The following is a 573,679-nucleotide window of genomic DNA, read 5'->3' as shown; positions in this document are numbered from 1 at the left end:
TCCAGTATTCAGTCCCACAAGTCATCTCAGAGACTGAGACCCACAACATGCTATTTTCAGATCTTTCTTGAGCTTTTCCTCATTCACAACGTGGATTCCCTGACTCCAGGAGATACAAGTAGCAGGGGAGGCTACATTTTACCCCTAATAAGCTGCTGCAAACATCTTCCCCCATTAAACTGTGAGGTTTTTTTCTGAAGATGAAGAGTTGTTTTCAGAAGCACTGTAATGATCTAAGGATTTTTTTTTCCCCACTTCAATTCAGTTTATGACCCATATTACAAATGTAGGCTGTAAAACCTTCAGTTGTTACAATGTCCAGAAAGTTTCTGGCAAAATCATCATCTGTTTCATAAAGGTGAATTTGCTGTGGACAGATGAATTGTTTTTCTAGCTGAGGCATATAATTAGACCAACAGAATTTTCATGTAAATTCCTCCCCTGGGAATAATGAACAAATATACAGAATGCCATGCCAGACCACGGGCTAAGGACAGATGTTCAAAAGATCTCAAAAAAATTGAAGCCAGGCATATAAAAACAATTTAAAGTTGATGTAAGCAAGACTGTGACAAAGATTGTCTTTCCTTGAAATGTGTGTACAGAGTGTGCAGTGCTTTAATTTACATAGCAAATAGATGTTCTCATTTATATAATAAAGCTTAAAAGTTTGAATTAGAAAAGTAAGCTTGTTTCCCTTTGTGCTGTACAAATATGTGTGCTAGAGATGGACCTTATTTCAAAGAATGTGCAAGTAGTTAAACAAGAGAGGCAAACAGAGAAGCTGAATGCAAGCAAAATATCTTGTTAGTTCCCTTAGAAATAATGGTGCTTCTTCATCATTTCCCCCTACTCATTTCAGCCTTGCCAAAACTAGCCCTGCCTGTCACAACTGCATACCAAGCATCCTCTGTCACCCCCACAGCAAGGGTTTAGTTGGGGGGGAGGTGTGTGTTAATCAACAGGATTCTTCTGTGGGTTTTTTTTTTTCCCTTCTGAAGAGCAATTGTCTTTCTCAGGTCGGGTATGAATAAAAAGAAGGACTAAAATCAGCATAGCTGACAGAAAAAAAACCCCACCTAGAGACAGTTTGGGTTTCTTTCCAAAATACAAGGCATCTCACCCCTGAAAAGTTTTACTTCTGTCTAATAACATATAGATGTCTTGCTTTTTCCCATTCAGGTTAGTTGAATGTTAAAACTGATTTTCAAAGATTCTCTTTCTTTCAGCAGAGAACTGACTCAGCATCCCAACAACAATGCATTTAGGGCAGGCATTAGTTTTGAAAATGTTGTTTCAACTCTGTGAGAGACCATGGCAACAAAGATAGGATGAAGACCTTTGAACAAATCTTTGAATACTGTTTAGAAGGAGGAGAATGGATAGGAAAAGAGAGGGAAAGAGAGTAGGATTCATTTGCTTCTTAGTGATGCTACCATTTTAAGGGGCAGTACTAATTCCTATAATAGATTTCACTCCTGGGCAAAGAATGCTATGGAATAGCCCCGAATGAGTGCCACTTCCCATTGAGATAAAGTCTAGGGTTGTTCTGAGGGTTTTTTAGCCCGTGTTTGTTTTGACAAGTAGATTCTTTTGCTTTATCTCTCTTAAACAAGAGAAGTTTTAAGGCTGAAAGATTTGAGCTCTCTGAGAAATCAAAACTTCAGTCTTTGAGATTGTGCTAAGTATATTTACTCAAGATTTATGACAAATCCCACAGAAGTAAGGAGAATGCTTAATACAATTCAAATAGGCTGGAACTTACCATCTAAATAAGGACTAATCTACTGCCTGCCTGTGCTTCTCTAGGAAGGGACACCACCACTCCCAGTGTAAAACAAAAGAGGACTTTAGGGAAATAGAAAGTCTGAAAATCCTCATAGTCTATTCATGGGTTGTCTCCTTTTAACTGACATTTCAAAAGTTATGCCCGCTCATGACAAATGCACTTTTCAGGTTTTGCATTCTTTTTATGATTTTCAGTCTGTGCTAAGAAAATCCTATAATACTTTCTCTTGCTCTAGCTATAAACATGGAAGAATTCTGATCAAAGGAGACTGTTTCAACAGCTGTGTTTCAAGGCAGCATGTGCAACTCTCTTGGCAGCTTCAGCTTGTAAGGTTCGAAGAAAGCAGAAGTATTTGCAAAGTCTTTGCATGTTTGAATTGTCAAAAATATTGAATATATGGTCTTTGCTTGGTGTTTGTGGGATCTCAGAGCCATAATCAGGCAACAAAAAAAGTGCTGCAGCAGAAACCCTTAATTAGTTCAAAGAAATCAGAATGGTTGCTTTTGTGATTTGGGTTTTTTGTTGTTTTGGTTTGTTTGGAGTTTTTTTTAGTGAACATAATCTGCCTTATCCAGCTATTTGTCATCAGAAATAAAATTTTATTTTCTTGGGTAAATGGTCTGGGATTAGTTACAGGGGAAAAGGAGGGACTGTTGCTCTTTTTTCCTAAACAGGGAAGAGGGACTCCCCTCCCATTACTTTTTCACAGCCAGGGAAATGAACACTTCCATTATGCTGGACAATGTAGAGCAGAAGTAGCAGGTGGTGATTGCTACTAATCAGGAAGTTAAGTAATAGCCATACTTGAGCACTTTCTAAAGGATTACTGTTTATGGGAAGATTTGTCCCCTATCTGGGCACCACTGGGAAGAAAACAGAGTGAGAAAGATGAAGATGCCTATTAGTTGCAGATTTTCCATCTGCTCCCCAGCTCCCCAAACACTGCACACACTGCCGGCTGCCTTCCCTTTACTGCCCCAACCTGTTCAAATGATTCCAGCAGACAATCAATAAATCCATAAAAATAGATCCTTCACTTAATCCTGTCCCTGCTCCTCCATTCCTGCTGAAGGAAAGCCAGCCTTTGGCACAGCACACTGGCTGGTGCCCCAAAAGGGACATTGCTTCACCTGGGCTAGGCTTATAAATTGAAGTCTTCTTTTTTTAACAGCATGTATTGTCAGGAAAGGGAAAAGAAGCTATTAGTGCCATTTTTACTCCAGGACTTACTCCTTTATTGTCTGACAGATGCTAATAAGTGGCTTGGATTTGCCAAAGAGGTGTAACCCTCTGTCACAAACCCTTCACCATAAGGTACCACAGAGTTCATCCTCCAACAGAGAAAAATTATAGAATGGTTTGGTTTTAAGGGGCCTTCAAAAATCCATCCCTTCTACAGGATGGACAGGGTGATGATATTTCACTAGATCACATTGCTCAAAGCCCTGTGAAATGACATTGAACAGTTCCAGCAATGGGGCATCCACAGTTTCTTTGGGCAACGTGTTCCAGGGTCTCACCACTCTCACAAAACAACTTCTTCCTTATATTTACCTTCTTTCACACTGGTCCCACTGATCACCAAATCTTGTTATTGCAGACAGGACTAATCTTCTGAATCAGCTCAGATAGCTGAGAGTTTGAGTGGTGTTGCTACACACCTCTAGTTTTTCTATCTGTGACACTTTTCTCTGCTCTAACATCAACAGCAACATGTCATTCAGGTCCAAAAGTAGATCAAATTTGATATACAAATTCAAGCCCCAGTACTGTAGAAGCCATGAGCTTCTTCAGTCTCCTAGCATCTATCTCACAGGTTGCCCTCAGGACACAGGGCAGATCAGGAAGCCAAGCACTTTGCTTAGCCAGAACCCAGCAGCCATCCCATAAAGTTCACTGCTTTTCTTTCAGGGAGGACAGTAAATGATAGACACAGAGTGATTCAGCACTGCCCTGCACCTTGCCAAGGGGAGGCTTTCATGTATTTTATATGCCTTCTTGAATTTGTCCACAAGTCAAAGCCACCTCAACAGTACTTTGGTGGGTTTTGGTGTTGTGGTGTTGGGATTATTCCCCCTTTTCTGGGGGGGGCGGATGGTGGCGGGGGGGTGGGGTGGTCTAAAAAGACTGTACTAATTAGGTTTGACATTTTAAATTTTTTGGATCAATACAGGGCATATCCTTCTTCTATGCTATGAGCTGCACATTTTCAGGTCTCCCCTCTGGACTAATGCAATTTATACAAATTGGGTATGACCCCTGGACTTTGTTGTACTGCCAGCATGTCCTGGAAGCATAAAAAGATATCCTAAAGATCACCAAGTACAGAGCCCTCTGAATTTTCTATAATTCCTCCAGGACAAAACCTTCTTTAAATACTATTTGTTCCAGTCATTTTAGTACCACTGTTTGCTTTCTTATCTGTTGACATGGAGGCTTAGCTTCCTCAGAACATTTTTGTCTGAAAGATCATTATTTTCTTTTCCAAGCATCCCATGAACAGACCAATTGTACTTCATCAATTTTAAATTTTGACTGTCTGCCAACTGCTTTCAAATCTAAAGCCAATCAAAATTTAAGGAGATTCAGAAAACACAGAAAGAGGAGTATATCCACTTCAAAAAGGTTACCCAACTGTTTGTTGTTGCTGTTACATTTTGTCTCAGGCTTTATAATGATGGCTTTCAGCATTTTGGCTCTGTTTACGTGTCCTTGTTTAAAAGTCAGGGCTGTGCCTGCCCTTCCCGAGGCTACAGACACACAGTGGGCTGCTGTGCAGTTCATCATTCGCATTCAAGCCTCTGCTGACTCCAGAGTCCAGTCTGACAAATTGCCAAGAGAGATGCCTTCTGCATTTACTTGGAGGGACTTCACTTTCACAGCTGCTGTTTATCATAAGTAATGTATCTTGGAATCATCATCTAATGTAAGTGGGTTTTTATGGGCATCAAATTTTGCTTAACAGACTACAGATAAGCCTCATATAATTATATCTGTTGGTTACAGATATAATTATGAGTAAGACTCTAACCTAGCTGTATGTCAGAGAAATAATAAATACTGTCAGTACCTAGAATAACTAAGATCCAATGCTACTTAGCTTCTCAGAGATGAAATGATCCATGCTGTAACACCTCTGACATCAGCATGACCCCAGAAGGATGAGTTTGCTGAAAGTTTTCTCCTAAAATTCGGAAAATTCTACCAATATCATGTGGAACTCTATAAAAAGCTACTGCTGTATCTCAGGTTTCTTACTGACCACAGGGTCTATGTCTTCTGAGGCCATCACCTTCAGGAGCAGACCTGCCACCCTTCATGGTCATTTTCAAACTTTCCACCAGTAGGAGGCAGGGACAGATGGCTTCCTGCTTTATGGTGACACCTTGATTTCTGTGTTCTACCAGATTGGCATCCTACAGAGAATTTGAAAAATCAGTGCTTCCCTGCAGTGACCTGTGGTCATTTTTCATTATCCAAACTAAGACAAAAATATGTCATATGGACAGTTTTTATGTTTTCAAAACTGGTGGTCTTTGTAATTTTGATTGCTTTGATATACACCAAGCATTTCAGTGCCATTTACCTGAAACTGAAATCTTTAGAAAAATACTCAGTTTTGAATGTTTGAAGAGTTACTTTCCTCCTCCTCTCAATGTTAGGAATGCTTTGGAAGATATTTTGTCTGTGATAGAAAAACAAAGCTTAAGAAGTTATTGCAACTCACATGAATATGACAGGCTTTTGCCATATCCTTCATGTTTAATAAAAAAGTGTGAGAACAGACAGAAGACTAACATTACTGGAGGTTTACTTATGAATAGTACAGAAAAGGAATGCTGCCTTTGCTACAGTAGTCAAAGGTGACAACACATGTTTATGGGGTTTCTTTTTGGGGCCCTAGAAAATAAAAAGTAACCAAAGCAAATGTGTTCATTCTGTGGCCCATGTATTTTGGGTAGTGGCAAGGCAAAAGGAGGGCTAGGAGACAGTCTCAGATGTGGTAAATCAAGTTTTGTATGCAGGAGGCAGGCATGTATGCTGAAAGAGTGGAATCAATGTAGAAAATTACTTTTCAGAAATTGGCTTAAGCTGTGAGACTGTATCTTGGGAAGGAAAGAAGAACCACAACCCATTGCTCTGCTTCTGCCAAACTGGAAATGAGAAATGTTGCCCAGGGGCCAGTGTCTTGAGGAGAGTTTCTGGGCTGTGAAACTCAGCCTCAGAGAGAGGAGATTAACTCAAGCTGCAAGGAAGAGTCTATATCTCAGAGATGGCTGAATTACAACCATATATCTCTCTCTGGTGCTCCTAGGGTGTTGAGTTCAGCTTCTTTCCAGTCAGTCTTCTCAAAGTTGCAAGTCCCATTCAGGTACTTCTAATACTCCCTTTACAATATATTACATTATTTTCTGCTGGGACTATGGTGTCTGACTCAGGAATTTAACTCTGGAAAACACAAGCTGAAAGTTATGAGTGACAGTGAAGAATGTAAGTTTTGTGGTTCAGGCTATAAGCTGATGTAGATCTGCTGTGACTGTAGACAGTTCATTTTCCTAAGAAATCAGTCTAACTCTTTTCATGTTTCCTTAGCGTTGAAAAGAGAAATTGTGGAAAAGCATAAAATATCTAGGAAAGTGAAGGGCATATGATTTTAATTATGGGTTAATTTTTAGTATAATAAATGAAATTGGAATGACTATGAAGTACCTCCTAAGTAAGTATTCCTGTATTTAAGCTGATAGTTTGTAGGATGCCATTTTGAAGTGCTCAGTTGTAAAGTACTTAAAATAGTGATTTATAGAAATCTAAACAACACCCAGAAAGAGAGTTTTTTCCCCTAGAATTAATGGACTTTGTTTGGTGGTAAAGAAAGCTTTCTTTCTCTTCAAGAAGCTTTGTGTAATGTGAACAGATTCTGTATAGATGAGGCAGAATGCTGGAGGAACAGAAAGGTTTGGTTTGTTTTCTTCAGAAGTCAGCTTTAGCCTTCTTCCAACAGAAAACCACCAGATTGTTTGGGCTCTTGTTTGCTTACTTCAGTGCTGGGTTTCTATACTCTTGTCCTCCTGGGAGATTTCTTGTTCCTTTCTTTATTCCTCGCTCTCAGAATCTTGGTGTTATCCTCAAATGCTGTAGCATGGTTTAGACAAAAGAGAAGTGAAGCACCAATTGCAGAAAAAATCACATAATGATTTTGTAATGTGCAGTGCAGGGTCTTGTCTAACTGCATGGCCAAGCTAACCAAAAAGATATAAAGTATAGCTTTTATTTTTTAAATGCATGGCTGTTTTAATAAATATTCAGTATATCCTTGTTAAATGACATTTTGCATATGTATCCTCTAAAGGGTGTATTATAAACATATTAACTGTAGGAGAAACCTTAGCCCCATTTCATGTTCGTGGGAAGTACAGAATGTAAATTTACACGTGGTTTAAGTAGTTGAGAGTACAGCGTATCTGATGGTGGTGTGCGACGGGGCAAGCTCTCTGTGCTCACACATCACAAAAAAAGTGTGAAACCTACACCTACAGTCTTAATTGAAGCTAAGGTTCGCTAGCCTGCATGGACCACCAGTATCATCTAAAGAAGAGGAAAGAAACAAATGTTTAAGTCATTGAGCATCCCACCCACGCTCCTACCCATTAGTTCCACCCAGCCTGTGCTAACACTGCGGCTGTGCACCAGCGGCGTGCTCCGACCATCTGGCTAACCCCAGAGACACATGTGGGCAGCTTATCTTCAGAGATCAATGCCAGCTTTTAGCCACAGCACTAACAGCTGTATCAAGCCAGAGAATGGAATATAGCTCTCCCAAGTTCCTCTTCTTCTGTGAAAGACCGAATGACCTGGGGTTGACAGTGTTATTTTAAGTGAAGACTCTTGGTCAGATTTGCCTATACATTCCCTGTTTCTTTGTAAAATGTGCTATACAGCTGATTACAGTCAAAGAGCATCAACTCTGGCATTGATATATTAGCAGCTTCATATTTTAACTTGCTTAGTGGAAATGAGGAATAGATATAAAAAAAAGGGAAATTTTTTTGGATATAAAAGACATTTATATATTTTAGATATTTTTTTGATATTTAGATATTTTTTAGATATTAAAAATGGGGAAAATTATCCACAACAATTCACATCATCTTTAGCATTCTGTTCTTAGGAAATACTACTGTAAGCTGTTTGAAACTCATTATGGAGTTGACTCCTTAACCTCTTGCAAGTGTAGTTTTTAAACATTGTATAAAAAATTTAGGACAGTGGGATAGAATATTTGTATTTCAAGTACCATGTAGCCCATCCAGCAATGAGAAGTGTTGCATTGCTTGCTGCTTACCTGTTGTGAAGCTAATGTATACCAGAAAGGATAGAGTTATCTGAGCATCTGAATTCCCACAAGGACCTGACCTGCTGGCAATGTTCTTCCTGATGCACCCCTGCATGCCACAATTCTCCTCATGAAAATGTAGGGCATATAGATGCTGAATGCATAACTACCAGCCACAGAGAATAAGAATCACTAAGGAATAGTCATATTTAAGCAAAAGTAAAAATGCTTCTTTTTTAAAGGGGAATCCCATTTACCCGCATGTGTATGGCTGCAGTATCATATGCATGAATCCTGAATAGCTCATAGTGCTGTGAGCTCGCAGTGGTTTTACTGGTCAGCCTCCCTGCAGAACCCTGTACTTGTAAATATATGTGTTCTCTGTACAAATGGTATTTCCAGTGACAAACTTACAAATATATCATTACACAGGCAAGCTCAGTCCCTGCAAATAGCCAAGAAAAACAAGACGAGCATAGATAATACTTTGATAAGTGATCCTTTTCATCTTAACCCCTTCCTTTTTTTCAAAGCTCCATTTTTAGCCATACACATGGCAACTACAGATATACGACCGTGTGCTGGGAAGATAAAGGGCAGGTAGAAAAAATCCCTCTGATCTTCCCCCCCCCTATCTGCAGGGTGCCCTGGAAGAAGCAGATGAAATAAACAAAGTACACAGATCCACCTCCAGATTGTCTTTCCTCAGCCATGACTACCACCAGACTCTTACTGATGTTTCCTAAAGAAACCCTGATTAACCCACGCATCCACATTCAGTATCTCTACTCAGATAACACACTTTTCTTTTTAATTGAAGCTACACTCTCCCCCACACCACCAGTAACTAACCACAAGGCCCTTCAGACAGCTTGTCCAACTGCACATTAACAGGCTGTTAACCCTACACTTTCCCCAAGTATCACTTGTTCTTCCACCACTCCCAACCCACTTCATTATATAAGACCCTCCCTCTCCTTGTTTGCTTTGTAAAGATCCGGAACTGAACCCAGCTGCTTCTTGTTTCTGAAGGTAATTGCCAGCATTTCCACAGCTGCTTCAGGGATGGGTTGAGGTTTTAAATGGCTGGGGTGGTTTTTCTTTTTCCCTTATGCTTAGTTTCTGACCTTGTACACTGGTATCTGCTGGCAAAGAGATGAGCACCTCACTGATGATGTGAAAGTGCCTTGGTCCTAAGCAAGATTTTTCACAAAGCAGGAAAGGATTCATCACATCTGCAGAAGAAAAGGTACAGGTTAAGGTTTTATTGTGAGGTGTATATGCTGACTTGTAATCAGACACACATGCCATGTTTCTTCAGCAGGTTAACTTGCAAGCATTTCAGCAGGCTTTTGGTCACCATCTGGAAACAGAAGAAGCAATCAAACTTTACCTGAATAATATTGGGGAAATTACTCCCTCATTATCAATGCATACTGTGTGGTTTAAGTTGCATAAAATACATGGAAAGAATTGCATCAAAACTGCAAAGCCGTTTGACTTTTTAAGTCAATCCAAAGATTGACTTAAAATTGCATAAGAGGGCTTCTAAGTGCATACTTGATCTGGTGGTCTCTAGTGATTTATTGTTCCATTCTGTTTAATTTTTTCTTCATCCTTGCTCAGAACACTCTAAAAAATACCTTAGTCTGTTTAGCATAAAATCTTGTTTCATGTTAGAACTTTAGAGACAAAATCTGGTGTTCCCAGAAATATTCAGTAACTTCAACTGTACGACTGTCTTTGCTCTTGCACTTTTCTTGCTTCAAAGAGCTACTTTCCCTTGGGACTCTGCCACTGCTAGAAAGTGAATCCCATGCACTAGAGCAAGGGCAGGGTCCTGTGGATTAAAAACAAAGACTGCAAATATAGATTGAGTGCGACAGGAAGATTAAAGCTTTTGAATGATTCTGTATTAGAAATGGTTTGTGCTCTGCTGATTTAGAATATGGGCAGATCTGCTGTATGCCTCTGTATCCTTGCTCAGCAGAAATCTTGGCTAGGACAGGGGCTACTGCAGCCCAGGCTGTGTGAAAAAGCATTGCTTACTCAGAACTGCATGTGCATCTGCAGCTGCTGGTTTTTGTCTATTTAGCTTTGTAAAAATAAAGATAAGTTAACCTTCATCTGCAGAGACATAAAAGACCTTCCCTGAGTCTTTCATTCTTGAAGTCTACATGCCAGGGATGTCGCAGTGTAAGAGCCACCGTCAGACAAAACTTTTGTCATGGTTTTGCACACTCGACAAAACTACAAGTGTGCCCAGTCGTAGGTCTAGGCTGGTGTCTGCCTGCCTTGGGGCTGGGAAGGGGGAGAACCCTGAAGAGCAATGCTCCCCTGGTTCACTACTCTGACACAGGGAGAATCAATGTGTACCCTTGTTATTTCAGTTTTGACTCTCTTCTGTCCTTGTTATTTAAAAAAAAAACAAACAAAAACAACACCAAAAAAAAAAAAAAAAAAAAAAAGCAGGGCATGTTTGATTGTTGGTGTTAACTGTAAGGGAAGCATGCCCTGAGAAATGGTTTGAGGTTGAATATTAAAATAAAGAGTTACCATGGATGGTTTTGGGGAAAACTGATAGGCCATTCTCAGTCACAAATGCAAAGGCTCAGAGGAAGTCAGAAAGGTGCATTGAAGACCTGCTTGCCCCCTTTTGTGTGTTAACTGAAAGGTGTTTGATATACCCAGTTTTTATGGCACTGACAGGATGAAGGTGGGCATAAGTTTAAATATCACAACAGGATCATCTGACTGCTGGTTCTACCAGTCTGAAAAATAAACCTTGACAGAGAAGTGCAATGAGTTTAGTGAGAAATTCTGGTAAGAGAAGGTGGGCTTTTCTTTCCTCTTTTAAAATACCTAAGTCTTTTGCCTTGTGATCTCTTTTTCCCGTCCTAACATTTCTGTGTATTGGTTTGTCTTCTTTGGGAAACACAATGGTATAATGCATGTTTGTAAATGTAATTTCTCTTAAATGCTTCTATTGACTTTAAATTATTAGTACCAGTTTTCTACGCATGGACTTCTGTGGCCTTAGAAAGAAATCTTTTCCGCAGATCCTTTACTTCTCACTGGCTTATGACTGTGCAATTTTGTTGTCTTTTCACAACAGAACACTAAATTGATATTGAACTCCTGATATTTGTTGCACTAATTCATGGGTAGTTTTTTGTACTGGAAGGTTTTCCAGGAACCATGCTTGTGTCAGCTTAAGCATTTCTGGAAATGATGGCAACCACCTGATTTTTTTAATTGATCCAGAAATGGTCTGACTAGCATTGTGGGCTGGTGCTTTACCTTCTATTATTTGAGGAAAAAAAGGACTTTATGTACTGTCTGGTGATAGGATGGCATCTTTTTAACTTTCACATTCCTCATGTTTGGTTTTTTCCCCTGTGGTAGCTGGGAACATAATCTGGTAGTGTCTTAGTCACTGTCTGTGAGCTTGCTGCTTTGGGATACTTTAACAGATAAAGGAAAAGGAATTCTACAGTAGGTGAATGGATGTCCTCTATGAAGTAAATCTACTAAAAATTACTTTCTATTCTAGGTAATTTAAACAAAACTTGGTAATCTATGTCTAAAATTTGGTGCAAAAAATGGTAATTTCATTTTATAGATATGTAAACAATCTAGGTCACGGCATAATTTAGTGCTCGAATTTCCCTTCCATTTGATTATTTTTAAAGACTCCAGCTACTTTCAGGTCTTAAAAGTTACTTTTCAAACAATGCTTCAACAGTCTAATTTTACGCTGTTTGAAACTTTACCTAATGAGTGTCAATATTAGAAAAAAACTAGTGATTATGTACTAGTCTTACTTATAAGCACAGGGTAAAGTAAATTCATAGGGATATCTCCTGAAACTGGTCACCTAGTGTCCATGCATCTGTGTGAATCACTCTGCTTGAAGTCAAAGGCTTTCTTTCTCTAGACATATGCAAATTCACCACTGGGGAGAAAAGGGAATTAAACTCCAATACCAAAACATCAGTAGATGTACTGTCAAGCACTGTACATCTGTCTACTGTAATTTTTAGGTAAATGTCTACTTGGGAATAGTGCAGAAAAAGGTCTTCCAAAAAAACCCCTATGAACTGTGTAAATTTACTCAGCCTCTCCTATTTTTGAAATAAATTGCTTCCATGTGTGTTCTACCATTTCTAGGTGGACCTCCTGAAGCTATTCCAGTATAATTCACTTCCAACTTATATAATAGAGTAAAAATATCTCATCTGCTAGTATATGTCCAAACTGACCCAGAATTGCACATTCAGGACCACTTTAGAAGGAAAACTTGGTTGAGCAAAGAGAAACAGATGTTTCCTGCCTAGTAGCATGAAGTGATCTAGTGTGTTGGACGGATATCCAGGATTGCAGTTTGCTATGATATTCTCTCCAAGCAGCTTCAGGACTGAAGATTTTGCTTTTCAGCAGCTTTAGGAGGGGCCAGCATGCACTGTAGGTGCAATTGCCAAAGCAGAATGTGAGAGGGGAGACAAGGATTATCTGGTGAGGAATCAGCAATAAGTGACTGAGTGCATGTAGCTTTTGGTCTCGGTGTCAGTCCCTTGTGTGCCCACCAAGGGACACACAGTGGCATGGGCTCTTAGGTGGCACTGTAGCTTCAAGCACAGTGGCTCAGGACTAAACCACCACTCGTGGTTGTTCATCAGCTGCCAGTACCCAAGTGAAGTTACTGTAGGCTGCCTTGCATGACTCTCCCTGATTGGAGGCATGCTGAGAGTCCTTGAAAATCCAGACCAAAGCATTTTATGGCCACAGAAACAATAAAAGAAGATAAGGGTGTGGGGTGGAGGGGGAGAGTGTGTATGTAAATAATGCAAAGGCCTCCTGTTTCTCCAAAATGCAAGGCAGCTGTGGCTTCTTCTGTGGCTACGTGTTTTTCTTGTGGATAATGGCTCCCCTTTGTAGATTACTTCCCTCCCCCCCCCCTCCCCCCCGGCCCACTTTTGCTTCTTGTGGACTGCTGTCAACATCCCACTTTACAATTTCATTTTACAGGCTAGAATAAGTGTCTGGAAACCAAGATTCAAACATTGTATGCATAATATAGGTTGGAATCAGGGTATTCCACTTGCACAGGTGGCATATAGCCTGTCTATATGCCACCTCCTCTGTGTTCACTTGACAACATTTTAGACTATTCAGGTTTCCTCAGGCAATGTGGGTAAAGTTCATGAGGCAACAAGACATGGAGCCATGCATTTGTCCTGGGATGTCAAAAGGCTTGTGTTTCATGCCTACTTTGAGAAAGTTGTCGCAACAATGTTACGTTGAAACTAAGTTTGATTTAGGAATAAAACTAGGATTTTTTTTTGTTTTGTTTTATCTGTGAAGATTGGGGTGCATTTGCATTAGTCATGCTACTGCATAAGGAAGAGGAAGTTGCAGTTGGGAGATTGCTTAGTGGAATTAAGGAACTGGGAAAGTTATTTTTAGACTCAAGTTTTCTGTTTTTTCAATATTTTGTCTGGGCAAGAAAACTGGAAACAAATTGAACACTAGGGATTCATGAAGAGAAGAGGCTGCCTGTAACATCCTCATGGGACTGATGAAGTTTGTAAATTGCTGCCACTCATTTTACTTGTTTGAGTTTCCAGGGAAGGTCAATAGATGTGAAGGCACTTTTAATTGGTTGCAGCTCTCCACTGCTGTTACCCCCTCTGCACATATGACCCGAAGGTCTCCCACCCCCGCAGCAGGGAGTTGGTTTCCTCTGAGCTAGCTGATCCATGCAGCTCCAGAACAGTGTTCTCTGGCAGATTTATCTTTTCAACTATCATATAAAATAGATAGGAGCAGATGGAGCATCTTTCAGGTTATGGATTAAGAAGAGGTTGAGAGAGCAGATGGCAGAATATAGGAAAGTACAGACCTTTATTTCTAACCTCAGCTTTTCAGTAGTGCAGTGAGCAATTGGATCCAGTAGATAAGCTGTTAGTTTATAACAGTAAGCTTGAAATTATACCAATACAAGAAAACTTACAGAGAAATATAGAGGAAATAATTGTTTGTTAACTTCCATTTCTAAACCCTGAGCTATTACTGTGATTGCACAGGCACTGTTCGCAAAACAATCCAGAAAACAATTATGGTAGATCCATCAGAGTCTGTTTTCTGCTTCTGATGTTCAAGTCAGTGACTGAAGACATTGATAGCCTGTGTTAGAAAAAGCTTGTATTTTGTTGAAATGCACTGTGCTTACTCCTACAGGTTTCTCCCCAAGAATTTCTGTAAAGCATAATCTCAAAACTGGTGATTTAGCTATTACTTTGACAGGTTGGTGGTGGCTCATTTTCAAAAGCAACAATTGGGATAACTCTGGTGCTCTCCAACTCTTCTCTGCTTCTTTATCCTAGGGTGTGACAGCTCTTCTGAATTTTGATTCCTGAAACTTCTTAAAGCATTTCTCACTTCTGTCCATAAGCCTGCTGAGAAAGGATTTCTAAAATAAGGGCAGAATGAACTTTTTGACTTCTTAAATACTTCAGCGACTCTTCTTTCAGTGAATTGTTTCTGTTGGCATGGTAAATATGTGCATAACTGTAAGGAAAAGTCCTCATCTGAACTGTCCTGGGCTGTCTGAGCCCAGTGCACACTGAGGCTTGTATAATACCTCTCAGTGGACTGTGCAGCAGCTTTGTTAGAAGTTCATTGACACTGGGCTGGATATGTGTCATCCATCTTGATGTCAGAAAAGACACTTTAGGCCGTCAGTATTGCTGCTGCTGGTTTCGTGTAGGTAAGGATACAGGCTGATTCCACTTAAAACTGCTGGCAGTGAGCATGAGGGTCCATGGGAATGCAGTGAAGGAGTTGCTTAGAACACAGCTCAGCTTCATGTGGCAGCTGCTGTCCAGTCCTTCCCACACAGGCTGGGCACACGGGGGTGGCACTAGGCATTACCTGAACGCAGCACACATGGATCCAGTGGCTTGTGAGAGCATGCCTGTGAAGGACAGATGCAGTGCTGGGAGCAGGAAAGGGCTGTCTAGCAGAACTTTTGCTGTTAAAAATATATTGTTGAAGGAAATGAAAGTTTTGTATTACACAGGTTACATGAAATCATTAAGTCCTATGCACCATCTGCATTATTCATCTCTAGAGCCATTGGGGTTCTGGTCACTTAACATGGTAATAATGCTGCATTAATAAGGAACAGCTTAAACATAAAAGAGAGAGCATTATATTTATGGCTGTTATATAAGTCCTTCAACAGATTACTGCAGTTGAATGAAAGCTACTGCCACTTAATCTAGTCACAAAACTGTATGGTAATTCTTAGATTTATCATAATTATGATGACATCAAGTCATTTCTGTTTGTTCTTGTTTCTTTGCAAATGAGATTGAAGTATACCTTACAAAGATGGCATATCTAGCTGCATGACTTCCAGGTGCATGAATTCTGTTTGTCTGCTAATCCCTTGCTGGCTCTGGACTTTTTTGGCAGCTAAACATTTCCTGGGGCGCACTGTAATAACAGGCAGCTGTCCTGTCAGCTCCACTGAAAAAGGAGATAATATGGCAGACAACATTTGCTTTTCCCCAGACCCATATCTTACAGTTCCCTAAATTTATTCAAGTAACTGCTCTTAGATGATGATGTAGTTTGTGTAGAACAAGGAAGGATTTCTTGGGAACAAACATAAAAATTATCTGCTGCAGAGAAGGCATTGTGAAGCAGTTTCCAATCAAAACACTTGTAAGGAGTTGATGTGTTTGTATGAAGGAATGGCTATTTCAATACAGCTGAATATTCCCACAACTCTAGTCTGCAAGAAGGCTCCATGTAGTGATGAACAGCCCTTTCTGGATTTTTCATCTCTGCCCCTGTTGTCTTGTCAACCTGGGGATTTAAACTAAAGATCCTATCCAATGAGGTGTTGAGTTTTCTGGGTAACATTTGACTTAGTGTCTTGCTGAAGTTTTTGGTCTCTCCTCTGAGAGGCTGAACATCCTCAGCCACCCCTGAGAGAATTCAGCTTTTTGAGTCTGCAATGGAAGTTCATGTTCATGCCCACAGCGGCATTGAGCACTCTGCACTGGGACATGTTTCACGTGCCAGCATTCTGGCTTGAACTTCCCTGCTTGAAGCACCTGTGTGAAGTAAGAGATGCCTAAGGATAATTAGGCTAGTGAGAGCAGTTTAATGCTTTGATATGTCTAGACAATATGTTATGGGGAGATATTTTTTTAAAAGGTTCAATACTCTGAAGTTAGCCGTTCTGGGATTGATGTTCCATGGAATCAGTCCCTCAGTTTATGGGTGCTAAGTGGCTAATCCTGACTATAAAATTTCTTCCCAAGTAAATACTCTCATTAAAAAGCAATCTTCCTATTTTTATTTTCACTCGCAGACATGAACAAGTCTTCTAGGTAAAGTAATTATGATTCATTTGCAAAACATATTTCACATCCCAGTCCATCTAGCTTTTATGTTTCTCTCTAAATCCAACTATATTCTTTTGCACTGATGTTGCATTATCCCCTGGGCTGGTAACCTTTGGAAAGTTACATGTAAATCCAGTTTATCTCCAGACTTGCAGCATAAGAGCTGCATTCTTGGGTCTGTACATGGGTAAACTGTTGCTTTAAGTAATCTTGGATCACTGGGATGGAAACCATGTGATGAACTGCTGCTCAGTGTTTATTCTTTTATCAGCTCTTTGATGCTTGCACTTTTATCCATTTACTGCTCTTCTTGAGGTGTGATGGGTAGGGTGGTGTTCAGAGTTGTTGTAACCTTTTGCTGTGTGGTACGTGAAATCAGTAAAGCCACGGTGTTAGCCCTGTGGCTGTTCAGTAGGAGCACACTTCTGCCCTTTGGAAATGAAGAACTATCTTGATATAAAACTAAGTGGTGCTCGAGTTTTAAAAAATAGACACCTTGTAAGCATACCTACGGTCAGGATATGATTCCTAGAGGGAAGAGGGAAGGATTTCAGCCAGAAATTTTCAGTTTCTGAAAAACAGTGGAGAAGGGAAGCATAGCTGACTTCCCAGCTACTGAAGTCCTTGCAGTTGATTTAATCCTGATGTCGGCTCTCTTTCCAACATGGGCAAACAGCCCATAATGTAAACTCTGGGGACGAGACTGAATTTGGTGGTCACTTGCATGTCTTGAGGCATGAGAGCAAACTTGTGGTTAAAGCATCTGTTGGGGGATTAGGAAGGTCTAAAGTTGAAAGCAATGATCTTCTAGGAAAGCATAACAAGCATCCTCTGAGCAGAGAGCGCCTTGGGCTGCTCCCCTGAGCGCTGGCCGTGCGCACGCTCCCCTTATGCCAAGAGTCACCCTTGGGCTGTGACGGGGCTCTGCGCTTCCGTGCTGCGCTACCAATTCATGCCACCTAAAGGCACAGTCCTTGGCCTGCTAATAAACGTGGCTCTGGCATGGGCTGGGGGCAGGTTTCACCTTTCTAATTGCACTGTACCACCCTTGCTAACAGCACGCTCATTTGATGAGAGACTGAAAGAATACTTAACCTATTCTTGGATAGGAAAGGGATAGTGACTTCTTGTTGCTCCTGAGGCAAGGGATACATTGCCTCCTCCCATCATGCAGACGACTTTGAACTCTACTTGTAATTCTGACCAAATTGACTCAAATGTGAAGCTGAAATTCACTTTTTTGAGTGTTTATTACCATTTGGTTTTATCAACCTCTTGGAAGAACTGAAAAACAACTTGGGGAAAAATTTACCTGAAAGTTTAGGAAATTTGGTCTATGTATGAAATGAGGCCAAGAAGAGTCTAGATACCTCAAACTTGCATGTAAAAGCTTCCTTAATAACATGGGCTGAAACCTCTCAGTGCTTCAGTCTTGCTCCTGCATGAATCTGAGTGTCTCTGGTCTTCAAATTTACAATTCAAGATTCTTGAAATGGAAATTCTTCACTGTGAAATGTATGATGCTTCTGTTACCAGCTCCAATACTTTGTAAGGCAAATATGGGAACAGTTCAGGTGGAATTCTTGGGTCTTTTTCCTCAGGAGAGTAACTGACAGCAGTGGTGGCAGTGGGTTTAAGACAGAAATACAGAATAAGGATTTCCTTGCTTCTTAATTCCTTGTGGCTATTCAGGCAGAGATGCTGATTAAAATCTACCTTGGATTTTTTTATTTTCTTCAACTCACCATCAAGACTGCATATGGTTGTTAATTTGTTGATACCATGTTGTGTGGCTCTAAGGAATTAATGAAAAAAATTATTTTGCTTGCACAACTACTAGTATAATTGCTAGATTCATAAAAATCCAAATGCTCTGAAGTTCATGGATCTTGTTTCAAATATCCCAGCCAAGCTTAATTATAAGAAATCTTCTTTTATCCATTATGTTTTCCAGACTATCCCTTTAAAACATGTGCAATACTGTGATTCCTCAGTGTGCTTTCCCTAGATGAAATTCAAATATTTTGATATCAGTTGAGTGTGACAGCCATAAGAGAAAGCTGAGCTAAAAATAAAAGGCTGCACCTACTGTGAAGGTTTGCAACAGAATAGAGCTTTCTCTAGTGTACCAGAATATTGCATAAGTGCTGTGAACAGTTGTGGGACTGCTAACGTAAAGTTTTCCCTTTAAATCATATATTGAAATTGAAATTCAGCCAGAACAGAACCTAGCTCAGTGCCCTAAAGACCAGTGGATCACAGCCTCCAGCAATCAAAGGGTTATTTTCAGTCCAAAGGCAGCACCTTCAAGGGCAGTGCCATAAGCCATTGTACTGGGTGACTTGGTGCTAATACCTGGGGAAGGATCTTATCTGGGGAAATGTGGTGTTTGGCAGTGCCCACAAGCCTGCAGCAGCCTGTTCAGTTTGCGGGTGCTGAGATCATTATGTCAACAGCCCTGAAATTCTGGTGGGCAGCACTTGCTGGTGGTCTCTCTTGAACTGGCTCCTCTGCATGTTTCCAGATGTTAGTTGTATTAGAAACAATTGAAAATTTACGGATGCCTTCCAAATACTGCTTATCCATGTAAGACATGGTTCTGGTTGCCAAAATGATGTACTGGGATCACAAATAAATAGAGATGTGCAAATGGGATGTGAGAATTCCATAAAACAAGCTTTTTAAATGAAGATCTTGTTTAAACAGTATGTAATGTTGGGGAATAGCCATATTATAATATAAACTGGGCTTAATGGACTGTAGTGCAGGAATGGTGGTGAATAATATCTAGATTCAGTTGGTTGGCCATCAGTGTTTGCTGTTACTGGTTCTCACTGATTTTTATGATCCACTCTGTGGATTACCCAATTACAGAACTGCTTAAATGCCCTCTCGATAAAAAATCTTACTTCAGCCAATATTTTCCTAATGCACAATGCATTTTGCCTTCTTACAATAAACAATACATTTGTATTTTTCTCTGTTTTCTGGGCTTTTGTGAATCATGAAGACTGCAGCACACGCTGGAAGTTGCAAAATTGTGCTGTGTTTTGATTCAAGCCCATTTAAAAGAAGAAAAGAAATCGCAGACCTGCCCCTTTCTAACAGGTTCAGAGATCTCTTATGCCTGGATTTAGGTTTCTGCTTTTTGGAGAAGAGGTGTAGCCTTTGAAGGTTTTTTTAAATGTCTTAGTTCTAGTGTGAGCACTCTACAGTTTTTAGAATGGTTGACCAGGTCGTTTAACTTGCCACTATCTAAATTGCCATTTGCCAGTTGATGGAAGCCAGAAATAACACTGTGCTGAGTGAAGTTGCTTCACAGAAGTAACTGACTGATTTCAGTTCTCCTGCTATTCCTCTGCAATTTGCTGGTTTCAGTATCAAAGAAGTATGAAGATGCCAAGCCCAATTTATCTGCCTGTGTGACTCCAAATACGTACAACTGTCTGGTGTCTGAGACCTCAAAGCCAGCAGTTTAAAAATGGCAGTGGCAAAATGAGTATGTTGCAAGAGAATGATGGGCCTTCTCACTGACTTTAAGTCTTTTACCTCTGCACTTTTCAATAAGGACAAGGGAATGCATAATAGGAAATATTGTCGAGTGAAGCTTTGTGCAGGATGGATTTATTCTCTGTATTGCTTGATAATTAACTCTCCAAATACATGGATTATATGATTGGAAGTGGTCAGAGGTGTTTTCCTCCACCACAGAATAAAGGACAAGCTAGACCTATGCAAGTCTGATTCTTGCAAATGTTCAAAATGGTTAAAAGTAGATTTTGTGCAAACCCAAGGTTCTCTATAGCAAGCTGACTGCCCTATTTATCTGAACTTTCCTGCGCAGATAAGGCTTGTGATCTCGGACTGCAGCTTCTGAAAGCCAACTGTGTTCAAACAAACTCACCGCAAATCAGTTTGGGCTCATCTGGCTGATGTTGATGGAGCTCTGTGAGGAGAGTTGATAAGATATGTCAGTCTCTTATCTCCCTGCTTTATATCTGAAAGAAACATGTGGTGAAGAGTGCTTGCATGGCTATGGAGAGCATTTGATTCTCCCTGATGCTTCACAGCAAGAGTAAAAGGGTGTAGAGGTGTTTCACACCCTCTCAGCTCTGCTGCCAAAGGCCCCCAAGAGGCCATAAATAGGTGAACTTGCCTGAGACAGCCCTGGACACAGCACTGAGGTAGAAATCTTGTGGATTTGTGTAGGTTTTTACAGGTTGGGACTCATGTTTCAGACGAGTGTTCTGCACAGCAATAATATTGCTGTGCCCCACAATTACCTGATGTTACTGACAAGTCAATTAAGGAGTATAAAAAGCACATGTGTGACATGACTATATCACTCCACCAACAGAGCAGAAGCTGAGATCTGGATCTGAATGTAGGAACTGTCATGTCAGTGTTGGTTGCACAACTGACTTGGCTGAATTGCCGCCTTTATTAAGTGTATGTGATATATGGCTTGTGTGCATGCATATGTTACTGAGGAGAAAGTGGAAAGAATGAACTACATTTCCATTGCAATTAATTTTTATGGTAGGACTGGTATTATCTCCTGAAATCCAGGATCTAAGAAACAGTGAATATTGTATCAACATCTAGAATAACAGGTAATTTTGCTGTGACAATGAAAACTGACTATTGGAATCAAGTCTCAAAATTATACTGAACTATGTACTAAATAATATCTATTCCCTAATGATGAATTCATTTTCAGTTAATAACAAGTCTTTGGAAAGTATAATGAAAAATACAGTGCCATGCATAGTAAACTGGCCTCTGTTTTCTTTGACAGCATGCCAGTTTCTCAGCTGCAGCACTACTATACTATTCATCTCCATAAAGGGCTTTTTTGAAAGCATTATTAAACAGCAGGAAGGAATGGTGTATGACAGCTTCATTAGTCACTAGGAGCCAAACCTGGTCACTTTCTGCTGGGAAATATTAGCACAATCGAAAACATCCCTGGGTTGATGGCATCCAAGCATTTTTTTTCCCCAAATTTTTGGAATATGTCCAGATCTTGGTTTGAAGATCCTGGAATGGCAGCTGTACTCTTAAGTCCTCTTTAGGTGTAGTTTGTCTTTTTCTGTGAGGAAAACATGGACTTCTCTGTCTTAAAGTCCAGAAATATTTGCAGGAGACTTTTTAATCTGAAACACACAGACAAAGGAAGTTCTCTCCAAGTGCACAGCGTGATCTTGCTGAAACTGCAAATGCCCCAGTACCTTAACTGCGAGCAAGCCCCTCTGTACCAGACACAATGCTTGATCATTTTGCATGTTTCTGTGCAGTGTTTGCTAGAGGTGCATCCAGCTGGCAGGGTACTCTGGCGTGTTAAAGATGCTCACAGTTCCACCGAGATCAGTAAATGTGAGGTTCTGAGCTAACAGTATTTCAGATTCTATTTGTTAGCCTGAGAGTAACTGTATCTAAAGTGAGAGCCTTCTGCATTTTCCTCAACAAAAGTCTAAGCTACAGGATAAACATCAAGGATAAAAATCAAGTTCCTGCATGCATCTGTTGCACGATTTATTGCTCTTTTGAAAATATAACGCGCAATTTGTAAAGTGAGTTACTTGTGTAAGAAAAGTAAAATAAGCAAAGCTTGCAAAAATCCTTGTTGAATGCTTTAGCTAGCTTTGATTCCAAGAAAACACCACCTAAAAGTCAGTTCTTTGTTCAGCAACGCCTCAGTACCAGAGAAGTCCAGGGAACTGATGGAACTCATATTAAAAACAGTGTATACAAAGAAGTATTTTATGGTCCAGCTGTTCTTAATTTCCTGTATATTTGTAAAAATAAAATTAGCCCTTAATACATAGTTATTTATGCTTTTCTACCCACCTGGAATTTTCTGTGAATATTTTACAGGTAACACCATTCATAATTAACAGTAAGGCAACAAATTCCCGGTGCTTGAGTGATGACTTAATGTACACTTGCAAGCTCAGCCAAGACTTAGTGTGACCAAGCCAAACGCAGGAGGGGAGATTGTGCAAGAGTGCCTCTGCATGCGATTGGAAATCCTGATTTTTTCCAATGTCATCCAGTGTGACCACCCCATTTGGACTCCTCTGTGGGCTTGAGCCCAAGCAACAGACTTGGCTCAGAGTCCCTGGAGGCTGCTGCTCTTGCTGAGCTGCTCTTGCAGTGTATACCGGGTCGTTGTACTTGCACAAGCCTGCAATCGTCAGCTCTGGTGTCTCCTACTGCCAGTAACAGCTGAGACCCTTCAACGCAGAGATCACAGGAGGCAATTCTCTTCCAAACCTTTTTTCTTTTTTTTTTTTTAAACAGAGTATTTGGTGTGAGAGTCAGTTCTCATGATTCTTGGGGGCTCTTCCTTGTTCAGGCTATCTCAGTGACAGCCTTGAAGTTGGCCCACAAGCCTTGTAAGGGCTTTACTGGTAGCAATAGCCACAAAGCCACAACTGAAAAGCTGTGTGCTTAATCTACAGGATTAACACAAACAAGATGTCCTTGAGCAGGATAGGTTTACAGCAGTCTTGCAGGAGTCATTTTCTCCGAGAACAGAAAACAAAACCTTTGTAGGCAGTGCCTGGGGAGTCAGGAGCAGAGCAGACCCCCGGGGTGACTGTCAGCAATGGGCTACTGGCTCTCCCCACTGCTAGCCCACACGAGCTGCTCTCCAGCTCAGTAGCGTGTGTCTCTGCCTGTGTGTGATCCTCTGATGGTAAAGCTGTTTCCAGTTCTCTGCAAGCTGGAGCCATTGCTGCAAAGGGCTTTTAGTGCCGTTTGTCCTGGTGCTCTGAGGTGCTGGTGAGCAGATCTTGGCCGTGAACCGTAAGACACCTGAACGCACATGTGCACTTTGTGACCTCTCTTGCTGCATGAAAGCCAGCCTTTGTTCAAAGGTAGGATTTGCTGATGCTGGAAATAATCCTCTGCTACCAGGGGCCTGGAGAAAAGGGTGATGCCCACTTGGGAATGGCGGCTGGGTAACTCCAGCTCCCACTGCAGCTCCCAGTTCCGCTCCAACAATAACAACGTATTTCTTCCCACACCTTTGTATTCGTTTCTCAGTTAATGACTCTGCACTTCATTTTTGTTCAGTGGACATTTGTTTGTGAATCTGTTCTCTTTGCCTTGGCCCACTTGTTCTTGCTGTTGGACCTCTCTGAAAGCCCTTCCTAAACATAACAGGGAGCTGAAGAGAAAAATGTTTGATATTTTTTACTGTTCTCAAAACTACCAGTTGGAGTGAATTTATCTAAAAACTGGTTTAACCCTTTTCTAGTCCTCAGTGTAAAGGACACCATCTCTTGATGATATTCCTTGAATCTCAGCTGTCCTGATTCACACTTTTAAGGTGGTCTCTGCATCCAAGAAGACTGGAAGTTTCCTATGAAAATTGGATTTTTTTTTAGTTAAAGAGAATCCTTAACATTCATGAACTAAAAAAATCATGCTCTCAAAAAAAAGTTTCCCAAAAATCTATATAAAGCTTTAATTTTATAATAATTCTTTACCAGTTGGAGGAACTATGATTCCTAGGAAACACAGTATTTACTGGGTTTACAGCAGCTTCATTGGTAGTTGATTTCTAAAAGAATACAAAATGTAATCCTAACCCAAAAGTTTTAGTGGGCTTTGTGTCTGTGTGCTGCAGCTTTGCAGGTGTGATGGATAAATTAAGTTTCGCAGCACTCCCTTGAGATGGTGCCCAGAGTAAGAATCTAAGCCTGGAGATCTGAAGCTAAATCCCTCTGAATAATTTTAAAAGCAGATTGGTGGCACTCTAGAGAATATTGAAGTGAAGCAGGGGAGGAAGGGGGTGTAGGGGTGCTGCTATCCAAGCAGGGCTGAATCAGAGGGTTAAGGAAGGCATACCAATAAGGAATGGAAAGACACAGGACTCTGAGTTAACAGGTGACTTTTGTGATGGTGGGGAAAAGATTATTTGCTTTTGTAATGCTAGGAACAGATTGATTGCTTCCTGATGCTGTGTGTAAAGGCAGATGCCGCAGTGGTGGGTGAAGAAGACAAGCGAGAATGCAGTGGGTTACATCTTCCCCCTTCAGAAACTGTCAAATAAATCAGCAGAATTTGTACACTCTTTTGAAAATACTTCTAGACTTAAATACAATAAAGATAGCTGCTTTGTACAGTGAAATAGTACATTACAAAATAATTTCAGTTTCCCTCATGCCTTATGTTGCCCTTACATTTACAGGTCTCTGTACAAAATAGGCACTGCCTACCTGTGTCAGCTGAGTCTCAAGCAACAGCAGTATAAAAACTGCTTGTGAAGAATGTGCTGACCCTGGACAATAGCAGAATATTTCACCAGCAAGACCTCAGCAGGCACAGGTGAAGCTCTCCTTAACCAGAGTAGAAAGACCATATATTAGATCAGTTATAAGAAATGAAATTATGCCAGAAACACTGGTCAAGAAGGATCCTGCTTCATTACAGATATCTGGCAATAAGACTTCTGACCTGACCTTATAGAAGAGAGTGAAAATCTTTCACTTATTCTGTGAAAGATTTTTACCATAGTCTCTGTGAGTATCTAGGTTGTTTGAATTCTGAATCATTTCTGAATAACAATTTTCCTGATTTTGTCAGTCTTGACTTATTAACATGCAATACATTACCTGACACACTGACCTACTAACTATTCTTCTATCTGAGATGCCATAAACACCTCTGCACTTTTATTTTACATCAGCTATGAAAGATTTTGGAGCACACTAATTCCTGAAAGAAGCATTTTGACTCTGGAAAAAAAGCAAACCACTTTGAAGGTCTGTCATCCCCTCACTTTATTTGAGAACCAGTCAGCATAGACATGGCTGTCAGCATTTTATCCAGGTTGTGGGTTCACTCTGTTGGGCCTGGTTTGGACACAGTTGCCTCAGAGCTGGCCTCAGGCACTATCCCATCTCTTTGCACAGATGAAAATGATAGTGAGATACTGAAGTAGTTGTGCAAGAGATCAACGCATGTCCAGCATGACCAACCCTGCTTTTGGGCTTCTAAGGCTGGATGGACTAGAGAGTGCCCTGTGTTGTCAGCAGGCAGTTGAGTCCCCTTCCAATATCCATATTACACAGATATTTTCCAGTATGTGGAGCAGAAAAGTTGATAATTTCTGAGTGATTTCTTCTCTATAATTTGTGAAGTTAACCAAGTCTGCAATGACATCTCTTTATTTTGAGAAGGCTTCAGAGGAGACTGAGGCAGTACAAGTAGCATTCAGTTAATAGAGTAGAAAATGAAGACTCAAGTGTAGCATATCAAAGACTTTGCTTCCATTAAGCTGTGCCAGTGCTCCACATGATCTTTTTGAGTGGAGAATGATGAATACATGATTTGAAGTGTATCTACATGCAGGAGTAAGTTCTCCAAGGCAGAAATGGCTTCATAAGCCAACATGACCTCTCAAATGAGACTACAGGGCTACTGTGCAAATGGGTGCCATCCATCTGCTACTCAGCTGGCAAAGGCTGACTGTGTTTCAGAAGCTGAATGTTCTTCCCATGCAGTTAATTTCTTCCCTGGCAGAAAATGCTGATGTAGAGTTTGATTTTAAACAATGACAAGAATAATGGGAACTACAAAACGGTCCAAGGAACTGCGTTTCTTTCACTTGGCTCAGTTCCTGTCCTCAGGCATTGCACTGCAAGGAAAAAACCCATCCTGATAGAGTTTAGGAGATACCCTGCCTGAGGGTTTTTTAAAGGCTGTCTGAGAGGTACCAAAGGCTGTCTGTGATTGCACCAAACCAGTGCTGCAAAGAAAGAAATCTTTCCCTGAAATGGTAATAAGCTGCTCTGCTTGAAAGAGGTTTCTTCCCTTCTGGCCTGGGAATGACTACTCAGTGGCTGAAGGGATGAGGTAGTGAGGTCTGTATGATCAGCTGAGGACTTGGGGTAGCCTTGTGCAGCTCCAGGATGGCTGAAGGCTCTGTGTTTCCCACTGCAGTCTCGCTGACCAATGGGACCTCCTGAGCTCCATGTGTCCAATGTATTGAGTCACTAAAACGCATGTGATCCATGCAAGCGCCTTTTAATCTTTTTTTTTTTTTTTTTGGACAAAGATACCTACACCTTTGTGTCTATCTCTCTATTCTTACACTTTACATTTTGGATATTTATTGTACAGTTTAAGTATTTGCTTTAAAGAAAATGTAATTCAATGTCTCCCCAAAGATTTGCTGTTCCCCATAAACATTGCCTGGAAACATCTGTTTCCCTCATATGGATCTCATAATTTGTGCTTTGGATTTCTTCCAGTGCTCTGTGGAAAACTGATGCCTTCCAGAGACAGAAACCTGATTATGAGAAACCTCATGGGCAATAGTGAGTGCCTTTGTTGCAACTGATTTTGAAGACACAGAGAGAGAGAAACGGAGATGGGAGAAGTGTTTTTTTATGAAATGTTTTGATTTACAGGGATATGTCATGTGCTCTTGTAGTCCTTTCAGGGAGATGCAGAGTAGCCTCTGCCTGAGTCTGTCTCTCTGTGTTTTTGACTCTGTACCAACTCCTCCTGTACCTGACAGACACAGGTGTCTTGAAGATAACAGTGTTTTTGAAATTTCACTGAAGTAGGTTAGAGGAAGAGGAAAAGGACCGTTTTCTCCATGTGCTCTGACTGCAGCGCTATGTTGTTAGGCATCAGAAAATCTATGCAGAAAGAATTTGCAAAGAATAGGAGAATTAAATAAGCTTTAACTAGTCACAAAACACAAGTAAATACACCAGACTTTTAGTTTCAACATTGATGAAAATAATCTAAAATAAAGCACCTCCAGACTCCAAACATCTTGAAGAACAACACGCGCAGTGTCCTGTACTGAGCAGGAGCTTTGCAAACAGCAACATATAGGACTGTGTCTCTTCATCTTTCTCCCTCACTCCATGGCAGCAGAAGATGGTCCCTTCTACAGAGCAGCAGTCCAAGAAGGAGGTGGAAAAAATACTGCCCTTTGACCTGCTTTGGCTTGCACCAGCTGATGGGACAAAGGAAGGATAATGTGTTCATTGCCAGCCTATGCACTTCTTGGGGTTCAAATGCTCTTTGGCATTTTTTTTAGGACTTGTCCTTGTGGAGAATAAGAACAACTTAGCTTAAAATAAAACAGCTGGAGAATACTAAGTGGCAAAAAATGGTGATGGGAGGAACTTGCCAGAAGAGGCAAGAATTCAAAATTCTTTCTCTGTGTTGAGTGTACGAATCCTGTCCATCTAGCCATTTGTCCTTGAGAACTAAGCCAGAGGAGGAGGTGGCAGTTGTTACGTACAGATCTAATGATCAGAGAGTTTGCCCAGGGATGAAGAATTCAGATATGTCCTCAGCCTGAAGTGCCCACGATCCCTCACCTCCTGCTTCCTCGAATCCCCAGGACAGTGCCGTTAAGCGTTTGCGTCTGAATGGAACCATTTTGCACTACTGTGATTAAAATCTGCACAACAAAGTCGGTTTGGCCAAGTTTGCAGTCAGTCAAGAATTTTATTGGATTCAGCTCTGCATTTAGCTTTGCTCCGAGCTAGTCATGGAATTCTGGATAAATAACCAATCTGTGCTGTATTGTATTGACCTCCTAAACATGTCACAAGACTTAGGAGTGCAGCCTGTGGGAGCAGGAACTTCCCTTGTGTTTCATGCAGTGCCAAATTCTTTGACTAACATTAAGAAATGGTCCAAGATTACCATTGTCTCTGCACAGGAACGTTTTTACCTCTGCTTGGAAGAGCACTGCGGGTCCACCAGGCTGTACATTTGCTTGTGACATACTACACTTCTTGGCTTTTGGTAGCTGCCCACACCCTTCCCTTGTGTTTGTTGTAATCGGTTACATCTGTCAGTTTGTTTTTGTGCACATACTGACCTCAAATAGGACCAGGAAAATCTCTCCTTGGGAATAGCTGTGATGAGGTACATATCCTTTGTATCGGTGCTCATGATCCCTGGTTGTTTGGTTTGGGCTCACCTCTCTGTACACATATTTGGTTTTGCCAGGCCTCTGGAATTTTCTTCTATTTTGCACAAAGCAGCTCTTAGAGAGAGACTTTCTTTCTTGAGCAGTGAATTTTGGATGCTCCCATGTGCTCGCTATGTCCAAATAGCATTACACACGTACTGTTACATGAATTGTTCACTTAAAATGGCTGGGACTGGGGCTTTGGTACTGGGCAGATCAGGGCCATGCAGAATGTATGCATTGCATCTCGGTTAAGTGAAAGCAGTAGCTTTGTTATTCCAACACCTTAAAAAACTTGCTTCTATTGTAGTTCCTTCTTTCTAATTCTTCATCCTGTCATCTTCTTACAGCTGAGGAAACCTATACCTTCTTGTTCTTTGCCACCCTGCAAGAATCCTGATGCAAAAGGGAGGTTAAATGCTAAACTCAGTGCTGCTCTCTTGCTCTATCTCTTGGTGCTGCAGAGATGCTCCGGAAGAGTGAGCCTGGGTCTGGGCCACTGAGCAGTCCCCTGATGAACAATGTAACCCTGCAAGAAAAAGTTGCTCAGGGTTCTCGTGGCTCTGACTTTGCTCCACAGGAATGGAGCTGCCAAGTTCTAGTCAGAGAGCAGAGAGAGCTCAGTATTTATGGAATCTGAGCATTATTTATGTCACAGGAAGAAAAATAGGGTAGATTATGATCACCAGTCCATTTGTGTTGCACAGACACACAAGAAGCATAATTAGAGTTTGAGTCCAGCAAAGACCTAGTTTATTTACAGCATAGCTGGATGTTTTTCATTCCTGGGGAATAGGTGTCTCTTGGGTTTGAGTCAAATGGTACACTTAGGAAAGAAAAGAAAAAACTGAAGAACAGAAAATGTGAGTACAGCTTGAAATCTGCCTCTTCAAATACAAGCTGTGCTGAGGTAAAACACTTCCCGGGATAGCAGCCATCTCTGGGTGGGGCTGTTTTGGAGGAGGGAGTTCAAGTAGGCATGGACACGAGTGAGGAAACTGCTGCAGTTTTCCTGAAAGTGGAATGATGTTTTTAAAATTCCTATCCACCCTCGGAACTTGGGATTTGCTGTCTGTCTCTGTTAGGCAAGCACGTCTCAACTTAAAACCTAGCGGGAAGTTCATGTTCAGATGGCCTGCTGGCTGTCCTGAACATCAGCAAAATGCTGGGTTTGGACCTTGCATCTGTCTCTTCAAGAGTCTGGTCCTTTCCTCACCACAATCCAGCCTGAAGTCTGTTGCTGTTAGTGAGTGGGCTCTGTGTTTGCAATTGGGTGATGTGGCTGGATTTGGGAAAGCCCAGAGATGATCCCTCAGACCCTTCCCAGCCCTCTGCTTGCTCACCAGCCCTGCCTATCCCTTATTTGTTTGTTGTGTTCTTTATATTTATTGCCATCTTTCCCAGAACTGAAGAGGCACTGTGGGGAGATGTGGGGTATGGCTGCTTCCGCTCTGCCTCTCTTGGGTAGCAGCTGTGGTGTTGTGCCTTCCCAAGGGCGGGCAGCAGCAGGCACTTGCCAGAAGTGTTTTAACCAAGGTCTGGCACACCAGCGATGCTGAGCAGTGCCTGACCTCTCCCTATCCCCGTGGGATGCTGCGGATGCCTGAGCCGTGGTCCCGGCTGGCTGTCCGGGTAGGGGATGTGCTGACGTGGCTCGTTTGGGAGCACATGGAGCATCCGAGCCCCCGGTGGGTGACAGCACTGCTGAAGCACCTCGGCTCTGGCACGTCAAGCTGCTCTGCTTCAAGTTTGATCTTTATTGGCGCAGCAGACCTGCTGCTCTGAGAGCAGGGAAGGTAAAGCTTGGCAACAATGCAATGCAGCAGGAACATGTTAACCTTTCGGCTGGACAATCCAGGGATGTTCAGGGAAAAGAAGGAGCCTTCAGGTTTCTTCATTTTTTGTAATGAAGCCTTAAAAAAGACTTCCCCCCCTCCCCACCCCGTCTCCACACTTTAGAAAGGGGGAGGGAAGGACCTCCGGCTCAAAATGAAAAGGTGACTTTTAAAAAGAGTAACAGTTTGGAAGCAAAGGCAAATGAAACTCGTTTGTTTGCTTTTGTTTAGGTTTGGGTTGTTGTGAGGATTTTTTATTTGACTTTTTTTTTTCTTTTTTTTTGTAACAGCATTGCTCAATATTTAATCTTCTGCAGAACAAATAACTTCTGCTTCCTGTGTTATGAAATCCTGGAAACAGTTTTGAATTTTTAAGGAAAGCAAGCACACTTCTGCAGGGAAGACACAGCAAAAGAGCTCCCTCTCTTGTCCATTGCTGGTTTTGGCCAGTTTGCTGCAACGTAAAAGTATCAGGCTAAAACCAGAGAGAAACCGCTGTTAAATTACATTGAACTGAGCGTTTATCTGCAGTTTTCTGCTTTATATCAATTTAATTCAAATGTTTGGAAAAAGTTGAGTAGCAAGTGTTGGCATTCAACACCCAGATGAAAAAAATGAAACCAAAACCAGTGAAACATCCAACTGTTTTTGATAAAGTGCTGAAACACCACTCCTGAAATAAGTCCTTAAAAACACAGTGGGAGATGTGTCTTTCATGATATCTATAAAATATTCAAAAAAACTTGGTTTTGATTATGTTTTTCTCATCAGTTTTAGTTCCCAGTAAAACTTCATTATACGGGGTAAAAAGAATAATCTCTTTAACCCTCACTCTCAGAGTCAGATCAGCTGGGCTTAATCCAGCAGTAGAGTAAGTCCAAGGAAAAGATGTTTTAACAGCAGCTCTTGAGCTGTTAATTGTTAATTACTGTGGAAAGCTAGAAGCAAATAACTTTTGGAGTGTCACTTTTCCAAGGTATTTCTAACAATCCTGTATATATGAAATGTGACTTTCTGGGCACCACTGTAATAAAAATTGCATGTTCAGCATTAAGTGCTCCATTTAATTTGTGCCATACCTTGTAAAGCCAAGTTACTGCATTTGTTTGCTTGGTTTTCTAATCAAAATCTTTCATTTAATGGGAAAATAGCTATACTAAGAAGGCTTCTTAATGATACAGTGCTTCTTCTAAACTATAAATTTTGCTGTATTTGGAATATGTTTTCTTTTATTAAACACATTCTCACTTCAGATTTAATATCATGCTTAACTGCATTACCAGTTTTATGACCGCAGTCAATTTTTTTTCCTTCTGAAATAAATAGATAACTTTCTAACAAGCTTGCATCTGCACACTTTGTAGAAAATCACTCTTATGCCTTAGGAGTAGCCAAGTGCTTTTGATAATTCATCTGAGATGACAAAGCAATTGAAGCATTGTAACAGCTTTGCAAATTCTGCCCTGCAAGAAGACAGAAACCGAGCAGCACGTAAATCTGCCTCCAATATTTTCTTAAGCTCCATGCTGTCCTACCCAAAAGCTCCTACAGATTTCCCTTCACTCAAGGCCAGACTGATATTTGTGAAGACATTTAACAGTGATAGTTTGGACTGAAATCTGCCAGTTTTATCAAGGCTGGGGGGATACTGACTTTGCAGAAAGAGTTGAATGACTGTGGACACCACTAAATGGATCCCTAGCACTCAAATTATATTGCTTTAAAACAGTGGGCAGAAAGGTCTTCAAAGTTTGAGACAGGGATTAATTAAGGAGGCAAAACAGATCCTCCACCCAGCTTGGCTTCTTGCTCTTCTTAAAGAAATATTTCACTTCAACTAAAAGCTCATGATTCAATGGAAAGCTGATTTCATTGCCTTATTTGAAAAAGTTACTTTGGCAATTTCATATTTCTTGTTACTTCAATGGGATTTTTTCCTGCATATCATATATTTCCTTCAGTCTTTTCATCATATGATTCCACATTTTTTGATGGCACTTTCACAGTGTTTTCAAATAACTTGGTGAGTATTGTTACCTTGGTTTTAAGTGTTCTGCAGACTCTTCTACTGATTGGAGACAGAGAAGTACAACTTGGGAAACTGTATGTATGCCAAGAGAAAAATTCTTACTTTAGCAAACACAGAGTATGCAGAGGTAGCAAAAGCAAGTCTTTCCTAGGAAGGAAAACACTTTAGCCTTGTAAAGAAAATAGTGGGAACCACTTGATGTGCTTGTTTTCAAAAGTTCTAAAAAGCAAGTTTGATTTGATTTTTATTCTAATTAAAGCCTCAAAAATTTGTTGTATATCTTAAGTGGGCTGTAACATAATGGAGAGATAGTTCTGTAGCAGACTAGGAATAAATTACAGAAAACAGCCTAGTTAATTTAATGAGCTAGGTCTTAAAACAAATCTTGAAGCAAATCTTCAGCTGAAATGGGATGCACTTCCCACCCCTCAGTGATGGCATGTGCTGCTGTGAGCCATGCAGAGATGATTATGGGAGATGGATCCTTCCTGGACCCCTTCTGCCTGTCCTCTCTACCCCATCCTCCCCTCTGGGACTGTTTGGTTGCATCTCAGCCCCAGCAGGGCATGGCAGCTCCAAACCTCAATTACTGCCTCCTGGGAAGAGCAAGAGATGGCTGGGAAATGTGGCTTACTACCAGGAAGCTCACTTTTACTTCAAAAGTAGGGTACTTACTTTGAAAGTGTCACCTAGCATGTTGAAGGTGGCCTTGGCAGACTGCTGGCTACTGTTTCATACAGGCTTTGGCACTTGGGTAGCTTGCTGGTGAATCAAGTGAAAAATAATAACAAAACTAGAATAGATGCCTACTTTACAAACTGGTAAAAACCCAAAACAACTCTTTTTAGCTGACCTGCACACAGAAATCCAGAATCTGACAGGCTTAAATACTCAGTCTTTTTTGGCTCCAGAACACTTTTGGTGGCATTGTGCTCTTGGCACCTGAAGCTTTCTTTTTTTCATTTAAATAAATATCCATGAGCTACTGTGTAAATAAATAAGGACTAGGAGGCTGCGCTGCCCCTTTCCAGAGTGTTCCATGATGCTGTGCATGGGGCCAACACACACTGTGCCTCCCAGCAAACACCCACCCCATCTGACAAAACAGGTCTCCCAGAGACCTGCCTTTAACTTAATGTCAACAGGCAGAAAAGCTGGGGAAAGGGCTCTGTGGAGACCCCCAGCCCCTGCCAGGCTTTGCTGTGTATTTTCCAGCAAACCATGGCCAATAGCACAGGAATTTTCTGCAAGTGTTACCCAGGTTTCAAGCTATCATGATGTTGATTTCCAGTGTGGTGCTTTTTCAGTTTTTCCATACTTGTTTGGTCTTAAATAACTCGGGGAGAAGTTCAGAAGTAAATAAATGGCAGGATGCTTTGTCTGAAGATCTCGGGGTCACGCTAGTTGTAAGTCAACTTGAAAACAGCTCAGACAATTGCCTTTTTTTTTTTCTTTTTTTAAATCTAAAGAAAGCCAGCTCACAACTTTGAAGGCTGTAATCCATATAATAAAACACAGAGCAGGAGAGGCCGATTCAGCAGCATCTGCTGAAAAGTCCCACAGCATACAGAATGTACAATAATGGATGCTATCAGGCAGTGAACTCTCATTTACAGGGCCATATGCTTTACAAGGAATGTTGATAGGTTACCCTTATCTCTGTTTGTCATCACTTCTTCATTTCACTGCTTCCAAAGGAAAACACTCCAAATTGTTAGCATCCTCCACCGAACCACTGCCATTTCTTATTTCTTATGTTGGCCCTCCCACTATAGAGCTTTCTGCCCCCCTATCTCAGTTTCCTTGTCATTTCAGTTTAAAGATGAGCAAGAGGTTCATTCCACCCTGCGTGGTGGTACTCACACAGTTGTCTCTTTATAACTGGCTAGAGAGCTTGTCACCTGCTGCCAACATCTGAAGACAGGAGCTTCGGGAAAAATAGCACAATAAAGCACACAAGCCCATAAAACCACACTTAGTGATTTGTCATGCTTCTCTGCATCCTGTTAAAAACAGGCCCTGTTTTCCCCCCAGTCTGAGGGTTGCTCTGTTTCCTGTGTAAACCTGGTGCTAGCCCTCACACATGCCAGCAAATCCCACATTAAGGACAACTGTTATTTCGGGCTGTTCTCACCTGCAGGATGATGCACCAAGGTGATGTGTCTGATGTCCTGGAGTGCAAGCAAAGAAATAGAACTAATAAGGCTCTGCCATGGTTGGTTTTGGCAAATACCCAATTCTGCACCATCTTGTAAGACTTAACATTGACAATGACGTCCCTTTTCCAAAGGAAGAGAGTCAAGTGTGATGTGGTCCCATGGGACATGGAGGGTGCAGTGGGGAGTAGGTGCACCCTGGTCCCCTTCCCTACTGCTGTTCCAGGGCATGTGCAGGACTTTCTTGTGCAGGGCCCTCCCTGCACTGGGCTCTCAAGGTGCCTTCATCCATGGGTACAAGACCTGGTCAGGGGTGCCTTGGTCAACCAGGCTCCAAAGCCCCCAGCAGGAGGGAGAGCAGACAGTGCTTGGGCTGGGATTCACTAGGTCAGTCCCATGTGGTGTAAATGGATACTTTCTACCTCCGAATTTTCCACTGAGCAAGCACCAACCAGAACACCTGCTGAGGGGCATTCCTCTTTCCATTCCTTCAGGCTTTGTCAGTTCTTAGGCTCCTGGAGTTTTCCAGGTGATTTTGCACTAGGAGGCATGCAGAGGTGCAGACAAGGACCTGTGCTGCCATTTGCAGTTCTTATGTGTCAATAGGAAACAGAATCATGGTGCTCTCTTCATTCAAGAGGGACAGGTCTTTGCTTTTTGTATTTTCCATCCTCTGCTCGAGTTTGTCCATGTGACTGGTTGCACAGTGCAGGAAGCTCTGTGCTGTGGTTTTTGACATTGTAAAGTTTAGTCTATCAAAGGAAAGGAGCTATCAGTGCCCAGAGGTTTACTGAAATGTAATGGTAGAAGAGACTTGCCAAGGAGCCAGCGTAGTTCAGATGGAGTAAGGCAGCATCATACAGGGAAAAGAGGACACAAGGAGTTTCTAGGCTCAGACAAAAAGGCTGAAGAGACTAACAGCCTCCTGGAAGGCCTCAGCTAAGAGCAACACCAGGACCTCTGCAGGGACAGGCAGGGGGGCTGTGACCTTCTCTCCCCACACTGGGCAACAGAGCTGGCCTTGTGCATGTGGGCTGTACAAAAGGACTTGGTGAAGCCACTCATGGGGCTGGCTTTATGCTGATCTCCTCAGTCGTAAAGACAGCAGAGTGAATGATTCATGTTGTGTCATGAATGCTGGTTTTGCCTCAGATTTCATTTAATTCCAAATTCAAAGTATTTTCTTATGCAACCACTATTTTGTCCTTCATAGTGTGCTATTAGCTTGCTTTTGCTGGGAAAGCATTCCAGAAGCTCCAAGTGCCTAGTGCAGACAATGAGTTGCAGCTTCCCTTGTACACCACTGTAAAACATCCATATTCATAGAACATGTTTATTTTGCAAAAATAAGGAATGTTATTGTCTGTAACATTTTGTCTGACTTGCCCATATTTTAGCTCAGATGGTTTTACAATGTCAGGAGAGTCCCACTTTAGGGATGCATGGCAAACGGGCTGTTGTACAAGCCTTGTAGGAAAAGATTGATGGCTAGGTTGGTTGTTTTGACACATCTGAAAGTCTCATCTCCCCTGTGCTTTTAGGAGTGCAGAATGTGTAATTTCCCTTGTGACGTAAGGGCTCAGAGGATCTGCTCTTCTGAGCCTCCTCTTTCTGGAGCAGCTTTCAGTAACACGGCTCAGATATCAACTGAGCTTATGGTCATGCCTGAGCCACCTCCTGGGGTTGAGTCATTACAAAACTCAAAGAAGGAGGTGTGGGCTGGGGGCAGCAGCTGTAGACACAAAAGGGAAACTGTTAATATGGGAGAGATTGCCTGAAAGAAAATAATTGCAAAATAATTGGAGAAACTGAGATTTTTTTTGCTGGAAAATTATTTTTGTCAGCCTCTATCTAATCACGTAAGAAGAAAGTAGTAAAGAAACCTGACTCACTTCTTTACACCAAACAAAAGTGCCTTTCTTTCCTTAATAACACACCAAAGGTATGTTGTTTGTTTGTGTGAGGCAAATCTTTCTGTGGGAGCACTAAACTGCAGGGCTCACAGCTGTGCAAACGAAGGGCACACTTGCAACTGCCCAGCACATGCAGAACTGCTCCATATGGGGCCAGAGGTGGAAAAAAAACAGGCTTCAAAGCTGCTTTTTTGAGAATTCCTTCTTTTTCACTGTTAGCTCAAAGCTAAGCAGGGAGCGGTGCTAAGCCCAGTTCTTCTCATGCCTTGTAGCAAATAGGGGATTACACTGCTTTTCAAGAAGAACTGCTATATTCCATAACAGCAAATGCACTTCCCAGGGAGGTGTACAAGGTGCAGTTCTCCCCTCTTGGCTCCCTCAGGCAATCAAGGTGCAGGCAGCCACCATGCTGTGTCCTGAGAGACTGCAAGCAGTAGTGCCTTCCACACCACAGCACCCTACTCTGGCCAAGGGTGGGCAGCTATTTCAACTTATTAGGTACAGGTGCCAGAGATGATGCTTTGCCCAGTGTGCGCTGCTGAGTCTTGTGCTCACATGTCTCTTTTCCTGCCTCCTGTCTTTCAGTCTTTCTTTCTTCTCTTCATTAGGTCCCTGGGCCTCTCTCAGCAAGGGCCAGGTCCCACTTAGGGATGCCACCTTGTATTTTAAGTTTTTTCTTGCAGTGAGCCTGCCCTTCCTTTGGTTTTTCTGGTTTTTGATCACAGCACCTCCCTTAGCTCCCAACCTCTTTCCCTGTATCCACGCTTTTTTTTTTGCCCTGGTCCGCATCCTGACCGCCATTCTCACCACTGGCCTTTGCTTCTTAGCAAACACTGCTGTAGGTAGATGTCCAGGCAGAGCAGCAGAGGAGCACAGAGGCTACTGGAAGATGGTGAAACAAAGGGCTGACACATGGCAAAATGCCACTGCAAAAGGACTCCCTGTGGAGAGTGCGGTGGCCTGGAATGGCCTCGGCCCCAGGGCTTGGGGACTGCTTTTTTCTGTGCCATGTTGACTTAACTTTGTAAGAAGCCCATCTTGACTGCATCTGAGCATCCCTGTGGAGTTGTCTCTTTGTTAACTGTGTTATCAATTAAGGTCTTGCAGTAATCCAAAGAACCTTTCTGTTTACGCTTCCTGGTACATTTTTTATTAGAAATAGCTCTTACCCATGCTTGCCTGATACTTTTCCTGCACAGAAGATATCTGAAGTTTTCTCCCCAGTTCAGAGCCTTCTTTGGCCAACTTTCCCTCCTGAGGTAGGAAAGGAACAACTTACCTGCATTCCCTCAAAGCTGACTAATGGGAAATGGGGACACTGGGTGTAGTCGCAGCTTGGTCTGGTATAAAACATCAGAAACACCAAAAACCCAATGGTTGCATTTTTTTTTTTCCATAGTACAATATTTTAGACAGGAAGTTTTTCCCATGTGATAGCCTGTGGCAAAGATAAACTGACTTCTGGTGATTTTAGGACAGCTGCTGGTGAATTAATTTCCACTGTATTCTTTAATTCAATTGTTTGCACTAGGTAAATGTATTTTCACTCTACTTCCAACTTATGTTTGTATAGCTTGATAGTGAAATGGGGTCTGGCTTCTGCAGAAAAAAGAAAACTCCCCTGTTCTTTGAGACCCCATGTTCATTCATCTCCTTGCCCTCAGTACATTTTTCTGTCAAGATCCCCATTCTCTGAGCTCATTACATTCCCCATCTCCCCTCCCCTGCAGGCCCCAGCAAACGTCTCCTACTAGCTCTGTAGTGTGACCTTGGACCTCAGTTGCTCTCCCTATCTGACCCCAGCTGTGCATCCTGGCAATGTGCCAAGCCAGGGAGCTCTGGGAGGGAGAGGAAGAAGGACAGAGTTTGCCTTATTTGACTCCCGTTGTCCCTAAGACACACGGCAGCTGCAGCGAGAGGTCACTGCTGGGCACATGGATTCACACTTCCTGAAAGAATAATCTCTTTGTGAAAACTTCACCAAAATCAAGGGCCAGAGGACTTCTGCTTTCTGTACCAGGTTGTAAGAACACAGCAATGTAACATCAGGCTTTGGCACTGGATCCCAAATCACAGAAGTACTGAGAGGGATGGGGCAGATGAAGGCTTTGAGAAATAAGGGACAAGTCTAACATAGCTTAGACATTCAATGATGCTTTACCCCAAACAATAGCCTTTACTAATCACCCCCCTGCTTTAAAGCATGTATTTTCGTGCCTAGCTATAAATTAGTCCTGCTGAATAACTGGGAATTTCACCCAAAAATGCAACAGGCACCAGTTTGTGGTAGATTGCAAATAACAATTGGAGAAGGGATGATATTAAGATACAATAATAAAAGCTGACATGTTTAGGATACCTGGCAACAGTGACCTACTTGTCATCTCTCACTCTCAGTAATTGCAATTGACAGGCTGCTGCATTTGCAATAATTTAGGAATAGGAACTAGGAAAAGTAATCCATAAAATATTTTGTGTGAAGTTCTTGGAAAAAATTGTCTCCATACTCACCCTTCATTCTCTGAGAAGTTAAGTAAGCAACTCTATTTCTACTTTTTTGTGAAAGTAATATATCCCAAAGGTTAAAAAATCCTTGAGATTTATGATGAAAGGGCAGTGACTTGTTGCAAAAAATGTTGTTTTATGCTTCTGGAGCATTTTACCCACTTTGCTGGCCTTTGGCAGGGCTTGATCTAAGAGACTCACTACTGTAATTAATACAGTTTGTCAGCTCTCTGTTTCTGAAAGATCCCAGCTTCCTTTCTCCAAAGTAGAAGTATAAATCTAATTGCAAAATAAATCTTGAGTCAATGAGTAGATGTCACCCATAAAGGATTCTCCAAACTCTAGAAATCAGCTAGTTTAAGAGTGTTAGACCTGAACTGTTATGATGTTATTACAGGTGAATATTGATAACTATTTCTTCACTGATTGTACAAACAACTGTCCAATATCCCAAAGATATGGTCAGTTTTATTCCTGGGAAAAACAAACTGTTTGGACTTTATTTTTACTTTGGACTTTTTACTTTCCTTCTTCTACTCTGATATTTAGTTCTAAGAAACAACCTTAAATATCTTCACTGAATAACTTTTTCTCTGAACTCTGGCATTAATCAATGAGCATTAGCATACTTGTCAGACATGAAGTCCATGCTGTGGATCTTTCTCAGTGTGCTTGTGTCCTGTGCAAGTTGGTGCAGCATTTTTAAATCAGGGAGCAACACTAATATAAGCCCAGTGGTTGCCTGGCTGGTGGCATCTGTGGATACAGATGAATAAATAAACTAAGCATGTTTAAACATATGTCTGTGCTTATACAATATACATTCTGAAATCCTACCTGCTATTTTGATAGAACGAGGACAGAGGGTCTCATGGGCAAAGCTGGGCTTTGCCCAAATGCTAGCTTGTGTGCTGAAAACATCTTTCAGAAGAGCAGTTCGGGTTAGATTTTCTGGGAAACATCATAGGAAGCTTTCCTATATCACAAAGTAATTTTCTTCACTGCCCCAACAGGTCCCAGTGTGAATAAAATTTCCTCAGATTCTGCTATGAAGATGGGGACAGATAAAAGAAAGGGGAATTTACCAGTTGATCCTTTATTCTATGTCACTTTCCTCCTTTGCTGGAAAAGTGAATATTGACTGGAAGCTTGCAAAGAAGTTTGAATCTGGGAATATATGTCCTACTTAAATGAAGAGCTGTATTGCCCTGGAATTTGTGATTCAGTGCAAATAACTGTTAAATGTAAGACATTCTCTATATTTACACACAATCATGTAAACAGGCTCTTTTAAATACAACACTTAGTCCAAGCCAAACTTTGAAAAGGATTCTGAAAAAAAAAAAAACCAAAAAAACCTAAAAATGAAAATACAGCTATCAAAAACACAGCCAAAATTGTGCTTCAAATAATCACCTCAACGGAAGACTTGATTTATTCAGTCTAGAATTTGATTTATATATGGATAGAGATCATTCTCAAAGGGTAATCCTTTCAAACTCTTCTAGTCTGCCCAGTAGTGTAGTGGTAGGTACTCAGACAAAACTACTTCTTATAACAAACTTCTGTAAGTCAGCTATAATCTGGGAGGGAGTAGTATCTCTCAGTGGACTTGGCATTAGTTCATTCTCTCACCAAATTTCTAAATCTTTTCAAGCTTTACTGATCATTCCGCACAGCTAAGCTCAGTTTTTAAAATAACAGTTAAGGGTTTTGTCAATGCTATTTTCTCCCTGCTGTCTATAGAAGAGACAAACCCAACACTAGAGCCAATGCTCAGTCTTGGCAATGGAAGTCCTGCCTGTAAAGAGCTTATCAGCACTTGATTTGAAGGTCCATGTGATAATTCCTTCATGAAGCATGGATATTCTTTCCCTTCAGGGAACCTGAGGACAGTAATTTCTGCTTAATGTTTTCCAGTGTTTTGGAATGGCAATGAACCATTTGGATGTTTGCTATAGTTTCCTTCAGTGCTTTTTCTGGCCTTTCATGGTCCTCCGAGGTAAGTCTGTCTCTGCTTAAAAATTTATTTATTTATTAATTTTCTGTTTGGCTGCTGTGATTTGTTCCAACATTACTGCTCCTTAGAGGCCAGTTTGGGCTTACCACCATGATTTGCTCGTCCCTGTGTGGCACCACTGTGACAGCACTTCCCCAGCAGCAGCCTTGCTCCTTATCTGGTGTGGTTTTCTGCCACTTCACTATATTCAGCAATATTAACTATTGCTGTTGAATTCTCATTTCTTTCATTTTCTGGAGCTTTTATGTGGTGAAGCTACTGCAAAATCACTTGAAATATGGGCTCTGCTCTATGGGAGTAAACTGGAGCAGGGGTAAAGGTGCAGAAAGAGTGGAAATATCCATTAATTTCACTGAAGATTGATTAACAGCAATGACTTTACCCTTTTCAGTTCTTGTTTGTTTGTCCAGGCTTCATTATTTCAAATGGGCCAATGCACTCTCTCCAGCAGGAAAAGGTTAGAGACATAATTAAGTCAAGGCATCTGGCATTTCCTGTCAAAGTGGCAGATATTCATCATGCTGTGAAGATTGCTGGGGTTCACGTCCACTCAGGGCTGATGCTCAGAGTATTTTCCCAGCATGTCTGCACAACTTGCACATCTCTGCATTTTGAATTCTTCCTCCACAGCCAAGCACAGTTCCTCATGCTGACCCTCAGTCTACTCAAAACCTCCTGTCAAACCCATTGCTGCCACCTCTTCCTAGCCTCTCCTAGGGCACTCTGAGAAGAGGCTGGAACTCACCTGGCTCCCCATGCCCTTAGGAGCAGCAGTGGATTACCAAAACATGCTACAGGGATGCTGCTCTGCCTCTTTTTATTGTGGCTTCAGGGACCCTGGAGCCATACCATGACCTTGCTGCTGTTCACTGCTGGGAAGCTGCAAGCAAAGGGAGTATAGGAGCAAGGGACAAATGATGGAAAACAGGGAGAACAGAGCTTTGGAGTTTAAATGAACAAACTCTATGGCTACATGGCTGGTAAAAACCAGTTTCAGGCTTTCAGGCACATTAGCAGAAAACTGTTAAACAACACTTAAACAGTCAAATAAAGAAACTGTTGGCAGCAAAGCTCTTCTGTGGGGTGCTATGCCCCCCCCAGAAAACTTTCTGGCAGCTCTCCACCTCAGGCTGTGGAGACGCACCCAGTGACAAGGGAAGGACTTGATTATGAATAAAACCAGCATGTTTAAATACTTAGGTGATTTGGTAGCATTTGGATGAAGTTTTTTGGCTCTTTGCATGTGGCCACAGCTCTCACACTGCTGTCTGGAGGACACAGGCTCATGTATTTTTTCCCTCTCTGTTACAGCAGCAATGGAGTGGATCACTCGGAGAACCTGTCTGTTCACAAACCCTTGGCTGAGATGAGATGTTAAAGAAAGATTGAAATGGTTTTCTGATTTGTGAAAAGTCTGTCAGGGTAGACTTTAACTTAGTAGAAAATGATTAAATTAGATGTGACAGTAGCTCCAGAAGTCCATAGTATAGTACTGTCTTGTAACTACCCTGAAATTAGGTGAACAAATCTGGTTGATAATGGCTTTAGAAAGGAAAATGCAGCATCTAAATTTGACAGCTATGTGGCTGAACTGATAGATATGGTGATTGTTGTTGGCACAGAGCAGAAAAATAGAATTACATTGTGTTTAATCAAAGGGACCTAGTCTGGGATAAGCCTTGGATCCCTTCTCTACATGAAAAGCAGGCTTTAGAACAAAGGAAGTTCTGCATAATGTTATTTAGTCTGCATGAACCACTAACTGTGTGTCAGAGCCCTGATCGAGTCACTGCTTAGGAACCATTCGGAGATAGTGTACAATTGATGTGATGTTCTTTGCTTTAGCTGGGTAACATGTTTCTGGCAAGTAATGCAGCCGTCAGGTCTGGTGTGCACACACAAAAATTGCCAACAAGTAAGAGTACACCAGATATAAAACCCCAAAGATTTCTGCCACCTTATAAAAAGAGTTTCCTTTCAAAATGTGCTGTCAAACCATTCTTTGTGTTGTCCCATCTCTAACGTGAATCAGAACAGTAGATTTGTCTGAAACGGAAGATGTCCAAGGATGAGTTTGATATAAAAAAAATATAATTTCTGGACTCCTATAGTAATTTAATATGCAACAAATACTGACACTAGTGGCCAAGGGAAAAAGTGTTTTGATTATAAAAAATTATTTCCTGCAGGCAAGAAGCCCTTGAAGAATGAAAACCAGTACAAATAGTTATACACACTTTATTTGTTGGAGAACATTTTAATTAAGTCATGCAGTTCACCCCCACCAAAATCCATTAAATCATGAAGGTAAGGAAAATCATGTAGTACCAAAGGCTGCAGGTATGGAAGCACACAGGAGGAGTGAGGAGTGAAAGGGGCATGAGTGCCCTCCGTCACCTATCACAGAATAAATCAGAGCTGAAGTCCTTCTTTTGTGTGGTTTGGAACAGACGTGGGCCTCAAAGACAGAAGATTTGGACTAAAAGACAAGTCATCCCTTTATCTAGTTGTAATTGACTCCAGGTGGTTTCTGCTAACATAATGCAGATTTGAGTCTCATTTATCTTTTTTATTTGGAGATAGCAGAGCTTTCACATTTTTGGGAAAAGTCAGAGGAAAAAAATTAATTGTTTTCTTATTATGGCAGATCACATCTTTCAGTTTGAATTCTTGGCGCGATTTTTCTTTCTTTTGATAAAGACAACACTGCCTGCCACTCTCTGACAGATGAGCTGAACATGACATGGGACAAACCAGAACTGTTGAAGGTCTGGGCCAGTCATTAAAACTGAATCTTGTCTATCAGAACAGCAGTGAAAATAGATGTTTCTACTGCTGCATACTGGTCTCTTTCCCTGACAATAAATCAGTGCCATCAAATCCCTTGCTCAGTCTTACGCTGCATTTTGAAGATTTTTGAAGGATTTCTTCCTTCTTGCTTCTTGGCTATGTCAACTACAAAACCCTGGAGACCTTACACATCTCTCTTTTTCTCTTCTCTCTCTTTCACATCAGCATCAATCAGGAAAGCTCACTGGAAAAGCCAAGACAGCATAAAGCTGCTGGGACAAAGCTGGGGCTGTTGTTTCTGTTCCATACTGGCCTGAGAGCAGACACCTAAAACACATCGTTGCCTGAATACTGCTTGCAATCGATATTCCTTTTCTGGAAACCAGATCCTTCTTAGGGGAGTCCTGAGGTCTGAATATTTGGCTTCTTTCTGGTCCTGTAAGTCTCCAAACAGAGAAAAAGCCTCAAAGACTGATTGAGAGACTGAGCAGTACAATTAATTGGAACAGGGTAAGATCTACATGGACTTTTTATGACTTGGGATGTGAGAGTTGCATGGCGGGGCTCTGTATTGATGGCTGACAGGAGCAGGGTCTAAGGTCCAAGAAAGAGTTTGTGCTTCTTCTGGAGGGAGGGAAAAAAAAAGTGTTACTCTCTTTATGATGCAGCTGAAGCTGATTCTAGGGGTCTGAGGCATTAGTGCTTCTTAACACAAACCAAACAGCAGCAAGAGATACTGGGAGTTCTCTGGATCCTTTTTGTGTTGCAAACAGGCACTATTTGCATGAGTCCATTGCAATAACAGAAAAGGTGAAATATGAAACTGCTTCCCCACCCTGGCTTGTAAGGAAGTATCAGGTTCTGGCAAGTTTGGACACCTGCAGCAATTGACTTCTTTCCAGCACAAGTTCAAAGGCATTCAGCTTTCCAGCAAGTAACTTTCTCCTAGGAAAGAGGCACAAGAAAAGGGAAAATGGAGGAGAAAAATCAGCAAAGATAATGCAACTATAAAGTGCTTCACAGTGAAATGCTCTTCAGGCTGTGTTTTGGGAGGAGGAAAGAATTGGAACATTCAAGGCAGGGTGTATTTTTGAGGTAGCTACAGCTGTCGTGTTTAGTTTCAGCATTGCTTGTTATCTTGGGAAAAAAGGGTGAGTGGAAGATGTGCAAGTGTGTTAAGGGTGTTAAGATGGGATGGAAAGTCTCAGTGATGCAGGGTGGTTAATGGTTGAAGCAGATCACATTGCTCTTTCCTTCACTTCCCCCAAAACCAGCAATAATACTGAGAGAACGGAATACACCAGAATAAATTTCTGTCTTGGCTACTTGGGAGAAACTCCAGAAGAGCCCTTCTAGTAAATCAGGGTCAGATTTTGGCCAGAGCTGTGGAATGCATTAGGAGACTGCTGCAACAGCCTTGACAGGCAGTGGATTGGTTCATTTAGCACCACACCAAGGCACTCCCCCTTGCTTAGCATGGGTATAAACCCTACTGTGACTTGGCTCTATAAGCAGGGGTACCAACTATTTACTTCCTCTAAGTGCTTGTATTATTTTTGAAAATTATGATGTATTTTCATGATAAGATGACAAGTTCTATAAATTTAAAACTGGCTTCCAAAGAATTTTAGTCCAAACCTTCCTCAGTACTTAGATTTGTTGACTTAGTCTAATTCAAGAATCTACATTCTTAAATCCTTTAAGTTCTCAAAAAAATGCATTTGAAGACACTAACTGAAAACTTTGAGGTTGTTTCAAGTGAGTTTCATTTTGAACAGCTGAGCTTTTGGCGCTGGCTGTGAGATGATGTTAGTTTTTCTTTGGCTGGCTAAAGCCAAGAAATGGTTCTTGTCTGGCACATCAACATGGAATTCAATAAGGGGCATCAGCAAGGAGATGATCTAGTCCCTGAAGAATGTTTTATTATTTGGAATGGATGGGAATAATACATAAGCAAGTGTACACAACAAAAGCATTGTAATTGCTTAATATAATGTGTAAAGATGAATTTGTAGCTGAGAGTTAGTGACAACAAATTCGCTGCATAAAGCCTATAGAATGTGTTAGCAAATAAAAACTAAAAAGAAAGGAGAGACTCAAAAGCGGATAAATATTTCAAAATACAGGTTTAATTCTGAATATTTGTGGAAAATCTTTAACATTTTTGGAAAATATAGTTACACATTTGCAATGGACTTGATTTCTTGTGAGTAGAAGTTACTCAGTCTTCTCAACTGCACTAATTTACCAAATATGATTTGTGCTTGTATTTGTAGTATATTAATGGATTTTAAGGGGTTCCAGCAATTCCATTAAGTGTGGATGAAACAACTCAGTTTGCCAAAGGTGGAGACACCACAGTTGTGAAACCAGCCAGTGGTTTATGTCAAACACAGTCATTTAAAAAATATAGCGGTGAATTAAAGTAAAAGTGACTTAAAGATTAGGTATTCTACAAAGTGTTGCTCTAAATGAAGACAAGAGTATGAGCAGAAACATCTGGATGGAATAAAGACCAATCTGAGAACTAAAGTAAAATAGCATTGCTTATTTGAACAATTTCAGTGTTAGAAAATAGAAGTTAATATGAAGAACAAAAGTCTCTGGGAGTTTTTGGAAGAGGGACAAAAAGTTGACAAATGATGCAGAGTTTTCAGCTGCTTTACTGTCCATCTTAAGCTAGACAGTTTTTTAGCATTTGCTTATGATGTGCCCAGTGCCAGACCACACTGTCTGTCAGTTTTGGGCATCTTGGAGGTGAAAAGTCCACAGGAGGAGTCATAAAGCCAGCTGACAAGGGTGCAGAGGTGGCAAGATAATCCCTTCTGTGTGGCTCCTCTGGCTTCACCTGGGGCCACATGGGGACTGAACATATGTGTGTGCTTTTACTTGTGAGAAAACATGCATAACAGCCAAGTTTAGGTTTTCCTTTTGTTTAGACTTTTACTTATGGAGTGGTTTTAGTCAGTATGGAGGTCTCAAATGCAAAGACATTTTTACTTTCGTAAGAACTGTTGTCTTACATATAACAATTTTCCTTTTTTGCCCAACTTCTTCCTCATTAACCTACTAGGGAATTATACACACCAGGGTTTATTTAGATGATCTTTCAAGTGTCCTTCCTGTTTATAGAGTGATTAGCCACATGCACCAGACAAAATATGAGGCCAGGGAATGGAGGATACCATGCTAACAGGAAGCACCTTCATGTAAATAAGGGTGATGATCCACAGCATCGAGTAACTACATCTTCCTGCAGGATGCAACCAGTTTTGAACTGCTTGTTTGGGAATAGAAGTATTTCTTCTATTAACAGGATTAAGCAACATATGAGATGGCCATGTTTGCGCGCGCACACACACACAGACACACACAAAAGGTGAGTTCTGAAATGGAGCATAGGGAATTTCTTTGGGCTACTGACACTGTCATACCTTTGGGAGAGTTGATCACTGCTTTGCCTGATGGACTGAGATAACTTCACCTTGATATTATTTATCTTGACCATATGAATGAACCTTCAGCTATGCACAGGAGAGGACGATGTAGGTGATGATAGGACAGGCTCCTGAGAGCACACTGTTGTGTTTGCTCAGAAATCTTTTATTCCTAGGGTACTTACTAAAGGCATTATCATATCTGTTGTTAATGCTTTGTTTGTGCCATTATTTAAGGACACATATGGACACCAGAGCTGCTATATTACCAGCATGAAGTCTTCCCAGATTTCCCTCTGAAAACCAAAGTCTCTGCATGTTCAAAAATACTTGTCAAATAAAACAGTGAAGACAAATTTGTTAGTTTTTAGTAGGAATTTTTTGTTTAATTTTGGCATCTTTTGAATTTTGTGGTGTTTCCCAGTGCTCATGGATGAAAGGGTTGTTTCTGCATCTGAAATGGACCTTGGTGGTCCCCCAGTAGGTGACAGCTGCCAGTGACCTCTTGTGGACCCAGGCCTACATATGGTGCACTGACCTCACCTACTAACAAACAAACAACAAAGATGATCCAGAAACTCGTTGATGAACAAAATTAAACACTGCAGGTCAAATGGAAATCAATTACAAGCTGTGCATAAGACTTTGGAAATCAACACTAGCTCTCACCCACTAATTGGGATGGAGATAATCAAACATTAGGTCTGCTCAGGTCACCCTGTGGCTTTGAGGTACATTTTTCACTCAGTATAGGATAGGGAACTATAAACATCTGAGAAAGTGGATGAAGTTAACAGATGACTTGGATATAGTGACAGATCCTGTGCTGAACACATTGTGCCAGTACAAACAAATAAAATTATTCAAGGAAAAAAACCCTCTTCTTGTAGTAAGCAGAAACATGGTCAAGGCCCTCTAAACAAAATCTGTTCATTTTTGAATTTAACTCTGCCTCTGATTTATGTATAAATTCTAATTGGTATCATCTGTCTAATGCAATTAAACAGTTTTCAGCACTGAGCCTCTCTTAACATTTAAATGAACACAGATAATTTTTCCTCAGCTATAGGCCCAATAGGACTGACACCAACAGACTTGCAAGAAAAGCACTTAAATGAATTAGACATGCAAAGCCCACTCTTTGCTATTTCTATACAGCACAGTCCTCTGAAATGACCTATGGACTAACTGAAGATGTTATTTTATGTCAATAATCTCTGAAAATAATTGTGAGCTGAGATGGCTCCAGTGCTTCATTTTAAAATGCAAGTCATGACTCCTTGTAACACTTCAGTTACACATCTATAACATGCACAAAAGTATCCTGAAAGAAGAAATATTTTTTTAATGCATCTAGCAGTTATTGCAGACTTCTGGAACTATGACAAGTATCCATCATAAATTAACTCTGTCTCTTGACATGGAGTTGCTTTCAGTCTCAGTTAGTAAACAAAAATGCAGGGTATTCCAGGTTGTGGGTCACAATGGTGATGATGGACATGGATGTCTTAACCACAGTCCTTTTGATTTTCAAGGCATTCACAGAAGTCCTGCAGACACACATGGGATGAAACAGCCCAAACTTTATTGACCCAGCACCTGACCCAAAGGCTGTCGTATCAATCCTTTTTTGTATCTGAGAGTCTTCAGTCTCTCTTTGTGTTCCTCTTTACATTTTCTGCTACTTCTTTTTCTTGTTTTCTTAAACACCTACCCTCACACAAAACGTATCAGGGCCCCATCATGCTTCTCCTCCATTCCTGGGCGCAGATGTAAGATGCGTAACTCACCTTTGACTGGGGTGGTGATGAATTCCTACAGCTTGAGGGCTCTGGATGTGGCTGTTTGTAACCCAGGGAGGCTCTCTGTCAAACTGGTCTACAGCAGTGAGCATACCCAGAATATAATTCTTTTAGTGTATGTGTTGCGCAGGTAATGATATGTGTGAGCCCGGTTAAGATTTACATTTTGGGTCAAGGACTTTGTTTATTGCTCCTGACACAGAGTTGGGTACTCAAGGCATTTACAATGTTAACTTTGCAAAGGGGAGCTTGCTGAATTGGTCTATGGTTTGGATATACTGGGGTGGCTGGGAACTTTCCAGCAATTTTGCAGCAGGTTTATCTCTTTCATGAGTCATGGGATTAATGCAGTAAAAAATACCATAATTTCAGTCCATGCAAGATAGAAAGCAACAACATTAGTAAATGTGCATATTCATCTCTGTGCTGCATTTATTTGAAGACAGACTTAATCATAATTAATTTATGTGTAGAAGCCTATGGTATCTCATGAAAGTCTTCTCTGGCCAGGAGTTCTGGAGGGAAAAATTAGTTTGCATAAAAATCAAATGGATAACAATCTGTGCTTTTAAGATAAGCATGACCACCAAGGCCCTGGGTCAGAGCATTAAATATTCTTCCTTGATCCCAGGGGCTTGGCTTCAATGCACACTGAAACCTGAATTCTCCCAGGATTGGTGACTACAGCTGACTACAAGGAGTCTCAGCTGAGGAGTTTTATAGCTTGCATCTGGCTCACAGCTCATACCTTAAATGTCCTCCAGGGAGCTTAAAGTCTGATTTTTGTTCTTTAAACACTAGAACAAAATTAAAATGAAAATCTAAATGCAAACCTTTTTCCCAAACCATGTGAAGGTCAAGGAAATAACCTCTTCTGCAAAACCAGCAGCAAAACACATACAGCAAAGCAGATATCACGAATAAAAGTAAGCAGCTATTATAACACCACTAGCAATCTCCTTTTTACACTGGCTAGCAGTTTGGAAAAGTTGAAAATGTTCTTTTAAATTACTTCCAACAGCAAAGAATAGGATATTGCACTGGGCATGATATTCTAGGAGGTGGGTCCCACTACCTTCTACTCATATGCATTTTCCATAATAAGTCAAGGCAAAGAACTACTTTCCATGCTGCTGTTTTCAAAAGACAGCTTTCAAGAGAAAATTGCACCATGACTTTTCCATCACAAGTGGTCTAACAGCAGTGGTAGGGATATGCACAGAGCCCAGATCAGAAATGCTGATGGTGCCCTTGGGAACAGGGCTCCTTATCTACCAGCAGATCCTCCATGAAGCTCATGAAAGGCTGGAGCCTGTAAGGAGGCTGTTTGGCAGCAGAGCTCCCACACTGCCCTAAGGCTTCTGAGCAACACGAGGAGAGATGATTTTCCCTGCTTCAGGATGAGCCCTGGCACCTACCCCCATGCAAAGGAGACACTGCAGGAGGAAGAACAAGGAAAGCTGAGTGTTGATCGACAGAGATGTTTCTGCACCCCATGCATCTGCCTTTCCCTCAGCAGCTGTCGGCTGACACATCTCTCACATAGGTGACAGGGTAAGAACTGCTTTGTTGCCACAGGCTCCCCCTAGAGCTAAAACCAGATAGGGGGCCAACAGTGTAAATGTGAGTGTAAATGTGTTTGAGGAGAGAACGGCAGCCTCTCCCCCTACCCACAGGTGAGGAGAAGTTTGATCTAACTGCTTTATCAATGTGGAAGAGCAATGATCATTTCATTACACACTAAATGAACTGCAGCCTGCTGACTCAAAAACCCCAGGTCTTTGTGGCAGCATTTTGTGCTGTTTTCTGTGTCTTTATGATGCATACATAGGCTGCAGATCAAAGGCTATTTCTAGGTCATTTTACCAATAAGATTATTGAGATTTCCTGCTAAATCACTGAGAACAGTGAAAATTTGCAGTGTTTTTAATAAACTTTCATAGTCAGCACACAGCAAAATTAGAAGGTATGTCAGCTTGGGTTTGAATTCCTCAAAGAAACCAAAATGCTTAAAAACCAAGCAGTTAAACAAAAGTCAACTTATAAATCTCTTGAAAAGTCCCAGAGAACTTCCAATCTGTCTGCTGACACCTTCTGCCCGTCTCTGACCCTCCTAAATCAAAGCATTTATCTTAAGTACAAAAGTTGACAGTTTGCATTTAATGAAAGTTGCTTGTCTTGTCAATCTGCAGAACTCTTGCTCCCACTGGCCATTTCCTTGATGATGTGTTACAGCAATGCAATAGCCAGCAGCACTTACAGAAATAGATGCAAAAAGTGGCCTGATTAATTTTAAATATGTCCATTCTTTAATATAAATTGTAGGTTGGAAAGAGAGGCTGTGCATTTCAACTAGCAGAAATTCTGTTTTGGGGGAACAATTACTGTTCCTGGTAACACACATTGCATGACAAAGGAAAAATGAATAAAAGGACCTGGTTTGCTCACAGGCAGTTTCAAGGGCTTTGTAATTAACAATAATTCTGAAACAGTTTCAAGTTTCTGTGCACAGTTTTGCTCATCAGTAAAGCCAAAGATCTATTACACTTGCAAGCATCAGAAAAAAAAATTATGTCAACATGTGCTGCTTTTGTGTCTCTGAAATTTTGCAGACTTAGGGTTTAGTCCTGTGTACTTCCACATGGGGTTTTCCCTTACCCCTATGCTTTAAATGCAGCATTTTCCCACATTATGTAGAATGTAGATTGGAAGTAAGTTATAATTTTGAGAAATACATATTTCCTTGCATATAACATAAGAAGTCCTGCTCATAAAGTAATGTTAATCTTTACTGCTCAGTACCCCAACTAGCCTTCACAAAACAGTGCTACATTTTAAAGGTATTGAAATCTATTGGTTGTACTTAGTTTTCCTTTTGTTTAGAAGAAAGATTTTTTCTGATATGCTGTAGAATACACATCAGACTGAGGCATTCTTAGTTAATGCTAAACACTATTCATTTGTTTACAAGCAATTGCACTTCTCTGGACTGGAAGGGAACTGTGGAGCCTTGCTGGTGACCATGGATGGCTACATCATCTGAAACAGCCTCTTAACTTTCAGGCTATTCCAGGGCCGTAAACTTTATTTGGTAGCTTGGAGAGGAAAGCCAAGTGTGTTTGGATCAGTTTAGGCACCGTGAAAAATCAGCCAGGATGTGGAGGGTATCAGGCTGCTGGTAGCAGCTTAGGATCACCAGTAGGTCCTGCTGCCTATTTTTCCCATGCTGAGCTGTTGCATTTTCTTCAGGAAAGGGAAGAGGTAAAAGGGAAGCAGCCTCTTGTGTCCAGGCCCAGCAGTAAGGAAGGGTGTGCAGGACAGCTGAAGAGCAGCAAACCCAGCCTCCCCTTAGCTGCAGACCCCCCGGTGCCTCCCTGGAAGGCTGTGACAGGGTGTAGGGGAGTGGGCATGATAGGAGGGGCAGTGGCAAGCCTGCACTGATAGGCATGGTGAGACACAGAGGGTCTCACTCCACACAGGAATTGAGGACTTTTTTGGACCATGTGTGTATTTTCTAGGTTCATTTTTACCCAAGTGCTCATTTGCAACTCCAGAAATGCATACCTAAATGTCAGTCTCTGTCAGAAGAAGCACTAATATGTGCTTATCTCTGCTTCTCAAGACTTCATGGGTATCTCCTGTCCAGCTCACAGGTACATTCTGAAAGTTTATTTCAGTCTAATGTAGGTGGCAATAAAGCTAATACTCTTTTATTGTCCCAGGCTCTCAGACTAGCTTTAAATCTATGTATTGGACAGATCAGCCAGGTGTTTTTATTTATAACAAATTGACTTTTAAAGTCTCCTTAATTAGATAAAACATGGTTTAAACACATATTTTCATTCCTTATTTTATAAAGCATATTCTTCAAAACAAATATTCCTTAAGAAAGAGCAAAAAGGCAAAATTCAAAATTTTATACCTTTATCTTACTGTTGCTACTTTAAAAAATGTTAAAAAATGCTGAAGAGGGGTTCAGGCCTGGAACTTGAGTTTAAGTACAGAGGATTATGCTGGAAGTGCATAGAAAAGACTTAAAGTAGGTATATAAACAAACTTACAAATTAAAATTGAAATGAATATTGCATTGAAAAGCTACATATGCAGACTGTGGCATGAGGCTTGGGAGAACGCAGCTGAGCTTCTGTTGACAGGAGTGGAAGGCGGCTTACCTTGTGCTCATCTCCCCAGGGATGCTCATGGGAGGCCCAGCTCATGAATCTCCGTGTTGGACAGTGCTGAATCCTGACCTACGTGTGGTTATAATGAGAGGGATTCTTTTGACAGCTTGGAAACTCACGACCCTTGGTTTGCAAAAGACATTTTTAAATAGCAGTGTTTTGGACTCCGTAGACAATCCGTGCTTCGGCAGAGTGAAACATTTCTTTAGTTCATTTTTCTCTTAAGAAACTCCATTCCAAGTCAGCAATCTCATCTTCTGGTCCTGGTTAAGGCATCAAGCAAGGGAGTCAGGCTTTTAGAGTCAGGCTTATGCTAACACAGACACCCCTACACACTCTGGTTTCTTTTGTTAGAAGGCAAGTGAGGGTCACCCAATTTTAGCAGGGGAAGTTCACAATTTTTGTCCTGGCCCTGACTGTGTTTTAAATAGATGCAGCCCAGCAGAGTTGTGATTTAGTTGCCTGAGGTGTTAGTAGTTTATTAGCTGTATTTGTGGTGCTGATGAGAGCTTGGGCTTTTGTGGCACCTCGTCTGCCATGCAGAGCAGACCAGTGGGGTGGCTCCCTTGTAAGGAATCTGCCTTTGGAGAGTAGCCTGCGTTGTGAAGATTCACCTTTATGTCTGCCTGGGTTAGTAGGTGTCAGGTTTTAAAGTATTTAGAGAAGTCAAATTGTGAGATATTGCATTTCATTTGGGAGTCCTAAATCCAGCACAGCTGGTGAAGCTGGGGGAGGCCTGGCGGATGGTGTGAACCCCTTCTTGGCTGTACCACAGAGCTCCTTCCAGGAGGAGGGATGTGATGTGCCTGCACTCCCTGCAGCCACTCACTGCCATCACTGCTCTGCAGAGGTTTCTTGAGAGCGGCTTCAAAGCCGTGCTGGCTGGGCTGAACACGTAAACCACAGTGCACAGCCCTAAAGCCTGGGCTCAGCCTCCAGAGGGAAAGTGTGGGGGTTTCTTCTGGCCACAGGAAGCTGTGTTAGCAGTCTCTGTGCCAGGCTGTGGTGTGGAGGGAGTGTGTGAAAGTGGCCAGTGCTATCTGGCTCACATGCCCTTGGGACCACTTTTTAGAAATATAACTTATTGTATGAAAAAATATATTACTGTAGTTTAAAGTAGCCCTGAGCTCTCTAATTTAGGGCTACTTTGAATAACTTCTGGGAATTACAGACTGCCCTCAGGAGTCTCTAAAGCAGGGAGGCAGCAATCAGCTCTGTTGTATCATTATTTTTATGCTGCTTTTTCACAGGGACATGTAGATGGGCATGCTTAATGAGGCAGTTCCCATTGCAAAAGCTACTCTGTCAGAAGGCCAAATTTCTGTTTGCAGCTCACCCATGATAGATGAACAATTCAGCTGCAGAGTACAGGTTTGACTGACTTTGGTTTTAGCTGTATTTTTAGTTGTATAACCCTCATTAATATGCTATTTTGATATATATGTATATGTGTATGTAAATATATAATACCTATCATATATTATATATAGTAACATGCATTTTATGTACCTTTAATGCTTGATTATATGTATAAAATGTAAATTCCATAATCTTACTGAAGAGTAGTGCTGGCAAGACAGTGGCCTGGCATGGATTTTAAAATTAGATCAATTTTTAATAATTTTTGTTATTCATGGTATTAGGCTGTGCAGTATGTACTAGACCCACACTGGTCTGGTTGTCTGCTAGATCACTGACCATTGTTTCTCTTGCACCTCTATATTTTCTCTTGCACCTCTATATTAAGCTTTTATGCAGTACTGAAGTTTTAACAGTACACCGAGCCCTCTGTTCTTCCCACTTCTTACTCTAACTCCTTCTGCATTGCACATTATTCAATTCATTATGGCTTTTTCTCCATTAATTGACCATTTACAATTCACTGGAACCATAACAATGACCTGTGCACTGCAATGAGAGTAATGGAGTGTCCCCCTGACACAGAGCCAGCCCACCTTGAAAGCCCTGACATTACCTCCACCCCACCGGATTAGTGGAGATGTGGTTTATATTAGTGACCTGAAGGAGGTTCATGCCCTCTGGGAGAAGGCTGTTCCCTGGAATGGCAGTGTGATTAATGGTTTATTTACAGCAGTGACATCAAGGCTGTCAGGACTCTTCATCAGTCTTTGATGTAAAACACACTAAGAGGCCCTAGGTCATTCTTATCTGCTCAGAGAAGAGAAATCAGAAATAAGAAGTGGTTCAGTGTGGCCACAATTCAGGAGTATACCACAATTTTGGTACAATTATTTTCCATGATGGCAAGTGCAGAAGAAAATTACAAGGTCACATCTACTTTACTGGCCTTACTGATGAGACAGTGACCACAAAGAGACCATGGCTTCTCTGTTTTGGCTGGGGATGACAGCAATACAGCACTAGTGACAGGCAGCCTGTTGAGAAAATGCAAATAACTACATCAAATCCACAGGGCATTATGAAGGGGGAATGCTTTAGTTCAGCACAAATCACCAAACAGGACAGGTTTTTCATGTCCTTGGTGAAGCTGAGCTTAGACAGGAAATTTTAGGGGTAACTGTATAGTCCCCAGCACTATCATGTATAGTAATTTCTGATTTTTAAGATTTCATACTGTAATGCTGTTTTAGAAAAGGTTTCTGCTCTTGAAAACTTCCTGTGTTCTTGCTGAGTTGGCTAAGTATGGTCTGATTTTGCTCAGCTCTGTGTACTGGTAAATCCCACGCAGCTCGTGGGCTGGCTGATCAGTGAGATAATGTTGAGGCAGTGTCAGCCCTTTCCCTCAGCCCCCTGATGGGAAGGGGTTTGCTGACACTCAGCACGTTTGCAGGGGCAGCGAGCTCCTCCCCTGCCTGATGCAGCTCCTGTGGTGCAGGACTCTTCCAGGAGAGCTCCTGAGCTGGGGGTGTTGCACAGAACTGTGCCCGTGGTGCTTTGGTTCTGCATCGCCTTCCCAGGGCACTTTCTTACAAATGGCTAAGATGCCTGAGAAGTTCTCTTGGGCCTACTTGAAATAATAACTGAATGAAAACCAGCTCCTGAATCTGAGCCAGATAAGACTGAAAGTAACGCTGGGGAGGGAAGAAAGCTATGTTGGAGAGGCTCAGCTTCCCTAGAGTTTCTCTCTGTTAAGAGGTTTGGCACTTGTGCTATCGGCATGTTCCAACCCACTTGGCTCGCTGTGGGCTCCTCGCTACCTCCTGGTGCCAGAGCAGCACAACCCCACCAAAGCTTTTCTGCATCCAATATCCTGGCACACTGCCCTCTTTCTTACTGGGTTAAGATCTACACATAGCAATCTGAGACTGGCAGGAACATGCATAGGATATCCCTGTGAACCAAGCCATTGATCTTAACAGAGCATTGGCTTGTTCAGAACCCTGTTAACAAGCTTGCTTGGCAGAGCACATTTTGTGGGGCCTGCTCTATTCTTGGCTTCTTGTAGAGTACTGTATGGAAATTAGTGTCTGCAGTGAGGACCACCCAGAGCAAATGATTTCCATTAGACTTAATGAGTACTTAAACACAGGAGTGTAGCATGTATGTTACAGAGATTTCTCAACAGCAGGTGTTACTTAGGGGAAGCAAAAAGCCCCAGGATGTAGTAGGAACAAACCACCCAAATAAAGAAATCAAGAAAAAAATACAGACACAAATTATAATTTGCACACAATGAAAAGAGAGCTAAACAAAGTTGTGCTTCCCTGCCCTACCTTTAATTGTCTAAGAGGTCTTTAGACATTGCAGTAGATGTTTCTAGCACACTAGCATTTTCATGACAAGTATTTCTGTTTAATTATACAGTTCTGTGTACAGAACCTAGAGCAGAAAGACTGGAAAAAGCAGAAGAAACGAAATACACAGAAAACAAGTCTTTTTTGATGACTTTTCCTGTTTCTCTTTCCCTCCATTTCATGGAAGATTTGAGGTAACAAAAGTTTATGTGGCTGATGAGTCACAACCAACAATCATTATAGTCAATACACATTATACATATATTTTAGTATTTTCCAGCTCTAAGAGAAAGTTGCATAATTTTCTCATTTTCTAAAAGTTTCCCAGACTACTCCCTTTGTAAAATCCATGAAAGGGCTTTTAGCTATTTTGTGGTCAAAGCTCCATCCCCTGTTCAGCCTGCTTGTCCCAAAATGCACTTCAGTAAACTCAGAACAAAGTTGGGCTACCCTCAGGAGACTCTATTCCCTTTCTTCTCTCCCTCCTAAATTTCTTATGGGAACTCAAAAGCCCATTTTATTGAATGCTGCAACATTTGTTGGTGATGAGCAGCTGCAGCATAGAAACAAGCAAGGGAAACCTGGATTTGCTGGCACCCATTCTGGGAAAGACCCAGACCTCCATCCTGTTTCTCTCCTGCCGCTCTTGTCTTGCTATTGCAACCTGAGGCTCACCCCTTGCCATGCACAACTCTTTGTTCCTTCTGTGCCATCCAGAGAGAGCACTCTGCTCCTCTGCTGCCTGCCTGCCTGCTGGAGGGGACATGCACAGCCTGAGATGCTCAGGGCCGTCATCTACAGTGTCTCAAAGTGTGTGCACTGGGTGAGAAGCCAGCAAGAGTTAGGGTCTGCTCAACACCAGCTGCCCAGATATTAGGTGGGAAGCTCTGTCCCTGGGGTGCAGAGGCAGGGCGTCTGGAGCTGCTCTGGGCTGCTGCTGGTCAGATCAGGCGAAAATGCTCCCTGCTTTTGTCAGACTCCTTCCTACTTCCAGTGTCCCAGTGGACAGCAGAGACTGTTCTCCCCTTACAGGGAGAAGCAGGTGATGTACATGAATGTTATGGGGAGACCAGCAACCCAAGGGTTAAAATGCAGCTCTTCTACAAGCTCTGTTTTAGGTATAGCTCAATCATTAGCAGCTGAATCATATCTACTTCCCAGATCCCCTCCTCTAGGGGAAGGCAGCTCTGCCAGCTCCCTGCATGACTTGCAGGAGGACCTGCCGGCTTGCTGGTCCTGCTTCCCACCCAGGAGCCAGCTCCCCACCCACACTGCCTGCAGAAGGAGGTGCAGAGGCTTATACAGCCGTCAGTGCAAAGCAGGAACAGGGGACAGTAGGCCCTTTTCCCCACTGGCATAAGTTAATGGGTCACACATTGTTTCTAAATCTTAATTCCTGCATCAGAAGTCACAGCTTGAGCAAGCTGCTTTGCCTGTGCTCCCCCTAAACAGCATGTCAAATCTCTATTGTGTGCTGTATCCAGAGCCCAACATTGCTCTTGAGTCTGTCATAACCTGCTTTACATCGCACAGAGTTATTGGTGTGGGATATATAGCAGGGTCTGACAGTCCTTACGTTGTGTGTAACAGTTCTTCAGGTGCCAGATTTTCCCAGTTTAACATGCAGCAGATGTGCTCACAGTCTTTTCGGAACTGTATTAAAAACCAGCTACAGTCAATCTATTTTCAAAGCTGGCTGGCTAACTAATGTGTCCTTGTTAAAGGATGAATGTTTTTGTAACTGCTGGTGGAATGTCTCATCATTTTTTCAGAGCTTTGTCTATGAAACATTGAACTAATGACTATTAAAAATTACTGCCAGATTAATTTGTTGATATGATATGGCCTTTAAAATTTTTGGCATCCAGCTGGAAAGTTAATGGCTAATAGTCAAGCTCTGACAAAATTCAGTGATGCATTTTTTAGAGAAGGTATTACAACTTTTGAATTCAGTGGGTGTTTCAATAATCAAGTGCCTGTGGGTTTTGTATGAGGTGTCTGAAACATAGCTAAACTAAATGGATATATAACATTGACAAACCAAAAATTGGAGCAGCCACAACTCTCCAGGCACATTATCCACTAAGAGTTATAAGAAATCTCTCTTGAAGAGAGCGAGTGTGAAATGGGTACAATGCTGCTACATCAGAGTTAAAGACAAAAATCCTTTTGACTTAACTGGGAACAGTATCAAAGCCAAGAAATGTCTGATAATAAAGCAAATAGGAACCTTCTTGCGCTGGGAGAAACAAGAAATGACGTTGCATTGCTGATCATCAAGTTTTGTTTGGCAAGGATTGAGCGTGAGCCATGCGGTCCTCTTCCTAGCTCACAAAAAGAAGCAGTGCTGATCCTGGAGTTTTTACCATACTTTGGAAGAGTTTGTTCTCCTGTTAAAGTAGAAACACAACAATGTTAGCCATGTAGTGTCTTTTTCTAACACACTGGAATGCAGCAGTGGTTTTCTGCAAGGATGGACTGTACTATAGTCAGGATATGGGAATGGGCTTCAGGTATTAGGTGATAATACTCCTCTCCTTTGGCTTGCTGGTTCTTGAGCTGGACTGAGGACTAATTTAGCTTTTTCTGCCCCTCAGTGTGGTGCTGGGGATTGTTGTGTGATGCCTCCATGAGTGAGTTGTGTGTCTCTTACAATATCCAGCCACAGCAACTTGTCCCAGTCAGCCCAGAGAGAAAGGACCATCAACTGAACTGGGCATCACAGGAACAGATGAGGCAAGAGTTGCTTGCTCTGTCTTAGACAGTTTCTTATGATCAGATCAATGGAGGAGCTCTTACAACTTGAGTAGGATGTGGGACATTTATGGGAAGCCCAAATCTAGTATGACAAAGATCCTGCTCAGCTAGTCTCCCAACCTAGAAGCACCCAAATGACACAGGTCTTTTCTTTAGGTTCTCCCTACACTTAGGGCTACTGTGCTTTCCAGTAGTGCCCAGGGCTTTGGCTGAACTTAGACCCAAAACTAGAAGTTCCTCTGCTGAAGTGCCCTGGGATACCAAGTATGCTGAGGCTCACATTGCGCACCTGACAGCCATGGGCATGACAACCCTTTGCAAAGCTGCTTCTCTCTTTTCAAGGATGGCAAGAGACAAAAGCAAAATTCCAGCCACTTACTGTTCCCTCTTTCACTCAAGATCTGGCTCTCTCCTCAGTTTGAAGGAATTCAAATCCTCTGGTGTTGTCAGCTGAACAGAGTCCTACCCTCAGTCTGCTGTACTGAGAAACCTGACTCCTGTCTCACTTTTCAGCTCGTACCCACCTTGTCACACTGATGCACAAGCATCAAAGTGATCAGGGCCCTGATGAGAGCTTGTGCATGGGATGGAGTTCATGGTGGTGTAGCAGGCATATCCTGAGCAGCACGGAGCACAGCCTGATGAAGAAGCCGACCTGTCCTACACGCAATCCCTGCTCTGGAGGCATGGGACTAGAAGTCACAAGTGCCCAACAGTCACCTCCAGGATAAAGGATTCACAGTCTTGCCCTCTGTATTTTGCTTTTGCTTTTTTTCATGCTTTTGCTTTTGTCTGTGTCACAAAATTTAATTTAAAATCAATTTTACTAGCATAAATGCTGATGTCACTCAAGGGAGCTGGGCTTTACTGGCAGCAGGAGAAGTGTAAAGTACAGCTGAAGGAGCAAGGTCTGAGCAAAACACATTTACAAGCCCTGAGTCAGCACAGGCGCTGCACTATAATCAAGAACATCGCCTGTTTACTTCGGTGTGATTAATATCAGTCAGCTGCTCTTTGTTAAATGGTTAGATCCTTGGTAATAGGAAATTTCCCAGAGTTAATTTGGAAATCCCATCCATCTCTCAAGAATTTACCTGCTGGCCCTTCACCTTGTGTGGCAGTAGCAATGGCTTTGGCACCAGGGTGGCCAGTGACAACTGTCCGGCTGGAGATGCTGGACACTCAGGGAAATCCCAAAGGTGAATCAGAGCTGAAAATTAATTGCTTTTAATTAGCTCAGATCTATGTGCCATATCTGAAATAAAGTAATGCCTGAGATATTAACAGTGTTCCTGGTTATGCTAAATTTAACAGGAATTAAAAGGAAAGGAATCCCTTAGCTTTATGCAGATTAGCTTCATGCTTGGTCTTTGACATGGAAACAATTATTACTTGAATGTGGTCTCCTTTTCACTGTCGTCCTGAATTTGCCTTGCCTCTTAGCAAACTAATGCATGTTGAAAAGATTAATGGATTAAACATGGCCAGAGCTAAGCCTATTACACTAAAGCCCCTTAAAATCAATCCATAGCTTCTAAAGGAAGAGATCACCTGAAATACAAGCCTCTGGGAATATCTGCAGGATGCCACGACCATCCCTACCCATGGCTTCTGTTGTAGGCACTTCTAGACTGGACACACCAGCTCTGAGTGTCGCATCGGCCAAAGCTGGTCACTGGGGCTCAGAGTGAGCTTCTTGCTACCTCACCACCACCCAAGCCCAAGCTGTACCCTACATAGCTAGTTTTAGCATTGGGAAAGATCTGCTCTCAGATGAATTTACTGGGCTTTTCCCCCTTGACTTCCCAGAGGTTTCTTTTGCAATTTGTGGTCTGGGCTCAAACCCCAAAAGCCACTGCTCCAGAGAATCTTGCTGGTGTCATCTTCCACTCTGCCTGCCCGTGGAGCCTCATGCTTCCTTGCTGCTCCATGATGCTTCTCAGCATTTTCTCAAGAGGTTTTGAAGAATGTTTCACAAACAATTGGCCTAGCATGCTTAAAAAATACCCATCTTGTTTATCTATTTTCCAAATTATTTACTACAACTGGTAACTTCAAAATATAGTTTACACAGTGTTTGAACAGTTTATTTCATAATTTAAGGGTTACCTTTAGAGATTTTTAAACATTCTGTAAACTTTTTTTAATAGGTAATTATTTAGTATATAAAAATGGAAATGGAGAGAGGAACAAGAAAACCTGCCCCTTAAACCAGGGTGTTTAGGAAAGAAGAGGGAGTTACTCTTTGAGTCTGGAGCTGACATTACCTTTCTGCTCCAAGATCCAAAGCAAACACTGTGCCTTAGGAAACCTGCACCTGGAATTTATGCCCACTGGAAGGGGCACAAATGGAAGACTATATTCTGATGCTTTTCAAGTCAACTTTTCATGTGTTAATGCTGAAGCCAAAGAGATTGCCTACACAGTAGGGTTCTGCTCCACTGTTTGCAGCTATGGGCAGGCAGCAGAGCCTCCATGTCTCCAGTTTCATGCTACCTGTTAAACTTAGATTGGAAGATAAACCTTATAAAGAGTGTTGTAAAATTCTCCACAATGTGGCAAGTCGGCAGCAGTTAATCCAATACATCAAGATTTTCACAAGTCAGATTCTGAATTTGACCTCAAGCCAGCAAGACCTGCCCATATCTAAATTGTAAGGTTTTGAGAGTTTATCTTACATACAGGGAATACAATACTGGTACCAAATAGAGGCAGAGTGAGAAAACATCTCGCACCTCCCAGGGTGTGGGGTTCAGCCCACTCCCAAACCACCTGGTTGTGTTGCAGTTATCTCACTTCATTTGACTGCAAATTATAGCCATTGATATCCTGTAGCATGACAGCTCTATACTCATTTGTAGGTCTCTTGATATTGAAAAAACAGATAAACAAATTTGCTGCAAATAGATTCAGACTAAGACAAAATCTTTTCAGGAATATCACTTAGATGTCAAACACAAAAGAACCCAACAAGCAGGCCAAGCAAAAGGAAGTGAGAATCACCAATCCTGCTGTGAAATACTAAGTCTTTGGGAAAGTACAGAGAGTCTTGAGTCATCCAACAGTTAACTAAGGTGACAAGTTATTTTGACTGTCTCTGCAATTACACCTTCAGATGTAGGGGAGCTTGATTTTTAGAGGTGTTTATCCATTCTTTTCAGGAGAACGATTCTTGTGGGGATATCAGATGGTAAAACTTCACACTGAGAAATTTAAAATACTTCCAGTGTAGCAATAAGAAGTAAATAATAGTAAGTAAATAATATTACAAATAAATTACAAACTACACTTATAAAATATAACAAAACAACTTTGTGCTTTAGGTGTTTCCATCACACAAATTTGACTGATGAACTAGAATCTGATTGATGGTCCAAAAATGCTCACCGTATGTCCCTTCTCTGTATTCCAGGACACATACAATGCTTTCTTGAGAAGAAAGATTTTGTAAGAGCCATATACATAAAACTCATGAATAAGAGGTGTTTTGTCTGCATAGATAGTCTTATTTTTAAAAACATGGTATCTTTCTATTTAGCTAAGAACTTAGAGCACAATTTGTTTGTTCCTTTTCTTAAGGAAAACAGAGCTCACTTCTTGCCTGAGAATGTTTTCCTGTCTTCTTTTTTCCTTAATCTTTTTCAGGATGAGCAGTGTGATGTAAATAATACTGACAATTTGAATTCACTCTAAAAAACAACAACAGAAGTGTTTTGTCTTACTGCAATAGCAGTGTAAAAGTTTAGACAGGGGCAGGAGCACCCTGAAGGGTGTAAGGTCACTTGTTAGGTTTCTAAAATCCATTCTCTCTTCCTTTCAAATGACCACCGGAATGTCATGAGCATTTGGAAATCGCTGCTTTTGCCTTGAAGGTATGTTGAATCTTTGCTGTGGAGAATGACCATAATGCTTTAAAATCTAACTGACCATCAACATTTCCAGATGTGCAAGGAGGGCTTATTTCTTTCTCAAAGCTCCTTTTCAACACACAGCCAGCCAGCAACACAGTTCAGAACATATGGAAAAGGCACCAAGCGTCTGACCTTCTGCTGGAAGAGACCTTTACTTGAGATTTGTCCAGTGTATATCTTACATAGAAACTAGTGCTAAGTATACAAAGCAAAACCACATTTTTGGCTTTAGTGAAATAAATTGCAGCTCCTGACACTCCAAAAGAATGCAGGCTACAGAAAAAGGAAGGAAAAAAAAAAGAATGCATCCAAAATATAAGAAATCCAATATGCTTAAATCCAAACCCTCCCAAATGTTGTGTTTAAATTAAAATATCAAGGGAGAAATTTACTTTGATTGACACAGTACTTATTTCTGCTAAAAAGGTCCTGTGCAAGTCTCTTTCTGCATGCACATCTACAGTAATAGTGATTTTAATGATTTTAAATTACTGTTGATTCTTTAATGGAACACAAAGGGAATAATATTGTTAATTTTTTGTTAATAGAAAATCCCCATACAAATTAAATTACACATGCTAGGTGGCACATATTATATGCATTTTTCTACTACACGTGTACATGTAATGCAACATCTAATACCAGAATTCCTTCTTCAAAACAAGAGTCTTTTGTTCTTTCCTCCTCTACATATAGCAAAGCAATATACCTTTAAATGAGTAAAATTCCCAAAGCAACAAGCAAACAAAAACCTAAATCTTGGTTTAATGTTAAAATACCATGGCAGTAAATGAGGACTCAGGAAATGTCCTATTCCAAATGCATAGCTAATAACAGAGACTTAAGGCACTGTTATAAAATATAAACTATTCACCAATTCTTCACTGGGCTGGGCTCCAGGGAAACTGTATTCTGCTTTGCAGAATTCTATGGCTGACAGAAATGTCAATAGAATAAATGTCTATATTGGAAAAAGGTTTTGCTTTTGCACATTGAAATTATCTCAGAGAATTTATAAACCTAAGAGTGAAAAATACTTTATTTTGCCAAACCCCAGGTATGATAAATGCAGCTTGGGGTTTTTTTTAAAGCAGCAACAGCAGAATTGTTAATTGTATGAATTTCAGCTTAACAATGCAGGACGCTGAGCTAGGGGAGTTGTTTTGAGGTTTTCCTGCAGAGTACGATGCCTATGTCAATCCAAATACTGTTTGATTCTCCAGTGTTTGGCATGCCATTTCACTTCATTTTGTGGTAGAGTTTGGCCTCAAAGCTCAGGAAGTAAAAGGTGATTACACAGCTTTTTGCAGTTATCACTCTTGCTGCCAGTAAATGCTGTGGATCCTGCCATACATTCAACCTTCTAGAAACATTTGGAACAAATGTATTTCAAACTATAAGAAGTTTTTTTTACATTGGAGAAAAGTGTGTAAAAAGAGCCTTTCATGTTAGTTTAATTGGGTCAACTTATAGGACCAGCCATTTGGCAACAGCATAACTTTTTGCTTGTTGATAAACTCCCCCCTTGGCATTAGACGACATTGAAATATATTCTGTTTTTCTACCACGGATGTTACACTTATATATTTTTTTTCATGTTTTAATGAAGTCATCATATGATAGGTGAAAACACAAAATAATTCAAACACAAGGACTGAATCCAAAATACTAACTGCATTTCCATTTTATTGTTTGAGGCATTCCAAATTCTTTCCGATCTTGCAAAACCCTCCCAGACATTTTCACTCTTTGAGTGGTGTACAGAGGAACCTCTTTGCAGAAGCCCACTCTTTATCTTTAAGACACTAACTCAGGGAGGAGTTGGTGTCCTCCTTTGTCTTCTCCAGGCTCAGTATGGGGTTCGTCCTCAAAGAAGGGTTCCTTGTCCAAGGCATGGCAAACTATTGATAATGGCTGTATCCTGAGGGTACTTGGTGAGAGGTGACACAGGCGAATGCAGCTGTAGCCAGAGGGTATGTGAGAGGAGCACTCATGCAAAAAGAGCAGACCAGAAAGTGAGAAAGAGGGAAGAAAAAATCCAGGGATACTTAATCTGTCAGGGCCAGCAAAACGGGGGTGGGTTGGTGTAGATTTAAAAGATCCAAAAATGAGACATAGAAATTCTGAGGGGCTCTATAGGCTGCTGAGTCCAGTCACAGTTACAGGGAAGGGACAGAATATGATTTGTTCCAGGCAGTTTTTAGCTGTACGATAAAACTCTACAAAATGTTTTAGGAAAAGGTGTTGCTCAGGAGCATTTGTAGATGAGTCTCCAGAGACATGTCAGGATATAATGCCAGGTCTTCATACAAATACATTTCATGCTGCAAAAATCTGTGTGAAATTGATCCTTTAGTCACACTTTGTTGGCCTCTTAGATAACTTCTCTTCACACTTGAAAAATGAAGAGGATGTAAAAAAATAGCAATATGCCATGGAAATCATCAGGGATTGCTTATGTGTGTCCAAGAGTAGATATATGGCCTCTGGAGCCATTTTGTATCTGCTGAAGTCATTAGATTGTTGGATGATTAGCTTGGGGATGAAGGGGTTCAAGTCCTTGGCCCCAGTGCCCAGCATCAGGTAGCAAAGAGCCGCATCTGTTCCAACAGGCTTTCCAGCAAGTATGTTCTGCTTAAAAAAGTTATGCCTCTGGAATGAGATCTGCTTGGTATCAGTACACATGGGCATTGACATGTTCCTTGTCAATATGTTTAGGAATTCAGCTCCTTTCTAGCTAGTGCAACAGCCTGATGTTGGAAGGCAGCCCATAATGAAAAAAGCCCATGGGTTTACACAGAAACAAGCTGATCTGTGAATGGGAAGTTATATCAGTCTTGGCAGGGCACACTGTTAGTGAAATGTCCTGTCTTTCCCACCAGCACAGGGTGGTTTATGCCCAGGAATAAGAGGATAATTGAAGACTGGGAGGGTTAGAAGTAATTTCTTTTGGACCCAACAGATCCTGGAGATTTTTACTATTATTACTACCATTATGTGTGTGCAGAAAATACTCCAGGGGAATGAGCAAGGTCTGTATGTAGGTGGTTGCATCATAGCATAAAACGCTCACATGATGTCCTGCCTTGATTCACCCTGACAAAAAATTTGTGCCCTCCAACTTTCTGGCCTGGGACGGATTCATGGGGCCTCATAGAGGCCCCAGGTCAATGAGATGGGGTTTGGTATCTCAAATCAGGGGGTTCTTCTTTTTCCTTCTCTCATGAGTCTGGGTTAGAAGAGAAGTTGCTGTGTATCAGATCAGTGAAGGGAGGAGAAACCAGTCATTGCCATTTCCTCACATTCCACTTTGATCAGATGTTACTATCTTTTTAATAAAAAATTCCTTACCAGCTCCAACACTAATCAATTAGTTAGTTTAATATATATTTTGACTTAAAGATTCAAAGTGCCACTTATCTTTAATAAAGCTCTGATCTTGTTTTTCTGAACATGCTAAACTGCTTCCTCTGGTCATATCCCACATCTCCCACAGCCTTTTTCTCCCTCAGCCCAGTGGTCAAGTGTCTCAGAGGGGCAACTGGTGTGGCCCCTGCTCCTTCTCCTTCAGCTATGTCCCTGGGGTGGTAGACAACCATCACCTCTGACATGATGTTCATATTGGGAGATAGAAAGAATGGAAGTTACCTCTTCCTTTAAAATGTTTTGAGTTCTCTGATATCTCTCTGTGAAAGAAACAGCCTCAAAGCTCTGATTTGGACTCCACTAAAGCAGATTTCTGACAATGTTTGTAATGTTCTCTCAATTTTACATCAAGCAGCAACATTTATTTTAACTGTGCTTGCTAGGACATTGTGACAGGAGAGTCTCTGCCCTTTAATTCAGTGCTGAGACCATCACAAAGATTGCATGTTCCTTCAGATTACTCTTTTTGCTTTGTACTTCCTCAATTTGATATTTTTTATGCTTGGAAAAGATGAAATTAAATCAGAGGTGCTGGTCTGAAAGAGGGATTGAGGACTGAAGTTCACTGGGTCAAAGCCTAAGCAAGCAGGGAGAGGGAAGGACCATCTTTTGAAGACCTGAGAACAGGCCAATAGGTTCCCAGGGGAAAGAGCAGCAGTGCTTCCTGAAGTGGGTTTCGAGCATGGGCTCAGGATGCATATTTTAATAGTCAGTTACACCACATCTTTTCCAGCACAACTCTAATCTCCATGTAACAGAACTCCTAAGGGCAGGCAATGGGTGTAATGAATTCCACCAGCTGAGCTGGATGGTGCATTAATTTCTTCCTCTGCAAATGCAGAAAGATGTTCCTTGGTATTCAGGTAGCCCTTCTCACTGTGAAGGGTGTTATGGTCGTTAATACTAGTAAAGAACTTTCCATTTTGTTATCTAAAAAATTATTTGTTTTAGGATTTAATAATGAATACAAATAATTTTGTTGAGTGCAGAGTAGGTACTTAAAATTAGGATTATAAATGGATCTTTCTGTAATTCATATCTGGGAACATAAACACTAATTTAGAAGCTTAACATTCATGACCAGTGTTTGAATATAATACTCCTGTAATTTCATGTGTGGTGATATCTGGAATACTTCAACAGCACAGGTTTTGCATCACTAAAATGTCAATGTGCCCTTTTTGTACAATCAGAAGATATGTAAGAGGGATTTGCACAGTTGTTTAGAAAACAGGGCATTATGTCTCTGCATTATGTGACTTCTAAAGAGATTTTAATATTTAAATGTAGTACAAGTCCTCCCTCCATCTTACTATTCAAAAGTACTGGAAATCCACAGGTAATACACAACATATACTTGGCAAAGTGCAGGTTTCTGCCATTGACTTAAACCTTCATGTAGTATGTTCTTAATTCCCTCAATCCTAGGCTTTCAGACTTCGGGCTCTAAAAAGATCTTTCTAAATAAAAGGGTTAAACAGATGGTTTTCAAAACTGGGGTGTACTTTGGTTCAGAGTTCTTTCAGGCAGGGCAGTCTGTCATGAAGGGGCAATATGGATCTATGCATGTTTGCCTTTCCGCAAAGTCAAGAATGTAATAGCTTTTCTCCCTACCAAAAATACATCAAACCACCTATTTTCCTTAAGGGATTTATTTGCGGAAGCCACATCTTTTTCAGAAAAAATCTTTTGGTGCTGCCACACCAAGGTCTGACAGTCACACATCTACACACATTTCATGTGAGAATGAATGATATGTCTTCAATTTACTATGGAAAAAAGAGCCTTCAAGGTTATGTACCTAAAAATTTTAGCTGGTGCTGCTAATAGGGAAACTAAGGCAGAAAGCATGCTGAGAAAGTAGCAGTATCAGCAATGTCCCAGTAATTTTCTCCCCAGTTATATTCTGCTGTAATTGTGGCAGCACAGCAGGTTGGGAGGGGAGTTCACAATATTTTCAAAGCCCTTGTTAAAATTTAAAAGACTAATTCTGTTGCACAAGAAAGGAAATCTTCATTTATCGCCAGGATTTCACATATTTATGCCGTCAGCAAATGTCTTTTGTATTCCTCAGTCTCCCAAAGCCCCATCATGACTCATTAAAAACATTTTGTTGCAATAAACTGCTTGCCATTGTTCGTATTTGGGGCCAATTTTTCTGAGATGCCTCACAGTAAATCTACAAAGGACAGGGGCTCTGCCGTGCCCCTCTTTAAGGCATCTCCCCGGATCTCCATGTGAGCTGGCTGGGCTGCCCACAAAGGGAATGGGAAAGTTGGTGCTTATGTGGAGAGACAGGCAAGCGCATGGAGTTGGGGGCTGAGCACCTGGCAGTGATGAGGAGAGGAGCAGGGCTTAAGCTCTTACCTCTGAGTGATCTGAGTGCTTCACTTGTCTTAAAATTTATTAATCCCAAGCTCTCCTCATGAGATAAGCTACAGAGGACAATCACTTAATGAGATCCTGGGCATAAAGTGATTTTGAATTGAAGAAGTACCAAGACATTATTTTTGTCCAGAATCACTCATGATGGATAAGTGCTAACGATATGAAAAGGGATTGAAAAGATATTTGCCTTATTTTAAAAGTAGTGACAGGCTGTCTCTGGACCTCATGAGAATTAAGTGCTTTCCATTTTCTCAGTGCCTGAGCGGATACAAAAAAAAAAAAAAGACCATTTGCAAAATAAGAGTTTTCAGTTTGGTTTCCTACAGAAATGAGGCAAAAAGATCTCAGTCTGCAAGATCCTGTCCAAATAATTCCAAACCCACAGACTAATTCTTACCAATTCAGCAGAGGAGATATTTCATAGATATCAGCCCCCGCAAACTTTGTGAAAATCAACATCTGGGCAGAGGAGAAAGCCCCATTAGCACTTCAGTCCATGAAGGAAAACTGCTCTCCAGGCTGTTTGACTGCAGACAGCTGTTGCCAAGCCTGCCAGGTATATGTTGGCCAGATGCCCACGGCCTCAGGTTTTCACATGGCCAGCCAGATTCACACACTTGTGCTCCAGAAAAGGAGCCTGGTGTGGAAATGTGAAGCAGAACACAAATTTGGTTTCATTCTTTCCACTTGTATTGTCATGTTTCACTAGCATAAACAAATGTCTGCAGGGATTTAAATCCCACTGACTGCAATTTCTACTGTATTTTGGAAATCCCATCACAGAAGTAGAGTTCTGTCATGCTTGCTAACTAATCGTAGATTGGTTAATTTGATATCACTTGTGTCAGCTGCCTATGTATGAGCTTAAGTAAGAGACAAGAGAACAAAAGGACCATACTTACAGCTAAGTCAACATGGTTTCAGAAAAAAAATGGGACTTGCTAAAAGCTCCTGATGTCAGAGCTCTAGAAGCAAGGGTGAATGGGGCAGGTAGCTGGCACAAGTGATGATTTCTGTGGTGCACTAACAACACGTAGCACCCTGATTATAAAGCAGTGCTCTTGTGTATCTAGCAAGACACTTTACAAGTGACTTAAGGTATGGCTAGCTGACATCTCCAAACGAGGTTGTCAAAAGAGAGATGTAACTAAATAGACCAGGGATGGTTTCGTGGTGTCACAGGGACCAGTGTTAAACACACTGCTACCTACTGCGGTCTTTAATGACCTTCAGGAAAATATTAAATTTCTCCTGATTATAGTTTTGCAAAGATTAGTGTGTTGTCAGCATAATTGCAAGTTGAGAAGAATCACATTCTTAGGAGAATTTTTTTAAAAACAGGTTAGCCTAGGTCTATTGAGAATGGTTGGCTCACCCTTTCTCTGTGTATAGTTTAGGAGGATAGACTAGACTTGAGATCCATTCCAGGGTTATATGTCTGCTGGCTTGCAGCCTGGATCACAAAGTAACTGTGTTAGGCTTATCATCCGTGACTTTTCTCAAAACTTTTCATTGACACCGTACTTTAAAGAGTAGCATCCAAGAGTAAAAAGTCCACGCAAGACTGAAACATGTACAGTGATGGTTCATGCTTAACTTTGTTACCACAAAGGAGGTTGTGAATTCTTCATAACTGATGAGTGTGTCTTCTAAATGATGGTTTCCCTTAAGCTATGAAATGGAAAATCATTCAAACAAACAAAGAATAGAAATACTATTTCCATTTTTATTTTCAAGTTACAGCCTTTAGTAAACTATTGCCAAGTCAAATTGTCTTTTTACAGAGACAAAATGCATACAGCCTAGTGTAAGCAACTCTGTCAAATCTAGAAGCTCCTAAATGGGTGAGTCTTCCTTGACCAGTGTTTGGAAATTGGGTGGTCTAAGACAAGAAAGAATCTTTGCACTGCTAGTCTGACTCTAAAGTGTTGTGTTTACCCTACTGTAGTTTTGTAGTAGACCAGTGCTGCAGAACAGGCACAGTTGATAAATCCTTATGTGTTGGTGTTGTGGCTGCCTCCATGCAGGAAGGGAAGGGCAGGGCTCTTCCATTGCTTGGATAACCATTGCCAAACCTGTGTCTGATGGGATCCCAGCCTCTGTCAGAGGGGGGCTCCTTTCATGGCCACACACAAAAGGAAGAAGGCATTTCTTCAGTTCAGATATTTGACAATCTAATGCACTGGGGCCAAGGACTTGAACCCCTTCATCCCCAAGCTAATCATCCAGCAATCTAATGCCACCGAGGAACCAGAGAGACTGTGAACTCAGAGAACTCAGAGAGTCTGGGCTCTCACAGCCCAGATAGGGACCCTCTCAGTAGGTGGTAGAGAATTAGGCAGCTTTTTTTTTTGAAAAATCTTACTGTTGCCACTTTTTCTGCTAGGTTTCCCACAGGCAGGGGAGCAATTGCCTGCCAGAGGGAACTTTTTTGCACTGATGCAAACTGGTTATACATACAGACAAGAAGCTGCCTTGCTCTCTAACCAGTGCAGAGGAGCCAGCCCCCAAAGAAGTAGGAGAAGAGATTCAGTCAGCTGCTTGGGCAGGCAACATTACCCACCACCCTGCCTGCCCCATGGCAGCTGGGAGGAAGGAGGTAGCTCTGCAGTGGGGTTGGTCTCCTGGCTCAGGACAGGACATGCAGGGGGAAGGTGGGCTCCCACTGGGGTCAGGAGTGAATGAGAATCAGCCAACTCAGCAAAGCAGCACTCAAGGAAATTAAGTGTGGGCATAGTCTAGCTCATCTGGTGGGGGGTGCTGCAGAGAAAATCCCATACACACATATCCATGTTTATACAGGCTGCTTCCAGAAGAGAGGAGAGAAAAATGCCAACTCTGCGGTGAGTTGTGCCAGTCGATGAGCTCAGGTGTTGGTGCATTCCCATATGAGGGTGCTGGGAAGAAATGAGTGGCTGTTTCCTTGTCCAGAGCACGCATTATGGAATCTCCTTACTCTCCCTGATACAATAACCAGATGAAACTGCTAGATAGGAATCATGAATCATCACCCCTAGTAAAATGCATATGTTATACAGCTGTGCTCTGAGCCAGCCACATTCCTATCAGCATGTCTCAGGGTTGTGCTAGATCCTCTAGAAGCAAAAAAGAAGTAGTCTGTTCTTCCTGCCCAAGTGGGTGCATTTCCCCAGACTTGCTGCATGATTGTGTCTGATCAGGTCCAAGCAGGCATTGTAGCCCAGCAGTTAGAGAAAGCATTGCAAGAGCAGTTCAGTGTTAAGCAGTGCTTACTTACAGGAAAAAATTGGGCTGGTTCACTGAACTACTTCAAAACTCTACGAGGCATTTTTTCAATGACAGAAATTTATCAAGCGATGGGCTATTATCCCTAACAACAAAGAATTTGCCTGTTTGAGTTTTGCTTTGTTTTGGTTTTGTTTTAAAGCTGTGATATTTGTATCAAATGCTTACCCAGGAGAAACATTAGAAGAATGTCATAAAGCTTGTAAAATTAGACACTCAAGAAATACCAGAGTCAAACTGCAGTGCACTCTTGACTTGTCTCCATTGCTTTAATGGTAATGTTTAACCACATGAATGCAGTCTCTCCTTCTGCTTGTTCAGAGTGGATGATTGTTTCTCAAGTAATATTACAGCTTTTTCTTATTCAGTACTTGGCATTCTCTCTTATTTACGTGTGATATTTAAGATAAAACTCTTTGTTCCTGGCTTAATCTGATGTTTGTCATTATGTTAACTTGGTGTTTCACAAACATTGCTGCAGTTATTTTTCTGATGCTTCATTGAAATAAGTGTACATTATGATGACTTTGTGCATGGGAAGTTAGCCAAAGAAAGGTAAAGAGAAAAGTCTGGGATTTGGGAATCTTCTGGTAGAGGGGTGCGCTCTGTGAATGCTCATGAAATTCAGCAAACAACTCAAAGCAGATAAGCTCAGGTTCCTAAAAAAGAGGAATATGCAGCAGGCCAGTGAAGAGTTTAGTTCATCTACTTTAGTATTATCTAGGAAGAAGTGAATAGTAAATCTTATTTGCTGGCCCATGTTCTGCTGCATTACATGTGACACTAACTTTTTTCATCTGCGGTCTCCACCCCCATCTCCTAAAATTAGTTGTTTTCCACAGAATCTGGATTATATCAACAGTTTTATATTGTATCTAAGTCTATTGTGTTTCTGAAGCTTCTCTTCCCTTTGCACTAACTCTGGTAAGGGATTGTATGGAAAAAAATTCTAAGTACTTGTGGAATTGCAAGACAGTATCCCAACAAACAAGCCTAAAAGGAACTGCTTTAAGCTTGTAGAGACAGCCTTGCTTCAGGCTTTAGCTGATATTACCAAACTTAGTTTTATAAGTACTAGTCTTTGCTGTTTCCCTGTGTATAACTTCCCAGTTTGCTTTCAAAAGACTATTTCTGCCCCCAAATATTTTGCAGCACAACATTGTTAAGGCATGTATTTGTCACCTGAACTGCACCTGAGGCCTTAAAAATATGACACAGACCTCTAGCACTTTAAATAATATAGTTACTGGCCATCCATAATTGCTGCTTATCCGTAGGGACCTGGGCAATGGCAGAGAGAGAGGCCGTTGGTCACCATCTCCTTGCACAGAGGGATGGTGAGCATCAGGCGAGCCGGGCTCGGTCTTGGCCTTGGGACGGGGAGATGCTCTGGTAAGCAATGCCTTTGGATGTGGGTGTTCCTCACCTCTGCCCACTGATTCCTGCTGCTTCTGCCCATTTGCTGCATACTTTGCTGTCCCTCTGCTCTCCCCTCTCTGAGGCTTCCTAGTCTTGCAGTCATGCCTTGGGTGTCACAGTCCTTGTGCTCCGGTGCTCCTGCAGCCAAATCCAAAGTCCCACCCTCATAGCAAGAAGGCTTGAGTGTTTTTCTTGTAAGAGTACAGTGGTTTTTTTAATGTGAGCTAAAAAAATGTTATTTTCCTCAGGCTTTGTTCTCAGAAATAACAACTATTTGGGTCCAAACTTTAAAAAATGTGTTTAAGAAGAATTTAGGCTTGGTTTCTTTCAGTCCTGCTTCTGGTGTTTGTTGTTACTGTCTTAGAGGGGAAAATGGGCAACTGTAGTAGAATTGGGAAAGGATTGAGAAGCACTACAGACAGGTCAGGCTAATCATGTAGTGTATGTTCTATATACGTAAAGAACTTAAGGTGTTTATATTTCCCCAAACAGTGCTTGACAGCAGAAAGCATTTATATGCTATCCAGTATCTGTGAAATCTACCATAAGTGCTTTTATAGGATGATTTAACATCAATTATAGTTCCATTTCATGCCAAAAATATTTATACTCTATGATTGCTACAACCAATGTATTAATCAAGGAGAGCAGAGAGAGTACAGTGGGTGAGAGAAGTTAGAACAGTGTTTCCCTTGAGAGCATACCAGGGGCCATGGAGTGCTGTTAGACCCCAGAATTTCACTGAGAAATGGACTTTTTGTCTGATCCAGTATGGCTGCTTGAACAAAAGAGAGATTTTGATGAAGCAAAGAAGGATAGACAGAAAGCTTCAGCTCCTTGAAGGTGGGGTGATAGCCAAGGAGGAGGTAATGGCACTACAATCCTTTTGATAAAGGCTTGATGAGTGAGGCTTGAATCAGTTCAGCAATGCAGTAGCTCTGCTGACTCACAGCTCAGGACCTAAAATCCTGGAGGCCAGAGGCCTGGACTGGGAACACAGTGTTAAATTGAAAGGAATGTGCCTTCTAATTTGACATGATGGCAAGCATCATCATTTTTTGAGAAAGATGTGATGAAGTAATGAAGGCTTTGTTGCAGCATACCTGACTTACTCCTTCTCTCCAGTGGTTTTTATGTATTTTTGTCAACAGGATGTATTTTGTGGCTGCTCTTCGTTTACATATACAAAAGGGCAGTTTATATTCCCTCTGTAGGACTGTCCCTCTTTTATAGGGCCAGCTGCTTGCAAGAAGTTTTGGTGAGTAAAACAAAATGAATAATTTCATACAATGTCACAAAAAAATACATGCGAAACATATTTTTCCACTCTGGCTGTAATTTACTTGGTCACAATGTCACAGGGGACTAATTTTGCCATTTTCTGGAGGCATGATTACAATATTGTTGTGTATGTCTGTCTGGTTTTATCAACTGTGTGTGGCATCACATCAAATAATATGAAGTGACATGACTAGTAGAGTCTGATGGAATGCTCTGGGAGAGCCTCTGAGCAGAGATGTCATCTTTAATGCATCTACAAGGAGTTTTGGAGTGCACTTTGTTCACCCTCATCATTCCGTGTAATTAGTGCACCATAAAGACCCTGCTTCTTACTGTGATGGTCCTGGGAAACAGTTCATACATTTGCTGCCCATAAACATGGCCATGTCTCTTGAATTATGATGTCCAGAGGGGAAAAAATCTCTGAAGATATCAGTGGCTTCCTTAAGTAACCACAGAGACATCCATAACCTTTTCCTTTATGGTGTCTCTTGCCTTTGCCATTTAAGTAAGATTTCAAAAGATAAAGTCCTTCTGACTTTTCTTCCTATGATTCTTGTCCAGAGGCTGCCCAGCTTTCTGCCTGGGGCAAGAAGAGAAATGCTGGCAGCTCTTTGGGCTGCGTGACTTGTCTGGGGACGTTTGTGAGGAACATATGCCCATGTACACCTCCCTCCTTAGGCCACAGGAAGCAGGCAGCCCCAAAAGGTGCAGCAAAGCTCTTCCCTTTGCTCTCATCTTTATATGCTACTGGGGAGGGAGAAGTGAGCAGCAAGGCAGCCCTTGCCCCCTCGGCAGTGGGGTCCATGGTTTCCTGTCACCTGGCTCCTGTGTGTTGGTGAAAGAGCTGCTCCTCTCTCTGCATAAGCTGAAGCCTGTCACAACCACAGTAAGATTTCTGTGCTACCCCCAAGCCTGAAAGCCAGTGCTCCCTCTACCTCCATGCCAGACATCACATCTCCCCTAATGCTAATGGGGAAGGCTAAAATTAACCAGGAACGTAGAAGCAGCTCCCAGATGAACCACGGCCAGAAGCCCATGATTAAAGACATAGCAGGCTGCAGGTCTGCTAAGGCTGCCAACAAACCTCCTGAGAAGGAAGAAAACACTTAGAACTGTCAAAGCACTTAAAGGTATGAAACTGCTTTCTGAGCTAGGCTCCTTTTTCATTTGTTACTTTTTTGTTTGTTTTTTTTTTTTTTTTTTTTTTTTTCCGGGGAATTTATGTTGCAAACAGTAGGTTCCTGAAAAAGATGCTCCTAACCTGAGCAGCGTTTTGAGTTTTTGAAGGATCAAGGCTGCAGAGTGACTGAAAGGGTTTACCACAGGATCAGACTGTGCTGCTCCCAGCTCTGGTGCTGACTGTCTCTTTTCTCTTAAGTTTCACAGAGTCACTTAAACCCTTCTGCAGCTTCACTGCTGCGTGACTTAAAGCTTTTTTCAGATTGAGAGCCTTCTCTCCTAAGACTGAAATTTCTAAGAATGAGGAACTACAAGACTCTAGAGGTGTGGTAAAGGCAGCCATACTTGAGGATAATGACTGCATGAGATCAAACATGTTACGGTCTTTCTCTTTTTCTATATTTTACTTAATTTGTGCATTTGAATTGCTTGGGGGAGGAATCTAGGCTCTGCTGATTTCTGAGTATTGTCAATGGCAGTAATACCACAATGTTACCCTTTGGGTATAGAAGTTAGGAAGTTTTGTCCATACAGTCACTGTGTTAGTAACTTTTCCTATTTTTACATTTCTACATGTCTTAACACAGGAGCAGAGGGAACATTTACACTTTTCTTTTTCTTTTTTTTTTTAATAGGAAAAAGTGATGGCTAAACCACATTTTGGCAGGGGAAATAGGGATGGGTGTATGAGCTAAAATTTCTTTTAGTTCTCTTTATATTGGCTAATTGTCAAGTTGACTTGTTTCCATTCATGGCTACGCACAGTACTGGAATTTATATGTATGCATATGTTTATATATGTATGTAAACATGGTGCACATAGTTTTTTTACAAACTTACTTTGTTGTCACTGTAGAAAATAAAAACAACAACTACAGCAGACTGTGTGTTGTGCAAGGTGGTTGGTTTGATTTTGTCACACAGAGCATTAGATTGTACCAGTGAGTGGTAGGACAGACTTATCAGCAGGCTACTGCCTCAGGTCCATGTGTATTTACTCTTCCTGATTCATTGTGGGGTGAGGGAACTGTAACAGTGCATCAAGATAAGCACTCAGTACACAAGGAAAAAAGTAGCAGCTAAAATCCATTCTCCTGAGGTTGTTCAGCTGCATCTCTTGAGACATTTTAGACTAAGCTACACATCTAGGGCACCAAAATCTGGGGTGGTTTGGGTGTCATGCCGAGCCACGATGAGTTCAAGAGACTATACCCTTCTCTGCAGGAGGCGATGGTCTTGCAGAGAAGGGAACAGGCTGTATGTTGGCCCAGATCAAAGGCTCTGGGAGAACCTGCTGCTCAGCTGCTGTCATGGGATGGCAAATGGTTGGTGCCTTCTGCAGTGAGGAGGTCCCTGGTCAAGCCAGGCTCCTTTAGTTACACTCCTACTGCTTTTACACTGCCTGCTGCCCAACTGTGGATACTCAAACAAAGAAAACCATGAGGAATACATAGATTTTATGGTCTCTTCTCTGCCACTATTTTCCTGTACCAGACCAGCAGTCAGTCTTATTTCAGACCTTAATTGCATTGACTGTATTAAAGAAGCAAAAGCTGCAACAGTTGTAACACATTTCTGGATCAGAAGTCCTTCTCAGGAGATGATTTTTTGCAAACATAGCTGCCCTGCCTGCACAGGATGGAATTGCTGGCATCCACTCATACTTTCAATATTTTGCACTAACAATTATGGACCCTAGTCTTTTGCCAAGTCTGCTAAAATCTGGAATTTGAAATTTAGGAGACTAAAGTGCTTCCTGAAAGGGAAGTCTGCACTGTGTAGACTGTGAGATTTGAAATTCAAATTCAGCTGTTCTTCTGGCCAAGGAAATCCTCCAGCCAAAGCACTCCTGTAATACCAGGGAATTGATTGGAAAATAGCCAGCATCATAGAAGTCTCTGCTTGTGAAAAGTACAGCTTTTCTGAGCTGTTCAGAAATGTATTTTGTTGAGAGAAAGGGAACTTTTTTTTTTCTCTGTAAGCTGTTAGCAGAATTTTCTGATTTTTACAGGGTATTTCTTTCACCATCTGTTTCAAGGACCCAAACTGCTTGTGATAGGGTGTGTGAGGTGTGTCCTTGGTTAGGATGGCAGGTGATCACAGCTCATCACTGTCTGATGAGTGAAAAGGTAGAGACTGAAAGAACAACAGTGTGACAGCTTTACTTGGTGCCATGGAAGGATTGATGTTTATGATGTGCATAATGGACATAAAGCCCTTTGTATTGCTCCTTCTGCATAGTGAATTACTGTCCCCTTGGTCTGAGCAGGGGTCACCTGTTAGTCTACCACGGATGTCCTCATGAGTTTTTCAGGTTCTGCAGTGAGGCTGTTGGCAAGGCACCCCACGAGGTGAACAGGGCCCCTCCAGGTGCCTTGCTGCTTCTGGATAGTCAAGCAGCTCCTCAAGCTGCTTGACTTGCAGCAAGCTGCAGGTTTGTATTCCCCACCATCAGTTGTTGGATAAGCTGCTGAGATCCACATCTGCAATCTCTGGGCTGGACAACAGATGTTGTGTCCAATCAAGAATTTTTCTTCCAGACCTAAATTTGGCTGTGACTGTCCCAGACTCTCTCATTTGGCCTCCAGCAATTTGGATTACTGAGGGAAAATTGCCACAGCTCTCTGCTCATTGCATTGACCTCTGCACAGCCACAGATCTACTTGATTTTTACTTTGATATCTTGTAGTAGGGCAGCCTGGACTGAAAGTCAATGTTCTTCATGACCATCCCCAGCAAGAGGGGTCCTTTGGTATCCTGCACTGCAGGGCTGGGAGGTGCAAGCATGTGCCATCAAGGCTTGCTCTTTTCCTTAGACTAGCTGGTGGTAGAAAAAACAATATGAAAGGGCCTTTCTTATCTGCATAATAATGTGTAAAGACACACAAATATATATGCTCAGACAGCATCCAGAAGGTTTCATCAGTTAGCTTTAAAAGTTTTATGATTCTTTGGCTTGATTTTTAGCCTTTCATCTTTGTACATTGAACTACCAGCCTAATGCATCCTCTGTTTTCCTCCTGTGAGTAGGGATAAGCCAAAAAATACATCTATCTAAAAGATGAGAAAGCAGGGGGAGGATAGAGAAAAGAAAACCCCTATTTTAGGTGTACTTTATTTCTGTCCCAGTGGAGGTGTGTGAGACTCCCAAGTGTAACTGATTCATCATGAGAGCTCAGCAAGGTCTGGCTTCTGCCAGTCTGTGAATTCAGAATGCTGTGGGAAAGATTGCATCCATCCACAGTGGTGCATCTCTGCTGATGTGGCAATGGACTGGCTCTGGATCTTCCATGGATTAAATTACAAGTCAATGCATTTAAGAATAAACCTCTTTAGTGTGTTTGCATATTAATTGACATTAAATTGAGAGAAGGATGGAAGGGAGGGAGGAAATGAGATAATCCCATCTCCGTAGAGTATAAGAAATTATCATATTGTTAGCTGGATGAAAGCCATTGCCAGCTCAACTGTAGCACGTGATTTGCTGGAAGGCAAGAATGCTTTAGGTATTTCTGAGTTTGGAATAATTGCACTTCCCCTTTAATCAATGCCTTGCATGGTACTTGTGCACATAGTATGGCACTTCAGTGGGATGTTTAATTTAGTTTTAATGTGTCTTAAGTGGAAGGTTAGGTTTATGAACACCCAGCTAAGTCACACTACACTGAAAATTGGACTGTGTTGAGGCACAGACACAGATAATCATAGCAAGGCTCTGAGTGTGCCTCTGATGTTCCTTAGATTACATTGAATTTGGCTTGTCTTGCTGGAAAATTTTTGGCATCCATTTAACTGGGTTTCCTGTAACTTTTCTAAAAATTGTTTCAGTCTCAAAATCCTTGTTTTAGACTCCCCCGCACCCCCCACACATGTACTTTCCCCCCTCTTATGGTATAATATTACCATACAACATCAAGATGTTTAAAAAAAAGTTACTGGAATACAAACTACATGGCAAATGACTTTATTTTTCTATGCAGTGCTTTATATTCAAGAGCTATATCTAAAAGACCAGACTTCTGTGAACTTTTTTTATTCTAAATATTTATTAATTGAGTAAACTAAAGTCTACTAATGAAAGACAAACATGTAATGTATCCCACCTACACAAGCAGCAGTACAAAAAAGATGCTCATCTGGAAGGAAATCCACTTGGGCTAGAAAATAATGTGCATCTAGATGTGTTGCTCATCCAGAAAGCATCCTCTCCTTCCTGTTTTGAAGAGCATTTCATACTTCCTGTATGCAATTGAGCTATTATTCTTATTTTTAGTTGAGATGGAAAAATGTTTTCTCTCAACACTCTGCAAGTTAAACGTCTTTGTCAGTTAGTTAGAATAGGTGATAACATGTTTGGTAGATTTGTGCTAATCCATTGGTACAAAGTAGTAGTGTGTGCTGTGTCTACGGCACTTCTGACACCAGTGTAAGGACACAGCCATATTTTCAGTCTCTTTCACAAATAACTATATCTTTGATTAGTCATTAGAAAATGTGGGAGTCTTTCCTGTGTTGCTGTGTGTACAAGAATGTGAAATTTCCTCTGATGAGTGAGACCAGATTTTGCATGATTCAGTTTGTCTGACCAGTTAGATGACTCTAGCTGAACTGCCAGTCCAGTAACTCCTGAAAGGAGAAGAGGCATCATCATCCAAGACAAAGATCCTGGCCTGTGTTCTGGAAACAATCCAACATTATGGAGAAATGTTCCTGGAAGACTAATTATGATTAGAAACCTTTGAAAGAAAATATTTGTGGCATGAGAGACAGGGCCGTGACTACCAGCAGTCGTCCTCTGAAAGAGGGATTCACTCATTTACAAATTAAACTCAATGGAAGCATCGCTTTTGAGGAGAATCCTCTGAAAAACAGACATCTAAATCTAAGTTAAAACATAATTTCCACTTCCTGATCTTCTAGAATGAACTCTAATCTAGTCCCACTTGTCCTCAGCAACTTTTCTTTGGCAATGACATCTCCAGGAAATATGTATAGCAGCTTAGAGCATCACCTCTGTACTTGAACAAAATAGCTGAAATTCAGCACTCAAGCCTCCGAAGATGAAGTATTTAATCCAAACCCATTTATCTCTCAGATTTGAGCCCAGAATTTATAGCCCCTGTCTGTAATCACACAAAAGTTAATATTTGACAATTGTGAGTTTTCTTACTGTGAGCATTTCTTGCAAGCTGAGGCTCAGATGGGAGAACAGTTTTGAGGCTGAACAAAACCTTTCTAAACTTCATGTGAACAGCAGCAATCAGACCAGTGCAACTGCTGAGCGACAGTGGATTGTGGTCATGTATTTTGGGTTGTTTTGTGTTTTCTTTTTAACTTTTTGCCTTTCTGAGGCTGGGACAGGACAGAGCAGTTCCTGTGCCAGGCTCCACAGCTCCTAGCCTCAGCCCCAGTGAGACAGGAAGGCCTCTGGGATTACAGCCGATGCAGATGGCCGTGCTCCAAGGTGCACATTTCCTGCAAGAAAGCTCAGCTGGGAATGCTGAAAACCAGCTGGAAAACCAGGTCCTACACAAGGCCTCTTCACTGGAGCCTGTGCAGCAAAAAGAAGTCAGAGGGAGTTCAGCAGTGTGAGCTGCTGATCCTGCAGGCTTTTCCAAACCAGAGAGGGCACCCGGTGCTTAGTCAGGGACCTCATGCAAGATTTACATGTGGGCTGACTCCCTTGTCCCTGCAAATGAAGACAGGGTGTGAAGCAAGGGAGTAAAATTTCTGGCCAGCATGTGCCTGAGGTGTCTCTGCAAAAGCCCCTGGCTCTTGGTAAGGATGTGCCACCATTTGGGAAGTGCTGTGCTGGCTGCCCTTGGGTCAGAAACTCTTGCACTCTGAGTTGGGACACCATGGTGTGGCAGCATTAAAGCTCACAGCCTTCTCCTCTGGGAGCACCTGATGCTCCTGCACCCACAAGAGGAGGACTCGTCTCCTCCTTCCTCCACATCCCTCTGATTGTGTAAGCGTGTCCCTCCTCCCTCCTCCCTCCTCCCTCCTCCCAGGGCAGTCACCTGCAGCAAGTGAAGATGCTCCTGCATCCTCAGTAAGGCAGTGTCTCAAAAGCCTTTCTCACCTGCTTGGACACCTCTGCATGAAGTTAGAAAAACTCTGCCCAGACACACTGCTGCTCCTTTGCAGAAACCTTTGCTTGTTTGTTTGTTTGCAGCTCTTGTACACAAATTATTTCGTTTCCTTTTCTCCTGTATTAATAGGTCTCTGCTGTCATGGTTTGGATCTCCAGCTTAACACAGAGGCAAATTCAGACCACACATGGAGGCTGGAGAGGAGATGATGACCCGGTAGAGCTGCACACCAGGTGCATCACCTCCCACATAGTGCTTGGGCCACACAAATGCCCCTTACTGTGCCAAGCAGAAAAAGTCACTAACCACTGACTTACAAAGCTCCCTGCTTACTTTCACTGGAGCTGTCTGCCTCGAAGTGTACCCCTTTTTTGCTGCTGATGCACCCAGCAGTGCCTCTTCGTCTTCTGCTCTTTCAAAGTGCTTGAGGTTCCCAAAAGAACAGATTTAGGGCTGTACTGCCGTGCGCTGTGGTGCAGAAATGGGCAAGTCCTGGAGGCGGTGGCTTTGCTGGACTTGCAGCCTCCCCAGAGCCCAATAGGTGCTGGTGTTGAGAGACTGGACTTTAGGGGAAGGGGATTTCCCCTTTCATTGACTGCTCCCACCAGGCTGTCTATGATGTGGGTCAATTTACCATTGCTGTTTGGCTTCACACGCAGAAGAAGACCAGTGCCTGGTTTAACAAACCAGCAGTGAATTCATGTAGCTGTGTCAGGCTTCCTCGCCCTGCTTGCTCTCAGGGAGAGCTTTCCCTCCAGCTCTTGAGGCAGTACAGCTGTGCCCCTTAAATCTCCTGCAAGACCTTTACTTCTGTCTTCCACAATACAAGAGAAAACTGCAGATGTTGAAAACAATGGTGAAATATGACCCATCAGGTTCAAGCTATAAAATAGATCAGCCACTGTGATGTGCTGCTCTAATTCCATAGCTGTTCATTGCTTGAAATTAATTCATACTTGAATTCAAAAATTAAAAACATTTAGACAGAAATTAAGAAGCAATTCATATGCAAGGGGATGTCTAAGTTTTTCTCCAAACCCATTGATGATGGGTAAAAGAGAGAGACAAGCATCATTTCAGCTTTTTCAGTCTTCATAAATTCGACCTGGTTTAGTGTCTGTCAATTTTGTCTGACTCAGAGCACCACCATAAAATCTGTGTTTCTCCAATAGGTTTTGTGGACTATAGGAGCTATAGGAGCTGTACAGGAGTTATTCCAGATTCTCCTCTGTTACAGACTGACAGTAGGATGAGACCCTTACTGCTCAAAAAACTGCAGCAATAACTTTGTATGGGAACAGCTTGTGTCCAGGCAGCTTGCCCTGAGGCCTGGGGGCTCTCCTGTGCTGTGACATGGCATAGCAGTGGGGTCCCCATCCCCCCTCCACTGCTTTCCCTTCTGTCTGGGTGCAGAGGTGAGGATTTGAGCATTAGTTATTCATTCATAACTGCAGCATAAACCAACAGTTAGATTAAACCCAATCAACAGAAGAATCAGTGACCCCTTCTCAGTCTGGAGCATGGTCATTGAATCTCGTTTTTGAAGGCTCCTGTGCTGGTACCTCTCTGCTGTGATGGTTAGCCCAAACATAAATATCTCTGATAGTGCTGAAAGGGAGAAAAAAAATCTTTCTTAGGTCACCAGAAGTAATAGATTAGGTCATGAAACCTTTTAATTTTAAACAGAATTATTTGGCCAAGGTGGGCTGTTTGCATGCAGGCAGGACATTTCTGTACCTTTTAGAATTTGTGGTTAAAATATTCCCCATAGACTACCTTTTCCACTCATCTAGCTTACACAAATATTTGACTTGAACTGATACTGCTATTAATCTGTTTAGAATGCTGCTTTACTGTTTACACAGAGAGGAAAGCTGTAAGTCTGCTTGTCCAAATAGTTTTAAGCAAGGGCAATGCTGCTTTTTAGCACCTGGCATAAATATTTGGAAAAATTTATAAATCCCAGATAACCTTGCCTCTCTCAGATGTAATTACTGCTTCCTAAAACTTATTCCCTAAAGGTCCTCTCTTTTTTTTGTTGTTGTTGTTGTTGCATTTAAGAAGAGCTTGACTTTTTTTTCTCTGTGAATTTTATTTGCACATCCTTCATAAACCTAACCAATGCTGTGACTTTATGAATTAAAATATTTGTCTACTTATATTTGTACAGATAATGCAATCTGGCAGATTGCTGCAAGATCACTTAAAAGTGCCTGTGACGTGAGTTAAAACATGCCTGCTTGAACAGATCACTTGAGAACAATGCAGTAAGCTGTCTCAAGTTCTGTATGTCCTGCTTTTCTTCTTACATACATTTGAATTGCCTCATTATTCCCTTGAAGGTTTCTTATACTGAGAAAGATTGCCTTTAAATAATAACAATCTCAGTGCAACTGCAGTATGGTGGACCTTGGTTTTGAGGCTGTCTTTTTGTTAGCTGAGGTGTATCTGAAACAGCTTTGGTTTTTTTCTTAGGATTCTATCCATTACCAATGCTTTTTGTCATTTTTGTTAGGAAAAATAGATGTGATTTTTCATGGCAGGGGAAAAAAAACCCCTTCAGTATTCTTGAAGCAGTTTATGGTTGGGGTTTTTTGACCATGAGCCAAAAAAGCAAAGACCAGCCAGAATATTTTTATGTGATTATGATTGTTATACTGATATTCCAAGACTGAATCATGTGTGCTTCTAAGCAATCTCCCCACAGGGAAAGGGGGAGCTGAGTGCCTTAGGGGCAGGAGTGTGTTTTGTGCATTGTGTTTCTATACAAACTATTGATAAGTGCAGTGAGATAAAAATATCTTTATGAAGTGTTTCCCCAGCTTCATTTAAAGTTTCTGTGATCTGCTTTTATTTTTATTTTTTTTAAGAAAGCACGAAAGGATTGCTTTTGCATGAGAGCTTCTTTGAATTTGAAAGATCAGTTTCAGTGTGCTTGACCTCTTGTACTTCTTGTTCAGCTTTTCAGAAAACATTATCTTCCTGGTTCTAAAAATCTGGGTCTGTTGAATGACCCTAATAAAAATGCAAATTGATGAAGACTAAAGCTGATCACTGGAGTTAAAGTGCATTATAAATAATGATGCTTTCAACAAGTATATATTCACTGCAGAAAAAATTATCCAAGTTTTGAAATGAAAAGTCCAATTTAAAAAGATGGGAAGAATTTGGAATTTCTTTGCATCATTTTCAACTGCTTCTTGCCTTGGGGACAGCAACATGGGGGAATGCAAGGAGCTGATCCAGAGATTTGGGGATAATAGAATTTGCCTGTCAGGGGATTTGTGGGCACTGAAGGGGGAGAGAAGGCAGTTCAGTAATGGAGGAGAAGGAGTTTGGAAAAAGCTGTGGGCGAGGAAGCCATTGATGCTCTAAAGAGAGTACACTGTAGAGAAGGCAAGCTAAGAACCAACCAAGCCAGGAAAGGTTCAAATATATTTAGGTATCTGTTACCAAGATTGGAAATACAAACCAGGTTATTTGTATGGCTGTGAAGTTAGATCAGATCTTTTTTTTTTTTATAGCAATGTGCACAAATATCACCCACAAATTCCAATCTGTTTTCCCCAGGCTCCATGGATCTGGTGAAATTTTGTGAATTGTCCCAAATGCCATGTGTGCAGGAAATGAGTAGTCATACAGATAAGGAAGTGATGAAGGGATACATATTTCCTAGAGAAGTCAGTGGAGGAAGAGATGACAAAATTTGAGAGGCACTTTGAAAGGAACTGTGCCATACTTACATTCTGTGCCATACTTACATTCTGTGCACTGTCATGTATGATTTCTTTTTAGCTTGCAGCAATCTGATTTCTTTCCAGTCTGCTTTCTCATATGCAGAAAATCTACTAAGTTGCATTTAATTACAATCCAAAGATTAAAAAACGGTTTGTTCCTCATGAACTGGTGCTCTGTAAATGTTCAAAGTGCCTGTAACCCATACTGTATATTGCAGAGCAGAGCAATTTCATCCCATCTCCAGGAAGCTTGCCAGAACTCTCTTCTCTGCATTGTCTCTGAGCCAGGAAATCTAAACATGTACTGCAGTTTGTCAAACTTCCCAAAAGTGCTGCTATGTATTTTGGGCTATGGTGAGACTCTGTTTATACCTCCCTCAACCATGAGTGTGAGAGCATGGAAAGAGGAAAGGAAAAATAATAATGGGAAAGAAGAACAGAAGTAATATGTTTGCACTGGAAACTGCAAGCATTGGTCTACAGTCTGATTTCAAAGCTGGGGTGGGTGTCTGTCCTCAGCCTCTGCACATAGGCACCCAAATGCCTGAAAGAGCTGACAGTAGTCAAGCTGGGTGCAGTTTTTTGGTCAAACCTCTTTGGAGACAGGTAGAGGGCAGGAGAAAAGGAGAGAAGAAGAGGTGGTAGATGTAAACAATGAATCAGTATTCAATGGCATGGAGAAATTTTGTGAATTTGTGTAGGTGTTAACAAACTGTGTTAGGAGAACAGAAATGCAATCGCAGATGTCTGACAGGTAATGGACTTAATCTGACATAAAAATGTTTACAGATTTTCTTCCTGCGTGTCCTCTAATTCTGTTGAAATAAAATATTGCACTTTTGGTGGTAATTTTATGAGTTGAACAAAGCAAGATAGACAAAATATTATTTTAATGTGTACTTGATTCATTAAAATACTTGAAAAATATTAATCAGGTTTATCTTGAAGATGTTAAAAATATCCACCCAAACCTACCTGTGTATTTCATATTGTTACTATTTACATCCTTCTGCAAAATTCCCACAAAATCTGAATGCCAAGACCAGATGCTTTCAGCATTTTGAAATGCTAGACACTCATGAAGGTGTCTGAAAGACACACAGACATCCATCTGTGAAAGCTGAAGTTTGGAAGTGTTGTTGTGTTGCTCTCCGTGCCCACCTGCAGCAGAGCAATCCTTCATAATGGATTGCAAGACAGGACTGTACTGAACACCTCTGTGCTGCCAAACACAGTCACAGAGGGGAGGGGAAGAAGGGAGGAGATGTTGAGTTAGATCTACTTTAATGTTACTAGGAGAGGAAGGCAAGAAAAGCCTCAGAAGATTAGATCCTCTACAGTTCTGCCAGCCTCTACTGGCAACACAGTACAACACAGGGCTTCCATCTGACCTAGAAAGGTCAGGAGAGAAGTCACCATCTGATCTGCTTTTTATTGTCATCCTAGCTTTCCCCGTGTTTTCTGTCTTACCCTTCCCAGAAGTGCACTTCAGGTACCCCTGGCCTGAGACCTGTGTGTAAGGAGAGGGCTAGGGAAACCAACAGGTTGAGGGAGGCAATTCTGCCCCTCTACTCTGTGCTTGTGAGACCCTGCCTGGGGCAATGCATGCAGATCTGGGGCTCCAGCACAAGGAAGCCTTTGGCCTGTAGTTGGAATGAGTCCAGAGGAGGGCCACTACACTGGGCACCACCTCTATAAAGACAGGCTGAGAGAATGAGGGCTTTTCAGCCAGGAGATGAGAAGGCTCCAGTAAGACCTTATAACACCTTCTAGTAATTAAGAGGGATTGCAACCAGGCTGTAGAGGAGCTTTTCACAAAGGCATATAATGATATTACAAAGGGGAATGGCCGTAAGCTGAAGGGGGATAGGCTTAGATTAGAAATTAGAAATAAATTCTTTACTGTGAGTGTGGTGAGACACTGGAAGAGGTTGCCTAGAGAGGTTGTGGACTCCCTATCCATGGAGGTCTTCAAGACCAGGTTGAACTTCTGATTAACTTGGTCTAGTGAAAGGTGTCCCTCCCCACAGCAGAGGGTTTGGAACTAGATGATCTTTCAGGTTCCTTCCAACCCAAACCATTCTATGATTCTATGATTAAATGGTAGCCAGAAGAAACTTTTCAGGGACAGGTGGATGAGGACATGCCCAAGGTAGCACTCACTCCAGCACAATCTTCAGGCCATCAGCAGTGTTACTGATGTTGACTCATGACAAATGTGATTCAGGATTCACCATTCTACAAGAAGTACACACAGCACAGAGCTTTCCCTGCAAATATTTCTGAAGTCACAGGACTACCCTGTTTTATGAAAACCACTTCTCCAAATAATTATACTCAGCCTGAAATAAAGTATTGGGCCTGGGTGGTGGCTGAGATGAGCTGTCCCCTGTGGCCCTGGCTGGCTGCATTGGCTGGTGAGGAGAGAAGGGGCAGGAGTTTAGCTCTGCCTCATCTCCTGTCCCCAGAGCAGACCTCTGCAAACAGGACACAGACGGAAATCTGTGCTTGGAATAAGTAAGTCCATGTTGCAATGTTTCATGGCAGAAAAGGTTTTGAAAAATGAACAGCCTAAACCTTATGTGCTGCAGAGTAATCCAGGCTCTTCTACAATTGCTGAAGAAGTTTCCTTTTGTGTGTAAAATGCCTGTACTTCCAGGACAGGCTCTGAGTTTTATGGCCCCAGATGGAACAGAAAATGGTTGGGTTTGGATTCAGCTCATGAAAACGACAGGCAGAAACACTGTGCTGTTGTCAACTCTTTTTTTTTCTGCCATGAACAGGCATGGGAATGCATTGGATGATATGCTCTGTGGTTATCTGTTACTTAAATATGTTGTCCCAAATTTATGTGTGTAACAAAATTCATGATAGGAACTACAAGAAAAAATTTAGTACAGCCTCTACAATGTGGAAATCTACTGGAAATCATTAAAGAATGGCTTGTTTCTCTTGTTTCTTACTCCCTATTAACACATCAATTTCTGGACAGATTTTTATTTTTGCATTAAACCAAAATGTAACAATTTCCCAAAAGAAAGGAGGATGAGAGGAAACTGAACGGCTGAGGACTGGGGGAATGGGTGAATGCTGTGGAACTGGAGTCTCTCCAGGTCTCCTGAGCTATTTCTGCTTGTGCAACACTGATTAGTTTGCAGAGCATTTTCTCTGTAATTTAAACCTATCTGTTTTCATGGATGACTCATTTTAAGAAATAGTGTTCTGGATAAGGGCAAATCTGTGCTATGTACTTATAGTAGAAATATCTTTTTTCTTTTCACACAAAAAAAAAGAAAAATAAAAAGAAAAAAGAAAAAATAGAAAGAAGGTGAGATTTTCTATGCAGAATAGTTAAATAGTCTGCCTGAGGTGAAAACAGTTCCAGTATTGCTGTTAAAATCTAGTCTGAAACACAGTAAATCTGAAAAGATTTATATTGAGCAATCAAGTTAAGAGTATAACAGATAACAGTCCCTATTAAAAACACTAAAGATTGTGGCATCCAGTGGAACTCCACAATATGAAAATAGGCAACAGATAAGGAGACAAAGAATTCCAAGCACTATGAGGATATTGGAAAGAAAATGTATGCTTGAACAGCATTTTTCTGGGAACAGGTTTCCTACAGAAGACACACAACATGCAGCTCAGATCTAAGAAGAGAAAACAGAGAATCTTCCAGCCTTGCTATAGTGGTGGTGTAAGAATCAGCTGGGTAACCTCTTAGCATTGAAAACAGCTGATCAGCAGTGAAAAAAAATTGATATTTTATTAAACTATTACTAAAACAGAGAGATGATTTTATGATCTCTCTCTGGGATTATATGTTAAAGTTAACATTAATATTTTTGCAAAGTTGTCAAGGTCCATAAATGGCCTAGAAATGCTATAGTGTATTGAAATTTTCATAGATGTACAAATTTACAATGTTTATATTGACAAAAATATTCTAATACATTCCTGATTTCTGATGAAAAGGAGTAGATGAAGTTTTTCCTTCCCAAGAAATGAAGATATTGTCTGCATGATAAAACAATTTCAAATGCTCAGCATCATTGGCACAAACAAACTAGTCATCTGCAACTGATCTGAACTCAGCTTGTAAGGAAATTGGTCCATAATGTCTGGTCAATGACCTTGCAGATGATATCATACATCATAGTACAAGTAGAAGTGGTGAGAACACTGAAACAGAGGTAAGAATTAGAAAAACATCTAAAGAGACACTGTGACTTGAAGCCACAGAGCCTTCTGCTTCCTGGGATGGCATAGACGTCTAACTTCCTTTCAGTGGAATAAGTTTGATGAATTTCCATTTCTCAGTGTGGATTTTTTTTAGTGGTGTTTTCATATTCACATTGCAAGCAGGATTCCTTGCTAAACCCCTTGCTGACCTCTTTTATAATTTCTTTTCCTGTTTAAGATCTCAGCTTCCCTTATTTTCCTGAGCACTTTCAAATATTTACCACTAGGTGCATATCCAGATGTGCAGCACCTGTGCTCATCCTCTGAAGATAGATTTCCAACAGAACTGCTCATTTTTTGTTCTGATTCATCACAGCTAGAATATACTTAGCTCTTAAGGGATGGTATGGGTATAAAAGTCACTGTAAAGTATTTTTATTATTTGCTAGGACCAGCAAAGGGGCTAACTTGAGCTACTATTGTTATTTTGAAAATAAAGTGTTTTATCATTCATCTTGCAGACTATGGAAGTAGAAAGCAGTCTTCGTCATCAGAGGAGCTACATATTTTTTCCACATGGAAACTTATTAGTCCTCTCCTTGTTTAGTAAATAAACCTGTAGTAAGAATATATGAAAAATAAAATTCCGCTATATGGCAACATTCCTGAAGAATATGACATACATGACAACAAGAAACATCTCTTTTATAAAGATTTGGTCAATAGTAAATGCTAATGGATTTTTTTATGTTTTTAATTGTTCTAAATTAATAGAAATTTGATGCAGACTTCTTTTTTGTTGTTGTAAATGCACATCTTTTACAGGTTTATTTGCTGAAGTACAGATTTCCATGTATAGTTTTATGACTCCAAAGGTTGTCAGTTTGTGCATGTAACAGTTGATGGTGTCAAAAGGAAAAATATTCCCCTTACCTCAACCCCACAGAGGGCTGTTTTTCAAACCATAGATTTGTTAGATGGCAGCTAGCCATTCTGAGGACGCTTTCTAGCTGGGAACCCCACAACATCTTAGTAGTTGCTGCCAGTTAGGTATGATCCCCACAGTTAATCCCTGGACTTGACATGCATGAAAACAATGAATGCGACACTCATGGCTGGGGAAAATATTGACCTTGTCATATGAAACTGTATTTGACTTTAAAATCCTGATCCGGGCACTGTGATTATGCCAGAAAATAAAATCTTCCATTTTCTTGCCAACATTCCTGGCTGTCAGATGCTGCAGGCAGCAGGAGCTTGGAGCCCCATTATCTATATGCTTTATAACTCCCCTGTGGTTTGAGGTGGACTGAAGGGGTTCACACTTTTTTACTTCACAGCTCAGCTGCCTATTATTTTATTTGCTCCCCTATATCCAGATGTGTACTCCCTCACTGAGAGTAGTATTACTTCCAGTGCCTTCATTTCTTTGAATTGACAGTTCAATTGCACAGGTTTTTTATTGAGGAGGATGGGAATCTTTGGTCAAGGTTCTTCATTCGCAGGTGATGTGGAGAAGGAAGCAGGAAAGCATCTCTCTGCAGGTGTTCTGCTCTCTTGCTCATTCCCAGACACCTCCTGTGGGGCCAGAGCAGGATCCTCACTCTGACCCCGTGGGGCTGTCTTTGCTTATTACTTGGGTGCAAGCCACTTAATTTCCAGTCAAACTGCCTACCTCATGTAAGAGCTCACTTGTTTCTTTCTGGTGTGTCTTCTTGACATGCTGAAATGCTACTACCAGCACTGTTATGTCTCCACAGGGCCTGTGGAAGGAGGTCAGGGACATCCAGCTTGCACAGGGTGCTGAGATTCCCTGCTGAGCACAACAAGGTTGCGGTTTGATTAGGTATTCAAACTTCTATTTTGGTTCCATTTTTGTCGGCAGGAGCATTATTTTTGCTGATAACCTCTCATCTGGGCAGAATCTCAGCCTAACTCTCCCCAGGCTGATTGATGACTTCCTGGAGCTGGCGTTGCAAAGCCGTCTGCTGAGCACTGCTTCCTCCAGAGGCTCCGCCAGAGCTGCTCGGGCTGTAAACGGGTTGTGTGCTCAGGCAGCTCAGGAGCTGCAGCATGCTAACATTTTATGGCTGTTTTTTCCTTCTCATTATGTCTAATACTATTCATCCAGGTGCTGCAGGCTTTCCCTCCCCCAGTTGTCCTGGTTGCATGAACTTGTTAGGAGCTGTTTATCTGACACTTACATTACCAGGATAAAAAAAGTTGCTACATTTGCGTTCTATTTTTTGTTTTTCCATGTAGCTGTACCCCTCCAGAGGCTGTACTGTAACAACTGTACTGCTGCAAGAGTATTTGTTTCCATCTTTAATTTGGATGATTTCCATCCTGCATCTGCTATTTACTTTTAGAGTCATGGTAAAACTTGAAGTTCACATGTGTGATAAAGATCTGTATGAACGGATCTAATCAAGATTTCTTCTAGAACAAACTATGGAGATCATGCTGACCTTCCCAACCAGTCATCCAGAAAATATGTCTATGGATTCAAGTAATTTATTAGTCTTGGCTTTTATTTTATTATTTTGTATGTTGCTCACCATGAAATTTTCTCTTGCTAAACATGAGATCCTGCTGGGGATTTTGGTAGCTCTGCTCTACTTCTGTTCTTGTATGATTGAAATATGCTGTTGTTTTTCTTCTATAAATGTGAATCTCTTTCAGTTGACAGAGGATTTTTTAGCACATAGATTGCTGCATCCAATGGCTTGATGTGGATTCCTTGCTCTTATTCATTCCAGCTTGTTAATGTTATCTGCTGGTTTTTAGAGAAACAATTTTAGCTTTTATTTCCTGTCAGATCAACTTCCAGCCCCATTTACCGCCTCCATCAAAAGTCTCTGAGATGCTACTGTCTACATGTCTTGAGCTATAGTATAAATAGATCTAGCAATTTGTTTATAAACATGCCTTTTTGCACAGATCACAGAGAAAGAAAAGATATAGAGGCATTTTGGAAAAACAGCCCCAGTTAGACCAATGCATGTTTATTTAGGAGCCTAGGCTCCTTCTGGAGTGTATGATAAACAAATACATGATTGAATTAGATTCACTGCTCAAGCATCTCCCATATACTGTGAAAGGATGTAGCAAATAAGAACAGAAAGTCCCATCTTGTGTGGTGTTTGTTTGAGCAACACCACTTGAAGAAAGGAGGCTTACTGCTCCCCAAATCTTATCATGCCTGTAAGGCTGGAAAGGATGGCAAATCTGTGGAGGGGGTTGTGCTGCTGCCCTCTCTGCACCATGGTCCTGGGGTCAGCTGGGAGCCTGACCCCAGCCAGTGACTCCCACGGCGGAGGGGGGTGGGTGTGTGTCTGTGTGTGTGTCTGTTTGTGTGTCTGTGTGTGTGCAAGGACCCCCAAGCAAAATTCCCACCTCCCCGTGTGGAGGGCAAGTATTTCATCACGGCCTTAGATTGATTCCAGATGAGCAGAGACAACTACAGAGGAAAGACTGTTTGCAAAGGTGGTGATGCTAGAAATGGACTTCTGCTTGGGTAGCCTTGCTGCAGGCATGCTGAGCCCAGTTTCCCCCTGGAATCAGGGGAGAAGATGTGTGAGCTGGTGAGCCACTCTGCAAAGCTATGTCCCAGAATTGTCCTCTGCTCTGCAGCAGCTCACCCGGAAAATCATCTCTGGGTCAACATTCCTCCCTCCCTAAAAAGCAGACAGAGAAGATGGACACCTTGGTGGCATGGGCTCTGAACCATGCCCATGCCATCTGCAGGGCTGCCATCTGCTGACAATTATGTCTTTAAAAAAAAAATAATTCAATGAAGCGCTGTTGAGTATATTTTTAGGGGTACCTCAAGACTCTTTCATTTATTGTGATCATTATGAGGACAGAATTGCCCATGGCAGCAGTCAGTAGAAGCACGCTCAGATGTGGGGTGAGGGGTGGCTGTGTGAGAGGTGGTGCACCCAAAGAGTGGGGCTCTGGAGGAGGTCACAAGCTGCCTGTGAATCAGTAGAGTGGCACTGCCCCCCCAAAAAAGCAAACTTCCTTTATAAACAGGCACATAGTCTGCAAGAAATGTGAAGCAATCCTTCTGTCCAGCTCTACATGGATAGTGCCTCAGCTGGAGTATGGCAGATAATGCATCTCCAGAGGGTCAGGAGAAAGTGGAGCTAGACCAGAGGGCAGTAGTGGGAGAGGTTGTGTTTCTGAGGCCTGTGATCATTGAAGAGAAGGAAGAATTAAACCTACTGTTGTACTAAAAAGGGCAGCGGTACAGGACAAGGCTGCAGTCTTAAAGAATGCATAAATGTTACTGGGGCTACTCTGTTCTCCTTGGCATCTGCAGAAAGGATATAAATGAATTACTTTATTTTCAGCCAATAAAATCCAGGTTAAATGCTGAGGAAAAACTTTCTCTTTGGGGAGGAGGGAAATAGGTCCTGGATATAAATTCTGTGACAAAGCTGTGAAGTCACGGGCTGAGTGCCAACGTTGGTGTCCATCTTGGGGGGACAGGGAAGCAGCAGGGAGCCTGGTCATTCTTCCCTGCCCTCCCCTTCCCCAGGATACAGGATGCTTGCCAGGCACCTTCCTGCCCACCTAAGACAGCACCAATCCCCCTACAGAATGCAGCCACTCGACTTCTATCTGTACTGCCCTCAACTCTTCAGAGAAGATTTTGTTCTTCCTGAAGGAGTTATGTGTTACATTTTATCTAAAAGGGAAACTTCTTATAATTTCTTTGCAGATTTATTCTTGGGCAATGCTGGAAATTACAAAGGCTCAAAACAAATTAATGTCAGTGTTGCAATTCCAGATTGTTTCTTTTTCCCCTTTGAGGTGTATTATGCCTGGCATTTTAATGACTCCAGTTAATAACCCAATTTTTGCTCAGTGTGTTTTGGTTTTTGTTCAGAAACACAAAAATGTTAAAATGTGTCATTTAAAGGAATTTTGCAGAAGCATAAGCTATGTTCATCTACTTTAGAGCTTGGGAAGTTAAGAGCTTCCATATGTCATTTTGCAGCCCTGGGTCAGAATATAATGTATGCATTCACAGCATGTAGAAATGGTAAAGCATTGGAGTCAATGTCCGGGAGAATTCAGCATTTTTTTTCAGATGAAACAGTCAAAACCTGAAAATATTCCTGGCAAGGCTTTAATAAGCACATTGGTTTCAGGTTAGACCTGCTGCAAGTGCCAGAAGCCCATGAATTTCATTCATTCTTTTTGAGGATCCTGGAAAGAGCATCAGCAGAAAACATTTTCCTTTTATCTTTTTTTTTTTCAACTGCATTTGATAGTTACAGTTTCCGTTTAGACTGACTCTGGCATTGGATAACTCATAATGGGAATTCCATGGCTTTGGAGACAAAACGTTTTACATGGAAATTTCAGATACCCCTGTGAAGTTGAAGAGCAGCTGCAGTGGCTTTTAATATCTAAATGAATGGGATTTAATTAAATAGCAATCCCTATAAGTTCAATACTGGGAAATGAGTCTCTAAGGTGTTTATCAGAATAAAGCACAGGCTGCTGTCTGCACCTCCCAGCAAACTGGGGACACAGGAGGATGGCAGAAATCTTGCATCAGTTTGCTGGAGCTCCCTCTCAGGAACTTCTCTTCCCAACAGTGGAAGCCCCTTTGTTTTGTGAAGTCCTGAATCAGAGCGGCACTTCCAAGCATAGATTAATGTAGTCTGGGCTACATTTTAGGAGGAACTGGTCTGCTGCTAAGAGATGTGTTTTTCTAGAAAATGTATTTTCACACACACTCTTCTTTGATAAATATATTTTCGAGGTTTCTAGTTTAAGGGTTTGCTTACTTTGTAAAAGCATGTTATTTGTGTGGATTTTTTTCTTTTAGAAAATAGTGAATGTTCATCTCATATTCAGAAGTGCTGTTTATTTATTCATCTGTCCAAAGGCTGAAGCATTTGACTGAAGCATAAATATTTTGGCTGTAAAGATGCCACCAACTTTAGTGGAAATTTCTCTTTGAGTACCTGAGATCTGTGTTTCCCTGGAAAAGACGATCTCCAGCAGATCTTTGGTTGATATGGTGCACTGCAAGCACATAACTGCCATGAGGAATTACCATCTCTTCTTTACAAAGAAAAGAAAACACTCTCTTGTGTGAGGAATGTGACTTTCATCTGAAACCTAAATGATGGGCAAGAATGACAACATCTTTCTTCTCATTCAGTTCAGATTAAAAATATTTCTTATTTCTTCATCTGCAAAAACTTTGGCCGTTTTAGGTGAAAAATTTGCAAGAGCAAAAGGGATGAATAACCTTTTCCTGTTGAGTTCTGAAATAAATTTTTGAACCACATTTAATAAATATTTCATTTAGCTGCTGCTGCTTCTTTGGTGTCAGTCCAGAGCAGATGCTCACAAGTTTGCTTCTTACTGTCTTGTTTTAAAACATCATGCAGGAGGTTTTTTTGGTATCACTTTTTGTCCCTTGGAATGAACAGTCATATCCCAGTGACGTAGAAGATTGTCAGATAATTTTTACCCAAATATGCCTTTGTTTGATTTATAAAATTTGAGTCGCTATTAAATTCTGATAGGATGATGAATTTCAGAAGCAAAATATCTATTTCTTGTTAGGCAGCCAGGACCTTGTTTTGGGCTGCAGAATAAAAATGCAAAGAGACTAATTGGTCTAAATTATGCAGTGGTTTTTCATTTTTTTTTAAGCTTTACTTTGGATCTTTTGATGTCTCTGACTTGTTCTGGATTATGGGTATTTTTTTTTTCTCTTAGCAATTTTTTTTTGGGAGAAAACATTGTTTTAATTTGATTCACAGCTTTAAGTGTTATCTTTTAGATATCAGGACTTCTGGGAAAATCAAGCTCTCATTTAGTCCATTAACAAGCTGTTACCATCCCTGGAGCCCCCCAGACCCTTTTTTGTGTTGCTGCCTCCAGCCTGGCAGCCAGTGATGTGTTCCACCAGGGTACATCAAGCCCTTCTTTTGGAAACCAGGCACCTCTCAGCGAATCTTGTGCCAACAACCACGAAATAGCAATGAGTAATGAGCAAATGTGATGGGGTGACACAGACATCACTTCCAAAGAACTCTGTCAGAGAGCAATGGGGTGGTCCCAAATCATAGAACCAAGGTATTTCTGCAGTGTTGTACAAAAGTTTAGGCTTCACTCAAATACTTTCTCATCTAGAGTTTTTATGCCTTTTACCAAAAAAATTGTGCTTTTTTTTTTTTAACCTCTTTATAAAAATGTTACATTCCTGAAAAAACACCCCAAGAGCTCCACTAAAAGACTATGGCTACAAGTCTGAAAATTTGCATTGCTCCGGAGCTGGCTGACAGCCCCAGCTTGCTTAGGAACCTGTCACCAGAACACAGGAGGCTCTTTTCTGAGTTTCAGAGCCATTCCTTTCTTTTCACTGTTGTTTATCTCCAGTGCTGAATGCATAGAAGGGGAGATAAATCACTGCAATTGCTGGTATTTCATACTTACATAAATGCATCATTGATGCTGTATGTACTTCCATTTTGTGAAAAAATGATTGCTGCTCAAAGTGAGAGCGGGTCAAAAGTGCACAGAAGCCATCTCAGGGTTAAAAACAAAATGAATAAACAAATAGCAGAATCTGTTGACTCTGGTGTGGAGAAATGCACATCTGAACTCCCTGTTGTATGCGTGAGGTGTTTCCTCACTTCCCAGACAGAAAATTTTGGAAGAGCTTCCTGTGGTGACGCACCTCACATCAGCGCTCAGCAGATAATAACAGGGAACAAGGCTGTGACTTGGGATTAGCACTGTGCATGCAGGGTCCTGTTTGGGACTTCCTGCACCAGTGATGCTGCAAAAATTTATGGAGCCCAGAACAGGCACCACCAAAATGTGTAAACATCAGTGGGAAGAAAAAAAAATAGAAGGAAAGCAATCCTTTTATATTTCCTATTCGTTTCCTTCAGAATATCTGTCACACAGAGAGGAGAGCAGAAAGAAATCAGCAAACAAGTTTAAGGTGCCTTAGATGGGTAGATATGAGTGGCACAGGCGGTGGAAGGAGGGAAAGAATTTGAATGTCTGTGGTGCCAGGGTTAAGCCTCCTGTCCTGGGCCATGGCCTAGTGGATAAGCACCTCAAACCTGCTGTGGGGAGCAGGAAACTCCTGTGACTGTGGGGAGGTCAGGGTTCTCCACAGCCGCCTCCACTCCCTGTTTTGAAGGATGGGTACAAGTCAGTGTGCTCAGTAAAGCACTAAGCAGGTGGGAGGTGGAGTCTGTAAGGAGCCCTTAGCTGCTGGAAATGGGCTGACTCAGGAAATAATGAAAGATAATGGCAAGAGACAGCAAGAAGTAGGAGCGTGGTAAATAATGTGGACTATTCCTGCAAAGGAAAGCAGTGAAAGGCTCACTGCCTCCAACAGGAAGGGAGACATTCTTCTCCATGGTAGTGGTTAGGTTATGTAGCAGGTCTTGCCATCTCTCTTTCTGAGATCATACACAACATGCCAAGCATGTTACCTATAATTAAGCGTACTATCAGGCACCATTTACCCACGGGTGTGCCTTGGCTCCCCTGCTCTTTCCAGAGTTATGCAATTACCACCATTAGGCATAGCTCCCTGAGCACAAGCATCCATGACTCATGGAGGGCTGTCTACCTGTCCAACTGCTCACAGACTCAATTAAACACCGTCACGGAGCAAAACACAGGGTCCATTTGCACTGCAGCATGCCATGGCAGCCTGGTGCATGAAGTTGCCTTGTAAAGGTGCCAGGTCAGGACCATGAGGGGAAGGGGGTGGCCCTCTCCTGCATATGCACATGGGAAGCTAGATATTGCTCCAGCACTATACTGACAACATCAGGCTTAATACAAATGTTGCTCTCCCTAAAAAAAAAAAAAAAAAATTAAAAAAAATAGAGAACTAAAAAGTAGATTGGAAGTGATAATGTATGCTAAATACTGTGCTTTTTAAAGGTCTAATCTCTACTTGCTTTGATTTCAGTGCTGGTCTATATCAGTGTCATTTTTAATGTTGCACATTTGGACTGCTGAATAGCAGTGATCCCCAGCACGATGTCGCGGATGGTGTTAAGACTCCAGCCTAATACTTGAGACGCCTTGGTTTTATTCCCTTCTTTGATGGTCTAATCCCAGATTCATCCCAGCTAAATTTAGGAACTGCCTGAAGTAGGAGCTTTTCTTCATTTCCAGAAGAGCCAGGGATGATGTTGTCTGTGGTCTCTCTGTGCCTTGTATTTCTTAGAAAATGGGGAAGGGGCTGAGGGCATTGGGGAAGGGCTGGGAAAATATAAAGAGACTGGAAATGAAGAGGGACTCCTACCAAGCACTGAAGTGAAGGACTAACTCTCAGGTAAAAGCCATCACTTTTCATCCCTGAAGTAGGAGATATGGTCTTTATGCCAAAAAAAGGGTGAGGAGGAGGAATATGTGGAGTGTAGTGAGGAATGTTGATGAGACAGTAATGGGGAGAAGGGCAGGGAACTTTAATTTAGAGACCAATCCCAGCCTGTTTCTTTATGCACCAGTGCTGCACACCAAGTAACTCTTGAGGATTTGAAAAAGCTAGCCTTTCCTTATGGACTTGTCAGACCAAAGCTTGGATTCTCTGTTACAATTAGAAAACAAAGTGACAGGCAAGCTGCTGTCTTTCCATAGCCCTCTGGAAGAGGCTCAGAGGATGGGGTGAACCATACTCAGGGGAAAGAAGTATTCACAGGGTTGCCAGTAGCAGTACTGCTTGGTACATCAGCTTACACAGCAAGTGCCCTCATGAAAGAGAAGAAATGCTAGATTGGCAGATGTTGTGATGATGGGCATATGAAGACTAGAGCAGATGTGGTATTTAAGACTCTGTGGTATGTGGCTACATATAATCACCAGAGCACAAAGAGAAAAAAAATCACTGGATTTCCGTAAGCAGATGTTAATGTACTGAAGCTGGCTTCTTTTTCATGATTTGTTTTTTTGCTTGTTTGTTTTGGTGAGTACAGCGAGTACAGCAAGTATTTACCACATGACTGTGGTAAAGAGCAGTAGACTCTAATGATCACAGCAGATTAATCCTTACAAGAGCTCCATGAGTAGTAGCGTTATTATTAATGCTGGCAAAAGTCTTTAAAGGCAAAGCATGAATAAATGCAAGGTGTTCACATTAGCATTCCAGATGTTTGATAATGAACAGCCCCACGGACATGCATTTGCTCTCACCATCTCCTCTGGAGCCTGCCACAGATGAGGAAAGGACAAAGTGTTGCACTGATCCTGAGGGTGACTGTTGACTTTTAGGAAATATCGTCCTACATCCTGTTGTAGCTTTGTTGTGGTTGTTGATACCACTGGTTTCCTTTATTTTTGTGGTAGGAAGTTTGGGGGATTTGAAGTGTGTCTAAAGTGCTTCTATTAATATGTATCTTGGTGGATTTTGGCTGTAATATGCAAAACAGCTTTATATAAAACAAAATTTAAAAATACATGTAATTACAGAATATATAGATATGTATAATTACAAATTACTAAAAAGCTGTCACTCTACATGGGAAAGACAAAAGGGAAGATGTGTAAAAAAGAAGGGAACGTTAAACATGCCTGGCAGCTTCCCTGTGGTCGATCCATTATCCAGGAACCATGTAAAAATACTATCTTCCTCTCCCTCTGTCACTATTCTGTTTCTCTACATGGGTTGAGGGCAAAAATCACATTCAGAAGAAAGTTTCTATTTAGTGACACACCACGTGAAACTTCCCAGTAGCCTGTAAAACCTGGTGAAGCTTCCTTCTTGGGCAGAGCTGTGCTTGGAGCAGCCACAGGAGGTAGTGCCCCTTTCCTGAATTGCTAGATTTTTCTCCTGAAGAAAGAACCAGAAGCATCTCCTTGAAGCCTTACAGGTGGGGCAGCATCCTGCTAGTCACTGCCAGCTGTTAGCCAGTCGCCCCTCAGTTAGGCAGTGCCATCCTGAACACTTCACACTGCCTTGACTTGGTCACTTAATTGGACAGAGGGACAGGTTGAAAACTGCCCTCAGCTCCCTGAGCTTGTCTGCACAAGTCACTCCACTGTCCTTGTCCCTGCTGTGAATCCCCAAGTTTTATCTTTAAAGTGAGATAAAATGAGTTGCCAAGGCTTAGGGTGACTTTTCCAGGGTACCTTGATGGGTCATTTGGTCAAGCAAGGTGGGAGCAGATGTTGTTTTGTCAGCACACATGCTGCCCTGGACAGGCTGGTGTGCTCCTCAGTTCCTTGTCTCTTGGGAGAAGTGGTCTTTGAATGCACAGAACAACAACTGGAAAAGTGACAAGGGACACTTCTGTTTTATTTATTTACTCATGCGCTCCCAAAGTGGCAGTGTGGCCAGAAGCACTAACGGGGCTTTTTGAATGTGGATTCAGGGAATGCTCTGGGGGTTTCAGTTCAGGGCAAGGATGTCATGGGTGTGAGAGAAATTTTAGTCTGGGATTGAAGGTGTATGTGTGTCCAGAAAGATTCTGACCAAGCTGCTCAGCTTTTGAAGTGGGGGATGAAAGGAACCTGAAGATTATAAGCACTTCCCTGAAAAACAAAACCCTCAAGCCTTGGCACACACACTATGGCATATAGCAGGCTGTTAACTAGGTGACCTAACAAGTTTTATAGTACATTCCTCATCACTGAGAGTTTTTGAAACCTCTAGTTGGTTTTTAACTAAAATGTTTAGTTTAAAGTGGCATTAATTCAGGGAAGCCTTCTCACCTGTGTAGTAAAGCATATCAAATTGGATACTAGTGCTAGTCCTTTTGATTTATGAATTTATTAACATTTCCTCCAAATAGTAAGTTCACTGGATATATTTCACAGATTGCAAAAGATGTTCTGTGTGATTGTAAAAATTTGTTGTGGTCAGCAATTTGTAGTGATTTTTGAGCAGGAATGCATTTTCCTGTAAAGTACAACTATCTTCCACCCCCTCCTCTTCGCCTCCACCCTGGCTTGTGAATTGTTTCCAATTTCAAATACTTAATCATGGGAATTTCTGGTGTTTTATATTCTGGGTAGAATTCAGAGATTGCAAACTTACTGTGATCCACTTTATTGCAGCAAGATTCTTTCCAGAAACATTATACTATGTGTTGCTGTTCTGTGACTGGGACATGTGGTAAATCTACTTCAAGAATGAGTCAGTGCCAGATTTCTATGTTGTCATGCATAGAGAGCAAAATAAGAAACATCTGTCCTTTTTTTTTAATTCATTGAAAAGAAATGCTATAAGTACAAACTATTATAGGTAGTACAAGGTGATGCACAAGTGAAATAAAAAGAGCCACTTGGAGGCATATTCTGGAGTTTATTTTAAAAAGGCAAATCACTAAACATTATTTATTAATAATAAATATTGATGTTTCATATTATGCATCTCTTCAGGAGTCACCACTGTTTGTCTTGTGACCATGACCTGTTTCTATGGGGAATGTTATTATCAGCTCTCAGGGTCTGAAATCAGTTGCAATTTTTCACCTTTGTTGAAATTTGCTGTTGTATTTTTAAATATTGATTCCAATTCCATATTTTAGAAATAATTTTTTCTTTCAAAATGTTTTATTGCTCTGTTGTTCTTTAGACCCTTCTTTGGGACTGTATCTGTTCAGAGGGACACATCCTTCCCGTCTGTTCACATTTTTCATGCAGAGCAACTTCAGTGTAACTATGTGGAAAACTGTGCCTGGCCCTGAAAGCTAAAACTGGAACTATACTACTCATAGGTTAGTGTAAAAAAAACCCCCAATTCATTTTGTTTTAAGAACTGCAGGCAGGATGAACCTTACCTCGATACAAATTTTTCTATAAGCTCACAGGCAGACCTCTCAATAAAGACAACAAAATTACTGTCATATTTATCATGCTGGGGTGTTTCAGCTCCATGGGATAAACTTGGCAGTGTTCTTGCTCTGAGTACTTGGAAAGCAGCCCTATACATCTCAGTTTGCAGCATTCCAGTAGATTAGGAAAAAACTATCTCTCTTTTTTCACCCTTCATATTTCATATAGTGATAGTGTTTTCCCTGAGTGCTTGTTACAGTTATTTTTTTGGAAAACAACATGCATTTTTCTGTACAATGTTGGCTGATAAGACAACAAGACTATACCAGTGCTCTTCCCTTAGATTAACAAATCTCAGTCTAAACAAGACTGAGAGAGTAAGGGTTGAGTGAAATGTTTTAGTTCAGAATCCCTCAATGAACCTAGGCAGAAATTTAATATGCTTTGGGAAAAAAGGGTTTATCACAGCAAATTATTTCTATTGGGGGAAGACAGGTCATAGTTTTAGAAGCCTCTGTATCACCTTAAAAATATCATAAAATATAACTAAGGATTTATATAATCTTTACAACTAAATATTACTTTGGTTCAAAATGCTTTGCAAATTTTATCACAAATATTTCATCTTCATAAATGAAATTATTTATTTTGGTTTACTGAAAACTTTGAAAAAGAAGTAAATTTTTTTTTAGCAGAACTGTAACCACCCAGATATTCACTCACATGTGTCTCCCCTTGGCCTCATATTTAGAGCCCTGTTAAAATTACAGGAAAGTATATAATAAAAAATATTGCTAAAATATTTTTTCACTTGTGTTTCTAACTTTGCCTGGGCAAGGTTTGTCCTGTCTGGTACTTGCTCCCATGTGACTTCTTGTGACACTGCTGCCTTTGTGCGTGTATCAGTAACTTAAACATTGGACACAGTGCTGTGGTCTTTTGTTAAGACCAAAAAAGTAATATTATTGAAAAAGTATTAGTCAGATACAATAGATAATTTTCTTGGAATCTCTACTTTGTATTTGCCCTGCTGTTCTTCTTATACCTCATCAAGTACTTTTGCTTGTGCATGGAGACATGCATTTCCCAAGAATGCATTTCCTTTGCTCTTATGGCAATTTTAGTTGTTGGTGATTATGACAAATTGAAATCGAGCAGTTGCAGCAGTTTAGTGAAGATTCAACAAGACAGGAATGTCAAGAGTGCACTAGCTTGTTTTTAGGAGCACTATCAATGCTCCCTTTATCCTGTGGGAACAGTTGTGCCTTTGTTTTGGTGGGGCTGTTTTTTGGAAGATGAGTGAATAAGAGACCATTGATACTTTTCCCCCCACAAAATCTCATGTGTGTTCTTTGCCTGGCATGTTGCTCTCTGAAGTGCAAAACTAGCGTGTCACTTTGATTTTTGCATATTTGAAGACCTAAAAATGGGGCAGAAGCAGTGAGTACCAACTCTGCAGGTACTACTGGATTATTTTATCCCGAGACTCATAAAATGAGGCTATTCCCTGGCAAAACCATGGAGCATCACTGCTGGGTTCCCAAGCCTCTAACAACTAGACACGTGTTGATGAAGGATGAGGTAATTTCCAGATGAAGGGTGGACAGTGCTGCAGGAGTAATGGTGGCAGGACAGCGGGTGGTGGGAATGGTCTCCTCTCAGGTGGTTCCCACAGTTGTGCTCCGTAGATGGCTGAGGTAGGTCCCACAGAGGGAAGGAGAAGGGAAGGTGGAGGAAAACAGTACATTACTGACAGTTCGCTCTGTGTGCGCATATTCTTTTCATTCAGTTCTCCCCTTGGCTGTAACAGCACAGGCTTTGCATGACAGATGGCTTATTGTTTCTCTCCTGTAAGCTGCTAAAAGATTTCTGGGCAGGAACTCTCAGTGTTCCTTTGGGAAAGGCACTTTGCAAGATCTGGGCGCTGTCTCGAGGGACCCGAGATCTAACTCACGTAGACCAGGCAGGAAAAAGTGGTGGGGCTTAATATGTAGCATTCAAAAATACATTTGCTGCTTGTACTAGATCCTCTTTGGTTTGGGATTCAGAAAACATAATGACTTCCAGATATTGCCAATACAAATACATAAAAAATATAATTTTTTTGGTGTTAAAATGTTAGTAGAAAGGAATGGAAAAGTACTGAAAATATAATCTTCCTGTAGAAAAAAATCAATTTAAGTTTACAGGCAATATGACTACATATTGAGAAGAATCACAGCATCTTTAGAAACATCCATAATGAACCTTGTGCTTTTGTAGACAGTAAAGAATGTAAGCAATTTTAATCAGTTTTTTTCTAGTAGTTATTACAAAAAGTGTGTCTAAATATAAGTATATAATAGTTGTGGAAATAAAAACAAAGTATACAAAATATTTCAGCTTAGATATTGCTCAAGGTCTGGTCTGGAGCCACAGCAGCAAGTGGGTGGCTAGATGTCTGGCCCTATATTTTAGCGCTAGAGGCCCTAAAATACAGAGCCAGGGAAGGCACACTGCATAAGGAATGGTTATTTAAAATCAGGGAATATATCCTGTGGAAATTTCTTTTAGAATTCTCTATACCATAAAGTAAGACAAAAGCCAGGCTCTGGCTGTTTCAGTTTCAGCATAATATTTTTATGGATGTGGTATCACTTTAAAGCTCATCCTGTGGCTTTAATTCGTCACATGAAAGCTGACTAATCTTTATGTATATTTGTGGATATTTTAGCAAGCACAAAATAACATTATGCTTAATAACAACTTATTTCTTTATTTGTTTTGTTTAAAGATATCATGAATCTTGAAGGCCAGGTTTGATTAACTTTAATTTGTTTGTGGTTCTCATGAATATCCAGTATCTTACAGAATCATGGAAGAAAGTACTGGAAGAATAACCAAGTGCAGACTTGCAGAAACTAAGAAACCTAAAATTTCTACTTTAAGACTAAAAGAAAATGCGTTACACCAAAACATTCAAAAGTTTTGGTGACATTCCTAAATATACAGAAAAAGCTTTCAAACTTGACCCTGTAAGAAGAAAAAAGGGTACAATTAAAAAGAAAAAAAAGCACCACCAGAAAAAGGCAACTTTTGAGCAGGCTGGTGTGAGGTGCTGAACAAATGCAGAACTGGAGCCCTACGTGTTTAGAGCTGGATCATGTAAAGGGCTACAGACAACAGGTACTTGTTTCCTCGCAGGCATCATTTGACAGTTTTCAAACCTTCCGCAGTAGGTGAGATCCTGCCTCCATCGAAGTTAGTGGGGCTTTATACTGACTCACCTGGAACCAGGCTTACATTCTCATGATCTGATAAAAGTAATGCTGAAATTGATTAAAAATCGTGTTCTCAGTGATGTTCTGGCTCAGTGTTAGACCTTTGAGTGATGCAATACCTTTTCTGTTTTCCTGTGAAGAGCCATTACCTGATAAACCTTGTGATTGGTTTTGGGGTGTTTTTGTTATTGGTTTTTTTTTTTTTCCTTAATGATTCCCTTCCCCAAATTTGAATGAAATAAGGAGCTCCCTTGGTGACCAAATTCTTCTTAAGGGTTTAAATGTGTTTGGGGAAGGGAGGAGGATTTGCACTCGGCAAAAGATCTCAAGCTCACAAGCTCTTATTTTATTCCTTTTACTTGGAGCTTCATAACAAGGATGATTTATTTGCAAATGAATTACTTTAATAATAGGTTTTGAGTTACACAGAATATAGACAATCTTGACCCCCATCTCTGCAGCTGTAAAAGTAACAGCATGGGTGTGGTTGCCTGGTGGCTGGCCAGGATGATCCAGCTCAAGGGGGCGGATAAAATAACATTTACACTTACAGTAACTGTTTAAAAATGTAATTTGAGTTCTGCCAAATCCTTCCAGTTCATTTTGGGAATCCAGCTTGTTAAGGTTGCCAACACTCAATTCTTCTCACCTTAGGTTTTTGCAAGTTGTCTCCTTCTGCCAGATGCATTTTGCTGCAATACTGTCACTACAGAGCAGGAGCTTCCTCCACCAGCCTTGCTCTGTCAATGGCTGTGGTGGGACACTCCTTGCTGTCAGCCTGCCCAAGCAAGCAGTGGCTGAGCCTGGCCCGTGAGACTCAGCATGGAGGGAGGACGCAATCCCAGAGGAAGTGTTCCACTTACAGACAGCTCTGTTTGTGTCTGCTGCAGTAAATGCTCCCAAGCCAAGTAAGGTCAGGCATTTGCTGGATCCTTGGATCCTTCTCTACCATGTGGTGGAGAAGATGGAGCCTTGGAGGCTGGAACTTATCCGTCTGAACTGGAATTTCAGAAGTGTTCCCAGGCAGAGTGGGCAATGGGAATCAGACACCATGTCTAACAACAACATGGAATGAGGTCTTGAACACTTTGCAGACTCACAGCTGCTTAAAAAGGGGCAAGTGTTGTCTGAAATAGCCAGATCACTCCAAATGGACTGAATGCTCACTCTTCCAGTGTTCCTGCTAAGGCTGCACTTGTTTGAGGACACAGGGTGATCCTGCACCGTGGCTGGCACAGGCTGCCACACAGAGCTTTGCTGTGTCTGGTCCTTGCAGCTCTAACCTGCCTCACCTCCATGCTGAGCAGTTGTGAAATGCTGCAGCACTCCAGAACAAAACGTGGAAGGCAGCAGTTATGGATAGGAATAGCAATCACTTCCACTGGCATACTGTGGGCTGTGCTTACTTGTGTAAATTGATGGATTATAGGGATTTTAGATAAAGAGCCCAAGCAGGGTGGTGCTTGGGCTGCTGCTGCTGCAGAGAAAATTGATTTGGAGAATTTGCAGTCTCTGCTGTTTGAAGGCCCATGCTCAGAGCAGGCCATCCAACCCAGCTTTTGGGACTACTCGCAGAGTTCTTGCAAACGTCAACCTATTGCATGACAGCATCCATAACTAAAGCAAAATGGTTCACAGATCTACAGATCTTAAGACCGTAGGGTCCACTGTCTGCCCTGTCTTTATTATACCATCGTATTTCATCCACTTTGGGTAAAATATATTTTTTTCAAATCAGCATCTAGTGTTGATTATGAGAGAGATGTAGAATCACCTCTTCAGTGACTTGTTCATGTGGCAAATGATTGCCTTCTCTTAAGTCAACCTTTCTGCCTTGAATTTGGCAAAATTTTTCAGGCTAAAAACATGTGCTTTTTTCAGATTAAAGAACACTCTTAGTATCTTTTCTTAGTGAAGGTATACACACGTCCACATGGTCATCAAGTCAGCCTTGCTTTGTGTCTGGCTCCTGCAGTGGTAAGATTTGTGATCTTCTTTTGTCCACTACCTTCTCTTATCCAACATATTAGGAATTGTTTGCTGATTTCAAACAAGTTTGAAAGAGTGTAGAAGTCTCAAAGAAGAGACTTCTTGCAGGCTTGATGAAGAATTGGCCAGGGCAGAGGAGAGAGATTCAGAGAAGGGAGACCTCAGCTGCCACACACTATTTGGCAGCACACGGCTGCCAGTCAGTGGGAAGGTATTTACAGGCCACCTGCAGCATATATTAGTGGAGTCAGAAGAGACACCAAACTGGGGAGAGTTTTCCTCAAGTTTTGTTTATGTCAGACCCCTTTACACCAAAAATTGATATGAATTTATGCATCAGGGATTTTGCTGTTCGTAGAGTATTTTCTCTTTTTTAAATAAAATTAATTGTTTTTCACTTATTAAGCTTTTCGGTGAATTACATTTTCTTCTGCTCTTAAGTCCTCTGTGTCTTCTCGTCTTTCCCTTTTACCCTCTCCAGATTTTTCAAAACCTAAATTATGCATACCAGACTGTATGTAGAAAAATGCTACTGATTTTAACAGTGTCTTATTCACAGCTTCACTTTCTCCATTCTTCAAAACTTTCCAGCTTTTCTTGCTGTAGCTTTGAAAGGTGAATGTTGCTTATCTGTCATGAACCCCAGCTAGACCTTGTAGCTGATGATTTCTAATGTGGTGCCTACCCAATCTGCAGACAAGAGGCTGTTTCTGAAAGCATGGCCATTCTTGGCTCTGGACACAGTCTCTAGAGTAATGTGGGAAGTTTTCCAGATCACTCTATTCAGCCACTGTAGTATTCTCAACAGAGCAAGAAGACCTTAGTCTAATTAGTTTCAGCTGATAATTATTTTTTCTTGACTTCTACTGAAGTAAAATGCCATCATACTTCTTTTCAACAGTGCCCAAAAAGACTCTAAAATAGAAAAGAAATGACCAAATGACATTGTATCCTACATGAGAGATAAAAATCACATCACTGATGAGCCGCTTCTGAGACAGCACTGAGGACAATGTAAGAATCTTTTAGAATAAATCTGTTCACTTTTCATAATATACTGACTTTGAGTTAGTCTGCAACAGTGTAAAAAGAGTGGTGGCTTGCCTGAGGTCCTACATACATGGTGTCAGATGGTCATCAGTGTCTTTAGAGCCATTGCGTATAGACTTTATGAATATATAACTTGGCATTTAATTTTATTTTCAATTATATTTTCCTTACCAGTAGAATATTCTTAACAAGTTTAGGTTCAGTGAAAGCCATTGGATACTCCTTTATGAATTTCCTTTAAAAGTTTTGAAACTCTGCCTTTTCTATGGGAAACTGGGATGTTGGCTTTTAAAGGAAAGTCATTATAAAAATCTTCAACAGCTTTAAATAAGGTGTGGATATTTCTTTTTCTCTCCACAAGCTTCTAGTAAAAATTTCACCAAATTAAAGTGATTCAAACACTGAAATTTCCATTCAGTATTAGCACAGAATTTATAGAATCATGCAGCCAAAAATCTGGAAGACATTAACATAAACTGTACCCCAATCTTCAGCATTTACAAGTCAGATTAATCAGGAGGAAACAAGAGACTGTGAAATTGTTTGGACATTCAAATAAGTGAAAATTAATTGTGAGGAAAGTTTTCTATTTCCATTCACCAAACAAATTAATCAATAAGATATGCTGAAGGTATCAATTGAAGCAAGCATCTAGGAGTATATTGTTTTAATTAGGAGATGGCAGTTTCAAATGCTACTTTTGAATCCAGTCCAATGTTTTCAGTGTACACAGACTGTTTCCAAAACACACTTTTAAATATTAGAGCTTCAGCTCTGGTTTTAAGTACTGCAGTTTGATGAGCTGTTCTGGTCTGGGGCTAGTAAACAAGTCTAGAACTTGCTGGATTTCTCCCAGCAGAAAAATCGTCATCCGCTTGCTTTTAATGTTGTCTGGATTTGTCAAGTCTGTCCTGCAATCTTTTTCTCTGGGATAACATGCAATGCAGTCATCTCCTGGGAATATGGGAAGATTTTCAGTTGTAATAATAACATTCAAGTGAGCTTTTAGTGAAAAATCTTCCTTGTGTCTATAAAAGAGGTCAGCTTCCCTGAAGCTAAATTTTCACAACAATCTGCAAAGTTTTTGATATATCACTCCTGTTGAATTTTAATAGGGACAGAGTGCTTAGGTTTGTAAAGATGTTTGATTTACATCCAGACTATGGGTCTGGTTTTTTGAACTTCCCAACTTACAACAGATGTACAGGTAAGAGCAAACTAGTTTATGTGAGGATACAGGACATTTGTGATTATGTTCTCATGGAATTAACTGGTCAAAAAAGATCTTTTCATCCATGCAACATTCTTCTGGTTGTTAAGAAGATGTGCAGACATGCGAACAAAAAATTATTCCATGCTGTGCTTAGGCAGAAAAAAATTGTACAGTTCAGAGAGAGATGCTTTTTAATTTTTGTTTGTTTGTTTTGGTATTTTAAAACTTCTTTTTGTTCCTCTGCTCTTCATCAGCCCAACACATTCTAACACAACCAACTTAAATAATACTCACAAAACCCCTGTCATTATTAACGCTGTACTTGGGCAAACACTATACTAGGCAAAACATCTGTTGGTTTGAGAAGCATTTCTCAAATCTTGCAGAGATTTTTGTGTCTGAAGAGCTTCTCAGGCTCAGACAACACTATGGATAGTGTCTGTGGCATGGCAGGCACCTTGTTGCCTCTTTATCCATGAACATATTTGGACAAAAGACTAAGACATTTGCTTTCTGAGCTACCAGATGCCTTTTTCTAGGAAGGAGATGCTGGTCTCTTCTGCTTTTTTCATCACCTTTAAAAATACTTGGAAACTGCACAGTATCTGTGTTCTTACTGCATTTGCTGCAGGAAAGACCAGCTATTAATGGTCGAGGCTGGGCTCTTTGAACTCAGGCTTGCTTTATCCCCTGAAGATATTATGATGGTGAGTGTGTCACTCCGTCATAGAGTAGATGGGTTTTGAAATAAATGCACAAAAAAGTCTGACCAGAGGGGCCTGATGTCAGAAGTCTGGAGGTGGTACTACAGGGAGTCGGAGAAGGAGAGAGGGCATTATCCAAGCTGCTAGAAAAGCTGAGAAATGGAGCTGAGTCCCAAGCTTCTGACCAGGCTGATTCCAAGTTTCATAGACATTCTTTTCCATCAGGCACCAGGGCTCACCCTGTGGGCCTTGCAAAGTCTCCCTGGCTGGATGGGGAGCCTTGCTGCCTGGAAGGGAGAAGACATTTCTGATTAGTCTTACCCTGTCTGACAGGATCACTACTGTGCAGACTGCCTGTAGCTGTAACAAAGTCCTTTCATCCCGCAGGGGGGATGTAAGATCTGGTCTCTGGTGGGCTGGGTTTCTTTACTTGGTATGCTGTGTAAAAAGTCAGAAAGACTTCCCTTTTGCACTACAGTACTGCTAGCCTGGTTGTTACATGACACTTTTTAAGAGCTATTTAAAATCTCAGCTGACTGAAATATGGGGAGGAAAGCCTGTTTTGTATTTTGTCACACAAAATATTATGTTTATTTTTCACTAGATAAAAAAAAATAATTAAACTCTTTGCTTTAATGTGGGCTGAATCTAAAAGGGGAATTCTTCAGGTTCCCCGATTTATAAAGTATTCTACCTGAGTGGTTAACTGTTCCCACATTTGTAAAAGGGAGGGAAGAGAAAACTGCAAAAGAGGTTTTGAAAATTGCCCTAGACATTAATGGTTGTTCTCTGATTTTTTTTTTCTTGGTGTAATTCTCATAAAGGTTTCTCAAATCCCAATATTGTGCTGCTCTCTCCTTAATGTCTTCTATGAAAATAAGTTCAATATTGGGAACATTTGTATGGAGTTGGTCTGTTTTCATTACAAAGCATTTTTGTATAAAGCTCCGGACCACATCTTTACCTCTATCTTTAAATATGAAGGGACAGAAACTCAGCTGGCCCAAATTGGCTTAGTTCCATGGAATTTACTGCTCTAAACAAGTCAAAGATTTCACCCTTTGCAATAAGATTCCTCTTTATGAGATTTATTTTCTTTTGGTTATGTAAATAATCCTTGAAATACAAAAGAAAAAAAATTGTAATGATTCAGCCTTCAGCTCCAGCTGCAGCAGTCTGCAAGTGGCAGGACAACACCATGCTGGAGGCTCTCTGCCTGGGGTTTGCCCACATGCTGGGATAGCTGTAAGCTAACTTAAACACCTGCTTGGAGAGCACACAGGTAATTGAACCTTAGCTTAAGCCAGTGTGTGTGTAATAAAATATAGCACTCTCCACTGTGCAGCCTCCCAGCAACCCACAGGCAGGTTCCTGTGGCAAATCCACAGGCACTGGCCCTGCCTGGCTCCTGGCCCTGCCTGGCAGAGCTGCTGCCACCAGCAAGGCATGATGAGGACTGAGTCAGTGACAACTGCAGCAGTGGTGATGCCCAGACCCTGGTGCAGCAGCGGTGATGCCCAGACCCTGGTGCAGCAGCAGCATCACTGCTCACATGGTCCCAAAGGCAGGGCAGCCCATCCTAACCACAGTTGCTAGGGAAGCCTACTGATTTATTTATTTATTTATGGGTTTATATCAACCAGCCATGAATTACTAGCTAAAATAACAGAAGGACCTGCCTTTCAGGCTGATGGCTGCCACATTCATCATCTTGTTAGAGCTGGAGCTCGATTTTGACTCCTGCTTTGCTGTTGTTGAGCTGATAGCCACATTTTAAGATTAGATGAAGACACCAAAAGCAGAGGACAGAAACCACAAACTTCTAAATACCCAGCCTGGCATTTAGTTGTACCATCAAGCTCCTCCTTCTTTCAGAAACCTCCCCCTAACTTTCCCATGCAGTTACCCACGCAGTAAACGAGTGCTCCTCTTTACAGGACACTTTCTTTGAGGGCCTGATAATTTTACTGGCTTCTGGAGCTTTCTTTTCTGGTCCTCCTCTATCTTTCTTTAAAAACTGTCCCAGCTGAGTTGCAGTGGCAAGGAGAGTCCCAGCAGAGTGCTGTAGAGCTGCACTCTGCTGAGGCTCTCAGGTTTCTGCTGAGCAGTTGGAGGGTATGTAAGCATGACATTCTGAAGGGGACAAATTATTAACCTTCAAAAAAGAAATGTAGAAAATGTGAAAAAACAATTTTTGAGATGTCTGGCAAGCCTACTGGGAGACTCTGTGAAAGGGATGAGGTGGTGGTTGCAGAGGTTGTTAATGCATGAGCTAAACCAAGAAAGTAGGAAGCTCCCGTCAGTTGCTTTGTGGTACAATAGTCAGACTGAGTTTCCACTTCATCCTGTCCTTTCTAGTAATGAAGAAAAATGTGCACCATTTAAAGTGGTAGTTCTGGCCAGAATCACAAGCAAAGTCTATGTGAGAAAGTGCTGGAGAAATGCTGCCTCTCTTCAGCTTGGTGCAACTGTTTTTCTGTGCATGGGCTTAACCACTGTCAGCAGGAACAGTACATCCTGCTGGATGGGAAAAAATACAGGGCAGAAATCCGGCCTTGAGTCAGAAAAAGAAAACTAGTTTAGGAATAAACAGTACCTGTCAGGCTCAATGACACAGTCATTCTGCTGCTTGCTATAGCATTTTTCTGGTGCTCATTGCAAGTAATTCATGCTCAAAAGGAACTCTGCATAGGCTGGTAATTCTAGCCAGCAGGCAAGATCTCCTGCTCCCCATATAAATGTGGTAATTCCCATGACATGGAAGTTTCGCTTTTCACAACTATGTGCAGAACCAGTCTTGTTTAAGGTTGGTGGGAACACTTATATTAACCAAGAGGTTAGGAAATGAACTGCACTGGCATGGTACAAACAGCAAAGCATCCTTGCTGCTCTGGCTCAGCGCAGTGTAGCAGGTGCATGAAACCCATGGACCCCAGGGAAAACATCCTCAGTAAAGACTAGGCCAGGCCAGGAGTTCATGCTGGGGAAGGGGATGTCTGAGTGACACCTGTAGGAGGCACTGGTCTCTATCCAATTCCACCTCACCATTACTGGATTTACCACCTCTTTCTGGTGCATGTGGTGGTGCCTTCTTCTGTTGTACTTGGAGTGCAGGCTGTCTCCTCCACTCACTCTAAATACAGCAGCATTACTGCATTCTTCTCATCGTCTATATGGAAATAGTACTGTCATTTTTTTATTTTCTCCTATGTAAAAAGGAAGATGGGAAGATTTCCTTTTTTTAGAAATAAAACATTTGAAAAAGAAAGGCCTACCTAAATAAAAAGCATATCTTTTTCCTTCTTGGACTCTAATTAATCTGAAAGCAGATCAAACTTCCTTTCTCCTTCAGAGCCCAGGTCCTGTTCTCCGGCATGCCGAAGCACCTCTTGGTACAATGCTTGGTTTCACAAGGATTTGCAATGGTATTTTCTTTCTGCTAGCCCATCAAATGCAAACACTTGTAAAATTAAGAAAGCCAAAAAAATGAGGTCAGGACAGTAGTCATAAGAATGCCTGAGAACACAGCCTCTGGCTGCTGCCTTCTGTACCAGGCAGCACTCAGAAAACTTTTCTTGATATTGCACTCCTGAGATCAGCAGATGCCATGTAAATCTCTGTAAACCCCCACACCATATTGTATATGGCAGTGCCCAGCACCCAAGTGATGCTTACCCTGTTTCTGAGGTATTTTTAAATTGGTATTTTGTTGCTCTATTTGTTTTTGAAAACCAACCAAATGGGGAACCTCTTTGCAGTTGACAGAAGGAGTTACATTTAAAAACTGCGTTTTCTTGCTTTGATTACCAAGCTCTTTCAGATGAAGCAATGTCATCTTAAAAGATCTTTTGGTTATCTACTGATAACCAAATAAGATATTTTAAATGAAGGATTTCATTAGAGGTTTTGAGAGAAGCTCTTTAGTTTCCCTTTTAAATAATCCTGGAGAGTTCACCAGTATTTTGATTTAAATTTCCTGGAGAACAAGGCACCCGTGCAAGCTCGAGCTCAGTCATTTTTCTCACCCATGCATGAGCAAACACATAGTTGCACACAGAGCTTGCAGACCAAACCAGACTGTTGTGACAGCAGGTTATGACACCACAGATTTTGGTGACTTTTCAGTTCTGATTCCTGTGTGAAATCATCCCTGATTTTGGGAACTAGCTAATTTGCTTTCTTATTTAGGGGATTTCAGCAAAGAACTCACAATGGCAACATTAATTAAGATAATTTACTGCAGAACAAATGGATTCAGTGGATTTTTATTTCAGCCTAATCTCTTTTAAAAGTCTGATCAAATAGTTTGGGAATGCTGAGTTCCACACACGAAATGTTGCTTATGACCAATTAGAAATACATAATGCTGTCTCTGTTCTGATTTTGGGTGAACTCTGTATTAAGCCAAGGGCAGACTTGTAGGTCTCTGAATGTCCTGGTGCCAGCGCAAATTAATTTGTAGCTTTCTCATATTCTCCATGATCACAGAAACATAGAAAAAGCTTATGAAATAGCTTACAAAATACTTTCACCAGCACTGTTATGAGAAGCACTCTGCTGAAGATGCAGCTTCAGGGTCCTTACACTAACTTGGCTTCTTTTTCTTCTCCACACCAGGGTAAGTTCTACTGCTATGAATATTGTTTATAGCTGAGCTGTGCCTACACCAGGGCTAATTACTGCACATGAGCTCTCCACAGTGGTCCATATAGCCAGGTACCTTATATTCAGAAATGGGCAGTAACAAAAATCAGTGGAAGAGATAAAAGAAATTTTACAGAATGCCTGAAGGCACCTTCAGAAACCTTTACAGGTTTGGAAATCATGAGCCGTAATTTGAATATAAGCTAATATGTTTAAAATATATAGAAGAATAATGCTCTGTAGCTCTGATCAGTTTAGGTTTTGATCAAGATGTACTTTGGACCTTTAGCAGAGGTTGGAAATGTGTTTCCTTTTGATGGTTTTAACCCTGCTGCTCGATAACCTGATTGATGGCTGCCTATTTCCTCTGTATCAAGGAAAAGGGAATAATTATTCCCTGTTTATTTTCCCTGTGTCTTTCATGATTTAATAGATCTTCATTACATGTTCTGTGTTGTCTTGATCTGTTGCAGTTCTACTATTGCCTTCAGGCAAAAAAAAAAAAAAAAAAAGTTTGAATATATCCACAGATGGATGCAGTGAGAAAAGATTTTCTTCTTTTAATAATTTCTGTTATTTCATACAGTGTCTCCAGAGCAGCATCTTGACATTTTCCCAGTGATACTGACATCTGTTTTCTGCATGGTAATGGCTATTTTAGAGCCTACTACTGGTACAGTGAGAGTAATTTTTCCATAGTACACTACTTTGAATGTACCAATCCAGTTTTACCATGTAACTCTTATGCCTATTCTAGTTCTGAAAAAAAAATGCATGTCAACAACAAGGCATGGCTTTGTTTTCTTAGTTTTAATTGTCAATATATCATAACTCTGATTATCCATTTTGAGTCAGCTACTACAAGCTGCAGCTTATCTCCTAGGACACACACAGAGTACACTGTTCAGAAACATTTAAATATGTCACATCTGTCATTTTGCTGTAGTATTATTGGAACTGTGTGAACATTTATAAGACTTCCATGCCTGTTCTTGGGTTTATTTCTGATCTTTTTTCCCTGTCTTCTTTTTGGTGAATTTTCTGCCAGCAGTTTAATAAAGGGGTTTGAGAAGTTCATGATCTGCAGTAGATAGCTATTGATTTGCAGGCTATTGCAACTTCATGAGCAAAGATAGGATTTAAATATGTGTTGTGCTAATTATGCAAACTATGCAATCAAGCTACACATTGGCTCTTAATTAAGAACTGACTCAAGCACAATAGATTCCTAATTGTAAAATATACATTACTAATTTAATTGTTTACTGCAGCTGTTAACCACAAAGGAAACATGGAGCTTAAGTTCTCTCCTGACAAAGAAACATGCACCTGAAAGAAATGCTGCCCTTAGAATGGGACTATTTGAGTGTTTTTTAAAAGGGAATCTCTTGGCTATGGCTATGTTGCTGAACCATGCTTCCCTTCAAAGGTAAATATGTGGGTTTGGGTGGAGGGGCGAAAAGATCAGTTTGTCTCTATCAGCAAAATTAAATTGCTTTCTCTCCAGCCTTCCCTCACCTTGCTCATTCTTGTTACCATTTCTCTCAATGGTTTGAGCCCTAAATATAGAGGCATTAGGATAACTGCACACAGGGTCTGCCTATGTGTAGTTCTACATAGACAAAAGTGTCACTAATCTGAGGACTGAAATAGTGAGCTCTGTCACTGAAGCTGTGTAGTGCGCACTTTATTGCTGGCAGGTTGAGCTCTGTGTACCACTAACCCTGCATGTGCCACAACTCACTAGGCTTTGTTTCAAAAATTATTGAAATGACCTTGCAAGTAGCCAATTAATTCTATTTAAATGCTTGCTAATGGCCAGAGAACAAGTGCAGTGCAAACTAAAGCTAAATCTTCAAGTGCTGTTTTGCCAATAATTAGACTCGGGGCCTGCAAGCAATGACCTGCTATTACAGTTTGCCTGAAAGCCCTGACACTTTTCCCCTGACAAAAGTGGTATTGAATGCAGGGCTGTGATGAGGGAGCTGCAGTTGCATTCATTGACAGTATGCCCGAGGGTAAGAGACTTGCATATACAAGGTGTAGAAAATACTTAATTTACTTGTTAAATCAGTTCCCTCTGCTGTTTCCCATTAGCAAAAGTCTTTACCAGCTGTGACTGTAGAGCCTGCTAAAGCTTCATGGAAACAGTTTCTTTTTGCTCCTGTTTTTGCAGATTGGATCTTAGTTCTTTGTGTTGCAGAAATTTTGAGTAGAGATTTCTGACTGAGAGGAAGAAGGAGCTGCTTTCTCCTGGGCTGCCTGGGTGAGCAGAGCTGAACTGAGCCACTCGGGTGACAGCAACGTGCTCTTCTTTTAGGCGTCCAAACAACCCAGTGGTGCTTTACTTGTCAGTGTCTAAAACCTGCCTGGAAGTAACAAGTAAAGCATTTTATATCTGCCTTTGAAAGGAAGTGTGTGCCTGTAGCTCTGGTTTGATATGGTTCTGTATGTAGCACATTCTAAAAGGCCTTGTTGGTGGACAGGTATTTTCCTGTAACAAGTTTCTTATTTGTAGTAGAAGACTTTCTTTCTTTTTCTATTCTTTGTCTTACCATATGTTTGCACTTTGCTTAAAGTGCAAACATAAAGTCCCAACAAACACATTGTGATTGTTTATGGTCAATACAGACATACTACAGGTTTAATGATACATATCATCTAAGTGCCTAGACTGTGAAGAGCTTTCATGAAAATATGATCCTGTCCTGACAGAAAACCGAAGATCTGTAAATTCTCAAATGGCACTTAATTTCTAGTGGTTTTTTGCTCTACATTTATGTCACTACTTGGTCTGTTTAGGAGGCTGGTTGAGAGAAGAGGGGATCAGGCGCCCCTTCAGTCAGTTCACAGACGACACAAAGTTGAGCAGGAGTGCTGATCTGCTGGGAGAGCAAGAAGGCTCTGCAGAGAGAACTGGATGGGCTGGATCAATGAGGACAATTTTATGAGGTTCAAGAAGGTTCAGTGCTGCGTCCAGCTCTTGGGTCACAACAACCCCAGGAAGTGGGGGGCTGGGTGGCTGGAAAGCTGAGCAGCTGAGAAGGCCCTGAGGGTGTCAATTGACAGCAGCTGAAGATGAGCCTGCTGTGCCCAGTAGTTTGCTTGTGCTGCTCCATTCCCTCTGAGCAGAGCTGCTCCTCTCTGGGTGAGGTGATTGGGTGGCTATGAACGAACAGGAGCTAAAGGAGATGCAGGCTATGTAGGAGTTGCAGTGACAATAAATAAATGCAAAGAGCACTTCAGAAGAGGGAGGAGGATATATTAAGGAAGAGAAGAAATGGGTGTGTCCCAAGAGGAGAAGGAGGAGGCAGGGTGGGATGACCATGTCCTGTGGAGAGTCCCAGATGTCCAAGGCAGCCATCTCACATAGCACATCAGCTGGTTTGCCCCTCTGCAGCTGTGGGGTCATTCCAGGAATGGTCCTGGTAGGCTCCGGAGGAAGTTAGACAGCTGTGCTCTGCCCTTGAGATGAACACCATGACATGATTGAACGACCACAAGGAGGAGAGCAGTAACCAGCAAGCATGGCAGATTCCTCAGGGCTTCAGGGCTCCTGCTGTTGACAGGTCTAGCTAAGGCATGAGGGAATACACTGTTATTCCAGGAAGCTTTAATGATTTTAGCAGTTGGCTTGCAAGGAACCTGGAATGTTTTTATTTTTCTTTACTGTAATAACAGGTTTCCTGGGGTGTCATAAATACATTATATTCTCTTTGCTATGAAGCTTTAGATTTGATTTGTTCTCTTTCTTTTTTTACACCAGTGCGATCTCTTGCCTAATTGCAAATATAACTCTTTTCCTTAATCATTAAGAGATTTTTTTAGTGTAATTTGTGTGTAATTTTATAAAATGCCTGAAAGCCAGGCTACTAAGTCTGCTCCATTTCCTGTAAGAGAGGTTTCTTGCTTTGGTGGAACTAACTTCCTTGGTTTCCAGTGTGGTTGACAGAGGTGGGGGAGGATGCACGTCGATGTGTGTGTGTGTCCCATATACACGTGATTCTATGTAAAGTGTGCTTTTCTGCATACGTAATAACAGAACACAGGTATAATGATGCATATTTGGAGTATGGCTATAATCTCTGCTCTCCTTCATATGATTTGGTGACAGGTAGTACGTGTTTACAGCAGATACATTCAAGTATCTGCTATACCATACGGGCCCAGCCTGCACTTGGTGTTGTGGCCAGACTGGTGGTTTCTAGGCAACTCGTGCAAGTGTTCTAAGATTAGCTCTGAAATCTAGGGACATTCAAGGAAATTCACAATGGTACATCATTTTTACTGCTACCATTTTTAGCTCTCAAATAAACCTCAGCAGAATGTTCCTTGAACATCAAGAAACAAGGTCTTTTAGGTTTTTCTTGTCCAAGCATTGGCACAGGGTGCTCAGAGATGTGGATCTCCATCCTTGGAGATGCTCAGAAGTCATCTGTACATGGTCATGGGCAGCTAGCTACATGTAGCTCTGCTTCAGCAGGAGGGTTCCAGAGGACCCTTTCAACCTCAAGTATTCTATGGTTCTGCAATTCTGCTTCTCACTGGAGCTGTTTTGTACCCGTTCATGTCCAGCAAGACAAAGAAACTCCCCCTTCATTACAAGCCCATCTATCTTTCCCTTAAGAAGAAGTAACTAAAGGAATGAATTTTTTTTCTAGGAAGATATGAAGACTCAAGATACACCAGACTGAAGTATCTTCTCTGCTTCTGCCGCCTAGATTTAATTCGCTCAGAACTAATGGCAGGCCTTCTAACACGAGGATTATTCATGTGGAAGTTCCTGTTGCTTTCTGTCTAGCAAAGACGTGCCAGGCAATTCCTAGGGCTTGGTGTGATCTTTTTTTTCTACTAACTTCTTATTTAACTTAGCAAAGCATGCCCTGTATTTGATCTAGCTCAGCCATCCACTTGGATGGCTCACACAGTTGAGTTGTCTGAATTGGAAAGGAATGAAAAGCACCCAGCTGACATGGGCACTGTGCAGTGAAAAGGGAAGAGCTCCACTGTGTCAGGAAAACATCCATCTAGTGCTTTTCATCTTGATCTGCAAACAATTTGCAGATTGCCCATGCCTGCTCCTTAGAACCTGTAATCCTCATACTCTTATTCCAACTGTTTCAGCACAATTTCCCCCTTTGAGTTCTATATATAAGTTTGAGTTACAAAGCAACAAGTAATGTCCAAGTGTAAAGGAATTTTTTTGGTGTGCTAAGAGAACCAGTTTCCTTCTCATCCCAGCAGCAGGAGGAAACAAGGGATCTCTGTAGGAGAAAACAGGACTCCAAGACTATCCTATGCACTGGAAGCCAAGCATCTTGTGGGAGTCGTCTGTGCCTCTCAGGTCCAGGTTCTTTGCTTCTGGGGTTGTCACTCTTGCTTCCTTCCTGTCTCTCTGCTTTGATGCATTTCCTCTGTCTTGAAAATGCCTCAGCACTGGGGCTTCTGCCACTCAGTATGTGCATGACAAGGCAGTTCCCTCTTTCCACACGTGTACATTGCATCTTGAGGTGTAAATCAGGATCAGCAGTGCAGTCCCATTGCAGACTGAGCAAATCTGCTTTCCCCAGACAGAAGAGCAAGTAAACAATGACAGGCAATATTTGCTATACAGCAGTCTAGTGCAGCCTGTGACTTGCAGTCCCTGGTTGATTCATAACACATAGGAAGATGAAAGGAGACATGATGGCTAAAAAACACCCTGCCTTCTGGTCACAGCAATGGGAAAATAGCTTTTCTCACTGGCAATGCTGAAGAGAAAGTGTGTAACTTAAAACAACAACAGCAAAAAAGTACAAGGATAGAGGCTTCTCTTCCCCCACAGTGGTAGATTACTCCTTGATTTCAAATGGCTAGAGAACACTGCTTTCAAGCATTCAGCCTGCTAGCAGGAATTGATCCTCTGGGAAATAGTTGATGTCAAGTATAAATAAGTTTTTAAAACTTACTGGATAAGAGCTGATTGTGGACAGTGAATATAGGTAAGCGAGACTAGCTGATTTATGGTTTTAAATGCTGTTTAATTAAAACAGACTTATACTGCTCTTGAACGTGGCAAAGCCCAAGACAGGTGGCTGGCTGTTACAAAGGAGCCATTCCTGGCTACTATCAGAGGGGCTGCTTTTGGCAGTGCATGAAGAAATCACTCTGCCTCTGTGCGGTATCCAGTCAGCTTATTTTTGAATAAGAGCATAAGTCTTCTGGCAGGTCTGTGGTTGCAGTTACAAGGCTGGGGATGACAGTGGGAGTTGGGCCTGGAAAGGGCTCTTTCCCCTGGGTCAACACGAGGGCTGCTCTGCAGCTTAAAAAATGCAAGGCTAATTCCAAGTCAGATGGTACTGAGAGGGATTTTGGTTTCTGGGTTTTTTCCTGATCAAACCCCAAAATATTTGTTTTTTGGGAAACAAATTAGGAGGTTTTTGAGTGTCACCTTTAGTGAATGGTGGAGCAGTTAAGGAATTGGTCCACTTCTTCTATCACTACGTTGCCTAAGGCGGAGGCAGTCAGGAGGACCTCAGCCTCTCCTTTTGAAGTTGTTCCACGTTGGATAAACAATTAACATTTACTAGAAGAGTGACTGGTGCTCAGGAAGTCTAACGTCTCACAAGAAGACCCACCAGGCTACTGATTCATGCACACACGTGTGTTCTCTCTCAATGAATAGTTAATGTTTTATTAAGGGTGGAACAGTTCCAAGGGGATGATTCAAATCTTCTCCCTGGATCCCATACTTGGCTTTCAGCTAATATGCTTTTTGTTCCATTAGAAATGTCTTTGCTTTTACACAACTCTTTCTTCTTCTCCTCATCTAAATGCCTGTCTTTGTTTTAGATTATTTTTGTTTCGTTACTTGCTCAGACACTGTCCTCCACTTTGCTCCTTGACCCTGAGAGAAGGAGATCTGTGCCTCCATTATACTTGAGATTAGCTGAGTCTGTGGAAGGGCCAAAGGTAGTTTTGTCTTTGAAACAAGCTGAGGAGGGCTAAAGCTTTCCCATCTCCACCCTGTCTCCCAAGTAATTTGGAGCATATTGCCCCTCACCTGCTCCACATGCCCTTGATGAGCTTGTAGGTGCTTGACACTTCTCAGCAGCCTGTTTCAGAAATTAGCAAATGTGCAAGGATGCATTCAGTCCTCATCAGACTCATTTTCACCACCTTCTGCCTCTCTCAGGGTGGTTTTGAAGGAGGAAATACAAACTACAAATGGTAACCAGCATGTGCAAGCAGTGGGGTCATGCTGCGTTGCTTTGCCAGTGGAGAAGCCCAGTGGAAAATCCTGAGCTGAGGACGTATACATCACCTTTATTCTGTGGAATATAGTCCCAACCTGAACCTGAACCTAACTTGGGTTCACATGAAGCACATCTGCTTTTCAGGACTGTGATGGGTTACTTGGGCTGTGACATTTCAGCTCAGGATTTTGTGCTGGGGTTGCAGATACCTTTCTCTGCCCATGGTTACATAAGTACGCCTGTTGTTGCACAACATGTCCTGTTCTTGGGGGGTGCAGGTGAATGGAGAAAGTGAAAGTAGGGGTGAAATAGCTGAAGGAGATGAGGTTGTTGTCTCTACACTGGCTGTTGGCCTGACTGGTTGGGTCAGCCACAACCCAGAGGAGAATTAATGGCCACTTCATGGCTGATAATAAGATCAGTGGTTAAGCGGCATTTACAGGACTGCTAGCAAATTGAACTGCCGGTACAGCCATGAACATTATGTGTTGACCTGCTTACCTTGGTTCCTTCTGTCTTTTGGCCAACATGTCTCTTCCAACCTCTCTCTCCATCCCTGAAGATGTCTCTTGTCTGCTTTACCTCCAAGTGGTGATAGGAGACCTGTGTAAAACAGTTGCAGAAACTCCCATGGTACCTGGCTCCTTGGCTAATCAAGCCCCATCTGTTGCAAACCACAGCACTTGCATTGATATCTCAGAGCCATTAAACCATTCCATATGGGAAGTTTTGCCATGTACATAACCTTGTCCACAACAAAGCCTAGTAAAGCAGTTGTGATGTTAGGAATAAACAACACAAATCAAGACAACAGTTAACAGATTGAGAGAACAAGTCTGCAGTCTGCTACTTGTAAATTAGAAATTCCAGTTGCCCACTATGGGAAAGGAATGAGAGTGACACCAGCACCTACACTCAAATTTCAGATCAGTTGTACCACCTGCTTTGATTTAACTTGGTAAAAAGGGTATTCATGATATCTACTATACTTCACGTGGAGCAAGTTGATTTTGTGATTCAAAATGTGTATTGCTTGGCAAACTCAACTCTAGATTTCTGGCATTTTTTAGAGGGCAATCACTGTGTCCTTAAGATGTTTTCTCTAGTTTCATTGCTGTGTCCACCCCCAGCAAGAGCTTCACATCTTGGCTGTCTGAATAAACTCCCTCTTACAGGAAAATCTGTAACACCTTATCACGGTTTCCACTATTGCATATGGCGTTTTCTTATCCCAAATAGCATTTGAGGTAACTTGCACGATGCAGAATGAATTTGGGTTATGCTATCCAAGCCGCTTTAGGCTAAGTTTTGTCATGGTAGGGAGAGAAAATTAATGATGTAATTACACTGAGATTTAATGGCAGGATAAAGGGCAGAATCTCACAGGAAATGCTGTAAGGAGGAAAAGTCATTCAACTTTTGAAAACCATAGGCAATGTTCCCTCCTAAACTTGCCAGCTGCTGTTTGCCTTGTTTTCCAATGCTTTTATTCATTGCTTTGTAAAGGTGCCAAAGACACCGAAGAACCCAGGAGCTTTTATTGCAAGGGTGGATTAAGACTCTCCTAGGTGTGGTGGCTGTACAAAGATTATGCTGTAAAAAAAGCCAAGCAATGCCACCTTGGGATAGCGAAATTACAGCGTAGTAGCCCCCAGCCAGGGAAAGAGATATCTGAGCTGCATCACCCTCGATGGAGGAAAGCACAGACAGAGTGACCAAACTGAAGCAAGCCCTGATGATTTTCTCATGTAAAGAGAAAATCCTTTCTTCCCTGCTCTACTGCCTTGCTGGCCTTCATTTGGTCTGCGCAAAACACAGCCCACCTGCACGTTTTGCACATCTGGTCCCTACCGCTGCTTGGCTGACTTGGGAGTGTGTTGGGAGCAGAGAGCACAGGCTGTGTCCCACCACTGGTCTCACAGCATGCCTCTGTGTGTGATGCAGCTGGAGGTTTGGACATGGAGTTGAAATGCAGGTCCCTTTCGAGTGGTGGGGTTGGGCTGTTTAGCCTGCAACTTCCAACTGATTTAACTCTTGAAGTATCCCTGCCTCTGCCAAAACTCTGCTGCCTTTTTTGTGTCTTTACAGAGGTCTTGTCCTCTCCCTAATAACACTGTCTCCCTGTGGACCCTCACAGATCCAGGCAAACTGAAATGATTGTGCTACCAGCAGGGTATCAAACCTCCATTTTTCATTAGAGACTTAAAATATGGGTTTTCAAAAAAACCCCGAACAACAGCATCCGATGGGAAAGCTGATGTTTTTCATGCATAGGCCGAAGTCAAGCCTTCCGTTTCAATAATTGAAATGCAGTTAGTCAGATACAACTGTGACTCTTTTGGCCTCTCCTCTGAAGCTCTGTGTGCTGGGGGCTTATAAAGGAGGCTGCTCTACACCACCTTGCAGGAGTACAGTAGATGCATAATTTGCAGCTGCTTTCAGGGTACTTCCTAGTCTTTTATTGAATTACATACTTTTCAAGTTACAGGTATTTTAGGATTTTTCTGCAGAAAGATGAAATAAATATTCTTAATTTTCTTTTTACTCTAACATATTCTTTTCTTGTTTTCCAAATCTGAGCAGGTGCTGTATTTTCTTTCCTGTTGTAACTGTCACACTTTAACTCTTATTTTATCTTTGTTAAGATATATTTTTATGAGCTTGTGGAACATGTTCCACAAGTACTTTCCTTTTCCTTCTGGACATGTAGTAACTTGGTTTTAAATGATTATCCTCAGCATGTCAAGGTATTCTGAAGAGGATTTCAGCTATTTTTCATGACAGCAGTGAACAGGTAAACCAAAACACTGGGTTTGAAGCACATCAGACACCTCTTAGAGAAGACTGTTACTTTATAGGCTCTCTTCTCTGAAGAATGGTAGCAACACAGATGTACTATCAACTGAATTTTCCCTGTCATATGAAGGAAATTTTGGTCACCTCTGTGTTTCTTATTCAGCATGAGTGTACTTCTGTCGAGAACAAGGGTAATTTGGAGGTCTGTCCGTGCTCCTCGCACACTGCAGCCCAGGCAGCTCTCATACATACAAAGGGCACTGGCAGACACCACTGCCTGAGCACTTGTGCTCCAGCTCCCCAAAGCTGCAGAGCAGATGGGAGAGCGCTGTGGCAAATCCTATCATTCCTCTCTCTACAAAGTTAATGTAAAGCAACTTCCCACTCTTTTATAAAAGCTTTTTCATTGGGAGCTTTAAGTTTCATATATTTTTTTCTCTCTGATACCGCATCTAGAAAAATTTGAGGTGCCATGGATTTCACAGTCAGCAATATTTCATCAGTGGTTGCCCATGTACCTACATTTTCATGACTGCAATTTGCTAAGGTGGAGGTAGTTCTCCATCTCAACATGCAGAGAGCAGCAGGGAGCAGAGCCTCTGGCCCTGGTTCAACCAAGGCACAGCTGAAGTTCAACCAGCTGGAAGAGAGAAAGGATGACAGGGTTACTGCTGAGCCTCTCCCATGGGAAGGTATATTCTCTGTTGAAGTAACATAGGCCAGCAGTCTTGTTTGAGCAGCTCCAGGACCAAGTCCAGAGTGTGAAACCTCTTTTGTCAAATGCAGCCATGCTAACTGCAATATAGGCTGGAAAAGACCTGAGGAGAATCTTTTCTTCTTTTGAAATAGGTTGTTACATACATCAAACTAGAATGAGTCTTCCCATGATCTGAGAGAGAGGGGTAAAAAAACTAAAGCAGGAAGCTGGTTATAGAAATCGCTATCCAGATAAGAGTGTCTGCTAAGATATTATTGTGACTGGTAAATGAACCAAAAAGCAGTCACTTACTGCTAAGGCTTTGGGTTAGAAACCTGGAGGGGGTTGAAGGGGACTATTTTGAACTGGATTTTGGCAATTCTAATGATAATCTGACAGAAACATTTAATATCCACTCAATTCACTGTTGGTATTGAACTAGCACTCTGTGAAGTGACTGAAAGAGAGTGGTGGAAGGAAGATGAAACAAACAGATGATAAAATAACACTACACAGTATAAAGCACTGTGAAAATGTACCCTTTTAAAATGAAAAAAACCCCAAAAACTTTCCATTGAAAAAGAGCAACAATAATTTTAATATGAGAGCCACAATAGTTTCTAAAATGATGTTTCAATTAGCTATGATTTATTTGCTGCTGTTACGCACTTTCCTTTTCCACAATTGTTGTGCTGTGACCTACAATTGCATTCTAATATTTTGGCACAGGTTTTGAGTCTGCAACAACAGACACTGTGAGGCCATGCAGCATATTCTGGTTGGTCTCTGAGATCCTTTCTGAATGAGTTATTTTGGCCTTGAGAATGTTATTTGTGAGATGAAATTAAGGAGTGCAATTCTCGTTCATAAGACCTCTCTTGCCTTTTAAGGAAGACCTTTACAATCTGTTTTCCCCTTGTTTCCTGTCAATTTTTTTTCCTAGAGAAGCTAAACTGGGGTGCTGCCCACAACACTCAGCCCTGAACTCTCATAAATGAGCAGGAACAGGCAGTGCAGTTCCAGCTGGCCAGTAAATGAAGTGTGACAAAAAGCTTTACCTTTCTATTTTAAAACAGACCAAAGCTTTAAACTGCTGTACATAGAGAGATTACAGGCATTGAAACAAATTAAAATAGCATATATCCTGTGTAGCAGATGACAAGAGATTACTATTTCAGTCCTTCACAATTTTAACTCCATTTTCCTCAAATGTTTTATGCAGCTCTGTGAGACACCTTAATTGCTATAGGATACCCTCTCTCAGCAAAGATTTCCACAAATATTGCCAATTTGCAATACAGGGAAAGATAATACTTAAGCAAAAGCAACATCTTTAAAACAAAGCCCCTCTTTCCACTTAATATTTTGACAGTACCCCAGTAAAGGAATGAAGTTAGGGTACAGCGAGACAATTTTGAAGTTATATAGATTTGGGCATGATTAATGCTGCAGACTCCTCTCAGGAATCAGTTAGCCTCAACTGAAAATACTTATTGGTTCCAATTGCCTGGAGAAGCTCTAGTTCAGTAAATGAGAAGGCAGAGAACAGCAAGAGGAATGGGAAGCAGGATGTACTCAAAGTACCTGGTTCTGAATATGTAGGTTTAGTAACTCCAGACTGATATTCCAACTCCTGTTGACAAACCACTGGTAGGCTTGTGATAATACCAGTGGCACAGGGAAACTCATAACTGTGTATGTCTAATAAGATGAAGGAAAGGTGTAAATAAATCACGTAGTGGTGACCTGAATATAGAGAGGCATGCTTCAGAGGTATGCAATTTTTTCTATTTTAATAAGTTATTGAATTGTCATATTCAGCCTTAATTTCCTCAACAGACACAGTTAAGATGCTCAAAAATACATAGAGGAAACAGTTCCTTCCCACTGCAGGCATATGAAAGATTATCAGATTTCTACTGTTTTCATTTTAACAGAGATGTTGAACAGGTAGCTGTTGCCCCAGGTGTTGCTATATGAGCATAAGAGGATGTAAACCTGTTTTTTTTTAAGTCTTCATAACCTCCTGGAGTAGAAAAGGGGACTTCTCCAGAATGGATTGTGCAGAACTTTTTTGCTTTCATGTAGAACAAGGCCCTGTAAACATTTGACGAGCAGATCTCTCTCTTGATTGTACAGAGAACATAGCTTTGGCAAAGAGCCAAGTCAAATCCTCTTCTGATCACGATGAAGATTTGAACAGACCCTGTGTGAAAGCACAACAAAATGGAGTTTATTCCTTAAAATACAAACAGAAATACCCTTTAAAAATCCAGCAATTCCATCCTCCTGACCTTATATATGTTTGTTCTCAGTCTCTGAGAAAAACCTTAGTAATGCTATCAGGAACTCAGCCCGCCTCTAAGGTGAGTGACTGCTTAGTCATGGTGAACAGGAAGGACTTAAAGGACAGAGAGAGAGAGAGGGAGGTACCAGGCACATCTGTGCAAAAAGGAACTCTAACCTGGAGTCTGCTGCTAGCAGTAAAAACCTGCAATTCAAATTCCACTGTCCTTTTAGAGTTTTGTTGGCTGTGAAGTGGAGCAGCACTTGTAACTTTCCATCTGTTATGCTGCTGTAGCATAGTTGGAGGATTAATATTATGAGAAGTGACAGAAGCCTACAGCTTGAAATGATCAAACCCACAAAGTGAACCTGCAAAATAAACTGTTCCACAAAATATTTAGCTATATGTAAAGCTATGAGATAGAAGTATAGCTATATGTATAGCTATAAGTAAACAGCAACATCTCAGCAGCTAGTAATTTCAGTATGAAACCTGTTACTAGTCACACTCTTTCCCTGACCACTCTAAAAATCTGGTAATATCAGAAATCATGGATCATCATTATTCATCATAGTGCTGGTTTCTCAGTTCTTTTAGTCAGGGTCATAAGCAAGTTTTTTTGCTATTTTTTTTAAATATTAGGGATACAAATATCTTTTTTGCTTGTTGTTTCTTTATTGCCTTCATCAGTATAAGTATTTCTTTTGTTTTGCTTACAATTCTGGTTTTACAGGAGATTATGTTCTTCCTTCCCCTCCTTCCAGGTGTGTACTTGCTTGAGCTGCTGGTGTGTGATCACACAGCTTTTCTATCTACAATGCTGAAGCTCATGCAGATACTGTCTGCACTGTAAAGACAATCCCCCAGTATTTAGCACAAGTGTGCCATTTCCTCCTCTCAGGCTGTGATAAGAATGTGGGTTTTTGTATGCTACAACTGGAAGCATTTGGGAGTTTCAATAGGATAAACTTTTATGACATTACATGTCCCTTGCAGGTGATGCTCCTGTTGCTCAGGGAACTTACTCTTTCCATTTACCCTCAAATCTTCTAATCCCTGTGTGAAGGCCAGACAAGGCTGTTCCCTGGCACAATATTGAACATTAAGAAAGACGCCTGATTAATGCATATGCACATGCAGCACTCCACAGAGATGTGCCTGTTAACATTAATGCTGCTGTCAGTAATGTGCTTTCTGAAAGACAGGATGCTCAGCCATGCTAAGAAACAGAGCACAGGCCATGCCTGGGGACATTCCTGCAGTGTTCAGCCCTAAGACAGATGTGCAAATGTAGTCTGCCTTGTTTTCTGTCCTGACAGGTTTTATATGGAACTCATCAAAGTATCATTGGAGAATTAACTATTTTAGTAAGTGAATGCTTTGCTTGCTAGTCCACTAGTTTTGGCAACTGAGAAGGCACACACACTTGCTCCTATCACAGGTACCAGAAAATGCAAGCAGATGTATCACAACATGGACTGCAGGAGGATGCTGTAAGGGAGGATATAGCCTCTACGAGGTAACTCTCGAAATCTCATACAGATGCCTGAATTTAGGCATCTAATGTAAGATGAGAGACTCCAGAATATCTGAGATATCCACATGGAGTTGGTAGCAATGTCACAGCACCTACAGAAGGTCCATATCATGATGGAGGCCAGGCATCCTCAGCATCTGATTGTCTGAAAGGGCATGAGGAGCCCAACATTGAGTTGCAACCCTAAGTCATGAAGTGTCAATAAAAACCTGGTCCAGTCCTTAGCGACTGATTTTCTGTGTATAATCAGTGTTTGTCAACACAATTCAGCATTTGGGAACACAATTCAGCATGAAACAGGTCTTATTTCAATGTTTTGTTTGTATTTCTGCCTTCTGTTGTGGAAAGAAACCCCTCCATTAAGTTTTGAAAGCAATAGGCTACGAGGTGATATCTGAGCTCAGATAGCAGGCCATGCACACTACATTAATGCCTCAGTAACAATAAAAATGCTGCAAATCAATGCTTCCTGAAGCACATTTTTGAAATAACAAGAATAAGAATAATGGGATTTGTCTTGCTGTGTTGCAGAGATGCTGTGTTCCCAGCTAGCTTAAAGGCTGCGTGGTTTGCCTTATCCTTTCGGGAACAGCTGCTTGGTTTCTGCCGGGGGAGATGGATGGTCCTTGTTCTCCCTTGGTCAGGTCAAGAGCTGAGCAAACACACAGAGCTGATAGCCTCAGGCAGTTCATCGCCTGTGGATCAACACCACTGCTTGCAGCCTCTCCTGCTTTCTATTTCTCACCCCCTTCCCCCTCCCTACCTCCATAAACACGACAGGCAGTGCTGCATTATACAAACTCTTCTTCCACAGTGGAAACATCTGCAGCTTGAGCACTCCTGCAGAAATGTCACTTGGGGAAATCGTTCTTCATTTTATGAGAAACCTCTCTTCAAAGCCCTCAGAGGGGCCGGGGGGAGGGGACACTGGGTTTGACACTAGTTCTGTGCTGTTTTTCAGGGATTTTGTGGAAGAATGTTGTGTCTGATTTTGTGGATTGTCAAAATGAAGCCAGATGGCAGTGGATTAAGTGTAATGCTGTTTTGTTGTTCTTGGGTTCGCAACTGCGCTTCCCCTTGAGCGAGGGAGCCCTCCCCGCACAGCAGCCCCAGCCCTGTGTGCCCCCGGCCACCGAGGGCCCCTTCCCATGGGCTCCTGAAAATGCTGCCCTGGAGGGGGGTAGAGGGGAAACTTTCTTTTGGTGAGGACTGCTAATTGGAAACGGCTTCCTTGACATTTTTCATGCCTAGATTATTCACCAAGAGCCTGTTTGCTGCGCTTTCCATCCGACGAAACACAGGTATTTTCCAATTGTAGTAATGGGTTTGCTTGCTGAAGTGGAGTTGCTGGGTGAGCAGCTGAGCCAGTGCAGCCTAATATCTTACAGTTTTGTATTTGGTAGCTGTATTTCCTGATGTTTAGAAAGATGTGAGTTTAATTGAAGTGTTTCCCATGAGGCATTCAGGAATTTCAAGCCTTTTGTTGATTCCTCAGTGTACTTATGCTTTGGTCTTTCTCTCCATATGAATGCTTAGTGGGGTTTCTTTCCCCTATTACTCTACCTTACTTTCTTTACATGTATGGGCACATAATATCTTTGAAATCACTATCCTTTGGAAAAGGCCACTGGACTCTGCAGATATAGAGGGAAGACACATAGACAGACACAGGCAGACAAAGGTGTGATTGCCTCAACTTTGTTTCCCTAAGAAATTGGGTTAAGGATAAATTCTTAATTAGGGAGAAGATGAATTTAAAGCTGTGATTCTGAGCATTTTCTACTTTCTTAATTAAAGGTAGACATGCAGAAAATTCCTCTTGCAAGAATTGTTCTTCTCTATACTTTTTCTCCTTGTCATGACACCTTTTTCTTTCCAAGATAACTTTTGACTGACTGGGTTACAGAGCAGTCCTGTCACTCATTCAGAGCCTTGTGAGGGCCACTCAAGCTCAGCACCTACAGATCAGTGCAATACCCCCTAGCTTATGAAGATGCCAGCAAAGGATACTCTACATTTTTCCTTTCAGACTGCAGCATCACTTTGGCCATAAGTTTAATATTTTTCCTTTAATTCACTCCTCCATGATCATTCATTGCAATTTCTGTCCAAACCAGAAAATTTTATTTTGTAATGAAGCTGCATGTTCTCGTGTAGACCACTAAGAGTCTGCTCAGGCTTTTTCACAAAGTCCTTAGGCCTGGAAAGCATTCTGACAAAAACCTGCTGCTTGATAACACAGGAGAAGCCATAAACCAAGTCAGTGCTGCTGCCTTGTTGTGCTCCGTCCTGTTCTTTCCTAAGACATCTTCTCAGCTGCTCAGGAATTTTTTTGAAAGTCAGCCATGCTTCGCAACTGTTCAGAACTTTTAAGCTTTTTTCAGTAAGTCACCCTGCCCTATCTTTTCTGAAAGTTCATCCTTTAAGAATGTCTTTCATGTCGTGCATGAAGTTCTATACAGATCTGTGTAATGTTGAGTTGTTCTGGAATTTCTTATGCAGATCTAGTCTCCTGATCTCAGCTGCTTAGCTTGCAAAGTCTTTGATGTGCAGACTGTCTGTGTGGTTTGCACAGCACAGTCTACTCTGACAGTTTTTAGTAGGAGAAACTGGCAGAGAAGGGCTGCAATTAGGGTAATGCTATTATATTGCATGTTGTTGTAGTGTATAGATAGCCCTAATCTAGTAACTGTTCCCAAAACTTAATAAGTAATGGCAATTTTTATAGTGACCATCTATTACCAAGATGCTCAGGAAGGCTGGGGTTTCCTAATCTTCAGTTCAGTAACCTTTGAGATAATTTTTTTCCTGATTCATGACGAGATATCCTGGTGCTATAAAGGAAATTTTTCAGTGAATTTGCATCCTAGTACTCAGCTGGTAACCTCTGGATTTCACCTTCTGCCTTGGTGGTCTGGGGGAGCAGCCCCAACATCAATGCTGAGTGTACTTTCATCTTCCTTGTGCTACACTGCACAGTCTGGAAGGTATAAATTAGACATATTCAAGTATTTGACTAATGTACTGAGTCTATTTTCAGCAGAAAATTCAGTAATTTTCTATTAAGCAGAGGTAAGTTTGGATGTGCTTTTGTTTGTGTTTATTCTCAGAAGTATTTTTCATTTATAGTGTGAGCATCTCCCCCTCAAATTCTTCTCCTGTTTTCTTTACTGTATCCTGTTGTAATAGTCCCTTTGGAAGGTCTTTTAGAGAGTATTTTTTTACAGAGTCTGAAAACTTCCTTCCTGGCATTTGCATTCTCTCTTCAGATGTCAAAATCAAAGATAATGGTCCATTGCTGGTGTTTTGGGAAGGGAGGGGTAGACAAGAGAGTTTGCAGTCTCTACACACTCGTCAAGTCAACTTACTTTACGTGCAGTGTGAGCGACTTAGTGTGTACCAACAGTAGCTCACTGTTAGCCAGTACAAGAAGGAGACATTGAAATTCAAAGCAAGCATTTTGAAAATTGTCAGTATTTTCTGATCCATTTCCCCACATACAAAGTGAACAGATCTTCCAAGGAACTTTGTGAACGTGGTGCAAATCTAAATAGGAATGGTGATTCTGTCCACAAGGCATGAATATAGACTTGTTCTGTTAGCACCAGGGATGCTCTGAACAACTGCTGCAGTCTGAAGCCTTTGAAAGATAATAGTAATGCCATTCCTTTACCCTTAGTGGTATTTCATATAACATAAAATGTCAGCACCAGCTCCTAGCAAAGCAGCATGAGAGGTCAGTAGCAGGAAGCACAGGTATGCCATCGTTGTACCTGTGGAGGTTGGGTTCAACTCCTGCCATTGTATCATACATAGGAATAGTTTGATGTCTTTGCTGTCCCACACCTGGAATATTTCAGCATATCTGGTCTTCAGAGGCCTAAAACTACAACAGCAAATGTTACGTCAACATTATCAACAGAGATTCCAGTAGATGAGCTGTGGTATAAGTGCTTTTTCAAAAACTTCTCTTTGTATGCCTGGGTTAGACCTTGATTTTCACGTTTTCAGAAGTTAAACACACTCAATAGGTATTCTTCAGAAATAATTATGTGAGAAAAAAACCCACAAAAAAATATTTAAAACATCACCAGACATTGAAAGCTGAGTTTATACTTATGTAATGAGTTAGGAAACAATTCTTATTTTCTCTATTTTTTAAAAGAGCTTTCTGTGTTTTTGCTGCAGACCAGAATACAGTGAAAGGGGAAGTGCACTACAACAAAGTGTACTACAACAATGAGCCAATAACAGGAGATTTCTAGAATCACAGAATATTCTGAGTTGGAAGGGACCCACAAGGATTATCAAGTCCAACCCTTAAGTGAATGGCCCACACAGGTTTCAAACCCACAACCTTGGTGTTATTAACATCATGCTCTGACCTGAGCTAATAAGTCAGCTAAATGGACTTCTGAATTTCTTTTAAATAGCTTTGTTGTTGGAGTTGACACTTCTGAAGTGTTTCCAATGTATAAAAACAAATGTTTTCTCAAGGAGAAATGATATTTGAAATGATACTAATATAATTTGAAATGATACTAAGCATTCACATTGTAGACCACAAACAAATTCAATACTACTACTACTAGTACTGCTATTTCCTTTATGAACTGCTGAAATGTCATTCAATCTTCTGTTGAATTTTATATATGTAAGCATTATATATAATGTGTTATACAGTTACATATTCAATTGTTATGGTTTTCAAAAATACACATCATCTGAATACAGTGTAGAAAACAAAAATAGTTGAACAGATCCATGACCACCAAAGTCAAGAAATCTTACTCTAGATTCATGACTGCTGTGAGCTTCAGGAGAAGATTTCCCTGTTTTTTGAATCTTTAAGACCACTTTACCACAACAGGAGCAAGAGCTCTGGATTTTAATAAGACATTCTCAGAGAGAGTTTTCTCCCAGCGTAATGCTATCAGTCTTTCATCTCCATGTGAAAGCTTACCTGCTTTCACCAAACTTGTTTAATTGCTGTTGAAAGCCCCTGTCATCTGTCAGAAGTGGTTGAAATTGTTCCTCAAATCCAAAAGTCATTGTGGGTTCTTGGAGACTGACAGGTACACAAGCACTGTTACACGAGCTGCTTAAAATTCATTTTCTGTGTCATGGGAGGGCAGAAACCCATGAAAGGAGGGAGGCCTTGCCCTACATGGGAAAGATCAACAACCCAGTTGCTCCTCTATCCACTCTTTTCAGGTCTTTGGCTTTGTAAGTAGAACAGTTTGCTCATTTGAGTTTTAGGTTACATTTCTGAGATAAAGACCTTCAATTATCACCATCTCAGTTTGCAACAGGCATTGCTAACAAAGGTCTCTGTATATGTATAATATGTTGTACTCTTCATTGGCCTGTGTGTCCTGTGTGGCCATGTTCCTTACAACTCTTGTTTCTGGTGTAATCTATACTGTATGCATTGCACTCTCCTTTCAGTAAATAAATTAGCAATGTAGCAGTTAGCATGTGGGAGGAGTGTGCTTAGACTGGTGCTCAACTCACTTGGTGAAAGAGAGGATATCTGCAAGATGTGCACTATTCCCTGTTTGCTGAGCTTGCTGGATCAGTACACAGTGCCACAATCTCCAGGCAACGTGTTCAGATTGAACGTGCTGGGCTTCTCAGGAACCAGTGGTTGAAAAATTCTCGCTGCCTTTGAGGTGGCCCCTTTCTGCGTGCTCTTTCCCAGCAGCTACCTTTCATGGTTTGCTGTGTGGCTATACTAGAGCTTGCAATGTGTGTGATCAAAGGAACACCTGCATTCCTGAAGGCACACCATTCCTCCAGTTGTACCAATTAGTCCAGTAAAAGTTACAACTTTTCCACATACAGAGAAGATCCCTTACCTCTCCAAAGTAAGAGCAAAGTGCCCATAGTTAGTGCCCATAGCATTCTGACTCAAATTATGTCTTTGCTATGTCTTAAGTTCTTATTGTATTGATGGAAGTGACACACTTTGTGAAGCATGCCCTGTTTTTCTTAGCTAGATTGCACAGGCTTCAAACACTTCAAGGGACAATCCAGGGTTCAGTGCTGAGTTTTGTCCTCTTATGAGAAGGCAGGTACCAGTGCAGTAACCAGGCAGATCCTGCCTGTTCCCAGAAGGGTTTCTGCAGAACGTTCTAGTTTGTGCTGTGTGGAAAAAAAGACATATAAGTGGGTAACTCTGAGACATGCACAGCTATTAAGGCATTTTTTTCTCCTGTGTGGAACACATCTGGGTCTCTTCAGAGAGTTTCCATGACTAGCTGAAGCCAGCACTGAGCCTTTTGGCTGCAAGGTGTTGCAAGTATTGCAGAAGACTGCAGTTCATTGATAAGTTGTGCCTGTGTGGCCTACATGGAGTACTTACACTGATATTAAAAATTTTACTTGCTGAATTATTTTGCAAGGCCACCTGCAAAAACATGACACTGATGCAGAAAGAATGATGCTGAGTGCCATTTTTTAAACTGTGCTGCAGAGATTGTATTCCAGCCAGCCCGTGTCAGCATTCCCCAGGTCAGCGCAAAATATCCATGTTGGTTTTGGACTGACTACATACCATGCAGCTAAACCCTGCATTGGCTTGTAATATATACAGTACTAAAAGATGGAGAGATTGAATAGGTGTGGCTGGGACAAAATATCCTGCCTCTTGGGAACTGCCACAACTGTATTTAAAGCAACTGCATGCAGAAGGGGGTTAAGAAAGTAAATGTGGTTCAAATTTTCCTTGCCAGGAACAAATTAAATCAGCATGGTAGAGGATCCAAAGAGAAATACATTTGGAAATGCTTATATGTTGAAGCTGGGAATCTGGGTAATAAGTAAGAGCAACTAGAATTTATTAATTGTCAAAATAGATTCAACTTAATTGTCTCATCAGGTTACAGTGCTAGAGAGCTCAATATGTTAGAATATTGTATCAGCTGTTAAAACAGACCAAGGGTGACAAAAGAAATTGTGTGAGGGCAATGACTCTGTCTATGGTCTGGTGACATATATCTGCCTTAGAACAGGGAAGTGCAGGATCTTAGGAAATGCAGCACAATAAATGTGTTGATTATCAAGGCTCAGAGGTGGACAGAGGGGACATTATAAGTCACTGAAATGAATCTGAAGACAGCTTGAGCTGCTATTGCATGTGGGGAAGCAACTGTGTAATTATGGGGAACTTTATTTGGCACACCTGCTGAAGATTTCATTTAGGTACTGGAGAGACATCGATGGAATAGCTTTAAACACTGCATGATTGTTCTGCAAAAAAAAAAAAAAAAAAAAAAAAAAGTTGTTAGACCTAGAGTGGAAGAATTCTTCTTTTAGGTAGCCTGATGGATAAAAGTGAATTGATCCACTAGACTGGAAATCAAGTGTCTCAGGAAAAAGTGATCATGACCTGGTTACATCTAATAAGCTTGAAGAAAATATAGTCCCAAATCATAATATTCATACATGCTAATTTGAAAAGGCCAGTTTTCCAAAGCTAAGGACCACTCTTAATACACCGGAATAAGCAGAGGCATGGAGGCATGAACAAAACTGAACGTTTTTCAAAAGCTTACTAAATGGGCAAAACGTTATTAAGACAACATGTGTGGCAAAAGAAGACAGAAAGTAGAAGTGGGCTTACTGTTCTATATACATGTGTTTAAACAGGTATCAATTTGTCCACACTTATCTGTATATGGGGCTGCATAGGTATACATATCTACAGACACTTGTGTGGACGTGCAAACACACAGGACTTACATATTTAAATAAACCCTGTGGCTGTGTACTGGAAAAATAGGCTATAAAAGGGAGATAAATATCCATTGATATATATATATATATATGTTATTCAGTATGGAAATTACTAGTAACACCTAAACCAAAATCTACTCTTGGCAAGCAAATGGTGTTCTGAAAGAGTTTTAAATTTACATAAGGGAAAAAAGTAGCAATGACGTGGGCCAAGCAAGGTACTGAAACTGTTAATAAGAAATGTATAGATGGCTGAAATGTTCAGAAAATATTTCTGGTTTATGTTTTGAAAGAGAGAATATGGTTTGTATATATCACGTGAGGAGGATGAATTCTTTTCCAGCCCATCTGCAACTAAAAGAATGTTAGACAACTCCTACTTTGAGGAATCAGCTTTGAGGCAGTAGCCCCTGTTTTGTGAGCAGCTATGCATTCTATTTTTTTTCTTAAATTGGCTGAGAAATTTTCTGGCCCACTGATAAGAACTTTTGATAAATTTGAGAACATTGGAGCAATCTGCCAAGACTGAAAGAATGCTCATTTTTTCTTTTGCCAGTGCCCCAATGGCACAAACAGGATAATTCTGATAACAGCATGGCATTCAGCCTGACCTCACTTCCAGCAAAATAATAGAGAAGCTGATATGGGAATTCAAGTATAAAGAACAGGACTATTGTTCATGGCAGCCATTGATGTTTTCACTGAATTCAGGTCTTGTCAGGTAAGCTTGGCTTGCTTCTTTAATGTAAGATTACCCAGTTGTTTAAAAAAGTAACTACAGGCCTAATGGGAACTGCAAGTCTTCAGTTTGATATCCTACCATAATTTGATCAAAAATGTAGCATTTTGCATTCTTGTTTAAGAACATGTCAGGTGGCTAAGGGCTGGTGGATCAGAGGAATTGTTGCAAAATCACTCTAAAAAGAAATTTTTTCGTGAGATTCCATAGGCAGATCAGGACTCAGACCTCTTCTGGCAATATTGACTACTTAGTCTTGCAGGAAAAATACTGAATTACTCACTGATGATGCATGGCACTAGAGAAAAGGGAATCTGAGTAATCTCATAAGTAGACTTCAGACTGAAAAAAAAAAAAGTGTGCTTTAACATGGTCAGGCGTAAAATTATAAACCTGGAAACTGGGAACATGTACCATATGGGGGAGACAGCTTCAGAAAAGAAATAGAGACTTTGGAAAGACTCTGGAGACCTTAATGGACAACCTTAGAATGTAGTCATAGCCCAGTGGGAGGGCAAAGTATCTGATGCGTTCCTTGAGTACATGTGCAAAGGTCTGATTTTGTCTGTGTTTATTGTATGTATGCATATGGACAGACTCATGGGGTAACATCAATCCCATCACAGGCAGCACTTTAAAGCAGGATTTTAAATTGGATGAGAATGCAGGGAATAGCAAAAGTCCTACATGAGGGCCAGTTAATACACCTGCTATATTGGCAGGTCTCTACCACAGCCTTTTTTGTTCCGCGTGAAAAATAGATGAGAACATTAGTACAAATATAACACATGTAGAGGTACAAGACACAGATACCAGCTCCTTCATCTTCCCAGGAAATGCATAACATGAATTGATGGCAATAATCTGAGGTAGTGTCATCAAATTAGCAATAAATTATCCATGTGTTTTTACATGTATGCACAATTAATTCCCAGAATAAGGTACCAAACAGACCAGTGGACTTCCCACCTTTTGGTTCTTCAGACCAGAGTGGAATGCCTTTCTAGAAAGATTCACTATAGGGTTAAACCCAGGCAGTGGGTTCCACAAAGGGACAGAGCAGGGTATGTGCCACATGTGACATGCAAGGAGTCAGACAAGATGACCTCCATCTCTCAACAAATATTGAACTCTTCAGGTATAAACCTGGATGTAAAAATTAATTCAAGAGTGGACTGAGCACACTATGTATTTGTACATGCTTAAAGTAGAGAAATTTCACCTTAAAACATTTCCTTTACCATGTCTAACAAAGTATGGGAGAATTAGTGAGATGCTCTTTATGCCAGAGACTTCTTTGATAATTAGGAGCAAATCACTTAATTTCTGAGCCTCGATTTGCCCATTTCTTGAGAATAAATCCCAGCTTTCCTCAGTTCCTCTCTTCATGCTGGAGAGACCTCTGGGAGGAACTGCATAAGTGTATTCTCCCAAAAAGACACAAATAATCTGAAAACTCGGGTAGGGGCACAGGACTGATGTTTCAAATAGATCAGAGAGCTTTCACCCTGCAGAAGGTACTCATGTTACCTAGGTCAGCAATCCATCTGTACTGTGAACCTTGACGAGATAAATATAATTGTCCTCGGGTTGGTTATGTAATGAGCTTGCTTTGCAATTTAACTAATGAATGTGTTGAGAGACCAGATTAATCTTCTAACTTCAAGAATTTCTCCCAATAGAAAACATATAGTGCCTGCCTATCTGTAATATTGTCCTCTCCCTACAGCCAGAATGATTTGGCCAGTTGAATGTTTGTTTTGCTTATGTATGTAAAGCTCATGTGTTCACAGATTTTTTCTGGAAGAGGTGGAAGGACCCCAAAATTCCCTGAGATTTTACAGCTGGGTCTGTGGGCTTTCCAAGTCAAGGCCATTCCTGAGGGATGCCATACAGGCTCTATGGTGGGATGATTTTAGTTGCTGGTATGGTACAAGTTGCTGTTTTGGGATTTTTCCCAGTAGGGCCATATTTAATCCTGTGCTCTCTTGGTCTCTGAAAGCAGTTCATTTCAGAAAAATAGCAGTCTGGTACTATTGTTGATTCATTAATTGAGATCAAGAGATCATTTTAATTTTGAAATTTTAATTTCCTCATTATGCTCTTGTTCTCCTTCTCAGGAGCCATCTAGAAAATGCAAAGATACTGGATATAGAAGATCCAGTAAATGCTTATGACAAATGAAACATGACTTCCCAGAGTAACATACACTTTGTAAGAGCTTTGCCAACTGTAAATTATACCAAGTGGGTCAATTTTGGAAGTCAATATCTTAGTTAAACTGTCACACTGTACAGAATTGTTATTTAATATTGGTGATTAATGACTCCAGAGTCCAGTCTATGTTCCAAGCAGACTGTCAGAGGCACTCAGTAGTCAGCAGAGTCCATAGTACAAGTGCTTGGCAATCCTTTCATGTTTTGTGATCCAATTCAGGTTGCTCATTTTCCACAAAGAGGAAACAAGAGAGGGAGCTGATATGAAAATGCTGGCCTGCATGCTGGAGTTTTGTCTACACCTGATTATTCCCCTCCTAGAGTTTGTTCCTATTCCTCAGTATGCCTCTACAAGATGAGGTGCAATCCCATGGGAGAACATTGAATGTTTGTGCCAGATGTGCATGTGGCCTGCCCTTTGGAGGTCAGGAGAGACAGTTTCATCTGGGGGACTCCAAACTCCTCCTGTCTCATCTGTCCCCACCACTCCGAGTCGTGACCCACAGCTCTTGATGCTCCTTTCCTGGCATCATTCCTTCTCACTGCTGCTCCACTGAATCAGAGGGCCAGCCAGGTCCCCTTTGTCCTGGTCCCCATCCCACTGTCCATCCATGGGGGTCAGGGACAAGGGTGTATTTTACCATTGTGGGTACATCATAGAAATCCTCAAGGAATCTCTAGTGCTGTTAAGTACTCACAAGAGACAGTATGGCTCAGTCCCCTGCCAGAGCTGTGTGGACAGGAATGTAACATGCACGGGAGGTAGCTCTTTTATTTCCTTTTTTGTAAGCAGTGTGCTGCCTGGCCTGGACCAGGAACTGGGAGAGAATGGTCAGCGGCAGCAAAGAGCTGAACCTGACCCCTGCCTCTTCTGCTCTGGTTTCACGGGAGGATGCACGGGCCTGTGTGTTTGCAGGACACAGTGATCTTTTCAACCCAACACAGATGGCATCCATTACAATATTATCAACTATCATTGATTACTACAGTTTCTCCTAAGAAGACATCACTAATCTTTTAATGTAGCTTGCACAGTGTGTACTGCCAATGCTTTCAATGTATGCTGAAATCATTAAGTTGAAGTAAATAAATGAGTAAGTCTAATACAATAGAGTTTATGGCATATTGTCCTCCTGGAAATAATTTCAGCAGTAGTGAAGTATGGAATATCTCCAACTTGAAATGTCTGTCTTTACATGTGTATTTGCACAGCTTGAGATACATGTACAAATTTATTTTAAAATTAATCAGCTAAATATGTAACTTTTTCCTGCCTCCAATCTATTAATCTATACCAGGAAATTAGAAGTTTATCAAACAGGTGTCTGTGTGTGCATCAGTCAGATCTATGATACCCTGTCATTTTGGTGGAATTTAATGAATTGTAGTAGGAAAATGCTCTCGCTTTTTTGTGATGTTGGTGAAGAAAATCTGCTGTAGGCAAAGGAGGGAACGGATAAATAATAGAGTGCACACACTGTAGTTTAAAGGAGGTTCTTCTATGTTCCTTCCCAGCAGATGAAAGACAGGTTCAGCCAGGATCTTCCATCAACAGGTACCAAAGACCTCACCAGCAATTGCGTTCAGAGCCAATAAATAACTCACTTTCTAGGAAAATAATTTGCCTGGTATGTATAAAGAATGATAAATGCCATTACAGAGTGAAGAATTTGGACAAGAATGAGTGCCCAAGAGAGCTGTTTGTGTGAGCAGGAGAGCAGAGAGCCTTTTGGCTGAGTGGAGACTTAGAGAATTTGAGTGGAAAGGAAAACAGGAAAGTATATCATGAGATAGGAAAGGCAATTTAAGCAATTCAGTAACATTAGCGTGAGAACAAATGAGTTTGAGCTGGCCCTTAGTCTGGAAACTTAGAAAAGCCTCCCAGCAGTGGGAGGGAGGGCAAACTTGGCTAGATGCTAGGATGGAAATTAGGTCTGTAACTGAGCATCTGATGTGGTCACCTGTGACAACAGGGCTCTGGGCTTCCTAATCTGGGGCGAGCAGCCTCAGAGAGACCTCCCATATGAGGAAGGATTTAAAAACAGGCTTTGCTCTGTGGGGATGTATTTGCTAATGTTTAAGCTTCTGTAGCTTAAGCATGTTTTTAAGAGTACATTTCATATGCATAGTTCAATTTTGCAGACGACTGACGCATGAGGCTTGCATATCTGGCCTTGTGACTGCCATGGACATCTGGTCCCGTGCGGACTGTGTCTCTCCATTCTGCGCCCATCCTGGGGGAAGAGCAGCAGCTGCACAGTGCCCCAGATCCAGCACAGCACTGTCTGGGTTTGGAACAACTGTACACTGAGCACTGGCTTGCTGGCTTGGCAGGAACCCATCCCAGGTTTTCTTGAGCAACATGGAGCTGAGGTGCTGCTGTCAGGGCAGAAAAGGCAAATACTACTGCAAGGAAGCGTCTAAGGGTATGACTGTCACACTTGCTGGTAGGACTTTACGTGTCCCTTGATGATTTCTTAAAATAAATATTTAACAAGGGATTTTATAGTCACAAATAACAAGCATGCTTTTAAAATGTTTGAAGGGAAACAAACTTGCGTAAGAATAAATTGGAGGCCAAGACCTGGTAGCCATAGATGTTTATATCGAAGGCTGGGGATTTCCTCCCGCCTGTTTTCAGGATATACTGCAGTTGTTTGATTCAAGTCCATCTCCAAGGCTGCCTTGCTTCCTGAATAACACTTCCTTCTTTAGGAGAAAATGCTTAAGATGGCTGAAGTCATTGCATTTATTATTGATTCATGTAGTTCGAAGATGAGAGTTTCTTTTAGTCTATTGGAAATATTTTTTGAAAAAAAGATCTTTTTTGCTGCTGCTGTTTTTTGTTATTCAAATTTCAACATTCATTCTCAGCTGTTGCATCACAGTGCAGCAGCATGACACCTTATCTACAGTACAACATTTTCTCCCCTTCTTGGGTGCTTTTTATATTGAAAATTACTGGGTAAGAGGGTTTAATGCAGTCTTAATTTTGCAATGTTCAGAAAATTAACAGAGCTTGTATTTTCAGACAGCTGATTCTGGAGTTTACAAATTACTCCTATGTGGTTCAAGTGTTTACCACCAAGCATAAAGAAACAAGGTGAAGATTCAGATTCCAAACTATTGATTCTGGGTTAGAACTCGTGGACCCTGTCTTCCTTTTCAAAGGGGATAGCCAATATTAATCTTCTGTCTTGAAGCAATTTTTAGGATGGTCCACTTGTATGTGTTAAATTTGAGCCATGTTGGTTACCAGGTTAAAAGAAGAAAAGAAATGCAAGGAAGAACCTGACTGAAAATGAACTTTGGTATATGCCGGAAAGGAAAGTAAAAGCTTCAAGTTACACTATTGTATGAGCAACCTGCACATGCTTATCTGCCTGCGGGAGACATGACTGGGAGGGTGTGGCCTTTTAAACCTTAAATTGCTCAGGTTTATGCAATTCAGCTTTTCTGCACCTTCTGTCATGCCACAGGCTTCACCGTCTGACACGGGCACCAGCGGCTGTCTGCCTGCAGCGGGGGGCTGAGTGCAGGCCCTGCCCCAGCCTGCTGATTCTACACCTGCACGACTCCCTGCAGCGCATGAGACACGGCAAAGCCACTCACGTGAGTTCAAAGGCTTGTGTCTTCCTTTGTCCTGCTCCTACTTTTCCCCTTGAGCTTGGCATGAGTTTGCTCCAGAGGAGCAAAGGTGCAAAAATGCTCTGGTAAACAAACCAGCCCAGTTTAGTGGCAGGGGAGTGGGTCAAAACCTCAGCCTGCACACTCTAGAGTGCCATGCAGCCAGGCAGTGATAAATATCTACTGTGTCTGTCATTAGTGATTCAGCTTCCCATAGCCTAATGTAGAGTTTGTTTTCATAATCTAACAGAAATGGCTATATAACATACCTGTGGGTTGCACTTCTTGGTAGGCACTGTTAAAATACCACTTACATACGTACATGCTGGTATGCAAAAACACTGCTTAGTTCATAGCCCTTTTTGCTTGGGTTTCTGTCTTCCCCGTTGCTAAGAAGGTCTATTTCTTCAGTAAAGTGTGTTGAAAACCAAACAATTATTTGTGGAGAGGTGCCATTTGTACTGCAGCTGCTTTAGCCCATTGCTTTATTAATCCTCTGGAAACCCATTTCTTCCCCTCCCCCAGGTTAAAACCCACAAAGTCTCGCTGCAGCTGTAGGAGGTAAATTGAGGCTACATTCACCACTGCTGTATCTTCCTGCTTGATTTTATGCATAGAACTGCAGCTGAGGTGAGGAAAAAAAAAGAGAACTTGATTTAGTTTTTATCTTTAGCTCCTGTTCTTCACGCTTAAGCTTACTTAGTTCTTTACTTAAAACGTCTTGTAATTCAGTACAGGTAAATGCAGCAGTTGCAAACCTGTGAATATATATGAAAATATATGAATATATGTGAATATACATATGAATATATATGAATATATGAATATATATTAATATATTTGAATATATATATGAATATATGTGAATATATGTGAATATATATGAATAGGCATAACTTCTTATAAGTTTTATTTCTATCCATAAGTCTGATTGTTCATCAGAATGAACATATTGAGAATGTGTATATTCACAGTGCCAACTCAGAACCCAGAACAGCAATGAGGATATGTGGACATCTTCACTCACCAGAATGTTTACTTAGAGTACTCAGTTGACAAGAGGTCCAAGTACATAAATCAGAAGGACCTGTTCACATGTTTAAACTTCTAAATGTTTTGGGTTGTTTTTAATGACCAGGGATGGACTGCTTGCATCAAGCTCTCAGCCACTTTTACATCTGCCAAAGAAAAACACAAAAACCAGAAAAGGTGCTTGTATGTCATGTTTTTCTATGATGCTTGATAACTAGGAAAGGGTTCCTTCAACAGCAGGAAAAGCAAGATAACCTTAGCTGACTGTACTGGGCACTATGCAAGGCACTTGCTTTCCCACAATATTTAGTAGAAATGGAGCTCCCACTGCCCAAAGCACTTCTCATTTGCTCATTCAGGTTCTTGCAGAACAACATCAAGGCAGTTCCATCACTTCATTGAAACAGCAGTCTCTTACCTGCTGTTGTTGGAAAAGCACAGATGCTGATCTGCAAATAAAAGCTAGAAATCACTGTCAGGAATTTGGAAAGCTGCTGATGTGTAAGGAGTTGTATCCTCAATACTCACATCTACTTTCCTAAGACTGAAGATTCCTCTTAAGGAAGTGATCTGTTACTAATTTGCTATTTTATTCTTCCACCCCAAACCTCAGAGCCTACGTGTATTTTCCAAAGATATAAATTGATTCAGTCTGGGAAAGCTTGTCTCATTGTTGTCTTATCCTTGCCCCCTGAAAATACTCTCCCACTGCTAATTTCTCTTACTTGTTTGTTGTCCTGTAGAAGTGTCCTCCCCTTTGCTCACATGGGTCCTGCTTTCATAAGGGTGTTCCAAGCCCATGTGTTTGAACATTAACTGCATCAGGACTTTGTTGTAGCATAGAGCTGGAAAGAGGAATGTTCCTGGCTCTGAGTTGTGATCATCTACTATAAAAGAAAATTGAATTGTCTTTTGGAAGAAGTTTGAATGTGCTGGCATCTTCCCTAGCATAGCTTTTCTTTAGTAAAATGGAAATAAATTTTGCACGCAGGATGAGATGATAGATTAGCTCTATTTCACTACAAACCAGGAAATCAAGCAGCATTGTTTCCAGAAGGAAAGTAAACTAATACAGGCTTTCAAATGTAGAGAGTCTCCTCAAGGCTGGCTGCTGGAAGGAAGCAGTCTGGTATTTCTGGAGATGTCAGCCTTGTCTGCGGGGCTGGCTGCTGCCACCTGGCTCCTCTCACTGTCAGGTTGGGGCAAATGGAGGCCTGTGGCTGATTTGGAGGGACTCTGTGGCCAGAGCCTTTTGAGGAGGTAATGAGACCCCACTCTTGTTAAATGGGGGGACACTGGTGTCCTGCAATGCGGTCTGACTGAGCACGTGTTTGCAGTGCATACCCAGTTTCTTCACAGAAATTAGAAGCTGGGATGGACACATATGCAGTTGATCTTTCCAAGGCTTTTCCTAAAGGCTTGGCCTGAATCTGTAAAAGCAATCATTATCTGAATCATGGGATTCAAAAGGATTCAGCACAGAAGACAAACTTTCACCTTCAATACATGTTCAGGGAATGGTTAGTTGGCAGTTCCTGTTGTGTACAACTGCTTCCCGCTGTGTACTGTTCTCATCCCTTTGAGTAAAAATCAATTGCTCCTTTAGAAGGAGTTAAACACTCAAACTTCCTACCTTCCTAGCTGCTCATGGAATCCTCTCACTGGTCCTCCAGTTTCATTTCTATACACCCACAACATTCTTACTGAAACAAAGATTCTTAATAAAATAAATGGGTTTTATCTGCTAAAAATTTCTTAGTAAGGAATGCTTCCTATTTCTCTGTCTGGATTGGTATATCTTTCAGAAAATAGCTTGTTCGAAAGCAGATCAATTTTGATTGTTTTGGATGTAATTCCTGTCTACTTTTGCTTGTCTTTTCCCTAGCCTTTTGCTTTCCATGCTTACAGCTACATGGTATAGATTGTGTTGAAATGCTGATGTCAAAAATGTATAGGTGATGCTATTATCTTATTTTCTATCACAAAGCTGATTTTGTACTATATATTTAACAGGATCAGTTCTCACAGGATTTTAGAACTAGAACCCAGTGCTGGAAAGTATAGCTGTGGGTTCTCATAGTTTCAGTCTGAGAACTCATCTAATCACACTAGTGCTATTTAAAAGAATATATCAGTTTAGATCCAGTCAAAAAGGCTCTGAGGCTCTGAAATAAATATGACTTGTAGGAGGAATTTCAGAGAATTAAAAAATCCCCTTGCCTGCCTGCACACAGCAGATAACATCTGATTGTGAGAAAGGATGCAGGAAGCAGGACAATTTGAGCATGTAATTCCTAATTGGTTTCTCATCACGGGACTAAACAGCGCTCAATTGGTCTTCATACCCACAGAACCGGTTCTGAAGCAGACATTAACTCAGCCACAGACTTAACTATCTTTCCCAGGCTGGTGTCACTCGTGTGTCCTGGCTGACAAAACCTTAGTAAGCCTCTTGTTGTTAAGGGGAATATTCCAAGGCCATCAGCAACACATGCATGTTAATTAGCAATGGGCTTTGGGGGAGTTCCCATGAGGCCCCAATTAAAGCAGTGATGAATCAAGTCCAGTGAGTAGTACCACACTCAGGGATGTTGTTTCCCAGCACTGAGCAGATGAAGACAGAACCAGACTCTACAGGATGTGTTTTGGTGTCTGAGGGCTTGGTCACTATAATAAACAAAATTTACTTGCTGAGACTTTTGTTGGGCAGGGAGCTTAGTCATTATCCTGCCACAAAAAAAAGATGCCCTGGAACAGAAACTATTGCACAGCCTCATCTAGAGATATCTGCTTCTGCTCCTGCTTGAATACTTTAGGTTTACCTAGGCCTTTCCATTTTAAACAGAGCTATAAGCTCTACTGCACACCTGACTCCCAGATGAGCAATAGGGACTCTCAGCAGATATAAATGGGCACTGTCAGCACTGCTTTGTAAGAGAGGTCTGTTCAAGAGCTGAAATGTAACTTGGGTCAGCCCCAGAAAACTGATAGTCAGATCACAGTAACCTGGGCTGCTGGGTTCAGCCTCTTCAGTGTCCAGTTTATCTCCCTCTTTCCAAGAATACATTTTTCTTAAATGTGATATTCAGTACTCAGCAGTGCATAAAATTGTAAGGTCATCAAAATTTCTTCCCCTTGTCCACCAAAATTTCTATTTATGGCTGCATGTTGTGTGTTTTCCCATCTTTTTTGAGGCTGCCTCTAGGCTGTACCACTCCCCTAAGCTGTTGAAATTTACCTGCTGACTACCTTACCAGGGCTTGTGCCCACCTTTATCCAGGGTCCTGAATGGGACTGGGCCCCAGCAGCTGTGATGCTGGGACTGAGTGGCAAGGAATGCTTTTGGATTGTGCTATTTTAAACAGCAGAGTGTCACTGTACTGTGCAGTTCTTCAGTAGGGACCATTTTTCTGCTTAGGATTTGTTTATTTAGTCATTTTTGTGGACCCGAGTAGCAGGAGGAGGAAAGAATAAGATACAAATATAATTTAAGTTATAGACATTTACAGACCTGTAATTTAAAGTGTATATAATATTTAATTTTCATTATTTTATAATGTATAATATAATAATTACATCTAAAAAATAGTACAGGAGTTAGGTGCAACATAAATAAACTTGAGATACAGATGATTCAATCTTTGCTTCACTGAATTTGCCTAATCTTTCCTTTGAGTGCAATGGGCCAGGGGTTTTAACCTAGGCATTTGTTTCTATTATTTAGACAAGTTACTCTGGAGAGCCAACTGCTGCAAGTTGCTGCTGTCCCCCCTGCAGGGGCATGTCCATAAAGCAGAGGATGCAATCCTAGAAGTCAGGGGTTTGTGAGGGCTTTCCCTCAGATCAGGTCCAAGAGCATCTCTGTGGTCACCTTGCTGCACAAGGATTCCTGTGACAGAATCTGGGCACTGGCCCCACTGGCACAGGAGCAGCCAGCTGCCCCTTCCCCTGCTCACCTAACCAAGTAGGTGCTTCTAACCATGTAGATAGCTTCTCAAAAAAGGTCCCCACAGGGTGTTGTGAGAACTCATTAAGTAGTTTGCCAAGTATTAAGAAACTCCTGGATCAGAGAAGCAGTTGTAAAGGCACAGTGTAATTAAAGCACAGTTTACTTTATTATGTGTTATTAGCAGGGTTATCCATCACATGTTCCATGCTTTGTAGTTATTAAATGTTATCTCATGGTCACATGTGAGAAGATGCTGTGTGGTCTGAGGGTGGCAGGTACCATGGCGTGGGAGCCAGCTTGAGGTGTAAGGTTTCAGTATCCTGAGGGGAAGAAGTCTTCCACTTCTCTTTTGCTCCCTCTTCATCTGCTCCCTCTTCCCTCCCCTCTCTCGGAGGGCAGAGAAGTAGCATCACCATCACCCACCTTCCCTGCTGACCCACTTGAGGCCCTGGGAGAGGATTGCAAAAACAGATTAAGATTTACTGTGAAGCTGTATTAAGTTAAGATTTTCACAATCCCATGCAATTTACTCTGCCTATTGTATTTTTATTTTAAAGTTAAGTAGGGCAGCCCGCACAGAGCAGACGTGGTCTGCAGTCCCCATCGCAGAGACACAGCAGACGCACCTGCAGCAGGGATCAGGGATGCTCTCCCTCATGCAGTTTGCATGTTGTACCTGTTCCTGGCTTACCAGCATCTTAGAAGGCAGCTGGGGCACGTGGTTTTCCAACCACAAAAATACAATTTTGTCATCTGCTCAAATGGCTGAAAGCAAGATTGTGGTATTTGTGAGGCTGCCAGTCTTGGCAAAGTCAGAGGGAGCAATCAGCCAAATCAGAGTGGTAGTGCACCTTTTGTTACATAACTAGCCATGTCATTTTGTAATTTAGTATGTGAAATGCCGATGGCATTCATTATGTCAATTAGGATGAGCATATGTTTAGGAAGCCCTTGAGGAGTCAATCGTAATTGCTCACATAGCCTTGCTCGACCACATGATTGACTTCCTTTGAGCAGGTGGACTGTGTGCCTTTGGGAAGCAGTTACCCACAGCCTGCCCATTTTGCTACAACTCATCTTCGCACTTGGAGTCTGAGCTTATAGTTCTGGCATAAGTCTGGGTTTACTGAGCTTTGAAAAGAGCAAGAAACAGAAGTTACTACCTTAACCATCAGTATTTGACAGCTAGAGGCATGCCAGCAACAAGTCTTCTTGGAAGTACTACTTTCTACTGAGGTGAGTTCATTCCTAGGACATTTTCCTTATAGTAAGGAATACTTAACCTGACGGATGTGTACTGTCTTACTCAGATCTTCTCTTCACTCAGATCTTGCCCAGCTGTTCCTAATATTGTCAGTACTTCTGGGCTGATTTTTTTTCATTTTAATACGCTGAGTAAAGTTTTGTATCCATGAAATCATCAGAAAGAGCAATCCAGGTTTGCGTGGGCATGTGAGAGACAGACGAAACAGCCGAATATATTTCCATACATTCCTAACAGGCATTTCAGCTACATAATTCCACAACAAAAAACTTTTTCCAACATTGGTTTATTCTGTAAATTCCAGCATGAGCCACAGAGAAAAAAATTCTTTTCAAACAGTCTGGTTCTGGTTTTAGAAGTTACTTTGTGTGCGGGCACAGTATGACTTTGCTGTTGGGTCTCACAGCTTGAGTTACAACTTTAAAAGTTGGGGTTATTCACCTACTGTACTGTACTATTGGATTTTTCTATTCAGTTGGAAATGCCTTTCATCACTAAAGGCTCTGCAAAGTACTTTGATGGTTGTAAGCTCCGAGGACTTTCTGACTATTAATAACTTTGAGAACCCAGCGGTCTTAAAACTGGGGCCAGGCAGAGGAGAGGTTTTGGAGCTCCTGTTTGTTGTCTCAGACACATTCTGTACTGATGTGCTGAACTTTTAAATACAATTATTTTCCTCTAAGAGCCAGTTATAACAGTCTTTCCTATAATCTTAAAAGTCAAGATGAATTCTTACCTGCTAAATTGATATCTCCGGGATTCACAACTCTCCTCCAGCTACTGGCTTTTTACCTGAAGGTATGTATCTTGCCTCTGCCCATAACAAATCTCCATCTAATTACACATCAGGCAGAAAGAAAGTGTTGTGAAAATGTCTTCTTTAGTCAGAATAGATTTAAAAATAAGTGGAAAGGCGGGGAAAGAAGAGAGAGCAGGATATACGTAGGAGGAATTCTGGTCAGAAGGCATGATGATAAGATTTTGGGCACCTTAATATTTTATAGACTTCCTTCAAACAAGGTTTAAAGTCTAGGCAAACTGACTCACCCCTTTGGCCTTTATTGCAGCTATGCCAAGATAGGTGCTAATTATTACATGATATTTTATAGGCAGGTCTTTGAAATGTGAATCACTGTCTTTTTAAATCTAAAATACTGTATAATACATAATTTTGAAGTGTGGATCACTATATAATGTTTTCCACAAGTGTTGTATAGCACTTTGAACAGTAAAGTCAGTGTAATCTATGAAAAACTTCAGTTGGAGAGAAGCAGTTGGTACAAACCATGGTAATGGGAAACCTGGGAGGCTGTTACAAGGGAAGGCACTTTGATGAAAGGTAGGAAGTCAAAACAGTTACCATTTTACTAATGGCAAATAGTTTTCTAAAAGCATTCAACTTCATACTTCATTATAAAACCCTGAATATTGAATAAGTGATGTGATCTCGCAACCCAGATTCTGGCAGGAGCAGTAAGGTCACAGCTAACCCTGCATAACTGGAGGACTGTTGTGCTTTTGCTTGAGAGGGTGAAGGAGAACCTCTGCTCCCTCCTAGCCATGAGCTACTCTTCTCCCCAGTGAGGGTGAGCCACTAGATGGGGACAACGCCCACATCTAACTTGCCCACATCTAGCCAGTGGCAGCTGGGCTGAGGCTTCATTAAAGAGCTAATTCTGTAAGTGTGAAAGCTGTCGAGCCTCCTGGCAATTTGATGGGGAAATTTTTTAACACAAACAGGCAAGATGGCAGTCTCCAAGCCCTCAGCAAAGAAGCTGATAATCAAGAAAGGCAGGTATTGGCTGCAGCATGCTCACAAAGGTGTGGTGAAAGGAAGGCCAGGTAAAAGCATCTCTGGAAGAATAGGGAGCTCCTGCCCTAACCTGGCAGCTATGAATGCTGCGGTGGCAGGGCGGTTTCCTTACATGCCTGAGGACCAGCCCCTTTGGCCATCCACTGCCTTACTGACCCACATAAATGAATGGCTGTGAGTCACTCAGAGATGCACATTTGTAGGAGATAAGAGCCCATGCTGGGACTGGGGGAAGGATGCAGAATGACTTTGCTATCGTAATTTAGCTAAGAAGAGCACAACAGCTCTGTCAGTAGAACCTACATCTCCCACGGGTTGTACAGCAGACAAGCAGGGTGTAAAAAGGCATCTCTTTTAATCTGCAGATACAGGATTTGTTATACACATGGTCTGAGTGTGTATAAAACAGGAACATTATAAAAGGTGTCCCTTAAACACAGGGAGAAAACCAAGCTACCAAACCAACTAATATTTGTCAATCTTACTGTGCTATTTAGAATCCATTGCCTTGATGCATGCTGGGCACTCATTGACTGAAGATTTCATTACCATCAAGCCACACCACTTCAGAATGAACTACTGGAGCTAAATTCCTCATACTGTTCTGCAGCTCATCTGTTTTGCTCCTCTGTTTTCCAGTGATGCCAGCTCACTGGCTTATCTTTCCCCATTTGTGATTTCAGCTGGTAGCTGCTCCTCCAGGCTCCATGTCACTGTTTCTCTGGGCTTTAGGCATCTGTTTTATTCTTTCTGTGATAGCCACTTCCACAATATCTTTCATCACCTAATTGTTTTTCATTTAGCTTTTGTTACTCATTTTTTGCTACCTGAAATGTCTCCACTTTGCGCCATGCTACTTCCAAGTGCAGCCTCCTGAACTGCTGGGTTAATATTTGATGGTGGCTGGGCAGAGGCAGTGGGGTTCTGCCACTCTGCTTGGCAAGCCCTCTTCTTGCTACACTGCTGCCAGCGTAACTGTGGTGGTAAGTCAGAATTTAAGCCTAAGATTGGTTAAATGCTTCACTGGGACTGGATAACTATGGATTTGTTATTGCAAGGAGGTGAAAGGCATTCTCTCTACCTACTCTTTGTGTTACTGTCCAGGCTTTTTGTGTGGGTTTGTTCTGTCATTCTCATAAGTGCTTCTGGTGGCTGCAAATTCCTAAGCAGTGAAGACCAGTAAGATGCAAACTTCTTCAAATCAGCGCAGTCTGTTGGGTGACTTTTTTAAAAATGTGTTATCGTGACAGTGCTTTTCACTGTGGTCACAGCCCTGGGGTCATTTTATGCCCTGATGTGACCATTGTCATTACAGCTTGTGGCTGAAAACTTGGCAATATGGATATCCAGATAACAATGTTCTTCCTTTATTATTTGCACTGTATTCTTGTGCTTCAGGTCTCTGCCTTGGACTGAAGCTTGCTTCACCACAGTGTCACAACACTGTGACATTCTCACAAATCAGTACTTGATTTTCTTCATCCAAGCCAGTCTGTGCTAAGTGCTGTAAAACTATGCTAAATCTGGGACCTGACTTGTTGAAAACTTCCTGCACAGCAGGGAAGTGGCAAATGCGGGTGATGCTTAGGCATGGGACCACCACCTCCTCTGAAAGCTTCTCCTGCCAATCATCCTTGCAAGAACCACTCTCTGTCAATATGGCTCTGACTACCAGAAGCATGAGACTGCCAAGGTGACATCCATGTTCCGCTGAGGCTGCCAGTGGCGGCTGACACCAGCTCAAAGCAACATTGGATTCTTCCCCTCTGTTTTCCCATCTCGTCCTCCCTCAAGGACAGGGCTTGAAGAATAGAGGTTCAGCCAGGAAATTATTACATTTCCTGTTTCACTGTGGTTTACCATCTACCTATGCAGGTTTTCTTGTTCAAAATGTGTTTTTGTTTTTTATTCATAGGTACTGGAAGAAGTAGAAATATGCACCAGTAATCAATAGGTCAAATTTAAATCCCTTCTCCCCTCTCTTCTACAATGTTCAAGAGGAATTAAGACTTTAAGCTTCCTAAAAGGACATGATACTAATTATGTAGCTGTTATATGACAGCACACAAATGTTATAAATACAAATGATTGCAAACATTGCAAAGAGCATCTGCCTCTGACTGCATCTATGTAACAGTTCTATCACACGCCCTCCATGCTAAGTCTTTTGGTGGATAATCACTTCCCAAAGATGGCAATCATTCCATTGCTTGATATGTCCAGCAGTTTATGAAGGTTCATGGGTGAATGTGGACGAGGTTAGCCAGAAGGGGCTGAGATTTTTTTTCCAGAATTTATATTAGTATGTAGTCAAAAATTTCTAAATTATAGACCTCATAGGACTTGAATTTCATGTTCTAAAACTCAGTGCCTCTTACTAATAAATGTGGATAGTTTTGTTTCCCTGTGCTGTAGCAAGTGTTTGTAATTTATGTAACATTGTAAAATTCAGGTACAACTCCTCACACCTGCCCTTCTCCACTGGCATTGCATTATTAGTATGTCAGATTGATAAAGAATATCTGTAACATAGCCAGGACAGTCAGACTTTGACTCCTCTGGGGCTTCGCTCATCATTTTTGCTGCAGCAGAACATGGCCTTAGGGCAGTGATGCCGCTCTTTCTCTGTTGTCATTGCGAAAATAATTGCAGTAGCTTGGGAGCTGCAGTTCTGTTTCCAGCTGTAGCTAATTTGCACCAGGGGCCTTGCTGTGTTGTACATGTGGAAGTGGAGGAGAGATAATTCCAGGGGGTTAGGGTATGAGGTTGGGAAGGGGTGGCTCAGATGCCCGTGTACCTGCTCCTGGGAGCTGCTCTTTCCTCAGAGCAGGGCTTTGGCTTTAGCTTTCAGGTTGGCTGATGGGAGCTCTGTGTTGGGTCTCCTGCCAGCAAGCAGCAAGAATTCTGTCCTTGAGAAGATCCATGAGGCAACAAAATGCTGGAGTTGGCTGTATTCTGGTGTGTGGTGCATAGGGCAGGCACCCACACAGACGTACCTGTGTTTGGTGGTGCAAGAGGACATGGCGGGGAAATGGAGAAACAGCGTGATGTTGCCCACACCCCTGGTTGCCCCAGGTGCAAGGCATTCTGAAAATGTAAAAGATAACAGAGCTTATAGCACAGTGCTATTTTTGTCATGCTTTATTGGTTTCTAATCCATTTTACATCTATTTTGAGAATCGTGGAAGTTCCCAAGCCGTGTGTTGCCATTCTTGCAAGGAGTCCTGTTGGTTTGAGATGGCTCCCTCTATGAGAGGGATGTGGAGAGCATGGACACCTGCCACAGCCACCCCACTTCATCAAGAAGTTATCCAAGAGCTTCCTACAGGGGCCACTACAGTGCCCAGATAGTCTCCACCCTAGCCCCGATAATATTTTATCTCATTTTATTTTGCCGTGTGTCACCTTAGTAGAATTAAATAATAATTCCTATATTAAGATAACAGGTGGAGCTGCTACCTGCACTATGGAGAGATGTTTGTTTCTTCACAAATAGCTTTTCATAAAGCTCTGGTGAATATTTTTTCAAAAGGAAACATTTGACCTAGTTTGGCCTATTTTAAATATTTGCAAGGATCCTAACAGGCAATGATTTTAATTCCAGTGAAGCTACTGCTAATCAGGAGACAGAGCTTATGCAGAACTTTCTCTTGCAAGCAAAAACAGGCACTTAACATAATTGCTTCATAAGAATAAGATCTAGCAAAACATTGAAGAGAATGTTTGACATTTAAACATCTGGTTAGTGTTAGTGGGGCTATTATTTTACCTTCATGCCAGAAAAACCTGCCATGTTAAAGTTTAATTTCTCAGGTTTAGAACCCATGAGCTTTGCATAAAAATAAGGGTTTATTTATATGAAAATATGCTCTGTCATAGTCAGATTTTTCTTATTATTCTTTCCCTCATTTGCCCTCAGACATGGGTGTCTGAGGCTGACACATTGTCTCAGCAAATTAAGTCAAGCTGAAAGCAAGGGTACAGTGTTAAGGCAGAGCAGCAAATAAGATTTAAATTTTCAAGCAAGAGCAGTAATTAGGCCATTGCATATTTTATATCTTCATGTTTATTTTCAGAGTGGCATATCAAAATAAGCATAGAAGTAATGAGACATAAGTGCTCCAACAAGCAGTTGGGGTTCATCAAGTAAAAACTACAAATTACTTTTTGGTTTTACAGCCACCCACAGAGTTTACATCTTTAAAATACCAGCAGGCAGGTGTTGTGGCCAGAGCTAATTGGGTTTTTAGCTAGGGACATACTGGGTTTCTGTATGACAAATTATAAAGTGAATAGGCCTTCTTTTGAGCAATACACTACTTAGCATTGTGCTGTGGACTTCAGTATGCAAGGTGTTTGGTTCTTTGCAAAGCAAATGAAGTTTTGAACTGATTACACTGCTGCAGATGGTTACAAGTGTTTGACTGCAGGCAGGCAAGCTTTGAATGCAGGGGTCCAGGTTCATTGCTGCTGTAGTATGAGAATGGTCTACAGGGCCCCAAGCTCTAAATTCTCATGACCCAAATTATCCTCCCTCTGGCTACAATACAGTGTTTGTATGCTTGTGTGTATTAGGTGAAGCTGATGCTCTCCCTTGCTGTGCTGAACGGGCAACTTGGCCTGCAACCTTTATTCTTACCTGTATTTCTGCACACAGTCTTGCAGTGTTTGCCCACACACAATGCTACTTTTCTGGCAGAAGAAATGTGGCCACAAAATCATCTTACTGGAATTGCAATTATATGCTAATTTCAGGTTTTCAACCATTAAATGCCTGTAGTATTTCTCCCTGTCTTGATATCTTTCTTTACAATGAGTATCTGTGTGAATTAAGCTAGATTTATGAGAAAATATGTCCCTTGAGTTCTCTCTTTTTTTTCTGCCCCCTTCTTTGCTTTACTCTCCCATCCCAAAGACACAATCCTTTCCTGATTAGTACCTGATACAGTACTTCATATCCAGATACATACTGCAAGCATGGTAAGGAAACACAACCCAGAACATAATCTTTCGGCTTTCCTCCCCACAGATCTGACAGCACACGAGCCTTGCTACAGCTCTCACGAACAGAAAACAGGTTGGGTGTTCCCACCTGCCCCCTTTTGAATTGCATCAATTCTGATTATGAGCCAGAAAGAAGAAGAAATGGAGGATAGCTCCGCGCCACTCTGTGTCACCTGCGGCCAAGCGCATTTACCGGAAGAAAACCACTTGTACAGCTACACCGAAGAAGTAGATGATGATCTGATATGCCACATTTGCCTGCAACCTTTGCTTCAGCCATTAGACACGCTCTGTGGTCACACCTTCTGTACAGCCTGCCTTACAAACTTCCTTTTGGAAAAAGACTTCTGTCCCATGGACCGCAAGCTTGTGATTCTCCAGACGTGCAGGAAGTCCAGCATACTAGTGAATAACCTCCTGGATAAGCTAATGGTTAGCTGCCCTTTCACAGAACACTGCTCAGAGGTTGTGCAACGTGGTCACCTTGAACAGCATTTCCAAACCCAGTAAGTTGCTGTTGATAGACTTTTTTCACTCCTTCATTTGATTAGAGGAAAAAATATCTTCAATTAATACTGGTCAAAACAGACAGTTAATGTAAAGAAAGAGTTGTTTATTTCACTCCCAATGAACACAGTATCATTAATTTTGAGCTGAATTTAGTCCATTTATAATCCAAGATATAGGCTATATCTTTCCCCTTTTTTTAGAATCAAATGCATCAATGCATGTAAGGTACTTCATGCTATCGTTGGCAGTTCTGGGTGAATACTTCGTGGTTAGCTGCACAATGACAATGTGTATGTAGTCAAAGAGATCTGCATGTTTTGGGAAGCTGAGCTATTATAAATATTTTAATAGCACATTAAGGGTTTTATAATTGCCCTTTCTTCAAACATTTTTCACAAATGACCTATATGAGAAGTAGAGCAGAAAATATTCCAGTTTGGTATTGGTCTTTGAACCTGAGTGCTCCTTTTTTCCAGGTGAGCACTTACCCAGGGCACCATGGGGCTCACAGAGAGACAGAGTCTGGAAATCTGGCTGGACTCCCTCTCCAGCCTTATCCTTCCTGGGAGCCAGGACACCCTCAATCCTGCCTCTGGGAGAAACCTCTCCAGGGAGCAGTGTGGTTTTTCTGCAATGAGAGAACTGAATGATTCTCTGTTTTGCAGATTAAAAACATGTGCTGCTGCTTTTGTCTTGCATGTTCTGCCTTTTGTGAGGAAGGCAGAAAGGTAAAGAGGTACTTTCAGGGCTGTAATTTCTGACAGCAGACTCACACTTTGACATAGTCTGTGTAACAGCACCTCAGGACTGAGGAGAGATGGGGTCTAAGATGTGCCCTTTTCTGTGAGCTGTGTCTGTTACCCAGTGAAATTACTTCCCTTGAAGTTTGCAGGTGTAAATTTTGTTGGTAGGCGTGTACTTCTGCATGTGCAACATGAAGGAAGCCTTGAGCAGCCAGCATAGGGCTCCAGACTGTCCTGCACAGACATGGCAGTACTGAGGACCACAGCATGGCTGGTGAGCAGGCTGGTGAGCCAGAGGGTGGAGGTGTGCTCACATCATGCACACTTCACAGCCTGCGAGCCCACAACCAGAAATGGCTCTGCAGCCTGCCGTTCAACATGTCCTCATTTGCACTGGAGGCCTCATTTCCTGAAACACCTGGATTCTCACTGGGAATTTATTCACTTGAAGATATTCACTGAGTTATGGTATCCTAACCAACTAAAAATGTGATGACTTTGCAGTACTAAAACCAAAAAAAACCCACAAACTTTAGCAATGGGTTTATTAATCCCTTGCAAAGGTCATGAGACCACTTTTCACATGCTGGAGGTTCAGTGTTTGTGGATTTGGGTGCCCTTGTCCCCACATTTCTGGACCTGGCTTTCCCTGTGAGGGTGCTTGTGCCAAGAGGCAGTGGCAGCAGGCCCCAGGCCAGCAGTGCTCTGGGAGTTCCACTGTGTACAGCTAAGGGGACAAAGTAGCAGAGTTACTCATCATTTTCTGTCTTATATTAGTACTTCTCTAACAGTCCTCAAATGTTTATTTCAACAGAAATGCAGGTAAGGGGACTGTCAGTCTTCTGTGAGCTGTTGTCACTGCAATTATGTTTCTCTACAGATTCCAACCACAAAATCTTGAACCCCAGTGCAAATGCCATTTCCCTTTGCTATACCTATAGCTGAATTTAATGTGATTTAGACCTTCCTGTTTGTCTTCATTCTTTTGACATGATGATGCTGTGGCCATTAAATTAGCAGGACACCTATTCCCAATTTACCCCCAACCCCCAATAAATAAGCAAATTGAAAGATTAGTTTTTGCATGGAAGTCACACAGCTAACACAACTTCTATTGTTGATTTTGCTACGTGGATATGTGCAAGTCACTCCAGTGTCTTAGTTTCTTTTCCTTAAGGTGGTAATAAAAGTACCCTTCACTACATATCTTAACAGAATTGCATTGCTATAAACAATGATTTGGTCCTGTAAAGGTCTGGCAAGTTTTATTCTAGCACTTACTGTAGAATGTCAGTGGCTTGGCCGGGATCTTCCCCTCAGGATCTTCAAGACCCTGTTCTTCTGGCTTGCTTAGCCTGAGCCCAAGCAGAGATACAAAGAATTGTCTCAGTAACATATTCCCACCATCTTTTGCTATTGCCTCTTCCCTGTGTCAGGCTCCCTGCGCCAGTCCCAGGTTTGCAAACCCCAGGAGCAGAAGATTGGAGAGATGCAGTAGGGTCTTCCTACCCTAAAACCTCTAATGTAGTGAAGTGCAAAACATTGCTACGTAGGCTGGACATTTTTCGTCTTTGCTGCTCATGACATGGCTTTTCTTTCCTCAGAATGGTTGGGAGCTCTGAGTTACCTTAAGGCCAAAGGGCAGAGACAGGAGAATAGGAAACCACAGGGAACTTCTGCTGTTGGGGGTTTCAGCTTTCCAGGGGATAGGTACTGCAACCCCACTAGCATTCCCACTTGAGGGAAGAAATAGGAGGGAACATTCTGAGTGATCCCTAAAGGTGGACTTCTACATCCTTGTGCTTGCAGACACTGCATAGTACCTTTATTTTATTTTAAGCACAACATTAATTAATTATCACCCAAGGTTTCTTATGCCTCTGCCTAATTTAATTGTTGGAAATGCAGAAACCTCTCTTGCTACCCCATCTCCAGTTAATGGCAAGGAGGAGAATGTTCTGCTCTGTCATGCCTAGGGACAGATTAAATAGACTGGGCCAATGCTGCTCTCTTTAACTCTTGTGAATCAATAGAGGGAAGGGAAAATGTGTGATTTTGCCAATAAAAAATACAATAATCATCATAAATATTTGGTGTCTGCAGTGAGAACAGTTCAGAGCCCACCTGATATCTCCACAGAACATTCTTGTGTTCTCGGTGAATAAATTAAAGTAGACTGTGCTAGGGTCACCAGGGTGGTCAGCAGTCCTCACATTACTTGCATTATTCAGGTTCAGACCAGTCCTGGTTCTCAGAGAGAAAACAAAGGTTTGCCCTGATCAGAGATGAGGTCACTGATGGGACAAGGTGAGCTTGCTGTTTTATGCTTTGTAATTGATGAGAGAACTTTACCATTTTTTTTAAACACTGGTTACCATGGAGCAGTCAACTGAAAGCATCCTTATTAGAATGTTTGCTCTTGCATCCTTCAAAAAAATCCTGAGAAGAGACGTGTCCTTGGATTATTACAAGATTTATGTTTGTACAAAAACATCTGACCGGATTTGGGGAATTTAGACTGAGATGCAAACAGCCAGCAGTTGGCTGTGATCTTTTGCAGTGTTTTACTTTAAAAAGGTGTGGTCTTCTGATATCGCCAGCTACAAAACTCCACAGGGGGCATTTTTTTCCCCTCCTTGTCAGACAGCTACACCCTTCTGTGATGCAGTTTAGCTCGTAACCCATCTGCTTGTGGGCAGTGATGTAAACATACCAGCTGCCTCTGAAGAACCACTCTGAATCCTGCAGGAGGCAGGTCTCTTCCCCGAGCATCGCTCTCCTCTGCAGCATAAGTCACTGTCTCGCCAACCACGCTGTGCTGTCCCTAAACCTTCACATCTACCCATCTGAGAGTCAGATCGAGTAATCCTCTTACAGGTCAATGATTTTTGCAGTGTAGCTTCGTTTAAGGGATTTAAGCTCGATTCATAATGTGCTACCATTGCGTTGAAATGGAAAGGCTTGCTTAGAAGGGGCTTGGCTGGCACGAAAGCTTCTCGTGGTGTGTCCCACCAGCACAGAGAGACGGTGGGAAGGAGGAAACCTAGCAGCAGTGCCAGCACTGCACAGAAAATGAAGGCTCTCCTGTTACTGGTCCTACCTTGGCTAAGTCCTGCAAACTACATAGACAATGTGGGCAACCTGCACTTCTTGTACTCCGAGCTGTGAGTACGCACAGTCGCGCTGGCATCGTGCTCTCTGTCTGTCTGTCTGACCCGAGTGGCGGGAAGGGGCTCGCCATGAGCCTTTCGGGGGGTCTGTCTGCCTGTGTGTCTGTGCCTGTGCATACGTGTGAAGAAAATCCTGCAATGTCTTGCCAACAGCTTCACACCGTGCTGCTTCCCATCCGGAGGGCTAATAATAGCAGTACGTCCCCATTGCTTTCTGCCTTGGAAGCAGCTGAGTGAAGCTGCTTTTTCCCTCATCAACTTGTTTTTCTGTGCCGATGTTTTAGATGTTCATTGGTTTGGGGTTTATTTCCATTTCCAAATCCGTGTTTTTCCTTTATTTCCTGTAAATAGGCTTCTGGGGATCTGGGTATAGGGAGGGCATCAGGATAGACACCCCCAGTAGAGCACTGTCTGTGTACATGCATAATGTTCTGTGTGTAAAGCTGCATGCCTGTAGCAAAACGCTGAGAAGCCTTTCACCAGAAATAATTCACTTGAGACAGAAGAGAATTTTCCCGTATTTCTGTTTTTGCCCACAGCAGAATGTTATTTTTTCTGTAAAACAAATTTAACTGTAGCAATCCATTCATATATCTTCATGCTTTTAAAACAACCACCTCAAACGACCCCATAGCTGGTCTTTCCAACCCATAAAACAAATATTCTATGGTATCTTCTGTAAATGTTACTACTTTAATTTGTGCTTGAATGTTATTGTACTAGTTAGAAGAGCTTTTATGACTAGAAATAGATATTTGTTTCGCTATGTTTTCATTAATGATGTGTTGTTTGTATTTTAACAAATGGTAAACTTTTAAGATCTTCATTGAGATAATGAGTGAAATGTCTAATTCTCTCAAAAATGAAAAATTACTGTATTATGCCTACAGTGGGAATATTTTAGTAACAGTTGTGATTAGTACCAAAGAGACTAATTTTCGAATTATTTTGTCTCTACTGTCAGACAAAAATAGCAGTGTTTTGCAGAAACACAAAGTCCCCTTTTGAAATCCTTGTGTGATGTGCATGGCAGCTATTAATAATTTAGTCACACTGCATACAACAGCTTAGGATTTCTGTATGCTGTAGGTGTTTTTAAACATTTAACAAATCTAGTGTTGAGGGTTGCAGCTATGTCCTCATTTTAATTTACTGACATTTTGTTTAAGAATGTTCATTAAAAAAAAAAGACAAACAAAAAAACCCCCAAAAATACAAACAACAAACAAACAAAAAACAGTAAAGCCAAGCAGGCTACAGGAGCAATCAAGCTCAAAACAGGGCAGATGAACACTTATAATGGAAACAATGGCATCTGGGACATCTAGTTTCCAGGAAAACAAACCAATGAGATTAATCAGAGCACAGGCACAGATGTAGCCTACTTGCTTTTCTTGGGGAATTCAGGTTCACTGATTCTCCCAGGATAAAGGGCTATGATGTACAGTAGCTATTCATCTCTTATTTATTTAGCCTTCTAACCCACAGAGATGTTAGTTGTGCTGGATGTCTGCAGTTGTTCTAACGGAGTGGGTGTGGACTGGGGCTTGGACGTGCATCTTCAGTTGTCAGCAATGGGAGGTGCACATCCCCTCTCCAGTACCCAGCCCTGGATGCTATCTGGCATTCTGCTGCCAGAAGCCAGTGCTCAGGGCCTCCCACACCACTCTGCCTCTAGCCAGGGCCACAGAAAGTGGAATTTACTGGGGCTGACACAATCCAAATGGGCACCAGGCAGTTTGACCTCCTTTCAGGAATTTCTCCTTCTCCTTCACGTGTATGTAGTGCCTCTGGCTGCTGCTGGATGCTGCACAAGGCATTGATATACTAATCAGTGGGATGGATTCAAGGTCCTTTCTAATAATAGCAGTTGAAAGAAAAAGAGTAATACTGTTTTCAGTCCTGTTTAATCAGTTTATACAAATGTTATGACCTACAGGTTGCTTCTTCAGTTGCTTGGGCACTGCTCAGGCATTTTAATGCAGTTTTATGAGTGAAACAGGTAAGCCACTGGTGTCCAGGACAGCCTGACACCCAGGGGCATGGGTTAACTGCCACAGAACTTTTGTACCCCAAACAAGCAGCTTTATGAATCTTTCCCCACACCTGCCTGAAGAGTCCCTGCTGTGTGTAGTGTGTCTGATGGCTTGCACTGTGGCTCAAAACTAGACCATAGTAGGCAGAAAGCATTTTTTTCATTATGGCACTATCTTTGGTTGCTGGCGAGTACAAATACTGGCCTCAGTCAGGACTCATTATTTTCTTGGCTGTCATCCGCCAGAAATACCAGTTGAGGAGGCAGAGTGGGATGATGGGTTTGCTAGCAACCAGGAAAGAGCTGGAGGACAGTGGGGGATGCAGTTACCATCACTGGTGCTGGCACAAGAGGAAGAATAAGGGTGCTGGGATTCACACTGCCCTCTCTCTCTCACAATCCATCTCTTCCCTTCTATTCTGTTCAAAGGTTATGTTATTTGTATTGCATTGCTGAGGTTTGCTTTAGTTACAGGCCATTTTTGTTCCTAAATGTGGAATGGGCTACTTGGAGAATAGGGATTACAGCACAGCACAAAACCCATCTGGAGAGACAGGCCCTGGAATCTGGCTAAGAAATAAAGAGATTTTCAGAGATTTGAAGAGGAGAAATGAAGTTGGGGAAAGGCTGTGCCAGACCTTTGCACTTCATCTGGGTGCCACACAGGTAGGAGAGAGAGGTGTGTGGATAGGTTGTAGGGGCACTTTATTGGTAGATGTTGGGTGCCACTATTTTTAGTTGTCTGTTAGCAGTCTGATAATTACAGGTATTCCCAAGAAGCAAATACATGCCCGCTGATGTTGTCACCTGCACTAAAACCCCTTCCCTGGCTATTGTCTGTTGTTCTTCCTTAAGCACAGGTCTTGACACAAATGTTATTCCTGTCCTTGCTCTTTGCCAAATAGTGAAAAGCAGCATGTGGTAAGCCAGGGTTCTCCCTCTTGAGGAGAAGGCCTTGGAAAACATCAGGCAGAAGAGCAAGAGAAACCTGTGACATCTACCTTGAGGGATCTCTGGTAGATGGGGGAATGTAGCCACACCCATCCAGTGTCTCCTGCCATTGTAAGGGCCTACTTGGGTGTTGAGGAAACCCTACCCCAGGATCCATGCCTTCTTCTTTATATACCTATAAAGACTTGGAAAGGCATCAGCTCTCTTTCTGTCTTATTTAACATATCTTCAGAGAGGAAATACTTGCCCCAACATTCTTTTGGGTTGAGGTATCTTATTCCCTCCAGTTAAAAACATGGTATGTGGATGGAGAGGCAGTCTGTGGTCACTTTTAGGAGGCTTTCCTGAGTGAGATGACCTGCTGGCACTGCTCACGCTATTGCTATCCCTCTCACTTCATAGGACAAGCTATGCAGCAGGCTCAATAGCCACACTTTCTGCACTTTTGGCTCAAAGGGCCACTTAGAAATAAAATTGAGGGGGAGGAGGTTGCAAGACTAGGCAGTAAATAACCTCACCTTGTCTCCCTAAGGACATCAGTCACATGAAAGCATGGGGTGCTTTTCAGCCTTCTCCCAGTTCAGCACGTGGCCATGCTGACTGAGCGAGTGCCCGGGTGGTGCTGGGAATTGCGTGTGCTCAGCACAGCTCAGGCACGGGGGAGTCCTTGGCAGCCACTCTTGCTGGCACTCTCTCCCTCCAAGGATTAAACAGCTCCTGGCCTTAGTCCCTGCTGGTAATACATCAGCTAGATCTACTCCACTAATCTGAATCAAGCCATTGTTTTTTAAAATCTTTTGTTTGTTAGGTGGAAATGCACAACCTACTCCCATGTGTGAAAAAGTACTTTTTTTTTCTTACGCTTCTTGAGTTTTGCATGAAACAGTCAAAGGAATCCCACCAAATTAACTGGATCGAGTTTCCCCATACAACTTTTATACAATAACTACTATCTTAAACTTCAAATCAGCACTTTGGACTAGAATAACCAGTAAAATTTAGTTTCTCTGTTTATTCAATTTAAAAAGAAGAGATGCAGGTGCCAGCTGTCTTCTAGTGCCATTGAGCACATCTTTTTTATGGTAAAAACAGTGAGGTGCACTCTCCCAGCACCTTTACAGCACTGAACTCTGCAGCCAACTTTAATTTCTATTCAACTCAGTGGGGAAACTCATGTCTGGCTTCAAGTCAATGGTTGTAAAACATCCTCCCCACACAGAGGCTGGGGAGCACAGGACATGCAATACTCATGACAAAATTGATAAGCCTGGAGCACCTTTTGGGCTCATGTGGTATTCCACTGCAAAAGCCACATGTGGCCTCCTTATTCTGTGCAAAGCTGTGTTTATGGAAATCTGTGTCAAAGATAAACTGTGAGATTAATTAAAGCTGAAAGTGCTGGAAATCAAGGCTTGAATGAAAATATTCTTGAATGACAATATAAATGAAATGTTTAGGATATCTACATTAAATAGCCAGGACAAAACAGACTGAGTTAAAATTCAGAGGGTCTTTTCTAAGATGTTAGAATTGGATGTCTCTTGGAAAGCAAAACTGAGGTGAATTAAAATAGAAAGGCATGAGTGTGTCACGGGCTGCCATTAGCTTCATCCCTATGCTACAGCTTCACAAAGGGGCCAAACATGGAGCTGGTTTTCCTTCAGAATTCTGAGCTATCCCCCAAAATCTCCAGCAAAGACCTATTAGTGTGCTTTTCTCAGCCTAGTGCTCCACTGCAGTTAGTCTCACCCTTCTCTACCATCCCTCTTCCTTGCCCTTCTACTTCTGTCCTCTGCCTCATACCTCTTCTGGTCCTTAGTTTTGCTTATTCCCCTCCTCTTTCACGCCTTGGTCCTGCCTCTATTGTGCTCCTTTGTATTTCCAGCCTTTAGATTTGCACAGGAAAGCTCGAAATATTAGTACAAATAAGGCCAGAAAGCCCCAAAGTAGAATCTCATGTAGGTGAACTGAAAATATGCTGTATTATTGTTAAAAGTACAAAAAGAGTTGTAATCTAAACTCTTAGTATTGAAGTGCCCAAACAGAATTTTCAAAGTATATTGTGTTACATTCAAGAGTGTTTTATGTTAGCATAGGAGTGCAGCAGAAAGCTGTCATTTAATTGACTGTAAATGTCTGGGTCTGGTCACTCTTCAGCCAAAGATTAATTGCAGCCCTGTAGCAGCACAGTGGAGTCTGGGTTTCTGCCTCACCTTCTGCCACCTTCTCACAGAGAGGGTACCTTTCCCCACCAGCACATCCCTCCTGGCTTCTCTGCATAGGTTAGAGAGTGCTGAGTTTTTGTGGTATGATTAAGTGTTACTGGTTAGCATTTTCTTCCCCAGCGCTGTGATTCTAGGTTCGGAAATAAATTTGTCTAGGACAGCTCCAGAAACCAAAAACCCCATGAGAGTATTAAGAATTTGTTGGTTCTGCCTGAGAATTCTGTGTATAAGGAAAACTGGCATTTTAGTTATAGATTGAGAAAGATCCTGCTTCATTTACTTCTATGCATACAAGAAAGTTACCTTTACTCCAATCACAGCTACCTACACACACTTGAGATCAGAATGAGACCTTTTATTCTTCTGGATTGTTTTCTCAAGGCTTCTCACACCTTTGGAAAAGTCTGACATTGGCCAGTGTCAGTCTCAACAAACATATTTTATTGCCAAAAGTAAGACCTCAGCCAGCCAAAAAACCACTAAAACCCTGCCAAAATGGAAAGGCAATGCAACAGTTATGGCTGGCAGAAAGGTTTCTTTTCATGACTGACTTATGTCTCAATTATGTTTGATTTTTCTGTAAGTTGCTAAAAAATAATGGTGCTTACATGCCTGGTCCATGTATCAGGAGCACAGAGGGGTCAAACACTCACCCCACTTGGAGGCCCCCTCACAACAGGCAATCCACTTTGGAATGGGGACCAAAGAGGGCAAAGCACCAAAGGTCTGGTGGGGTAGGAGGAAGGAATGAGGTGGTGGGAGTTGCAGGAGGCTGGTGATCACTCACAAGCAGCAGACTCTTGTTTCTTGCCTGACATTCAGCCACACAGGCCGTATGCTGCAAGTTTGGCCGACCTCCGCATCTCTCTGACAATTAACCTAGTTTAACACTGGCACTGGCAGCATGACAAGGATATTTTTCCTTGAGCTATTTCTCTGACAAATCTGCCAGAACTGGGCTGTCCTGCAACGTGAGGATAAGCACTGCTCTTGCAGAGCTCTTATGCCTGTCGTAGCTTAAATCCTGCTCTGAATACTGGTTCTGAGATCAGCCACAACACAGCTTGTTACACTGTAGGGAAGCAGACTAGCAGGTCTGAGGGTCTTCTTGGATATCTTTAACACTCTTGACCTTTTGCGGAAATCTGCCTCTAAGGTCCCCAGTCCACAGAGTAGCCAACTGCATTTCATGACCTTCTCCATGATGAGAGCTATTGTTCAGGAGCTAGAACTGATATTCTGCATCTTGGCATGTGACAGCACGTCTGAACTGCCTCCTGGAGCCGTGCAGTAACTGGGTGCACAAGGATGCCAACAAGCACAGGACACAAACCCAGAGGTTTTGTAATAACATCGCCGGCAATGTTGGACTAAGAACAGCCTGTGTGGCAGCATGCAAGTGACTGCTTGGGGCTTCCTCTTTCAAAAGGAGGATCCAGGCTGGTCCCTCTATGTTGAACTGCTACCTCAGTGGAGGTATCTGTTAGTCAATGACATGTCACGTGCCAAACCCCCACTACCACCAAAGACTTCCTGGTTTGGATCTGAACTCTGTTTAGGGATTAAGAAAGTGAATTGTTTTTACAACATCTTAAAAAGCTGAATGAACCGCTTGGCCTCAGCCAAGTTGCAGCTGGTAAAGGCTGCATTTCACTAGTGAATCCTTGGGCTCTCCCTAGAACATGCTTTATCCATTCATTTAATTTATTGATTGACAACAGATTTTGAATACAGAGCAAGGCAAGTTCAGCAGCAGCCCAGTGAAATGGCTGGAGATTTCAACAGATGTACAACTTTTGCACAAAGAAAAAAATCTGTAAATCATCCATAACTTTTACATGGTGTACAATATTTCCTCCCCATATGAAAGAAAGTAGGCTGACTGTAATAGTGGGCAAGTCAAGTCATACATTCAGAAAGTTTCTTGTCATTTTGGTAGGATTTCTGCTGGCAGAATCCTCAAATTTTATTGATAAAGTCTTGCTCTTCTCAGCAGTGCAGGCAGACAACCAGATTTGTAACAATGACACACTGCTATTGGCTGTATCTGTTCCCATTCTCTCTTTTTATCAAGGCACTGGGCTGAGTATAGAGGATACCTGAGAGAGGAGTCAGAAATCTCCTTTTACTCCTTTGTTTTAATGGAGTTGTCTTGCTCCATAACATTGCTGTGACACGTGGTATGGAGTAGGCTAAGACAAGATATTTGCAGTTGCTGGAGCCATCTTAATTTTTATTTGCTCTTCTACTGATTTATAGCATGTTATTTACCTGAATAATGAAAAATAAGTGAATAAAATGCCTTTAGAGCTACAAATTTCAGCTACAAAATTCAATCATTAGTGTGTTACAAAGTAACTTGTTTTTCTCTCCTCAGCTCTCTTGAAATCATGTTGGCAGGAAGCAAGTGTTTTAGATCAGCAAGTCATTTCATGTGCACGTATTGTGGAGCTTATGCTCTATATTATGCATTGCAGTCCCATCATTCACTAGACAGTGTACAATGTATTTTTAATGTAGAATTTCAATAATTTAGCAACCTCTTAAATAGAAGACAAGGGAAATCTGCTCCAAGTGTTGTATTCTCCTTTCTCCTCTGCAGAACTTAGTGAATGGATAAGATTAGTAGACTTGAGGCATGGGTTTTTTGTGTTTAATTAAGAACAGACAGTGCTAATTTTGAAAGCATAATTCAGGTATTTTCTTTTCTTCTCCCATATGTGATAAGCATTACTGTTATATGTTATTTTTAACATCCAGTGAGCACTGGTGATATTCCACTGGTTTTAACTTTCCTTCCCATGTAAAAGGAGTAGTGGGATGGTTTCATAGAAATGTCCACAGAGACCTCTTCACTTGTGGATTTTATAATTCAGCAATATGAAAGGTCAGAAAACATCCCTTGTGTAGCAGGCTTTTCTGGAGAGGAGATGGGCATGATTAACCAAATCTGTCTTGGGATCCATGGGAGACCATTGGAAGCAGAGGGTGTGCTGTGCTGCTGCTCTTATATGAGGATATGTAGGTTGATATGGATGAGCAAGGCTGTTTTGCTTGATATGTATGAACATCTCCCGCCAAGAGACTAAATTACAGTCAAAAATAAGTGCTCTGTATGAAAAGCACATGTTGCAACTCAGCCCTTTGCCAGGCAGGTTTTGCTGTGGGAGCAGAAATCCCAGGAGTTTGTTGTGGCTTGCCCTTGTCAGCTCCCAAAGGAGCGTCACCTCTGGTTCTGATTTAAACAATTGGCACATCTCTCCTTCAATCATTACTACCTGGTTTGTTTTTACAGTGGGAAGATGGCACTGCTGGAGAAAGGGTGGATAAGATTCTTTTTCAAATGCAGTGTGCATATACTGGTGTTTCCTTTCTTCTTGGTGCTGCTGTGCCTGAGGCTGTCATTGAGATCTGTTGAGGGGATGCAGAATTGAAAGTGCCAGTGGCTGCTACTTTACTCCCAACCAGGCTGTGATGGAAATATTGATACTAATAAAATTAGTAAATCAGTTTAGCTAGGCTGAGAAGGTTCTGCTGTGGGTGCTCCATGGTATCTACTGCAACCCATGGCCCCCTGCTGCAGCGTGGACTCTGCCATTAGAATGGCAGAATCTTGTGCATCCCACATGGCCCCCAGTGTTGGGAGCATGCTGTGTTCTCAACTTCTGCTTTCCACCTGCATTGTGCTGTCATGGGTCAAAGATATGACCAAACAAATGTACTTTCCTTGGTGCCATGTCTGTCAATTTTCTCAGTGTCCATTTTTAGATAGCATTTAAATTTTGCATATCTTGATGAATTTTAGTGGATTGAATGTACGCAGTTTCTGGCAAACATGCTGCTTTCAGTTTCTTCCCTCAGAGGAGATTAAATTCCAGCACATTTTTTATTCTTCCAGGGCATGAGTGTAATGCAGTTGGACAGTAATTGTTGCTGCATTTCACTTTTTTTCTGCTTTTCCCCAGTAGCCTAAGTATCTGTAAGTTTGAAGGCACTTACAGTTATGGTCTTTGAGCTCAAAATAAATCAGAAGAGAACAGACCAGAACAGGACACAGCATCTAGTAAGATATATTGTATACATATAAACTTGCACTTAATGTGTTGAGATGAGAAAGCAAACAAATTCAGCCTTGCAGATCTACCTTTTTTATAATCTAGGCTCAAATAATAGTGAAGCGACCCAAGTGAACAAAAGAAATTTATAAGGGGAGGCCAAGACTGAGTAACCTTCTGGAGCTGATGAACTGTAATCCATACCAGATATTTGAAAAAAACACTTGCTCCTGTTCCATTTACCTCACAACAAAATGTCCTGTCCTCTTGTCTTCTCACCTCTCCTCGCCAGCAGATGCTAAGTTGCATCCTTCATATTTTTGCTAACTCAGTATTTGCAGAGAGGTTAACAGTCTCTTTCTCAGACAGAAAATGCATTTCACAGATTTGCTTTTTGTTAAGGGCTGCTAATTGTTGCTCACATCTTCCTGTGCTACATGTCTCCTCTGTTTTTCAAATCTCCAGCAAACAGAGGTTGACAACCAACAAAAAAAACATCATAGTGATTTTGTGCCCTGTGGTGCTTTACAGCACCAAGAGGACTCACAGCTGACTGTAAAAGGGTTTAGCCTATGATGAAAGTGTTTGATTTGTTTGCATGTTGGGTAAAAAGAACAATTTACTCTTAAATAGATGCTTATCTTTTTGCAGTGCTACGTAAACTCTCTGGATGCTACCTGACAACTACGAATTGGCTGCTTCTGCCCTATTTATCTTTTAAGAAAAGATGCAGGTTTGAGCTTTAAATAGGTTCTTCTGTAGCTTCTCTTGACAAGACTTGTAAAGCTCATTTAGTCTCTGTCGTGACCAGTACCAGACTGTGTTTTGGTTTCTTCAGCCATTTTCCATGTGACTGCTCCTGGCTACACTAAATCTTTGTCTTTCTCTTGCTTCCTCTCAATTCCTATTTTGTTTACACCTCTTCTCTTGCCTCTTGCCTCTCCCACACTTCTGCCCCACTAGGATCAGCTATACCAAAGGATCAAGGTTATCAGGGAAGTGTGGCTTTGAACACTGAACAGCATGATAGCAACATGTTTCTTCTGTCTGGTAAAGGAGAACTGAACTGTTTTAGAAACATTAGGTGCTCTTGGGTTGAACTGCAAATAGACAACACCAACTGTAATTTCAAAACCTCTTGGAGTTGGTAGGTTTAATCAATCAATTAATAGACACTTCTGCTGGGGCTGCACAAACTGTGTCCTCATTGTTGTAGTGGTGGCAAGGCCCTGTCTGCATCCTTGTCTCATCTGTGTAATAGTGAAAGAGTCAGTGAAAGGACAATTCCCTTGAATGTCTTGTCTTGTTGAAGGAGAGGAAGAAGAAAAGAGAGAAACTGGCTGACTTGATCTGTCAAGGACCCTTGTGGTTGACTCCAATGGTATTGAAGACACCAAGCCATGTGCCCTCTATTACTGTGCACTGTTGCAGCACTGCAAAGCTCTGAGCTGATTATGTTTCTTACGTTAAATTTATGGATTAATGTATGAGTAATGTATTGTGAGTTTAAGCTGTAGAACTTAACTTCAGCAAAACACGTGGAGCTGAAGGCTAAAAGCAAGGAAATCTTTATGGGTTGACCAGATTTGCTAAGACTCCCTTTATACTACTTTCACTTCAGCAGTCTTGGTGAATTCTAAACATTTGTCTGTTAGACTAAACATTGGTTAAGGCAGACCATGGAAATAGCTCAGCTGAAGAGCTGACATCTAATCAGAGTTTTATCAACTGATCCTCTGCCTAGTTAAATTACTATCTGGAATTAAATTCTTAAAAGATTTGAAAATTGTCCTACAAAACCCACTACAAATGGTGAGAATAAAACAAGCCAAAAAAAAATAGGGGTCATAAGTTCTCTCCCTGTGTAATTCAATTCCTCTTGCTTAGTTGGTTTGTTTAGTTCCAGAACCTTGCTCTAGTTGTTCTGTCTGCTATTCCAGTACTCAAACAGAGGATGCTATGGAAGAAGTTACAAAAACAGCCATATCAATAAGCTTGACTTTTACCTCACTTAACTTAGCTCTATACAGGTATTACTCCACTGACTTCAACAAATCACTCTCTTGAATTTAATTTTAATGAATTTGGAAGAAAACAGGGTTTTGCATACACGGGAAAATGTCTGCTTTTCACACCTATAGAGCAGAGAGATAGAACAGTAGAGATCCAAAAAAATATTTTTGAGAAAGGAGCATCTAACCACACTAATTTACACTGCGCGGTTTTTAGCAGAAACAGCAATTAAAAAAAACAGAACATCCCTTGAGGGCATGTGGGTGAATGAGTTGAAACAATATGAATAAAATGTCATGGACTCCAGCTTCTGCAATCTTTGTGACAATCTCTTCCTCCCTCAAAAAATACACACCCCTGTGTGGGAGATTTGTAAAACCTCAGAATTCACTTCTCCTGTCCCTTGTGACAATGGTAGTTGGATGACAACAGATCTTATAAAACAGTGACTTTTGTCTTGCCTTTTTTGTTGTTGTTGTTGTTGTTGTTGTTGTTGTTGTTGTTGTTGTTGTGCAATTTATCTCCCTGCATTGGCAAACAAAAATTCCATGACTTTAACACTGACCAGAAAGTCCCTTTGGAAAAACATGTTTTCAGGAGAGTAGCAGGACTCAGGATAAAACAGTTGAACACTGCTGAATAGTCAGATCTCCTGCTGAAGGGCCAGGGTACAGAAAGGTCCCTGTTTGTCTCCAGCTCTGAAGTCTGTAAGTCCTTTGAGGCCCATACATGCCACCACAGAAGGCTTCTAGGGGTTTAAGGTTGAACAGACTTGCTGCCTGTCTTACAAATTACTGAGGAAGCTAAATGGCATAGCTATAGACTAAGGATTAATCCTGGTCCCCTCTCACCTCCTCTCCTTGACCACGGTGATGGGGATGAAGTAGGAATCAGTTTGACATATCCATTTCACCTCAGCGTGCCAGGCATAAGGAAGCAGAGAGTTCAGGTTTGGTGTTCTTTTTCTGTGACTGAAGGGAAAGTCTGGGCTTACATTTTCTTCATTCAAAATCTTCTGTGTGATTTTTTTCCTCCTCTGCTGGCAGTGTCTGAGATTGAGGTAAGTGTGGCCCACCATGTGGCCCACCTTCCTCTGTCTGTCCTCCTTCCTGGGGAGGCTGTGGACACGAAGGAGGACAGGAGACAGCTCATGTCCATCTGAAGCCTGCTTTGGCTTGTTGCATGGGCATACACTGGCAGTACTTCAAAAAACCTTGAGATAGTGTTTTGCCTCTGAAGGTGTGTGGCTTCCTGCAGAACCCAGGAACAAACCAGATTTTGCTGCTTTCTCTAGGACAACTGGCTCAAGGGGGCAGACACAAGAAGAGAGGTAAAGTCATGGGTATTACCTGAAATCCTCCTGGGACATTCTGTAGATGTGGCCGTGACTGAGCAGGAGAGGGCTCATATGGGGTTATCTCAGCTGCTGCATCTACACTGAGACACAGCTGTGCTCTCCTTTGTCAGAGAGAAACAGAGAAACTGGATGCTAAGTAGTTTTATAATTTACGTGTCTGTTTTTCAAGTAGTGTTCGCTGTTTGGAAAGTTAGTCAGCCTGAGCTTCCTGAGCAAAGTTTTCAAGAAAAGCTTGAAACCATGTGAACCATCATTCTGGAACCACCTATTGTGCTTTATGACGGTGACAACTTTCTTGGCACCTTTTTTCCCCCTCCCTGACATTTCCACAAAGAACAGCTGTGCTGCTTACAGTCCCCTGTGCCAGGGAAGCAGTTGCTGATGTAATCCTCCCCTCCCTTCTGGCCGCTTTGCAAAAGTGCTTCTTCCAGGTCTTCTAAAACAATCACATTGCAGAGAAATGCTCCTCACCCTTTGAAGCCATTGGTGAGTTGTCAGGTCCAGGGCTGAGCACAGAAGTTCAGATGACTCCTGATTCTGCACCTTTAGCAACATGTGGGTGCAGTGACATATTTAGTAACACGTGTTACTAAAGTCCTGAATTCTTTTGTGCTTTTAGAAGGTAAATGGGTGTTACTTTCATTCCCCTCTCTCCTTTTTGATAGAGATGCTGAGGGGATAAAGTGCCGTTCCTACAGTTAGGACTTTGTGGCCGTGCTTTAACTCTTACTGCTTTTTGTGCTATGGTAGTTTAAAAAGCCAAATCCTGTGTTGTGGGAGACATTGAAGAAAAACCATAGTAAGCAAAAAGGACTTTTTATTACATATTAAACAAAGCAAACGTAGCAACTAGTTTTCAAGATGTAGCATACTGAGGGGTAGACCCTGTCTCTCAAAGAGACCCAGGCTTGACCAATGAGGCCTTTTGTGTCCAGAAGAAAGGGTGGTGAAGAAAGGGCAGGAATTACCCTAAAAAGGTTGTTTGAACACACAGGGAAGCTAATCCCTAATAAAGTTGGGTGTGAAGTGACAATACTGTTCTTATTCTGGGATAGCTTCTCTGGTGAATACTCTTACTCTGGAATGGGGATGTCTCCAGGGAAGCTATTCTCAAATGTGTGTGTCTGCCCATATAATATACATAGTGTGCCTGAGGTATCATTCCACAAGCACCACAGTAATCATGTACTTTCCTGCTGCAGACTGCCCCTAGGAAGCAGCACCACCTCTGTAAACTGAATGTGGTTAACCTTTCCAGCATACTTTGTGCTCCATTTTGGAAGGTAATCTTCATGCCAGTATCTAAGTTCTCAGAAAACCTTGCAACACGGTGCTGTAGCATCTTCAATTAGTTTTTAAAGAAAAAGAAAATAATTTGTCAGGAGGCTGTTCTGTTTACAATTGCTAATTGTTAGGTATTTATTTACCTTTCTTCTTCCTCCTGTTCTCTCTGCATTGCACTCTCATAAACACACAGCGCTGAGTACCTGGCTTTGCCCTTCAGGAAGAAAACTTGCTTCAGGGCAGTTAAGGAAGTTCCTCAGAGGCTGAAGATAGGTAAACTGTCAACCACGGGTCTAAGACATTGTGAAAAATTACTACAGAAACCCATGTCTCAATTTCTAATATAAATATTTAAATGCACTACAAATTTTGTTTAGTCTGTCTACCCATTTTTTTAAATACTCAGTGTCCACATCAGGCTGAGGTGGATATTTTGTAACCATTGGGAAATTACTCATTTTATCTGTCAGACTATTCTCTATTATATGGCTTGTCAAGCCATCTCCATTAACAGCATGCAGTGTTTATATTTACATGAAGCAAGTAGGATTTGTTTTATGTATGTCCCAGTCAGGGCTGCAAACATGTCCAATGCCCCCAGCATGGTGCTGTCCACTGGACACCAGTATACATGTCCAGCTGGAGATCCTGTCTTTTGATGATAGTTTGGGTCACCTTGAGTGATGCCTTTGATGTGAAAATTAGCAGATGATGAGGCATGGCATAGGCATGCTGCTGGAAGTTAGATTGCCAGCTGCCTTCTGAAGGACCAGGGTCATCTCAGCCTGAAGAAGACAGATGTAATTATCCCCATCTCAGAGCTGATAATGAAATGACATCATTTACAATGCCACCTTGGTTTTCCTTCAGGGAGTCCATCATTACTGCTAACAAGACCCAAGTCTACTTAAATTGTGACGTTAACAAAATCACAGCCTGGGCTGGAACAGCCTCAGGCACAGAGGCTGTCTGAGTCACCCAGATGCCACAAACTGTCACACAGAATTCACAGTTTGAATTCATTTCAGGACAGGCTGTCGCACAGCAGCCCCAACCCATTTTGTGGGAGCAGCAAGGTCAGGCAGGATGTTCCTTCTAGGACAGCAAGAGCAAGGCCACTGTCCTATATTACCCAGGGAAATATAATTTCAGCCCATGCTCAAGGTTCAGTACTCCAAACCTGCTGCTCAGGTTTTCCCACCATGTTCTAGGTGCCCAGCTGTACGCATGATGTTTATGTTTTAAAATTTAAAGCAAGCCTAGTCATTAGAGCTTGAATATTGAAATTTCCAAGGCTGCAGTGTTGTAAAAGGGAAAGGGAACTGCAGCTTCCTAAAGAACATTTTGTAGTTTTTTATTCTGTTTCCAGTAATTTAGTTGGATAAATACAAATGTTAATGTGTTTTGTAACAGGACAGGATGAAGTGACTCCCTCTTATACTGAAGAGGCTTTTCTAAAAATTGAATAATTAAAGAAAAAAAGGCAGAGAGAAAACATCCAGTATCTGAATGGGGCCCACAGGGAAGCCAGAGAGGGACTCTGCCAGGGACTCTTGTAATAGGACAAGGAGTAACAGGGACAAACTGAAAGAAGAAAAACTTAGGTTAGGTATAAGCAAAAAATTCTTTACTGTGAGGATGGTGAGACACTGGAACAACTTGTCCAGGGAAGTTGTTGATGTTGTCCAGTGTTCAAGGACAGGTTGGATAAGGCCTTGAACAGCCAGGTCTAGTGAAAGGTCCATGGAAGCTGAGGTTGGGACTAGATGGTCTTTTAGGTTCATTCCAACCTAAACCATTTTATGATCTTCTCTTATTTATACAGTGCAAAAATAGCATGAAATCTGAGCAATTAGAACTGACTAAGAAAACCTAAAGAAACATAAAACATCTGTAAACTAAGGAATATGAAGGAGCAACAGCCTGAGAAAAATTGGTTTAAAGGAAGGTACAGAGCAAAACTTGTTTACTCCTCCTACTTTTTTTCACAGTGAATACAATTGTTCACTGAAACAACAACCCCAAGGATGTAGTAGAGTTCCCATCACTTAAGGTTTTCAAGATGCTTAAGGTTAATCACCTCAGATTAAAGTTTTATCACTCAAAGTTTTGGAGAAGATGCTAGATAATCTAATCTAGGCTTCCTCTCCCATGAAAGGTTGGACAGCATGACCTGTTGAGGTAATTTCCAGCCCAGGCTCTTCTGATTTTATGGTACTTTTCTTTGTCAGGGGTATGCATTTTGTGTTGTTGGTAATACGATACCCACTACTGAAGGCATCTTTTTTTCCTTAAGGTTGAATTCTTGCTTGCACTCTAATTTGTCTATTTTATTCCTTGATTCACCAGCTATATCCTAGTGATCTGAGAAAACAATACATAATTTCCCAGAGAGGTTCTCAGCCTGTATCTGAAACCTCTAAGGCAAATTCTTCAGCTTCAGACTGAAGATGGGCTTGTGTGCCTTGATGGTATTTCCAGTCCAGGCTGGACTTTAAAGAGAGTGCCTTTCCTGTGAACCTCTCTCAAATTCAACTGAAAGCCACAGCAGGCTCTGAATCAGGACTCAGTTTCTCCCTCCCTCTGTGCAAGTTTTCAATTTGGATGCAGCATTGGTTTCCCTCTTGCTTAATTCACCTTTCAGAATAAGCTTCAGCAGGAGGAGCAGAACTCAGCCTTATCCCAACCTAAGCTTCAGTGGTTAGAGCACTCCTGAAAACTGAGGTGAGAGGCTGTGAGCGCCTTCAGCCTCCCCAGCCTCCCCCCTCCACTGACAGTGGTCTGCATAGAACAGGATGGAAGCCACACCACTGCTCTCTCAGGTGCTTTCCATGATATTGAACACAGCACTGCCTGCAGGTGCCTGTCTGAGGAGAAGGGTGAGTGGATTGGACTTTTTTCAGACTTGGGTAAAGGAATTCAGGTTAAAAGTATTCCTGATAGTTCTATGATAAAAGTGTGTTCCACAAAAAGGAGAAATTTTCACAATTTTTACAGCATAAGTGAGCATTTCCTACTATGTGAGCTTTCAGGAGACTATAAACAACATTCCAGCCATGCTTGTGCTGTGGCTGGATTTGGACTTTCTGAAGTCCTTAAATGTTTTTACAATGTGTGTTTACTTTAATGCATGGGTGAAATATCTCACTGAAATATCTCATATTCAAGTGGGTGGAACCCATAAAAGACAAACAGTGAAGATTTTTGCATGCCAAATGGGTCTAGGGGGATTTGTTCTGAAAACTGGCTTATGATGTCCCTCCCTCTGGTCCACCCTCTTCTAATCATTATGTAGGACTGCCATGCAGTTTACTTATAGGGCTGATTTGGGGTCCTTGTTGAATGTAAGCCATCAGATTTAATAAAAATATGGGAAGCATTTTTGACATTTCAAGAAACTACTTAGTTGTACTGGCAGAGATGTTTGCTTAAGACTCAGACAGGCATCTGACAGGGATCTCTGGTTTTTCAACTGCTGAGGTGTGCTGAGACCTCCTTTTCTTGTGACCTTCCCTATGAGGAAGCAAAAATGTGTTTAGAGAGTGATAAGTACCAAGATGTATTAGCAGTATAATTTAGACATCCATGCTGACGTAGAAGGGATCTTGTGTGACTTTTGGGTCGCAGTGGTCAGAGGCAAATGCCACCAGAGCTAGACCTGTGGATGGCTGTCCACAGCATGTTCTGTGAATAAGATTGTGTAAAGACAGTATTTGTGATTTGCTGGATGTAGCTCCATTATTTCCTATAATTTCAAATTCCAGTGGAGAACATAGTAGTAAACCCAAGCCTTGGGTTGAAAACATCTTGAAACTGAACACAGTGTTCTCTTTTTATTATATCTAGATGCTTATGGGCATGTGTTGCCTCTCTTTGCCAACAGAAGCCTCACACCTGCTCTCAGCTGGCTTGCTGAGTCTGTGACACAGCAGATATTGTAATTTGTTTTACTTTTAAAATAAATGCATGCTAAGTATGTGTAAATACAAAGTTTCTGTCTGTCAGGCTTTTCTGTCTGTAGCTGCAAGAATTTGGGTTAAGATGATCCTGTCAACCAGCTGATCCTGTCAACCATCTGATCCAACCAACCCCACTTGTCCCATTGCAAACATATTTTGCTTACTGCATCATACAATTTTTATAGCATAGGTGGGGATAGTAGGAGGGGAAGACAATGCTGAGATATTAAGTTCCAGGAGACTGGTTATACCTGTTAAAAATAATCCAGTGATCAAAAGACTGAACAATAAAAGTGAAAAACGTATGAACAATAAACATGAAAAGCATATGAATCAACAGACTGAATGCTTATTCTTAATATTAATTATATGTGTACCTATATAGTTTGAAAAATGTAGTGTATTGGATTGAGAGTATTGAATTATGAGTATTGGGTGAGTGTATTGGGTATGAGAAAGCATTGCAATGCCTCAAGAATTCTTTGTCCTCGCACTTTTTATTTTTGTCACAGATAACCTGATTTTAGCAGCAATTTTTGAGCCTTTGTGTATATATGCTGTGATTTTCCTTAGGCTCATTTTTTAATGTTCTAAATGAGGAATATTTTTAGTGATCCTGCTGCAGCTTGGTTATATACAATCTCAATTCCTAATGTAAAAAGGAATTTTGTTATCATTATTTTATTAGTATGAGGCAAAATCAATGTTCAAGATTGCTGGCTGAGTGCTAGTTCTTTGAGTGGTCTTCGATGGACTTGAAAAGCAGATATGAAGGTCAAAGCTGCCCATGGCAGGTCTTATGTTGCTTTCTAAATACCCAACTGATACACAATACTAGTGATCGCTCCCTCATGCACAACTTCTGTAGATAGAAGAATGTACAAATATTGCTAAGTACCTACAATTTCCATGACGAAAACTCTCTAAGTTGTGTTTTCTCATTTTCTTTTGGAAAAATGTTCAAGTTTGACTCTTCTTGAAGTAGTAAAAGCTGAATCTTTTAAGTATGTTTTATAGGTAATGATACAATTCTGAAAGGTGGTGAAAGGTCTTAGTAAAGTTTTCATCAAGCTCCACTTCTGCTGAAGTCAAGAGGAATTTTTAGTACTTCAGTACTTTAATACAGCACTTGGACAGGATTAGTGGGTTTAAATAATGTATTATTTGTTGAATGCTATAAGTATTACAAGCCATCAGCAAGGTTTACAGGCTCTCACCAGCTCAAAACTGCTAGTCCTATGTGTCTTGTTTTTCACTCTTATTTTGCTCTGAATCTCCTAACCAAGTACTCACAGGTTCCTTGCTGTGTCAATACCTGAGCACCTACCAGGAATTAGAGATAGTGTGCTACCTCTGTTTTTCTTGCTTGTGTCAGCTGGTGTGAGTAGATTGCGTGAGATATGTAGATCACTTTTTGGGAGCTTCAGTCTTTAATTAAGTTCAGTAAAAATAAATATTGTGGTTGTTTTCTATCACACAAGATCGCTCCGGTACTGTATGTCTGGCCAGTATCTTCTCTGTGATGACAAATGTTTATTTAGGAGTAAAGTAGGCAAATTAGTTTGTTTGTAATCTAGGAGGGAATAATGAATAAGAGACTGACTGCAGTCTTCCACCCCTGCTTAACTCCTCAGTTTTGTAGCTCCAGGTCTGCTTGTGCTCCACAAGCATTACATTTAAAGGCAGTATTGGAAAAGCTAGAGGCTCTAGAAGCAACTCAAGGTTATGCCTTGTGTGAGCAGTGGGAACAGTCTGCTGATGCCTTTGTGCATTCTCAGAGCATTTGTGACTTGAACACAGGGGAAAGGGGCATAGAAGGTGAAGCAAAAGCAATATTCACAAAAGCAATTGTGAATATTGGCTTCTCTAAATAAGTAGTTATGTTAAGCAAAAACAAGGTGTGCTAACCTGTAAAAAAAAGTTGAAAAGCCTGGATGCCAACTTGCCCATCTCAGCTCTCTCTAGCAATTTACTGTTCCATTCTCCTATATGTAAGACAGTTGAAATTTGTTGTATTGCTTTAAGACTAGAAATTGAAATTATAATCTGACCTTGAAGAAAACTCAGTACAGTTGTGGTTTCAAAATCATCAGTGACAAAATAATGGCCTGAAAGAAATGTCAGGAGAGAAAGGGAGCATAATCTGGACCAACAATTTGTACTTTGTCCCAACAATAACTGGGATCATTGCACAATAATCCCAGCCATGATTTTTGTCTGCAATTGCAGGCAACTGCTGTTATTTTCCAATTTCTTCCAATTCCCTGTTCCCATGATAGATGCTAATGGACCTTTTAAAAGATTTCATAATAGAAGCTCAAGATGGTGGTTGAAATAGAACTTTCTGAATTTTAAAGAGAAGGGGGGAAAAATCCTAAACATGACCTCACATTAGATGATACTTTGCTAGCATGCACATGAAATTTAAGCTCTACATTATATTTAAGATTAAAAATGTGTTCCAAGTTCTTTCAACTCTCCTGAAAACTAGTTAGCAATATGGAGATACCCCCCTTTTTCAGTATGAGCGGTCAAATATGAAATAGGTATTTGGTTTTGATTGAATGCTATTCAGTTTTTGTCTGACACCAAATCTTTGTCCATTGGTAGTTTTGAGAGCTGTGAGGTCTGAACTTTGAACTGCAGCTCTGTTCTTCATCAATGCAAAATACTTTTAAGGGCCTCAACGATGTTGATGAGCCATGGTTGCTCCTCCTTCTCAGCAGACAAATCCCAGAAATGGGAGTATGTCACTATAGCTGAAGACTAAATTGTAATTATCAAGAACACTCAATATTTTTTCCCCATATGCTTAGAAAACCTTACATTTTTAATCTATGAGAACTATAACTCCTTTTTCTACTGGTGGACCCAAATTCATACAGAGTAGCTGACATGGAAAAATAAGCATGCAGATACTCCTGTGCACGTTTCTTATATAATGCACAAATATATTTTGTTTGACAGCACCTTAGTGCAAAAGCATTGTGAAAATGACAGCCCTTCCCTGTGGTCAGATCTTTACAGACAGGACAAAGCACAATTTTAGGCTTTGCTAGTAAGGTAGTTTTTCAGAATGTATTGAATTGTGATGTCTTCATTAACACAAAAATTGTGTAAAAAACCCTTAAGAAACCATAATGGGAATATGCAGAAATTAAACTGAAATAGATAAATATGTGAGAGGTTTTCCTATCTTGTGGGAAAGTATTTAAGCTAAATAACTTTAGCTTAATACAATAAATATTATGGGGGCCTTTATAAATATTTATAGACTAGTAATGCAGAAATGCAGAACCACTAAATCTATTAAGTGCTTTTACTATGGCAAAGGCCTCTGGCTGACAACAGAGAGCAAATAACATGAGAAAATCTCTCTGACAGCAAGACAGAGAAGCCATTTGCCTCATCTTAGTTTCTATCATAGCTATCGCTGTGCTGACACCGAGAAGAGCAGTGTTTATGGAACCGTAGGAAGGAATTGCTGATCCTCAGCCCTCCAGAGGCAGCAGGGATCATGCCACAGGCCCATGCTGCCCTCCCAGCCAGCCCTGATGCCCTAAGTGTCAGGAAGCTGTCTCTAAAAGGCTTTTGTTTACAGGGTTATTGAAGAGGAAGAGCAGTAGTAACTGGGACAATTTCCCACTTAACTGAAAAATATGCATTTTTTTCTCCAAACAAGATGGCAAGTCTCTGACACTGAGGGATCATCAAGGAGAGGATACCCAAGTGCATCAATGCCAGGGTACAGAGTGCACAGAACAGCAGTGGCAAGCACCTGGAAATACTGCTGGCATTATGAAATTCCAGTGCAGGTGCAGATCAGCCTATTTCTAGTTGCCTGCTTAGATATGGGTTTTGCAGCCTGTCTTTCAGCAAACGTTCACTGGAAACTGTAATCCAGAAGTTTAAGCCTTTCTTTTTGTATGACTCATTCCCTTCTTTATCAATATTGAGTAAGGTTTAATGTAGGCAGGACCTTCTAGCCGTATCTGAATACCATGATTACAGTAGCTTGGGGATTGTTCTTGACATGAGACAGTTCTTTATAAAAAGTGGAAAAGACACGTGCATTAAAAAATACCAGGTATTTATGAAGCTTTTTTCCATATGCAACATTTACACAATAGTTAATCCTTGTAGGAACTCAGAATTACCAAGGAAAAATAATTTCTGTGAAGTGCTCTGTTCCAGAATTCATTTCTCTGCATAGCAGAAAAAGAAGAAAGAGAAATTTTGTACATAGGACCAGGACTCACAGAAGCTAGTTTTCTGAGCAAGGATGTTACAATGTCATCAGGTTCAGAGAGCAGTGGGGTAATGATCAACTTCACTGCCAAAGATATTGGTGTCTCTGACCTCTTAAGCACCAGTATGGTTGGACTGGATGGGAGACCATGTATTTGCTGTATTTTAGCTTATGTCTGTACCATGGGATATAGTGGAATATAGGTGCCTTGCTTCTTTTTCGTATTTGACTCCATTTCTTGGTGCACTGTTGGCAAAAGTGAGATCAGAAGAGTTGGTGGTAGCCCTATCTGAAGAACTGATCAAGTCACTTCACTCCCTTGTGATAGAGTTTCAGAAAACTTCAGAGTTTAAGTGTTTGGCCTGAAATCCATGTGGTTGGTCTTTGGGTTATGTTTGGACTACTGTCACTGCTAATGCACACACAGTGTGAGTGGTTCCTGCGAGGCAGGAATTGTCAACACCTTCTTGTGAGTCAACCTCTCCAACCTCATGTCCCCTTTCTTCCCAGGCACAGCAGGAACCTCTCACCAGGGTCTCACAAGTGAGGTTATCAGCGCCAGGTTATCCAGGATGCTCCTGGTTGATCAGCTTTGGTTTCTCCATCATCCTTTCCACTGGATTCGTTTATGGGTGCTAGAGCATTCAGGGAGTTTGTGTAACAGAGGCTGTTGATACTTTGGACCCCAGCTTATGTCAAGACCAAATTACACAGGGATGAGGTTTCTTGCAGTGAGACCATAGCTGAAACATACTTGTCTACCATGATCAGGGTTTAGCTATGGAACAGCAGTGACAGCCCATTATGCAGTATTTTCTTCTGATGGGCAATCTCAAGTGCTTTGTATACATTATTCTTAGTTGCATTCTGACAATGCATCCGCTGCTTCTGCACTAAAGAAAAACAGTCCAAAATATGACGGGTGCTGGAAGCGAGGTTGAGAAAACCCTACTGGAACTGGGCAGGGGAGGGGTCCTGCTTTGCTTATTTGTGTCAGGCCTGGGTCACAACCACTGTGACTCTTCAGATTCACTTTTTTTCCCCTGCTTCATGCCCAGGCAGAGATTGTGAAGTGACACAGAAGGCAGGGCATTTTTAAGAACACATGCAGTATAAATCATAGCATCATAGAATGGTTTGTGTTGGAAGGAACCATAAAGGTCATCTAGTTCCAGCCCCCCTGCCATGGGCAAACATATACATATATTTTTTACCTGTGGAATTGTTTTATTTAGCTCACTAGAAGAGAGGTGAAAAATCCATGCAGTTGTCCTTGCTTGTGTTTTGGCTTTACATTTTTTCCCTATGTCAGCCTGGGTAACTGAAATCCTTGAGGTCAAGTCAGGGATGCTGCAAGGAGAACTCTCTTTTCAAACCCTTGTTTTAATTTGAATTTCAAATGATGTGGATAGGTTTCTGTTGGCCTTGAGTTTAACTGAAGGCTGTTTTTCTAAATGGTAGGCCCAAGTTAAGGCTGCCACAGGGTTTTGGATCTCCTTGCTCCAGCTCTTGGGATGTGCTGCTCCTGAAGCCTGGAGTGCAGAGTGTCCCTCCAGCGTGGAACAGGGTGCTGGGCAAAGATTGCCCTGTGGCTGCCAGTGTCAATACCAGCCAGAATTGCAGCCCTGGGTGAAATTTCAGCAGCCACCACTGCTCTCATACCGCCCAGTGGTTAGCTCATACCAGAATATCAGACAGCAGATATTGCTTCATAAAAGAGGCTGTGCAAACAGAAGAAACTATTTTCTCAGTTTCCTGTGCACCTAGTGATACTACTTTAATGGCATGAAGTGTACGATACACATTATTCATGTCTGTTTATCTCTAAGGGGTTTGGCCTTCAAATTGTTTCAGTATCGCACGGCTGCACGGATGTACTCGCTGTCCAGCACAACTAAGAAGGAACATAAATCTGTAGTTCACCTTGGCCTGCAGACAGTATTGAGTTCACTTTCTGACTGGCTATGTTAATCAGGTATCCCACTCTTCCAGCTGCAAATCAGACATTGTGATTAATACTCACAATGAGAGAACTAATTACTGCTGGCATGTAGCTGTTTCATGTTTTTCTCTTTTCTGGGAGCCAAATCCAACCATATGGAAAAATGTAGCTTGAACACTATAAATATGATTCCACTTAGACAGTCATCTCTTCTGTTTTCTGTTATCACAGCAGTGTCAGCATAAGCAAAACAATGAAAGTGAAGAGATGCTGTTGCAAATTTTATTACAAGTTTGAGGTCTTGGGACTTTTTTTTTCCTTCTTCAAGGACACTGTGTTAATCTGAAGAAAGAGGTCTTGATTTGTGTTCATTTATGCCTGCCACAATTATTTAAGAAATAGCTTCAGTGATCATACTTGAAGAGCTCTGGTTCTTCTTTAACTATTTCTGGCAGTGCTAGAAAGATATGCTTTGTGCTTTGTATCATGACAACTTGTCATCTTCAATAAGCCACATCTTAAACTGTGTCAGTCCTCTCTACATTCAAAGTAGCTGTCTTCTGTTCATTGCTGTTGGAATGAAGCTGTTGACTGTGTGTCTGCAGTGCAGCCAGCAGCAGCAAGTGAAGATTTCCACAGAAAGGGAAGGCTGTAGCAACGAGCTGCAGATGGGCACCAGGCAGTGATGGAATCCAAATAGCTAGGAATCTTTGAGCAGAGCCACTTCTGATCTTCATACTGATCTTCATAGAGCTTTCCAAATAAAAAAAAATCTTCACTTGAGAACCCACTCACAAGGCTGGTGTTCTAGTATCAGCCACTGAAACTTTACTGACATGGGAAAAACACTGGCAAATGAAATAAAATGAACAGGAGTAGGAATATCTTTTATCATATTCTGAATCTTTGCAAGATAGTTGTAAAGCAGAGACTGCTTCTGAGAACAGCAAAACAGTTCTCCGCAAAGCCACTTCTTTGTGTTGGGTTTTTAGACTATTTTTAAACTAGTTTGTCAAGTATTCATAGGCTGGATTAGCAAATGTGACTTTACTGCAAGAGGGAGATGTCAAGGATGGGTTTCCAAAACTCTGTGATGAAGCCGTTTAGATGAGTAGCAAGAGGAAAAGGCCTTTGTGCTTCTGCTCCCTATGAAATCGAAAGGAGAGCATCCTGCCATGGTTTAGGGTTCTGGGAGAGTGAGAAAATCTGGAAAGAAACATAAAAATACCTGCTGCCATGGAGGCAGGAGAGCTCTTCCTTTCTTTACATGACTACTGTTGCAGTCTTGCCTTGCAATGGGCGCCTCAAATAGCTGTTCATTGGTCTTTTGAAGTAGTTGACCAATCTTCTCTTCCATAAGAGTATTTTCTTCTGAGATGCCTCATTTTGCATGTGAAAAGTTTCAGAAATAACTTCTGTTACAACCATTCCTATCCAAGCCTTAGAGCATATACATAACACTTACACAGTTGTATCAACAGGACAGAGTTTGGTTTGGGTATTTTTCCCTTCTTTAAGATAAAAGTTGTCAGAATGAAGTAAATGATGGTAAACCACAATCTAGTGCCAAAAAAAGGTTCTAATTCAATTGTCTCATCAAAAGTCAGTACCAGGATAGAAATTAGACTGCTACTCTGAAGCTGATACAGAGAGCTCGATGACATCTCTTCATATCATCTTTCTGTCTCAGGAACTGCTTCCATTATCATTTCTCTTCCAAGTCTTCTGTTCAGTGTACTACTTCTTTTTGTGACACTTAACCCACTAGCGTTGTGTACTGTATGTATTATGCATTGCCTTTTGTGCATGCCATATATTATGAAGAGCTTTCTATCCCTAAGGGTTTCTGCAGCTATTTCTGTGAGTTTGTCCTACAGGGCACTAGCATGAAAGTCATCAGTTAGCCTTCGCCATGAAGAAAGGGATCATAGTAACTGAAAGTAGGCCAAGCTCATTAGATTGTGATTAAAAGGCAGATTTTTTTTTTTTTAATGCACTGAATATGGTTCTAGTGGGTGGGCACTGGGCAGAAGTGGTGCTGGTGAAGTCACAGGTACTGTGTCCTTGGTCACTCTGTCTTTTCAGTTATTTTATAGCTTTAATTGAATACTGACTCATGAAGACTACAGTGACCTTTAATTTTATTCAAGTGACTTCCTTTCATGAGTCTTAAAAAAGAAATGCCATGCATGGTCCTGCCTTTGCTGTCCAGGATGAATCTGGAGCAGATAGTTGGAAGCATAAGTAAGTGTGTTTCAAAGCAGGCTTGTAACTTGCCCCTTATAATGCTGTATCCTTAGCTCTTTTGGGAACATATGTTTCTCCATTAGAAACAGAGGGGTTTTTGCCAGAAGTAGTTTAGAACCTGCCTTGAGGTTCCCAAGCTGGTGAAGTCCCAGGCTGGCCCAAGGACCTTGGCATCAGGTCCCAGCACCTTGGTGGGAGCTCTGTAGTCCCTCCATGACTCTGGTGAGGCTGCAGGGTCAGTGGGACCCCCTACCCCCACTTGCGCCTCTTCCTCTGTCAAGGCAATGACCTGCCTGTTTTAGTGTCTCATCTGAGCTGGAATAGCAGAGTTGGCAGCTTCATCTCTGTGGCTGAGTTTGAAAACAATTCATCAGATGCAGTTCAAGTAGTTGTACAGGCACCATGTGGGCCTGGATTCCTGCAGCCTCCAGGTGTTCAGCTCCCACCTGCAGCCCTCCCTTTATGGCCTGCTCTGGTCTCTACAGAAACAGTGCCATGCTCCACGTGTGACCACACTGGTGACCAGGAGGGTTTTTCAGAAGGCAGGGCTGGGTAAGATGCCTTTTATTTCACTAGCAGACCCAGAGAAGGGTCAGGCCTCACCCTGCTCTCCTTCATCAATCAGAGGCAAGTAAGAGATTACAGACTGTAGCCTCTGGCTTAATTAGCCACCTGCTATTCTTGTCCTCTTGCATCCACAGTAACTATTTATACACATAAGACTATACACAAGGCTGTGGCTCTCTATTTTTCCTTGACCAGCAGTACTCTTCCTATGTAAGGTGGTAACTTGCCTCCCTCAAGCACACACTGGCATTTTTCCCTCTTGATAATCATCCATATTTCACTGGTCACCATGATCATCACAGGTTGTACTCCAAGTGGTTCCTTGGAACCAGAGAATTCCCATAAATACGCAGCATTTAAACACAACTTGCTATCATGTCTCTCTTTCCCTCCTTTCTCCTTAGATGTAAAGGAGCATCCCACTATGGCCTTACCAAGGAACGGAAGAGGCGTTCCCAGGACTGCTCTCCAGACCGTGGCTCCAGCTTAGCAGTAGCTGCCCTGGGCCCTGAGCTCTCAGCAGCTGCGGCCATCGCCTTAATGACAGATGAGCCAGGGCTGGTGAACCCGGCCTTCAGCCCCACCTCAGAGGACAGCCAGCTGGGTGGCAGCCCCGGAGACCCGCACCGCAGCAACCGGAGCAGAAGTAAGAGCCAAAAATGGTGCCTTCAGAGCCTGCTAGGCCCTTGCAACAAACTCTTCTGTTAAATAGATGTCACTGGAGGATTAAAAACAAGAAAAAGAGGTGGGGGAAGTGAAAGCTTTCATTTTCCATGGTTTATCAAATTGCACACTCAGTGACCCAGTAGATATGAGGTTGAAAAAAAATGGCTTGGCCAGGGGCGGCGTCAAGCTGAAAATGGACTAGCTGTACACATGTAAACTGCAAATCTTTAGAAAGATTATTTAGGTAAGTCAGCTCAGTTGGAAGATTAAATGTTATGTGTGATGGGCTGGGGAGATGGTGTAGCTGGGTAATGTGTCTCCACTAAATCTTGGTGGCCCAAATAATGCCCACACACATGGCCACATACCCAAAATCCTGTTGGGATCTGTGTTTCCCATTTGCCAAGTATTTTCAGAGAATAAAGCCTTTAAGAATTGCCTTAGGAGCTTTGGGAACATCTGCCAGCTTCTTGGGAAGGTGCAGTTTTGAGGACCTGGTCCTGCTGAAATAACAACAGTCAGGGACAAGCTGCATCAGGAAACTTTGCCTTGATCTTTCACCTTGTGACACTTCACCTGTCTCTGATGAGTGTCATGTTTGAAAAACATTGCCTGGCCAAAGCCAGAGTCAGAAGTGTTAATGGTGAGTTCAAAGCATGTATTTGAGGATTCTGAAGCTAAAATGGGAAAAGCCCACCTTGTGTGCCACCAGTTGCATATTGGGAAAATGAATGAAGGGATGAAGAAAGACTAGGAAATGAGAAGCATTATACTTTTGTTGTGCCAGGGTTTAGAGAGGTGAGGAAAGGAAGGGTGCAAGAACAGAGCACCAGAATCTCAATAAATTCCGTCAGTTTTATTGAGTGTAGAGGCCACAGTCTGGTTTGAGGGAATGTTGTATTACAATATTTGGCTGGCATGCAGAGCTGGAACAGACAAAACAGCAAGAGCCATGAAGATATCTTTAGCAGGATGGAAATGAGTGACATGTTTTGAAAGTATTATGACTTTTCTTTTGTACTGCCGTACCCAAGGCAGAATATGTGAGTTTTTGATCCCTCCCACCTGAAAATATTTGAATTTTTGACATTAAGCAGTTGGCAATCATCAGTGGCTTTAGAAACATTGCAAAGTTTTGAGGCAGAAGTAGTAGTGAGGATTTTTTCAAGAAGAGTTTTTAATGACTTCCAGCTTTTTTTGGTCAAACACATATAGCTGAGGAAGAGCAGTGCTTTTTCCTTTTACATGTATTTTTCACATAATTTCTGCTGATTCTGTCTTGATGGAGAATTATTCTTTCCAAAGCTACCACACTCAGGGGAGATTTCTCCATGTGGTTAGCAAAACAGACAGGAAGGAGCAATTCAAGGGTGTGGGACTGAGGTAGGATGATTGTACCCAGATTCAGGTGGGCGCAGCCTTGAAGTATCAGTGGGACTCAGGGGCAAAGGTGAAGTACAGGCAGCCCTGACTTTGATGTTACATCCCATCATATGCTGACTGCAGAAAGGCTGTGGTTCTAGACCAGAACTGCTGAACTGTACTGATTTGGTTTTTTTCCTGCTGTTGCAGCTCGACACTTTGAACGTTCCACTATAAGAAGCAGATCTTTTAAGAAAATAAACAAGGCGTTCAGTGTTCTTCGAAGGACAAAAAGTGGAAGTGCTGTTTCCAACCAGACTGACCGGGAAAGGGAGACTGTTGGAAACTCTGCTGCTGGAGAGGAAGGTAATGTTTTGTTCATTTTGTGTTATCACTCAAAATGGGGTAGGGAGCCCTGTCCACATGACTGACATGCCTTTCATGTGGTGGGCTGTGCGTGATTAAAACAAACAAACCAGAAAACACAGTCTTTCCTTATTTTCTTCTTTCAAAAGATGTGACTGACTGGCAGGCAAGAATATTGCTGGGGTGTGTGGGGCCTCATGAAGGGCTGTTCTGGTAACAGCCTGCATGCTATAGCCAGCCCAGGATCTAGCCCACGGGATGTGGGATCTGGGCATCTGGGATCTATTACTGGAGCTGTCATTGATTTGCTCTATAATTTTGTTCAAGTCTCTCCATCGGCATGTGCCTGTCCCTCTAAAGCAAATGGATCACAATAATCATACTTTAGAAGAACTTAATGAGTTTTGGCTTATGTTTATGAAGCACTGGAAATTCCCAGTGGGAGGATGGTATGGAAATGCGAAGTACTGTAATTATTCTGCATTTCTGTGGGCTCCTTTATTACCTCAGCCATGCAGGTGATGAGGTAACAATGCTCTGCTCTTAAACAGCAGGGAGAGGCAAGTTTGTCTGATGTATGTCAGGGATGAGGGGTCTGGCAGGTAGTAACACTTAACATTTGGCATTCTCAAAGCAATAAGCAAATGTTACTAATCAGTTTGGACCATAATTATGAAACCAACAATGGCATTCATGCATCAAGAGGAAGTGATGATAGAGTGGGAATCAATGTCTTAATCAAGGTCTTCACTCAGCTTATTATTCCTTTGCTTGATGCCTCAGCACCTCATGTCTCTTCCCAGATCAAATGTTCAGAATGCAGGCTTTAAGAATACAAAATATCCAACTTCCTTTTGCTCTGTGTCCAAGTTCTCATTGAAACACACACAAAATAAGCACAAAAGGCTGCCAAATTCTACTTTCAGCATCATTGTGGTGCCATTGTGAATAGTGGTGAGTTGTAGAACCAGGTTCAATATTCTTCTGCTTTATTTGCTCATTCTTTCAGGAGAGTTTCACTATGTTACTGTGTTCTTGGTACTTACTCTCTTACTTCACATACTTGCTGATAGAGCCAAAATAAAACCTAGTAATTCAAAATCGTGAACCTTCTCTATAAAAGGGATGGGAATGTACTCCTTGACCTGTAAACATCACAAATAATTTTACTATATTTTAAAATAATTTAAAATAATTTTTATTATTAAAAATAATACTTTTTTTTCCCAAGTAAAATTTTACACATTGTTTATATCTCTGAGCAGGCAGATAGATTTCTCGTTCTATAGCAACTCTTCAATCCACTGTGAGCAAATGCTTGCCTTTTTTTGGAATGAGTGAAATTCTCCATGCCTCAAGTTCATATTTTTCAAAAGACATCCCTTCACAATGATATACAGACCATTTTCTACCTAGACATATAGCTGACAGTAGTAATAGTTCCATTGAAATCTTGGCTTCATGTCCAGGGTGTGAAAATAATCTGGATGTCAACAGCACCCATCCAGTAGCCCAGTGCAGTCCAGATGTTAGCAGAAGTTAGCAGAGAAGTATGGAGCTGTACTGGCCTTTACATTCTCAGCAAATAAAAAACATTGTTGTCTCTGTTAGGGATATATAATGGCAATCACTCCAGGGGCCCACTGACAGTGTCAGGATTGTCAGTCTCTCCTTGGCTCTGCTTGTGGTTTCATTCCTCTGCAGCCAGCACGCCTGTAAACTTCCAAATGTATTCTGCTGCACTGGAAAAACCAGGTAGGCATATAATTACTTAATAAGCAGTTACTCTTAAGTATGAGATCACAGAAGCTGGGTACCTAAATTAGTTTATTAATTACATTTGCAAAGAATGCATTTGGATTACACAGTTCTGGAAATTGATCTTTAAAAAATGCAGGCAAGTAACTTGAAGAAATACAAATACAACTTGAACAAAGATTGCAATTCAGTCCTTTGCAACAGGTGCTTTGTGTAATGGCATCTCAAAGTCTTTCTCTGTTTCTTCTTGGAGGAGGAAATGAATGTACTTCTTTCTGTAGCAGTTATCATCATCCTGCCAGCTGGGGGCTGGTTTTCTTCTCCAGTTCTGTATGTTTTCTTCTTTTATTTATTTTTTTTAAACCTCAGCTGCTCTGAGCAGTCTGCAGTTAGACTTCTGGTCAGAGCTGTTAGTCAGTGTTTAGGGATAGCTGCTGTATGCTCTGCCCTTTGCTCACTGAAGGTCTTACCATATTGAAGAAAAGGGAGCCCTGCATACCTGTCTCACCATTGCCACACTGCTCTCCTGGGAATGGAGGTGCTCCTGTGGGGTGAATGAGGTGGTTCCTCACTTCAGAGGTCCCCACACCCAGTGGGAAAGGTGCTGCTGCCTTGCCCAAAGTTTCACAGGTTTGTGTCTGGGACCATCTGAGAAAAGAACTCAGCCATGACTCATTGCCCCAGGAGATCAGGCAGCGCTTCACCAACTCTCTGGTGACCACTTTCCTCACCAGGTTAAGTCAGTGCATGAGCAGAATAAAGCTGAGACTATAGCAGCCTCACAGAGTGATATAGGCCCCTTCTTGCTGATAACCTCCTCTTGATAAAGGAGAGGTGAGTTCATCTAGCAAAGCTCAATGTATCATTCATCTGACTCCAGTTTTCAGAATACCCCCATCTTAATTCACATGTCTCTGCTTAATCTGTTTTGCCTGTATTTTGGTCAAAGGAGCTCTGAGAATGAGCACCTTAACAAGTAGCCATGTATTAGCCTTCAGCAACCCTTCATTAAGGATGTGTAGGTGCATTTAATCTGAAGCTGCTATGTTTGTTGAGCCAGTGCTCACTTGCAAAATGACTGTGAGGGTACAAGACAAAATAATAGTTTCTGATGAGGGAGAAAAAAAGATTCAAATTCTTCTTAAAGCTGAATCTAGTACTAGTTTTGGAAAAAACTGACACCCAAGGACATTGCAAAATATGATGTATAATATCAAATGTGTTTCTCTTATAATTACAGCAGAGAAATAGTTACAGTCTAATGCTATTTTATACCTGGAGCTGGTAGCCATCCTGAACTGCAGAGATTACTTCACAATTTTTGTTTATATCCTGTGGTTTGCTTTGTTTAAACAATGTTATATGTGCTCATTTTGGATTTAAATGATTCAGGCTTTTCTTGTTTCTCTGTTTTTGTGGCATTTTCAGTAGAGAGTTTTTAAATGTCCAAACCAAAGAAAATGTTAGAGGTGAATGAAAAGTACAAACACTAAAGAGAAAATATTTAGGGGGAAGGAGCTGTTAAGATTTTCTCATTTTTAATACTTTTTTATTTGTAAAATGCAAAGAAATATGTGTCTGTATGCAGCACTCAAGCTTGTGATATTTATCTGAGGGCAATTTCATTAGCAGTATTTACAGCTACAAATAGCTTTCCAGGTCTGAAGTAGAAGTTCAGAAAGTTTAAAAGAAATAGTTTCATTCTGAGATGTGAGGGAAGGTGACAGGGACATGCTTAAGGCACTGATGCATTTAAGATGTAATATCTTCTGACTAGATCTACTAGTGTAAATGACCTTGACAATCTACTTAAATGATAAAATATCTCCAAGTAAAGAGTGCTCCAGATTTGCTATGCTTATTTGTGTCACTGTGCTCTTAGTTTGGCTTCACACCTTAAATTCAGTTCCAAGAAAGACTATTGTTACATATACTCTTTACTCAAACAGATCTACAAATACAAGCTGTGAACCAGGTAACATTTTAGGAACAAAGAATTTGCAGGTACAATTGAAAAAACTTCCTTACAGTTTTAAAGAGCTGTGTTTTTGACTTTTAGAAACATTCATTGATCTCATTTTGCAGTCAAGCTATTGGACTGCAAAAAGAAATTTAATTTAGGATTGCCTGAGGACGGCAAATGTTTTTGAAAGTCAAACTCAGTCTCATAGTGGATGCAGTTCTACCATCTGGCATTGCTTTGCAGCAGTCAAGACCAAGGTAGCCCCAGCAGGCACTGGCAGAACCACAGAACAGGCTTCCCTCTTGTATTGTTCGGTGTGAGCCCTGTTATATTTTTGAGTTATATATATACATGTATATATATAGATAGATATAGATATATAGATATATCTAGGTATATAGACATATCTATATATAGATATATGTATATAGATTGATACATGATTGATCGATAGATAGATAGATAGATAATATAAATACTTCAGTGTTTGGAAAAGTATGTGAAGAAAAAGAAGGTAAGTGAAACATGGATGGTATCAACCATTTCATGGCATTAAGGCTCTCTGTATGCAGAAAAAAATGTGGTTTATTCAGCCCCAGGACAAGACAGTGCTGCCCAACTTCTGTCTCAGGAAGGCTGCACCCCACAGAAACCCCACCCTGTTCCTATTTTTCTCAGATTTGATTCAGTTCCCATTCTGATTTCCCAAAGCAGCTGTTACAGAACTGGTTCAAAATACTCCACTCTGCAACGATGAGCCAGGCAATTTCCCGAAGAACGAGATTTTCTCTTTAGCATTTCCTCTACTGCAGACTGATGAATTTGCATGCTGTATATGAGAGTCACAACTCTTTAGATACACAATCAACTCAGCAACAGTTTCATTTTAGTTCTTTTGGGCCTCCTTTGGTGAATGTCCAGAAGCAAGAAGAGAGATTAGAACTGGCATCACCTTCTACCTGCCCCTCCATTGGAGAAACATCACTGGAGAATTAATGGAAGACATTAAATCAAAATGATGGCAAACCTTTGGAACAATGGCATGATAAATGAAAATGTATTGGGAAGGAAAATTTGCAGAATAAAGTTCCCCACCAGCACAAGGGCATGTGATACTTACAGACACATTAATTTTCCAAGACTAGGTTACACAAGCTTAATTTAAATTCTGGTGTCCAGATGCTGGGAAGGATGAATGTGTGCTGCTGCAGATGGTCCTGTTTGTGGGGGTGAGCTGGCACATTAGTCAGGCTGCCTGATCTAAATGAAGACTTGCAACCACAGATACATGTTTTGTTTACAGTGACCTTTGATTAATCTGGACTCAAGAGTCACAGCAAACACTGCACATTTTCACACTGAGTCCTGGGAATGAAGGCAGAAGCTGCCCTCGTGGCAGCACTGTTGGAAAGAACATGATGTGCACATAAGTCAGCAGAAACCTGAGCACTGAAGGAACACTACCATTAAATATTATAAACTGTGGGGAAAAAATAGTAAGCACACTTAAAATTTTGTAATACTCTGTCATGGCCACTGTAGTAAGAAATGCTCAGTGTCCCACATTGTGCCAGATAAATGGAGTTCACTGCGCAAAACTGGTCTCTCCTATGTTGTTTACCATAAAGTAATGTGTGAGAATATTGATAACATTGCACACTAATATTAAGAGAATACTGCTTGAGAAAAAAGCCCACACAATCTTTCTGAATGCAGGTGACATTTTATTATATTAACAGATTCAGAATGCTCCATACAACCCCCCGTGACAAAAACACAACACTCTGTGGGAAAACCTGGAAGAATCACCAAAATCAAGACAGAAAGTTTCCTTCTTTCTAGATTCAGCAGCTCTTCGATATTTAAGGACTGGAAATATAAAATGGTAAAGAAAGGTATGCAATACTCCTGGGTTTTCCTGCTCTGGAAAACCTGACCAAAGAAAATGGAGAATTTTAAAAAAGAGTGTAAGGGCTGGAAAATGGAGTCTGTGAAAATTGAAACTCCAGCCTCACAACAGAACACATATATGTTTGAAAGGTACAAGCCCTCAACTCAGTTGGAGTTCCCTCAGTTGGGCTCCGAAGGCCCCAGTCATTGCATGCAACCATGTGCTGTAGTAGGGTCCACCTTTTCTGGGTATGGTCTGTACATTAATAATTCAATTTGAAGACATTGCTTTCTAGACATGACATCATCATGAAATATGCGCGGTAAGTTTTCATCAGACTGCACACAATGTATGCAGACTCTTTGGTGAAAAGCAATTATGAATTTTCTTATTTTAAAAAGGTGTATTTGGGTACTTTATATATTTAGATTGCCACACTTACTGTTAGTTTGTCAAAATAGGCATTGGCCTTTTACTTACGGCAGTCTAGGTTGTTAAGAATACAAATCTCCATGTAGATGTCTGGGATGAAAAGAAGAGGCAAGTCTTCAATTAAGAGAGCAGAAATTAATGGATCATAGAGGAATTATTTTGGTTGCTTAGCTCATCTGAGGAGAAAATATTTCTGTTTATTCTGTATATTTGATAAAGAACACAAATCAAATGAAGACAAGAAGTGAAGCAGTACAGCCTGCTAACTATGAAAGGGTGGCATTAGAGACTTGCAGACTGGCAAAAGAAAAACTTCTTGGAAATATTTGGGTTGTTGTAGACTGCACATTTCAGAAGGAAATTAGACATTAAAAATTCCTCTAAAAAATCTGCATAAAGCCATATTGAAAGTCAGCCAAGTACCACTGCAAGTCTTAACAAACCAGGAAAGGCATTGTTCAAAATGCAAAGAAACCTATTTATGTTTATACGTATGTAAAGATGTAGGTAAGTTTTGTACAAGTGTAGAGACTTGTTCACTGCCACGGTGCCCCGATTTTGCTCAGGGATAACTGCAGGTTGAAATAACATGAGAGTGTCAATAGCTTGTTCAGTCCACAATTCTCCATGGATGAGAAATCCAACTGGATAATTCCTTTAGAAGGGTTTTTAGAATGAGCTGTGGAAAAATGAACATCAGTGTCAAAAAGCGTAGTTTGTTAGGATATGAAGTGAGTCATATTATGGTCTATTATAGCACTGTTTTGGTATCTTCAATATATACGTGTGTATGAATTTATTTGCATACAGGGAAGATCTAGGTGTCTGGATTTTCGTCTGTATTTTTACACATAACTACCCCTATAGCCACACTGAAATATGCACGCTCAATCTGATGCAGGGATCAGGCCATTGGTGATTTTTGAGGAGTATTTGTGCTGTCTGACTTTAAGCACCCCACCGAGATGCCACAGTTAATTGCCTCTTTTCTTACACAGCAGTGGAAAACATTTGGCACCTCCAGGGGTGATTTAGCACAGGAATCACTCTCTTTGGGTGCCTGTGCACTACAGAGGAAGTCAGAGCAAGTAGATCACCAAACTGTGCATTTGAGGCCTGGATTTAAATCATGTGAATCCACCCTTCAGGCTAGCAAGAATTGAGCAAATTACAAGCTGAGCAAATAGCATTTAGAAACTAGAGGAGCATGGGGGAAATGAAGCACCTTCCATTGCTGAAATATTAAAGTTGCCTGCAAAATTGAAGTAAACCTGTATTAGCACAGAAACTGCTATTACAAGAATAAATGGTTGAGTGTTAGGTTGGTGAAGGCTGTGTAGTTATCTATACAGACTTTTATTGCCTGTCAAGTCTGTGTAAAACCACGAAGTCGAAGTCTGTACTACTGGTAGGTGCTTTTTACAGACGTGGAGGAGGACAGCTTCCCACCCTGAAGAGCATATGATCAAAGAAGTGGTAAGGGATGCAACATGGTGTTTCTCAATATTTTTTTCCTGTTCTGTTTTTTCCCCTTGCGCTCTCTCAAAAGGTTTTGGTGCCTTGCTGGTTTGTTGCCTGCTAATTCTGTAGTAGCAAATATTTATTCTGTCTCAGATTGTGGTCTATAAAGTTTCATTTTTCACTTAACTACTCTTCATTAACACTCACTGTACTTTCATTTCTAAAATGAGTTATTGAAAAAAATATTAGCAGTTAATTTTTTGACTTACAGGTTTGTCATATAACCACTGGATTGGATTCACATGCAAAAAGTTTAAATGCTTTCTCTCAGCTTTGGGGAATTCAAAATAATTGAAGGCTGCTATGCCTGTGCAGGAAAATTCACTGCTGCTTTTACATCAATTTTACTCACTGTTGAATATGGAATAAAATTTTGAATTGACCTAGAAGGAAGGAAAGTGTTAGTGACATGCTGTGAAATCAGACATGCCAGTTGAAAACTAGGGTTTGGAAGATGATACTCTAATCCAGTGCATTATAAATACAAAAAGGACTCCTGCCAACCATTAGTCCCTCCTCCCCACAGCCAGGTTGCCAGGGGCAGCAGAGCTCTTTCCCTCCAGGTGCTTTGAGCATACTGTGGTTTTAATAGACACATCACAGTAAGAACCACTGATTCCTGCTTCCTAGAGTTCAAGCTGTGATGAAAGGAGAGCAATCTGGAAGGGGAAACTACTGTGTGCTTTGGTTTGTCCAGACCTTTGGTTTTTTGCCTTTCTGGCAGCTAAAGATAAATAAAAGGCTTCCTTGGATGTCACAAGACAAGAGCCCTGTCCTCTGCTGTGACACCAAAAATGGAGAAAAGAGGGCAGCTGGGATGCTACCAGTGAGATAGGGTTTACAACCCAGCACAGCAGGGATGGATGTTTGTTGAGGTGCCCATGCCCATCTGTTCTAGGGCCAGCAAGAAACTGTGGCCTGGTTCTGAGGTGTCTCTGGTGACCAAAAATATATTTGATTCCCTTAAAATATTGATGTGTATAACTTTAAGTACATTTCATCTGTCCAGATTACATCAAAGGTTTAAGGCTGTATTTTGTGGGGGGAAAAAGGAAGTTTGAATATATTAATTGTAGAAAATTCTCTTCAAGTCCATTCAGCAAGCTTACCTATCCTTTTCTTCCCGCTTGGTATGAATCAGATACATGCATAAAACCCAGCTTGACTAACTGGCAGGTACTTGAGGTTGTGCAGTGCATGTTTTAACAAAGCAAGGCTGTGTTGTCAGATAAATACCTTACAATATGCATTTCTAGGTTTCCCCAGGTTGTATCACCTGATTCCAGATGGGGAAATTACCTGCATTAAGATCAGCCGTACCGATCCCCATGAAAGCCTGGCCATTAGGATCGTGGGAGGCAGTGAGACCCCTTTGGTTCACATTATTATACAGCATATTTATCGAGATGGGGTGATTGCCAGAGATGGAAGATTGCTGCCTGGAGACATGATACTAAAGGTACAGTACACTGGAGGTACGAGATAAAAATATCCTGACAAAGAATGAGATGGCTGAAGTCGATGACGATGAGATTTGCAATGTTGCATGCAGAAAGCCATTCTAAAGTTCAGAGCACCACCTGTAAGGCACTATGATTTCCTAGCTTTTGCTGACCCCAGTGGTAGCTGAGGACACTTGAGGCATGCCAAGACTGTGCCATGCTTTCTGCTTTATGTCAGACAGACTCGGCCAAAGGGATTTCCCAGGATCACAATGTGGGCATACTTCACTGTAGCAGTGAATAAAAAGGCTTCTGGATGGTGGTTCCCAGCAGCAGCTGCATAAGCATGCACCACCCAGCTATTCCCTGTTTCAGGAAGCCTTTTTGTCCTGGTGCCAGCACAGAGCAGCAGAGTTAATGGCACCACTAAGACAAAGCTGCTCCTGCCGGGCACATCCAAACTGCACAATGAAGCTGTGACTGTGGCACGGATGGGCCCAGCCTAGCTCTCCCCAGCCATGGCTGACTGCCCAGGATTTACCAAGGATTCCTGTGAGTTTCAGCCCCATCCTGGTGTAGCTCATGCTGTTTGTGGTGCCCAAGGTAGCAACTTAAAGCTAGTTGAGCTGTGTCTCTCTGGGTGCAGTCCTCCCCACCAGACTGCAGCAGAACAGCCCCTTTGTTCCCACATAGGAAATCTGCAAAAGCAAACACCAGCCAAATGCTTTTGTCCGTGCTGGAGAGTATTTCTCTTACATTTTGGAGATGTTTCTTAATATTTAAATGGTTCAACCTGTGCAATGTAAAACTACATGGAAATATCTTGTATGATTCAGATTTTCTAGCCAGTGATGAAATGCAATATTGCAACTGGTTTTCATTTAGCAATATAAAGTGCAATGCCTAGTCACTCTTACACACATGAACATGATGGGATTGACTGAAAACTCTTTTTTCCTCTTTCTTTCCCTCAGCCAAATTTAAAAAGTGGTCGTTATACAGTTTTATTCTCATCTGAATTAAATCTTACCTGGAAAACACTGAGGCTAAAAAGGAAAGTCTGATTCTCTAGTGTGGTAAATCAGCATAATTGTTACTTAATAGCCAAGGCATTTAAACTTCTCTTTGAGTCTTTTTCCTCCTTTGTAATTAGTGAAATTCATTAGTGAAAAAAAAATTTTTACTGTACCTAGAACAGCTGGGAGATAAAGAAGAAAAGAAACAGCAGGAAAGCAGTGGGGGTGAAAGGAAAGGCTGGCAAGGCAATTTGAAATCAGAAGCCTGTGGAATAAAACTAAGATATATGAAAGGATATTGAAGCTTGGGAAAGAGCAATAAGAAAGATGAAAACTAACATGTATGTCTGGAGACTATCAGGGAGAGAGGGGAAGAAAAAGGACAGAAACTGTCTGTGCAGTGTATCCTTTCCTTGCAGGAGAGATGGTTCTGCACCGCAAACTTGGCCTCATGCGTGACACAGTTTGAAATAGCACATGTCACTTCATATGCAGACATCTGTGTATCTAGATCTGCCCTCTTCAGTGCCAACTCAGAACAGACCGTCTTTCTGCTGCTGATTTACACTTCTCTATTCCAGGTAAATGGCATGGACATCAAAAATGTGCCTCACAACTATGCCCTGTCAATCCTGAAGCAACCCTGCCACGTGCTGCGACTGACGGTGCTCCGGGAGCAGAGGTACCGATGCCGAAACAGCGGACTCTCCCTTGATGCTCACTGCAACAGGGATGACAGCTTCCATGTAGTGCTGAACAAGAGCAGCCCAGATGAGCAGCTGGGAATAAAGCTGGTCCGCAAGGCCGACGAGCCAGGGGTGTTTATTTTCAACTTGCTGGAAGGCGGCATGGCTGCCCGCGATGGGCAGCTGCAGGAGAATGACCGCGTGCTGGCCATCAATGGGCACGACCATCGCTACGGCAGCCCGGAGAGCGCAGCCCAGCTGATACAGGTTTGTCTTCCCCGCTTTAACCACGGGGTTTGAGCTGTGCAAAAAACCAAGCAGTGTTTTTTCACCATCCATTGCAAAGCAGGGGCCAAACACCGAGTCTGTGTATTTGGAAGAGGGAAGGAGTTAAGACTGGGGAGGAATTTACTCCTCTGAAAGCTCCTTGGTTTTACTGTGGGGATGAGTGTGAACATGAGCACAGACTCCCACAGAGGCACCTGCTACCATCCGGTTTTGGAAAATATAGATCAGTGCAAACATCTGTATACTCTGATCATCACCAGAGTGATGTCAGCTGCCAGAAGGCACTCCAGCCTGCCCCCTGGCAGCACCGGTTCCAGCAGAATCCTGACTCCTCTGGCTCAGGAGTCACAGTGCTCTCTGGTTCAGCCCTGGAGCAAACCAGAGTAGCCTAAGGCAGTGGATTACCGCTCTAAGGTAGTCCACACCTTGTATGTAGATATTTCTTATCTAAATCCAGTATATTTTGGAAAAATTGATCTGTAGTTATTAATCTCTTTTTAGACTCACATAGAGTACTAAATGGGTGCTAACACGGAACTGTCAGATAAAAAAAAACCCATGCCTTTCTCAGCTGCAAAATTGGTCAGCTTCTGCCTAATTTTTCCTCCAGAACCAATTTGGGATTTTTGTTTACAGACTATGTTTTTAGAAAACTTCAACATAAAAAGCAAAGCAAATAATATTTTGTTGCTTTTATCTCATATTTATAGCTGTTACTATACTTGTGCAATTTTGATTTCATTTGGAGACATGCAGACTGTACACATATTGAAGAAATTCATGGGCTTCAGTAACAAGACGTCAAATCAGGCCAGCTTCTCCTTCTTTCTGAAGGTTATAATCAGGGTAATATCAGTCAGACTAAAACAAACAGTCAAATCCATGCATTTTGTGGAAAGTATTGCTGTGTTAGCATAGATTCACAGTTGGTTGTAGCCAACTTTTATTGTGAAGTTTATAGCATAGGGGAAGAAAATGTCATCCCCTTACATAATGCCAGTTGTTGAAATTCTGGTCCAGCATCTTTCTGGATTACCTTATGTAGCTCAGTAACTGGGAACAGAAGGCAAAAGGGGGAAGGTTTAAATTCTCTCAGGGCAACAAGCCTGGAATGAAAAATTTTCTAAAAAACTATTATTCTTGGAACAGTTCTTTATGGCTACAAAACAAGGCATCAGTGCTTCATAAGCAAAAAACACACATGATGAAGCGGAAAAAATTACAAACAAGAGTATTCACATACAAGTGTTAGAAAGTGCAACCAAAACCCTTATTGGTCTCCAAAGAGTGGATGTTCATTATAATAATGCTTGAAATGCACACCAATCCCTGGGAATTTAAAGAAGCCCATCAAAGGGGAAACTCGGGTTTCCAAACAGCCAGGATTATATTGCATTGATGTGAGCTCTATGAATCACATTTACCTAATGCAAAATTCCTGGAACCTGTGTCTTTTTTGCTATGTTTTTTGTCAATTATCATTTGCCATTCCTGTTTCCATGTTATGCCAGATAAAAACCGTTCTACTGAAGCCACAGGTGTTTTGCATTTGCTTCTTACACGAAGGGCTATTTCACTGTGTCCTCTGATTTCTCAACAGCATCTTTCCTGCCTGTTGAGAGCTCAGCATGCCACTTGCAGTGCATTGAGGTCTTCTAATTTATGGTGGTGAAAGCTGCAAATACACCATCAGGTTCTTTAAAAACAGAACATTCACTAAAATGTGCAGTGGCTTGTTAAACCAAGCACAGCAGGAAGACTGTCAGATTTCTGTGTAATCTGATTTTTTTTTTACTTTTAAATAATGAATAATTGAGACAATTGAGGCCTATAGAAACTATACAATAGCATATGTGAAGCAGTTGCTAATCAGTAGATTAGGTGTCTGGCTGTTTATAAGCTCTAAGCTCTGTCACAAGAACTGAAATGAAGAAGATGTATAAGTGCTAATTAGGAATGTGCACACATCATAACACTTGGGAATTTGCTGCCTCCCGTTTGTCACATCATCTTAAGCCATGGCCTTGCGTCAGAAAAGTGGCACTTTGAATCTAAATAATGAGACATTCCACATCTGTTTTCTATGAGAGTGACAAGAAAAGGAGCAAGGCAACAGATATGGGGTACCCATGTGAGCACATCAAGCCAAGCTACATGGGCTGAGTCAGACTTTACTGACCCCAGATGTTCACCCTCCTCCTCACCTCCTTCCCCCACCATAGTTCAGAGCAGCTGCTAGGAACAGATGAGCAGCTCTTCTACCCAACAACTGCCTCTGACAAGCAGGTTGTGATGTGGAGCATATCTGTGCTCCATCATCCCGGTGAGACATGAGGCAGCTTCTGCCAAGAGCAGCCCTGCTGCCTCTTTCTAATTACCTACTAGATGCTCAGAAGCTGCCATTGTGCCTCTGCCTTCCTGCTTGATTTGCCTTGGCTGTAACAGATTTTAATTCTAGTAGAGTGTTTCAGCTCTTACTTGCACTTGGGATCAAAGCTCACCTCCTTTCTTTAATTTTCACTTCAGCATAAAATACAGAGAAAGACTTGTGGGAAAAGCCACTGGTAGGAGGGAGAGAGAGATCAGAATGAATCAGCAATAAATAATCTGATCAGTAGAAACATTAATGGGTTTTCATATGTATGTAAATACAAAAGCTGTTCTTGTTGTTTGGATAACTTTCTAAACCACTCTGACTTCTGAGAAACCACTCAGCTTGACTGGCCCATGGACAAATGTGCCATTGCAACAGAGACTCTTGTTGAACTTTTGCTAGTTGTTCTATGAGAATTAATCATGTTTTACAACCTTTCTCTAAATAACCAGCTTTGAGCCTTACCACGTGGCAGCAGATAAATTTCGCAAAGATGTTGTGTTAAGTTGAAACTGTTTGTTTTAGAGAAAACTGTATTTTCATAGGGCCACATGCCCTTGGGAGGTTTAATCTCATGTTGTTCAGTTCCACCTCAGTCATATTACAAACTAGGGACCAGGGCGTAACATAGAGAATTCTCCCAACATGCTCCCAACATACAGAATTCTGCTCCCAACTCCCAACAACTCCCAACATACAGAATTCTGCTCCCAACTCCCAACAACTCCCAACATACAGAATTCTGCTTTTGGGTACCAGTTGAGCCCAGAGTACATTAATTAATATTCCGTAAAACCAGATCTGTTAAAAATACCTAGAAAGTTATTTTGAAATATGTTTGTATGCACCAAATGATATATTATTAAGCTGTGAAGATCTGAGTTTCTAGTAAAAAAAAAAAAAAAAAAGCATCCCCCAAGATATTGGGAAAGTAACAAAGACATGCACATTTTTTACTTCACTGAAAATAGCATGGCTTGAACATGTATATTTTAAGCTTGAAGTTGGAGGTTTAGGAGAGGTAGGTTGCTTCTTCTTAACTAAAATGATATTTTCCCAAAGCTTTTATTTAACTCTCAGCTACAGCTATTGAATTCAACTCCAGAAAGGACAAACCAAGCTATAAAAACAAAATTCCCAGAAGCTTCCTCTGGCTCCTGTTTATTGTCTGTGGGAGATTTGATTTCAATAATGCAACTGGATCTGGGTTTGGTTTTCAGCTGCTTTTTCAATGCCAGCTTTCCTTGGAGCTTCTCCCCAGTGAGCAGTGCTAGCAAGCGAGCCAGGATGTCTGCAGCCCCCGGGGCTGTGGTGCCAGCAAGCACTGCAACTGCAGCCCCAGGGCATCAGGCTCCAGATGTGTTTGTGAGGGGCTTCACCTTGGATTCTGAGCAGCTCCTCCGGTATAACCTGAGAGCGAGCAGGCAGGAGTGCCTCTGCAGACTGGTCGTTAAGAGCCCCTCCTTCCTGGCAAAACAGCACGGTCCTTAGCTTAGAGAGAAGGAGATTAGAGGATTAATTTTTACATCTTCTGAGTGTGTTTCTATAGCTCTGAGGTTATTGCTGCACTGTTCTTCATTTTAGTTTGGTATATTTGTTTATGGCAGGCATCTATGATTTATCTGGGTAAACCCCACTCAGAATCACAGAATCACAGAATAATGAGGTTGGAAGAGACCTCTAAGATCATCAAGTCCAACCTAGGTCCTAACACCTCAACTAGACTATAGCACCAAGTGCTGTGTCCAGTCTTTTTTTAAACACATCCAGAGATGGTGATTCTACCACCTCTCTGGGAAGACAATTCTAGTATTTTATCCCTCTCCCTCCTTATCTTTGTATAACTGTTGTCTTGAAGAGATTCATATGAACCTCACTGAGGGGCAAATGAAACTATTTGCTTCTAGGGAAACAGTGTTGATTCAATAAAAAAAACAAACCCACCTGTACACAGAATTAACACTAATATCAGGCAAACACACGCAGAGCCCCTTTAACAAACACTACCTCAGTGGAAGCCTTGCAGCATCTCTCAGGCACACAAGTATTCTGACTGCATTATGAAAAAAGGCCTAGAAGTTCTTTGAGCTTGGGTTATTTGCTTTGAAGCTGCTCTTCCTAGAGTGAGAGTTTGTGAGCTGCTCTCCCATCCTAAACTTCCTTACCCTGTGTGCTTGCTTATGCCCACCCTCTTTCTCTGTGCTCTGCTGCAGTAGGATTTTATTTCACTAAAGAAAATATCTTTTCTCCCTTTCTTTAAGCCTCCTTACATTTGTCATGCTCATTGCATGCAGGTGGACTTAATTACATTGTTTATTCCCCACTTTCACTGGGCAAGGCCTAAGCACATCCCTGTTTTCAGGGTTAATTGTATCTTTTTCAGCTTTCCCATCCATTGAGCAGCAACAGCTCCGGTAGTCTGCCTGTCTCTTTACCATGGCAGGCAAATTGCTGCTTTGCAGTGGTATTCAGAGGTGTAGATGAGAGCTGATCAGAATTCACTGTGGTGGATCACTGCTTTCAGCCAAATTTGGGGCAGGTAGAAAGGATTTTTTAGAGTTAACACCAAATTTTCAAGAGAAATATTAAGTAGCTGGCAGTAAACTTTTATGAACTTCATTGACCTGAACTGATGCTACTGCTTTATGTCGTAGCAACCTCATTAATGGGAAATCCAACCAATATTTAAGTGGTTCCTGCATTTCACAGACACTCTGGGGCTGAGGTGCAGGGGTTTGTTGTGCTGGGGCCATGGGATTCACACTGTGCTCCCCCCGCAGGCCAGCGAGAAGCAGGTTCACTTCGTGGTGTCGCGGCAGACCCGGCAGCAGACCCCCGACCTCCTGCAGGAGACGGGCTGGAGTTCCAGTGCTGGCAGCTCCCAGCCTTGTCCCGCCGAGAGAAACAACCCCGGCAAGGTGAGGGCACTGTGGTGTGTCTGGCATCCATGGGACAGGGGAATGGGAGGGCAGCTAGTGTTGCATGTCTAAGGGTGTTATCTCTGGCTTCTGTCACCAGAAAACGCATGTCTGTCTTGGCGGTGGAGCCTCAAAGGCTGTGCTGCTCTTTCTTTATCCACTGGTTCTGCCCTGACTCTGCCTGGGGTGGGGAGGGAAAGAGAAGGCAATGGGCAGCGGTGGGGCAGGTGCTGATGTGCACACAGTGTCCTGGCCATGGCCACAGATCTGAGCAGCAGTGAGAATCTGCAGAGAGCAATGCGCTCCAACCAAAAGAAAATTTTTTTCTGAAGTTCTTCCATCTGCAGCATAGTCTTCAGACAAAATCTCTCACATGTTGGCCTGAAAGATTCCCATAACCTACTTGAAAATTGTGGTCATCGTTAGGCTGTTGCTCATTTATTGAAATGCCCTGGCTGCTGAGAGCACAGGGACTTTCTGTGGAGCTTTAGACCCAAAGCATGTTTGATCTGCTCTGGCAGCACCTGGAACTTGCATGGCGTGGGGTCTGCAAGAGCTGCTGGTGTGCATCACCCGGCCCAGGGACACAGCACAGAGCAGCCATCTCGCCCAGATAAGGCTGTAGTTACCAAACTGCACCCCAGCAGTCCCTGTGTACCTGGTCAGAGTGTGTGTTTAGTGCATCTAGACTCACAATATTCTCTTTGCATAAGGCAGAGAGATGCTGATGCTCAAACATACAAGGTTTTATGTAGGAACCAACGCAGCTAGAGTTTTGAAAATGTGTTCTGAGCTTGCTTAGTGTTATTCTTTCCACTTTAGACAGAACACAGCATATTCTTGCAGGAACTGAATTTTTTTATTTCACTAAATTTGAAGCCACATGTCTGGCTAATTTACATTAATCACCCTGTCACCACTTATACAAACCCATGCAATCTTGACCTTGGCCAGCAGTGCCAAGGGTGTATCAGGGAGGCGTGCAGGCAGGGCTTAAGTTCATTCCTGCTTGATGGATAGCTAGTTGTGTCCTTAAAGGGACCTCTGGGCCAAATATCTGGTGCACAGCTGTCAGCCAGGAGACAAGTCTAGCTCTGGATTTTACAAATGTTAAAATATACCCATTTTTGCAGGTCTTTTAAAACTACATTATTCAGTGTTTTTATGTGTTAAAATGCTAGTATATATTTACGTATTTTTAGTTTTCCTTTTCCACAAAGTCACAATCACAGCTCTTATTAGGTGGGACCAGATTAGCAGGAGTTAAAACAGAAAGCAGGCAGTGTTCAGTAGCTACTACCAAGTAGCAAGTAGTGCCCAACTAATCATGCATCTGCAAGGCATGACTTTCTACTGAAGCAATGATTTCCTTAGGAAGATGTGTGTAGGACAGCAATTAGCTTGTGTTGCTACTGTGTGCTTCCTAGGGAAGATCCAAGCACCTGCTAACTCTACCATGTGGGTCTGAGTAATTAATTGATACCACATGGGATTATTTGGGAACATGGCTTGTCTCTCTCTGCTCTGAGATCCTCGTTTTCTCTTCCTGTACCAAGAGATGTTGGATGGGAGTTCTTGGTAAGTCCCACAATATTTTGGGACTAATATTGGGACTAATATTTTGGGTAGCTGTGAGACTGAAGGCACAATGTTGGCTTCATAACAGTCCTTTAATGAGCAAGTGCTATAAAGACTAATGAATCATGTCTTGTTGCATAGGCCACAGCTTTTAGGGGGATTTCCAGTTTTCCACAAGAGATGAGTACTGCATAAGCACATGAGTGGGTGTACTGCTGTGGGCTTCTGTCCAATGCCACCATTTGGGCACTTTCCAGGGAAGATCATAGCCAAAAAAAAGAAAATTCTGAACTGTTCCTACCTCCCTTTAGCTTTGTGTGTTCATAGTAGAGGGCTTCTATCAGAGAAAATGCTCTGGCAGATCAGTGGGTCAGTACAGCCAGTAGACACAATGAGCTTCAGGCACTGTGGACTTTTGGTCTGATACAAATATTACTGGAGTGTTAGTTGCCCTTTTATAGGGCATGACTGTGTCAGTTGAAATATTTCATTATATTTTGCAGAAGGTTTAACTGAACATAATTTGCAATTCAACATTTTTAAACTGCCTTTGAAAGATTTAAAAAACGTTATTTATTTTAAGTAGGCATTACTGCAGGAGTAATGCTTGCAAGCCTAGGGCCTGTACAGTGTCTTAATGCAGGACATGCTCCTGCCCAAAAACCAAGGTAATGCTTGTTGGTTGACCCTCCCTGTCAGGGGAGTCTCCTATGTGTGTGTGGTCTGATGAGTCTGCTACCTACTGCTATCACTGGGATTGCTTTATTAAATGTGATTAATACAGGATTGCTAGCTGCCATGATTTCTGGCTTATTTTAAGGCATTTTTTGTCCCCTGAGCTTACTGAGGAAAGTGATATTAGATGGTCAGGAAGGCTCTCTTTGAGTGAAACTGCTCTCACTGTAGAGCATGTGTGTCTACATGGCCTGAAATCTGCTCTCAACCCGTGGCTGTATTCAGAATCAAGAATAAACTCTAGCTTCCAGCAGCTGTCTGGCTCGTGCTGAGCCAGTGCTCAGGAGCCACTTTGGGCCAAGCTCTTGGCCTTAGGACAGCCGACCTCCATCTGTATGGCATGGGGAGGTGCCTCTCTTTCAGGCCAGTGGCGACCAGCTATGTTGCCCTCAAGGCTCTGGATAAGAAGAGGATGATCTCTTGAGACCATGCTCTTCTCTGGTGGCAGCAATGCCAGGTGTATGGTGTGCCAAGAGATTGGTCCTGCCCAGGGTCTCATGGATCTGTTTTCCTCCCTACAGAGATTGGGGAAGCACAGCCCAAACTGTTCTGGCTGCTGCCTGGATTCAGAGAAGAGATGTCACAAACACTTTCTTGTGTAGCTGAGGTTGTGAAGCCAGGCTGTAATGCATAAACAGGCCTGATTCTATTCCTTTGAAGTCACTGGGAGCTTTGCCAATGATTAAATAGCACTTGTTTTTAATTGGAACTGTTTTCTTATTTCTTTCAAATTAATTGTCTAGTATTTAGGGCAAAGAAAATGTTGCTGGAGCAGGCAATGTTTCCTGACCATATGAGCAGGTTAACCTTCAGGTGAAGTACATTTTCCAAACAGACACAGCAATGTTTTTTGCCTGCAAGACACGTGTCATGGCTTTGATGTTGTGATAATCTGCTGTAAATATTTATTTTCCAGTAAATATACAGAAAAGGAGGAAAAAATAAAAAGAGGAGGAGATGAACTGTTATGTTTTTCTTCTCCTGACCTCCAAGGTCGCTTCAAAATGACAGAGAAGGACAATTGTTTAGAAAAGAATGCACTGAAATGCAGTCACTGATAAACACTGCCTTTTAACTGGTTTACTTGCTATCGATTACACCTCCAAGCAAGCTCTACGTGTGTTTACTAAAAAGGCTTTACTTTGCTTTCATCACTGCCTTCGTCTCAGTCAAGTCACCCCAAATCCTTTCTGTCTGCAGCCATATAAAAAATGACATGGGAAAGAGTAGCTTCAAAAGAAAATCGGTTCTTTGTGGTTCAGCATATAAGTACTGGTACTTCTATAATTCTTCATTGAAATGTAGCAGGACAATTTGTTCCCAAGCAGTACTTTGAAATCTTTCCTCTCTATGCTGATTCCTCAAAAAATAGTGATAAACTGGCAAATGCCCTAATGTTTTTGTCGTCTGAGACAGGACATATGCTGCATTAGTAACAGGACTGCTCTCTCACTCAGAGACACAAATAGAATCCCAATTTCATGTTTTGCTACAAAATTTCAGATCGCAATTTTGGGAAAATTAGTAGCGCGCCTATTCCACATGTTTCAAAAAGTGGTCCTTTCCTGATGGAAAACCATTCATTTTCAAGGGAAAAAGGGTATTTTTGCAAAACATGGATGAGACGTTAAGTTTAATTTGCATAAAGATAGAACTACTATGTTTAAAATATTTTCACCTTAAAGACAAAGGTGAAAAGTTAACACTATCTGGAAGAGAACATTTTCTGAAGGTTTTAAAATCTTCAGAAATTCATAGGTTTGTTTGCAAGCCCTAAGCCAAATTACTCTGACATAGTGCCTATGTTCCGCATGGACCATGTCTAATATGTCCAAACAACTGTGTTGTTTGGTTTTCTCTCAGAGACTGAGAGAATTCTTCTTTGCACCGAGCTCTTTGCCTTTTTGTTTCTGGAGCTCTGTGGCAGCTACTGTTCATCTGCTCAAGCAGAGAGAAATCCTTTGCTAAGCTTCTAGAAGGTCCTGTGTTCTATTGTTAACATTGCATCACAGAAATCTTGATGTGGACTTAGTTCTACCAAACATACCTTAAAAAAAAAAGGCACAAATCAAAGACATAGTCTGTCCTACTCCCATAAAAACATTCTTGCCATAATCTTCCTTTGTCCCATCATTATCACAGACCTTGTGGATTCATCTGCTCCACTTTCCGTGCTGCTGGCCCAGGAATCAACATGTCAGATTTCTAAGAAGAGATTAATGTGGCTTTAAATTAGTTTTATAGATTATTTTTGCATATTACAAATGTGAGGTTACATTTGTGGCTGTGAAGAGTCTTTTAAATAAGCATTTGAAATGTATTTAGGAATGTGCTATTATATATGAGCTTGGAGTGGATAATGCTGTTCCTGCAAGAGCGGCTGGGATTGTCAGGAGTTGATGTCAGGAGCACTGCTTATGAAATACTTAAGGAGAGCAAATCAATTAACACTTAAATCCAGATTTATTTGCCTTTCAGACTCTTCTGTAAGAACTGAGTGTATGGTAAACATGTCATTCAGTTCAGAGGTTTTCTTGCAGCTTGCATTGCAGTGGCTCTCCATCCTGAGGGCATCTGTGGGTTTGTTGCACCCTCACTCATGCACTAGTTATTGCATGACCAGCTGTGTGTATTTAACTTCTCCTGCTCAGAGGCAGAAATATAAGGATGCCTGTCCCAAATTGACCCTTCAAGCAGGAGCACTAAGAGCACCGGGACACTGCTGGCTCTTCAATATAAATGTCCTTCTCTTTTCCTGAACAGAAACAATGATTATTCAAGTGTATTTCCACCCATAACTTACATAGAAACACAGATATGTGGAAGATCAAATGAAATATGTCTCTTCTAATATGTCTCCAATGGTTTCATTCCTCAAATCCAAGAGGACTATTTCTCACTAACTATACAGATGATGCTCAGACTGCAAGCAGCAAGATAAGAAGCACAACCTGATAGTAAAAGATATGAAGACCACTAGTGATATTATTATCAAGATCTTTTTTTTTTTCTTTTAAAATCCAATTCCTTATTTACATTTTAAGGACCTGCTTCTATTAGCCTTAGTACTAAAACAACTGGTTTTCATGGGAGCAGTGCCTGACTTTAACTATTAAAGCACAGTTACCCTGGTGGTAGCTCTGACTGCAGATGGTTAAGCCCCTGAGGGAGTCCTGCTGGCCATCAGGCCTGGTGGCTGGGAAGTGTCTTGTTGTTACTTCCATGAATATTTGTTTTGATAGAAAATGCCAAAGCTGTCAGAGAGGTCGCCATGCCTGCAAACTGTGTTTGCTGTTGCTATTTTCTCCATCACAGAGCACTCTTCACACTGTCACCTGTCATGAGAAAGTGGTGGCTGTCCGGAAAGATCACACGGAATCCCTGGGAATGACTGTGGCAGGTGGAGCATCTAACCGGGAATGGGATTTGCCTATTTATGTGATAAGTGTGGAACCTGGAGGAGTGATCAGCAGAGACAGCAGGATAAAAACAGGTAAAAAGGGGGGATTTTGAAAGCCTGCTTTAAACCAAGAGCTTATTTTGAAAACCATGGGATAGTGGATGAGTTTCACGCTCTGACATCTTCAGCAATCCTATAGATTTTGGGATGTGTTGGATTAGAGGATCTCAAGTCAGCTACCAGAAAAGGCATAATTATGCAGGCATAATATAGCTATCTCTGTGAAGTAGGATATAGGAATATTCTGGTAGAAAGAAAAGATAAATAGCTTTTCACAGGAAAATTAGCTTGCACCACCATCTCCTAACTCCTGATACATTCATTGTGCAACCTTCATGTGTTTTTGAAGTAATTTTTTTTTGCTTATTTGTCATTCCATTAATGAATTTGAATGAAATATACAGGATCAAAATTCCCATTATTTATGAAGCCATATTAGTGCCTTGTGGCTAAACCTCATGTCTGGAAATATTGGCTTCCTAACCCCATTTAGCTACTGATGTAACAGAATGATAAAGCTAATGGTTTCTCCCTTTCTGCATTAATAAGATTTTAGAGCAAGATAAGGACCACATTTTATCAGTTGGTTTTGTGGGAATAGCTGGGCACCAGAGAAAAGATGAAATTCTCAGGTTTCAGGATGTTCCATGTTCAAGAGCCAAATCCCTCAGTAGCCTGCATCCAGCAATGACACAGTTCACCTTCCCTTCATCCCTTATATTCTCCTTCAGTCCAGTCACTGCCTGGAAGCTGGAGGGAAATCTTGAGTTTGAGGGAAGTGAGGGCACCCAAAAATGGGGCAGAATAGGAGTCAGACCCCAGGAGCCTGGGTCTCAGTGCCCAGCATTGGCACACATGGGAACTTCCTCTTTGGGTCTATTCAGTGAAACCCATGTGAGAACACAACAACAGATGCAAAACAGCAGATTTCCCCTTTCCTTCTGCTAGGAGATGACTGCTTCTCAGTGGGATACACTTTCCAAAAATATTCATCATGAGGCAGCATGGAAAACTCAGCCTAGTTAATTTGATAAAATTAGAAACAAATGAATATGTGATGTATAATAGCACCATAGGCCTCTGATTTAGAGCAGCTCTTAGGCTGTTGTCCTTCTTATTGGGGACAGACAACAAGAAGAGGTTAATGCTCATTTGCAGTGCCTGGACTGCCAGTGATACATCTCTGCCTGGAGAAGCATCCAGGCCAAGCACAGAGGGCACCCAGAAAAGCCCTGGCATGGCAGCTTGCTATGAAGGGTTGCAGAGCACTTGGCATTGAGGCTGTTTACTGTTCTTCCTGTAGCAATTGAGGTCACCTTTGCATTTTTCTCTGTGGCTGCTGTGCATATATTATAAATAAGGCATACAGAAAAAATAATTTGGCTTGCAGCCATTCAAACAGGCATTAATGTGAAAATAATAACATGTTATTCCACAAAGCGAACTAGGAGGAGCCAGTTGGAGTGGCAGTCCTCTGCTAAGGGAGAGCTGGGAGAAAAAAACATCACTGAGCTGTTGGGTTTCAAGCTTAGGCTGAGTACAAATGTTGGCTGGAAGTGGACTCCAGAGACCCGGACCAGTACTAGGCACCAGTACCAAAGCTTGTTGGTACAGCAGGACCCCAGCTGTTTGTTCAGCTCCAGATGCAGGACATGACGTGGAAAGAAACCAGGACAAATCTTCTGTCCAGCCACGCAAAGTTTCTGTGTACAGGAATCTTCCCTCATGCCTGTGGCATGTTTACTAGCATGTGCTTTGTTAAACGATAGGAATAACAAAAAGCCTCGTCAGGCAGCTGGTTCTTGGCCATGGATTTGACTCACTTGTTTGTGGAGGTGGGGAGGGGATCCTGGAAACACTTGCAGGGTTTTTTATCATCCGCTTTATTGGTCTCAGGTGACATCCTCCTGAACGTGAACGGCATTGATCTGACGGGAGTCAGCCGGAGTGAGGCTGTCACCCTGCTGAAGAACACCAACTCTTCAGTGGTGCTCAAAGCCCTGGAGATGAGAGCATGTGAAGCCCAGGAGGAGCAGGGTCACCTACCACCCCCTGAGGACACACAGGTGACCTCCGAGAGCAGTGAGTGGTCACCGTCCTGGGTTATGTGGCTGGGGCTGCCACGGTAAGTCCACAGATTGCAACCTCTTGCTGAAGGGGAGTGGGAGGAAAGATTTATATTTTCTGGCAATACTTTCTTTTGGCTTGATTCATTGCACTGACATTGTAATTAAATCCAGGCTCTGTCACTGACTTGACTCTAAATACCTCCTTTTTGTAAATGGGTGCATGTACATGGCAAGATAGACGTGCAGTTCCCCTTGTGAGGGAGGATAGGATGCTGAATTGTTTCAATCTTGTAAACATATCAGGCACTTAGGGAGTGAAAGGAAAATCTTACAGGGATACAGGAGCTGAACTGGAGTTTAGGCTCAACCACCCTGCAGAAGGCAGATACCCCTCCTGCAACACTCAAGCTGCACAGCCCTTCCCCTTAGCCAAATCCAGCTGAATTGTTTGACTTTACCCAGATGTTGCAAAGCCGTGCAGTTGGCCAGTATCTCCAAATCACCTCTTTTAACCCCACCCCCGCCTGAAAGAAGTCCATTTGTCACACACAGGAAGCAGCTGTGTTGTCGTTTCAGCAAGGAACCTAAGAGCCGCGTTGCCTATCGCTAAGCTCTCAGTGTGCACGGCGTAATACCTACAGCTTCCAGGACATTCCAGAAAGAATGAAATGAGGACACATTGTGAATCTGTGAATATGCAAAGCTGGGATCACAGACACTCAGTTTTAAGGAATGAAGAATTTATCTTAGAAGCTCCTCTTGACTATACTCCTAAGTCTGGCAGCAATTCAGTGTCTCTCTTTTACAGGAGGGCAGGAAGAGATGGTCTGCAGAACAGGTGGCCTTTTCTCTAGGCACAGTTTTAGGACTCCTCTTCATTTCCTACTCTTGCACAAGTTTCCCTCTTTCTAGCTGGAGCCATTTTGAACTCAGTCACCTTGCAGCAAGGTCTGCTGTGAGGGCCAGATGTTTTTTAGGGCTTGATCTGATGTTACTGACTGTATAACATGTGCTGAAGGACCTCAAGAGCAGAAGGCAAGCTGTGTGTCTGTAACCCACAGGCAAAATGTTCCTTCTCCAGTGAGAGGACTACATCTTTATGCCTGTGAAAGAAAAGCAGTAAAAAGAAAATGCAGTAAATGGATGCCCTTTAACTTGCTACTCCAGGCAATGGTAAATTTTCTTCCCTCAGTGTCTGAAGACAGGCAGGCCCAAGGAGATCCTCACTCCTGCTAACTTCTGCACTCCTGAGCTTGACCAGCACCATCGTGAAGGTACTAGAGCACGAGTAGTGCTCTCAGTGGAGAGACAGCAACAGACCAGAGGCCTTATAGATGCTGCAATCTGCAGTGCTGAGTCTTGCCTTCTATCACCATCCATTGCTAGATGGACTGAAACAATCACACCCTGCCTGTGCTACTTTTTCACTGGGCTGTATAGAAAACCTGAGCTGCCTGGTCATCATCTTCTACTCACAGCTGCCTGAAGTTCCCAGTACCTTAGCATGGTAGAGGACATGAAGGACAGAGCTCCACAGTACTGCAGGCTTGCACTCAGAGTTCACATCAGTCAGTTCCACTTTGCAGCTTGGCAATAAAATGGGGTTTCCGGTTTTAGAGACAGTTTCTGAGCTCACTTTAGCCTTCCTGCTCTGAAGGCTGCATGTGTGAAGGCATTCCAGCTCTTTTCGTCTGAAGGAAAATCAGCCCCAGTGTCAGCAAGGCTGAAGACAAGAGCTCATTGTAACTCTATCCCCAGCTGTGAGGCCATGCACAGAGAACAGCATGGCCCTTCTCCTTCAAAGAGACATGGGGACATTGGTATGCTGAGCGGGGACGCTGCCCTGAACATCAGACTAGCGCCTGGGACAGGGACCAAGGCACGTTAGATGTGACAGAAACAAAGGTGCTCTGTTTTCTTATTGGCAGCTGATTGGCTGAGTAGGGACACAAGAGGATCAGGTTTGGGATTGCTCACTAGGTATTAGCAGACCCTTCAGTCTTCCCCAGCATAATTGTGCTCACTCACTTATTCTGATTCTCCAGGGCCAACATCAGATGTCTGAAAGTCCTTCAACAAATTCTCTCATGAGGATGTGTATCATGTTAACTCATTGTTCTCCAGGTTGAGCATTTAACCTTTCTCTGGTCTTCAGTTTGCTTTTGGCAAGGATCACATCTCACTAGGTCCCAAGATATTGTCAGCAGTCTCATGACATTTTCCAGGCTGTTAGAGAAAATTATACTCTGTCTAAATAGATGTCTTACAGGTCCATCTTGAAAAAAGTGCTTGAAGTGCCGTTATGGGGCAAAATGTTGAAGAATCACCTACTTTAATTAAAACAATTTACTAGAAGGACTGTTCCAAGATATGCGAGTCTAAGAATGTTTGGTGCAGCTAATGGAAAAGTAGAAATGTCAAAATCATTACTATGCAGGATCATGCAATTTATTTGGGAAGATGGGCGGGAAGGGGCACACCTATATAAGACAAATTGAACAAATAGAAAAGGCAGTAAAACTGGTAGGCCAGGAACTGGTATGGTTTAAAAAAGAGGAGGCTGGATAGTAGATTATTTTAATTCTTTTGAAAAGAGAAAGAGGTGGCTCAAGACAAGCCCTGGCAGTGCAGTGTGTGTATCTGTTCACAGCAAGCAAGGTGGGATGTTCAGAGGCAGCTTGACCTAACAATTTAGAGTGGGATGTTCAGGCTCAGGAAACTGAGGGGACAGGAGAGTCTTTCCTTCTTTGTTCCAATTCCATGAAATTTTGAGGAAAATCCTGTGAATGGTACCATAAAATGTGCTTAGTTGAACTAAACACTAGAGCATGTCTACAGACTTCTGTTCATGACCAATGAAGTAGAAAACAGGCTGACATTAATAATAGTTACAAGATTCAAAGCAGATAACTGTAAATGCCTGATTTTCAATACTAGAACAGAACTCTTAATTTCCCAGGGTCTGCATGCATATTACAGAGATGGGTACAGTCAAGAGACACAAATATTGAGAATTAGGGAATTGTATAATTTTTTCTTGATGAAGTTGGTAGCAGCAGAATCAGACAAGTTATCTGATCCCTTGCACCAAAGCTCGAAGACTTGGAAACGCCGTCTTGCTAATTTAACATTTGTGGATCTCACTTAAATGTTGTCCTTTTCTTGTGAGATCTTGGAATTGGGTTCTCCCACTTTTGTATGGCTTAATAATACATAAACAGCTCCTCTGTTCTTTCTGTAGTACGATCCAATATGTGGTGGTTATAAAATACGTGCACATGTGCATCTGACATCTGTCAAAACTTGGCCTGCACGCAAGCGGAGGGGCTGCGGGCTGGGCGGCGGGAGGAAACAGTGATGCAGGACCTTAAGCATTCTTGCCCGAAGACTTATTTCAGGGTAGCTAATTTAATTGTTTGTTGTTTAGGAAGACAGAACTCCTTTATTGGTAGAGGGACATGCTGTTGTGAAGCATGCACAAAGGAAATAATGGGGAACAGCTGGCGAAGAGCATTTCCCCAGCTCTGTGATGCTGCTTCTACCCTTGCTTGTTTTCCTGCTCTCCTTTCTTTGCTCTCCTCACATTTTCTTCCCTCAGCTAGTACTTAGAATACTTTTTAGATTGTCCTGTCATAACATTTACAAACATTAGTACTTCACACAAGTGCTTTTCTTCATCTGTAAAGTGAGATGAGAAAGAGACAAGGTGGCCACAGTAATTCTGCAAACCTGGGGTAGAACAAGATGTAAAACATGAAATTAGGACAGAGTAACACCTCCAAAGTAACTCAGTCTGGGCTGTAGGATGCTCGTGGAAACAATTCTCAAATATTACTCGGCTGCCATTTGTGTACTGTAATGGGGAGGGAAAGGGAGTTATCCTTTTCATAGCTGTTATTGCTGAAATCCTCCTGCAACTGGGCTGGTTTTCATTCCTATAGCATAAAGCTACTTGTGCTTTATGAAAATCAGCAGGGAATTGTACATTTAACTACTTGAAAACAGGCACTTTAAAATTCCTCATGCATCAGTAACTGATGCTTAGCTGTAGTACTACTCAGGATAGGACCCTGTGGCTAGACACTGTACATCCCCAAATCGTGTATCTGACACAGGTTTGCACATAAATTATTCCTTATCCTCATCTTCTGGAGTGTTCAGCGATAAAGGCTGAAGACTGTGAGCTGCTCTCTTCCAAGGAGATGGTTCGCCTTAGACCGCTTGCAGTTTAGTAGTGTAGCACTGGGCAGCCGAGACCTCTGCCCCAAAATCAACTCTGAATTATAGCACTAATGGCTGAATCCTGGCACTGCTTGGTCGTGACCTTGATAAGTACCATTAAACATAGCGGATTTAAGTGATTTTGCACGTTGAAGAAATCCACAGACGGTAAAGTAATAATGCCTGGCTGCTCAGGAAGAGGCAAGTGTCACCTGTTTTTTACATTAGCAACCAGTGAATTCTTTTACAAATATTGCATACCTACCATCCTGGCAGCAGGTGAATATTTGTAGGCCCTGGGGGACTAATCTAGTATTATGCTGTGAAAGACAGCAAATGCACTATTTAAAACACAATTTTTAAAACACTAGGCATATCAGTCCTTAAGACAAAGGCTATTTATCCTCCTATAGAAATGTCAGGTGCTTCTTAGAAACCTAAAAATTCTCTGAATAGAGCTTTGTAGCAGTTGCCTGCTGTAGGTTGGCCTATATTTTAAGATTTGGAGCAGCAAATATATTTTTAGTCACTCAGAAATTTCAATCATTCCTGGGGATACCACTAATGATAAGATGGTAAAGTACTATGGACAGAAATTTTATCACTCACTCTCTAACAAATGGAATTAATTTGGTTTAAAAAAAAAGGGAAACAAATTGATGTACTCAGAGCATTAGGAAACATTTAAGAGTCTAATAACACTATTCTTAGTTTTCTCCTATTCCTAGTTTTGGAATCTAAGCTTTGATGAGTATAACATACAGTATCATAAAATACATTCAAAAGAAAAATGGAGGGAGAAGCAGGTTTCTGTTCTTACTACAAAATTTTGTGTTAATCATTACAGTAAGGACAAGCTATCTTCTTGTGACCAGACTCAGTACTCCAAAGCACTGACTCACATGGATAAGTTTCTCTCATCTTCCATGCTGTGACTTATCAGGTTACTCACCAAGAAAAGCTCAGGATCCCTAACTCCACCAATACCTGTCTTTGTGTAATCTGTCATTTTTGTAGTTCATTCCATTGGCCTTAAAATTCTTTCACTTTGACATGCACCACAGCAGTAAGTGCCTGAGCACTTTGACATAATTAATCACACACAGGCTCATATCTGGAAGATAAACAAGTCATTGGGGTGTACAAGGTAGAAGAAATACAGCTTTTTGAATTGCTGATTTACAAACATTAAATCCAGGCTTAAGTGCTTTTCTCCATCATATCGACCAGAGCATTTGCATAGATTCCTACCCTATTAAAAAAACTAATTTAATATTTAAGCCCAAGACTAATTTTACATTTGGGATAACTGGTTGTAACAGGAAAGCAGTACGACAGGAACGGAAGTGTAGGTGCTTAACACAGTGGAAATATGGCACTTTAACTCTTAAAAACAGTGTATGGGTCCATGAAAAGGCAGATTCATTATTAGTGGTTCATCAGAATCTGAAGTTAACTAAAAGACATTTAATTAAACTGGTTTATTTCAGATATTTGTACAGCTGCAAAGAAATTGTATTACGAAGAAATACATCTGGAAGTCTTGGCTTCAGCATCGTAGGAGGTTATGAAGAACATACTGGGAACAAACCATTCTTTATCAAATCCATTGTTGGGGGAACACCGGCATATAATGATGGCAGAATTAGGTAATGATTACTATCTACAAAAAGTAGCATTTAAGTAAGTTCTTCTTCTGGTTAACTTGTGGGAGTTTTTGAAAAACATGTTTTCATTAAGGCAGTTGCAGGGACAGGGGAAAGCCTCACTGATACAAAAGTAACTCTGGGAAATATGGAAACAGGACTCAAGTATCCTGAAGTTTAACAATCTGCTTTCACAGCAGAATATTTTCAGATGTCTAGCAGTCTACTAGTATGTAAGCTAAAAGAAGAGTCAATTTGATCTCTAGGGTGGTACAAAGCATGCCAGCACAGACATTTCCCACATCTCCAGTTCCAAACATCCCAACCAAACACCTTCCCTGCAAACACCAGTACACTTGAAGAGAGTAAATGCACAATCATGGCACAAACTTACATCAATTAACAAGGCTTAAAAGGTACAGTTGTTCAGAACACAGATCATTCTAGTATCTAAAGAGGGCCTACAAGAAAGCTGGAAAGGGACTTTTTACACGGATATGCAGTGCTAGGACAAGGGACAATGGCTTTAAACTGAAATACAGTAGTTTTAGACCAGATATTAAAAATAAATTATTTAACGTGAGGGTGTTGAGGCACTGGAACAGGTTATTGAGGATCCTCCTTATTCAACAACAGGCTGGCTGGGGCTTTGAGCAACCTGGTCTAGTAGAAGGTGGCCTTGCCCAGAGCAAGGATGGGAACTGGATTATCTTTGAAGTCCCTTCAACTGAAGCCCTTCTATGATTCTGTGATGATGATTCATCAGAATGAACGGCAGAAGAACTATATAACGTTTTCTTTCAAATATGTCTAATTAATTATAAATTTGTAAGAAACCCAAACAAGTGCAATATTTTCACCTGTTTATTCCCTTATTCATGAACAGTAGTTAGCCAGAGAAGGAACCATAATAGTCATTTCTACCCCTTCCCCCAGCTTAAGGATGTGCTTTGGAATTCGAAAACATTGAAGATAAGAAGTCACCTTGTTTAATTGTTGTTTTGCATTTATTTTTTCAGATGCGGTGACATCCTCCTTGCTGTCAATGGCAGGAACACATCAGGAATGATGCACGCCTGCTTGGCAAGAATGCTCAAAGAACTAAAAGGAAAAATTACTCTCACAATTGTGTCCTGGCCTGGCACATTTTTATAAAACAAGTCTTCATGGAGAGTATGACAAGTATCTTAACATGGGGAAAATATTTTTAAAAAAGGAACACCAGTCTTTGCTTTTTTGGGGAGTAAAGTATGTATTTATAAAGAAAAGGTTTGTGAAATTTCAACCTGCATGTCAAGAAAAGTCAAGTTTAGGCAAAGCAGTGACACATGTCAGAAAATCACTTCAGAGTGATCCAAGCTACAGACTTAAGTCCTTCCTTCCCTGTGTTCTTAAGGGTTTTTTGTTGGTTTTTTATACATACCTATATATCTATTTAATGCATTATAATAATAATAATTATAATGAAATTTAAGGAGCAACAGCTTCTGCTCACCCACTTTATTTTGATTTACAAAAAGAAAACCTTGAATAACTTACGGAAATATTTCTTGCAATTTTTCTAATTGCAATAATCAGGTGAAGGTTTTTATCCAACACATTAATAGCACTTTGATTATGTGTACCTTTTCATGGTCGGCATGAAGCTGGTATTTTCAAGACTTTCAAGTACTGTTTGTTAGTCTGTAAAACTGTGAATGAAATTTCTAAAATAATTAAAAATAATTGTAACTGTGAACTTGTACAGACATTATTTTCATCCAAAACCAAATTACCTCCTTTCCCTGGTTTGTTCTGACTAAAAATATTAAATCTGGGATTTTTATATAGAATATTACTTTTAAGGAAATACACTGCACCCTGCTAATGCCATCAAGTAAGTTTTTTGAATAGCAGTAGAATTTTTGTGGGACTGCCTTATCAATCACACTTGGTACTGTTCTGCATGAAGTAAATCTGAAAGTGATGATGGTCTTATACATTTTTTAAAACAGTCCTTTGTCTTTCTCTGCAAATTACTCATGTTCCACAGTCTTGTTTCTATCTCACAAGCTTGCAGTGGGAAGAGGATATGTTTGTTAATCTTTATCATGTTAAGGGCAGCTGTTCCCCTAGAACAAAGACTAAAATGAACTCTCTCTTAAGCCACTGAAAAGCAGCAGGGACGATTATCCAGCTTAATTCATCCTTATGCACCCACACAAACCAGACATAATTACCAAGTGTATCATCACCATGCTCAGTGTTCCATTCAACTAAGAACAATCGGCACCTTTCCCACTTTCCCTATGTTTTTTTTTTTGCTTCACGTTATTACAAGGCTTTTGAAGAGCCTGCAGTTCCTGTGTGTCCCTGTAGTAAAGGATGACCTTTCCAAATAAGTCTCCAAAAGCTATGCTAAACCCACACTGTTCCAGATGTTGGGTATATAATAAAATGAATGCACACTGTTTCTAAAGTCAGTAAAATAGTGACCTTCCCGTTGGCTTATGAAAAAAGGAGACAATTTAATACAAAGAATTTAAGCCCTACTTATATTGTAAGAGCATAAGCCTCTAGATGTAAGATGTTTTTTCACTGTTTCTTAAAAGACAAAGTCAGTCCAAGAATCTTAACATGAAAAATTCGTTCTTTTATTTTCAAAAAAAAAACCAAAGTAACCTTTGATTTCAAACTAACAGAACAAGATTAAGAGCAAATTATTATAATTCCCAGAAAAATAACAAGATTTATAGTAATCTATTTCTGGCACTAATATATATGCAAGTAGGCAAAAAAAATCACACAAGCCTATTCCACAGGGGCAGCTTCAGTGTTTTCCTGTTCAGGAGCAGGTTCACCACTGGCTTCTTTTCCTTCTTTGCTTCTTTTGGATTTCTTATGTTTGTGCCTTCTGTGGCTATCCCCTTCTTCACTATCGTGACGACGTCTGCTGTTACTAAATAGAGAGAAAGCATGCCTCAAACACTTGACACTTCAGGCTCTATTTCATTACAAAGTACCAAAAAAACAGCTTCTGCATCCATATTTGAAAACTGGCATCTGCTCCCAACTCAGAGTTTTTGGATGTCAGTGCAGAACTGAATTTTTCCTGGAATGGAACATACATCTATCCATCCTGTACTTTTTTTTGGGAAAAATAGAATTATTTTTCCCATTTGTAACCCATATTCTAATAGCAAGACTTTTAATAATGTCATGCACCTATTGGCATTCCTTAATAATTCGACATTCTTGTTGACACCATTTTCTGGACTTTTTTTTCTAACTTAAAATGGATCAGGTAGAACAATTTCTATCAAGTGACTATGAGGATTATTTTACTTACTGAGAATGACTGCTGAGTTGTTCTGTTCATGCTGCTGAATGTCAGCTTCACTCCATCCCTTTCTGACTCACCATTTTTACCCTTGTTTCCCCAGTGTCCTAATTTCTGTTCACATACTGACTGTCACTCAATACGAGGTTACCCAGGGTCAGTATTGCTTCTTGTCTGTCCACGTTTTATACGGCAGACTTGTTCCAAGTAGCACATTCAAGTGTTTACAGTCTTTCCATAAAACTCCTGTTTGTTTGGGGTTCTTTTAAAAGTTTATTTCTTTTTTTTCCTTTTTTTTTTTTAAACTGGGCAAGTCTTTCATATCCTATTAAAAAAAGAGAAATCAAACCTTCGAGATGACTTGTGTCGAGTCTCTTCTTTCTCTCTGTGTCTCCTGTCTCTGTGTCTGTCTTCTTTCTCTCTGCTTGTCCTATGGCGGTCGTAGCCCCTCTCTGCATAGTCTCTGTATCTGTAGCGTTCTTCATCACTGATTCAGAAAGAACAGATTTTCAGGACAGTAAGACCAAGGAGTTTAACAATAACAAGCTAAATGTCAGGGAAATCTTAATATTGCTTCTGGGTGTTTACATGAGTTCCAGTGCTTAAAGGACAATAAAGTTCTTCATGTTATACACTAGACTTGTGCAGTTAATGCAGTTTTGAAAGGAAATTGTTCATTAAAAATTAAAGAAAAAAGACTACAACAGTGCCCCATTAAGTTTATATAGAAATTATCAAGCTGTTAGCTTCAACCTGTATCTAACTGTGAAGGAAACACAATCCTACATAAACTTCAGTAATGTTTTCGGATCAGTATTTGAAACGTTCAACACTTATCAGCACACTTTTGGGCTATTATACAATTTGGGTAAACTAAAATTAGATTTTGGTACAGTTATCTATTTCCTTAGTGTTTCCTTTTCTTGAAACGAGTGTAAGTACAAAGAGTAAAATGTACTAAATGTTTTGGGCTGCTTTTGAAATTAATTTTTCTCCAGTGCTAATGCTGTCTCTACTTCTACTTCTCTCTTGGATTGCCATGAAACACTGCCCTGCCACAATGTTGGTAAAAACCCCTAAATATCACAGATTAGACAAGAATTCAAAGACTTTACTTAAAAACATATTTTCAAATTTGACTTGATGAAAAGGGCAGTACTAAGAGTATACTGAAATCTAAAAAAAACCCCCAAAAACCCTTACGTCCATTGTTAGCCAACACAACTCAAATGGTACATTAGCATAGCTTAAAAAGGCACAATCATTTCATCACTTCTCTACTGAGAAAATCCTACCCAGCATAATTTAAGAGTGCAACTTCAGTACAAATGAATTTAGTGTAATTATTTATACATCTCATGAAGTCTTCTCTAACCATAGTTTGGGAGATCTCCACCAAGTCCTAAAGAAAGGCACAATGTAATCAGTCTTTCTAAAGCAGTAAACTCAGTAACAATTTAGATACTGTTGACCTAACCACAGGCAAGTGTTTCTGTCTCTGCCAACATATACCATGAAAAAAAGTATCTTCCTGAGGTCCCTGCAACAGCAGAAAGGATCAGACAGATCACACAAGGGAGAACAGCTCAAGCCTACAGAGATTTCTCACGTCCTGGAGCAGTAAGAACTGAGATCAAGCCCATTTTATCTGCCACAACTTGGATCCTCTGGCCATTTCCCAAGTGAGGATATTACATTAATGATTATTACAGCTATGCATGAAAACTCAGTGAGAAGGGGGAACACCTGAAGCAACAGCACTAGTCTTTTCATGAAACCCTGTATGATTACATCATTAAGCAAATGTCAGAAATTAGTAATTTAAGACACTGTAGAGAAACATTAACCACCCAATAGAAAATTCTGCTTTTTAAAGGGACACGAAAAATATTCACACATCAAAACCAGGAAAACTACAGCTACAACTACTGAACTCAAAATTATGATTTGCCACTGAGTAACACAACTTCATTGATTTTATAATGCATCTATAACCTCAGATCTGAGAGTAAGCTGATCAAATCCTGAAAAGCACATTTGTGATCAAATGGCACAAAAACTGAGGTTGGAAGGCATGAGTGGAGGTCATCAGGACCAAACCCCAGCTAAAGCAGGGCCACCTGGACCAGCTGACCAGTACCGTGTCTGGACAGCTTCAGGATATCTCCATGGGCAGAGACTCCCCAGCCTCTCTGTGCAACTGTAGCTTCCTCCCATATCTGACATTGCTTCACAAAACTAATATTTTGATGATCAGTATCTAATTAAAAATTTAAAATTTGAATGCCTATCACTAACTTCTGATAAGCTTGCCATGAGAAACAGGATGGCTACTTGCAGAATTTCAAAGATGAGATCCAAAGCCCTTAATGGTAACTCACACTCTTCATTTGTTCTGTTACCCAGTTATTTTAAAACACTCTAGAAAAGGTTAAAAATATTACTGATACTCCCTTTTAAACCTTATTTTGGCAAACTACTAAAGAACCATGACAGCTTGTAAGTGTTTCTGATGAAAAAAACCAATTTCTCTAAGTAAAGCAAAAAGTCAGTTTGCCAAGACCAGTGTATTGGGAGCTTTCAGGAACACTAACGCTGCTCAATGCTTTCGACCTTTATTGCACACTGATTGTGGAGTCTCGTTCAGGTTGTTGACCACCAGGACACCAAATCCTGTAAAGCTGCAATCTAGCCAGGCAGACCCTCATCTGCTCTTCTGCATGAGATTATTAAGTTCCAGGACCTTAGAAATACAGTTGCTGGGGTTTGTTTTTCTGGTTTGTTTTTTTTTTTTTCAAATTGCTGAGAAAGAACCACAATACACTAACATATCAATCAAATTCCAATGTCCACATTTTTAGTGGTAACTAATTGACTTGAAACAACCAAAATAAAAACAAAACAAAACAAAAACCCAAACAAACAAAATAAAGTCCCAAGCTTTGCAGAAGGGAAACAGTCCAAAAATAATGGCATCTTCTCAAGGGGGCAGAGTGAGATGCATTGTAAAAATGCACACTTTTCTCTGAGGATAGCAGGGTAAAAGCAGAACAGGAATACAAAGACAGCCAAAAGTTCATTTTTAAACCACATTTTGATTATAATAGAATAAAAAAATCCTATTTTCCTATAATTTTAAGAAATGTTGTAACAAAACCACACGCTATTCATCTGGAAAACAACTGCTAAAAGCATTGAAAGCCATAGTTTCTGAGCAGTAAAATGCTAAACCTGATGCTTACTACAAACCCCACCAAAGTACCTCTTGATCAAAGTTTAAACAAAGGGAATATAAAGAAAAGCTAAAAATCTGTGCAGTCTTTAAAATAGTTCACGTTCTCTTCCTCACAGTTCCATTCATTTTATTTTCTAAGAGCACAGAATTGAAAATAAACCTTCTTAAGAAACATTATATCTGCAGGTTCTTTCTTCAGCCTCTCACACCTCTTCTGTGATTCCCAAACCAACTTATCCCAGTTAAGGGCCTCCCATTTTCTTATACAGCCATGTGGCAACAGCTTTGCTACAGATGGTAGATAATTTAGTCACATAAAAAAGTCGAGGCCTGCTCTTCCCCCTCCTTTACAGATAACTCTGGCAGCAGCACAGAGATTTCTTGAGGCCTGGAAGCTATTAAGGTTCATTTCAAGCACCCTTGAATGACCAGGGCTCTTTCTGGCCTTCAATCAAGCTGTCTGAGAAACAGATGTTTAGATAGGTCTTCAGCCCTCAGAAACTGACCCTGGAATGAAGCATATGCCCACAGGAGAGGACATCACCACACCAGCATACATGGAAAATCTCCCAGTCTGCACCCAGTTTGGGTCTTCAGCTAACAATCATCATGCAAAAATGTCATCTCTCAACTGCAGTAATGTTGACTCTCAGTGCTCTCCCTTTAGCTTAAAACCATTAGTAAAAACAATCTGCCTAATAGCTAACATATATATTCTGCAAAAATTTAAACTTAACAACAAACACTGGGAAAAGTGTCAGATATTTACCCCAAAAAGCTTAGCAGATAACAAGCAGAGGAAATTTAGAAAAATCTGGCTAACCAAACAGACCTCTGTTCTACGGAGACATAGTGAGCTAACATTAAACGCTTCGTACTTGAGCACATGAACCACATAACAGTTGCATCATTTTTTAAAAAGCAATTAGAAAGCTGAACAAATTTATCTGACACAATTTTCATCATCTAAATCAAAATTAAAGAAAAGTTCTTGACCTTGAAATAATAGTTTTAAGTAAGAGGGGAGAGATTATTATCCAGCCATTTTTAACAACCATATTAATATTTTAGCAGGTATTTAATACTATTAATTAAGGTCAAACGTTGCAACACATTGCTCTTGGTACCAAACTGGCAACTAAAATTCATTTAGTACTTCTATAGATTTTTCTGTAGATTTTTTCTACAGATGTCAAAAAGAGATGACTATTTCAGATATTCTCAAGACTTAAATGACCTTTAACCTGTAAAGCACTATGACCAATTTGGATGTATACTGTCCTTTTTTTCTACTTCTGTTTTACATGTGGAAATTCAGAATTATAGTTTCCAAGAGAAAAGGGTGAAGGTGAGGAAGGCACATCACCCAGCTCTTTGGGGCATGCAGCAGAACACTACATTTGTTTGCTGAAGTACCCTGTTTAACAGAGACAAGGGTTTTGAGCAGAGTTACAGCATGTTTAGGACATTGCACTGACCTGTTGAACGCACTTGAAGATGGACTGTGATCTCGGTCCCTTTCCCTGTCTCTGGCACGGTCTCGATCTCGGTCTCGGTCCCGGTCCCGGTCGCGATCCCGATCTCGGGATCTCTCTCTGTCACGTTCCCTATCCTTCTCTCTCCGTGCATAGTAATCCCACTGTTTGCTGGTGTCCAGAAGACTAGACCATGAGGGTGCAGAACCTGCAGGGTGTGGAAAGGTGACTAAAGAAAGAGATGTAGTTATTAGACAGAGCATAATCAAATACCATATGGAAACTAATGCATAAAAACAATTTGTCAGTTTCCTCCTATTACATTTTTTAATCTTCCCCTTTTACTTAATGCTAAGCAAACACTGCATTTTTTCCATGATTATTACAAAAGCTTCTGGCACTCATTTAAATACTTCTTATGAGGATGTACAGAACCAGAGTACATACTCCGAAGACTGTCTAAACACTTTTGGGGGAAAAAAACTGTGCAAATATTTGCTCAAAGAATCTGATTCGATGTGGTCAAATGGCTTTATTTTTGGGGAACAACAAAACAAAAACAATCAGAAAACAAAACTGCATTTGAAACCCAGGTGCTATAAAAATATAGTTCAGAAAAAGGACACTTCCTAACTTGTAGTTAAATGCTATTATTTTTATCTCTTGTACTTTAAAATCATTGTATTTAAAATACAATGTTAGCTATGAAGCTCTCATTCACTAATTTATATTTTATACTATGCTTTGTCATACTTTTCTGATTATGGATGTGAAAGGAGCTTAAGAAATAAATTCACTCTGGTGAGAAGAACTAATGCTCCCACTTGTGCTCTGTAAGATAACATTTATGAATAGTCAGCACAAGCACTAATACCACTAAAATGTAATAGTTTAAGAAAATCAAGCATAGTCTTAATCTAGAAGTGACATGTTAGGATGTTAAGAAGGAAGTCTTAACACTGTCTCCCAACCTTTTTTAGATAGCTAGCAATGAGGAGAAGGAATGCTTCTCCACTGCTTTTTGCCAACTTCAGTATAATATAGAACTGCTGTTTTTAATGCCCCAATTGTTCTGTCCTGCCCTCCCTCGCCAGAAGTCCCGTGAACACATCCTGTAAAGGAAAAACAAGCGCTGAGTATTTAGCTGGAAACAGCACTCTCTAGCGGACTTACAGTACTGAGGACTTCTCCCTTTCTGTTTATCTGCCTTGCTAGCTTTCCTAACTTTCAATAAATCGTTTGTTTTGAGCTCCACTTCATCATCTATAATACGAGAACAATATTTACTTGACTTCATGGTGTCACAAAGAGATTAACAGTACAATTAACATAAATATCTACTGAACAATGTAAAGCGTGTTACTGGTGCTGTATTTCATACTGTTGAGTTATAAAACCAGTGGCTTCTGCTGACAGCTATGTTCAGACTGCCTTGCCTGTAATGTCTGGGTATGCCCGCCCCAGAAAGCTTTGGCAGAAGCTTAAGAGAGCAGTTTGCCAAGCATCCAGAGGAGCAATACAAAAGACCTTTAGGGCAGGCAGTGGAGCATGAGAAAACACTTAATTGTTAAAATACATTAGCAATGAAAACTATTATAATTCCTTAAAAAAGCATTTATACAAGGTTTTGCCTCTAATAAAATGCTTGATACTGTTTAACTTCAGGTCTACAAGCAAAATAAAGGGTTAACAGACAAAAATGTTCTAATACAATATTATGCTGCTCATTATGCTGCCAGGACCTGAAATTTGTCGAAGGAAAGCAGCCAGAAATAGCAAAAAAAAACCAGCTGGACTTAAAAGACTGCTAATTTCCTTGACTTTGCCACTATGTCAACAACACACGTATGGTACATGAGACACTGGCTGTCAGTGTATTCTGATCTAAAGTTTAAACTTAAACTTAACTTTAAATGTATACTACAAACCAATTATTAATGGTAGTACAAACATTTCCAATAAATTTTGGGATACTCCATCACATCTTGAGTAACTCTCATCAGACAGAAGTATTTCTCCCCAGTGACATGAGATAAAACAGTAATTTGACGTACCGCACATTTTTATACCTAGATTTTCACCAGGAATTATTCACGACACACAAGAAGCTTACTTTCTAGTATGAACTGGTGTTCTGCTTTTACTACATTGAATGAAATAATTTGTCACTTCTGTTATTTCTACATGGATTATTCCAATAATTTCTACAAGAAGGAAGACACTTCAAAAATTTAACTCTTGATTTGATTTTTAAAACAGGAAGAGAGCTTTGAATAATTACTAGTTTTGAAAACATGAGCCCAGTTTTGGAGATACTTTAAAAACTTAAAGCTTCACAGCATAAAGCAAACTATTTAATGCTTCTTGCTTGTGCCTCAAAAAATACTGATTGTTAAACTCTTTCTGTAATGTTAAATGTCTTGCAAGTTCCTAAGATTTAAAGAACATTTAGAGCACAGACCAGAGAACTACTTCAGGAAAAAGCAAACAAGCATACGATAGAAGGCGCTTCAGTGGCTGATCAAATGCAGCTCAAGCAAAGCCAAAGATATAATGGCAGAGGTAGCACTGAATTGTGAAAGGATTTAAGCGCAAGTGGACTAAACCACATTGACGTGGTGGAAGAGCACAAAACGAAAACAGACGTTCTTGAAGTTATAAATTAAGATATTACTTCACTATGTAACCTTCCAAAAGGGTCAGCAATGGGAACTGACAACAAGAGAAGATACATCAAAGCATGAGCTGAGGAATTTGAATAGGCAGAAGGGCTAGTACCTTAATCAAGACTGGTACTTTTTGCAATGTGTTCCATTTGCACATCTTCCCCTGCAATTTTGACAAAGCTAGGAAGTGCACAGACTGTCAAAGAAGACAACAGGTTGGAGATTCAGTGCTATCATCCAAAGCAACCATTAAATAAATATAGTTAGTGACTGTAAATTGCAGTGATATCTGCACCCTGCTGCGCTGTGGAGCTCTCAACGTCCCCAAGTTCTGATTCACAGAGAGCACTGCTAAACACTGACCAGTGATCACACTGTACTACAGGGACTGTGACAGTATGATGCTGACTAGGAAAATATTTTTCACTAAGAGATGAGCAACAGTGATAAAATGCCACTGAGTCTCTAGAGATTCAAAAACCCCTATGGCACAGACAGCTTTGAGACAGACAATTGCTTTGTGCAGCAAATATGAAAGATTTTGCTGCAAAAGGGGTACAAGATACACTGGAAGCACACTGGGAAGATAGGATTGGACTGTGCTCCTTGGTCTCCATAATCATATAAAGGCAAAAAATACTTTAATCCTGCTGAAGAAGTTAAAATTCAATGTTGGCATGATCAAGGTGACAGTCATCCTTTAAGACTGGTGCTGCAACAACACAAGCATGCCATCATCTCTAAAGGTCAAGATAAAACTTGGAAATATTCTTATGTCCCTGACAATATTTGACAGAATAGAAAATTCTAACAAAAGAGACACCAAAGTGAAAAACATTCTGCACTGGAGACTATGTCATAGATGCCACATACATGTGTCAGTATGTGTTAGTAAGACTGCTTTCCTTATGATACTATGCATGGCTATAGTTGTACATCTCAGGTTTTACCTTTTTGTTAAAACACAATAAAAATACTGCCAAAAAAGAAGTCTGTGTAAAACTGATGTTTATGAATTCTTTTTCAATAATTCTTGAAAACATAACAAGCTTCCGATGCATGAAAGCAAACATTTGATAACTGATGAGGATCCTTACAATATCAACAAAGTACTGTTTGTTACTCCACAAACTGCTACAACTTCAGGAAATTGCAAGCCATTACAAAATGTCACTTTGTATATCCATGCTTAAAACTTCAGTACATTTGGAAAGAGATTTGCTGAATATCTGATCTGTGCTGAACATCACACATCTCAGAAAGGGACAAAACTTTCCCTAAAATTTCTCCTCTTGCCAGCTAGGGTTCAAAGGAACAAGGAGCAAGGCAACAGAATTTAGCTGAAAGAAAAGGCACCAGGCATGGGGCAAGACGGCAGATGTACTGAAGGCAGAGGTAGTGACTGTCAACATGCAAGGTCTTGCATCTGGGTGAGGGCAGTACAATATTGGTACAAACTGGCGATGAAGTGATTCAAAGCAACCCCGGCTTGGGGATATTGATGGGCAAAAATTAAACATGAGCCAGCAGCATGAGTTCGCAGCCCAGGAAGCCACTTGTATCCTGGCTGCATCAAAAGGAAGAGTCAGCAGCTTGAGGGAGGAGATTCTTTGTGTGCCCTTGTGAGACCCCACCTGGAGTACTGCATCCAGCTCTTGGGACCCCAGTACAACAAGGTACATTAGAGCAGGTCCAGAGGAGGGCCACGAAAAATTATCAGAGAGCTGGAACATCTCTCCTGTGTTGTTCAGGTTGCTCTTCCTGAAGGAGAGAAGGCTCTAGGCACAACTTATTGTGGCTTTTCAACACTGCAAAGGGATTTACAAGAAAGAAAGATGGAGAGAGACCTTTTGCCAGGGCCTGTAGTGACAGGACAAGGGGCTAAGGTTTTACTCTGAGAAATGGTAGGTTTAGTTTGGACGTAAGAGAGAAATTCTTTAAGATGATGGTGGTGGGGCACAGGTCGCCCAGAGAAGTTGTGGATGCCCAACCATTAGAAGTGTTCAAAAGACCAGTTGGACAGGACTTTGAGCTAACTCATTTAGTGAAAGGTATTCTTGTCCATGGCAGGGAGGCTTGAAATAGATAATCTTTGACGATTCCTTCTAATCCAAATAATCTTATAATTCTATCTACTTTATCTTCTTATTTTCTCCTTTGGGTCAAGAAGCTAGGTAACAGTTCTAAACTCAGCATACATTCTGTGAATGCCCATTTGGTGGCACATGATGAAGCTTTTATTTTAGTTCACTCTTAATTCACTTTTACTGAAAAAAACACAAAGCCAAGTTTTCCAGCACCAGATTTTTTTTTTCCATAACAGTAATTAAAAAAAAAGACAAAAAAAAGACAGACTTTGCAATAGTATAGCTGAAGGTTAGAGTGTCTTAGACAAATGGTTTTTCAAAGGAGAGGTACATCATCAGGATTTCTGAATGACTGCTCTTAGTAATTAAAATTCTGATGATATGTCAACAGTACATGTTCTCCTGCTTTTAAACCCCTCAAAAATTCTCCCTGACTTGCAGCCCATATTATGGTATATAATGCTTCAAAATCACAGCTCTGCAAAAGCAGCAGGAAAAAATATCCAGCATACAAATTAATAAGCAAAACAACAGTCATTACCAATAGCAGTTAAATTTGCAACAGTATGTATCTATTTACAATGGTCAGCAATGATATTTCATAATGAAATACTGACAGGATCTGTTTAGTCTTCTAGCTAAAATCCTTGTAAGTGTATCAAACAATTTGGTATCACACAGGTCAAAATTTCCAAAGCCAGCAAGCTTGCTTACTTACCACTGCCATATGAAAATGCACGAACAGGACGACCATCATAGCCAGAAGAATGTCCACTGTGGAACATACATGCAAAACCAGTTTCAGCATGTTAGAGATACAGGTTAAAACTCAGCTGTAGCAACAACGCTATATCCTTCAATAAATAGATACATATATTTAATATATATATTATGTACAATACGTACAATCAGAAGCAGCAGTCATTCACAGCAGCTGTCAGTACAAAGTAATAAATTTACTTAAATGCATATATGATGTATTAAGTTAGGATCTTTTCTCAATTAAATCATACAAAGATTTTCCCAGAGATTTTCCATCATTGTCCTGTATCATGTATTTTAACAGAATTTTCTACATCAAAGGAACAGATGTGTGCATCTTCCTTCAGTGAGATCCAGAGGACTGACAAGAGGCTTGTACCATCTTAAGTGAGTTTTGTATATGACCTGGTTTTGGCCTCCAGCAAAATACAAATATTTTTCAAGGACTGCTCTGGCCAACCATTTTCCTCCTTTTATATATTTATATCTATATATACAAACATATGTATGCGTATAAATATAAATGCATATAAAAATGGTATTGAAAAACTCCTAGCCTAACAGGTTAGGCCTGTTACAACTGAACACTTAGAACAGAATATAAATACAAATTTGGATTCTGTGGAACTCTGGCACTTCTTACAGTTTATGAGGGCCTGAATCTGTGCTCAAATTTTTGTGTATATCTATAAAAAAGGATATGATAGCTGAAAAGTATACAGATCACATAAATAAGCCTTCAGACTACTAAAGAATACTTTATTAATCATTCCCTTAGGTCTTGCCATTGATTTACTATCAAAACTGTAACTAATTGGGTATTTTGATACTGTGTCATAACTAAACTAGTAAGTGGCCAAGTAACCCACTCAAAGAATATGTTGAGAAGTGAGACTCGTAACATTTCTGTAAAATTACTGTAAAAATCTGAAGCTGTCTCCCCTTTCCCATATGTAAATCCATAAAACAATGGGCAATGCAAGAGTATTATTCATTTATTTCAGTTACAGAATACTGATAGATTGCTTAGTAAGATTTCAAATAGATAATCACCTGTCTATTGTGGGTATGAGGGAAGGTGGAGGACCGCCAGGTGGTGGTGGAAAACCTGTAACAATAAATAGGGTAAGGAGGGGAGAAAGTAAAAATCCATCACCCATAAACACATAAAAGAACTAGGTTAAGCATACCATGGCCAACAAATCCCAGAGAGAACAATGAAAAATTGTTTCCATGTAAATGGGTTTTATTTTGTAAGACTAAGAACTACTTTTCAGCTTGACAAAGGCAAAACATGAAACATATATTATCAGTGCTTCAAATTAAAACTTTATCATTCGTAAAAATACGGTGATATAAAAGCATGGGCAAATTCTAACAACACTTAATAAACAACAATCAAAACTATTTACTGCATAGCTGAGAAAAAATATTTTAAAGAAAAGAAGGAAATACACATCTAGAAAACTGGCTGATTAGGTCCACTAGCCAACAGCATTTTCATACAATTTCTCTTTTGCCCAGCATCAAAATAACTGAGCCTACATATGCACGTACAGTTTAGTACACATAACCCTTTATCTATAAAATTGAAAGAAGTTGGTAAGTTGCACATCAGTTAAGTTTTCATCTCTTAACCAAATGTGGAAAAAAATATCTAAGCAAATTTACCTGGTGGTGGCACTGTTATTGGTATACCTAAAAAGACAACAAATATCAGTTATAGTAACAGTTTCTTATCAGTAGATCTGAAACCAGACTGAGCTTTCACTACATACATGATCAAGAAGAATGGCAACATATTTTCTGTGTCCTCAGGCCAAGATGTCACATTAATACTGATTGTTAAAATTTTATACAAGTTTTGTGAAATCTAGCTTTTGATTTAAATTCCTATTCTTTAAGATCTTATTTATTTAGAGGCAAAAACAGTGAAGAGCGACTCTGGGTCTCATAATTCTAAAGTGCTTAGTTTACAGAAGGAAAGGAACATCCCATAGACTACATTTGCTTTATTTTACATTCCATGGAAGGAAATGCAATTGGCCTCTGACCTTCAATAGCTTGGCACAGGAAACAGTAGGTCCACATGAACAAAGAATTCAGGCAGCAGTAAGCAATACAGATGTCGGAATACTGAGTCAGTGCTATGACACTGCAGTTCATCATTCATTTGCTACGTGGAGGGAAGAAGATTGGTTTTTTTCTCTATTTTCTTGTAACTATCTGAGAAAGGAGCAGCCTTTAACAGAAACATGTACAAGAATTACTCTAACCTGATTTTCAGATCTAGCTAAGCTGTTATGAATCTAACTAAAAGCTGAGAAAATTGTTCCCGACTAAATTAGCTGACCTAACAAAATATACTGCGTCAACATATACACCTATCTTACTGATTATGAAAGAAATGATTACAGGGTAAAAATAATTTGTACAATTCAAAGGTTCTTACCTTCCCATGCTTTGCAAAGAACTAGCTTTACCTGAACTAAACACATTACACTGCTACATAATAAACTGGGCTAAAACAATACTGTCAGAAAATAGACTACTTCACCAGGTATAAAGCACTTTCAGTTATCAACAATTCTGCTTCCACTAAAAAGTGTGTATGTTCAATCTGACAGCCCATGGCAAAACTGTGGGGAGGGAGAGAACAGAAAACTGGCAAGTGCTTTCATCAGTGTTGACATAACTGCATAAACATTCACACAGAACAGTACTGTCTACCGCATGACCAAATTTACATATATCTCATTAGTTGAACATGAAAATTAAAAGATTATTGTATGGCAGCAACATTTTACTAAATCTATGTATTTATAATGTCTAAAATGCCAACTGCTCCCAGACTGCCTTGATAGAAGACAGAATGAAAGAATATGCAAGCAGAGGAACAAAGATCAATATCAAAATTCACGAATTGTTGGCAATTTCTCTGACATTAATTCCTAACAGCATTAATCCTATAGGATTAAACACATGGTGAAATATAAGTGAGGTTTCTGTCCAATCTGGAAGATTTAAAATCTGATCTCTTGGCCAAAATGCAAATCAGTGATCTCCAACAGCCAAATTTCTGAACTGCATGAGCCATTTTCTCTCCACCAGCATGCAAGCTTTCCAATGTGCACTACAGTTGTTAAGAACACTGGGTACCACACCATAAAATTTTTGACAGTGTAACATTTAAAAGACCAAACAATCCTGATGAAAATTTCTGAAAGAAAATCAAGACTAAGAACTCAAACTGTTGCACAGCCAAAGTGTTTACTATTAATATTTTTTGGTTAATTGTTCTAATTAACAGATCCTTCAAGAGCCTAAAACATAGGAAAAAATATAATAAATAAATGTTAAGCATGTATATATTATATAATATATAATTGCTATGATATTGCAATACTAAGAACATAAGCTAGAAAAATACCAGAAATTCTCTCGAAGTGATTTATTAGCTCCACCTTATACCAAAAAATATTTCAATTCTGCAACAAAACCAGTATATTGTTAGCACTGCAAATAGCACTCAGCACTATCCAGAGAACTGCCTGGAAATCCATCAGCTAACTCCTCTTTACAAAACGGAAAAATTTTTTTATTAAACAATTAATGTATTCCTCATTTACAAGAATGTTATCTTGTGCAGAATTAAAAGTAAAAAATCACAAGACTAAAAGCCAAATGAAAAATTTCACTTAACAACCATTCAAATAAAATTAAGACAGACTGAATACAACTAATATCCAGAGACCAAATGTCTAAATACTCGTAATGAATTGGTTAATGTAGCGTATTACACAAAAAAACCCATAAGCATACTTTCCCACAAAAACCTTTAAGAACTTTTAAAGAGTCATGATTAATGCTTATATAATTTTAAAACAGAAGCTAATTTACTTGATGGTATCACTAAGGATGAAAAATTTGATGTGCCAAATTGACAAAAAAAAATCTAAAATATCTAAATAAATGTTTTTCCTCACCATCCTCACTAATACACAAATATGACACAAAACAAGACAAAAAAATCATAAACGTCAGTTAATGGAAGATAATTTCTTAACTCTTCACTCCTTTGCCTTCTAAGTGTATGAAAATATACTTGTAGTGTCACCAGCCACTTACTACTTCTGGGAAAAGACACTGAAATATTTTGTCATTTCTTGCAATGAAGAGACTACATTGTACCAGTGCAAGAATGCAGCTTAGTATCAACTTTGTCATGTCACTACAACATCATTGTGCTGCCCTAAAGATACACCCAGCATAAACCTAAATACTCAGACTTGTGTGTCAAAAGCAACCCAAATGTCATTAGTGCACCATTTACCCAGCATGCTCAAAACTGCCTTTGGAACATTGTATACCATCCTCCTAGCTCAGGGCTGGCAGGTATTTACGGAAAAATCAAGTATGTTTTACTAAAGGAAAGCAAAGTGCTCTGCTTGGGGAGTAAGGAATCAAACATGAGCAACACAGCCAGAGTTTAACAACATACTGTAAATTAGCTGAACTGTGTAGCAACCCACAGAAATGTAATATATCTCAACTTGGTTCTCTTGCCATAGGCTAAATTAGGTCAAATTCTCTGTATCAAAAGATAAGAAGTACACACTTAGGATGCTGAGCCTGAGCAGTCACACCAAACCCTGGTATACATTGCAAAGTTATGCAACAGAAGTTCAGTATTTCAGGGAAATTTAATTTTTCTTAAATCACAAATACATGTCACATTTTTAACTACAGACTTAAACCAAAGCACATAAACTTTTAAAGCCTTGGTAACAAGCATACATGTTTTGCTTTAGATGAAAATTACACCACCATAGCAATAAACCTAGCAAACAGAAACTGGCACATATTTTGCCACAGCCAGTCATTCCAAGGACTATTTGAGAATTTTCTACATTTGGTGCTCTGAATTGTTCCAGGACTTGCTCCTCAAAAAAGATTTGAATCACAAGAGTGAATGAATACAGAACAAGAGACCTAACTTCAAAGCAAGATCCTTTTTCAAAGGCGCTTTTGGAGGATGTTTTATATTTGGAATAGTTCAGTTTTCTGGCAAGTAGTCCCAGTTTAATATTGGGTAAGTGTAGTTTTTTTACTCCTCCTTCAGTGAACCAAGGAGGGATGGCAGAACCTATTTTTGGAACAGCTTTGATGATAAAGAGCTGGCAACAGCACAATTAAAACACAGGCCTGAGGAAACTAAATCCACAGCTCTTAATCATTATTTTTGAATCTACTAGAAGTACTGAAGGATGTTCCAGAAGACCTTCTGAATAAGCCTGTGTCATAAACCTGCCTGTAAACGATGAGACTAAAGTCAAACCTGCTGGCTTGATCTGCAACACATGTGGATTTCCTTCACCTTTAAAATCTCAACAGGTGAGGGATTTCATAAGAACAGTCCAGTACCTCCATGTGACACCCCTGCACCAAGTGCATCGGGGGTGTCTGTGGGGGTGGTTCTCATGTTTTTGATAACATACAACTTATTTTTCTGAATCCAATTAAAATTAAAATAATTACTTATTACTTTCTAAAAAGTTGCAATGTATTACATATATTGTTTTATAATAAAGTTTTAAATGAAGCTTAAAACCAGAGCAAGCATTTTTGTCACATCCACCCCCTTTCTGTCCTTCCCCCTCCCCAGTAAGGAAACATCACAAAATCACCAGAGCACTACCATAATCTCACTTCAGAGACTCTATTCTTTATATTTACTAAAAAAAAAAAAAAAAGTGCAGAGAGTTATTTCATGTTTAATTATCTTCTCCTCAGTTTTCTATGTGTTGTGATTTTTGTGTATGACTGTATGACCATCATGGAAGAAAGCCAGAGCTTGCCAGGCAGAATGGGTTAAGATTTAAAATTAGGAGGGGCAATTGAAGAAGCAACTTCTATGAGGATTTAGAGGATTTAAACCCTTTAAAAGCTCATACTAGTTGCACTCAAATAATGTGACTTCTTTGCTTCTACACAAGAATATTAACAGAGAAACTTTTAAAATATTTCCTCTGCAAGTAGAATAGCAAAGAAACTGCTCAGAGCATGATTTTCGAACAAGTCAAGCAAAAGAATTCAAGGAAATAATAAGAGAAAGTAAGGAGAAAATAAGGAAAGCGGCTCCACCTTAAATCAGTCTCTTCTCTAGACAAATGCTTCACTTTCCTACTCAAATACACCACAAAGATTTTCCATCTATTTTAAATTGTCACTGACAGTTCTTCTTAGTTTCTTGCCAAATCCTTTTGAACTCACTGTCTTAAAATGAGAAGTACAGGTCACTGTACCACTTGTGCAAATGCCCATGACATTTCTCCCAGTAAATTTCCATTTATGCCAAATTTCAAGAAATGTTTGGTAAATATCAGTAAATTTCAAAACAGATTAACAATGGGATGAGCTCTCAAAGAGCTTTGATTCCTCTAAGATTCACAGACACAGAACACTGGAAAAAACATCAGGGACTAATAAGATTTCTAACTGGAAGAAAAGATATGGAGCAAATGCAATACTTATCAGACTTTTGGGAATTCATACATGCTGTGAGAGAAAAGGGGAATTAGAACTTCTCTTGCTGCCTTGACCTTAGCCATCAGAGAATCCAACTTGTGACACAAATTCATGGTACGCCATACTTTTAGTTCTAAAGTTTGCAGAATAATGTGTTAACATGTAACCTCTCCACACATTAACAGATACTGAATTACAGAAAACAGCTTCTCACTTCAAACATTTTCAAGAACACAAGAACCAGCAGTTAGTCTTTAAGTAATTATTTACTACTTGGGATTCTGCTTACTGAGAAAGTAAAAATAAAGTTTCTGGGTTTGCCTTGCAGATACACTTAAGAAAAGAGCAGAACACGAAATTCTGAAATTCTGCACAGTGCACCTCAAGAATTTGATGTTAACAAATCCCTCATTATTCACATCCTATACAGCGCAGGATATTTACCTGGTGGGGGAATCAGAGGTGGAGCAGTACTGACAGTTGGAGGGGGTGGGAGGAAAGGAGGTGGTGGAAGGTGAGTAGGTGGAGCTCCTGGAGGGAAAAATGGAGGTGGCTTGGTAAAACTGTCTACTTCAGGATTAGAGCGTTCTGAAAGAACCTGTAAAATATCAAACTCTAGTTACAATTGCTATGTGAAAAGAGTACAAGACAGGTTTCCTCTCCTTCAGTTACTAAAATAGGAAAGTATCTCTTCACCTCTAAAGACCCATATTCGTCAAGTACCTTTAAAGGTCTAAGAGCACCTTAAATTTGTATAATGGAAAATACTTAAAAATCAATCTTAAAAGCATGAAAACAACCCAAGACCATAAATTACTTAAATACTCTGAGATCAGAAGAAAAATACATGGTAGTGTTTTCAATATCAGCACTACAATCCTTCACAATTTCACTGTATAACCTCAACCTAAGTTGGCATGGAAATGCAACTGGAGTACCAAGTTGCATTGGTACCAACCCTGGAGTACCTACCACGGTACCAACCCTGATCCTTCTCTGATTCTTCAGGAGAGAAGTGTATTCCATCTGTACAGATTTAGTTGCTTTCTCAGGATAATAAATGTCTAGACTAAAACCATAAAGACTAATCTTGCAATTTATGGTAAAATACTACAATATAATTAAAAACAAGCTACTACCAACTATTTATTCCTTCACACCTTATTTTTAAAAGACTGCATTTCTCAAACTGCATACAAGGGTGCTTTGACTTTCAGGATTAGTGTCTGGCAGGAACAGGGGGACAAATGGGGAGTTCAAATATTTATCTTTTCACTCCATAAACAAAACACAATCCCATGCAGATCTAGCAGAGCCAATGCTGTCTCCTGGATTGTAAATCTGCAATATCACTCATTTCTTTTCAGTAAGAGGTATACCAAAACATTTCTCTTTTGAAATTTCATTTTAATATATTTCAGTAGCTGCCAAAACTTTATTCCTATGTGTCACTCATTCACATACAATGATGCTTTAGTCAGAAGCTATGGGGAAAGCAAAAATTTCTTTTAGTCAAAAAGAGAATGCAAAACTGCAGTGTAAAACCTGTATGTTGCTGTTTTCATTAGCACGCCGTCGTCCTTCCACCCTGCTGATAGTGATGGTCTGTCCAATCACATCTATTGTACCAGATATTCGCCTGCAACACAGGACAAACAGAATCAACAAGCAGAATCAGAAAAGGCGGAAGAAAAAGAAAAGGTGAGAGAGGAAAGCCTTATGGACTTCCCTCACTCTAAATGACAAAAGTTCTTTCTTCTGTAGAAAACATAAAAGACTGTTTCTGAAGAACATTAAAGGTGATGCATTTGCTGAACTATGCAAGAGTACAGAACTAACAAAAAAGATTTCTTTGATAAGCAAAGACAAAATCTGAGCCTACAGCAGTCTCCTTTCCCCCCATAAAATATAGTACTTCTGCTCTTCTGTTACCAAAAGAAACCCAAACAAAAAAAAAGATCACAAAACTTCAGTAAGCAAAGAATATATTAAGCAGAACTTTTGCAAAAATCTAATGTAAACCAGCTATAAACTATTAATTAGAAGTAATTTCTAAATTGTACGAAACCATAATGAAGGATTCCATAGAAGATCAAACAAACGTAAGTTTGTTTAATCTTGTTTGTTAAGTAGAAAAAACATTAGCATAAAACATAAAACACTAAAATTCAAAGCATAACCAATCTCTCAAAATCTTCAGTAAATTAACCTTAGGGGAATATACTGACACAAAAGAAGCACTCCAGGTACCAGATCAGAAAATATTACAAGTATCTGAATGTCACCTAGTAAAATTAAAGCCTGATGTTTGTCACAACAGGAACCATTATTTTGAAGAGAGGAATAATCTAGTATAGTGACATTTGCTGTTTGCAGCCCTAAAATGCCAGACATCAAGATTTATAGAAAATGTGTAACTCTTATGCATGTATAACAAAATCTATCTGCATAAGAGTTATAAAAACTAGGCTGGACTAAGACCTTGAGCAACCTGGTCTAGGGGGAGATGTCCCTGCACATGGCAGGAAAGGTTGGGCTAAATGATCCTTAAGGTCCATTCCAACCCCTTAACATTCATGACTCTACCTGCTCTGCAGGCCACTGTTGATTTCTAAAAGAGGTTAAAAAGTAGGATTCCCCTAGATCAACTTTGTCAGAAAATGAGGTATAAAACTACAGCGCTAATGGTTAAGAGAAACAAAGGTACAAAATCTGTGTCTCAGTTATAAGAGACACAGATTTTCACCTGTGGTTTCACCTATAAGGGAAACCACTGTAGATAAAACTGATAATTTTTACCAAGAGCATGATGTAGAACAGTAAAAGACTGGAAAAAAAACCTTCCTGAAATTTCCACAGAAACAAATCCATAGAAAGAAAAAAATATTTCTAGTTTCAGAAGTTCTTGTCTTTTTTACATCTAGTGTACTACTAACCACACAAATACAAATATTAGGGAGAACAACTGTAAATTGGAATTATAGGCTCAGAATTCAGCCAGACTGATAACCTGGACTCCAATTGCTCAGATACCTAGATTCCAATGCAACTGAAAAAGACACAACAGACACTAGAGCAGGAAGTAACAGTCAGATCTCTCAGAGATAATCTTAAGTTTCATAACAGACTGCATACTGAGGATGATACAAATGCCCATCCTCTGAGCTTTTCAGTATCTGGGTTTAGAGCTTCCTCCTAGATTATAAAGTAAGCTTATTAAGCACAACAGTTTAGAGTTTAAAAAAAAAAAACAAACAAGACCAGTGCAATGTTACAAGAGTCCAAGAACACACCTTCAGTTAAAGAGTACATACTATACAGCAATATATACTATACAATGATAGCAGAAGTTTTAAGAAATTCTCTGGTCTTCTAACAGCCCATGCTAGAAGTCAGATTGTTCCAATAATCAACACCTGCTTCTCTAAACTTCCCCAGTGGTCTTGTGTGGCCTTCCAGCACTGCTACACTGGATTATTGCTTTGCTTTAAGTAACTGAATTGAGAACATAGGTATTATAAAACAGTTGTTAAAACAACTGTTCTTACCATCTCAGTCTTCACTGACAGTGCATTTGGTTTATGAGTTCTAAGACACTTGTTCTCCTCCATCACTGGTATCCTCTCTCAATTCTCTAAACCACATCCTAGAAAACTCATTTTACCTAGCTTTAGTCCTTGTGTATAACAAATGACACTCTGCTACACAGTCTCTGCCTGGCTCATGCCACTGATCTACAGGGCTTCCACTTGGGAGTGAGGCACACAGCAGAATTAAGACTCTTCCTCTCTTGTGCTGTTTGCACACTGCCAGCAACTCTTAGAATCAGCACTGAAAGCATACACCGTGACACCAGTGCAAGAGAATGGGGCATTAAAGCAATATATGCCCCAAACATATTACAATAATTTTAATTCTGGCTTGGGAAGCAGTCCAAACGCATCACTGCAATATCAAATGAAGCAAACCCAGACTACAAATTAGTTGGTTCCTAGACATCAATTTTACTGAAATAAACAGTTTCACCTAATTCTTTTAGATTCTGAAGCATATACCTGTGCTCACTCAATCTCACTGAGATTATACTTTATATTTATTATTTAAATAATGCTGTATAGTGTTATGTCAACTGTTCTTCCTAACAACTGCCAAGGGATTATTTTTCATAATGATGGATTTTGCTGTCATACCTTGAACTTGACAAATTCTCTATTTCCAAGATTGCAATAATGATTTCATTGAGAATTTCACTAAAGAGCTTGAAATTGAACAAGAGAAAACATACATTCAGTTGCAAATGAAGCAGCAGATGACACCTCCAATGACATGTTAAGTCATACACATATTAAGTCACAGCAAGCTGGCACAAGGAGAAACTTCCATGACTCCCTAGATATTATCTAGGTTTGTGATAAGTGGCAGGCAAGACTCAGTTTCTGTCTCAGTGCCATAAGCAAAGAAAGGGGAGGGCTTGGTCTGTCCCTTACGTGATCAAGGCACCTGGGATACAGATGCATTCCCAATGGATCCTCTGAAACATGAAAAGGCAATCCACATCTGTGGGATGCACATGAACCCACAGCAGAGTTCATACAAAGTGTAGCTTGAAAGGAACATTCCAGCAACTCTGAGTTCTCTCACTTTAATTAGAGAATGGTTATTTATGAGCTATTTGCACTGAGAATACCACTTCCATGGAGATTAATTCAGAAAGATAACTCAATCTCACTTGGCAAGCTCCGCTTAGACTCTACAGAGCAAAGAGAAAGGGGGGGGGGAGGGGGGAAGAAGAAAAAAGAAGGCAAACCCAGTTATTTTCCAAGTTTATAGCTTCAAAATCCTTATCCTTACCACAGATAAAATAAATAAGCTGCTTTTTGGAACACCTCCATATGACTTTTCAGAATCAGACTAACTACGGAATGCCACATTTGTTCAGTAGACTTATAGTATAGTCTAATATGTATGGAATTACAATATGCTTCAATATTTCTTCTCTTCTTTCTTGTTTTGCTTATGTATTTCATGTTTTATTTTCCTCTTCTTGAGGACAGCCTCAACTTTGTTGAGCTCACCACTAACTGATATGAATAAGAACCAAACAGATTTACTAAAGAAACCATTTGTATAAAAAAAAAAAAAACACTTTTTTTCAAAATAACACCTGAATTTCCCTCACTTAGTCTTGCAAGGCTGAACTGGTATTTTTCAAGGAAATGAAAGATCAGAAATGCATTTTCTATTAAAAAATCTGTTTACAGAAAGCCATAAGCACAGATAAAGCTGATAAATAGCCCACCACACTGATGGGCTAATTTCTCTGAAATTTCTCTGGAAATGCTTCCAGCAATTTCTCAACAAGGCTATTGCAAATGCCACATGGCATAAAGACAATTATTTAAAATTACTGAACAGCTACATTGCTGAAAATTTTCTGCCTACCTAAAATAAACTCTTTAACTAAAGAAAGAAATTAGTCCAACCCCTTAAAACACTGACTAGTTATACAGAAGTTAGTAATACAGGCACTTAGAAACAGAAAATAGTGGATGCATTATGGAAAAGTCATTAAAGTAGAAATACATATAATCCACACAGCTAATATATATTCACTCACTGAGCTACTCAGACTTCTGAGCATACAGTTTTCTTTCAAAATCTCTTCCGACCACTTGCTAGAAATACCTTTCTACAGAATAATATATTTCAAGCAAGTGTATCCACGGGAGCAGGTATTAAATAAGGGAAGATGTCGGTTTTGTCATTGCAACAACTTACAATTTCAGTATTCACACTAAATACATACAAAAGCACCTATTTTATGCACTGGAATGCACAAGTGATACAACTGTCAAAGTGATATGCCACAAAGTGATACACCAAAATAAATGTCACAAAGTGACACAGTCATCACAACTACCTATTTCACACAACCAAATAATCTACACAATGCATTTTTTCTACAACATTCAACTTGACTACATTTTCATGTCCTGATTGTTAATTACTTCCGTAAGTAGTCTAGAGGTTTTCTGTCCACTCCTGAGATGAACAAAGAATTGAAATCGTGTAACAAAGCCTATGCTAGATAAAGATTTGGGCTCCTTACCCTGTGAACAATACATTCCAGTTTGAGAACTCTGTTACAAGAACATCATACATTAAAAGCAATTCAGAAAAGAAAATTTTAAAAATAGCTACAGGGTTAGCACAAAGTTTGGAAAACTCTTCTCGTTTCTTTGACAAAGAAAAACAGAACTAAAATCTAGTAAACACAGAGCAGCATAACCTGATAGCTTGAAGAAAAATTTTGGCTACCAGAAGGAATATTCTAGAAGTGAAAGAAAAGTGCAGGCAAGGCTATGATTAACTTCCTCCTGCCCTCCCCCCCACCTCCCCACCAACCCTCCCCCCAAGAAAAATACATTTAATTGAACGGACTCTTACGGGATGCAACAATTGAACCCAAGTGCCTCTAAATTAGTCAAGGTACTTATGGACGCAGTGCTAAAGATGGGTCATAGCTCCTCATCTTTAATGGCTGACAACAAAAGTGTCCACGTACAACCTGTTCTACCTTTCTTACCATTGTTTGCAATAAGATGTAATACAAGGGGTTTCAATTTGCACAGAACCAAAACGTCTTAACCGGATCGCTACATAACTTAAGTAAAGCAGAAGCGTGGATTCATCCTAAGCCAAGTGCCAGATATCAAACACCAGTGGCTTAGATACAGAAACTTACTGAAGCCTGGGGCTGGGAGAAGGATTTCAGTAAGGAAATACTTTCTCTAATTTCGAAGAAAATATAATAAAAAATTCAAATATGGAGAAACCAAAGCTGCCTTGCAGGAAAGAGACTAGGTTCCTGGAATTCCTCCACTTGTTAAAGTCATAGCTGACTGATTCCATCTTGTTTAACAGAAAAAATAAGTTAGCCCAACACTCATAAGGACCCTAACCAGAAAGATCATGATGACAAATTTAATTATACACAGAAAACACAGTGTCATAAATCAACAACTGGATTTTTGTAACTGTCTTGTTATTTGGTCCTGCTGTTTTTTCTCCCCTTTTCTTCTACTTTTTCCCAAAGGTCCAAGAAGGTAGCATAGTATTCATGTGTGATTATGCTAAATGTGATAAGGATATCTCTACCCTTCTTCTAACCTGTTACAGAAACACATTTTCCTTTTTTTTCCTACAAAAATCATAAACTTCAAAGACACAGAGGTAACAGCAGAAAGGGTTTTTTGGTCATGAGTTACAGCAAACTGACCTGTTAGTTGGAATTCCTGATTTGAATAAGGCAGGAGGAGATGTGAAATCAGGTTTGGTCGACTGCACTCCCAACTCTTTCTCCAAATTTCCAGTTCTACCTTGCTGTACCTTCAAAATAATGTTTTATCATTAGTTTATCCTTGCAAGTGCAGTAGCTCCAACACTCAACATACACACAGCCAATACCAAAAGAAAGTCCAACTTTATTCAGAATTTCAAAAACTCTCACCTCTGCACAGCTAGCAAAACAATGTATTTTGCATTGATGTATTTACTCAAGTACTGCGTTTGATATGTATACATAAGAATCAATATGCCAGAGAATGAATTGTTACAGAAGATTAGACAGCTTAAATATTTCTTTTCCAAGCATTTCATTTGTATGTGAACAGACCAAACTAATTTTCTTGAAGAATTTCCTGTATGAACCAAATCATGTCTTGATTTTTAAAAGGATGCTTATTTAAAAAACTTTTCATAATCTTAACAGAGATATCTAACAAGCCTGCTGTCCACTACCAGCAAACCATGAGACAAGAAACTTGAAAGGATTCTCCATCTCCCTCACTGATCATGAGATCTAGTAACCACTTAATTTCTTAGTCATACACCAGGAAGTCATCTCATACTCTGGGTGGTACAAACTGCAAAACACTTTTCATTAGTTCAGACTGAATACTTCAGAAACACCCTGCTGTTGCTGAAGTACTGCAAAATTCCAGACACTTCTTTTATTAAAGCTATGCAAAACCTTTGGTGCAAGTACATCAAGTATTGTTTTACTTCAGCAGCAGCTACAGCTACATGTGAAAGAAAAACCTGCATGGGTTAGTATTAAAGACAAATACATAGTGATTCAATTTTTAAAGTCACTCCCACTGTACCAGCTACACCATTTTATTCAGCCAGTTCACTCATGCTACATCCTTGTATAAGCTGTGATCTCACAGTTTGTAGGCAAGCGAACTACTATGTTTCTGCAGAACTTCACTTCTAAACATGGGCACATCTTTTCTAAACTCACAAAAATGCACATAAATAGTTAAAATTCATTTAAAATTGAATTAATGTTTCCTATCCAGAAATATGAGGGGAAAAGGTCAAAGTATTTATCTGAAAAAGACTTCTACAAATTAATGAGCAATTGGAAAACGTAGAAGACATTCTTGCCAGTTATAGGAGATTAATATAAATTACATGTAAATATAATGGAAATTACATGAGACTGTTTTAGAAGAGAAGGGAAAAAAGTTAATGAAATTAATAATTACATGTAAACTCCTTTTAAAACATGGCAAACTCTTACAACACCATTATTACCTGTACTGTTTGATCACCAGAGTCAGTACTGAGCTGGAAATGGGGGAAGTTTTGGGTTGGACTACTTATCCTTTTTCCCTCAGAACATTTCAGAAAAGTTTGAGATTACAGTCAGTTGCAAATTGTAACTCCTACTGTCCACTATTTTTATTGTCCCACAGGACTATTATAACGATAACTGAGAAAGGTATAAAGCCCCAGAAACCTTCTGATCCATTCTTGCCAAAATAAAATCAAAATAACTGAATATCCTCAAGTAGCACAAAAGAGAAAAACACCCATCTGCAATTGACAGTTCTGTATCAGCAATTGACAGGAGTACACAGAAGAAAGAAACCATTCCAAGTCACTTCAAAGACAGTTCAAGAACAAAAATGACTGCATAGTAAGAACAGGTAAAATAAATAGCCTTTGTGGTATAATTTTAAGTTTAGTATCAAACAAGTAAATGAGAAACTGAGAAAATAAAAAAAAAAGTTCCATCCTTGAGATAAATGTTGTCATGTAGGTCCTTCTATTCTCTGAAAACCAGCATTTCTGAATGGAAAAATTATTACACATAACTCGACTAATTGTTAGCTAACCCCAGAAGGGCAACACAAAAATATGGAAGATTGATTTTCATATCAGAGCTGTCAAGGATAACTGTTACAAGACATTGTAGTAGGAGCTACAATGCCACAGGAAAAACAAACATGCCATAATCTACAAAAGCTTCCCCACCACATCTGCACAAATCCTTTAATCTGGACAAACGAATGCACTATAACTACAAATAAAACATCACAACAAGGAAAATTAATTTCACTGGGGAATTTGTTAGTTCACCAGGCCACTAACTCACATGCTTGCAGAAGAGTGACGAACAAAGCAACACTTTTTAATCCACATTTTGTGACATACACAGAAAGTCACTGATGTAGGATGAGAGTATGAAATAATGGCTGCGTCCATTTCAGCTCTTCTTCTATCAGTCTGTGCTGGCATGGGAAGCAATACCCAAGAAAAATGAGAGCAACCAACAAAATTTTACTAAAATTCACCTTTAAAAGATGGTATCTGCCATCGAGAATCTCTGCACTTGGTCTTACTTCCATAGCTTTGTCTTCAGCCTAAGTTAAATAACACATTGCCCATTAAGATACCACACAATTCTTAAATGATGGGCCACAGTCTCAATAAAGGTACAGATGCAATCTAGCTGCAGCTGTCTGTCACACTATCCACACAAACTGCCAGTGAAGTAACATAGTAACACTCAAGGTTCAGGGAAGGGAGTCAGGTGCAAACTCTAACAAATGCACTGAACTGGGCAGATCAAGCTTATGACACGCAAGCAGTTTTACAGGGAAAAAAAACATGTACAATACAAAAAAAACCACTATTTACCGTAATTTTATTTGTGGTTGAGGTAACTGGCAAAATTTCAAGACCCATTCGTATTCTCTTTTGTTTTTCACAGTAAGCTTTCCATGTATCTTCATTGAAGCCATAGTTAAAATAATCTGAGAGATCAGCCCCTTTAAGTAGAGAAGCATAGGTTTTTCAGGACATTACAAAGTTCATCTTTCCTCCACTAAACATATATCCACCTCTACTTAGAGCCTCAAAACTGATTAGGCATTGATCTAAAAAGCACAACTTAAATGTACAATTCATCAGCAGACAGAGTATTCATTGCTAAGATTGTAAACCCATTAAAATTTAGTCAGAAACAGTAACTTGCCTAGCAACATGAAGTGGGGACCAAGGGTAGAGAATATCATGGGATATTATAATCCCCCATATCTTTACAAGAAGATAAATATAAGATCTATAGATTTGCTTTATGGACAGTGAAGAACCGGTCCCCTTTGTTTTGCTTGCTCTGTATTTGACGCCTCACTTTGTTTTGGCTCCTAGTTTCACTTGATGCCATGAAGTATTTTTAGGGTAAGAGAGAACAGTTGTAACTCAAATGCATAGAATATATTTAATACAGCTAACATTTCAATCACCAGATAATCATCAAAGGCTTCTCTTTTTTTCCATTTTGCAGACACTATTTGTATTACCATAGCAATATACAAACACTAGAAAAAACCTATATGCAGCAGCAAGATGTGCTGGTATTAAAAAAAAAGAATCAACACTGGTAAAATTAGAAAAATCAGGACAAATCACTTGAACCAACAAGACAATACAGAGGAGATTCATGGGAAGTCTTTGCAGCAAGTCCCAGTTTCTTATTCAAAGCTCATGGATGTCTATGCATGAGCACAACCTAGCACAGGCAGTTACATGTCACCATTCTTCATGCTAAAACCTGCCAGAACTATTTTCCACATTTTGCTTTATCTTGTGTTCCATGGCACAGAGCAATTGCAGTAATCTCCATAGAAACACAGATTTCCAAGGAGAGTTCAGGATACACATGTATTAAAAAAATGGTCTCTTTCTCCTGACACGTGATGGGGATGTATACTAACACTGCACAACCAAGCACTCTGTGGCATAGCAGGAAGGCAACAAGTAACACAACTGCTTTTTCCAAATTATGCTGTACAGTACCTCTGAGGGATAGATAAGTAAGATGACATCTACATGCAGTCAACAGCAATCACTATTAAAATAACCTACTGAGAACCTATGTATCAGTGAACATAAACCAGACATTACCTGGCTTTCTCCAAGGTTTATCTTCAAAGGAATCTAAATCTACTTCCAGAAGGGGCACACCATTAATACTCCCTGGTGCATCTAGATCCAGTCCTTTGACTTTTGCACCTGTGAAGAAAAGTTAGTTAGAGCCTTTTGTCTCTACCAAATGGAATTTTATCAGTATCATTACACTTAGAATAATAAAAAATAAATTAAAAGCCAGACAAATTTATCAAGAAGTTTCAGAAGAAACAATTATTTCCTTAATCCAAAACAATATCCAGTTGTTTTTTTACTAATATTACTGTGTAAATTCTCTTACCAGAAGATCCATAAGCTCGTCCTCCTGCCTTAATATTGAGATTCACAGGTGCTGCTCCATAACTTTAAAAAATTAACAAAAAATTTAATTAGACAAAGAAAACTTTTAAACCAGAAGAAAACACAAAACAAGAGATAGCTAGATCCTGAAACATATTGGACCCAGGCTCAATCACCATCCTGAACCTCTAGCTTTCCAAGCTGGTAACTGTAAAAGTAAAGAGATCAGCCTAGGAGGAAGAGAGAGTACCTTTCTATGCTCAGTAGCAACTTCTCCAACTAATAAAGTAGTGAAGCAAGTCCCAGTCACTCTTCCTGAGTTGAAAGGATAAAGACCTTGATAGAAACAAGAATGGACAGAACCAGAAGAAGAGAGAGAAAGGAAAAATGCAGTTCATTTAGGGATACAGATGACAGTCTGGGGATTAGGGTAAAAACAAAATAAATTTACAAAAAAAAGGGAAGGGTTTAGATGGATCATTTTCTCTTTTCATAATCATTCCATTTAATCTGTACAGAAGTGGAAAACACAAGCATTTCTCTAAAATGACTGAAGTGCTGTTTCAATGTACTTCTAGTAATCCATCCTTGTGAACAACAGAAAAGTATGTAATTTTTCACTTTCTAAAATACTTGAGAGCTTTCTTCAGAAAAATGCACATGGAAACCTAACTACTGAATAGATCTAACTACCTTAGGAATTACAGTATTGTTCATTTGTAACATTAGGAGCTAGCTCCCTACCATTTGTGTGTAATGTAACTTATCCTCACAGGTGACCCATATACATCATGAGATTTGCATATAATTAGGTCAGGATATAGTTTACAGTATCCACTTCCATGCAATGCTAGTTTTCTTTCAAGTGCTACAACAGCATAAAACTGACACAAAACATTTAACCTTCTGACCTGCCATGCTGTATCTGTGCATGATTTTGTGAAACAAATCTATCAGGTTTTTTAAACTGCCATTGACTACTAAATGAAAAGCTGTTTAATCCTATGAAACAGACTTGTTCTACTGCAGTTAAAATGTACAACAATGTTCAATTTGTTTTAGATTTCTGCCCTTCTGTGAACTTTTTGTCTAATTCGCCCAGAAAATAAGATTTTTCAGAAGACAGGCATTTCTATATAAAACTTTCTACTCTAATTAGATTACGGATCAGGATCACCTGCTCATTGTTTCCTGCAGACATGGAAAGAGCATCAGCAAATCCACTGAGAATATAAATCTAGTTTTGCTTTAATACCACAAAGTTTGAAGCCACTGCCTAGACCACAAGAATACTGCAAGTTACTGAAGGCAGAAAAATAAAGAACTGAAAGAATTGGAGCTTTTTCTATTACATTCATTTGCACATTATTTTAGAACATGAAATACTGAAAGTTTAAAAATACTATGTTTCAAACAGGAGTAAATCACCTGCATTCTAAAGTTAAAAACACGATACACATGAGTCAGACCTACCTGCAGACCTGTCATAATTCCATTAAGAAATAGCACCCTAGTAACTCTGGTTTTAATAAGCATAAAAATATTAGGATTGCCAAGAAAAACAAGTAAACCATGTCCCTCAGAAAATTTCCGTGCAATGAAAAATATTATTTCGTAGTTTTAGGTAAAAGCAGCACTGTACAAAAGTGTTCAGTAAAAACAAGACCTTTAGCAAGATCAGTATAAATGCCTAAACAATGATCTTGAGAAATAATCTCCAGAGATTCACAGCTTCATCCTTAAGGGCATTATATTCTTATTTGAGAACATCAATAGGGATTGAAACTACAGAGGTCTAATTAGAACTGTATCTACTACAAACAGAATGAGGGACAAACACTTCTCATGTTCTTGCCATTCTATCCTTTGCAAAATGTCACTGTCACAGTAACGACCCCAAAAATGCCTTTCCCCAACACAGCCATTCCCTAATAAAAAATAATGCACTCTTTACAAACTTAATACAATTATTTATCAAAATCTGAAAACACAATTTAAACTCATACAAAACTCTTCCTTGTACTCCACTGATTTCATTTCACTTGTTTTCAAGCCACTGTATCATTAAAGACATTGTTAAAGAGCTAAAGAAGTTCTTAATTGATAGTAATTGTGCACAAAATCTGACATTTTTGGCAACTATTAAATGGCAAAATGTGGCAAAGATAAAAAAAAATAAAAAATATCAATACAAAAAAGGCAAATAAATGGCAAGTATTAAAGAGATTGCATTAAAAATTAAATATAATCTCAAAAATTTCCCCAGGTAATGTTTGTAAATAACTTACCTAAACTGTGGAGCTCCTGTCTTAATATCCCCTATGGTGACTTGAACATCATCTTCATCATCATCACTATCACTATCACTGTCATCCTCAGCCTCTGCCACCTTCTATAAAAGAAAAAGTCATTGCTTAGACAAAAAGCAGTCACTTACCTTCACAATGGATACACAATCCAGACAAAACCATCCATTCTAGAAACCTTTGAAAGAAGAAAATTCTCCTCTTCCTAGACATTAGAAGTGAGTAGCATTAACAGCAATTTAGGAGGTTACAAGTATCTGAAACATCTGGATCAAAATAGAGAAGTGTCTTTAATACTAGGTTCAGTTTCTCAAGCATAAAAGATATGGACTAAAAGATATGGAAGACTAGCTTCTTGCCATCATCAATTATATATTCAAGCATAACTCAAGTAAATGTTTTCCCAGTTGATGATGAACACTGGAGAAATCTATTTAGCTCCTAACATAAGTAAGCTACATAAAATATTTGAGACATTTCAGCAAACAGACTGAAAAAATCAGATACAAGAGCACGCTGTATGCTCTATGATACACTGAGATTTTTAGGCTCCACATAAGCACTAAACATGTCCCTCCTAAGTAGTCAATGATCAATTCAGACCATTTTATTTGTAGATCTGTTTCTTTCCTCGCAATGAACATCAGTCTCCTTTTTCTATGCAGAATTCAATAACCATGTATTAACCAGTTCTTCACAGTTAGGTCTTGATCATGCTATCTTGATTAACTTTGCATCATCAGAAAACTTGTGATTTCACAACTTAGCTCTTTTCCAAGTAAATACATTAAACAGCACAGGTTAAGCATAAAATTCCAGGGAATCCTCCCTAGAGGTGACTTTCCTTTACTGTGAAAATAGAATCTTGACTTCTACCCTGTGTTTTCTATTACAAACCAGCTAAAATGAGTTATCCACACAGGACTCATTCTGTAACTGTACAGTTTTTAAAAATCCTTTGGTGAGGAACTTCTTCAAAACCTTTGTGGAATCCAAATTAACTTTTCCAACCAAATCATCCTTACTCACATATTGGAATCCTTCAGCAAGAGGCTGAACTCACTGAAGCCAAGCTGATTCTGTCCTAGCAGCCTGCAGTTATCCATGCACAGCTGAGTTCTAGCCCTTGTCTACTATACCATCTATTAAGCTGCTGTGTACATAAAAAAAAATCAACAAAAATCAACAGCTCCTCAGAAGGTAAGATGTTGGAGTGCAGTTCATGCTTGCTACACAACATTAATATAATTTCATAATGATGAAGAGTCTATTCTTGGGGTAGGGAAGATGGGGCAAGTCTAGATCAGTATGGATATTCTGTAAATGACAGCTGAAGACAGTCTTCCAATTCCACATGGCTGAAAAGTGCAAATTCATCATTCATCAGGTACCCTACACAGATGCCACCACAAAGGCATCAAACAGGAAATAAAATTTTGTCTGGACAATGTACCTTTTCAATCAAAACCCACTTCACTTATAATCAGTGATTTTTTAGTTCCCCACGCACAGAAATATTCACCTGTTCCTATTTAACCAACTTGAACAACATCCATTTTTCTAAGCCGCTGCTGAACATTCATGGACACCATTTACCATTAAGTTCGCAATTTTGTGGAGATATTCTAATGATAACCCAACAATGCCAGGCTATATATAGATTAAAAAAATTTAAAATATACAAGAAAACGGAGCCTATAAGGATTTCCAGAAATACAAACACCTTTGATGCACTTTGAGTAGCTTTTCAGTTTAAACAACTGAAATAAGTTTTAAAGTTTTATTAACTTTTTCCCCAATTTTAAATACACTGTAATGCCTTTCATAAATAAAGTGTTAAAGTTACTGTACAAAAAGTACTTCACTAAGAGGCCAGTCCTTGAAACTTGCACAAATATCTCAATAATGGTTACTACATCATTTAAAGTTATTTTGTGGAGTATATAAGTCAAAAAGTCCCACTGAAGTAAAACTACAATTTTCTCACAGAACTTCTCACACTTAAATTTTTCCCATTCACAGCAACCTGAATGCTTTAACCAACACAGCAATTGTAAACTTAATTTCTTGGTCCTTTCCTTCATCATACTAACACTGATGTTATCATTCATACTAAACATTGAAGAGTACTACAAAACAAGTGTTACATTGCCTCTGAAAGGCACGTGTAATTCATCTCTTGGTTCACACTTTCACACAGTTTTGCAAATCCTGCTTGTCTATCATATCCAAAATAAGAAAAATGATCAGAGGACTTTATTTTCTCATCACTGAGAAAAAACAAATCATCATTTTGAAAAGGATGTCTCTGAGAAAAGAGAGGTGTCTTCAAACACCGTCCTTCTGTCCCCCCAAAAAGTCTGAGAGTACTATTTATTTATTTTCTGTAAATTAGATTTAAAAATTGGACTTTGCTGGAAACTTGATTTCCTAATTTATTAATTTCTACAGTTTCTGCAGCTCACAAACACATTTTAGAAAAAAGAAAAGGTGCACACTTAGGCATTAATTCATTTAAATATAAGTTCTAGTCAAAATATGAATTCCCAGTTAAGTCATTAAATCAAAACATTTTAAAACAGTATTTCAAAAACAGGTTTAAAACTACCGTTTTCACAACGCCATTTTCTGCAGCTTCCTCTTCACTTCCAGGTGGGGGTGGAACACTTAAAAACAAACGGGAAAAGGTGAAACTAGGTTTTTATGCACATGCTATTTCACAGGTATCAGCTAATGATGAAAAAAAGCTTTGCTTCATCGTTCCAGATGAAAAGTCAAAGCTCCAGCTGTCTTCTGCATGAAATAAAAAACAAAGTTGACATATTAAACAAAAAAACCTGAGATGAATATAATATATTAGCAATATTTAGCTATCATAAATCATACTAACTGGGTGTTTGTAGACTAGTTGGAAGCAATGATGCATTACACTTGGTCTTCCTTTGAAATCAAACTGAACTACTTTGTAACATATGAAGGGAGAATAAGTTGTTCGGTTTTTTTTCCCTGCAGACTGACACTTTTCAAAGATATAATGGAAAAAAAAAGCATTTAAACCACCACAGGTAATGTTTCTCTGAAACAGAATTCCCACATCAGCATTGTGAAATTTTCTTCTACCATATGGAATAGTTACAATGCAACGACTAATCCAATTATATTTAACTGCAGACTGAGAATCATAAAAGTTTTAAAACTACCAGTCCATCTAAAAGGATGTGTACAGTGACATCTATGCAAATGAGCCTACCTAGGGCTGTTTCCTAGACAGTGATATTTTAACTTCCACAGTCCCATTAGCTGTTAGGATGCTGCACCACAAATAGCAGAGTAAGCAGGGAGCCTCTAGAAGCAATATTCTTTCACTGAAAAGGTATTTCTGAAACAGAGTGTGCAACTGCCAATTTTATTGAATAGAATGAATCTAACCCTATACTCTGTTGGCAACACACCCATGAGTGTTGCACCCAATATAGCCCAGCTATTGCCTCAGGATTCAAGCTTGATCATTTCACTTCATCACCTGGTAAAATGACAGACTAGGTACAGAACCTGAATAACACATCACAATTTCTGTATATACAAACAACGCCAACACTGAGAGGCCAGAGACCAAAACTTTTAACAGCTGAACTGTTCCCATACTTCCACAGTTCCAAGCACAAATCTTAAGATGGGTAAGTTAGTATTTGTTATGCTTTTTGTCCAAAACTATGCATTGCAACAGCCAAATCCCAAACTAGACACTACTGACCAAAAACCGGAGTACACTGTTTCTAAAGATCATTTTGGCCTCCACGCAAGTAATGTTCCTAAGTAACAGTAGTAGTGACAAACATGCCAGGCCAGGAATAGGTAACAGAACATAAGGAATCAACAGCTATGGAATAACTTCTAAATAAAGAGCAAATAAATAACTAGAATTCTTTGTCCTGGAAGAGATGGGATTCAAGACAAATGCAACAGAGGTTTAAAAACCTGTTAAGTGACATGGAAAAAGTAAAAGAAAACAATTCTGTTTCTTATACTACAGAAATAATGGGAATCAAATAATCACACTTCTAGCTGCTCCACAATGATATCATATATACTCATGTGGTGGAGGTAATTACTGCTTTGTCATTCTGTGCTTGTCAAAGTTGACATGAGTTCAAAAGAGCAACTGAGCAAGCTTACGAATAAGCAGTCCACCAAGGCTAACCAAATGCAAGAGCTCTCACTGAAAAAATGGAAACATCTATAGAAAATAAGAATGTATGTTTTCACATATTGATTTTCCCTTTATTTGTTTAATATATCTTGACAATCAATAATTTCCATATTTTACCAATTATGAGAATTTCCTTCATTTAGCACAAGTGACTGATTCTCTTTTCCAGTCAGTTCTCATTACTAATCTCCATGAACTTTGTTAGATTTTCAAGGGAGCATCTTTGTGCCCTCATACAGCTTTTTGTAACTCAAGCAGGTTCTCCTCAAATGCTTCCAAAGCATTCCTAAGTTTCTCTAAGTTTCTCTGAAATATTGTCTTACTGGCAAAAAAAAACAAAAACAAGCCAACCCTGCAAGCCTAAGCAGATGCGATCTGTACATCAAACTATCTGGTAATCTTCCACTGCTTCCTTGTATTCCTATTTATGCAACTGCACTGCAAACTCTTTGGGAGACAGGATGTTTTTCAGTTGCTAAATTATCCCAAACAAGTCCTGCTCCATTATTAAGACCACAAAGCACAAAGATGACAAAAATAAAAGACCTGTTGGCATTCTGTGAGTGGTTATTGCTGTCCATACAGTCAAACTAACTTTCATACTTAAATGACACAATTTCACAGGTACAGCCATTTCACAGAAAAGCAAAGTCCAAACACACTATCTTAAGGACACTTTCAAAGACACCAGAGTGGGTTCAGGACCTACCAACTTTGAAAGTTAGTAGGAGCTCGGAAGAAGAATGTAGTGAACACATGTTTTGTGCAGCCATGCTGCAGGGCTTCCGTTGTCAGGATACTCACCTAGATTTTTCTTCCTCTGGTCTCTCTGCTTCATTTTCATCTACCATAAGAGAAAAGAAACACAATATTTAAGAATGAAATCCCTAGGGTATGAACTGTGACAGATTATTTTGGGATGTAGAATATTAGGCAAGTCTTCAGAGACATATTGACTATTGAGACATATTCTTAACGTTACAGTTGTGAAATCAGTCAAGCAGACCCCTAAGCAATTACAGTGCTCTGCACTGACAGGTCCGCCACATGGGCAAGGTATAGTTTATATGTTTCATTAATATCTGAACGTTAAGATAGTCCCTAAAGTTGTATAAAAAGTTAACACATAAAAGGTTAAGCCTCTTTCACTATTCCAACGCCGGGAAATCGAGCAGGAGAGCACCAGGGAGAGCTCGGTGCCCCCAGGGATGCCTGTGGGGCAGGGACACCACGCGGGGCTCTCGCCGCTGAGGCCCAGCACGCCTCGGCCTGCGCGGCCCGGGCTGAGGGCCCGCGGCACCGGCAGCGGAGACCGGGGAAGGGAAGGGGCCGGGAGCCGCCGCCACCGGGGGGCTGGCCGGGAGGAGAGAGGGGGGCTGAGCAGCCACGGGGGCGGCGGGACGGGGGGACCTTGTCCAGCGGCCCGGCGAGGCGGCTCACGCCGCGGCCTGCGCACCCCCGCACGGCCCCCCCGCCGCGGCGGCGCCGGGCCGGCCCGCTGGGGAGGCGGGCTGGGCACGGGGGTCGGGGAAGGTCCGTACCGCCATAGAGCCACTCCTCCTCCTCGTCCCCGGCGGCCCCATCGGCGTCCGCCGACAGCCGCTCCGCCTCGCCGGTAGACATGGCCGCCTCCCGCGGGACGCGCGGGCCCGGCCCCGGCAGCGCCTCCCTCCGCCGGCCGCCCCGCCGCGCCGCGCCGCCCCCGGGCTCCCCCGGCGCCTCGGGCCGCGGCCAGGCGGTGCACGGGCGGGCGGCTGCGAACGCCCACCGCGGCCTCTCGCGGAGGATCCGCCGCCGCCGCCGCTGCCCGGCGCTTCCCCTCCCCCCCGCGTGAGTGACACGCACAGGAAGCGGGCCCGGCCCGGCCCCGCGGCGCCCCGGGCACGGGCTGCGGGGGGCGGCCCGGCCGGGCCCGGCCCCGGGACTGCCCTCCCCGCCGAGCCGGCCGGGCACCCTCCGTGCGCGTCCCCTCACCGCGACTGTGCTTTCAGCGCTCTCCCGAGGCGCGCTGCCAGAGCCGCCGTCTCTTCCTCTCGCTGCCGTTTGCTCTCGGCGGTCCTTGTGCTCTCCTGCGTCCCTGGACGCCCGTCCGTCCCCGCAGCAGGGATCACCGGCAGCATGGCGATCTCCTCGAGAACATCCTTGCCTGTCTCCAGAAGCAGGACTTGGCTAAACACACGTACACTCCAGTGCCGTGCATCTACTGGCGGCTGATGGCAGCTGCTGAGGGAGCGTGACCACGGGGTAAACACGCCGCTGCCTCTGCTAGTACTGTCCCTCGGCTCAGGGACTATCCCGGCTGGACGTAAGATTTTAGGTTTAACAACTCGTCATAGATTTTTTTTTTTCCTCCACAAATTTCCCGACTTTGTTTTTAGGTACAGTAAGGGTTTAACATTTGTAGTGTGTTGTGAGTGTTCCAACGTGTTTCTGTGTTCAAAGTGTTTCTATGAATTTCATTAATTGTATTTTAAAAGCGGTGGGGAGTAGTGAGCCATTTTTCCAGGTGATTTCCTCACTTTACATCTGTGAATGTTAGACAAGTGCAAGATGCATTAGAAAGGTTAAGTACCAACAACTGTCCAAATAAGTTTCAACCAGTTGTGTGTACAAACGGCGCTTGTAGTGTTTGAGGATGTATGTGAAAACTAAAACAGGGACCTGCTTTTTCACGGCAGGTCAGTTTGGGAAAAGTCAGACTAGAGGACTTGACTGTAACATAAACACAACTCTCAGTGAAGGGGAGCTTATTTGAATTGCCTGCATAGAGAGGCTTATTTGAAAGTTTCATATATGGCATTTCACTGGAGTTCACATGAACAACCAACCCACTCAAAATTTTTTTTCACCTAAAATGAAATGTCTTGAGTATTGTGTACAGGTAATGAATTATGTGGTGTAATTGGGCAGGTTTTCATCTTGCTATTTCATTTTTTAGGCAAATATTTGTGGAGTCAGCAAATGGTTTTCCACCTCTGAGTCACTTGTTTCCCATAAGACAAATGTGTATATGTAGTACCTCTTCATAGACATCAATGTCTGAATTTTCATTCCTGTTTTGTTTACTTTGCCATTTAACACAATTCTGGCTGACATTAGATGACACAGCTGAATTCAAATAGTTTCCTTTGGCTGCAGACACAGAAGAAAGAAACGGGGAGAGAGAGAGAGAGAGAGAGAGAGAAAGAAAGAAAGAAGAAGAAAGAAAACCATGTTCAAGAAAACTGCAACAAGAGTAGGCTAAGAACAAAAAATATCTTAAAATACTTTGATGCAGATCATCCAAGCAGTTTTCCTTGTATAGACCTTTAAAGAGAAATCACAGAGAGCTGGTGGTGATGGAATAACCCACTCTGAACAGTTGTGGCTTGTAAAAACTGTTTCTTCTAAGGCTTTGAGTAGCTGAAAGGTTGACAGAACTCATCTTTGCAAGCTGCATCACCATCTTCACTCACAGGTTACACCCCAGAAACCCACAAAAAGATACCAATTATATGGGAACCCTTTAGTAGTACAGTTCTTCTGACACAGTAGTTGTCACCTTACACAAGGGATAAAATAAGCTGTAAAAACTACTTAGATAATTGTGTCCTGTAATTTAACCATTGTACTTTAAACTGATTAACTTAATTTTGTCTTCTAGCAAGTAATTTTTGGTTTTTTCAACACTGTCATATGCAGAACTAGTTGTAATCTATACAGTATTAATAAAGTAAAAAACTGTTATCTTTCTTTAAAAAGCATCTGATGTTTTGACAATAATATCTGAAAAAAACCTCTCAACCTTTTAAAAGAGGTCAGCACACCCCCTCCCCCCTTTTTAAATGGTTTGAAAGGTAAAGAACCCTTTTTAAATTGTTGGGCACGCCATAATTTATCTAGATTTTGTCTGTGGCACTCAACCATAAAGCAAAAACTCAGAGATACATAATCTCTGAGGTAATTCAGTCTGAGAGAAGGGTAATTCTACTTGTCTATAAACTCAGGGGCCCAGTTTTAATTATCCCCCATCCTTTCTTAGTGTTCATTTTTCAAATCAAAATAATCAAGAAGGGTATTAACTTACATATTTTTCTAGCATCTTGAAGCTATACGCCCTAAGGCTAAAATAACAGATTGGTGCTAGAACAGCACAAAGAAAGGGAAGAATGCATCTGATTAGCAATGTCAGTGGAGAACACTAAAAGGGAAGGATCTGATTTAGTAATTGGAAATCCAGTGAATTCGGTGTTACTCATATTTTTCAGTGTTCTGAAAACATCTGTAAGAGACCTAAGAACAGCAGTTAAGCTGGAGGGTGAACTAATGAAGTATTTTATCTCTTTATTAATGCTGATAATCCCGCTGTGTCAGAAAAGGTACCTTCCTGGCTGAGAACCCAGGAGGCTGCCCGAGTGAATACCGTGTGGGTATTTGCAAGCATTTGCAAGCAGGCCGTCCATTCTCTGGGGAGAAGAAACTGTGGAAGCTTTTCATGGCGTTTTTTCTCGTTAGCCATGAAACTGATTTCGAGAGTAATTTTAATTCCATTTCCCCCTTAAAGGGCTTTTAAAGGGGGAAATGGAATTAAAATAATTTGTCATACATCTCTAACTGTACGGAGAAAAGTCTCATTTACTGAGCAAGAGTACTCCGTGTCGCCTGCTCATTCACCAAAGCACTTGTTAACACTAACACAAGAAATACACAAGAGTAGGGCAGGGAGCAGTGATGAAGGCCTCGCCTCTCGAGTGCTGAGCATGTCAGGTGCCGTGCCAGGGGCCGCTCCCGCGGTGCTCCCGGCAGTGCCGCGGCGCGGGCGGAGCGCCCTCACGGCCGGGGAGCCCCGGGGCCCGCCAGCGCCCCGCCCCGCCCGCGCGCAGCCAACCCGCGCCCGGCACGTCATCGCGCGGCGCCGGCGGCGCGCCCGGCACGTGTGGCGTGTTGTGGCTGTCACCGCCATGGCGGTGCCGGAGGTGCTGCGGCAGCTGAGCCGCCGAGCCTGGGAGCCCGCGCTGGCCCGGGCGCACCGCGCCGCCGTCCTCATGGACGCGCCCTCCGCCGAGGCGCTGCACTGGGCCGGCGGGGCGGGCGAGCTGCTGGCGGCCGGGGCGCTGGCTGTCAGCGCGCTGTCCGCCCAGGCGGCGGTGCCGGCGGGGGCGGCCTGCGTCGTGTTCGTGCTGAGCGGGCCGCTGCGGGGCGGCGCGGCGGGCGCGGTGCGCGGCGTGCTGGAGCAGGGCTCCGTGCGGCACTGCGTGCTGGTGTGCGGCGACGAGGCGGACGGCGGCGGGGCGGCAGAGCTGGAGGAGACCTTGCGGCGGTGGATGGGCGAGGGCGGTAACGCCGAGGTGGTGCTGCGGGGCCCGCCGCTCCTGGCACCCGTCTCGGCGGAGCTCTGCCTGCTGCCCGCCCTGGCACCGCTCCTCCCGCCGCTGCCCGGCCCCGGCGGCCCCGGCCCCGCAGAGGTCGGCCTGGGTGCGCTGCCTGCTGAGCTGCGGGCGGCGGTGCGGGCCCTGGTGGGTGAGCTCGACTCTCTCTTCACCGCCCTGGGCCTGCGGGAGGAGAGCTTCGCTGTGGGGGCCCTTAGCAGGGTCGTCGCCGCTGAGCTGGCAAGCTACGCTTCCACCAGAAACAGGAGGAGGACAGCCACCAACAAGGCCTCTGTCATCTTCGTGGACAGGACGTTGGACCTCGCTGGTAAGAAACCCTCAGCTGGTATGGGGTGTCATTCCGTAGGGCCCATACCCACCCCACCGGGAGTGTCAGACACTGGGAACCCTGGTGACCTGGTGTTACCAAAAATCCATATTCCACTTTGTACCGTGTCCTCCCATGGGTATATAGCTCCGGTTCTGGTCCTGGGTGGGATTGCGCTTGAGATCTGGTCTGCTAGAATACACTTGTCCAGTGGTTACCAGGCAGTGATGGTAGAACTCTGGGCTTCTTCTGAAGCTTGGAGAAACACGGCTAGGTTCAAAGCAGTAGTACCTGTAAGTTCCACATCGTCCTGCTCCAGTAGGAAAACTTGGTGTTCCAGTATTCTACTGGTGATACCCAATGTCCTCCTTTCTGTTCCAAACAGCTATTACCATGTGGGATATGTATATGGTAATCTTTTGTCCTAGTGTCAGTTTCCTGCTTCCTGGATTAAATGCCACTGCTCTCAAGCATCCAGATCATCCATTGCTCACATTATCCAGTTGTTTGGAAAAGTATCTTACAGGCTGCTTCCATGACCCCAGACACTGTGCCAACATCTCTAGTGCCAGGTGCATCCTTTCATGCAGAAATAGCTCAAATGGTTTGGTTAAGTGGTGGTCCCTGGGGGTGTCCCCAAAATCATACTTAACTGCCCAATGAACTGGTGCTGTGTTCCAAATTAGGAGAAAAGTTGACATAACTGAGCTGGTTACTCTCCTGTTCTTCTTGGTTCATGTTTAACATGATCTTACAGAATAAGCAGTGTGCGGTTCACTTCCACAGGTTAGTGGTTTGAAGAGTAATTGTATTAAGCCACCAGGTATGCAGACAGTTCTTCATCTGGCAACACTGCCAGAGCAGTGTTTAGTCCCATGGCCATGATGGTTGCTTGCACACCTTTGTATCCCAGTGGATCATAGAAATGAAGAGTAAGGCAGAAGGCTGTGCTGGAAATCCAAAATTTTGTTTCTAGCACTTCCCATTTTGCTGCAAACTAGAAACCTCAACTGTGTCTGTGTACCACCTTGAGGTGAGAGGAAACGATCTGCATGTTTCAGACTAAGCCTTATGGATTACTGTGAAGTATCCAGTGAATCTATTTGTCACTCTTATCTTTATGTCTGTCTAGGCAGACACACATCTCTGTGTAACCCTTAGCCATATGTATATGCCTGAAAGTGTTTCTGTAGTTATGTGTATTGATGCAGGAATGACTTTGTTTGCTATCCCACTCATACATACCTCCTGCTGGCATGCGCAGGGTGTGGGCCTGGTTCTGTTTGTAGTCAATAATTCAGGTCATAATTTTTTGCCACCACGTGTCACGTAGCAAGTACTTGGCACAGTGTTGCACCCTGCAGCTTGTCTGTTTCTGAATTTGCCTCCATATTTTTTTTGCTCCCATAATTTCGCCATTGTGTATCCTTGAACTGCTATAGGGTTCATAGCTGTCCAACAAGGTGCTAAAGAGCAGCTATGAATCCAAGCAGTTAATGTTAAGCTGAGGTTGGGAAGATTGATCAGAAGACTGCAGGAAAGTGGACTTGTATAAGGAACGTTAAAATGAAATTATGAGAAGAGTGTTGGTTTGGGGTGGGAACGGGGAGAGGATTTATTTATGCACTCAGTGAGAAGAAGTAAAAACAAGAAACAGAACCAGATGTGGGATGACAGGGAGCTGCCTGACAAGGAGACTCTTGAGGAGATATGAAGAGAGATATTTGGTACCAGCTTAAACCTGGGAAGGTTTAAACCTGCTTCAGTAGGAAAAGGTTTTTAGGTGATAACATCAGGGCTGTAGTGAGCAGCATTGGAAGGAAACACCAAAGCTCACAGGATAAGGATGAGAAGTTACTGGATTTGGTTTTTTAAGATTCTATTCGCAGTATCCATAAATGAAATTAAGATCCCTGCATAGAACCATTCTTTTGTTACCAACAAATGCCTCCAGAATTCATTGGTAATTTCACTGAATTATTAAGCAAAGCAGGAGATGCCACTATGGTTTGGACGTGATACTCATGCTATCAAATACAATGCAAACTCAAGGAAGAAAAATCTGGTCCATTTCAGAGGTAAAGCTTAGTGAATTTAGGTGAATTTAGTACCACACAATAAGGTTTGTTTCATTGGTTTGCTAAAAACTGTACAGTAAAGAATACACAGAGGAAGCAGGGGGTGTAGTTAGGGAATTTCTGGCTGCTGTTAAAAGCTGGTTGGTTGACTTTGCAAATTGGGTTAGCTACAACTTGTATCAAATGTCACCTATTTCAGTTTGTAAGTTATAATGTAAAGGAGAAGGGAAATTTGAACAGCCTGATGCATAAGAGTCCTTGTATCCTGGAAGCTAGATGTTAGCCTGGCATGAAAGCTTCTATTTTGCAGTGGTCAGATAACTTGTCACACGAACACTCAGTCTGTCTGTACTTTGGCAGCATTCAAAACCATCACCTGTGCCTTGAACACTGTTGCTCATGAAAAGCTGCTGAGCAATCTGTTGACTGTCCTCAGAAGTGGCGAGTAGAGAGGACCAAAACTAGTCCCATGCACCCTTCTGAAGTCAGTGCAGTTTGAAAGTGACTCCCTGTGATTTCTTGTCCTAGTCCTGTGAAGCTTAACAATCTTTTCACCTTGGTTAATTGATGCAGTTGATTGGGGTGACAGTGACTTTTAAAACCTCCGCTGCATGTTCTGTGATTGTTTTGATGAGGCATGGCAAAGGCTAGTAGCACTGGTGGACCAGTGGAAGCCTCCAAGAAGTAACAGTCGTGGGAATGAGACAGAGGCTCTCGCTGGCTGTTCACGGAAGCAGCTCGAGTACTCTGAGTCTTCCCCCTATGCCAAGAAGAAAGGAGGGATGTCAATAATTAATGTGGGTTTATTTGCATTTGAGGTGTTTCTGGTTTAACCAAATGTCTTGTCTAACTAAATGTTGCTCACATGCAGCATGTGTGGAGAGACAGGTGTTGCTTCCAGTACCTGGGATGGAGGTTCAGAAGATTACCATGGGTTTTCCCTGTGCACCTTTGCAACTGTTGCAGTGTGCCTAACACGTGATTGATCTAGTAAGAAAAATGTAGGGATTTTGGAGAACAAGATAGCTTAGGGAGTCACAAAGACAGCCCAGCTCATTCCATCGGTATTTCACTGGTCTAACTGTAATTGGGAATGGTAGAAAGGGAAATGTTGCAGTTTTTGGTACCCATTTTGAAAAAATGGGTAATAAGCCAGCTGAGTGGTCAGATGTCTGCACTGCAGTACCACCCCACGTTGGACACTTGTACCTTCTTTGCTTTCTGTGGATAAAGGCGTTGCCAGCACAGAGTTTGGCTTCACTTTTCTTTTCCTTTCTCATCCTTGTTTCTCTTTTCAATTTTTTGCAATACAGAGAAGTGGATAAACCATGGAAAACCATGGCTTACGGCCTAGATACCTGGCTGCTGTAGAATTGCTGGAGACAGTCTTCTGCTTCTGCTATCCAAGAGCACTTAAAAATCTGACCTTAGCAATGTACTTGATGTAAGGGCCTTGTTTGGATTTATGGAGCATGTGAAGCTAATTCAGCTGCTGAAACAGATATTCTCTGTCTTTGGAAATGATGAAAACATACGAGCAGATAGCTGCCACACAGATGAACATAGATGGAGTGAGACCATAGCCTGAGAGAACTTTTTCCTGCCTCTCAGTGGTGCTTCAAAAGTTCCCATTTTTCTGTGACTAAAGCTAGGACAAGCAAAACTAAGCTCAGCACTGCTGTCCAGCCCTGTGTTGTTGGCTGAACTGTAGCTTAAGTGGCAGACAACAAATACCTTTAACTTGTTCCTGACTTAAAAGCAATAAGATTTCTGGTCCCTCTTGACTTTTTTATCTGTAGTGTGTGTCATGTTCTTCTGCTTTGACTTGGCTCACAGCCCTAATATTTTTTAAGTTGGTTGTAGAGCCTGTGTTGGGAGTTCATGAATGGAAAGAAAAGCATGTGTGTTTGAAATCAGGAAAATTGAAGAAAACATGCCAGCTGGAGTTCAGAGTTTCTCTTGGAATCCGGTCAAATTGACATTTTATACTTTGTAACTTGGGTTGGTTTAGTTATTTCATGTTTGTTTCACCTGAGCTGCCCTCAGTTCGTATAAATGTGATATGATCTTGATTGTGGCATGCCAATGGTAATTGTTTATTTAAATATTAGGCTGGCCTGTCTGGGTAGCTATTTATGCAATTTCTATATAGTTCTTTTAAGCACAGCCCTAGTAGTTTATGTAGAGAAGTATAGTATGCGTGTGAGTGTATATATAAATATTTGCTTGCTTTTTTAATAACCATTGCAAATATTATTTAACAACTTCCTTAGGCAAAGAAAAATGTTTTTCATGTCTAAGTGTAAAATCAGTAAATATCTAACAGCTGTAATACTGAGCTGTACTACTAATTTAGTAGTAATAGTAGTAGTAGTAATAGTGCTTTTTAAATGAATCTTTCTGAAATGTTGTAGGTGCTTTTAACTTTACACATTCTAGAAAGTAATTTTACTTTTGTAGAAAATTTTTTTAAAAGCTAAATGTGGTTTTGATGTTAGGAGTACCACTGTCCTTCTCCCCAAAACATGTAGTTATTTTCTTTTCAATTCCCTGTGTGTGTTTGTTTTTCTAGTTATGCACCTGATACTTTTTGGATCTTTTTTTTTTTTTTCCATTTTCTTCAGGAGCAGTTGGTCATCATGGTGACAATCTTGCAGAGAAGATTCTTTCTGTGCTTCCTAAACTTCCTGGCCACAAGACCGATGTAATGATTAACATGGTGGAACTTACAGCACTGCAGACTACAGATGAAACTTGCAGTATTATAGCACCTGGCTGCTTAGCACAACCAAAGTAAACATTCTTTTCTTCTGTCTTTTTTTCTTTTTAAATTTTTATATTTTTAATGTTGACTATGTTTGTTATCTCTCTGTGAAAAAACGAACAGAGAACAAGTCTTTGAAAAAAGGAAACAAAAGAAAACAGTCAAGCTTACAGCAAAACCCCATCTGGTCGTAATTCTGCTGGAATGTAATAGTCTATATGTGTACATTAAGTGAGTAGGCCAGATAAGACTTCCAAAAGTGGAAGAATCTCAAGACCTTTTAGATTTGGGTTGTTTAAATTGTTGTAGATTACTGTAGCAGAAATCAGTATAGATTAACACCAAGAATTCTCCTTGTGACATTTCTTTTTCTGCCTAATAGGTCATGCAAACAGGTAGGTCTCAATGGTGACTTCCTTTTCCCATAAGCCTCTTTATAAAGTTAGCTGGATCCTGAATTTAATTTAAGATTATATCCCTGTTTTCAAACACAGTACCTGTAGAGAAGGATAATAAGGCACAAATTCAGGTATACAGACAGCTTCATGGGGGCCTGATTTTTGCTTAAACAAGAACAACCAGAAAGCAGTACTTCAGGCAATTGTACTTAACTATGTATAATGTGTAGCTAAGACTTTACAAGTTAAGTGCATCAGATTTTATGTTTGACTTTCTAAATTTAGTTGTCCAAACCAAAACTCTCCTGCAGCTTCTGTTACTATGCAAAAACAAGGAAACATATCAGGTGCTGGTTTCACTCCTCAATAAATGTTTTTCTCAGCAGTGCTTTAGAAATTTATACAGTGCAAAGGAGATTTAAAGTTCTTTCTCTTTTACTATAACGCTCTCCTCATATATTAGAAAATGGTTTTTCGAGATGGGCTATTTGATATAGTTTCTGTTCTTCTCTTTTGACTTGTTTTGTGATTTTACACCTGCACTGTATCCTTTTTCTTCCCTTTCCCCCCAGCAAAGATTTCACAGATTTCCACTGTTAGCAGCATATGGTCTTTATTTTCTGAGAGCCTCCAGATCCTTTGTCGCCTTCCATCTCTCACACGTGCTGTAACTGGGTCCAGTTTCTAAGTTTTGTATTGCATACCTCTTTTCTTCCATAGAAGTTGGAGAGGAAATGTTTCCTCATTGAGGCAGACTCAGTTGTAACTTGCTGCCAGGGTGACTAGATTGAATAAAATTTGTTCTGGTTTGCTTCTCACTGTCTGCTTTCCTGCTGATTCCTGAATTAGAAGTTAAATGTCCTTAAAGATCTGTCTGCACAGTAAAATGAAGAGGTCATTGTCCATAGTAGAACTTTGTGGTAGCTTTTTGTGCTAACTTTGAGTAGCTACCATTAATAAAAAAAATTCTGTCAGTGTGGACTAGGAAAAAAAAAAGATATTTACTGCCCTGATATTGTGGACCTGTGCTACCACTCTATTGTTTCTCACATTATTGACATTGAGGAGACTAAAGGCAGTGCTGGTATGCCTTCCCATGGCTAAATTATTACTTCAGTCATGCGTTCATATTTTTAGTAACAGCTGACAGAGTTTTACTATGTTCTAAGGTGGCTAGTAGTATATATTACACCAAGGTTTGTTTGCCTATTTGCTGGCTAATGGGAAGGTGCCCTCTGTTAACAGTAGGTAGTCTTAACATATTTTGCAGTCTCATATGGACACAGCTGCTTAAAGAACAGCAGGATTTGGCTACGAGATGCAAGTGTGGCAAAGTTGGATGACAGCAGCTGATACCTGGTGCCAAAGCAGTGCTGCCATTAACACACTGGTCTATAACAGCTTCTCCAAAATACCCTCCCTCTGCAAACTCATGGCACAGAATCTGTTACACTGGAAGTTTTTAGGGACAGATCATGCAAATATTTTAAACAGTCTTAATCTTGCCTTGTAGCACAGCAAAGGGACAAGATGACCTCTGAAAATCTCTCTTGTTATCACTGTTCACAACTGAAGAGGAGTTGTGGGCCTTAGAAGAGTCTCCAAACTCCAAGTGACACTGTGATGTTCAACCTGTCTTTTGCTTCTTCTCCAACTAAATAATAATCAGGAATAGTTCCTAGTTTAAAATAGGCACTTCCAAACTACCTTCAGACAGTTGATGAAGAGTGCTTGAAACTATTAACAGTGGCTGAAGGTGGTAATTTCCATTCTGTTTAACAGGACTATTTTCAGTGTTGGCTCATAAATGCTAACATTATTCACCTTTGCTAGTGTAAAATGGTTGTTTTTCTGAAGTGCTGAAATAGATTAAAAATTCTCGCCTGTAGGTTTCTGTGTCAATTCCATAAGAAATTCCTTAGGACGCTCTCAATTCCTCATCAGCTTGGTTGTTGCCCTTGGTAGCTGGCTCAGAAGTGTTTCTTATAATTGAAAACTTAAGTCTTCATTTGTATTTGTAAATGATGCATGGCAAGGAGTGTTCCTCTGCTTGTAAATTTTCTGTTTACTCTGGTGAGTGAAAGTGCTAGCCCTTTCCCCAGAGACAGGACCAGCGACTTCGGTTACACCCAGATGAAATGTGGAGGGGCTCTTTCACATGAAATTTTGTGATCAGACTGTGGCATTTCAGACTCACATATTCAGAATATTTTTTAAATGTTTTCATTGTTTTCTCTCAAGTAATATTTGAGCATGCTGTAGTGAGGGAAGAGAGAGAGTCTGGTCCTTGCATTCAGCTTGCTATTTTTAACTTCTCTTATGGCATGCCACTCCAGCAGAAACATCTGGGCGCAGTTACAGAGTTAGCAAACTGAATTAATGAATAATTTATGGTTGGTGTGGTGAAATAAAGCAGGGTTCTTTTCTCAAATCTAAGGAAATAATGGGCTTCTTTAAAGATTTAGATGAAAATGTAAATGCCATATGCTGCTTGAGTTACTGTACTTTGAAGGTGCTCTCTTTGTGAGGGAGGGAATTTCTTACCCAAAACTATTCTACAGTTCTTGATGTTTTTTTAGTTTTATTATCCTCAAAAATCTCACCGAGTAATTGTTTGCCCTGCTGTAGTCTCTGACATGCTGCTGTTCCAGTGGGGATGATAGTAGAGCTATGCTCTTTCAGAATTGTGTCAAAATATTTTATTCATTTTTATGTACAAATGGATGTGCACAACAGAAGGGAAACAGTTCATAGGTATTTAGCTAAAGACATCCACTCTTGATGAGAACTGCTGGTGTCTGATTCAGAAAAGTAGTAGCCACCCTGTCCTTTCAAACAGATGATGCATAATAGAAGTGAAATTGTAGTGAAAGCTTAGTGGTAGGGGTGATTTGAAAAAATTGATTACAGTTCTCTTGCTGGTCTTTGTATTTTGATAGCGCATACAGTGTTTTTAAAGGAATTCTTCCAAATTTCAGCGTCTGATTTTAAGCATGCATGTAGTTGCTTCTAGGTGTTGTCTGTTTGGATGAACGTCAAGCTCTCTGTGTTTGTGAGCAATCCATCCTGTACATTTAATAACATTTTGGCCGCAGTGTTTCTCAAAGCACTCATCTTGTGGTTTTAAGATCTTTTTTTAGTATGTTGAAGCATCTTGCTGTCAGTAATGAGTTTATTTTGATGGAGGTTTATCTTTTCTGACTCTTGTGAACTGGGGGCTGAGGTGCATGAAGCGCAAGTGGCTCCCTAAAACCCCACATGAGGGTTCAGATGCCTGACTCCTGATCACAGGCCTGTGGTGTGTGAGAAATAAAGGTTTATATACACTGTGGGCAACCGAAGAAATATCTGTTTACTCTTTTTCAATATGCTCTTTTATTAGCCAGGAACACTTTTGATGTGCTCTCCTATTTTGCTGAATAGACTGAATATTTAATTTACTTATGCACATTTTAAGAACTCTCTGAATGGAGGTTTCTTGCCTGATTTTCCACTCTTGCTTCCTTTCTCCAATGTTTGAAGTTTGCAGGCTTCTTAGAATTAAGTATGGTGTTAAAATCTTTTAAAAACTCCAGATTTTTTATTTAAAATATATGTGTATTTAATGCAATGTACAAAGAACCATTGGACCATTGAACCAACAACAAGCATTTTTCCATAAAGATGAAATACTTTAATGTGACACAGTTCCTGTTTGGGCTGCTATGCCTAAAGCAATTCAATAAGCAATATAGCTGAGCTGTTTGGGCACTTTTGACAATGCAGGTGGAGCCTCTAAATCATCTGTATTTGCATTGGGGGGAGAAATAACAAGTTGAGAATGAAGTGACCGTGTTGATGGGTGTGATGCAGAAAGCATTTTTATGCAGGCCAGATGTTTGAATCACAGCACCCACAAACATCTTTCTTTAGGTCTTGTATTAGGAGTGGAAAGGTGTGATGAGGGAGTGGGTTAAATATTAGGACATTCCTGGACATAGAATGATGACATTTCAGTGTCTCATGTTAGTGGCAGCTGAAAATGTACACTCTCCCAATCATTCCTAGTTCTGAAGTTGTTATTCACATTTTGGACTGATCAGTACTTTTTTACAAATGCTACAATTTGGATGGAGAAGAAAGCCTTGCTCCAGCTGCATCTTTGCATTTGGGTGTGATGTGATGATTCAGAGCTCCTCTGGTACTGGTGGGACTTGGATAACCCCAAACCTAAAGGAAGGCCATGAGGTGAGGGGACTTGTATTCCAGTCCTGGTTCTGCTTTCAGCTTGCAGCATGATCTCTGGCAGGTCACTTAATTCCTTTCTGCCTTTGATTCCTCCTGTAATTCTTGTCCAAGGAACTTGTTTTCCAAACCAGGAAAACAGGGAGTTTCTTAGGATACAAGTTTGCATACTGAAGGCAGAAAAATCCTAGGGGTTCGGATCTCTGGAGATGCAAGTAACAGTGAAGATGGCTACAAAGGGAGTTAAGGTGTCAGGACTGCTGAACACAGGGTCTTCATTTGTGCTTTCTTTGGTACTGTATCCTTCCCACTCCTACTCTCAGTGCTTTGTTGCCCTGGGGAGGGAAGACAGTTTTGAGTTGCATTCACCTGGCCCCCTTTCCTGGGAACTGAGGGAAGAGCAGTTCCAGTGATCTCTGTGTAACACACATGTAGTTCACACATGAACAGTCTCATGTATAATGTCAATTTCAAATGAAAGATTTTTTGTGTGTATGGCAAAAAAGAGGGCAACAAGAAATAAAATGGAAGAGGAGATTAAAGTCTCCCTTTAATCTGGGAAATCAACTTTTTTGAATGGCTGATTTTATTCTCTTGAAGTTTTTTTTTTTTTTTTTTTTTGTTTGATTGTTTTTTTTAATCAGGGAACAAGCATCTGACGAATATTGGTGTTTTGGTTTTTTTAAAATAGTGTGGTTCTTGGATGTTTTTGTTATTTTCAGTCTTTTAAAAAATATTTCCTTTACGTCAGCTGTAGATTTTAATCAGGAATGAAACCACAACTTTTTTTTTGCATGCATGCATTTTTGGAAGCTTATAATGAGAAGGTAATTTGGGACAGTGTTATTCTTGAATGAGCTGGAAATTTATGGCATAAATACGAGTAATTTTCCTTTCTGGAATGTTAATATTAAAGAAGAAACATTACTATTGCAGTAAGAAAATCCAGATGTCACGACTATATTGCTTCATATCCACTGCGAGTCTTGCAGAGGAGGAAGGGTGACCCAAAACAAAGCGTGGCAAGGCTTTTTTAGACAGGGAGAGAGACAGCTTCCTGCTTTTGGATGTCTTTGGATGCTTTTGTCCCGGTATGCTGGTGATGGCTCAGCAACAGCGGGGTGCTCCCTGCCCATCCCGGCTGCTGGGGGAGGGTGTTCGTCCAGCTTTTCTGCTGCTGGACACTTCCCCCTGCTGGAAGCCGCATGCTCCTGCTCTCCCAGGACCCGGCCTCCTGTCCCTGCTGCAGTGCTCTGCTGAACTCTGCTCCTAAAGATCGTTTGAAACCTAAAGTCAGCACTCCCAAAAAAAAAAACAACAAAAAAACCAAAAAAACCCAAACAAACAAACAAAAAAAAAAACATCCCAAAAGAAGCCACCACCCATGGTACAGCTGTTTCCTATCTGCCTTTCTGAACAAGGTGAGCAGCACTTCGGGGAGAGAAGGAAGATTTAGCTGTAGAATTTATGAAAAGCAGCCAACCTATTGCATTAAATAAAACTCTGAAACTTTCTTTCACCAATGACAGGTGAAATTACAGCCTGGCCTTAATGCTTCCAGGGCTCCTGTTGTGCTACTAAGGTCCATTTTCTGGGAGATGAATTGTGCTTTAGAGGGTTTTTATGTTGGTATCTTTTTTTTTGCCTTTTCAGCAGTCCATCCAGGAGATGCTTGACAGAGTGGTGGATTGGGCAGTAGGAATGCCCCAAACAGCATTCCTTCATCTCTCCCCCATGCTCCTGGACTGGCAGCCTTCCTGATCACCACTTTATTGTACTCATACAGGCTTAGAGCACGGTCCTGAATTGAGGCCTATTTAGCATTTCCTCATTGTTTGAAATTTCTCAGGGCATCTTCTTGTTGGAAATAAGAGCTCGGGCTGGATCAGCTTCTGGGGTTTGTCAGTCAAGACAAGCTTTCCAGGAGATGCTTTCTGCTCAGTTTCAAACCAGCCAGAATCAAATGAACGTAATTGACTGTTGTCACAGGATGAGATGAACAAGCTGATAAGATTTATTATATTTTACAATAAATGTGTATATTTGCCCGGATCCTTTCAACATGAGACCTCACTGAAATGGAAAAAATGAAGGGGTGAGAGGGCTGTGCTGAGAGTGGAAAATTCTGGAAAGAGGTCAGGACCTCTAGCTTGCCTGTGCTATGTAACATACAGCATTGTTAGAAGACCTTGCTGCCTCTCTGCAAAACCCCAGTTTGCTGCACTAGTGAGTCTGTTCAGGTAGGCAGTAAAGGAATCTCATGAGGGTTCTTTGTCCAACCATCCTCCTCCCTCATAGGTGCCACGATTTTGTCAATTGTCTGTTACGACAGGGCTCAGAAGCCTTAGAAGTTGTCTTCTAGATAAGAGGAAGTTTGAAGCTTATTTTCCTTGAGATAAAGAAGGAATTGGGCTGACAGGCTCTTGGCATCAGCTGAGTGGCTCTTCCTTATCTATGCCTCTCAGCCCACAGAAAGGACTTCTGGGGGCTGTGGGAAGCTGGACTGCTCAAGACTTCATTCTTTTACTTTGAGAGCCTCTAACTGTCCTCTTTGTCTAGGCTACCCTGGCTTAGTAATGGAAGTGTTCAGATGGAATTCAGACTGTTTTTCCTGGGCCTTCTGACACTGTCATAGCAGTCCTCAGAGTACAAGGATCAAGAGTTTTCAGATGCTGTTGCCTCTAGAATCAGCTTGGTGAAAATGGCAAAATCAGAACCCTTCATGCTTGATTTTTTGAAGACATTTTTAGTTCTGAAGAAGAAAGACTCCCTGTGTTTATATTATTCTCCATATTCTCTCCCTCTATTTGAGTTCTGCCGTTAAGTCCCAAGTTTTTGATTTTCCTTTGTCCATGGAAAGACAAAATAAATATGAATCTTACCCTGAAGTTGGCCAGCCATCAGCACCTCTGAGTACTTGCATCTTCACTTGGTTATCAGAGCAAGGTAGCTTAATGCCTATGAGAAAATTCAGTGAGTTCAACCCCTCAGATAGTTTGTCTTCTACCATTGTGCCCTGTTCTGCAGGCTCATTCCTTGCAAGATATAAAGAAGGACAAATCTCTCTCTGATGACCTATCAAAGACTAACTGCTGTCTGCGCTCAGGACAGAAAGGGAAGATCTTTACATTGCTTAGAGGCAATGGTTTTTTTGTCTCTCTGTAGCATTTATTTTAAAAGTGACATAACTTTTTTTGTTCCCTTAATGTTTTTGTTTGTGAATTTTGTGAGTTTGTTTTTTCCCCTATGTAAATTTGCAAAGTGCTTTACTCTTGGTGTGGCCACAGTGCATTTTCCTGCATGTATATTCAGAGTTTAATGGTAGCATGAAGACTGTGTCTGTTTAAGTAGACTTTGTGGTTCTCCAAAGTGAACTCTGATGTTTCTTGTGTTATAGTACTATCTCCTGGAGACTATTGCTTTGGCTGATGTGAGATTTTTCTAAGACTAGCTCTTACTCTGTTTGGCCATCTGCCTTCAAGTTTGCCTCCTAAATGACCTCAACAGCGAGGTTTGAAAATGCAGTGATATGCACTGGCCATATTACATACTGCAGAATTACTCATTTGCTGTTCAACCATAGCGCCAGAACAGAGAGTGGCTGAGTGACCTGGAGGGGTGTTTTCATTTATCATTTTTATACTATAAAGTAAGCCTGCTGTATCTTACAGCAGAGAGAAATGTGCCATAATCGACTAATGAGAAAGAACAAATGACAGCTGCTCATTTGGATGACGAAGTAATGTTTGGGAAGGAAACAGTATTATCTGTTGGCAACTGGTCTGATTGCAAGTTTTGACTATATGATTTGGGTTATTTCATTATTCCAGACTTAACATGAACCAGGAATCAAAGGTTACACAGGCTTAAATTTATGTGAAATCAGCTATTTACCTGTCAGAACTTGAAGATGCTTTTACTTTGAAAAGTAGATGGAATCTTGCGCAGAGAAATACTCTGTTTTTATACAGATAAATACATATACAGCTATTGATTTTAATTTAATTGAGCCAGAAATCCAACATTCTTTTCTGCTATTTAGCATGGCTAAGTAATATTTAGCATGGCTTCTGTTATTTAGATGGCAGACCTATGGAATCTAATTCATGATCCCTTCCTGGGTCTAGTGTTTACTTGTATGTGTGTGTGTGCATGCGTGTGTGTGTTTTATTTTTCCTGAAGTGTATTTAGAGGATGCTGAAATGGCTATTGCTACTTTATAATTGTTCAGTTTCAAAAGTGGTTGTGCATATTGACTAAGCCAAACCAGTTCTTGTGCCCTGATGAACTGCAACCCGCAAGCAGTCCTTCTGCAGGTTCTGGATGATTGTGCTCCACCATGTACCACTTGGTTTCCATATGTTGTGAGTATATTTTTTTGGGAAAGATTTCCAGCCTCTGTGGGAGAGAAGTTTTATGACCTTACCTAGTTCTCTGCACAACTCAACTACTTATTTAAATAAGTAACAAGAAAAAGAAATCCATATCAGGTCATTTTCACTAACTGGAAACAGCCACAGAACACAAGCTGAATGTGTATGCTGCATGTGGCTGCTTAAGCTCCAGTTACTCCTTAAAAAAAAGGGAAATTAACCTCAACAGAAAAAGCTGCAGTTCTTACTGATGATAGGAATGGGTTGTGGCTTCAGACCTTCTTTGACAGAGCATAAAATGCCATCAATGGGACACTTGGTTTGGTGGTAAGGAGGGTATGTGGAGGAGGAGGGAATTAGATGGCACCAAACTGATTATAGAAGCCCGTTTTAGGAGGAGGATGCAGAGTTGATACTGAACGGCTACAAAAAAGCAACCAAAAATCCAGAGATTTTGGATTAGGACAAAATTCTGCTCTCATCACTCATTCTGTGGCAGGCAGAAGTGTATCAGGAAGGGGTTTTGAGGAGATACCCAGAACAGCAGGTAAATATATGCAATGTGGACAGAAGTCCTTAAATGTTTCTCATGACAGATCAACCAGAATATGGAAATGGTTATAAAAATGAAAGCCTGAGGCTGGAGCTTTATTCTTTCTAAATAGCTGTCAGTTTGGTTTTGAAGGCTAGAATTGTCCATATTAGGTTTGAATGAGATCTGAGGAAGCTAGGGCTCTAGGTTTGCATCGAAACTATGACAAATATGCTACTTTGAACTAAGAGAGGGGAATAATGAAGATATGCAGGATTTAGCCTTCAAGTTGATCTAAGTTTCACCAACATGCTCACAATGAATTCGGCTTTGCACGTTCAAAGATCTCATCTTTAAGATGTAAAGACTGCTTTAATTTTTTTTCACAATTTATTTTGGATTTCAAAGTATCTGCTTGAATACTTGTTCTCAACTCATAAAAATAATATCTTTGACTTTTTAAACTACTTATACCATAAAATATACTAAGCAGTGATTTTTGTGGTAACTGAGTCATTTATGCAAAGAGTTGTCTTTCTGTCTATGATGAAGATGTATTTTTGTACATTAAGCCCTCAAAGTGGCTTGGTCAAGAGGTTGCATTGATGACTCCAGGCCTTAGGCAAGCAAATAAGGGTGTGAGGTCAAAGGAGACTACCAAAAATTGGCCTTGTAAATCAAAAACATGGAGGAGAAGGAATTCCTGGCATTCCATGGTATCTGGGTTTATTTTCTTACATTTCTCTAATAAGAAAAACACACATCAAATGTGTTCTTGGTAAATGTTTTCACTTGTCTCATCTGTCTCTGCTGCCAAACGTGACCCAAAATACATTGGTCTTACATGCCCTGAGGACATCTACTGGATAGCTAAGCAGCGCATCTGTAAAAGTGGACTTGGCACTCCAGTGCAATCCCTAAATGTAGATTCAATTGTCAGCACCTCATTACTAACTGCTCTTTCCCTGGAATCATTTTTATTAAAATAACCTTATGCAATAGCTTTAAAACTCAGAGCAGAATGTTCTAAAGTAACCTATTGTGTTACATGTAATATTCTGAAGCAATATGTTTGTTGTAAGGATCAGACTTTATATTTAGTATAATTCATTGCTTTGTCCAAAACTGAAATTAAAATCCCTGACAAGTGAGTCTTTAATATACACATTTTAAAGAGATGCTTGCCAAGAATTTTGCTGTACCCTGTAGTGCACAAAATCCTACTCAGAAGCTTTCAATTAAGTTGATTCATGCAGTAACTCAGTCTGGCATTCTGCATAAGCTGTCCTGCAGCTTGTAGGAATGAAACATTTTGCTAAAACATTTTGTTGGACTAAAAGGCAGCCAGTTGAAATTCAGACAGGGTTAAGTGATGGTTACGAGTAGAAAGTTTTAAGAAATTATTTGTATGCACTTTTTTTCCTTCACCCCTGCAGAGTTTGACCACTGTCAGAGGAGCAAGAGTGAATTTTGGGGTAATGCTGGAATAATGGCCTGTTTTATTACAGTGGGCAAGAGGGCTAAGAGGCCTGTGAGGAATCTGGGAAGTCTTTCAGCATCAATCGTTCCCTTTACCTTGTGAAGTAGTATGTGTCCAGATTTGCTAATTGCAAAACAGGGTAGATTAGGTCACAATAAGCAATTCTACTTCTGACAGAAAGAATTTCACTTTTCAGTGATTTTTTAAATTTGTTTGTCTTGAAGGAAGCAAGTGTTCATCTAGATGTCAGTTGTTTTGTTTCTGGCAGTCCTCCAATTGCTGTGGTGTGCTTGGTTGTTTATTTGGACCAGTCTGCATTTAATTGTTGCTCTGGAATCTAAAGATCAGGTGTCACTTTTGCTTTCGAATGGTGATGGACAGCTGGAATAACCTTCTTATTTTTGGCTTTTTGTTGAGTTTTTGTTTGTTTGGCATTTAACTCTACTTGACAATGAATCCACATGCTATTCCAGGCTACACATCTTACCTTTCTATTCTTTCTACAGGAGACTCTTTTGAGACATCTCTGAGGACTTCCAAGGAATGTATTATGACTGTGGGGGTGGGGGTGCAAGAGAAGACTAGGAAGGAGCACTTCTAGACCTGGTCCCACGCTGAGTCAATGCAGAGAAGCTTAGTCCTGAATACCTGTCAAGAAGTGACACCACTACCATATGTTTGGTTGGAGCTAGAACTTGTTTTTCCAAGTTCAAGTGTGATGCATCGTTATCCACAGACTGCCTCAGTATCACCATAATTGTTTAAGATCCCCTTTAGTACTACTTAATAATGGAAAAGTTTTAAAACAGCTAAATGCTGTGTTGCCTGTAATAAAGGCTCTTCTGCAGACATGACTGCTGTGTAGTGATTGCAAAAGGGAAGGAACCTTACCAGCTGGTTAACTGATAGAAATTCTAACAGTATGTGTTATGTGTTTATAAATAACATAATTTTTAAAAGGAATAGCTAGGGGCTAGAGGAAGGATAAGAGTTCAACTGGTTTGAGGTGTCCTGACTACATCTTAGGGCTAGGACACTTTGCCCAGCGGATAGTTAATCTGCTTTTCTCTTTGCACAGAACATGTTCAAAATCGTGCCTGTATACAAGATGGAGCTTAGTGGGATTTAATACTTCAAGGATTTAGTAAGACCTTTAGATCAGTTGGTGTCTGTCAAGACCAGACCTGGTTTTCTGAGATGTATCTTGTTTGTTCTCCATTACCCTCAAAGTAAACTGCTAGCTCCCTCTGCTTCAGCTGTCAGCAAATAGGGTTAAAATGATCCAACCTTCTGTTTGTTAAGTACACTTGCTGTAGATCAAAAAAAAAAAAAGCCTTAAAAAAAGATTAATAAAATCCCTCTTTTCTTGATATACTTTCAGTAAAGTTCTTTAGTAAAGTTTTTGAGATAGTCCAACTTTTGCAAAAGACACACTGAAATTAATTTTAAGACATTCAGAGGCATTTGGTTGCAGGGTAATAATCATGCAGGATTATAGACTTCAGAGGTTCTTGAAGTCGATAAGTAACTGTCATAAGAGGACTTCAGGCGAGGATGATGATCTGTTTCTTGTTGATACAATTGCCAGGCATGGCTTCTGTTTCAGGCTGTTTGCGTGACTAATGCTTCCCTTCCACTCATGCTTCATCCTGCTGAGCAGTGACAGCTCTGCATGGGTTCCTTTTCCTACACTCCTTACCTTCCCAAATGTGCCATTGTTTCCTCAAGACTTGCCTCAGGGTAACATCTTCCAGAATTACCATGATGACAAAAAACGTTGCAGTTTGTACAGTAGTCATGTAAAGGTGTGAAACATCACTGGCTATTGATTTTGTAGAATGTGAGTAGAGCTGGCTTCAGGAATTTATTTAGGTTGAACCCTCTTCTTTGCCAGCCATCTCATGCTGGTGCTGTTGCTTCTTCCAATAGTTCACCAGAGCAGCCTTACTTGTTTAGAGGAATTTTCTTTCTCCCAAAACATTTGATAGCTGATGCAGAAATTATCTTGTAGCAGTATCACCTGCCATATGAAGTTGGAAAGCTAAGTCAGCTTGCTTACATGACTTCCAGTGTGTGTGTGACAGTGTTATACTTAAGTCAGAATTTTCCAAAGGGAGCTTTGGTGTACTGGTCAGTAACCTAAATCCAGTAATTTTGTAATTTGCAGTCAATAGGGCTTTATGGAATTAAGCACTACTTCTCCTTTTCACAGGGTAGTTTGGGAAGATGAAGAGTCCTGATCCAAGCAATTTCCCCCTGCAATATCAGCCTCTTCTGTGATTTTACAGATTTGATGTACTGTGCAGATTTTTACAGATTTGATGTACTGTATTTGGATGCCACAGCACACGTAGGGCGCGGCAATTTATATCTGTATTTTCTTCTGATGTTACAAATAGATGTGATCTGGTTTATCTGCATGCATAGCTTTGTTAGTGTTGGCATGTGTCATTTGCAGAAGGATAGCTATCAGAGGAAAGGTAGTCCAGGAATTGCAGAGATTTTGCTTGATGTTTAGTCCACAAACAGATCCCTCTTGATCTTGAGAGGTGTTGACTTTGTAAGGCTTTCCTGCATTCTCTGTGCTGCTGGTCACAAGCTTACACAATGTGACATAGCATATAACATAACTGCTGCAGCTTAGCAGCAACAATCAGTGCAGACTTAGGCATGTTGCTTGTGACAGTGCTAAGATACCTATATAATATTATCCAATTTGGGGTGTGTATTTTTATTCCATCTCTGGACTGTTTGATAACTATTTTTTCTACTCATTTCATTCTGATTGCATAGCATTTTCTGGAAAGGCAGAGTTAGTTAATTTTAAAATTATTAAATAAAGGAATTGCTCATCATTCTGTAAATCCTCCAAATTAAACTCTGGCTTAATATGGAAATTATCTTCCTATCTTTTCTACTACTAAGGAAAAAAATTAAAGTATGGGTTAAGGAAACTGTGTTAATGTTTCACAATATATAATCTAGTTGAATATTCCATATTATATTGCTTCCTTATGTTTCACCTTTTGTTGACCTTCAAGTTTACAGTTTCAAATGGATATTAATGATCTTGGGAATAGCTAGAATAAACAGAACTCAAAAGGGATGAGAAACCATAGATCCCCAAGCTGTTTGTTGGACTGTGTAGTTTTCTTTTTTAACACAGGAAAGGGCTGTGTTTGCCATCTATAATCAGCTGAAACTTTGTAGAAATGCTGTCTGGCTAGAGGATTATTGTGACCAAATAATTTGACAAAAATATAAATATAAATAAATAAATATATATATAAAATTCTACATTAAAAAAGCTCTGGATATTTTATAAGAATTTTTTCACTGTTTTACTAATAAGCTGAAACAGAAATTCTGTATTACTAGTCTAAATAAATGGAATAGAATAAGATAATTTCTTAATCAATTTTCAGGTACTCTGTGTGTACCTGTGCATCCGTACATTTGTGCTGACTTGTATGACTTGTATTATGGTAAAATACAGTGCAGGGATTATTTCTCTGGTGTCTTGGTTTAATCCACACTGGTGTCATTGGTTTACACTGTAATTCTTTGATATTGGAAGCAATGAGTGGAGTTGCATTACTTTTTAATAACATCATTCGTGCACAGCTGCATTGTCTCCTGCATATGGTTATTAGCAAGTAAAGTTGTTTTGTGTCATAGATGTTTAAGTGTGTATGTTAAACTTTTTTGCTTTCTGAAGCCAAAATACTTACTGTATGTGTATCACAGCATATATGTATATACACAAATACATCTATATTTAGATCCACATGAAACAAGACTGTGATTAAAATGCTTGTCCTTACAAGTTTACATGTTGCTTGGATCGAGGAAATGTTTGGTAAAACTGAAGATGGTGGGTTTGGCAAGAGATGAATATGCTCCAGATAGCGGTTGACCACACTCGTCAGACTTGTGTACATATTTTAATTTAAAAGTATGGCCATCTGTAAAGTAGATATATGAATGAGCCAAATAGAGTTAAGTTTCTTTTTTATTTTTTATTTAAGAAAAAAAAGGGAAAATGTAGAATGCTGTGTTATCATTTACTTTTGTTGGGAGGTTTTGTTTCCCTTCTTTTTAATCAATTCCTGATGTGAACTGAATCCTTGCCAACCTTTTAATAATTATTTATTAAATTTTATTGTAATTAAGTTCACCTGTGGGACCAAAAATATGTCAAATGATAAGAGTCTGATTTACTTTCCATTATCTATAAAGGAAGGAAAAGGAATTCATCCCAAAGCAAAGAACTGTAGGTAAACAGAGAAGTTTTGTGACATGGGGTTGCTGTGTTGGTTGTGTTTATAATGAAATGAAATGAAATGTGTTTATCCTGAAATGTTTATTTCTAAGTTCTCCCATGCTCTGCTGATAACAGGGAGCGTATTTCTTCCTGGTTTGGCATATAGTGGTCATGGTTTCCTTGGAACATAATAGTTTATAGTTTGTACAAAAGAGCAGTTTTGCAACTTAAAATTATCATGGTGTTTAAAAACTGGTGTGATATAACTCTCTTCACAATTTTTGTCTGTCTGAAATAAACTTTTGATTTTTTTATGTTCTCAACATATTTTAGACCTTGTTACTATGTTTGTAAAAATCCTGTCCCACACTTCCATATGCTTCTTTGTAAGATAGATGGAAACTTCTTCTCTCATGATGTTCAATAACAAATTCAAAGAACACTTTCCTAATACTGTTGGTCTTAGTCACTGTTTGTGTCTTGTGAGTCTTAGTTTCTCTTCTCCTAATGGGAAGCAATAATCTGTTTTATCATCCCATGTCTGAAAATGATTGCAAAATTCAAGTTTACTTGACTGGCATTGCCCTGAAGTATCCATATCTGTAGGTGTGCCTTTATGAAGCTAAATGTCATGGCTTGAATATAATAACTTGTGTACAGTAACTGCTCCTTGTCTTATTGGTGTGTTTTAACTAATTTTCCCCTGGTGCACTCCACAATGTACCCTACTTTTGCGAGCCAGAGCTTTCAAGAATACTCTGCCTGTTGGGGTTTTTTACGGGCATGTTGAGTCAGCTGTAGACAAAACCAGTGATGAAGGAAAACGTGGGCTGTATCCTGTGGAACTGCCTGGCAGCACCTCCCAGCTGTCAAGGAGCAGGCAAAGGAAGTTCTTGCTCCTCCTTTGGTTTGCAGAGTGATGCTGCATGCTGGGACACTATTACTGGCACAAGGAGACCCAAGCCAAAGTAAAAACGGGGGAGGAAGAAAAATATTAAGAAATTCTTGACTGCTATTGGCACATCTTGCCTTTTTATGAATGAATCTACTGTATTAGTCCAGTGAATACTGTACTTCCTTGGTATGTATACCTGGATATTGAATAATATACAGTGAACTGACAAACTCCTTGTCACCTTTTTTTATTACCACGGATATTTCAGGTAGTCTAGAGGAGAATCCATTGTAAAACTGGTGGCTGATAAGCAGCTGCCAGTTTTGCTCAAAGCACTTCATCCTTGATGACTGTGAGCTGATTTGCAACACTTTAAATATTATTTTAGAACCACTTTTAAAATGCCTGGCAGCTTCTTTTTTATATGTCCATTGTTTAAAATAAATCTTTTAAAATAAATTGGTGACAAAAGGCTCTTAAACATTTAGTCTTATTGTAATGATTTTTGTCTATTTTTTTAAAAATTAGAATATATTTTTAAATTAAAAATTGATGGTGCTTTTGTTTTGCAGAAAAGTTATTACTGTATAATTTGATAATGAAATTTCCAAAAATCGAATAAATAATAACTTGGTCATACAGGACAATGTTCTGAAGTATTTTAACAGTATAGAAACTTATATACTAGGAAGTACTCCTAGTTTGGATATACTAAATAGCAAAGTATATCAGATATGCAAGACCTCTAATTTTCTTTTGCGGGAAGCTCTATAGTTTGCAGAACTAACAATATAGGGAATTCATTTATATGACCCTTTCTGTTGTAGGACATGATTTATTTTTTGCCTAAGTATCTCATGAATCACTGATTATTTTCTGAACTTTGCAGCACACTTTAATTGACAGATTAATTTCTTCTTTCATCTATTTTTCTAGTGAGATTATTTCTTTAAAATTCCTGTTTGCTGCATGGAAAAAATGCAAATCTCAAAACCTTGTGTTGTTGAGGCAGAAAGGTTGGTGTTTTAACAGCACTCTGTGTGACCTTTAGTGAATCAATTGTTTTATCAATCAAATTATGCTAATATGAGTTAATTAATTAACTTGATCTTGATGTGACACAGCCTTCCTGGAGTATACACAGAAAGGAGGGAGGGGAAAGAAGGGTCTGTATAAACACCACATGCAAAGGCTGAAGCTATCAGCCTGCCATTAGCCCTTTATCTAAGAGGCCCTTGGCATATAAATCAAACAATAACCTCTCTGTTTTGACTCAGTGCCAAAGTATACAGCCACAGTTGAGTCTAGGACAGATTACACCACCGAGTGGCTAGAGGGCTTGGAATGAAACTGGGAAATAACCATGAAATTATTCAGGAACATATTTATATTCTTTAATGTTGGCTGTTGAACACTTTTTTTGGTACTATTTGCTTCATGTTCTAATCATGAAAACCAATACACAAGAGCATTTTAACATGCATTTAAGTGAGGGTATGAGAATAATGTTCTGAGTTGAAGGGCTGCAAATAACTTGTTTTTTAAAAGGTTTTGTGCATTATGCCTTGTTGCAAAATTTTTACTAATCCATGGCAGAGGTGGTAATTTTCATGCTCTTGCAGTTTTCTGCAAGCACCATACCAAGATGACATTAACTTTTTTGTATGGTTTTTTTTTTTCCTAAGGTTAGGATGGATTGGAATATAGTTCCAGTTTCTACTATCTGAAGTGCATTTAATTAGGCTGACAGATCTGCCAACTGTACAAAATGTTCAACAGCACAATGACAGCCCACTGCTGGGAACCACTTTAAAACTTAATGTTATTTTGCTTTCTTAGAAATACTGTTATTCCCTTCTGGGGATATGCAACTTACATTTATTTCAAAACAAAAATTTTGTGAATTTTGTATTTTTCTCTGAATAAAGTATTGCTGACTCTACTTGTACACACATTGGCCTAGCCCATCAAGAGCACATGCGTGGGATGTGCTCAAATTGCAGCCATTCTAGAGACTGAGAGACTGAGCTCCTGAAAAAACTGATAGCTGTTTCTGTATAGAAAATTTTAGATAAATTATGTTGGAGCTGTTTGGTGACTTTCAGAAGGGTGAAATGAAGAGCAGCTTCATTCTCTGATCCCAGCTCTGTTCTGGGAATATGGCAGTGTGGAGCTCTTCTCGTCCACATGGTATTCCCCACAGCATGTCCACACAATCCCTGTGGCTCAGAGGAGCTGCTGTTCCGGGGAGGCTATTCCAGATGTTGTCAGTTGTTTCCAGTGGGGGGCTGCTGTATGTGTTGTGGGGTGCAGTCAGGGACTTTGCTGTCCCCACCACGGTTGTCAGGCTGGCTCTTGTCCCCAGGAATCCAGAGCACATCCAGTGTGGCCTTGGCGCAGCTTCCACTGTCTCTGAAACCACGGGGCAGTTGAGGAGGCAGGATGTCTCTTGGTACGTGGCCCTTTGCTCCAGGCTCAAAGCCAAATCTTTGCACCTTATCACAGGCTTTTGCTTCTCTTTGTTTTATCAGTATTTAAATGACATATTGCAGCCATGGATTTGTCCTTCATAGTAATGGTCTTCTGACCACCTGGTGGTGTTTTTTGAAGTGCTGTGCACTTAATGTGGGTGTTGTGTTGTCTTTAAAGAAATGTATTATTGCAAAGGTAATATTTGGCAACACACCCTTTATTTTTAGCAGTCACTCAGTTTTGGGCAGCTTTGTGGTATTAATGACCCTCTAATTTAATCTTTACTGAATTTTTCCCTTCTCCCTTCCTCTTGTGAAAATATACAGATGCAGCTGAGTTGTAAAGCTATATAGATGAAAGTTGAAAGCTTTGCTGATACAATAACCACAGAATCCGTCATATGTTGAGACTACCACAGTTTTCCTTCTGATTTTTTTTTTAATCTGTGAAAGTATAAACACGACTACTTTGTTATGCTGAAATTCTGTCATTTCAGTTGATTAATTTTTGAAGCCCACTCACAGTTATTTTCTGTCTCCTATTCAGAGCCTGTGTCAGCAAATTGCTGTTTGAAATCCCATGGCCTTTGCCAGGTGTATGAATAAGAACATTTGCTTATTCTTTCTTCCTTATTAGTATCCTGCTCATATGATGTCCTCCACCTGGTTATTTGCTGTTTGGGATGTTATGATACAGGCTGTGCTTTCACCTGATGCCAAGAGGTTTAAAACCAAAATAAAACTGCAAAAAGTCATCTTTTTCTTCCTTCATTTAAGCTACAGGAGACCTGCAAAGGAAACTGTATGTAGATACTGATTTGTCAATTTGGCCTTTGAAGAGGTTATGGAAGAGACTTTTGACCTGTTTTTCAGTAAGCCTGGGGGCATGGCAAGGCCTACATGTAGCTGAAAAAAATGCCAGTGTTTTATAAGGAGAAAACAGGATGACCTGAATTTGTCCTGTTGGCCAAGAAGTCCAGACAAAAATCCAGTAATAGATAATGTACATGTCACTTTTATCTTCCTTGACTGGAAATTAGATCACATCATCATAATTTGCAATAGCTTGCCAGAGACTACATATGTGGCTGATAATTCTGGTGATTATGGTATGCTGCTTGGACAAGAGTGTTTGACTTGTTTTTATTGGTTAATTACTCATGCTGATTGAAGAAATATATTGTCAACCTTAGTACTGTAAATGTTAGGAGGGTTGGGAATGGTCTATTCATACATCTGAAAACATAATGATAAATGAGGGCCACTTAGTAATTGAATGAACATATTTTCTAGTATAGGCTTACTACTTCCTGACCTTTTGCTGTTGCATTAGAGACCAGGAAGACCATATTTTAATAATTTGTAAATAACAGACAAGACCTGAAGCAGTAAAGAAAGTAAATATTTTTCTGTAGTGCTGGTATGAAGCAAGGCACATGTCATTTAAGCCAAGGGTGAATTGTGGTGTTGTGCACTGGGCCCCCTCAGGGTAAGTGCCCCCAGATTTCTGTCTTTGCCTCTAGTTTTGCATCTGCTCTGACAGTTTGCTCTCCCTTTACTGGTGCTTGATTTCACCTATTTCCAGACTACTGCCTCCAGCTTGGTAATAGCACATCCCAGTGCCACCAATCTCCCCTGTTCTCCCCAAATTTGTTCCAAATAAATAGCTTTGATTCTAAGCCTACAGATGATCAGGGATAGGGATACTTTCTGTCTGTCAGATAAACTTGGCAGTGTTGTCCTTGCAGGACTGGACCACACTAGATCAAGAGAGTAAGCTATAATTATTTTAAATGATGCAAGATTAGGCATTTGGTAATGAACCTGTAAATGTCTAGATCAGACAAAATAGTTTACTTATCAGAACAGGTTACTGAAAGGAGTTCCATGGGAATGAGAGCAAGTTCTCTCACAGTGAGTATTGCTGAAGCTAGTGCACCGTCACCAAAAAACTGCTTACCATACTGTACCCTTACTTCTGCTCAGGGTTTTGGCTTTTTCACCCTGCATCTTGTAAATAACAGATTTCATTGTGTGGTCTTTCCTTTGGATATTATAAATTTGAGAAGCCAGCTAGTTAGCCACTTCATGGCTAAATCGTTTTATTATCGATTTCGATTTTTGCTTTTCTATCTCTCCTTGAAGCACCTGCATCAAGCTTTAGTCACCAGGGAACATCCCAGTGTCTCTGACTGGTTCTCATCAGCACCTTTTTCCTGGCACAATTGCCAGCTGGTGTCTCATTTTAGGATTCATATAGACTATGGATCTGATGACTTGGTCCTTTTCCCCTCTGTCTTCCTGATTCAGCTTTGAAAACTGGCATGCAAATACCAGAAGTAGGGGAGCTGCATCTTTTAGTTGTCTAGATTTCTCCCTCTTTCTGTACAATCTTTTTCATTGTTGTTTTAAAGTACAAATTATATGCAGTTAAATTTTAATTAGTTTTGGAACAGAGAATGTCTCATTAAAAAAAGTTGCCTATGAGGGGAAGGGAGAAATTTGCAATTATGAGATATCTGTCAAAGGCTGCTTATGTAAATTGAATGGTATAACTGTGTCCAATGGGGCTTTTCAGAGACTTATGCTTTTTCTCAGGACTTAATGTGATATTTTTGTTTAATAAACTTTCTCCCAGGTTACTGCTATGCTTGTTTTTATTAAATTCTGTTTGCTGATATAACTGGTTGATTAGGTACAATACAATGAATATTGTGATAAAAGAAATGGACAGGGCATCAAGTCTGTGAGCAAAACTCTACCCTTGTTGGTGAAACTGATTTTCTGGAGAGGCCCCTGCATTTTAGTGTTCACCTTTCTTCGTCAGGTTTCCAGTGCCCTGCAAAACATTTTGTAATAGACAAGCACACAAGTGTGTACTGTAATATTTACCTAATTTTGTGACATTTATTTTGAAGGGTGTTTTTGAATTCTTGAGATGTACTGTTGTGTAACTGTAAAGGATTTATTTTTTCTTAAGCAAACCATCATCATTCAGACAATATCTTTTAAGGGTTTTGTAATGCACTGAATATTAAAAAAAAAACAAACAAAAAACAAAAAAAAACCAAAAAACCAACTGTTTAATTTCAGAAAACTACCTTCAGAGTGCAACGGTTGACTAGGTAATGTGTAAAATCCATACATAGTTCCTGGGAAGTCAAGGAATGCAAGACAAGGGAGAAATTTGAATTGGGGTGCTGGATTCCATAGACATCACTGATTACCAGTGTCACTGGATTGGGGCATTTGCACCAGCAGAGGAACTGCAGATGGGAAAAAGTGGAGGGGAAGGGCACCATGACAACAGCTGGAAGGCAGTTGCCGACAAATGTTTCCCCGAAAGGGTAAGATAAGATAATATATTTTCCGAGTGTTAGAAATCTCTAAAAGGAAAATACTGTGATAACTTCTCAGATCAGGCAAAAGGCAATACCAGAGCCCTGTGCTGTGTCCTACTGACTCATTCCCAGCAGTCATTCCTGTCTTGTTACTGATGAAGGTTGAGAGTGGGTGTTTTTCAAAGCAAAAACGTTTATTGGAAAGGGTAGTAGAGGGGGAACAGGAAAAGTGTTAGCAGCAGAAAAAATACAAGTACTTTTGTAGCTCTTTTCCCATTATATTAAAAAAAACGAAAAAGACAGAGCTTAAAAATTGTTTTCTGTGGATTGACCTAGTCAGTTGACTGTGTTAGCTATTGATATACATTGACCTCATCCTGCTTATATAAAGTTATATATATGATACCTAAACCACTAATTATTCTGTAAAGCAATGAGAAGAAAAATATCTACAGAAAATCTGGATGACAGAGATGTATCATACAGGAGTGTGGTTGACTCTTCTCTCCTTTAAGGCTGTACCATAGTTGTTTTGGTTTTTGCTATTTTTGGTGTATTTAAGCACCCCTCAGGGATCCTGCAAACTTTGGTCCTTGGGGTTAAAGAAAAACTTACTGTGGCTAAAGGAGGAAGAAAGAATATACAAAGCAAAAAGTAAATCCACACCCCTTCCCTTTTTTTTTTTTTGTTTTCTTAAAGCATTAATATGACTAATTCTTAATTTTTGTTTCTTTGTTTAGTTTAAAATGGGTCTGTTATTTTGGAGGGGTATTATAGTTTATTAACAAGTAGAAGTACCAGCTGAAACAGGGACTTCTGGTAGTGATGATACAATATAGTATGAGACATGTTGTCTTCAAAGATCTTACCCTCTAAAGTGACAGGACTTTTCACATGGTGTGGAAAGGGAAAGCAGCAAGCAAGGATTATAGAAAAATTGTGTAACGTTGTGATATGCACTCTTTTATTGACTTCTGTAGTTGCTTTTAGGATGAGTTTTCCACACTTTACTGTTTGCTAAGTATCTTTGTGAAGTATAGGAGTGAGAAAGATGAGACTACAAAAACCTGTGCAAAATCTGGTAGGCTTTTTATTTTAGCTCCCTTATGTTGCTTGTTTTCCTTTGTTTGAAAGGCTTAGCTCCTGATATCTTGTTGGTGTGAGACTCTGTGCTTGCATTTATGGTGATAAGGAGAATTGTGAGAATGAGAACAGGTTAAGGATCTTAAACAGAAACTTTACCTTTTTTTCTTCCAAATAGGGAAAAAAGTATTTTTAAACCTAGCTTCCTGCTGTTTCGGGTTCAGTTCCTAATCTCTATAGATTTGGTATTGGAACTGTATGTTCAGGAAGGAATCAGTTACCAGGCAATGCAGTGGCCTTATAAAACCCAAACATCAGGCACAGCTGTAAATGACAGCGAGACATACCCTGTGAATGTGATGTGAACAGCATCAACACAGTGCATTTACAAATGGTGTTGGGTGGGGAGTAGATTGAGTATATAATCTGTAAAAATAGCATACCTGAGGATCACAGAATCAGAGCTATTAAAAATCTCCAAGATCACCAAGTCCAACCTTTGGCTGAGTACTCCCATGCCCATTCACCCATACCAAAAACTGCAGAGCTCCTACTTTTTGGACACTTCCAGGTATGGTGACTACACCACTTCCTTGGGGTGCCTGTGCTTGACAACCCTTTCCATAAAGAAATTTTTATATTGTATTGAAGCATCTAGTTGCTTTGGAAATCTCTCATTTCTTGCACTATTGTACGTTACATATCACTGTAGTTTTTTCTTGTGAGGAGTCTTCTTGGAGCTGCTGCCCATGGAAAGTCACAGCATCAGTGACAGATCGCACTTGGTGATGGAGTAGAGGGAGCTGCTGCAGGTGCCCCAGCTGCCTTTGGGAGGTGCTGCCTCCTGCCTCTGTGTTTAGAAGGAGGTTGAGTGGCACTGTGTGAAAGAGAAATGGAAAGACTGTGTTAGGTCATCTGATTTTTTTTTCTTTGCCACCCTTGGCAGTAGGGTGAAATTTGCACTTCCTATTCATTTGTGATTTGTTCAGAAGAAGGATAACTCAACCTTTTTCCCACAGTCCTTCCACCCACTCAGGCTTTGACAGAGGATGTGGGTTGCTTGGATGTCAGAAATGGGGCTTGGTGATCCTCTTACCTGGTTTGGGAGACAGCACAGATTTGCTAAATACAGCCCTGCTGTTGCAGCAGAGCATAAGAACAGCTGCTCTGGAATGGTATCAAATGAATTATTATGGATTTTTATTTCCATGAAACAAAGCTTGTTTTGGCATGTTCATAAGTATGTTGTAAATGACATCAAAATGTCTTTAGGAGTTAAATGTCTCCTGAGGAGAAAACAGAGGGAAGCTTTTCCTTTAAAACAAAAAATACATTAACAAAAAAAATCAACATAGTTAATCCCAATGTGTGGCTTTAGCCCCAAGCAAGGGATTTTCCTACCTTATCCTCCCTTGCCACTGAGAGAACACTGAATTCATTCACACTAGCAACAAGTGCAGTGTCCTGGAGGAAAGAGAAGACTGACAGGGAACTGAGTGCAGATGAGCTACACAAATGCCTAAGTTTAGCAGCAACAACAACAGAAAGGAAATCTGTAATTACAGAAATCATAAGGACAGTTAATTTCTGCTATGGATTATTCATTTCACATATGAGAGTCCATGAAACCCAAAGTAACAGTAATTCATCAAAATTATAACAACAGCCTTCAGCAGTGGGAGTACCAACTTTGGGATAGAAACTCTTGTGGATGTGTTAGAGCCCAGCATTTCCATAGCTTTTTAGTAACTGAAGAAGTTTGGACTGTTTCTGATATTCTCATGGTTGAACAGTAGTGGTTACTTTTAGAATGACATGCCTATTTATTATATGTGAATTCTAATGCTTTATAATTGGTAGCAAAAAAAATCTAGCTTTTCTGTAAAACTGTAGCAACTGTTCTGCTAAGAATAATCAAGCTTTTATGTCACTTTATTTTTGCTTTTATCCTGCCTACCTGAGAGATTAGTAAGTAGAAGCATTCATCTCAAAACATAAATGTTGATGTAAGTTTACTCCATTATTCAAGCAATGTTTACTATAGTCGTGCCATTTTCTTACAGTGATCCAGCTGCCAAAGCTCTCTGGGAGTCCTTCATGAACCTCAAACAAAAGGAAGCTGTGATGGAGGCCAGGAGACACCTTGTGGAGGCTGCAAGCAGAGAAAATTTACCTATTAAGATGGGCATGGGTGAGCAATGTAACATAGTCTCCCTTACAAAGTAATAATGTGAAAGATGTCAGCTTATCTTTTTCCACATAACCCTCTTGGGCAAAACCCACCCATTCGTGGTTCATCCCCATCCTTGTCAACAGGTTTCAGGCAGCCATCATGGCTACCATAGGATCTTTCTGGTATATAAGTGAGAGACAATTTTTTTTAAAAAAGAATACAACAACCTTAGAAAGATTGAGAACCATGGAGAAGCGTTGGAGTTCTAGAAGGGGGGTTTTAAAGGCATGTAAATGGTTAGCAATGCTACTAGTCTTTATTTTACAGAGCATGAGAATTTTTTTCTAAAAAAGTTAGCAAGATTTGTGTCCTGAAAGCAGACATTTTAAATAGCATCTGGAAGTTGTGCAGCTCTTGCATATGATGACATTATATAGGTAGTATTTACATTACATAGGTAATGAGGTTTATGTCAAGTAAGGCTGCCTGGCTCAGGGGAGTTTAAGCTGAAATCTATGTCTGGACACACTTTAAACCTCATTTTTTAAAAAATATTAGAGAAACAGATTAAGACAATAGCTTTCAATAGCTCTTTTGGAACCTCGTTCTCATCATGTACATTACTCAGAAAAACATGGAAATTGATATATTAGGCATATAAAAACTGGTATTGCCTCTATACAGCAATATTTTTTGTATTGTGTATACTCTTAAGTCTACTTCATGCTGAACTTTTCCAGAGAGAAAGGTCCTCATGGAATAAGAGTAACAGACTTTTATCTGTGACTCCAGAGTAAACTGCCAAGATATTGTAGAATTAGATGTACAACCAAGTCATTAATTCCTTACAACTATAACATGTATGATATTGTATGGTCTTTACAAATACCTGGAGCATGCATTTAATAAATTATTAATCAGAAATACTAGATTTCTGCAACAGTAATGTTATAAGCTGTTTTAAAGAAATGGAAAAGGAGTACCTCAGAAAAGGCTATTACAAATTTGTCTGAAGGAGGGAAGTTCAGTAAACAATAAAATCTTTTTAGATTAAAAATTTTTAATATGTCTGTGAGTACTCACCATAATAATGTTAAGAAGCCCTCACTATTTTTCTGTGACATACACATTCTGTGACATAAAAGCAATTATTATTAATTGCTTTTTTTGAAATTCATCTTTGTTATAAAAGTAATTGCTTCTTGTCTTCAAGAGGTAATGATCCATCTGTGACCTTTGCTCCTTTGTGTGAATGATTAGATTAGCCACCCTTTCCTCTGTGTCCCCTTCCTGTAACATCCAGTGAAGGCTGCAGTGACCTAGTTTTTAATCACAGTGGCTGTCACTTACTGAATGTCTTGCATACATGGGCCCAATACAGTGCTATATGGAAACAGTAGGAGTTGGGGGTGAAACAAAGTCCTGATTTTTTTTTGTTCTTGTTGAAATGCAGCATAAAGTAATAATTCACAGAATTTTGTTCTTCTGTGAATTGTATGTTTATCTTGCACTAGAATCATAATCAGTTGTTAACATTGTAGTTGAAATTCAAAGGGTGAAGTAAACTTTGACGTAGTCTTGTAAATGATAAACAGGGATAAAATAAGAAACAAGAAGAGGGGGGCACTTCAGTCACCAAAATAAAACATTTCTTACTGAGCAGAAATGCAGAAAACCCAAAACTCACAGCCAGATGTCACATTGTGCAATGATACATATTTGTTAATGACTTCTTAAAATGGACACGTATACAGCATTCACTGCTTGGTCACCATGCTACAGAACATCTTGCTTTTTTGTAGGGAAGCTGGAAATTGTGCTGTTTATCAGTTATGCATTTGCTGAGAAGCAAAAAGTCGTAGTGGCCTGCTCTGGTCCTGATTGCTGTGGTTTTTTGAAAGTCTTCTTCCACTGCAGCTGTGATATGAGGCAACTCTGGCTGGAGAGAAGGGAAATGCGTTCACTGGGCTCTGTGCTTACACTTGAGCTTTTTATGATTTTACCTCAGGTTCTGCCTGTGTTGGAAGATCTTGGTGGATTGCACATTGTTTTTCTCAACACTTAGTGTATTTTCTGAATTTTTTATGGCCCTGTTATTAAATGTCAAAGATTTTCTAGCATGAAAGTTTCCTCTTACTCTCTTTACTAAAAGACCAGCTGTGTCAGATGGTAAGAGTATTTTCCTTAGTACTTATTTTTTGCTTTTTTTGTTTTTCCCCTGGAAATAAGGAGTGAATTACATTTGAAAGCAAAGCTTTGAATTCCATTTGGTGTAGCTGAGCCCTCCTGCAGTGGCCACCTGCCTGAAAAACTGCATCACTTGTGACACTGGCAGCATGGGAGCCCTTTGCAGTGATGGGAAACTCAAATCACATCCTGTTTCTGTATTTTCAGTGACAGGAAAAGAAATTCTGTTGTTCTCTGAGATTTGAAAGGCTGCTCATTCCTCTGAGGTGTTCATGTGCTTGCCCACGTTTCCCCTGCAAGGGATGTGCCTGCTGCCCAGCTTTCCTCTTTCTTTGCCTCCTGCATGTGGCAGGAGCAATGACAGTTCTGGGAGGACACCCAGCTCAAGCTTTTGCTTTCTGATATCTTCTGAATGTGTCTTCCTCCTCCTGAGCAGGAAGGAAAGTAGGAAAACTGGAGAAGGGGACACGTGTCTTCTCTCCAGTACCTCCAAATGTCTGCAGGCCACTGGGAACTCCATATTTTTCCATTGAGATCAGCAGGAAGAGAGGAGAAGAGATCTGATGAAGGAGAAAAAAGAGAAAAAAAGGATAGAACAATTATGATTACATTTTTGAGCTGGGTAGATTGGAGCTCTGGTTTCAGGTGTCCTTGATTTGCATATTGTTTTAGTTGTATCAAGGGAGGTGGTAGTGGGGATGTCTGAAGTATTTGTTTGCATGTAAATAAGTGAAGCTGTCCTTTTCTAAATGTAATTTAAATAAAGAGGCATTAAAATATTTCACGTCAATCTAAATACATACACACACACTTCAAAAAATCCAAAAGCCCACAAACACCACTTTTTAAGAAATACATCAGCTCCATTTTTCCTCTGTGGTATTTGCATTTGTGTGTTATGTACCCAGATGAGGGCTGGTAAATACTTGCCAAATTCTGGTCAGTTATCCTGTTGTGTAGGTGTAAACACATAGGTGTAAATTATTTTGACATAATAAAAATCCTCGTATTTAAAATGTATTTTATTTAAAGAATTTAATAATCTTTTTGAAAAGCTCTTTGGAAGAAAAGATTGTCTTAATAGCTTTTGGGCAAGATTTATAGCATTGTGCTAAATTTAAGTGAAATTGTAAATCCTGGAAAGGGATGACTTCTGCCCACCCCTTGGTAAGTGACTGTAATGAAGCCGCTCTGGAGCAGCAGAGAGATTGCTGCTTTTTCCATTCGTGAATTTCCTGCTCCATTCTTCATAAGTCTGATGCATATCTTAATCATCCTCTGAGCATGGCCGGCCCTGATTCTCTCCTTGAAAGCTTTACTATTAGCATAGTATTTGGCAGTGGTAAAAACTTTGCTACAAATGTTCTTCTGTGGCTTTAGCAACACCCTTACCCTTCTGTTTGAAAAGAACACAGTAAAACTTGACTGAGTCTGAATCCTTTATTGTGTCTTTTTACTGGCATGGAGACTGATGAAAGTTGAAACACTGATATAGTAACAGAAACCAAGTGCAGTGTGCTGTTCCACAAGCCCTTGTTAGTGAGAGAAAAGCCATTTGGTTTCTTTCTATTTGAATTGTACAAATACAGTTTTAAAAATCAAGCTCACTATAAAATTAGCAAAGCCTTAGTCTTTGTGAAGTAAAAAAAGAGTGCTGTAACTTTTTCAAATGGGGTGATTTTTATGAGTTTAATTGAACTTTTATTTGTTTGGGTAGAAATAGGAAGCTGCTGACATTCTAGTGTGACAATATGAAATAATATTTTGAGTTTATAGCAGTAGCTTAAAATGGACAGGATCAACACAGTAGATCAATACTTTATCTAAAAACATAAAGCATATGAATGTGCATTATTTTCTTTTAAGCGAAGAGTTGCATTGGACTGCAACAGTGTTTAACATGTATTTGTTCTTTATGAGACCAGTCTAAAAATATTCAATACCATAAATTTTAAGGATAAAAGCTACCAGCCAAGATGATGAGCTAATAAAGTAGGTAAATATATATATATATATATATATATATATATCTTTCTAATCTCGGTTATCTAAAATCCACCCTGGCCAGCCATTAGGACAATTTTGTGATGGCGACAAGTAGTGAGACATCACCAGTCTGAGTTTGAAGTCTTTGCAGGGGAGTGGATAGAAGGTCATCATTGCAGAGCTCAGTGTGGTCTGTGGGGTATTTGAATCCATTCTGCAGCATGTCTCTGTAAGTGATAGGTACCTGGGTAACAGCTGGGTTTGGAGACACTGTCGCTCCTCATTTTGCAGAGAAGACATCACATTGTAGACTGGCTTTTGGGATGCTTGTTATGTTTCTCTGATGCCTGTTTACCTGGTCTCCAAATCCTTTGGGAGAGCAAGTAGCAAGATCAGTAAGGCAGCAGCCAAAGTTCTCCTCCAGGCAGCCTCATAAAGTGAGTGGCTTCCTGTACCAACTCAACTGACACCAGCCTGGCTTACTTAGCCTGAGTTATCCCAAATGTCTAATAGCGGGTTTTATGCTGCCCCTTCAAGGGCTCCCTCATCTTCTCAGGGCATTTTTCCAAGGAGAGGGGGAATGCTGCTTTTCTCAGACCTGAATTCCTTCCATTGTACAGCCTGGATCCTGAAAAGGCAGTTCTTAAATTAGTCTGCTCTTTGTCTCTTTAAAAGTAACAGGAGTCCTGCAGTGTGGGACTTTCTAGCCAAGTGGATTTTTTTTCCAGCCTGTTGCAATAGTGAGTTCCTGATTTTTCCCCGTAGTGCAGCTGAAAACGTAGTCTTGACCTGAAGCAAATGTTCCCAACCTCAGTGATGGTCAGTATAGCAGATGTTTCGTTGCATCATTCACCCCCTGAGGCAGGAAGGCTTTTTGCTTCTCAGTGTGCTAAATGTTTTTGAAGACTTTGAAGTCAAGTTTCTGCAAAATTTGGAAATGTTCCTATTTGGGAGGCTTCTGTATAGGCCTTTGAATTTCCAGGGGAATGTACTTTGAGTATTGTGGGGATAGGCTTTCCCCGGTAACTGTTGATGAAGGTGGTTTCTGAGCAGTATTTACCACATTGAGAACTGTAGAAAGACGTTGATACTACAGCTATTTCACTTTGCAGTGTTACAACAGGCTGAAGTTCAGGGCTTCAACCCTGCTGAGGGTTCACCTAGCTAACTTAATAGATCCCATCTTCTGATAGTCATCTGGGTTTGCCAGTTTAGGACAGAAATATTCCAAGCTCCACATGTGCAGAGAGTATGCTTAAACACGCTTAAGAGTATCTTTAACAGCTAAACTTTTCACTTAATTTCCATAACTCACTAGATGTAAGAGAAAAGACGAAGGATATTCATATTCCTACCGACAAAGTTCTCTGTTTTTCAAGAAATGTGACAAAGTACCTGAGATGGAGAGACATTCATGAGCAGAAGTTTGGTTTTCATCAGTAAGTGACACTGCATTAGCATGTAGTGTTGTTTAGGAGCATCACCAGCTGAGGAACCATCTTTGTGCTAGTCATTATACTTCTTTCAAGATGGATATTGTGCCTGTTCATTTTCTTTTCACTCTCACCTGCTGATACTCAGAATAGCATCTTTGAGAGCTTAAAATAGTTACTCAAAAGAAAAAACAAGCACACCTCAAAATAACTGGAACTATGTGAAGAGAGACATGTATTTGCATATTTTGCAACTTACTCAGCCTTTTTTTCCTGTCTAGCACAGGAAAAAAATATATAGGTTTCTGTAGTTGAAAGAATCATGTGATTTATGAGGAGCAAGTGTTTATGGTCTTGGTGTGAATCCTGTACAGGCTGAAGATTGAATTGAGTTCTTACTGGTCTTGGAAACAGCTTGTTGGTGTGGAGGCAGCTATGTGGCAGAAGCTTGGTGGTAAAGAAGAAGATAAGGCAGTGGCAGAAAGCTTATTTTGAGAGCTATTTATTCTTTCTTATCAAGTGCGTCCTAGAGGAAGAATTATGTGATATAAAGTTGATTGAGAAGGTCTGGCAGGAATTTTGCCCTTTTTGATAACTGCTTCCATCATAACACAGAATGGGGGCTATCAACAAATAGGGATGAACTGTAGAATAATCTGGGGTAGGACGGGATCTCTGGAGTTCATGTAGTCCAACCTCTGACTCAAATCAAGGACACCTTAAGAGTTAGACTAGATACACTGTACCTTGTTCAGCTGGATTTTGAATATTAATGTGATGGGTTGAACACTGGCCACTAAATTCCACAGCCTGTCTAGTTACTCTGCACCGGTCTGAACCACTCTTGCAGAGAAAATATTCTCTTTTCTGAACAGTTTGATTGTTCATATGCTGCAGTGTGTGACCATGGCCTCTTGTCCTCTCACTCTGCACCTCTAAGATGTCTGATTCAGTCATCACATCCATGAAGACAGTAACACCTGTCGCTGCTTTCATATCTTGAGATTAGGCAAACACATCTCCCTTAGCCTTTACCTGTGCATCATTTTCTCTAGCCTAAATCATTGTAGTGCCCCTTCTCTGAACCTACTCTAGTGTGTCTTGTATTGTGGAGCCCAAAACTTCCTATTCCAGATGCTTCTCTCAAGTACTAAATAGAGGTTTACAACCACTTCTCTCTGCCTGCCAGTTGTATTTGTTCTGATGCCACCTAGTACATTATTCACTTTAATTGGTGCAAGGGCGTATGGCTGATTCATGTTCAACTGGACAGACACATTTAATCCTGAGCTTCGAAGGACCTAGGTCGCAGATCCACTGTTAGACTATTCTATGAGTTTAATAGTGGAGGAACTGTCAACCAGCGGAGCAATACAGTGTATTTCATGAGGAGGAAGTCTAAAATGAAAAAGGCAGCTGTAGGTAGCTTGTTTTTATCCAGCTCTGTCAATCTTGTAGCTGCTCAACTGATTCAATCAATTATTCTTTCTGGTTTTTTTTCTTTTTTTAACAACTTGCCAATTTCTTTCGTTTGTCTCTTACCTTTCCTTACTTCCTTCCCTCCTGTGCCTACTGAATTGTCTTTCAGTAGATTATGTTCCTTTACGAATTGAGGAAAACACCACATCTACCTGTTACTTCTTCACTGGTTTGTATTATCTTTAATGGCAGAATATCAATATGACCGTCAAAGTACAGGATTACTTTTTCTGGGAGATGTACACACTCAAATCCACCTGAGGTGAGAAGAGAGCTAAAAATGGATGCTTGAACATCTGCATCATTTATACATCCTGTCTGAAGAAAAAGTACTTTGGAGTACCAAATCCTCATCTGAATTATAGAGATGAAAAGAAGGTTTTGGAATGTGCAATCCCACTGGCTTCTGCTACTGCAACAACAGCCACAACTTTTGAGAATGAGTTTGGAAGGGGTCCTGGGAGTTAAGTCCTGCCCTATTCTTCAAGGAAGCATACTATGGTTATAGAAGGAGACTGAGATTGAAAATGTGAAGTGCAGTTATAACAAAAATAAATTTTAGGCAGAATAGGTAAGCAGAGATGTTTCAATCCAAAACTGCAACTACCCAGAACAGTATTGAAATTTAAAAAAAAATCTTGGGGAACATTCTGTAGCCTCTCTATTGCAAGAAGTTTATTTGGAGGCAAATTTTATCCCTCCATATCTTAGGAAGGTACTCCCTGCAGGTGACTGTAAATGGCTTTTAGCTGTTCTTATTTAGCAGATCAAGTGTTCTTCAAATTTGTTTTGAGTGTTGTGATTTGGTGTCAGTTAGGGTTTGGGGTTTTTTTTTTTTGTTTGTTTTATGAGTACTTAATTATGGGTTGTGTGAATTTGCCTTAAAAAAGAAGTGTGATATTGGGAGTACTCATTCTTGATTTAAATTTAAAGAAAAATTTCAGCTCGTTCTGAAGTACTAAATACCACATTTTACCCTAAGGTCTTGTTGATGTTTTTTTTTTTTACTTTATTTCTAATTCTGTGACTTCATATTCTTGCAAAAATAACCTGGGTTAAGTTAGTTTTCGAAGTATGTCTACAGGTATTTTTGTCTCAATTGTCTCTCATTGTTCTGTGAACAATGTACTGCATGCGAAGTAGTTTCTTGTGGTATAAGATTAGTAATGGTTCAAGCCCTAATAAAATTGTGAAGCCTATCATATTAGCATATTTGTGTCTCATACCTCATCTGCTTTGCACTTCACTGCTGTGAAACAGTTAGCAGATGGAAGTGAAACACAGAACCCTGTGCAGTGATGGGAAATAGAAAAATATGTTGGTAGTATGTTTTCTTTAATTAAATTTTGGTTGGCACATGGATGTAGAACTATTTGGCAAACCTTACTGCTACTTTTAAGAAAAGATTGGTGTGACATTAGTCTTTCTATGATCCTTGATTTTTTTTTATAAAGTTTTAAATTTTTTATTATTTTTATATAAACTTTTTTTTGGTAGAAAATAAACCAAAACACTTGGGCCAAGTCTCCTTCTGTGTCTGGTTGTGATTAGAATTGAAGATAATTCTTAAAAATTTAAAAGTAAACACAAGTGTTGCCCTTGCAGAAGTTCTATAAATATGTAATTTCATTTTTTGTATTATTTCCTAATGTCATACTGCAAAGCTTATATAAAATTCAATATGAAGTCTTTATGTCTTAATAAAAATATAAGGAGAAGCCTATGTTAATGTGTCTTTCTCTAGACAATTTCAGTGATGTTCACGATAGTTGGGAGCAAACATTGATGTGCAGATAAACATTTGTGAAGTTTTGAAGCAAAGGTTTAATGAAAATCACGTTGTTACTAATTTTTTGTACTGTTTAAATCAAGAGAAAATTATTTTGAGTGAAAGGGTTAAAAATGTAATTAACACTTACTTGCATGTATACTGGCAACTGTCTTGTTTTGAGGGATTTCACAACTAACTTTACTTGTTCATTTTCTGGAATCTGTAGTGATAGCAAGTCAGTTTCTTACGTCTCTAAACAAACAATTTTATAACAAAACAAATTGTCCAGAAAAGGTTGAAATGCTTCTTCTGGTTTTTGAGCACCTGTGAGTCAGTTCTGATAAAACTAGACCAAAAGTCCTTCTCTGTAAAAATAAGCTGATTGAAAAGAAAAGAAATATCTATACACACACACACACATAAATTTGTAAAGTATCAGTTATGAATGTTGATGCAACTTCCTGGAGAGAAGTAATTGTATTACCATCTTCTGTTCTCTGCTAAAATTTATTTGGTGGGGTTTTTTCAGATAAACACCAGAGTTTTTTTACGCACTAAGCTTTCTTCATTTTTTGCTGATATTGAGTTCTATTGTAGCATCTCAGTCTTGAAAGTAAATATTTTGATTTTTGAATTTGAAGGCTTTTTTCTTAAAAAAATCCACTATACAGTAGACTGTCCTTTTGCGATAATCAAGATGTGGTTAAAAATACAGGAGCAGGTCCCTTAAGCCTGTTTCTGGGTGAAAAGTAAAATACTTCAAGTTCAGAAAATGAAATTGGCTGCAATCACTGTTCTTTTGTATCTGTGGGGAAGCAGCCTGGTTGAAAATAAGATAGAACTTGCTATAATGTGTGCTATCTTCACATTCTTGACTGATGATATCGTCATTTTGTAGAGTGCATCAGCCACAAGGACTGTGTTTTACACAAGGAAGAGTTGATGAGTGTGGGTTGGGAGATGCTGATTCTGGCATGCAGTGGGAACACATGGCACCTGCACTTTGGTGGAAAACTGTTGTGGGTATCAGCACTAAGTAATGTGCTTTGTGTGTCTGACAATCACAGAAAGGACTTTAGAATTTACTTATGTTAAAAAAGGAGTGGAAACAAAGTGGCTGAAAGTGATGTAGAAGTGTCCAAAGTGACCAAAGTGTCACTGAGAAGAGCATGTGCCAAAGGGTTTAAAGCAAAGATAAAACACATGCTGGTGTGCTTGCAACGTCTGTAGGTGTCAAACTTGAGGTGGAACATGGCAATTCAGTACAACTGTGTGGGTTGCCCAATGCTTTTTTCCCCCCCAAGTATAATTGTGTAAGCCTCTTCGTTCCGTCTCACAAAGGATGACTCGTTACACCAGAGACGTGGTGAATTACATATGTACATACTCATACATCATCATGTTTTCCATCCCCATTTAATTGCTTACCACCCAAAAGGATTGTTAGGATATTCTCAGCTGCAGAAGTCTTCCAGAAATCATAAGAGAAATAATAAGTTCTGTGAATAGTGTACCAAAGAAGAACAATGATCTCCTTCTCTCTGGGGCAGTGTGCCAGGAACACAATGAAGTGCTTCAGTGTCTGAGAACATATGTCGTAGGGCTAAATGAGGACATGCGCAAGCCACCTGACATTCCTTTGGGAATGTTATTTTTAAGACAAACAAGTTGATTCATTTCTGTGAGAAGTTTAAAGTGTTCTGGATATGATTCAGCCAAATTTGTAGATTTCAAGTCCTTTTGCAGAAACAGTGAATTACTGTTTCCAGGGGTTACTGGGTTTTAAGGGCTGGAGACTGTCTGTTTGGGAGTTGGCCTGGTATTCTGTATTTATTAACTTGGTGGAAGTGGTAAAAACTAAGTAATAAAATCCAACCCCTATGCATATTTACTCAGGATTTTGAGGAGTATTTGGTAAACTCTGGTATGCCAGTATTAAATTACAAGTCTAATATTGATGAAAACCCCTGGGAAGCTTAATTCTGGAAGACAAGATTTCACCTCTTTATTCACACAGTTTGTTTTTTTTTAATTTGCTTTAATATTTGGGAGGGCAATCAGAGAGTATTGTAGACACTAGCTAGATACGATTGTTACTTTTCTGTGCATACTGACTTAACACTCAGAAGAGGGAAAACTGAATGGTAGAGTACACAGAGAAGGAAACAATCATTTGAAGGGCCAGAACATTTAAAAACAAAGTTCTGAAGGACAGAAAAGAAAAAAATTATCAACTCATGTTGAAGCACGTAAACGATATATTTGTCAAAGCCTTCAGGATGTATTTGAAAACATGAAACTGTAGATAGTCTCGGAGTCATAAATCATAACTAGGGTCATATTTAGACATCTGGATTTAGATGCTTAGAACCAAAAATCTTGATGATTGTATTAGAGTGCTTTAGTTATATTTGTCCCACCTAATTGATTAGATTTTATTTGTTTTAAGACATGTAAAAGAATTTCAAAAGAATAGTAAACAGAACTCATATTTAAGTGTGGTTTCCATTTTGTAATAAAAGATTAAGGCTTATTAGGAGAGCAAGCTAAAACAGCAAGCATATGGCTTGAGCCATATATAATTGGGCTCTATAGGAACACTTTTAAAACAAGGATTTAATGATACCATACACATCTAGTGATAGAGAATAAACTGCTTTTGGGATAACTAACTCAATGCTACAGCTGATGGGACTGAAGCCAAGTTGGGTTAGATGTTCAAGCTCACATGGCAAGTAATAGCTGAGTAGTAAATAGAGTTCAGCTTTATTTGTTCTGGGTATATGCCTCTATTCCAGAATTTGCTAGACATTAGCATAGTTGTCACCATTGTCTGTGGCTCCATGAAAGCCACTGCAATACACACCTTCAGATGTGAGATGTGGCAGGCTCGGCCTCCCTCAAGGCCTTGAGATATACTAGAAAGCCTATGACAGACAGGGAAGAGTGGCTGACCTTCAATGCCTGTGTTCTGCAGATGTTGTTAAGGTGGCAAGAGGAGTGGCTGTCAGTAAGGGCCAGTCACAGCTCTTCCTTGATGGCACAGTGCTTTGGGAGCAGGCAGCAGGAGCCTGCCCCTACATTGTGGCAGCGTACTTTGGGATATGCTTCAGGGACTGCTCAAACTCCCAAAAGGGACTTATCCTGGCATTGCTCTAGTGGGGACTTGCTGTTTGTACTCATACATGTGACCGTGGGGTTATCTGGGTGCTGGTGTTTCTGCCACAAAAAACGAAGAGGCCCACAAGTGACCATAAACCCCAGAACAGATGGGCTTACGTTTGCGGGAGATGAGCGTGCGCTGTTAGAAACAAGCCTGAGACATCTGTTTTCAGTCTGCTGTAAGGTTTGGAGCTCTTCAGGTCCAGAGCCTTATTCTGGAGAAGCCAGCCAAACAGCATCCTATACTGGCCTACTTTCCTTCTCTCCAAAGAACTTGGGATTAGTTGATATCCTTCTTTTCTTTATTAACAGTTTAAAGGCTGGATGACTTTTGAAGTAAGCTAAACAAAAGTTGAGATTGAATTATTTTCCTGGCACTTGTTGTTAAAGATTGTTATTGAAGCTTCCCATGAAATACAAAAGAATTTTGAGTTAATAACAACATCTGGAAATTAGACTAACAAGGAGACATAAGGGGCAACATCTGCCCTGCTCAATTGCTCTGACTCAGTTTGTCAAATATCCAGCTCCCTTAGCAGCACAGTTGCCCAGTTGGCTTTGTGGAGTACAAGAGCTTTCTACATTCCTCTCAAGTATCCAGCATTGCTACTGGGAGAGATAGGTCTATGTTGCTTAGACTGTGGACAAGGAAAACAATTTATCTGGATTTCTTCAGGCCTCTGCTAACTTGAAACATCTCATCTGTGAGCATAAGCATGCCAAGATTATTTCTTATTCTTCATTCTTTCAAGTGGAAAATGGACCTCAGCAAAAGGATTCCAGCCAGTGAAGCTCTGTGTTCTTGCATAAAACTGAACAAAGTTAAAAGCTGTGTGTATTTGGCGGTTCCTGCAGTCTTGGAAGAGCATCCACTGATTTACTCAGTTGGTCTCAAAATGTACTTTCCTCTTTACTTGTTTCCTTGTCCCTGTGGAGATAATTAACTAAGTGTTATATGAAAAAATAAGGCCTGGATGTTTGGAACAGTGCATTGATAATCCTGACCTTTGCTCTTTAAACACCTTGTTCAACCATAAATTTTTATTGGATGCATAAGCACTTTTGGATTCTGAATTTTAAAAAATTACTTCTAACAGTAAATCCATCTTGAAAAATAGTTATATTCTTGAAGCAATGCCTGCACTGCACTACATAGGAAAAAAAAGTCATACTGGTAAATTGTGTCTTAATGTCTACAAATGTGGTTTGTCCAGTTGACTTTTTGTTTAACTGTTAAGGTGAAAGTCTTTCTGTTCCACTCAGTCTACTCCTACTACTCAAACCCAGATTTTTGACAGACCTTTAATATCAGTGCTGTGCCAGTAACAGAAATACTTCTTCCCTTCAGACTAATTGTGCATGTCATCATTTGTACATGTATTATGAACTGCATATGTTTGATATGGTAAAACATTGAAAATGTTCATATTCAGTGCTGCTGTTTTCATATTTAGCAAAAAATTATGTATTCAATTAATTATTAATAAAAACAAAACCAAAACCAAGCAGCACCTTCTGTAATTGAAAAGTAGGCAAAATTGTTCTGCAGTACTTTTGGGATCTGCTCTAAATTCTTGAAAGTTGGAGATGGAATTCAACCAGTATGTCTACAAATTAGTTATTGTAGGAATAAAGGATTGAAGGGGGCCATTTATACTGAATTAAGCCTCCGAACATTTATGCAGCTGCTCTTTAGAAACTCATCACACCTCACCTTAGAGCAAGTTACATTTGTTTGCCTTCACTCTTGCCTCCACTACTGGAAGACTGATTGATACAGTGATGTTTCTTAATATCTTGTGTAAATATATTCATGTGTTATTTATCCCCACTGGTTGTAGTACTAGCATTGAACTTTCCTGTAAATATTTTTTATGTATTTAAAGAGACCTCAAGTTTTTTTCCAGCTGATGCAGGGAGCCCATATAAGCCAGACATTTCTGTTTTGCATTCCTACCATTAGTTCTCTGTCATCCTAATTGTTATAGTGACCTCTCTGTTAATGCATCACAGTTTTGAGTTAAACTTCCAGGAATGGGAGTGATTTGAGCTGCACAGAGCAGACTCCTGGAGGGAGAGGCTTTGTATTGAGGCATTTCTATGGCCTCTGCATATTGAGGCATTCTATGGCTTCTGTGTTTACTACAACTATATCACTTGAAAGGAATTGTACCTGCTGGTTTACAATGAAGAAGCCTAGACATTATTTCCTTCTTTTGTCATTTCCAGGTTTTAATTCTACATTTACAGCTCTTAGCTCTTAACTCTACATTTACAGCTCCTAGCCTAAAAATGCATCATTTTTATACTGATGAATTTCATCCCACTTACCTTTGTCCAATACTCAAAGCAATCCAGACCTGTTAGCTACTCTTTCTCCATGTTAATGATGTTCCACAAGCTTCTGACAGCACCTGTTTTGTTACCAAAATTTGTACTATAAATATGTACAAGCACACAAAAAAACACTCTTATTTTGCCTTTTCTTTTTATATGCCATCTGTTTGTGGGTGTTTCTTAGGTATCTTACAATTCTTGTAATCCTAGTCTTTTCCCACTCAAAAATGGTTATGGCACAATTAATGCTATGTTAAATCTGTTTGCATTGTAATTAATTTGTTAATTGGTTACATCTCAATTTGACATGATGTTCTTTGATAAGTGTACTTTGCATTTTATCCCATTTTTAAGTGTCATGTAAGATTTTTTTTCTTGGACATTTGTCCTGGAGCTTTTCACACTCTTGATATCAGCTAAATAAAGTAGCTAATTTGTTTTACATAAATGTTAGATTTCTCTTTTCCTAGGCTAGTCTAGTCTCTGTTATGTCTTACTTTTTATCTTCCATTTATCAGAGCCCTAAAACACAGGGTTGCTTCATCACACTGATGTTCAGTGTTTTTGGATAGAACAGGGCCCTCAGTAGATTGGTCTCTAGTCTGTCATGTTTCTGCAATATCCAGTCTCATTCCCTGCATTATTATTTCATTCTGTTTCCCAAGATTATTTCTTTAGTGCACAAATATATTAATTGTGCCAAACTAGCCATTCATTGTTTTATAGCTGAATTATTTTCCACACATCATCCGTCTGTTTTTCTTACCTGCTCCCCATTCTCCTATATTCTGTTAAGTTTTGGGTTTCACTGTGATACTTCCCAGTGACTACCTACTGATTTTATCCTCTCTCTTATACTTGTGAAGAGGCATGAGGCTTCAAAGTGTTGGGGTGATTTGTGGTGGTGTTGTTGTTGAGGTTTGTAGTTTTTTTAATGTGTGTGCATGGTCAGGTTTTGTTTTGTTTTAGTATGGTTTTCAGTACACGTCATTTTTTCAAGTCCTGTGTTGGGATTTAATGTAGTTGACTGAGTTTGGGACAAATGTACCTGTTCCACACATTCTGCTTGATAACTGTTTATGGCAAAGATTATTTCTTAGACAATATGGAATTTCTGGCATTTATTCAAAAAGGTTATCAGTATTTTTAAATCCCTTAACGGTGGTTGAAGTCAAGATTTTCCTTTCCACATCCAGGAATTTAAAAATTATCAAGTGCTTTGTCAGCATAATGTATTTCTCACAGTCAGGCTTTGATGCCCACACAGACTTCTGGCTATGCATGGATCTAGAGTTTGGAGAAGCGTATGAATGTGATGGAGCAGGAAGAAGAGAGCAGGACAAGACACTTGCACTAAAGTCCTTTTGCCAGTAGTTGCCATGTTCTGCCTGTGAACCTTGAAATATGCTTTAAGAGAACAAAATGACAGTTGAGACATGATGAGGTTGAAATAGATCTCCTCTTGATTTCTTCAGACCTATCTGCGACATTGCAATGAAACAATTAGAAACAACAGAGGGACTTCAAAAATCTAAAGGGCTGGTAGGGTTGAAATTAGATTAACAGTAGTCTGCTGTGCTGAAATCTCCCTCTGTGAGCAAGCAGCAGGGAAGATGATGAGGATTTAGGCCTCAGGAAAAGTCATCTAATTGCTGATTACCACCAATTACTTTCCCAAATTCCTTTCCTCAACTACTGGAATAGTAGAATACTGGAACTGTATTTATCAGCCAGCTGTCCAGGGAGATTGCTGTGTAGGATTTGGCTGAAACTCTCAAACCCTGGATCTGAGTGGTTCTATGGGTATTGTAAATATCACAGATGAGATGCTGTACTCCTTAATGCCAGTATAAGTTTTGTTAATGACTTGCTAAGGTCAGGATTTTCCTTGTACCTGCATATGTGTTGGACTTTCTTTTGGTGGTATTCTGAGGGTGGGAAAGAATTTGATTGTTTATCTAATGGCTCTCAAACTGATCCGGTGCTTCATCTGGATTCACTTTCACAGGGAACAATGTGGAACAAAATTCTTGAATTTTTTTTTTTAAATTGAAATCAGAAGTCTTGAAAGCCCTCCTATTTTTCTGATTCATATGAGGGTAGGGCTGGCAACTGCACATTTTCTCAACTGAAGCAAGTTATCAGATTTTGAATATGCTACAATATATCAGGACTGCTCTGGGTAATAATGCAGTCATTATCAAAGGTATGCTGCAAGGCATCATGGACTGACATTTTCAAATCACTGTGTAAATCTGCCTGACACAGCTTTAAAAGAAATAAAACAAGACTGAAAGCTCCAGTGTTTAGTCTAAAAACACACATGGCCATGGTTGCTGTTTTAGCCTATGTGGGCTAACTGTGGAAGCCTTTTGTCAGCCCTCTGGCCTACTGAGTGGTGTCAGCTTGATTTGTGTGTTAATTTGCTGACTTTTTGGTTTGATGCTTTCTATTAAAATTCACATAAAGAGCCCGTGTGTTTTCGCTTTATTTAGCAGCTTTCCCAAATCTAGATGCTCTTCCAAAGCCCGCCCTTGATATCAACTAAGAGGAAGAGCTTTCAACTTTTATTTTCCATGTATATGATACTGAAAGGATGAAGGCAGATGGGGAGCCTTGTTAAGTGATGATATAACCAAACACAGAGAAGAAACACAGTGGCAGTTTTACAAGATTTTTTCCTTTATGGAAAAATTCTGGCTGAAATGATCAGTGTTGTAAGCTATGAACCACTTAGCATCAGGACACCCTCACATCTTCCTGGCACCAAAGATTGTCCTGTTTAAGTTAAAGGATCCTCCTCACTCTATCTCATATATCCCTGCTTTTTAGGTCTGGTTTGCTTGAGGAAGATGACTTGTTACAGGCAGAGGCATTCAGGAACCAGCCCTGGACTGGGTCGCAATCCAGACTTGCAACTAGGATGGTGTTTTGACACCATTTTCGCCTGTCTGTTGATGGCATGTGTAATTGCCATCTGTGGTGATTTTCTTGGGATAAATGAGCTGCCTTCCTTCCTGAAAGAGATCTCTTCCAGAATACAAATTGCTTGAGCAGTTCAGCTGGCATTTTAATGTTGGATAAACAGCTAATCCTGTAGTGTTCATCTGGCCCAAATTGTGCCCCTCATGCTCTTCTAAGAAGAAATCTACAGGACCATGTGTGGGCATTGGGGTGTTTATTTTCAAACAGCTGGTGAAATCATGCTGTGGTTACTGCATGTCAGAAACTGAAGGGTCACACTTTGGAAGTGTCCCTTCCCAGAACAGCTCCAAAAATCAGTTCCTTGTGTCACTAACATTATATCTATTTATTGAGTCAAGACTAAACAAAAAATGTGCCCTCAGGAAGTAGTGAGAAGATTTGAATTTGCTGTAAGGTAAAAAGCTTGCAAATTCCCATTGGACTTCTGGTAAAAACAGAAAGATTGTTTAGAAGTAGTCATCAAATATTATTTCCCTAGCTGTAATGAATGTCCCTCTTTGTCTGAAAACAAAAGTATTACCCTTTATGTCAGCATCTGTTGCGCATTGTTAAAACCTGCCATATTACATACCTCAAGGCACAGTTTGTGGATGATGTAAGTCTTTGTCCTGACCTGTTGCTGCAGCTGAAGCTCCCAGTGATTGCAGCAAAGCTAAGATCAGGCCCATAGTGGAGAGGCCTCTAAAGTTCTCTATAACCTTTTCACTATAATTTAAAAAATTTAGTTTTGCAATTAACTCCACTGAATGCTGTGTCCTATTTTCCTTTCTACAGGCAGAGTCACCCCTGAACAGCTCAGCTCATACATTCAGCTTTTCCGAAACAATCTCAAAGCTTTGGAGAACCACTGTGGTCTTCTACAGCTTGTGCTGGCCACAGTCCAGACTTTGAAACACCCCCAGACTTCCAGATGGGACAATTTCCTCGCCTTTGAGCGATTACTCCTGCAGGTACACATTATGTTTAATGTTTTGATTTTCCATTGCATTCTGTAGCTTGTATTTGTTTATGAAGAAGTGTGTTGGGATGTCTTGCTAAGGAGCTGTTCCTTTTTACCAAATGGGTAAATGGAATGGGAACCTACACATTTATTCTTTTATAGCTGTGTCTAAGAAATTATATAAACAAAAGTGTAGGCATTAAAGGTGAAGCATTTAAGTAATCTGAATTGGGTGGCAGTTTTACATTTATATGAAGTTTCAAGAAGGTATAACTTCTGGCATTGCCTAGGATTGTTGTTGCCTAAGATTGTCATTATCATTATCATTATCATTATCATTATCATTATCATTATCATTATATGCTTCTTGAGGTACCATGCTGGATCAAATGCAGAGAGGAGTTTGTTATTGTGTAAGTGTAAAACTTTTGTAATCTTCTGAGTTGGAAATTCCACGCACCAAGAGAGTGAGGTTTCTCTTGTTCAAAACTGTCATCTACCCTCAGTTTTTCCCACCACCACATTTTTTATGGTATCCTGTTTGTGACCACAGTATTATTTACATACCATTTTCTATCACATTTGGATTGCTCTCAGGAAATTAAGAGTTAGTGGTATTTTGAACTTTATCCTACTAACCTTTGGAGATGTATCAAACAAAGGAGGAGCTTTTTTCTAAGAACCTAGTAAAGCTAATTTCTGCTGAAGTTCACAGAAAGCTCAAAGCTTTTCTTCCTGTACTATTTATTGCTTTAACCATATTCTGAAACCCTAACAAGAGGCATGTCTTGATGAGCAAACTCCCAATGAAGTTAATGAGTCGCTTTAAATGAGTGAAAACCAGATACCTCTGTAAAAATCAGGTGTCTAGAACAACCAACCAATTTGATTCTCCTCATGATCTCTGGCAGCAGGGTACAGTCCTTCAAGAAGAATATACCCATACTTCATAGCTTTGCAGTCAGTGGCTTCTTGCAAGGTTTGGAAAGCAAAAAACTGCAAAACTTAGATAGTAGCAAGCTCTTGTCTAAATTCACTTTCAAAACTATTGCCTCTTGGTAAGACTAAAATATTTTTGAGGCAACTTTCTTTGTTAAAAAACAAAGGATAACTGACGCCTCAGGTAAAAGAACTCATTCTAGCCATTCTTTACTTTTTCTGTAGAGGATGGGAGTGACAGCCCATAGTCCCCTTCTCTCTCCCACAGTGAGTCATATCACATAGCTCTTCTCAGAGTCTGGCTAAGTTCCATCTTAAAACCAGTTCAGCTTTAGAATTAAAATAAAGCTGCAAGCTCAGCATTGTTTTCACAATAACAGACAGCTGCCTATATAAAAGCCATGCAGTAAGTCAGCAGGGAATGGGAAAACAGAGGTAAGGAACAATATAACTATATATTTCATGAAAAAGAAATGTTTAACAAGCACTCTCATAATCGTAGGTGGCTTTGGATTATACCCTCTGCCTTCCATCCATCATCTTAAGATAAACTGTGTTGGCCAAAGCAAACTTTCTAGGCTAACATTTCTAACTGTTCCTTAAGCACATACTTGTTTTCAGTAGTTCAAGCAGCAGTTATTTTGAATTACATAGACTCTATTTTGAAGACAAAATCTGACATGCATTATCTGCTTCTGAGTGCATGGCCTGTCTTTGAACTGTTTGCAGGGGTTTGTAGGGAGAGCAAAATGTTGAGACCCAGAAGACATTAGAGATATTTTTATTTAAAAAAAAATCAGCCAGGACATTACTTTGTGAATGGTTGGTACATAGCACACTGCACTAAATTTGGTGCTGTGATAGTTTATTTCAGCAGTACTACTGAGAAATTCTTTTGCATATTTGTTATGTTTCATATAGTTTAAAATAATAAATCCTAAAGAATCCTCAATAAAAAGTACTTGTTTCAACATAAAAGTAGTATTGTTTCTATTGTCTATTGGAACAACATGGAAGACAACTGTTTGTAAAAGATCTACTGGGACTAATATTGTTAGGCTCTGACAATGTAGGAATTCTAGATTTTCTGCTGATGGATGCATGTCAGACTCCAGCTGATGCTGAAGGAGATAACGCAGTAAAAACAGTTGATGTTAGAATCTCAGATTTCCCAAAAAAATAAATCTGCACAGTGTTGGAATTTCTGTCATTACTAGATCTCTCTGATGGCTCTCATGATTCTCAGCTTAGTCTATTTGGTGCTTTCCAGAAGAAAACCACATTGTTAATCAGAAACCTTTAATCTAACTATTACATTGACTAACTTTTTGGTTTTTTCTTATTCTCTCTACTTCTTGATTTACCCTTTCAATTGCAAGTACTCAGTTCAAAAAATGGTCTGCTAGAGGTCAAAACAGCCCACTTTACTATTTTGTCATAACTAAAATCTCTACATTTTTCAGACTTATGTTGGCTCATTCAATTTTTTACATCTGCATCAAGGAAGTTTGGTTTTGACTGAAGGTCTGCTAAAAGTGCAGCTGCATATTTAGCACAGAGTTGTTCTCTCTGTTAACTGGGATGGATTAATAGTTTGAGAGTGAAATTAGATTTCAATGGAATCATGGTGTTGACCTCAAAGGAAAGAGGATCATGATCTAAGAGTAATGCATCAAAATGATTCGTTTTGTCGATCACAAGTTTCCTCTGTGTTCTACTGCTCTACTCTGCACATGATAGAGCTTTCAGTACTGAGGAGTTTTAAATGCTGTGTGAATTGAAACAGTTTGTCCTATTTACCAAGGAGATATCCTACTCCATTGTATTTTTCTTCTCTTGAGATCCTCTTTCTATTTTTTCTCATTCTGACCATCTGTAAAACTGATAAATGGGAAAGGGAACAGAGACCAAATGCTGCACCACAAAGCCTGTAACTCTCCAGTATTCTTCGTGTGACTGCCTTGTTTCCCTGCAAGTGATAATTTAATATTTAGGGAGATAACAAAGACAGAGTGTTGCCACTCCATACTTTTTAGCTATATTCCCTGTTCCTCTAAAATGTATGTCTTTATTGCAGGCTTATTAAGGAGTATGGGCCCATGAAATACAAAAGCACAGGAGGAGCTCTCTCCAGAGTAAACAAAATATGACACTGTGAGAGAAAAGAAACTTGCTGGTTTTAACATATACTATTCATATATTTACTGAGCAGGGATTTTTGCCTCCAAATTCAGTTTAAAAGTACCCAGCAGATAGTGTGTATAGGACCATAATGTCCCACAAGGGAAAGTGTTATTCCTCTTTAAATGGCATTACTCTAAAATTGCCAAGGTTGGGTGCTACCTCTTAGAGTTTGCTAAATCCTTCTGGCATAACTTATTCTCAAGATTTAAGAGTAGAGTACTTGTCATACTGAGTAGAAGTCTATTTTATTAACCCCCACCATTTAAATTCCAAGATTAGGATTTTTTTCAGTGACCCTTCCCAAAAGAGGAAGCTGTCTTTCTTCTTTAGGATGAGGACATTCTCTTCTTTTTTAAGATGTTTAGGGTAAACTTCCTTCTAAAACTCCAAATGTACCAGCATTGTTGTCTTAGACTAGCTGGATTGACAAAAATAAGGGTATCTGAAAGATTATTAAATTCATTGTTATTATAGTGTTGGAGAAGGAAATCTTGCTTCTTGAGATTTTTTGTGTCACAAAGTTTTTGCCCCTGCTGTCCAACATTTCACAATTTCCTGGGAAATTAGACAGCTTCAGCATTGATGTAAAAACCATGATGCTACCATTGGATCTCAGAACTGTCAAAATTTTATTTTGTGATGCTGATTAATGTCAGATAATTTCAAGAGTAATTTGAATTAAATTCATAATAAAGAATACCATAAAAACTCACAAACCAAACAAATTCACAAAATCAATCCATAACCAAAAATCGTTAACACATTCACACTTTCATCCTATAGATCAGTGGATATAACTACCTTTATGATGCCTATCTGACTAAAAGCTACCATAAAAAAGAGAGCATTAATATTTTAGCAAAAGCAACTGGAATTTTTAGTCACTCCTAGTAGTAATACAAGTAGGTCAAATACTTTGGTGGTGGAAGCTGTATACATACACTTAGGTGGAGTGCTCTTGACAGTATTTTCATGTTGGAAATTCCAAGTACTAATTAGTACTAATTTGGTACTGTAAAACTTGTCAGAATACAGATTATATTGTTGTCCTTGGTGTCTTGAGAAAGTATAAACATGTTTTTAAGGAAACAGAGACTTAATGCCAGATGTCATTCCAATGTGTTTATTTTCCTTTTGGCAGAAAGTGGTTATGAGTTTAATCAATGACATCATTCTCTTATGAATATTAGCGTTCAAACTTGGGAAAAAAATTAAGAAGTGGAAAAATCACAATACTTCTGAGTATTTATATTGTAGTTAATGTTTCAGTAGCAAGATTTAATAGTTAGGGTGTTAGTAACCACGTCATCCTGTGCTGTGATTCTTTACCATTTTTACAAATGTAAGCTACACAACTCATTACTTAATGAAGGGTGACATTGTTATTTTTTTGCACATAATAGGTTAGGCGTGCCTCACACACGCATGCTGCACAGAATCCTTTGCCAATAAATTTGAAAACTCTCAAGACAGCTTACGAATTTTCTCTGCCTAGAACTCAATGTAGTTTTCAGACTGGTCAGTTTTTCTACAGGATACAGTAGTTACTAGGTAACATTTATTGACTCTAAACTGGTGTATACCAAGAGCTTAAGCATGGGCTTTGCTCTGCTGAAGCAAGCAGTTTCCTAGAAAGAAGTGAGAAAATAGAAAAGCTTTTGTAGTACTTGCTCTTGCTCTGCAAGAATAATTCATAGGTCAGCTGTTGAGAGATCTTCACTTCTACATAGACTAGATTAAGATCAGCGACATTCCTTGTTGTTATTATTTATATTGCTTTTTCTATGTGTAATTTATAATTACATAGCTCAGCTCAGTGCAATAAATCATCTTTTTGGTGGCCTACAATGTTGATCAGTTAATGTCTTCAGAAGTGATATTGCAACAGTATTTGGAAAGAAGACCCATAGTGTTAGCTGCCCACAATTAGAGATTTTAAATTTTAAAAAGAAATCTTGAAATTAGCTCAGTTACTTTTCAACATAAAGCTACATATGGAATGAATTGTCTTGGTGGGAGTCTTGCATGATGCCATGGTGATTGCAAAGGTCATCCTCTGGAATTTGGTATCTTTTGGATGAAATTGCAGTTTGGACACTGATACACATTCTGTCTTTCACAACTAAACAATCAAATGTAATTTGTTGAAGAAGTGAAAATAGTCATATATCAATTACTTAAGCTTCCAAATTATTTACTGTTAGTTTCTTTTTTAGCCATCTGTTTGTTAGACTTGCTGCATTTACACTGCAGTCAACTCTGTTACATGTAAACCCATTTGGATTCTTCCCTTACACACGTCATATGAACACGGCCACCAGTGAAACCCTGAGTCCTTCAGCAGTCTGGGAATTGCTGTGCAGAGCTATGGCCCTGCCTGTCACCTGCCATTCTTTCTCCTCTGTGACTTTTCTCCTTAAAATGTAACATTAACTCCTTACTTTCTGAAAGAGTTAATATTAACTGTGCCAAAAGGTGTGTGCCCACAATCCCTGCCAGTATATGCAGAGGAGTAGTGAGGAGACACAGTATTACCAATATTGAATAAATCGTCATTTAGCCTTTCACTGATAATTGTGCTCCAAGAGGCAAAGCTTTTGTTGCATGTATTCCCAGTAAGTCCTTGCTTTGCTCTATACAGTGCTCCAGTGATAAGAGTTGCCTGCTACCTGGTTTCCTTTGGATGCAGGATTTGGTTTCCAGTGTCTGCTTCTTAAAGAGATTGGTACCACCCTCACAAAAAAAAATTTTTTCTTGCTTCTTTGTGGTTTTACTTGCACAGGATAGGCTGAGTCATACATGAAATGTATTCTAAAAAGCACTTTTCCTACATGGCAATTGTTTCCAATAGACTGGACAAATGTCATGGCTTATTAACCCACAGAAAAATGGCATGCATTATTTTGGATCCAGCAAAGTGGAGGAATCAAGAACTCTTGGCAGCAGCATCTCTTATATTGGAAGACAGGGAGTTGTAAGCAGTGCCTTAAGATGTGGCTTCTGTGGTCACAGGTCAGCAGTATAAGACTGCAGATTCCTTTAGTTCATCTTTTTGCCTCTTAACTACAGAAATCCCATTAGCAATGCCCATTCATCAGCCTCCTGATGGACAAGTTAATTATCAAGGATTTGCTGAATACTGAATCAAGTGTGTTTTTGTGGTGTTAAGTCTCTGCTAATAAGCTCATCAATTTGATGTTAATTGAGTGTTACTGGCAGGCAAAGTCATATATGAATAGAGATGGAGAAGCAGACAGCTCCATTTGTATTCTAGCATTTTATTTTGTATCAATTTCATTCACTATGCTACTCATAGTTATTTGATAAAAATATTTGTTTGGTGTAATTTTTTTTAATGCTTTCAGTCAAAATGGTTCACTCAGCTTGTCATAGGCTAGCTTAGAAAGGCAAGAGGTTTATTTTGAGATGGTATGTAGGATTTTTTAGCTAATAATTGTAATTTGATATTGTCCCCTTTTTAGAGCCAGACTGGGTTTACCTTTGAATTTTTTGTGCTTTCTCTAACTATACTGTAGTCTTTAAGGAAATGAACATTGCCTTATTTTTACAGCCCCTGTGTTCTTCCTCCCAACAGATACTGTTGTAATTATAATGAAGTCAACACCACAAAGCACAATGTATAGTGAGAGTTTTATTTATAGGAATTGCTTATCATAGTGTTTCTTAGCTCAAAGGCAGTAATCACCTATCAAATCTCTTATCTGCAAACCAGTTTGATAGCACCAGCACTGTATATGTGGGTTAGAGTGTGATTATATTAGTCTGTCAGTTTGGTTTCCCTTCCTTTGGAGAATATATTGATTATTTCCTACAGACTGGCAAGGAGAAACAGACACAGTTGAAAACTAGTGGAAAACTTTACTGTGGCCAATATTCAAAATTAACGGTGGGGCTGCCACTGTTTATCTCCCCACCTTAATGAGTTATATTAACTTTCAACAGGCCCCCCACACTTTCTTGGATCGGATATTTCTAAGCACATGGAGCATGCGTAGACATAGAGGTGCACTTTCAGTAGGAAAACAAATATATTCTTTAATTTGATTTTGCTTATTTGATGGAAAACAAGGTGGTGTTAATTTTCTGTGCTTTCAGGCCAGCTGAGATCAGGGTGGTCTAGGACTTAACTTCTTTTTCTGGCTTAAGATTTTGTCTTTTATGTGGTGAAGTGGAACTGGCAGTGTGTTGGAGAACTTGCAAAACTCTGTTGTTTTCAATGAAAACCCCACCACCAAAGGAAGTTACACAAAAAGTCACTAGTACACAACGAGCTGATTGTGGCTGCTCTAGCTGTGAAGCCATGGTAGATTTTTGTTCATTATAAATTATAACATAATTGTGTGTATATGTATAGACTTGCTTGCTATTGTTTGCTCATTTCCAGCAAAGAAGGCAGGCTCAGCTCTCCTTCTCTAGGTTAGAAAAGCAAGTCATGTTTGAAAGCGGCATACTGATTTGGCCAGCAAAATACTAGTGGAATTTTACCTTTGCAGTAGGTAATGAAGAATCATTTTTAAGATCCAATTTGGCTTGCCACTACCTGTATAGTACTTACTGCCAGGCATTCCTGAGACATGAAAAGAGATTTTCCTCTAGGGGTTGCATTTCTTTAGGTTTTCTCCAGTTCACATCTCTTCAGCTAAGTTACCTTACATTGCCATGAAGTTTGTTTAGGGACTCTCTCAGTCTAAAAAGATGCCTCTTCAGAAGCCTCCCTATTTCACCCCATGGCACCATATTTGAACAGAAGAACATTAAAGTCAGCATACCACAGACCTGACAAAAATGCGTTTAACAAGACTGTAACAAGACTGCTTGATTCTCATTTGTATCCCACCTTCCCCCAAAAAGCAGAAGGAATTATTTTCTCCATACCTAGAAATTACCTGCATTTAGTATTCTGAAGCTTCTGTAGCATTGCAGTCTCTGTTTACTCTTTTGTGTATTTAATAAGAATGCTTTGTTAAATAAAAATGTGGTAGGCATAGGAGAAAAAAATTAAATTTCGTTCTGGATGTCTCCCCTGCACCACCTCATCCCAGATTGTTTGCCTTTGTGTGCCTTTAAAATGAATAGCATGTGGTTCTGCGAGTGTTCTGTAACTTAAAGTAGTGGCGTTGCCTGCAGAAATGAAGGGTACTGTGCACACGTAAAACTTGTAGGGTATTTTCTAATGAAATATGACAGCCCATTTGTGCAGCTGTGTCTAATAAGGCATGGATACATTTAACTGCTGTTTACATCCTCACACTGTTTGTTTGAAGTACAGAAATGCTGTACATTCACATTAAGCAATTCAGTATAGAAATCTAACTTGGACTGACTATTGATGGGAAGTATTTCATGATTTTGTAGCAGGTTAAAACATATGGTTGTAGTTACAATAAATAAATTATTTGGTCCATAAACCACTGCCATTCAGCACAACTGTCAGGTTGACGTAGGTTTATTCTTCAGGAAAATAAAATGTAGATAACAGATAAGTAATAAATTATAATCTGAGTCTCTGGGGAAGGGAAAAGTTTCAAATTCTTTTTAACGAGGGCACTTGGAAGAGAAGAGGAAAAGGTAATGTGCCAGAGATGAGAAACTCTCCAAACATGACTTAATTCTATTCATCAATTTTGCTTCTAGTATTTCTTCCCTACCAATCCTCAAGTCTAGGGAAAATGAAATGGCTGCTAAGCAATAGGCAGCAAAGGATTCAGGCATGTTTCATAGTTGCATCTGATTTACTCTTGCATAGTACTGTTGCCTGTTCTTCATGGAGCAGAAATGTTCTTCTCTGATAAAAAATAAGGAGCATTTTCTTTCAGTTTTTAAAAATTGTCTCTGGCTTTATCTTAAATCGGAATTTCTTAACCCAATATTCTTCTGTAACACAGAAACAGAGATAAGACAGTTGAATTTGGGAAGATGTAGATACTGTATTAGGATGTCTGTAACTATTAATAGCTGTAGATATTAAATGTATCTGCTCAGAATATTGTTTTCCAGTAACAGTATCAGAGTGTGGTTAACATAAAGGATCCCTGAGGAAGACAGGCACAGATCCTCAACTGCCTTTTTATTAACATATATTTTAATTATGGCTTTGGTGTCCCTGGTGACCAGGCTCTCACTGGCTTGATTTTTTTTTAAGTTCTGTTTGGTTTTGAAGGTATATTTTTAAAAGTCATTAATTCTTACATCTGTTTTAACAGATATGGGTATGAAAAAGCTCTGCAAATCTCTGCTTACGTCCCAAACAAAGAATATTTAAAAAGCTAAAGTTTTTGGTGTCATGTACCACTAGTTAAAGTTCATTATCTCTACTGCACAGTAGCCTCAGCTGGACATAATTCTTCTGATTGTAACTATATGATACATAGAAATAAACTTTAAAAAAAAAGTGAAAAGCTCTCTTAACTTTGTCACTTGATTATCCTGCTTCTCCCTGTGTAGGTTTTTCCCCAAACTGTATTTTCTGACCAGGTAATTTACTTTCTGGAATTCCACAAAAAAATACTCAATGCTCAAGGAGTCATTACACAACATTCAAGCACTCCGAATTTCACAGTTCTGGAGAGCCTCTAGAACAACTCAGTTAGCACCTTCTGTGTGCCCTTATCTACTGTTTCTCCAAGCTTGTCTCGGTGAGACCTTGGATTCTGCCACAGTTGTTGGAAATTTGTGCTTTTTCTCTGTCCCGTGGAAGAAAAGGCTGTGTGAGAAGCTACCTACTGTAAGAGAGAAATGGTTCACAACATCTTCTCATTGCATCAGCAGAGATGACAGCAGATGCACAAGGGCACATGGTGCTGCTGCTACAAGGGAGTGTCACTCACTGGCATAGCCAAGTTTGACTTTGTCTACATGCTGGTTTAGTTTCTTCTGCAGAGTAGAGTTTGAGTATACTGAAGACATATGTGCCCACATTTAATTTGTAGGGGTCTGACTGCAAGCGTTGGCAACAAATGTATAGACTGGGAAGCCACAACATGTTTCAGGGGGAGTCTGTTAACGTCTTGCAAAAATTCAATGTTTTGCTTTGGGTTCTGATTTCATCCAATTTTTGAGCTACATGGAATGAAATTTTTTCTCTGTATGAATTCACCCATGTAAGGCTATCAGTTTGAACTTCAAACATCAGCATCTGCAAATGGTTTTGTTGCCTCTGTGAAATTAATTGTTTCCTAGCCTATCACTGTGTGCATATGTGTTTTATCCATAGCCTGAGCACGATCTGCTTCAGAAATGATCACTAGCAGAAAATGAATTGTTTCTTCAGTATCTGGTGGGTAGACTTAGAGTAGTAAAGATAAGCATGGAGTGGTGTGCCTCTTCTCATTGTGTTTCCCTTCTGTAAGTCAAAAGAGGAGACATAGTTTTAAGACATCACTGAAGCACTCTTGCCTGGCACTAACTTTCTTATCATTTTCCTGCATGTGTTATTCATAGGAGTTTTATTTTCATAAAATACATAAAGGCAGAGGAAAGCTTTAAATCTTTTAAAATCTTTTAAATCTAAATCTTAATTGTTTTCAGTAAGTAATGGCACAGGAATGGAATTTCTTTACGTAAAAATACAAAAGCTAGATGCTGTCTCACACAGGGAGAAACATATTTCAAGCAGATGGGCTTTCAAATGAGGATGGAAACAGCAACTCATGGATGACCAGGTGCCCCGTTTTTCTGTCCTGAAGAACTAAAAATAATTTACATATTTTTGTTTTTAAAACATTTGCATGTCATCTTGGTGTGATTACTGGCACATGTTGTATTGATTCAACTTTATTGTCACATTATTCTTTCACATTCAAGGGTCACATGTGCTCCACATCTGGTGAACATTGAAAAGCCTTTTGAAAAGCATCACTATGTTTTTGTTCTTAGAAATGCTTGTGACAAATATCACAGTCTTGCATCTGCTTCTGCTGTTGGTGGCAAACGGGATGCTCTAGGCTGTGCTTACTGTCCAGTTACAAAACCATCAACGAGAACATAGTACATTTCCTGTTAGCTGAAGTGATTAACTGCTTGGCTATTGGTCCTTGTTCCTTGCACTAGAATGACTGAATGAATGAACTTTTTAATGGTTATTCATCCTAAAATATAATCTTGCTTTTGAGGAGAGCATACTTTAAAAACTGCTAGCATAGTATTCAATGTCAAAGTCTCCAAGAAACTACTTAAAACATTCTGGAAAACATTCTGGGGAATAAAAAGTTGAATGTTTTCTGACAGCTCTGCCAGTGCAGTTCTGTTTGGTACATTGCTCAGTGCATTTTGTAGTGTGGCTGCATGACTATTTAGCACACTTCAGGACAATGACGTTGCATTTATGGTGACCATCTGATGGTGTGAAGTACACTCACTGTGAACTCCATCTGTTTAGAATATACATTTCCCGTACCAAACCAGTTGCATGCAAAGAAGATTGCAGTGTGCTTTTCGCACATTATTTATTATGTAGGGCAAAGTTAGACATCATGATTAGCATCTTCTTGCATTTCGCCCTTAGGTGCATATTATATAAAATCTCATTTGGAGATACCTAAACCCAAACCTGAAACATGTTTTGTTGGGCTTAGAATGAAGGAGAAAATATTCTCTTGACTCAATAATGACCTTCATTTCTCTTTTGGGACTTGACTTCTGACACAGAGCGAAGGCCAAAATAAAACCCAGACTGAATGAGGGCCCTGACTTAAACCTGCTTTTAATTAAGCCTTGTAAAGAAGCTTTTCTGCTAAAACTCTCAGGTTGAAGAGTTCATGCAAAAAAACCTCCCTGTGGCTTATGAACAGCCAAAGCAGGGACATTCAAACATACATTTTTAAATAGTTTAATCCAGAAAAAATGCAAGTGAGAAAGTCCATATTATTTTTTAATGCAGTTTTTATCAGATCACTCCTTTTCCAGTTATTTTCTTTTTTCATTGTTCTGTGTGTTTCAGTTAAAACTCATGCTGCTACAAGATGTTTTGATATTAACAAATATGAAAATGAAATTGTTTTGGTTTCCTTTTTTCCTAATTGCACATAAATCTGGCCCAGTTCAGCTGGACACAGTTACAGCGTGTTAGACATGTAATACACATTTCAGAATCCTTGTGCCAAGGCAAAGGTCAAAGTAATTTTCTTGTTTGTTTGTTTTTAAAGGGATTAAATAAATGTAGTTTTACCACAAGGAAACTGACAGCGTCCATTGCTCACTTATGGCTTTGAAGTCCACATTTTAATGGGAGAGGACAATCCTGCCTGGATCAGTGGCAGGGATAATTTCAGAAGTAAAGGCTGTGTGTTTTCTGTGCAAAATGATCCTCTTTCTGCAAGATGTCTGCTAGATCACTTACACTATCAACCCCAGACAAGAGCTTATACCACATTAAAATAAAGCTGTGGCTTCAGTGACAGGCTGTAAACAAAAGGGGTGGGACACAGTTAATGGCAGCAGTGTAGTGCTAAAGAAAAATAAATAATTCCCTTTTACTTGTAACTGGCAAATGCCCAAATGCTGAAACATCATCAATCATCCTTGATGACTAGATGAGATCATAAACTGAATGAGGAAAAATAAACTTGAATTTAACTTAAATTGTGATTGGCGCAGTAAAAATTAACTTTCACTCTAAAAAATGTTTTCTTCTTCCAAAACATTTCTTATTGCTGCCCTTCCCAACTTTTCCCCACCCACTGCAGAAGTTCCAAGTGCTCCTCAGTGTTGGTAATGTCAGCCTTCCATGTCTGTTTCAGCATGTGCTTTTCAGGTTTTTTTTTTTTGTTGAGAAGCAAGCTGCTTTTGCATTTCTTCCAAAAAAAATCTTAAGTGTAGTCTTCATATAAATACTGAACATCATGTTATTCATAACCTCATAATTCACCAGTCTAGCAGCTGAATAATGTAGCAGGCATAGAAGACTGAGAAGCAAAGGATGTTATACAGACCAGGAGAGTCATTCTGACAAAAATCTGTTGGGGAAAAACTTCCTGAGAAAAATACACCAAGTTTCTTTTTCAGTTCTTCACACATTACAGGTTATTATGAACAAAATACATGCTCTGGGGAACAGTTATGTAGTGTCAGGAAAATTGACTTGATATTTTAATTTTTACAGCTGTTTGTGTTTTGCACCATGTTTTTTTAAAAAGCATCTGTATCATATCCCTGGAGAGAGTTATTTGTTCTTCGTGAGTGTATAGCTTTAAATTTAAAAGTTAAGTTCTGGAAAGTTTGAGACCTGCTAGAAATAATACTAAAATTCCACCAATAGTATGAAGTCCTGACATTGTGAAGTCAGCTTTGAAGCTGGCAGACTACAACACTATTTAAAGATAAAGCAGTGTATCAAACTATTGCAGTCAGGCAATGATCATTACTGATTATTTGAAAAAAATCAAGTGTGACTGGAAGAACCAATTTGGCACTGATTTTGATAAGCAATAAGCAAGGAAATGTAGTTTTAGAACATTGGTTTAAAGGCAGTGTTACATCCTGGCTATTCATGGCACATACCAAGCAAAATGAGAATATCAGTCTCGTTCTTAGGGGTCTAATTGATGCCAAATTGGCAGAGATTGAGTGGTATGGGAGCTCAGGCTACCCCCTAACCTCCTGAGCTTTTGCATACTTACTTTATCAGTTGTGTAGATAAGAGCTTTTGCTACACCATGCTGCCAATCTGGTCTTTGCTTTAAGATGGAAACTTTGAATTTAATTATGTAGCATGGGCTTGGGTTCAGCCCTCCCTGTGATATCAGATGTGTAAAGGGAACCTCTGATGGTGATTAGTGTGTATTACTTGTGAATGTTGGGAACAAACCATGTGAGCAATCTTTTCGATATATACACTGAGAGATTGGTTTTTCCTCCCTTAATTAAAAAAAAAAGGCATAAATGCTGACTTAGGATTGCTCTGATTATGTTGTGTTAAAATGGTGGATCAGTCATGCTGTTTGTTTATTTACTTACATAATAAGATTTGGGGGGAAATCTATTCTAGACTGAGTTAAATTTCTGTCAGCATATGATGATGCCACTTTATTTTATGTGGAGAGAACTGTGGCTAAAAACTTGTGAGTTTGGAGAAATGTCTTTCAAAGGCTCAGTGCTCATTGCAGCTTAGAGGGATGCAGCCAAAATAGTATTTTAACTTTTTTTCCCCCCCTGTTTTACATGTCAGTTTTTTTGTCTGTGTTGGCAGGAGGCTCAGTTTGTGGATGGATGTTTATCCTTTTGTACATGATCACATTCATGTAATCATTCTTGCCAGAAAGTGGAAACATAAGTACAGAAGGTTTTGAGATGCCCAGAGCAGCTTTTGTGGATGTGGAAGGTTTAACAGGAGTTGCTAAGGCTGTCTCAGTGGCCAGTGGAGGAGCATTTGGATGTGAGAACTGTGGGCTTTGTGGCAGTGCTCCGCTGTTGTCAGGAGAGGGAAACATGACTGCCATGCACTGGGGCCACATGGCCCTTCTAGGACCACAGTGTCTTTTGAAAGGACCAATAGTAAAGGTTAATTGTAACACATTGTTCTGGAGTATTTTATTTCAATTTTGCTTTACTGAAGTTACCACATACGTTCCTTGAGTGGTTTGATATAGGCACTTAATAACCATGTCTTCTCAATTCATGGTATAGTTAAATGAGATAGGTGGCTAGTGAAACGTGTGACCTAATTCAAGACTGAGAACTGATGGAGTGGTTCTTTATGTCCAGTTCTTAGTTATTTTGCAGTTGGCTTGGTGTTTGCTAGCCTGTGCTGAAAAGAAGAGCTGAGAAAAAAGGGCTGTGCTGGTTCCAAGGAGAACTTCTATCAGCTGCAAGATGAGTCAGCTCTTTCAAAGCCCATTGATACCTCAGTCTCAGGATAAAGAGTGAATTTGGAACATCCCAGAAGTCCCAACATTTTTTCAAATCAAGAAATTTTACCCATTGTTTTGCCCTTGCCATTAGCAAAGTTGCCTTTGCTGTGGGGTTTCTACATTCCTACCTGCAGCATCAGAGCCTGTTCCGAATTTTGTGGCCATGGCGCTAAATATTCTACATTTAATTGCACTCTTTGCTGAGAACAGCATGAAATACTGGCTTTCAGAGCTCACCCTTGCTCTTTTCCTGATGTTTGGGTTATTATTGGTCATTTGACTGTTGATCAGTTACCTACTTATTATTCTTAGGCGAAATGTTTTGCTTTTAGTGCAAATTTTCTATTGCTTTGTGCCTGAGGATTTTAATAGCTTCTCACCAAAAGCTGGTAGATCCATGTATTGGAAGGATAAGGGTATGTTCTGGAAGATTAGTAACAAATATAACCTTCAGGCATCCTCCATGAATTCAGCACTTCAGTTAAATGTAAAACACTGTTGTTCCTGTAGTAATCTAGAACTTTAGCAAGCTGGGTTTTGGTAAAATCAGTAAGAATTAGAATTAGAGATTTCAGAATTTTTTCCTGATAATAATTTCTTCTTGCAGTAACAGCAAATGTATTTTTTTCATGTCCTTCACTTTACCCATGTGTACTGAAAGGTTGCAAGTTTTAAATTATCACTAAACTAGTAAAACAATCATTCTTATTCTTCAACGATCCTCTGGGAATCTGATACCAAAAAAAAAAAAAAAAAAAAAGATTCCAGGAGCCAACTCTCCTGCAGGAATGAGGAATTCTGATTATTTGTTTCACAGTATTTGTCCACTCCGTGGACTGGTTTGAGGGTCAAGATCTGGCAAAGACATTTCACTCCCAAGGGAAGTAGAAGCTATTGAGGCCAGTGGGTAAATTTAAGTAGCTTCATTTTTCTTTTCTAATGCTTGTGCCGAGGATCATCTGAGCCCTCACAAAAGTTGTGCTAAATAAAAGGAAACTGTTGCACTTTAAGTATGCATTTGCGTTTAGTAGCTAATGGAACATTCACATCATCTTTCATTTTGGACGTGAAGTATAGCAACTTCTGGTTTTTCGTCAAGGAATTTGGTTTGTCGGGGAAACATCTGGTTTATGTAAATGAGCAGGGAATTCGATACACGAGAAGATGATTGCAAAATAGCATCTACGTGCTCTCTACATCAGTCATTCAGTTACCTTTTGCAAAAATAAACAGCTATTACATCTGTAATTGCTGTCCCTTTTACAGTGCGCCGTGCTAATGAACATGTTTTGCTCCTGCGAATTTCAAACAAATTTTTAAAAAAATTTTAAAAATAAAGATCGAAGCAGCACGTCGGCAGCAGCATGTCCGTAGCAGGGTTTTCCTGCTGTGGGTAAGTGCTGCTGTGCTGCTGCCGGGGCCGAGCTCAGCCCGGATCAGTTTGCCAGGCGGCGGCTCCGCGCCCGCGGCGCTCCAACAGCGCCACCTGCAGGGCGCGGCCGTGCCCAGGGCTCTCGGGCCGCGCCGCCGGGAGCGCCCGGGGCCGCGGGAGTCGAGAGCCTGGGGGCTGTCCCGCCGTGAGGGCTGTCCCGCCGTGGGGGCTGTCCCCTGCCCTGGGTGCTGTCCCCCCGTGGGGGCTGTCCCCCCCTGGGGGCTGTCCGGCCGTGGAGTCTGTTCCCCCGTGGGGGCTGTCCCGCTGCTTCGCCTTCCTCGTCACAGATCCCGGCCCGCGCTCCAGGCTGTTGGGCCGCCGGCCTCCTTCCACACCAGCGGAGAGGCCGCGCACTTCTCTTTGCTCTTCTGCATAAAACGAGCTAGAAATCCACCTTTATAAATTTAAACCAGGAGAAACAGTTCTGTGTTAAAAGTTTAATTATTCTTAGTTCAGCTTTGCTCCGTCTCGGCCATGTTTTATTAAAATTATTTTGGTGACATTGCTCTTGCATGTTTTCTGATGTGGAAAAAACAAATCCAAACCCACTTATCGCATGAATCACTGTTAAAGTCAGCAGTAGTCTCTGTGTAAAATCTGCCAGTAAAAGCTGGGAGGATGGGGATTAAACCTGGAGCACATTAAATTAGTTCCAGTCTATCCCAAGCAGGCTCTGCATTGCTTGCTTAGGCAGGCAAAACGGAAACAGGCAGTTTATAACGAGGCTGGTCTAAAAACCGTGGGGTTCATTTGAAAAAGATTTATATCCCTCACTTATATAAACATTACAAACGTGGGCTGCAAGCAGGAGGCAAATCTTTATCAAAATCTCTTTAAGAGCTTTTTCATTGTGAATAAAATGGACAGCGTGTACTCTTGTTTGAAGATTCGCCAATATCTGTACACTGATCTCTTCTCAATGCTCTTACTAATTAAAATACGACTCAGGGTAGAACAGTGAGACCACCAAGCAGTAGTTTGCTAGGGTCTGACAGAAGGGGCCGTGACTGAGGTGGCAGAGGGACATTATTTGGAGGCAGGAGAAGAGATTGTCCTGAGACTAGTTTAGGATTTTTGTAGTGGTTATAAAAAAAAAAAAAGAAAGGTGACATTTTAAATAGGAACAACACTGTGTAGATTTATTTTCACCCACTCGCTTCCCGTGCTGCTTTTCTTAAACAGTAGCAGAGACATTTTGTGGGCTATGTGATCTTTGCTAGGGCCTGTGGCACTTTCTTTTGGGAAGATCAAAATGTTTGCTCCAGCAAAACTAGAAATAGTCTGGGATGTGAGGGTCCGGGTGACGACTGGAGTGCTGCTCACATGGCAACATTTCTGGGTAACCTAATTGTGATGATGTTGTTTTGAAAAGTTATTTTTAGAAGGAGGAAACATACATTAGTGCAGTAAAAAAAATTATTTTTAGTAATAACGCACTTATTTCTAGCTGTTGCAATACCATTTTACTGCATTTAGGGTACATTATAAGAGTTGTTCAGATCCTGGATTTAACAGAAAGTGCTTTTCATATTTCATTTGGATGTTAATAAACAGTGTCTAAAAGAGCTTTGTAGTACTAGTCTGCCTTCCAAAATATGATCCAAGACTCAGATACATGATTTAATGTATTTTGTGCATTACAATATATAACAAAGGTACTCTGGATTCTCTCATCAAATTAGGGTGTCTCAGACCTCCTTTTTTTTTTTTGCTGTGGTGGTGTCTCCATACAGAATATCATTTATGACCCAGAAGTCTGATTGTCATGTCCTGAGAGCATACTGACAGATGGCTTGTTAGAAAAGTGGAGTGCTGTGGAGTGATTTAAGAATTGTCTCGTAGTACTTTAAGAAGAAATTTGGATTTTTCTGCTGTTACAGTAGTATGAGTATGCGATGGTGAAGGTTGGAAGCGCTCCCTCCCTGAAGTGTGGGGAGCCAGATAAGAAGGAAAGAAATTATATCAAAATGCTGTATTTTCTCTTGTAAGACCTGTGCAAGAGAGACTGTGAGATACATAGCCATACCCATACTGGCTTTTGAAAAAAGAAGCCAGTTGATGGTGAGCTCCGTCTTGCGACAACTTGATGGCTATTGATGCTCATACTAAGTAGGTTACGGGGGACTCAAGTCTGCCTCTGTTGCATCAGCTTACCATGACTCACAATGTAGGGGGCTGTAAAGGGAATTCTTAGCTACACTGAATGTTAGTTCTCGTATCTAGGCCTCAGCATCAGTCTATCAGAGCGCTCAAATTAATGTTTGGTAGCATGGGAAGCTACCACTGCTTACAGGTGTAGAAAGGCAAGAAGCTCACTTTTGGAGTTGGACCTGAGCATTGGTCTCTAGAGGATCAGTTTAGTGCTGACCACTGGGCCAGGAGTCCTTTCTTTCCTACCAAAATTCATGATGAGTAACTAACTGAAAAACATCTCGGAGCCTCACCTTCTAGCATATACAGCTGAATTTTTGGGGTTTTTCATTCTTTATTGGATAGGTTTTGGGGTTTTTTTTTTATATTGCATATAATAACACCTTTTTTTGCCTGTTAATGAAATGTGAATTGTGTTGTATTTCAGGACATGTTGATACTCTCCTAAAATATTTTTTTTTAAGTAGTTAACATAGAAGTAGCTTAAGCCAGATCTGGTCTTATCTTTAAAGCAGGATATTTTTTTTTCCTAGTTAAAATGAGGTGGAATATACATTTGCCCACCTCTTTAGAATGAAACTTGGAACACAAATGCTTTCTGCATGAAGCGACTAGGAAATATATATGAAAAAAACTGAAAACTTCTGAAGTCCTTAAATGTTTGGAATGGCATGCATGATTTAAGTGGTTTTAGATATTGGGACCAGATGTCCTGTGCTCCAGTGGTCTCCCTTTGTGCAAATGGGATTTCATGAGGGATAGCTATGCTGACTCAGGCATTTGGCTGAGTGGGAGGGAAGTCCCAGGGGGACAGAAAGTGGGATTGTTTTTCTAGTTGTAGCTCATGCTGGACAAATGGATGGGGAGGAGGTGTGGCAGGAGCAATCCTCGGCAGCCAGGATGCCCTCACATGGCCCTTGCAGCTGGCACTGGGAAAGCAGTCTGACATCTTTTCCATCCAGAGCAAGGGGTCAACAGCAAAACCCTGCTAGTGCCACCCAGCTGGCCTGGCTCCATGTGGGGGTGATGGGAATGGTGAAAGGAACCAAAAGAGAGGACTTGCCACATGCCAACCAAAGGAAGGACACGTGGCCAAGAGGCAAAGAACATCATGACTGATGAGCAGGTGTTGCACGCACTCTCTAATAATAAGCATCCTAAAAATTCACATATCCTCACCAGCCCTGGCTGTGCTGTCTGCTCACCACTGCAGGTGAATACCAGCACAGAAGATTCCTGCCCAGCTAGGGAGCAGAAGAAACAGCTTGTAGGTGATTGAGTGAAATTGTGTTTGAAAAGAGAACTGTTAGCTTCTAGAGCAGTTAAGCGTTTCCAAGATGGGATGAGAAGATTAAAAGAGTGGGATTTCAATAATGTTTCACTATAAATGACATTTTACCTATGCCTGTATTTCACTTGATGTTTAATATTATATACATGCTGAGTAGTTGTTGTTGCTGCAGTTCACACATTTATAGGGAAAAAATGTCCTTTTCTTTAGAGTATCAGTGTCCTGCCATCTGCTGCTCTCTGAAAGATGATTCATTTTTCATGGTACTAAAAAACTGGACAGGAAAATTAAAGTTTTAATCTGTTACATTTTATAGGATGGAATGAGATATGGTTGTATAATTAACTTTCTTTTATTCTGCCCAACCTGAAGAGGAAAAAAAAAATGTTCTTCCGTATGCAAATCATGCTTCAGTGAGCATCCTCCAATGAAGATGTCCTGTGAATGAAAGATTCCTTTCACACACAAAAATGAACCAGGCATTCTTAAGTTATAAACTGACTTATACATATGACATCTGCCTTTAATCACCATGAAAGCCTGAATCCTGCTTGAAGCATAGTGGGCCTTGTACAAGGGCTAGAACTGTCAGTACTCTATTGTGATAACATTTACTGTACTGATTAACAGCTGTGGTGCTTTGCAGCAGAATGACAACCTGCCTTTATGTGTCTTTCTGTTGCCATTGTGTCTCCTTCCTGTGGTTGCAGCTGGGGCTGTGGACAGGGCAGTGGGATCTCCTCTGCAAACCTCCCATGTCCATATATTTTTATGTATTATGTCTTTATCTATCTGCAAACCAAGGTGTAAAATACTTCAAATACAATGCAAAACTTTTTCAAATTAGCTACTGCTTAAATTTCTATAACAACATGATCTGGCATCAAGTCTCATACAACCATTTCATGCAAGTAGATGTTTTAAATAGAAGTTTCTTGACATATAGGAATTTCTGTCATCACTAGTACTTTAGTAAATTCCAACAGTTTTTGTGTTAATGTATGTTGTCTTAGTGGTAGATTTTCACCAAGCTTCTTGGCTGCTTTTTAAAAAGCAAAGGAGCAAAATAGAAATAATAGGGTGAGTGAATGATGCTTTGCTCAGATCTGTATCCATTTCCATCGAAATAGCCAACAGAAAGTTGAATCTCAGGGCTACTGCAAAATGGGATGTGTTCTGCTCAAGATAGTACCCCTATCCAGTATATTTTATGTAAAAGTATGATCTCTAAGCATCACTAAAAGATATCAGGTGTACGCTTGGTCCAGCCTTAGTTGAAAGCATTAATTGAGTGATGCTTTGGTGCAAACTGACATTGTGGCTTGTGGGAATGTATGATTGTTATCCTGGTTGTCTGTTAATATCAAGCTTGTAGGGGCAGAAGTTGACTGGATTTATTTTTAAGAGTTTGGTGGTAAGATAACACACTTAAACACAAAAAGCCAGAAAACTAATGTCTTTCAAATGGACCCAAACAGTCATGCAGGCTCCAAACTCCTTTTGTTTTTCACTTGATATGACTGGTTTTGCCGTTTTCCCTTCATTCCCAGCCCTCATTTTTCATTTCTGGTACCAGTGTCCACCGTTGTTTGACCCATCACCAAACGTCTGGAGGTTTTCCTGCAGCTCTGAGGAGTTTCTGGAACATTTGATGGTAGATTAACATAGGACTGAAGGAGGAGGCATAAATGAAGATTTGAGAGAAAAGACATGATGGAAAAGGCAAGAATGTGAAGGAAAAGAACAAGATGGGCTTGTTTGACTGTCAGTCTCCTTTTATGACTCACTGCTTACAGCTTTCACAGCATGTATTGCCTTCATCCTTTCTGCTGTTTCTGAAGTATTTTTCCCTCACAGTTCACAATTCCTTTCACTGCAATCAAGGACTGTGCTAAACAGTTTATAGTTCTACTCACCAGATGCACAGTATTCTATTCCATGAGACCACTGAGTCTGTGCTTTCTGCTTGTCTTCTGCTCTTTCACCCTCAAAAGTCTTTGTGGAATGTGCACACCACTTGGAACATCCTCACCAACTTGAGAGCTGGAAAAATCATAGTTTCAACTTCCCTCGTTCCTCATGTACCTTTCTTGACTAAATTCAAGAGCTGTCTCATACTCTGAAATTTTCTTCTGTCTGAAGAGACATGCATAAACTGTTATTCTTCCTTTTGATAAGGAATTGTCTCCCACTATGATATTTACCCTTTCAATTGTTTTGTAACTCCTTTCAATGTTATCTCTAGTTTTTCACATCCTCTTAGAAATATGGACTCTAGGACTCAGCACGATATGTAGGAATTAATCCTGACACTGCCACATACTGTAGTAACCCTGCTTTCCTACTTCTGTGCCATGGATACTGTATTTTATAGTTCCATTGGTCCTTTTGCCTTGGCCTTGACGTAAGTATGCTTATTACGGATTGGATCGAAAATGCAGCTGAGCTAGTTTGTTTAACAAAAAATAGTTCACTTCTGCTCAAAAGCAGCTGCCTACAGAAGATTAAGAGAAGAGGACAAGGTTATATGATATTCTCCCTGTTCCAACCATTGTGAGTTCTGTAACAGTTGTGGTTTCTGTGTATTTACTAATATTTGATGGATTTTTTCCCCTGTGAGATTTCCCATCATCTTTGCAAGCCCAAGTAAGAATTTAGCAGCACAACAACATTTGGCAAGAAGTTCCACATCTGAGCAAATTGCATGAGGAAATACCTCAATTTAATTTGCTCTTTAAACTGGCTCCTTACCAGCTTTGTGTACTGCCTCTTTGTTGTTGTAGTGAGACAGAGTGAGCAATCATTCCCTACCTGCCTTCTCTAGTCCACTCATGATTTTTTATACCTTTTCTCTCTACTGGGTCATCTATTTTTCTAACTTGTATGATTTTAGCTAGTCATCTAAGCAGGAATTCAATCCTTTTCTTTGTCCTGAGCATCTCCCAAATCTATTTCAGTAATCATCTCCTGGGACAGAATCCCCTCCTTCTTCAGACATCTGCACTATTGAATGACCAAATCGGTTATACTATATTGTTCTTGATTTATACCTCTTTTATTTGTTTTCTAACCCTCTGGATTCTTATCCCTTGCTTTGTAGTGGTTGAATACTTTCCCATTGTTTCCCTCAAAATTGATGAGATTTAATCTCATAGGATACTATGTTATCCCTTTGCCCTTTTCTCAGTTTTGAACCCCTACCTATCTTCTGGCAATTTGCTCAATATCCCAAGACTTACAGAAACAAACAAGCTTCAAAAGCCACACACAGAAGATCCTGACATGCAGAGCACCAAGATCTTTTTCTGATACAGGTTTTATCTTGGCTGTGCCTGTATTCCTTTTTCATTCTGTTGACACTGTTTTTGCTGTGCTGATTCATGTTTTTACCAAGCATGTCTGTAGGAACTATCACACCTAAAAGCTTTGACTGAGTGGGTTGGAAGTATTCCCTTTTTAACCTGCTGATGAGTCTCTTATGTCAGACATGAGTGATTTAAGTAAAATTCTCCTTATCCTTGCAGAGCTCCATCTAATAAAATCCAGACTTATTAAATATCCTTTTTTTCAGTACACTGTTGCTTCTGAGCCCCCATGAACCTATTAAAATATTTTAACACAGCTGTACATGTAGATGATCTCCAAAGAGAGAGGGAGAAACTGGACCATATTATGTAATGGTACATTGTTCAACAGCATAACTCACTACAATGAGGTGATTTTGGTGCTGTGGAAGAAGAGATATCAGTGGGCATTTGAATTTTATTAAAATGTCTAAGTCTTGCAGTCACTTTTCACTGACATAGTGACAGAATCTGCTTGTTGTAGCAGAAGAAACAAAAATAACTGAAGAAGTTGTAAGATTAAAACTAAGAATTGTTGTCAAGCAACTGTGGTCCTCAGTGAAGACAGGAGAAATGTGTTAGGAAGAAATCTTAATTATATTGTTCAAAATATAGTTTCTTTTATGTCCTAAGGATATTAGTTAAAGAAAAATATTGGAATATACCACTTTGGCTGTGGGATCCAGATGAAATCCAATTGCTTAGGTCATGATCATAGGCTAGGGAGTTATTGGCAGAAAGAACTGTCCTGGGCTTTGCTTTTGTTTTGGTTTTAGAAATGATAGGGCTTGAAGAACTTGTTTTAAATACTTGTGTTGTTATCACATGTTAGCTGTTAAGTGTCAGTGCTGTGTTTTTGGAATTATGCAAGACACGTTAAAAAATTATCTCCAACCAGAAGAGCTTACAGATGCTGTGCTTTTAAAAAGTGTTATATTGTCAGTAATTTCTTATTGCCTTTGACTTGTCACTGTGTTCTGTAGTAACTTCTAACATCCTGGATACATATTCATCAGGTATATCAAAGGGCTTTTGATATTTGTAGTGTTGACTGATAGACACCAATTAAGCATCTGGCCATTTGACAGTGTATTGAAGAAGTCAACCAGTGAGCAGGTGATTATTTCTGTAATTTTCTTTTATCTCTTGGCAACCTTAAACTCTAGTTCATCTAAGTTTTAAGTTGGCACTGTTGCATAAGGAGGCAGTTCTATCTTGTTGTCCTTGACAACTAGTGTGTGTCTGTGGCCAAGCATAAACCCAAGCAGAGAACCAGTATGGTTAGAATTACTTGTTTTAATGCACAGTTACAGAAACACTCTAGCAGGTGCAGAAAGAAGAGGCTGCTTTGGTGAGTGGAAGGCAAGCATGAAGTCTAATTGGGAGAGCATGAACAAGGGATGAATGTGAATTTGTATCTTTGGCAGCATGAGCCAGGTCAAAAATAGCTTCTGGAAAGCTTACTCCTTTTCTTTCATTTCTTTATAGTAAAATTCTAATATGCTGTCTCTACAAGAAGAGCCTGAAAATTGTCTCTCCAGTTTTGAGAACATAGTTCCTCGGGCAATGTTCAGAGTGGGTGATAAATGCAGAAAAGAGGGCAGGAGATCGATTTGGCTCTGTAGGGATATTTCATTCAAACAAAAGAATCATTAAAAGTAATGACAGAGGAGACAGGTCCTAGATTCTTTTACTGTTTCCTGTGTCTTTTACTAGCAGGTTAGTTCTGCACTGTTTTCTTTATATGTGTATTCTTGGTGGGTTTCTGTATCATTTATCAAGTGAATAGACAGACACTGCCATTAAAGAGAGGAAGATGCAGTCTTTTGGTATTGGCAGGGGCAAGTCATAAAGCTATTTTGGTCTCCAGCAAAAGGCACTTCATGTCTCTCCTGATCTTGAATGGCTTACACTTTTTTTTTTTGACTGGAGGCAGCCATTTACTGCCAGCATCTTACACTTCCACTCTCAATCTGCTGTGAGTTCACTCGATGCTTTGTCTGCTTTCCCCTAAGGCCAAAGTTTGCTCACTCTCCCTGCAAGGAGAGGCTTTGTCAGCCCCTCTCCAGCTGGAAACACAAGTTTGAGACTAAAACTGTACTTTCTGACAAAGGAAATACATAGACAGTGGACTTTGGTTATCTAAAATTACCTCTCTGAATAACTGTATGCTCTATATTTTGACATACACAGATCAAAGTGTTTCCTTATGGTGAGAGTGTGGTACTTTGAACAACTTTTTTTTTCTGGGTTATGTTCTGGGTTGCTTATTCTTGAATGATACCCTAGAAATATGTGAAGATAAGACAAAGAAGAGGTACACTTTTATCAAAACCTGCCTAAGCCAATAATTATAATGATTTCTAGAGCTTCATATGGCGAATCATAATTTGAATGGTAAGATCATACTTATCTGATTTATTGTGTGAAATCACTTGTCACATGTAGGCCATTTAATACAAATTAAATACATGAAATAATTGTTTTGCAGGGAGTACAGACATCTTCCCACCCATATGGAAATTATGTGCAATCAACCCCAAATCTCAGATGGCCAAAGAGTGTAAAACAGCGAGTAGCAGAACTGGAGCATTTGATTTATGGGCAGCTGAGCACTGCAGGCAGCAAGGACTCCTCCTTAGCTTGGCAGCGCCTGTTGTTTTTACTAAAATGACTATTCCTGCAGAGATCCATTACCATCAAAGGATCTGGGCCAGTTTCACATACCCTTGAGGTTCTCCTTTGGTGCCATTGTCACTTTTGGCAGTTAGAATGTTCTTGCCTCTGTCTGGACAGTGGGAAAGTTAAAATGCAGTGTGCCAAATCACAAAGTACAAACAGTCAAGCCCAGGTAAAACATGAAAAATCAAATAGGACAACATTGGAAAGCTGCTTATTCCACATCTCTTTTCCCACCCAAGTTATCAATAAAAGGAGCTGTTTTTAAATAGGCCAGTCGCAGAGCATGGGGCAGCAAAATACCCAAGGCCTTGTGAGTTTCCACTGATTCTTCTGCTGGTTTTACCTGCAGCTGTGTTTTGGGGTTGTTTTTAGTTTTGGTTTTCCCCAAAAAAAATTATTAACTTGTATAAAGCTGTGTGGTTCCCATTCCAAGAAGTTCTGTTTAACTCATGCAGCCTCTGAAGGAATTTACCATGTTTTGCTTCCTGAACAAAAAGCCACTAGACTATTAACATACTGAGGTAGTCTCTCAAGATTTATCTCCTCCTTCCTCCTGGATTTTAAAGAAAATAAATTCCACTTTGTTGAAGTTGATTTTTGCTTTAATGTTTTTAATGACGAGTTGAGGACACTGGGCTGGAAGCACAGGGGTTACAGTGCTCAGTTCTCTCCTAAGTTTTGTCAGGGACATGTGTTAATTCAAGTAAACTCTGAACCTCCTCTTCCTCCCAAACTCACTCTTTTTTCTATTGAGAAAAATACATCTAATGATACATATGGCTTTAGATTCTTACAGGTTTTTTTAATACTGAAAATAATGCCTCTCACAGCATTGCAAAACATTTTTTCTTGAATTATTACACTTCCTCCTAATTCCTGTAGATCCTATAAATAAGATTTTAAGTAAGATTTTGAAGCACAATATCATGTTCAGTGTTTAAACCCCCCCCCCAAATAGATTTGTACATTCTTCATTATTATCCCATCTGCCAAAATTCAGGCCTTTTGCAGAAATCAGCAAATGGACATCAGTTTATTTATCCTTAGGGACATCAAATTATTACACCACTTAAGTTCTAAAAATAAATAACTTAAGAGGGTGGAGGGAAGAGATGGAAAACAACAAAAATCTGTCACAAAGTCTCCCTGAATTCTGGAGAATGTATGATTAGAGCACTAAAATGTCCATACAATGCAACTGAGCAGAAAGTGTTTGAACTTGGGCCCTTTTAGCTGGATCTACATTAAGCAGCATTAATGTTTTTATACAGTCTTTGGAAAGCTCAGAATTGACCTGTTTTTATTATTTTTATTGGCTCCCTTGATGATAGACAAATGGGGCTAACTTGAGGCCAACATAACCAGCAGGAAATTTGGGTCATGGGTAGTTACATTTTTAAAACTTGTGTTCCAGGGCTGTTCAATCAGGGTAATTGATTGATTGTTAGGTGGTGCAGGGAGCCCCTAAATCACTGGAGGTGGCCAGATAATGACAATCTGCCAGTGGATTTTGTTTGAGGCAAATTTCCCAACTCCCTGTGGCTCTCTGCAGTGAAGTTTTGAGGGTTTTTTTTTTGTTTTTCTTTTTTTTCTTTTTTTTCATGCACAGTCCAGTCCAACTAGCCTGTTTGGACAAAATAGCCTCTGAAACTTGGAAGTTCCATTTGAAGTCCTCTGCGGTGCCATTTCCCAAGAGATAAGGGGAGAAACATTCCAGAGAAGTTCATACCCCAGAAAGACCCTACGTGCATTCTGAAGTTAATGGTTTATTGCAGCTCTTTAATTTTTTTTCCTCTTTCATTTTTACTTTGAAGATAAGAGGTGGCAATTGTTACTTGAAGTTGTTGAGTTTTAGCCTGTTCTTCAGTAAATCACCCTGAAAGTTTAGACATGATTTTTTTTTAATCATGTATGTTTGAAAGTTTGCCAAATATGCTGTACATGTGTACTTGCAGGAGCCACAATCCTCAGGCGGGAGCTGCTCACTCTACTGTTCTGTACAACCATGAGCATCCTCAGTGCTCCATGCCTGTGGCTAACCTGTGCATGCAAAATACAGCTTTTTCAAGAGCTCATCTTGGGTGGTGTAGCAGCATGCTGTGCATTTAGAGATGGAGTCAAGTAGAGTTTGTGGATTGGGAGGGGAGGAGGGGAATAGATGATGTGCCAGTAGATAGTAGATGATGTTCAGTAATACCTGGCATAGGTCTTGCCTCTTCATAAAAATGAATTCAGGTTAATATAGACTGAAGTTTGTCATCTATTCCAGAATAACTCCATACATAGGTTTATCTTGATTTCTCAGATTTTTAGGGCTGATTAGGCTTTTGTTTATTGCAGATGGCTTCCTTATGATAGATGCATACCTCTGAATTCCTTGAAGCTTTGTCTTTTTCCATCTTAGGATCTGAAAGAATCTGTACTCCAGATGAGAATTTATTTATGTCACTTTTTCAGAAGAGGTAATACTGAATTAAGGCAGGGCTCAGTTGAAATCCAGGAATCAAACAGCCGTGTTTTGAGGATGGCCCAGCTACCAGCACATGCCAGACAAGTGCCAAACACCGTAGATTTGCTTCTGGGTGGAGCAGTGCTTGGACTTACTGTGTATGTGATTTAGCACTCACTGCCCAGACACAGAGGGTGCCAACCCCTCCTGGATTTCAGAATGTTCCTTCTTGGCTCCCACATGCTTTTGACCACTGCAGCTTTGTAATTTACTGCTTCAAGTCTGCAGTTGCACTTACTGTTAGGTGTAGTGGATAGTTAGAAAATTCTTCTCCAAGGTATGTATTCAAATGAAAACATAACATCTGACCACACTGAAGTCCCAGGAAAGTTGGGTCCATGGCAAAACTTGTATGTCAAGAGCAGGGTGGGGTACCAAAGTCCACAGAAGTGTAGTTTCTTATAGCACAGCCTGGAAAAAAGTTTCTTGGAGCTTAAGTAATTCATGCTTAATGATTGTGATCTGTGGCGGATCAGTGTAAGCATAAAAATGACAGTTTATTAGATGCTTGTTAGTGTTTCTGAGACTGACAAAGAACAACTAAAAATAGAACCAGACCCTCTGAAGTCTTGTATGAAGTACACCAGGAGATAAAGCTTTCAGTTTCTGTGTTCCTAAAACATGGTTTTGCTGTTGTGTCTCTTCGTAGTATGTTGGATTTCTATTTTATTTACTTATTATGAATCAATTTAAAGGGTAAATTATTGGCTGTGGTGCCTATTTACCATGACTAGTCTGTGTGAAGTTACTGTAGTAACAACCAAGAATAAAAGTCTGCAAACTTGACTCCTCGGATTACAAGAGATTTGATGTTTCAATGTACATCATGAACTGACCCTCAGGTTTTCACTGGGGGATCTTTTAGGTGATCACAGAACAAGGGGCAGGGTACTGGTGTTACAGGAGACCTCCTGGATGGATCTGAGCAATTGCTACCACCAGGAGAAAGACTGTTCTTCTTTCCTCCCACACCTCCCTCCCCATCCGAGAGCAGAGTGCTCCTCCTGTTTGCCTTGCAGTATTCCCACCTCTCACCTGATCCTGCTGCTGAGTTCCCAGCTAAGCCAAAGCAGAAAATTAGCATGTAGAAGTTTCATCCACAGGTGAAACTATGATGTGTCAGTGAACTGCCACTTGTGGGCAGTGAGGGTGGCAGTTTGATGGTACAATTAGTCACTGGCCTGAGTGGCAGAGAACTGCACAACAGATCTAAATGCCAGCCCTGGTGTTGCATGATGTGGATGTCAGCAAGTCAATGGAATCTGGGCTTTGAACCCCCTGCTCATGTACAAAATCAGACCCAAGGATAAAGCCTAAAATTTAGGGGAAGTGTTTGACTTTGTGCTTTGTATCATTTCTACCCATACCAAGGGATGGATGCTCTCATCCTCTTATCATACTGGCACTTGGAAATATCTAATCATAAGGCTTTTCAAGTGCTAAAAGGCTGCTATCATGAATCCCTAAGAAAAAAACTATAGACAATTAATAAATTCACTGTCTGAGCAGCAAATAAATGACATCACCATCTGCTGACTACTGAGAATGTGAATATTGAATGATGTGCCACAGGAGTATGTCTGGTCCTAACTTACAACACTATGGAGGCAATCTGACACAACCTTCCTTCTGTTTTTCAGACTATTGGCGAGTCAGAAATGCCCAGTGTTTTGAACCAATTATTGCCAATGATCAAGTCTTACAACGAAAGGACAAAAGATGATTATGCCTGTGAGGACTTCCTTGTTTTGCTGATATACATATATTCTGTGGTTGGAGAAATCAAATGTGGAAAAGAGCTTGACACAGCTGAAGAAAAGGTGAAAAAGGCCCTTGTCAAAGCAATTTGTGATGAGCCAGAGCCATCTCCTTTGTTGCAGAAAATTACAGGTAAGATTCTGCTTTTGTGGTGAGAAATTGGATGTCTGGGAACATGTCAGCTGGGAGAAGGGTATAAAAATGGCTTGACTTGTCTGTGGTGCTGAGAGTACATGAGTAAGCACAAGGATTTCCTGTAGATTTGTTCCATCTCCTGTGTTCATATATGCCAAATGCTGACAGGCTGTCCTTGAAGAGTGCTGAGTCTGATGAAAGCTCTACAAGTTGTTCTTTTTGTTAAAGGTTTGCTAAGTTTGTGTGTTTTCATAAGGTAATCTTTTCCACAATTTCTTTCATTGATTGGTGTAAAGTTGACCCTGGGAAGTCAGAATTAATCCTAGAAACATGTTCAGTGAACCACAGTTGCTTTGTGAATATGAGGAGCTGGCTTGTCTGGCACAAAAGAAGAAATGTGTCTAAAACCAACATTGAGCATTTTGCTGAAACAACATGAACATAAGCCTTTAAAAATAGCATGGTAAGCCTTTTTTTTTTAGATGAGCACTCATAGAATAGGAAAGCCCTAACCTCTTGGTGCTGGTATCACATTTTAGAAAAAAAAAACCTGCTAAAAACTTAATTTTAAATGAATGAGCTGTGGCTCAGGGGTGGCCTAGCATGGCAGAGGGGATCTCACTTTCTGCTATCCATTTCCTCAGTATTCAGTAATATTGAGACCAGGTCATCTTTGAGGTGGGGAACATATGAACATAAATCAAGATGTTGAGAGGAGCTTACAATTGAGAGTGTTTACCAAGAATGGGCCTAGGTGGGGAGCCTCAAGGGAGGTGGAATAATACTGCTGTTGGTTATTCTGGTACTATTCCCTATGGACACTTCTAATTCAAAATACAGGTGTGGTCTCACTGGTCTGCTGTTGCTTTGAGTGTAAAATACCGTAATAGTTAAAGGACTTAGTGTAGGAATGGGGTCAGTCATATTTGCACTGTGGTGTTATTTTAATACTCCTGGCCACAGTGCCCACAGTGTTCCAGGCTTCTTGTAAGCTTTTGCCTTCCTGTTTTTCAGTATGTACTGTACATCTGGTCCACCAAATGGTGCTTCCCTCACAACTTCAGTGGTGTCTTCTAGTAGATGGGATGTGGTAATTTCTAAATCTCTGGTTTCATATTTTTCTGTTTCTCCAATAATCAAAGAAGTTTTAAATCACAGTTTTGTCTGTTTCTCTTCATTGTGCTTAATGTAAGTATGTGAAGATTTTAAGTCTCTAAAACTTCAGCCAAGTACCAAAGAGAAGCTGAGGAGAAACCTAGTACAGGTAGTTTTAGACTAAGCTCATCATTATTATGTGATGAAATTAATTGCATGGCACAAAGCCAGAGTCTTTGCATCCTTATATTTCTGTATCTGTGTTTTAGCACAAACATATCTGTGCAATCTACACAAGTAGGTGACAGTATTGCATATTTTTTGCATACTCATTGCTTGATACTTTTTTGATTCTTCAGCATTTTTTGGTTTTACATCTGATTTATTTCAAGTTATTCATGGGAGAGGGCAAAGGAAAATAACATCTATTGTCATAACCAGAAATAAATGTCATGTTGGCAGCAAAGTATCACATGAAATTTCTAGAAATACTCCATAGGTAGAGGTAATTTTCAAGCCTTTATTTATCAAACTATTTGCTTTGTCAGTGCTAGTGGGATTTGCTGAATTTACAATTTGCTGTATTTGCAGTACAGTTGAATTAGGAAGACTTAAAACTTGACCAGCCTTAGACCTACTCTTCCTTGATCTCTATTTTGCCAGGCTTGTGTTCTATGACCTGCTGCCCTCTGAACCTTAGGCAGCTTGCTTGCTACTCGAGAGGCAAAGCAAGTCAGAACTGAAGGACCATCCACAAGCATTCCTTCAAAGGCACAGCAGCACTGTCTTTGTAGCAGGGCTGAAAGTCAGGGAATAGAGGGCAGTGATGGTTTCTCCTTTTTGTACAGTTGTAGATACAGTGCCAAGACATATTCTGCTACCAGCAGAACATCTATGAACTACAGACTGACTATTCCTTTTAGCAGATGCAGGTTGGCATATTTTCACAAAGTCAACACAGCTCTGCAAGTTAGCAACAGCCACGAGTCTGGACAGATCATGTTCCAGACCTACAGTGTTCTGCCCTCATTTCACTTTTAAGTCAGAAACAAGAAAGCCTTTTTTTTTTTTTTTTTTTTTTTTGTTCTTAAGGGGCCACAAAAGTTAATTAGACTAAAATAAATTTCAATGATACTTAGAATCATTCATTCATGATCCCAACAAAGTAAAATACTCATGGTCTTTTATTTTCACCTGTCCATCAAGGTAAGTAATAGGAAGAATGTTAAATGAGATGTATCAGGAGAGAAAACTGAGGCAGTTATTGGGTGGACTTGAGAGACGCTGCCTGCTGGCTCATTCCTCACCTCTATGGTGAAGTTTCAAACCCTGCTGGCAGTCCATGATTGGACAGCTTGAGTTATAGCAAGAGATAGCAAAATTTACTGTTGCCTTTTAAAAAAAGGCACACAGAAGTAATAACAGGTAGGCTGCAAATCCAAGCACTTCAAAGTTGAGAAATGCCAGTAAATAATTTTCCCGTTTAACCATCATTTGACTCCTGTGTGCATTGTAGTCCTCATTTCACGATTATATAGTATAATTTCTGTGAGCCATGGCTGCTTTCCCTGCATGGGCTGAACACCACAGAGAGCTAGAACAATATAGCTTCAGTTATTCTTCACATGAGGAAGAAGTACTAATAAAGTAAGTGAGACTCTTATGATATTCAGCAAGTAACTTTGTCTGGCTCTCTGTTTGCCGTTGATGAAGTGGACTGGTGCTCTCAGCTTTGTGACTCATTTTGGAACTTGAAGCAGAAAGTAATTAAATTACATTTTGAGGTATTAGTGATTACATGTCTTTGAACAGAGGGGATTTTGTGCTCTGCTTCCTGATACACCTGGTGCCTGATGTTTTTAGCTTGGGCCCAACACTGTACTAAGGCTCTGTGGTTGATTTAAATTGAAATTTAAATTAAAACCTGTATCTTGACTGTGACTCTGAACTGCTGCCTCAGCCTTTTGCTTTCTTCTTTTCTGCAAAGCATGGAAGTTGTGCAGTCTTAACAAGTACACATTTTTCTTGGTTTTATTTCTTGTTCCCATAGAGTCACTTGAGAAATACAAAGCAAAACCTTTTAAAAGCTTTAGAAGACTTGCCTTTTGGGATCAAATTATCACTCAAAGTATTAGTCAGGTTTATATGAGTTATCTTATATTCCTATTATACTTGTTAAATGTAAACTAATTGATGCATGCATGAGTCTATGCCTATAGAAAATCTCCAGTTATGTGTCTCACAGAGCTAGTGCAAATCTCTCCCAAAAGAGGCAGCCCACAGGTGCGCAGGGGATATTTGTGCTATTTGTTGTTTCCTAGTGAAACTGGACTAGTATTTGCAGCAGTGCAAAGAAAGCAATTGTCAGAGACAGGGCCTGTCTGTCCCACTGGGCACACTAGGGTTCCCTGAGGCTCTCTAGGTTACAGCCCTCTGCAGAATACGTTAAAGCACTTGCACAAGCTTATATTGTGTAAGAAGCACAAGCCCTTCCAATTTGCTGGCTGTTGAGCGTTAGGATACTCAACCTTACTGTTGCCTGAACATATGTTTTCCCAAATATTTGTACAATAGCATTCTGCCTTTATGTAACACCTTGTTTCATTGAAGCACTAAAAAATATCCTGGAACTGGTAAGTAAAATGAAAATGGAGTGCATTAGTCACACACACTGAGTTTTAAGAAATATGACACTAATTTTTGCATGCATAATAATATAAAAGTACATTAGCAGTGTCTTGTTTGATGGAACTGTTAAATAATAAGTGTAGTGCTAGAGTATCCTAATGCCTTGGGTAATAAAACTGAATGTAACAGTTCCAAGATTTCTCCTGGGTGTAATTTATCTCAAACATATGTTCTTCATCACTGATTCCAGCAGAATGTTACAAATTGGAGGGGAGAAAGAACAGACCAGAGCATAATGGAAAACGATGCTTTTCCCAGAATGCTCAGTTGGGAGCTTGAGGGGTGGGGCTTTTTGGCAGCTATTTGAAAATAAACCCGCTGCAAAATAGCATATTTATTTCATCATCTTATCTGTTCATCTAGTTTTCTAAATGTCTGTGTAGAGCTCTGTGCAAATGCAAACGTCTGCAAAAGTAATGCTAATTGAGCCACAAAGCAATAAAGGCCTATTTTTTCAGCTGTGCCATTCTCTTTTTCATCTACAAGTCTCTGTGGGAGCTTTGTAGAGGAGATCTGCCTTCCATGGTGTGTTCTGAGGACTCCCAGCCCAGCTCCAGCACAGGCAGCTGGCTGTGCTGTCCAAGTGCAGTAACTTTCACCTGGTAGGGCTGTATCAGTTGCATCCTCTTGAGCACAGGTGTAATATGAATAAAATTCCTCTTTTGTGCAGGGAACTTCTGGAATTTTTAATCACAAAGTGGTTTTCTGAACCTTTCTCTTGCTTTTTCTAAATTCTGTCTGTTATATAATGTGGAAGGGAAAAGCAAACTGAGAAATCGTTCAGTAAAGACCAAAGTTTAAATGCAGGGTTTTTTTAATGTCTAGAGTCTTGCATAAAGGAAATACAAGCTGTCTGAAGTCTGCACTGTACCCTTTTTGACCTGTGTGAAAATCTAGGGACTGGGAATCATAAGTCTCTTTATTTGTTTGGAGATACATCTGAATCTTTGGTTGTGGGAGGAGAGGCTGGATGCTATTTCTCCCTCTTTTCTCAAAGATTTAGGTTACATTTGAAAGAACAGAATAAAGATGATGGGCCAGGGGAGGGTTCCTTGCCCATGGCAGAGGGGTTGGAGCTAGAGGGTGCCTTCCAACTCAAATCACTCTGTGATTCTGTGGAGCGTAGGCGTTGCCATATTGGACTAGACACTTCTCAACTGATTCTGCTTGTCCTCAGCACATGATTTTTTGGGGAAGATGTTTCATATTAATGAATTACATGCTAATGCCAGTGTGGCCTAAGTGTCATTAATCCTAAAGTCACTCCTGATTTTGCAATAAATGTTGGCATTCCTAGACAGGGACGGCCAGTTCTCTCAGAGGACAGACAAGTGCACTTTTTTTTTGGTTCTGGTCTTCACTTCACTTCTGGTTTGGAGCAACAATTTCCCAAACCTGGCCATATTATGGGTGGGTGGGTTGGTATGAAATTGGCTGAAGTTATACTGTATCCCCTTTAGACTAAATGTGCCACTTGTTTGTGTGGGAGAGAGTTTTCCCAGCTTCACAGTAGAGGTATAGCTCAGGTATCTGGTAGTGATGTTTTTATTCGTACAGAAAAATAAACCATTGTTTAACACATAAAATCCAAGAGTGAATTCTGAGTGATTTTAAAGTTTCCATGCTTTTACAGAAAACAAGTGTTTTCTGTAAAGTTAACAAAGTTTGCACTAGCCCATTGGGAGGATAGCCCACCCCCTTCCTTGCATCTTAGCTTATTTCCAAGTATTCTCTGAGTTTTGCAGCAGAACTGATGGGAAAAAATAGTCATGACTTGAAAAAAATTGAAACATATTATGGCAACAAGTAGACAAATTAGAGAAAGGGTTAATCTGGTGTTTCTGTGTAGTGTAGGTGTTTATGTTGGGAGCTACAACTGGTTGTATTTATCCAAAATAAAATAAGAAAATCTGCAACCAAGTTGTTGCTTGCTATCATTTAGGGAAATACAGAAAAATAAAAAATTAATCTTATCCTTTCTGAGTTTGCAAAGATTACATAATTCAAGAAATTAAAAGTTTTTGTTTTGAAGATTTAGAGAAGTCCTAATGAGCTGTGCTGTCTGCAAGCCTTCTCAAGACCTTTCATTTTGCCCCTTCACACTTCAGGAGCTCTGCATTTGCATTGTCTGCACAAAAAACCAAGAGCCATGTGTAAGCAATGCTGGATCCTTCTGGGGTGTTCCTGCATGTCTGGGTAGAATACTCAGGTTTAAAAATTGATCCATGATTCTAGGTGCGTGGAAATTGCTGCCAGTAGATTTAGCAAATAGGCATCTGCTATTTTGCTACCAAAACAAAGCTTTTTAAGTGTTGTGGTTTAACCCCTGCCAGTCCCATGCAGCCCCTGCTTACTCAGTCCTCCCCCATGGGATGGGGAAGAGAATCAGAAGACTAAAAGGGAGAAAACTTGTGGGTTGACATAAAGACTGTTTAACAGGCAAAGCAAAAGCTGTGTGCACAAGCAAAGCAAACCAAGGAATTCATTCACCACTTCCCATGTGCAGCCATCCCCAGAAAAGCAGGGTCCATCATCTGTAACAATGACTTGGGAAGAAAAATGCCGTCCTTCCAAATGTCTCAGCCCTCCCTTCCTCCGTCTTCCCCCGCCTCTATGTGCTGAGCATGACTCCACATGGTCTGAAATACTCCTTTGGTCAGTTGGAGTCAGCTGTCCTGGCTGTGTCCCCCTCCCAGCTCCTTGTGCTCCTGCTGGGGTGAGGTGAGGAGCAAAAAAGGCCTTGAACCCTGTGTAAGCACTGCTCATCTGTAACTAAAATATCCATCTCTTATCAACCCTATTTTCAGCACAAATCCAAACCAGACTCATACCAAATACTATGATGAAAATTAACTGTATCTCAGTCCGAACCAGCGCAATAAGCTAAATGGTTCATGTTAAAATTTCATAAAGGTATTAAGAGAATACCTTAACACAACAAATTGATAAACATTTTGAAGGTCCAACTAGGCTTCTCTCAGAAATACTGATTAGCTTCTTCTAGTCCTTGAATATGTAGAGTCATACTCATGCCTAATATTAGTGGGACATCTTTACACTCTGAAATGGGAAGACCTCTTTCCACCAGGTTAGTCTGACTATGTGCATGATTGTAGGCTGCATTGTTTGGGTAATCTCTGTTCTGTTTCCTGCAAGTCCTGCAGCTCTGTAGTGAAGACAAATGCCAGAAATGTCACAGAGTATGATTCGTGTAGAGCTGTCTATACCTATCTGCTGTGATAGAGAGAGGAGCTGCAAATGCTGGTGTGCTGTGGCTGTGCAAACATCAGGCATTAATACTCCCGCTAGAGAAAATCCAGATCATTTTCAGCCCAATTCTGAAGTGAAAGTTGGATGTTCAGGAAGCTTCTTTTCCTGTTGCCCCAGCTGATTTTATAGACACCTAAAATACCCCTCTCTGACTGTGTGTAAAATAGCCTCCTGGTATCTCTATTTCTCAGTGTGGTTTGGACATGATCCAGGGGGAAGCACTTGTGGTCCAGCAGCCCCAGATGGTGTTGGATCTGACATTCACCCTGCCAGGAGCACTGGGAAGACACGAGCAAAGCTGCTGTCTGGCCAGCTGAGGGGGGTGCCTGGGGAGCGCCTGCGCTTTAATTAATCCTGAGATGCTGCCACTGCTGCAGCACTTCAGTCCTTTGCTTCATGGTAACAGAGCCATTGAGCAAAAAAAGGCCACTTCACATGTCCCAAGATATTTATCTGATTTACACAACAGTCAGAAGGATTTGTGAGGATTTTTGTGATCTCTGCAAAAACAAGGAGAAATTGGGTATGCACTGAAGCAATTACCTGCTCTGCTTTAGCCAATGCACGTATCCTAAAATTTATCAGCTCTCCTTAGGATCCTTGAGCTCTCTGAGACCACAGTACCTTTCTGCTGTGACCTTTCTAAAGGGTTTTGCCATTTCTGTTAAAAATCTGTGAATCACAAGTGGAGGATGAGTGAGCCAAATCAATTGAGCCAAATCAATTGCAGGTTTTTGCTTGGGTGGATTCCTGGTATATTTTTCAGCTGGGAAACATAGAAGGGTTTCTAGTGAATTGTTTGAAAGACAAATTGCAGTAGTTTTCTGGATTAATTTATATCTAAATTTGCATAGACTTATTTTTTTAGAGGTTTAAAAATCTCAGGCATAGATTAAATATCACTGTTAAAAAGCTATGGTCCTAAAGATGAAAAATCTGGCTGCTTTCTACATGTGCAGGTATATTTTGTTTGGATTTCATGATATACATTAAAATCTATGGTAGAAGACAATCCCAATGGAAGGCCAGTGGCATCGGGGATTTTTTTCTTAACCTTTCATATGTTGTCTGTTTATTTTGTCTTAAACACCTGCTCTCAGTTGGTTCCAAACTGGATAGTAATTTTCATTGATGTGTTTATAACATGAAGTCTTTTTTTCTTTTTTTAACATGAGACATATGCCTGCAGCTCTGCAGGCCACTGTCTCACTGCCAACTTAGCAGACAGCCAACTGCAACAGGAAACTGATATCCTGCAATTTTCTTTAATGATTTATATTCTTTTTCAGCATGCAGTTTCAATGGCATGTAGAAGATGCTTCTAATACCAAATATATCTTTGCTTCAAGCATAAAATGAAAACTGAAGCATCTTCAGAATTAGGCAACTTTTTAGAAGGTACTTTTGTATGTATGTGGCATAGTTAAATTATTTTTTTTATTCTTTTCATACAAATCACTTCCTTGTCAAACCTTCAAGTTTTGACGTCACATTGTAAAATTGTGAGTAAATTCTTGCTGTTTTGCAGAGCACACCCAGCCTGGGAAACCAAAAATTGTGAAATATTAAATAACTGTCAAAACAAAAAGAAAGATTTGCTAGTCATCACATATGACAGAAAACTAGTGAGATTGTTTTAGGGCTGTTTTTCTTTTGTATACAGACACAAATGTTAAGGCATTTGCTGTAGACTGCAAAATTTCACTTGGTTCATTAGAGTGCTTTCTTGTAAGAATTTCTAAGTATTCTATTCTAATTCTTGTGAATTTTCTGTCTGTTTTAAATGCATTATGTGTTCTGGATCTGGTGGCACAAGGACAGACAGCATTACCTCTGCAGAGGCAAGAAGGAATAATTGCCATCTTTAGATATTTCTAATTATTTTATTCAGCTCAGTGGTGGTGGTAATTCTCTTGAAACCATGAGATTTTATCAGAGGTGAATGCTGTTCTTTAAATTTTGGACAGTCAGCATATGTCATCTTAACAATCTCGACATATTTTAATGAAAATGCAATATGTTGAAATCCAGTTTTTCAAGAAGGAGGCAAGCCCCCAGATAGAATGGAGTTGCACAGTTCTGCTATGCTACAGTGTTAAACCAAAGAAATCTTTTTGAATAATGGACAATAACCACACAATCTTCTATCTTGCAACACCTTTGCTGTGTTGGTCATCTTACCATCTCAACAGAAGAAACAGGACTAGAAAAATAACATTTAAAAGAATTTCTAGAATTTAATAAATAGCTCAGGGATTTATAGTTTAAACATGCATCACTTGCCCATGCAGTTCACTCAGCATACCCTGATTTTCCTCTTTTCATCTCAAGATTTTGAAGACTCATGTATTTTGGCTCTGGAGATCTGTTAAACTGCTCATTTTAGTCAAGATAATTTACTTTCTTACATACTTTCACATATACGCAGTATTTTAACTGTTAGGTTCTGCTTCTGTATAAATTGGTGTGAAAACATATATTTCTCCTTGTGTTTGCAACAGTCCTAAGATGAAATTTAGGGGGTGGATCAAGCTGTTTTGGTGTTGTGTATAGATCAATTCTGACTTAAGAGGATAAGCAGGAATAAATATTTTCATTGATCTGTCAACCTTGCCTAATGAAATTTTTTTCCACATAAAAATTAAATACCTTCTTTATAAATGTTGTAGTGCTACCATTATTTGCATATTCAATAATGTCCAAATATTGTCCTGTATTACAGAAATTCAAAAACTCTACCTTATTAAATCAGTACTTTGTCACAAGTCTCTTCATGTGTACTCAAGCTCTAGTGAGAAAGAACTAAGAAGCAGATCTTTCATGGTCCTAAATTTTAAATCAACATGGAGAAGGCACTCTTACAGTCCTTTCTCCCTATTTGTTCTTGTTTAGTTTTAAATTTTATAGTTGAGTAAATGTCACCTCTGGTGGTTAAAGTTCAGGTCAAGTTACATTTTGCTGTGACCCTTCTGCTCTCTTTTGCAGACTCTGGGACTGTGGTCTGTCGAGACAGGAAAGCTCACAGATCATAGCCTAAGGATTTTTTTCCCCCTCCCCTTTCACAGATATAATTTTGTCAGGCAAGGAAAGTAATGTTTGTAAAATTGGACTGAGGAAGTTTTCTTAATTGAGAGTTTGGTGTAAATAACAGAATGATGTTTGTGTGGTACACAATTTTAAAAAGCCAAATGCATCACTAAGGCTAGTTTAGTACCAGATGTCTCATTCTCTCTTACTTTCCCACTTTATTCATTAAAATAAACATTCTGGAAGTAGTTGCCTGATGAGAGGTGGCAACAGCCAGTCACAACCTATTAGACAAATTTACCTAGGGAAAAACAATACAAATAAGGAATTTTATTTGCCTGGCTTTGTGTTAAAGTGGGGAATGTGTGGATATAATGTGTGAATGTTCCTTACTGATTCAAATCTCCTTCAGGCTTTTGTTTCTGGTGCTGTCTGTGCATGTTTGTTCTACAGATCTGTGTACACCATGTGTATTGATGTAGCCACCAAGACCTTAAAAAATAACACAGAGAGAGAGAGAGAGGTAGAATGAGTTATAAAAGACTCTTTGGGGACTGCTTATAGCCACAGAGAGGGGCTGCTGCCAGTTCACCAAGCTGCACTTCTAGATGACATCTTCTTTCCCAGGCTGTTACTGAATATCAGCATGTCTGTACCAGAAGGTTCCCCAGAGATATGTCAGGATCCCAGAGAGAATTCTGACTTTCTTCTCTTAAAATGTTGAGCAATTGGAGAATATAATAGAAATGGCAGAAGCACTCTTGTGTTATCTTTATTAGACTGGAGGGTGCAAAAGAGAAAAGCCTAACAAAATTTTGGAAAAACCTATGCCTCCAATAGCCTTGCCTAACAGCAGGTGAGACCTGGGAGTCAGAGGAAGTGAAACAAATTATTCAGTTTCTTCATCTTTTGCACCTTTCTGTCATCGTCTCCATACTCTGCCCACATTCCTGAAAATCCTGTGCACTAAGAAGAAATGGCAGAAGAAGTAGTAGGGGCTAATTGATTGCTTCTGCATCTTAATGTTGCTCATGCTGAGGAACTGTAATTCTGGCATTTGTTAACTTTTGAGCACTTGCCTTCACAAGCTCACTGTTGTTCTTTTGATGCTTTCAACATAATTTCTGAAGTAAGCAAACAAAATTCTTAAAAGCTGAAACAACATTTTGACTGTAGAGAATGATATTTTACTGGCAAGTTCAAATAATTTGTCTGCACATCACAGCTGTCTGCTGCTTGAACTAGTGAACTGATCAGTGCAATAGCAGGTTGTTTTTCTTCTCTTCCAAAGGGACCAGATGTTTACCAGCAGGTAAATATACCACCTAGGCTTTGCAGGTATTTGACAGCAAAAGAGTCCTGAGGCTAATGAAGAATTAATTCAATTTGTGATTTTCTGCCTATCTTCTTTTAGCTTCTTCTGTGGCTTCATGCCACAATTCTTTTCCTCCACCAACCATCTCATATTCTTCCCTGTCCATCTGTTTTTACATCTGCCCCCATTTCCAGCCAGCTGCCTCTGTCTCTGTCACCCATATGTATCCAGCCATTAGCTCCTTGTTGCACTTGCCTTTTTGTTTACCTTCTCCTAAAGTTTGCCGTTGGTTTCCCCAGACTCCCACCTGCAGGCTGTCTTGTACCTTTGCTGCATCCATGTCGGTGAAGTATCTTCTCAGTCTTTGTTATTCCGAATTTCAGGTCAGACATTTATTGTGAGGAGACTTCCATGACCAGTTGCTATCTGCAGGTGAAAATGCCATGTTCTTACTATCTCACTCATGTTCCCCAGGATAAGCTACTTAGGACAGTTCCATCCACAACCGGTTACGAAATTAACTTTTAAAAAGAAAAAAAATCAATAAAATTAAACAAAGATATGCACCTTTCTTTTTTTTTTTTAATAACTTTCTAAAACTCTCTGTGTTAACAGCATCCTACATTCAGCTCCCAAAACATTTACTTGTATTGACCAGGGATGAAAGTGAAGAATATTGGGTTTGTTCCTGTCACCTTAACTTCAAGGCAGATTTAAAACAGGAACTTTGTCTGTCTGTCTGTTTGTCTGTCTGCCTTTCTACAGCTCACAGAAAGAGCTTTTTTAGGGTATGGCTGATCTTGTTTAGTTAGGTGTCCTGAACCAGCTTTGGAAGTACCTGTCCCTCCATTTCCAAGGAAGAGCTATGGGAACCATTCTTCACTGAGCTGGTTTTGTACTTACAGAGAGGGGATCCCTGCCTGGCTTATGGTTTGTGTGCCAGGGACCACAGCAGGATGGTGATAGTGAGTGCCCAGTCTGTTCCTGGGACTTTCATCAACAAAGGTCAGGTTGGAAAGTTTGGATGTTCCTTTGTTTCTGTTCATAATTATTCATTTTGGCTTTTTTCTTTTGTTTGCATTCTGTAAAACCATTTTGCTTCAGAAATACTCTTATACTGGAAGTTTATCTTATATTGGAAGTGCATCTCCTTTTACCAACACTGTCCTTGTCCAAAGGTCTGGATATTTTACTTTGAGTTCATGGCCCCTAAGTGATGCTTATGATGGTTCCTTCTCAGTTCTTTGGCTTAGACAGGAAATATGAATTTGTCTGGCATGTATTTGAGAAAGAAGAATATGTATACATGGTAATATATACTCATTTATAAGTTTTATGAGACATTCTTTGTTACTTTTGCTTGTATTTGTCATGCCAGTTTACCATCTTCTCCCTCAACACAGTGTTTCTGGCAGGTAGACAGGAACTGGAAGTGCCTTTGATTTTTTAGTGAGTGGGACTTTCTGCAGTTTTCAATGCACATGTCCCTTCCTTAATTAACTCTCTCGATGGCCCTGAGTTTAAGGTGCCACCTTGGGAGTTGCCTGTGCAAATAATTTCTTCCAATCTCTTATTTATATTGGTGGATGGGCTGGTTTAATTTGTTTTTCCTTGTAGCAGTTGTGATTGTTTGATTTAATATCTATTTGATTCTAGTATATTTTGCTAGTATCTCTTTCCTGGTTTTCTGGAGATAAACTGCAATGACTCATAAAGCACTTATTCCCAGAGATAGCTTCAGCAATTGAAGGGAAACCATGAATACTTCAGGCAAAAGAACTAGATATTAAACATAGATGGTATGAAGGTCACTGGTTTTTGTTATTTTTCCCCCTCCCTAAGTAGATGAAGTTCTCTTGAAACAGACTGCAGAAATACCAATTAGTGTGCTTCATTCTGAAATGTAATCAAATTTAAAATGTAAAAAATCCCTTTCGGCTACAGTATAATCAGGCCCCTAATTATGAAAGGCATATGCTCCCCTCCATCTTTCTTCCCTCCACCCATGTAGATAATTGTCCTTCTTGAATGATTTCTTCTTTGCAGAAATCTTTGTGATGTTCTACTCCAGGTTTGCTCAAAGCGACGCTGTTATCTGGTGCATTAGGTTTGTGTTGTTGGATTCTCGCACGATAATGTTCAATACAGTTGCTCTGATTACTTGCTATTTCGTCTGTCATCTGTGTTTTGGAATATCTCAAAGCTTGTCAGTCTTCCGCTGGGGATTACATCATGTTGGGGGTCTCAACTGCTCTGAAACAAAAGCATACTTCAGTGGTAAAATATGTACGCCCGGACAGCTGGCAGTCTTTCAAGGCCCCAGAGCTGACACAGAGTTAATCTCAGAGAAATACCCCCCTCCCTCCCTCCAACCCCCCTACTTTTTTAACTTCCCCTTCTTAATGTAGGGATTTCTTTATGGATAGTAAATAGCGGCATAAAATATGTTTGTTTGATTTTTTCACAGCAGTTGCAGGATTTATTCTGGCGGTGATTTTGGTTTCTGCATGGTCTTTTGACTGTTTTGACAATTGTCTATTTGAATTAATAACTGTTTCTTTAGTTGTAAGCCTGATATATTTTTGAAACATGCAAGTCTCTCAGTTATTAGTTTGCCTTTTCTTTTAGGGGCAGACTTCTGAGGAGAAAGTTGCTTGCACCTTCCAAGCTACTTTGTCCTGTATCAACCTTTAACAACAAATTGGTCTCACAGACTGTACACCCCATAAGCACCACTGATGTTGTAAGGACTTCATAAGGGTAAAACTGAAGGGAAACTGGTCGCACTAGGCTGAATTTGATCCCAGTACCCACTGTATAAAATGGCTTGAGAGCTGTTGCAAGAAGGTGCTGTAAAAAATAGCAATGCGAAATTGGACCAAGAAATTGCCATGACCAAATTCTCCCTGTGTATAGTTAGCCTAGATTTTCATTGTATTCCTACTCCTTTGTTGGGTTTAAAAGATATATGCTGCATTTCAGTTCTGGGAAAATCTGACTGCCAGATTACCAACTCTCAGCTTTTTTTTGGGTAGACTGATTCCATACTCATGCCTTGGTGGGTACTCTTTTGGTACCAGCTTCTGCTTTCATAAGAAAACCCTGCTTTGGGAGCTACTGCTTTTAGAGACACTGCCTGAATATCCCTCTCTTAGACTCACTATATCAGGATGTAGCCAAAATAAAAACATCTGCAGAATATTCTCAGCTTTAACAGAGTGTATTTTTTATTTTTCTAAACTACTATTTAATAAATTATTTTTATTTTATCTCCCTAACATTAAAAATATGCCTTTTCATTTTAAAGAGAATTTAGGCATAGAGTATGAGTAACTCATATGAACTAACAAATAACAAATAAAAGATGTAAATGAGCTAATATTACTAATTGATATTAATTGGCATATAACACCAATAAATAAGTTGCTATTGTTAGGAATCTAGATGTTAATCTATTTCTATATTTGATTCACCAGAAAATTTGTGTGAGTTTCTGCTTGATTTTTTGATAGATTTTTATTTAATTTGAAAAGATTTCCTAGTGGAAGAGTTTGAGAAGCGGAGAAATTATGCTTTAGTTTCACATAAGATGCAGGCATCTCTGGTATGACAGATAAGTTTTTCTTTATGTAGAAAAGTATTTAAATAAATGGAAAGCAAATATGAAAATGTTCTTGGAATTTTTTAAAGACTGAGACTTTCCAAAGACATCCCTTAATAAGATTTTGTGTCTCCTTTTAACTTAATACAGATGAGTAAACTCCATGTTCCTCTTAATTTTAGTGGAATTTGATTTTAATTTGTCTTTTTTTTTTCTTGTCTTGCCACAACTTTCTAAAGTTTGTGATTTGATGGGCTTTGCAATCTTTGCAAAGCATATCAGAAGAGCAGTTTGTAAGCAACTGAGTGAAATTGTGTCAGCTCTTGATGCTGTTGTTTAACTCTATGGCAAATCTCATTTCCCATTGGTTTTGCGTGCAAGTCATGCAGTCAAGTGTCTGCTATGCAGGTTGTGCAAATTAAAAGCTTATTGAAGAGCATGTATAGTTACTGATGGCAGCTGTCCACAGGGTCCTTAACACTGAGCTGAAAATTTATCTTTTGATTTGAATGGTTCTCACCCCTAAAAGCATTAGAAAGTCTCAAGAGCATTGCTATTTTTAACTAAATAGGGCTTATGTCTTTGAGTTTACTTAGGCATCAGCCCAAAGATCATTGAAGTCAATATGAATTCTGCACTTACATCAGCATGCTCTAGGTCATGCCCTTAATAAACTGCTGTGTTTGCTTGTCAAACCAGAAGAGATCACAGCATAAAAACTGGTGTGGTGTAAACCATTGATAGCCTGAAGTACTAATTCTATCTCCAGTCAACCGCTCAAGAAAAACAGAGATAAACACCCCTCAAGAAAAGCTGGGCTGTTTGTTGCATGAGAGTTACCTTTCACCTAAGCCTGGTGAAAACATCTTGGCATTTCCACCCTGTGCCGACACCAGTGTGAGTGAGGAAAGGTTGGGGTGGGCAATAAAAAACGCTGTGTAAGATTTTGGGGCATGAGTGTTTAATCATTAAGCAAACTCTGGCTCATCTGTGAAGTTAAAGAAGTATTTTGATCTTTGTTTTGAAAGTCTTTTGATCATGATAGGACGATTATATGTATAATGCAGATGTTTGAAAAGATGTGATGAAGATGTTAGTAGCAATTAAGAAGCCCTATGTCAGGAACCATGAAAACATACTTGGATTAGAAAGTTCAGTAACCTAAAAATTTGAAATTCAGGTAAATTGTACTGTATTCTACTGTTTCACAATAAGGAGAAAAAGAGAAAGACAAGAAAGATAGTATGCAACATTATTCTATTGGTGTTCAGAGGAAAACATGAAATGAAGAAAAATCAAAAGGCTGTATCAAAAGGCCCTTTCATGTCATTACATTATAACTGAGTAATCCTGTGGGCTTAAAAATAGCTTTATAATAAAAGAAAGGGAAGAAAAATACTCTAAAATTAAAAATATCCCAGACAAGCAATGAATTTAGGATAAAGAAGTGTGCAATAGGAAAAAAACAAACAAAAAACCTGATTTAGGAGCTTAATTTTAAGGCAAGCATCTTCATCATTCTCTCTGAAAAAGATTAGAGAAGCAGAATATTTTCTGCATTAAATGAGGTTAATTCTGGGCAGATCCTTACTGAATGGCACAGGAGGAATAGTCATAGAAGGGGAAAAACATTGTTAGATAGAAAATTGCAGTCTGAATTGAGAGTTGACAAAAATAGAAAATCTGAATACAAAGTCTGAATTGAGAAGTGACAAAAAGTCCTTCAATCATAGGTCTGAAAATGCAAACCCTTGTACTTGTTTTTGTTTAGCAGATGTGTTAACCTTACTGGAAACCTTAATGATAATACACCTTTTTTTCTGTGTGAGGCTGAATTTCATCTTTGTGGCAAGAAAAAGCACAAGCTACTGAATTGTGATAATAGTATGAAAATATTTCATTTAATTTTAGTTTATTTAAAAGAAATTATTTTATTTATTTTATTTTTAAAATAGCTTTTTTTTTGGAGGTATGAAAATAAAATTGAAAGAAATTTATATCATTATGCTAAAATGTTGTCTGCTTTCCAGTTTTGTTCCATACTAAATTATTCCCTTGACTGGATAGAAAATATTTATACATCCCATTGTATGATGTATCAGCCTCTGTGTTTGTGTCTGGGTTTGTAAAAGCAGAGCTGCTGTTGAAGGGTGGAAATAATAATGATGGCTTATGCCTGTGGTCAGTGCTCCTGCCTCCATTGGGTACATTTTTTCCAGCATGTGTCAAATACTGTATATAAGTTGCAGCAGTGGCTGAGGAAAGGGCTGCTAAGAGGCTCTTTGGGCAAAGGCTTTCAGTTACACTTAATGCAGTTCAGTAGCAGAGGTGCCTTGGTATTATTAGTGGTTAATTGTTCATATTAAGTGCCTGAGGTTATTTTTTGATGGTGGCAGAATCTCCAAAGATGTTTGTCACTACTCGCCCAGGAGTGAGGACTAGTTAGATTGGTGCTCCTCACCCCTGAGAGTCAAGTCCATGTGATTTCTTCAGGTTGCTGTATGGTCCAGCTGATGGAGTAGCTTCTTTGGACACAATTCACCAGGTACTTTGAAAAGATTATCACTGAAGGAACTTCGGTACAATTTTCCATCACTATGAGCAAAGTGCTCCCTTGCAATCCCAGCTCAGGTAGAAATTCTCTGATATTTTGCAGATGGACCCAGAGGGGATCTCAGCTCAGGTTTCTGACGCAGCATAAAGCCATAAAGCCCTTGGGAGGGCACCATGCATCACTGAGGGCATCTGAAGTTCAGATTTATTTAAAGAAGAAGCTGAGCTCTAGAATCTGTGCTTTCCCTCACCTTGTCTGTGTTGGATGGAGGGCAGGGCAAGTGCTGGTGAATGAAATGGAGAGGTGCACACCGTGAATGCTGGCTCTGTTCCTAAACCCTGTTTATCAAAGAGGAAGGTACTTATTAGCACAAAAGTGAGAAGGGAATGGTGCTGGCCTACAAGTCATTGTTATCTGGATTTTTGCATGGGAATACATGGGAAGAAGAAAATGTGCCTCCAAACACAGCCTTATCCACTAGCTCATTTCATAACTTCCTTCACACAATCAATTTACATTCCTTACAAGCAGTGCCTTGCTTCTGTTTTCTCTCTTCCAAGGGGAAATGGAACTACACGGCTCATTTTCTTTTGTGATTTTGGCATCTTCTACACTTCATAAGAAACAGTAGATTTCTTCTAAAGATAGTCTTGAATACAAGTGTTAACATGGTTTAGAATGGAAGAGGCAGATTTTTTTCACTATACCTCAAATTGTGCATGAAACTTCATAGCATATGTTCTTATTTATGAGTACAAGTGGTGTTTTGTTCAGATAAGGTCGCTCAGTTTATCCACGCAAATGCTACACCATGAGCAACTGCCATTGTTTGTAAAAGCCAGCACAGAAAAAGCAAGAGGTCACCATGAAATAACCGTAATGATTTATTAATTATTATAAGTAATAAAATAATAATGCAAAATGCTTATTCAGTTTTCCTAAACACCAGCAAAAAAGGTATTTCCTTGTGCAGGACAATTCAACAGAAAGGAGCTGGTTTTCTGGCTGTTAGTCTTAGGACAAGTAATGAGAAACTGTAAACCCGTAAAAAAGCAGGGACTTACAGTAGTTTGCAGCATTTTTTTACAGGTTGTTGTTGGTTCTAACTTGGATTAATTCCCTGCTCTGGATCACAGTGAAGCTTGTCTATCAGCTTACATCAGCATGGCTGAGGGAGTTGGTTTGCAGTGCCAGAGAGTGCTGGGTAGGTTGAGGACTCTTGCTGTCACCCTGCCTGCTGGACAGCTTAGACAACCATTTGTTTCATGAACTCTGTTCCACATGATTAGCACTTAATCAGCCAAATTCATGAATTCCATAGCTTTCACCACGGCATCCTCCTGCTCTTTCTGTTCAGTCTTTACCCTGGTTGTTGAATTGTTGGTGAAATAAAATAGCAGGCACTCCTCTTGGAGATAGAAGTTGTGTCAGTCCCTCTGGTGCCCTTCAGTATGTAGCTGGTGCTATCATTGTCCTGCAGCTTTTATCTCCTCATAATAGCAGAAATGCATCCTATCAGTTATGTTGTTGGATGGTTGCTAATCCCCACTTCCCTTTTTCCTCCCCATCCCCACAACATTTTTCTCTGGGGCATTGATTATATCTTTATATACTCTCCTTTATTCATTTTAATCTAATCTACCTCCCTTACATCATTCTCTCTTCCTGGCGGGAAGTCACATGGAGAGGAGCTCCCCTGGCCCCCTGTGAGTTGTCTCAGGGAGATATCTTGTGCTGCTGAAGGTCCTGTTTTATGCTTTGTGGAACACAGAAGTCCAGACACAAATTGCATTTTGCCTTTCAACAACAAGGGCTGTTCAGCCTGGAGAAGAGGACGCTTTGGAGAGGTCCAATAGCAGCCTTCTAGTACTACAACGGGCTGGCAAGGGACTTTTTAGAAGGACATGTAGTGATTTAACAGGGGGGAATGGGTTTAAACTGGAAGAGGATTTGATTTTGATTAGATACTAGGAAAAATTATAAGGAACAGGTTGCCAAGAAAAGTTGTGGATACCCCATCTTGGATGTGCTCAAGGCCAGGTTGGATGGGACTCTGAGTAACCTTGTCTAGAAAGTGTCCCTGCCCATGGCAAAGGGGTGGAACTAGATGATCTTTAAGGTCCATTCCAGCCCAAACTATTCTATAAAGTACTGCATTTCTAACACATACCTCCAGTAAATGCAGCAAGAGGAGAGCCAGTTTGCAATGGTCCCTTGAGGCAAGTATTCCAGTTGTCTTGGAATTTTATAGTGCCTCAGTATGGCATGTTTATATCCCCCCTCAGAAGCATCACTTCAAGGATATGGGGTGCTATAAAATAATACCACAGTGCTGGCAATGTGCTTGTTAAAGTCCTTGCAGTATTTTTTCATACTTTATTCTTTCTAAATAGCTGTTTGTTATGCTGTTCCACAAGGGAGTAGTGCTTCAACAAAATATTTAGGCTTCCTTTGTTCCTCAGAAAATTATGTCTGATGCGGCCACATTTATTTAAGAGACTACATACCTTAGCCTCTGTTTGCATTTTTTGGATAGATTATTTGTTCCCCATGAATTGTATCAATCTCTGCCCAGATGGAATGTGAAATTAAATTTTAAAACTGCAAACAGTCTTTTGGTTTTAATCAGTTATATAAAGCTTCTTTAAATGTGCTGAAGGCTTTTAAAAACTGAGTTCAAAGGCATTTTGATAAATTTAAATGCAAGTTTTTCTAGTCAGTAATAGAACTGAGAGATCATACTGTCCTAAAAGCTTCACTGGGCTAGACCTCATCCGTTGCTATCTGGTTTTTATCCGTAAATTGGAAACTGGTTCTCTGTATCTAACAAGCAAGGATTTTCTCAGCTTCAAGTGAACTAGCCTTTGAATTGAGCTACATGAATAAAGAGACTTAAATAAAATGTTCTCCCTGCACCTGCAGAAGAAGCTGCAGCTGCCAAAAGATGAATACTTCAAAAAACGTGGATCCCTAGGATTCAGCCAGTGATTTCTGCCAGTTTAGTACTTTGATGTTCTTTGAAAATTCAGCATCAAATGGACGTAATGGGGGTTATTATGTAAGTATAGCCCTTAAAAAATAGCATGATCTCAATTTGGAATCTTAATAAGCAAAAAAATTCAACTTCAATGAAACTGTTGATCAAGGCAATTTTAATACTTGTTTTTTATTCATCCTCTTGTCTCTGAAATTGGTACAGGTTTTCTATATGATCATGTCAGTGCAGGTAATGGAGGTTAACTTCCAGCAGAGACAGGTATTTATTTAAAAAGAAAAAAAAGATAAGCCAAGGAGGGAAGCATAATTTCCCTAAGTCACTAGGACTGGAAGGTATTTATCCAAGGTTTCTGGAAGAATTTCAGGAAGCAGCTGAGTTACATTCACCTGTAACTTACTGAAAACAATTACTTTAACAAAGAAACTGGTGTTGCTGACAGCATACCTAATTTAGGAAAGTGGGTATATTTATGAACCTTACTTTCCTACTGGCACAAAGAGTGAAGTACTGAAAAGAGAAGTATAAAAGCAGGAGATGGCTGTTGAGACCTCTAAGCACAGGCAGGAAACTTCTGGGATACAGGGGAGGACAATGTTCGGTGCCAGGATTTGCAGGAGGTAGCTGTGACCCGTGCAGGAATTCACCCCAGTTTTTCATGGCACTGCAGATAAATTCCTGCTTCTCCTGATAAGACAGTAGCCATCAGAAACCTGGATGATCAGCAGTGTGCTAATGGGCCTCCCTCACATTGTGATGGGAGGAGGAAGGAGCTATTCAGTCCATAGTCTTTCTCACTTTATTCTGCTTGAAAATGTGGAAATATTCTGATAATCCTATGCATTTAGAAAACAAGTTACAGGAATTCACCGTACTCGAATGCCAGACAGAGTATATAACTCTCTCTCTGGCTTGTACCCAATACAAATGACATCCAATTTAGTCTTTTACAAGTAGGAGATTAGCTGTGTTTTAAGCCTGGACTGCAGTTGTCAAATAAATTCGTTTATTATTAGCATTTTTGAGGGTTTTATTTTGCATAAGTTGAGAATAAGACTTACAAATGAAGTCATTCTTCTCTTTATTATGTTAAGTTCTATAAATTGATAGACAAGATAAAAAAAAAATGAAGCAATGAGAAGTGAATAGATGGAAGAGTGTACAAGGAACCAGGATTATCTGGGAAAGTTGAAAAAGGAGAAAAAACAAAAAGTCTAAACCATGAGTTTTTGTATGAAGAATTTTGTTCAGAGTTCTTTTTTGCCTGTAATATGGGGGTGCTGAAATTAAAATGATAGACAGTTTAGAGGCTACCAGTGGAGATGTTCCACATACACCTCTTGTGTTAATTTTCTAGTGTGAAACCAGGAGACACATTCAGTTAGTGTATATGCATATGGTGCACATATGCACCTCCATGCACTTCCATGAAGGTACGTGCCCTGTAAAGTCTGTTCGTGGCTGGAAGAGATGAGGCAGGATCTAGTGCTGATTTCCTTTGTTATGCTCTTGCCTGAGCAAAGTTTGCAGGATGAAAACAGTCACATGCTGCTATTTCAGACTGTTAGGTGTCATGGTTTTGCAGTTAGCTCCATTTCACCAGAAAAAAAAGCCCTCAAATACCAGGATTATATATATTTTAAAAAATAGCTGAAATATATTCTATTAGCAGTAATGATGTGGTAGAAATAAAAATCAAAATGCCATATTTCACAGCTGAACACTTCAAAGGATACTCCTCTCCCAGTAATCCTCTGATCTGCTTCATGTCACAGGTCACCTAAACAATATTTACAAAACTCCTGACTGGAGCACTCATTCAGGATTTAAGGTGTCGCAACTTTTTTTGACATAAAAAGTTCAAGTGCACCAATATTTCTCTAAGAATTTTACATCAGAGTTATTTTTTCTATAGACTTCTGTTTATGAATGTGTCTCTTAGGGACCAATGTAAAACTCATCTGGAGAGGGGGAAAATTTTTCTCCTGACAGCTGTGTGATGAGGTTATGCAGTGTCTGGTAGCTAGGTTGCTACTCTGAATGTGTTCACAAAGGTGAGGAGCAAAGTAGGAGGCAAAAGGCTTGATGTGCCAAACTGAGAAACTGGTGAGAACTCCAGGTTCCAGTTACTACTGAACATAAATATCCGTATATTCTCCACAGTGCTTTGCCTTGGAAGAGTAAAATGCAACAACTAGTAATTGCTGCTATAATTTTGAGTGTGGGCTTGATTTGGCTGTAAAGTCTCTCTTTTGGCACCAAACTCATCTTGAGAGGCTGGTGTTTACTGCATGGTGCTTGGGCAGCAATGGATTCTGCTGTCTCAAACAGGTATTTTCTTTAATTCTAGATGGCCTTTCCAAATCCTCCAAGGGATGATGGTATAGGAGCTTTGTATGATCAGACAGTTGCTAGTTGCATCACTTACATGGTCCTATCTCCTACTCTTTCCATAGACCCAGCTTACTTTCACTCTGTCTTATTACTCCAAGAAAATGATGCCTGAATGAAGGTGATTATTGCAAGTTCCCATGCAGTTAGTTGCAAAACCTTGCAGTAGGAAAGCTGCTTGGTGAAGCCCTGATATTAGGCATGTTGGCAGGTGTTTGAAGAGATTTTTTTTCTTTTTCTTTTTTCCTTTTTTGGTTTTATAAGACAAGAGCATATTCAAAATATTTCTGCCACACTAAGATGAAAGGGCCAAGTTCCCAGGGTCACAGCTGAAATAAAACTGAATATTTTACTGTTGCTGAAGTAGGAATGCCTGGTTGCTTTGTCTATGAATGATTGGAAGGAAGAAGGATATTTTTTTCAAATCTGTTTAATTAAGATGCCTCTTCAGTTCCCCCTATCCTTCATTTCAATAGGTTTTCAGGGGCTTTCAAAACAGAGCTACACAGGGCTCTATTTCAAGTGTGCTGTAAAGACCTGATAATATAGCCTCTGTGGCTGGGGCACAGAATCTTCCTTATATAGTTTTTCTGAACAGGATGCGCTTGTTCTGCTACAGATCTTGTGTTGTTTATTCCTGATAACCATTCTCAAGTCAGTATAAATGACACTTCCAGATAACTTTCTTCCTCCATGATAACAATCTGGTAGTTTATACCACTTTGCAGAAGTGTATATTTCTGTTTAGTTTTTAGGGTGCATTTGGTATGGCCAAAGTAGTAATTCTTTCAGTATCTGCCAGATCAGTTTTGAGAAGAGTCTCTTCAAAGCAATGTCTGTTTAGAACTGACTTATTTATGTGCAGTTTCTGTTCTACAACAAAGCAGTCAGTTAAATGGAGCATCAGTTCCCGGTGCCTGAGAAAGAGGCCCGAGAAAGGTCTCAGAAAACAGGTATAATTTAGAAAGTCATTTGCAAGGACTCTGTTTCCTCAATAGCTGTGCACATTTCAGATCTTATTTTTAAGGCTCAGTTTTTTGAACAAAGTGCGGTTGGATGTGGGGACAACAGTGGGTCATGCTGAGAAGGAAGTGATTGGGATCCAGGGAGGTAACTAGCAAAGCTCTTCAATGGTGGTGCACTCAGGACAGTTGTAGGGTCCCATAAATGGCTTTAGCATATTAGAGGTGCATGCATGTCGGTTGCTGGTATTGCCAGGTGTTGTTGTACGGGGGAAGGTGGGCTGTCATGCAGAAAGGAAGCAGACAATGTCAAAGAACCAGAAATTGGGCAGAATTTCATAGGTCAAAATAGATGTTGAGACTACTAATGAGGTATGTTGTCTGGAAAGAGTGACTGTGGTATATTGCTGAGGTATCACAGACAGGTGATCCTAAACTAGACCTTCTTGCTCATGCTTGTCGGGCAGCAAATTACAGCCAGGCACATGGGGCATTAATGCTGCTGAATTTGGGCTAGGAGATTTCCTCTAGTTCTGCTTGCTCACATGCATGAGAAGTTGCTGTAGCTGGAGTAAGAAGAGAGCTTGTTGTGTGTTAAGGAGTTTTTGGATGCTAAAGAGGAATGTGCATTTTACAGGATGAAGAATGATTAAGAATAGGGAGCAAAGCAGGAGTATCTTACATGGGGGACTAGCTGGTTTGAGTAGCATAGCATTACAAAAGCAAAGGGAGGAGGTGGATGCTCTATGTAAATATGCTTGGGAGGCAAAACCCAAGCAAACGGTGTATGCTGCATCTCTGAGAGGACAATGCAAGTGTAAAAACAAATAGCATAAAACTGATCATAAATAATGTAGGAAACCAGTAACAACTAACTGTGGAGTAGCACACATGTATGTAGGTCTGAGGGCCCCTCTAACATCCTGTTCTCCAAACTAAACTGTGTAAATAAGCAGGACTGCATAATAGGGTGGCCCACAAAATGAGAAATTAATAACAAGGGATTGATAATTGTTGAAAAATACATTTCCAGTCCTTTTTGTTCATAAGTTATAAGATACCAGAAAGGTAAACACAAAGTACGTAGGGGTTTATTAGCTATAATATCTCTCTTGCTATCTCTTTCAAGCATTTTAAAGTACTTTGATTTTTTTTTTCTGTTCTGAAATTGCATTTACTAGTAGAAAAATGAAAATATATTGCCATACATGTAGGGGGAAAAATATGTTCTGTTGGATCTGGCAGCCCATGAGATTCAGGGCTGCTGCAGTTCCACGTCCCCAGGTTCAACCAGTAGCAAGGCTGAAGATGTATTCTCAGCAACTACCTGCACACACAGTGTATATATATAGATAAATCCCCTCCTCTGAGTCCTCCATTCAGGTTCCCCAGCTGCCATTTTGCCACAGTGCTCCTCTGGGCTTGTGCAGACCGGTTATTGATGCACTGAAACATCTCCTGTGATGGGCGTGGGAGTAGCTGGGCAGGATATTGTTTGGACTCCTCCTCCTGCAGTCATGTTACTGTGCTCCTCATGGGTGTGCAGATGAGATTTTGTCAAGTAACTAACAGTGAACAAGCTCAGCTTGGAATGTGGTTCAAAGAGCAAGCAGCTCTAAAAGACAGAGGGGTCTCCATTTGGTAGCTGCACAGCACAGATCCATGCTTAACATGAGAAACACTGAACTTCACTATATTTTCCCAGAAGATTGGTGTGAAAAAAAGTAAAAAAGTAGGACTGCAACATGGAAGTGTCTATATGATAGCAAATATGTTTGTCAGATGATACTGTGAAAAAAAAATGAAATGTAGGCATTCTCATCTAGGTATGCCCTTATGATAAATAGAAATACTCTGTTCATTCTGAGCTTTTAGGAAAATGTTACAGAATATTACTTAAAATACAACAGAGATATAGATTAACTTTTTTTTCCTACAAAGTAGATCATCCTCTCATCTCCCATTTTCACTTATCAAAGTTTTCTCATTTAGTTAATGGATACATATGGGTATTTCTGGGGGATTTTGCTTTGGTTACAAGTAGCTCACTCTTAGGTACCAGAGAAGTCTTCTACACTCACTTTTTGACATAGAGTCGGCTTTAATACATTTCTGTTTACAGTAAATGATTGCTGCCCAGGTCGCTGCAATTATAAATATATTTATGCTGAGGTTTTTTCCCCTCCAGGAAATGTGTTTATACACTCCTCAGCTTGTCCATTCCACTCTGTCCAAGTGGAATGCCTTAGTGAAGTTGTTTGTGTGACATTAGAGTCAGAGGAATAGAATCATAGAATCATGGACTTACGACCTTCAAAGATCATATCAAAGCCCTGTTTAAACTGATGTTGAACACTTTCAGTGATGGGTAGTCCACAACTTCTTTGAACACTTCTCCAGTATCTCACTACTCTCACAATAAAAAAAGTCTTCCTTACAGCCAATATAAATTTACTGGTTTTTAGTTTAAACTGAGTAGCAATGCTTCCAGCTTTGCTGAACACCCACCTCTCTTTCCTGAAGGAAGAAAGCAGGTACTCTCAGCTCATTTGAAACACTCAGGTGATGACCAGATTTCCCTCTCCTGCTCCATGCTTCTCTCCTCAGCTGTTTCTAATTTTATTAAAATAGTGGATTTGGACAATTCAAAGCTTTTATTATTTGATGCCTACCAAAAATTACTGTCAAAGACTCCTTTTAAGAAACCGTCTTGAATGAAGGTGAGAAGGGGCTCCTATTCTTTCTAGCTAACGAAAATCTTGTATTTTACAAATCTTCATTACAAATGCAGTAAAAATCTTTACATTTTTGAGATGGTCAGAGCAGGATCCACTTTAATATGGATCACATATGGGCACATTCCCTAACAGTAGATATATATTCTTCCGCTTATGTCTTGCTTTCAAACAAAAAGGCAAAGTCTTTTTTGGCTTTACAACATCATTACATGCCAGGAGTATAGAGATTCAAACAGTGACTGATAGTACTCTAGCAATAGCTAAAAGCTGTTGTTATAATGCAGTCCAAAAGATGTTCAGAGTGGTTGTAAAGTGAGATGAACTGAATAAATTAGTCTGTAGAAGAGCTGCAAAGTCTGCCAAGTATGCTCTATCATCTTCCATCTTCTTGTGTCTGGTTTCAGCGTGGATGGTGTGGCTCAGCCTCCCTTTAAGAATGGGTGCTTGAAATGTGCCTGACTGCCAAGATGTGTGTAATTGGGATCTCCATTCTTAATGACTTGAAAAATTGAAGACTCAACAAGGATGACATGGAGAACAATTTGAGGCAATAGGAAGGAGTTGCATTGTTCCATGGTGGCCCTCTCTTCTCTTTTCCAGCAAAGCACTAGTTGAGCAGCAGTAACTATGCAGTGCATTTATGTTTGTGCATGCAGAGTAAGCCTGGCACGTCCCCAGCACACTGGGTTCACCATGGATGGGCTGCACGGCACATGTACAGACTCTTGCATAGCTGACATTTCTTTTACTGAAAGATGGGAGTCATGTGTGCACATGCCTGGATTATGTGCCATGACTGTGCAACATCATCTGGCCAGGTCTGCTGGAACCATGCGTCCACTGCAATGATCCTGTGCCACACCAAGTGGGCTTGTTACGTACTGAAGTAAGAGAAGGGAGTGACTCCTTTCTGCAATTCCAAGCAATAAGAATTGGGAACCCCAACACTGAAAGATTTAGAACATATAAGTCTTTGGCATTTTTTTCCTTAAACTATTTTTGTCTAGGATTATAGCTAGATTTGGCTACACATCTGTCTCTAAACTTCTGTAAGGAAACATAGCTGTTGTAAATATAAATGTCTTTAAAACTTCCATTTAATTGGTAATTCCACAAATCTACAGTATTTTAAAATTTATTTTTCCCATATTTAACTTCTAAGGGCGCTGAAATAAAGAGGCTTTGCAAAGCGGCGTCTAAAGCGTAGCTGTTAGAATTGTGAACAGCTGTGTATGGGAATCACACAATGCACATAATGTACTATGACAGCAGGGGAGCTAATTTGCAGAGAATTGATGCTTTTTTTTTTACTTTCAAGGTCACTTTAGACCGCTGTGCAAATCAGCCCTCAAAATGATAAACTAGAAGAAACTATTACATATTTTTATGAATGTAGAAGTTAATAATAAGAGTGACTTCAATAACATTTGTGTGAGCAAGAATTAAAGATCATAAAAGCATTTTTACTTGAAAGAGATGAAATTTCTGAATAATCTGTAATAGAATTTAAGTCCATTTGAAGCTCAGATTAGGGTTCTTTTTGAACTGAAACAATGCACAGCTTTCAGTGTGGTTAAAACTTTCATCCAAATGCACGTTTGTTTGATTTTTTTAAAAAATTCTATAACCACAGAAGATATTCATCCATTTTCTTTCTGCTTTAAAAAAGACATATTTCAACTTTATGAAGTAGGTGTTTTCTGCAGAATGGGTGCTGATGAGAACCATGCACAGAACAGGAAGTTCAGAAGACAGGGGATGGCAGCCGAGAGCGGCTCCATCTGCTCTGGAAACTCATTGCTGTAAGCGTGGGCCAAAATAACTGACAACACAAAGTCATTATTTATGGAAGGACTCTGAACTCTGGCCATTTGTCAAGCTGACTCAAGTAGTCTGCTGCTGGGCCTGATGAGCTAGCAAGTATCTAACATAGATTTGTGCTCTAATAAATGTCAGATACAGAGGCGTTACTGAAACAAATTGCTAAAATATCAGTAGAAAAGGGGAATGTACATCGAACAGCAAAAGGCCCTAATAACTGACTTCACTAATAAGGACTGGAAAGCATAAAAATGCATTAATTTCGAAAGAAAAGTGTGGGAGAGAGCAGCATGATATCCCAGCCCTGAAGCCAATGGCAGAGCTCTCACTGAGTGTTACAGAGCTAGGGTGTCACCTGCCATGTACAGCTTTTAAGTGTACTTCTTCATACATTCACTTCATCCTAAGGGAGTCAGGATGGTTTATGGGTTTGTGAAATTGTTTCCATGTCTTCCTATTTAGTAAAAGTTCCAGTCCCCAGACCAATGAACACATTCCCCATTCTCTTAAAAATGTGCATAAGCAAGGTTAGATTATATCTTTTAGAGTAATAAAAAATGTTTAGAATGATGATGTGCTCTTTTAATGCTAACTTCTGTTGAAAGCTGGGATTTAGAAGAAAATCAGCTGAAAGAGGCATGGCAAATATCATAGCCAAGTCAGGTTGCATTTTTTTGGCTGTTCTTTTGAGGGATTCCCAAATCTTGTCATCATTCTCAAATAGATGAATTATATCATGTTAAAAATGACCAGAAGGAAGAATTCTTTCTGTAACTGTACAGTATAGATATATATACACCCAACAGCTAGAAATTCATGTGCCTTCCTGCTCAGTTGCTCTAGTACTTAATTTAATAGCAATAAGTAACTTGAGGCTGTCTTCAAAATGTGTCATGATTCTTAGTTAGTTACAGGCATTTTCCTATTGCAAAAACATTTTCTAAAATAGGCACTTCTAAAAAAATAATAAACCCAAACCTCCAAGTAGAAAGCATGTCTAAATTCATTGCTTGGCTGCGTGACACACAGCAAGAAAGGGAGCCACATGTTCCTGTCTGGAAAGTGATCAGTTACATTATTCTAAGGATTAAAATGTGTCCATACGTGTGCATATGTACACACAGACACGCATACTTCAGATTGTGCTGATAATGGGCTTTCCAGTCTCAAAAAACATTAGATTGTGTACAAAATCCTTTATTTATCAGACACAGAGTTTCATTGTGGTCGACCCCTTCAACTTTAAAAATACTCTATTAGAATGGCAAGAGCAGTCTTAGAGTGGTTAACTGATTCTTTCATTTAGTCTGTTACTGAATGAAAAAAGGAGTCCATTGATCTCCTACTTCATTTATCATATTCTATCTAGTGTAAATGCAGGTTATGTGTATTTGTAGTTCTAAAAAAAGAGTGTATAGTCCTGCACACTGGATATTCTAGAGAGCTGAGAGTCTCATAATGACTTGTAGGCATATGACAGTCTTTTATTTCATGGCTGTGACAGTCTCACCTGCATGCTGGCCATTAATCTGCTTTTAAAGAATGTGTAACTTTACTATCCCCAGGCAATTTTTCAGTCTCCCTGCACAGAACAGCAAAACCTGCTACAAAACTCTCTCCATACTATCAAAGTTAACACTTCCTCCAGAAGTGCTCTAAGTGAGGTCTAAAAGGAGCAAGGTTCAGTCTAGAACTAGTGGTGAAGTTGTGAAGTTTGCATAACTGCAAGTGTTTAAGACCAGACTGGACAGGACTCTGAGCAGTCTGGTCTAGTAGAAGACATCCCTGCCTGTGGCAGAAGGGTTGGACTGGAAGATCTGTGGTGGTCCCTTCCAACCCAACTATTCTGTGGTTCTGTGAAGCAAGACATTAATAATGAGGGGGTGAGGGTGCAACCATATTTCTGCTGACCTAAGAAAAGCCTCCATCACAGGCATTCACACTGTAGAAGGCTTTGTCAAAAGTGGTAGGGTGGAAAGGAACAAAGCCATCTTTCAGCCATTGGGATCTGAGGCTATCACCACGATTAGGAGGTGTAGGTGATGAGGAAGCAGCTGAAATGGCACACATGGCTTTCAGCTTGGTCCAGCCTGTTTAGGAGGAACTGGAACAAGGCTTTGGAACCTTCCAGAGTTGTGCTGGTGACAGTAATAGTGTTTGTTAACAGCACTGAACCCATATGGGGGTTTGTCTCTTTGTCAGTGGGTGGTGTAGAGGGGCCCTCCTAGGACAGGGTGCACAGTAGACCATGAAGTCGAGGTACAAGCAGCCTGAGCCATGCTGGACCATGCCTTCCCTGCACTTTTTCTGTTACAATGTTCCTTACTGTCTGCTTAAAAACAGACCCTTTGGGAGCTCTGAGCACTAGGTCTGATCTAATGGTGAGCCTTCTGCAGGTAGCACAAACACATGGCAGTGCCTTTACCTCTGTTGTGTGAGATGTTACTGCACAGTTTTTATTATGTTCATGAAATTTAGCTGTGTTTTTGTGTCTCCATTAGGAATTTACTTATAACAAAAGCAATTTATTTTGTTGGTTGACTTAATTACTTTTCCTTCACTGAATTGTAATTTCCAGTGCGGAAGACAAGTCTTGGTTTTGGGAAGGGGAGAAGGATCAGATAATTTACAAATGAACAGCCAGTTTCTAAATTCTGTGCGACAGAGGTTATTGTGGATTTTTACTGCATTTGATACTCATTATGCTGTACATGATCTGCTCTTTCCATGAGGAATCCTGCAGATGTAAAGGCTCATACAATGGCTGGTCTAATTAGAAATACAGTGTCAAGAAATTTGGCACCTTTTTCATTCTTTGTTCAAATAACAAACGTTAAACACATGGACTCCAATTAATTCCTGAACCAATTTAACTGTTTTGAGTAGCATTACAGCAGGGGTCATTTAGGCTGTGACATTAATTTCAAATTAGTTATTTTTTTATTAACTTCTCTAATTAGAATTGTCATAAAAATTGGTGGTAAAAGAGGAATAACCTGAGATGTGGCATCAGCCATACTTTTATTGGCAAGTAATTTCCTAAAATCACAAAATCCTAGGACTTGGGTTGGAAGAGACCTTAAAGATCATTGAGTTCCAACCCCACTACTGTGGGCAGTGAACCTTCCATTAGACCAGGTTGCTCAAAACCCCTACCCAACCTGTCCTTGAACAGGGATGAGGCATCCGCAACTTCCCTGAGCAACCTGTTCCAGTGCCTCACCACTTTCCCAGTAAAGAATTTGTTCCTAATATCTAATCTAAACTTACCCTACTTCAGTTTAAGGTCGTTCCCCCTTGTTCTAGCACTACATGCCCTTGTAAACAGTCCCTTTCCAGTTTTTTTTGTAGGGCCCCTTTAGGTACTGATTTGTAGGGGATTTTCTGAATGTTGTTCTGCTAGCGCCTACACTGAAGAGAGAATATTTTTATTAATCCCATTTTTTCTGCTTTTGGGAGAGTGACAACTGCAGATTACTGGAGGTCCTCTTCTGTAACTAGAGTTCGGTTGACTTCTTGCAAATTGTCAACTTGAAGTAGTTTGCTGCTGCAAGTTATTGGTAGTAATGATTGCAGAATTAGGCTCTTAAGTTACAATATTGTCAAAGAAGCTGTTACATATAGTAATAAGACTCTTTAAAGTGTTTTAACTAATACTTGCTTTGAGAAAGAGTAATTTCACATGCTTTTGCTGCAAATGTTGATTTGTATGTGTGTCCATACTCATTTCCAAGGTGCAAAATTAGCAAATGACTAGTGGATTGAATCAGTAAAACTATTGTGCTCTGTGCAGAAGTGAATAAACCAGCTATTTTAACCCCAGCCTTGGCTTCCCCTCTCCTGGGCTTCCTAGCGGATCCTTTAGAGATATATCTGTTCACAAAATAAAGACACTTTTTATGCTTTTTAGTACTTGCTGACTATTTGCCAAGGATTTCTATGAAGTATCTGTGAATATAGCCTGAGACAACACGACACTGCTTCCCCTGTTTCCTGTGGTGAATGGCGAGTCCCAATGATAAACTGTAACACTACTCAAGGTAGGAAGGGTGAGCTGCCAGAATCTATTTATCACTTCACTGGCTTTGTACCATGTACATCCGTCTGAAGTTAAATTGAGGTTATAAGAGGAGTTTTCTTCTTGCTCCAGCTTTGCCAGCAATAGTATCTTGCATAAAGCTGAACATAAAAAGTTCAGTGTTCAACCCTTAGATGTTCCCACGTGATGAAAAGAAGATGGAAGTGATAAAAAATTTAACTCAAATACCTCCAGTCTCTGACAGCTAGTGCTATAATGTTAATTTGCCATTCAGTAAGGTGAATGCCTCTTTATAATGGTGGGTTTCAGGATGATATTTTATGTTTTAACATGCAATGTCAAGTTTCATCCTCTTTGGCTATTTTAGGAATTTTAAAATACTAATATCTCCAGTCCTTTCATTCTATTTGATGTTGCTGTTACAGATAAAAAAAGTGACTTCTCTTTTGTCTGTACAACCTCATTTAGAGATGGTAGATATTCTAAGCTAAAAATAAAACTTACATGATATTCTAAGCAAAGCTTTGAGTAATTCTCTGCAGTTCAACTCATTCTAAACAAATAAAGACACATAAAGTTAATCTTCCTGCAGTAGAATATAAGTTTAAATTTTTGTGATGTTTCTCTCTTATTGAGTGCCTAGTGCTGTGAATCCCATGATACATAACTATTTTGTAAAATGGAAGTATTGTCCAAAGAACTCAGCATGCATTCAGCAACCTAACACTTCTCATTTGAGTGTATTCAAAGCAGACATGCATCTTCTTTTCATGTGCTGGTTGTGTTTTGATGTTAATGGCTGTGCCAGGTGTTGCTTCACCTCAGAAAAAAAGCTAAATCAAAGAAACAAGAGACTTCACTTGTGAAAAGACAGTACTTGATATGCAGCCATGTGATAGCAGGTGGCTACGGATACACTACATGCTCTTACACATCTTGCAATAACTCACAAGTTATAGTTGTTGCAAAATGTGGTTTTGCTAGGAGAGATTTCCAGTGATTATATCATTCTTTTCCAGTTTTCCTTTCTACTGACTGCAGTTTGTTTAAGTTTGGGCTGTTATTTTTGAGCAGTTGGCTCATGCTAACAGGAATATTGGCGGCCTGTCTCATCAGCTCCAGTGGAACAGGGTGCTGAAGCCGACCACCCTGCTGTCTGAAGGCAAGGAGCCTGAGAGCAGAGCACACTGCTTGGGATCAATTATGTGCTGGGTGACCTCCCAGCCACTCCACACAAAGCATCTCCTTTCCCATGCTTTCTCCAGACCTTGGCAATAGCAGAGAGCTAAATGGCTGAGAGGATGTGGTAGGAGAGACAGAGCTGGGATGAAGGGAGGCAAAGGAGGCTTTATTTCTAGACCCTGAGTAGGTATGTATCAAGCCTTTAAGAATATTTTGCATATGACTGCACAGCTTTAAGTGAGGCATATTCTAAATTAATCAAAATACATCACTGAAGAAAACTTATTTTTATAACCAAAATTCCATCATACAATCAAAATTCACCTATTCTTTGAATTTGTGGTAACAGCAAACTCACTTCATGTTTTGCTGAGCATGTTAAAAATGTTTAATATATAATTTGAAAAATGTCAGTGCTGTAAATGTTTTCTTTTTACACCAAAATACAAAAATGCATTATGAAAATGCCATAAAGATAAATAATTCATTGCTAGTTCATGCCATAGAGACTGACTGACTGCACAACACCCTTAAGTAATTAAATTGCTTTAACCACAGATAGCTGGGCAAGATTCCTTTACATGATTCCTGCCCCCTACCCAGAATTCATCATTTCATTTCACTTGATGTTGACCTTGCTGTAAGCTACAAACACACAGATAATGTGTCAAATCCAACTCACAGTCTTGTTTTTTGTGTTATGAAAGAAAAAAATTGAGCTTGCTCCAGTATTTTAATGTTTGTGCTTAAAGAACTTTCAAGAGGTCAGTTGCTTTCAATTCTTCAATGTGTGGGGAAGGTTCTTTCATAAATAAGTGGGGATATTGAAGTTGCTCAAGTAAAGGGGACATTTTCTGCTAAAAATCCAGTTCTCATGACTTGCTGCCTGGTTTTACCATGCATTCCCCTTTCCTTTTGAATTTTGCTCTTACAAGGAAGAGTAGCTAAATTAAATACAGTAGCACAGAAGCAAATGAAAAACATCTGTTGTTCTTATTCAGGAATGTAGTGACTCAGGTTTTATGAACATCTGAACTCAGCACTTTTATATATTTGTAGATTTTTCTGTAGTTTGGAGTTGTTGCCATAAAATACATACTTCAAAAGAATACTGTAAGAAGTGTGGAGATTGTGTGTGCACTTTGGAAATGCCAAATCTGAACTGGAATGAGAGGAAGGTGGTTTTTTGGTTTTGTTTTCTCTTAAATGGAAATTATTCAGAATCCCAAGGAAATATAAAGAGCATACAGGAATACACCATGTCTTAGGGTAGTGCCTGTGTCTGGAGTGGCCACTACAAGGAAATAAAAATTCCTGCTCTTCTCAGAGTGATCCTTCCCTGATATGCCATTGAGTTCTCCAGCTATTGGAGCATTACAAGATTTGCAGAGCTAGTGGTGGATCTTGTAGCAACAGTAGCATGTCATGGAAAGGGATATTCTGGGATGGATAAACTGCAAGACTAAGGGATATTTGAAATAGATGGAAGCACAGGCAGTTTTTTATAGAAAATGGGTAATACTGTGACTTAAAGAAAAAGTTACTGTAATGTCACATCTGGTTCTGATATTAATCTGACCTAAAATATTAAGAATGCCTTTCTCAAGTTGAAAATGGCTTCTTCTGCTAGTATGGCGTATTTTTGTATCAGGGATCATGGTGGAGATCTCTTGCTGTCTCTCACTCCCTCAGACCATGAGTTCCATCTCCTTTATTTCTACAGCTTTCTCCTTCTCTGCATTTAAAGCCCCTTCAAAACTTTATTCTGTGCAACTCTGGTATTTGAGACATATAAGTATTACCACATTGCCAGAGCTGCATATTATTACTTTCTCAAATCCCTAGTGTTCCCATATTTTTATTTTCGCTTGCTTCAGACTATTGCCAATGTTCATTAATTCAATACCTGTTATGTCATCTTTATTTTGGAAACTTAAGGACCCTTATTGCACTCATCTTCCTCAGCTACAAATTGCTGAAAGTGGGATTACATAAATTCATTCATGTACCAAAATATAGCTCTTCATAGAGGTCATTAAAATCTTCTTTCTTGAAAGCTAAGCACTTGATTCCTACCACATGCCAATGTACATTTTCTTGCAGTCATGGCAGCGATGATGCGATGTCTTTTAGTAATCTTCAAAAAGGGAAAAAGAGCCCACAGTTTCTGCATGTTCAATCGCAGAATGTGCTGAGTTGGAAGAGGGGAATCATCAAATCCAACTCCTGGCCCTACACAGGACCATCCCCAAGAGTCACACCCTGTGTCTGAGAGCACTGTCCAAATACTTCTTGAACTCTGTCAGGCTGGTGCTGTGACCACTTCCCTGGGGAGCCTGTTCCAGTGCCCAAACACCCTCCGGGTGAAAAACCTTTTGCTGATATCCAGCCTAAATCTCCCCTGACTCAGCTTCATGCTGAACCCTTGGGTTTCATCACTGGTCACCAGAGAGAAGTAAAGGTACTAAACTGTCAATAACTATCTAAAACTAAAACTGATCTAGAAAAGTTTTCAAACTTTGTGGAAATTCAATACCTCCAAAGATATTTTGGCTCTATTTAGTGGATATCCAAGCTATAATAAAGCACTATATACTGGGCACCAAAAGCTTGAAAAAATTCAAGTTAGTCATACCTCCTGCCTTTAAAGTGTATGTTGAAAAAAGTTGAAACTAACACAAACATCAACTATCAGAAAATATTTTGTGCTAAAAAAAATTAAAATAAGCTTATTAAAACATGCAAATTTTTCAGTCTGAATTATTGAAAAAGGCAGTGTTGGCCATGAGGTTAACAATTGATAATTATGACAGAAATAACCTTCCTGTTTGTTGGCAGATGTTAGGTTGCAGCTATTCCTCTCCCCTGAAGACATTTACGAGTCTGGAAGGTCTTGTGTAGTTTGAACCATTAAAAACTAGGTATATCAAATCCACTGTGCAGTTTTAAGCACTGGAATACTAACATTTACTGATTCAGTGAAGGTCAGCTCTGTTTTCTGTATCTGATTGCTACAAGGCACCTGGAGTCAGGCTCACCCATAAAAAGAATGCATATTTTCTGTGATTTTGCTTGCATATGCTAATTATTTGCTTTGGTGTGCATGCTATTATTTCTTAGCAAGAATATGAAAAGGACATTTTGCCCTGGAAATTGCTAAAAGAAAAGTGTGGGGGTACCTTTGTAAGGTCCAGAGTGAACTGGGAATCCATTCCTCTACAGCTCCCACTTATGCTATTTCAAATCCTCTGCTCTTCAAGGTCAGTTGGGTCAGGTCAGAGCCAATTCAAAAGAGAGTTGTGTAGTTTGAGCATCTTACTAGTTTCAGCCTTCTCTCTTAGATCTTCAGTAGCTTGTTTTCTGCCTCTCTGACAGTTTGTATCACCTAATAAGTCTTGCTTACAATGTGCTCCAAGCAGCTAGGTGTGTTTGCTTGTGCATACTTTACTGATTCTTTCGTGCCTTCTCAAATTTCCAGGATGGTCTCACTGTAAGGTTTTTAGATACTGAAAATGTTTGGTTTTCCTTCAGTATATTTACATTTCCATAAACATTTCTGTGCTGTTTTCACTTCATTATGTAGAAAGCTGGTGCATAATGCGTAGCATTAGAAATGGTCTTACGCTCCGCTATGTTTACAGATGAAATTAAACTGAAAAGAGAGACTACAGTTTTGCTCACCTAATAGAATGACAACAGCAGTAGGTTGTTACTGATCTTGGGACTTGTAGACAGTTTTTGTTAAGTCCCAAAGTACACGCTGTTGATGCTGTGTAAGTAGTAAGTAATGATGATGAGCTTTCAAGTAAAGAGCACAATTTCCATTTGTCTGTGGAGCTGTCATCATGGCATCTGAAGGGCTTGAAGTTGTTAACCCCTCAGGTAGATGGATATATCAATCTGGAACAACTGGCAAATTTTTAACAGGAACGAACTGGGGTAGTTCCATATAAGTATGAGCATCTGTGTTGTTTTAATCCAGCTGAGAATTTGTCCCATAATTTTCATAACCTTTGTGAGTCTGTCTATGGTAACCATCCTTAGAGAATGCTGCCATCTACCATGACCTAAAAGGCACATTCAGTCTCAGTTTAGGGGCTCCATTTCTGTTGGGTTTTTTTAAAAAGAATTATTGAGATTGAGAATTCTCGTGAGAGAATTCCCCTCCTAATGAGAAAACCAAAACTCTATTCCCTACCATAAGTGATGCTCTAGCAGGAGGAGATGGCTATCTCCAACTTGAAATGAAGGGTTTCAGATATCCCACCTGTGGCAGGCACACATAATTTTGTTAGTCCTGCTCCATAATGTTATATTTATTGGCAAAAAGGAAAGACTAGCTACTTTGTAGGAATTTTCCATCCTTCAGGTTTGTAATTTTGTACTTCTACCTTAATACATATATACATATACATACGGATATATATATATATATATATATATATATATATATATATATATATATATGCATGCATGTAAATCAGTGTCTATCTGTTTGTTGGCTTGTTGGGTTTTTTCCCCCTGACCATAGCTTTTGCTGCAACAAGAAAAAAAATCTGTCTGTACCACAAAATTCTCCAAATGAACAACGAGAAAACACTGAATACAGTTTTGGTCCATAGCTCTTAAGAAGTAGAAACAAAGGGAAAACATGATGAGGAGTGTCTGTGTTGAATTAGGGTGCCTTTGCATCACCTTTCATATTCTTACTTAATGCACTGCTCTGGGAATGGGAGAGTCTTAAGAGAAACAAGCTGGGGCTCACCTAATTTAATGCAGCATCCAATAGCTGCTAAAAGGGGCACACAGTTTTTAGCATTTCTATGTCAGCTTCTTCTCCTGACACCATTTTCTATATGCCAACAGTTGTGAAAAGGTTCCTTCGAGAGCTGTGTTATGGTAATCTGCCAGAGTTTTGTACCAGAAAGTCTTCCTTGAAAAAATAAGGAGTTGTCAGTTTCCTTTGTACTACATCAGCCTTTTGCATGATGCCAGGGTGGGAAAGAAGATCTCATCCTCTGTTTTGTGCCTTTACTTAATATGCTGACCCATTCACATAATCATCAATACCCTTAGATAAATGCATTCATGATTTCTAGATGCAGGACTTTGACTCTTATCTTCCAGCCTTGTATCTCGAAACTCTGTATAAAGATTGATCAATGCATTCATCCCCATTGTTGTGGATGTAAAAACAGAGACTGTGAAACATTCAGGATAACAAAGGGTAGGGCCATGACATAAATGGTTAGAAACAAGAGCTTCCTGACTCTGTCTAATTTTTTGAGCTATGATTGGTTTTTTTTCTTCCAGAAACATCTTACATGATCATATTTCTATCCCATTTTCTAAGAGATTAATTAAAATTATTTTAATTTAAATTATTTTTGAAACTCAAGTTGGTCATAGTGGGCAGCTGAAATTGAAAGAGGCAAGATAAGCATTCTTGCTGTACCCCATGCTTATCAACGTGTCAGGTTGAACCAAGAACATTCTGTAAATGTTATTCTGTGTTACAACAAATCCCCTAGCTAGATTACGGCATTGACAAATTTTTACCAGATTTTTACTGCCAAGTTCACTGAGAGCACATCTGGAACTATTCGACATTGTCGCATCTGGCAGATCATGTTCCTTTTCCATTTAGGGCAGGTTGGTCATCATTGGGAGAATTCCTAGCTGCGATCCTATGTTCTTTCCCACCCATAACTTAAAGGGGTGACCTGAGTTTATTGTTCTCCTCTGTTTGACACAGTTAAGATCTATAAACTGAACTAAGGAGGCATAGAATCAGCATTTGCATACTGATACATCTATTAGAGTTTATTGGGAAAGGTATTTATAGGTACATATGTGTTCAGAGGGAGAGACAATCGTGCTCCCAAGTCCCAGGTCTTATGCACTACAAGAGATGGAATCTGACAGGATCCTGAAACATCCTTTATTGCATCTGCTAACCCTGAGCAGGCCTAGTTCTATACCCTTCTTACTAGATGTTTCTCTGAACAGTTCTTAAAAATTGCCATGAAGAGTCCTAAAACTTCCAAAATTTTCCCAGAGAATTAAGTATGTAACTCTTTTTATTACAAAAGTTTCTCCTAACGTCCAGTACCTTAAATCTTCCTGCAACTTAACTCTAGCCTCACTGGCCATAGAAAAGTCTGTTAGGTAAAGCGTGACTAAGAAAAGTATTTGAAAAATGTTCCCCTGTTCCTTCCTGTCTTCTCTGCCCCAGACTAAACAAACCAAGTTCTCTTATTCTTGGTTTTGCTAGCTGTGTGATGATTTTTGAGCACTTTGCTCTGGGCTGTCTCCAAGTTTTCCTTGTGATTCCTCAAGTGCAATGGTCACAATGAGGAGCAATACTGCAAGAGAGTCATCTCTGCTGCAAAGCAGAAGACTGGATTATTTCTTGTTTCTCCCACACAATGCTTGTCTGTAATTCCTAGTGTGGGACTTGTTTCTTCTGCCGTGGTGCCGCACTGTTTGCAAGAGTGGATCGTTCCAGGCACTATACTTGCCTCCTTCTGGCCTTTTGAAACTTCAGCCATTGCCTGTACCTCCTCAAAGAAAGCCTGTAATGGGTCTGAGATTAGTTCACTGACTTCTTGAAATTCTCTCAGGTGCAATCCATCTGACCCAGCTGACATGAAAATGTTTCAACTTATCTAGTCTGGTTTTCCTCTAGTCTATCCATGATTATTCTAATCACCTGATTATGCTATCTTTCCTAGCAAAAGCTGCAGCAAGGAGGCATCAAACCTATTAACCTTCTCAGTAATAACTGTGGATATATTTGCCTTGCATTTAATAATGGTATCTTCAATTTTTGTTGTCATCTCTCTGAAATTTCTTCCTTTCTTTCCTGTTTTCTTCTTTCCTTCTTCCAGTGCTTTCTTGCCATCCCTCTCAGGGGACATTAAAAGCACCTTTGCTCATTCTGTTTTTGCCCCTGAGTGCCTGTATTTCATCTGTAGTGGTCTGAGCTGAGTTGCACTTCCCATGACTTTCTGTTTCTGAAGTCAGCAAAGTCCTTATGATTTAGCCGAGAGAATCTCCTTCTGTTTCTCTAGGTTTTCTTCCTCATAGGGGAAATTTATGCTTATGTCTTCATTTGCGTCCTTTAGGAAAGAGTAACTTTCCTGGAGTCTTTTTACTTTGTAGTTTTGATTTGGTTGTAGTCTTGTGTACAAAGTTGCTTCATTTTTTCAGCATGTTTTCTTAAACACAGATCCTTTTTGTGTTCTTGTTCTTCCTTTTCCCATGCTGAGCCAGGTGAACTCAGTCATTTCAAGTTTTTTGCTAGTATAATTGCTGCCTTCTATCTCAGTAAGTTTCCTGTTGTTAATAAAAATTAAATTTAGAAAAGTCCTGCCTCTAATGACTTTTTCTATTACCTGTATGAAAAAAAAAAAAAAGTGATCAGCTATACATGTAAGGACTTTACTGATTGTAGTACAGGAGCTAAAGGTGACATAGCTAATTACAAATTTACAATATATACTTGAAAAATAACTTCTGTGCCTTGCACAATCAGTGAAAAACACTACAAAATCTCCAGGGGCATGCTTGTATTTGTAGTGCAACCTCAAATGCACATTTGATTATGAGATAGCTTAGCATATCCCAGCTGTAGGTGATAAAATCTGCCTATGTCTGCAAGGAGTGTCATAAGTTTTCTGAGACAAGATGGGAAAGTACACGGCAGAGCTTTAGACTGCACAACCCCCTTTCACAAATTTAGTAATTTAACCTGCCTGGTGGATGAGTCTCAGCAGCAGTCAGGTCTTCCTGGCCAAGTGCTTTGCGTCATAGCTGGTAATGTCTTGCTGTGATACTGTGTGGTGACACTGGACAGACAAGGTGCCTGTGCACCATCCTACAAGGGTCTGACATCTATTGCAGTGAGTCAGTCTGAGATGCATAAGAATTACAGATGTTTGCCAGGAATGCTGACTTGTGGATCTGTGAGCATTGGTAAATCTGTGCTTTACAGAAAAGTGTACTCCTAGCCACAGGTGATCAACAACTTACTAGTGGCAGGGAGCCAGTAGCAGTAGTTCTGTAAATAAGTCTCTTGCAATAGGTTGTGTGGAAGGGCTAAATGTGGAGTATGGAGGCTGATACAATATTTTGAATGCTGTATTTTAGGTAAGCTTTCTTTGTGTAGACTTTTAACCATCAAGATGAAAGATTACAGAAAATAAGTTGTTTGATTTATAGTTTTGTTTTGAACTACAAGATTATGCTACATTGTTTTTACAGGATATAGGTGATAGCGTTATTTTTAGAGGTGCTGATAAATGATGAGTTGTGACTGTGATGTTCTCCCTTTCACTTTATGAATTATCCCTTCTGTGAATCAGTAATATCTTGCATATGATTGCACTATATGTAAGGCGAGGGTAGCAAACTTCTACATGAACATGAAGGCCAGCTTGCACATAGATACAGGCTTGAGATGAGCTCTGGGGAGTGCCAGCAGAGGAAGCTTAGGTCTGTATTGCCCTTGGATACAATGTTGTAGCATCTTACAGACAAGTTCGAATTGCCTCAGATTCTTTTTCTAGAAAACAATAAAAACACGGCAACAACATCACCTGGAATCAGGAGGGAGCCGGAGATTGACCTTTCTGAGTGAGCACAGGGCTGAGCTGAGGGGTCCTGGAGATGGCAGCAGGGATGCAGAGAGTGCAGCTAGGAGCAGGGGATGTGTGAGCCTGTTCAGAGTGCACTAGGGGCAGGGAATGTATGAGCCTGTTCTCCTCAGGAGCTCCATCTCATCTCCACCTCAATTCGAGGATGCTCAACAGTCGTCCTGGAGGTCCAGGCTTCTTTCAGGTTTGAGAGATCAAAGATCTACAAATCAGTCTCTCAACTTTGGTGTTACATCATGGTTCTTGTCATGTTTGTGCTTTAGCCCCTTGTGCTCCTGAAATTGCTGACTCTTGGGAGATATGCACTCTGTGGATGATTTGTTGGCAAGTCTTGGATACAAGGTCACATACATATTCATTATGTGTATATATACATTTTTAATATATACACACACATTAATATATATGCATTTTATATCTATATATACATACTCTTTTATATCTATATGTATATATATAAATATACGTTTATTTATTTATAAAAATGAAAATATTCCTTCCCCATCCATAAAGAAATATTTTGTCATTTTTAGTTAAACTTCATCACTACCTAGTAAACAACTCTCTTAACCAAAAGAAAATACCATTCCCCATTGTGTCTTTGCCATGTAAGCACTGGGACTTACTGCCTACTGTCTCACTGCCTGGGTCTGACACTTCTTTTCTTTGCCATGAAGTAAAAATCAACAGGGAAATTCTGCTAATTGCTCTGGTATACATCTTCAAGGATGAACAAGAACTGCACATTTATTTCTTCTTTGCATCATCCAGACACAGCAGCAATTTTCTGACCACAAAAAGGGTGTATTCTGGTATTATCCAGTTTTAGAAAGAAGGGTACTTCTGCTAGTTGCTTCTGTAAGAGTTTTGAACATCTGAGCACCAGAAGAAACTACAGCTGAGAGCCAATGTTGCATGATAATGCTGGAAATCCTCTTCTGAGTTCAATGAGTGTTCCTGTTCTGAAAATTCCGAAATTAATTAGCAAAAGCTTGCAATATGAGGGAGATATATTTGCATGCTTATCTGAAACTCTGATGATTTGCAAACTGGAAAAAAAAAGGAAAGTTTAATCACTGTATGCTAACCTGCGAGAACTTAAATCGTGGTTACCATGTATTGTTTTCATTATGGGGCCTTTTTTTCTTCTTTTTTGTGCTTTGAAAAGAAGTTGGGGGAAAGAAGCAAATATGTGACAAGCAGCATATGCAAACTGTAAGATGGAAGTGGTGAAGGAGTAAGACCACATTTGGAAGAGACAGATGGTGCTTTTTCTTGATCATATGGTAGCACTGGCAGTAGAAATGTTTTGGAGTTAGAGAAGTGGAGAGGCCAGACACATTTCCTAAATGCAGGATGATTTATTTGTAGAACATGCAGAAATGCAGGGAACAAAAACATTAAACAACCCTTGGAGATGTGCATGAACATGATACATTTATTTGTGGTTTGCTTTGAACTCCTGGCCACTGACATGGGATCTGTGATTATGTAGTCTTGCTTTGGCTGATAAATGTCCCAGCATTTCTTGTCACCATTGCCAGTTTCTCCTTTTCTGGTGTCTGCTTAGCTCTTGCTGCAACGTGCCTTCTTCAGACCCCATTTAGCCAAAATTGTCTCATATCTGCCCACAGTTATTTCTGTTCTGGTTGTTTGTAGGTTAACCTTCAGTCAGTTGGACATCTGATTAACAGATGCAGCCAAGGACCTGATGTGGCAAAAGCCTGGTTGTTGGGCTAGTTTATTACAATGCTAGAAGGTATTAAGATGTCCTCTGTCAGGAGGAATGGTGCAATATAGGCATTTAAACTCATTGTGTTCTGGGGAGATATTTTCTATGTATATATATAATGAAAAGGATGATTTCTAAAAATCATTTAAAAGAGGAAATAACTTTCTGCAACTGTATGTTTTTATAATTCCTTGAGCAGCATATCTGGTCTATTACTTCTGAAAATATGTAATCAAAAGGACTTTCTGAGCAGTAAATAATTAAATTTCAGTCAACATTTGTTTGATTGTGTTGTGCAGTTTTTAGGACACTTTCTATTTCTTTTTGTAGCTTTAACAGTAAATCTTAGGTATTTTTAACAGCTGAGCATCTGAATAAATAGAACAACATTTTCATAGCAATATTTGGAAGATGTATAATGTGCAAAAACTTTTCTAGAATGTGGTAAACAAATGCTTAAACACAGTTTAAGAGTTAAGAAGGAAAATAAAGTTTGCAAGCAAAACCTCTGTGGAAATAGCAGAAGGTACTTTTGAAAATCCACTAGTCACCTTTTTTGTCCTGCAAAGATGATAAAACTAATTGCATTTCACACACTAATGGAAGGAAACAAAGTAGAACTTTCAGCTGACAGGATGAGAAAAATTTTGCTAAAGCTTCAGTAGAAAGGGCATAATCTAAAGCCTAACAGGGTCAGGAGTTTAAACTAAATCTGTTTGAAAATAATGTAGTCCTGCCCACAGATATCTGAAAACTCAACAAAAGATGGAATAGTCAGTGTTTTTTACTTTCATAGCATTAAAAAAATGTTGAAATTCAAGACATTTCTTGACAACAAAACATTCCTTGTTTTGTTGACTAAGGGAGAATATGTTTATTTGTACTAAATATGAATTATTGAGAGTTTTGAGAGGAGAATTATGAAGACAAAATACTTTGGAAAATTTCCACACATTATAAACGTTGCAAAAGAATGGATGCTGATTAAATATTCCTCTACAGCCTGTGATTGTATTCATAGAGAAGACATTTAAAGATTAATTTGGACATCTTCTGCATCATTCTTCCTTGGCACCACTCAGACATACCAGGGCAGGACCCACGGAGGCATGGAGAGGCACACTGCAGTAGTGAGAGAATGTTGAAGGATGTGACTGGCTAAAAAGAATTTCTTAGGCCCCACAAGTTCTTTTCAGGGGTTGGTATTAGGATAAAAAGTCACACATCTGTGAGATTTGACATGTTTGAAAAGATCACCTGGTGTCAAAGTTTGTGAAGACAGCTTGTCCTTGGCTGTTAGTGCTGCTTAAATCTATGTTTTGTGTACATTTATGATACATTAACTTTATTTTCAGATGGGCATGAGAGCAGTTGATATGGTCAGATGTCTTCCAAGTCCCTCGTTTAAGTCTAGGCTTGTCCTTAATTAAGAGTTAACTTCAGCTGAGCTTCAATAATTTCAAATAGTAGGAATTCATCCACCTGCAGGTTTCCTGAGGGCTGTGGTGATGCCTGTCCCTAACTCACCCTAGACCAGTCTCATGACTCCGCCCCCTCTCAAAGCAATTCACCATTGCGTTGGCTTGTCCTTAACTTCTCAATGGTAAAAAACAAATTTCCATCTTTCCTAGATTTCCTGCAGCTGGCAGGCCTTCCATTTGTTTTGCAGCCCCAGCATGAGATGATTTTATATTCAGCAGTGCATTGGCAGCACTGTTGGCTGGACAAAGTCACTGTGATCTTCCTTCCAGTGCCACACTGGATGAATGCTGGAAAGTTAATCCATGTACCTGAACTGGAAATGCTTTGTTTCATTGACCTGCTCCGTGGTAGTTGTAAAGCAGTAAGTTAGAAGATTATGTTTAAATTACAGAAAGTAAGCTTAGAGACAGCCTTTATTCAAAGAGAGGTGTATCATTTTGATGACAGTATGAAATTGTACAGTAGCTGACCAGGCAGGCATAGATAGCAGTGGGGGAAGGGGGGAATCAAAAGGCATGTCCAGATTCAGCACTGAGGCTGTGCCAAGCATAACTTTATTGAGACCTGTAGGAAGAGAGAATTGTGTGGGGCAATGAAGATCAACCCTCCTTCCTTTTATTCCAGGAGGGGGGAGTATTTCAGACAAGCATTTCACTTTATCAAAGTGAAACTATTGCTGACTGCAGAGCACCCTCCTACCTTTGACTCAGGTACTTGAATTTCTATGCATTGGAGACCTTTCAGGATTTGTTACTTTGCAGCTGAAATCATGGAGATTTTATTTTACTAAATTGTGCAGATTAAGACTCTTAGTTTGCAGAGGATTGACCTAAAAGATACCTCAAAACGGGTCCTTGGAGTTCTGAAGTTTATTTTTGCTTCTGCACAGCTGGTGTACATGTGTTTCTTTAAAACCACATGTTTAAAGTCTTATGAAACACTTAAAAATACACTGCACATACTATGGACTTGCTTAGCAAGTCTTAGTATCTTTAGTCATTCAAAACCTAAAAATATTATGTTACTTAATTTTTCATACTAGGTTGACCCAGATTTATTGGATTTTACTACTGAAAAGCAGTTAAGTAATATGAAAAAAAGAGTTTATATGTACTAGACTACAATTTGTATCCCTTCAAGGTTTAGAACAACGAGCTTGTGTTGTAGAGTTTATTTTGTTTTCTGGAAGACCTAGGAGCAGCAATTGAAATCCTGAATCCGCTGAAGCTGATGGCAAATTCTTGGGAACCAATTTTCGTAGGACTAAAATTTCTTTATTCCATGCCTGGATGATATGCTGCTAGTCATGAGCTTCGACTGACTGCAGTGAGCTGCAATAGCAAGCTGGAATTCATAGCAGATACTTTGGTAGCCGCATGACTACATTAGCAGGTCATAAGGCTTGAAATCCTAAAAGGAAAGGAAAAACCAATCAACTGAAAACGTAAACACTTATTAGCAAAGACTGCTGGCACAGGCTTGGGCAGTGCAGATGTAACTACCTGAGCGTTGCCCAACAGTGGATAATTGCTCTCAAATAAGTTTTGACTGAAGCTCATGTGTGGTGTATGTGGTCCATGCAGTCCCACTCTGTGAATAAGGATTTTTTTGTGTGTGTGGGCATTTCAAAATGCTTAGGATGAGACTTGCCCTACTTCTGAAGCTGTCTGCTAGCTACTTCTCATGACAGATTAACCAGTCAGTTTTGGTATCTCAGAGGTAAGACCTCAGATGTGCAGAGATGTTGTCCTGAAAAAAATGTATTCCTTTAAATGCAGAACTGTGTGTGTTGGTAATGCCAAGTTAAGCACTCCATGGCCTGCAGTTAAATGTAAGCCAAATCTTGTAGCAAGGCTGGTTTGGAGAAATCAACAATAATTTGGAGGAATTCACATCAAGAGTTGTTTTTCATTAATTAAGCAGCTTGATTACTGATACTCTGATGTATTGCACACCAGCTTATCCATCAGTAAAGGCTCCCCTTAGCATCTTTGCCTTTTGCTTCACTGCTCATTAGGCACCATTTCTAGGAGAGCTTAGGCAATCACAGATTCCTAAAGCCCTGAGATACTGTGAGAAGGGGACTCTGTCTCCCCTCTCAGTAAATGCCAACCTTGCACAGCTACTGCAATCAGCTTCCAGCTGACATAGCAGGGACCAGATCTGCTCACTGATCTCAGCTGTCTTGCACTGCTCCATAGATCCCCTGATGGTTTGCTAACTGTAAACTTTTCTTGTTTGGGGGTGCACACCATCTTCGCTTTGATTCAGCAATGAATATATACATAAAAATATATGTATGTCTATTACTGTATATCTTCATACCATGGAAATGCCATATATGACATTTATAGTCATGTATAAAGTAAGGAATGTTTACAGATTATTAAAAAATTAAAAAGGACTTCAGAGGTTGCGGGAATGATGGAATGCTCCTCAAAGAAAGGATTACAGTAAATCTTACATTCACATACAACCACCCTTGAAAGTAATCTGAGCATTCAAACAGAAGCAGCCTTAACTCCTTTTGATAATAACACGAAGTAAGAATGTGGGGGAAAGCAACATTATGATAGCTAACTGTCATAATTTAATTGATTAAAAAACATATAGTATACACTAATAGCTTTCATGGATTTTTTTTGTTTGTTACTTTTTAATTTCATTTCTCTTTTTAATGTTTTTTAAATAGGAAATCTGCATGAACAGACTAAAATTTGGTCAGCTTGCACACAAGGCTTTTAGAAAAGAAGAGAGTATTTTCAGATTCAGGCTGCAGGTTTATTTTACAATGCAGCTTGAAGTTCTAGAAAATCAATCCTTTCCATGAAATTGCAAAAACTGTTTGGTGCAGTCAAATAAAATATTTTTGTTTTGGGAAAAAAGAAAATTAAAAAATGAAGCAAAAATCTAAACCATTTTACTGGGTGTATTTGATATCCTCTGGGTAAAATGGTCTGGTTCTGATCATGGTCATGAAATGTGAGATCTGATTGCAACAGTTCTTGACCCAGACACAAACAAACAGTGCTTCTCACTTTAATTTAATTCTGGTCTATGGTTGAAGCACCACCTCCACTAGGGATTATAACTGTGGGCTTTTTACAAACATTCAAAGTGAAACATCGCAGCAGCAGAGCCTCCACAGGCATTGCCCATGTTCAGTCTTTGACTGCCTTTCTCCTTATCACCTTACATCTACAACAGACAAGGCCATTTGTTGGTTACTTGCTGTCATTCTCAGCCTCTCCAAACTGAAAAGTGAGGCTGTGTATGTGTTCTTAAAATAAACTCAAGATTTTTTAAAATTACAGGCTTAAAAAGTGGTTTTTCTAAGCTATATGGACAGGAGCATACATAAAAGCTCCCTCAAAAAAAAAGGAAAGCAGCATCTGAAGAGCAAAAGCTATTGTGCATCCATGTCAAACACCATAAATTGCTGCTGGAATGTGATAGCTGGGACCTGCTCATGCTCCCATCCATCCCATGCGAGGGGTGGTTTTCCTTCTCCGAGAGCCAAGTCGGTCCCTCAAGAGTATCCCAGCAGTCATCACATGTCTTAGCTTCTCCAGACTTGGCTCTTAAGTGATGATTAAAGCCAGAAATTGTAGATACCATTCTCCTTTTTTGCCTGTTTCTCATCTTGAGTTTTATGTTTGATTCCCCAATATCCCTGTGTCCCAAAGTGTGATCCTCCACTTTGGTTTTTTGCACAGACATTAACTCTTCAAAGCATGAGCTTATTTTTCCTGAGTTTGTATTGGGTTTTGGACCCAGAAACTTGAGAATCTGTCAGCTTCCTGAAGCTGGACAAATGTCATTTTCACCTCTTTTCTGGGGCCCATTTTCCTTTTCTAATTTCTCAGTCTTTTCTGGCCACTTAAGCAGCAGACCCAGATGCTTAAGTCTGTTTTTAGCTTCCCTGCTTGGGCAGCCTCCCTTGTGCCTCTCTCTCATGCCTGCAAGCTTTGCCTACCACATACATACAAGCTCATTAGGAAGGTGATGGTATTAATCTCTCCTCTCACCTGAATTCAAGATTGAACTACAAAGTTGTCCTGTTATCATTCCCCACAGAAGAACTCTGTTCATGACCCCAGAGTGGCAGGAATCAGGCTTTGCAACCAGCCCAAAGGCACAGCCAGAGCAGCAATTCCCTCACTCCCCACCACAGGCAGGCTTTTTCTCCTAGGAGATGCCACAATTTTTTCTTCTCCCTCCATCACTTAACTAGGCCAGAGGCATATTTTTAACTAACCCACTGTCAGCATATTTTTTCTGGTAGTTTTGTTTCTAACTCTGGGCTGTCCTTCCTCCACCTCAGCTCTCCCACCTTTTCTTCTCTGCTGCTTTCTGGTGGCTGCCCTGCAGAGCTTACACTGCCTGTACAGTTCAGTTGCAGCTGTTTGTGGAGTTTGGCTTTGCTGGTCATAGCTCTTGCCGTTGTGTAATGAAAAATATAGCCCAAATCTTTCTCTTGCTCTGCCTTTGGTAAATATGGCCACTTGAGAAGGTAGACTTGCTGTTTGATTCAAAGTTTATCAAAAATAAGAGGGGCGAATGCAGCAGAATCCGGGAGTGATTTGAGGAAATTGCCATTGGTATTGCTTGTGTCTGACAGATTCTGAAAACAGCAGGTTTCTATCTGTGGTTGTTTACTCTGTGCTATGAGTCCTTACTAAATAGCAATCTGTTCCCAGGCTGTTGTACCTGAATGCCTCACAGAAACTTGGTTAGCCTAAAAAAGGAGCAAACACATTTCAGGTACTGGTGTTTTGGCAGTCAGGGTTAGTTTGTAGTCTGAGTTTTCCTTGTTGGGGGAATATGTAGGGTGGAAATGAACGTTTGAATTCCATCCTGTTGGTGAGTGGGTGCTGGCATCTCTCTGTCTTTCTTGTCGGGTCACTCTGGCATGGCTTTTACAGCTGCAACCGACTGCTCATCTTGCTCTCAGCCTTCCTCTGCTCCTGATGTGGGCTAATCAGCAGCAGCTCTTTGGGACCACCCCAAGGAAGGACTTTGCAGATGAAAACCAGCATCTTGGAACTGTCTTAAGGGAGAGGCTGCACAGACTGCTGCATTTTGAGCTGATTGGTGCTCTCTCCTTATTTCAGAGACCCCACTCCCTCCCGCTTCCTAACTGAAATATTTATATCCCAAACTGTCCTTTGGTAAGTTTTGAATTGCTTTCCAGCAGTAGATGGTTATCTACACATTTCCTATCTTTCAGCTTTCTCTAGTGTTTGGACTGAGACCTTACCATAAAGTGATTACCTTCAAAAGCTTCTCAGAACAGAATTGCTTATCTCCAATCTCATTGAAATCCAAGTCGTAGTTATTGAAAATTACTGCAAACCTATCATGCCTCAACAAAGGTGCACAACACTTTGGGGTAAAATTTTTGTTTCCTGAGTGGTGTTAGGAGATAGTTACTAGCTCTAAGCTTAATTTTTTTTCCTTCTTTTATTGTGAAGCGCTTTCAATCTTCTTTTCTTATCATTTCTTTTTCTCCCAGAAGACAGTTGACAGAGCCACAGTACTAGGGGAATAGCTCCTTTCACTTTATTATCAAAACAACAAAATTATAGGAATGTTTTCATTAGCCAGCAAAACTTCTTTTAAACCCAAAAATCCAAACTCTCATGAAGATCCTTGTTTTTTTATAGCACTGTCCTCTAAGCCTCTCATACCCTGAGATCCTGGCATTCAGTTGTTTGGACAGGATTGTCTCGCTCTGTAATGGGTTCCAGCTGCTGTCTTGGCATCATTGCCGAGGAGGTGTTGCTCAGTTCCTATCTGGGTCTCACTCAAGCCAAGAGCCCTTGCAGGAGAGCAGGCAATCCATTGCATCTCTTGGCAATGAGGTCTTTCTTTTAGTAATAAAAGATGGTGATGATTTACACAAAGTGAAAAAACTGCAGTTTTGAAGGAAACAAACTGTATTGTGTGAGGTTTTTTCTACGGAAGGAGCAAAATATTACACAATGAGCATTCTTTTACTGTTCTTCTGTAAGAAATGAGAAACAAATTATGTAGCTTTTTTTTCAGCTGTGCTGAACACAAGTTGAAATAGTCTGACTTTGTTGGGAGCTTCAGAGCACAGCTCTTCTCTGCAGAACAGGTCACTGTAGATGCACTCTCACAGTTTTGTGCTGAGAATATTGTCTTTGCACACACTCCTCAGTTTGCCATGTGTTCCTAATGTAAAAGCAGGCAATTAAAACAACATCCTTATCAAAACATTCATGCAGTGATGCATTGCTTTGGAAAGAAATTCCTGTGCTGTTCCCCAACATATGTCAAAAAGTTAAAACCCATGATTTTGAAAGGGAAATAGGTTTTGGGTTTTTTCTCTGGGTTTGTTTTTGGTTTTTATTCTCTCTCCTTGCAGTGATATTTTAAAGTTAAATGCTGAACCTGGCTATGAAAGATAGTTTTATTTTTAAAATATCATAGGGTTTATATTAAGGTAATTTCCAAGATAATTACAGTAAAATCTGCATTTTCTAGTGGGATATTCTTATATGTAGAAATAACTATTACAAAAATATTAACTATAATAAACCTACTATACAGTAGGCTTATTTTGTAAAATGGAAGGTTTTCTTTTCCCTGCCAACCAATACTGTATATGTCAAAGGAAACGAGCTCAGCATTTCTGTGTGCTGTTGTTTCACCTGTATAATTTCTTTGTCAACAAAGGGGCATTTTGCTTTTTTTGAGGTTGGAATTCAGACTCACTGGTCACAGAGGAGAATAGGACCTTTTATGGAGACAGGTGATTTATCCACACATCATGAGAACCCACCCAAATGGAAGCAGTGCCATGCAAGGTTGGTCACACTTATCTGCTGGTCCTGCTGAAAGTTTTTGAAATGTCTGTTGCCCAGTGGATTTGGGCAAACCTGAGGTCAGCACAGATCCCATTTGCTGGTTTATTGTCTGGGCATCAAGAGTGGAGACAGCTGCTCAAAGCAAACAGTCAAACTGGGAACAACTGCTGGTGTCTCCTCAGATGAAACATGCTCTTGGTGCTCACTCAGAGTAGGGAAGGCTCTTGTTGAGTCCTGTGGTTGTGGGTTTGGGTTGGATGGAGGCTGGTCCCTTCTTTCTGGCCTGACAAGCTCATGCCATCCTCCCTCATCAGAGGACTCCTGCTTGCTCAGCAAGACAGAGTCAGTTGGGGGAGGCTTTGAAGACTGCTCTGTTTAGCCTCTGTGCAGGACATCACATTCAAACAGTAATTAGCAATGGGGTGGAACTAACGCAGGCAATGTGGGAACAATACTGCTACTAAAAAAAAGCTACTACCCTTTTAAATTAAATCAGTGTCTTGGGAGTTACTGACTTGTCTCTTCCTTCCCTGCCTTTGCTGTTTCGTGCCTTCCACCCCAACTGAAATATTTCTAGGCTGAGTTTCAGCAAAGGCTGCAAATAAACAGTTTTCTGTGACACAGACACTACTGATTATGGATGTTCAAAGGTAATTATATTAACAAAGTGCAAGCGAAACATTCTACTCCATTATCAGCTTTGTTATCAGTGAATATGATTTTTATGGGATAGTATTTTTTTTTATTTTTGTACTATTAGCAGCACTGTATATGCAATTGAAAACTAGATGCAGTAAATTATGGTCAAACACTGGCAGTCCAAAGGTTAATTTGATTGTATACAAGTACAGCCCCAGAGTTATGTAAGAACATATGCTCTACATACTTATTAATGAGCAAGGTTAGACTGGCATGAGCTGGGCTGTATTTTTTGAGTGTTCTTCTAATGTTTACATCTGATCTTTGGTACAGATAATGCAGAGATCCATTTTCCGGAAAGACCTAATTTAAGCATAAAGAAAATAGTAGGATGCAAATTGTTGGCTGTAAGCTTGATTGTATTTCAGCTAATGGAGGGATTGAATGGGATCTGAAAGGGTGCCAGTAACTCGTGGTTGGCATCACCCTCAAGTCTGTGCATTTGGGAAGGGCACAAAGGAAAGCCATGAACCCAAAGCATTTGCAAGCTGTAGTCAGCTGAACTGTTGCAGGGGAGTACTCCAGGGAACCTGGCTGGTACGTTTTTTTTTAAGTGCAACTTAAAGCTTGAGAAAAGGCTCTTTCAAGGCACCCACCTTTCCAAAATCATGCTGCTTGTATCAACTCTGTCATTGTGACAAAGGATTTAGGCAGCTAATGGAGGGTGAAATGAAGCTCCTCAGATTTAGGGCATTTTCCTCTGATTGCTTGCTGTAGGATAACTGTACTGAAAAAAAGTGCAGCCTGACATTTCCCTTCGTGTAGTTTCAGACTTTCTTCATCATACCTGATTTACTGAGTTATTACATTATTGTAGCTTGGCTTACTTAAATCCAGTTCAGTGTTCACACAGTTCATTCAGTCTGTGTGTCTCATAGTGGGCTTGAAATTTGGTGGGTTTATTTAACATCCATGCTGTGGCAGAATCCAGGTGTCCTGGCAGTTAATTTTGATGATCTAACAAAGAAACTCATCAAAGTAAAGATAAATTGTACTCTTTTACCTAGGAGTAGTAGCTTCATGAGTTAAAGCTACACAGATTTTTACGAGCTGTGGCCCCACTCCAGCGTTGAATCCAGATGTGAGATGTGTGCCCAAGAGGTAAAATTAAACTTGTTTGCTGAACCAGTTCTCCTTGAAAGTGTACTCAAGGGATTGAACTACAAATGCTTCAGGGGAATATTGGTTTTCAGATACCAGTGCTCCACAAACGTTCTAATATAACCAGAAATACTAATGAAAAAAATGTAATTGGACATATTCTAGAATATCTGAGGAATACTTTTTAATAAATTTAGACTTGTCTTTCATAACAGAAAAGGGTCAGCTGGTGGTTTTCACTGTTGTTCCCTCTTATATTGAGTAGGTTATGGATTCCTGTGGAATTTAGTGGAATCTAAGGCAGACATTTTCATCCAAGCTTTCTTTCATTTTTAACATTTTGAGGTGCTTAACATCAGTGTGGCACACACAAGAGAGGAAGAGCACAGGTGTTACAAGTGTTAGCATGCATTGTTTTCAAAATCTCTTTTAAGGGAGTGAACATACTCATTATAAACTTCACCTCCATATCTTTGAGCAAAGATCACTGGCATGGCTTGTGCTTTGTGACACAGGTCTGTTCAGCAGTTGTGGGACCTGTGAAAGGGAGGGAACTGTGTCCCTTTCCTGCCTGACAGCCTAAGGCATGTGGTATGTGTGAGCTGTGGGTAGGTGGCTTTCTGCTGGGGCAGGGGGGTGCCTAATGTAATTTGGGAGAAGAGGCATCAGCTAGAAAGCAAGCAGTCCCATACACTACCTCTGTTGTTATTGCCAGTTCAACTTAATTTGATTCTGATACTGTCAAGAGATCTCTCTGTACAACATCTTTCAGCTGTATGGAACTAGTCTGGCAGCTCCCACAACCCAAGGAGGCGTCTGGCACTATCTGTCATCTTGTTCATGAGGCTCAGACAGTGTTTTAGTCAGGATCGTGTAGGAGCCTTGGTTTATGCATTACCTGAAAGTAGATCTAAGTCTGCAGTAACCTTGCATATGCCATGGCTCTGTGCTGGCCTTTAGCCTTGTCATGGAGAATTTTGGCCCATGCCAGGCACTTTTTGAGGTATACAGACATTGTAAAGAGCAGCTTCACTTATTTCTTCAATGCAGCTGCTTCTGCTTTTTTGTGTTCACGTTAAGGGGGGAATAAAATATGGCTGTAGAAAAACACTGTTGAGATTGTCCGCTCCCTTGCTCATCTCTCTCAGCAAATAGATCATTTGTCAAGGGAAGAGGAGAGTCTCAATTCTGCTCTCCTAGCTGACAAGTTCAAATCCAGACAAAGAGATTGAGAAATCTTCTGTGCAAATGAAAGGCTGCAAATGATTTAAGGTACAATTTTGCTGTTTGGAGAGATGTTCAAGATCTAAAGTACAACTTGCTTGTTGGGAGAAATGCTCAAATATTTTAGACCAAGGCAAGACTTTGGGGTTTTTATGTATTTTAAAAGTTTTATATTCTTCCAAAATATCCTTTTTCTGTTTCACTCGCTGCATTCCAAGCTATTTCTAAAAGACATGGTCTGTCTATGACACCCTGTTCTCTTAATATATGATCCAAAAATGTTCATACTGTTGAATTTGAGAAGTCATATTAATTTCCATGACAACTGACTAATGTTGCAAACAAAGGATTAATGGCTTTGTTGTGGCATGAAGCAAAGAGGGAATTTAGATCGCATGAGGAAAAAGTGAAGTGAAGCCTATACAATGCAAACATACTGTAATTGCAAAAACAATATAACAAAGGGAGACCTAAATATGTTTTTATTTAACTAAATCTTCAAATTTTGTGTTACAAGTTGCTTTCTGGGAGAAGATGTACTAGAATATCTGTTAATTCCTTGTGCAAGGCTGAAGAGCTTATCTCACTCACTGGTCAAGCATCCAAACTGCAACTGGCCAAACATCTGCAGGCAGACAAAGGCAGCTGCCCTTCATGACGCTGGAGAAACCCGCACATCTTGTGCTGCCTCTTTAGCGTCGGCGGGAACGAAGAAGTCAATTCCCTCCAGAAATCCCGGCACGTTCCTATTTGTTAGCACACAGTGCCTTCTTGTGGGCACTGCCGCTTACTGCCGCCGGGAAGCCTCGGCACGGCAGCGCCTTCCTCCTGCCTACCCCTTTTAACTCAAGGCAATTCGGAGAAGAAGCCCAAGGAATGTAAAACATGTGGGTTTAGATACAGAAATTGCAAACGCATGTGGAGCCATCCAGCTTGCTGCACATCACAACTTTCCATTAATGAAAGCTCTCTTTTGAAGTCTCTAGAAATGGGATGAACATAGGGTTTGACTTTCACAGTGCTAGGAAACTGTTTTCTTTTTTGATTTGATTTCGTTCAAGAAAAAGATGCAATCTCACACCAAAATAGATGTAGCAATAACTTGTCGGGCATTGTCTCATTATCTTCCCTTTTTGCAGGAAGGTTTTTCTTTTTCTTTCAAATTCAGACAAATATGCATACATGTGCATGGATGCCAGATGCTCGGGCGCACACATGTACAGGGCTGGGTGAATGGGACACTAAATCATTTTCAGCATTTCTGATTTCCCTTTTGGGGAATTACCTGGCTGTGCAGGTTACCTCAAGCACCTCTGGGCATCGAGCCCTTTAGCAAGCTGAGACTTCAGCCCTGCAGCACCTCTCCTTCCCCACAGTCCTCCACCTCCCGCTCCTCAAGGATTCCCCAGGCGAGTGTATTCCTAAGCCTCTCTTCTCCCCGTAGCCGAGTGCGTGGTTGCACTTGGGGCTTTCAGTTGCTGCAGCTCCGCTGCTGAGCCCAAAGCGAAGGGCCAGACCCGATGAGCAAGCAGGCTCGGGTGGGTGCGTGTTGGGGTGGATGCTGACCAAGGAACAGACAGAGGCTCATTTCTAAGTGGAAGGAAGGCACCCCACCCGGAATGAGAGGCCATATATATCCCTGCTTTTCTTGTAATTGTTGCATTCTTTTTGTCACGTGTTTATAGTAAATATAATAACTGGGTACCTCCCCTTCGGCAGATTTTAAATGTTTGCGAGACTAAACTGCAAATGTGTTTATTGCTGAGATGAGGCTTACATTTGAAACCAGTTCCTGAATTTGCAGCTTCTTTTATGCAGCCAGTATCAGTCCAAGTGTGGTGGAGTTGAGTCTAGTGAAGGCCCCTTCCTGTCATAAATAAGATTACTTTCATTTCACTTGTGGAGTGTGTTATTCCTCAGAGTAATGAATTTCCTCTGTGCCTTTGAGCACATAAACATGGTTTTCATTAGGTTTCTATTAAAAAAAAAAAAGGCAGAGTAAAATTAATAAGAGGACTATTAACTCCATAAATGCAGATGCATTTTCACTGTATAACCATGTTGGACGTAAACAGCTTCTTTGCTGAAGGCTCCAAATTGCAGAAAATGAAACAATTCTGCAAACCTGAATTCTGCTATCAGAGAACAAAAATACTGGGAAATCTGACTGTTAAAAACGAGTTTATTGGGAGGAAAAATAGACTATCAGATTAAATGTAGACAGAGAAATAGCCTCCGGCGTTTTACTTAATAAGTAACATATGTGATAATGATAGTTTTAAGCTGTATATTCAGAATTAGCATTGCAGCAAAGAGTTTGAACATGGCTTTTTTTTTTTCTGTATTCTACCAGATTGCAGAAAGAGGAATAGCAACATTTGCAAATATGGCACTGTTGGACTCCTTAACTCATAAAATTTTCATGTACCATTTATATTTGTGGCTTAAGATCTCTGTTAAGTGGTGAATCCGTACAGCATCATTGTGGTTTTCTTTTTTTTCATAGCTGCCAGCATTTTAAACAGAAAACCAAAAATCACCATGCATGTGAAACCAGGCATTTTCAGAAATACAGACCTTAAACTGCTGGCATCTCATTCCATCTCACAGTGAAAAGTATATCACAAAATGATATAAACCAGCAGTTAGAATACATGCTCTTTGCACTCATCTAATATATTATTTTATTGGAGAAAACTGACATCACTCTATCACTACTCAAATCCCGTGCAATAAATTTAACTTTCTCAAAATGAAGCTGCTAGATTTGAGTAGAAGCTAAGCTAGAAATACTACAGCTTGGCAGCTAATTAAATTTCAAAACATCATCAGCCTGCTAAATGTAATTTTATATTGTTCTGTAGGCTGTTTTAAGCCGTTTTTTAACAGATTAAAATTTAAATTCTGGATTTTTTTTTTTTTTATGCACAGATACCATGTCCATTCTGCTTAGGCAAATTTGCTGCAAACAACAAAAAGGCATCACAGTGATTTTTATTCTTGATGCTAATCAAGACATTTTGCTTGAACACAGAAATACAAGTGTTCCTTTCATGTATTTTCTCTTTTAAAATAAATTATCATGTTTTTAATTTTCCTTCTCACTATTTATTTCTTAATAATTCTATATGGAAAACTGCTGATTTTACCTGAGTCATTTTTAGTCTGATGCTGAGCCATTTAATTATTCTTCTCTGTTATCATGCAAGTTTTGTCATTCTGTTACTGTTAACAGTGCAAATGTTTACCATTTAAAATCATAAGGATGAAGTTGTTTAAAGAGCCAGTCTCATTTATGGATGATCTTTTCTGTTGAAACATAACAACAAAAGAAGAGAAGTCTTAAATATCAGCTCCTATTTCCCTTTGCTTTTGGGCCGGAATTTCTTTTTTAAATTTTTTTTGTGGGGGTGTAAAGATTAAAAGTCCTGCTGCACATTAAAAGTTCTTTAATATTTGCTCAGTAGTTTGCTATCCCCTAATCAAGCCCCGCAAGCTGTAAATCATGGCCACTATGTCACTGTTTTGATTGGAAGCAAGAGCTGGACCATGACAAATCTCTAGGGACAGCAAACTTCTGCAGCTGTGGAAAGCTGGAACTATTTGCTATTATTATGAAAGGAATCGGATTTTTTTTTGTCGTTGTTTTTATGTGAAATTCATAAGGTGCACAAGGGATGTAGTATGAAGATTTTAGTATGAAGCAAGTGTAGTTTGTAATAGTGTTTCAGTAATAGAAATTAAGTTGTTCTAAGTGTCAAAGTAGAAATGTGAAATTGTAGCCCCTTTTTCATATCTTCGATTGTCCATCTTAGGAAAATTATATGTGAGTAATCATTAAATATTTATAACTCTAAAACAATAGACAAGCATTTGGGGTTTCAGTGAAATGTCTTCCTGTTGAACGTAAGGACGTGTTTTCCTTCTAGAAACATGCTTGTAATTTTTACCATAATTTTGTTTTCATGAAGGTGTTTTGGTCTTCAACTTCTGAACTACAGCCAGTATAAATGGAGCCTTAGGACAGAAATGGTAACTTCTGAAGAAGTGCAATGTAAATACTTGAGTTAATTTATATACTGTTTATCACAGAGAGTTCTACAGCTAGATGATAACTTTCCATTAGGACATTGTCTTTAACATACTCTAGAGTGCTTCCCCAAGATTAAATTGAATGACTACAGAGGAAATTAACTTTTGACATATGCAAATCCACTATATGCACAGGCTTCTTGCAGCATTGATTGTAATAATATTCCCAGAGGCCCAAATCATATGTTAGGCCTTGATTAATTAAAGTAATCACATAGTCACATGGGAATTTTTCCTAACAGTAAGTCTGGCGCACTGGTATATTCAGTTTGAAGAAGGGAAGTGTGGAGGAATGTGAAGGATAGCGTGCTCATTGACATGTGGGTTATGCCAGTGGTTAGGAATCAAAATGAAATATGGATCTGGAAAAAATAATTCCTGTTGGATTAAAAGATGGCCTGATCATATTTTGACATCTGAAATCAGCCTTTACATTTACTGCAACAGCATCCTGTACCGGTAGCATGTCTCAAATCCTTGGTAAAGTAGTACATTTATAATATAACATGTAACATGGATATAACATACAATATCTAATAAATAACTCACATGGGCTGTTTGGAAAACAAAACAAAATCTTCTCACCTTTGAAAAGAAATGGGTAAACATTGAATAAACAAGCAGATAAGTTTTATTGTTGTAATCTCTTTAATAAATGAATTGTTACTCAGCACAAATAGCCATGCTGGGTTTCTGCAGGGCTAATGCTTCTTGCAATCGCTATTTTGAAAGTCCTGTAGCTACAGCCTGCAATCTGCCTGGCTTTATTCAGGATTATTCATAGCTCAGCTTTCATAATTATTAAATGAACCAAATTTACATACTTCCTTATTCAGATACAAATCTATTTTTAAAGTCCTAAGGAAAGAAATGCATTCTAGTAACAAACCCACCTCATTAGTCATAAGTCTTGCTAAGAAGCAGTAAAAGGTGGTGGTAGTGTGCCTGGAGGGATCACATGTTGAATGTGACTCTCATACTTTGTTCCCAGGTAGGTCCCTTCACACCTCTGTCATTAGTTTAAAGTGTCTGTGAATGAGTGTAGATCAAACTTCAGGCCTTTTTTCCTTCAACTCATGTGAAAGAGATCTGGCAGAAGACAAATCAGGTGTGTGATATTTTAAAATGTACAGTAAAAAGGTAAGTTGGGTAGAGCACGCAGTGCCTCCATGAAAGCCTTTTCTTTCTCCCAGAAATGTCAGTTCAGAGACAAGCAAATAGGTCTGCAGGAGGCCACCCGGTGTGGTGAACAGCACCACCAGGATTAGAGCTCAGGAGCTGGTTTTGTGCAGCCCACTAACCTGCCGTTCCATGTGACTCCCTTTGTGAGCAAACCGTGCAGCCACATACCTGCATTGCTCTACTGCTCCTACAGAGGTTGAGGGATGAATGAATGCACCCTTCCTGGCTGTGAGTGATCACAAGCAAGCCCCTTCCCACCACCAAATCTGCACTATTGGCACACAGCTGATTTGAACGTGAAGTATGGGGTTTTCTTCCCATAGTCCATCTCAGAACCTTTCCTGCAGTGCCCTGTATTTTAGCCCAGTGTAGAAAGCCCACCTGAGATGTGTTGCAGTGTCACCTGGTGACTGCAGCTAGGCAGGATTTGCTGTGCTCTTTGAGCATTCACAGTCTTCTGCAAAGACATCGAACAAGTGAGCTTGCACTCATCCATGTTTACCACTCTCCATCCTAGGGAGACCAATGATATAAAAATCCCCTCAATGGCTCTGTTTCAGTGAATGCCAAACAGGAAGAGTAAGATCCCACAACCTTTCTGAGGAATTCCGTAAAAGACAGTTGTTTTTATATGGTACCAAAGTGAATTTTTGAAAAAAAAAAAAGTCCAGCTACTGGATGTGCTTGTGTGGCCTCAACCATCTCTGTGTAGACAGTTATTTTCTCTCACGGTCATTTTTAGAGCCTGGATTGCTTTTTTTTCTTTACACCCTTCCTTTCCAATTCTGCATATCATAGTGGAATCTTACAAAAGAGTCAGGTTGGATGTGCTGATGGTTTTCCTACAACATTTCTATGAAGTGAAAGTTAAATCCCTAACTTTGTGTGCCAGATAGAAATATGACCTGCTGGTCCTTCTTAATTTAGAACTTCCTTTGCCAATTAGCATACTTTGCCTCCTTCTTCTTGAAGTATGCTGTGAAAGGCCCTCATTCTAGCAGTGTGGCATCTATCTAATAAGACCTGCATGCGTGAAATAAAGAATTAGTATTTTGATATTATTCATTCATGATTTCATATAGTAGCCCAAATACTATGTCATGTACAAAATTTGTCAACAAAATATTACAGGCCCAAATCAGCATAGTCATAGAAGTTACTCTAAGAATATCTAATCAGAGAAAACCAATAAAATATGACGCGTTGCAGTACCCAGCCTTTTTAATTCAAACAGACAACCTATAATATTGCATGTTGACTTTATATTGAATTTATCTGTTAATTGATTTTATATTGAATCTATGCATTTACTCTTCCACCTGCTGGTGGTGGAAGAGTAAAATACAGTGACTCTTTCTGATAGTACTTTTTCTTCTCTTGTAATGCCCACCTAGCCTTTTGGAGAGCTGTAATATTGCTTAGTGCAGCTGTCATATCATCCTCACTGCATGTGCATTTCACAAAACCAAAAGCCAAATTCTCATCTGTCCTATTTTGACAGTGAATAATATATTTCATCTGAAGTATAGGAAATCTACTGTATGTCTAAACTGGAATAAAGCTCTTCAGCTATGCAGCAGAATCAATTTTCCTTTGTGTTTTTATAGATAATACTAACCTCAGCACCAAAGTTCTGCAGTAGCAAGAATATTTTTTGCAAGGTTCAGTTTGGACAGAATCCTATGTTTGTCTTCTGAGTCAGACTGATTGCTTCCTGTTGCCATTTCATGCTTTACCAAGTGCCATCTGTGAGGCATAACCATAGGTAGTGTGGTGTTTCCCTCTGTGGCTAGAAACTAAATGTCTAGGTATCCCTTCTCTTTATTGAAGAGTATAGCAATCACAGTGTCTAATTAAAGGACAACACAGTTACTGTTTAGAAGTCTAAGAAGATACTCAGAATCAATTTAAACTACTTTGGACTTGTTATACTGTGCCTAAATAAATAGGGTTCCCTTTTCTTCTTATTCACTGCCCTCTATTGCAAACCACCTTGAAAATCTAGCCAAGGTTACTCTCATGGCTTGTACCATCTTTGCATCCAGTATAAATTTAAAAGTTGCCATTTCCAATGTGACCAGGATATTTTTTCTGCTTGTGAATTTGATCATAGGTACATTAGTACTCAAATGTCAGAAAGTATCTTTCTGTGGGTTTCTTTGGTTTAGCTTCTCTTTAAAGTGGTGCCATTTCCTTTTCATTTTTCCCCATCTCATTCCCAAAGGAATTAGCAACAAACTCCCTTTGAGAAAAAACACAGCTGAGGAAGAAAAGTACTTTTGATGATTAAGGCCCTTCTATTCAAACAGTTCCTGCCTACACTATGGAATCCATAGATACTGGAGATATAAAGGAGAGGGTTGGGAGATAACTGAGACCCCTCAGGCTCGGTGTGTAATCAAAGAAGTATTGTTTGTGAATGACTTAAGGGGAAGTGGAGTGGCTAACGTTTTGGCCCCAGTCCAGCTACCACTGGAATTGATGGCAGAATTCCCACTGACTTCAGGAGAAGGGAGAGCTGCTCTTTTGTCTGGTAGGGACAAGCAAATGAAAACACAACAGGAAAGATGACAACCATGCAAATTGGGAAAGACAACTGCCTACAGATTTCTAATTTAAAGGACATCTCTGCCTGAGTAAGTGAGCTTGATACGAGAGGTATGTTTCCTCTCCAGTGCCTGGGCAGTGCCCAACTCGGTCAGTCAGCAGCACCTTTTGGTGAAGGCAGGATTCCACTGTACAGCTAAGAGCTATTCCAGAAATATGGCTGTGTATCTTGCCAGATGAAGTTGTAAGAGCAGCTGAAAATTAGCTAATAACTTAAGTGCAGTTGTGCTAGGTAGTAACAAAGGTCTAGCTGTCCTGGCTGTCTACTTTCTGTAGAGTATTAAAGAACAGCAGCATAGGTCATGTAGAGCACAGCTCTTTTTGGTACAACATCCCAACTTTCCTAAGTCAGTAATTTAGAGCTGTTTGGGTATTATTTACATTTCAGAACATTGTGGACCTGTGTGCAAACAGTTGAAGTCTGAGCTCCAGGTGTAGCATCTCCCACTGTATTTATGTTAACAGCTCTGCAAGTGAGGAGATGTACTTCAGTAGCTATACTGTAGGGCACCTCTTGCAGGGTCAGCCACTGAAAAAGGTGCTCTCTACCTCTTGCCTGCTCTCACTATTGTGTTAGTGATCAGAGGCACATCTCTCAGGGCTAAGAGGTCATTTTTCTGGGTGTTTGCAGTGTAGGCATTAGAAGGCAGGTGTTGGACTCTAGCTGCTGGTTGGGTTTCAGCCTTTTGGAATTGCATGGTTTCCCTAAAGAGCAGTGACAGCTGTGACTGGCATTCCCTGAAGTAGAAGAGTTCAGATACCTTAAACTTGATTAGGAACCAGCACTGGGAGACCTGGCAAAATCCACAGAGAGAAAATTAAACCTTTAGGAAAGTCTGAGAAGGGAAAATAAATATGCAAGGTACAGAAACCAGGGAAAAAAGGACAGAGTAAAAGAGGGATTTGACAACTGTTCAGGGACCTACAAAAGGGGCCACATCTGTACTGGCACTATCCCAAGCCATGAACAGGTCTGACAACTACAGAAGAAGCTTTCCCTGTGGAAAGATTGGAGAGGTGTTTGGTGGAAAGGGTGCAGTGAAAATTAACTGCACTTTTCTTTGCCTTATGTTCATATGGTTTCCATTTATTGGGTGGAATTGAATATCTGCAGACATGCCACTCTCAGAGAAAAGAGATCATCTTACTTACTGTAAAAGTCTTGGGGGCGTTTTTGCTTGAATGTATGAGAAGGACCCTTTGGCTGTGACTTGTGAAACCTTGCACAGTGCACAACAGAAACTGCAAAGTGGTTTTGGTTCAGTGCAAGTGTGAATCAAGGGCATGTGTGGACACAAATATCATTTGCTGCTGGAGCAATCTTCAGTGAGCAAAAACAGCCCTGTGCTCTGATATCCACTCCATAGCTTTGTCAAAATAAGGTTAGAAACACAAGAGGTATGTGGGAAAAATTCATTAGTTTAAGGATTCTGGGCATGGAATAAGAACATTTTCTATCAGCCTTTCTCAGGTCCAGGTTGTTGGAATAAATGAGCCTGGTGCCATTTAGTGGTGGCAGGGTCAGTGTCAGTTCTAAATCTTCCCTCCATCATAACTCTTCCATTCGCTCCATGTCCACATCTGTCAGATTTTGGTCTTCCACTTCAAACTCCAGCAGCTGAGTTTAACCTGCTACCTGAGAAGAATAATGAGTTGGTATCTCTAGTGACTGGGAAAAGAGACTGAAAACATGAACCTGAGATGTACCAAAGCCAATGAAAAAATCTTGAATTTAAATTGCTTATGGATTTTTGAAGCCTATTTTCCCAATTTTTTTAATACTAGTTCAGAAATCACCGAATAACTCAGATTAATCAAATTATGCAGATGATTCTCCCTGCCAGCATTAAGCAAAGTAAAGCTCTAATGTTATTTATTTGGCTGCAGAGGGTTTGGAGGAACAAGTAGTTTACTGAAGGATACCATTTATCCGTAGTCAAAGACTGCCTGTTTCAGGGTAAAATGGAAGGCTTAAAACAGTGATATCCTTTGTACACTGGGTGGAAGAAAATCCATTCTCCAAGCTTATTTCTCACTGTGCTAAACAATCCCATCATTTTTGTGTTCCTCAGGTTCATTGGTACTGTCAGATTTAGTAACTTATATTTTTTGTATTCCATTTTTGACAATGTTATTCTTTTAACTGAGCATTTCTCCAAAGTACACAACTATTTTTTAAATAAATTAATATCTCCTAAACAAACTCTCTCCAAAAATTTTCTTCATCAGGTGCTAAAACATAAATACTGATGAAAGAAAATTTTGGTTGCATTCAGACTCGAGCAGTTTCTATTGACATTGCTCTGCTTTGGAGGTGTAATGCTCTCTAACAGACAAGGGAGCCAATAAACCAGTGTCTGATCAGTCCTGCTGGAGAGAAGAGTCACCGTGGCTTCTGCAGAATTGACTGTGACCTGTTAGTGCTCAGTGAGTAGAGTAAGGAAGGTGCCAGCAATCAACTGTCTTTGGCTGAGGCCCTCCGGATAATATGCTTGCATTTCATCCACAGCCGTCACCCAAGGCTTGTACATAAACTGAATGGCCACAGGTCACTATGGAAAATTCACTTACAGATTACTAACTGGTTACAAATTAGGAAAAAAAAATTAAAATTTTAGAAACCCCATAAGCAGGGTACCAAAAAGTCACATATGTTCAATGTGAGTATGCTTCAATTTCTCCAGGCATGCTGAAGTGTGATATTACAGTGTGATATTACTGACTTTGCCACTTCTCTCCCATTTGGACCATACAGCAAAGGGTTTACACCGAGTAGCAACTCAATTACAGTCCCAGGGGTGAATGAAACATGAGTGAGGAAGATAATATTAGGAAATTGCACCACTACTCTCAGATTTCTGTGGCTTTATTTTGACAGCTGATTTAACGTGAGTTATCTCTGCTCAAGTGAACTTCCCCAGCACAGCATGGCTTACTTGAGAACAGCCATCCTACAGAATTATACTGGAGCACCACAAATTAATCCGGGGATCAACAATGTGCCTGTGTAGCAGCACAGAGAGACTAACTTGGGAAAACGAAACATTTTGGCCCTTCATTATAGCTTGACACAAATCACAGCAGTTAAAAAGTACCATCACTTTTGAACTAATATTTTTCTTTATGGTTGCAAGTCTGGCTATGGCTGAAATTTTACATTGGCTCAAATTAATTCTACACTGAAGCTAAGTGCTTTGGTTAGCAGTGTACAGAAAAGTGTAATTTGAAGAACTTATTTCAGTTTCCTTCTAAGGGATGCCCAAGCATCTCTGGGACTCCAGTGGCTCCCGGGATTCAATATTTTACCTCCCATTCATTCTGCTGAAGAACTGCTTTTGGGAGCGAAACTCAAATCCCACATTCTTTGTTTACATAGATCTCATTTTGCTGTGGAAAGAGAAAGGAAAGTTGTGTCTGGCAGACAAAATGAGACTGGAAAATTAGCAGGATACTTGAGAGTGATGTTAAAATTGCTTTCTTCAGCCAGAGCCCACAAGCACCTGGGTGCAGTTGAGGTAGGAGCACCTCTCGTTTGAAAGCATTGTGGAACCCCCCCAGGAGCATGTGTTTGATACACAGTGATGGAAATGGAAGGTCATGAACTTAGTGGAATTTCAGTTTGTTATTTTTGCTGTGTAGTTAATTTAACCTCCCTCTGCCAAAAGACAAAACAAACTAACAAACAAGAAAAACCAAACAAACAAAACCAACAACACACTATCTTCATTCTGTTAAAGCCTTGAATTTTCCAAATGAGACGTCCAGGAGGGACTCTTTATCTGTGTGTTCTCCAGCACTGGCAAAGCTGCTTGTTTCTTATATCTAGAAAAAAGGCTTTTTTTTCTGGGGAGAAGTCCCAGCTGCAGACAGCCTAATTTGTTCTTGGCACATCCTAGGATTTGTGTTGCTTTGAGGGTCAGAACTATAATAATTCACAGATCTATCTCCTGAGCTGGGCTCAATTAGTCAGTCGTCATCTTTTTTGGTTTTTTTCTTTTTTTTTTTCTTTTCTTTTTCAGTTGCCTTTTGGAATAAGTAGAGCCTTCCCTGAGCAGAGCAGGGGGTCTTGGAGTATGTTGTGTGGCACTATGCCTAGCAATGCCACTGGAAGGAGCAGAGACAGAACAACACTGTCTCTGCTTTCAGCAGGAATGGAATTGGAGCCTGTCAGGAGAAGTCACTCATCTCCTCTGCACCCTTTCTTGGTATAGGAAGAAATTGCACTTCCCTTGCTGATATTTAAAATGCTTCCTTCCATTCCTTACAAAATCTGCAGGAAATGAACCCCTTTCATTCAAGACTGTGGCTTTGCTGCCCGTATTTCCTCCTTGCTAGACCTGGCAGAAGGCAGCCACGGGAATATAAATTCTTCCTGTCCAAGGAAGGTCTCATCCCAACATTTGGCAGGGCAGCTCCCAAAGGGATGGGAAGTTGAGGAGCCATCAGCCTACAGCATGGGCATGAGAGCTGCATCTTCTCAGAGAGCTGCTATGAATTTCTGTGAGGTCTGGGGCAGACAGATTATGTCATTGCTTCTGCCTCAGTTTGCCTGGGCTGTGCATAAACAGTGGAAATGCCCCCAGGTGGGAGTTAGGTGCAGTGATTCAAGCTTCACAGTTCTGGGATCCTCCAAGTTGCTCCTAAGCATTTCAGGTGCCATTATTCATAAGGTACAGCTGTGTGCTTTAAAAACACTTAAGACTTGGCCATATCAAAATGGATGTTGAACAGACACAGTAAAATATATACCGACTTAATCTCAAACCTGGATTTAAGCTTCCTGGCTACTTTTAGGTGTTAGAGCTCAGATAAGCAAGAGAGCTGCTGAAAATATTTAAAATTTCTCTTCTCTGTTCTCAGAAGCAGATGGAATATTTTTCTTCTTCCTTCAAAGCACATACACTTTTTGAGGAGAAATTGGATAAAAAGTATTCAATTTTGACAGAATTATGAGAATGTGAAGGACTTTTGCATGCCACTTTCATCTAGAACTACCTGTCTCTGATGGCTCCGGAGATAATGAAAGGTCACATTTCATGCAGCTAAAGGTTCATTACATGGCAAAATTGAGCCCCTGGTGTAATCAAAAGCACAATGTGCTGACTTGCACTAAGACCTGATATAGGAAATGTGGTTACAGGGTAGCTGAGGTGCATAGAGTCTTACTAAAGGCAGTATGAATGTATATGCATTCTCTACCTCTTTCTGTGTTGTGGGTTGAGTCTTAGTCTGGTTGGGCTTTTTATGAAACAATGATGTGCAGTTGTGGAAGCGTGAAAGGAAATTCTCTTCAATTAAGATATTTCACTGCTATTATGCTGACAGTGGGGACATTCCACAAAATGCCAACATTTCTCCTTTGCTACAATTAATGGTACAGCCATTAAAATCTTAAGCCACTGATATATATGGATATTAAGAAATATCAGCTTTTACAACACTAGGTGAAACCTCTTTGTTCAGTAATAATTTCATTTCTCAGTATTATTTATCCATATGCATGTGCTTGCTGACATTAGAATGGTAAGAAGTCAAAGGTCAGACATTACATGAAACCTGTTCTACATGTGCATATATATAGAATCACAAAATGACAAATTTTAAGAATCATTTCCGTTGGAAAATTCTTATTCTTAAGGAAAAGATTCCGATTCTTAAGGAAAAGACCCTTAAGTCATCAAGTCCAACCATTAAGCCTGCACTGCCAAGTCCACCGCTAAACCATGTCCCTCAGTGCTACATCTACACATCATTTAAATAATCCCTGAGGTGGTGACTTCACCACTTCCCTGGGCAGCCTGTTTCAATGCTTGACCATCCTTTAAAAGAAGAAATTTTTCCTGATATCCAATATAAACCTCCCCTGTCACAACTTGAGGCTGTTTTCTCTCATCCGGTCCCTTGCCATGTGGGAGAATTGAGCAACCCCCACCTGGCTACAACTTCTTTTCAGGCAGTGCTAGAGAGCAGTAAGGTCCCCGAGTCTCTTTTTTTTTCCTAGGATAAACAACCTCAGCCACTCCTCATAAGATTTATGCTCCAGAGCCTTCACCAGCTCCATTGCCCTTCTCTGGACTTGCTGCAGCCCCTCAATGTCTTTATTGCAGTGAGGGGCGCAGAACTGGACACAGGATTTGAGGTGCAGCCTCACCAGTGCTGAGTACACGGGACAATCCCTGCCCTGGTCCTGCTGGCCACACTGTTGCTGACACAGGCCAGGGTGCCCTTGGCCTTCTTGGCCACCTGGGCACAGCTGGCTCATGTTCAGCTGCTGTCACCAGCACCCCCAGGTCCTTTTCTGCTGGGCAGCTTTCCAGCCACTCTTCCCCCAGCCTGTAGCACTGCAGGGGGTTGTTGTGTCCTGAGGGCAGGACCTGACACTTGGCCTTGTTGAACCTCACACTACTGGTCTTAACCCATGGATCCAGCCTGTCCAGACCCCTCTGCCGAGCCTTCCTGCCCTCCAGCAGATCAACACCCCCACCCAACTTGGTGTTATCTGCAAACTTGTTGAGGGTGCCTTGTATCCCCTCATGGAGGTCTTTGGGAAATATATTAAACAGAACTGGAAAGATATTAAACAGAACTGAAATATAGATACATAAAGAGTCCTCGGCAAACAAATGTTGTTTCAGGTTGTATGTTAATATATGAAAATAGTTTGGCAAAGAGTTGCAAAATATCTTTTTTTCAGAGTTCTAATAATAAGTGTTTGATAATTGTTGATAATTAATGTTGATAATTGTTTCCACTTAATGAGATCATTTGGACAAGTAGTTAGCCCTAAATATTGTATGCCAAGCAAGAATTGCCTATTGTGTCAATCAAAGTTCACCAGTAGGGTAAACTCTGAAGTATACTTTGGGGACAGAGCCATTAGAGGGGAGCTTAAAGAATTGGATTTAACAGAGAAATGACAATCATTTAGAACAGCACAGGTGAAGGTATAATATGTAATTGGAAAGGACATTGTCTTGGAGTACTAATAGACATCAGCTAGTGTAAACAGTCTGGGTGAATAGGGACTGTGAAATGTTTGACTCATAAATTTTAATTCAGTAGAACTTTCATGTAGTATGTGAATGATTCTGGGACATTTATTTATTTAGAATGTCTTGCACATTATCTTTCTTTCTGTTTATTTATTAAGAGTTTTGCAAATATACAGTGATAAGAAAACAATAGCAAGTAAGTAGAAATTCTGTCAATACTATCCAATGGAAATAATTGTAAAGAAAATTCGAAGGAGCTCATGCAATAAAATGGTTGGAGGGAAGGAATAAATGCCTCAGAACTGATGAACTGATGGTTTCCTATAGATTTGCGTCTCAAGTGTACTAAAAATCTTCCTACTACTTGCACTTTAGTAGTTCAAACCTAATAATGTGATTTTCATGTCATTATTTAAGAGGTATATTTAATGAGGTAGAAGCTGTGAATTCAGTGTGACACAGCATAGGGAGCAAAGGATGATATATCAAAAATGCAGACATACAGCACACAGCAAAAGCAGCAAAGCAGAGTTCAAAATTCATGGCTATTTTCATTTCCCATTTATTTAGGCATCTTGGCAGACACAACACAATTTTTTAAAATTGTTCTGGTTAGTTCAACACATCCCTGTCTTAAATCCTCTCCTGGAGCGCCAGTCACACTGCATGCAAAAGCTCTGTGAAGGAGAACTAATCAACTGTGAGCTCCCCTGTGGATGTGACCTCTGTCAACAAGCTGTTTATGATTCCCAGAATGGATTTAAATGGATACCAGTTCTTCTTCTGCTGTGAGAAGCTGTTGACATGGTTGCAGTTGATTAAAAAAAATCCCTATATCTTCAAGGAGAGTAAGTGAATCATTGCTTTACTTAGGGAGCCTTCAGATTAACACTTTGCTTTTTGAAAAAAAAAGCAAAGGACAACAAAAGCACCTCTGGGAGGTGCTGCTGATGCCCACCCAGAGCAGAGTTTCCAAGATTTTCCACTGCTGAGACAGACATCCAGAAGCATTCTCTCTTCCTTTCACATAAAGAACAATAAGAAGCAGTAAGTTCATTCAGCGGGTAAGGCAGGGAACGGATCAGGAGGAGGAAGGCGGGGAAGTTCTCCTTGCTGCGTTTCCAAACAGGCTCTTTCACAAGACAGCAGAGGTCAGTGTGCTCATTAGGAAAGAAGTGGGGAAATCAAGGCACTTGGGGTATTTCAGTCCTCAGCTGACAAAAACAGTGTCTTTCTTCCTCCAGAGAGGAATTGCTAATACAGGTTAGTTTTTCTGTAGTTAAAAAACAGTATCTTTTGGCCAGTAGTAAATACAAATCTGCATTTAAGAAGAGTCCTCCAAATTCTCACTGCCATTAACCCGAAGAAGTTACAAAAAAGGATATGGGGTTGGAGACTCCACGCATTAATTTCTGTCACTTGGAGGACTGGAGGGTATACAACAACAGACCCTGGGCAGCTTTTAGTCTTTGCCCTAGAATACCAAGAAGCTTTTTAATGACAAATGTAATTTGCAAGAGCAGCCCAAGAGGCTTTATTATTGTGTGTATTTCTCACTAGAGAGCTGCAGTTCTGAGCTTGATAAATCTGACACTATTCCCTGAGATATCAGGAAATGTGTGTGGTTCCCTGGGTAGCCTTTATGCAGCATCTTTCAGATGACCCTGGTTAAACTTGAGAATGGAGTGACACAGGAGAGGTGAAAGATTGGGGAACAAATGGAAATCACAATAAGCTTTGTATCCAGTCAAGCAGTTGCTTTCAGTCCTCAGTGCAGTCTGTGCTGTTACCTACCACCCACTTTATAAGTTTCTATCCTTTCTTAAAATTTGTAAAATCAAATCTAGCTTTGTTTTGACAGCTGGCATTTTTCCTGCCTCACAGGAAAAGAAAATAATCTGTTCTTTGCTTGGCTGTCCAGTTGCCTGTTTTTTTGTCCAACCCCAGCAGGCTGAAGCTTGAACAGGAGAGGGCAGTACAGGAGTGTCTGAGCACCCAGACTGTCAGAGCAAAATAGGGCGAGCAGGGATACGGGCATTTAGGAAGCATGTTTTGTTCTCATCGGTCACAAGAGAGAAGTTCTTAAAACTCTATTTGCTTTTTTCAAATAAATGTTTTTGTATCATAGACACACTGTAAATTAATTTCAGAATTGTTTAGTGGCTAAAACTGGATGATTATATTATTTATGTTGACACATTGGGTTTATTTGTTGTGATAAGAGAGGACCATTTCTAATGGGGGCTGGAAAAAAACAAGACAGCAATTTTTAATTCAGCTGAGGATAATCTGGGATATTAGACACATGTATTCAGGTATCTTTCCTGAGCTGAATTAAATCAGTTTCATGGGACTGCATCCCTGCATCCAGCTGCATGTGTTGGGATTTGTGGCGTGGCTGAGCAGGGGGAATGTGCTGAGGCACCACTAAATCCAGAGGCACTCCAAGCATGTGCCATGAAGTGAGGAGAGACAGCTTTGCCCTCTGACACAGGACAGCAGTTGAGCCTTTTAGTGCAGTTCTTTCACAGAACAGCAGTGCTCTAATGTCTCCACAATGATGTTGCAGCTCAACGAGCACATGAATAAGCATCCACTGTTGCTGTGCATCCTGCCAGCCTAACTCCCCCACCTCTTCTGGAGGCTCACCTGCTGAGCTTTGCCTTTCTCTGACTCCTCACCAAAACAATTTGTGTCCTAAAGGGTGACTTGGATGATTGTAGGCAAAGGAAAATGATGATCTCCAGACAGGAGGAAATCCCTCCCTCCTCTCTACAAAAGCATGGAAACACAGCTTTAAAAGCACAAGGCCAACTCATCGATGGAAGTAGGAGTTTGGCAGTCTGGTCTTTAGACACAGAAAACATCTGGGACTGGTACAAGATTGGTCAGCTGGCCTACAGTCTTTTTTTAGTCTTCAAAGATTGTTTCAGGTGTCATAATCTTCCTAAAGATCCCTTTATTTCTTGAAATAGGGAAGCATTATATTAGCATAACAAAGAAGGATGCAATTATCTCCTACTACCTGGTTTGAAGGACCTCTTAGAAAGGACCTGATCATCATTTATGGTAACACAGACCTATTAGGGGTCACTATGCCACCTGATGCTGTGCAAGCAGTTGTCAGTACAAGGAAGAGAGAAACTTCTGCTCCTTAAATCCCTCCTAACATCCATGTGCCAATCACTGATACAGAAGTCAGCATGAGGGTTCATCTTACCTCCACATGTCTCAACCCAGTTGTAGCAGTTCTGAAGACCCAAACCATAGATACAGGGCAGAGAAGGACTGTATTGAACCAGTATACCTTTGCTGCTTGGTTTATTTTGCAAGCTTCAGTGTCATAAGCCGATGGTGGGTCTTTTCTACTCACATAGCTAAATGAAAATATGAAACATTGTAAGTGCATAGAAAGAAAAAGCAGGCAAAAGAATTTGCCTTGTTTTTTTGTTGTTGTTCTTGTTGTTGTTTTGGGTTTTTTTTAAAGAGGAGATGTAGAGAGGATCTCAATCAAAATGACAGCAAAAAATATAGGGTCTGTTTAAAGACTGACCTTAATGACATTAGTGATTCCTTGAGCACAAGTCTGCTTTTCTTTGTACATCCTTTTAGAAAAAGGGTGACCTAGACTCACTCAGATTTTTTCCTTTCATTCTTTCTTTTTTCCTTTTCAGAAACAATCTCTCCAATCTCTAACAATCTCCCCCCTTTTTTATCCTAACAATTCTGAAATGTTTACTTCCATACCATTATCTTTTATGGAACTTAGCAGCACGGTCATTTGTTATTTTTAGAGCTTTTCAAACAGCAGAAGGTTTCATTGCAGGTTTGCATATCTTTGCTGCCTGCTAATGTTACTTTTCTTTCATTAAATCACTTAGCTCAGTGTGTGTATCATAGCATTTTCTCTTTGAGTGAAGTAACTTTCTGTTTCCCTTCTGCTTATTCTCCATACACACTGTCACAGCTTATGCTGTGAATCCAGCTTGATGAGCTGGATACTCATTCTTGTCTGGTCCTGTGTATGAATTAGTCATTGGAGGGCATTTTTGGTTTAGTTTCAGTGAGAAGGAATTCTGTTCATGCACTCCAAGGTTACTCTCTAATGCAAATCAAAGCACAGCAAATGGGAATTAGAAGAAGAAGAAGAAGAAGAAGAAGAAGAAGAAGAAGAAGAAGAAGAAGAAGAAGAAGAAGAAGAAGAAGAAGGAGGAAAAGAAGGAGAAGAAGAAGGAGAAGATCAAAATTCCTAGCTCAAACTAAAATCTAATGCAGATGCAACTAATGGGATTTAGTGCCAACACCATAAAGATACTTCTGAAAGTGAATCAGAATTACTTCTCAGCTTGTCTACATGCATTTTTTAAGGGAACACACAACTGACTTTAAGCATGGTCGTGCGTGGATAACTGGAGTGACAGCACCACCAAATGTCTGTCCTAGCTTGGCTAGTTGGTTGTGTGTTTTTTATTTTATATGTAATCTTTAGATCTGTTAGATAGTCTTAGGCTTGGAGTTTAAGTAGCATCAGTTTCTTTGTATAAAACTTGTTTGGATAAAGTATTTTCTTTTAAAGATAATAGAGCTGGTAAATATATTAGAAATAAATGTTATTGGGAGGTGAGTTCTGTAGGAACATGACAAAAGCCTTATCTTCATCTGATTTCTAAAATGTTCAGGCTCAAGCATTAGGAATCAACAATCTGATCCCAAGCTCTCTTACCAGGTAGATTTATAAGCATAAAAATCTGCATGCACAGTGCTGACCTCTTTCCAGCCTACATAGATTTACTGCTAGATATACTGCATCAGTAAACTTCACCTAAGGGAAGGGAAAAAAAATGCCCTATGGAAGTGGTGCAACACAATTTGACAAATTTAAGAAGTTCTTGACTTAAGAAAGCCCTTTAATTTGTTAAAAGCACAAATGGGTATGTGCTGAGGCACTACCAAATAACAGATAATTGCCTGTATCTGCGTGTTCACCAGCTTTCTACAAGGGATCTCTTCTAGCACTTTTCTACATTACTAAGCACACAATTCTTAGTTCTTCCTACTTTTTTTTTTTCAGTTAGCCTCTCAGTTGCAGGAGCTCTTTTTGAATAACAAATAGAAGCTGATGGCACTCACACTATTACCCAAGGGAGGATGACTGGGTAGACATCTACCTTTAAAAAATCTTCTCCTTCTTTCTAAATTTTTCTGTTTCCCCTGAGGCCATGCCTTGAACATTCAGAGGTCGGAAGGCAGCATTAAGGCTGGGAGTGGTTGTATACAATGGCATGCCCCTTTTCAGTCTAATGAATGTGTAGAGGGATCATTTGAAGTAGTTTATAGAATTGTGGGTTGTATTGCTGTTTCTTTGAAGTAGCTTTTTCACACTGACTTGTGCTAAAATTCAGTCTTTCGTCCTTAGGGTGGGAATCTCCTAGATGTCTGTCAGAGCAATTGGCTTAACTCCTTTGATTTGAAGGATGTTGTAGTATTGAATTACCAAGGGGATTTCTCTAAAGAGAGGAGAGGAAGGAGAGAAGGAGACTTGGGGAAAACCTGGGCTGCCTGAACCAAAGCAGTGACCAATCAGCCTTTACTTGTACTTTGCCAAGAGCTGTTTGATCACACCACAAAAGTACCCTTTTCTTACATGTAGCTGCAAACTGCTGAAGATATGATTAAAATGTGTTCAGTGGTTTTTTAAGTCACTGGATAGCTGAACAGTTGTTGCACTTACTGGAGGGCTAAGATGCAGCCTGGAGGTGAAGATCTAAAGGCTGTCACTGCTGAGAAGTGGTTCCAGCTGTGAAGAAAGTGTGAGTCTCCCTGTTGAGCTTCAGAATTTGTTGGCAAATTAGACTTCAGTCTCTGTCTCACTGTTGTTTACAGTATCTTGTGTATAGAACTATGAACTGAAATTATTAAAGCAGTGATTTTGCATACCTTATACACTGTATAGAACTTTAATACTAGTGCATTTCATTAGCCTGTCTTTTCTTTCTCTTGGTTACATAATAATAGACTAATCAAAGCAGAAATAATTCCCCCATCATCTTATAATGGAAGGATCTTAAAGTGAAGGGAAGAAATCTCACCTTTAAAATATACACCAGAGTTTATTATAACCACAGCTTCCATGTGTTATCATTGGACTAGCTCTGTTAAATGATCCAGAGGGATGCACGTGGGCTCTTCAGAAGAATTTGACCCACTGCCTATTTTAGTGTATGTTTGTCACTGATCTGATATTAGATCCATTAGTTAAATACATTTGTCTAGCTGTTGAAATGGGCCAGGCTGAAGCCACTGATGCAAAGAGGCTTCATCACCTATTCAGGGTGCAGCATCAAGTGACCAGCTCTGGCATGCCCTGTGCATTCAGGTTCTCCACCCATACAGCAGGCTGTCATGCCAGTAGATCTCTTAAGAAAAACAAGTTAAATTTAGTGCTTAGAGATGGAAAGATTTAATTTATCTGGCCACCTATCGTGCTGACATCTATCATAACATTTTTGATTCCTAGCTGAAAATATGCTCTGTGTAAAATACACTTTCAGCCAGCCTCTCTGACTTTTATTAATTCAGCTATAATGCAATTTTCATTGAAGCTCAGTTTTGCTTCAGTGTTTCTCTTGGTGAAGCAAGGGATGAAATTCATTTTCACTGAAAGTAGCATGCAGCCCATACAGTTCATTTCTTAAAATATTTTAAGACTTCATAGAGGTTTTAGCAGTGAAAATCCTGTAACAAATCCTATTTGTAACAAATATGCAGTGTTTGCAGATGGTCTTCTCAGTCTGTGAAGTAAATGTGGTGGCTGTGGAAGCTACACACTGACAGTCAGGGGAATGATAAACTCTGATTTTAACACATTTAACATTTTAAAAGCAGAGAAACCTAAAGCAGCAGCAGCATCACAAGTTTTGTTATGACTCCCAGCATCCCAGGAGGATCCAGGCTATTCTGTGTGCCAGTTCAGTCTTTGGCTTTTATTTTGACCAAGCTAACTTTGGTGTTCTAATTTGCAGATGTCTACAAAATTAAAAAGCGTCTATCAACTCAGGTCACTTGAATCACAGTTCTTTGTTGAATAGGCTCCTGTTAAAATCAGTGGTTGCCTGAAGAAAGACACTTGAGCCACCCAGAAATCTCCAGAACCCTTCTTTAGAAGTTAAGGTCCTTGTCTCCCATCTCTCCATTAACCAAAGGAGCTTTCCTAAAACAGTTTTTAAGCCATATTTGCAGAGCAGATTAGTGCAATATTTTGAGACTAATTAATTTGTGTTTAAACAGTGGCTAATTCTCCTGAAGCCTTTGGTTCTTGAAACTTCTTCCCAAATGTATTACTAATCTCCTTTCAATGCATCTCCAGTGACGTCACTTTCAAACAGTGCTCTTGCAGTAACTTTGTGTGGATTTTTTCCTCAAAAAGATGTAAAAGCAACACTTACATACAAGCTAGTAAAAAGATTGTCTGCTAAGCCTAATTAGTTTCTCCAATGAGAAACCAAGTTCGTGATGTCCCTCAACTGCTCAGTCTTCTGAGGTTTCATCTGGTAGTGTTCAATGTATCCTCCCCAAGTGTATTCCTTTTGAGCTGAAAGTATAGCTCCATATCACTCAGTCTTCTGCAAAATCCAAAGAGCTGAAAGGTGCACAGAACCACGAGGATTTGAACCCTTCCAGATTGTATTGCTTGTAGCTTACACAGTATTTTTGATTCTGATCATTCCTGCTTTCTCCATCTTGAGGACAGCAGTTCAAGTCCTGTCCAGGGGACAGTTCCAGGGGAACTTCTCATGTTGAGCAGGATCTCCAAGCAGCAGAAAATTGCCCAGTGCATCCTGATCTCCTCCTCAGTGCTTCCTGCCATGTATTCTTAGGTATGCCGCCTCCGATTCCTCTACAGTGCTTCATAATAAACCTCATGTTAGGTCCCGTATTTCTAGTAATTTCTACATTTATAATCCTGTTACTTTTAAATGCTTTTTGTGATTTTTTTTTTCCCATTATAGTGTTTTAAGGCTCCCTAAAACAAACCTGAAAAAATTCCTTCCTTGCATATGACACACAGACTGTTGCTTCCTGACATCTGATTTTACATTCTTGCAGCAGCTGCTCTTGAAACTTCAGCAAGAACATCAAGAAACATTTTCCCAAAGAAAAGAGTACTCTTCCTCACACTTCACCCATTTTATGTGCTTACCTGGTTTTTGTCACTTTTTTATAATGCAAACAATTTCTCTGATGAACTAGTATTTTTTACTGACTCCCTTTCTGTAATTCCTTCCATATGTTTATTGTCCTTTGTGAAAAGTATGGAGTAAATTATTCCTACTGAGGTCATGTCATTTGTTTACATTCTTAGTAAATATGAAGAGCGTGATTGGAGCCCTTTAGGCATCTCAAGTATGAATGTCTTTTTCCTGAGTCTTCTATAAAAACAGGATGCTGAATTTTGGAGCTAACCTGGCAAGGAATAGGTTTAATAAAATAAATAGATGTATTGGTAAGTATAGTTGTTTCTTTGTTAAATTCCTCTCTAGTTTAACAGTTTACTAAACATTAAAAAAAAAAAAAAAAAGGAGGAACTGTTTTTCTGTAACTCATTTCTATATGGACTTTATCTTTAGACACAGCCTCATCATTGCCTGGGTGTCATTAGCCTGCTCCTTTCTGAAGCAGTGGGTATAACCCCAGTGCAGTGGGTGAGCAGCCTTGGTCTGGGTAAAGCCCAGGAAATGTGCCAGGCTCACGGTGTTTTTTGAGAATGACACATTTTTAGCTGTCTGATCACAGTTAGGAGCTGGGAAGTAACAGATCACAGCTTGCTGCACTTTAGGAGTGATGGATGGACTGTTCTGTTAGCACTATGTCCTGTGAAAGACTGGAGTATGTTTGGCAAGAGCATCCTTAGACATCTAAATGGTGAAAATCCAGCAAGGCTTAGCTGAGCATGTGTGAGCGATGATCTTTCAGAGGTTTACAGCTTGCCCAGACTTTCAGAGGAGCAAGGAAATGCATGTCTCTGGCTGTAGAACCAGGCAGTTGCTAAATGCCACCTCCCTGCTCTCTGGAGTACAGGCAGCAGGAATTGTTTAAAATATACTTTTTAACAGATATATCCCCTGCCTCATCCTTCTCTCCTCAGCTAAGCTTTCTAAATAGTGAGGAAGTGAAGTCTGCATTGCCATGCTATTCAGAAATATGTGATGCATGTCCTTCCCTGCAAGAATAAATTGCACATTCTACAGAATCCCATGAACACCACAAAACCTCTTGCTTCTCCTGCCTTTTAGAAACGTATCACATAACACTAGTTTGTAGTGTTTTCCTCCGCCTGTTTTCCTTTCAGCCTTGACTATTTCATTGCTTTGCCTCTCAGATGACCTTTCCACATTTCAGTGCAGAAGCAGCTTGGTTTATTAGGAAAGTTAAAGAGCTATGCATCTGTGTTTTCTGATGGTTTTACTATTCCTACTAGGCTTTTCCAATGGCTAGACAACTTACTCAACATTTATGTTTTGAGAGAAGGAAGGAGAACTGTAATAACTTTCTGTGGGGAGAAATATTTTCATTTCTATTAGAGACTGATTCTCAGCTTTGAGCACTTCGTCATTAGTGGGTTGTAAACCTCTCAGACAGGCTGTCCCATAGCTATCTACTGAGCCATTTGTCAGGGCAGAAAAATGTGCCTGGTGAAATTGGTCACTGGCAGCCTGCAGCTAGACTGAGCAGGCTTTCAAAAAGGCTGCCAGACGTTGCTGCACTTTTAATAGTCAAAATCCTACATTAACATTTATGAGAACATTTATAGAGAGTTTGAGCAATTGCATGGTTTTTCTCCTTGATGTAATATTAAATCTCTGAAATACAAAAATTGTTCAGAATGATCAGGGGTGTATGTGGAAAGACAGGGCACTGAGGTGCTCCTCTCACCACCAAACCAGACCCCTTGCTCCTTCCAAGGCAAATATATTGTGTAAGCTCACTTATAAGCGTATCAAAATCCATCTTGAAACTGCTTTTATTTCCAGATGAATTCAGCTACTTTCACACAAAGGCTCCTTTAGTGGTTGGATACTTCATTCAACTTTCTAGCTTATTTATCTTTAGTTTTCCTGTTGCTGAGCTGAACAAGCCCCATTTTATTCAGATTAAAATGTTATCTTACTTCTGTAGTCATGCTTAGAGATCTGCTTTAAGTCTGTTGCAGTTTGAATTTGAGCACTAGTGACCAGAATTGTTTCTGTTGTAGTTCTACCATTTTTAGGACTGAACTAGTGTATCTTGTGTATTTACAGGAAGTATATTATCTGATGAGTTTTGCATGTCTCATGCAGTGCTGATAGCCCAGAGTTGCCCTTGAATCAACTAATGCCACCAAGATTCTTCTCTTCCTGTTGTTTTTGATCACAGAGTCCCAGCTGGAGAGATTTTCTGTTATTGCTCACTAAGTTGATGGCCCAGGTGAGGTTTATCTCATTTTGTATTGCTGTATTGGTCTCTTTTGTCTTATTTCTAGTTCTTCAGAACTCATATCTTGTACAATAATTCGGCTTCTACTACCTTTAACAATACTTCGTAGCTTTGTCATCAACACTCCTAGTTTTTGTGCAAAAGTCATCAATAAGCATTGTAAGACAAATCCTTAAGGAGCATCGCTAAGATTCTGTGCAACCCAGGCCACTGTCATCTCTGCTTCTGCCTGTTCCTTCCAACTCTTTTATGAAGTCCCATCTCTTCACTCCAAACTAATTCTCCAGGTGGCATTGTATCAAATGTTTTACTGAAATCAGATAATCATCTGCCAGACTTCTGTCAGCTGAACATTCAGTTATCTCACCCAGAATACTGGTACGGCAAGCTAGGTTGTCACCTGCATTTGTCAGCTTTTGTCCCACTTCCTCATTCCTTCTTCATACTTAGTTTTTCTTTTCAAAATCTGATTGAACTTTGTGCCTGTTTGAAAGGCAAGTGACTCGACTGTTGGTTCCTGTATAATTTTTCCTCTTCCCTGACATTCATGTGCTATATTTGGTGTTCTGCAGTTACTCAGTTATTCAGCCTTCAATTGAACCAAGTGGATGTATGGAGAGAAACAATTTGCAAACAGCTCTGTGGGGGTTGCATGTTTACAGGCGCTGTGACTCATATCAGATTTGCTCAACTTACAACTGCAAATATGTTTTTCTAGCTGCTATCTCTGCAAAAACGTGCTCAGATTTTTAAGCCAACCTATGTCCATTTTGGCTCCATGCATTGGAGTTTTGTATCCTACTGCTTTTCTGCTTCATTCTGCCGTCACTTGTTTCCCTTTGTCTACAAGAGTTGGTTGAGGTAATCTTTGTGAAGTCCAGACCCTGAATTTTGTGATCAGCAGTCTGGAGAAGCTATGAAAAAGACCATGTAAAAAAGCTCAAATAAATTAAGCAAGCATTATACATATTAAAGACTCCTCACAAATGGATCGTATTCCATTTATCATTTGCAGGACAAGGTATATTCTAGCTCTAATCTTTGTCCTTGTTCCTTTTTGTGGAGTTGGTGGAAGCAGAAAGTAGGACAGTTTATTTATATCTGCAGAGTAAGCGTTTCTGACTTTGAATGTGCTGGGGGCTGATGGTAGCATCTATTAATAGCTGTGTTTTAGATGAACAACACATGCCTCTTTATGCTTGTCATAGTTCTTTTGGTCTACAGATTAATACTTTTTCTTTTTTCTTATCTCAGATTTGTACTGCTTTAGCTTATTCCATGTCAGTGATTTGGCCCTTTAGTTGCAGGTGGGAATTATTTCACGGAGTTTGATGTTAGCAGGTGAAACTTTAGATCGTCCACCTCTAGTCAGTGCAAACGGAATGGCCTTTCCAGGAGATTTTGTGGGAGGGATAATGAGGATGGACCAGGTTTCTGTTTTTAAGATAGCTAATTGTTAGTGATTAATCCCACTTTATAATATTTTTAATGGAAAATAATCAACATAAAAGAAGTGCTAATGCTGTTCTGCAAGAGCAACGAATGGCCTAGTTGAATTGGGAGTGCAGAGAGTTACAATGAGCTGTGACAGAACAATTCAAGACTGGGATATTGCAGTAGAAGCTTAAACATGATATGACACCTCATGCAGAGCAATCTTTGCTTGCTGTGTGCCCTACTTGGTGACATCTGTGGTGGGTCCCTTCAGCTCAGGAGCTGGACGCAGAACCGCTGTGCCCAGAAAATGCAGCATTCCAGTCTTGCAATGGGCAAACCTGGCAGGTTTGGATGAGGTATCATCCTTGTGAGTCAGTGTTCCTCCTGGGAGCTGAAAATGGTGTGTTGCTGCATTGCAGCAGAGACTGAGCTCAACCAGGAGCTTAAGCATGGTGCTGTCTTCTGCCATCTCCCTCCAGCATAAAGATCACTGTGTAATGATTTCCAGGCTCTACTCTCAGGTTTTGTTCAGTTACTGGGGCTGTTCTAGCCCAGTGAAGAGATAAAATATCTGTGCAAGGAAACAGTGTATTTTTCAGATGCCATATAAAATAGCTTAACTTCTAATTTTTGGGGTAAAAATAAAAATCTGTTAAAAAAATAAAGGTATGTCACAAATATGAGGAAAATAAGACATTATTACATCCTAGATAATGGAGGCTGTCAGAATTTTACATCTGAGGTTGGTAAAAACTTAACTAAAGTGGTCTAGAACATCACAGTGATGTTGGCCAAGACTGTGAGGTTGCACAGAATCTGCAGTAAGCAGCCCTTCTTATCTGACAAAAAAAACTCATAGTAATAAAGTGTATGGGGAAGCTTCCTCATGGAATATTTTTCATTGCTTGAAAATGCAAACACTTTCTTACTCTGGGGTGATTCGATTCTGAGGTGACATTTGCTGCTGCCAAGCCCCATGGCTGGCTGCACGTGGCTGTGGGGAGGGGGAATGATGCACATGGAGGCTGCTCCAGTGGCAGCACTGAGCTGAGCTGCTCTACTGTGCATGTCCTCCCTCCATGTTTGTGTGGGGAGGGGGGGGTCTCCTTATGCAGGAGGAAGAAGAAGGAATGACTGAAAAATGTCCATCAGGCAGTGATGGCACAGGGAAAGGTTTTGGTGGTGACCTTCTGTTGTTCAGAAGCATGCTTCCATGGAAACTCATCGGATCAGAATAGGTATTTTCCCTATCTGAAATGAAACCTATGGAGTCTCCTCTCCTCCACAGGCTTCATTACATATCCATGGAAGTTAATCTATGTCTACTGATTATTTGAGTACCTACCAGTTTAGATATATTATATAATATTATTTCTATTGTAGCTACACAATTTCACTGTGTGAGCAGCCTGCACCTGTCCAGTGCCAGGATTGCAAACAGCATTCAGCTGCCACAAACCAGCCTCACGATTAAACTTCTGCTGTCAGCCCATCAGACTTGACTGGTTGTTTGCACTTAGTAATGTCTTTGTCCCCTAAACAACATCAACAACCAAAAAAAAAACCCCAGTTAATTCTGAAATTGCAAGTCTTCTTTCATTTTTAGGCAGGCACAATTCAAAGCAAAAAATCCCCGTGCTTCTGCCACATACTTGGAACATAAATCAAGTTATCCTTATTCTTTTGGCAACAATAAATAAGCAGGTGTTGAAACTTGTCTACAAGATGACTAGTGTTTTTCATTATTTCTTTTTCCTGAAAACATTAACAATTTATACTAAATGGAAATGACTACAGAGCTCAGGCATTTTCTGTCAGTTACTTGTTTCTTCAAACCTCTGTTAAAAGCTGTGTTTTCACTAACACACACAACATTTTCAATTGGTTTTAAAGACAAAAAATGCCATTTCCTGTGTGCTTAAGAAACATTTTAGACCAACTCCACAAGCCACTCAATTGTTTATTAATTAAAATAGCACAATTAATTCTAAATTTAAACCAGAAAGTAACTCAACAAGGCATTTCACTACTGCCCTAACTCCATCCTGTCACACCTTCTAAGTTGAATGTGTGTTTACATTTTCTGTTAAACTGAGATCTCTGCCAGCATCTTTTTTTAATCTATTGCACATATTATGAATTATTGTCTGTTTTATGAATATGAGTTCATTCCTCTTAATAGTCTAGGATACTCCTACATGCACTTGAGATTTGTACTGCTGATAATTTTCTTCATTGACTGATACTTGCCATCTGCACTACAGTGTGGTTTCTAATTAGGAGACAAGAAGAAGAATAAAATGAGCATTGATTGTATAATTTTGTGTTATTCATAGTTGGGGATCTGCTGTGTCTTAGGGCAGCTTCAGCCCTCATGTACTCAGAGGAAGGGGTGGCTTGGCACGTGGTTATGTTGTTCATTCTTTGGGGAAAAAAAAGCACTGCTTTGGTCCATCTTCCCATAACAGGGTTCCTTCTCTTCAGATCCTTTCCACAGTCTCACTTCTTTCATTTTGCTTTTCATCCAAAGTATGCTTCATGCTGCCTGTCTTGTCTCTTGTATAAAGTAGTTTCAAGTTAAAAATTAATAGAAAGTGGGATAATTCATGCAGTTCTTTCTTTCTAACTTGCATTTTTATTGCTTTATTCTTGTTCTTCCAGGCTTTTTACTTGGTTGCTTTTTCTTGTTCATCCACAGACTGTGAAATGTTTGGACTGAGCTGTGTATTTATGATCTCTGCAAAGGCAGTGCAGTTTCAATGGGTTATGAGCAGAGATGAACATAGAACTTCTAAATATTTTATACTTAAATAAAACTAAAAAGTCTGTGAAGGTATTTTTTATAGGATGTTATCCTCCATCAGATATGACATATTCCCAAAACAAGAAGAGTTATCTTTTGAGACAGTACTATAGCAATGATTTCAAATGAAATAGTTTTACAGCAGGTGATGAAAAATACAAACAACCATTTAAACCAAAGCTGGAGAGAGAAATAGGCAAAAACCTCCCCTGTTTTGTTTTTTTCTGACTCCAAATGCAATATGGGTTTTGCTTAAATATTTCCATGAGATTCATGAAGAGCAAATGCTTCTGCAAAATACTTTTTTTCTAATGTCATCAGACACATAGTGCTTATTCCAAATAACATAATCACCTGTACTGTAGGCTAAGTTATCATTTCCTTTTTCACCTAAATGCAAAGCATTTTAGTATCAAACTCCGGTAGGTAACAGATAATACACGTTGCTTTTATACTAAAATTAAATTGTTCATGATTCATAGCTTCAAAAATTGACTCATGCATCCCAAGCCCACATGTGCAATGTTGTGCTTTACAGATAAATGAATATCTGTACCAACAGTGGCAGTTTGTGTATTCTTTAGAGAAACATCTGAAACACAGTAATTTCATATTAGGTCATTTATTCAGTACATCAAGTATGGTACCAGAGACAGGGGTTTGTCTCCAGAGGGTCTGTTTTATGCACAGCATGCAATACACTGGAGCTGGCAGCACAGAGTAGATGCTGTGCATGGATTAAACCGCACGAGCTGCTTGCCATGAACTCTCTTGGTTATGATGGAAGGGATTGAGAGGGCTGTGCTCCAGTGTAACTTCTCATCTGTCTGCAGAGTAGGGACTCTGTGTCCTGGGTTCACCCCTGGCACATGTGACCAGCTGAAGAAGAACTCATGCATGGCTTATTTGCAGCTCTCCTACAATCTCGACTCCTTGCTGGAGGCACCCCCCAGCAAGGCTGGGACACCAGAGAGAATGTAGCCTGGTCTTGGTGTGCATGGTACCACTGACAGTGGCAGGACAAATCAGCTCCTGTGAGGGACAAGTGTTGTCACAGTGTGAATGCAGAAATTTTCAGTGTTCCAGTTCTTAGTCCTTTTGTCCTTGGTCGTGTGTGACTTGCAGTGTGGCAGGTTGCCATTAAAGTAGAATTTCTGATTTCACTGTGGGTGTTGCTTTCAGTATTATGGGTTTAAAAGGTTTGGGTTTTTTGGGGGGTTTTTTTTTGTTTTGTTTTTTTAATGTTATGCAGTTAAGCCCTTTGCCATAAATATTCCTGGCTTTTCTCTGGAAGTTCTTACACTAGTTGTTACACAATTATCCTCACTTACAGGGTGAAAGAACAGTTGTTCTGCCCTTACCCTGTTTTATCCCCATATTCCACCTCAGTGTCCAAAGTGTTAATGTCTATTTTCAGGAGAAGCAGCATCAGGAACAAAAAAAAGTATAATATTGTCCTTGCCCAGTACAGCCCCTGGTCTCTAGGTCTCCAGCAGAGCATCACAAGCCACATTTCTCTGCTTTTCAGCATCATAAATGGTTTCACACACCTAGTCAGCTTTGGGCTACATTTGCAGAGGCACAGCATATCACGGTTCTTGCACTACTGATGGAAGGACAAGGGAAGGTCTTGTGCAATCTGCCAGGTACAAAATTGTTCCCTCTAATGACTTGGCAGGTTCTTGATAGTATAGAAAAAAGGGAAGCCTTCCTTCTTCCTCCTAACTGCTGTAGCCCCTGGGAGATGTGCCACTTGACTTTCTCTTCTCATCAGCTTGTGCTCAGCAGGCCGCAGTAAGTCATAACTCCCTCAGCAAACCTGCTCTGAACTGAGCCTGGAGTTAGGTTTTTACGTAGGCAGTAGTAGTATCTGATGTAGCTGTCTAAGTCTAAATTGCAATTATTCTAGTCTTTCTTTTTTTTTTTTTTTTCTGTCATTAAATATTGTTCGTTGATTGCAACCTAGGTGCCCGTTGTCTTTGTCAGTTTTCAGATGCCTTTTCATCTGTGCTGGGTGAAGAGGCCTTTTGGAAAAGATAATTATACATACCATTAGATTGTGATTATTTTTGTCTTGCTGTTAAAAGTATTGTTTTGTTTCAGTAGCTGATAAATAGATTACAGTAATTAGTTTTAATTGTGGTCTTATGTTTTTATATATTTACATTATTGTATAAAGCTTCCTACACTAGTTTATGGATAGTGCGAGTCCTGTGAGTTTGGCTCAGAACTTAAACTGGGAAAGCAAATGTCTCTTGGACACTTCTCCATTATCATCATTCTTAGATCCGTGAGTTAAAATCATTTCCTGCATTTTTACAAATTCTAGGTATAGCTATTGTTTGTTTTCAGAAGGAAGCGTTTACCAATTATGTCCAATCTGCAAGCCTGATTTGGCAGTTTGAGGAATACACAAATTTGACTGTGAACACAAAAAACATTGATTGTATTCATTTTCATTGTCCAAGAAAAAAAGTACAGAAAAAATCACGTAAAAATACTGAAATACTTATTTTACTTTCTTATTGTTTTAAAAGTAGGATTCATTTAAATCAACATAAAGAAGAAAAGGTTTTTTTAAAAAATAAGGACCTTTTCAGATCTTGTTTTCCGGACATTCCCCTCTGAATACAAGTGGGTAAAGCATCTAGACTCCCATGCTTGTGTGGTCTTCTGGTCAAGGCAGCTGTGCAGAACCAGTACTGGTAGTCCTGCCTCACCTGCTGCTACCTGGACACAAACCTCATCTCTTGTCCTTTCTCCTTCACATACGTGATACCTCTTGGAGTACCTTGTGGACAAGGTGGGAGGCAGCAGATCTGAGGGTGAAACTTTATATCACCGCTGGAAGTTATTGGCTAATGCCCCACCTGAATAGAAGGGACGTCCTTGTTGGGAGTATTAATCGGTCCTTGCCACTTGCCAGTGCAGCCAATACTCTGAAGACAAAAAGAGGGTATCTGAGACTAATTTGCAAAAGACTGAGCAAGGACTTTTGATCATATGGGTCCTAGAGTGATATGCTCATAAAGCCCTATTTTTTTTAGTAAAACCTGGAGTTTTACTGAGTTCTTGCAAGAACATTATTGGGAGGCCTTACTGGACTTGCAGAGCATTTACCATAGCTTTATTAGCATCTGTGTTTTTTAATTAAGATATGGGCAGCTTGAGGGAGCCACTGAATGGTTCCCAAATGAATTTGTTGCATTAATTTCCTTCAGAAAGCACATCTGAGCCTAACTTAAATTCCTCCTGCAATTAATTCATGTAATTTATTGTAGTAAGTTCTGTAGTTTTTCTCTGTAATTGTTCACTGAATTGACAGGTTTAATTTCATGTAACATGAGAACCAGCAGTACCAAGCCTGCAGTGCTTCATAAAAGTTGATATTACATGTTGTACTGTTGGATTTTGGCAAGAAGAAGGCAATAAAATATTCCTGTAGAATCAAAATATCCAAATGACAGATAATAAGGCCAAAATTTAAAAAAAAATACTCTCCTAAGGTAGCTCTTAAATCCATATTTAATCATGCAGGTAAGTAGCCAGATTTTGGCCAGATTTTCACAAGTGCATCTTTAGAGCTTGAGATCCAGCAAAGTTCTTATCCACATGATTTGTGTGTCCCTTGTACACCAAAGAGCAGTTTCCAGAAGAGGCTTCAAAGACTTGATGCCAAAAATAACCTTTCCAAGCACAGTGCTCTTCGGGGAACTCCAGAGCTTGCAGGATGTGTCCCTATTTAATAAAGATCAGCTAATATGCTGAAATGCCCTTGGAGACAGACGTGTGCAATCCCTGGATGCTCAGCACTGCTAAAGTGTGGATGCATATTTAAAAGCTGAAGCAGAGATACAGGATCCTAAATTTAGTTACTCTTAAACATCCTGGGCTTTTCTTTCAAATGGGAAACGTTTGTTGTGATGAGAATAAAACTCCAAATTGCATTTTTGTTGGTCATAATGCTGGCTTCCGTGGTTTCCTTGGAAGTGGATCAGATGCACTCCCCTCCTGTCATAGACACCAGATCTATACCATCGCTTGCACTGCATGGTGCTGGTGACTGCCCCAAAACACACTGTTGTTTTCACTCTCCGTGTGCCAATCAGATCATAAATTAAATTTATAGAAACACAGGGCTTTGATTTTTATATTGTGTGCATTTTTCCCCCCTTTTCTAATGTTTTCCCATATGCTGCTATTCTGTTCTTTCCTCCTGCTCCCTATCTTTTCTGCCTGCTAGCATTGGCAGTCCTAATTCTGGGTTGCATCAAGAGGAGCATGGCCAGCAGGTTGAAGGAGGTGATTCTCCCCTTCTGCTCTGCTCTTGTGGGACCCCTCCTGGAGTGCTGCATCCAGCTCTGGGATCCCCAACATAAGAAGGATATGGACCTGTTGAAACAAGTGCATAGGAGGGCCACAAAATTGATAAGGGTGGACCTGTCTGTCCATCCAGCACCACACATGCTGTGGCTGGGGATGCAGAGGAGCGAGCACAGAACAGGACCCTCTCCAAGCCCCAGGGATGGATGTGCTGCAGGGAAGCTGTCACAGGCACCGCTGTGTCTGCCCCTTCTGGACACTCTCTTCACTCAAGGGCTGTAGAACACACCTTTCTTCTGAATTCCCCCAAACTAAAGGGGAATCAATTACAATTTTTTACCTTCTGCTGGTGTAACTATAGGGAAATAGCAGATTTCTTGTGTTCTGGCCTGTCCTTCCTTGTCCCACAGTGTCACACTAGCTTAGCAGCTTTGCTTTTTAGATGCATCAGAGATCATCAGACAATTCAGTACAAATCAGATGGAAGAATAAAGATTCAAATGTGTGGCAGAATCCATATGGAAGAAAAGTGACAGGAGAATTATACAATTTACATCCTAGTTTTGGGTTTCACGCTTTTTTTTACCCTGCAAAAAACAGCAATGATCTGTGTCACTGTACACATTTGTAACTTTTGCATAAAAAATCCTAATGGACAAATATACCAAAACTATTGTAAAACATATGGCTCTGGATATGCATATGTAGGACCTTAGATTTATCTGCTAGAGAAAGAAAGGCCCACATTGCCATGCTATCACCTAAAGTATAAAAATAGAAGATTTTAATTCATTTAATATCATAGTGCTGTATTTTGAGTTCCGACCTTCAAGGAACCCTTTATCTCTCTTGTTCTTCTGTCTTTTGCTGACAAGCATATTAACTCTGCATATCTAGAAAATAATGAAATCCTGTATAATGAAATCCTGATGCTGGATTTTCTCTCTCTCAGAGTGAAATTTGCTGGTTTAGCCCATGATTCAATGTGTGCCTCTGAAATGGCTTGGTTATTCTGCTGGCTCTGTTCCAGGGTTTGCAGGGTTTACATTGGTTTATTTCTGTAAAAGGGTTATAGAGAGAGCCTAAGGTGGAGAGAGCTGATGTTAATACCAATAAAACAGAGCGGAGTGGTAAACTTTCAGCTTTCCTAAACTTTCAGCTTTGTAAGAATCGTAGGCCTAGTGATGTCTCTGAATTATCCAAGTCCTTCAAAAAATGTTGATCATTATCATACTGCTTTAGAGAAATGTTTCTTTATAATGCCTTCATGTGTACCAAAAGAGACTAAGCACAGAGTTTGCTTAAAGCATTTTCCTCCCAGTTTCAGAAATCAGTAGAAAAGATGGTCGTGTTTGATTCCTGGGTCACTCAGTACTATAGAAAACAGCATCTCCATTCATTCTCCTTTTTTCAAACTTCTTGTGAAAGTGGATTAGTTGTGGTACTAATGGCTATGCAAATGTGTTGTTTAAGAGGACATGTACTTTGTCTCATGAGAAGTTCAAAAGTCTCATCCTGGTAGGCACTGAATGCAGCTTCCAACAGACTCATTTTCCTCACTTACTGCAGAACTAGGTTATGTTCTTTAAAATCTTGATTCCTCTGTAGGTTAGTGGTGATTTTCTCCACAGCTGGGCTTCTTCAAGTCCGACAGGAAATCCCCAAATTTTATTTAAATGCCTTTTCTCATATATAATAGAGCTTGGGATTCAAAAGAATTCATTCAGCATGCTCTCCAAATGGCATTTAACTTCCCAAGAAAAAGCAGTAACAGGAAGTTTTGTTTTAATTAGTACATGAGCTGTGCAGCAGCTAATGTATTCCACCTCTTCACTGTTGTAAAAGGGGCAGATTTCTTGGTAGCTTGAAGCGAGCAGAGAAGAGGGATTGTGTTCTGCTCTCCATATGCTGCAGAGCCCCATTCGCAGGGAAGGTGTGAATGGGAGGTAATTTGTAGCTGCCTGCCACTTGTAAAGAACAAGCTTCTGTTGTTCTCCAGAGTGGAAAGAAACCCGGCTCCCCTCTATAACCCTGGAGCAGTGCAACAGGTAGACAACAGCCTTCAGAGATTTTGATTTCAACCATAAGGGACTGTAAAGAAAACTTATTTTTTCATTTACATTTAAAAAAGAAGTACTGGATGTCAGGCTGGAACTAGATATCCCTGGTTTCCTCAGACATGATATTTCTTGATGGAAAGTCCCAAGGAAGTCACATTTTAGAGAAACTTTGGAAGTACACCTCTCTTCCCTCTGTCAGGCCAGCCATAAACAGCCAGACTGGATCTTCACCTCCCAGTGCCACCTTGGAGTCCCAAACTGGGTCCAGCTCAGCACTCTGACGTGGAGACTGGAAATGGACATTGGCCCCTCCGTGCTCCAGTGCTCCTTGAGGTACACTTCTGGTTTTGCTGGAAGGCACAGCTGAACACAGCCCAATGCTCCAGTGCTCCCACACCTCTCCTCAACAAGCAATATTCAGACAAATGAAAGCTGTGTCTAGTCACCATATTGTAGGAATAGTTTCAGAGCTCTATGAGTGTATGTGTGTGTATGTGTTTATATTGTATATAGTTTTTACTGTGCAGAACACCAAGGTATGAAAGTAATTCAGATTCACTGTCAAATAGTCCTCTGTACATTTTGAATTTACCACCTATTTATTGATTATTTTAAAGTACGTAAGGGTTCTGTCCTTTGTCAGTTGCAGAGAAAGTTTGTTCAGCCATCTCCTTCCCAAAAATCCAGGTGCCTTCTTGACAGTCTGGATGCCTGTTTTCAGTGCCAGGCTCCAAGGGTGCAGCACAGTGCAAGCTGGACCTGCAGGGACACCTTGTCCTTTCAGCAGGACTCTGCATAGACACAGAGGTTTGCTGGTGCAGGATTGGCTTCTAAACTGGAGAATGAACACAGAAGCCACTGTAGCAGCATCCCTGGAGAAGACAACAGCAATAAGCCGAGTGAGGGTGTTGGTGTGAGCATGTGGCAAGAAGACTTATTTTGTGATGGATTTTCTACCACAAGGATGAAGAGTCAAGCAAGAAGAGAGGCAGGCAGAGATGTCAAGAGGAGGAGAGCTGTGTTGACAAGGCAATAAAAATATCAGATGACCCACTTACCTCTCACTTGGCTAATTCTCATCAGCAGTGGAGTCAAGAAAGCATTTATTTCAATGCTTCTGTGCAATATAGGTTGTATGGTGAGGGAGATGGAGCCAAGACTAAGGCATTTTTTTTTCCAAGGCCCTGTCTGGCCACCAGAGGGACATTTTAGGTGGTCCTGTAATTGGAATTTAGCCTTAGTAGAAGATAAGCATTATACCTTAGCAGGAATGTGTTGGGAAAAAAACATTAGAGGTAATAACTCTCACACTTTGAGGGATAGGAACTTTTTTTTGTGATAATGCAGCTCTTTCCAATGTCTGGCTGACCTTTTGCTGTATTTAGCACAGACTTCCATTTTTCTTGTCACAAAGGTAGGAAATGTATTTGGAGTGAGCAGGCTACCAGCCAGGGAGGAGCAGTTCCCTTTTTCATGGCTGTTCACCCAAACAGACCAGGCTCCATCCCACATAACAGGGGGCTCTTTTTTGGGGTCTGCTACCACGGAACTTTCTGTTGGCTGTGAAGAGCAAAACGTCCTCTGTGCTGATGAAAATGCTGTGTGATTGAGGTTACAAGGAGAGACACTCTTCACTTTGCCTGCTGTGCAGAATTTTTGCCTTCTTGCTTATCTGCAGAGACTTGTACCATGCTGAGGACATGCTGCCTAATAAGCCTCTGAGTTTCTGGAATATAATACAAGAAAAATAATTTAATATTTCCTCCCAGTTACCCTTTTCCTACTGTTTATTATCAAAACACATGAACATTTTTCACTCACTCAGCTGTGTGTTTCTTTATTTCTTTAGGCTGTGACTCGTCACTGAACCTGACATCTCAGAAAGCCTCAGATGCAGTGGACGGTATCTTCCGGTCCCTCAGGGATATTGCCAGAGTCCGAACCCACATGAAACAGTTCCATTCCATACATAATCCAGGCAGCAACACCCACCAGGCAAGTGTTGCTTTCTTTTCCCTATGTTTTTTTCTCTAGCCTGCTGTCAAAATTACAGCACTAATTTTGTGGATGTGCTAATCCTATACACATTCTGCCCATGAAGAAGATATTTAAGCATAGATTTTATAATTGACCCGGTCATCAAAAACTTCCTCAAGTCCTTTGTCCAGACTCAGGCATATGCATATCAATGTCAGCTCTGAGGAAGAAATTTGGGCTTTGCTCTGCAGCACTGTGGAATGACATGAACGCCTGTGAAAGGCAGGGCTAGGTCAAGATGGCTCTCAGCTTAGACTGCTCAAGGCAGAGTGAAGCAGGATGTCTGCATCCATACTGCAGCTATATTCTTGTTGTATTTCTTCTCCTGTCCCTGTAAGTATGAGGGACAAACATGTTTGTAAATAGGTCACAAAAGCAGCTTCTGTTTCTGAAATAGGAACACATGATCTACAATACTGCTTAAGGTCATCAGGACTAATAGACAGTGGTTTTCCTTCTCTCTGTCTCTCCTGAAGACCTTTCCCAGATAAAAATAGAGTTCTACAGCAGAAAGCAGTGATTTAGAGTTCAAAAAACATTATTCTAGCCTTGAGCTATAAAAAAATCCTTCCAAACTCCTAACGGTGCTGTAGACCAGCAAGGGGATGTAGTTCAAATTAAACATTGCTTTGTAAGAACATGAGTGTTGCAAAATGTCACTGGAAATCTAAGGTGAAAAAAATCTGTTCCTGAAGTCTTCTATCAGTTTGGACTAGTCTGGTGTCCAAAATGGGGAAAATTGTTGAACATTTAATGCAGTTCAGTGCAGGGGCAGTGAGATGATAAGTTTCCTGGAAGTGTAATTAGCATCAGTATGTCCTTTGGATGTAATCCACTTTGCTTGCTTAGGGATAAGTGCTGAACACAGCAAGGGATATATTAACACCTTGCAGCCCCGAATCTAGTCAAACAAGGGATCTAGCTGCTTGAGTAGGACAAACCTTCTGCTGAGGGAAGTCCAGGAGATTTATAATAGTAGAAGTAAGCAGGCAGTATGTGATTGTCCATGACACAACTCTCTGGAAATGGGCTTCTCTTTTGACTGGCAGGTGTTGTGTGCAATCAGTTCAGCTCCTCAGAAGAAGCAGTGCCTGTCCTGTGACCACACTCATTGCCAAACCTGCTTAGTGCTTGGGAGTGGGTTTAGCCTCTACATACTTTTTCACTCTGTTGAAAGCTTGGAAGCCTCCATTTCTTCTTAAGACTCATAAAAAGGTTTCTATGGATAAGTAACTAGGAATTGGATAGCCTTTTAGAAGCACTTTTTGTAGCATTGTATGTCTTACATAAAATGATAAATGTTTTCATCAGGTTATCAAATAGTTCATGTAGTCACCATGCAAGAACAGAATTTTACCTGTTATTGAAACTACTTTCATCTTGATTCTATCCTCCATTTCTTCTTCCATCCTTCACTCTCCTTTCCTCATTCTCTCTCTTTGTCTCTCTGTTTCTCTCTCTTCTCCTCTTTATAATCTTGTATGGGGTGTGTCCCATAGCTATTGAGGTTTTTAGCAGCTATTTTAAACAAATCTGTGCATGCCAAAATTTAAAGTTGATTAAAGTTTCATTATACAAGATAGAAACCAATGCAGGTTTTGGGGGTTGTACAGAAAAAAAAAAAAAAAAAACAAACCTGAAAATATAGTAGATTGATTTCAAGTCATAAAAGATTTTTAAAAATATCTGAAACCATTATACTTTAAAAAGGTAGGGGTCCGTACTATCTGTATTTTAGTATCTGTGTAGTCTGACTGGGTTGTTTTGAAGGGGCACTGAGTTTTGGTGCTGAAAATTCAGACATGCAAAATCATAGCTAATTTTTGATGTCTTTTGAGTAGATAGTTTTGCCTGAATGATATTTTTCATTTCAGTCAGATGATGTTTTTCCTTTAATTTTGTGGAGTGAGCCTCTCTGTTAAACTGTAATTTGATCTCTGCTCCAAAAATATTTCATTCCTAATGTTTTTCTGTTCCTCATCTATAAAGATATTAAACAGATTTTTATAAATAGGACTTCATGCCTGCATGTGTATTTTCAAACAGTTGTTTATTGCGTGACTAGATTTGACAGAAATCTTGACATATTCTAGAAGATCCTGCAGCTCATGTCTGCTGTAATTTGCTTTGTTGGCTCAACTAAAAATTATGCACATGTTGTGAGAAGAACTAGATGAGTTGTATAAATCTTTGTTGACAGCATTGTATTAAAAACTGTAAGCTTTGTTTCTCACTCTAAAGTGTTGGATGAAAAACATTTCTTTAATGACTCCAGAACACTTTAGTTTCAAGCCAAGTGGTTTGTGTTTTATTTTCCATCCATTTTTACTATTTATTTGCAATATGTCTCTTGTAGATATCATCTTTGCAAAATTAATGATGTTGCACTTGATTCCCCTGAGTAATCTAAGGGATGATATATACCTGGGGTAGCCCCAAAACCAAATAAGTGTGCTAATTTTAAAGCTGCTCATTTTCTAAGATGGTTGCACTTTCTGAAATGACCATGGTTCTGTTGCAGTTTGGGCAAAGTTAAAAGCAGTGAAACAAAGCTCCGTCTGTAAATCAAGTAAACTTGAATTTTCATTGAAGATCTTTCCATTGGTTCCTAAAAGTTTTATCTTACAAATTTTTTCAGCATGTCAGAGTGGTTTAAACCTTGGTTTTGGAATGTGGAGATTATTAGGCTACTACTTCACTTTCAGCCTGGATTTCTGGAGCCTGAAGAGGATACAAGGTTGATCCTTTGGGAGTAGACCTTCCAGTATGATGACCATTTGTACCTTTACATTTTCCACTTGTCCTAGCCCCTAACTTCTCTGAAGCTCTGACGTTCATGGTAATGGTGGGGTTGTTTGGCCTGTTGTTCAAAAGTCTTCCACAGGTGGAGGTATTATGTGGAGTGCCATGGCCATAGAAGCTAAAGGACTAAGAGGAACTCCTTAGCTGTGCTCTCCCATGAGGGACAAACAGGCAGGTTGGTCTCTTCCCTTCCCTGCTGGTATCCCCCCCATCAGTGGGGACATGACACTTGGAATAAGTCAGGAGTGGTCAATTAAAAAAAACCAAAAGTCCCTGTTTAGGTGTTTGTACAATCATTAGAAAGGGAATGAGATCTGGGTGCACAATGGGCAACAGAGTCTCATCCATATGGTTATCCATTTCTGTATTACCTCCAAAAAGATTCTAGAGAAAGTAAAAGTCCCCTCTTTCTTCCTTGTGTCTCTTTACTGATATAATACACCTGGGGCACAGTAAATGTGTGGCTCTCTTCCAGTCTTTTCATTTTGATGTTGTGCTGGTGCACACCATCTGCAGTCAAGGTCACAACCTCTCTGAATGCTTTCATTTCTGGGATAATTATTTCTGTAACCTTCAACAGAAATAAAATATTTAGAATCATGGTTGCACTGACTCTAAATGGGTTTACTCACAATGCATTGTTCTCTTTGTGCAGGCTTCTTACAAACCTCTGCTGAAACAGATAGTGGAAGAGGTCTGTAATCCCGATCGGCCCGATCCTGTTGATATTGAGCATATTTCATCAGGCCTCACTGATCTCCTTAAAACTGGATTCAGCATGTTCATGAAGGTAAACCACCCTTCCCAAGCTCATCTGAGGTCAGAGCATCATGCAGCAGTAGCTGATTTTATTATACTGTTCAGCAGAGCTTAAGGGGATAAGGTTAGGAGAGTTAAATCCTTGAAGGGGGGCGGGAATAGCTTGAGGCATCACATTGCAGGTACAGTGCAGACAGGTAGCACCTGCTGAACAAAACAAGAGGAATGAAGCAGACTGAACATCTAAATAAGGGTCATGGTGGACACCAAAATAAGTATGGTATATCTGGGAAGAGGCAATGTGGCTTTGCTAAAGGAAAGTCCCAACTCACACAGCTTATAGAGCTCTTCAGAGACACCCAACAAACAAATTGATAAGTGAGTGTCAGTTCATATTACCTACCTGGCGTTCCAAAAGGCATTCCACATGGCACCTCATCAAAGGACTTTAAGGACACTCAGCAGCCTTGAGATAGGAGAGAAGCATGAACAATGTGGTGTCACAGCAGATGAAGCAGGAGCTCCGAATTCAATACCTTTTCTATAATTTGATATGGTTCAACTTGGACCATAGGGGAAGGAAGGAAGCCTGTAAGTTAGAAATTTCTTTGTGGATCCTCTTAGCATGTTTTAAGACAGTCATTCTACAAGAATTTACTCTGCCTTACAATTAGCCCATGCTAAGTGTCCGCTAAATATTTACAAAGTTGAAGTGTGGAGTAGCCAGCATGTTGTACATTCAGCATTGTTTTACTGCATATCCTGAACTCTCCATTGAAAACAACCCTAAATTCACACCAAACCATATCAGTACTATTTCAGTACAGTACATTTCAGTATTGTGTCTGGTGTTTTTCCTTCAGTTTTACCACCACCACCCCTCCGCATCGAGGAGACATCAGCAAACTGTGTGAGGCAGTGGACACAATTTGCAGCAAGGGAAACTCCAGTTGAATAAAGGAAAAAAAATCTAACAGGATGAGTGATTAAGTCCAGAGAATTCTCCCTCTCTGAGATATTCAAATGTTAGCCAAACAAAGCCCTGAGCAACCTGATACAATTTCGAAGTTGGCCCTGCTTTGGGCAGGGAGGTGAGCTAGATGAGCTACAAAGACTCCTTCCAATTTGATTCTGTGATTCTATGGTAATAGAAAAGAATTTTTTTTTTCTCCTTTGTGAAAATTCCTGCCAGACCTGAATTTAAAATCAGGTGACAAAAATAGTTTTGACTGTTGTGTTGGTACTATTCTAGAACCCAGTATCAGAATAACAGTTATTTTTCTGTTATTTCAAAGAAAGCTAGTAGTGAGCACATAATCAAGTAAGCCTAAAATCCAGTGCTTGTTTTCAGGCATCTGTTTCCACAGTTGAAATGGATTTCCAACATACATTCAGTTAGGTTCCTAAATTGAAATTCTCAGTTCTTCAAAGCTAATGATAAAGCCCTAACACAACAGAGGATATGTATAGAAAAAGTGACCCAATATATCTCCATTCTTGTGTCAGAACTGAAAAATTTATGCCAACATTCCGAAAATAGCAGAGTTAAAAACACATTCCACTCAAACAAAATAACCAGGCTGTTACACCCAAGTAATTTTTTTAATTATTTGTTTCATTTACCAGTAATTTTCACAATTCTATTGATTTCATTGTATTTGTTTATTGCAGATTTTTAAGCATGAATATAGCTTATTCTTAAAAAGGAAAAAAAAAGAAGAATATAAGAACTTCAGAAGGCCTAAATGGTTAGATGGAGACATTGACACCTTTAACTAGTTTGAGGACTAATCTGTCCTTTTAGAAGGGGGGTGTGTGTGTATGTGTAAAAGAGAGAGAGACATAAGCCGTCATGGCAATATGTACCTGTAAGTGCATCTTTCCTGGTAAGAAAAATATCCAACTATAAGGAATATTTAAAAGATGAGCAAGTGAACTTTGTGTTGGATAAACATTTCATAGGCATCATCATATACTTCACAAATATGTGTCCATGCTTGCTCCCTTAGTTTGTAGCTTGGCTTACTGGCATGTGCTGGATTATTGCATGAATGAGTGTCTGACCAGCCTGTATTTCTGACACAATCACACCATCAGCACAGTAATTATTTTGTGAGCTTCCTTATTTTTGTTTCTTTCTCAATGCCTGAATATAAATGCCAACTCACATAAAAATACTTCAGTGATTGCCTCAGGTGTGTTAGCTTAGGACAGACTTTTAAAGATACCTCTCATCAAGAAGTTGTTTGTCTGGCAGATATGTTTGTTTTGAAGCTAAGGGATGGTGAAGGGAAAAAGCCTCTCTGCTTCAAGGACTCCTGTTTTGACTACTGCTCTAGATGACATGTTTCATCATCTGAGCTTGTTTTGTTATCTGAGCTTGCTATCATTGATACCAAGTGCCCTACACAGCAGCTAGTTTCTGGTGATTGACGTTTTCCTTGTTCCAGTTATTGAGCTAAATTAATTGGTTTCTGGTTGGTCACAAATACCAGAATCATCAGTGCTGCTGTTTTTGTTGGGCAAGTTGCAGAACAATAATGATTGTTTTTGCTGACTTTCCTCAGAAAAAAAGCTGTGTTTTGTGAGCTGCCATGAGCCATGAGAAAAAAACCTGTCCTCTAATGCCTTCCTGTTTCAGTTTTAGGGTTTTATTGACCCTGTTTTAGTTTTAGAATTTTATTGACCACTGCTACCCTGTTTTACCACCTCCTCCTCCTCCTCTCTCTCCTCCCCACAGACCCATGCACCAGCAAAGAGCCCTCTGACCACCAGCATCCTCAGCATACCCTGTATGGTGAGCTCAGAGCTGGGGAGAAGGCCCTGGTGTCCTACTGGGACACTCTGATGGCTCAGAGCACCATCCTGCCTTCCTTTGGGCTCTTTCATGTTAACATAATGCTTTTGAGGGGTTTTGGTTAATCTTTTTAATTTCCTGAGACAGCTCTCCATTTTTTTTTTTAATGTATGGTTTTTGAATTGAAAGTGAATTTCACTCGGGGATTTTGGCAAAATTCAGATTTCACAGTAAATTCAGAGGCAGTGGAAATGTCCCAAATTAACTGAACTGTAGAAGGATCCCAGAAGATACACGTTGCTTTTGTTGCAATCCATTTCAGTTGTTCTTCTCTATCACCGAAATGAGTTGTGTTCAGCTACATGCAGCCAGTTCCTCAAAAGAGAGAGTCTTGGGTGGTTGTATTATCAAACAAGAAAAAAAAAAAATTGGCAGAAACTTGCATTCTTAACACAGCCAAATATTTTGTACCCAAAGTACTGTCCTCCTTCAAAACACTTACACATAGCATAACAAAATTACAGATTCCAAGACCCTTTTCATTTCTGTTTTAATTTAATTTGGAGTTTGCATGCCTAATAGTATTTTTAATACGCATTTCTGGAATTTGTGGTTTGAACTTTAGTCTTCTGAAAAATAGTAAGTTTTATATAGGCACCATGTGTTTGGATCTAGGTTTATTTTGACTGAAGGAAATGATTTGTCAAGACATTTTCTCTTTAGCATTACCCTGAAAGCTCATGTTTCTCAATTCTTATGCTGGGTGTCCTTTCAGTATGCCCAATGTTCTTATACTGGGTGTGCTGTCAGTATGCCCATGCATGTTTATTATGAGTTTGTTTTTTGCTAGGAAGGATTTTAAGAATCATAGAATCACAGAATATTCTGAGTTGGAAGGAACCTGCAAGGATTATCGAGTCCAGCTTCTGGCCCTGCACAACACCATTCCCAAGTATCACACCATGTGCCGAAGGGTATTATCCAGGCAGATGTTGTGGCCAGTTGTGACCAGTGTTTTGACCAGTTTCCTGGCAAGCCTGTTCCAGTGGCCTGGAATTGTGGTATATATGCTATCAATAAAGTCAGAGAGTAAGAGAATAATCACTCAGTATGCAAATACTCAGCTCACTAATACATCTGTCTAAGGCTTATGTACTAGTTTCAAAGGCTCAGGAATTCAAGAGCTCCTTGCCTGGGGAGCAGCATTGAGCAGGGAATCAGCCCCATGAAATCAAAGCCAGCTAGCCTGGAGAGAGAACATAGCATCTCCCTGTGCTGGCTTCAAAAGGAAGAGTCCTTGCTGAAGGTTACCAGGCAGAAAGCCTGACAGACCTGCAGGATGAAAAAGTGCCAGAAGACTAAATATAGGAAAGCCACAATAAGGAAAAGAAGAGGAGCTGTACCCCCAGGATCTGGAGCCACGAGGATCAAAGCAAGCTGCTGTGGTGGGGAAAGCAAAGGAACCCTCCTCTGCCCAAACATGGCTTGACACCAATTTCACTCTGTCGAGTGAATGCTGTTAAAAGCCTACGCTCATGCAAGGAGAGGGGGCAGAGAGTCTAAAAAGGAATTAAACTATTTTGTCACTTTTCAGAACCGAACATTTGGTGTGTTTCATACTCCAGGGTGATGTGACAAGAGCAATTGCATGGGCTCTGTTGATATCCCTCCCAAAGACTGGATCAAGGTAGTGTCAGGGGAGTGTGTTTTCTCAAGAAGGAAACAGTTTGCTAGGAAACAGCCAAGTTATCAAACTTCTAGAAGTGGCTAAGAGAAAACTGATGTAAATCATCACCTTCACATTTAAAATTAAAATACACATCTAAAATTAATTAAAGCATGACCTTTACATTTAAAGTTAGTTATGAGGTCTTAACTGAAATGGAGTATTTGTGCTATTTTAAAGATAATTGAGGAAAAATGAAACAAGTATTTTCTTGGAGCTAAAGGTCCTCTATATTAGTTACAAGGTAGTCATAGAAGCATTGAAAACTCAAAATTGAAACAAGCTGTAAACTGATTTTATACTATAATGGACCTTATTTATTTTTACTGGATGAATTGTAAAAGATTATTCACTGCACCAGTGAAAACACATTGCATAAAATTCTTTTCCATGTTGACCTCAGGCAGGGATTCTAGCATGTTTGGGCTGGACTCCTTGCTTCTGCTGGGTAGTAATTTACCCCTCATTCCCTAAAGTCTCCTGTGTATGTGTATCCAAAGTAAACATCCACCCAGGCACTCTCCTCCCTCTCTGGGAAAGGGAGGAAAGTAATGCAGAAGGAATGGAGGAAGAAACCCTGAGACTTCAGGAGAAACTCCCATAGCTTTCAGAGGAATCCATGGAGACTTTATTTCCTTGGAAACAGTTAATTAGTTTTAACTGGCCATCATCCCCATTGATTTCCCTCTCAGCTGCTACAGCATTCCATAAATATTTCTTTCTGAGCTTCCTCTTTGGTCTTCCTCTAGCCTCTTAGAGAGCTGATGATTCCCTGGATGGACCTGGATGAAGTGAGTACAAATAATGCTTTTCTTCATTTAACAGGTGAATCGCCCTCACCCTGGTGATCATCCTCTTCTGATCATCTTTATGGTTGGAGGAGTGTCAGTGTCCGAGGTCAAAATGGTGAAGGATTTGGTAGCAACACGCAAACCTGGTACCCAGGTACAAACAGCTCTAAGCATACAGTTCCTGTCCAAACAAAAACTCAGAACATTCATCAAATAGTGTTCCCTACAGCACTGGTACCAAACCTACAGACGGCCACAGCCATGTGGGCAGGAATGATGCTAGGATTCTGCTCCGAAACATCTGTAGGCAACAAGTGTTCAGGTACCAAGGGTCTGTTTTTTCACATTATAGTCAGCAACAAAAGTTCAAACTCAGGTTGGAGAGTTCAGAACAGACTAGCATTAATTTGAAGTAGCTTCCATTGTGTCTCAAGAGATTAGTTTCTTTGTATTCTTTATAAACAGAAACATTTGCTGTCCAAAAAGCTACAGGGTCCCTGGCTGTCCATATATGGGACATAGTGCAGGGACACTCAGGAGCCTGGGTACCACCCAGGGACTTACCAGTGGTAATCCTGCAGGTATGCCAATTAGCAATGGTGAGGAACAAAATAAATTAACCTGGATACAGCTGTACTCTTCCTGTGTTTGGCCAGATGTCTCTGACAGATAGCTGACCACTAAACCTTAAGTAGCCTGAAGCAGGTTATATGGACAAAGCCCCAAGTCTCTGCAACCCTTGAATGTGCTGTTGGGCTCCTGGAAGGAGGATGGTTCCCAATATGAGGCTTCAGTAATGTCCATGTGGCTGATCTTTGCCTCATCCACTCTTTGGCAGCAGAACTTGACTACAGTAACAGTCATCTGAATGGAAGAGGGAGAGAAGGAGGATGGGTGAGCTCTGGTGGTACCTGAGATGTTAAAAATCATCATTAATTGTGGAGGACCAAACAGATGTCTGTTGAGTACTGCAGATACATAGGGTAATACAAAGATTCTAAAGTGCTGTGTAACCAGCTGCATCATAGACATAACTCTGGTTTCCAGGGTGGCTGGTAAACATCTTGTTTTCAAGTCCTGTGGAAGGCGGTTTTGATTATTGAGAAATCATTAGCAATAGGGAGCCAGCCACAGGCAGAGCAGCCCCTCAGTTTGACATGTGTTTCCGTGTTTCAGTTGTCTTTGCAAGGCAGTCTCAAGCAGTATTTTCTAAGATGGAGTATCATTTTAGCAGGGTTTTTTTTAAATCTGATAACACGTTTCTTCCCCATTAGTCTGCTGCTAATCTCCTCAAAATAGCAAATTATATTTTCCTCCTTGGAGGGGAATTGAGTTGTGACACACTGATGGACAAGTTAATCCACACACAAAATGTATTAAGACACCCTGAAAGATAAACAGAGGGTTAACATCTGAGTTGGTTGAGAGCTATGCAGGGAGATTTTCAACTAGCTTTCTAGAGGGACTTAAGGCTTGACAGTGGTGACATGGGATCTGGTGTTGCTTTGCTTTGGCTTAACCCTGGCAGCAGGTCACCCTCTGAGGCAGATTCCTAAAGCATTTTAATCTTTTGCTGCATCTTGCCCTTTATCCAAATGTGCTGTGTTAGAGGTGAAAGAACTTTGTGGGAGAGGGGGGAGGAAGAAGAGAAAGAAGAAACTAAGCAGTTGTGCAAATCTCTCACAAAAAAAAAAAAAAAGTTTGTAAGTTGGTTGGCTTTACCTGGATTTCTGCACTATAGTTGTGAGTATGCACCACCTGTTTAGGATTATTCTCTTTTCAAAAAGCCAGGCATTTATCTAACTCAAGCCAGGATTTAACAGAGCCTTTTTGTGCTGTCCAGGCAGTCATGTTCAGGCTTCAGGGAATCACTGGCCTTCCAAGTCCATTCCAGTCAAACAAAGCACTAACATTTATACTAATTACTGGCTCTTGGAAAAATGGAGACACGCGTAAGTACAAAAATTGAGTAAAGAAATTGAAGAAAAACTGACAGGGTGCACTGATTACTTCAGCAACTGTTTGGAGTTGAAGCGAATGACATTTAAATGTGGAATAAGAGACACATGTTTCCATCCACAGAACTGTTCTGCATCTGAATCTGAATCTGAATGACAATTTTATTTCTCATGGAGAAGCACAAAGAAATACAGTGTTTCCTATGCACCATTGATTTTGTATGGTGGTAAATAGTTCCCCATAACTATTTTTGAAGGAAGAAATTACTTCTCTTTTTCTGCTTTAATCGGGAGAGTAATAAAGGGGAACGAGCATGAGAGAATGTTTCTCCCTCCCTGCTCCCAACATTACAACCATCTATGTGGTCGTGGCTGAGGCCAGCAGACTGATAAACTTTCAGATGCCCCTTTAGATGCTAGCTGCATCCTTCCCTGCCTTCATGTGTGCTGGGGGGAAACTTCCCATTGGAGTTCAGTGGGTGAGGATGGGAGCTCCTGGCTCTTCCACCTTGGCTGCCACTAGGAGGGGATAGCCCTTCAGGTGAAGCGTGACAGCCATGGAGTACGGAAGGAGGAGAAGGTCTGCAAAGGACTGTGCTGAAGAGAGCTGCCTGGAGAAGAGATGGACTTTACTTATCTGGGCAATTCTCCTCTCCTCTGTAAAAATGAAAGAACAAACATTCACATTTATCCCCCTCAACAAGCCCTTGGAGATACTGGAGGGAAAGGAGAGAAGTCCTGCTGAGTTCAAGCATCTTTTCTGAGACGTTAAAGTTGCATATCTCATTTTTTGCTCTGGGCTTGCTATTTGTTGCACAAATCCCCTGAGGATTCAGTGGTAGGACTCCAAGAAGAAATTGCTTTTATCTGTCAGTGGCTATTGTTGATGTTTGGCTTGTAAACTAGAAAAACTTTAGTTAACATGTCCCTTTGTGTTTTTCAGAGTTAAAGCTGCATGATAACAAGATGAGCACATACTGTACTATAGTCTGATTCTCATGTAACATAAGTAAGACTGTGTCAGCCTTTGGTATCTGCAAGTTACAGAGACTTTTTCAGGTTTATGCAGGAAGAGATAATCAGTGTCTCTTTGCTGCAGATTGTGTAGGAGGACAAGGGAAGAGGAGAAGTGAGGGGGAGGCTATCACCAATACAGAAAGGATCTTTTCAGTATCTGAAGTGAAAAGATGAAAGAAAGAGCAACAAAAAAAGTTGAAATGCAGCATTACCACATACTTAAGCTACATGGTGGATAGCACAAGGCATTTGATAGCTGCTGCAGTAGATGGACACACATACTCTATTGCTGATATTTGTGCTTCCTCTCCTTGGTTTTGCGCTGAAGAAGCAAATTCATTTTCAAGTGAGCTAGAATGGTTAAATTTGCCCCCAGATCCCAGCCTGCAATCCTGACCCTATGGACACTGCTAACCTAGGGGCTCAGTAAGTGCAGTGTCCTATGATTTCAACCCTGGCTTAGCTCCTCACAGCAAGAATGTACACACTCACTCCTGGATGATAGCTTTGCTCTGCAGAGAAGCCTTCACACCACATAATTACATACTGTTTTTCACTCAGGGAAAACAGATACCTGCACCTAGCAGGATGTGTATCGTGGTTGTAGTGAGCAAAGGTTTCATTCTTCAGACCAGTCTGGGATTAAAAACTGGAAGAAACCAAAGTGATAACATCTGACAGTGCTCAAGGTTGAGCCTGATGTGCAGAACAGCCTGTGTCTGGTCTGAAAAGATGGTTTGGAACCAGGAATCTGGCTTCCTGCAGCAGGCACTTCTGTGGTGCTCACCTTACCTTCAGTTGAGAGGAAACAGGCATCACTCAAATCTGTGCTATAGGAGAGGAAACAACGGCTTCATCAGCTGGTGCCTCACAGTAAATGCATTGGCAGCCACAATAAATCAGCAGGTAAAATGTGGGTAGAAATGTGTCAAAGCACTCATTCATTAAGCATACAATGCTAGCAGTCATTATGCTCCTTAAAGCAACTTAACTGCAGTTGTTAGCGAGCAGACAGTTTTGCTGGACAAGGTGTATTGCTCTATCAGTAAACACCAGAAGCAGACAGCCTGCCTAGAGCTGGGTAAAGCAAACAGTTACTATCTATGGCTCATTAGTACTGTCTCAATCCCTTTCAGCTTGACTAGTTGCTTCTTGTTGCCCTTCTTTCAGGTGATTGTGCTCTCCTCTGTACTCCTGACACCACACAGTGCTGTTGAGTTGTTGTTTGCCTCAGACCATCTCCAGTCTGGTGCTCGTATCTGACAGGAGAGGCTGTGGAGAAGATGAGTGCCTTGCCTGGAAACATCAAATCCCTGCTCTGTCACTCTTGTCAATAGCCCTCCAAAAACTGACGTGTCAACTGCTGCAATTACAGCTCCAGGTGAACCAGCTGGGTATCTGGCTGCCAGGGAACACCTGCAGCTCATGGGCAGCTCTTCAAAATGGTCCAGTTGTCCAACAACAAACCTCCCCTCCTTGACGATAGCACTGTGCAGTGCTGAATCACTCCCAGCCTCACTCAGCATGGTGAGAGTGATTGTTTGTAATAATTCCCAAGCAAAGGAGCAGCTGAGAACCAGGTGATGCAAAATTTGCGCTCCCCAAGCAGTATCATTTTTCCTGATGGTTTTGCTGGGCTTGCTGGTGGGAAATGCTGCTGAGGGGAGTGAGAGGCCAGCAAATTCCACCTTCTGTCATGCTACCTTGCAAAATGTGTGCCTTATACAATGTTAACAGTGTCTACTCCTACTTTGTCCCTCACTCCAGAGAGATCATGGAAGACAGCCCTGATTTAGCTGGCACAGCAGCTCCAGCCTGGCCATGCTCTTTCAGCAGGACTGTTAGAGGCAGGGAAGCAGAGCCAGACTCAAGGGCTGGGTTACATGGCTGCTTCTCTCTCAGCTTTCTGTTTCCTGCTCTACTTTCTCCACCCACAGTCCCAGAAGAAAAGACAGTTTCTGATGGCACACATCTCTGTAGATTTACGCAGCAGTCCATATGGGCTGTGATGGTTTGATGATAACCCCGAAAGAATCCTCCCCTCACATGCATTTAAAAAAGAAAGGAAAGGAAAAAAAAAGGGCATGATCCCATTTTCAAGAGGCCACAGCACAGATTCTTTCTTGAGCTAGATTTCTGAACAGCACGATTAGAAAACAGCTCTTATTTTTAATTTATGATCATGAAATAGCGGCAAGCAAATTCAGTTATGTAATTTTTCTTTATAAAACTTTGCTACAATCTGTAATGAAAGAGCAGCAGCCAATAGAGATTTTTGCATATAGCACCAAGATTTCTGAATTGCAACATAAAATGGTGGAGCTCTAATGCTGCATCCTCGTTTCATCCAAGTAATGCTACAACTACAGCTTACACTGAGATGAGAATGTGAAATTAAGTGACATTCTCTCTATCATAGCATTCTTTTTTATGCCAAAGGAGTAGATTAAATGGGAAGTTATTTCTTAAATTTTATTCACTAGCTAGCATTAGTTCTCGTAAATGTTTATGATGGTCTTCAGAAAAGGGTGTATTTTGTTTTAAGTTCAATTTTGAGTGGCTGGAAGGAAACAATGGACTGATTATAAAGCATGGACAATGTCGCCTCTATGGAAGAGAAATTTATAAGAATGACTATATAATGAAACTTTGTGCTATAAAAAATGAGAAATGCTATGGGATTGCAATATTAAAAGCTCAAGGAATAGTTTGAATAGAGCAACTGGAAAGCAAGTAGCTGGTCTCTTGGTTTTTCTGTTATTTTGTACTGTTCAATCTTTCTTAGAATATGGTTGTTTCATAAATTCTGTAATCAATAAAGCAATACTCTCACAATGCCAAACCTAATCCGTATTCTACTTTTCTCCTAGTATGCAGAGCTACACATGCCAGAACTGCATATTCCTGCAATCCCTTTTACTTTTGCATTATTTGATTGCCCCTAGGAATCTAGACTGTCTTGGTCCTAGAACATTTTCTAAACTCTGCTCATAGCAGAAAGGCTTGTCTGTGTTCAGTGGCCATTGCTGAGCTCAGGTACTCACTCCTCTGAGATGCTGCTGCTTTCCTGAGCTGATGGAGGCTGCTGGTTTTAGTCTTCACTCCCTCTCTTACCTCTCTTTCATCAAATGCCCTCAGGTCTCTGACTTGGCCATCTAAAGACCTACTGTATTGAGGAGGCAGGGGGTGATCTTGCACTTCCTCTGGGTCAAGTAGCTCCTTTGACTGAGACACACACTAGCTTCCCAGGCCCACACACGCTGTGGAGGAATTTTCTCATCCTGTGGGCCACTGCTGTGGTAATTGATGCTACTTATGGACCAAAAGTACAGTGGAGTCTTTCCAGTGGCCCTAGTGCAATAGTAAGCTTAGTTGTAGGAAATAGCTGTAGCAGCTACCTGGACCCTGTGCTGCAGGAGAAGGCCAAGGGATAAGGGATCTCCTGCCAGTCCCATGTGAATAGAAACAGTACAGAAGAAAGTTGCATGGGCAGGTGCAAGACCATATCAAAGAGCATCTGAGTCCTGTGCCTGCAACACCAAGCACTACTCAGAAGGCAAAAAAAAAAAAAAAAAAGAGAAAACATAAAGCTATTCTTAGGAAATTGATTTAGTTCTCTATTAATAAGCTAAGTACTATTTGGTATAAGCTCAGAGTGGAAGGGGAAGCTCAATTTTGTTTGCAACTCCAATCCAAAATCACTTGGCTAGTAACTCGAGGTCCAAAACATTATCATCAGGGAGCCTGTCAGAGTTTCCCGGCATCACTTACTGCAGCTGTGTGCTAACAAGGTGAGCCTGTATGGCCATCAGCCTAGTACCAACACAAACATCCTCTTCAGACAGGCTTTTAGTAAAGCTACTTTAAACATGAAAAAGATAGTTGAAGACTTGCAATTTGATTAAGTTCTTCATGGTGACATAGCTCAAAACATAAATGTTTTTTAAAGAAAGTGGCAGTCACATAGAATTCATGTTCTTCCAGGTTTTGATCTACCTCACGCTGTTCCTTTCTCACTAAAGACCAAAGGTTTTTTGACAGGTGGAAATGCAGAATCCCATTTCAATTTGAAAGGTCTTTGCCTTTTTCAGTTCCTCTCCTACAAGAATTTCTTAAAAGGAAGTTGTAAAGCACTTGTGAGAGCAAAACCCCTGTGGTTTATGCTAATAAAGCAACAGCATAGGCAGGAAAGGACACCTTGCTGTTTCCGCAGGGTATGTTAACTACCTTAAGAAAGCTATTACTTTGTCTCAACATTTCACTGGTTGTTACTCCTTGTTTCTCACCCCCAAAGAACACACAAGGAAACATGCAATTCAAAAATTTAATGTTGTACCAGGCAGTAAGAATGGAAAGTCCACTCCCTAGGAGGAGTAACTGTACACAAAATAAATAAGTTACAGTTTAAACAAAAGCACGACTGGCTTTTTAAAGTGCATGTGTATAAGGCCCTTAGGCTCTGAACTCCATTGGTTCAATATTAAAAAAATTAAGTATTTATATAAAATCTGCCATATGTTTAAAGAACCAAGAGGGTCTGGCTCAGCTCAGAACAAGCCATCAGCTTCATTGCCTGGAGCCAGCCATGCTTCACACCTTTTGTTCTTTTTGCACCTACTGCACACAGGAGAGAGAGAGAAAAGGATGCCTTAGAATGGAATCTGTATTAGACTATCACTCCACACACATTCCTCAGAAGCTCAATGTTGGATCATTTAGTCTGGAAAGTACTTTAAGACAGTAAAAGAGTTGTTTGTAATTAGATATGTTTACACCCTGTGGACAATAGCTTCACATACAAAGAGTAAGGTCAAGTTGTCAGCAATAACATGGCTAGTAAAAAATAAAGACCATTGTTTACAGTCTTGATGCTCAGTCCTGTCCACTTATTTTACACTTATTTTTACAGAACCATTTGATGTTTGCTTATTTGTTTTGAAATACACAGAAAAAAACAGTTCCACTGTGCAATAAAATTAAACAGTTGCATCATGCTGTCCTTCATCCATGTGAGAACAAAACTCAAGCGGTTACTTCTGAACAGGGACCTGCAGTTCAGGGCATTTCCCTGCTCAAACTGAGTTACAGCAAAAAGGTTGCTTCTGCACAAATGAAAGCCAAATCTGTCCAACTGGGGAAAAGGCAAATTGTTTCATTTACTGAAAAGTTCCCTTTCCAAATGAAAATACCTGTTCAGCAAGTCACATCCTAGAACGTTTTCAGAAGGTTTTAGGGTTCTTTTTTTTTTCCATTTCTAATCTGATACTGTTCCTTTTTTAAGCAACTGCTTGAAGACTCCTACCATGCAAAAGGCTACTCAAACCATCCTCCTTTCACAATACCTTGGATTCTACATGTGCCAGTGTTAAACACCCCAGGTTTCAATCTCAAGCTAAACATTGAGTAGACCACGGGCTGTGCTGTCAAACAGAAGTGACAGTCCTCACTTTGGCAGACAAAGCTTGCTTAAACCTTCTCTTCAGATCCTGCATGTTGGGTGATTTTGGCCGTGGAATAAGAGAGGTTCTCCTCCTCTCAGGGGTGCTGGTTATTTGCTGTTTATTGACTTCTTTACAGAGGAGATGGAAGGCATTGAAGACGTTATTATAGTTTTCACTGACAGATACTTCATAGAAAGTACAGCCCAGCATATTGGCCAGCTGAAGTCCCTGCTGAGGCTCCACCTCTTTGATATGCAAGAGATCAGCTTTGTTTGCCACAATGACGACAGGGACCATGTTCCCTGGATGCAGCTGTCGAACATGATGGTAAAGGTGACTGAGTAGTTCAAAGCTCTTATAGTCAGTGATGGAGAAGACAATCACCAGGGCGTCTGCCCAGCGAATGCATCTGTTCAGCTGCTCATTACAATCCAGACTGTGTTCATGGATCTGAAAAATGAATGGTCTCAAATTAGATAGCTGAAGTCACAAAAGATTAAAGGAACCTGTCTTTAGGACTCTGTAAAGCCAAATAGCATTTTACAGCTTCAGACATATATTTGGATTTCACATGGTAAGTATGAACTTAATCTGAGCATAGCGAGCAAACGCAGATGTTGATTCAGCTGCAAAAAGCTGGAATTTAACACTGGAGTTTGCTATACTCAAACGGAAAATTGACCTGAGTAGTTCTGCATGCAGAGAAAGACTTTGTAGTTCCACAGAATGGGAAATTAACTGGCTAGACAGTAAGTCTGGAGAAGCAAAGATATGAGCTGGAAGCATTTAGACCTGGAGTGTTGCCCAGTTCAAAAAGGCAACAGTCCAGCATTACTCAGGTCTATACATTTAAAACTTCAGCTTGTGACACACTAATGAGCACAGCCACAATGCAGCAGACTTCACTTTGTCGTAGACATTTATGAGGCTTGTTGGGCAGTGGTCATGACATGTATTTTCTCATATACCATATTTCACAAATACAAGTTGGAATTGTTTCTGAGTTTGTGCCTAATGTTCCCAACATACAGGAACAAGGCACTTCAGTAATTCAGCCACTCAAAAGTAACGGGCCTCCAATGAACAAATGATTCATTGAAACAGTCTCTCAACACAGCCGGCTTGACTGGTTAAAACACAAGTTACCACCTCTCCCACAAAGAACACGAAACTCTGAAACACACAACAAAATATTTTACAGAAAGACCATAACAAGATGCTGCACAGAGGGATGCAACACACAAACACTTAAAGCTACTCTGGTAGCTTGGTTACATCTAGCTCACCTGAACTCCTGGAGTATCTTGCACTTGGATAGCCAACATCTCTCCATCTACCTGGATGTGCCTGCTGTAGAGATTACCTGACAAGAACACCAACAGGTTCACAAGTACAGTCACAACTCTACAGACAAATGTTGCTTCTGCTGCCCATTGGTTGTGTAGGGAAAGTCATATCGCCACTCATGAAGCAAAAAACCAGTGTTATAAGTTTTTCGGGTGTTAACAATATTTATGATATGACTAGAAACCTGGGATTCAGTCATGAATTTACTTGTATGGAAGCTGGGCATTAAATGGTAGGCAACCTGGAACTTTTAACACTCTTAAAGACTGTCTTATCTTGAATGATAAAGGTAAGAGTGCAAAATAACCAGCTTTCATTACATAGAAAAGCAGTTTTCTTGTCATTTAGTATTTCTATTATTAAGTGAAGCTCCCCTTTTAAAGTTTTCTTCCAAATTTGCCCTAAACCAAGTCAAACACATTTTTTGGCTCCCTGTTGGCTGGCCTGTAAGATTTTCTGGGTTGATTGTTGTTTTCTTCAATTGTTTTGCTTTTTCAAGTAATTTCCTTAACAGCAAGCTGTATATTTTACACCAGCATTAGTTCAGACTCTGCACTGTACTCACGGAATGAGGTATGCAACATCAGCTCTCCATTTTCCCCTTTAAACTGGCCCTGCCTAGCCCATGCAGCTGCTGGCACTCAGTTTGCAGAGAACAATGCAACAGTAGGTTCACCGAATATTTTCTTGTTTTAGCTTAAAGACTCCTTCAGTAAAGGGATACTTTCACCACATAAAGCGAATTCCGTCAGAGACCTGCAGCACAACCCATCCCTAGAGCAGCTGCGACCACAAACCGCGTGTGGCTGTGCCTGGTGTGCCCCTTTCCGAGGGCTGCGAGCAGACCGGGGAGGGAAGCGCTCTCAGGGCTCCAGCAGCCGCGGAACCCCGGGGATTCGGGCCGCTGGCAGCACCTGCCAGTGCCGGGGCAGCCAGCTCTTCCCTCCCCACCCGTGCCTGGCTCAGCCCTGGGGCTTGCACCCCCAGCCCAGGCATCCTCCGGGGAGGCACCGCGGCCGGTTCCGCGCTCCCCCCGCCCCGCCGCCATCCCGGCGGCAACAAAGCCGCGCCGCCGCCCGCCTACCTGCGTTCCGTTCATAGTCGCCGATGAACCGCCGGGTGAGGAACCGCACCACGAGCGCTGCGGGCAGGCACAGACAGGCACCATTAGCCGCGTTCCGCCGCTGCCAGCCCCCCGCCCGCCCGCCTCGCCCCGGCCGCTGCCCCTCACCTGTCTTGCCCACGCCGCTGCCCCCCACCACCGCGATCTTGACGAGGCGGGGCCGGGCGGTGGCGGGGCCGTCGCCGCCGGGCGCGCACTCGGCGATGGTGCACATGCTCTGCGTCAGGCGCATCCCGTCCGCGACCCGCGCCCGAGCTACCGCCGCCCGGACCCCGGCCCTTTTCTCGCCCCCGCGTCCCGCCCCGGCCCCTGGCGGCCACTCAGAGCGCCCGAACACCGCCCCGCCGCGCCCCGAAACACGCCCCGAAACACGCCCCGAAATACGCCCCGAAACACGCCCCGAAACGCATCCCGGACCGCGCTCCGCCCGTGCCGGGCAGCGTGAGCGGCTGCGGAGGGCGCGGCGGACCCCGCGCCTCGGGTGGGGAAGGATGCGAGAAATGAGGATGTTGTGTCTGTGTGTGACCTCCCCGCTCTTCGGAGTCAAACACCCGCAGCACCCTAACGGCGACGGATCGAGCGCTTCCGAAAATCTCAGCTCGCCGTCTACTCCCAAAATCCCGCCAGGCTGACCGAAACGCGCGCGGCGTCCATAAAGGCTCAGCCACCCCCCTGGTGCCCGGGCTGGCGGCTGCATCGGCCCTGTGGGTGTCAGTCTGGGTCATGTTTGCCGCCTCACACCTCCTGCTACTCTCCTCGCCTCGCCTCGCCTCGCCTTGCCTTGCTTTCCCCCGCCTCGCCTTGCCGTGAGAGGTGCGAGCAGACTGTGAACCACGCCTAAGGCTGAGCAGTGCTGGGTGCAAGAGAGGAGCTGCTCTCCTTGCCAGCCACCAGCAGCGGTGGATTAGCTTTGTGGGTAGTGGGTGTATTGTAAGGCTATTCTGGTCATAGAGGGGGGAAAATTGTTTCATTGGTGCAGTTTAAAATAACTAGATGGGTAAAACAGATTTATAGAAAGGTATTCTAAGTCAAAAGGGGAAAGGGCAAGAGACACAATTAGAAATTAAACAACAAGGCTGAAGGACTCAAGGACTTGAATACGAAGAAAAGACTGGATTTCTTTCTGCCAGTGCAGCAGAAATTAACTGGACATTGTACCTTGAGCAAAGGGAAAGGGTCTCATAGAAGATTATCTGGCATCTTTGTAATTAAGGTCATTGGAAGGAGAAAACCTAAAGGTGAAAGTGAAGAGGATCACTCTCCTAAGAAAGTTTTGTCTTCAAGACGAGGAAATGCAGAAGATAAATAATGATGTCAGCTAGAAGTGGTTACCTCAACCAGGAAAAAAGAAACAGGTGCAGTCATGTGGTGTGAAGGGCATACAGATTGAAGGAAGTCTGGCAATGTTTAGAAAACCAAGAAGTATTTTGCTTCTAGTTTTAATGAAGATGGATGCAGAAGGAAGATGAGTAATGGGAAGAAAGTCATGGGTTACTATAGTGGGGGAAAACAAACAATCTTGTGCAGTGTGCAAACAGGCCAAGCGTGTGGAGATAAGAGTGAAAAGAGCACAAACTTTCACTCTAGCACTGGAATATTTGCATTGAAGAAAGAGAGGAAAATAATTGACAATAATCTAGACAAATTTTGAAGGAAAGAATAATTAAAGATGTGAGAATAAATGAAATAAAGATTAAGTAGCAATTACATGAGATGTTGCTTCAGCAGGAAATCTTTTTGTGTTTCCCTTTTTCTTCAAGAAATGAAATGGGGTAGATGTAGTCTGTTTGGGATCAATAATACCTGGTGCTGTCCAGACAGGAAGCAGCTGTTGAAGCAGAAAAGCATGTGGATCAGGAGACAATGACAGAGGGTTGTTTTATATGGGAGGTGTCAGATTGAGGCAAGTGCTCTGTGTGATTCATCAATGCTCCTGTCATCCTTCATGTTTTCATTACAATGGTGTCATCAAGAACACAAGCAAGCTAATGAAATCTGCTGTTGACAGAGCTGGGAGTAGTTAGTACATTGGACAAACTGTATGTCTCTTGGAACAGGTTTAATGAAAATATAATTAAATTCAATAACATTAATGGCATGCAGAGATTAATAAGAAAAATTCTTCCATTGGCTATAAGATCAGCATTTGGATAAGAGGGACTTGTTAATCTTGAGATGAGTAGGAGCTGCTTAAAAAGGGAAGTGTAAACCCAGCAATGTCAGATAGGTAAATTCAAGAAAGATCTGCGGTACAGTGTGTGATTCTGTCATCCAGTCAAGAGTAAATCTGCATTTGTCATGGTTTAACCCCAGCCAGCAACTGAGTACCACACAGCTGCTTGCTTACTCCCCCCTGCCTGCCTCTCTTGGAAGGAGAATCAGAGAGAAAGTAAAGCTCATGGCTCAGGTAAGAACAGTTCAGTAGGTGAGACAGAATAAAATATACAAAAGTGGGGCTTAGAAAATGGACGAGCCAGGAAAATTAAAACTGAGGGCCAACATCAGCATAAAAATAAGTGGGTGTAAACTGAGTCAGAGTAGCAAAACACCAGAACAGATCTCTGACAGATCTCTAACAAGAGTGGAAGGAGCAAAATCAAGCCTAACTTCTGTAAATTTGAGCTAGAGGATTGTACAGGAGGTGTGATTGACTTCAGGGGCAATGAGATTCCATGATGTCTCCAAACGGCCTACAGAGAGTGTTCTAACATCATTCCATAAATAAATATGATAACATATAGCAATGCATACAGCCGTGGTGTCCCCAGCACATGAAGGGGTGTGGTACAAACTGCAAAAAGGGGAAACGGGAAAGGATGATGAAGCTGAGACAACGCCTCAGTAAACTGGTTTTGTAAAGGAGATGATTAATTAGGGACTGGATGAAAGTGGTAAAATAACTGGAGAATGAAATCTTCTTCCTCTGTCTCAAAATACCAAAAGCAAAACAATTAGCCAGATTGAAAGGTGGAACTTCTGGAAAAACTGAGATACAAAATATGTTCTTGTAAAATGCATATTTGAGTCACTGAGTCAATTTCTGTAAGGCACTGGAACAAAAACTAAAATTACATCTGTAATAAAAAGGAGGATGCATTTATAAAAGAGGACATGTATTTTTCAGTACTTTATGCTACCTTAGAATTCATTAGCAGCCGTAAATAATCTTCTCAAAATTTGCACTAATTTCTAAAGTATTTTGGACCAGAAAGAGTTCTAATGTGGTGTGGACAGGGTTTCTCATCCATCAGTCATTTTAATCAAAAAATTTCTTACTTTGTTCTTTCAGGCAGAAATTACTGCTGTCAGACATTACTTAGCCCAGATGGCCATGGGGGCAGAGCTGGTAGGAAAACAATTCCACAGTTCAGGGACACAGTCCTAGGGCTTATTTTATGCTACTGGACAGAGGGTATGTTTGTATGTGGTTTTACACTTCCTATAAAGACATTCCATCAACAGCCAGGGAGTAAACCTTACTTTGTTACCTAGTGCTTTGGTAGTTCCAGCTCAGTTCCTCAGAGAAACAAGTGCTATGGACACGGTGTGCAGAAACGTGGCCAAAGGCTGCTCATTCCAGATGAGCATTTACTTCCCAAAGCACTGTGAGATCTTTCTGTGGCTTTATAAGAGTAGATACAAGAAAGCTCCCTTTCCATGGCACAACACGTGTTCCATGCTCCCAACTTTTCAAGCCAAGTGAACCATCCCCTGCGAAAAGCCTGAGAAGACTGGAGCTTATCCCTCCTCCGACACAGCCCTGCACCACCTTCCAAGAGCAAAACAAAAGAGGGAGGGAGCAGAGGTATTAAAACAAACTACATACGCAGGAAAACAAATTCTCTCTGTACTGGGAGAAATCTCCCGGCCAGCAAAAACCAAGCTTACAGAGCAAGATATGATCTTCATTCCAGGGCAGAGAAAGGCGGGAGAGAGGGAACGACATGCTCCGTGCACTCTCACCTACTCACAGGCCCTATGTAGTTTCTATAGCAGCACAATAGCAGACATTTTTCTCTCTCCACAAGAAAGCCTGAGTAATGTTCTGCAATTATATTAGTCTGCATTTTAATCAGATTTTATCTTCTTTTAAGCTTGCATTTTTTTTCCCATTTCCTCTTTATGTAATGGTACCAAACTCTAATCCAAGAAGTGAAAAGCTCAAAGGTTTTGTTTTTCATTCAGGGCTGCCCATCTGCTGTCAGTATCTTTTTTTGTGCTGGTTTGTGCCCCCAGAGTACCAGCAGTTGTTCTGCACACAGAGTGCTGGTTTGATCTGAAAAGTGGGGGGGAAAGCCCCAGGGGCAAAATGTCTTGCATTAATGCAATCTCTAATACTTCATTCAAAAAAAGTATATGAGAGAACATAACAAAATTTTTGTTTGCCGTTTTAGGAATGCCTCAGGATCTATATTAAGCCTTCTAAAAGCTATGGGATTAAAGTCACATTACCAGCCTTGGGATTAAAGTTACAATAACCAACCTCTCTCAATCTCACCTGATGTTACAACAGAGTGAGCTCATCAGGAGGCTAATGCCTGGGTTGCATTAGGGAAGGTCAGTGACAAGTTCTGCTGTGCCAGGCCAACTGTGGGATGACGTTGACACTGGCAGAGGAGTTCTGGGGTTTCAGTTTCTCTCAGTTGCTAAGTAAATGAAGAGCTTGTTTCATATTCATTCTTCAAGTCTAACCTCTGCAGATCCTTTAAGTTTGTGGAGTTGTCACCCAGAAGTTGCATCCCTGAAACTGCAGAGAGGGAAGGCAGGGTTTTGATTATCACCTCCCCAGATTTCACGCAGCAACTGGCCAGCTGGTGAGTGGCCCTGGGTGCTCGTGTCCTGCCCTGCTCAGGGTTTCAGCCAGGATGGCACACACCCTCAATGAACACTGCTTGAGCTGGCCTCGTGCTGAAGTCATAAGGTACTGGAAACTTTAAATTTCTAATATAACTTTTATAGCAAGAAGGATGTAAATTCAAGTCATAGCTGCATAGTACAACAGAAAGCTATGATGCGTGAATGTGTAGGTTGCAAAGTCAATTGCAGAAAATATAGATAATGCCAGAAATAAGATTGCCTGGGCAACCTTAACTCATCCTCCCACAGGCATATGCATTTTATTAGAGCCTTAATTGCATAATATCCTACCATTACACTGTCTCCTGTCATGCTGGCAGTCTGTGTTCTATTTGCCCATAGGAACAGAGAACCTAAAGACACTTGAAGATCTGGATGTTATTCTGCATTTCTTTTAAATCCTCAATTAATCAGCCCGTGCTGCAACACAGGAACCATTCCCTTTGTACAGGAATTACTAAGTCTTTCATAAGCTTATCATGGTGTATAGCAAAGATGCATGAGAAAAGTTCAAACTCCAAGTGAACTAGGCTGCCTAAGCCCACATTTACCTGCCACTCCAACTCCTTCCGGTTGCTACCTCACCTTGAAATACCTCAATAATTCATACACCCAAATACTCTGTGGCAAAGTCCCATAAACACACTGCATTGAAGCAGAGACTGCAGCCCTGAAGTTTGACATGAGCAGTTGAAACACAGAAGGAGTCCTTCTCTCTCTACCTGAATGAACATCAAATCCCTCAGGACACTGGAACAACTTGGGCAGGAAGACTGAGAGAACCACATCTCTGAGCCTTCTTCTGTAAATGTCCCAGCCTGGGGCCAAGGCCTTCCCTAAAACCAAGGAGAAAAGACACAACCTGAATATGTAGGCTGCAAGCATGGCAGCAGATCATGTGAGGCCAAGTACCTGGCAGGAAAGAGTGATAGGGTGGATGGGAGCTCCCCAGCAGTACCAGGCTCAGGTCTTCCAGGTATGAGTGGTGCAGCAAGGGGCTGTGAGGGCAATGCAGGAGCGGGGGGAACTGACAGTTTTACAAGAAGAGAGGAGGAAGGACAGACTCCCTTAGCCTAGCAAATGGTGCCTGTGAGAGGAGATGATAACCTGCTGCCAGCTCATGTGAGAGGGATCATGGAGGAGAGCAGAGCTCCTTAGAGCAAGGAGCAGCTCATCAGAAGGTTTTCCTTAGGAGTGGGTTTTGCAGACCTTAAATGCCTGAAAGAATCAGGTACTCTGTACATCTTGCCTTTCAGTAGGAAATGGATCTTCATACCGTTTTACAAATGCAATTGCTGTTAACAATTTATAACGATTTTCTAAAAAGCCTGAAACCATTGAGATTTCTGTAAGGAACCAGGTGATTCAAAACATTTTGTCAATATCCAAACTAGATAAACAATAAAAAGGTAACAGGGAAAGCTGGCAAGAAAATGATTCCCACTTGGGAAACACTACTAACAAGCTATATAGGCATGCAGACTACAGGAAATGGGTTATATTCTGCTTGACTATGTTTCTTTTTCATAAATTTCTATATTCTATTATGCTTGAGGCTCAAAACCACTGGTGATAGTGAAGGATGTGTGTTTTAAAGCATTTAAATGAACAGGCTTTGCTGTCTACAAGGCAGTCTTAACAGTCTTAAAAACATTTTATTCATCAAAGTTTCAGGATTGTCATTAACATTCACACAATTACTATGCAGGCAGATGACTGCAGATAAGCAGCCAAAAATTGTCAGAGGAATGGCATTCATTTTTATTAGCAAAAAAAATGAGACTTTGCAGCTACTGCAACACCCAACATTTTAATAACAATCCATTTTTCAACAGTCCTCTGTTCAGCTGGCTAAATATGCACAAGGATTAAACACAGGAAGCTTAAGAGCAGACTGTCATCTATGTTTGTTTTCTATAAACCCCTTTGTGATGATGATGAACTGCACCACAACAGAGAAGTACGGTTTAGTGTTATTATATAGATGACTCATATAGCATCTACAATTTGACAAGAGTGCAGGTTTTTGGTTTCTCTTTTTCTTTTCCCCTAAATAAAGCAAGTAGTCAGTCCAAAAATAGAAGTAACACTTGGAAGAATGCAGCTCCTGGAGGAATTACAAATTCCATCTACTGAAAACACAGAGGTTGGTATGCTGGGGCATCTCTGCTGAGAATATTGTGTGAAAGCCATTAATTCCTCATCTGGAATGTAAATCTACGCCGTCCAAATGGGATTTAAGTGTTTCAAGGTAGAACTTCAGCTCCCGGCTGGAACCAGATTTAACCGGTTGGGCAATTTTCATGGTCATTTTTGTATTTGCTTTCTTGCTCAGAGCCCAGAGTTATTTGCCCTGTGCTACCTGCAGCGCTGTGGCGTGGAATGGCTGGAATGGGTCCCCAGGCGAGGGAGGAAATGGGGCCCTGTCCCGCCAGCTTTGCTCCTCCCTTCACCCTGGCATGGCCTCCCCGGCGGCCTGCAGGGCGCTTGCACGGCTGGCCAAGTCGAAGGGCACAGAGCTGCTGCGGCACATTCATTGCACATTCTAAGGTATAATGTCATATTAATAATAGGAAGGAAGAAAAGCGTCAACTAGGGATAGAAGGAAAATATTTCCATGTGTTTCTTAAACTACGACAGAGGATTTTTGCCTTCTGCCCAACATATTCAGGAACTCTGAAAAGAAATAATCTTGTTTGCCCAGAATAGCCTGGAGACGTGTTTCTGTGGCTGAACTACAACTTACCTTTAGCTCTGTCTCACTGATTCCTCAGAAACAAACAAACAGATGTAAAAAGTCTCAATGTATGAATACATTGGTCATGTTTACTTCTAAATAAATCACAGAAATCTCCACCAAATCAGAAAGAAAAATGCTAACAGAGAGCAGCTTATTGTCTAACTTCCAGCTAGAAGCTGGGGATGTAAGAGCCTCGGACAGGCTGTGCCTGGGTACCCCATGCCCTGACACACCATAGCTTGGGGGAGTTTTGTCCAGCTGCCTAGGAAGTATTTGTCATTCCATCCAGATTGAACTACAACCTCAAGAGGAAGTTTCTTGTCCACACTGTCCAAAATAAAGCCCATCACTACTAATTCTTGTTGTACACAGCTGAAGATGTGAAAGAAATCCTGGCTTAAGCTAGCTCCTCTGAGAAAGGTCTCTCTCCTTCCTGCTAGGGCAGCAAGTTTTGTTGAGAGTATGAGGCCCAGAGAACAAACGAGCTGGCTAAAGACAGAGAGATTTCCATCTGGATCTGTTGGTTTAATGTGGGTTTTCCTTGATTTCTGGTTTCCATGGAGTCACTATTATGGGATGGCCACAGAAAGGATGCAAGTACCCCACAGCGTTTGCCCCTTGTCCAGACAGGGCAGGGGACTTGGACTGGTGGCAGCCTTATGCATGGCAGAAAGTGACTGGGAGTCTCCAGGGCTCTCAGCAGCAGACAAGCCACCATTTAGGAAGTAGGACTGGGCTTGGTTTTGTTGTTACAAAACATAAAATCTCTGCAATAATCTAAACAATCAAGACGGCCACTCACTTATCCTCATTTTAGTATTGCTCCTGATGAGACCTCACAACAACTCTGTGCTCTTTGCATCAGGGACATTTCCCTCTGCTTGGAGCAGGTTGCAGAGCAGTGGCTTCAGGACAGCTTAGCTGCCAGTGGGCTTTGTCTGACCTCAGGCCTCCTCTGCCTTCATGTATTAACTGGCAAAGGGAGGATGGGAGCTAAAGCATCCATAAGCGTCAACCTGAAATACTGCACTTTACATTTAAGATGAAGGGGCATTTAAATACAAAGTACTACCCTTTATCCCTTTATTTGAGTATGTAAGAAAATGCCTCATTATATTCCTACTGTCCTACTGATGAAGTATGTGTTTTCCTAGAAGTTTAATTCCACTGTTAGTAGTAATAAAAGTTTACATTAATTTTCATTGTATGGGAATAGAATTACAGACTACAGAATGCATTCCCATAGTCTGAAGTTGGAGAAAAAAAGTATCTAGAAAGTCTGGGAAAATTTTTGCTTTTTTACAGTTGTGTTTGTAAAACAGATTTTTTTTTTCTTTTATATTGAAAAGGAATTCTGGCCAAGACTGACTTGTGACTCAAGACGTTATTTCAAATTGCTGAAAAGAATAGTAAGAATCGGCATCAAGCTAGCTGTAAAGCAAGTTATATGCTTGCTAAGAGCAATAGAAAAGAATGATGTAGTAAGTCAGGCTTAAGAGCAGTTCCAATTAGAATCAACTACTGGAAAATTAGGCAATGTTGAAATTTGATACACATCGGTTTTTCCTGCATTCCAGACAAAGGATCACTGTATCTGCAGGTCTAACTACAAATAGTAATTCTCCACAGTAGTTATTGTCAGCATCTTTCCTTAATTCCCATGGGTGTGAAAGGGAATAGATTTTGCACACAAATAATTAGGAAAACCAGTCAAATAGGTGTTATTCCAGCCATACTGCTTAGCTGTATATGTAGATAACACTGACTCACTTCTTAAAATCCCACATTCTCAAACATCTTGACATCTGAAATAGCTGAAACCTCACAAACTGTTAATAGGATTTCTAACTGAGAAGTGGAAGTATTTTGCATTAATATTACATATAGCAATGAATAAAACATTAACACATAACTGGAATGCTTTTCACTTGTATTTGAAGAGTAACTGCAATCTCAGCTGTTTCAAAATATGTATTCTTTCAAAATACCAGGAGGCAGTGGTACATAAAAGATTCATTCTCTTTTGGTCTATGAATCAGCTATGAAAAAAACTGAAGTTGCAGTTCATTCTTCTGTCCTCTCAGCAAGCAGTACAACTACATTATTAAAGATCTGGGAGAGATTGTAATGTTAACTCTGAAATAAAAACTCATTAAAAAAAAGTCAATGCTCAGTAAAAATACTCCAGGGGAAAAAACAGAACAACTGTTACAATAAAGCATAGTTTTCTCAAACTCTACTCATACAGTATTTTCTAAACCAACATCTATATGTATTCATGGATGTCCCATTTTCTTTGACTTCTAAATCTTTTGTAGAAGTAGAAAACATTGTTCAAAGTTATAATAAAAGATCGCATTTACAGGATGAGTTTTTATTTCAGAGTTAACATTACAATCTCTCCCAGATCAGTTGTACTGCTTGCTGAGAGGACAGCCCTCACACTTGTCTGCCAGCTCCCACCCTATGCCTTGAGCAGTATTTTGGCGTCCTGAGCTGAAAGCACAGCCCCTGCATTGGTGGTGTTCCTGCAGGCTTCGGTGCCAGGCCACCCTCACACCTGAGGGCTTGCTGGGCAAGAAGCCAGAGCTTCCCCCATCCTCTACCAGGGCTGAAAGGACACCCCAGGCAGCAGATGGCTGCCATCCCAGTGGTGGCAAGAGGAAGGCAGAGGCAGCTCCAGTTTGGGATTCACATCTGCTCATGGTCTTCTCACCAGTGGCATGGGCACTGGCACGCTCCATGTGGCTGTAAATGAGATGAATGGCCTGGATCTGAGGTCGGGAAGCCCTGCTCTCACAGCAAGTTAGTCTGTTCACTCTCACAAGGGGTCTTTTCCTGATTTTTTTTGTCCCCTCAGCACCTGCTCATGTATTTTACCCTGGCTAATTGCCATAAGGATCACATAAGATACTGCCTGTGGATTGTAGGTGAAACTTGTGGCCTCAAGAATGGCTTTTTCAGGGGATGTACGAGGAAGCTCAAGCATGATGGTGTGCAGGGCTGTTGAGGCTCCCAAGGAGAGGCTGCCAGCACGGGCAGCGAGGCTGCAGAACATGTGCAATTTACATTTCATCACATATTACTGGAGGACAGGTACTCCATGTCTAGAAAATGAAGCTGTTATTGCAGGATGAAAATCCATACCCCACAAGGCTTGTTTTTGGCCTTGCTGCAAGGCTGTACTCTTAGGAGCAGAGCTGTTGTGAAACAGTGAGGGACACGCTCTGATTCACCGTGCGATCCAGCAGCAGCTTCCAAACCACGGAGCAGTTGTTTTCCTTATAGCATCCAAATGGCTTTTGTTCGCCTGCCAAATTCAGCTGACATGTCCTGCCTTGCAGCCCTCGGTGAAGAAAGAGCAGGCCCAGATGGCACACAGCATAGTCACAGCTCAGGCAAGCTCCTCTGAGCTCAGACATACCTCAGCCCACAGAGAGGAAAAAGTGTGGTAAAGAAATACAGGATCTTTCAAGGAGACAAATGGAAGCAATATGTGCTGTAACAAGTACTAGCGGGCTATGATTTTGTGGTGCATGCTTTTTTTTTTTTTTTTTTTAGAGAGCCAGAGTAAGATTAGTGTGGCTCTCCAAGAAACCCCAAACAAGACCACTGATACAAGAAACATGAGTTCTTGAATCAGCACCATTGCTCCAGGAGGTTTTTTAGGCCTCCTGCTGGCACATTATTTGCTTCTTGAAATCCCCAGTATTCAATCAGCTTTAACAAGAGGAAAAATGCCGTACACAAAAACAATATTAGGGGAAAAAAGTACTTGTAGGTGATTTCCTAATTGCAGAAAACTCAAGACAGCACTTCATTGTTTTCAAGAAAGCCAGGATGGTTCCCCCTCTCCTTTCTTCCTCCTTCCCACCCTCTGAGTCTGCTGATAGATATTACAAAGTGTATTAATTGTGGCCACAGAGTGTGCATTTCTAAAACCTGCTCTGCTCTTTACCTAACTATAAAACATGAAGTTAGCCCCCTCCAACTGGCCAGTAATATTGAAATGTTCACCTAGATGTTAGCTGCAATGCTGTATTTCTTCCAGTTCTGAATTATATCAAAAGCAAGCTGAACTGCCTGGTTTTCCATTTTCCCCATCTCTGGAATGAGGCAATAATCCTTCACATCACCGTCAAGTACACACAGCTGTGTGGATGAAAAGCACTATCAAGGTGTGATGCATCCTTAGTAAAATGATGGCTTGCAGAAAAGAAAGTGCAGGTGCTTTCAGAGTGCAAGTGAGGCCAGGTTGTGCTGGCTAAGGATGAAAGTTAGAACAGCTTTTTTTTGGAGTGAAATCCCATGATTCCCTAGGAGGGATAAACTTATATCAATCTGGCAAGTTGGCAGAGCCACCTACCAACAGCTAAATTAAGGATGAGGCAAAAAGTCTGGAGGCTTTGCCTGCCCTGTTGTCAGTGGTGGTCATCCTCTCCTGGGGGATGGCCAAAGCAGCTTCAGGAGGACATCCACAGGACTTTCTGTGGCCCAGCAGAGCTTCACAGGGGCTTTGCTATCAGAGTTAGTAGGAAGGACACAAAGCCAGGCCATTTCTTATGTCCAAAGGGTCACATGATGATCTTGGTTGTATGAACACTGATGCTGTGAAGATTATAGACCCAGCTTTACTAAGACACTTGGGGATAGTGAATCTCAGAGGCACAGGTCAGTTCTGAGTGCAGATCTTCAGCTCACTTATAATGAGTCAATATGCACTGTGGCAACTGTCCAGACCTCCCCTGGAGCCCTCTCATGCTGGGTGAAATCAGGGGTAGTCCAAAGACATGACTTCACAGACCAGTCCTGTGGCTATTACAGTCACAAGGTCAGATCTGCAGTGGTGATAAATGGGGCTCAAAATTTGCCAACTCAGCAGCAAGGCAGCCTAACAGTGATCAGTTTGGGAGGATGGGTAAAATCTGTTAAGGTCATAAGCAAGTGCATGGATTTTGTGGTGCTCTTTTTCTCCCCCTGCCCCAATTCTTCTTTTGAGAACAGCAGGGGATAGAGACTGACGGTGATCCAGGCTTCTGAAATGCTCAGAGGGAGGGAAGGTCAAGTTCAATTATCTCTTATTTGATATGCAGGGAGCCAGTAGCCAGGATATGGGGCCAGTGCAATGTGCTGGCATGTGTCTTGCACCCCAGGCTTGCTGCTAATGCTGCCCTACCTGCCAGAGATGTTTAATACTGCTCCTGCCCATTTTTGGAGGCTGAGGCTTTCTATTCATTATCAGATTTCTTACTAAAAGGACAGCATTAGGTTTTGCTTTTGAATCTGTTTTCTGGGTACTCAGGGATGTCACTAAACATTAAATTCACAGGAATTTTGATACTTGTATCTTAAAATCTGCCTTGTATCGGAAACCTGAGAAATACCATCTCAGAAATAATTGAGTTAAATAAGACAAAAAATACACAGAATAAAAGGTGTTTCTTTTCGAAGGTCAGTATATTCAACATACTAGAACCCTGCACAAAGGTTAAGTTTTATAGCAGATATTTGAACAGAAATAAAAATGCTTTAAAAAGCTGTGTTGAGTGAAAAGGAAGACGCTCAGTAAAATGAAAAGTAAGTTTTGCAAGGGCAGGCAGCAATAAGGTAGCTTATCTTTCAGAATTAACTTTTTGCCCTCTGATATGTACAGGTCAGTGTCTTGGGAATAGAGGCAAAGCATGGACTAGTGAAAATCCATGAAAATAATAAAACAGTTGCTGAGTTACACTGATGTTCCACATTTTGAAAATATCTTCAGAAAGTTATTGCTTAAGCAAAAGCAACAAGATGGGTTGAAAATCTCAACGACCCCGTAATGTCTCAAAACTAAATCACAGAAATTAATGTATTATCTCTGGAAGCTGTTGAGATTGAACTTGCAGGGCATGAAGTCGCCACAAAACCCTTTGAGATTACCATCTTTTAGGTTAGTCCCATTTTTGGTAGTAATTCCTACTGTGTTTACAAGTTGGTTAATCACTACTAGACAGCTTGAATGCAAAGGAGAACTAGGAGCTGGGGGAACTTGTAAGACAAATTTCTGGCTCATAGGTTTTAAAATAAGCAAGCAGGAAATGTTGAGAATTAGATTAGCCTGCCCAGACTCACTACCTTACTGGCTTGCTGGAATGGGGAGAGGAACAAACACTGATAAAGATAAGAAATACTTGTAACTTAGCATTAAGTTGTCTGGTAGCATCTCTACCAACTTTAATGTTATACTGCTGTTTTAAAGCATATAAAGAAAGACTTTTTAGAGGAATGTGATCCTTAAGCCTCAGAAATTACAGCCGCATAAAAAAGAGAGGTAAAATAACAAAGCAATACTCCTGTTACAAAGTGCTAGGAGGAAAATTACAGGCAATTTCAGTCCCATTGCTATTTTCCTTTACTGCTCTGAAGGAGTGCAGTAGGTTACCTGCATTAAAATGGCAGGCTCAAAAAATGGTTCTCTTCTACAGGCTGCAATAGCCTCAAAGGACTCAATGCTTTTGGACATGTCCACACAACAAAATAAAGCACATGAAATAGAGTGATAATCCTCAACAAGCTTTTGCCTTGCTACTACAGATAACAATAGCATCAAAAACATAGCAAGTAGAAAGGGCTTTTCATGTGTCTGTAACATCGACAGAGACTGCCCAGGAGAGTTTATATTTGGTTTGCTGATGGACAGACATGGACTGCAGACAGTCCATGTCTGTCCATCATGCTGTGTAGGCATGCTTTCTGTCTTATAGGCAGTAGATGCAAATGATAACTGTGCCTAATTAACAGAGCTGTCCCTCACCCACTGAAATCTAACAGACTATGGACAAAACTGAAGCACTTGTAACATCAAACACTATCGCAGACTGTTAGTGGGGGGGTTGCTTTGCACATCACATCGATGTCAACTATCATACTAAGAGAACAGGTCTCTTAGAAAAGATCTGCAGGGATGGAGGTTTTCACAACATGAAGACCCAAGGCTCCTGACTGGTACTTTTTGTTAGGTGTTTGCCAGCCTGTGTCTCTATGGGTGATTCAAACCACTTGAGGAATGACTGGAGACAAGATCAAAAATAATCAGTAAATCTCTTTGTCTTTCGACTGTCTCAAATACAGCCCAGCAAGTAGCCTGGTTAACATGTCCTGTCTATTGCTTAACTTATTTATAAACAATCATCATTAAGACTTATTTGCACTGGGGCAGGTGCTGCTCAAATAGGGCAAAGCAATAGGGAACCCTACTCTAAGGAGGGAAATGAAGTTGATGCCATTAATTTGGGTTCACAGGCACCTAGGCAGGCTCTGAACAAGAAAGCAAGGCACAAAATGACCCATCAGTAGCACCAGAAGAAGCAGATTTCCATGTTCATGCTTTGTCAGTCCAGTGGCTATCACTTACCTGACAATTATACAAGATACAACCCAAGTTTATCATTATCAAAATAAGTAATTACAACACTGAATCATTACACTCCTTGCTCCTTCCCACACCAGTAACAGAGTCATCTGCATGTTAATTCTGTTCAGGGTCTGTTTATATACATGGGTAGTTAGAGCTAGTTGGAAAAAAAAGGGTTTTATTTCACTGGAACACAAACCATTTCCATCAAAAACCTAACGTACACATGTTTCTTCTATTTCTGAGATAGAGCTTGTTGCAAGAAAAAAAATTAAATTGTTATGGTTAAACTGATTTCTTTTCACTTTATCTAGCTGAAAATAATCGTTCAGAAAACAATCTGATCTGCTAGTCAGGCTATGTATGCATTTACTGATGTAAGAAAAATTTCCCATCAAGCTGAGGAGCACAAGAGCAAGGATCTCCCCTTGTCCCACGTTTAGCAGCTGTTTGCCATTGCATGTTCAGCCTGCAGTCATCTCTAGGCAGAAGCAAACATACCAAGCTGGCCCAGACACCAGAGAGGTGCCAACTCAGAGCCCCCTTATCTGAGAGCTAAGATGCATCTCTGTGACTGTGACAGGCACATCTTTAAGTTGGGTCTGGGTAAGTCAATACTTTTCAGTGTCTTTATTAATGGCTTTCTACTGATAACCTCACTGGTGTACATTTTTCTAGAGCAGATAATGGAAAAGCACACAACCTTTCCAATGGAGAAATAACCTTGTCCTTTCCTGTTAAATATCTGTAAAAGGGACTCAACAAGGTCACACAGTGCAACCCCACAGCCCCCACCCCAGGCAGGAACAACTAAATTTAAACCATCTATCACAGGAACTGCTTACTATACTTTTCTTGTCTGGTCACACATTCTTCTTAACCAACCTTAACCTTTCTCTTTCAGTTAAAAGAGGATGGATGATATTGTTCTTGCTCAGTAGACTTCCTGCTGTTTCTCTCTTTCAGTGTGCTGTTTTTGCTGGATGTTTTTCTAAGTCAAATGCCCTTCCTAGGAATCCGGGCACCTTGTTGGATCTTAAACTGATGTTGGAGTTCTCTGTTGACTAATGTGTGTAGGCTAAGATTAATGCCATTTTTGTAAGAAAAGCAAATGTTTGCAGAAAAAGAATGGGAATGAATATATGTTATTGTGGACATTGAGATGTACCTTGTGGAGACTGTATGTTTTCTGTTTCTTATCTGATAATTTCCTTGATTTCCTGGGACAGATCCTCAGCTAAAATAAACAGTTTCCAGTGGGACTGACCCATGTGCATTTATACTAAGCAATAAAATGTCTCTCAGTCTCAACACACAGTGTGCTTGGGCAGGCTGAAATGAGAATTCGCAATATTTCTCTGTGGCTCCAGCTACACTGTACTTTAAGGTGTCTACCAAGAAAAATATAAACCTGTGGGAAAGCACAGATTTGTTTGCAATACAAATTACTGAGAAAAGAACAAAAACTTTTTTTTTTTTTTTGGAAGAGATTTTACTTGTAAGGTGCTGTGCTTCAAAGGTATGTTTTGGCCACAATGCTATGCTCTGATGGAGCACAGGAAAGCACAGACCACAAGAAATCAGCTTTGATAAGTGAGTGTAGCATTAAAACAGCTATCACATAATTATGTCCCTGCCATTCTATGCTGAAAAGGTTGCAGAGTTGTGGAAAGCCCTGGAACAGAAGGGGAATGAATACAAAATCGCCATTTTCTCATATTTCAAGTGATGCAGAAGGAGGTAACAGTCTATCCATTTCCCCTGTGCATTTTTTTAGTTTTCATGGGCAGGAAAAAGAAGGAAGTCTCCTGCCTGTTTTCTCCTCATATGTATTAAACTAATTATTCTGCTTTAACAAGGGGAACTCTGTTCTCATAATTTCCAAGTTTCATTCCAACCCCTGCAGCTAATCATGGCCACGGTGGCTGATAATGAGTAGTAAATTGTTATAGTCCTTAGAGCCTGATAGGTACATTCCAGTCTGCATCATGTAGCCCTGCTGCTCTATACATTATTGTTCACAGATGGTAGCTGTCAAACTCTGTCAACTTCATATACACATTCAGAGAGTTACATCCGCATTCCTGAAATTTATGACTGCACAGCCCTCACCTTCTAAGGCCCTTAATTCAATAACATGTCACGTCCCTTCAGTCTCACCCTGCTTTAAAATACTTTCACCCACTTACAGGCCTTCAATTTAGGAAAAAAAAACCCCAAAACACGAACCCTACTGAGTTATTACAATGTAAATATTTTAATAGAATGGGGTGGTAGTTGGGAGGGCGGCAGTGAGAAGCCTATCTGAGTTTAAACAGCTCCATTATTACATGAAGATTGATGATCAGGAGCTAATGGAGCATTTTCTTTAAAAGTTTATTTAACTACAGGGAAAGTGGATATAGACATGTGTAGCTATTGACTGCCACATCACTGAGTCTTTGGATAACAGTACATAATATAAAGAGATATTTGCCAGAGTTTTGTTATCTGAAGGGTATTATTTAGACTAACTTTGACTAAGTTTAAACCCCACAAGCAAAACAAAACCAGGTATGAATAATTTCCATTTCATTTTAAAAGCACTTCTTTTTACATTATTGAATATTTCATTTTGAAGATGGATGTCTGAGGATTCTGTCACTAACAATAATAATGAAAAAGGAGAAATGCCTTCCTTGCCCAGACTAAGATAATGAAGTGAAAATTAATAAACAGGGCAAGTAAAACAAATAAATTAGACTATATTTATTATTTTTTTCTGACAAGAAATGCAAAGAAATAACTAGTAACTCAGAGACAACACTTGTTGATTGTACCCCACCTTCTTCATCAAGCTCCTCTAGCCAAGCTTCTGTTGGCTTAAGGAAGGAAATACATGAAAACACCTTTCCAGAGCTTTTGCACTTTTGGCCTTGTCTCAAATTCATCTGAGACCATCTTCCTGAAAGGACTCAAGGAAAGGAAGTTGCAGTAGTGGTGTGTAAACTGACAGCATCTCAGGGCGAGAAACAAATCAGCCAGAGCTCTGAGCTGGATCTGTCTTTGAACTTCCCATCTCTAAGCTACTCAAAAAGGTAGCAAGTCATTGAAACTGAGGGAAGCTGGATTTTATTAGGATGTGCACATGACAAATTAAAACGATTGGTACATAGCTCATTCTGTCACACTGTGTCCTGAAGTAAAGGCTTGGGTTTTTTTAATTTCACCTTTTCCACAAATGAAGGACACAAGCATTGCCCTGCTGTCACCTGTGTGAGTGCGTCACACATGGCAGAGTGCACCACACGCTGTGAACAGCACACAGGTTCACCACTAACTCAACAGCCACACTGGCTGTGTAAGAATTTAAGGTAATCTCATGCTGTGAACAAACTGAACTGAGTTTTCCTCCTACATGTCTTTCAGGCTAAAGTGAGGTTTTTTTCCATGAATAATGCAGTAGGATGTATCTGGTCTTGTAGAAGCACTTTAAATACACCCCCACACCCTCCATAAGAGGACTATGAGTAATCTGGTAGAGGTTATTCTGAAATTCAGTTGCAATGCTTGTATCTCCCTTCCCTCATTAACCTTTTTAAAAGAACGCTAAGACTCTCACCAGCATCCCTGGTGGGAACTGGTCCCACCATAAATGGCATGTAGCACACACGCTATGTCACATTTATGGCCATCTCCTCCGGTGCTGTGTCACTATGAGTCCATTGTTGCAGCAGTGGCGTATATGCAGCACGAAAGGTCTGTAAGGCTGTAATTTATCCAGAGCTGCATGTCCTGAGACTGCAGCCATGGTGACCTTGAGACCATGTCACAGTGGGACTCCTTTGTAGGTTCCCCCTCTCATAAGTGCATCCTGCCAAGGTGGCGACAGAGGATGGCTCTTGCAAAATAGCATTTTGAAAACAAAATGCTCTGATGTCTTCCTTCACCTTGGGTAAAAGGATGACAATTAAATAATTGCAAAATACAATATAATAATTGCAAAATATCAGGTGATAATTCAAGTACTAACAACAAAGCTAAAAATGGAGGGGTATTTAATTCAGGCTGTGATTTAAAATCTCAAAGTATGATAGATCAGGGTGTCTAGGAATATAAGTAAAACAAAATATGCCCCCCACCTGCCAAAAAAAAAGGCAAAAATGCATCCATACAATTAGTAAAACATTAACAAGGTGAGGCATGTTTTGGTAATCTTTGATTTCTGAGATTCCAGTCTGATTGCCTTGCTGCCATAACTGGGTAACTTTATCACAGAGAAGATAAATGGACTCAAGACTGCAAAACTACTCAGATATCTCAGTAAAAGTGGCTCCAAAAGGGGCTGCATTATCACAGGTCTGGACTTGAGTCAGGGAAACATCAATAGTCAGGAAAGCTCTTCAAGCTGCTGAGAGATGTGGTCTATTCACAGCAACACTGTCCCAGTGGCCTGTTGTTTGGAGAGCTGAAGCAGAAGGATATTCGAAAGCTTTTCAGTAAGAGCTTATCTGGTTTTCAGATATTAGAAAGGGGGGAAAAAAACAATTTATAGGCTGTGATTTTATAAAGGCTGTTATGCATAAGTTTTTGCCATGGCAATACAATGTCTCAGTCTGTTCTGCATATTTTCTAGCACTACAGGGCAGAGAAGAAATGAGCATTACATGACACACAACGTGCTAACAGAGCCACACCATCCAAAAGCTGTAGAATCAGTCACCCAGGCCCATTCTTGCCCTTAGTCTCTTCTGATTTCTTGATAACAGTTCAGCTAGAAGTACGTGGGATTTCTGAGAAAAATAACCTCAAGGATTAATCTGGTCTTCCTTGTAATACCTATCTTGATCAGCCAATTGTCTAAATGAAGGGAGCCATGGATACCAACTACCCTTTTAGGTGCTGGTCTATCACTTGTAACACTTGATGAGTTTCCAGGCTGTAACAGGGAGTGTGAAGAGCAGTAGGCCATAAGACAGTGATTCAGACCCTCTGAATGCTGTTGGCCAAACTATTGGTCTGTATGATTCTACAATGACCTCTATTTGGGTGGGAAAATATTTCTCTTCTCCTATTAGCATGTTTTATTGCAACAGCTTACCAAAATGCAGACTGCCTGAGCATGACAACTGTGTGCAGCATTCAGCAAAATGTGGCTTGGATCCTAACTCATCATTTAAGGGTTAACGTAGGACAAATCATTTCAATTCATACGCAAAAGAAACTGCTAGAAAAATACATGACTTTTGGAATGATGGTTATAATTGTTATTTACATTTAATAAAGGAGGAAACTATTAATTTGGTCCTATCTATGAGAAGAAATGCAGGTTATAGAGAAAAAAAATCTAGTAATTCTAAGATTGCTTGGGTTTAGATTTGCAAACTTTTCCATTGTTGCAGGATCTGAACCAAATCCAAGTTTGAAAGCCACTGAAATTTGCTCTTTTCAAAATACAAATCTAATCCTCTCTAACTCTATGCACTGCTTGATACAAACAAAAAGTCAGCTTTTTTTTCCTGTTTATATATCAGTTACAGCTTAACTGAGGATACAGTGGAACCACTGTACTGGTGACTTGCTGCTGATCTACAGCACATTCCTTCAGGTGCCAATTGGAGCAGCCTTATCAGGGAGATTTGTGCAGGTGCAGCAGGGAGCGTGCTGCTCTGGCAGCAGGCTAGAGAGCATTTTTCTACCAAAACATCAGGGCCTAATTACACAGTATTGTTCATTGGGGAACACATACAGCACAGAGGATTTCTTATGCAAAGTCCACAAATAATAGCAAAAATCACTTTCTAAAGCTAACAAAAGTGGTTTTGCAATACATGCTTTTGCTTCACCTTGACAATAGATTTAAACAGAAACATTTCTTTGTCAAATATTTAAACAGAAGCATTTATTTGTTGAGTGAACCTATGTGAAAAATACACAAATGAATCAGTAAATAAAAAAATCATTTACAACCAGCTTGTAAATAGTGCACTAGGTGCACGGGGTTTTTAAAATTTATGTGGTTCTGTATTACTCTGCTTATTTTCTAAGTGTTTTTTACCTTGAGCAGCTGAATTGCAGCTGGATTGTGGATTTCCCAGGCTCCCTGGCAGAGAGGAGAGGTGACAGTGGGTAGCAGGAAGAAGACATGTCAGAGGCGCAAAACTAACATTTTGGAGGGAAAATAATTTAACCCAACCTGCTGTTCTCTGCTGCCAGTTTGCTGAAGAAGATGTAAATGGAGGTGAAGTATCATGTTAAAAGGCCAGGACTCGGGGGTCAACCTGGAGGCAGCTCTGGGCAGGGAATTGTGGGGGCACAGGAAGGTGCTTGCCAGCTAAGGAGAAGCCATACAGAGAATGTGTTTCATGTGAGGAGGTGCAAGAAACTTGTTTCCTTTATGTGAACAACAATGCTTTAGATCTGAATTAGAGTAATTACATCAGCAGCAGTTGCCAAAACCACTCCCTCTTCCAGGTAAGTGTCCTGGTTTCAGCTGAGATGTAATTCATTTTCTTCTCAGTAGCTGCTACAGGGCTGTGTTTTGAATTCTGTACAAGAACAATCTTGATGACACACTGATATTTTGTTGCTCAGTAGTGCACACTCCAGTTCTAGGACTTTCCAGTTTCCCATACTTTGCCTGTGAGCAGGTGGACAAGAGGCTGTGATGGAGTACGTTCAGGACAGCTGACCCAAACTGGGTATTCTAGGGATATTCTACAGCATAAAATGTTATGCTCAGTATGTAAACTGATAAGGGAGAAAAAATATGCCTTGTTTAATCATGAGTCCTGCTGTAGGAAAGCATCACAGGTGGAAGAAAACTGTATGAAATCCATTATGGCAAGATGTGGAAACTGCTGAAGGACAAGGTAAGTCAGTTTGCAGAGGTGAAACTCATCCAGCTGGGTTCAGACATTGCTGAACAAGAAAAATGGCCAATACTTCACCTCTGTAGTGGTTCATGGATGGTGGCAGATGCCCTGTGGGGGTGGTTGCAGCAATGGAAGCAGAATAACTGGCAGTGCAGAGGTAAAGCCATCTCTGGGCCACTGGATTGTAGCCCAGATGGACAACTTGATTGTGAAGGTACATCATGTAGGTAGATGCTCCTGTACCAAGGGTCAGATCACTGCAGAACAGGAGAATAACCAACAGGTGGATCAGGTTCTAAGACTGAATTGGCTCAGGTGGGTTTTCACTGGCATCATAAGAGTGAATGGTTTCCAGTTCATCGGGTCCATGACACCCTGGGCCATCAAGAGACGCAACATTTAAATGGGTTCGTAACCAATGGGTGCACTTAACCAAGGACAGTGCCACACAGGTTAACTATGAATGTGAAACATGCACTGCGATTAAGAAAGCCAAGTGATTAGTCTGTCTGGTAAGGGGGATGATGGCTGAAAGATAAATATGGGGAGGCCTGGCAGATTGACTGAATCACACTCCCGCAAAGGCACCAAGGCAAGCACCATGTGCTTACAATGGTGGTAGAAGCCACTGAATGGCTGGAAGTATATCCCATGTCCCATGCTACTGCTTGGAATACTCTCCTGTGCCTTGAAAGGCAAGCCTTAAGGAGACAGGATACCAGAGATGGAATTGTCAGACACTGGCACTCATTTCTGAAATATTCCAGACACTTGGGCCAAAGAGTGCAACACTGAGTGGGTATATCACATTCCCTACCATGAACCAGCCTTTAGGAAGACTGAAGGATACAATGGACTGTTAAACACTACACTGAGAGCTGTGGGTGGTGGGACCTTCAAACACTGGGATACACATTTAGCAAAGGCCACCTCCTTAGTCAGCACTAGGGCATCTGTCAATCAGGCTGGCTGTGCTCAAACGAGACTCTTATGTACTGTAGCAGGGGATAGAATTCCTGCAGTGCACATTAAAAATATGCTGAGGAAAACAGTCTGGGTCATTTCTGCCTTAGACAAAGGCAAACCGGTCCTTGGGATTGCTTCTGTTCAAGGACCTGTGTATACTGGGTGGGTAATGCAGGAGGATGGAGCACTCCAGTATGTGCCTCGAGGGGGATTTGATTCTGGGCAATAATGATCAGTGAATTAAAATGTATGATGTCATTTGCTGTATAATGTGGCATATTATAATTTCCATGGTGGATTTATGCCCATCACCACATTAGGTGCCTGTATCCATCACGCCAGATTTGAGGGTAAGAACCTGACTTCCTTTTGATCATCATGTTAATGAAGAATGAACTTTAATAAAACTGGGTAAGTGCAGCAGTGACAGAATCAGAACTGGATTCAACGTGCAACAGTCCAAAATGACACACCACAGACTCCTACGACGGAAGGAGCTCCACGTCACAAACTGAATGAACTCAACAGATTTTATAGACCTTGTCAACAGACTAAGGGAGTGATTGTTGTGTATGCATCTATCGCAAGACAGGATAGTTAATGGTGCACTGGAAAGTGTGGGACCCAGCATGATGTAAATGATGTGGAATAAGGGGTGGATACTGTCCTGGTTTCAGCTGGGATGGAGTTCATTTTCTTCTTAGCAACAGATACAGGGCTGTGTTTTGGATTCAGTATGAGTGTCATGTTAATAACACACTGATATTTTGGTTGTTACTGACTCTAAGTCAAGAACTTCCCAGTTTCCCATTTCTGCTAATGAGCAGGTGCACAAGAAGCCAGAGCCAAGATGTCCAGGACATCTGACCTGAAGTAGCCAAAGGGATATAGCACTGAATGCCATGCTCAGTATGCAAATGTCAGGAGCTGGCTGGGGAGAAGCTGCCTGGGAGCTGCTGGTCACTGCTCAGGGACAGGCTAGGTATCAGTCATCAAGGGGTGAGAAATTGTACCATGCATCAGTTGTTTCTTCTGGGGTTTATTTGTCTCTCCCCCTCTCTCTGCTTTTTTGTATTACTACAATATTTTTTTTCAATTATTAAACTGTTCTTAACCCAGAAACTTTACTGGAGATGGGGGGAGGTGAATTAGGGGCTGTGTGGTATTTAGCTGCCAGCTGGGGTTAAGCCATGACAGTAAAACAAAGAAACCTTGATAGCTGATTTATGGAATTTGACTAACAGCAAGTACTTCAGAACATACATTTTTTGGCCACTCTGATCTTGATGACATTGTTGATATGAAGATAATTCTATGAGAAATTAATTGCTCTTAATCAGTTGAGTAAGGTGGTCCAGATGTACTGTGGGATATATTACACTATTACACTGAACCTTTGCTCTGTGAAAGAAGGGATTTAGTTATTCAGCATTTTCCTAAAAAAAAAAAAAAATTAGATGAAAGATGGGACTATTTGACTATTTCCTTCCTTCCTCTTCATCCCAGTCATCCTGTGTCACCCGATGAGAAAGCTCACACTGTACTAGTTCTAGGAACAAAAGGAACAGTTCTTTTCCCTAGTGCTGACAACCTGATACCATTCACAAGCATTGCCAATTTAAATTAGGAACACAGAAAAGATACAAGAATTTAGGCAGTCAAGCTGAATTGGCAGGATTCTTGAAAAGGGCCTCTGGTACCCTGAATTTGTATGCAGCTGTAGGAACTGCTAAACCGGAGTAGTTGATCAGCAGGAACAAAAATGTGGGCCAGACATGTTTCACTCAATTAGGAGTTCATTAAGAATTTTGTCCTCCATCAAGGTGTTCTAACAGCAAATGCACACAGGTGTTATTTTTTAAATAGAATCATAATTTGAATATTGCTAAGCTAACAGGATAGTTACCAGAAAGGTCACAAGCATCCTTAAAAATAGCACAAGTTGACCTATTTTCTAGTAACAAATGGCCTTGGAGGTATGATTTTATGACACTTTACATGCAGTTATTTTTGTCTCTTGGTGTTTCAATATCAGCTGAAAATTGTCTTAAGTGTTACAGTATGGTGGTGGTGAGTTCCCTGTCCTTGCACTGGAACCAGAGAGGAAGGTCAGCAGAGTTCTTTGTGTTTACTTACTGAATGTTGTGTATGTAGAAAAGAGTAAGTTACAGGGTATGAACACCAATGGTGAAGGATTGTACCTGAATGATTTTTGAAAGCTCTTCAAAAATTATTCTGAGAACAAAATGTACCTGTATGCTTGTTCCCAGTATACTGAGGGATTAGATGAGTACAAAACTCTGCACCAGCTGCCTGTCTCAACAAGAAAAGAATCACCAGGTTCTGGCACAAACCTGCAGTCATTCTACAATGAGATTACTATTACTAGCAACTATTTAGGAAATATCTCAGCTGTCAGGTTTTTTGAGTTACAAAATAAAGGCAAAGAGGAGAAAGTCAGTAGTTTTTTCTCCAATCCAATTTTACCAACTCCACATTACCTCAGTTTATTATTAACTGAGTTTTTTTAACAGTGGATCTGGACACTACACAGGCTCATGCAAACCTTAATGCAACCCTCTGGATCATTTTCTTCCCTTGTTCCCTTGCTTTGTGTAAGTTTGAGATTTTCAAAACTGAATAAAAATTAAACCTAGATGACAAAAAACTATTTTATAATAATTTAGAGTAATTGGAGGGGCAGGGGTGTCCATTTTTTTGATGATACAATGCAGTGGTTTTGCATTTCATTAGTATGGTCCAGCATTTTGTCACTCGTTTTGTTTCAGGTTTTTATTCTTTCAGGCCAATCCATGATTTAAACATTGAAATTGACCAAGGCAAAGTCCCTACCTTCTACAAAATATCCTAGATTTGATACACTAACATTTCCCTCTCAAGACAAAAAGCCATTCTGTTACAGTTCATTTGGTTTCAAAAGCCTGTATGTAACACTTCATTAGAATTTGACCGTTTCTGGGGTTTTGGAAAGCTTCTTTCAAGGTGCTGTGAGTCAGGGTAGACCTGCTGTAAACCATCACTTGGGAAAAAGCATCTCTGCTGCCGTGTGCAGCAAACCTAGCAATTACAATGCCCTGAAAACCATGGGGCACAAGCACATCTTTGAACCAAACCACACTTTTGTCCTCAGGTAGCCAAGGTGTCTGGCTGTGGCACAGAGGGTACAGTGAGGTAATGGACAATGCCAGAAGGAATTCATTTTCTCAATGCAGTAAAATCAGTTATTTGTAGAAGTATATTCTATAAATATATATAAAGTATATAAATTATAAGGAGACATATTTCCTATTGTTTTACACATAATTCCAGCGTTGAAAGCATTGAAAGCGTTGGAAGTATGAAAGAGTTGCAGAAGATCAAAATTATCTTTGTGATAAAATAATTAATGCTATACATCCTGCACTGCTGCTGAATGCCCACCACCATAGAGAACCAGATTATGATATATCCAGATTCCATGGCACAAACTGCCCCATAAAATTAGGTCTGAGCAGATTAATTTCCATACTGCAAGAAGGCTGCAGTTTTATGCCGTTCCCTACAGCTTTGTTTACCATGTTCCTCTGTGCTACCACAACAGGGGCTGATTCTATATAAATTACAGTGGAGGTTTTTTTTTACACTGCATTGATCATGTCCCTTTGTAGTCTTGCAGCTCCATGGAGAGAACAGGAAATGAGCTCCTGAGTGAGGAAACTGTACCCTTCTGTGGTTCTGCAAATGTCTGAGAGGATACAGTCACAGGTATACCGTTATAGTGAGGCCCCATCCGTTTCCATTACTTTCCCTCCCTAACTCCCCTCTGAAGAAATAAAATCCCATAGAAGCAGGGCCTGCTGAGAGCTACATTCTTGCTGAGTCCTCTGCCTTTGTTCAGACCCATCTTGAATAGCCACCCATTGTGAGTGCAGGTCCCTTCCATAAGCCTGTTTACACAAACAGACCTGCTGCACAGAGCGTGGAATCCAAAGCAGAAGGCAAATGGGGTAACCCACCCCACCAGCACTGGGTTCAGCAGAGCAACAGCTGAGCAAGGAGCCAGGAGTGTCTGATCTCAAATGCTTCTGTTTCTAGTTAGATCAGCACAGAAACCACACAGCCAATACAATATTTTTTTTTAATCTTAAAGATGGTTTTGCTGAATTTGCACACTTCTTTTCTAACAAGCAGGGGTGGCATTACACTTGAGTTTTTTCAGCTGAATTACAGCAATTACCTAAATGAATAACTAATTTTCTGGACAAGCTACCTGCAAACAGGGGTTTTTTTTGGGCGGGGGGGGGGGAGAAGGGGCTGGAGGGAGGTAGGGGAAATTATATCAGATTGAATTTTTAAAGCAACGTTAGTGTGGTTTTATGTAATATATTTAATCGTATAGCTTGCATTTAAGACATCATTCTAGTAGATTATGATTGTGAACAAAGAGTATTTCAGACTCCTAAACAACAAATCTACAGACACTGATAACCCAAGACTTGTATTGAATATCCCACCTCTTGCTAATGTTATAGACCAGAAATGTGAGAGGTGTGTAAAATATTTCTGGTATTGTTATATAAGCTATAGAACAAGAAGAAAAACTAATTTAGCTTCAATGAACACTAGACCTACTCAGTTTCACAAAATGTCTGCATTTTGTTCTGTGTTTTGTTCTGGTTTTGCCAAATTTATATCAGCTCTAGATGAGCTTTGAACCAACTAATTCTCATTTTAGCTTAGATTATGTAAGTCACATTACATCAACACTTTATGGGTGGAACAGACCATTAGACTCATGTTGTCACAAAAAACATTTAACATCTATTTAGCAGGCACTTTGATTCTTTTTTCCCTTCAGTTAATGTTTTTAAGAGGCTGACAAAACACAATTCCCACACTAAGAGATACTCAGCTAATAGTGTTTATTGAAGTATTCTAAACCAGAGCAACCAAACGGAACTCTCAAGGTTCCTGAACAACACACAAAACACAAACCATGGAATCTTTGCTTTCACTTTTTTTTTTTTTTTTTTTTTTAAGGATTCACACAACCATATCTATGCCTTTCTTCAGTCCAAGCCTAAAAAATTAAATTTGTGTTAGCTTTATGGTTTCAAAGTAAAATTGGAATTAAACACTGCTGTTTAGGATGACTATAACTGCTCTTTCACTCATCTCATGGTGCTTCCTCAAGCTATCATATTCTAAGTAGATTTCTTTAATAATTGCAACTTTATGTTCTATCCAGCTTTTAATTACAATTAATTACATATTGTTTAGGTAGGATTTTCTTTTACCCTGTGATGCCCCCATGATGACACTGAGGTATGCACACTACACTCTGAGACTGTCCTTGTGTTCTAGATTGAGTCTCCAATACCATGCTCGGTATTAATCTATTTTTTCCCAAGAAATCCTGTTCTCTGTGGATGCTTTGATTTACAGGTTGGCACTGTAGTGTGCTACAGACTACGGGTGTGAGCTGTCAATAATAAAATACATAATACCTATATCTACCTCAAGAACTGTATTTTAGGAAATAAAATTCAATCAAGCAGTAAAGTATTACACAGGACTAGCTCAGGTTCTTAACAAATGGCATTGTGAGTAACAAAAATTTCTCAAATCAAGCTTCTGCTCCTAAAATAGTTCATCTTTATAAGGCCATTTATATTTTCTAACATATTTGATGGTACCTAGGGCATGAACTAACACTTCTAGAAAGACAGTGTACACACACATCTGTGTGTTCTATATTTCCTTCAGTGCTGACAGGGTAATAAATTGCTTTTTCCTGTTGGCTTCATGATATAAGTATAGAATTATGTTACAAGAGTTTCTGTGTGGGCAATCCAAATTACCTGGCTGAAGCGAACACACCCTACCACTTGAAGATATTAAGGAATACCAAAGATTTTTATTTTAGTAATCAGCAGTGGGGTTTTCAGTCTATTCAGTGCAGGCCAAATTTTGTTCTATTGATATCAACAGTAAAACTCTTCAGAAAGACTGGAAAGAATCCAGTTCTGAATACTTCTGAAAAACCCTACCCTAAAAATCTTTATTTTAAATTACTTCAAAACATGCAATTTATGGAATCTACCACAATAAATTCTGCCAGGGTAGATCTGAAAGGCAGCTGGGGATATAGGAAAACAGATGATCCATATGACATTCTTACTTGGAGATTTGCAATCTGACAACTGAAAATAATTTACTTGGAAGGAAGAACAATTTCTCTCCACACTCTTTTCAATACATGAAATATTCCATTCTCATTTATTTTCCCACAAGAAAATGGCAGCAGCATTTGTACTACTGAATTTTGTGTGAGACCCTCTCAAGCAGTCCAACTTGCTCTCGAATCTCAAGACAATAAACACATATATAAACTATCAAACAATCCAACTGAATAAAAACAAAGACACTTAAATCACTGTCTATAAACTCTACAATATATAACTACTTTAATGAATCTGATTACAAATTGCAAGGCATTTTTTCTTTCTGTGCTCACACAAACATACAGGACATTAGATAACCTTCTTAAGGTAAACTCACTAATAATACAGTTACTCTGAACAAAAACATAAACTAGTGTAATGGAAATAATTTACAATTAAAGTGCAGGAGGCATAATGGAAGGATGGATCCACTGCATGGAAGAATAAAGATTATAATTCTTAAAGTGAACCACAAAGTTAATACATGAGAAACTGTGTGAGTCAAGCTAGAAACTTATGACACCCTGCTGAACAAGATCAAAGATGAGTTCAGGTTAACAGTGTAAAAATTAGTAAGAAATTATATAAATAGCCCAACTTTATATAACCCCAACCTGGGCACCTGGCAGCACAGCACTGAGCAGGAATGGTGAGGTGAGCTGCTGAGAGAAGAAAAAGGCAAGACTGAGGACGAACCTCAAATCTTCTTAGACATTAGTTATGAAAACTTCAGACAGATAACAAAGGCTTGTAGAGAGGAGGGGTGGCCTGACTCTGTTGAGGTAAACAAACAGGATTTAATTGAATTTTAGTGAAACTGACTGAAGTTCTGCTCTATGTTTGTGTTAGTTCTCTTACAGGTCCTAGTGACCTCTAACTAAGTGTGCATACCTTATTTTTTGGACGATTTCAAGCTAGATTCTGGCAGCTTTTTCAAATTATAATTGATAAATCTAAAGCCAGAGAGAGCTGAGAGAGCAGCTTTTCCATCATGCTACAGTTTACATGGAATGACATCTTCATTTAATAAGAAAATACAACCATTTTCTTAAAAGCCCCACACCATTAAACAATGATCCCCTATCTATATTTTCTTCCTCATAAATCAGGTCCTGTCCAAGGGTCACATGGGAGCTGTTGTTATCTTCATAACAACTGCTGGTTCTGCTTACAGTTCCTGAAGTGCCAGCAGCACAATAATTGAGTGTTGTGAAGCAGTTTGAGATATATGGTACATTCAGGAGGGTGTATAATATATTCACTATTTTTCTTCATCATTTAATTTCATATCTAAACTCTATATCCAAATATGGAGAGAGAGCTCTCATCTGATAACTGAATCTGCATTTAGCTGTCATAATTCTAGTCAAAAAGGAAGACCATCAGCCCCTCTCCAACAGCATAAATACACACACTCAAATTCTCAAGACTTTCTGATGAATTCTTGTCATGCTTTATATTCCTTAGCAATTTCCAAAGAAAATGAGCAAGAAGTTCAAGAAAAGAATTTATAAAATTGTGGACTACACAGTATTTAGTGCATAAGCTAACTTAATTACAGAAGTATGCAGAAAAAAAGTCATGGTATGTCAGGGCACACCAGCAACTCTAAAAAGCTTGTGCCACACTTGACCAGAAATCAGTACCTTCAGTCTGGGTATGTGGAAGAGAACACATTATTTCTGGAAACAACCTGCATCCTTCTCTATGCTGTACTTGGCTTTTATTTCTTCTCATCAGTTTACCAGTAAAGCATGATGTGTGTATGTTATGTTTACACTTCAGAGGAACAAAATCCTGAAGCGATGAGCCTAATGTGATCCGTTACTAAAATCCTGAGAACATTACAGTTGGCAATCTTTTTGAGCAGCTTGCTAAGATTTTTTTTCTGCAGAGCTATCGGGGTTTTTTTCATTTTCCAAACTGGGAGTCTTCGCTTCGAAGCAGAAAGCCTGAAAAGCACACTGAATCATAGGCCACATACCATTTCTGCTTTAGTGTACAATATACCACTGAGAAAGAAATAAAATGACCTCACTTGCTACCGTGTTAAATAAATTAGAGCTATGTATGACCTATTGTCTCCAAATGCAGGCAGTGCTTAAAGCAGGAACTCCCAACCTTTTTTCCTTCCCTGGTTTTATGCACACTGTTGTTTCAAGGCCTCTGTCTATTTCCAGTTACTCCTGCTCGTACATTTAATAAAGTATATTTGTTGAAATACATTTATTGGAACATGTGGTCAATTAAATAACTTTGTGTCTTACAATAAACACATACAGTGCAATCTGAAGATGGCAAGTCCTTGTTGATAGCTTCTATACTTTTTAAAACTGAAAAAGTATGAGTGTTTTCAGTTTTAGAGTGTTCATTATTTATGCATTGAGTCAAAGTTGTAGAATTTTATTATCAAAATATAGGAGAAAACCTCTGAGCTTTAATTCAAAGTCCACTGAACAGAAAAAGTCCTCTCTGCAGCAACAAACGTCAGGCCACCTTTACTAAGGTAAGCAGAAGTACTGATGTGTGGGAAAATCCAATGAAACTTGCATCTGAAAACCCAAAGTAGAACATTTTAAGAAAATGCGGTTTATACAGATCTGAGATGTAACAAGCATAAACAGGATTTTTACATGTCATAAACCCTAGTGTGGTAAGAAATGTCTGCCTGCATTGATCCGAACCAGAATGCAGGGGATGCACACACATTGTTTCTTCAATTCAAGTGCATTCAGCCAGCATTCTCACCCTCTTTGCTGAGGGACCTTGGATACAGCTGTAACATTATGAGAAAGCATGAAGAAAAGTAAGGAAGATGCAGTCAACTAACCATCAACTCAAGAACAGCTAGGACATGAAGTAGCCATTGTTACTTGAGTATTACCTCCAAGCTTCCCACTGAATATCAGTTAGGCTGATTTGTTACTGTAAAGCCACAAAGAGTCATAAAGCTTATTCTAGGGTTAATTAATACCTGCATCCGTACTACAGATTGTCAAAAACAATGCACTACAAACCCCTGAGATCACAAATCTCTGTCACTTGAGCAGAAGTCACACAAGCTCTGATATTGACAAGACCCTCAGAACTAAAATTCTTGCAGAGTACCAGACTTTCAAGGTTGTCTCCCAAGAAAACAAAACAAAAAACCCCCAAAACAACAACTACAAAATCAACCAAAAAAAGCATTTTCATGGCTTCCCAGATCCTTGCACAGACTACAACACAACATTGCTTCCTGTAGCCCTGTGTATAGAAAACTGTCCAAGGCTAAGCACATTATTCCATAATTATATTCTTCAGGGTTTTTTTTTTTTTATTCCTTTGATCATTGTTCTCATCAGTTGTAACTACTTACTAAAAGGAAGTGAAATAGGAAATATCATGCTTTTCAATTGTCTGTGAGAACAGGAATAAACACACAGGTATGTAAATATTCCCCCTTTTGTTTGACAGTCTTCAGTCTTGATAAACAAATTAACCTTCTTGCAGATGTAGTCAAAGAAAACCCGAAGCAACACTCCTACATTTGCTATCAATAGCCAGAATAAAAAGAAGTGTACAGATTAAAAACTATATTATATCTTTCCCTCTTCTTTGTTTTTCCCAAATCTCTCATATAATCCCTGTTGTACAAAGCATACATATAAAAATGTATAAAATGACCAAGTACGGTTTCATGTCATTTAGCCTATAACTAGGCTGTAAGCCCTTGTCTATTCTCAGGCAAACCTGGCTATTTTTCTTCCATTAGTCTTCACTTTTCCAATGAGTAACAAAAGAGAGAATTGTAATGTTATCACTCCACTTAGGGCGTAGCATTCATCAAACCAACCAGGTTTCTTGATGAACCGCACAGCCCCAAGCATGCAGTCCCCATGGTGAATGAGCTCATTTACACCAACGAAGTGACTGGATTTAGACCCTAGATTAATTCTAATCCCTTTGTTTTGCTTCACTACTTCAATGTGATATATCATAAATGTAGTTAGGTGAGTGAAGCCTGAACTGATGTACTTGTATTCCCAAAAGCCTGTAGATGGAATAGGAGCAAGCCCGAGTTAATTGAGGAGAGATTTCTTATAAATACTCGTGAGAAGTCACAGAATAAAGTACTCTCAGGTGATTTATCATTCCAATGAGTGATTCTTCAAAATGAGCTTCCAGCAGAGCAATAGCCCCAACTTAAAGATAACAAACAGCTAAATGCAAAAAGATATAAAGGCTTATAAATACATGAAATTAATTTGATACTTTAGTTGAAAATATAACCTCTGCTGTGATTTTGCATTAAGCCAGGTCCGTTTTTAAAGAATAACGCCTTAAGTTTGCCTAGTTATTTGAAGAACAAGATTGTTGAAACTTTAAGTGTTTATCATGGAGTCTCAAGTAGACTTAATTTCATTCTTGATCTCTCTCTAGATGTACTAAACCCACTAAACTTATTCCATTTGCGCTGTGTGAAATCAGAATAGTAGATCCTGTCTAGAATGGGCTCTTTTTGTAAGCCTGTCTAACCAGACACCTCATAAAAAGAGAACAGCATAGGCTGGACCCTGCATGCAGCATTGTCCCTTAGTGGCATGTGGGTATTTCATCAAAAGCAGCAGCAAATTGACTTCATTAACAGTGTGATTCTATTGGGAAGCTTTTACACCATAGTGCCAATATACTGTGCAAGCCACTCATGTGAAAAATTTATCTTCTGCATCAGACATACTGACACAAAACAAATTTATCTGTCAGTAATAGAAAGACGTAGATCCTAGAACACTTTCACGTTAAACGTCCTGAAACTTTTAAGAAAGGAGGAAAAAAAGAGTGGAAAGTAGACAGTAATGAAACTACTAAAAAAAAAGAATATTCAGAACTAGCCCTGGCTGCAGACCCCAACAGATCTTGATTCTGACAAGATCCTTGTGGACGGAGCAGCATATGGAATTTAATGCCATTTATTGCATGATAAATTAATCCAGAATGGAAAACTCCAAACCTAATTCTAAGATAGCTTCTGACTCCTTCAGAAATTCTGGAAGTGTAAACAGCTCACTGAAAACATCATGCCAAACTATCAAATGTAAACAAGCTTACTGCTTAAGGAAAACAGAAGTAAACATTCAGAAATCAGTCTGTACTGAATAGTATCGATTAACACTGAACCTTGAGAGGCAAATTAGAAATCTTACACAGGGCAGACATAAAACCACAACCCCATAACACAAGACTGAACAGACTAAAAACTAATCCTTAAGCATGGCTCCAGAAGACAAAGGTCTACACAACTGACAAGACCTATAAGAAATAATACATTGTTTCTTGCAAGAGGAAAGGCACACTTGTCAAGTTTAAGATCACAAAGAGAAAGTACTTCTGTATACCTTCAAATTTCGTTTTCTTGCTTATTAAAACAAGCTGACTTAGGTGAGCCTAGAAGGCCACAAGTAGATCCCTTTTAGTGTATGTTTAAGCAAAGGTAAAAAGAAACCCTTCCTGTCTAGATGGGGATTCAATGACCATGTATGTGTAAATATATACATTTGTTCTTAACTCCACACCAACTCATTCTCCTGTCTAGGCAGTGGTGAGCATCTGCAGGCACTTCTATTTTATACCCTTGCTTAAGCATTCTAGGGAAGCACTGGCAGTAATAGGATACACAAAATTACTTGAAAACCTACCATTAAGAAAAATGTTTTCAATATTAAGACATAAGCTACGGAAAAGCATATACAAGCTCTCAATTGCTCAACAATAATGGTCTTGTTTTTTAAGGACCTTCTCACTGATAGTGCTTTACATGGAATATCGCATCATTTTCCTTGGTAATTTAAAATAGGCAAGGAATGGGCAACTTGGCAAATCATTGTTTACATACAGTTTGAGACAATCCTTTAGTAGAGAACATGTAAACACATACAGTGTAATGAAATAACTTAGGAGCTAGCTGATTGATCTCAGTGCTTTTGCATTACAAAATATCTCAAAATACTCAGATACCAAGAATTAAAGATTAAGAAGGCCTTTTCAATGGAATTGTAAATTTAAGAATAAGTTAATCAAATCTGAACACAAAAAGAAAATGTTTGTGTGACAGCACAAAAGTGTTTACATCCTTGAAACAAAGGCTTCATGCAGAAAATACCTTAACAAGAAACATTCAAAACACAAACTTTTGGTAGCATACTCTTATTTAATTAATACTGAATTTATTTCAATTAATCCACAAACAGTCAAATTACAGCAGGAATTGTTAGGAAACTTGTTTAAACAAACTGTGAGATGCCCGTTTCAACATGATCATTGAAGACATATCATTTAAGCCATTGCTTGTCTCAATTCTACTTCCAAGACAATACTTAGAGGTGACAACTGGAATCATCTCATATGAAGTCAAATCATCTACTCAGGAAATCATAAACTGATGTTGAATGTCACTTCCTGGCACACGTTGTCTTCATCCCTGTAAGAGAAGTTCTGTTTAAATTGCAGTCAGCATTATTCAGACACAAAACAGGTAACTGCTCTAAGGCTGAGCTACATGAACCTTCTACATTAACTTTAGGCCAGAGCCATTTCTCAAAAGAAATTACTTTGTACAGGATGGGATTTGCTTTTCCCATACCATTACTAAAGATTCCATTCCAGAGGATCAGCTATTTTAGAACAAGCAGACCCAGTAACTATCATTGGCTTTCCTCTGATTTTTTTGCTATTTGTTTTTTGCTAAATCTATATAAAGTTTTAACAGTCACCACGCAACTTTTTCACCAGTCGAAGCTAGTTTGCTTTGTTTTCCAGCAAGGAATAAATTAAACTCCTTCAGGAATAGAGGACAATGCAGCCACTACTGTCTGATAATCCTTTTCACAACTGCATAGCTGGAGACCAAACAATTTACAAGAAACTCTTCACTCAAGACATTAAGCACATAGGTGCACAAAGACTTGAGAAACCTGCGATATTAAGATTCAGATATCACAACAAGAGGTCTGTTCAAAATCTTCCTACGAACTATTAATAAAGTTAATTAGCACCTTCCTGCAGATCAGCAGTCATACAAATGTGTTTCTCCTAAGCACAATCCAAAGAAGAGTTTCAGCCTCACCTCTGGGTTTGCAAGAGAACTTCTGTACCCCTCTGTGTTGGCCACTTAAGACACTGCCAGACTTAAGAGGGCAAAGCATAAAAGGGGAGTAGATTTTAGTATATGATAGTATCTTCTTATCAACTAAATGATCTGAACTTACTATTTGCTCAAAAGATAGTACAATTTGCTTGAAATTTGTAAATTATCAAAGAGCAATATCAAAAACCATTGGCAAATGTCATTAGACAGGAGCACACTTACCTTCCAGTAGAAGGCATTATTTATTCCTAAGAAGTCCTGAGCATTGCTTCACATTTAGGTGTGATTACCCATGTCTAAAACATTTCAAGCATGAGGTTGCTATGTGAGGCCTCTAAACAACACACAAAAATTTGCAAAATTATAATTAATATTAACTAAAGTTAAAACTCTAAACTAAAGCTTATTCTACAGAGTTGCTACTATGTTGTTAAACATTTAAAAATTAGTTCTCCACAGAGTTGCAAAAGTCATTTACAAGAAGTTAATTTTTAAATTAAAACCTAGAGCAAATGGCAATTACTGGTTTACTCTGTTGATAAGGCATGTATATTAGCCCAGTTAAACTACATAGAACATATTTTTACCATTTTTAAAAATATACTGTAAATCATAAACAATGGAAAGTTTATTATGCCTAAATTCCTTTCAGTGCTGACACTACCGAGGTAAATTACAAACCCGGAGATTTGAGTGAATCTTTGCCAGATAATTCATTGCTACCTTGTGTCTACTCACAGATAGATATAGACACATACAGATAGATAATAGTATCTATTATTAGATATAATTTGTTACAAATTATACAGCACTCAACCAAGCGACTTTAAAGGACATTGTTACCGGTGAACTAGAAGACTGCAGGGAAAGTCCTAGACAGAGGTTTTGCTTTTCTTTGTTTGAACAATTAAGCCCATTTAAGCCCAAATCATAAGAGCCTACAGTCTAAACATGACAGGTCATAACTGATTTTTTTTGATGTGGCCTATAAAAAACTAAATTATAGCAGCGATTCAGATTTAAGGTCTGTGCAGCTGAATAACTGCGATTCAAAATACAGAAAAGTGCAAATGCTGACAGTTATTTTCGCTCAGACACATGGCAGCACCCCATATATCGGTTTGTTTTTAAAAACTCGCAGGATTCAAAGCCCTCCACTTCTGAAGCCCGAAGCCTTCTCTTACCAGCCCCAGGCTGTAGTAGCGGTGCTGAGCTCGGTGTGCCCCTCACCCATGGGCGTCCCAAGGCGTGAGCGCAGCCCGCCAGCGCTGCTCCTGCCCAGGCCTGCCGCGCTTGGCCTCCTGCCCATCGGGAGCGTTTCAAGGGCTCGCCGGCTCCTCGGGACACTCTGCGGCGGGAGAAAGGCATCAGCCGGGCAGCAAGGGACCGCGAGGGGGGAATGGAGGGACACGGAGCATTTGTGCCTCACGACAGGATACAGGGCGGAGGGAAGGGCTCCGCACTGAGTTTTAGTGAGGGAAAGCTGCTCTATCCCCCTGTGTTGACTCCCCGGAGCACCGCCAAGCTCCGAGAGGGCAAGATGTGAAGGGAAAGCCACACAGGTTCCGCCCCCCAGGCCCAGAGCCCGTCCGTGAGGCGCGCGGGCGGTTTCCCCTGGGAGCGGCCGCAGCCGGCTTACCGCGCACGCAGCCGGCGCACGAAAAGGCTGAGCAGGTCCTCACTGGCCTTTAAATAGCGCCACGAGCTCCCGCGAGACCCGCGCGGCTCCAGCCGCCGCTGCCTATTGGCGAGCGCAGCGCGCGTGACCTCGCGCGGGGCGGGGCGGGGCCGCGCTGAGGCAGAGCGCCCAGGAGCCGCTGCAGAGCCGGGCCATGGCCGCGTCTGAGGGGCCGGCCCGGTTAGTCAGCTGCGCTTCCTGCGGCGGCCCCCTGGGTCAGACCAGGGCTTTCGCGGGGACGTGCTCTTCTGTTCCTGCCCAGGCCGAGTTCTGGGTGCCCGGAGATGTTTAATAGCGGGAAACAAAAGTGTCTTCGGTGCGAAGTGGCAGCTGTGTAGCGGGTTTGAGGCGCTAAATACCGCTGATCTCTGTCTAAACTCCTGTCTAAGCCCTGCTTAGGAGGCTTAGGAGCTGTCTGTGAGGATGGTGAGGTAAAGCCCCGAGCCTCGCTAATGCCCTGGCGCAGAGCACAGGCAGCTCCCTGGGCTGCGCGCCAGGGGTGAGGCGGCGGCGCCGGGCCTGTGCTGCGAGCCAGCGCTCAGCGCGGGGGCAGAGCTCTGCTGCTGTTCTGCCCCAGATAGAATGGGCTGCCTGTCTGGGGATGCTACTAAGAGGTTTTGGAGTGAGTACGAGCAGATTAGCTTAAACAGGGAATTAGTAGTTTGTAGGACAGAGACTCTGTGTGTTGCCCAGCAAAGCTGGTAGGTAGGAATCGCAATATATCATGCAATGTACTGAGGTGGAAGGGACCCACCAGGATCTTCGAGTCCAGCCCTTGGCTCCGCACAGGACACCCCAAGAATCACACCCTGTGCCTGAAAGCATTGTCCAAACTGAAGTCCCTGCTTCTCAAATAGGTGTGTATATTGCTGAAAATTCATCCCTTCCTCTCTCAGTGAGAAACAATATATCCTGGCTCACGCCGAGTTACTACCCGCACAGCAACTGTAAAGTGCGTGGAAAGAAAATAACGAGTTGGCCCTCTATCCCTAATCTGAACCCGGCATTTAAATTACTCTAAACGGAGCTAAACCAGTCTGATGCAGCCTGAAACAAACAGTCACATAGTTGCAATCAAGGGATGAGTCTGGAAATTGTTTCCTAACACTTCTAGTTACCTCTTCTAATTCTTGACACAAAACATTGTTGCAGATTAACCCTGTGACGGCTAATTGTCCGGACATCAACAGACAAAACCGGTCTTAGGACTCCAGGTAAATCAGCCTCTGGAGATAAATTTGTGAGACATGTAATTTTAAGTTATTTCAAGTGGGCTCCTTTGCAATGACTATTTTCTACAGTCAGACACCCAAGTCAGATCAGTCCTTTTCCGTAATGTAGTCAAAAAGATGAAGTGGCATTCAACCAGTAAATTTTTAGCACTTATGCCAGTGGGATTTATGTCAAGTTAGGTTTCTTCTTTTCCAGTACAGAATGTAAACTGGCACTTCTGTTACACAGAAAGCCAGCAATCCACAGCAAACCAGTGATCAGTATCCATCCTAGCTGAGTATTTTAATCATTCACATAATCCTACACCTTTTTCTTGCCCCTCACAAGGTTTTTTCTGTTTTCCCCATACAAAGTTTGCATTGTTTGCCTTCTCTCTAGCTCCATGAAACTAACGTTTGTGTCTGATAGCGGCACAACTTCAAGAGAAGAAATGCAGAGTCTACCTGACCCGTCTGTCTTTTTCCAAACCCTCTCTATAGAATAAATTAACTGTCCTTTAATAAATTGCTGCAAGGATCAGATGTGGATTTGAGCCTCTTCACTTCCAGGTTAATTCTCCCGTTCCCTGTTAAAGTGCTGTAACCACTAAGTTGCTACCTACAGGGCTGCAGGCAGATCTGCTGTTTCCATGTGTGTGGGATGTAAGTTTTATCTGAATGAACTTCTCACCTGGGCACTGAGTCTGCCCACAATCTGGGTACTTTGGGGACTTTAGGGAAAAAACACAATATTGGTGGATCTGGGTACAGGTTAATTTTGAGATTACCCTGGATCACTTACTAACTGGGAGAAATACAGGCCTGGTCATGAGCAGAATTTGCAGGAAATCCAGTTATCATGGGGGCATTTTGAAATTTATTAAATGGCAGGAGGGTGCCTTGGGTATTTTGCAGATTAGTGTCGAGCTTTTTAAAGAGTTGGGTGAGCTGAACTAACTTGTTCAAATCTTGAACAGTGGTGCTCTAATTAGCCAAGTGTCTCTTTGTCACATGCAAAAATTAAGACTCAAAGTCACTGCTTTGATGCTTCTTACAGAAGAAAAGCTCTTGGAAACAATTTGTTTAACAACATCAGGAGTTTACCACAATGGGCAATTGTCATAAACATTTCACTTCAATTTTACTGTCTTTCTCCACACTGATATGAAGGAAAATCAACGAAGTAAAATCTCATTGCGACAGTCTTTGCAGATAGGTTCCCTGAAAAGTAGCATTGGTATTCAGTAGCATTAAATAATTGTCAGGTTTGGAATCTTAGAGTGTAATAGCCTTTTATTTACATATATATATATATATATATATATATATATATATATGTATGTATGTATGTATGTGTGTGTGTGGTTAAATTTGGTTAAAACTTTGAGATGCAATGTAATGTAATAAAAGTGTAATTTAATTAATTTATGCACAATTTAATAAAATGTAAAGGCTATTTTAAATTCTTGCTGAAAGTAGACTACATGCCACTTACAACTTATCTGTCCTTTGGGGTTTTTTATCCTCAGAATGTTTGCGAGTTAAAATTGGAGCCTGTAAAATAGAAGAAAAATAATAAATAAAATCTTTGAAGAAGAGGAAGGCAAGCCAGAATGATTATTTCCTTTTCAGAGGCAGAAATATCAATATATTTCTGTAAAAACTTTAGTTTTCTGTTATTTTTGCTCTTTTTGTTTGATAAATTACTTCCATGGTTAGAATTTTTGGTTACCTCTTTCCAGCCAATATGTACGATTAGAATTTAAATAGTATTTTTCCACCTGAAAGCACATTTTGTATAGGTAAGAAAAATGCCAATAAAGTTTTCTAGTGAGGTCCCTTGCTGAATAATGTACCTGATGAAGAGACCATTCTTCAAGAGTCTTCCTTCTGGAAAGGTGGGAATATTTTTACCTGAGTAGTGAGTGTGGGGAAAGTTAGTATTATTTAAACTGATGAAGCAATACACTGAAGTTCTAGTAGTCACTGTTCCAAGCTCTTAACAGTGTATTTGACAGTCAAGCAGAAGGAAAAGGGCAGGAGTAAGGGCAGGTATGATGAGATAATCACAGCTTCAGGCCACGATTGACTAGGACTGGCTGCAGAGGCTTCAACAGCCTCTTCATAGAATAGAATATAATGGCTTTCACTAAAGAGCTCTTAGACCCCTTGTATCTATTCAGTCAGCTGCTGGTACCTCAACATCAATGTACTTGCCTCTGTCTTATTCTGCTGTCTTTGGGCTTTCAGATCTGGTGTCTGACCAAAAAAAGATGACGTCAGATGCTCTGGCAGCATGGCAGGGTGGTAGAAATGCTGCAGCCTTTGAAACGTCTCCTTCAGAAGCTGCTCAGAGTAAGGCCACAAGAACAGCCATTTCAAGTCCATCCACACACCACAGATAGCTCAGCAGAGGAAAGACAGAAAGGGTCTTTGCATGATATATTCCAGCAAGGGTTTTATTGCATCCACCCCAAAGGGACCAGAGACAAAAGACAGAACCATGTCGTCTGCGTGACTTGGGTATGGGCTCAGTGGCCAGTGACCTGAGGGCAAAGGGCAACAACAAAGGGGGATGAGTAATTGGGGTGGGCAGTGTTAACTGGCCAGTGGGGGAGGCAATCTGATGTAAATTGGTAGTAGTGCTGCAGAGCATCATATGGGTTAAGTCCTCTCTGTCAGCTGAGGTGGAGAAAACTCTATGATATATTCTTCCAAGGCAAGGCCCTGGGGATGTCCCTGAGGGGGAGGAGTCAGAGGATTCAACAAGATGCTGTAAATGTGTTTTGTTTTCTTCTGTAAAGTAGTAATTTCTGAGAAAAATGAAAAGATGGTATTATCTACTTGCCAACTAGTAAAATGGTTAAACTAGCAAAAGGTAGACAAGATTCAGGGATCAATTTAATGCAGTTTTATTTCCATGCTTTATCTTCAGAATCCTGACAAGCCATACTGTCACCAAAACATGAAGTTTTACAGTATTTTGAATTAAGAGAAATAATTTCTCAGATAATTTGAAAATGTCGGGTAGGGGTTGCTTTGAAGATGACAGTCTTAAAGAATAATAATTGCAAATTTGGGTTGATATTTTGGTTTTAGACTCTCCACATCTTCTATGGATTTCCATTAATTGTTCATGGACTACAACTCACTCTTGCCATTAGAATTTCAGGTGCAGATGGAGTGGTTTCCATGGACCTGCTATGAGCCATGTGCTACAGATTCTATCCATAGGCTGCAAGCTGGTATTTGGCATTGCACTAAAGCCACCAGTCTGTTCTGAAATGAGGCCAAGCTTCATGGAAAATCTTGATTTCTCATTCTTTTGCCTACATATTTGCCATTTTGTTAAAGATATTTTGCTATTTTTTGGTAGAACATAATTTAATATTAGATACAAAACTTATTTTAAAAATGGTAAAATTCTAAACCTACATTGTCAGCACTGCAATATTTCAGATATCTGAATTCTCTTATAATTCTATATTTTTCATGCTTTCAGAAAACCTTAGTATTGTTTTAACTCCCTTTTCCACTAAAATGACCTTTTAATTGGTTGGAAATATATCCTAAATTTGATCTGTTCCAAACATTTGTTCAGCAAAACTGACTGATGACTACCCACTTCTGGACCCAAGTTTATTACAAGAAAAACACAAATGAACCCTCTGTGGAATTTTACAAGATTTCTGGAGAGGAAATGCAATATCCTCTTTATAGCACAGAATGAACAGATATTCTAGTCTCAGATTTGCTACCAACTTTCCTGTGTTAACTTTGGACAGGTCACTTAATTCCTGCTGGCAATTTTCTTGCTTTGTAAAAGAAGCTAATATTAACTTGCCACCAAATAATTTGACAATTCTGAGTGAATGCTTGCAAAATACTCTGAAAAGTCTGATGGAAAATGTTATGGAAATCCATGCCTCTGCTAGCCAAGGAGGATATTTACAATAGGTCCATATTTTATGTAGTGAAATAGAAATGTTCAAATGTAAAACCAGATGAGATCAAGACGGATCTAAAATTAAATGCAGGAGGTATTTTTTGACCTTTCAACAGAAATTATATAAGCACTCTTAGGTTATAAATAGTCCTTTGTTTTCCTTCTCTTTGTCTAACACTCAGAAGAAACACAGGGTCGGTTGTTTGTTGTAAGGAGATAGGGCAATGCTTTGGAGTGGAAACAATTGTGCAGTGTTCTTTATTTATACAATTCCTATAAAGTTTGTAACTAGTATCTGTTGCATTGCTTAGCACTTTTTTTATCTTCAAACAGCTACAGGAATAAAGTTTCTATTCCTGAAAATGACAACAGCAGAAGAAAACAAAAACAGACACCAGTCCATTTCCAACATGAAAGTTTCTTCCTTCTTTCCTGTTCTGATATGTCTGAAGAGCAAAAAAGACAGCGCCAGACTATTTTCAAACTGACACAAATACACTTGTATGTTGTTCCCTATTTTTATTATTTATCTTTGGAAAAAAAGACAAGAAATGTGTCCACCTTTAAATTAAAGTATTTATATTACCATTAAGGAATGTGATACTGAATTCTTCACAGAATAATGTGTGTCCATGTTTACAAATATTCCCTTGAACAACTAATAAATGCTTAATCAGTAGCAATTTCATTTTGTGTCAAAAAAGTTTAATAAACACAAACAACAGAAAACTTACCCTGAAGTCAAGTAATTGGAATTTAAGAAAAACAGAAGTATGGAAATACCACTTTTTTCTTTTTTGTTTTCACGCTTTCAGTGATTTTTCTGGGGTTTGTATTATGGAAATAATGTTATTGACATTAAAATATATATGAGGCAAATGGCTTTATTAGATACTGCATTTTGTGTCATTTAAATTTTTAACCACCTTTCAAACCCATTTGTTTGTTCCATAACTTTTCAATTATAACAATTACGATTCTCCACAGTAAATTGGAACAAGCAGGCTGCAGCAAAGAATTCATGATTAGGTTTGTGTAATAACAGGCATCAGTTTAAAAACCAGGGACAGTGCAGTACTGTCCAGTCTCTGCAGGCTACTTAGAAATGCACTGGAAACTAATCAGACCTTGATTGCTTCAGTCCTGACATGTCAGCTTAACTACAATTTTCCCTGGTTATGTTGAGAAAACCTGTCATATTATGTGTAATCCAGTCCTCTGACTTTAAGCAAATTAAACACTTGGGATCAAGTTCACACATAATGAAAGACCATGAACTTAATAGAATTATACCAAAGATAATTTTTTTTTCTGTGATGTTATTTAATGGCTCTTTTGCATAGTGATTTGTGGATTTATGAAGCAGTTTAGTGGCCCTGAGGACTTCACTCCATTATGTCCAAAAATCTTTCTCCATCCTGTATGCTGAATGTCTGCAATGATTTAATATAACTAATCCAACTTAAGGAGGAAAGAAAATTCTGTCTCTTTGACAACTCGATTTTGAGTTTCTTTGCTGAAACTGTCAGCAGGATACCAACTAATGCCAAATTTGGTACCCTTTTTATAAAGTGGGCACTTGTCCACAGTGAGCTGGATTAAGGCCACTTACCTAACAGTATTCTCAGGGCAGGAATTTATCTTTAGATGTTACTGCTGATGCCAGATTTTTACTAGTAATCAAAGATCTTAATTTGAAATGATAATTAGAAAAAAAGGGAACTGACTTCTGAATGTTCTGAATGTTTCCTGTGAATAAAGCCTGTGGATCCTGGCTTTATAGGCTGCAATTATTTTATTCGAGCACCATGAAATGAAAGGCGTAACCAAGCATGAGCATGCCACACTTCAGGTGCTGTTAGGAGCAGAAGTCTCTGTAGAAATGTTAGTAGTTCTCCCTTCATTTGAATGATTTCCTCAGCATAGCAGAGGAACAATAAACGGGCCTTAAGCTCTTGCTGAAAAAAAGCAACATCTGCTAAGGAAAGGGGAATTCTAAGATGAGGATTGCCCTAGCTGATCTCTGTTATTGCTTCTCTCAGACGTTTGCTATGTGACCTCCAGTTAGCTATTTAACAACCTTGCGCCTATTATCACGTGTGTAAATTTAACATACTTACACTGCTCTGCCTTGGAGAAAGGCATGGGCCTCAATTTGCTTGTGTTTGAAGAGAAACTGAGATTATTACATCAGCCGTGTTGTATAAATGCTACATGTTGTGAATTTGTGAGTGAGCACTTGCACACACGGTGTGGACACAGTCCCAAAACAGCATTTGTGAAGATAAATGTTATCTGCATGAATGGCAATACAAAGCACCAACTGAGGGCAGTGGATTACACTCCAGCCTACTGTTCTGGATTTTGCAAGTGCCTGGGCTCCTGTGCAGGTCCTAATTAGGTGGGGTGAGCATGTCCCAAAGCACAGTGCCGCCGTTTCTGCCACACATCCACGTCCTCCTGCCCGCACTCTGCCTTCCTGTCCTTCACCCTGCTGCCTGCCGGTATGGCTGTGCGCGCAGCGAGGCCGGGTTTCTCAGCCCCGTGGCATTCCAGGCCCGGCGATGAAAGCACCGCGGCTCCTGTCGGAGGGCCCGTCCGGAGGGGCGGCGGGCGCGGCGCCCCCGCGCCCCCTCGGCCCCGCAGCGCATTGGCTGCGGCGGCGGCCGCCCCGCCGGGCCCGCCGGGGTGCCCCGTGCCGGGCACTGCCTCTGACCTTCCCTTCCCTCCCCTTCCCCGGCGCTGTCAGAGCGGATCAGCGGGCGCGGCGCTGCGATGGAGCGGCGAGCGGCAGCGGCAGCCGCCGGGAAAGGAGGAAGAGGAGGAGGAGGAGGAAGGGAGAGATTAGCGCGGTGCCGGCTGGCGCAGAGGCGCGGCTGAGCGCTCCAGCGGGAGCCCGGGCCCTGCGGACCGTGCGGTAGGCACAGGCGGAAGGAGCGGAGATGCGGCCGCTCTCCCCGCGCTGCTGAAGCTCCCGGTCAGTCCCCCGGAGGAGGGAGGCCGGGAAGGTCCGTCCTTCTCGCCGCTCTGCGGGCGCAAAGGGTGCCTGTGCAGTCCCCTCCTCTTGCTTTTATTCCAGCCCCGGAGCAGGAGCCGCCGCCGCCCCCTATCCCTTCCTGCGCTCTTCCCACCATGAGCGGGGCCGTTTTCACCTTATAAAGATGGCGGTGTGGGATCGCTGCAACCTTTAGACTAATGACTGTCAGAAACATCGCCTCCATCTGTAATATGGTGAGTGCTGGCGTGGGGCGGGCGGCACGGCAGCCCCTGCGGGGTCCGACTGGGGGCTGCCCCCGGGGCGCAGCCCAACCGCGCGGCTCCGTCCCTTGCCCCAGCGGCGGGGGGCCGGGCAAGCTGCGCCGGGAAGTGCCTGGGATGGAGTTGGCCGAGGAGAGTGACGATGTCCCGAGGAGTTTTCTGGGAGCAGCCCGGGCGTGGGCCGGGAAGGGACGGAGATGCAGAACCGGTGCGAGGCTCCCCGGAGCGGGTCTGACCCCGGCCGAGGTGCGTTGCAGACGGAGCCGTGGCCCGCCCTTCCTCCTCCTGCCCTTCCTCCTGCCCTAATACTGAGAAAGGACCAAAGTTGGGTTCTGAATCCACATTAAATCAGTGACCCTGTTTAACCCTCTCAGGCAAGCACCCTGTGGTCTCCTAGGGCCAGGAGCTCCCCAGATTACACAGAAAAGAAGGATGTTTAGATTCCTAATAACACTTTTGGATCCCGATGCTAGGTGCCTGTTCTAGGAAGTCTTGGCTTTAGAGCTAACAGGGTTTAACTCGCACTGCATGCTGCTCGAAGAGAACTGGGGCTTATGAAGTACTCTTTAATCACTTCGTTTTTTCAAAACCAACTAGGCAATTAGGAAGGAATACATTTATATTTTTGTTATATTCACTTTGCTATTTTTCTCACCATGGAACAGTTGAAAGGATGCTTTCTGCATTGGGTTTAATTTTAATTCTAACAAACTTGGAGCACCTAATTTGGTTTAGGTTTTTGAAACTTCTTGGCAGGAGGAGGAAACGCTCAAACTCTGTCAAAGACTGTTTAATACAGTGAGACTGTAGCGAACTTGCCAAATAAATGGTTGCATGCTAAGCATCCCAATGCAAACAGAAGAGAATCCTATTTTTGTTCATTTTGGTTTTTTAGTCTGTATTTTTCACCCTTATTTCCAGGTTCTTCAAGAGCAGCTACACACAGTTGCCAGCTTCCCTCCATGTGGTGCCTCAGCATGCCTTGTGCTGCTGATGCCACACATACCATTCATCTGCCCTGGAGAATGGAGCCTGTCTCTAGGGTAAGGCAATGGGCACAGCCCCAGAGGCCTGGCTCCTGCGGGGTCTGAGTGAGGGAGTGCAGAGTGCAAGCCTGCTTCCCTTCCACTCTCCACACTTCCACTTCAGTGGGATTGCTCTTTTGTTGCAAATGAGATGCCTGGGAAATCCCATGCATAGGCTGGATTTGAACTCCAGCCCTCCCTTTGAAAGGTTTACTCTGAAATGCAGAGAGGGTGTGTCGATTCTGGGCTCAAAAGAATTAATACAAAATCTAGATTTGAGGTATAATAACCTGGGTGCACACCTTTCTTCACCAACAGTAAGTAACTAGCTTTCTGAACTTTTCATTGTTCTTAATGATTTCCAGTCCAATGAGCCACAAATACTGCAAAGAGAGGTTCAGGAAATGGTACAGGTACTGAGGAGAAAACCTAGGTGCCCTTACCTTCTCTCTGAGGCAGGCTCCAGTTTTTACTGCTGATTAATGGTGGATGTGATGCCTTGCAAACTGTATAAAAGAGCATTGCATAAAGGGGACCTGGAGACTCATAGGTGGATGTAAGACCTTGGCATAAATTGCTAGGAACTCTGATTTTTTCATGTGCTTCAGACAGATGCACTCATATGCAGCATGCTTCTCCCAAAGACTGAACAGCAGAACTGGTGAGGTTGTTGCAGTGTTGTGCTGCTCAGCTGTCGTTGCCAGTATGTCCTGCAAAAGTAGCATCTGAGAGATGGAGAGACCACAGGGAAGAAGGAGAGCCCCAAGCAGAAAAGGGAGCATACAAGGCTTCATACTTCAAGGCAATTCTAGCTGATGGTGCTGTGACAGAAGGTGCAGTTGATTTAATGTTTCTGATGTTTCAAGGCTACATATTCCTTGAGGTCTGTGTATTTAGCTTTTAGAGATGCCATGTTGTGTTGGTCACATTTATTTTTTTCTAGATAACCTCAGAGACTGGAAGTTCTTTTAGGCAAAAACAATGGAATTTTAGACAGCTACAGGAATTTGGGGCTGTAAGAGAAATACAAATTCTTGCAAGTGTTGGCAACATTGCATTATGGCTCCTCCAAAAATGTGTCCACTCTGATGAGGTGATGGACTTGAACTCAATGATCTGTAGAAGGAGCTAAAACAACCTTCCAGAGGGCTAGAGGTATAAAAGTAAACCTTTGCCTTTTTAAAACCTAAATATTTGCAGTGCTAGTTTGATTTAGGACATCTGTAGAAATCTGTCTAGAAAGGTGCTGAGATGCTGATTCTCAGACCGTGTTTCTCAACTAAAATGTAGTGCTTGAAAACTGAGCTACTGACAAGTTGTGGACTAGGAAATAGCTGTGTAGTTCTCAGGTGATATATATAATATGTTTTTCTGTATAATGCTACATAATAGTAGGTTTCTAAGTTTTTTTACCCGGTTAAACTCAGTAATTAAAAAAAGGGGGTTCTGGTCTTTATTTTTTCTCATTCCACTTTAGAGTGTTCACAGAGTTTTTTCGTTTTTTGAAAAAAAAAACAAACCCAAAATCCAAACAATGATGTCTGGTTGATTTTTAGGGGTGGTGGGGAGAGTAGGGGAAGAGAGACAGAGGCAGAAATTGGTCCTGAAATACTTGTCCTTCCCTGCATGCAACTCAGATTTTGTTTTCAATGGTAGTCCTTGAAAAAGTTTTTTGTATGTGTTTGTCCAATGCTTGCTCTCATGTCCTGAAGGGAGAAATATCACTGAAATTTAACTGAATTCATTGAAAAACCTGGCATTTTTGGATGTATGTTTGCTATTAAGTTGACTGCCTGATATTTGACCTTGGGTTGTAATTTTGATTTCCTAAAGATGGTAGAGATTGTTAGTCTTTTCAGGAAGGATCAAAACAAGTATAGTGAAGCAAGAAAGACAGGGACAGTATTTAACTCACTTGCAAAAGATCTTTAGTACTATATATTCACTGGGTAAGCTCTCACATGCTGAGACAGACACAGTAGGAGCTAGCCAGTAAGAAACAAATATTTGGCAGGGGAAGTTTCCACTTGGCACTTTACTTGCAGCAAATATTTAAATGCACAACTTTCTAGAATTAAACAAAATTCCTCTATTGTCTTTTACCAGTTTTGTCCCCTAAGTTATAATAATAGCAGTAGTTCTAGTTATTATTCACTGATTTGCTTAATGAGAATTAACATCTAAAACTTGTTCTGAATGGGTAGAGGGGATGAAGGCAACTGTGCCTGAGGGAATCAGTAGGATTTTAATGTGGGCATGATGGCCAGGTTCACTGAGAAAGGAGGTGTAGTCCCCAGGATGTTCAGCTTCAGCCCCTGTAAAAGGTCATTCACTCTGTCTGCACACTATTTTCATCACTGAGGGATGTATGCAATGTATACAAGTTGTCATCTTTTATGTAGGACAGGTACAACAGATGTGAAGGAGCATAAGATACATTCTAAAAGCTCTATTTGAGGGGATACCAGCAGCCAGTGCCTCGTGACACTGGTAGACTGCAGGCACCAACTAGGGATGTGATGTAGCTCCTACAATGCTGTAATTCTCATTGCTTATTGTTTCCGTGGAATAACCCAATGAGTCAAGCACCAAATCCTGGCTCGAAGGTAGACAGGTATGCTGGCATTTCATGCTTACTGAAATCCTCTGCAGTATGATGTTTCTCTGTTGATGAGCTTTAGGTAAAGCCTTGACTTCTGAGTTAAGCTCATGCTGCAGCTGTGGCCTAGGGATATTACTGTTATGTGCAGTGAAGGACATCTAACCATTTCAGAATGTATTGACATACATTTATACTGATCTGGCTAACAAGCTCTGTGGATCATATTTCTCTCCTTCAGAATTCTGTTGAGAACAGGTATTAATTCCCTCCCTTTCATAATTTTGTGATAGTATTTCAAATGTTCCAATTAGAACTTCATAGTTATGAATGACAATTAATGAACAGAATAATCCAAACACATTCGGATTTCTCTGATACAAGGTGTTATCTGAGATACCCCATAGTTACTCCTGGTAGTTGTTCTATAGATATCCTTTGGAATAAAAGTTGCAGTTCCTTGGATTAATTTTGGAATTTTATGTTACTCTTTCTTCTCATAGTCTCATAGTTATGAATTTCAGAAAAATAGCTGGTATTCTGCATGAAAACATGCACACAATTCATCAGGAATTATGTGAACACCTGTGAATTGCAGCTTTCATTTCAAAATAAACAAACAAGCAGACAAACAAACAGCGAAGAGTTTCTAACAATCCTAGAAACTAGTTGTAGAGAAAAAACATACAAGCCTAGGAGACTCTATATTCAGGAAACAGATAAGAATAATTGTTGGAAATTTTTTTTGTCTATTTAATATCATGATTTTAGAGACTAATTGCAGCATTTATTTGAATATAGGGCATTGGCAGGATGAAGACTCAAACCACAAAACCACAAACAGATTTGGAAAAGGCTTTATAAAAAAAAACAAACCCTACCATTTTAATGCTGTGAAAATACTAAAATCCTGTTTCATACAGGAATAATAAGAGTATTATTTGGTTACAGAATTGCTCATTATGATTTTTAACTGGATTTATTCATTTGGACAACCTGCAGTATATATTTCTCCATTTTTTGTATGTTTTGCCATAAATACAGATAAAGGCAAAATATTACATGCCAGACAATAAAAACAGTTATCTGAAGGCATATTTAGATTGATCAAGGAAAATAAGTTTTTACATCTGATAAGATTAAACAGTTCAAGCAATGCAGTTTTAGATGCATAGTCTCAAGAGTGCACAATTTCAATATGACATAGAAAATATAGAAATAAAATATGAAAAGTACGGAGAATATGAAGTGTAATCATTATAATAACTTTCTGAAGTAATGAGAAACTTGAGAGTATGGCTGACAAATGGGTACTGGACTAACAGACAGGAAGCGTGCATTCCATCAGAAGATGAACAGAAGTCTACAAAAGATATTTTTTATTGGAGAGAGGAGTATATGCAAAATGAGAAACATACTAATATATAATTCCCAAAGTATAACCTCGAGTAACGGCTGAAGCTTGTCTTGCATGAATACCTTTTAAGGGCTAAAGAGATTACTAGGTTCTTACTAGCTGTTTAGAAAGTAAGGACAATTCATGAACACAATGTGAAGTGTACAGTGTGTTTCTTTCGGGTGCATGTAGTCTACGGTTTCATATTGCTGAATTAAGAGTAAACCAGTGGTTATGCTAAACACCCCAGTAAAGGAACCTCTTAGTTATAGCTCAGCAAGGCTGAGTGAATCTGCATTGTGGAAGAGATGACATTAAAAGCAGACTCTGGACCCTGACTAACTGTGTGTGGCGGGCAAGTGCCACACAGGGGGTGAAGTTTGATGGATTTTTTTTCTCTAGAGTTGGGTCTTCCATTTTAACTGGCTTCTTTTGGATTCTTTCCAGTTACCTTTATCTTCCTTGAAACCAGGCACCCAAACCTGGATGTAAGATGTCTTACCACTGACAAGTTAAATAGGAAAGTTACTTTAAGATCTTTGTAGACTACCACCTGCAAGAGTTGATTACATTGTCAACATTTGTTGTTGTGGTTTTGGGGATTTTTTTAAATAACACTGCATAACTGTGGCTTATTCATCTTATACTACACAGAGACTTCCCTTTTCTTTCTTTCTTTTCTAAAATTTTGGTACCTTAGTCAGCTGTTTCCCATTTTGTACATGGTGATTCTTCTCTTCATGTGCAGAATCTTGCACTTGTCTCAGGTCCTTACAGGATTTCTCTAAAAGAAAAATACTGTAAAAAATTTTTTTTCATTTTAAACCTGTTCTGCAACATAGTTGCAGCCCTCATTACTCACCTTGTATGGAGATTTAATGAACATATTCCTACTTCTGTCTCCAGGTTATCAGAGTATCCCAGCTGGTGCAGCTGTGATGAAGTTTAGAAGGTGCCTTGCTTTTCAAGTGCTCTGAGGCAGCACATAAGCAGTCTAGGTGGTCTAGACAAAAATATTACTGAAGGAGTTAATAGTTTGTAAGCAAATCTTAGTTTCATTTTGACTCATGAGACCATCTTGAGGCTATGTGTTCTGAAGAAGGAAACTGGCCAAAAGCAATGGTTTTGCTGCTTCCTCCAGCAAAAAACCTGGGGGCCACTAATCCAAGAACAATTAACCTGGGCATACAAAAAGACTCACAAGACTGTATTGAGTTGCAGTTTGGTAAAAGCTGTCTAATCTTGGAAAGTTTAAAGGTCAATTTTTTAAAAAATTACTTATGGATAAAGGCACTGGACTTGCAATACTTCAACAGAACCTCACTTGCAGTACTTGGTTGCTTTGTGCTTTGAGAAATCCAAGTTTATCAGCTATGTAAGACTGAGTACCTTAAAAACTTTGTCCAGGGTTTTAAATGGTTCAGGATTTCAGGTATTGCAGTTTTTATCCATTTCTTGGAAACCACACAGTATAGGGCTGAATTTATTTGTGGTATATGCAATACTTAGATCTGTAAATAGAGATAGCTTAGTGTACCCAGCAAGAAAGAAGTTTAGGCCTCTCCTTTCAAGCTTTTATAATTTAATGATCAGAAGACTCTTTGGAAAAAAACACACAAAAATAATTCATTTACATATATTTTGATAAATCATCTCTCCTAAAAAAATTTGAATACACAAGGTTCTTTTGCTGTTTACTACGATCCCCTCTGTGTTTTCATAGATTCGTCTCTTTCCTCTTTCTTCTTGTGGTAAAAAAGACCCAAAATAGCTTTGCTGGAGGAGCAAAAAGCATTTCCTTGCAGAGTGAAGAGAGCTAATCTGGTTAAATTCAACCGTCTTGTGGGACTTACACTTTAAGAAAATTACAGAAATGCTCAAGGTTTGGCATTTAATATCGATGAGTTTAAGAAGGCTAGTTTGGCTATTTCAGTTACTCACCATATCTCTCTGGAAGTTGAGATTGTTCCTGAGGATAGCCAAAGTCCAGCACTGGGGACAGGTGATGCATCTTTGAAAGCAGCTGCATGTATGCTGCATGCTGTGCTATTGCTACTTCTCCTTTTACTCTTGATTCTTTCTGTTGCCTCTGGGAACTAATTTCAGGTTTTTACAGTTACCTCCTCTCTTTTGAGTTATCCATCACTGCCATTTTTTGGCCAGGAGGCCTTCCCCATCTTTCTTTATTTTCTTTTTTCTTTCTCTTCCATGTTCTGTGCCTTCCAAAATCCTTAAACTCAGGCTGCCTAGCCCTGAACCCATTTCTATTTTTACTCTAATTTCTCTTCTACCAGCCCAAACATCACCATTAGTTTGTCTTAAGTCTTCAGTTTCTCCCTTCAGGAAACTATCGTGTTGCTCTCACTTTCCTTGAATACTAAGAAAAAAGAAATCTAGTCTATAAATATGTATGATCCAAAACCCTTTGTCATGGACCAGCCATCTTCCTTCATTAATCTCTTGCTCTTCATGTATTTAAGTTTCTGTTTTAATTATTCAATTTTTATGTGTTTTTCTGTTATATTTTTTAGATTTTTTTTGTGAACAAGATATTCCTATTTCCTTTTTTATCTTTGCATGGACATATTTTTCTGTACAAGGAAAAATGCAATTAATTTTTTGTTTTTCATGCCATGTTTCTGTTTATTTAGTTTACTTTTCAAACTTACATAATACCCACTTAAAAGGTGGCTTATGAAGAGTCCTAATTTCTTTACTGTATCCATTTATTTTAAATTAAACACATGTATATTTCTAGAAAGTTGGTGCCATTTTTTATAGCTCTGTCACAGTAGGAGGTTTAGTCTGCCTTGTTGTCTTCTGTTGACACTATCTCTCATATCAGCTCTTGCCCATTTCTCATCCTCCATAGAATAATTGTATTTAGATTACTTTTCTACATGTGATTTAATGAACGAATCTGGTGACTACTTTTTTATCCTGAAGTGTTTTTTTTTTAATATATGCTAAAGTGTAAAGGAAGACAGGGGTTTTTTTACCTGATCTGTTTCATGTGATCCAAAGCACAAATAAAACTCCTAGCAACATTATCAGAAATTTCAACTGAGAAGAAAATGAGCAGTCTTATTCTTTGGAAGATCCAGGGCAAAGTAACAAGAGGAAAAAATATAGGTCATATGGCCAGAATGTTTTTGGAGCCATGCTGTGGCAAAAATCTTGGCCTGAATTGACCTGTGCTTGGCTATGTCTCCAGCTGTATGTCTTTTTACAAGGGCTGAATACTGATTGTCATATTAAGTGGTAAAACTGAGAAATCAAAGTTCCAACACCACAGAATGCATAGTAGGAGTTTCCACATTGACCTAGTTCTCACTGTCATAAGGTCTGCATACCACAGTCACTCCACAGCATTTCCTTCACTAGTGTATTCTTTTAAGAAGGAGCCAGTCTCCTTTGCTGTCCCTATACTCTGACATGACTTTATTTAATACTCCCAAATCCCACTTCATTGACTTATGCAGCCTCTTCTCATTTCAGGCTCTGTAGCTACAGTGCTGGTCCTGCTTATTTTTATGGAACTACAGTAGATTCAGCTGTGGTAGGATATTTCTCCTAGCTGAAGCTTCTATAAAACAATAGAGAGTGGTTGCATTGAGATGTCTGAGCAGGTTTTCACTGTAGAAGTAATCAAAATTATTTGCTGGCAGTGAGAATTAACACAAACACGCTGGGAAAACAGTCATGGTTGGCGTTTGCTGTAGATTAACATCAGTAGACTAATTATTATGTTTTCCATTTTATATGATTGATTTAAACTGAATTCTGAACCACCTTTAACACATCCCTAATAATATACTTTTTCCAGTTTATACCTGAATTGGGTGTACAGTTTCTGGTACACTTTCTTGGAAACATTTCCTTCTTCTGTCCTCATGTCAACTGCTTATTGAGGAGACTTCATATGCAGAACAAGTAATTCATAAGCAATGTGACATGGTCAGAGTTTTACTAAGTGGCCTGTCTACATTTTTTTCTCCATATAAGGAATATATCCTTCTTTGAAGCATGAGGTCTCTGTGCCTGTTACCCATGTTCTTAGACTTCCTTTTCCATGGATTTAACAGTATCTTTTTGGAGACCTCAGACTAAATTAAAATCAGACTGAAATTGCCTTTGATACAAGAAGGCCCTACTCCTAATGAAGTCTGCGTGGGTTATGTCAGTTTACTCAAAGATTGAATTTAGCCTCACTGTTTTTTTGGGTCACTGTCACAGTGTACTTTATTTTATATTTGCAACAGCCAAGGCCTGGATTTGGAGAGGTAAAAAAGCTACATGATGAGATGTTACTAAGCATGTGATTTTGCCAACAGCAGGTACTTTACAAATTTCTGTGCAATGTGGAGTTTTTATATGAAGATTGGTTAGTATACATCGTTAATTTGTTTGGTTTTCAGTGATAATTTTGTTTGTTAAATCCTGATTCTTGATCTTTTTCACAATATTTACAAGAAAATTTAAATACAAGAAAGGGTTTGTTCAACCATCTGGCATCCTCTGAAGTAAGAAACCCTGGCACTGGAGGAAAGGAAAATGAGTAATGTAGGAGCAACTAGTTAGCAGAGCACTTGCATCATGTTTGTCTAACAGAATACACTAACCTGTAGTTTTATGAAAGTGTAGGAGGTTACTTTTTGGAGATAATATTTTCATGAACTGTAGAGGGAGAATTTATTTCAGTGTGGAGAATACTTCCTACAAAACTGGAAAAATCTCCCATTTCATTTTTCTTTTCGGGATCTCAGTTGTAATGTTCAAAGTGAATTCAAAGAAAACCTTTGCTTTGATCTGAATGCTGTACAATGAGTATTAATATGAAGATGTTTTTCCTAAGAAGCTGCTTTAATCTTCTGTAGTCATGTTTCTCTTGTATCAGACAAGGTTTTGAGGGTTACAGTGGCTGTTTGCTTCACTGCTAATATCAGATAGGCAAATATTTATCAGTTTCTTCCCTCTTGGAATGGTTTGCTGAATATGTGCATCTTTGGCAAGGCTGACTTTCCAAGCAATGAAACTAATCTTCATATGAGACTTACATAATTATCACACTGTCATCTCTGTTGAACGGTTGCCAATAATTGCTTTGTATTAATTAATCTTTTTTTCCAAGTTTCTCACCAAGGCTTAGCAGAGTCTGGTGAGAACATAGATCCCTTATGAAGCTTCTCATGAAGGCTTGTTCTTGTAAAGTACTTCAGTCTCAAAGGATTTTCTGGGAAGTAACATGTACTTGGTCTGAGCAAAGAACTTTGTGTATGTGAGAGAAGGAGAGTGAATGGAAAAAGATCTGAGAAGAGGATGTGAAATATGAAATCTTTGGAGCTTTTCTGGAACCTGACAATTTAAAGGAGATGTTTTACTTTCAAGGCCTGCAAATTCTCAAAGATCACCTGTGCTGAGTTTCACACTGCTGATTCTGTTGATTAAATCTTCTTTTAATGAATTGGCATGAAATAATAATCTAATTTAGCAAGCCGTGGTGATGGCAGGTGCAGTGAGGAAACAGAAATCAGGCCTTGGGGAGAAGATGGGGAAGGGACATGAGAATTCTAAATCTGATTACCAGTTACTTTGAAAATTTTAGCTGATGAAGTCTAAGCAAATGCCTTCCTTGACTTCACCAAGGCTTTTGACACTGTCTCTCACAATGTCCTCATAGACAAATTCAAGAAGTGTGGACTGGATGAATGGACAGTGAGATGGATTGAGAACTGGCTGACTCCAGAGAGTCACTATCAGTGACACACGTTCTGGTTGAAGGCCTGACACTAGCAGTGTCCCCCACAATTCAATGTTGGGAATTGTTTAACTTACTCATCAATGACTTTGATGAAGGGGCAGAGATGTCCTCAGCAAGTTTGATGATGACACAATGCTGGGAGGAGCAGCCAATACCCCAGAGTGCTGTGCAGCCCTTCAGAAGGGCCTTGACAGGCTGGAGAGATGGGCAGGGAGGAAATTCAGCAAGGGCAAGTGCAGGGTCCTGCACCTGGGGAGGAGTGACCCCATGCACCAGCACAGGCTGGGGACTGACCTGCTGGAAAGCAGCTGTCCAGAGAAAGAAGGACCTGGGGGTTCTGGTGGACAGCAAACTGTCCACGAGCCAGCAGTGAGTGTGCCTGTGTGGATGAGAAGGCCAATGGTGTCCTCGGATGCATTAGAAAGAACATTGGCAGCAGGCGGAGGGAGGTGATCCTGCCCCTCTACTCAGCCCTGGTGGGGCCACATCAGGAGTGCTATGCCCAGCTCTGGGCTCCTCAGGGCAAGAGAGACATGGAGCTCCTGGAGGAGGTCCAGTGGAGGGCAACAAAGATGAGGAAGGGATTGGAGCATCTCTCTTGTGAGGAAAGGCTGAGGAAGCTGGGCCTGTTCATCCTGGAGAAGAGACAGCTGAGAGGGGAAGTCATCAAAATCTGAAGTATCTGAAGTGAGGGTGTCAGAGGATGGAGCCAAGCTTATAATGTGAATAGGAGTGATGATATTTGCTTTGGCAGCAGCCCACCTTACTTGCTTAGCAATTTAAGCTTGTTCAAAAATGGGCATTTTGATATAGCAAAACAACAGGTAACATACCAAATTAGTGGTTGTGCTTACAGACCAGCAGTTACCTAAACAACTTTGGTGTTGAAGATACAGCTGAACATAACCTGCCACACTAGGGCGCTGACTAAGAGATCTAACAGCGCTTGGATTTATGTGCTCTTTAATGTTAGATAGGACAAAATGACAGATATATTACACATGCTTTTAGCATCTGTGATGTTACTAGAACTGGGTGCCAATCTGAAGCCCAAGTACTGTTACAGGCTGATGTTTTATTCAGAGGGATTCAGAGGAGTTTCAGTAGTGCTTAGAAGACCTGTCTTCCATCTAGGAACTAGTTTTTAGGGTTGTACTTAAGATCAACCACTGTCTTTATGACACAAGAGAGTATGGGATCCAGATGACCATGTACACAGTAAAAATAAAGGGGAGGTGGATGTGGGAAGAACCACTGTTGTGACCTGTTCATTTCTAGTCATCTGTTACTAGAGCATCCATGCCAGGCCAGCTCAACTACCCAGATTTGCAAATATTTTTAGTGGCTCATGAGACTGTTGTGCCTATCAGTAAGACAGAGTTAGCTTGGCTAATCATAGCTAAAAGGAATGAATTATTTTCTGTCTTGATACTGTCCATAATTTTACTTTAGAATCTTAATATTCTAAATAATTTCTTCCTTTTTAATATTTTGTTGTTGTTGTTTGGTTTGGGTCCTGACGTTTTGTCCTTTTTTTTTTTTTTCCTTTGTACAGGGCACCAATGCCTCTGCTCTGGAAAAAGACATTGGCCCAGAGCAGTTTCCAATCAATGAACACTACTTTGGATTGGTCAATGTAAGTGGTCAATTTTGATGTTACTTGAAATTTACTTTGTTCCTTGGTTTTGTTTTGTTTTGTTTTTCTCTCTCCCCTGCTCTTATCAATCTTATTCTAATGCAGGATTGTCTTTTTTTTAAGTGTTGCTCATGTTGCAATTTTAGGCAAAGTGGGTTGCAAAACTGTATGAGATGTTTGAAGATGGCTTCATACACCCCCAGAGAGAACAGTTCTATGAATATTTCCAGGGATTAGAACATACACTCAAATAAAATTAAAAGTCTATTTTAGGTGTGAAATAGGACGGAGGAAGTGATGAAAGTATGTACAAGTTTAGGTACAGCATTCTGCATTGGAGACTCTTAGGAGGAGCTTTTTTTATTTGACCAAGGAGAAAATGAGTGAGAAGAGTGTTTAATCACTTGTTTGTTCCTATAGAAATGATATAGGTATAATGATTTTTTCCATTGAAAACATTAGTCATTCTGCTACTGAGCAGTAAGATAGAGCCCAGACATGGAAATAAACTTAATGAAATCCACTACAATAAATATTTTTCTTACAAGTGGAAACCTTTACTTTGTATCCTAGTTAATTTAGAACACCATAGATTTTTCCATGAAGTGTCATGGTACGTGTGGAAATATATTTCTACTGCAACTTCATGGCAAAATGGCTGGTTTGGGACAGTGACAGGAGTCAGAATTTGAACGAACCGCTAGTTTTGTTGAGATGCACAGGGATTAATCTTGTTTTCAATTCTGCATGGCAGTTTGGGAACACCTGCTACTGTAACTCCGTGCTGCAGGCATTGTATTTTTGCCGGCCATTTCGGGAAAATGTGTTATCATACAAGGCCCAACAGAAAAAGAAGGAAAACCTCTTGACTTGTCTGGCAGATCTTTTCCACAGTATTGCTACTCAGAAGAAAAAAGTTGGAGTTATTCCACCAAAGAAGTTCATATCAAGGTTACGAAAAGAGAATGGTAAGTGTTAAACTGAAAGGGATTCATGCGTTGATCAAAGAAGTACAAATACATATTGAGCAATGTGATCATATTAATCAGAAACACAGGTTAGATTTGTAAATTGCTTTTAGTGCTTTGTGGAGTGTACTATTATTTTAGTATCTGTGTATATAATATTATGCTTGAAATAACCATACCAAATTTCACAGACTCCCAGAGGTGTGTGAGTTAGTGATGTTTTCACACCATGGTGGGGCAGACCTTACTTTAGGGTGAGCTAGGGTTGGGAATAGGGTGACACTGTAATTTTAAGGGGTTTTTTTTGTGGAGTATGGCAGAGAGAAACATGGAGGGCAGCTAGCAGTACAGAAACTGTGTGACCTAGGAAGGCTGCAGGCACCACCAATTCCAGAACACCCTGGAGGATGAGGAGCCAGGCACACGTGGGGTGGTCAGTCAACTACACATCAGCTGCTGCTCTGGTTCTTGGAAGTGGTGGACACAGCCTTCCTTGACGAAGCATCAGACCCCTTTTGACCATTAAGTTGGCTACAGCATAGACCTAATCTTGTAGTAGTTCTGTCTAAGGGATATGAGAAACATCTTGAGATAGAGAAGCCTGTCACGGGTCCATTTTTGCCTGGATTCATATCGGTGTGGATGGTATGCTTAGAAACAGAGAGGCTTTGAATGAAGGGACAAAGTATGAGTCAAACACCTGGAAGAAATTGCTTCCTGGTGACAGCGTATAAATGGGCAGACTGTTCATTTCAGAGCAGACATTTGAAATCATGAAAAAGTTAACTCTGTTCTGAGTCATCTAGTGATAAATGCCCCCACACTGTTGGGGGATCACTTGTAAAGACTGGATCTTATGTTTTCAGCTTTTTTAATTAGTGCCAGAGTCAGTGTGTATTACCCTGCTTATATGTCCAGGCTAGACACTACAAAGCCAATGGTTCTGTACAATATTTTCTGAGGAAATCCATGTGAACTTTTGCAGGAGCAGGGAGATAAAAATACACATTTCTGGGAACGCACATTCTTTTTTCTTTGACATGGTGGGCGAGTTAAGCTTTTATTGGAGAAATCTGTGCTAAATCACCACTGGGATATTTTCCCCTCTTCCTGCAGCAATTCATATTGAATAGGACAAGTCTTTTCCCATCAGACTTGTGTGTGATAAATGAGCTTTGTTAGGTGGTGTTATTATTTCTACTTGAAGTGAGTTAACCTTGACTGGCTGCCAGGTGCCCACCAAGCCTGTCTCTCCTCATCTCAGCAGGGTGGGAGGAGAAGATAAGAGGAAAAAACCTCATGATCAAAGTAGTTTAATTAAAAAAAAAAAAAGCCAAAAATTACATGCAGAAACAAAGAAAAACCAAAGGAGATTTATTCTCTACGTCCCATCAACAGATGATTTCCAGGAACTACCTGGGACATAGGGCCTTGGCATGTGTAGAAGTTTGTTTGCAAGATTTATACCTTAATAATGAAAACCTGTCCATCTTTCTCTTAGATTTTAGTGATGAACATGAAGTCACATGGCATAAAATATTACTTTGGCCAGTTTGGATCAGCTGCCTCACCTATGTCCCCTTCCTAACCTCTTTCACACCCAGTCTACCAGGCTTTGGGCAGGATGAGGGACAGCCTTAATGCTGTGTTGGTGCTGCTCAGCATCAGCTGAAACACTGGTACATCATCACCATCATTTTAGGCACACCTACAAAGCCCTGTGGGCTACTGTGAGGAAAGGTAACTCCATCCCGGACACAGTACACAATTATATGTCAGCATCCAATGGCCTCAATTTTCCCAGCCTGTGGCTTACTGTCAAAAGTCTGTGATGTTCCTAAGTGTCTGAGGGACTCGGAATATGGGGATGGAAGTCACTGCTGACTAAAGTTAGGCAGTAAGTGTCTAGTGTAAGGAAATAATTTAGGATGAGTCACTCTCTGGCTTTCTTCATTGACTGTAATGGGAGCCCACACAACCAACTCCAATGAGTGTAACTTTCTAGACAGCTGAAGCTAGGTGAGATGAAGCTTTCCCCCAAAGTAACTTCACCGAAACCAGGGTGACTGGCTGCAAAACTCTTCTTTGGAATTATTCCAAATACTTTGCTGAGTGAAGGCCAGTACAAGTATTTGGGGAAAAAAAAATTTTTCTTGGAGGAAAGGGTATTCACCTGTACAAATCTTGACTCTCTTCACAGATCTCTTTGACAACTACATGCAGCAGGATGCACATGAGTTTTTAAATTACCTGCTCAACACCATTGCAGACATTTTGCAGGAGGAGAAGAAACAGGAAAAGCAAAATGGGAAACTGAAAAATGGCAACATGAATGAAGCCGAAGAGAACAATAAACAAGAACTGACCTGGGTGCATGAGATTTTTCAGGGAACACTGACTAACGAAACTAGATGTTTGAACTGTGAAACCGTAAGCATTGGGATAGATTTTTTTTTGGTTGTTGCCCATTAATAGATAGATACATTTTGTATATATAAATATATGAATCTTTTCAGACATCTGAGAATTGTGGATATTCCTGTAGAATTTACTTCTTGAAGTGAGTATATTCTTTTCTAAAAATTTATTTTTCTAAGCATTACTTGGCTAATCTCTGCCAAGTTTTGCTGTCCTAATACATATGTCTACAGCTAAAATCCTTGCTAGTGAATCAATACCTTTCCTTATCACTGTAACTTTGAGAGAAGGTATTCACATCATATTCATATAATAAGTGAAATGTTTAAAATGATTTGTGTTAATTCCATCTTAAGAGTCTGACAGGTATACAGAGGGTTCATAATTAACAAACTGTTTTCTTTTATTTCCCTAATATTTTCTAGAGGATGATGTCAGTTTGAAATCCCTTATGTTTGAGCTATCAGTAGGAATTAATTTTTGTTGGGAAATCTGATTGCAAGTCTCCTATTGATTACTGTCTTTTTCAAGCACATGATCCTATTGAAGGAGAAAATAAATTTTTTTAAATTGTTCCTGTGAGGTTGCATGAAAGAGTAACACAGGGAAAAAATCATTGGGGAGAACAGTGACACTGACCTTCCACAAAGGTTGGAATTAACATCACCTAACCTTTGCTTGGTAAAGCAAAGTTGATAGGCATTAAGGATGAACTAGTTATCTCAGCTCCTGCAGATGATGGAGATTGTGAAGGAGCTTTTGCAGGAAACTCTCTCCAACTGTCTCTAGGCTGTTTCATGAAACAAAAGTTTTTAGCAGCATCCAGTGTTTTGTTCCATACAGCTTGTCCTGGCTCCATGGTGTTACTAAGCTGTTGCAATTGTTGGTGCAGCAATGCTGAGAACTGGGCCAGCAGACTGATTTGGCCTAAGAATGATGTACTTTTACTAAGATCAGTGCTGATACTATGGGCTTCCTCAAAGAAAACACGACTTTAGACTAGCTGCATTAAGACGGGAGAAGGTGCCCAGAGAACAAGACAGAGAACAGACAGCAAGCCCAGAGAACAGACAGCAAGCTGAGGTTTAGACAACTGAAGCTTGGTGAGATAAACTCTACCCATGTCCTACCAGATGTGTAAAAGAACATAATCTGATATTTCTAATCACAAAGAACAGCTCTGTATTCCAAGAAAATATAGGTGGCTTTTCCAGGAACTTGGTCAGAGGAGGATGGTGAGGAGAAGAGATACAATGATAGTCAACGTAAGATGTTGGAGCAAGTTTGGAACAAGCTTGCATAAGTGAACACATAAGAGGGATACAGAAAATTAATTATTTAATCTATTTCAACTATAAAACCTTTGGTAATAGCAAGTTAAAATAAGTGAAAGGTTAGAATTATTTTTTAACTGACGAGCTTCTCTAAATAGTTGTGACCTAATTCTCAATCAATATCTAATGTTTACAGAGAGAAACTGCTGTGAAGTGAGGATGTGTCCTTGGGTAACAGCATAACTGCACAATTCCATACTTGTAATTAAAAGTGATGAAGCTTTATGGAAAATGTAGCTGTCTGTAGCTTCCTCTGAGTACAGAAATACTGTATACTACTCAGGATATATTTCCAGTGTGTTTTCCTTGGATTAGTGTAATTTGAAATCTTAGGAAAATACTAAAACAGATTGAAAGTTATTCCTTTGCTAAAATATTCATACGTAGTACCTGAAGAATCATTCAGATTTCAACAATTCTTATTCTCACTTACAAAGAGTGCAGTTTGAATCTGGTTTTCCAGCTACCTTTAGTTTTAATCTGCATTATTCTAGCTCTAAGTAGCTCATCTTCCCTTCCAGGAAATATTTGATGAGCAGGAGTCAATAACAGAATTCCTAGCTTCTTTGAGGCATTCAGATGAAGCACAGTGCATGCCAAAGACTTTTTCAAGTGTTTAAGTTTTCATGATACTCAGTGTGTCTGACAAAACTCTAGTTCCAGCTGTAGAGACATGATGTTCTCTGAAGCTTTGTTGCTTTATCTTTCAAATTTTAGCTGTATATTTATACTGCAGTCAGTTGCTGCCAGTTTTGTGGTTTCCTGTCCTCCGTGGGTCAAGTCATGTCTCAGGGAGGATTTTTGCTCAAAGAGCTGCTGCTCATTTCAGCTGGGTGTGCATTATGCCTCTGTACATCTTTGATAATATCAAAATTCATCCAGCCAAAGGTGTTCCTCTGCATTCAGGTCTGATATGGCCTGCATTCACCAAGCTTATAGTATCCCTGACATAACACAAACATGAGCTCAAGGTGGTACATAACTATCACATCCACAGCATCACAAAAATCTGAGTATGAAGGATTTCTGCCAGAACAATGGATTCATCTCCTCACAGAAGTTCTTGATTTGGACTTCACTATTCTCCCATCTGATTCAGTTATTCTAAGGAAATACAATAGGAGGAAAAACCACAGGGTGTTCATGCAACATCTTATAAAAACATTGTTATCAATATGACTGAATTCATATGCAGTAAGTATTTCTGCAGTCTTTTGACTCAGTGGAAGTATTACAAGAATTAGCCATTTGGATGCTTTTTTTTGTTAATATTACTTCACCTTTGAGATTAAACACTCTTTGTGAAAAATAATTTTCAATTATCAAAAAATCAGGATCTGTCATTCTGAAAATATTCAGACTTAAATTTTTTAGATAAAAACTCTTCAGTATATTTTTTCTCCTCTTGTTCTGTCCAAAAAAAGATTGGCAACACCAAAAGGATTTTGCAAAATATTATCATGGAGCCATTTTTACCTTTAAAATTTAAATTTTTTAAATCAAAATATTGACCAGGAACAATATCCAATGGGGAAATGCAGCTGTGTCAACCAGAAGTATGAACCCACACTTTTCAATACTCTCTAGAGAGAAAGGATAACATGGTAAAGTATGACTTTTGTGACAGAAACATATTTGGAAATTATCTGCATTGCTTCCTTAATAGTGGAAATCATTATGTAAGAATAAAATGTGAATGTATATTGTAATATGTTATACAAAGGGTAAACAAATTTCTGATAATAAAAGAAAGTAGACTGTGTTACATAACAAGGAAACATACATAATGCACCAATCCCAGATAATACAAGGGAGGATGGTTCACCTTTACTGAACAGTGGCCTGTCATTAATGGCCCATGGTTGTGGAATTGGATAAGTGGAATAGACAGAAGTTAAATAATATGAAAGCTGGATTGGTAGAGTTACTGATAAATATCACACTGAACTAAAAAAAATTAAAGCATTGAAATTAACTATTTTTATGTAAGAGCAATTTTGACAGAAATAAATATCTTTAGAATTTGCTAAAGATATAGACAATATTTAGATGTATGGCATCTCTGTTTTACATGTATGTGTTTTGCAACAGGTTAGTAGCAAAGATGAAGATTTTCTTGACCTTTCTGTTGATGTGGAACAGAACACATCGATTACACACTGTCTAAGGTAAATGAATGCATCTTTTCAGCAGATAGCTCTGGCTGCTAGATTTTTCAGGTCTAGTAGGTATAGAAAAGAAAAGTACAGTAACATTTAGATTTGAACTTATCCTAAGCAGGAGAAAAAACTTTTAACTGGATGTTTCCACTAATGACAAAATATACATTAATGTACTTTGCTTTACTCACTTTCTCTTTCGATGTATGTATTTGAAAGAGGAAAATAAATCAACTTTCAGGGAAAATAATTGATTGCTTTGTTGTCTGGAAGAATTGCTGCAGAATTAAAATTGGCTTCAAAGACATTTAAATGTGCTTGTCTTTAAGCTTCTACACAAGTGCTTTGTTGATTAGGATTTATAGGCATATTAAAAGTTAAGTGTGTGTTTTGCAGAATGAGTGCTAGAATCCATAGGGGGAAAAATATTTCAAAAGTCTATTTTATTATCAGAAATAGCTTATTCTGTGTCTCATCCTAAAATTGTGTGAAGTTTTTTATTCTAAATTTCAGTTCTGCTCCTAGTATATTCCTAACTTTAAAAATCTAGACATCAAAAAAATTTTGTCTTACATGAGTGATTATTCTGAGAGATTTAAGATGTCCAGAGTTTTGACATTAATACAATAAACCACTTCCTATATTTGAGACAATATATTGCTGTTCTAAGGTAATGATTATCAATTGGTCAAACTCCTTCAAAATTGCTATCAAGGTTGAAATTGCATAATTCAGTTATTCTGGAATGCCTAGGAGGGGTTTCCTGGTGTGTCATCCCAAGGTGAGAGTTACAGAAAGAAAGAATGTGAGGTACTATTTCCTGAATCAGAAAGCAGTGACTTCTCTGTGAATATGGCAACTGTACTAAGTAGCTTCTGCTATAATTTGAAGTTCTTTCCTTCTCAATTTCTGTTCAGTCTCCCTTAGAATACTGTAGCAGTCCTTAGCCCTCAAGCAGTCCACACTGCATTAATTAGCCTCCCTGGAATAGGTGAGCAAGCCACAGAGAGGCTTTGGAAAGTAGTGCATTCTCTTTTTCTCCTGTAGTCTCTTTGCCTCTTCATAGTAAGCAGTAGCTGAATCCTTATTGGTATTACAGGCTTTTGTTTGCACACTTTTGAGTTCCTCACTGTAGCCACTACCCTGAACTTGCCAGGATTACTTACCTTTCCCTTTGGTGTTCAAAGTCAGTTTGAAATCCCACTGAGCTGCAAGGGTGCTGCAGTGCCTTTGGAGGCCCTTTCTAATCTGAGTTATTTGGTTCTGTGGTACTGGAGACTGAGATCTGACATTTTCTTACAGCTGAGTCTGGTGAACGTGTTAAAAACTGCTGCTGCATAGGTGTTACTACCTGTCCTTCAGCTTTCTCCAGTATTTTATTTACATTCTTGGTCTTTTGTTTTCTTGGAAAAGTTTTGTTGGGAATGGCCCTTTTATGTAAAGGCAGAGTAACTACTTCAGTAGAAATACCAATAGCATTTCTTCTACTGAACAGACAGTGGCTGTGGCTTAAGACGTGGAAGAGCTGCATCTGCACAACTGCAACCAACAAGTGAATGGTGGAGTTGAAAGTGACTCCAAAGAGGTTATCCCCTACCTGAACGTCAGAGAGGATACTTATTCAACCTGTTTCAGAAGATCTTTTTAGCAGTATTATCTTGATTGTCTATCCCAGTCCTTCCTGTTCTTTAGTACTAATAAGTTTTTCCTGCTGTGTAATATGAACCCTTGGCGTTTCAGTTCAAGCCTATTTCTTGTCGAGAGTACACTTGCCCTCTGTACTCCAGACATAAGCCAGGGGTTGCCCCCATTCCCCTTCACAGTAGCCTTTTACATACAAGAAGAATGTAATCGCTTTTTAAAGAATTTAAACAGACTAAGGTCATTCAACTCCTCTTTCTTAGGCTATCTTCTCTGGATCTCCACACATGTTCATTACTCTTCAGCCTTCTCTCCTCTCGGACCTCTCTCTTGAACTCTATCTTTCTTGAAGTGCCACTGTCTAGAACAGGACACAATATTCCAAGAGAGATCTATACAATCCTAAGAATGAATGTCCTAAGTCTCTTTATGCATTCCAGTGTAGTGCCTTACTCCAACAGCATGACATGCATTTCGAAGCTTACCCATTGCTCCTTTTGGAAATAAAGGAAAGCAAAACCCCAGTTTTTCTTTTCTTGGGGTGGGAGGTACAGGCCACTATTTACAGATTGAACAGGAGGAGAGTTATCACCTCTCATCTGTTGTATTGTGTTGTATGTTAGCAATATTTCTACCTCTGTTTAGGAAACATATATTCAGTTAGAATATGGATTTCCTCTCATTGCTTCTGGTATTATGCATTATTACACAATATGTAAGTGCTTTTGTGGTTTCTTTCAATAGGAACATCGAAGTTATTACTCTTTTTGTAATCTTTGTTATTTCCTTTTTTTTTAACAACTGCTTTGCTGTGTCCTAATAGCTTTAAGGGCTGCTGCATTTAAAAGGTAAAATACAGAAAAGCTGTGCAAGACAACATTTAGGTATAATGAATCTCTTTACCACTACAGATGACTGCTCTTTTATTTCTGTAGTTTTTCAAAATGGAAAAAGTCCTTGTGTGGTCAAGATGTCCAAAAAACAGAAAGAATACAAGCCTCTGGCATAATCTAAACCCATTGGATAGACAGCTGGGCCTGAAGCAATAAAAGTCTTATAACAAATGTAATATATATACATTGTTTTTATTTCCACTTGGAGTTGCAATGTTTATCAGTCAGTTTGATCCTGACTTGTGTAATAATTTATATTACACTAATAATTCTCTCATCTCTTAAAACACAAAATTAATACTATTTATGCATATAAGCAATAGAAAGCATTTTTCACACTGTAGCAGAGAGGCTGTAGAAGCACAAGGTCAGTGGCAAGTTAGCACATCTTGAGCAGGTATATTTAAACATTTCTTTTTCTTGCTAAAATAACATATAAGCAGAATGGAGATCGGACTATTAATGGGATAGGAGAGAGTTAGACATATCTTGAATCTAGCTTTGCAGGTCTAGAGAAGAGTTCTGCAGGGCTGTGGCTCTTGCACATGCAGACTTTAAGAACTCCAGTCAGTGATCTGCTGTTTTTAACTGTTCAACATCTATTAGAAGTGCCATGCTGAAAATTCTTGATTGCTGTAAGAGTCACTGAAGTTGAAATTATTTCAATCCTAACCATTTGTCAGTGAAACATTTTTTTTAATACTACCAAGAATAGATGCCATAATGCTACTAGCAAATAAACACTGCTACTAATAATAAATAATACTAAAAATAGATATTAATAGCATCAGAATAACTAGTATATTTTAAAAGGAATTCAGAAACTCTTTGAGTTTAATTAACTTTCATGGGAGACTTGGAATAGAACAAACCAATATGTATCAAATTTCTACCATCTGCACATGTTTCTTCCTGTAAGAAAAACATTTTTCCTTGCTTCACTTTGAGATGAGAAGAAAACTAATAAATCCCCCAAATTTGTTTGCTTTTTTAAAAAAATTGAGACTGTAGGCTTTGAAAATAAATATCAGATTCTTTCTCTAACAGCCAAGCTAAAACTTTCACAGGCACATTCTACTGAGTCTTACATTCCCTGCACATTCAACTCATCTTTAATATTTTCTAAAGTTTCAGCTCTTCGCTTACGATTCTCTGAAAAGTTACCATGCTTTTTAGAGGAATTGGCTGAATTAAATTAATTTTATGTTTAAATTCAAATGTGAAATCACATATTGAGATCAATGTTTACCACTGAAGCAAATCCTTCCCAGTAACAATGTTTTCTTATCTTTTAGATAAAAAGTAATACTTATGATCAAAGTTTGGCTGTACCTTATCTTTTAAAATATGTATTTCTTTCTAAATTTCAGCACTTTCTCCTCAGTGTTAAAACCTTATAAAGAAAATAAATCAGTAAAAGTATTCTCAGTTATTAGAAATATTATGCAGTCATGTGAAGTGCTTCTTTGTCATGCTCTGTCAACCTTAAACTTTTATGAAGTTATGTAATTAACTTCTAATATCTATGCCCTAGCAAACTATTTAGTCTTCCTTTCTCCCACCCACCCCTATAGTGATGATGTCAAGAAGAAATAATCATCCAGAATCCTCCCTTTTCCTTGTAACACAATTCTGGTGCTGCCTACTGTGAGACCAGGCCAAAGTTGCAGAAAGTGTCGATTCAGCCTCCATGAATGTGAATTGCAGTGGTAGAGGAGAATTTATTTGGGTCTGAATGGGTCTGAATTTGCCTGGAGTTCAGAAGCCTATCGGGTACAAGGTAGGGGCACTCAATAAAACAGTTCTGGAATTCTGATATAGCTACTTAAGGCCCAAAGTCACAGGAAAACCCATGTGTTTAAAATGGAAGATAGGTGCTTATATCTGCATTCACAGTTCTTGAAACACTTGCTCAGCTGCAATGTAACACAAGAGATGACAAAAATAATTACTGGGTTGGTTTTTTTTTTTACAGTTATGTGGCGTTACATACCTAAAATTTTGCTCCAAAGCATATCAGCACTGTGACTTCCAGCAAATCTTTTCTGTGAACTGAGAGATGCTAGCAAACCAGTCTTCCACTGCCTTTGTCACTTTAAAAGCTCAATCCAGAAATATCTCCAAGTGTATTTACTTCATCAGGATTTACAAAATTTTCTATACCAGCTGCCTCTTTCCTTTTTTAGAAAATGGAAAAGTACAATCTGAAAACTCCTGGATGAGTGCTCAAAAGGTTAGAGGATGCAGGAAACTATTTCTTCTTTGTAAGAGGATTCAAACCTTTCTTATGGAAGAACACCATAAAACGCGAGATATTTGGGGATGGCAGAAGTGCACTTAAAGTTGCTTTATTCAGCAAATTATTTAAAAAGAAACAAAATGGATTGAGTGATTATACCCAAGTCTGGGCAGCCCCTTTATGTGAGAGACCAGACATAGGTCCCATTTTGAGACACCTGATCTTTCATTCGTATAATATAGAGGGCCTCAGCTCCTAATATAACTTGTCATAGCAGCCAGATAACCTAATTCCATTTGCAAACCCAAGTGTAGTCACGTCAGATGCTTTAAAAAACTGGAATGGGTGAAGATTTCATCCTGTGTGTCCTTTAGATTCCAGTTCATCAGCCCAAGTGGGGCAAATGTATTCATAACTTTAAAGAGCTGATGACTGTATTTATTTACAGAGACTTCAGTAACACAGAGACGCTATGTAGTGAACAGAAATACTACTGTGAAACTTGCTGCAGTAAACAAGAGGCACAGAAGAGGTAAGCAAAGAGCAGGCTGTTTCACCATGCCCCTCCTGGGCTCTGGCAAACTTACTCCTTGATATTTATTTTGTTTAAATAACTGGAAACATTTCATCCCAAATGCATTCTCTGTGTGGATGAGAGAACTTGCAGAGAGATTTAAAGGCATGTGTCATAGTCAATAAGCCATTTCTAGTTGACTATTGTTACCTACAAAGTGCTTTTATAATGCAGACATTTGCTTATTAAGGGAAGAGAGAATGGCTCTGAACCTGTCAGGTGTTCATCGTATGTGTTCTTAATGGTTTCACAGGATGAGAGTAAAAAAACTGCCAATGATTCTTGCCTTACACCTCAAGAGATTCAAGTACATGGAGCAGCTGCACAGGTACACGAAGCTGTCCTACCGGGTTGTGTTTCCTCTGGAGCTGCGTCTCTTCAACACCTCCGGCGACGCCGTCAACTTGGATCGGATGTACGACTTGGTGGCTGTTGTTGTTCACTGTGGAAGGTAAGGTGCCCTCATGTGTGTCACAAGCTATTGGCAGGTGTTCGCCAAGGGCTGAGCTATCCCTGACAAATTGTGGGGAGGATGGGAGGCAGGACTTAAAGCCTGCTGCTGCACGGACCTACTTGCATGTGTCTTGGGCTGAACCATTTAACCAACATCCCTCATAGTAAATCAGTACTTGTTTAAGGAATAATGTCTCAGGTCTCCAAAAGTCACAAGTTCGGTTTAAATTGATGAAACTACCTCCTTCCTCATAAGACCCCTTAAAAAAGCTGGGAGCCAGGACTCTGTGAGGGCCAAAGGCTGTCATCATGTAGGTCTCACAACAGATCATTTTGGTCAATTTTCCCCACTATACTCAGTTCTTACAGTTTTAAATGTATTTGATGACTGCCATGAGCAACTTATTAAGTGTTCTGTAAGATAATTCACTAAATGGTCCTGGCACAGATGAAAATAACACCTTGAGCTTTCCGTTGATTAGCTTTGCAACAAGTTAAAATAAAAAAGGAAAGGACTAAATGTCTATAGAGTACCACCACAAGTGGATTTACTATGTTTTTTATAACATTTAATTTTAATTCTGCATTCATAAAGAAATGTGACTTATCAAAATGGACTCAGTAGTACGTTCTAATATTTTGGGTTTTTGTTTTGCTTCCTAGTGGACCTAATCGGGGGCATTACATTACTATTGTGAAAAGTCATGGATTTTGGCTCTTGTTTGATGATGACATTGTAGAGGTCAGTATGCTGAAGGTCATGAGCACAACTTTTGTATAAATGTTTGCTTCCCTACTTGGGGTTAAAATGCTGATCCAGAACTGGGTAGAGATTACCAGTGTGCAAAGCCACAGTTTGGTTGTAATGTTTGTTTCAACTCTGTTAGGAAGAAAGATTGCAAACAAAATTATTAGTCCTGTAGTTTTTGCTCTGTCAGTGTCAGAGGTTTTTTTTTATTTCATAGCAACATCAAATGTTTTTAATACAAGACTTAAAGAGTTTAATTTTGAATGTTTTCTATATCTAAAAAAATAAATTTAATTCAATAAAACCTTTTCACTTCATAAAATTGAACTAAGTAAAGCTAGCATTGCTGTAGAATTTTCAGGTTTCAATAGGGAAGTTACAAGAAAGTCTGAGTTGTGCTTTTGATATGGGATTGTCTGAATGTAGATTAGAGTAGAATCTGTCCCACAGCTATTGCAGATTCTGTCTAAGCACTCTGAAATTCATTCTTATGCAAACCCTTTATGTCATTGTGGCACACTGGCAAAATAGAAGTTTTGAAACTGATTTCCCAAGAAGTAAGGAAAGTAGCACTGGGATGCTTGCTGCATGTGGCAAGTCTTGAAGAAGATTTCTGAAAATTTGAGAAAGATGGGATCACATGGTCACATTTATATGTTTTAACAGTGTTCATTACTGCATTCCAAGGAGTATCTCTCTTATTGGAAAAAGTCCAATTCAGTTAGGTTCAGTGACAGAAACATGCCTATGAATTTCATGAGTGAGATCAGCAAGGCTCAGCCCCTAATCTTTACCCTTTCACTGCTTAAATTGCAAACAGAATTTGCTAATTGCAGTCATTTAATCTGTATTTGATTGTTTTAAAGCTAATGGCATATTAAAAAAATGTTTATTTTGCAGAAAATAGACGCTCAAGCTATTGAAGAATTCTATGGTCTGACCTCTGATATATCAAAAAATTCAGAGTCTGGCTATATTTTATTCTATCAGTCAAGAGAGTGACTTGGCAGACTGTGGTGATTGCACACAAGGATGTTGCACGCAAAGGAAGATGCTGGTTCCCCTGAACTGACTTTTATTCAGCCCACATCTCGGATGGTTGAACAACAGTACACTGTCTCCTATCTCCTATTCAGTGGTTTATGTGGTGTTGATTATAACTGTCCATTCTTGACATTCAGAACTTTGTTTTGGGGGGGGAGGGTTGTTTGTAGTTTTTAAGTCTGATTGAAGAGCTAATTGAAGTCAGATTTCAGTGGAATTTATATGGACTAACATTTACAGATAATAAGATTTGGATGTCAACTGTTAAACCCAATCCAGCTAGAGTAGTATTTTATATGAAAGTGTTCATTACATTTAGGGCAAAATTATTTAAAAGTTTCTAGATGATTTTGGAGTGTGTTGATTTACAAAGCATTCCTTTAAATACATCTTGACATATACTTACCCCTTTTAAGCGTAAGGAAAAAAATCAATTTCATGATGATTTGAGTTGAGTGGTTGTATAGGGGATTTTTTTACATGTTACTCTGCTGCATAAAAGATATTCTTCCAAAATAATTTCAATTTTGATTGTTAAAAACTTTCAGAGTGTAACCACAGACCTAAAATTCACGTAGAGGGATTTAAATTACACTGGAATTAAGTAATTCTGTATGTTCACTCACTTTGTCATGAGATAGTACAGATGAGGTGAGATTTCAGAACTTACAGAGCACTGGAATAAGGGGAGTTAGATCACACATATGATACAGAGATAAATTGCTTTTATAAAGATTGATCTTAGGTTTTTGGTTAATTTATATAGATTGTTTACTTGGATTGTGTTTGCAAAGATTGCAACACTGCTCACATGTAACATATCCATCAGGCTGAAATTGTCCAGTGCATTTAAATAATCATTGTCTGTACATAAGACACAACTTGATCCTGCAATTTTCTAAATATCTGTAGGTCCCATTTTCATTACTCAAGACAGAGTCCATTACTTAGAAGCATAATACATAGCAACCACTAGTGTACATGCTATCATGTATCTATCATCCTTAACATTTTGGTCATATTTGACAGAGTTTTATCACCACAGAAGCAGACAGGGATCTGGAGTGCTTGATTTCAAAATTAGTACAAAAGACTTAGTCTGTGGTTTTCCTGGATGAATTTGGCTGGCACTTATGCACTGGCTAATAAGATTTCTGAATTCAAAGAATGCAAAGAATAAATGTAGAAGAAGGTATCAATAGGGTTTGAGAAGGGATTGATAGCGGCTTGAGTCAGTGGTCATGTGGGTAACTACCTTCTTCAGTTTGACACTTTCACTCCATTATACAATTCTTGAACTTCAGCAGCCAAAGTCCTATTCCAATGACACCAACAGCAAAAACACTCTTCTTGTCTCCATGGGGACTGACAGTTCTAGTATTTATAAAGAAATATTCTCTTCTCACAAAATTTATTTCTATCTGTTACATTTTATTCACTCATTATGTATTTATCAGACGAGGTTGATTTTTGTCCTTTTCTTTAAGAAGCCTGCCTGACACTTTATGGCCAACACTCCCTTTCAAGAAATGGCTTTTGAAGTGCAACTACATCTCATATTTTAGTCTTTTGTAGAAAAGATAGTGTTTTTCATTGTACTCTACTGTGAATGTGAAGTATCTTTTGTGAAATATTGGTGAAAATTAAGTAGCTTCTGTAACATCATTTGAAGTTCAGTTGGATTTTTCAATGGCCATTTTGTAAACTAAGGCAATGTAGCACTTTACACTGAATGAGAAACAGAAGTGGACTTTTCAGCAAAGATTATTTGTGATTTGTCATGTTATTATACTGATGCAAGACAGCAGAGGTAGAATGTAACCTTAGAGGACTTAAGTGAATGAGAGGAGTGGTCTGCAAAGATCACTCACATGAATGAAGGCTGGTATGCCAGCTCAAGACAAGCATAATTAAGACGCAGCTCTTATTCTCTTAATGATGTTAGAATTAAATGTTCTGTCTCTAATACAGAGGATAGACATCTTACAGCAGACTTCAACTCCCACTGAGACCCAGGAGTTTTTCCACTGAAAAGCTAAACCTGCAAATCCCTCTTCATTGGTTTATTTATAAACATTCAGAATTTCTGTATAAAAATATAAAAATTACTGGCCTTTTAAAATGGATAAGGTTTCCTCACTGTGAATGAAATCACTTTCTAGATCAGCATTAATTAGTGCTGGACCAAAGGTCTGTATTTTGCAGTTTACTACTAAACATCCTTACAACACTCTTTTGTTTTAAAAGATCAAAAAAAACAGATATTCTTAAGGTCATCATTTGAATCTTCAGGGCTCATGTTTATATGAAAGTAAATTTTCATGAAAATAATTTTTAAATCAGTTCAATTTTAGGAAACATTTTTCTTATTTCAATTGACCTATATGAAAATTGGTTTTTAAAATGTTACTAGTTTGAATTAATATTTTAATGCTAAACTACGGGATAATAATTGTTGTTTTTCTCCACTGCAAGACAGCCTTAGATCATAAAACATACAGATCATTACAGTAAGTTATTGAGAGGAAAATTACTAGAATAAGCTGTTTCATAAAGTATGAAAAAGCATTTTTAATTTATGCTGGCCCATGGAAAGGTCACGGCACTAGTATCACATCAGTCCAGCATCAGTAGTCTGACATCAGCTCTGAAGCATTGTGGAATACACAGTTCATATTAACACTGGCTAAACTAGGGAGCATTTTCTTTTGATTAACAAAGTTGTGGTCACAATTCTATAAATTGGATCCAGTCCCCAGTGTGCTGAATATCTTGACTTCAGTCCAAAAGCTGTCTATCACAGCTCTATGAATAGTGCCAGTCTAGGCAGAGGAACTCTCCTCTGTCAAATTAAGCACATTCACTCGAGTTTTGCAGGACTGGGATCTCCACAAGAACAATCATGTGGTGTAAAGTATTTCAGTTGATTAAATAAAGCATCATCCCTTTTCTCTATGCTTATGCATAGATTTCCACTCCCTTCTGAAAGAACGGAAAAATACCTAAGACAATAAAAGGCTTTCAGCTAGCAGCTAGAAAACAAAATGCTAGCACAGATCTCTAACACTATTCTGTGCTTCCCTAAAATGATGATATTTTATGGTGTCAGGTTCTAGGTATACTAGGTCTAACAACAATTGGAGTTTTCCAATTGTTTCCCATGCTGTTGCTGAGATGCACTATCCATTTATAAATACTATTACTATGTTGTCTACCTAGAAAAAGCCCCATTTTTGTCTTGTGCTGTGTTTCCACAGCACTGCAGAGCTGATGAATCAGTTACCTTAGAGGATGAGCTCAGAACTCAGCTTCTGTATTTCCAAGAACAGGCTGTCAGGATTTTATGGAATTTCTAATGTGGGGATAGCAGAGGGAGGCAGAAGAGTGGAAAAGCCATACCAATGAAACAGAAAACCTTTTTGAAATTAGGTCCCAAAATTACTCCTGTCAATTTTATTTTAACAATTTAGTTACCTCAGAGTGCTAGATTATGTATGAAAAGTCTTGTTCCTTTAGCAGTTGGAGTAAAGAAAATAAAGTAGGAGTTCCCTTCATATCAGGTTTAGTATAAATCTTGAAGACCTAGCAAAATTCAACTGAAATTCACCTTACATAATGGGTCCTAAAGTGCTACTACAACCATTTCTCTTCAGACATTACATTTCAGTAACTTTTCTGTTCCAACATCTTGTAGTTGGCACCTGAGCTGACAGCTTGCAGCTGCCAGTGATTTGGTGCCTCTCAACAGCAGAGCCGTTTTGTTTTATCTCTTTTTTGCTGCCTGTGGCTGATAGTTGTGAGCAGTGTCTTACAGCTGAATGAACACTAGAAATTTTAGCAAGTTTTGCCTGTCTACCTGTTCTTTGATAGTATCTTTTAGAAGGGTTTGTTTTAATTTATTTTTTCATTTGTTGGTCTGTTACTGTATTTGTATAATAACTTATGTGGTTAATGCTATTTGATTTGCTTTAATTTTTTATGTACTTTTAAAAAAAATGTAATCAACCCAAGCACTTTAAGCAACAATGTCAATCTTGTGAAATTCCAATCAGCTTAATATTTTGCCTTTGTCTTAATGCTTTTGCAGCTGTTTGCTTGTGATCCAATATCTCTAGTTACAACTCAATCTCCATTTTTAGGCTTGTAGTCCTAGCTGGGTTGTAAAATTGGAAAGCCCAAGCATTTTCATACATATTTGTTCATGTATAAAAAGGACAGAGCATTTACTATGTACCTGCTGCACACGCCTGATGAGCTGCACTCTCTGCACATTTCACAACCTCTGTGCTCTCTGCCTGCTGACCCATCTGAGGATGACTGCAATACTTCAATCTGTGACACAGTTATCAATGACTAGAATTTAGAAAAGTTCCAGTTCTTACAGGAGAATTCTCTTTTACCAGACACAGAATCAGCTGTCAGTCAGCTGATAATACAGGTGTTGCTCTCTCTGCTCTTTTATCAGTGCTCTTTTTGGTCTCAACTGTGAATAATCTGATGAGCCACAATGATTCTTGGCGACTGTGTGTGTGCTGGCAAGGAGAGCAAATTTTTGCATCTTTCTTTTCTTCACTTGGGCCAATATGAAGCAGAGATAATGAAGTAAGATGAGTGCTCATGTAAAATGATGGTTTTTAGAGGGCAGCATCTGTGGTGTCCATACCAGAAAGCCGGTGACTTTCTGTGTTGTTAATGCAAGGGTTATTCCTAGTGCTTTAGATACTGTATTTTCTTTGATCGATGAAAAGACCAGAACTTTTTCCTGTTGCATCTGTTCTGATACTGAGGTGTTTTCTCTCAATTTAACATGGCCCTTCCTATGTAAATAGCCCTTGGCAAGGCTGGATAGACACCCATTTAATTTATTTTCAGTTAATATGCATTACTTCAAAGAGATTGCTTGAACCTGTCTACAAGATTTATTCAAATAGCACAGTTCTTTTGCATACAGGGTCAAATAACACCTATCAGGAGGCATGTGCCCACCTGATGGGACCATCTGGCTAAACCCACACCATTTTACATACTAATGATTCTTTACCCTCTAGGAGGTTTGGTTGCTGGCTTTGCCTGACTGATTTAATATGAAACTGCAAATAACTCTCTTTATTCATGATCTCTTGCTATAATTCTTTAATAAATTCTGTTTCATTTGGTTATCAAGACCGGGACTATTGTACTATGTAAAATAAATTAACTTGTGTGTGCCATTCACTGCAGTTAATTTAACAGCCTAGTGCTTCTGATGAAGGCTGTGGCAGGTGGCAAGAATATGAGAAAATGACTTTTCTGTGATAGCACAGTAGGTCTATAGGAGAAGCTGAACTGATGTGCAGTTTCCTAACCTCCATCCTCTAGATACTCATAGGATTCCAAAGTAGCAGGACTAAACCCTTTATGAAGACATCTTGCAGTTCACCAAAACATATTGTTTGTTGCAGTAGATAATTAATGAATATTTGCAACCCCTCTGTCCCCACTCCCCAAAACCTCATTAATAGGTATACATTTCTTGGAGAGGCTGAGCTTAAACCTCGGCTTCGTATTTGCAATGGTATTTGTGTTTGAAATGTCCCACACCAGACTCTGGCCACATACTAAATTGTTTCCTAGTCCTCTCTCAACTCTCATTCTAATAGCAAGGGCAACATCAGGGCAGCCATGTTACAGGTGCCAGTGGCTTTCCTGGAGAAAATTTTCTAATCTCAGTGGCTTGCATTAAAAAAGACTTGACACAAGCTCCATAACTTATGTTGATGCTTTAGGAGTAAAGCCACCACATCCTGTATGAATATGAATGTAGGGTAGCAGGAAGAAGAAAGAGAAGAGGATGAACTATGGAAAGGGTTGGTTTTTTTCAGAGGCTTTGAATAGGTGTATCTGTTTGTAAATATAAAGTCCCTCTCTACCTTGTCAAAATGATGCAATCATAATAAAACTACTTAAATTTTGTGCTAGTTTTTTAAATGGAACAAGAGTTAGCAAAATTATGAGGCACACAACTGAGGACACATACAAATACTGGATTTCTAGTACAGCGTACAATACTCGGTGTATGTGTACAGATAAATAGCTGCTCTTTTTAATCATCATGTACATGTAATTGAACCCTGCGCCACCTGCAGAACTGTAAGATAAAAATCATGTTGGTTATTAAGGTTGTAACATAAGAAAACAATATTTTCTCCTGTTAACATGTTTCTATTTTACATAAAATAAACTCCGTAGCTGATCTCACTTCCATTCAATTTGCTTTGACTTCAGCTGGAGCCACACTAAGGCTGAGTATTAATGTGGTTGGTAAACAACATGTTTCTGAATGTCAGATGCCTGTGTTCTTCCAGATGATAAGACTACTGATGCTTGCTTTTTATTTCATTTAATGTGATCATATTTTAAGTGACTTCAGAGAATATTTCACCCCGTGGGCTGATTGCCTCTGAAGTGTCTTAAAAGAACAAGTTTTGCAAGTAGTTTCTGAGTTGTCTTGGTAGAATATACATACAATTGCATAACTGAGCTGTACCCAGTTAAAGCACACCACCATTAGTCTTGTCAATGATTGAGCTTCAATGTTTCAGCTAAAGCTGAAGAGAATAAAAATCAGCCAGAATTGAACTACCTTTTACATCAGGAAACAATGAGCCCTTTTAGCCTGGGATTTTAACTGTAACTAATGGAGTGGGAAAGGATTTTGCTACTGAGGTCTAAAATTTTGTGAAAGACTTGAAAGGTTCCTGTTGTCTGCTGATTTTCCTTTAGTTGTTCATTAACAAACACAATTTACATTCTCAAAAGTGAGGTAAATAAAAGGCTGGAGTTTCTTGCTCCTGTCTAAATGGATTCTTTTTATTCCTCCATAATCATTTAGGGAACTGAAATCAAACACAGCTGTCAAACTGTATGTTGCATTTATAGCTAACACACTGTAAGATTTATGGCACATCAGACTATCAAAGGACTGGGTTGAAAAACACTTCATATCTTACAGTACATATTTCCTTTCAAATTAAAAATATTTGAAGTGCCTTCAAATTTATTCCTGGGTTATTAGGATATAAGCATTTGACTGCAGGATGGAGACAGAAATTTAAAACACAGGAGATGACTGAACTAAATATTCACACATCCATTCTTTTAAAACATTTTGAAGCCATAGAATTTATGGTGTACAAATAAAGAAACCAAGAAAAAGTTTCCAGTGGCAAGATTCATAATCACTGTACGTGGACTTCACTAGAACTTCTCTCACTTCAGAAATGCACTTTCCTAGAAGCTGCATGATGCTTACCTGTATCTCTGTTCCTTACTCTTTTGTATGAATTAGATTAATCATTTTACATTAGACTGGGTTATGTTCTGTGCACCAGATAACCAGAGAAATGCTAAAAATATAATTTAATCTGAATTGGAAAGTCAGATATGATAGGAGAAAATTGCATGGTTACTCATTTAACTGTAATCACCAGACTTCAAATGATATTTATTAGATATGACTAAATACATGACATGGAGAACCATGTTCTACATTTCTGGAGACATCCGTTTCCTTGAATGTTTGTGTGCAACTTAAAAATCTAGTACCAATTCTTAAAGAAGAAAAATAGGACAACCATTTTCAACACATACACACACACACATATACATATATGGCAACATGACATTTTCATTATCTGTTCTGAAAAAACTTATTATTTTTTTCACAAATACTTTGAGATCACTCCCTCGCTTTGAAATTTCACTCACCCTCACTTCACAATGCAGAGTTTAACCAGTCGCAAACACTTCACCTGGTGCTAATAGTGCATTTCATCTCACCGTGAATACAGAAACAGCAAAGGAGTCAACACCCTGGAGTTTGCAGATTGTCCCAGGATGAATGGAGAGACCTACCAGGATCAAATAAAAGTCAAGAGGTGAAGGCTGATAAAATCACTGCAAGAGTAAAATAAAGAGGTCAATGCTGAATGAAATTTGGAATAAGACAAAGTGAAACGGTCTTTGGATTTCATTTGACACACATATGAGATAAAATATTCAAGTCCCGTACAGAGCAGAACCAAAGATGTGGAAACAGAAGATACAGACATCACCCAGTTTTGCAAACCAGACATTACAAATGCTTAGACACCAATGTTTAGTATCAGTCACATCAATATAGCTGTAAAGAACATCCTCATAAAAATTCTGGTGTGCAGAGTTGTGTTTTCTGTGCAGCTGTAAGACATGGTAATGTGTGGAACACTGTGAACACTGGAGAAGAACTACTGCTACTACTACTGAATGTGTGATTATCTCTGCTCTTTGAAAACAAGCTTCAGGAGCAAAATATAATCTTAAATTTTATTTATTCACTAATCACGTAATTCTCACTGTCATTTATGAAGCATTTTTCATCCTCAAGGTACCTTACCTGATAATCAAATAAACTTTCAAGTCTCAGTTTGGTGAAAATGGTAGAAATTGGGTAATGTGTACCAAAATCCATATATATTTTAGATAACTTCAACTTGAGTTGAATCTGGCCACCACTCAGCTAGAATGCTTGAACTGTAGGAATATTTTCACCAGCTCCTCAGTAGCTACCTTGATGACCTCTTCACTTCTGGTGATGCCTGGAGAGGCTACCTAGAGCACAGGCTAGACAGAGTTAAAGGATAAAGGTAGGTATTTCTTGAAAGGCCTTCACAAGGCACACCTTGGGCAGTGCAGGAGTCTCACAGAGACTACATCCAAGATGGACAACAATCACAAGTTTTTCAGATAGATAGACGTTTGGTCTATTTGCATATCAGAGGTTAATTGTCCAATTACAGTTTCAGGTAATGTAATCATATTCCCCCAGTTTGCTCCCTCCAATTCACTTTTTGCTTATGTTTTTTGGGGCCTGAGACAGTAAGGTGTCCTTTCAGACCTATAGAGAAATTGTTTTGTCTGAATTTTGTCCATATCTGACAGGATATGGAGTTTTAGAGTTATACAGCACTAAAGCAGTACTGATTTGAAGACTATAAAAGCTAAACCTTAAGCCATCACTGGATGCAGTTCAAAGTGTAGCACATTGTTCCAGTAAAACCTGATGCCTGGCTCTCTCTGATGCAGCTCATCTTGCCTGGAATGCACTGCACAGCCTTTCCAATGTGTTGTCATTACAGCACTTCACTTTCCAAGGAATGGGTTGGTTTTCTTTTGCCCCTTGGTATTTGTTAATTATTACACACTAGTAGAAAATGTTAGCAAGGATGATGTCACTTATTTATGGTTTATTTATTTATCTCTTTATTATTTATTTATTTATTTATCTCTTTCTTAATTCTGGATATACATTTTCAGATGAACAAAAGTATTCTGAGGTGAGGTCACAGACTGTTTTAATTCTGCAGGATCAATAGTTCAGTCAGAGACCAGTGTTGACTAAGGCAACAGCATGACACTGTGTTGCCCATCAGAATACTGCCTTGAGGACAACATAAAGCCCAAAAGTATTCTTCCCCCTAACCTTTACAACTGTGATATTTTTAAATACTCAGGCACAGGTTGCTAATTCTACTGTTGACATTGATGGGATATTTCTGGGCATACTGCATCACTATCCTGTCATGTTGTTTCAACCAACATTGAATCAACCAAACTTTTGTATTAACATGCTTTAGAGTGGTATTCAATATTTATATTAAATTGTATTTAATGACTTGGAGAACATGGTTCATGATCACAAAAATTCCACATTCATACTTATTTATTGTTCCCAAATGCAGTTACAGAAGATGAGGAAAGACAATGAGTTTATCCTAAAATAAGTGGTACTGCAGAGCACAGACTGTGCCCAGCCAGTGTTTGGTGTGGTAATGGCTGCGAATAAAGGCTCACTGTTTAGTGTCTCTGTTTAGTTGTCATGACACTTGTAAAAGTAATGTACCTGGAAAATGTGTTTCCTTAATACAGTGAATCTCTTGCTCTCACTCTTGTGCAGCCAATCCCCACCTCCAGATACTGAGCTGAAAACAAACCACTTCATTCATCATGCTCTAAATACTGTTGAACTTTATTTATCCAAAGGTATTTTACTCAAAATCCCTGCAATATGATAATGAGCCATATCTCCCAGGTGAATTTTTTTTCATGAAACTGTGTTAAATTTTAATTTATTATACCATTTCTTAAGGAAAAAACCCCAAAATGCAGGTCCTCCCCCAGTGGCAGTCCCCTAGTGACATTTTGTACCCTTTACATTGGGATGTTGGGTTTTTACTTCCTATTAGCCATTCTTTTGGGGCTACATTATTTTTTCCTGTTACTGTTGTGATTTTGGAAAGTATCACCTACTATTCCAGCTCTCCTTGAATGGAAGAGCACTTATCTTCTCTTTCTCCAAGGGATTGCAATGTCAGTCCACCAACTTCAGTGAATTTTGCAACCATTTATTAGCCCATACTATTGGCTACATTCATAGGACTCAGTCCTTGGGAGAGTATGTTCAGGAAAGCAGTAAGGGCTGTAGATTGGATAGGCAAATCTGAGCTTTCCATTCTCATCCCTGTCAAAAACTCACTGTATCACACAGGACAAAGAATGCAACCTCTCTCTTCCTCTGTTTCTCAACTAGAAAATGTGTAAGACAATATTTATGTATATCAGAGAACTATGGAGCTTAGATCAGAGAAGTAGAGGTTGCCACCTAAATTACTCTTACGTGCACAATAATTAGGTTATTGCATTTTTTTCCCTTTTCAGGTGCTCATCAGTGAACAATTGCAGCACTCCTTTCAAGGAGGGAGGTCTGTGGATATTAAGAGTAGTAAACTGCTATTTGACAGAAGATCTTTACAAAGATAACAAACAAATGTCCAGAGATGGCAGGAATTAATTCAGTAATATAAATGTGCTCCAAATTTGTCTTAAAAGGTCAATACTGTTGTATTTTATTTCCAAGCAACATACTAGCTCATAAGCCCCACCAAAGTCAGGGCAAAAAATCAGGTCCAGCTCACTGTCTCTCACCATGACTATATCTAGTGATTTCAAAGGCAGAGGAGAAAATTCTATTGGAGACCACTTATGAAATAAATAAATACCCATTAAAGATTACTTCCTTAGAAAGTACTGAAACTTTACAAGGGAAAGAAACTTTCTATCCAAGCTTACTCAGTTTATGGTTGCTTTTTTTTTACAGATAGGAATTAAGCTAATGGGTTATGCACTGTGTATTGCCTCATTCTTCATGTATTTGCTTAGCTAATTCCCCCCTAAAGTATTTTGTTATCCATAATAATTTTCCATGTATGCCTTAGATAATGAGATGCTATCATGTTATTTACAGCATTACTTATTATTAGTTATCTTGGGCCTTTGGAAGGATTATATGGATACATGAATATCAACAAAACTGACCTAACAAGCATAAGGCAATATTAAAAAAACCAACCAACCAACCAACCAACCAACCAACCAAAAAAGCCAACAAACAAACAAACAAAAAAAAAGAAGCAGCCCTTTAATGGCTTTGTAAAGTTAAATAGCAAAAAAAAAGTGAGGCTTTTTATGGAAACATTTTTTAAATAGAACTCTGTCCTTGAACGATTTTATTTTTGGGTTTTATACTCTTCGTTTTAATCCTTTTTTTTTGCAAATCTGCAAAGCAGAGAAGTCAGCTAAGTCATGGCACTATTCTGGGAAGGAAGTGGTTAATGTCCATGAAGAGGAGTAAGAAATGCTGTGTTCCCTTTATAAAGGGCAAGTCCTCGCCTACATGGGCATTTGGAGCTCGTACAGATCAGGTTTCCAAATAACCCACGTTTTGAGTCTGGAACAAACAATATGCACCATGCAGAAGTGAACCATCCTCAGCTGTCACTGTGATGGGCTGGTGGCTTGAAAAGCTGTTGCTCGTTTCCAGTGTCCATTTTTATCAGGCTCCTTTAACTAGTCACCAAACAAAGAAAAGGCAAAAGCATATAAGATCTTTTCTAGGTGAAACTCTTCATTTAGCTGAATGTTAATTTTATAATGCTGTCCAGTTATAGCAGATTAATTTGCTTTTGCTTCCTCCACATGCCCAGGACACACACAGCCAGGAAGGGACTTCACAAAACCTTCTCAGCTTCTTTGAATGAGTAAGCAAAGTCATGTCACTGGGTGGCTTTTCTGCTTAACTAAGGGACTTCACACAACAAATAAGTGAAGTCAGGGGCTTTGCATCACAAGATCACTGTCCCTTGGTTTTAGCTGTATCAGCTACGTGAAACAAAAACATTTTGTTCTACTTAGTGCTTTCATTTGGGGACATTTACCAAGTGTTGCCTTTACTCTTCAGTTTCTACTTAACCTTCTACTAATCACCTCAGCATTCCCAAATTTTGGGAAATCCGTAGATCTCTAAAATCCAGACCTGAAATCAGTCCAAAGTCTTAATTATTTGATATGAAAACACAAGTAATACTTGTTTTTAGAAGCAGCACACCCAACTAACCTCAGGGCTAGGACTGTTCTGAGCTTTACAAGCCATGTGGTTCAAATCCATTTACACGGGGTGAGGGCTGGATAGGTTGTGCCCACTTTCCTGCTGGGTGATACAGCAGATTAGATAATTAATATAACTGTGTAACACAGGAACTTCTGAGTAGCAAGGATTTTTTCTAAACAGTTTAAACATCACCCCCTTTTACTTGCTTCTCAGTCAATAGACAATTTCACACACGAAAAACATTGTGCACTCAGGTTGGAAACCTATCTGAGAGAGAGATGGGAGAAGAGATGGGTGACTGCCTCAGGCATGGGCTTCAGGACATGGGCATCCTAATGTTCCATGGTGTCCTGCAATTCTAATGACAACACCAAATATCATCCAAATGTTACTTTGTAAAAAATATTCTTAACGCCGTGTGTTCCTACCCAATTGTTTTGCAACAGAAACTTCTCTTCCCATTGCTGTTTCCTCTGGACTGTAGCACAGATATTAATTCAAACACAGAAGTTGCAGTAGGAGAAAAGTATTATTTTATCTCTCAAATAATTTTTTTTCTTAGCAGCAGATGAATTCTGACACTGAAATTATTCACACTGGAACTGTATTTTCCTCCTGTGAAAAAGCACTGCTTTTCTTTCTTCCAAATCCTACCTGCCATCCTTCCATAATTGGAATTTCATAAAAATCCTAACAAAGCAAACCCTCTGTATCTCAAGAAAAACCCCAAGTGCCAGTGGACAAAGTGGGCCCAGGCACTGATGAACATGGTATGATGAAAGATGAGCTCAAAACAAAGCACTTTATCCAAATAACCCTCAATTGGCATTAATTACCATCATTACATTCATGTAATATTTGATACATAGGAGCAGAAAGAAATCCTGCCTTTTGCAAGCTACAACTCAGTGTGCTTTGGGTCATTCACTAAAGTCAGTTGGAGCAGTTTTTATCGTGTTGTGTTGGAAAGCTGTCTAGGACAGCCAGTAACCAGGTGTCTGTTAATCAAAAGTGCATAATAATGTTCTCAACTCAGTGCATGTTACTGTGCTTGCAAATACAGTGTGGGGATCTTGGCCCTTGGTAGTCCATGATGAATTTCCTGCTGTTATAAGCTCTCTGACAGTTTTGCCTGTGCTTTCTAGGACAATTTCCAAAAAAAACTGAGTCAGAAAAACCCAAAAAAAGAGCCAGGTTTCTGGAGAAGATATCAGCTCCAGGAGAATGGTTCATCATGGAACAGCAGGGTTTCGAGGTCAGTATTTTTTTCTCCTCTCTTTTAGTCCCTGGCTGTAAACTGACAACTTGTGTAAGAACAACTTGTAAACAAGCAGCTTGAATAAAAACATCTTCTAGGCTGTTTGATCAGGAGTCTGTTTGACAGAGGTCTCTCTGGTGTTGGGAGCAAAGAGAATTCAAAAAAGGCATGTGATAAAGCTTAAAAAATGTTCAAAAATATTCTCATGCTACATTTTTTTTGATTCTTTGCTGCCTGAGTCGCTGATCAGTATGCATTTTGTCTCTGTGGAAGTAAATTTCCAGTCTCTGATATCAGAGAAAACAGAAGTTAAATTGAAAACTACATCTACTCTTTAATTTTTTATGATTCTTTTCATATAAATCACTTGCATTTAAGCTGCCTAAAATCTTTCCCAAAGATCTTTTTATGATTTGCTATAGCAACACATCAAGAAGCAAAATTTTTAGTTTTCTGTGTACCTAAGTTATAAACCCTTATTTTACAGATTCTGACATAATATGTAGTCATTATGTACTTAATTAACTCTAATTTTTTCCCTTCAAAAAGGCTGCTCTGCTTTTTGGAACAGGAGAGGGAGGAAGTCCGTAAAGCCCTTTACATGTGTTCATCCAGGCAAAGTCCTTGACTGGAGTAGCACAGCTGCCAGTGACATGTGGGCAATAAAGCCCAGAGCTCCTAATTCCTACATTTTCTTAGGCTCCACAGGGTGCCCTTGGCACCCATCCACACCCCAGACAATTTTTCCTTTTCCCCATGCCCACTGGCTTGTATAACCCTGAGATATTTACCCAGGTTGATTGTTTCACCAGTAAACTACCTGCTCTTCTTCCAGTAAAGAGTGACCTGGCTCTGAGAAGGGCTGGAGTTCCTCTAATTAATACCACTAACAGTCCAAAGTGACTCCTGGGAAGCACAGCAGTGGGAAGACAAATATTGTAAGTATAAATGGTTTTACAAGCAAAAATGAGAGCATTGCTTCTATAATTCTTTCAAGTTTTGGCTATTTTGGTATTAACTTACAATAATGTAGCATACTTCAACTAGTCGGTGGGTATTCAAAATATTCTGTTCCAGTTTTTGGCTTGAAAATAGGCAAAGAGTGCATGATAGCCACTTATATGGCTTGCTTCAACTTCTGAAATCCAAAGGGACATCTTCCCTTTGAATGCAATAGATTTTTAACTATGGCTGCTTTAATAAAGCTGAGGATCTGCACCTGGTCAGTACTGGAGATGGGAAAATGAAAGAAAAGCTCATTTGGTCTTAGACATCTATTTATTTCAATGAAAATGATGCTAAATTTAAGGTACTAGCCAAAAGTTGCTTTACTCAAACACTATGTTTCAATATAGCTGTTTATCTAAATTTGAGAATGTTATTACTGGTTAATAAGCATTTAGTTAAAAAAAAAATCATGTTCAGATTCTATATTTCTTTTCTAACCGTAGATCTCATGAGGATTCTAAGAGCAGTTTAAAGTTAATGAAAATATTTCTTAATCCTCATGGTCCCTCTGAGTTCAAATTCAGTCTGTGCTCACTGCTGCTCTTCATGAATTAAATTGCTCATAATTCCCCATTCATTCTAGTGGAACCTTATAATCTAATGGAAGCCATTAAATAGAACAGGCCAGTCCCATTTAGCTGGCAGGCTCATCATAAAGGAAATATGTAAAACCAAATAATGAGATGAAATAATCAGACAGCTATAAGGTTGTACGTAGCTTGCACTGTTTGAAGCCTATTTTAAAAGGTAGGACAATTTATGTCCCTTATATTCCATTATAAACCTCTAAATTCACTGAATACACTTGCAAATTCCTGCTTGAAAATTGCTATGGAAAATTTCCATCAAGGCATTTCATCAGTGCCATCTAGTTCTTAGAGTAAGGAAGGTACTTAAAAATGTGAGATTTTCCCCCCAGTATTAACGTGTCTTGAGTCCACTTTTTTTAGTCTTGTGTCTTCTGCTCGAGGGCTTCCCAGCAGCTTGGGGACTCTGGCATGCATCTCCAAGAGCAGAGTCATCTTTGACAAAAAGACATGTAGGAATCTAAGGAGCCAAGTTCTCTGCAGTTTAGGTCTATTGAGAGCTGTGAGAACTTAGTGATTCTCACCACATGGAAACCACACTCCATCCTTAATTGTTGCTGTCTTTTCTCAACCAAACGGTTCTGATTTCATATGTGTATCCTCAGGGGCATGAGGGAGCTGCTGTATGAAACTCTCAGCCTCAGAATTTTTGGTACATAATAGCATGGTAGATTCATCAGTTCCCTTCCTATATAGTTTGCTATAAAAGTGGATTATATAATTGCCAAGAAGAGATAGCTCCAAGTAGGTAAACTACACTTTTGGAACGAAGCCTGTAGCTGTAGCTCCGTGGTTCTTCACAGGAACTCGTTCAAAGTGAGATAACATTCTGTCTTACCTGTGTTCATGGTTGGATAATGCAAAGAGTATCTGTGCTGTGTACCTAGTGCAGGTAGTTGTTTTTTCTCTTTGTAACGGAGCATGAGATTGTCTTCCAAAATGCATTTGGGGTGGAGTCACAGCTTCTCTTCACTAAAGCATGCCTGAAACTCCCACATCAGCAGGTTTCTACATAGGCACTTCTGATTCACATGGCAGTACAGTCGAGCTGTAACCGGCATATTCACTTATAAAGGGAAAACTATGACCACATCCATCTAGAAATAAGCCCTGACTTTTTAAAACATTACACTGAATCATTAGGAGATGCTATGCTATCTTTCTCAGTCTTCACATGCCAGGGAGAAAAACCACCTGAATGGCTCATAACTCAGAATAAAATGATCCGTAAGGATGTGGCCTTTGGTTTGCAAATGCAGGCAAAATGCTGACACAAGTGGAAAGGAAACAATTGCCCCAGTGGGAAGCGTGTGGGTGCCATGCAGAGTGCTTTTGTGACCCACACAGTGGCTGCAGCCTGCATCAGACCAAGCAACCATTCTTCTACCCTTGAAAACAGCACAAAAAGTCAGATGGCAAAAAAAGCCATACAGGTCCCCGCTCCAAGAAAATTTAGTCATAAAGGCCTGTATGTTTAAAAGAAAATCAGTGCTGCAAAAAAATTAATTGCCTTTAAAAGAAGTTAAAGATGCAATACTAATATAACTAAAGATATCAGCTGTAATGAATCATTGGACCTCTCGGTTATTTGACTTGATCCATTTTATCTTGAAATGTTTTTATAAAATGCACACTGATCAATTGAATTGGGACAAGACGTTCACTGAAAGAATAAATTTGTGTCAGTATGCAAGTGACAGTCATATAATTCTGCCAATAAGAGTGAAGAATAATATTAAAGATGCAGAAGAACAAAATGCTCCTTTCTTACGACATAAGCCAAGACGTAAGCATTGAGGAATGGTTTAATGTCATAATGGGAGGTAAATATTGCACTGACAACATCAGGGTCAAAAAAGTGTGCAATGAAATACAGAGATGACAGCATATTTGAGACTAAGAAGGAATATGTCTCTGATAATCTGTCTTTTCCTTTTGTCCTTCATGTTACTCAGAAACAGTTTTTTGTAATTCAAATTCAGAATCAGGCTCTTCCTACAAAAACGTTACTTGTTTTTTTCTATCTCAAACATAAGAAATATTTTTCTGATTTAGGGTGCTTTATACCTCCTGCATAATCAGTGATGATGGTTTCAATCTTGATTACTTTCTCTCTCAAGTGGCAAAGGGTAAAAGTAGACATGGAGATGTCATATTAGGGTGACCTAGATGTGCTCCTGGACACCAGGCTCCTCCATGGCATAATCAAGCAGCACCAGCTGGCATTCCTGGGATAGACTGAGGGGCTTGTGGGACACTGGATTTTCTTTAATATTATCTTTTATTAACTGAGTCATCTGCAAAGATTTGTGGGTATTTATGCACCCAGACAGATGGGACAGGAGACTGGAACCATCCAACTACCAACAAATTCAGCTTTACATTCAACCAGGCCTCTCAGCAAGAAAGCCTTGTTCAGAAAAATGTGCTTGCAGAGACTGCTACTATTAGATATTGTTCTCAAGGATCAGTCATGAATTCAGCAATAATAATGGGCAACACTGTCTTTTTCTATACCTCTGCAGATGTGAGTGGACAGAGCCAACAAGAACTGTGTGAAATTGAAAAAGTCCTGGAGAAACAAGGTGACTCATAGACAGCATAGGTGAAAAGCTCTCAAGACAGGTGAAAAAAAAGGTCAGTTGTGAAGAATGCCAACAAATTGAGATATACAGCACTTCATAAACCAACACTCCACATGTGTAAAGCTCTGCATAAATGGTAACTGGCTCATCTTCATAGCACTCTAGCAAGCTTCTATCTTCCTCTGTAAGATAGAAACTTGAAACAAGTAGATGAATTACCCAATATGATCGATCAGTGGTATAACCAGGACTAGAATACAACAATTCCCATTTCCCTCTTTGAAACAACAGAGCACACAATTGGTTGGGCTTTCCGTCTTTGCCAAATTTGAGCAAAGTCCATCTCAGCCCTATCCAGGAGGACCACATTGCACTCAGTGGAATTTGTTTCACCCACAAACATGATCACCTCTTATTTGTATTTGTCTTGTATAGAACCACAAAATGTTTTTTGATTCTTTGTTTCATTGATTTTTTTTAACTTCTGTTTTGTTTAACGATCTTTACCAATCTACCATAGTGACATTGTTGGTCTGCTTTCCTTTCTTGCACAAAGACCAGCGCTCTCATGTACTGATATTTTGCAAGTACAACTCTTTGGCTGTTTCTAGGAGATATTCACTGCAGTGAATCTCTTAAAAACAGATTTGTTTAATTAAGAACTCAAAGTGTCACATTTCCATACTACTGCAATTACCAGGTAACAGTGTTTTTACTTTTAAAATACCATTTCCAAGTATATCATCTCACTCTGTGACTTCTAATTCTTCTGGATAAACATGTTTGAGATCTGTGATGATCTCCCTGGTGATGGTTGCCATAGCGCTTCACAGGATTTTATTTCTGCTCATTCCTCAAAAGCAGGACTGTGACTCTCTGTGGGAGGCCCAGAGTTGCACTGGTCTCAGATTTTATTGTCTTTGCTATTCTGCCCCCACTAGGGAATAAACTACTCACACATGCCACTGTCATCTTTACCCTAAACCACCAATTCTGCTCAAAATGCATGACACAAATTATTCTCCTCCTTTTCTTAGCACCTTATTGCATCTTATTTCCTAGGTTTCTACTTAGTTTTCATCACAAGCAGAGATTATTCTCTAGTTAAAATTTCAAACTACATTTTATAACATCATAAACAATAAACACCAAATTTTTAAAATTTCATTTACACTTAAGTATATTTTCAAAGAACTAAAAATAGGAAAGAATAAAACTAATGTGATGCTAATAACTTCAAATACTATACTGCTCACAGGAGCAAATACACCTGCCTTGAGCCAGTTCTGCCTTACTCTTATTGATAAATACCTCATCCAAAACTCCTTTTTTTGGGGAGGGGAAGATGCTGGTGTATTTGAAGAAGTAGATAACTTCCACTACCTTTGCTTTATGTTAAAAGGTACTTTCAGCAGTTTCTTGTTTAAACAAGTCAAAGCTGAAGGATCATCTCAGAAAATAGGCATAGAATCTGGTTCACTGCAGTTTCAAAATCAGGTGTTCAGACTGGGATTTCTAAAGGGCACATATACAAAACTTTAATCTCCATGAAGCCTCTCCTCATGGTAGATAGAGCAGTCATTTTCAATAGTAAGCACAGATATATACACGTATTATTATATAAAATAATCATTATTGGTTCTCTTCTGCAGGATTTGCATCTTCTTAGTGACTAAGAAACAAAGAAAAATAGATGAACTCTCCTAAAGCCCAATTTAATTTTTGAGATTTATTTGACCTGAGGACAACTTGCACAAAATACGCAAGAAAAGTGCAGGATGCAACTGGAGGTCATCAAAAAGGAAAAAGCTCTCAGAGAAGCATGGGCACAAGGCAGTGGCCTTCCAAATTGCCACACAGTTGTTAAGGCAGCTGACATTATAACACCACTAGCAACTATTCTGTGGCCCTAGAGACAGTCCCCAGATAAACAGGTTACATAAGTAACAATGTTTGCCCACACAGGATCTTGCATTATGGACCCATCCTTCTCCAGGATCTGCAGTATGGTGTGGCAGGATGGAGATGATGGAAAGGCCACAGCAAAAATGCAAAATGGCTTTCTCCAGCCCACAAAAATTTAAATTGGAGGCATTGTCCTGTTCCTTGACAAATAACTTTAGAAGATTTTCTAGCTCGTAGTGCAGTCACAAAATGTGTTTTTGGGAAGACGAATAACCTATCTTACCACTAGTGTCCATACTACCATACTGCTCACCTCCCTGGGTTTGCTCAGCTATAACAGCAGACAAAGGGTCCAACCTTTGCCCATTCCTGTTTCTTGGTGGTAGACAGACCTGTCTACCTGAATGGAGACTGACTGCAGAAACTGTAGCAATTTTAAATTTAGGTCATTTTTATCCAGTGCGATACTTCTCCTTTCTGAACATTAACAAAGCTGAATGTGCTGAATAATAAAAGGAGATAAAATTCACCTGCCTGGAGTGGGTGTAAGGAATGGCATGCCCTGTTAGGCTGTTAGAGTTGATTAAGAGCTGCTCCAGGTCCTGTTCTGCTTCACGGCCAGGATCACAGGCTCATGAGTTCCATCTGTGAACACCTGATAGTCACTTATAACTGGGGAAAAATTGTACCAGTCACCAAGCACATCATGTTTGTCAATGCAAACCTGTCTATATGGCACAGAGCTGTGCCAAGGAGGCAAAGCAGCTGAGTTGGAAGTTCCATCAGGGTACTGTTCAGCCTGGGATAACACACCTTCTTCAATAACAGGACAAACTGTGACATCTGTGCATTGCCCTGGTGCTGCAACAGGAACATTCCCTAGTCTTCATCAGGGCAGAATTTAAACTAAAAGGAAAACATAGGGAAGATAAATCAATAATAAAACAATGTTACCTTTTCATAAGGATGTCAGACAATGTTCATCTGTTCCAGGTAAAAATAGAAACTCTCTCATAATTACCTAGATTTTCTGGTTCACATTTCTAGCTCAGTCTAAACTTGCATCGTTCAATGCTAATCATTCCAGAGACTCTAAAGCCTGCCTTATAAACACATCAGAGCAGATTTACTGTTGAACCAACTATATTGTGTGTGTCTCTTAGAAACAACCAATAAAAAATTATAAATACTTCAAAGAGGTTTTAAGTAGTGATGAAATAAATGGACCCAGGGCATTGGAAAGAGCTAGATACGGTACAGGCAGGGAACAGCCAAGTTTCCTCACATACCTATGTCTCTAAGGCCTGACCTCCAGCAGCCATTTTTCTCAAGGGCTGGTTCCTTTCCTTTCACCATGGCAGATGTCTGCATGTGCCAACAACTGTCCCCAAAATGTCATTCCCAAAATGCCAGCCATCAAAAAGGATCAGGGATGGGGCAAGGCGTGGATAAATGAAATATATACGTATGTGCATATACATACCTACCTGTGCACACATACTGGGCTAGCCTCAGGGCTTTAATAGCTGAGAGAGAAAGAAACTTGGTGGAACAGGCACAGACAGTGGAAAGGACCAAGTGCCAAAATCAAGTGTGTGGTATGAAACCAGGACAAACGGCAGGTAAGAGCAGCAAAAATGGGACATCTGTGGCCTCCCAAGAGGACAGGCACATTCAGACACTTGATGGAATAACTTAAATAGTCAGTGGTATCAGATGGCAATACTAACTACAAGGTATAACAGCACTTAACCTGTGGTGCCAACTGGGTATTGTTGAAAAAAACCCAGCACATACAAGTGGCAGATTGCTCAGGTGGAGTTGCTCTCCAAAGGATCAATAGGGGAGTGAAAACAAGGTTGGTTAGCCTTGCCTCAAAATCAGAGAAGCAGCAAACAAACAGGCTAAAATTTTTAGCTGTTACAGGCAAGCTAGGGAGAATGAGGACTTCTTTGCAAAAAATCTCCTCTTCTTGGTATCCCATTTCTCTTGCTCATGTTAATGCAGTTGAACATTCTTTGAATTTGAAATAATTTCCTTCATGCAGCTTTCCTCTCTCCCTAACCTTGTTCTCGGCCTGGCTGAACTAAGGATTTAAATTAATTAAAAACATACTTGTCTGAGTCAAAGCTCTTTTATACAATGCATGAAGAAGAAATACTACATGTTCTTATACTCGTTTCAAGTTAAAGAGATTTTACTTTTATGGCTACGCAGATTTTCCCTGTTGAGAAGACCAATTTTCTGTGATTACAGGGATATCTTCAGTGCACAATTGTCATCAAATTTCTTTCATTCCTTCTTCAGGAAAAGACCTTGATCTTCCTGACTCTCCTCTTATTTCAGTGAATAATTTTTAAATGCAAGCAACACTTGATTGTTTTTCAAACTATTTACATTCTTCCCTTTCAAACCTTTTGTCCCTATCCAATAGGATTTCTACATTCTAACAATTCCTGGGATATTTCCTCTATATCTGCCTGTTCCAGACTGAATTGGCTTTTGGGGGGTTTTTGAACTTCTACACATACTCCTAGCAGTACTGGCTTCACTGTCTCTGCTTACTGATCTTATCACAAGCCATTTACTGTTTCCATTTTATTCTTCAATTAGAGCCTTCTTCAAACCCATTCTTTCACATTCCTTCCTTAGGTTGTATAAAAGAGAGGTCTTTAATCTCCCCTTTCCTCTAATTGAAGCTGTCCTTCCCAGCATGTTTTCCACTGCAATGCTCTGGTTTTCATTAAGCAATGACAGCAATACTTTGGTTGCTGTTGCTTTCTCTTTAATGTGGTTTTGCAAGAAAAATAACAACTTCTTGTCTTTTCACAGAACATGGATAGAAAGTTTTAATTTATTAGCCTTATAAAGTAAAGCATTGCAGTGGTGATGCCACCTGAGAGCTAGGATAAGGAAAAATAATCTTCTAAGCCCCAAACAGGCAATGTATTACCAAAACTTGCTGCCTGATTAGTCACTGAAACATCAATACATTCTACTGTAAAGGGAATGACTGTAGGTCAACCCTGCTAGGTAAAAAAACATAGAAAGGATTTGGGAATAAAATGAAAAAAAATTTTGAGGCATATAATTGTTCTATGCAGGGACACGGTGCACTTAGTCACAAAATCCTGGTCCAGGTCTGCATAGACGGAGGAGCTGAGGCAGTCAAGTCCCAGCAATAACCCAGTGTAAACTGAGGGGAGATGTTAATCATCCAGACTTTCTTCTCCACTGGAAATTCACCAACTAGCAGCCACAGACAGATCAGATTAAAATACGACAAGTAGTGATTGTTTCCATAAGCAGGAGATCTTAGGCTACAGCAATCAACAGAGCTCTGCTATTATCCACCAGCCACAAAGCTAACAGTTTCTCAGACAGCTCTCACAAGAAGTGAGCAAGAAAATAGAGCAAGATCCTAGCCTGCCTTGTCTCAAATGTGCAAGATTGCCACTGCTTCTTTGCTGTGCCCTGTTTTAGGATCACACTTGCAGACTGCTAGGTTTGCTCTGAGACAAGTGATGAAAATGAAAAGACATACTCAATATGTGCTGTAAACCACAAACAGCTGTTGGAGCAGGATGATACCTGCTTTTCACATAGTTTGTTTTAGTTAAAAAGAGAAAGAAAAAACAATTATTGTTTCTGAGTGGGAAGGGAGAAGAAGGCAAATTGAGGAATGAAAAGTAATTAAAAGCTTCTCAAGATATTTTCTCCTGCTTGTTCTTGCCTCCTTCCAGGATGAGATTGCAAAGCCAGAGCTTAAAGATCAGTTTGAATTGGAAGCAGAGAGTGTGTCTATGTTCAGTTTAATCAAGCTCAGGTTTACAGTCAAATGTGATACAAAACCAGCTGTTTCTGAATTGCATGATTCAAAGCAACTGCAAAAGCTTCAGGGTGTCTGTGAGGGGTTTCCCAGCTCAACACAGGTGAGAACAGGGTATTGCTGACTGCTAAGACACATCATGGAAACCAGATTACAGGTCCTTCAGATAACAAGGGCTTTCAGGCATGTGAAGAATTAACCATCTTCCCAGGTATTATTCCTATTACCAATTTCCTTGCAGGTCTATAAATACATAGAGTTTTTCAGTTTTAAAAAGTGATGAGTCAGTAACCTGTCAACCAAAAAAGAGTCTGCCAGCTCCAATGGCCAGGGAGAGGCCAGTTCTTCACAAAGGCCCTTCTTCTCAGGGTGTGGGCTCAGACAAGGGGTGTTTTTCTGGGATAACACCTGGGAGTGGGAACCCAGACTGGCTCCCAAATGCCACACATCATGGATTCAGGTTGTCTCTACTTTGGTATGTCAGTGGCTCTGACCAAAATAAGGACAGTGTTGTACTGTGTTCAGACATCTATAGTGGATGCTAAAATACAGATGAGCCAGAAGTCTTATGTCTCAGCATAATTGACTACCAAACTTACTGGAGCTGCCTCTGTCATGGCCAGTTCAGGAGCCTGCTGACCACGGCATCCTTCCTTGTGACCTTCCCCACTTCAATTCCTCCCAATGGGCACTCCAGTGTATAACAGCACATCTAGTGAGACATCAGCCCAGGACTTTGGAATAAATCAAGCTAAATGGAATTCAGAATTTCTTTATCATAAGGAGGTTCTGATATTGCAAGTTAATTCTTGCTGTCAATTAGAGTTTGAAACAAAGTATGTTTGTCATATATTGAAAGTATTTTGAGGATTTTCTTTTGGACTGTGTAAATTTTTTTATATTAATTGTATTTATCTTATTATTTATCTGAATGATAGCTTTCTACCTTGGCTTTAAGTGATTAAAACTTTTTTTATATGTAGAAAATTAAAACTATTAGAAAAAGTGTAATTTCTAAATGGTAAATACAAAAGTTGCATTTGGGCAATTGAGAAAAGTCCACCATTATTGGAATATCTCACTGACTTATTTTAAAGTGATATTTCATATAACAAGCATTAAAAAGCCAAAGAAGCAAACAAACAAAAAAACCCAAAACCACAAAAAAAACGCCTAATTATGAAGTAGCATGCTCTGATTGCTAAACACAGTGGCAGAAATGTTTTGCTTCACTTCAGAAAGAGTGCTGATGATGTGTTCCTGTGAGCAGGTCCCCTTGAAACATGATTTGGAACCAGGGACATAGAAAATGCTTTTACAGAAAGAGTTCTGCTCTGAGGAGGATTTCAAGATTCTGAACTTGCTCCTCCAGTTCTTGATTCAGCTTTTTCTAAGGGTTTTCTTTTCACATTTGGCAGGCAGCTCTTGCCTGGGTTTTTTTCATGGCTGTGTCCATTGACTTTTCTGAAAGAGAAAAGAGACCAAGTAGAGCAAGACCACCAGTTCCTTTCTTTAAAAGAAGTGGCCACCATAGGAAGTCTCAAATGTAGTATTGGTCACCAAATTTTTGTCAATACAGCTCTTCGCTGTTCACTGTGCACTGTACACTGTCAAGTAACAGGTTTAAGTCACACTGGATGGTAAGTGCTGCACAAGGATTGATTTAGAGATGGTAGCCAGGAAAAGAAAACTTCTTACTAGGTTTCTGCAAATATGAAAATTAAATAAGAACATAGTGAAAAATGAAAATTTTAGCTTGAGTCAGTGAGCAAACAATGCAGTTCAGGAAGCAGGCAGAGAGCAATGGGGGCTGTTAACTGCCTGGCAGTGGTTGTTTCCTCTGCATTGACCAACAAAATGTCCTTTTCCAGGAAGCAACTGAAATGGCAATGCAGCTGGGGTGGGAGGTGTTCATTGAGGAGAGTCCAAAGCAGACTCTGTGATTTTACTTGAGCTTCTGTACCACCAGGGCAATCAAGTGATAGTTAATTGGAAGTGTAGATTAGCGCATGCCACATACAGCATGTTGCAGGACACCTGGCATCATTTCAGTGCTAAGCCACAGTTCTTGTGCTGCGACATTTTTATTTCCAGAAGCCTAAATCTGGACTTTCAAGCACTCCTTAGATTTTCAGCTGTCACCAACAGTTTGTTGATGGCAGGATAAGGCCAAACAGAGTGTATCAAGCTTTTTTTATTTGCAGAGATGCACTTTCTGATGCAAGTGGCCTCAAGCACCACTCTTAGCCTTATCATGAGCTATCTTTATTTTCAGTGTTGCATAGCATGCTTTTGGTTCCTTCAGACAGTCATTAGAGATGTTTTACAGCTTTCAGTGTCATCATGATTGTCCATTTTGTCCCAGTGCTTTGATGTTGGAGTCCTAAACTTCGTTCATGTAAGGAAAAAAGCAGACAAAAGACCCAACAAAAAAATCACAAGAGTATAGCTGTATCCAGCTCATATCTTTGGATCCTACTCCTCGTGACAGTTGCTTGACTGCATAAAAATATACTCCAGGCTTTGGTGAAAAAACATACCACACCTAGTATAGCTTAAATAAGAACTCCTTCTTCCTTTCAACTTTGTTTTCCTTGTAGAATACAGAAACCATCCTCCTTTGTACACCAGGAACTGCAGTCCACAGCTGAGCTCTCATGAAAATCTTCAGACTCCTGGTCAGGGCTATGTGAAGAGTTTCATAGTCAGGAGACCCAAATGGTAGGGTCCCCAGGTGCACTTCAAAAGGGTGTTGTATATCATATACACTCTACACTACTTGGTTACTTCTCTTACAGCCAAAGATGTCAAATACTGGGTCCATTTTTAAACACTCATCTGTCTCCCTATGGAAAGTGCATCTACCACATCACATTACAAATTCACAAATAACTTCATATACATCTTTGTTCTTACTGTAGCATGTGTTTGATTTTGAACTAAAACACCCACCCTGTCAAGTTATTTTTTGGGCTATATGTGCTGACATGTGCTGAAGTGAAAAGCATTCTCTGTTTATTCAATCTTACCCAGATCCTTATACCTCATTTGTAGCAAGCCATAAAAGACAGGCTGAAGCATGACAATGTTGCAGCAGGGGTGTCATGGTTTGGTATCACCTTCAAATCCTCTTTTAGCTATTTTTCACCTTCCCTTTGCTACACAGAGCAACAATTTCAGGGCTATTCTTGATTCTTGACAAGCTGCTCTACATTTTGCTTTCTCCCAGTTTAATGAATTTATCATATCTCCTGTGCTTACTGTTGCTTTTCCACACAAGAACCTTAGCATCATTTATGCATTTTTACTGAATTTTTTTCTGAAGTTGAACCCTTTCTCTGTCATGGGATCAGGAAAGTAAAGCTTGGTTTTCAAAAACAGCTGGATAAAAGAAATACTCAAATTAAAAAGAAAAATCTGTCTAGCAGTATAAAACCTTACCACCACAAAATGAAGTGAAGGAGGAATGCCAGTGCCTATGTAATGGATAGTAATACACAAGAAACAGACACCATTTCTCTATTAAAGTAGTCTGATGTTATTTTCAGAGTTCTAGAACATATTTTCATTATTCAGACGGAGAAGGATGGCTAACATGTAGTATATGTTTTTCTTTAGAAAACGTGTGCTACCAGGAAATGGAAACACAAGATACGAGATGATTTTCCCTCTAGTTGTATTATATACATATTGAAATCAAGAATAACCCAGGTAACACAACATCCCACACAGAGAAAGCCTGGATTTTAGCTATTTATGTTTATTTGACTACTAATTGGCAGGGAGCTGGTGAACTGGGGAAGCTGGCAGAAACTGTTTGAAGATCACATTTATTCTCCTTTCTCTGACAATGAACAAGTAAAAATAAATATAGAAGCATTCACCATAAAAACACACTAAGAAAATTAGTTCAGGAAGGTTGGTTTATTTGTGTTAGGATAATTTTATTAAGGACAATGAAATTTTAATGTCCATTTAAGTCAAGTAATGCAGTCCACCAACTGTCATCAGATTGAGTGATAGCCAGCGCCACAGTATCATTTATCACTTTTTCACTTGTGAAGAGCCAGAGAAACTGGGTATGCAATCCTTAAACTAAATAGCTGTTTAAAACACAATCTCGGATTAGGTAAACCCTGCATGTGCTTATTTTTGCTCTCAAAGTGGGTCTGCTGGTTTTTGCAGGACTGCTCACATACATCAAGTTTTTTAGGGTCTTTCTTTGCAAGAATGAGCCCTATCCCCACTTCTCTGCATCAGACCAAAGACCAGACCTCTGTAGCAGAAGAATCTGACAAATTAGCCATTGTGGCTTCTTATCATCATAGCACAAATTGTTGTACTTCCCCAAGCAGGATGGTCCAATGCCAAGCTTTCCTTGGTACATCCCCTGGAAAGAAGAAGAAAGAGGAAGAACAAAGACTCAGCCTCCTCCTACAAAGAGCTTGGGAGACACAGTTTGGCCATTTCTGCTGCTGACGGGGCTTTGGTTGGGTAAGAGAATCCCTTCTACTGAGCAACAGGATTTTCCTACTCCACTGCTGCCCCATATATCTTGGCCCATCTTCCAATGTAGTCTGGGCTCAGTCTCATGGTGCTGAGGTGGTTTCACTGCAGCTCTCACCCTCCTGATGCCAAAGACTGGCTGTCCAACCTCCAGTGTCTTCAGACCAAAGTGGGTCTCACTGACTCAAAACCTGCAGTACAGGGCAGCCAGGCCTTTTTGGCCAGCAGAACACAAAGATCCAGATGTGTCAGTGTTATTACACTTGTCCATATTATCAATCTACGCACCCCCATAATTTGGACACGTGCTGGACCTACTGGATTAACTGCGTCTGTGTGGCACAGCAGCAGCTTTGCTGTGTCCTACTTCTGGAGCAGCCGTGCACGCATAGTCTGGTTACCAGACATATTAATCACATCAGGAGGTGGCCATTTTATTTGCTTTTTAAATAAGAGAGCTGATCACAGATGGATTATCTTTATCCTTGCACATAACAGCATGACCTTTCTGGACTGCTATCCAAATATTTAGTCCTTTTTTTGGCACAGAGTCATTTCCTGTGCTTCAAACAAAGAGATTATTAAACACAAACACATTTGAGGTGAATGCTCAAGTAAGAGTAAACTCATCATTCTCTTCAGTGAACAAACACAGTGGAAACCTGACAAGAGCAAAAACTGTTGTAGTCTGCAATGCATTCATTAGTGACTGAACATATGCTGCAATTGTTACTACCATTTATCACTGCCTGGTGGCAAAGCAAGATCCATGACTAAGCAGTGCTGGTGATCTCATAGTGCCCTTCTCTTTTCAGTCACAGCCTCCTTACAGCTGTCAAAATTTCAAGCTCTCACATCATATAGGTCTGAAAACCTGGAGTGTACTTGGGAAGTTAAAAAGCCTGGAGATATTTGCAGGCCTTCTCGGGTCATACAAGCCCACTCTGTCCAGTGGGTGTTCCTTCCACAGTCCTGTTTGATAACACCATTATTAAATGTAGAACAGCAAATGCAAAACAGTAATAAACAACCCATTCTGGAATTGAAGTAAAGCACCATTTCAAGAATATTCTTTCAAAGGTGCCTTAAGTCCAGATCTCTTTGGACTGAACAGATGCTAAAAGATTTTGTTGGTTCTGCAGCTGTGAATCCCTTGCAAATGCATCATTTAATAAGAAACTTTTCCCCTTCAATCAAAGACAGATGGTATGCTGGAAGGAACTGTGTCAGTCTAGCCTAATGACACAAATAAAATGGTAATTATTTTCTTCTGTGCTTTTCCAATGTTTCAATGCATTTGAAGCTGTCACTGTATTTGCTGGTTCTCTTTAGTGTATGAGATGAAATCTCTCAGAAGTGCAGGGTAATTCAGGCTGCATACAGCAGTGGCAAAGAACCAAGACACATTGAGAAACTGGAAATGAAAGAAGTGTTCCATTTCTTTTGATGAAAGTTTAGCAGGTGAAAAAACCCAGAAATTTTCAGAGGAAATGGGATACTGCTTTTTAATGTGTTCTTTACCAAGCAAAGACTGAAAAATTGTTTGCTTTCACAAAGGTCATTGTTGTTGAGGTCATGAAGCAGGGCACTAGCAGAAGAGCTTCAAAAGTAAAGAGAAGCTAAAGTCAAATTGTTCAGAGAAGCAAAAGCAAAGCAAAACCTGGAGTCTGGAAAACTTTAGGCAAAACCAGATACAAACAAAAAAGGGAAAAAAATCTTGTGATGTACAGCAATGCAACTAAGACAGAAATACTTTTGTGAATAATGGCTTATAGCTGGGGGAAGACGGGATGATACAATATACACTACACAGTTCACTCTTAGAGTGGTAAAAGTGGGATCACTTATCTTGACATTTCTTCCATTTCATAAAATTTGAATCATGTCAGAGTTTACTAAGACTTGTATGTTGACAAGAAAGCAACATTCCAGTTTCAGTACTAAGATATCAAGAGAAGGAGATTTGTTTCCTAGAGGTGCACTGGGCAAGTCAAGAACATGTAAAAGATAACAGGTGAGGAGGAGACTCATCTCCACAGCAGTGTTAGAGAGTGAGGAAAGGAGCAGAATATGCCTTATGCTGACTCCTTAGGCAAAACACAGAGCCAGGCTGAAGAGGAGAGTGCAGATGGGGAAGGTGGGAGATTTGCAGACATGTCAATGTAGCTGTGGATATGGTGGAAAGGTGAGAAAGCTGCAAAGAGCAAGATGAAGAGGGCAGAGATTAAATTCTGAGTAAGAAAGGAACCTCGTTCTGTTGATTTCCTTGGGGTGACTATACTGACAAAAGATATTTCTCTGTCCCCACATGATCTTTGTAATTTATCCCTAACCTGTGTCCAGAAGGTTGTCATACCTTTGAATTTGCCAATTTCAGAAGGTATTAAGTGTGGCCCTTTTTTAAAGGATCTGCTTCCAGTGGTAAATTTTGTATAATTGCAGGGTTTTTTCCCCTTGAATAAATGCATTGGTGCTATAAGTCTTTCTGTTTATCATCCACTGCTTTGCATAAGTGAGAAACCACAAACACCTTCCTTTGGGAGGGAAAACAGTCAAGTTTGTGTTAGCTGAAGAAAAAAAAAAGGCAGTTTACCAATAATTAGACAAAAATCGGATTTGATTTCAACTTAAGAAATCAGGCAACCCTTTGAAGGCAGGGAACCCTTCAAGCTGAATTATGCAGAAGGGCTCCTGCTCTCACAGAAATCACTCTGTAGAGCACAGAGAGCAGCTTATCATGAAGGGTCATGGACCATGGGTGTCCCATGGTTGTCCCATGGACTTGTGGTGTCTCCTAAAGCAGCCCCAAGAGCTGGTCATTCATCACACTGGGCACTTGCTGGAGCTGGCAGCCATCAGCCCTGTTATGTCCTCTTCTTCCTCTAAGACTGCTCAGCCACACACATCCAGTGCCAAAGCTCCATGAGGATGGATGCTACAGCCCTTCAAAGGAACACTCAAGAAGAGTTAGCGAGGTGCACCTCACTGCAGGGAAGGGCAGTATGACAAGCATCAGATACATTCTGCTTCCTCACAGATATGCCGGCACAGTCATAGAGCTCTCTCCAACGTGATTCCTACAGTCAGACCATGTAGATCAAGTAGCAGGTTATCTTTACTGGCCAAATAGTTTACCCTCTGTCATCAGGGTCATCACCTTCATACCCTTCTGTCACCTTTCTTCTCCAACACTGGCTCTTAAAATTGCATTGCCAGCTGAAGTTACCTCTAGCTTAGAAGTTACAGTGAAGTTAGAACCATGCCAGTCATTCAATATGAGCAATATATGAGCAATACTGCCCCCCAGTATTCATTAATTCGAAATAAATTATAGAACGACATTTCTTCAGACAAATGTTTCTTTAAAAAATGCAACATACCAATTTTTCTCACATTAAAGAACCTCCCGTCTCATTGTTTCTGTTTCTAGTATAATTTGTCACCCTTTTTTTTGCTATCATCATATAACAGTGCACTTTCTGGTATAGCATCATTTTGTGTACAAATGTTCTATGTCAACAGTCTCTGAAAGCAGCATTTTTTAAATTTCAGCATGAAAGTTACTTCAAAGTTATCACAATGTCACATCAACAGACTTCTGAAGTTCCAGCAAAAATTATAACACCATGCAATTTAGCTCTGCTTTCTTATTTAAAATACCATCCTATTGCAATTACAAAGTGAAAGTGGCCAAAATCAGAACAGAATAAAGAAAGATGAACAATTTCTGAAGTAGAATAATTTATCTGGACATTAATTTAGAGTAGACGCTAAATGTGAGAACAATATGTAGCAAACACTATGAAAGTTGGGTTTTTTCAGAGCCTTGCAAAACCTTAGGAGGGAACAGCTTTCAAAAACAGACATAGGATATGCATAAAGAAATCTTTTTTTCTTGAATAAATATTTATTGATAAATATTTATATATTAAAAAATCAGAAATCAGACAAAACACACTGCAGATGGGTTTCATCATTGTTGGAGTGGTGCAGATCTTTCTAGGAAGGTAAAATGCCATTGAATATGGTATCATTACTTTATATATGGAGTATGGACTTACTATTAACTGACTCCAACAGGAGCCAAACTGGAGCAAGGCCGATACCATGGTATTTTCCAGAAATAGAAGACAACATTACCAATTTAAAGACAGCACTGACAGTCAAAAAACCTGGCTGCAGCCCTCAGCTTTGCCATTGACATCAGTCAGTCATGGCCACAAGAAAGTTATTTAACTCCTTTTTGCTGGAATTCTTTCCACTAGCTGGAAACCTTCCAGGGTTCTTGGTAACTTGGTACTAGACCAAAGAGGTCTTGCAATAAAGTATTTTGCTTGATGCACTCAAATTCTACTGAAAAAATGATATAATTTTTTATTTGATTCATCCAGGTTTGTTCATAAATCTCTGTACTATAAATTATTAGCTCCCTTCTTTCTTTCCTCTCTTTAAATTAGTACAAAACTAATTTTGGTGACATTGCCTTCAGTGAAAATAGGATTAGAAATTTTCATGGAAATTGCTGGCTGTATTGTGGAAACATTGGAAACTACCATGAAAAATTATTCTTGGAGGATATAGGATGCAGAAAGTGTTACTCGTTGTAAAAGTAATATAATTTTTAAGCTGTGTGGTTAGTTCTGATAACAAGAAGAGAGATTCTTTCAGAGACCTAATGGATGCTGTCAAACTCTAGGTTTAAATGTTTGATGTCATTTAACTGCCTAAGAGTGTCCCATTCCAGGCAGTCTGGATTTCAAGGCACATGAAATCTGATCAGACATGGGCTGCATATAACAGTAGGCTCCTAATAGAGCAGTCAATATGTGGCACAGATGACAGCCTTCTCTTGAGGGATTCTCTTCAGGAATAATGAGCTGGGGGTGTTATTGGTCAGAAAGAAGAGAAGCCTTAAGTGATTTCAGGTTTTCTGATAAGTGAACACACACAGAGAGCTTGAATTTAAAGGGGACTGTTCATGCTGTGACCACTACTTTATACCCAACCTTTAAATAGCAAGTTGCTTGAACTGAGAAGTCTGGTGGTTTGGTTTACAACCCAGGGAACAAATCCTAAAGCAATATAAAGTGCTACTACTGTAGGAAGATGGTGATTCATAGTATCTGAAGGGCTGTAGAATAGTTATGATAATTTCCCAATAATATTCTATCATTTTCAGGGACTCTAAAGGCTGGAAATTTTGACAATACCATTTCAAGTGTGTGAGTGGGTTTACAAGCCTTTTTTGCCATGTCTCCTGCTCTCAAGAGTGTTCAGCAAGTTTGATATCATGATGTACCACTTGAAAAATAAGTATAAAACTAATCACCCTTGCCTGAAGCACTAGACAGCCACATCTCTCCTATCTCACCATTTTCCCCCTGAAATTTACACAGAGACATAGGAAGACTAAATCATTCTTTTTTAATAGGAAAACCTAGTGTGATTATTGAAGCAATAAATTCTCCCCTTGCAAAAATCACCAGAATTTCAGACTCAGATGTGTTAATCAGTAAAATAAAACTCATCTTGCATCATGCTGAAACGCTAATAGAAACCAAACTATCCCTGACTTCAGCTTAATTGATTTTTGCTTTGTTATCAAAGGAGTCAATATTGATAGCACATATATGATTAATACACAAAAATAGTTTTCCAGCTGGAGAATATTGGTAGGGATAGAGATGTCACAAAGACGAATTTTCTTAAAGGGAGACAATAAAAAAAAACAATAACCATTACAGTTCCACTTATTCCTTTCTCCTTAAAGGCTTTAGTGTGTTTTCCTGCAATGTTCTGTCTGATTCCTCAGGTATAAAAGTCGCTGACAGTAATGTGTACTAATCTTAAAAAATACAGGCACATTAAAGGCACTGAGCTTCAGTTATTGCTTTCTGAATGCTTCCTCTGCACTTCTGCACTAATCTAGTTGCAGAAAGAAGTCTTCTCACAAATAAGAACAACCCCATTGCTTTGAGAAACTGCATCAACATTTCAAAAACAATCAGTGCTCTATATTGCAAAAGGGTAACAATGCACTGCTCTGGAGGACTGATAATGGCATCAGTGAGAAGAGAGATGTAAAATTCTCTACTGGGCAGAATCAATGTGTTCTTAGAGAACTCAGGCTCCCTTATGAAATGTAAACTTATTTTCTGTTTATCACAGTATTGCCTCTTCTGTACTGGCAAAATGAAAAACAAGGTAAGTGGCCAAATTGAAGTGCAGGCAGCCTTGGACTCCACAAGTCCATTTCCTTTCCTTCTGTATCACCATATTATCTGTACCATAACACTTTTGCCTATTTATCTTGCAAGAACTTTTTAAAAGGAATAGGCCTGGCAGTGGTCCACACCTTTTGTAGAAGCTTCTGGATGTATCTGATCACAGGCTCTTTTCTTGCATATGGCAGGTTAAACCAAGTATCTACACAGCTCAAAGAACATACACAGACCAGAGCACACACACAGCCCAGAACATCCACACAGCCCAAAGCACATCTGCACAGTGGTGGGTGCACCCACAAATTCACTGATGGTGCTTTTAGTATATCAGGCTAGTGGCATTTCTTGAATTGTTTGAGAATCATTACAATGGCTCATTAGCAAATGCAAAGATTTCAAAGGTATGATCCAGAGTCTGATCTGCCCTCTCACCCCATCACAATGCTAAGTAAAACAGAAAGCAACAGTGACAGTATTTAATAGAATAAAACTTAAAATAGTTTTGAAAGACAGTGAAAGGGACAAAAATGCAATTTCATATTTTGGCTTGTTACTTTCATCTACTTGCTGTTTACTTTCAGCATTAAACACAAAGCACAACACTGTGATGCCATCCAGCAAAAAAAAAAAATTCAAGAACTATCTGGACACAATCCTGTGCAATGTGGTGTTCTAGGATGACCCTCCTTGAGCAGGGAGGTGGTCCAACGTAATTCTTTTCAACCTTGCTCATTCTGGGATTCTGTGAAAGAGGAGAAAAAAAATAAAGCTTGGAGACACCTGTGTATGAAGCTGTTAGAACCAAAACAGAAAGACCATTTACCATGTAATTTTAGATATGATAAGAAAACGATGGTGTATCATTAGAGGAAGTTCTGCTGATTGTAACTAGTCAGCAAGTAATTCCAAAGGAATATATAATTCAGGGACTTTCAGGGTGTGTACAGTGCTATGTGAAGATCTAAAAGCCCTTTTTTCCTGTGTTGTAACTAGGACAGCTGCTTTGCACTTCACAGTTAATTGCAAATCACCATCAGTTATTGAAGGTGTGTCAGTTTTCTCAACAGCATAAGTGCATTATGCTAGGCAAAGGTTGCCTACATTAGAGACAGGGATGGAAAACCATGTGTCTGTTCCTGGCTACGTGGTCTGAGATAACCCACTTTGCTGCCTGAGTAGTTACTTGTGTGTGGCACATTTTGATACTTGGGCAGAAGTTGTATTAGAACTACAGCCAAGAAAAAGAAGTTCAAATAGCTGCAGGATGCTTATGAACATAACACTTTCCAGGTAAGATTTTGTGAGGAAAAGACCACACACATAGCAGCCCTTGAAGTATAACAGCTTTCCTTTTTTCTCCTGCTATAAAAGAAAAAAAAATTGTTTGTAAGTCTTCAGACACTTCTCAGCTAAGCCAGTTATTAGCAGTACAGGCTGTCATTTGGGTCACTGCAACCCTCTGACACTTAATAGACTGTTTTCTTGATGATTTTTGTGCTTTGCTCATAGGTGCAACTCCTAGAGCTGCTACATGTTGATCTGACTCAAATCTATCTCAAACTGAGGCCATTTTCCCTGATGCACAGGCTGATAAAGGGAAACATGAGATGCTTCTCAAGAGAGACAAAAGCTAGTCTGCTTTTTTTTTTCCTCAACAGCTCCCTCCAGTAATTTTGCTACAATTCTTACTTTGACCTAGGTGCAGAAATAGCAGTGGACTCTGTCTGAAGAGAATGTACTGCCTGGAAAACCTGAGCCAAGATGTCAGCATTTTACACAGAGCCTGGAGCCAAGGCCAGGGAGCTACTGAAAACTAGAAACAGCTTGAAATCACTGTGATAATTGCTTCCTTTTTCTAAGTTAAAAAAAAAAAAAAAGAAAAAAAAAAGAGAGAGAGAAAAGAAATTATGGCAAAAATCATCTGATTTGGCTGTTTGACCTCTACAAGGCTGGATGGAGAATTTCAGCCAGTAACAGCAGCACATTCTCTGCAGCGAGCGGCAAGCCTCCTGTATGAGCTGAAGTCTCTGCTTACAAAACAGAAAGCTGAAGTACATCAGCTAAAATCCAACATCTCATGTAAAAGTAAGGTTAGGTTTCTCTCTGGAAGACCCTAAGTAAATGTGCTTTAAAGAAGACACAGCTTTGGAACAGCAGTATTTGTATTCCTACCTTCCCTAAACACAAACTTCCTTCCAGAAAGAAGCTGGTACTGCAGGAATAATGGTTGCTTCTGCTTTCCCTCATGCTGTCTCAGAACACATCAGGCAGGCATTTTCCTGAACCACCACTCTTGTGCATTTGCACATAATTATACACTGATGTACTCAGCCTTTTTGGAAAGTGCAGATTTCCATGCAGACTTGAGGAAAGACAGCCAAAATTGAAATATGGAAGGGAAGACAAGGAGAAATAACCACAAATATTTCTCAGTTCAAGCACAGTTGCCTACCTAGCATTATCTCAGTTTTTCAAAGTAGTTGCATATGAACAAAAGCATCCATATCCCAGCTGACCAGCATCTACAGTTACTGTGCATTATTAAACATTTATGGAGGAGCAGCTTCCAAGAAGACTGAGTTGAAAACAGGAGGAGCATTTTCATCTAAGGTTACCTCACAGTCCAGATGTCATTCAGCTTAATGTGTGCCTTGGAAGCTAACTGTGGCTGCAGCATTTATAATTCACAGAAGAACAGCACATCTTAGTCTTGACTGTCTTTTAAAAAGTATACAAGGATTTTACATGCATGCTGCCACCTTACACAAGGTAGTGAAAGCCAAAGTTTCAAAAAGCCTAAACCCACCTCATTCCTCAGTTGAGAGTCTAGGTTGTTTAATACTCACCCCAATTCATTTTTTCAGAGGTTCCTTGCTCCCCTCTTCATCTAAAGCCCAGAGACTTGGCTCTGGATAGGGTTTGAAGCATGTGTGGGTGAAGGGGTGGTGGTTATAAACTCTGTCTTTAGCATGGTGAGCCTGGTCTTCACAGCACCTCTCATGGCTGGAGTCAGATGGGCACCTCTGCAGGGCCATGCAGTACAGAAACCAAGCTTTGGGTGCTCCTGGCTGACTTCTGGGGGAGCTTGTTCCCATCCCTTTACTGAAGAGGGAGCTCAGAAAGATGTGTTTCCTTAGGCTGCCATCCCCCCTACCAGGGAAGGTATTAACACTGCCAGAGAACAATTCAGAAAGAGAGAACAATTTGAGGCTTTAGGGAATTACCATTCTTTTCTAAATCATTTGCACTTGCTGCTTCAAAGCTCAGTGGAGGCAGCAGATCATCTCAGAGAGACTTTGTTAGTTTTGGTCACCTGAAAGTCAGAGGAGGACAATTTTAGTGCAAAGTACAACTTTCACCAGTATGCTGCTCCTAATTCAGAAAACAAACACTAAGGCAAAATGTCACTAAATTTAAATGAAAGAATAGCTTTGAACATAAATCTCTGCTGGCTGAACCCAGTAGGCATAACAAGTGTGTCTCACTTTCCTTGCTTCAAGAGGCAGCAGTGCCTTTCAGGAGGCTTCCATCCTGTACTTAGTTAGTAGTAACTGAAATAGTTGCCTGAAACCAGGACACTGTGATGTTCAAGCTGAAAATCTCTATTGCAAAAATCCCCCCCAGATCCTTGTTCCTTACTTCATACTCGTTGCAGTACCCCACTATTTCTTTATGCTGCTTGTTGCAGGTGGGGTCAAGGATGATGTGGTTTTTTTTTTTTAAGGAAGGCCAAAGAAAGAGCTATCAGTGCAATCTGTATAACAGTTGTTCCCCCTACCCCTCACTGCTATGCAAATACTCCCAGTTTTGAACTGCTGTGTGTTCCTGAGAAACTGCCAACAAAGTTTAGCTGTCTCTTGATAAGCTCCTGAATTCTATAATAAAACAGCAAGAGCAAAATGTACTCTGGAAGATGGCCTAATGCAAAACTGTGGCACCATATTTAAATCACAATGTTACTGCTTTTGGAACTTTTCCCCACTTTAATGTGCATGTCAGCTGGGATAAAAATATTGAGCAACAAGCTTTGAACTATTTTGGTGCTCTGTTAAAGTGTTTGAACAATACTGCCACACCAATTTTTCTACATTTTATAATAATCGGCGATTTGGAACAAATTATAGCATAAACACAGCATGTCAGAACCAAACAAGTTCTTTTCAAGATATTCTAAATGAAAACATATTTAAGACTATTGTTATTTCTTTTAATACAATCACCATGGAAACGATATAAAATTCACTTAAAATACCCATTCTTTCTTAAATGCTTTGTGTTGCCTAAATGAACACATGAATTGAGCATAACTGGTTTGGTATTTCAATGGTCAGTCACAGAACAACATGTTCTTTGGAACATGCTATAACTGAGTTAATTGCTGCATTTAGTGTATGTGAGAGTATGAGTTTATACCAGCTTTGTTTTGAAAAGAGAATGGAGCAAAACTTCTAAAGCACCAAAAGGTGTTCTGGGTTACATTTATCTCAATTCACTGTGAAGTTTTAAAATTCCAGCAGGGAAAAACTTAGTCAGATTTACCCTGACAGCAAACTCAGCTAAAAGAAATGCAGTTACACTCAAAAATAATTGTTTCACTAGCTTCAGGCTGAGACATACCTCAAGGACATTGTTAGAGGTGTAGCCACATTCACAGATCTCAGCACATATGATGACCTCTTCCCAGGTTCCTGAGCACAGCATTTAAGCGCTTACTGGAACCTGTCATAGAAACTCTTTCCCAATATACTCTGTGGGAGATGAGTGGCAAGGGACAGAGTCTACTCATACCCAATCCAGTCAGCTTGGTCTTAAACCTGCCAGATTGCAGGTACAAGTGCTGTATTTTTTGTACACACACTTGTGCACACACAGAGGAGCCATAAATGATCCCTTAAGCATGGATTACTGCGGTATACTCAGCAGCGTTATTCCTGCTCAGGTTTAATGATCCTGGAGGAACTGAGCTGGAGGTTGGTTTGAACAAGGGCTACTGAGGCTGTCCATGGGCCTGATGCCAAGCTGCACCTTTTCCTCATCCACGGCCCAACAGCTGTGACTTTGCATTTCACAGGCTCCTCCCATCATCTAATAGTAGCCATAGGAGATGACCTAAGAACCCTCATTTTCTCTGCCAGCATCAGCCTTGGCTAGACCCATGCCACAGGCTTCCAGAGCTCCCTCAGAGCTCATGCCCTCCAGCAGGCTCTGCAGGTGCCAATTCTTGCCTCTGGCTGCCAGCTGTGGCTTCATCTCTCAGTCCGGGGAGAAGGAGTGAGGCTGCAGCAAGGCAGAGAAATCCCAGGCATTAACAAGTGAGATGTGACCTGAGGCCTGATGGGGTGACCACTGAAAGAGACCTAAAGCTGTCACCACAGGCAGACTGCACCCGTCAGTGAAGAATCTCCATGTGAGCCTCGTGACAAAGTTATGCATCCATAAGCAGAAGTGGCATCACATGTAAGTGAGAGGTTAATTTCCCCTATTTCTTTAACCATTATATGCCTGGTTTGCTTCTCATTAAGCCACGGGACAGCAGTGACTTTCACAGTGCAGTTTGGGAGCCGTACCAGCAGCAGCAAAGACAGAATTTTTAAAAAACTGTCTTTGAAGTAAAAATTGCACCATCAGCCCAAGGGTAATGCATAGTGATAGAACACAGAGAGTTGAAAACAAAATTAAAAAATACATATAAATGCATTTTGGCTGACTAAATTTATTAAAATGCTTGAAATTTAAATTTGAATGCATAACCATCTGCCTCGAGGATAAGTTTGATATAAGCTCTTATTCCAATTTACATACATCTTACTCTGCAAAATGCCACCTGAAACTCATGCTAAGTAGTGCACAGAGGAAGTAATGTGTTTATCTTCCAAGCATTTGATTTTCATTTTGATAAAAGACCCAAAGAAAGTACTTCAGGCAAGCTTTGTCAACATATCGCATATTTCTAAGTTAATTGCCTGAAATCAGTTTCTCTCTAGGAGCAGAAAAGGTCAAATTATGTAGTAAAATTACACTCTCTAGTGGTGAAATCCTGGCCCTCATGTCACTTTTTTTCCTGCAGCTCCATCTCATCCTCTTTGTGCTCCTTGCTCTTTCAGAAGATTAACAAATAATTCACCTCATACATGTTGTTATCAGGAGTTATTTTTATTGACAAGGGCACAGTTACCAGATCTTCTTAACCTAAAAATTAAAGGGGAAAAATTGTGATTTCAACAAAGAAAGATTCAGGAGATATTTCTCTACCATACGCGATACTTGGAATAGCTGAAGGAGACAAATAAGCACCAACTTTGTGCATACACACAACATTTATGAACAAACATTTATCTTCTGTATGTATGACCAGATGAACTTTAATGGAATGAAGTACAGTGGGCTGTGAGGTCAGAGTGGGGATTTTGCAGTTCAGACATTTGAGATTGTCTGTTCATGATCAAATGACCACTCTCTTCTCTTGTGACATATTGCAAACCAGCGCACAGAAAGATCTGTTCCCAGTTTTTACATGTAATCAAAAACCTGACCCCAGAATATGAGGCCAGAGTATCACAATCTCATTTTTTTTCAATATAGCCCAGTTCTGTAGTATATTTGGGTCAAGATCCAAATTTTGATACCAGATTCTATTTCTGTTACAGGAGAAATCAAAATCCAGGCTAAAGTAAACAACTCTGGGGGAGAGGGAAGTAAACTATGAATTAATGTCTTCATTTTGTAACTGAGATTAAAGCCAAGCTTTTATTGTTCGAGACTGTGAAGTGCAGAGTAATAAATCCTTGCTGTGAAACCCATCATTTTGTAGTCATGAAATCAATACATTGGCTCTCATTTTACTTCTGACCCTGCCACTTAACCCCTTCATGTGTCTTTCCTGGTGTTTTATTTCATTTCATGAGATAACATCCTTCTCATTTTAAATTTGATCCAACATTTTAGATGCCTTGAGGGGAAAACATTCATGTCTCCTCCTGAAAGACCATGGGCATAGTTGTTGTTTTTGATGTATTGCAGCAGGATCAAGAAATTTCCACTATTTGCTTTTGCTTCTTGAAGGAAATAAATGAGGCCAAAGCATGTCCTTGCTGGTACTGCATTTAAAAACAAGAGGAAGATTTGTCATGTCAAGTGCAGCTTAAATACAGAACACACCCTTTAAAACAACTTGTTCTAAGCCACCTACTACATAATCACTACAAAGTGTTCATTTACAGCACTGTCTGTGCACAAGGGTGTACTCAGGATGCAATGACTGGATAACAAGGAGACCATATGCTGCTCTGACTATGTCAATAATGCTTTTCTTACCAATTTCTGAAGTCTGCTGTCAGCACTATCTTTCAGTGTCCTAAAATACTGGAAATGTTACAGATGTCCACTTTGCATCCACTCAGTGGGATGCAAAAAGACCATACCATTGAGTGGTCAATCTCTCTTGTTCAAAATGCAGCCATTCTTTTTACCCCTGCTATTTGCATGATGAAAGAGAATAGGCTAAAACAAGATTAGGAAGAACATCTTTATTGTGAGGCACTGGGACAGGTTGCACAGAGAAGTTGTGGGTGCCCCATCCCTGGAAATATTCAAGGGGCTTTGAACAATCTGGTCTAGTGAAAGGTGTCCCTGCCTGGTGGGGGGGTTGGAGCTAGATGATCTTCAAGGTCCCTTCCAATCCAACCATCCTGCGATTCTATGATAACCCACATCTTGTGCAGATCCCTTCTCTGAGTGCTGTCATGCAAACCTTGAGGTCAGTGTCAGCCCCCATAGCACTCCCCCAGCTGTGCCTCCCTCCCACCATTGCTCCACCAGCTCCCCAGGGGCAGATGGCAGCAGGGCAGTGGATGCAGGCTTTGCTCACAATATCTGAATTACAGCACTCCGGTCGCTGTTTCAGCCACTGAACATTGCCCCAGTCCTAAGAGAAGCCTCCTGCAGTGGCTTTGAGCAGCCAGTCAGCCAGCCTGTGCACTCTGCCCTTGCAGACTGAAGGGCGCCAGCACACTGGTGTCATGGATGGATGGATGGATGGATGGATGGATGGATGGATGGATGGATGGATGGATGGATGGATGGATGGATGGATGGATGGAAAGGCTGCCAGAGTGAGTGGGAAAACAGCAAGAAAGGAGGTGGGATGTATCTCCCAAAATATCAGAAGAAGATGCTCTCAGGTCCCATGGTTACGAGATTACTCAAGCACATGGTAAATGAAGAATAACAAACCTCCTTGCATTCTTACTGGAAAACAAGTTTTGAACCTCTCTCTCTAAAGGGGAAAAGCTAATGAACTCCCATGCTTCCCGTGCCTTCCTGGTTGGAATTATGACAATATTTATACCAGTGGTTAAGTGTGCAATAATTATTTCCAGATGTATGTAAATGCAGCTTATTTTTTGCACATTAATCTTTCAGACAGGCTACATGCATTGTGGAGCTCAGATGTTCACTCAGCATTCAGATAAAACATAAAGGGGTTAAAAAAACCTATGTGGTTTGTTAAGCTTCCTTAAAAGGCAGGTGATGGCAGCTGCCTAACACTCTAACCTAATTTTATTACTGAAATTCAGGGGATTTATTTAACCATCCTGCTTTTTTTCCACGGTCTACATTTTTGTCCAGTGAACTTAGTTCCCAGTGTCCCTATAAAATTAAGTGAAAATGAGCACTAAATTTTGATGCACATGGTTTTACTGGAGTTTTTTTTATTATACTGTGGA

The 573,679-nt window shown here is 40.2% G+C and overlaps 5 protein-coding genes, 1 long non-coding RNA gene and 2 other non-coding genes across 25 annotated transcripts; 3 read left to right on the top strand and 5 right to left on the bottom strand.

Annotated features, from left to right (window-relative positions):
* The first annotated feature begins 99,775 nt into the window (after positions 1-99,775).
* Positions 99,776-223,535, top strand: LNX1 (ligand of numb-protein X 1). 13 transcript variants are annotated; one of them, XM_038135724.1, is made up of 14 exons: positions 117,474-117,597; positions 139,014-139,178; positions 144,892-145,024; positions 158,127-158,607; positions 189,813-190,054; positions 191,647-191,802; positions 197,263-197,418; positions 200,624-200,826; positions 202,407-202,778; positions 207,954-208,091; positions 213,720-213,897; positions 215,761-215,989; positions 221,645-221,803; positions 222,820-223,535. In XM_038135724.1, the coding sequence occupies exons 4-14, from the start codon at positions 158,222-158,224 to the stop codon at positions 222,953-222,955; spliced, it is 2,355 nt and encodes a 784-aa protein (XP_037991652.1). In that variant the 5' UTR covers positions 117,474-117,597; positions 139,014-139,178; positions 144,892-145,024; positions 158,127-158,221; the 3' UTR covers positions 222,956-223,535. The 13 variants fall into 13 exon arrangements, with proteins under 13 accessions (XP_037991656.1, XP_037991657.1, XP_037991655.1 ...); XM_038135723.1 differs by lacking the exon at positions 117,474-117,597 and adding an exon at positions 131,774-132,021; XM_038135728.1 differs by lacking the exons at positions 117,474-117,597; positions 139,014-139,178 and adding an exon at positions 99,776-99,868.
* An 876-nt stretch (positions 223,536-224,411) lies between these two features.
* Positions 224,412-261,904, bottom strand: FIP1L1 (factor interacting with PAPOLA and CPSF1). Of its 4 annotated transcripts, none has more exons than XM_038135737.1 (17): positions 261,492-261,904; positions 260,755-260,794; positions 258,349-258,406; positions 255,723-255,823; positions 253,436-253,497; positions 253,132-253,239; positions 251,863-251,993; positions 251,517-251,585; positions 249,152-249,261; positions 243,418-243,511; positions 242,317-242,470; positions 237,016-237,042; positions 236,398-236,452; positions 235,301-235,356; positions 229,833-230,058; positions 225,469-225,606; positions 224,412-224,738 (listed from the first exon to the last, which is right to left on the bottom strand). In XM_038135737.1, exons 1-17 carry the CDS (start codon positions 261,571-261,573, stop codon positions 224,591-224,593), a joined length of 1,659 nt encoding a protein of 552 aa, XP_037991665.1. In that variant the 5' UTR covers positions 261,574-261,904; the 3' UTR covers positions 224,412-224,590. The 4 variants fall into 4 exon arrangements, with proteins under 4 accessions (XP_037991665.1, XP_037991664.1, XP_037991667.1 ...); XM_038135736.1 differs by having other exon boundaries at positions 255,723-255,826; positions 261,492-261,903; XM_038135739.1 differs by lacking the exon at positions 251,517-251,585 and having other exon boundaries at positions 261,492-261,902.
* Positions 261,905-264,854: 2,950 nt separating this feature from the next.
* SCFD2 (sec1 family domain containing 2) lies at positions 264,855-452,378 on the top strand. Its single transcript, XM_038136779.1, has 9 exons — positions 264,855-265,626; positions 270,329-270,497; positions 295,593-295,720; positions 313,817-313,992; positions 344,022-344,271; positions 437,499-437,644; positions 441,144-441,278; positions 446,596-446,715; positions 450,707-452,378. Exons 1-9 carry the CDS (start codon positions 264,891-264,893, stop codon positions 450,797-450,799), a joined length of 1,953 nt encoding a protein of 650 aa, XP_037992707.1. The 5' UTR covers positions 264,855-264,890; the 3' UTR covers positions 450,800-452,378.
* A 1,468-nt stretch (positions 452,379-453,846) lies between these two features.
* RASL11B (RAS like family 11 member B) lies at positions 453,847-457,779 on the bottom strand. Its single transcript, XM_038136780.1, has 4 exons — positions 457,556-457,779; positions 457,409-457,465; positions 456,264-456,340; positions 453,847-455,427 (listed from the first exon to the last, which is right to left on the bottom strand). Exons 1-4 carry the CDS (start codon positions 457,677-457,679, stop codon positions 454,960-454,962), a joined length of 726 nt encoding a protein of 241 aa, XP_037992708.1. The 5' UTR covers positions 457,680-457,779; the 3' UTR covers positions 453,847-454,959.
* A 34,872-nt stretch (positions 457,780-492,651) lies between these two features.
* LOC119700836 lies at positions 492,652-495,306 on the bottom strand. 2 transcript variants are annotated; one of them, XR_005256895.1, is made up of 4 exons: positions 495,247-495,306; positions 494,792-494,955; positions 493,830-493,941; positions 492,652-492,941 (listed from the first exon to the last, which is right to left on the bottom strand). It is a non-coding gene; the product is annotated as an uncharacterized LOC119700836 (long non-coding RNA). The 2 variants fall into 2 exon arrangements; XR_005256894.1 differs by lacking the exon at positions 495,247-495,306 and having other exon boundaries at positions 494,792-495,240.
* Positions 493,542-493,660, bottom strand: LOC119700990. The gene has a single exon (XR_005256972.1). It is a non-coding gene; the product is annotated as a small nucleolar RNA SNORA26 (small nucleolar RNA).
* Positions 495,024-495,146, bottom strand: LOC119700991. Its single transcript, XR_005256973.1, has one exon. It is a non-coding gene; the product is annotated as a small nucleolar RNA SNORA26 (small nucleolar RNA).
* Positions 495,307-502,898: 7,592 nt separating the features above from the next.
* Positions 502,899-537,415, top strand: USP46 (ubiquitin specific peptidase 46). 2 transcript variants are annotated; one of them, XM_038135396.1, is made up of 10 exons: positions 502,899-503,673; positions 504,622-504,743; positions 516,037-516,117; positions 516,872-517,085; positions 519,286-519,515; positions 522,929-523,005; positions 528,218-528,301; positions 528,597-528,794; positions 529,460-529,538; positions 530,445-537,415. In XM_038135396.1, the coding sequence occupies exons 2-10, from the start codon at positions 504,663-504,665 to the stop codon at positions 530,544-530,546; spliced, it is 1,146 nt and encodes a 381-aa protein (XP_037991324.1). In that variant the 5' UTR covers positions 502,899-503,673; positions 504,622-504,662; the 3' UTR covers positions 530,547-537,415. The 2 variants fall into 2 exon arrangements, with proteins under 2 accessions (XP_037991324.1, XP_037991325.1); XM_038135397.1 differs by lacking the exon at positions 504,622-504,743 and having other exon boundaries at positions 502,903-503,359; positions 503,522-503,673.
* The last annotated feature ends 36,264 nt before the right edge of the window (positions 537,416-573,679 follow it).

The sequence above is a fragment of the Motacilla alba genome, chromosome 4 (genome assembly GCF_015832195.1).
Source record: "Motacilla alba alba isolate MOTALB_02 chromosome 4, Motacilla_alba_V1.0_pri, whole genome shotgun sequence".
Taxonomy (NCBI): Eukaryota; Metazoa; Chordata; class Aves; order Passeriformes; family Motacillidae; genus Motacilla; species Motacilla alba.
Note: the sequence above shows the minus strand (reverse complement) of the source record. Positions and strands in the feature narration are given on the sequence as shown.

What these genes read in the sequence shown, in the direction of transcription:
- SCFD2 (XM_038136779.1), top strand. Translation starts at nt 264,891, where the DNA reads ATGGCGGTGCCGGAGGTGCTGCGGCAGCTGAGCCGCCGAGCCTGGGAG. An exon ending in ACCTATTAAGATGGGCATGG is followed by an intron (nt 295,721 to 313,816) that starts GTGAGCAATGTA and finishes TCCTTTCTACAG; the next exon opens with GCAGAGTCACCCCTGAACAG. An exon ending in TTTGTTGCAGAAAATTACAG is followed by an intron (nt 344,272 to 437,498) that starts GTAAGATTCTGC and finishes TTATTTCTTTAG; the next exon opens with GCTGTGACTCGTCACTGAAC.
- RASL11B (XM_038136780.1), bottom strand. Translation starts at nt 457,679, where the DNA reads ATGCGCCTGACGCAGAGCATGTGCACCATCGCCGAGTGCGCGCCCGGC. An exon ending in CGACTATGAACGGAACGCAG is followed by an intron (nt 456,341 to 457,408) that starts GTAGGCGGGCGG and finishes TGTTCTTGTCAG; the next exon opens with GTAATCTCTACAGCAGGCAC. An exon ending in AAGATACTCCAGGAGTTCAG is followed by an intron (nt 455,428 to 456,263) that starts GTGAGCTAGATG and finishes TTCATTTTTCAG; the next exon opens with ATCCATGAACACAGTCTGGA.
- FIP1L1 (XM_038135736.1), bottom strand. Translation starts at nt 261,573, where the DNA reads ATGTCTACCGGCGAGGCGGAGCGGCTGTCGGCGGACGCCGATGGGGCC. An exon ending in ACAGGAGCTCCACAGTTTAG is followed by an intron (nt 253,498 to 255,722) that starts GTAAGTTATTTA and finishes AATTTTTTAAAG; the next exon opens with TTATGGAGCAGCACCTGTGA. An exon ending in GCAGATACCATCTTTTAAAG is followed by an intron (nt 249,262 to 251,516) that starts GTGAATTTTAGT and finishes ATTATTTTGAAG; the next exon opens with GTACAGCAAGGTAGAACTGG.
- USP46 (XM_038135396.1), top strand. Translation starts at nt 504,663, where the DNA reads ATGTGGTGCCTCAGCATGCCTTGTGCTGCTGATGCCACACATACCATT. An exon ending in GATGTTTGAACTGTGAAACC is followed by an intron (nt 519,516 to 522,928) that starts GTAAGCATTGGG and finishes GTTTTGCAACAG; the next exon opens with GTTAGTAGCAAAGATGAAGA. An exon ending in AAACAAGAGGCACAGAAGAG is followed by an intron (nt 528,302 to 528,596) that starts GTAAGCAAAGAG and finishes ATGGTTTCACAG; the next exon opens with GATGAGAGTAAAAAAACTGC.
- LNX1 (XM_038135728.1), top strand. Translation starts at nt 158,222, where the DNA reads ATGAGCCAGAAAGAAGAAGAAATGGAGGATAGCTCCGCGCCACTCTGT. An exon ending in CCGCAGCAACCGGAGCAGAA is followed by an intron (nt 190,055 to 191,646) that starts GTAAGAGCCAAA and finishes CTGCTGTTGCAG; the next exon opens with CTCGACACTTTGAACGTTCC. An exon ending in GCGCAGCCCAGCTGATACAG is followed by an intron (nt 202,779 to 207,953) that starts GTTTGTCTTCCC and finishes CTCCCCCCGCAG; the next exon opens with GCCAGCGAGAAGCAGGTTCA.